The sequence below is a fragment of the Pleurodeles waltl genome, chromosome 8 (genome assembly GCF_031143425.1).
Source record: "Pleurodeles waltl isolate 20211129_DDA chromosome 8, aPleWal1.hap1.20221129, whole genome shotgun sequence".
Lineage (NCBI taxonomy): Eukaryota > Metazoa > Chordata > Amphibia > Caudata > Salamandridae > Pleurodeles > Pleurodeles waltl.
This window is the reverse complement of record NC_090447.1, coordinates 588,156,250-588,732,965: the sequence shown is the minus strand read 5'-3', so window position 1 is coordinate 588,732,965 and position 576,716 is coordinate 588,156,250. Positions and strand designations below refer to the sequence as shown.

Here is a 576,716-nt window from a genome sequence, read left to right as displayed (position 1 = left end):
CGGTATCATCGCCAACAGGCTGGTGGTGTATACCACCACATTATGAGTATGGCGGGTTGGCTGCAGCCAACCTGCCACATCACGACTCATACCACCATGGTGATATGAACCGACAGGCAGGAGATGAGCATCTCTGACCCGGCGGTCTACACATGACTGCCAGTGGTATAATGAGCCGGCTTTCCGCCATGGTTTTCACAGCGGTACCACCACCACGAAAACAATGGCCGCAGGGCTACCAGTTACAGGGAATTCCCTCCCTGTCACCGGTAGAAGGCTTCCCCACCCCCCCAACCACCAACTCCCTTAAAATCACACCGTCCCTCCAGCCACCCACCCACCTAGAATCACACCTCCCCTCAATCATGCAAACATGCACCCACATGCACAATGCATGCATCCATGTACCACCACATCCCTACACACATTCACTCACACATCCTCACACGCATATACACTGATATGCAGACATGCACTCACCGTAAGATTCATACATGCATTCACTCACAGGCATACAACCACGCATACACCACAACACTCACAGATGCATACACACACACACATTCATACACACATGTAGACACCACATGCTCACACACAACACCCACCACCCTCCAACCTCCAACCCCTACCCTGATTGACACCCAACTTATATTGTCTGGCAAGGAGGTAGTCCAGCAGGGAATGGGAAGGGGCGCTTCTACCACCAGCAGCGCCCCACTGGCACGACACCGCCAGGTTGTATTTTTGGTCAAAATACGGCTGGCGGCATCCTAATGGCGGGGCAATGCAGGTAGTAGCACTGCCCAGGCGCCTCGACCGTCAGCATGGCTACTGCTGAATTTCTGTCCTTATTGTGGAGGAAATCCTGCAGTATCCATATTATGGCAGGCGGAAGACCACCAGCACTGACGGTCTTCTGGCCCCCCTGTCATCGGCATTTTCCTGACGAAACCGCCAATGGCATAATAAGGGCCATTATTCCTTACTAGGTCCAGTTAGGTCTGAATAATTTAAACCTGACCTCAACCTTTGTTAGCTATAGCTTTGAGTAGACAGGTTTAATTTAGGAGAAATGTGTAAAGCATTTATCAGTACAAAAAGTAGAAAACATAACACAACAGGCAACTCACTCCAATTTATAATAACAGAGAAAATGTTAAAGAGATTTTAGTGATCAAACAAGCACCAAAACAAAAGAAATCTTATGCAGGGGACAAGCGTAATTATTTTTCAAAGTTTTAAGTGTTTTTGGTGCCAAAAAGGTCTTGCTAGAGTGGGTCAAAGTCAACAGTTATGGCCCACTGCGATGGAGCATGGGTTATACACGTTCATCCTGGTGGAAAGTTTACCTTTTGACTTAGGGCCTGATCAAGAGTATTGGTGCTATTTATTGCACATGAAAAACAACAACAGAGTGTGTTATTTATCAAGTGTAATGAATAATACCACCTATTATGAGTTGTTGAGGAAGAACATGCACATTTTGACATTTGCCACACCAAATTCCTCATGATACTCACATTACACACACCTATTCTCTCACAGCCACTCTCACACTCACACAGGTACACTCACACCTAACCACACCAACAGACACCCTCTCACAGCTATTCTCACACCCACAGAGACATGCCCTATATTTATATTTTATTGTATTTGCATAAAATTAAAACTACTACACCTTAAAAAAAACTGAACAAGTTAATTGAAAAAAACAAAAGTTACAGGGACATTATAGTTAGGAAATAGAATTTACAAAACCATAGAAAGTCACTGAAAAAAACTAAGTTTTATAAACGTTGCGGGTAGGAAATAGAATTTGAAAACAACATAGAAATTCACTGAAAAAAAACAAAGGTTACAGGGACGTTATAGTTAGGAAATAGAATTAAAAATCCCTAGCAATTCACAGAAAAAAACAAAGTTTAGAGTCACATCTTACACGTACAAAACCTGTGAAATTCAGCAGTTATAGTTACCTCAGCTAAATATAACTTGCACCCCCATAATGCATGACCTCACATATTATATCACTCATGTCATGATCAGCAACATCACTGATTTCAGCCCAGGGGAGGGTGCGGTCCCTGGGGCAGAGGTCGGTCAGCAGGACAACCCCTAACTTATTTTACACACTTTGTCCCAGGGGGGAGGTGGACCATGGCGCTGCAGGGTGGTCCGGAGGACACCACACTTATTTTATTTAATTTGCCCCTGGGAGGTGGTTGTCCCCAGGGCACAGAAGGGCTGTGTGTCCATTTGCATACTATTGAAATTAAGCCCGGTGGATGTGGCAGTCCCTGGGGCATAAATGAGCCCAGGAGGGGGCCTCCATGCACCCTCTTCTTTATTTTTTACATACACCGGAACCTGGCCCACCCGGGGGCTTTATTGGAAGAAGTGCAGGAGACTGAGCTTATTTTTTTAACAAAAATGTGTTTCACATTTGCAATGTCGTCAGGAATTTGCAGCAAAAAACGTAAGTAAAAAGTGCTTTTCTGCCCTGGCGCAGTCCCTCTGGGACCCTAGCACCAGAGCTAAGGGGTTAGGGTGTCCCTATCCTGCCGGAGCTGAGTCCCGAAATGGATGCCAACACTTCCTGGTTGAAGTGTTAGCAACCAATCAGAGCTCTGCAAATCTCTGTGCAACGTCTTATAATTCACAAAGTCGTCAAGGAGCAACCGCTACCCTAGATATACAAATTTGGATATCCTTTAATTTCTATTAAACTTATGAACAGATTTACACCAAATAGCAAAAAGCATAATCTGCATACTGAAAGCTATCTTTCTGCCAGATTTGGTGTGATCCCACCCAGCAGTTTGGCCTGTAGTCGTGTTCAAACTCCTATGAGAATTAACTGCGAAATGCATGTTTTTTGCCCCCCCTTTTTCTCAGCCCCTGCTTGACGGATCACTCTGAAAGTTTCCATGCAACAAGAATCACTGGCACACTTTTTTGGGAGGGGGGAAATAAATAAAAAAATATATATATATTGCAGTCAGAACTCCAAACCGGCACCCATTACAGGGGCGGCACGTAGTACCACGGAGACAACTGTAGAATAAATAATTCCAGCTTCCACAAACGTAACTGAAAGATGTGCACTCGGGCATGCAGTATGCATCAGAAGTTTATTGTGAGACGCGCTTCGACTTCAACAGTCTTGTTCACTATATACAAGTGCGGTCATGTTGAACCCATTTATAATACAAAAGTAAGCAACAGAAAAAGGACACTTGCACATAAAGTGAAAAGAAAAGCAACAGAAAAAAAGCAAAAAAGCACAAAAAAAAAAGGCAGCGCCATCTTGGAATGTATTATACTAAGTTATACATAATTATACATATTCAGTTATCAAACTTGTTGTGGTTTACTTTGACTATCTGATTGATATATCTGAAATCAATCAAAGTGAGCAGCATTACGTTTAAAATAAAGATTGCATGTTCCCACAAATTGTTTAAATGTCCTTCTTAGTTACACAACTAATGGAGTGAAAATGAAATTGAAATTAATTGAAAATATGATTAAGTTGAAATAAAATAAAATTACATATCTTATTGTGTACCAAATACATCACAAAAAACTATCCATGATTATGGATGCCCAATTATCAACCATAAGTTCTGCTTCCACTACTAGATACATCTAAAGCCATTTTAGGTGAGCAGTAATACATTCAAAACCATGATTACCTGTACAAGCAAAATATCAAATGCCCATCTCCTTTTGAAACCAATAAAAGTAATTATTAAATAAAAGTGCAAATTCTACATGATTAGTGAGAGTCCAATGTTTTAAAACCAATAAAGGGATCAAACCAAGACAGACCATGATGGAGGACATTAATCACCAAAATGTATGTTCAATTCCTCTTCTGTATTCTATGCCATAGGATGTTTCGTTTCTAGGTCAAGAATATACCTGGATTCACTTCTTTGAAGTTTGAGTTACCTATTGCCACCATGTGGATTTCATTTTATCTAGTCAATGGCAAAAAACTGAAGCACCACTCTATTGCTACAATGAAATTCTGCAAAATGCCGTGCTACAGGTTAGTGGCTATCCAGATTATTTAGCGCCCTCATGTGTTCTAAAATCTGCTTTTTGACTGGATGAATAGTGCTGCCCACATATTTCTTTCCACAAGGGCATAACAGAACAGAAATTGCATAGTCCGAACTGCAAAGCAAAAAATAATTAATGCTCCTATACCCTTTCCCATTTGGCAATGCAAATTCTTTGATAACATTACTGTTTTCACATCATTTGCATGTTTTACACAGGTAAAAACCCTTAAAAAACCTTCAAATCCAAGACTGTGTTGCAATTTGGATCCGTATATTCAGCAGAGCCACGCCAGCAAAACACCGCTGACCGTATCATGAGCAATGGGAAAGAATTCCCTGGCACTGATAGTGCTTACCTCCATGGTTTTCGTGGTGGTATGCTTGCCATGAAAACCATGGCAGTAGGCAGGGTCATAATCCCGAGGGTGGGATTGTGACGGGTGCCTGGCTGGAGACCGAAGTCTCCAGCCCAGTGGCCATTACCACCCTGGCAGAAGGAGTGGTACATTGGCGGTTTGGCTTGAGACAAACCGCCAATGTGATAATTTGGGAAAAGGTACTGGCAGCCTGTTGGCAGTACCTTTCCCCAAATTACCCCCGACCGCCAGGGTCGTAATGAGGGCCTTATTTGTAACTCATTGCTACTAACCTTGACCAGGATATCCAAAAATGTGACGTGCTCACTATTAATAGTTGCAGAAAAATCAAGATTATATTCATTGTTATTAAGACATTTTACAAATGATTCAGCTTCCGCTTTAGAAATGTCCCAAATTACAAATAAGTTGCCACTATAACGTAGCCACAAAACTAGATGTTCAAACCCTCCATGTGTCTCATCAGCGATGGACACCTATTCCACCAACTAGTCCATAAGTAAGCCAGCGTAGTTCGGGGCGAAACAAGTGTCCATTGCTGTGCCTTGTATTTGTTTGTATAACATATTATTAAACATAAATACATTATGTTCCAAACAAAATTAAGCCATAAAGAGAAGCATGTTAGTGTGTTGTAGCAGATGTATGGGTCAGGCTCTGAAGAAGTGTTTCATGGCTCGTAAACCATCATTGTAACTATTAGAAATGGGGTCGCTAGTTGGCAGTCGGTTGGTATCCTGTTCAAGTAGGGACCCTCACTCTTGTCAGGATGAGGGAGATACCCTCTCAGATAACCCCTGCTCACCCCGTGGTAGCTTAGCACAAGCAGTCAGGCTTATCTCAGAAGCATTATGTAAAGCATTAGCACAAAACACACACCAATACAGTGAAAACACTATAAAAGGACAACACACCAGTTTTAGAAAAATAAATAATATTTATCTTTGTAAAACAAGACCAAAACGAGAAAAATACAACATACAGTAATAACGATTTGAATTTTGGAAGAATTAACTTAAAAATACAGTTCCTTAAAGTCGATAGCTCCACCTCGGGAATCACGGCATCGTGATCAACAAAACCAACAATTCAGGCTGGCCTCTGCATCGTGGGCCAACTACATTGTTGGGAAGACCCGCAAACAGTTCCTTTGGATTTGCAGGCTATCGTGATCCTCATGGTGAGCTCCAGAGAGTGGCGTCACTGGCGTTGCGGTGTTGGTTCCGGAGTTGGTCCGGAGGTCCCTTGTAGTCACATGTGTTACAGATAGAGCTCCGGGCTAATGCAGGCAGGAGCACTGGTGTGCATGGCATTGGGGCTGTGGTGCAAATCGGGACGGTGAGGCATGCAGTGCCCTCAGGTCACGATGCAGGCAGTGGCTTGCTGACGGGGTCCAGTGGCGTTGGCGAGACCAGGGCAATGGTGTGAAGCGGGGCAATGAGATCTGCGGTGTCACCAGGTCACTGTGCAGGCAGCGTTATTGTCCTTGCTGAAGCGCTGTTACCGGTAGGCCCAAATCGGTGGTGTCGAGTGGGACTGGCTTTGTGCGGCGTCCATGGGTCACTGTGCAGACAGAGACGTTTGTTGATGACACTGGAGTCGATGGTGCTGGTGTCAGTGGGTAGGGCTGCGATGCGGGCACTGCTTTGTGTTCCTCACAGGCGGTATCCACAGGCCATGGTGCAGGAAGCAGCATCAGTTTCAGCAGGCGTCTGCTTGTCTGGGATGTACAGGCTGTGGTGTGAACAAGGGGATGCCGGAGTGGGGGGCCCACAAGTCACGGTGCAAGCAGCGGCTCTGAGGCGGCATCAGATGGTGGCATCGGAGACTAGGTTGCAGTGTGAAGCGGGGCAGTGCGGCAGGTCATGTGCAGTCAGCGCGTTGTTGATGGGGTTGCAGTGGTTTTTCTTCATCAACAGCACAAAACACAGTTTCTAGTGCTGTAGGCAGATTAAACTGAAGTTTTGATATCCCTGAGACTTCTAACAGGAGGCAAGCTCTACCCCAAGCCCTTGGGGAATATTCTCAAGCAGGATTCACAGCAAAGTTCACCCTTTGCTCACTTTTAAGGCAGAAACAGCAGCTGCAGGCCAGCCCAGCAAAGCAACACAGCAAAGAGGGAGTACTCCTCCTCCAACTCATCAGCTGTTCTCCTTGGCAGAGGTTCCTCTTGATTCCAGAAAGATAATAAAAGTCTGGGGTTTTGGGTCCACTGCTTATACCCGTTTCTGCCTTTGATGTTGGCAAACTTCAGAGGAAAGTCTCAGTTGTTTACAAGATCCTTCCTTGTCCAGGCCAGACCCTAGACACACACCAGGAGGTTGGATACTGCATTGTGTGAGGGCAGGCGCAGCACTTTCTGATGTGAGTGGCTATTCCTCCCTCCACTTTAGCACATATGGCTCATCAGGATACCTTAAGGCTCCACCTCAGCTCCCTTTGTGTCACTGTCTAAAGGGAATTCACAACAGTCCAACTGTCAAGCTGACCCAGACGGGGAATCCACAAACAGGCAGAGTCACAGAATGGTAAAAAACAACTTCAATAAAAGATGTATATTAAAATTGTGAGTTCAGAGACCCAAACCTCCATATGTCTATCTGCTCTCAAAGGGAATCTGCACTTTAATAATATTTAAAGGCAGCCCTCATGTTATCTCACAATGCAGTCTCCAACCTCCTGGTGTGTGTCTTTGGCCTGGCCTGGGCAAGGCATGATCTTGTGAACAACAGAGATTTTCCTTTAAAGTATGCCTTCTTCAAAGGCAGAAAGGAGTATACGTATTGGACCCAAAACCCCTGAAAATTAGATCACTTCTGGATTCAAGAGGAACCTTTGCCAGGGAGAAGAGCTGAAGAGCTGAGGAGAAGTGCTTCTCTTGCCTGTGCTTTGTTGGGATATCCTGCAATTGCTGCTTCTGCCTATGAAAGGGGACAAAGACTGGACTTTGAGGTATATGCCTTCTTGTGAAGAATCTCCAAGGTAATCTTACTGCTGGCTCATGAGGGAGCAGGATCAGAGGAGCCAGTACAGTAGCGATGGTGGCAGCAGTACCTCAGTGGAGCCTGAGAGAATGGTACACATTCTTAAAGACTTAGGCCCTCATTACAACCCTGGCGGTCCGTAAAGTAGCGTGTACTGGGGGAGGACCCCATCCACTAACTTCTCCAACTCCTCCGAAGTGAAGGCAGGGGCCCTTTCCCCGGACACATGAGTTATTGTCGCTTTCAGACTGAGGTCACAGTAGCACTTGCAGTGTAGGTCCTCTCCTGTCAAAGATCAGGTATCAAGTGAGTGTACAGATAGAAAATGGCGGTCACGTCTGCGGAGGTGCGTACCTTCACTTCCGGCGTACATCTTCATTGACTCCTGGGACCCGTAGGGTCCAATGTTAACCAATGCAGGATTGCGCCATGGTCTTCGACCGCCTACAGCGACGGTGTAGACCACCAGCGCAGTTACCTCCTATCCCCTTGTCCCACCTTACAGGTCAGGCAGCCGCCATTTCAGGGGGCCACATGGCGTTAATAATAACTGTGTCACACCTACCTAGGCCTTGCATACACACAGTAACAGGCACATTGTGGATTAACAAATGTGTGCAAATGACATTTTGTAATACCTCAGTGTTGGCTGACTCTCTGATCGCTGTTCTCGTCCATAGGGCAAGTCTGCTGGGGCAGGTGATAAGATGGCGGCATCCTCTGGTGTACAAACCACTGGTGGACCTGTCGACAATGGAAGAGAGACACGTAATAGTCACCTACAGACTTGATTGTGCAACAATCCATGAACTGTGTGCCCAGTTGGAGCCAGACCTGATGTCAGCAATCCGCCATCCCACAGGGATACCCCCTCTAGTGCAGGTCCTGTCAGTACTCCATTTCCTGGCCAGTGGGTCTTTTCAAACTACAGTGGCCATTTCATCAGGGATGTCCCAGCCAATGTTCTCAAACATGTTGTCCAGAGTGTTGTCTGCCCTGCTGAAACACATGCACAACTACATAGTTTTCCCTCAGGTGGAGGATTTGCCTACAGTGAAAGGTGACTTCTATGCCCTGGGACATATCCCCAACATCATAGGTGCCATTGATGGGACACATGTGGCCTGGGTACCCACCCCAGGAGTGAACTGGAGTACAGAAACCGTAAGAGCTACCATTCTATGAATGTGCAGATGATGTGTTTGGCCGACCAGTACATCTCCCATGTGAATGCAAAGTTTCCTGGCTCAGTGCATGACGCTTACATTCTGAGAAATAGCAGCATCCCTTATGTGATGGGGCAACTCCAGAGGCACTGTGTGTGGCTAATAGGTGAGGACAGGGACCCTATACCCTGTGAATAGTTGTCTGGGTTTGCCCCTACGGGTTGGTGTGTGTCTAACAGTTGTCCCTCGACATTTGCAGGTGACTCTGGGTACCCCAACCTGTCATGGCTACTGACCCCAGTGAGAAATCCCAGGACAAGGGCAGAGGAACGCTACAATGAGGCACATGGGTGAACTACGAGGGTGATCGAATGGACCTTCGGCCTCCTGAAGGCCAGGTTCCGGTGCCTCCATATGACAGGTGGTTCTCTCTGCTACTCACCAAAGAAGGTGTGCCAGATCATCGTGGCCTGCTGTATGCTGCACAACCTGGCTTTGCGACTACAGGTGCCTTTTCTGCAGGAGGATAGTCCAGGTGGAGGTCTTATGGCAGCTGTGGAGCCTGTGGACAGTGAAGAAGAGGAGGCAGTAGAAGAGAATTTTGACAACAGAAACAACGTTATCCAGCAATACTTCCAGTGAGACACAGGTAAGAAAATATCACTGCCTCACACATCTCATACAATTGTTTCACCTATCATAAGTCTGTCACTTTCACCCAGTATATGGACCCTGACTTGTCACTTTGCTTTTCCATTTCACAAATGTGGGTCCTACTGTGTGACCTCTGCTATATTACCTCATGGACTAGAGCTGTGTTACAACGGTATGTTGACAATAAAATTGACATTTCTATATTCCATAGTTATTGCAAATACACATTTGTGAAAGCACAGACTGACTCCAGATTGTTTTGTGATTCAAGGGTGTTTATTTCTGTGCAAATAAGTGGAGGGGGTTGTAAAATAGTCAGGGGTGATGGTGGAGGAATGTCCATGGCTGAGTCCAGTCTATTTGTTTCACAGGTCATTGTCCAAAGGGCCATAGGAAGTGGAGCGAGGGCAGTTTAAGGATGGACAGGGTGACAAAGTGGGACAGAAGGATGATATTCAGGGGGGTCTCATTTTCTGGCGGAGGTCTTGGCATTGTTCTCTGTCTTGTTCCTGGATCTCAGGGACCGTTTGTGGGGTGGATCTCCATCTGCAGGGGGTGGGGTGCTGGTGTCGTGGTCCTGTGGCAGTGCCTCCTGTCCACTAGCGCCCGCGGAGGTGGTGGGCTGTTCATCATCCAGGCTAGTGTCAGGGGCCCCTTGTTGTGCCACAGTGTCCCTCCTGGTGTTGACAAGGTCCTTCAGCACCCCTACAATGGTGACCAGGGTGGTGTTGATGGACTTGCGTTCCTCCCTGATCCCCAGATAGTGTTCCTCCTGCAGCCGCTGGGTCTCCTGAAAGTTGCCCAGTATCGTTGCCATTGTCTCCTGGGAATGATGGTACGCTCCCATGATGTTGGTGAGTGCCTCATGTAGAGTGGGTTCCCTGGGCCTGTCCTCCCCCTGTCGCACAGCTGTCCTCCCAGTTCCCCTGTTTTCCTGTGCCTCTGTCCCCTGAACCGTGTGCCCACTGCAACTGCCCCCAGGTCCCTGATTTTCTTGGGGTGGTGGGTTTGCCTGGGTTCCCTGTAGTGGTGGACACACTACTGCTTGACGTGTCCTGGAGACAGAGGGATGGGCCCGCTAGGTGGGTGCTGTGCTGGTGTTTCCTGAGGGGGGAGGCTCTGTGGTGGCCTGTGCCAGTGTCAGGGGAACCGACTGTCCCGAGGTCCCAGATGGCCCGCGCTGGTCATCATGATCCAGTTGGACAGAGCTGCTGTCACCACTGTGGGCCTCTTCTGTGGGGGGACTGGACATGTCTGGAACCTCCTGGCCAGTGACGCTGGGTAGGGGTCCTGCAGGGGTGTAAAGGCATGATTATTGCATCTGTGTGTGCCATCGTGTGCAATGGGTGAGTGACCCTGTACTCCAGTGCTTGCATTCTTGTCTAGGACCTTGTGTGATAATTGGTTTGGGGTCTGTGTGGGTATCTGTTCTGGACATGCTTTGGTGATGGGTGTCCATGCTTTGGTGTTGCATGCAGGGCTTGGTGTTGGGATGGGTGGGTTGTGATAGTGGGACATTTGTGGGGTGTTGGAGTGATGGGGTGAGGGTGGGGGTATGTGATAGCAGGCGGGTAGGGTGGGGGATGTAATAGTTAAGAGTTGACTTACCAGAGTCCATTCCTTCTGCTACTCCTGTGAGGCCCTCAGGACGCAGTATAGCCAAGACTTGCTCCTCCCATGTTGTTAGTTGTGGGGGAGGAGGTGGGGGTTCGCCGCTGGAGACCACGGAACGCACCTTCCCCCATAGGTCGTTCCACCTCTACCTGATGTCATCCCTTGTGATTGGATGCTGTCCCACTGCATTGACCCTATCGATGATTCTGCGCCATAGCTCAATCTTCCTAGCAATGGAGGTGTGCTGCACCTGTGATCCGAATAGCTGTGGCTCTACCTGGACGATTTCCTCCACCATGACCCTGAGCTCCTCCTCAGAGAACTTAGGGTGTCGTTGAGGTGCCATGATGTGGTGTGGGTAATGTGTGAGGTGGTGTCGGTTGTGATGTGTGAGGGGATGTGTTTGTGTGTGTTGTCTTAGGTGCGTGGATGGTGTATGAGTGATGGTGTTGTGTGCCTGTGGATGCTAGTGTTGTTTCTGGTGGTGTCTCTCTCTGGCCTTTTTTCTCAATTTTGGTAGTAAGGGTTTGTGGGTGATGTGGGTGTGTGTTTTATATTGTATTGGGTGTGTGGGAGTGGTTTGTGTATGTGTATCAGGTGTGTGTATTTCAAATTGTCCAATGTGGTTGTGTTTTGTAAATGTGTGTGTATTTTGAGCGCAGCGGTGTGTACTGCCAATGGAATACCGCGGTTGAAAGACCGCCGCGTGGATTCGTGGGTCGTGATAGTGTGGGCGGATTCCTGTTGGCGTGACGTGTCGGTTTTGTTATCGCCAGTTTATCACTGACCTTTGGTGTGGGTGTCTGGATTTTGGCGGATTCCGAGCTGTGGGTCGTAATAGCTGTAGCGGAATTTCGCCACCGCAGCGGTGTGTTGGCGGTCTTCTGCACGGCGGTATGCTGGATTTACCACCAATGTTGTAATGAGGGTCTTAGTGAAGGACTATTAGGAGGAGGATGACTTATAGTTGTGGTTCAAGGGATATGAGTCTGCTCTCCATATGAATCTGGTCCCTAAGGCACATTGGGGGGCGGGTATGTGGAAGCAGTTTGAGGTATAGGGGAGGGACACTCTGATATCCTTAGGCGATCCTCAGGGACTCACCTATACCATAATGAAGGATGCCCTACTCACAAGATAGGTTCTGCCCCCTGAGCAGTATATGGTCAAGTTTAGTTCCTTGTAGGAAGGTACCCTCTTTCTAGCCTTGTTACCTTCACTTTTGGCCTGTTTGTGAGTATATGTCAGTGTGTTGTTACTGTCTCACTGGGGTCCTTCTAGCCCGGGACCCAGTGCTCATAGTGGAAACCCTATGTTGTCAGTGTGTTTGATATGTGTCACTGGGATCCTGCTAGCCAGGTCCCCAGAGCTCATACGTTTGTGGCCTATATGTGTTCCCTGTGTGGTGCCTAACTGTTTCACTGAGACTCTGATAACCAGAACCTAAGTGTTTATGCTCTTTCTGCTTTTAAAATTGTCACTGCAGGCTAGTGACCAATTTTACCAATTCTGATTGGCACACTGGAACACCCCTATAATTCCCTAGTATATGGTACCTAGGTGACAGAGTATTGGGGTTCCAGGAAATCCCTATGGGCTGCAGCATTTATTTTGCCAACCATAGGGAGCTCAGACAATTCTTACACAGGACTGCCACTGCAGCCTGAGTGAAATAACGTCCACGTTATTTCACAGCCATTTTATACTACACTTAAGTAACTTATAAGTCACCTATATGTCTAACCCTCACTGCCAAACTTACTCTCTGGGGTTTTCTCTGCAGCTACCGCTGCTTCCAACCCTCAGACAGGTTTCTGCCCTCCTGGGGGCTGGGCAGCCCAGTACCAGTAAGGCAGAACAAAGGATTTCCTCTACGAGAGGGTGTTACACCCTCTCCCTTTGGAAATAGGTGTTAAGGGCTGGGGAAGAGTAGCCTCCCCCAGCCTCTGGAAATGCTTTGAAGGACACAGATGGTGCCCTCCTTGCATGAACCAGTGTACACTGGTTCAGGGAGCCCCCAGCCCCTGCTCTGGCACAAAACTGGACAAAGGAAAGGGGAGTGACCACTCCCCTGTCTATCACCACCCCAGGGGTGGTGCCCAGAGCTCCTCCAGTGTGTCCCAGACCTCTGCCATCTTGAATGCAGAGATGTGAGGGCACAATGGAGACATCTAAGTGGCCAGTGCCAGCAGGTGACGTCAGAGACCCCTCCTGATAGGCTCTAACTGGTTAGGTAGCCAATCCTCCTCTGAGGGCTCTTTAGGGTCTCTCCTTTGGGTTCCTCCTCAGATAACGAATGCAAGAGCTCACCAGAGTTCCTCTGCATCTCCCTCTTCAACTTATGCCAAGGATCGACTGCTGACTGCTCCAGGATGCCTGCAAAACTGCAACAAAGTAGCAAGATGACTGCCAACAACATAGTAGCGCCTAATCCTGCTGGCTTTCTCAACTGTTTTCTGGTGGTGCATGCTCTGAGGGCTGTCTGCCTTCACCCTGCACTGGAAGCCAAGAAGAAATCTCCCATGGGTTGAAGGAATCTTCCCCCTGCCAACACAGGCACCAAACTTCTGCATCACCAGTCCTCTGGTTCCCATCTCATCTTGATGAGCATGGTCCCTGGAACACAGGAGCTGGATCCAAGTGACCCCGACAGTCCAGTGGTCCTTCTGTCCATATTTGGTGGAGGTACGTCCTTGCCTCCCCACCCAGACAGTAATCCTGTGTTCCTCATGAACAGCAGCTGCTAGGGCTTCTGTGCACTTTTGCAAGACTTCCTTCGTGCACAGCACAGCCCAGCCCAGGTCCCCAGCACTCCGTCCTGCATTGCTCAACTTGCTGAGTTGACCACCGACTTCGTGGGACCCTCTTTTGTTGTGCTGAGATGACCACCATGCTCAGATTTCTTGAATGCTTGTTCAAGTGCTTCTGCGGGTGCTGCCTGCTTCTGCAAGGACTCTCTCTATTGCTGAGCGCCCCCTCTGTCTCCTCCTCCACGGGTCGACCTTGTGGTCCTTCCTTGTCCCGGGAAGCACCCATTATCTTCAACTGTTACTCTTGCAGCTAGCAAGGCTTGTTTGTGATCTTTCTGCATGGAAACAACTGTGCTTCCTCCAGCACGCCGTGGGACATCTTCTGACCAAAGGAGAAGTTCCTGGCACCTTCCGTTGTTGCAGAATCTTCAGCTTCCTCCACCCAGAGGCAGCCCTTTTGCACCTTTATCCGGGGTTTAGTGGGCTCCTGCCCCCTCTGGACACTTGCGTGACTTTTGGACTTGGCCCCCTTCCTTTACAGGTCCTCAGGGCCAGGAATCCATCTTCAGTGCTTTGCAGTCAGTTGTTGTCTTTGCAGAATCCCATATCTCGACTTTATTGTATTTCTGGGGTAGTAGGGTAACTTTACTCCTACTTTTCAGGGTCTTGGGGTGTGGTATCTTGGACACCCTTAGTGTTTTCTTACACTCCCAGTGACCCTCTACACACTACACTAGGCCTGGGGTCTGTTTGTGGTTTGCATTCCACTTTTGGATTATATGGTCTGTGTTGCCCCTAGGCCTATTGCATCCTATTGTGTTCTATAGTGTTTACACTATTTTCCTAACTGTTTACTTACCTAATTTTGGTTTGTGTATATGACTTACTTCCTAAGGTAGTATATCCTCTGAGATACTTTTGGCATATTGTCACTAAAATAAATTACCTTTATTTTTAGTAACTCAGAGTATTGTGTTTCTTATGATTTAGTGCTATATGATATAAGTGGTATAGTAGGAGCTTTGCATGTCTCCTAGATCAGCCTAAGCTGCTCTGCTATAGCTACCTCTATCAGCCTAAGCTGGTAGAACACTACTAATCTACTAATAAGGGATAACTGGACCTAGCACAAGATGTAAGTACCATCAGGTACCCACTATAAGCCAGGCCAGCCTCCCACAGTCCTACAAAAAGTAAGAGTGCTGGAGTGTGTAGATTCCTTTTGCAGGTCACTGGATGCTTGGGTGAAGGGCAGTGAGGTAACAATGTATGAGGAGCTTTTCAGTTTAATTGCTTGGGAGCATTTGCACAGTGTTTGTTTTCCAGAACTGCACCAGCACCTGATTGACAGCAAGCTGACTGACTCCAGGAAGCTTGCGCAGGAAGTGGACAATTGGGAGAGCACCGAGGTCCACAAGAGATATGAGGGAGACCACACCAAGGGTGGGCAGGGTCCCTCTCAGAAGAAAGGGGGTAAGATAAACAGGGGAGTTCTCTAAAGGGCCCCAACCTATTTCCCAGGGTAAGGCTTTCTCGCCCCCAGTGAGAAGAAGCCATGGTTCTACAAAGGGAAACCCCTCAAGGGGGGTCTCCGCAAGTGTTAAGCATGTGACCAGGTGGGTCATGTGAGAGGGGATCCCAAATGTCCCAAGGGGACACTGGCACCCACTGGTGCTCAATCACAGGGATTTGCAAATGTAGCTTTTAGGGTGGAGTAGGTTCCAGGTTGGTGGGAGCCAGCTGAAATGACCCATGTCTCATTAAAGGACAGAGAGGTGGCTCAGAGAACCCTTGTGCCTGAAAACAGTAAGAAGTACAGGAAGTGGGTGACCATCAATGGACAGAGGATGGAGGCTCTGAGAGACACAGGAGGCAGTGTGACAACAGTGAGAAGTCACCTGGTGTCTGAAGAGCAGATAAATCCCTGTGTACTTCACCAAGTAGTTGCAGTGGACAACTGAGAACGCCTGCGCAGAGTGTCACAAGTTCCCTTTGAATGGTGGGGGGGTCTTAGGTTCCTTGAAGGTAGCTGTGAGTCCAATTATGCCTGTGGATTGTTTGCTTGGCAATGACCTGGAGGATTCTCCTTGGAAGGAGGTGGAACACAGGGCATACTTGGAGATGTTGGGTCTGCCTGGGTGGGTATGCGTATCTACCCTGTCAATGGCAGCCCGTATGGCTGGGTAGAAGCCCCTGGAGCCTGAAACAGTGGCCTAGGGGACAGCCAAAAAGAGGAAGAGCAAGGGGTCCGGGAAACTGGCCCCAGAAGCTCCCACAGTCCAGGAGGAGGCGGAGCCTGAGGGTGACGCCCCAAAGCCCTCAGGGGAACAGGTGGCTCAACTGGGAGTGGTTCCTGAGCTGTCGCAATGGCAGCAGGAAGGGAGACCCACCAGGTAAGCATTCTGTGAGACACAGAAGGTATGCCCTACTCTTGAGGGTTTGCGATACCAAGCTGCAGACAAGGCGGCTGGCAAGGAGCCAGGATATCAGTTGATTTATTAGGAGGACGCCGTCCTGTATAGTGAGCCTAAGGCTGCTGAGCCTGGGTCAGCCCGTGTGCTGGTGGTAAACCAGTGCTTCAAAGCCTTCCTACTGGGTCTGGCTCATGATGTGCCTTTAGCTGGATATTTGGGGCAGGACAGAACCTTTGAACGGCTTGTCACCCGCTTTTACTGGGCCCTAGTGCACAGACACTCGGATGCTCATTGTAGGTCTTGCCAAAATTGTCAGGCAAGTAGCAAGAGTGTGGGGAAATGCAAGGCCCCCCTCTAACCTTTTCCAATGGTTAGTACCCCCTTTGGAATGGTTGCTATTGACATTGTGGGGCCTCTGTATCCCAAGACAGCCATGGGCAACAGGTTTATCCTGGTGTTGGCGGACCATGCCACTGGTACACAGAAGCCATTCCTCTGAGGTCAATCACCACCCATGTGTGGGTCGTGCATTGATGGAGGTTGCTACCTGCATGGGGTACCCCACAGAAGGGGTATCTGATAGGGGTACCAAATTCATATCTACTTATATGAAGTCTTTGTGGCAGGAGTGTGGGGTAACGTATAAGTTCACCACTCCTTACCACCCACAAAGCAAGGTTCAACCACACCTTTAAAGGCATGATCATGGGCCTGCCAGAGTCCTTGAGGCGGAAGTGGGACATCTTCTTGTCATGCCTCCTGTTCGTCTACAGGGAGGTTCCTCAAAAAGGGCTCGGATTTAGTCCTTTTGAGTAACTGTATGGCCACCCTGTCAAGGGACCTTTGAGTCTGGTGAAGAAGGGCTTAGAGAAAGCCCCCAGTAAACCTCCCCAGGATGTATTTAGTTACATGCTGGACTCTTCAGAGCTCTTGCAGAAGAGAACGTAGAAGCAAGCCAGAAAGACATGAAACAGTGGTTTGACCTGAATGCCACGCTGGTCGAGTCTCGGCCTGGGCAAAATGTGTGAGTAACGACACCAGTGGAGCTTAGGACACTCCAAGACACGTGGACTGGGCCATTTGAGGTGGTGGAGCACAAGAGCGAAGTCACTTACCTGGTGGACTTGCAGACTCACAGGAACCCCTTAAGGGCCCTGCTTCTGAACACTCTCAAGCCACACTCTGAGCTGACTGAATTGTCTATGCTCCTAGCTACGGATGATGGGGTGGAGGAAGAGAGTGAGCCTCTTCCTGACCTCCTATCTGCTGGAGAGAAAGATGGGTATATGGAGGGAGTGAACCTCTCCTCCTCCCTGACCTCAGAACAACAGAGGAACTGTCACCAGGTATTGGGTCAGTTTGCCTGCCTGTTCTCCTTGATGCCAGTGATCACACACTTGTGTACACATGATGTAGACACTGAGGACAGTCCACCCATTAAACAGAAGGTTTACAGGGTGACTGACAAAGTCATGGCCAGCATCAAAGATGAGGTATCTAAGATGTCAACACTATGTGGTTATTGAGTTTTGTAGCAGACCTTGGGCTAGCCCTGTGGTCTTGGCCCCAAAGGCTGCTGTTCCTGGTGCCACCCCAGAACTCCAGTTCTGTGTGGACTATCGGGGTCTCAATGTGGTCACTAAAACTGATGCGCATCCCATCACCCGAGTAGATGAGCTCATCAATCGGTTGAGAGCTGCCAAATACCTCAGCACATTTGATTTGAGTATTGGCAGATTGCCCTAACTAAGGGGGCCAAGGAGAGGTCAGCATTTTCTTCCCCAGATGGGCACTTGCAGTTTCAAATGATGTCATTTGGGATGAATAATGCCCTGCAACATTTCAGAGGTTGGCCAACCACGTGTTGACTGGGTTGGATGGCTTCAGCTCAGACTACCTAGATGACATTGCAGTGTTCAGTTCCACTTGGGAGGAACACTTGCAGCTCCTCTGCAGAGTGTTGGAGGCCCTGCAAAAGCAGGCCTCACTATTAAGGCCAGTAAGTGCCAAATTGGACAGGTTTCAGTGGTGTATTTGGGACACCAGGTAGGAAGTGGCCATGTGGCACCCCTAGCACCCAAAACCCAGACTGAGGTGAAGGTCTTTTTAGGTCTCACTGGCTATTACAGGAGGTTTGTCAAGGGATATGGCAACATTGTTGCCCCCTTGACTGAGTTGACTTCCAAGAAGCAACCAAGGAAGGTGATCTAGACAGAGTTTGCCAGACAGCTTTTGATGCCCTGAAGGCCGCCCAGCACCTGTGCTCAAGGCATTTGACTACTTCAAGGAGTTTTTTTGTGCAGACAGACACCTCAGAGCATGGTGTAGGAGCAGTACTCTCACAGCTCAATGAAGAAGGCCTAGATCAACCTGTAGCCTTCATTAGTAGGAGGTTGCTTCCCAGGAACATAGGTGGAGTGCAATAGATCGTGAATTTTTTGCTGTGGTCTGGGCGCTGAAGAAGCTAAGACCATACTTGTTTGGGACTCACTTCCGGGTTCAGACTGACTACAGGCACCTCAGATGGTTAATGCAGATGAGGGGTGAGAATCTAGAACTGTTGAGGTGGTCCATTTCCCTACAAGGAATGGACCTTATGGTGGTACACTGCCCTGGTACAGACCACGCCAATGCTGATGGTCTGTCCAGATTCTTCTGCCTTAGTGATGAGAACTCCCATGATGTTGGGTAGTTGTTCCCCATTCTCAGCTGGCGTTTTAGACTTGGCATCATTGATGTGGTTACCCATAACTTTTTACCTCTGTTTCCTAGGTTGTAGATGTGTGCCAGACTTTTTTTTTTATACTCTGGGCACTTTAACACTATTATCCAGTTCTAAGGTGCAAGTGCTCCTATGTTAAGTGTATGTGTAATTGGCTTTCCATGATTATCATATTTGATTTACTAGTAAGTCCCTAGTAGAGCGCACAAGAGGTGTCCAGGGCCTGTAAATGAAATGCTACAAGTGGACCTGCAACACTGGTTGTGCCACCCTGTTAGATCTGACAGCCTTAGGGTGGTCATCCCCCAACTTTTTGCCTGCCTCCCTCCACTTTTCTGACACTATTTTTGCTGGTTTTAGAACTCTGCGCACTTTACCACTGCTAACCAGTGCTAAAGTGCATATGCTCTCTCCCTTAAAACGTGATAACATTGGTTCATACCCAATTGGCATATGTGATCTACTTACAAGTCCCTAGTAAAGTGCACTACATGTGCCCAGGGCCTGTAGATTGAATGCTACTAGTGGGCCTACAGCACTGGTTGTGCCACCCACATAAGTAGCCCCTTAACCATGTCTCTGACCTGCCATTGCAAGGCCTGTGTGTGCAGTTTCACTGCCACTTTGACTTGGCATTTAAAAGTACTTGCCAAGCTTTAAACTCCCCTTTTTCTATTTATACGTCACACCTATGGTCGGCCCTAGGTAACCCATAGGGCAGTGTGCTGTGTAGGTAAAAGGCAGGACATATACCTGTGTTTCTTTATGTCCTGGTAGTGGAAACCTCCTAAATTCGTTTTCCACTATTGTGAGGCCTTCTCCCTTCATAGGCTAATATTAGGGATACCCTCATATACTATTGAGTCATATACCGTAGATTCTGATCAGAAAGGGGTAAATAGGTCATGTTTAGTATGGCCAGAATGGTAATACAGAATCCTGCTTATTGGTTTGGTTGAATTGTATATTTCTATTTTAGAAATGCCACTTTTAGAAAGTGAGCATTCCTCTGCACTTAAAATCCATCTATGCCTTACAGCCTGTCTCCAGTCCACATCTGGGTTGGGCTGGTTGACAGCTCCCTTGTGCATTTCACCCAGACAACCACAAACACAGGATACTCAGTCACAGCTGCACTCATCTGCATACTGAATGGGTCTTACTGGGCTGGAAGGGTGGATGGCCTGACACTTACATTCCAAAGGCTAGTGACCTGCCCTCACATAATGGACTGCCAAACCCCCTACTGGGACCCTGGCAGACAGACCTGTACTGAAAGGGGACCTGGTGCACTTCAAAACAACTCTTTGAAGTCTCTTCCACTACAAAGGCAAAGGTATGTAAACTGGATCCCTGACCCCACCAACTCAGACACTTCCTGGGACAGACACTCTGAACCAGATCCTGCAACCTGTCAAGAAGAGCTGCCTGGCCGCCTAAAGGACTCACTTGGACTGCTTTGCTGTGAAGGACTGCTGCCTTGCTGTTGCCCTGCTGCTTTGCTGGCCTCTGACTCTGCTAAGAAGGGCACTCCAAGAGCATGGATTGAACTTGCCTCCTGTTCCTGAAGTCTCAGGGCTAAAAATACTTCTTCTCTTGAAGGAAACTCCTTGTGCTGTGAAAATCGACGCACAGCCTAACAGGAATGATGCACAGCCTTCCCAGCGGTGAAAGATTTGCCACATCGCTGAAGCGGTACGACACAGCCCGGCTCCCTGAGTGGCGATCGATGCAGCGCCTGCATTGCGACTGGAACTTTGATGCACAGCCCCACCGAATCGACGCATCCACGAGCCGGAATGACACAGCTTGACTTCCTGCATGAGGAATCTACGCAGTGCCTGCTGTGCAAAAGAAAGTCCAATGCATCACCATACTGGATCGATGCAGCACCTGTCACTTTGTCCCGCATGCCCAGAATTTCCAAGCATCGTCCCTGGGCGTCAAAAGACCCCTCATCTCAGTGAGGATCCAAGACTGCATGCCGGATACCGACACAAAGCCCTTGCAGCGTGGGAAGAATCAATGCATCGTCTGTGCCGCGTCGGAAAATCTGATGCACACCTTCCTTTTTCCACGCATCTCCTCCTCTGCGATCTTCGTTCGTGTAATTTTGATGCATACAAGGTACTTTGTGCATAAGAGAGACATTTGTTGAAGTCTAAAGACTTACGACTCTTATCATTGCAAAAGTGATATTTCAACTTGTGCTTTTCAAATCTTGATCGTTTTGACCTTAAATTACTCAGATAAATATCTTCTATTTACTAAACCTGTGTGGTGTATTTTGTGTGGTGTTTTCACTGTGTTATTCCATGATTTATTGCACAAATACTTTACACATTGCCTTCTTAGTTAAGCCTGACTGCTCAATGGCAAGCTACCAGAGGGTGGGCATATGATAATTTGGATTGTGTGTGACCTACCCTGACTAGGATTATGGTGCCTACTTGGACAAGGGTGTAAACCTCTGCCAACTAGAGACCCCATTTCTAACACATTCACATTAGTACCCCTATAAAAATGGCTCAGACCTGCCACTGCAGTGTCTGTGTGTGTAGCTTTAAACTGCCAATTTGACTTGGCAAGTGTACCCAGTTGCCAGGCCAAAACCTTCCCTTTTCCTACATGTAAGGTACCCCTAAGGTTGGGCCTAGGTAGCCCAAGGGAAGGGTGCTGTTTATGTTTAAGGTGGGACATATACTAATGTGTTTTACATGTCGTAACAGTGAAATGCTGCAAAATTGGGATTTCACAGTGCAAGGCCTATCCCTCCGTAGGTTAACATGGGGGCTGCCTTTAAATAATATTAAAGTGCAGATTCCCTTTGGGAGCAGATAGAAATTTGGATCTTAGGGTCTCGGAACTCACAATTTAAAAGTACTTCTTTTGGTAAAGGTTGTTTTTAGATTGTGTGTTTGAAAATGCCACTTTTAGGAAGTAGCCATTTTCATGCTTAAACCATTCTGTGACTCTGCCTGTTTGTGTGACGCCGCGAAGACTGGTGGCATCCCACTTGCGGACCACAGTCGGATCAGTGGTCCGCGTTTCGGGTGGCAATTCGTGCAGAGGGCCGCTTTACGGTTTGCAACCTGTTTTTTGGGCCACAGCGCAACCTGAAACTTTCCCTTTGGGCTCTGTTTCACACTGCGCCCACCTTTTACCCCCCTAGTTTTACTTACCTGTTCCTTGCTGTTTTTCTTCTTTTCTTCTTTTTTTTCTCTTTTTCTTTTTTGTTCCTTCTGGGACAAATTTTCTCTTTCCCAGGAGCCTGTGTTTCCTTCCCTGCATGCCTTGCTCCCTACCTCTTATACTACGGCTACTTTTCTATTTAGTTTAATGTGGCTTTTCACAATCCAAGATGGTGCTTTCATTACTTCCTGCATGTCACTTCCTGTTTGTCAGTATATAAGCACAGTTGGTCTTCTGTTCCTTGCGTTGCAAGCACTTCTGGTCCGGTTGTGCTCCTCGCTCCTCTATCCTGTGATTTTGGACTTCACCTGCTTTTCCCTGTCTGCAGTTTTTGTTCCAGACTTTTTTGCCTCATTTTTTCCTTGATGTGAGGTTTTTCCCAAGTTTGTTTTTTTCCTCTGGGACTCCTTCTGCCTGCTTGGTGTTCTATTATCAGCAGCACCGTGGCTACTGGAAAGGGTCTCCCCTACCTTGGTCAATCCACATCAAGCAAGAAACCTGATGGTGCCCAGAGACTGGCAGATTAGAGCAGTAAGAAGTGTTCTGGTCGTGACAGATTGCAACGCCAAACATTTCTGCGTTGCTCTGGAACTATGGAAGGACCACCTGAAGATGTTGTGGAGACTGCACAGTCTATGCTTCATACCGTACAGCAACAGGCACAGGAATTACCACTGCGTGCCCAAAATACTGCTCTGAGACAAGCTCTGGTGTCTCGATCCATTGATGTACCTACTATCTCCACCTCAACACCACGTTATTCTGAAGATCCTAACAAGTTAAAGGAATTTCTGGACTCTTTAACAGTGTATTTTGCATTTCAACCCTCTCAGTTTACCCAGGATAAGACCAAGGTTGGTTATTTGATAAGTTCTCTTTCTGGCCCAGCCTTAGCGTTGGCAACCCCTTTGGTGACTGCCAATGACTCTTTATTGTCCAACTATTCCAATTTCCTTCAAGCCTTTAAACTGATGTTCGAACGACCTGGACTGGAAGCTGCTGCAGAAGAGGCATTATGTGAGATACAACAAGAGTATCATGATGTCCTGACTTACATAACCTGTTTCAAACAACTAGCGGCCAAAATCCACATGGGAATTATGCACTTTTGTGACACTCTTCCGTCGAGTGTTACGAGACAAAATAAAGGTAGAATCATTGAAAGAACTGATGGACCGGGCACTTAATATTGAGTACCATTTACGAGAACGTAGATTGGAGAAACAAAGGTCCAGGTTTCAGTCCCAATCAGTAGCACTGCACTCTTCTGCTCGCCGCCTTGAAGAAAAACAACCAGAGAAACCAGCCTTCACAGAAGAGGAACTGTAGGAGGCTGGACTGGCTTGTAGTGAGTACCAAGGGGTACTTACACCTTGCACCAGGCCCAGGTATCCCTTATTAGTGTATAGGGTGTCTAGCAGCTTAGGCTGATAGATAATGGTAGCTTAGCAGAGCAGCTTAGGCTGAATTAGGAGACGAGTGAAGCTCCTACAGTACCACTAGTGTCATATGCACAATATCAGAAGAAAACACAATACACAGATATACTAAAAATAAAGGTACTTTATTTTTATGACAATATGCCAAAGTATCTCAGTGAGTGCCCTCAGTATGAGGATAGCAAATATACACAAGATATATGTACACAATACCAAAAATATGCAGTATAGTATTAGAAAACAGTGCAAACAATGTATAGTTACAATAGGATGCAATGGGCGCACATAGGGATAGGGGCAACACAAACCATATACTCCAAAAGTGGAATGCGAACCACGAATGGACCCCAAACCTATGTGACCTTGTAGAGGGTCGCTGGGACTGTAAGAAAACAGTGAGGGTTAGAAAAATAGCCCACCCCAAGACCCAGAAAAGTGAGTGCAAAGTGCACTAAAGTTCCCCAAAGAGCACAGAAGTCGTGATAGGGGAATTCTGCAGGAAAGACCAAAACCAGCAATGCAACAACGATGGATTTCCAGACGAGGGTACCTGTGGAACAAGGGGACCAAGTCCAAAAGTCACGATCAAGTCGAGAGTGGGCAGATGCCCAGGAAATGCCAGCTGTGGGTGCAAAGAAGCTGCTACTGGACAGTAGAAGCTGAGGATTCTGCAAGAACGACAAGGGCTAGAAACTTTCCCTTTTGAGGATAGATGTCCCACGCCGTGGAAAGTCGTGCAGAAGTGTTTTTCTGCGGAAAGACCGTAAACAAGCCTTGCTAGCTGCAAAGCTTGCAGTTGGGTTTTTTGGGTGCTGCTGTGGCCCAGGAGGGACCAGGATGTCCCCAATTGCGTCAGGAGACAGAGGGGGCGCCCAGCAAGACAAGGAGCCCTCTCAGAAGCAGGCAGCACCCACAGAAGTGCCAGAACAGGCACTACAAAGTAGAGTGAAACAGTGCTCACCTGAAGTTGCACAAGAGAGTCCCACGCCGCCAGAGGACAACTCAGGAGGTCGTGCAATGCAGATTAGAGTGTTGTGGACCCAGGCTTGGCTGTGCACAAAGGATTCCCTCGGAAAGTGAACAGAAGCCGGAGTAGCTGCAAAACATGCGGTTCCCAGCAATGCAGTCTGGCGTGGGGAGGCAAGGACTTACCTCCACCAAACTTGGACTGAAGAGTCACTGGACTGTGGGAGTCACTTGGACAGAGTTGCTGAGTTCAAGGGACCTCGCTCATCATGCTGAGAGGAGACCCAGAGGATCGGTGTTGCAGTTCTTTGGTGCCTGCGGTTGCAGGGGGACGATTCCGTCGACCCACGGGAGATTTCTTCGGAGCTTCTAGTGCAGAGAGGAGGCAGACTACTCCCACAGCATGCACCACCAGGAAAACAGTCGAAAAGGCGGCTGGATCAGCGTTACAGTGTCGCAGTAGTCGTCGTTGCTACTTTGTTGCAGTTTTGCAGGCTTCCAGCGCGGTCAGCAGTCGATTCCTTGGCAGAAGGTTAAGAGAGAAATGCAGAGGAACTCTGATGAGCTCTTGCATTCGTTATCTAAGGAATTCCCCAAAGCAGAGACCCTAAATAGCCAGAAAAGGAGGTTTGGCTACCTAGGAGAGAGGATAGGCTAGCAACACCTGAAGGAGCCTATCAGAAGGAGTCTCTGACATCACCTGCTGGCCCTGGCCACTCAGAGCAGTCCAGTGTGCCAGCAGCACCTCTGTTTCCAAGATGGCAGAGGTCTGGAGCACACTGGAGGAGCTCTGGGCACCTCCCAGGGGAGATGCAGGTCAGGGGAGTGGTTACTCCCCTTTCCTTTGTCCAGTTTCGCGCCAGAGCAGGGCTGAGGGATCCCGGAACCGGTGTAGACTGGCTTATGCAGAGATGGGAACCATCTGTGCCCATCAAAGCATTTCCAGAGGCTGGTTGAGGCTACTCCTCCCCAGCCCTGACACCTTATTCCAAAGGGAGAGGGTGTAACACCTTCTCTCTGAGGAAGTCCTTTGTTCTGCCTTCCTGGGCCAAGCCTGGCTGGACCCCAGGAGGGCAAAAACCTGTCTGAGGGGTTGGCAGCAGCAGCAGCTGCAGTGAAACCCCGGGAATGGCAGTTTGGCAGTACCCGGGTCTTTGCTAGAGACCCGGGGAATCATGGGGTTGTCTCCCCAATACCAGGATGGCATTGGTGGGGCAATTCCATGATCTTAGACATGTTACATGGCCATATTCGGAGTTACCATTGTGAAGCTACACATAGGTAGTGACCTATATGTAGTGCACGCGTGTAATGGTGTCCCCGCACTCACAAAGTCCGGGGAATTGGCCCTGAACAATGTGGGGGCACCTTGGCTAGTGCCAGGGTGCCCACACACTAAGTAACTTAGCACCCAATCTTTACCAGGTAAAGGTTAGACATATAGGTGACTTATAAGTTACTTAAGTGCAGTGTAAAATGGCTGTGAAATAACGTGGACGTTATTTCACTCAGGCTGCAGTGGCAGGCCTGTGTAAGAATTGTTAGAGCTCCCTATGGGTGGCAAAAGAAATGCTGCAGTCCATAGGGATCTCCAGGAACCCCGATACCTTGGGTACCTCAGTACCATATACTAGGGAATTATAAGGGTGTTCCAGTATGCCAATGTAAATTGGTAAAATTGGTCACTAGCCTGTTAGTGACAATTTGTACAGAGAGAGCATAACCACTGAGGTTCTGATTAGCAGAGCCTCAGTGAGACAGTTAGGCACCACACAGGGAACACATACATATAGGTCACAAACTTATGAGCACTGGGGTCCTGGCTAGCAGGGTCCCAGTGACACATAACAAACATACTGAAAACATAGGGTTTTCACTATGAGCACTGGGCCCTGGTTAGCAGGATCCCAGTGAGACAGCGAAAACACCATGACATACACTCACAAACAGGCCAAAAGGGGGGGTAACAAGGCTAGAAAGAGGCTACTTTCTCACAGGAACCCATGCAAATTGATGTTGCTCGTGGACCGTTATCTGAAACAGAATGAGAAAACAGATGACTCAAAGGCTTGTGTCTTTATTGTGGCAGTGTGTGTCATCTCATTAGAAAGTGTCCTATCTATCCCGTCTGGGCTATTCGACAGGTTCCTATTGGTCTCCGAAAGGGTCCATTTTCTCTTCATATGAAGCAAGCAATGCCATTAATATGATTCAAAGAATACCCAAATGTTATCAAGGATACTCCGACATGTTCTAGAAACCTCAAAAAACCCATTTTGCCTCCTCATCAGGATTATGACTGTTCTATTCCTTTGATAGCTGGTGAAGTAGTTCCCTTTGGAAGTATTAAAAATACTTAAGGAATACATAGATGAAAACATGCAAAGCGGATTGATTGTTCCCTCTTCATCACTTGCCAGGGCTCCTCTTTCCTTTCTACCTAAGAAGACAAAAGATCTCCGCACCTGTACTGACTTACGAGAGTTGAATAAAATTACCATCAAGGATAGGTATCCCCTACCTCTTATTAAGGATATTTGGAAGCTGTCCAAGGAGCCAAGATATTCACCAAGTTAGATCTGCAGGGTGCCTGTCATCTTTTACGGATTAAGGAAGGTGATGAATGGAAGACCGCTTTTTGTACTCACCTTTAGGTCATTTTGAATGCCGCTTCATACCTTTTTGTCTAACTAATGCACCTTCCATATTCCAAAGATTTATGGATTCGGTTTTCTCAAATCTTTTGAATCAAAGTGTTGTTATCTATCTAGATGACATTCTGGTATATTCTCGTTGTCTTGAACACCATCCTAAGCATGTTCTTCAGGTCCTGGAAAGAATCTGACAAAACAATCTGTACTATAAGCCTGAAAAGTGTGAGTTCAACTAGACTGAGGTTCAATGTCTTGGGTTCCATATCAACCAAGTTGGCATCGCCATGGACCCAGAAAAGGTACAAGCTATATTAGACTGGCCTTCTCCTGCTTCTGTTAAGGAGACATAGGCCCTCATTGTGAACACGGCGGCCCGTACCGCCCTGCCGGCGGTGGCTGTAAAAACCGCCAACAGAGGAACGGTCCGGACCGCCAAATAATGAACCAATCGAAACACAGTCATACAGAAAACCACCCACTGACTGTAGAGGAGTGCCGCCGATGACGGCAGAGTCCACCCACGGGCTGGCGGAAAGGCCCAACCCACCCATCAAATAATGAACCACTATTCCTGTGCCAGTTAAAGGGTGGAAACCACCGCCACCCAAGTCCAGGTGGAAATGAACCAAATCCAATGAAACACTCACCGTAGGCCCACACAATGCGCCGGAGCAGACATGGATAGAGAGCTGCAGATCATGCCAGCCCTGCTCCTTGCAATATACCTCCACAAATGATACCGCCGACGAAGACGACGATGGTAAGTACTGCAACCTACTAAACAAGGTAGCAAAGGGCACAGTTAGATACCCATGCAACGACCCCCCAACCCTTCCCAGAAGCACAACCCATACACCCCACAGCAAGAAGTACTTACCCGACACAAGGCAATTCCAACTTGACCATAGTACATACAAATGCCCCACACCACAAACAATGAAACGAAAGACCAGGGTTCAACAGTGTGCCGCCAAAACACAGGCCACACAGAAATATTAATTAAAGCTCACAGAGCCAACTACTTCCAACAAGGCCAATGGCCAGTCCGTAGCCCAACAAGTGCCATGGGCCACAACAGACCCAACCTGACTCCCAAAAGTGCATGGTACTCCAACTAATGGGGCAACAAAGGGGCATCCAGGCACCTTAAGGAATGGGGGTGGGGGGTGGTGGGGACTTGCGACGGGGGTTGCGACGGGGGTTGGGCTTGGACTTGTGCTTGGAAGGTGGGGGGGTGGGTTTGTCCTTTGAAGGTTGAGGGGGTTGTTTTCAGTGGGTGGAGCCAGATGGAATTGGCTCTGCACAGGGCTTCTTCTTCTCTGGGGGAGGGGCACGGGAATGTGAGGGGTGGACAGGGGTGGGCTGTGAAGTGGAAGGAGTGGAAAGGGCAAGGAGGTGTGCACGCTTAAGGACAAGGCAGGGTGGGCCAGTGGATTGGAAGAGGTCAGCATGGGAGAGGAAAAGTTTCTTCAGAACAATTGGGGTGGTCCTGGATGAGGGCGTGGGAGTGGAGGCAGAGGGAGTGGACGTATGTGGTGTAGGGGTGCATGTAGTGGGTGCAGGTGACTGGACAGTATGCTGAGGTGTGGTGGATGTGTGATGGGTGGGTGTCTTGGTGCGTTTGTGTGTTTTTGGAGGGGGGGTGGACACAGTGGGAGAAGACAGGCTGCCAGTGTGGATGTATGTTGTGTGGGTGTCTGCAAGTCTGGTGAGTGTGCTGCATGTGTCAACTACAGTAGTTGTGGTGAATGCATGTGCGGTGTCTGGGCTGCATGTATGAATGTCTGCTATTGTGGTGAGTGCAGTAAGAGGAGCAGCAACAGTGACTGAAGGTGTAGTGCATGAGGGTGTGCACATAGAGGGGACAGACAGAGAGGCACACTGGGGGAAGTGGATGTTGTTGTGTATGCATGTATATGTTGGCTGTGTGAATGCTTGTGGTGGGAGGTGTGGTGCTTGTGTTTTGAAGTGTGCTTCTTGTGTGTTGATGTGCTTGACTGTGTGTCAGATTGTGTTCTTTGGACGGGTGAAGGGAATGGGGTGCTGGAAGGGGTAGAGGAGGTTAGAGGGCGGACTGAATGGCCAGGGAAACTGGCTGCCGTCCAAGAGGAGGCCAGAGCCTGAAAAGATCTATGTAGGGCAGACATGGAACTGTGAATGCCATCCAGATAGGCATTGGTCTGCTGCACCTCTGATGCTAGCTCCTGGATGGCATTGACAATGGTTGTCTGCCCTACAGAGATGGTTCTCAGGAGGTCAGTTGCGTACTCTGAGAGGGCAGCAGGGCTGACTAGGGCAGGGGAGGAGGTGCCTGGGGCGAAGGAGAAAAACTCCTTTCAGGGAGAGCTGACACGGGCAATTCAGTGGGGAGCAGAAGGGAGGGTGGTGATGGAATGAGGGTGGCGGAAGATGTCACTGTAGTGGTGTGGCCACTAGGGTCCGCTACGACCGGGGAGCCCCCATCGGAGGAGGTATCGGAGTCACTACCTCCAGTGGTAGTTGCCTCCCCTGTCGTACTCCCCTCGCCCCCCCACCCACTGGTCCCTTTGGCGTCAGATGTGTCTGCCTCCAAGGATCCATGGGCCGCTGCTTCCCCACTTGCGGGCGCCTCAGATCCCTCGCCAGATGTTGCTGCTGTACAAAAACCACAAAAGAGAAAAGGGATTGGGAGACAAAACAGGAAAGACACTTGTAATTAGCTGAATGGAGGTACATAGTGGGCAGACATACACCCACCCAGAAGACACCCCCAACAGGCAGCACCGTTCACTATGCCCATGGCCATGCCCCTGACTACTGACCCGAACCCTGCTCTACACCCATTCCCTGAACTACCTAAGGACCCAACGTGTGAGAGACCTGTCAAAGACACCCCTACACCCTACAGGGACCATCATGTAGATGGACAACAGTCAGAGTCCCTGCCTCTAAGCAGCATGAACCCTAATGCACACACAGACATCCTTCCAGACTTAAGTTTATGACATGAGTACGTACCCCCTTGTGACTGCTGTGCAGCCTTCAAGCGCCCATCCAGGTCTGGGTATGCCACCACCAGGATACATTGTATGAGGGGGGTCAGTGCCCGATGGGCACCCCTTCCACATTGAGAGGACTTCCCCAGCTGGGCCTCAAAGATTTTACACACCCAGCGTGGCAGGCCCTCCCACCTCTTCCTGCAGTGGGTGCTCCGCCAGTTGTAGACCCCCAGGGTCCACACCTCCTTGGCGATGGCATGCCAAAGTGCCCTCTTCTGGTGGGCGCTGACCTAAAAGGGTGACACAGAAATGGAACACAGAGGTTAGGCACTTGCAAGATAGGTACAGCTGGCTATTCGTCCACTATGGGACGGACAGTACTGTCAGACTCACAGGACACACAAACGCAGCATGCTATGCACCATGGCCCATGCAGGCTCTGAGGTGCACACATATGTCCTTACAACACCATCCATTACACCCAAACAGTACACCCCAAACCCCGACTCACCTGTACCTCTGGCCTTCCGTAGATTTTTGCGTACAGGGGCAGGACCCCGTCCAGTAGCCTCTCCAGTTCCTCCTGGGTGAAGGCCGGGGCCCTTTCCCCTGCAGCACGAGCCACATCCATGACCAGAGGCAGGACAGAGTAGTACACACAGTGGAGGCCCTGTACGCACGAGATCAGGGAGTCAAGTGAAGTATAGATGACGAATTCACGTACGTACAGCGGCGGTGTGTACCGTCACCACCGGCGATGATCATGATATGCCAGGATTCCCCATTGGCATCCAATGACGGTGCGAACGGCGGTAAACACCGCCTTATGCTGTTACATCAACCGCTAGCGGTACGAGGTCACTTCCACAAAAACAGGCCTGGATTCCAGTGGGCAGACATTTTGGCATTAACTACACATCTATAAATAATAATTGTGCACAATGCAGGCCGTACTTTCCACATGAAGCACCTATGCATGTGATCATTTAAAAATATAACACACATGAAAACCACTGTTCCCTCATTGAGGTGTAGATGTAGATCTGTCAAGAACATGATACTGTTGAGTCACTACAATGACGTATGCAGTACACAATTGATAACAATGTGTGCATATGTATGTGTGTTCATCACACTTTTTTGATATCCCTCATAGGTACCGACCCTTGTGGCGAGGAAGGGCACCATCGGTGTACAGACCACTTGTGGATATGAGGACCATGGTGGAGCATCAGATCATAATCAATTACAGACTCAACGGTGCAACAATTCTGGAACTTTGTGCATTACTGGATCCTGTACTAACTCCGGGAAATCGTAGTCAGCATGCCATCCCTATTGAAGTGAAGGTGCTCTCTGCACTCCATTTCCTTGCCACAGGATCATTTCAAGTGACTGTGGGCATGGGTTCTGGATTTTCACAGCCAATGTTCAGCATGGTACTGACAAGATTTTTAAATGCATTTGTACCACACCTGCAGTCCTATGTGAAATTTCCCCAAAGTACTGACCTCCCTGCCATCAAATCTGATTTTTATGCCTTTGCCAACATACCCATGTGATAGGTGCCATCGATGGCACCCATATACCGACCATACCCCCAAGAGTCAGTGAACAGGTGTACAGAAACAGAAAGAGCTTTCATTCCATGAACATCCAATTGCTATGTGCTGCAGACCAGTACATCTCACATGTGAGTGCCATGTTCCCAGGTTCAGTCCATGATTCCTTTGTGCTGAGGAACAGTAGTGTGCCACTGAAGATGGAACAACTCCAAGAGGACAGAGGGTGGATCGTAGGTAAGTGTTTCTGTCACTAACTGACACATAGCTGTAGGAAGCTAGTGGGTACCTTATGGTACTTACACCTTGTGCCAGGTCCAGTTATCCCTTATTAGTAGATTAGAGGTGTTCTCGCAGCTTAGGCTGATAGAGGTAGCTATTGCAGAGCAGCTTAGGCTGAACTAGGAGACATGCAAAACTCCTACTATACCACTTATATCACTTACCAGGCCCTGTTGCCAACGCTTGCTGAACATGGCCAAAGGCTGTGGTGGAGCCAGGCCCTTCTCCTAACCCCCGCTGTACACAGGCAAAGGCTGTGCATGGCACATGGTTAGATGTCAACGGGTGCTGGCCACAGGCCCATGGTATAGGCCAGGCTCTGCAGCCAACCCCGCTGCACACAGCCAGATGCTTTAAAATTAATTCAAATTCACGCCCTCACCATCCACTGTTAATTATCCCACATATTACATCACTCATGGCATCTTCTATGACATCAATGATAATATCACTCCAACATTTGCAATGAAATTATTAATGAGAAAACTGTGCATGGTGGGGGCACAAGTTATAGGTACTTTAGAACACGAGTTATAATTATTTGAGTTTTGTGTGTGTAAAATCTGAAACTAACTATAACATCCCTGTAACCTTTCTTTCAGTGAAAAAAAATAAAATATACATACATATTTATATATATATATATATATATATATATATATATATATATATATATATATATATTTCGTAACCAAGTCCCGGAATGCAGGTGCTCCACACAGCGGTCCTGGATGGGTTCCGAGAGATCCTAATATAACCTTAAACACTCCTTCCAATATCAGGAGAACCAGGACACCTCCAATATGAAAATTCAGTTTATTTCAGCACAAAATCCAACGCGTTTCGGCAACAGCCTTACTCATGGACACCACATAAATAAAGTGCTTCACATATATACAGCCCAAGTTGGTCATAGAAATAAAAATAAGAGTCATATTGGAAGGAGTGTTTAAGGTTATATATATATATATATATATATATATTAATATATGTGTGTGTGTTTGTGTGTGTGTTTATTTGTGTGTGTGTATGTATATATGTATGGGGGAAGTCTCTCATGTCTCCGGTTACTCACAGTGAACCTTGCATGTATTGACGATACAGTCGTGGAATTTATGCTTCCAGTCTGGTGTTTAAATTGAGCTGCCAGCACTGTTTGTTCATTGGTCCATTACTTATCACTATTGGAATAGGGTTGAACTCGGGCTCTTTTTCAAGGTGGTATTTATCCAAACGGTAGAACCTAATTTCAGTTTGTCCAAATATTCCAACCATGGCAGTGAGTCATGAAGACCAAAGAAGTAAAGAACCTAAGCTCCTATTTGGTAAAAATGCTTATAAAGATTGCTCAAGCAATGGGACTGAAAGGATACCATTTCTATAACCAAACACAGGTGGTTAGAGAAATTGTCTCAAACAGAAATGCCTAAGTGATGGGAGGGGACCTTCTTTCAGAACAATCTAGGTAACTAATAATATGGTTCCTAGGGGACCGAGAATTTATATTATACCGATATGATTCCCCAGACCCTAGAATGTTGAAAGAGTTGGTGGAAAATTCCGCTAGGAGCTCAAAAACTGTGCTACAAATCCTGGTAAAGTACGCTTGGTCAGGTAGGGAGAAGATACTGAAAGAGATTGTTGTTATCAAAGAGGAACTAGTTTCCTGCAAAAATAACAAATATATTGAACATTTCTTAAAAGAAATGGATGACAGCCTAGAAAAACTAGAAGTTAAACTTAAACAGCGAAACCAACACAAGCTTCACAGGAATTATGAAGACTACGAGAGAGGACGAATCTTAACATTCAAGAGGTATAATGAGAATTGAGTAGGGCACAGTACAATACTACTCTTTCTGCAAAGGACTCAGAGGTTGGAGGTGACACTGATCTATCAGAAGGTAGGAGCTTGTATGGAGCAACTGCATAGAAACCTACTACTTTTTTAAAGGAACAGTGTAGGAGGCTGGCCTCAGTTTAAAGTGGGTACCTTGTGGTACTTACACCCTGTGCCAGGTCCAGTTATCCCTTATTAGTAGAATAGAGGTGTTTCTAGCAGCTTAGGCTGATAGAAGGTAGCTATGGCAAAGCAGCTTAGGCTGAACTAGGAGACATGCAAAGCTCCGACTATACCACTTTTATCATATAGCACGATATCACAAGAAAACACAATACTCAGAGTTACTAAAAATAAAGTTAATTTATTTTAGTGACAATATGTCAAAAGTATCTCAGAGGATACCCTCACTTAGGAGGTAAGGAATATACACAAATTATATGTACACAAACCAAAATCAAGTAAGTAACAGTTAGAAATGTAGTGCAAACTGTGTAGAATCACAATAGAATGCAATAGTTAGACATAGGCCTAGGGGCAACATAAACCATATACTCCAAAAGTGGAATGTGAATCACGAATGGACCCCAGGCCTATGGGAAGTTGTAGAGGGTCGCTGGGACTGTAAGAAAACAGCAAGTGTGTCCAAAATACCCCACCTCATGACCCTGAAAAGTAGGAGTAAATTTACCCTACTACCCCAGAAAGACACAATAGTCGTGATAGGGGATTCTGCAAGAACCAAAAGCACCAGCAAAACACTGAAGACGGATTCCTGGCTCTGAGGACCTGTAAAGGAAGGGGACCAAGTCCAAGAGTCACGAAAGTGTCCAGGGGGGGCAGGAGCCCACCAAACCCCGGATGAAGGTGCAAAAGGGGCTACCTCTGGGTGGAAGAAGCCAAAGATTCTGCAACAACGAAAAGGGATAGGAGCTTCTCCTTTGGATGGAAGATGTCCCACGGCCTGCTGGAGGTTGCAGAAGTATTTCCAGGCAGAAATACCACAAACAATCCTTGCTAGCTGCAAGAGTTGCAGTTGAGGATTTTGGTTGCTGCTGGAGACCAGGAAGAACCAGGATGTCGCCCCTTGTAGGAGGAGACAGAGGGGGTGCTCAGCAACTCATAGAGCCCCCAGAGAAGCAGGCAGCACCCGTAGAAGTACCAGAATAGGCACTTAGAAAATCTGAAATCTGAAATCTGGCTCCTACAATACCACTTATATCACTTAGCACTATATCATAAGAAAACACAATACTTTGAGTTACTAAAAATAAAGGTACTTTATTTTAGTGACAAGATGCCAAAAGTATCTCAGAGGATATACTCCCTTAGGAGGTAAGTAAAATACACAAAATATACACAGACAAACCAAATCAGGTAAGTAAACAGTTAGAAAAGTAGTGCAAACACTGAAGAACACAATAGAATGCAATAGGGAAGAATAGGCCTCGGGCAACACAAACCATATACTCCAAAAGTGGAATGTGAACCACAAATGGAATCCAGGCCTAGTGTAGTGTGTAGAGGGTTGCTGGGAGTGTAAGAAAACACTAAGGGTGTCCAAGATACCCCACCCCAAGACCCTGAAAAGTAGGAGTAAAGTTACCCTATTAACCCAGAAAGACAGTAAAGTCGAGATAGGGGATTCTGCAAGGACAACAACTGCCTGCAAAGCACTGAAGACATATTCCTGGACCTGAGGACCTGTAAAGGAAGAGAACCAAGTCCAAGAGTCACACAACTGTCCGGGGGGGGCAGGAGCCCACTAAACCCTGGATGAAGGTGCAAAAGGGCTGCCTCTGGGTGGAAGAAGCCAAAGATTCTGCAACAACGGAAGGTGCCAGGAACTTCTCCTTTTGTCAGAAGATGTCCCACGGCGTGCTGGAGGATGCAAAGTTGTTTCCACGCAGGAAGACGAAAACAAGCCTTGCTAGCTGCAAGTGGCACGGTTGAAAGTTTTGGGTGCTGCCAGGGCCAAGGAAGGAATAGGAGGTCGCCCCTTGGAGGAGAAGACAGAGGGGGCACTCAGCAACACGGAGAGCCCACGCAGAAGCAGGCAGCACCCTCAGAAGCACCTGAACAGGTGTACAGAAAATCTGAGCACTATGGTTGACTCAGCACAACAAAAGGGAGTCCCACGAAGTCGGAGTTCAACTCAGCGAGTTGGGCAATGCAGGATGGAGTGCTGGGGACCTGGGCTAGGTTGGTCATGAAGTAAGTCTTGCAAGAGTGCACAGAAGCCCTAGCAGCTGCAGTTCACGCAGTACACAGGATTACTGTCTGGCGTGGGGAGGCAAGGACTTACCTCCACCAAATTTGGACATAAGGGCAACTGGACTGTCGGGGACACTTGGACCCAGCTCCTGTGTTCCAGGGACCACGCTCGTCAGGATGAGAGGGGACCCAGAGGACCGTAGATGCAGAAGTTTGGTGCCTGCGTTGGCAGGTGGAAGATTCCGTCAACCCACAGGAGATTTATTCTTGGCTTCCAGTGCAGGGTGAAGGCAGACAGCCCTCAGAGCATGCACCACCAGGAAACAGTCAAGAAAGCCGGCAGGATGAGGCGCTACAATGTTGCTGGTAGTCGTCTTGCTACTTTGTTGTGGTTTTGCAGGCGTCCTGGAGCAGTCAGCGGTCGATCCTTGGCAGAAGTCGAAGAGGGAAGTGCAGAGGAACTCCGGTGAGCTCTTGCATTTGTTATCTGAGGAATAGCCCAGAGGAGAGACCCTAAATAGCCAGAAAAAAGGAGGTTTGGCTACTAAGAAAGGAGGCTTGGTTACTGAAAGAGGTAAGCACCTGTCAGGAGGGGTCTCTGACATCACCTGCTGGCACTGGCCACTCAGAGCTGTCCAATGTGCCAAAAACACCTCTGAATCCAAGATGGCAGAGGTCTGGGACACACTAGAGGAGCTCTGGGCACCTCCCCTGGGAGGTGCAAGTCAGGGGAGTGGTCACTCCCCTTTACTTTGTCCAGTTTCGCACCAGAGCAGGGCTGGGGGATCCCTGAACCAGTGTAGACTGGCTTATGCAGAGACGGGCACCATCTGTGCCCATCAAAGCATTTCCAGAGGCTGGGGGAGGCTACTTCTCCCCAGCCCTTCACACCTATTTCCAAAGGGAGAGGGTGTAACACCCTCTCTCAGAGGAAATCCTTTGTTCTGCCTTCCTGGGACTGGGCTGCCTAGGCCCCAGGGGGGCAGAAACATGTCTGAGGGGTTGGCAGCAGCAGCAGCTGCAGTGGAGACCCCGGAAAGGCAGTTTGGCAGTACACGGATTCTGTGCTAGAGACCCGGGGATGCATGGGATTGTCCCCCCAATACCAGAATGGTATTGGGGTGACAATTCCATGATCCTAGACATGTTACATGGCCATATTCGGAGTTACCAATGTGATGCTACATATAGGTAGTGACCTATATGTAGTGCACGCGTGTAATGGTCTCCCCGCACTCACAAAGTCTGGGGAATCTGCTACTTTGTTGTGGTTTTGCAGGCGTCCTGGAGCAGTCAGCGGTCGATCCTTGGCAGAAGTCAAAGAGGGAAGTGCAGAGGATCTCTGGTGATCTCTTTCATTCGTTATCTGGTGAGATACCCACAGGAGAGACCCTAAATAGCCCTCTCAGAGGAAATCCTTTGTTCTGCCTTCCTGGGACTGGGCTGCCAGGGCCCCAGGGGGGCAGAAACCTGTCTGAGGGTTGGCAGCAGCGGTAGCTGCAGAGAAAACCCCAGAAAGTTAGTTTGGCAATACCCAGGCTCTATGCTGGAGACCCGGGGATGCATGGAATTGTCCCCCAATACCAGAATGGTATTGGGGTGACAATTCCATGATCCTAGACATGTTACATGGCCATGTTCAGAGTTACCATTGTGACGCCACATATAGGTATTGACCTATATGTAGTGCACCCGTGTAATGGTGTCCCCGCACTCACAAAATCCGGGGAATTTGCCCTGAACAATATGGGGGCACCTTGGCTAGTGAGTAACTTTGCACTTAACCTTCACTAAGTGAGGGTTAGACATATAGGTGACTTATAAGTTACTTCAGTGCAGTGTAAAATGGCTGTGAAATAACGTGGATGTTACTTCACTCAGGCTGCAGTGGCAGTCCTGTGTAAGAATTGTCTGAGCTCCCTATGGGTGGCAAAAGAAATGCTGCAGACCATAGGGATCTCCTGGAACCTGAATACCCTGGGTACCTAGGCACCATATTTTAGGGAATTATAAGGGTGTTCCAGTGTGCCAATCAGAATTGGTAAAATTAGTCACTAGCCTGCAGTGACAATTTTAAAAGAAGAGAGAGCATGAACACTGAGTTTCTGGTTAGCAGAGCCTCAGTGATACAGTTAGGCACCACACAGGGAACACATACAGGGCATACTTTATGAGCACTGGGGTCCTGGCTAGCAGGATCCCAGTGACACAGGCAAAAACAAACATACATACAATAAAAATGGGGGTAACATACCAGGCAAGATGGTATTTTCCTACACAACCCCCTAAACGAGGGACAATAAGGCTAACCTTGCCCAGAAGAGTCTTCATTGTCTAAGTGGAAATATCTGGAGAGTCCATCTGCATTGGAGTGGGTACTCCCGGGTCTATGTTCCACTGTATAGTCTATTCCCTGTAGGGATATGGACCACTTCAACACCTTTCATTTGTTTTAGCCAAAGTAGAGGTTTGTGGTCTGTCTGAGCAAAAAAATGAGTACCAAACAGGTATGGTCTTAACTTTTTCAGTGCCCAGACCAGAGCAAAGGCCTCCCTCTCTGTGGCAGACCAACGCTTTTCTCTAGGGGTCAACCTTCTGCTGATAAAAGCAACTGGTTGATCCTGGCCCTCAGAATTCAGTTGTGATAGTACTGCCCCTACCCCTAATTCAGATGCATAAGTTTGAACAATACATTTCTTGGAATCACAAGGGCTTTTTAGGACAGGTGCAGAGCACATGGCCTGTTTGAGCTCCTCAAAAGCTTTCTGACAGCTGGCTGTCCACAATACCTTCCTAGGCATTTTCTTGCAAGTGATATCATTAAGAGGGGCTGCTATGGAGCCATAATTCTTTATGAATCTCTTATAGTACCCTGTGTGGCCTAAAAAGGCTCTCACCTGGGTCTGAGTTGTATTGGGAACCCAATCTATGATAGTTTGGATTTTCCCCTGTAGTGGTGCAATCTGTTCTCCACCAACCAGGTAGCCCAGATAAACCACTTTCCCCTGCCCTATCTGGCACTTTGAGGCCTTTATAGTGAGGCCTGCCTTTTGCAGGGCCTCCAAAACTTTCCATAGGTGGACCAGGTGATCATCCCAGGTTGAACTAAAGATAGCAATATCATCTAGATATGCTTGTAGGAGGCTGGACTGGCTTGTAGTGAGTACCAAGGGGTACTTGCACCTTGCACCAGGCCCAGTTATCCCTTATTAGTGTATAGGGTGTCTAGCAACTGAGGCTGATAGATAATGGTAGCTTAGCAGAGCAGCTTAGGCTGAACTAGGAGACGTGTGAAGCTACTACAGTACCACTTAGTGTCATATGCACAATATCATAAGAAAACACAATACACAGTTATACTAAAAATAAAGGTACTTTATTTTTATGACAATATGCCAAAGTATCTTAGAGTGTACCCTCAGTGAGAGGATAGGAAATATACACAAGATATATATACACAATAGCAAAAATATGCAGTATAGTCTTAGAAAACAGTGCAAACAATGTATAGTTACAATAGGATGCAATGGGGAAACATAGGGATAGGGGCAACACAAACCATATACTCCAAAAGTGGAATGTGAACCACGAATGGACCCCAAACCTATGTGACCTTGTAGAGGGTCGCTGGGACTATTAGAAAATAGTGAGAGTTAGAAAAATAACCCTCCCCAAGACCCTGAAAAGTGAGTGCAAAGTGCACCAAAGTTCCCCTAAGAACAAAATAGTCGTGTTAGAGGGAAAATGCAAGGAAAACACAAATCAGCAATGCAACAACGATGGATTCCTGACTGAGGGTACCTGTGGAACAAGGGGACCAAGTCCAAAAGTCACAAGCAACTCGGAGATGGGCAGCTGCCCAAGAAATGCCAGCGGTTGGTGCAAAGAAGCTCTTACTAGGCTGAAGAACTGTGAATACTGCAGGAACGACAAGGGCTAGAGACTTCCCCTTTGGAGGATGGATCCCCCACGCCTTGGAGAGTCGTGCAGAAGTGTTTTCCCGCCGGATGGACGCCAACAAGCCTTGCTACACGCAAATCGTGCGTTTGGCGTTTTTGGACGCTGCTGGGGCCCAGGAGGGACCAGGAGGTCGCAAATTGGACCTGCAGAGAGAGGGGACGTCGAGCAAGACAAAGAGCCCTCACTAAAGCAGGTAGCACCCGGAGAAGTGCCAGAAACAGGCACTACGAGGATGCGTGAAACGGTGCTCGCCGAAGTTGCACAAAGGAGTCCCACGTCGCCGGAGACCAACTTAGAAAGTCGTGCAATGCAGGTTAGAGTGCCGTGGACCCAGGCTTGGCTGTGCACAAAGGATTTCCGCCGGAAGTGCACAGGGGCCGGAGTAGCTTGCAAAGTCGCGGTTCCCAGCAATGCAGCCCAGCGAGGTGAGGCAAGGACTTACCTCCACCAAACTTGGGCTGAAGAGTCACTGGACTGTGGGGGTCACTTGGACGGTGTTGCTGGATTCGAGGGACCTCGCTCGTCGTGCTGAGAGGAGACCCAAGGGACCGGTAATGCAGCTTTTTGGTGCCTGCGGTTGCAGGGGGAAGATTCCGTCGACCCACGGGAGATTTCTTCGGAGCTTCTGGTGCAGAGAGGAGGCAGACTACCCCCACAGCATGCACAAGCAGGAAAACAGTCGAGAAGGCGGCAGGATCAGCGTTACAGAGTTGCAGTAGTCGTCTTTGCTACTATGTTGCAGGTTTGCAGGCTTCCAGCGCGGTCAGCGGTCGATTCCTTATCAGAAGGTGAAGAGGGAGATGCAGAGGAACTCGGCTGAGCTCATGCATTCGTTATCTAAAGTTTCCCCAGAGACAGAGACCCTAAATAGCCAGAAAAGAGGGTTTGGCTACCTAGGAGAGAGGAAAGGCTACTAACACCTGAAGGAGCCTATCAGCAGGAGTCTCTGACGTCACCTGGTGGCACTGGCCACTCAGAGCAGTCCAGTGTGCCAGCAGCACCTCTGTTTCCAAGATGGCAGAGGTCTGGAGCACACTGGAGGAGCTCTGGACACCTCCCAGGGGAGGTGCAGGTCAGGGGAGTGGTCACTCCCCTTTCCTTTGTCCAGTTTCGCGCCAGAGCAGGGGCTAAGGGGTCCCTGAACCGGTGTAGACTGGCTTATGCAGAATTGGGCACATCTGTGCCCAACAAAGCATTTCCAGAGGCTGGGGGAGGCTACTCCTCCCCTGCCTTCACACCATTTTCCAAAGGGAGAGGGTGTCACACCCTCTCTCAGAGGAAGTTCTTTGTTCTGCCATCCTGGGCCAGGCCTGGCTGGACCCCAGGAGGGCAGCTGCCTGTCTGAGGGGTTGGCAGCAGCAGCAGCTGCAGAGAAACCCCAGGAAGGGCAGTCTGGCAGTACCAGGGTCTGTGCTACAGACCACTGGGATCATGGAATTGTACCAACAATGCCAGGATGGCATAGAGGGGGCAATTCCATGATCATAGACATGTTACATGGCCATATTCGGAGTTACCATGGTGAAGCTACATATAGGTAGTGACCTATATGTAGTGCACGCGTGTAATGGTGTCCCCGCACTCACAAAGTTCAGTGAATTGGCTCTGAACAATGTGGGGGCACCTTGGCTAGTGCCAGGGTGCCCTCACACTAAGTAACTTTGCACCTAACCTTTACCAGGTAAAGGTTAGACATATAGGTGACTTATAAGTTACTTAAGTGCAGTGTAAAATGGCTGTGAAATAACGTGGACGTTATTTCACTCAGGCTGCAGTGGCAGGCCTGTGTAAGATTTGTCAGAGCTCCCTATGGGTGGCAAAAGAAATGCTGCAGCCCATAGGGATCTCCTGGAACCCCAATACCCTGGGTACCTCAGTACCATATACTAGGGAATTATAAGGGTGTTCCAGTAAGCCAATGTAAATTGGTAAAAATGGTCACTAGCCTGTCAGTGACAATTTAAAAGTAATGAGAGAGCATAACCACTGAGGTTCTGGTTAGCAGAGCCTCAGTGAGACAGTTAGGCACCACACAGGGAACATATACATGCACACCTATGAGCACTGGGGCCCTGTGTGACAGGGTCCCAGTGACACATACATATAGGCCACAAACCTATGAGCACTGGGGTCCTGACCAGCAGGGTCCCAGTGACACATAACAAACATACTGAAAACATAGTGTTTTCACTATGAGCACTGAGGCCTGGCTATCAGGATCCCAGTGAGACAGTGAAAACAGTGACAAACACCCTGACATACACTCACAAACAGGCCAAAAGTGGGGGTAACAAGGCTGGAAAGAGGCTACCTTCTCACACAACCCCCCCCCCAAACGAAGGACAATAAGGCTAACCTTGGCCAGTTGAGACTTTATTGTCTAAGTGGTGATAAGTAGAGAGTAGCTCTGCAATAGACTGGTTACTCCCTTTATCATCCACTATATGGTTACTTCCCTGTGGGGATGTAAACCACCCTGTTTGAAGTTTTTTAGTTAAGCAACAATGTGAAGATGTATTTTCAGAGTTTCTATCAGTAAGTTTTAGTTTAGAGCAGTGGGAATTGTCCACTGAACCTATTTGTAGTGATGGAAATGCCAGACAGGGATGCTGTCTCAGAAAAGCCATAGCTGGGCAAAAACTTTGTCCATCTGGCTGGAAGAGAGAACAGGGATGCTGTTTCTCTTGAGTTGGAGCAGGGCAGGGATGCTGTCCTATGAGCTCCACACTAGGGCAGGGATGCTGTCCTAAGTGTTGTGAGGTAGTGCAGGGTTTCTGCACTAAAGTTTCTCTGGGAGGGTTGGAGGGATGCTCCATGTTAACTAAAATGGTGCTGTTTTTCTCACCAATGTTAGTTATCCCACAGAGAGGTACTTCCACCTCAGGGAGTCCAGCTTTGCCAGCTGATGATTCCCTTGGAACAGGTGCCACCCCAGGAGAGGTTTCTCCCACCACAGGAATAGTATCCTGAATGGTAGGGTGGTTAGGGGATACTGTGATACCCTTTTTACCTGTTGATGGAGAGGGATCCTGAGTTTTCAGGCCTTCTCTCCTTTGCTTTTTCATTTCACTTGAAATGAGAGGGAACAATTCCTCAGGGATGCCCAGCATGGCTGCATGGGCATAAAACTCTACATCAGCCCAACCTGAGGCCTCTAGGTCATTACCTAAGAGACAGTCTACAGGTAAGCTAGGTGATACCACCACCTGCTTAGGGCCAGTAACTCCACCCCAACTAAACTGAATTATAGCTAAGGGAAGAAACTTAGTGGAGTTATGGACATCAATAATCTTATACTGTTGTCCAATGATGTGTTGTTCAGGAGGCACTAGGTTTTCAGTCACCAAAGTGAAACTGGCACCTGTGTCCCTGTAGGCCAAGGCCTCAACACCATTTATTGAAACTGTCTGCCTGTACTTATCCATTGTAAGGGGACAAGCAGCCAGTGTGGCAAGGCCAATGCCACTAGGTGTGACAGAAACTGTCTTGGGACTGATTACATCAGTTTCCACTATGGACCCATAAGTGAACTCAACTACACCCTTTGCTTGACTGTTGCCAGCAGTCCCACCACTAGTACCACTACTGCTAGGGGCACTAGAGCTTGATGTATTAGTGGTGGTAGGCTCAGGGGGTTTACCCGGACAGGACTTATCCCCTGGCCTATGGCCTCTGTTTTTACACACAAAGCACCAAGGCTTTTTAATGTGTGCAGGTTGGGAAGAAGAGGAAGAATTTGTTTTATCCCCACCCTCTGAAGAGTGTTTAAGATTTGAAGTGGGATCTTTGGTTTTACCCTTATCCCCATGCTTATCTTGAGATTTTTCACCATCTTTCTTCTTATTGCCATCTTTGTCACCCCCTGTATGAACTTTTCTGTTCACCCTTGTTCTGACCCATTTGTCTGCCTTCTTTCCCAATTCTTGGGGAGAGGTCAGATCAGAGTCTACCAGGTACTGGTGCAACAAATCAAACACACAATTATTAAGTATATGCTCTCTCAGGATTGTGTTATACAGGCTTTCATAATCAGTAACTTTACTGCCATGTAACCACCCCTCCAAGGCCTTCACTGAATGGTCAATGAAATCAACCCAGTCTTGTGAAGACTCCTTTTTGGTCTCTCTGAACTTTATCCTGTACTGTTCAGTGGTTAAGCCATAACCATCCAGGAGTGCATTCTTAAGAACTGTAAAATTATTGGCATCATTTTCTTTCACAGTAAGGAGCCTATCCCTACCTTTTCCACTAAATGATAGCCATAGGATAGCAGCCCACTGCCTTTGAGGGACATCCTATACAGCACAGGCCCTCTCAAGTGCAGCAAACCACTTGTTAATGTCATCCCCCTCCTTATAAGGGGGAACTATCTTGTGCAGATTCCTGGAATCATGCTCTTTTGCAGGATGACTATGGGGAATACTGCTGCTGCCACCATGGGTATCTAAACCCAACTTCTGTCTTTCCCTCTCTATTTCTAAAGACTGTCTATCCAAATCCAGCTGTTGCTTCTTGAGCTTCAGTCTGGTTTGTTCCACTCTCAATCTATTGAGCTCCCTTTCTAACAATCTGTCATCAGGGTGGGTGGGAGGGACATTTCTAGATACAGAGGTATGATGGGAATGAACAGAAGGAGACCTGTCCCTTACAGAGGGCACCCTAACAGCTTGGCTACCAGCATAATGTGAGATCACATCATCAGTATGGTGTGATTCAACCTCTGTACCAACTATGCTAGACTGTCTAGTAATGGGCAGGCTGAGAAGTTTCTTTCCTGAACCTTTTCCTGGGGGAGTCCCTGGATCAGATTGAGAACCATTAGCTACTTTTTCTACAGATTGGGCACTTATGGCCTTATCCTGTACTCTAAGCATATTAATTAACAGTTCTAAGGAAGGATTCTTCCCTACACTCAAACCTCTCTCTATGCAGAGACTCCTTGCTCCTTTCCAGCTAAGGTGATCATATGCAAGTTTGGACAGTTCAACATTTTTTCCTGTGCCAGACATTTTTTAGAGAGAGTTAAAGGTAAAGAAAAAAAAGTTTTCAGAACTTTTTGGAAAGACAGAAAAAACTTTTTAAACTTTTAAGAACTTTTTGAAAGTTTAGAAGTACTTTTCAGCACTTAGAAAAGAGTGAAAAGAGGAAATGCAAAACTTTTTGGCTATGTGTATATACACTGACCTTGTTTTGTATATTTTTCTCTTATGAAAAGTACAATGACAAGAGTGGTAAGTAGTCTCAAGCACTTATCCCACCACTGCACAACCAATGTAGGAGGCTGGACTGGCTTGTAGTGAGTACCAAGGGGTACTTGCACCTTGCACCAGGCCCAGTTATCCCTTATTAGTGTATAGGGTGTCTAGCAACTGAGGCTGATAGATAATGGTAGCTTAGCAGAGCAGCTTAGGCTGAACTAGGAGACGTGTGAAGCTACTACAGTACCACTTAGTGTCATATGCACAATATCATAAGAAAACACAATACACAGTTATACTAAAAATAAAGGTACTTTATTTTTATGACAATATGCCAAAGTATCTTAGAGTGTACCCTCAGTGAGAGGATAGGAAATATACACAAGATATATATACACAATAGCAAAAATATGCAGTATAGTCTTAGAAAACAGTGCAAACAATGTATAGTTACAATAGGATGCAATGGGGAAACATAGGGATAGGGGCAACACAAACCATATACTCCAAAAGTGGAATGTCAACCACGAATGGACCCCAAACCTATGTGACCTTGTAGAGGGTCGCTGGGACTATTAGAAAATAGTGAGAGTTAGAAAAATAACCCTCCCCAAGACCCTGAAAAGTGAGTGCAAAGTGCACCAAAGTTCCCCTAAGGACAAAATAGTCGTGTTAGAGGGAAAATGCAAGGAAAACACAAATCAGCAATGCAACAACGATGGATTCCTGACTGAGGGTACCTGTGGAACAAGGGGACCAAGTCCAAAAGTCACAAGCAACTCGGAGATGGGCAGCTGCCCAAGAAATGCCAGCGGTTGGTGCAAAGAAGCTCTTACTAGGCTGAAGAACTGTGAATACTGCAGGAACGACAAGGGCTAGAGACTTCCCCTTTGAAGGATGGATCCCTCACGCCTTGGAGAGTCGTGCAGAAGTATTTTCCCGCCGGATGGACGCCAACAAGCCTTGCTACACGCAAATCGTGCGTTTGGCGTTTTTGGACGCTGCTGGGGCCCAGGAGGGACCAGGAGGTCGCAAATTGGACCTGCAGAGAGAGGGGACGTCGAGCAAGACAAAAAGCCCTCACTGAAGCAGGTAGCACCCGGAGAAGTGCCAGAAACAGGCACTACGAGGATGCGTGAAACGGTGCTCGCCAAAGTTGCACAAAGGAGTCCCACGTCGCCGGAGACCAACTTAGAAAGTCGTGCAATGCAGGTTAGAGTGCCGTGGACCCAGGCTTGGCTGTGCACGAAGGATTTCCGCCGGAAGTGCACAGGGGCCGGAGTAGCTTGCAAAGTCGCGGTTCCCAGCAATGCAGCCCAGCGAGGTGAGGCAAGGACTTACCTCCACCAAACTTGGGCTGAAGAGTCACTGGACTGTGGGGGTCACTTGGACGGTGTCGCTGGATTCGAGGGACCTCGCTCGTTGTGCTGAGAGGAGACCCAAGGGACCGGTAATGCAGCTTTTTGGTGCCTGCGGTTGCAGGGAAAAGATTCCGTCGACCCACGGGAGATTTCTTCGGAGCTTCTGGTGCAGAGAGGAGGCAGACTACCCCCACAGCATGCACAAGCAGGAAAACAGTCGAGAAGGCGGCAGGATCAGCGTTACAGAGTTGCAGTAGTCGTCTTTGCTACTATGTTGCAGGTTTGCAGGCTTCCAGCGCGGTCAGCGGTCGATTCCTTATCAGAAGGTGAAGAGGGAGATGCAGAGGAACTCGGCTGAGCTCATGCATTCGTTATCTGAAGTTTCCCCAGAGACAGAGACCGTAAATAGCCAGAAAAGAGGGTTTGGCTACCTAGGAGAGAGGAAAGGCTACTAACACCTGAAGGAGCCTATCAGCAGGAGTCTCTGACGTCACCTGGTGGCACTGGCCACTCAGAGCAGTCCAGTGTGCCAGCAGCACTTCTGTTTCCAAGATGGCAGAGGTCTGGAGCACACTGGAGGAGCTCTGGACACCTCCCAGGGGAGGTGCAGGTCAGGGGAGTGGTCACTCCCCTTTCCTTTGTCCAGTTTCGCGCCAGAGCAGGGGCTAAGGGGTCCCTGAACCGGTGTAGACTGGCTTATGCAGAATTGGGCACATCTGTGCCCAACAAAGCATTTCCAGAGGCTGGGGGAGGCTACTCCTCCCCTGCCTTCACACCATTTTCCAAAGGGAGAGGGTGTCACACCCTCTCTCAGAGGAAGTTCTTTGTTCTGCCATCCTGGGCCAGGCCTGGCTGGACCCCAGGAGGGCAGCTGCCTGTCTGAGGGGTTGGCAGCAGCAGCAGCTGCAGAGAAACCCCAGGAAGGGCAGTCTGGCAGTACCAGGGTCTGTGCTACAGACCACTGGGATCATGGAATTGTACCAACAATGCCAGGATGGCATAGAGGGGGCAATTCCATGATCATAGACATGTTACATGGCCATATTCGGAGTTACCATGGTGAAGCTACATATAGGTAGTGACCTATATGTAGTGCACGCGTGTAATGGTGTCCCCGCACTCACAAAGTTCAGTGAATTGGCTCTGAACAATGTGGGGGCACCTTGGCTAGTGCCAGGGTGCCCTCACACTAAGTAACTTTGCACCTAACCTTTACCAGGTAAAGGTTAGACATATAGGTGACTTATAAGTTACTTAAGTGCAGTGTAAAATGGCTGTGAAATAACGTGGACGTTATTTCACTCAGGCTGCAGTGGCAGGCCTGTGTAAGATTTGTCAGAGCTCCCTATGGGTGGCAAAAGAAATGCTGCAGCCCAGAGGGATCTCCTGGAACCCCAATACCCTGGGTACCTCAGTACCATATACTAGGGAATTATAAGGGTGTTCCAGTAAGCCAATGTAAATTGGTAAAAATGGTCACTAGCCTGTCAGTGACAATTTAAAAGTAATGAGAGAGCATAACCACTGAGGTTCTGGTTAGCAGAGCCTCAGTGAGACAGTTAGGCACCACACAGGGAACATATACATGCACACCTATGAGCACTGGGGCCCTGTGTGACAGGGTCCCAGTGACACATACATATAGGCCACAAACCTATGAGCACTGGGGTCCTGACCAGCAGGGTCCCAGTGACACATAACAAACATACTGAAAACATAGTGTTTTCACTATGAGCACTGAGGCCTGGCTATCAGGATCCCAGTGAGACAGTGAAAACAGTGACAAACACCCTGACATACACTCACAAACAGGCCAAAAGTGGGGGTAATAAGGCTAGAAAGAGGCTACCTTCTCACAATGCTGCACTGAAAGCTTCTAACCGTTGCAGGACTGTGTTCACCAACTTCTGAAAAGTGGCAATTGCATTTTTCAAACCAAAGCATTACTGTGAATTGGTAGTGCTCTCCAATGGTAGAAAATGCAGTCTTGTGTTTAGCATCTTCTGATAGTCTAATCTGCCAATACCATGCAGTTAGATCAAAAGTGCTAAGATATTTGGCAGAAGCTAGTGTATCAATGAGCTCATCTGCCCTGGGTATAGGGCGAGCATCCGTTTTGGTTACCTGATTGAGCCCTCTGTAATCTACACAAAATCTCATCTCCCTCTTTCCATCTTTGGTGTGAGGTTTTGGTACAAGCACAACTGGGATAGCCCAGGGGCTTTCAGAAGGTTCAATCACCCCTAAGTCCAACATTTTCTGCACTTCTTGTTTAATGCAGTCCCTGACATGGTCAGGCTGCCTATAAATTTTACTTTTGACAGGCAGGCTGTCTCCGGTGTCAATTGTATGTTCACACCAGGATGTTGTACCTGGTATAAGTGAAAAGAGGTCTGAAAACGGACTTAAGAGATTGATGCAGATGTCTTTCTGTTCTTCAGTCAGTCAATCTGCTAAGACTACTCCTTCCACTAAGGCATCAGCTTCAGTGGTGGAGAGGAGATCAGGGAGAGGGTCACTCTCTTCTTCCTGTCCCTCATCTGTTGCCATGAGCAGGGTGAGATCAGCACTGCCATAGTAGGGTTTCAGGGGGTTGACATGAATCACCCTATGGGGACTCCTGACAGTGCCCAGGTCTACCAAATGGGTAACCTCACCCTTCTTCTCAACAATTAGATGGGGTCCACTCCATTTGTCCTGGAGTGCTCTTGGGGCCACAGGCTCCAATAGCCACACCTTCTGTCCTGGGTGGTACTGAGTCAGGATAGCCTTCTGGTCATGCCATTGCTTTTGCAGCTCCTGGCTGGCCTGAAGGTTTTTATTGGCCTTTTTCATATACTCAACTATTCTGGATCTTAGGCCAAGTACATAGTCTACTATGTCCTGTTTAGGAGCTTTTAAAGGTTGTTCCCAACCCTCCTTCAGAAGAGCAAGTGGACCTCTTACAGGATGCCCAACGAGGAGTTCAAAGGGGCTGAAGCCCACTGCTTTCTGGGGTACCTCCCTGTAAGCAAAAAGGAGGCAAGGTAACAGGACATCCCATCCCCTTCTGAGTTTTTCAGGGAGTCCCATTATCATACCTTTGAGAGTTTTATTAAACCTCTAAACCAGACCATTTGTTTGTGGATGGTAAGGGATGGTGAACTTGTAGGTAACATCACACTCCTTCCACATTGCTTTTAGGTATGCAGACATGAAGTTGCTACCTCTGTCTGACACCACCTATTTAGGAAAACCCACCCTGGAAAAGATTCATAGGAGGGCCTTTGCCACTGCAGGATTTGTAGTGGTCCTTAAGGGGATGGCTTCAGGATATCTTGTGGCATGGTCCACTACCACCAAGATAAATCTATTGCCTGAAGCTGTTGGAAGGTCAAGGGGGCCAACTATGTCAACCCCTACCCTTTCAAAGGACACCCCAACCTCTGGAAGTGGAATTAGAGGGGCATTTGGAGTGCCACCAGTCTTGCCACTGGCTTGGCAGGTCACATAAGATTTACAAAAGTCTTTTGTGTCCTCTGACATATGAGGCCAGTGAAACAAGGGGAAAAGTCTTTCCCAAGTTTTCGTCTGGCTCAAATGCCCAGCCAAAGGAATGTCATGAGCCAGGGTGAGAAGAAAGTCTCTGTACTGCAAGGGAATGACCAATCTCCTGGCAGCTCCAGGTTTAGGGTCCCTTGACTCTGTGTACAAGAGGTTGTCTTCCCAGTACACCCTATGGCTATCACTGACATCCCCATTCTGCTGTTTGACAGCTTGCTGTCTCAAACCCTCTAATGTGGGACAGGTTTGCTGTGCCACACTCAGCTCTTCCCTGGCAGCCCCCCCTGCACCCAAAAGCTCAGCAGTGTCTGCTGAAAGCTCATCTGGTGTAGGTTCTGCATAGGGAGAGGATTCCTCTTCCTCAAAAGGGGAATCATCTGTAGAGGGAGGGATAGTGGGCAGGGATTTACCCTTTCTACCCCTAGTTTTTGGGAGCACTTGGTCCATTGTTCCAGGATCCAAGTTTCCCTGACCTTTTTGCTTCCTGGCCTGAGCCCTTGTCAAAGCAAAAATATGCCCAGGAATGCCCAGCATTGCTGCATGAGCCTCCAACTCCACTTCTGCCCAAGCTGATGTTTCCAAATTGTTCCCTAGTAGTCAATCTACAGGTAATTCAGTGGCTACCACAACTTTCTTTGGACCAGTAACCCCCCCCCGCAGTTGAGATTCACAACAGCCATGGGGTGGCTCAGAGTGTTGTTATGAGCATCTGTCATTTGGTACTGCTGACCAAGTAGGTGTTGATCAGGGTGGACCAGTTTTTCTATCACCATAGTTACACTGGCTCCTGTGTCCCTGTAGACCTCAACCTCAACACCATTGATTAGGGGTATTTGCTTGTGCTTACCCATATTAAGGAGACAGGCAAATAAGGTGGCAAAGTCAATGCCACTATCAGAGACTAAAACAGCCTCTCTGGTCTCCCTAACAGGACCAACCCCAACTACATTGCCAATAGTGAGCCCAGCTACACCCTTGGATTGGCTATTTGTAGTAGATTTCCCACCACCACTGCTATTACTAGGGGCACTAGATGTTGCAGCAGGGGTTGTGGTGGGAGGTTTGGTGTTTTTCTTTGGACAAGTGGAACCACTTGCCCAATGGCCTTTGACTTTACACAAATAACACCAATGCGTTTTCTGATTGTTTGAAGAGGATTTGGACCCACCACCCCCAGAGGATTTTTGTGGGCCTGATGAAGACTCAGAATGCTTACTTTTGTCCCCACCCTTCTCAGAAGACTTACCATCCTTCTTCTTGCCATCCTTGTCACCCCCTGTATGAACTTTTCTGTTCATCCTTGTTCTGACCCATTTGTCTGCCTTTTTTCCCAATTCTTGGGGAGAGGTCAGGTCAGAATCCACTAGGTATTAGTGCAACAAGTCAGACACGCAATTTTTAAGAATATGCTCTCTCAGAATAAGATTATACATGCATTCACAGTCAGAAACTCTACTGCCATGCAACCAACCTCCCAAGGCCTTCACAGAACAGTCCACAAAATCTGTCCAGTCTTGAAAGGACTCTTTTCTGGTGTCTCTGAACTTAATCCTGTATTGTTCAGTGGTTAAGCCAAATCCATCCAAGAGTGCATCCTTCAAAACTTTGTAATTATTGGCATCACTTTTTTTTACAGTAAGGAGCCTATCCCTACCCTTTCCAGTGAAAGATAGCCACAAGATAGCAGCCCACTGCCTTTGAGGGACCAACTGTACCATACAGGCCCTCTCAAGTGCAGCAAGCCACTTGTTAATGTCACACACCTTAAGGGGGGACTATCTTATGCAGATTCCTGGAATCTTGCTCTCTAACAGGATTGCTAACAGAAATACTGCTGCTGCCACTATGGGGAACTAACCCCAATCTCTGTCTTTCCCTCTCTATGTCTAGTAATTCCCTGTCTAAGGCCAGCTGCTGCTGTTTAAGCTTCAGTCTGGTCTCTTCTACCCTCAGCTTTCTGAGTTCCATTTTCATTAAGTTATCCTCAGGGTGGGAGGGTTGGGAATGTTTGGACACTGAGGAAATGTGGGAATTTTCTGAGAGAGACCTGTCCCTAACTGGCTGGACCCTAGTAACCTGGCCTCTAGGAGTGAACAATGTCCTACTAATGTGTGACCCTCTAACACTACCAGTGTCACTAGGTGGCCTGCTGGGGGGCAGGACTTTGTAAGAACCCTCCCCAGCATCTTCAGGGAACTCCTCTGAGTCTGACTGGGAAGCCTCCCCTGTTTCTACCCTCTCCTGAGATGGCCAGACTGGTTCTGGTCATCCTGTAAGAGCAGATTAAAGTAAAACTCTTTACTTGGATTCTTACCCATACTCAAACCTCTATCCAGGCAGAGACCCCTCAAACTCTTGTAGTTTAAACTGTCATAAGTTGCCTGAACAACCTTGGAAGTAGCCTCTACTGTAGACATGATAGAAAAAGGTTTAAGGATAGTGAGAGAAAAAGTTTTAGAACTTTAGAAAGCACAGAGAAAAAACGTTTTCAAACTTTGGGAACACTTTTAGAAGTTTTCAAAACGTTTCAGAAACTTTGTTAAAAGTTTAAGAATAGAAAAGTAAACTGTTTTGGTTCAATGTACATATACTGAACTATTTGGTATATGATTTTCTTATGAAAAGCACCAAATGACAAAGTGGTAAAGCAGTTGCAAGTACTTATCACACCGCTGCACCACCAATGTAGGAGGCTGGCCTGCCTTATAGTGGGTACCTTGTGGTACTTACACCCTGTGCAAGGTCCAGTTATCCCTTATTAGTAGAATAGAGGTGTTTCTAGCAGCCTAGGCTGATAAAAGGTAGCTATGGCAAAGCAGCTTAGGCTGAACTAGGAGACATGCAAAGCTCCTACTATACCACTTATATCATATAGCACAATATCATAAGAAAACACAATACTCAGAGTTACTAAAAATAAAAGTACTTTATTTTAGTGACAATATGCCGAAAGTATCTCAGAGAATACCCTCACTTAGGAGGTAAGTAATATACACAAGTTATATGTACACAAACCCAAAATAGGTACGTAACATTAAGAAAAGTAATGCAAAACAATGTAAAATAATAATAGGATGCAATAGGTAAACATAGGTCTAGGGGCAACACAAACCATATACTCCAAAAGTGGAATGCGAATCACAAATGGACCCCAGATCTATGGGAGATTGTAGAGGGTCACTCTGACTGTGAGAAAACAGTAAGGGTGTCCAAAATACCCCACCCCAAGACCCTAGAAAGTAGGAGTAAAGTAACCCTACTACCCCAGAAAGACACAATAGTCGTGATAGGGGGATTCTACAAGAACCACAAGCACCAGCAAAACACTGAAGACAGATTCCTGGACTTGAGGACCTGAAATGGAAGGAAACCAAGTCCAAGAGTCGCGATAGTGTCCAGGGGGGGCAGGAGCCCAGGAAGCCCCAGATGAAGGTGTGAAAGGGCTGCCTCCAGGTGGAAGAAGCCAAAGATTCTTCAACAATGAAAAGGGCTAGGAACTTCTCCTTTGGATGGAAGACGTCCCACGGCATGCTGGGTGTTGCAGAAGTGTTTCCATTCAGAAATACTGTAAACAAGCCTTGCTATCTGCAAGGGTTGCGGTAGAGGTTTTTGGGTGCTGCTGGGGACCATTAAGGACCAGGATGTCGCCCCTTGGAAGAGGAGACAGAGGGGGTGCTCCGCAACTCAGAGAGCCCACGCAGAAGCAGGCAGGACCCACAGAAGTACCGGAGCAGGAACTTGGAAGTTCTGTGAACTCAGAGTCATAAAAGTAGGGTCCCACGACTTCGGAGTCCAACTCAGCGGGTTGAGCACTGCAGGACAGAGTGCTGGGGACCCAGGCTAGGCTGAGCACCAAGGAATCCTTGGAGGAGTGCACAGAAGCCGGAGCAGCTGCAAATCACGCAGTACACAGGTTTGCTGTTTGGCGTGGGGAGGCAAGGACTTACCTCCACCAAATTTGGACAGAAGGGCCACTGGACTATGGGAGACACTTGGACCCAGCTCCTGTGTTCCAGGGACCACGCTCGACGTGATGAGAAGGGACCCAGAGCACCAGTGATGCAGACGTTTGGTGCCTGTGTTAGCAGGGGGAAGATTCCGTCGACCCACGGGAGATTTCTTCTTGGCTTCCAGTGCAGGGTGAAGGCAGACACCCCTCAGAGCATGCACCACCAGGAAAGAGTCGAGAAAGCCGGCAGGATGAGGCGCTACAATGTTGCTGGTAGTCGTCTTGCTACTTTGTTGCGGTTTTGCAAGCGTCCTGGAGCAGTCAGCGGTCGATCCTTAGCAGAAGTCGAAGAGGGAAGTGCAAAGGAACTCTGGTGAGCTCTTGCATTCGTTATCTGAGGAATAGCCCAGAGGAGAGACCCTAAATAGCCAGAAAAGGAGGTTTGTCTACCAAGAAAGGAGGTTTGTCTACCAAGAGAAGTAAGAACCTATCAGGAGGGGTCTCTGATGTCACCTGCTGGCACTGGCCACTCAGAGCAGTCCAGTGTGCCCCCAACACCTCTGAATCCAAGATGGCAGAGGTCTGGGACACACTGGAGGAGCTCTGGGCACCTTCCCTGGGAGGTACTGTCAGGGGAGTGGTCACTCCCCTTTCCTTTGTCCAGTTTCGGGCCAGAGCAGAGCCGGGGGATCCCTGAACTGGTGCAGACTGGCTTATGCAGAGATGGGCACCATCTGTGCCCATCAAAGCATTTCCAGAGGCTGGGGGAGGCTACTCCTCCCCAGCCCTTCACACCTATTTCCAAAGGGAGAGGGTGGAACACCCTCTCTGAGAAAAAATTCGTTGTTCTGCCTTCCTGGGACTGGGCTGCCCAGACCCCAGGAGGGCAGAATCCTGTCTGGGGGCTTGGCAGCAGCAGCAGCTGCAGTGAAAACCCCGGAGAGGCAGTTTGGCAGTGCCCGGGTTCTGTGCTAGAGACCTAGAGGATCACAGAATTGTCCCCCCATTACCAGAATGGTATTGGGGTGACAATTCCATGATCTTAGACATGTTACATGGCCATGTTCGGAGTTACCATTGTGACGCTGTACATATGTAGTGACCTATGTGCAGTGCACTCGTGTAATGGTGTCCCTGCACTCACAAAGTTCGGGGAATTGCCCTGAACGATGTGGGGGCACCTTGGCTAGTGCCAGGGTGCCCACACACTAAGTAACTTGGCACCTAACCTTCACCAAGTGAGGGTTAGACATATAGGTGACTTATAAGTTACTTATGTGCAGTGAAAAATGGCTGTGAAATAATGTGGACATTATTTCACTCAGGCTGCAGTGGCAGTCCTGTGTAAGAATTGTCTGAGCTCCTTACGGGTGGCAAAAGAAATGCTGCAGCCCATAGGGATCTCCTGGAACCTCAATACCCTGGGTACCTAAGTACCATATACAAGGGAATTATATGGGTGTACCAGTGTGCCAATGAGAATTGGTAAAATTAGTCACTAGCCTGCAGTGACAATTTTAGGAAGCAGAGAGAGCATAAACACTGTGGTTCTGGTTAGCAGAGCCTCAGTGATACAGTTAGGCACCACACAGGGAACACATAAAGGGCATGCACTATGAGCACTGGGGTCCTGCCTAGCAGGATCCCAGTGACACAAGGGCAAAAACAAACATACATACACACTAAGTAACTTGGCACCTAACCTTCACCAAGTGAGGGTTAGACATATAGGTGACTTATAAGTTACTTATGTGCAGTGAAAAATGGCTGTGAAATAACCTGGACGTTATTTCACTCAGGCGGCAGTGGCAGTCGTGTGTAAGAATTGTCTGAGCTCCCTGTTGGTGGCAAAAGAAATGCTGCAGCCCATAGGGATCTCCTGGAACCCCGATACCTTGGGTACCTAAGTACCATCTACAAGGGAATTATATGGGTGTACCAGTGTGCCAATGAGAATTGGTAAAATTAGTCACTAGCCTGCAGTGACAATTTTAGAAAGCAGAGAGAGCATAAACACTGAGATTCTGGTTAGCAGAGCCTCAGTGATACAGTTAGGCACCACACAGGGAACACATACAGGGTATAAACTATGAGCACTGGGGTCCTGCCTAGCAGGATCCCAGTGACACAAGGGCAAAAACAAACATACATACAGTGAAAAGGGGGGTAACATGCCAGGCAAGATGGTACTTTCCTACACTCTGTTCTTTAAAAAGTCCCAAACACTTGTTTCTCTCTCTGTCCTAAACCTTTTCTATCATGTCTGCAGTAGAGCTTACTCCCACAGTTGTCCAGGCAAAATATGTGAACCTAAACTTTAAAAGATTGAGGGGTCTCTGCATTGAAAGAGGTTTAGCAGTTGGTAAGAATCCTACCAAAGATCTTCTCCTTAGCCTTCACCTAGAAAGTGACCAGAATCAGTCTGGCCCATCCCAGAATCAGGAGGTGGGGGGGCGGGTACCCAGCCAGACTCAGAGGAGTCCCCTTGAGGATGCTGGGGATGGTTCTTCCAAGGACCTGCCAGCTATCAGGCCACCTAGTGACACTGGTAGTGGGAGGGGTCATACATTAGTAGGGCACCTTTCACTCCTAAAGGCCAGGTTACTAGGGTCCAGCCAGTTAGGGACAGGTCCAACTCTGCCAATTCCCACATTTCTTCTTTGTCTCACAATTCCCAAGCCTCCCACCCTGAGGATAACTTAATGGAAAGGGAACCCAGAAAGCTGAGGTTGGAAGAGGCAAGGCTGAGGCTTAAACAGCAGCAGCTGGCCTTAGACAGGGAATCACTGGATGTGGCAAGGGAAAGGTAGAGTTTGGGGTTAGTCCCCATGGTGGCAGCAGCAGTGTTTTTAATAGCAATCCTTTTAGAGACCAAGATTCCAGAAACCTGCATAAGATAGTCCCCCCTTACAAGGAGGGGGATGACATTAACAAGTGGTTTGCTGCACTTGAGAGGGGCCTGTATGGTACAGTTGGTCCCTCAGAGGCAGTGGGCTGCTATCTTGTAGTTATCTTTCACTGGTAAGGGTAGGGATAGGCTCCTTACTGTCAGAGAAAGTGATGCTAATAACTACAAAGTTTTGAAGGATGCACTCTTGGATGGATTTGGCTTAACCACTGAACAATACAGGATTAAGTTCAGAGACACCTGAAAAGAGTCCTCTCAAGACTGGACAGACTTTGTAGACTGTTCAGTGAAGGCCATGGAGGGTTGGTTAACACACTTAGCCACCCCATGGCTGTTATGAACCTCAACTGGGGGGGGGAGGGGATTACTGGTTAAAGAAAGTTGTGGTAGCCACTGAATTACCTCTAGATTGCTTACTAGGCAATGATTTGGAGACATCAGCTTGGGCTGAAGTGGAGTTGGGGGCTCATGCAGCAATGTTGGGCATTCCTGGGCATACTTTTGCTTTGACAATGGCTCAGGCCAAAAAGCAAAAAGGACAGGGAAACTTGGATCCTGGAACAATGGACCAAGTGCTCCCAAAAGCTAGGGGTAGGAAGGGTAAATCCTTGCCCACTATCCCTCCCTCACCAGAAGATTCCCCTTTTGAGGAAGAGGAATCTTCTCTCTGTGCAGAACCTACACCAGATGAGCTGGTAGCAGACACTGCTGAGCTTTTGGGTGCACGGGGGCCTGCTAGGTAAGAGCTGAGTGTGGCACAGCAGACCTGTCCACCAATGGAGAGTTTAAGACAGCAAGCTGTCAAACAGCAGAATGGGGATGTTAGTGATAGCCATAAGGTGTATTGGGAAGACAACCTCCTGTCTACTGAGTCAAGGGGCCCTAAACCTGGAGCTGCCAGGAGATTGGTCATCCCTCTGCAGTACAGAGAGTTCATTTTTACTTTGGCACATGACATTCCTTTGGCTGGGAATTTGGACCAGAGTAAAATTTGGGACAGGCTTGTTCCCCTGCTTCACTGGCCTCATATGTTAGAGGACACCAAAGAGTTTTGTCGCTCTTGTGTGACCTGCCAAGCCAGTGGCAAGACTAGTGACACACCAAAGGCCCCCTTAATTCCACTTCCTGTGGTTGGGATTCCCTTTGAAAGGGTTGGGGTTGACATAGTTGGCCCCCTTGATCCTCCAACAGCTTCAGGCAATAGGTTTATCCTGGTGGTAGTGGACCATGCCACTAGGTACCCTGAAGCATTTCCCTTAAGGACCACTACAGCTCCTTCAGTGGCAAAGGCCTTCCTGGGAATCTTTTCCAGAGTGGGCTTCCCTAAGGAATTGGTGTCAGACAGAGGTAGTAACTTTATGTCTGCATAACTCAAGGCAATGTGGAAGGAGTGTGGTGTAACATAGAAGTTTACTATTCCTTCCCATCCACAAACAAATGGTCTGGTTCATTGATTTAATAAAACTCTCAAAGGTATGATAATGGGACTCCCTGAAAAACTCAGAAGGAGATTGGATGTCCTGTTACCTTGCCTCCTTTTTGCTTACAGGGGGGTACCCCAAAAAGGAGTGGGCTTTAGCCCCTTTGAACACCTCATTGGACACCCTGTGAGAGGTCCCCTTGCACTTGTTAAGGAGGGTTGGGAACAACCTTTATAGGCTCCTAAATAGGACATTGTGGACTATGTACTTGGCCTAAGATCAAGAATGGCTGAGTACATGAAAAAGGCCAGTAAAAACCTTCAGGCCAGCCAGGAGCTGCAAAAGCAATGGCATGACCAGAAGGCTGTCCTGACCCAGTACCACCCAGGACAGAAGGTGTGGGTATTGGAGCCTGTGGCCCCAAGAGCACTCCAGGACAAATGGAGTGGACCCCATCTAATTGTTGAGAAAAAGAGTGAAGTTACCTACTTGGTAGACCTTGGCACTGCCAGGAGTTCCCTTAGGGTGCTCCATTTCAACCGTCTAAAACTCTACTATGACAGGGCTGATCTCACCCTGCACATGGCAACTGATGAGGGACAGGAAGAAGAGAGTGACCCTCTCTCTGATCTCTTCTCCACCACTGAAGCTGATGGCTTAGTGGAAGGAGTAGTACTTGCAGATTGTCTTACTGCTGAGCAGAAAGACAAATGCGTAAATCTTTTAAGTCCGTTTTCTGAACTCTTCTCACTGATACCAGGTGCCACTAATTGGTGGGAGCATACAATCAATACTGGAGACAGTTTACCTGTCAAAAGTAAGATTTATAGACAGCCTAACCATGTCAGGTACTGCATTAACCAAGAGGTTCTGAAAATGTTAGACTTAGGAGTGATTGAGCCTTCAGAAAGCCCATGGGCTAGCCAGGTGGTGCTTGTTCCAAAACCTCACAGTAAGGATGGTAAAAGAGAGATGAGGTTTTGTGTTGACTATAGAGGGCTCAACCAAGTAACCAAGACAGATGCTCACCCTATACCCAGGGCAGATGAGCTGATAGATACACTGGCTTCTGCCAAGTATCTAAGCACTTTTGATTTAACTCCAGGGTATTGGCAGATTAAATTATAAGAAGATGCTAAACCCAAAACTGCATTTTCAACCATTGGGGGGGCACTATCAATTGACTGTAATGCCCTTTGGTCTGAAAAATGCACCTGCCACCTTTGAAAGGTTGGTGAACAGAGTCCTGCGAGGGTTGGAAGCTTTTAGTGCAGCATGTCTGGATGATATAGCTGTCTTTAGCTCCACCTGGGATGATCACCTTGTCCACCTGTGGAACGTTTTGGGGGCCCTGCAATAGGCAGGCCTCACTATCAAGGCCTCAAAGTGCCAGATAGGCCAGGGGAAAGTGGTTTATCTGGGCCACCTGGTAGGTGGGGAACAGATTGCACCACTGCAGGGGAAGATCCATACCATTCTTGAATGGGCTCCCCCTACAACTCAAACCCAGGTGAGAGCCTTTTTAGGCCTCACAGGGTATTATAGGAGGTTCATCAATAATTATGGCTCCATTGCAGCTCCTCTTAATGACCTCACTAGTAAGAAGATGCTTAAAAGGGTATTGTGGACAGCTAGCTGTCAAAAGGATTTTGATGAGCTCAAACCAGCAATGTGCTCTGCACCTGTCCTAATAAGCCCTTGCTACTCCAAGAAGTTCATAGTCCAGACTGATGCTTCTGAATTAGGGGTTGGGGCAGTGCTATCACAGCTTAATACTGAGGGTCAGGATCAACCTGTTGCTTTTATCAGCAGGAGGTTGACCCCTAGAGAAAAGCGTTGGTCTGCCATAGAGAGGGAGGCCTTTGCTGTGGTCTGGGCACTGAAAAGGTTGAGACCATACCTGTTTGGTACTCACTTTATTATTCAGACAGACCACAAACCTCTACTTTGGCTAAAACAAATGAAAGGTGAAAACCCTAAATTGTTGAGGTGGTCCATCCCCCTACAGGGAATGGACTATACAGTGCAACATAGACCTGGGAGTTCCCACTCCAATGCAGATGGACTCTCCAGATATTTCCACTTAGACAATGAAGACCCATCTGGGCAAGGTTAGACATATTATCCCTCGTTTGGGGGGGGGAGGTTGTATAGGAAAGTACCATCTTGCCTGGCATGTTACCCCCCATTTTTACTTGTGTGTCAGTTTGTTTTTGCCTGTGTCACTGGGATCCTGCTAGCCAGGACCCCAGTGCTCATAGTTTGTGACCTATATGTGTTCCCTGTGTGGTGCCTAACTGTATCACTGAGGCTCTGCTAACCAGAACCTCAGTGTTTATGCTCTCTCTGCTTTTAAAATTGTCACTGCAGGCTAGTGACCATTTTCACCAGTTCTGATTGGCACACTGGAACACCCTTATAGTTCCCTAGTATATGGTACCTAGGTACCCAGGGTATTGGGGTTCCAGGAGATCCCTATGGGCTGCAACATTTCTTTTGCCACCCATAGGGAGCACAGACAATTCTTACACAGGACTGCCACTGCAGCCTGAGTAAAATAACATCCACGTTATTTCACAGCCATTTTAGACTGCACTTAAGTAACTTATAAGTCACCTATATGTCTAACCCTCACTTGGTGAAGGTTAGGTGCAAGGTTACTAAGAGGGAGGGCACTCTGGCACTAGCCAAGGTGCCCCCACATTGTTCAGGGCAATTTCCCCAGACTTTGTGAGTGCGGGGACACCATTACAGGAGTGCACTACATATAGGTCAATAACTATATGTAGCTTCACAATGGTAACTCTGAATATGACCATGTAACATGTCTAAGATCATGGAATTGTCCCCCGATGCCAAACCTGGTATTGGGGTGCCAATCCCACGCATCCCTGGGGCTCCAGCATGGACCCCGGGTACTGCCAAACTAGCTCTCTGGGGTTTTCTCTGCAGCTACCATTGCTGACAACCCTCAGAAAGGTTTCTGCACTCCTGGGGTCTGGGCAGCCCAGTCCTAGGAAGGCAGAACAAAGGATTTCCTCTGAGAGAGGGTGTTACCCCCTCTCCCTTTGGAAATAGGTGTTAAGTGCCTGAGAGGAGTAGCCTCTCCTGGCCTCTGGGAATGCTTTGCATGGCACAGATGGTGCCCTCCTTGCATAAACCAGTCTACACAGGTTTACAGATCCCCCAGCCCCTGCTCTGGTGCAAAACTGGACAAAGGAAAGGAGAGTGCCCACTCCCCTGTCCATCACCATCCCAGGGGTGGTGCCCAGAGCTCCTCCAGTGTGTCCCAGACCTCTGCCATCTTGAATGCAGAGGTATGAGGGCACAATGGAGGCCTCTGACTGGACAGTGCCAGCAGGTGACTTCAGAGACCCTCCTAATAGGCTCCTACCTGGTTAGGTAGCCAATCCTCCTCTGAGGGCTATTTATGGTCTCTCCTGTGGGTTTCTCTTCAGATAACGAATGCAAGAGCTCACCAGAGTTCCTCTGCATCTCCCTCTTTGACTTCTGCCAAGGATCGACCGCTGACTGCTCCAGGACACCTGCAAAACCGCAACAAAGTAGCAAGAAGACTGCAAGCACTATTGTAGCGCCTAACCCTGCCGGCTTTCTCAACTGTTTCCTGGTGATGCATGCTCTGAGGGCTGGTCGCCTTCACCCTGCACTGGAAGCCAAGAAAAAATCTCCAGTGGGTTGACGGAATATCCCCCCTGCCAAAGCAGGCACCAAACTTCTGTATCACCGGTCCTCCTGGTCCCCTCCCATCTTGACGAGCGTGGTCCATGGAACACAGGAGATGGATACAAGTGACCCCGACAGTCCAGTGGTCCTTCTGTCCAAATTTAGTGGAGGTAAATCCTCACCTCCCCACACCAGACAGTAATCCTGTGTACTGCGTGATCCGCAGCTGCTAGGGCTTCTGTGCAGTTTTGCAGGGATTCCTTCATGCACAGCACAGCCCAGGTCCCCAGCACTCCGTCCTACATTGCTCAACTCGCTGAGTTGACCACCAGCTTCGTGGGATCCTCTTTTGTTGTGTTGAGACGACAGCTGTGCTCAGATTTCTTGAATGCCTGTTCAAGTGCTTCTGCGGGTGCTGCCTGCTTCTGCATGGGATCTCTCTGTTGCTGAGTGCCCCCTCTGTTCCTTCCTCCAAGGGACGACCTCCTGGTCCTTCCTGGTCCCGGGCAGCACCCCTATCTTCAACCGTGACTCTTGCGGCTAGCAAGGCTTGTTTGTGTTCTTTCTGCGTGGAAACAACTCTGCATCCTCCAGCATGCTGTGGGACATCTTCTGATCAAAGGAGAAGTTCCTAGCACCTTCCTTTGTTGGAGAATCTTTGGCTTCTTCCACCTAGAGGCAGCCCTTTTGCACCTTGAACCGGGGTTAGTGCGCTCCTGCCTCCCATGGACACTTGCGTGACTCTTGGACTTGGTCCCCTTCCTTTACAGGTCCTCAGGTCCAGGAATCCAACTTCAGTGCTTTGCAGTCAGCTGTTGCCTTTGCAGAATCCCATATGCCGTCTTTACTGTTTTTCTGGGGTAGTAGGGTAACTTTACTCCTACTTTTCAGGGTCTTGGGGTATCTTGGACACCCTTAGTGTTTTCTTACACTCCCAGCGACCCTCTACACACTACACTAGACCTGAGGTCCATTTGTGGTTTGCATTCCACTTTTGGAGTATATGGTTTGTGTTGCCCCTAGGCCTATTGCACCCTATTGTATTCTACACTTTGCCCTACTTTTCTAACTGTTTACTTACCTGATTTTGGTTTGTGTGTATATTTTGTGTATTTTACTTACCTCCTAAGGGAGTATATCCTCTGAGAAACTTTTGGCATATTGTCACTAAAATAAAGTACCTTTATTTTTAGTTACTCTGAGTATTGTGTTTATTATGATACAGTGCTATATGATATAAGTGGTATAGTAGGAGCTTTGCATGTCTCCTAGTTCAGCCTAAGCTGCTCTGCCATAGCTACCTCTATCAGCCTAAGCTGCTGGAACACTGCTAATCTACTAATAAGGGATAACTGGACCTGGCAAAAAGTGTAAGTACCATCAGGTACCCACTATAAGCCAAGCCAGCCTCCTACACTGAGATATGCTCAGATTGATTCAGGCCAATAGTAATTGACACAAGTAGAGACCAACAAATCCCATGATAAGCATTCAACCCTGCATCAAGTCCCAAACCCAACCAAAGGCTTTAAATGTTCCCATGCCTTATGCAATATGTTACCCCTTTGTAACCATGTCAAGGGCTGGAGGGTTTTATTTGTGGACATAATTCTCAAATCTCAAAGATGTTTCTGTTAATAGGTGTTCCATATTCTTCGCATGCTACTGAAATTGCAGGAGTAAGTCTTAACCTTTTCCTCGGAGAAAAGGATTGGCAAAGAATTGCATCAGAACAAGGGACTCAATGAACTAATAACCCAAACAAGTTCCACCTGTGACAAATTTTAAATCACAAGTAGAATACAGGCATTTTACAAACCAGAGAGGAAAAGCAAAAATGTGCATCTGAATATTTTCTCTGCCTCTTCCTTTCTTTCTCTTGTCCTGTCCCCATATTTCTCTCTCGCCTGTTTCCTTCATTATTTTGTAGTCTTCCTCTGTTGTTCACTCTCTTTTTCTGACTCCCCCATCTCTCCCTATTACTTGTGTCTTTCTCTTTAAGTCTTTCTGGCTTTCTGTCACTCTCCTTTATTGTCTCTCTCCCCTGTCTCTTTCTTCTCTTGTCATTCTCTGCCTGTCATTGTCTTTCGTTGTCTCTTCCTCTAGCTGACAGTCACTCTCCTCCTTATCCTCTTACCATTTCTCTTTCCATTCTGTATACCGTTTACCTCTTCAAATTGGTCTTTTTCCCTTTCTCTTCCTGTATTTCACCAACCCATATTGCCTCTCCTTGTACTTCAAGAGTCCCTGGACTTCAGTGGATTCCTTTTTTTATGTTAGTTTGCTTTTGCTAATTTTTTTGATTTTCTTAACTTATATATGACAAGAATGTTCATGGGCAAGCTTTTAGAGCCTGTTTCTCTTTGTTTTTTTAACTGTTCTAAGGTTGGGATTTTAAGGTTAGTTCTCCATTTTTACAAAGCCTAACTTTCATTGGGAGTGGGGTCAGTCTGGGGGTAAAATTAAATCAGGATTTATAAAGCACAACTACTCACCCCTAAGGTTCTCAAGGCACTAAGGGGGTTTGTCCTCTTAGCTTCAGTCAAAAAGCCACGTTTTAAGGTCTTTCCTGAATTGGGGTAGTGATGGTGACTGCCTGAAGGGCAGGGTGTTGAGCTCTTTGCCGGGAGGTAAGTCAAGGCTCTCTCATGAGCCGAGGTATTCCATATGTGGGTACGGTGGCTAGTGCTTGTTGAGTAGAGAGGTCTGGTGGGGGAGTAGAAGATGATACAGTGGTTGAGGTAGGTGGGTCCAAGGTCATGCAGGGCCTTGTAAGCATAGACAAGGAGCTTAAACTTAATTCTCTTCTCGATAGGGAGCCAGTGGAGGTTTCATAGGTGATTGGAGATATGTTTGCGGTCGGGAATGTCCAGAATGAGTCTAGCAGAGGCGTTTTGGATGTGTTCTAATTTTTTTAGGTTCTTTTTGATGGTAACAGGGAGGGCATTGCCATAGTCAAGTCTGCTAGTAACCCGGGCATGGGTTACAGTTTTGCAGCAGTCCTTTGGGATCAATTTGTAGATCTTCTGGAGAAGTCGGAGTGTGTAAAAGCAGGAAGATGCAACTCAGTTGACTTGGCGGTTCATGGAGAGCGATGAGTCCAGGATGACACCAAGGCTGCGTGCATGGTTTGTTGTGGTGGGAGTGCTGAGGGTTGATGGCCACCAGGAGTCCTCCCAAGCTGATGTGGATGGTCCCAGGATGAGGATCTCAGTCTTGTCAGAGTTGAGCTTGAGGCAGCTGTCCTTCATCCAGGCGGCAATGACTTCCATCCCGTTGTGGAAATTCTTCTTGACAGTAGCGGAGTTTTCAATCAGTGAGATGATCAGCTGGGCATCATCGGCGTAGGAGACGATATTCAGTCCATGGTCTCTGACAATGGACGCGAGAGAGTCCATGTAGCCATTGAAGAGTGTGGGGCTCAGGGAGGAGCCCAGTGGAACTCCGCAGCTGATCTTGTAGGTTCTGACAGGTAAGGTGGGAGTCTGACTCTCTGTGTTGGGCAAGACAAAATGGAGAGTAATCATTGCAGGACCTTTCCATGGACGAGGGCTGCTGTATGGCCACGGTCGAGGAGCGAGCATATGTCATCTGTGGTGGCGAGGAGGGTGGTCTCCATGATGTGCTTGCTCTTGAAGCCTGATTTGGAGGTCTCCAGGATGTTTTTTGGGTACACTTCTTTTGACAACACCAGCAGCCTACTTAAAGAATGCTGTGAGACAGATGTGCTCATGGGATTGCTGTTGTCATGCTGAAAGGTGCACATAAGGCAAGCGTGAGTGTGCCCTGACATGACCTGTCAGTTATACTGTTCCCAGTTCAACAGAACAAGTTACGCTCTCTTAATGTAGCCAGCTTCTGCTGTCACTGTTCTCTTCTGCAGGAGTCCTTCATACTCTCTCCCAGATACTACCAAGCAAAGACTTCTTAGTGAAACCTTTATCATCCAATCCCTTTTCAGAAACGGAAATGTTCACACTCAATGACTCTAAACCAGTCTGTTAAGCCGGCCTCAGTAATTCACGCTTGATGGTGAATAACGGTACTGAGGGGCATATTTATAAGCCCCTAGCACCACTTTGCACCACATTAGCGTATTATTTTTTACGATAATGTGGCTCAACAAGGCCAAAATCCTCATGCCATATTCACAAAGTGGCGCAATGCATGCATTGCGCCACTTTGTAACCCTTTGGGCTACATCACGCCTGTGCCAGGCATAATGTATGCAAAGAGGGCGTTATCCCATTACGGGGGCCAAAAAAAAGGCACAAGGAAATCTAACAGATTTCCTTGCGTCATTGTTCATGGCTCATTTACTACCTTCTAAGAGCAGATGTTAAAAGGGGGCTTCCATTATTTATAATGGACCCCTATGTACTCTGTAGGAGTATATCAATAGCGTCATTAAAAATGATGCTATTCCCCCTACCCACTATCTTGGATACAGCGCACACATGGTGGTGGTAGGGGGGCGCTAAGGGGCGCAAGAAAAGTGGCGCTGCAGTACGTGCTGCACCACTTTCCTTAAATGTGCCCCTAAATGCATTAATTACCAACAATAACATTCAACAGTTATTTCTAATGGTCACTTGGCTTAGAGTAGTTCTGTTAATGGAGATCTGGGTCCAGATTACTTTGATTTTTTACACTGAAGCCGCGCTGTATAATGAATTATATATCCTAAGAGCCTATTCAGATTATCAACAAAAACTGAGCACAGTTTGAAGGCACCTGGACAGTTCTCCCCCAGTATTGCAATTTACTGAAATAGCCACTTCTTTTTGACCCACTGCAGCATTTCAAAGCTATTCTATATGGTTAGATTAAATGATTGCTCATCCTCTGATTTCTTGTGATAAAGTAATTGTTCTAGGGGAGACTGCTGGTACTCCTTCAACATCTAATGTGACCGATCATCAGTTAGCTTTATTTAAATACAGAATGAACGTACCCATCTTTCATGACACATACTAGCTCTTATTTTAAGCTCTCTTGAAAATGTAAATAGTTCCCAACTCACTTAATTATTATCGGCGATCATTTTCTGATATGTTAAATATTTCGCTATCAGAAAGATTGTAATCAAATAAAAGCTTGCTGCAGCTATGCTTGAATCGTTAAACTGGAATTCTGTCACAGTTAATAAATTTGGCGAGCATTTTCGAAGAATGATGCCACCTTGATGACAACACCTCCTCGGTTCTGAACCTGAAGATACAATAGTAAAATGTAATTTTCTCATAGGTCTTCCCTGAATAATACCACACTGTTCCAAAAAAGCTGATGAAAGTTAAACACTAAAGATTCCTTTGCTTCTCACCCACCTTGAAGGCAGCAACACTCATTGCACGCCCCTTTGCCACAGAAAACTGTGCCAGGAAGCCCATATTTACAAGGTTGCATTAAGCCACAAAAAGTAAATATGGAACAGGGCACAGTGTCACCGGTGCATCGCAAAAAGGGACGCTCTGGTAACGCAAAAGGCATGTACATCAGCCCCTATATGCTTGCAGCCTGTCTCCAGTCGAAAACTGGAGTGTGCTGATTGACAGCTCCCCTTGTGCATTCCATCCAGACAGCCATAAACACAAGAACTCAACTGCATACTGATGGATTTTTCTGGGCAGGAAGGGTGGAGGGGCTCAGACTTACACTTCAAAGGGTAGTGGCCTAACCCCACAGAAAGGACTGATAACCCCAACAGATAGTCTAGAGCCATGGCTGGGTTTAAAGGGGGTTATTGTACACTTGAAAGGGTTCCTTTGAAGTCACCCCTACATCAAAGACACATGAGTATAAGGACAGGGGCTCTGACTCCATTTTGGCTTTTTGAAATGGGACTGAACCTCTGTCAAAAGGACTGCTGAACTGCCCAACAGACTCATCTGGACTGCTCGTCTGCTGCTGCCCTGCTACCTGCTATTTGTCAGGTAGTCTAAAGGACTCACTGGATTGCTTTTCTGTGTGTTGCCCTCCTGCCAGATAATCTGACTCTGTTCTGCCAAAGCTCTAAGATGCTACGAGGAGAGATCACCATTGGAGTTACTTGATTTGCTGTGCTGGGATGCCTGCCTATTGCTGACTGCTTTAGGTCCCCCCAAGTGTTCTCCTGTGTAGCAGGCTGGCCTAGCTTATAGTGGGTACCTTGTGGTACTCAAACCCTGTGCCATGTCCAGTTATCCATTATTAGTAGAATAGAGGTGTTTCTAGCAGCTTAGGCTGATAGAAGGTAGCTATGGCAAAGCAGCTTAGGCTGAACTAGGAGACATGCAAAGCCCCTACTATACCACTTATATCATATAGCACAATATCATAAGAAAACACAATACTCAGAGTTACTAAAAATAAAGGTACTTTATTTTAGTGACAATATGCCAAAAGTATCTCACAGAATACCCTCACTTAGGAGGTAAGTAATAGACACAAGTTATATGTACACAAACCCAAAACAGGTAAGTAACAGTAAGAAAAGTAGTGCAAAGAATGTAGAATCACAATAGGATGAAATAGGTGAACATAGGTCTAGGGTAAACACAAACCATATACTCCAGCAGTGGAATGCAAATCACGAATGGACCCCAGACCTATGGAAGATTGTAGAGGGTCGCTGGGACTGTGAGAAAACAGTAAGGGTGTCCAAAATACCCCACCCCAAGTAGAAAGTAGGAGTAAAGTTACCCTACTACCTCAGAAAGATACAGTAGTCGTGATAGCGGGATTCTGCAAGAACCACAAGCACCAGCAAAACACTGAAGACAGATTCCTGGACCTGAGGACCTGAAAAGGAAGGGGATCAAGAACAAGAGTCGCGATAGTGTCCAGGGTGGGCAGGAGTCCAGGACCCCCTGGATGAAGGTGCAAAAGGGCTGCCTCTGGGTGGAAGAAGCCGATGATTCTGCAACAACGAAATGGCTAGGAGCTTCTCCTTTGGATGGAAGATGTCCCACGGCGTGCTGGATGTTGCAGAAGTGTTTCCACGCAGAAAACCGCAAATAAGCCTTGCTAGCTGCAAGAGTTGCGGTAGAGGATTTTGGGTGCTACTGGGGGCCAGGAAGGACCAGGATGTCGCCCATGGGGAGGAGAGGAGACAGAGAGGGTGCTCAGCAACTCAGACATCCCCCACAGAGCAGGCAGCACCCGCAGAATTACCGGAGCAGGCACTTAGAAGATCTATGAACTCAGAGTCACAAATGGAGGGTCCCACGACGTCGGAGTCCAACTCAGCGGGTTGAGCACTGCAGGACAGAGTGTTGGGGACCCAGGCTAGACTGTGCACAAAGGAATCCTTGGAGAAGTGCACTGAAGCCGGAGCAGCTGCAAATCACGCAGTCCATAAGTTTGCTGTCTGGCGTCGGGAGGCAAGAACTTACCTCCACCAAATTTGGACAGAAGGGTCACTGGACTTTGGGAGACACTTGGACCCAGCTCCTGTGTTCCAGGGACCACACTTGTCAGGATGAGAGGGGACCCAGAGGACCGGTGATGCAGAAGTTTGGTGCCTGCGTTGGCAGGGGGAAGATTCCGTCGACCCACGGGAGATTTCTTCTTGGCTTCCAGTGCAGGGTGAAGGCAGACAGCCCTCAGAGCATGGAACACCAGGAAACAGTTGAGAAAGCCGGCAGGATAAAGCGCTACAATGTTGCTGGTAGTCATCTTGCTCACTTTGTTGCGGTTTTGCAGGCGTCCTGGAGCAGTCAGCGGTCGATCCTTGGCAGAAGTCAAAGAGGGAAGTGCAGAGGAACTCTGGTGAGCTCTTGCATTTGTTATCTGAGGAATAGCCCAGAGGAGAGACCCTAAATAGCCAGAAAAGGAGGTTTGGCTACCAAGAAAGGAGGTTTGGCTACCAAGAGAGGTAAGCACCTATCAGGAGGGGTCTCTGACGTCACCTGCTGGCACTGGCCACTCAGAGCAGTCCATTGTGCCCCAACACCTTTGAATCGAAGATGGCAGAGGTCTGGGACACACTGGAGGAGCTCTGGGCACCTCCCCTGGGAGGTGCTGGTCAGGGGAGTGGTCACTCCCCTTTCCTTTGTCCAGTTTCGCTCCAGAGCAGGGCTGGGGGATCCCTGAACTGGTGTAGACTGACTTATGCAGAGATGGGCACCATCTGTGCCCATCAAAGCATTTCCAGAGACTGGGGGAGGCTACTCCTCCCCAGCCCTTCTCACCTATTTCCAAAGGGAGAGGGTGTAACACCCTCTCTCAGAGGAAATCCTTTGTTCTGCCTTCCTGGGACTGGAATGCCCAGACCCCAGGGGGGCAGAATCCTGTCTGAGGGGTTGGCAGCAGCAGCAGATGCAGTGGAGACCCCGGAAAGGCAGTTTGTCAGTAGCCGGGTTCTGTGCTAGAGACCCGGGGGATTATGGAATTGTCCCCCCAATACCAGAATGGTATTGGGGTGACAATTCCATGATATTAGACATGTTACATGGCCATGTTCGGAGTTACCATTGTGACGCTACATATAGGTAGTAACCTATGTGTAGTGCATGCGTGTAATGGTGTCCCCGCACTCACAAAGTCCGGGGAATTTGCCCTGAACAATGTGGGGGCACCTTGGCTAGTGCCAGGGTGCCCACACACTAAGTAACTTGGCACCTAACCTTCACCAGGTGATGGTTAGCCATATAGGTGACTTATAAGTTACTTATGTGCAGTGAAAATGGCTGTGAAATAACGATGATGTTATTTCACTCAGGCTGCAGTGGCAGTCCTGTGTACGAATTGTCTGAGCTCCCTATGGGTGGCAAAAAAAATGCTACAGCCCATAGGGATCTCCTGGAACCCCAATACCCTGGGTACCTAGGTACCATATACTAGGGAATTATATGGGTGTTCCAGTGTGCCAATGAGAATTGGTAAAATTAGTCACTAGCCTGCAGTGACAATTTTAAAGCAGAGAGAGAGCATAAACACTGAGGTTCTGGTTAGCAGAGCCTCAGTGATACAGTTAGGCACCACACAGGGAACACATACAGGGCATACACTATGAGCACTGGGGTCCTGCCTAGCAGGATACCAGTGACACAAGGGCAAAAACAACCAAACATACAGTGAAAATGGGGGTAACATGCCAGGCAAGATGGTACTTTCCTACATCCTGAGACTGGGCTGACCCAGAATTGGCCATGGGACTCTGAATCCAGCTATTCAAGTTGCCTACAATAAGTGGCTAGTGAGAGCTTTGTATGTCTTCAGTTCATGTGTGCACCACTAGTGCCTGGTGAGCGCTTCATCTCTTTCTCTTCCCCATCACTTGATGAGCATTCACTCCTCATCCTTCTATGTGTGCTCGTATCCATGCCAAATGGTGACTCCCACCAGAGTCTTCATGTCCTTGCAAGATCTGCAGAAGAATGGAGTCGAGCCTTCCAGGCTCAAATCAGAATCCTCAAGACCTAACAGCGATACCGTGCTCTTCATGGCTGCCGCACCTCACTGAATGAAACGGACCTGGCCAGAGACAACATAACATGGCCCCCAGAAAGAAGACTTTGGTGGTGGGGGACTCTGTCTATTTGGCAGCTTCAATTGGGAGTGACCAGAACTGACAGGAGCTTCCCCAGGTACACTGGCATAACAAATGCCCCCACATTCCCTGCAGTGTGTGTGGGGGGGGGTCCAGATCTCCAAGGGGCCTTCACAGCACCGTAGTCTGGCCTGAGACCTCCTGACTGAGTCCGGGGGGCACCTCTATTTGCTGTGCAGAGGGCCCCCTCAAGTTTTGTTACACTGCTGCCCAGTTACTGTTTGTGCTCCTGGGCTTGTCACAGCAACACCATGCATTTGCAGGCAGTTGTAATTCCTCATTTCTAGTGGTCAGGAGACCAAGGGGGGTCTCCCCACCATCCTATGCAGTATCTGTGTGCCCCCACAAGTAGGCCCTAATTGGGGACACCAACATTTGAATTGTGTAGCCAGTAAGTACAATTGTAAATATACACACCAAGGTGTTAACGCACACTCAATAATATAATATACAGTCCTTACTTTCCCTCTACTACAGCACTTGAGAAAATACATCATCAAATACACAACGCAAAGTGATCATTCTTATCAGCTACTGGCGCTGAGTATCAACCCTGCAAGGCACAGGAACGCACTCGCTGAAGTAGGTTTATTAAAAGCAACCAACTTGAAATGCCTGAGGTGGAAGCATAACTCACTTCATGACCTGGCCAGTATGGCAAAGAAAATTCTTGAATCTAGTAATGCAACAAACTTCAGCCAAAAGATGGCTTGGTCGGACTTCTGAAGATGACAGTTAATACATGCTCCCACAGTAAAACACTCAAGGAGGCAGGTCGACAAGTGGACTGTTGGCCTTACAAACAAATCCTAAGCCGTAAAAAAGGATTTCAGAAAAGTAATAAGGATTGCAAAATGGCCAAACACTCCAAAAATATATGGGGGGAAATATAAAACTTCCAAATAGGATACCTGAAAAAGCAATATAAAAAACAAATCTGGTAAGAAATATGGGAAGATTGGAAAATGAAGACAGAGGTATTTTTGACAAGGTTCCTTTTTAAGGCAAAGCAAACCAACACAAAAGCATTCTGGGAAACTGTAAATGGCGTCAGCAGAGCTGCAAGTGTAATAAACAACTCAAGTGTTCCAGAGAAAGGCTGGGTTGCCCATTCAACCAAGGTGTTTACCATAGGTACACCCCCAGATCATCTGGAGTGGGATAGCAGCCACAATACATGGTATAATAAAGCAAAGAATATCATCCCCCCCAAGAAAATGTGCTCAAGCAACTCATGGCATGCTTTGGTTAACACATCTGGGTTGGTTAACCTATATTATCCTACTGATAAGGTTGCAGAACTAATAAGGGCAGGGACAAAATACAGTGCACCAGGGCCAAAGGGTATTCCAGAGGCTATTTTTAAACTTGATTCTGAATATTGGGCAACCCTGCTGTCGGCATAATATAAGAATGTATGTTTAACAGGCACAATTCCCAGTAGTTGGAAAGGGTCAATAATAAATCCAAACTATATGGGTGGAAACAAAGCAAACCCGGCCAACTACAGGTTGATAGTACTTATAGACTCTGAAGCAAAATATTATACATTCCTAATCCTCAAGGAGATGGTTGAATGGTCCAACAAGAACAACATAGTTAAGGACCACTCTCAAACATCCTAGTGTAAGCTGCAGAAAAAGCTACATTTATGTTTCATAGAATTTAAAGTAGAGTTTGATGGAGTGGACTGGGCCCTGTTGTAGGGTAAATTAAGGGAGAGTACTTCGAACCATCAAGCTGCTCTACACATGCCCCTGGATTGAAGTCAAACTAGCCACGGCACAAGATTATCAAGGAAAATTCCCACAGAAGTAGGTCCCAAACAGGGCTGTGTTTTAACTACTCATTTGTTCAATCTGTTTATGGCAGACTTGTCACCAAAGCTTGACCAGATAAATTCTCACCCTCTGCATCTGGGAGCCTTACGTTTGACACATCTTTCCTGTGAGGACAATATAGTCTTCCTCAGCCAAACAAGAGTGGGGCTCCAAAGATTACTGTAGGAAGGTAGCCTCTTTCTAGCCTTGTTACCCCCACTTTTGGCCTGTTTGTGAGTATATGTCAGAGTGTTTTTATTGTCTCACTGGGATCCTGCTAGCCAGGGCCCAGTGCTCATAGTGAAAACCCTATGATGTCAGTATGTTTGATATGTGTCACTGGGATCCTGCTAGCCAGGACCCCAGTGCTCATATGTTTGTGACCTATATGTGGCAACATCCAGCACGCTGTGGGACATCTTCCATCCAAAGGAGAAGTTCCTAGCCCTTTTTTGTTGTTGCAGAATCTTTGGCTTCTTCCACCCAGAAGCAGCCCTTTTAAACCTTCATCCGGGGTTTCCTGGGCTCCTGCCCCCCCCTGGACAGTATTGCGACTCTTGGACTTGGTCCCCTTCCTTTACAGGTTCTCAGGTCCAGGAATACGTATTCAGTGTTTTGCTGGTGCTTGTGGTTCTTGCAGAATCCCCTATCACGACTATTGTGTCTTTCTGGGGTAGTAGGGTAATTTTTCATGGTCTTCGGGTGGGGTATTTGGGACACCCTTACTGTTTTCTCACAGTCCCAGCGACCCTCTACAATCTCCTATAGGTCTGGGGTCTATTCATGATTCGCATTCCACTTTTGGAGTATATGGTTTGTGTTGCCCCTAGACCTATGTTCATCTATTGCATCCTATTGTGATTCTTCATTCTTTGCACTACTTTTCTTACAGTTACTTACCTGTTTTGTGTTTGTGTACATAGAATTTGTGTATATTACTTACCTCCTAAGTGAGGGTATCCTCTGAGATACTTTTGGCATATTGTCACTAAAATAAAGTACCTTTTTTTTTAGTAACTCTGAGTATTGTGTTTTCTTATGATATTGTGCTACATGATATAAGTGGTACAGTAGGAGCTTTGCATGTCTCCTAGATCAGCCTAAGCTACTTTGCCATAGCTACCTTCTATCAGCCTAAACTGCTAGAAACACCTCTATTCTATTAATAAGGGATAACTGGACCTGGCACAGGGTGTAAGTACCACAAGGTACCCACTATAAGCCAGGCCAGCCTCCTACAATTACTCAGAGAACTAGCGGACTACGTCAAGGGTAACAAACTTGAAATCAATACAGCAAAAACAAAAATAATGTGAATTACAAATCAACCTGGGTTTCAGCTTAAACTCAAGCTTGGAGAGGAATTGCTAAAGTAGGTTCACAGTTATAAGTATTTGGGAGTGTACATAGATAATAGACTGACCTTTCAAAAGCATATTCAGTATGTTTTTTTGTGCCGCATTCGTGTCATATTTTGATGCAAAAGCGGCGCAAACTTACAAAATATGATTGTATTGTGTAAGTTTGCTATGGGCGCAAAAAAGTATAAATATGGGCTTCACTGACACTGGCATTCTCAAGTGTCGTCATACACAAAAAAGATGCTCAGTCTTGGATTGATTACAAGTAAATACATACAAAAGAGTGTCTTGCCTTCCTCAGAGTGCTTCACCCGCCCATGTTAGCCTGGATTTTGGCCTTGTGCAACAAGTCCTAGGGAGAAGTTACACATTAACAAAAACATGATATAAAATCTGGTCAAACTGGCCTAGTACATTAAATAAAGCCATATGGCAGGCATTGGCAGCAGACCAGCTTTGAAAACAGCAAATTCAACAGACCTTTGGAACAATAACCTCCCTTTACCAGCATTTTGCCAATTAATAAAGTTGATAAAATGCACTCCTTTTTGATGATAAAACAGACTAACCAAACACACCCACACTTGGATGGTCTTGCAAACATATGATGAATTGAAACCTTTCTTATATCTAAGTATGACATTCCTGGTGCACTTAAAGAGAAGGTTGATAGGAACTTTTGCCATCTTTTGCTGACCAACCATCTTGGAAATATAATGACCCGAAGACATGCAGATTATATGGTGCTGCAAAGGAGTATATTATACATCTGGTTTGTATATGTTCTTTCTTAAAGATAACTCATGCCTCAGTATTGAAAAACAATTTTGACACAAGGGGCATTCGATCCCGTAGAATGGCTATAATAAAAGGTCTTGCTCCAACTGTCCCACAGCTTAACTGAAAATTGATGAAATCTCAATTTTATATGAGAAAATAATTTGGTCCGAACCTTTGAGATCGACTGGCCTAGAATATCTCTGTTTAATCCCTGCACATGATGACCTTTTTAAACAAAACGGTCCACACAAGCTTCACTGCACCTTATAGATGTCTAGTTGCAAATATGTGCTGGTGACCATATAACTCAATCACAATCAAGAATTGTGGAAATCTGATGTTTTAACTTTCGTTAACAAAATGCCACTTATGACATTACACCTTCTTCTCTTTATTTCCTTCTTCATATATTCTTACTATCATTAATTCAGTTTTAGGGACACTACGGCAATTTACAGATGACAGTCATGTTGGGTACTATCCCCTTTGTTGAAATGTTATTTTAGTAGTTTATAGAGTACATGAATACCTATTGGCGTCTTGGCGCAATATGTCCGCACAAAGTATTAAAGAAAAGAACAAAAAAAATGAATTGTCAGAGGAAGAAAAAAGCCAGGTTTTAAGTTGTTTCCTAAATATTAAAAGATTTTGCAGACATCTGAGATGGTCAGGAAGTGAATTCCACCATTTGCATATAATATAAGAAAAGCTTCTTCCTCCCCATTGATCCTTCTTTATTCTGGGTACAACTTCCTTTTTTGCAGCGGTAGACCACAAATTATGAGTAGGTACACTTCATTTGGAAGGTTTTTTGGAAAGACAGAGGACCCACCTTGTGTGCTGCTTTGCGAGCGAAACACAGGACTTTGAACTTTATCCATTCCCTGACTGGTAACCAATGAAAATCAAAAATGGTTTGTGAAACTGAGCAACATTTAAGAAGTTTAATCAACACTCGGGTGCTGCATTTTGAAGGATATGTAGTTTGTTCTGTAGGTGCTTCTGGCTACCTACATACAAGACATTGCAGTAATCCAATTTTGACATCACCAAAGCCAATATTACTGTTTTTTTGCATCTTTATGGAAAGAAACAGAAGAATCTTCCTCATGATTTTTTGTGTCATGAAGCAAAAAGATGTTACCTGTTTATTTTTTCAGGTAGAAGCAAGTTTGACATCAAACGTAACCCTTAAATCCTTTGCTTTTTGCACTGGAGAAGGGAATGATCCTAAATTGGAAGGCAAGAAAGCAGCATTCCAAAAGGAAGAGTTATTGCCAAACAACAACACCTTCGTCTTCTCAGAGTTTAATTCCAACCAGTTTTTCCACATACACTCAACAATGTTCTGCATACAGATATGAAATTGTTTAGCCACTTTGGCCCTCATTCTGAGTTTGCCAAACGGGAACCGCCACTTGGCAGCTCCGCGGTCAAAAGACCGCAGAGGCCATTCTGGCTTTCCCGCTGGGCCGGCGGGCGCCCGCCGGCCCAGCGGGAAAGGCCCTGCAACAATGAAGCCGGCTCCGAATGGAGCCGGCGGAGTTGCAGGGGTGCGACGGGTGCAGTTGGACCCGTCGCGATTTTCACTGTCTGCAATGCAGACAGTGAAAATCTTTCTGGGGCCCTGTTAGGGGGCCCCAAGACACCCGTTCCCGCCAGCCTGGTTCTGGCGGTGAAAACCGCCAGAAACAGGCTGGCGGGAAGGGGGTCGGAATCCCCATGGTGGCGCTGCAAGCAGCGCCGCCATGGAGGATTCTCCCAGCCGGGGGTAATCCGGCGGGAAACCGCCGGACCTGGCTGGGCGACCGCGGCTGTGACAAAAGGAAGCACCGCCAGCCTGTTGGCGGTGCTTCCCTGGTCGTCGACCGCCAGGGTCAGAATGACCCCCTTTGTGTGGGCTAGAAAAGACTGACACCATTATTTGGGTGTGATCGGCATGAGAAAAGATTAAGAAGCCATGTGATCAAATAAATTCAATTTAAGAAGTGATATACACATCAAAAAGGGTAGGACTTAGGGCCAGATGTAGCAAACTTTTGCGAGTCGCAAATGGCCCGAATCGCAATTTGCGACCCCGCAAAATCGGAAATGGAATGCAGAAATCCCATTTCCGAATCGCAAATTGCGACGCGAGCCATTACCGACTCGCAAAAATAGCAACCCCATTTTGGGACCCGCAAATGGGAAGTCGCAAACCATATGAAATAGCCACTCGCAAATTGCGACTAGTCGCAAAAAGCCCATTTTGCGCTTCCAATTTAACACTAACTCAGAGCAGGTGGTAACCACAACCAAAGTATAAAAGGGGACCCAGAGGGCACCTGGGTTACTCAAGATGGCGGAGATATATGTGATAGCAAGGAGGAGGAGAGCCCATGCCGCACATCAGATGAGGAGGAGGAGCCAGAGACAGGAGAAGATATACAGAACCAGACAGACACTTTTTCCAACAAACTGAGGAGAAGATATATGATAAATACAGACTTAGCAGTGCAGCAATACTAGATTTAATAGATTTACTCAATCCGCAGCTTCAACGCCAGACTGTGCGCGGCAGCGCCATCCCCACACATGTGCAAGTGCTATGCTCACTGCACCTCTTGGCCTCGGGTAGCTATCAGGGGGTCATTGCCGTGGCATGTGGGGTATCCCAAAGTGCACTCTCACGGTTCTTCAGATCATTCCTAGATGCCATACTCACACACATGTCCAGATACATATACCTACCCAGGAATGAGGCAGAAATCAACAGCACCAAGTTGGAATTCTACAGGATTGCCAACTTCCCGCATGTAATAGGGTGTGTAGACGGGACACATATACAAATATGCCCTCCTGCAAATCTGGAATATCTGTTCCGCAACCGGAAGTGTACCAACTCACTGAACATCCAGGTGGTATGTGACGCCCATTGTGTAATAACTGACATGGTTGCCAAATTCCCAGGCATTACACATGACTCCTACATTTTCAGGCACAGTGGGATACACCAACGCCTAGAACGTGGGGAGTTTGGAGACGGATACCTCCTAGGTATAGCTGAATACACCTTGCAGACATACACACAGGTCAATGTGGTACCCATCTATGCATAGTTAACATTGTACATTTTGTGCTAAACAGGTGACAGTGCATATGCACTACGACCATGGATACTTACCCCATACTTAACACCCAGCAATGAGACAGAGAGGCGATACAACAGTGCACATAGGAGGACCCGAAATATTATAGAGAGGACCTTTGGACTGTTGAAGGCAAGATTCAGATGCCTCCACAGAAGTGGAGGTGCCCTCCAGTATGCCCCATTAACAATATTCAAGATCGTTGGCGCATGCGCTATACTGCACAACATTGCCACCAGATGTGGGCTACCTCCCACCCCAGAAGACCCAGATTCGGAGGATGACGAGCAAGAGTTACCACATCGTCATCATGGGGATAGAAGCATTGAAAATCAAGGCAGACAGAGACGGGACCACATTGCAAACCAATACTTTGGAAGGTACATGCTGACTGTCACCACACACACAAATGTTCCACACAAAGAGTCCAGGTGTGAAGTGGAACAAACAAGAACTTTAATGATGTGAACCAATAAACTATTTACAGAAACTACTGATCAGGGGCTGTAAAAGTCCACCTGCTATGAGGACACATTAACCTCATGTCCCTCCAGTCTATGTCAGTGCGTACCTCACACCCTATGCCATGCTCGCCCAGCGTGGCTGGTTCCTGGAGCGTCTGCAATGCCCTGCCATGCACTTCCACTGCGCAACACCCTGGTGTCTGTGGCTGATGCACTACTTATGGTAGAGCCCTCCTCACTGTCTTGCGGCGTGTCTGCCGCGCCCCTAGCCACCTGTTGTGCCTTCATCATGTCGACTGCATGGCTAATGCATCCAGCCCACGAGCCACATTGCTGGCAAAGTGGCCCATGTCCACCTATAGGCTGACTGTGCGGCGTGACAGCCCAGTGGTGTTTACAGCCAGCCTGACGATGGAGGCAGCCATGCAGTCCAGGCGGTGGATGAGCTGCCGGTCACGGCGCCTTGCACCCTCTCTCTCCGTGACAAGTTCAGCCACCAGTTGTCTGATTGAGAGCGCAAGGTCACCTACATTGCTGTTTAGATGTTGCAGCTCTGTGTTGACCTGTTGCAGCCCTATTGTTTGGTTTCTTTCCATGCGCTGCATGGCCCCTGAAATAACTCTCATTTCCCTTGTCTGCAGGCGCTGACCATGGATGAGTGCAGCCTCGGCGGCGGACATGGACGCGTCCCCTACTTCACCCTGTGACACTGGAGGGACATTGAGACGTCGCCTGCGACGCAGTGGTGGTTCTGTGTCCTGTACGCTGGCACTGTGGCTGGGACCGGGTGCTGCCTCAATATCCAGTATGACCACTGGTGCATCTGGAGGGGACTGTGTTTGGGTGGTGCAGGTCCCTGTGGTGGCTACTCCTGGGTCCTGTGCTGCCTGGTGGCTGACCTGTGGCCCCTGGACGGTGTGGCTGGAGGTGGTGTCGTGTGGGAGACCTGTGGGACATAGGGAACACACTGTCAGTATCTACCATCTGTTATATTCTTCCTAATAAACTGTTGCCTATCAGCTGCCTACTTGACTACATTGCCCATAATGCACCATGCAGGTGGTTGCTACTCTGAAATGGAGCTATTCTGGTTGTGCATGCTGCTGTGTACTAGGTGGGTGGGGGTATAACTGATATGGGTGTACATGCATGTCTCATGGTACTCACTGGTTGATGGTCCTGGCGCTGACGTGTCCAGCTCTCCTATTCCGGACACTGCCTCTGGCTCCAGGGTCTCCTCCACTCTTTCCTCCAAGGGGGTGGGTGGTGGGATGGTAGATGGTCCTCCTCCAGTGCCCCTCATCTCCCGGAGGCGCTCTGCCACCCTCTCCTTGGTCAGGGAGCGCAGGTCATACCACCTTTTTTTGAGTTCCTCAATACTCCTGTGGCTCACACCCATTGAATTTACTTTGTCCTGGATTTCACTCCAAATCCTCCTTTTTTCCTGCTCTGGTACACTGAGGGCTGCTCTCCCAAAGAGTTGTTCTTGGTGCTGGCAGCATTCCTCCGTCAGCACCTTCAGTTCTTTTTCTGCAAATGTTAGCTTTCTCTTCCTGGCTGTTTCTTCCATTGTTGCTGCTGTTCCTCCTGTTGGCTGTTCAGCAGTTGAAAATGGGTGTGGTCCTCCCTCCTCCCAGGTGTATTAGTAAACTTCCTGGCTGTGATGTCATCATCAAGAGCCAGGAAGTGTTTTCCAGAGTGTTCTGCTGCACCTGCATTCAATTTGCAGCACAGTCGCAATTTGCGACACCCACTCGCAATTTGCGTGTTCATTGTTAGCGCAGTCGCAAAAAGCGTCCTCGCAAACAGCGGACTTGCAATCTGCGGTGCGACTTCATTTGCGAGTCGCAAAATGAAGTCGCTTTTTCTTGTTGGATACCATTTTGCGAGTCGGAAATTACGAGTCGCAACGACTCGCAATTTGCGACTCGCTAATTTTTTGCTACCTACATCTGGCCCTAAGTGAGGATCCTTGAGGGACCCCACAAGAAAGTGTAAAAGGGGGTGAGGTAAAATTTTCCAAAGCTACAACTTGCTCCTGATAAGAAAGAAAAGAAGTAAGTAATTTTAGTATTAGACCCTTACTTCCAATACAGTCAAGCTTGATAATCAAAAGAGAATGACTGACCATATCAAAACCAGCTGAAAGATCAAGCAAGATCAAGGATGCCTTGCCTCTCATCCACAGTAGCTCTAATTTCCTTCATAGCATTTAAACTTCTATAAGGACCTATTCTGTGAAATGATTGGGTCTAAATCCATACTGTACTGGATGGAGACACTTGGTAGTTTCTTAAAGGGCCCTAATGACTTGGTTTTACGTTTTTTTCTAAAATCTTAGCCAGAAGTGGGAGGCGAGAGATAGGCCTATAATTGTTTACGTCAATGGAATAGGGCAATGTTTTTTTCTTTTAAGTGCCAATACAGATTCTTTCTTCAAGCTGATGGAAAATGTTCCGAGGTAAGTATTGTATTTAAAAGTACAGAAAGGTGGACTGAAATTGACATTGCTATAGGATAGAGAACCTACAAAACAAAGGGTTTGAATGGTGCAACCGATTTAGAGGATTCAATTAGTTTTGCCACCTTCTCTTCAGTAAAAAGACTAAAAGAAGTAAGTATTACTGGGCCTGGCTCTTGATTAGAGACACTAGATTCTACTAATGTCTCCTGCTTAGAAAAAGTCTCAAAATTTCCAGCTAAGACTGTAAACTCCAAAAAATTAGTGTTAACTGTGTATAGGAAGAAATCAGCTATCTTTTGGCACAGTGATTGGTTGGGATTGGCAGAATGTCTGTTGCTAAAATTGGAAAGTGTTTTAACTGTGTTAAAGAGTTCTCTGTTAGAATTTTGTTAGCAGCATTAATTTTGTCTGTTAAAAACGTGGTCTTGGCAGGATTTATTTGTCTTTCATTATCCTTATTTAAGACTTTACATTTCATTTTTTCCTCAGAGCTATAATTTAGTCTCCAAAGTTGGTCCTGGCATTTGCATTTCTATTTGCATTTCCTATCCTACTGTGATTACCGAGGAGAAGAGGCTAGAGATATGTGGTTTGGCCTGGTTTATAGTGGGTACCTAAAGTACTTACACCTTATACCAGGTCCAGTTATCCCTTATTAGTGAAATGTAGGCAGTGTTCTAGCAGCTTAGGCTGTCCAGAGGTAGCTGTAGCAGAGCAGCTTAGGCTGAACTAGGAGACATGCAAAGCCCTGCAGTACCACTATAGTTACACAGTACTTTTAAACAATAAAAGACAGTACTCAGTGTTACCAAAAATAAAGGTACTTTATTTTAGTGACACAAGGCCAAAACTATCTCAGAGGTAATACTCCTTCTGGAGGTAAGTATTATACACAATATATACACTAGAGACCAACATCAGATAAAATACAATAGAATGTAATAGACCTAGGGGCAACACAAACCATATACTAAGGAAGTGGAATACAAATCACAAATTCCCCACTATGCAAGTATAGTGTGTGGAGGGGTTTTGGGAGTGTAAGAAAACACCAGAAGTAAGTAAAATACCCCACCCCAGAGCCCAGGAACGTAGTAAAGTACTTCAAGTTTCCTCAAGACACACTACAAGTTGTGATAAGAATTATTGCGAGAACCAAGCAAGACTGCAAGTAACAATTGGTGGATTCCTGGACCTGAAGACCTCTGAAGAGAGGAGACCAAGTCCAGAAGTCGTTGAAGATTCCAGGAAGGACAGGAGCCCCTGCCAACCTAGAAGATGGTGCAAAAGAGGATTATCCGGTTAGAAGAAGTCTGCAGAAGAGCACCAAAGAAGATTGCTGCGGGTTACTGCATGGTGCAGGAGATGTCCCAAGTCAGGAAGTTGGATGCAGGCAGCTTGCATCGCTGTTTCGTCCAACAAGCCTTGGTTCAATCAAGGTTGTGGTTTGCATTAAATTGGCGCTGCCTGGACCCAGGAGGGACCTGGGGGCCTTAACTCGGACTGAGGAGGCAATAGGAGCTTCCAACACTGGAGAGAGCCCACAGATGGCCAGGCAGCACCCACAGGAGTCCCAGGACACAGGGACAACGAAGGTGCAAATTGCAGTTGGTGCAGCACAACAAAAGAAGGTCCCACACAGCCAGAGAGCAACTCAGCGAGTTGTGCGTCATAGGACGGATCGCTGGGGACCTGGGCTACACTGTGCATGAAGAATTCTTGGAAGAAGTGCTCAGAAGCCCAAGGAGCTAGAGATGACATGGTGCACAGGGGTACTGTTGCAATCTTGGAAGGCAAGATCTTACCTCATCCAAATTTGGACAGCTGAACCTTAGTACTGTCAGGGTTGGATGGGTCCACCATCTGTGTTCCAGGGAGCACACTCGTCTTCAGGAGAGGAGTCCCAGAGAACCGGTTGTCGTCACAGAGAAGTGCCTGCTGAAGCAGGGAAGTGACTCTGTCGCTCCCCGGGAGATTCCTTTGGTTCTTCTGGTGCAGGGTGAAGACAGGCAGTCTTCAGAGCGTGCACACCTTGGAAACTGTTGCAATTGCTGGCTGGAGCTGAAATTGCAGTTCACAGGAGTTGTCCAGGATACTTTGTTACAGTTACGGCGGTTCCTGGAGCAGTCTGCAGTTTATTTGACGGTCAGAAGCTGAAGCAGAGGATTCCTATAGGAGTCTTGCAAGCTGAATCTGAAGAGGAACCCACAGGAGAGACCATAATCAGCCCTGAGAGGGGGATTGACTATCCACCCAGGTATGGACCTATTAGAAGGGGTCTCTGACACCACCTGCTGGCACTGGCACTGAGGGATCTCCAGAGTGCCCCCACACCTTGGAAAACAAGATGGCTAATGCCAGGGATACACTGGAGGAGATCTGGGCACCACCCCTGGGGTGGTGATGGACAGGGGACTGGTCACTCCCCTTTCCTTTGTCCAGTTTCGTGCCAGAGCAGGGACTGGGGGTCCCTGAACCGGTGAAGACTGGCTTATGCAAGGATGGCACCATCTGTGCCCTTCAAAGCATTTCCAGAGGGTATGGGATGCTACCCCTCCCAAGCCTGTAACACCTATTTCCAAAGATAATGGTTAGGGGAGTGGTCACTCCCCTTTCCTTTGTCCATTTCCACGCCAGAGCAGTGCTGGGGGGATCCCTGAATCGGTGTAGACTGGCTTATGCAAGGAGGTCACCATCGGTGCCCTTCAAAGCATTTCGAGAGCGCAGGAGAGGCTACTCCTCCCAGGCCCTTCACACCTATTTCCAAAGGGAGAGGGTGTAACACCCTCTATCATAGGAAATCCTTTGTTCTGCCTTCCTGGGACCAGGCTTCCCAGGCCCCAGGGGGGCATAAACCTGTCTGAGGGGTTGCAGCAGAGGTAGCTGCAGAGGAGACCCCGGAAAGTTAGTTTGGCAGTACCCGGTCTCTATGCTGGAGACCCAGGGATGCATGAAATTGTCCCCCCAACACCAGAATGGTATTGTGGTGACAATTCCATGATCCTAGACATGTTACATTGCCATGTTCGGAATTACACTGGTGACGCTACATATAGGTATTGACCTATATGTAGTGCACGCGTGTAATGGTGTCCCCGCACTCACAAAGTCCGGGGAAATTGCCCTGAACAATGTGGGGGCACCTTGGCTAGTGCCAGGGTGCCCTCACCCTAAGTAACTTTGCACCTAACCTTCACTAAGAGAAGGTTAGACATATAGGTGACTTTTAAGTTACTTAAGTGCAGTGTTAAATGGCTGTGAAATAACATGGACGTTATTTCACTCAGGCTGCAGTTGCAGTCCTGTGTAAGAATTGTCTGAGCTCCCTATGGGTGGCAAAAGAAATGCTGCAGCCCATAGGGATCTCCTGGAACCCCAATACCCTGGGTACCTAGGTACCATATACTAGGGAATTATAAGTGTGTTCCAATGTGCCAATCAGAATTGGTAAAATTAGTCACTAGCCTGCAGTGACAATTTTAAAAGCAGAGAGAGCATAACCACCATAAACACTCAAGTTCTGGTTAGCAGAGCCTCAGTGAAACAGTTAGGCACCACACAGAGAACACATACAGGGCATACTTTATGAGCACTGGGGTCCTGGCTAGCAGGATCCCAGTGACACATAGGCAAGAACAAACATACATACAGGAAAAATGGGGGTAACATGCCAGGCAAGATGGTACTTTCCTACAAATTGCCACACTGGACCACCCTTCTAAGTCCCTAGTATATAGTACCTAGGTACCCAGAGCATTGCGGTTCCAAGAGATCCTTATGGGCTGCAGTATTACTTTTGCCACCCACTCAGGAGCTCAGACAAACCCTTCCACAGGACTGCCAATGCAGCCTGCGTCAAATAGTGCACACAGTATTTCACAGCCATTTTCACTGCACTTAAGTAACTTATAAGTCACCTATATGTCTAACCTTCATTTACTGAAGGCTAGGTGCAAAGTTCCTAAGTGTGAGGACACCCTTGCACTAGCAAAGGTACCCCCACGATGTCCAGCACCAATTCCCAAGACCTTGTGAGTGCAGGGGTACCATTACACATGTGCACTACATATAGGTCAATACCTATTTGTAGCTTCACAATGGTAACACCAAATATGGCCATGTGAGGTGTCTGAGATCATGGAATTGTCCCCACATTCCAAATTTGGTATTGGGGGGGGGCAAACCCATGCTTCCTGGGGGCTCCACCATGGACCCCCAGAATTGCCAAACCAGCTCTCTGAGATTTGCACTGCAGCTACAGCTGCTGCCACCTCACAGACAGGCTTCTGCCCTCCTGTGGTCTGAGTAGCTCAGTCCCAGGAAGGCACAACAAAGCATTTCCTTTGGGAGGAGGGTATTACCTTTATTTTTAGTAACTCTGAGTATTGTGTTTTCTTATGATATAGTGCTAAGTGATATAAGTGGTATAGTAGGAGCTTTGCATGTCTCCTAGTTCAGCCTAAGCTGCTCTGCTATAGCTACCTTTATCAGCCTAAGCTGCTAGAACACCTCTAATCTACTAATAAGGTATAACTGGACCTGGCACAAGGTGTAAGTACCACAAGGCACCCACTATAAGCCAAGCCAGCCTCCTACACAATTGGAATTGGAATATGAAGTCACTAAACTATAGTGACTAAGTTAGAAGTAGAGAGAGCATCAGCACTGAAGTTCTGGTTAGCAGAACTACAAACAGGCAGCAATTAGGGGTAACATGTCAAGAAAGATGGTACTTTCCTGCACTAATGTCTCCTGCTTAGAAAAAGTCTCAAAATTTCCAACCAAGGCTGTAAAATTCAAAAATATATTGTTAACCGTGGATAGGAAGAAATCAGCTATCTTTTGGCACAGTGATTGGTTGGGATAAGCAGAATGTCTGTTGCTAAATTTGGAAAGTGTTTTAACGGTTTTATAGAGTTCTCTGTTAGAATTTAGTCTCCAGAGTTGTTTCTGGCATTTGCATTTCTGTTTGCATTTCCTAACCTCCTGTGTGTACCAAGGAGAAGAGGCTAGGGATCTGTGGTTTATCCTAGTTTTTAAGGGAGATAACCGGGTGACCGTCACATCAATCCAATTATTAAAATTGACTGACACTTGATCAGTGCTACTCTCAATTATCTGGTGGGACCCCCTCAACATACTAATTAGTTCCAAATTATCTATTTTTACCAGGGAGGGTAACAGCACTGTGTGGGCCTTAGGGGTTAAGAAGATGTTTTGTTGGAATGTTAAGTCTGGAATGACTGGCTCTGTGATCAGTCCAGGCCAAAGACACAACTTTCTCGACCCACAGGTCAGGGTTACTGGTAAAAATGCCATCAAGCAGATGATTTGCCAGGTGGGTAGGTAGTTTCACCAATTGTCTCATAACAAAGCTGTTCGAAATGGGGTCTCTGGTTGGCAGTCAGTTTGCACTCTGTCCAATCAGGGACCGTCACTCTAGTCAGGGCAATGGAGAAACACACTTAGATAAACCCTGCTTACCCCCTTGGTAGCTTCGCACTAGCAGTCAGGCTTATGTCAGAAGCAATGTGTAAAGTATTTGTATGAACACATACAGTAATACCTGTTTAGAAAAATATGTGATATTATTCTAAATCAAAGAAGACCAAAATTAAAAAAATCCAACATACACACGTCAAGATATGATTTTTTAAAAGAATAATGCCCTCAATGCAACCCTGGTGGTAAATCCCGCTTACTGCTGTGCTGAAGGGCACCAACATACCATGGCGGTGGCGGAAATCCGCTCAGGTATTACGACCCACATCTCGGAATCCACCACAATACAGACACCCACATAAGTCCGCCACACCAAAGGTCAGTGATAATCTGGCAATACCAAAACCTACACCGTCACGCCAACAAGAATACACCCACACTATCACGACCCACGAATCAACGCGGCGGTCTTAAAACCGCGGTAATCCATTGGCGGTACACACCGCTGCGCTCAAAATACACACACACTTACAAAACACAACTACATTGGACAATTCGAAATACACACACCTGATACACATACACACACCTACACACTCACACCACTATAAAACACCCACCCACATTGCCCACAAACACTTACAACAACATTTGTTTGAAAAAGCAGAGAGAGAGAGAATAGCAAACAGAACACCAGCATCCACAGGCACACCACAACATCACTCATACAACATCCATGTACCTCAAACAACACACCCCAACACAACACATCACACAGCACAACAAACATCATCTCACACATCACCCACACCACTCTATGGCACCTCAAGGACACACCAGGTTTTCTGAGGAAGAGCTCAGGGTCATGGTGGAGGAAATCATCCGGGTAGAGCCACAGCTTTTCGGATCACAGGTGCAGCACACCTCCATTGCAAGGAAAATGGAGCTATGGCGGAGAATTGTTGACGGGGTTAAAGCAGTGCCACAGCATCCAAGAACATGGGATGACATCAGGAAGAGGTGTAACGACCTACGGGGGAAGGTGCATTCAGTGGTATCCATACACCAGATTGCTGTACAGAGGACTGGCGGTGGACCCCCACAACTAACAACATGGGAGGAGCAAGTCTTGGCAATACTGCATCCTGAGGGCCTCGCAGGAGTAGCAGGAGGACTGGATTCTGGTAAGTCAAATCTTTACTACTATATCCCCCACCCCCTACCTGCATGCCATCACATACCCCCCACCCACCCACTCACCACCATCACTTCAACACCTCACAAATGCCCCACTATCACAACCCACACCTCCCAATACCAAGCCATGCATGCAACACTAAAGCATGGACACCCATTGGCAAAGCATGTCCAGTACAGATACCCACACAGACCCCAAAAACACTAATCACACAAGGGCAAATACAATAATGCAAGCACAGGAGTAGAGGGTAACTCACCCAATGCACAAGATGGCACACACAGATACTAAAACTCTGCATTTACACCCCAACAGACCCATACCCAAGGTCACCAGACAGAAGGTGCCAGACATATCCAGTCCCCCCACAGAAGAGTCCCACAGTGATGACAGCAGCTCTGCACGCCTGGATCAAGATGACCAGCCCGGCCCATCAGGGACCTCTGGACAGTCGGTTCCCCTGCCACAGTCACATGCCACCCAAAGACCCTCCCCCCTCAGGAAACAGCACCCACCCAGCAGGCCCATGCCACTGTCCCCAGGGCACAGCAATCAGCAGTGTGTCCACCACTACAGGGACCCCAGGCAACCCACCAACCCAAGACAATCAGGGATTTGGGGTCAGTGGCAGGGGACACACGGTTCAGGGGACAGAGGCACAGGAAAACAGGGAAGCTGGGAGGACTGCTGTGTGACAGGGGGAGGACAGGCCCAGGGAACCCACTCTCCACGAGGCACTCTCCAACATCATGGGATTATACCACCATTCCCAAGAGACCATGGGCACGATACTGTCCAAGTTTCATGAGACCCAGCAGCTGCAGGAGGAACACTACCTTGGGATCAGGGAGGACTTGAAGTCCATTAACACCACCCTTGTCACAATTGCAGGGGTGCTGGCAGACCTGGCCAACACCATGAGGGACACAGTGGGACACAAACAGGCCCCTGACACTATCCTGGATGATGAACAGCCCTCCACCTCTGCCGGCGCTAGTGGACAGGAGGCACCACCACAGGAACAACAGGCCACCAGCACCCCAACCCCTGCAGAAGGAAAACTACCCCGCAAATGGTTCCTAAGATCCAGGAACAAGACAGAGAACATTCCCAAGACCCCTGCCAGGAAATAAGACCCCCTGATTGTCACCCTTCTGTCCAACTTTGTCACCCTGTCCACCTTAAACTGCTGTTGCTCCACTTCCTATGCCCCCATGGGCCATGCACCTTTGAGACCAAGAAACTGAACTCTACCATGGACATTCCTCCACCATAACCCCAGCCCATTGCACACCTCCCTCCACTTATTAGCACAGAAATAAACCCCCTTGAATCACAAATGAATCTGGAGTCAGTCTGTACTTTCACAAATGTGTAATTGCAACCTCTCTGAAATATAGCAATGTCAATGTTCATGTTCACGTACCAATGTTACATAGTTGTTGGGCAGCAGTAAACATAGCAGAATGCACAAAGTGGGACCCAGATCTGTGAAATGGAAAGGCAAAGTGACATGTCAGGGTCCATACACAGAGGTAAAAAGGCAGATTTATGCTATGTCCTACAGTAGTATGAGATGTGTGAAGCAGTGCCATCCTTTTACCTGTGTCTCACTGGAGGTATTGCATGATGATGGTGTTTCGGTTGTCTATATCTTCTTCTTCTGCCTCCTCTTCTTCACTGTCCACAGGCTCCACAGCTGCCACAAGACCAGCATCAGGCCCATCCTCCTGCAGAAAAAGCACCCGGCGTCGCAAAGCCAGGTTGTGCAACATACAGCATGCCACGATTATCTGGCACACCTTCTTCGGTGAGTAGTATAGGGAGCCACCTGTCAGATGGAGGCACCAGAATCTGGCCTTCAGGAGGCCGAAGGTGCGCTCTATTATCCTCCTAGTTCACCCATGTGCCTCATTGTAGCGTTCCTCTGCCCTTGTTCTTGGATTCCTCACTGGGGTCAGTAGCCATGAGAGGTTGGGGTAACCAGAGTCACCTGCAAATATCGAGGGACAACTGTTAGACATCCTCCAAACAGTATGGAATCTCCCATGCCCACACACCTCTTTAAACTGTGTGGGGACCTTGGGCTCACCTATTAGCCACACACGGTGCCTCTGGAGTTGCCCCATCACATAAGGGATGCTGCTATTCCTCAAAATGTAAGTGTCATGCACAGAGCCATCTGCACATTCATAGAATGGTAGCTTTTGCGGTTTCTGTACATCTGTTCATTCCTGCGGGGGGACAAATGCCATATGTCTACCATCAATGGCAGCAATGATGTTGGGGATATGTCCCAGGGCATAAAAGTCATCTTTCACTGTGGGCAGATCCTCCACCTGAGGGAAAACTATGTAGTTGCGCATGTGTTTCAGCAGGGCAGATAACTCTCTGGACAACACGTTAGAGAACATTGGATGTGACATCCCTGATGCCATGGCCACTGTTGTTTGAAAGGACCCACTTGCCAGGAAATGGAGCACTGACAGGACCTGCACTAGAGGGGGGATTCCTTTAGGATGGCGGACAGCTGACATCAGGTCTGGATCCAACTGGGCACACAGTTCCTGGATTGTGGCACAATCAACTTTGTAAGTGATAATGATGTGTCTGTCTTCCATTGTCGACCAGGGGTCTGTACACCGGAGGATGCCGCCATCTAATCACCTGCCCCAGCGGACATGCCCTATGGAGGATAAGGGTGAGCAGAGGGTCATACACAATTAGGTTTCACAAGGCTGTTTAGGACAATCGTGAAATTATCTCAGTGTGCCTTTGTCTGTCCGTATTTCTAGCCAAAATAGCTGTGACGCAGTTAGTTGGCCTGACATGTGGTCCCCCTGAAATGGCGGCTGCCAGACATGTAAGGAGGGAGAAGGGGAAATGAGGTAAGTGCGCTGGCGTTGTGCAGCGTTGTGGTAGGCAGTCGAAGACCACTGCACAATTCAGCATTGGTTATCATTGGGCCCTATGGGTTCCAGGAGCCAATGACGATGTACGCCATGGACATGACCGCCATTTTCCATCTGTTCCCTCGCTTGATACCTGACCTTCAAGAGGAGAGGACCTGCACTGCAAGTGCTGCTGTGACCTGCGCCTGGTATCGACAATGGCTACAATGTCTGGGGAAAGGGCCCCTGCCTTCACTGCAGAGGAGTTGGAGAAACTGGTGGATGGGGTCCTCCTCCAGTACACACTACTCTACGGTCCTCCAGACAAACAGGTGAGTGAACCATGTGCATGGTGGATAGGACATGATTGTATGGAGTGTCGTGGATGGAAGAGACGGGGGGGACAGGCCAGCATGTGAGGATGGTGAGTGTATGTTTTCCTGGGACAGAGTGGGAGGTTTGTGGCCAATGTGTGAGAAGAACTGTATGGCGGAATAACATACTTTTTTACTTCACTATTCCTCCAGGTCAGCGCCCACCAGAAGAAGGGTATTTGGCGTGCCATCCCCAAGTGAGTGCGGACCCTGGGGGTCTACCATAGATGGAGCACCCACTGCCGGAAAAGATGGGAGGACCTACGTTGCTGGAGCAAGAAGACGGCAGAGGCCCAGCTGGGGATGGCCTCCCAACGTGGAAGGTGTGCCCGTCGCACCATGACCCCCCTGATGTACCAGATCCTGGCTGTGGCATATCCTGAGTTGGATGGGCACTTGTGGGCATCACAGCAGCCACAAGGGGGGAGTACACTCTCATTCAGCTGACTTTGCGTGCTTGATGAGGTGTCTGGGTGGGGAGGTGGGCTGTGGGTTCCCCTAGGCCAGGGCAGACGCACAAAGGTAGATCCATTGATTTGCAGGCTCAGTCCCACTTCAACCCCAAAGGTGGTAGTTTCCCTCTACACCTATTTAGGCTCCTATGGGTTCAAGCTGTGCATGAAATGGGTCTGGACAGAGTCCCCTATGGGCATGTGCTTTTCTCTTGCACTGTTAGTGCATGGCTTAGTGCATAGGGCTGCTCCCCGTGTGTTGTGTCCGCCAACAGTAGTGGTGTTGCAGGCATTGACCATCTGTCTCCTCTGTCTCTCCCCGCTTTTTGTTTTGTCACCCTGTCCTTGTGTGCATCAGCATCATCTGGCAGAGGAGCATTGGCACCGGAGCAGGAGGGAGCTGCAACCCACATGGCCCTGGAGGGTGAATTTACGGAGTCAGAAGGCACCAGTGGGACAGAGGGCGAGGGGAGCTCCATGACGGGGACAGGAGCAGACACCAGCGACAGCGACTCCTCCTCTGATGGGAGCTCCGTTGCGGTGGCAGGCACCTCTGTGACCACCACAACAACAGGTACAGCTGCCACCCCCCTACCAGCACCGCCCTCCCAGCAGCACCTCATCGAGTTTCCCGTGCCTGCTCACCCAGGAGGGTGGGCATCTCCTTCACTCCAGGCACCTCCGGCCATGCCCCAGTCAGCCCTGCTGCCCTCAGTGAGGAGGCTATTGACCTCCTGAGATCCCTCACTGTTGGGCAATCAACCATTTTGAATGCCATCCAGGGTGTTGAGAGGCATTTGAGGTAAACAAATGCATACCTGGAGGGCATTCATATTGGCGTGGCGGCCCAACAGAGAGGATTCCAGGCTCTGGCCTCAGCACTGATGGCAGCCATTGTCCCTGTGTCTAGCCTCCCCCCTCCAACTTCCTCTACCCAGACCCAATCCCCTGTACCTCGGCCTATCCCAAGCACACCATCAGACCGGCATGCACACTCATCAACACACAAGAGTGGACATGGCAAACATAAGCACCACACATCCCACAGGCACAAGCACCATCCCCATGCAGACACACCAACATCCACTGCCTCCACTGTGTCCCCCTCCTCCACATCCTCCCCGTCCCTCCCTGTCTCGTCTCCACTCACACCTGCATGCATTACATCTTCATCCACTACCTCCATCACCAGCACGCCATCACCACACACCACTCATGTGCAATCACCACCCCCACTACCATTCATACATCCCATTTGTCCTCTCCCAGTGTGTCTGTGAGCGCTCCTCCCAAACTACACAAACGCAAGCACACACCTACCCAACAGCCACCCACCTCACAAAAGCCTCCAGCCCATGCACCTTCACCCAAATTCAGCAGACGTACACCTCCTACAACCACTAGCTCTTCCTCCACTCCCAAACCCCCTCCATCTTCCCGTCCCAGTGTGTCTAAGAAACTCTTCCTGGCTAACATTGACTTCTTCCCTATACCTCCCCCCTGTCCTTCCCCTAGGACCAGGATGTCCAGGTCCCAGCCCAGCACCTCAGCCACCAAATCGTCCAGCACTGTGGTCTTAGCAAGTCGGGTCACATCGCGGGCGGCACCCATCAGGGCTGCCAGTGTGCCACCTAGTGAGGCAAAGGATCAGCCCATTCCACCACCTGCCAAGGTGAAGAAGGTGCCCACATGCCGTAGGGAGAAGCTGCACTAACCACCCAGCAAGGTCTCCTCCAAGCCAAAAGGGGACAGTGCCAAGGGACCAGCAGCAACATCAAAGGTGGGGAAGGGACACAAGGTGAAGGGCAAGTCAGTACAGGGATCGGAGCTTTCGGCTGAGGGACCAGAGTCACCTCTTCTGCAACCAGAACAGCAACCTGTACTGCGGTGGACACCGCCACCTGCACCGCCACCTGCACCGCCACCTGAACGTCTGCTGCCTCAGCAACAGTCCCCAGGATCATCCCTAGTGGGCAGCCGTCCGAGGCTGCAGGAGATGTCCTGCTGTGTCCCTCCACAGGTGCTGACACATTCACCACTGCCAGCATCTCCGCCACAGACACAGCCGCAACCACCGCCATCAGCCCGCAACGTGCTCAGACAGTGCCACCTCAGCTGACATGGCTATCATCTCCAGTGTCCAGCCGTCCGAGGCTGCAGGAGATGTCCTGGACCCTGCACAGCGTACATGAGGCACGACACCGAGCACTGTTTGTACCTGCAGGTGGCAGGCGAAGTTGCAGCAGGGTGCAGTGTGTCTCTGCCTCCATGGAGTATCATGCTACCTGTTCCCAGGCAATCTTGTGGCACACACACCCAGATGAGGGTATGGGACCTGCCACACTGCATGTGAAGCACTCTGTGCACAATGCCCCCTCCAGAACCAGTGGAGAAAAGCATCCACTACCCTAGTCCTTGGCAGGATGAAGCACTCTTGGCACAGTGCCCCCTCCAGAACCAGTGGAGAAGAACATCCACTACCCCAGTCCTTGGCAGGATGAATCACTCTGGGCACAATGCCCCCTCCAGATCCAGTTGAGAAAAGCATCCACTACCCCAGTCCTTGGCAGGATGAAGCACTCTAGGCACATTGCCCCCTCCAGAACCAGTGGAGACTGACATCCACTTGAGACACTGTGGCTTTGCACTCCCCAGGATAAAGCAGTGGGTAAACCACCCACTGGAGAGACTTGAGAGACTGTGGCTTTGCACTCCCCAGGATACAGCAGTGGGCAAACCACCCACTGGAGAGACTTGAGAAACTGTGGCTTTGCACTCCCCAGGACCAAACTGTGGGCATGGAGCCCCCTCGTGGAGCAGTGGCACTGTCCGTTCATCCGGCTGAGGTACCTCCCCTCCCCCTGAGGTGCCGGTTTGTTTTCGATCTGATGCCCCAGCAGTGTTCTCTCCATTTTGAGTAAGGTATCATGTGTGGGTTTCACCCATGCATTCTGGAACCACTGGACCACTGGTCCACGGACAATGATTTCATTACTATCCGGACTTGTGTAGTTGGTGTACATATTTGTATATACTGATGTTTTTCATTTTGGCCTATCTGATTTTTTTAATATTACACTCGTTACAATCATTTCATTTGGTCCTTGCTTTATTCCAGGGGGTGACGGGGTGTAAATGTTATGTTGATGCATGTATTTGTGTGCATGGTGTTATGGGTGAGGGTGGGGGTAGGGGTGTTGCATGTGTGTGTCACTCTCTTTTCCCTCCTCCCCTCCCCTTTGTGCTAGGTGCAGTACTCACCGTGGTCGTCGCCGACGTCTTTGCTGCTCCTGATAGAAGAGGAGGTAAACCAACATGGGCAGGACCTGTAACTCGGGCTCCATGGCGTCCTGGTTCCTCATTGGTTGTTGAGAGGTTCCCTTCCAAGTACTGTTTCCGCTGTGCTTCTGATGGCGTTGGTACTGCCCCGGAAAAGCTGTCGGATTGGTGCCTTGTAATACGGTGGGCGGTACATTGTGTTCCGCCTGTCTGTTGGCGGTTACCGCTGCGGGGTTTGTTTCTACCGCAATGGCGGTCGGAGTGTTAAAGTGGCTGTCTATGTTGGCGGTTTCCGTCATGGTCGTAATTCAATTTTTTTTTACCGCTGGCCTGTTGGCGGTATTACCACCGTTTTAACACCGACCGCCAGGGTTGTAATGAGGGTCAAAGAGTCTAACTCCATGGAAAACAATGGAAATGTTGATTTTACACAAAGTATCTGGTTTGCATCATAAATAAAGCCATATAGGTGAGCGTGCATCAGAAAAGTCAGTGATGCGGCAATTCCTTGCTCACAAGTGAGGCCGTGCGTCGTTTCTTCTCCGGTCAGGTAGGCGATGCATTATTTCCCCCTCCTCCCGCAAGAGAGCGATGCTTCAATTTCTGAAGGGGCACCTTGGATCCGCACCCAGGGATGATGCGTGACAAATCCGGTCGCACAGTGGTAGAAAGCTGTGCTGCATGGGGTTTGCTTCATTAGCAGCAGCAAGCGGGTGTTGTGTGGTTTCTCCAGCCATGATGCATCAACCTCTCAGTCGCAATGCAGGTAGAGCATCAATTTCATTCACGAAGCAGGTGGTGTGTTGTTTATCACCTGCTTTGCAGCTTGTGCGTCAAATAATTCCCCACATGGTGTTATGTGCATGAATTTCAGCTCTTGTTCTGCCAACTTCACCTTTCAAGGACCCTGGGACTGGATAGGGCACCACTTGGCAGGGCAGGAGTCCCAGCAGAGAGTCCAGTTGCTGACAGAGGAAGTCTTTGATGGCACTAAGACTTCAAAACATGAGGCAAGCTCAGTTCAAGCCCTTGGAGAATCTTCTTCAAGCAGGAATGCACAACAAAGTCCAGTCTTTGTCCCATTTCACAGGCAGAAGCAGCAACTGCAGGATAGCCCAACAAAGCACAGTCACAGGCAGGGGCAGCACTTCTCCTCAGCTCTTCTCCTTGGCAGAGGTTCCTCTTGAACCCAGAGGTGATCTAATTTTCAGGGGTTTTGAGTCCACTCCTTATACCCCTTTTTGCCTTTGAAGGAGGTAAACTCCAAAGGAAAGTTTCTGTTGTTCACAAGATCCTGCCTTGTTCAGGCCAGGCCCCAGACATACGCCAGGGGTTTGGAGACTGCATTGTGTAAGGGCAACAAGGTCCTAATTAAATATTCCATATCCTTGTCCTCAGAGTGTTTAAATGAAAGTTAAAAATCCCCCAAAATCATAACTGGGAAAATCTATAATTTATTCCTTAGGATTCAAAAGGGATTGTATGAAATTCTCCCTTGGGCCTGGTGGACGATAGAACAAGACGGAGTTAAAAGCACAGATGTTGCTTATTTTCAAACTGAACATGAGGACTTTGCAACTCAACAAGGAGAGCAGCTTAAATGTATTCATAATCGCAATCCCTTCTCCTCATTTAGGGCCTTATTTATACTTTTTGGTGCAAAACTGCACTAACGAAGTTTTGCACCATAAAGTTTTGCACCGGATTGCACAATTTTTTATTACCAGCTGGGCACCATATTTATGGAATGGTGCAAGCCGGTGCAAAGGGTAGCCTAGCTTAAAAAAAAATGACGTTAGGCAGGTTTGAGTCAAAATAAATGACTCTAACCAGATTAGCATCATTTTTGGACGCTAAGGGGCATATTTATACTCTGTTTGCACTGAATTAGCGTCATTTTTTTAAAACTCTAATTCAGTGCCAAACAAACTCCATATTTATACTTTGGTGCTAGACCCGTCTAGCGCCAAATTTATGGAGTTAAAGTAATTTTTGGGAAATGGAAACCTACCTTGCCTTAATAAGATGCAAGGTAGGTGTTCTCTTGCAAAAAATGACTCTATGGCCTTGACGCCATATTTATAATCCCATGCAAAAATGGTGCAAGGGAGGGAGGAGGGGTCAAAAAATGGGGCAAAGCTTGGTTTGCCCCATTTTTTAAAGCCTGGGTCAGGGCAGGCGTTAGGGGACCTGTGGGCCTATTTCCATGGTGGAACACCATGGAATAAGCCGACAGGTGCCCTCCCAGGCGCCAGTGGCATCCCCACCCACACCCGAGGGACTGCGGAGGATGGGGGACCCCATCCCAGGTAAGTACAGGTAAGATTGCATTTTATTTTTGAAAGTGCCATAGGGGGTCCTGAAATGGGCCCCATACATGGCACAGGGTGCAATAGCCATGCCCAGGGGACCCCTGTCCTCTGTGCTGGCCATTGGGGTGGTGGGCATGACTCCTGCCTTTTCTAAACTGAGCTTGCCTTTCAGGTTTAGCACCATAAAATGACGCTAATCTGGTTAGAGTCATATTTGTTTTACTCTAACCTGCCTAAAGTAATTTTTTGGTGCTAAACCCTCTTCTTCTATACTGCCAGCCCCACCCGACTAAAGTCATTTTTTTTTACTCTAGCCTACCCTTTGCACTGACTTGCACCATTCCATAAATATGGTGCCCGGCTGGTGCACAGAAATGATGCAAGCCGGTGCTAAACGTTTTGGTGCAAATCTGAGTTAGTGCAGTTTTGCAGCAAAAAGTATAAATAAGGGCCAATATTTTGTACGTTTGCGCCACTTTTGCGTCAAAAAATGAAGTTAATGCGGCACAAAAAAGCATAAACAGGGCCTTGGGGCTAGACGGGTCTAGCACCAAAGTATAACTATGAAGTTAGATTTGCACCGAATTAGAGTAAAAAAAAATGACGCTAATTCGGTGCAAACAGAGTATAAATATGCCGCAGAGTATAAATATGCCCCTAAATATGGCGTTAAGGCCATAGAGTCATTTTGTGCACGGGAATGCCTACCTTGCATCTCATTAAGGCAAGGTAGGTCTCCACTTTCAAAAAATGACTTTAACTCCATAAATCTGGCGATAGAGGGGTCTAGCACCAAAGTATAAATATATAGTTTGTTTTGCACCGAATTAGAATTTAAAAAAATGACACTAACTCGGTGCAAACAGAGTATAAATATGCCCCTCATTTTGTCTATCTATTCTAAATACATTATAGCCTTCTGAGATGATTATTTGCAATGATTTTAATTACAATTGATTCAGTAGCATATTTTATGAATTACTTGTGTTATTGTAATGTTGTTATGGTTTTTATTAACTAAAACAATAAAGTGTTTGAACAGTGAACTGTCAATCTCAGCCTGCTTTTGGACACAGAGCTCCCAGATCTCACCAATCACGGAAATATGCTCTTGTCAACTTGGATTTCTGAGCTGTATTCTTCCATACCACTCATTACACATAAACTTCGCTGGAGACTCAAGGAACAACCATGACGGCATGGAGCCCGAGTTGCACATCTTTCCCATGCTTGTATACCTTTTCCTGCATTATGAGCAGCAACACCGTTGAAGACGACCATGGTGAGTACTGACGCCTAGCACACAAGGGAGGGGGAGGAAAAAGAGAGTGACACACACCTGCAACATGCAACACCCCCACCCCCAACACCATACACACAACCAGATGCGCTAACATTACAGATCTACCCCATACCCCCCAGGAATAATGCAAGGACAAAAGGAATTGATTAAAGTGAGTGTAAGAAGACAAAATAGTATAAATACGTGCTTAAAATACAAAATGTATATACATATGTACAAATGGAGGGACACTGCCCAGTCCTCAATATCCGTGGGCCACAGGGCCACAGCACATAGGCCAAGGCCCCACCTCACTCCTGCAACAACACGGAGAGAACACTGCAGGGGCATCAGGTCAAAAATACGCAGGCACCTCAGGGGGACAGGGAATGGGGGGCACCTCAGCCAGAGGATGTTACAACATCACTGGTCCTGGAGGGGGCTTCATGCCCTGTGCAATGTCCTGGGGAGTGCAAGGCCACAGTCTCTCAAGTGGTTGATTTGCCCACTGCGTGTTTCTGGTGAGTGCAAGGCCACAGTCTCTTAAGTGGGTGGTTTGCCCACTACTGGGTCCTGGAGAGTGCAAGGCCACAGTCTCTCAATTGAGTGATTTGCCCACTGCTTGGTCCTGGGGAGTGCAAGGCCACAGTCTCTCTAGTGGGTGGTTTGCCCACTGCTTGGTCCTGGGAAGTGCAAGGCCACAGTCTCACTAGTGGATGGCTTCTCCATTGGTTCTGGAGGGGGCATAGTGCCCAGTGTGCTTCATCCTGGAAAGGATGGGGTGAGTGAATGGCTTCTCCACTGGTTCTGGAGGGGGCATTGTGCCCAGTGTGCTTCATCCTGGCAAGGATGGGGTGAGTGGATGGCTTCTCCACTGGTTCTGGAGGGGGCATTGTGCCCAGTGTGCTTCATCCTGGGAAGGATACGGTGAGTGGTTGGCTTCTCCACTGGTTCTGGAGGAGGCATATTGCCCAGTGTGCTTCATCCTGGCAAGGATAGGGTGAGTGGATGGGTTCTCCACTGGTTCTGGAGGGGGCATTGTACCCAGTGTGCTTCATCCTTACAAGGATGGGTGAGTGGATGCCTTCTTCCACTGGTTCTGGAGGGGGATTTGTGCCCTGTGATGCAGCACTTGGGGAGTGCAATGACACAGTCTCTGACCTGGGTGTCACACCAACAGGATTTGTAGGGTCCAGGACACACTACAGCCCATAGACGCAGTACTACACACTGCCCGCCGGCAGTGACGACTGCTCAGTGGTGGCAGTGGCGGTGCTTGTGTTGTGGCTGGAAGTGGTGGGGGGAGGCTCCAGCCCATCCTCTGCAGCCTTGGACGGCTGTCCAATGGGGCTGCTGCTGCTGGTGGCGATAGCTGGTGGCAGTGCTGGAAGTGGTGCTGGTGGCAGTGCTGGCAGTAGTGGGGGGAGGCTCCAGCCCATCCCCTGCAGCCTTGGACGGCTGCCCACTGGGGCTGCTGCTGGCGGTGGTGCTGGTGGTGGTGCTGGCAGTGGTGGAGGGAGGCTCCAGCCCATCCCCTGCAGCCTCGGACGGCTGCCCACTGGCGCTGCTGCTGCTGGTGGCGGTGCTGGTGGCGGTGATGGCAGTGGTGCTGGTGACGGTGCTGGCAGTGGTGGGGGGAGGCTCCAGCCCATCCCTGCAGCCTCGGACGGCTGCCCATTGTGGCTGCTGCTGCTGGCGGTGGTGTTGGTGGCGGTGCTGGCAGTGGTGGGGTGAGGCTTAAGTCCATCCCCTGCAGCCTTGGACCGCTGCCCACGGGGCTGCTGCTTCTGGTGGCGGTGCTGGTGGCGGTGCTGGCAGTGGTGCTGGTGGTGGTGCTGGCAGTGGTTGGGGGAAGCTCCAGCCCATCCCCTGCAGCCTCAGATGGCTGAACCGCCATGGTTGCACCAGGCCTCCTGTCCTTCCTGCCTGCTAGTGCAAGCCCCTTGCCCTTTTGCAGCTGGTGGTGCCTTCTTGCCCTTTCCTTTGGCAGCTGGTGGTGCCACCTTGCCCTTCCCTTTGGCAGCTGATGGTGCCTCCTTGCCCTTCACTTTGGCAGCTGGTGCTGGCACACTTTTAGTCCTGCTGCCTAGTTCCCTGGAGCCTCTCCCACCTGCAGTAGCTGTTGACACTACTGTGGCCATGGACTGGGTGGCTGAGGTGCTCGCCTGGGTTCTGACCACCCTGGCCCGACGTGAAGGATGGGGGGAGGGGTAGGGAAGAGTTCAATGGTGGAGAAGAAAAGTTTCCTAGGGACATTGGGGCGGGAAGAGGGTGAAGGTTTGGGAGTTGAGGAAGAGGGAGTGGTTGTAGGAGGTACCCGTCTGCTGTGTTTGGGTGCAGGTGCATGGGCTGCATGCAGTTGTGAGGTAGATGGCTGTTGGGTATCTGAGTGCTTGCGTTTGTGTACTTTGGGAGGAGGGGGCACAGACACAGTGGGAGAGGACACAGGGGATGTGTGCATGATGTGGGGGTGGTGACTGCCAGTGAGGGGTGTGTAGTGATAGGCATGATGGTGATGGAGGTAGTGGATGAGGATGTAGTGCATGCAGGTGTGAGTGGAGACGCTACTGGGAGGGAGGTGGAGGAGGAGGTGGAGGAGGGGGCCACAGTGGCAGCAGCGGATGTTGGCATGTCTGCATCTGGATGGTGTTTGTGTGAGAGCCTATGGGATTATGGGGGTGATTCTAACCCTGGCGGTCGGTGTTAAAGCTGCGGCCAACCCACCAACAGGCTGGCGGTCAAAGCAATGGAATTCTGACCCTGGCGGGAACCGCCAACACAGACAGCCACTTTAACACTCCGACCACCACGGCGGTACAAACAAACAGCGCGGCGGTCACCGCCAACAGCCAGGCGGCAGACAATGTACCGCCCACACTATCACAACTCACCAATCTGCCACCTTTTCCGGGGTGGAAGCACCGCCTATAAAAACACGGCGGAAACAGACTACGAACGGGAAAACGCACACCACTACTCACTCCAGGAGGAAGGAGGACAGCATGGAACCCGAATTAAACATCCTACCTGCTCTCGTCTACCTTCTCATCTACCACGAGTACGAAGTCGGGCGCAGACGACAACGGTGAGTACTGCACCTACGACACACGGGAGGGGGGAGGACGAAAGGTTACGGGCACACACATATGCACCCCCCCCCCCAACTATGTACACACCAATGCAGAGCAACAAGTCACAGTGACACCACCCAAACACCCCTGAAAAATGCTATGACATAATCAAATTTGGAATAAATATTTATGTACCAAAAAGCTCCTGAAAATTATCGTACAACCATGAAAGATATTTACAAGAAAACAAATGATATACACATCAGTGTATAACTGAAGTAACAAGTCCTGCACATCCTACGAATTCATCATGTCCGTGGGCCAAAGTTTTGAGAAACAAGGGCAAAGCCCACACAGGAGACCTGAGTCCTTTGGAGAGAACACTGCAGGGGCATCAGATGTAAAAACTACAGGCACCTCAGGGGGAAGGGAAGGGGGGGGCACCACAGCCACATGAGTCCACGACGCCAGATCCACGAGGAGCCACCATGCCCACTGTACCATCCTGGGGAGTGCAAAGCCACAGTCTCTCAATGTCTCTACAGTGGGTGGGCTGCCCACTGTACCATCCTGGGGAGTGCAAAGCCACAGTCTCTCAAGTCTCTACAGTGGGTGGCTTGCCCACTGTACCATCCTGGGGAGTGCAAAGCCACAGTCTCTCAAGTCTCTACAGTGGGGGGGTTGCCCACTGTACCATCCTGGGGAGTGCAAAGCCACAGTCTCTCAATGTCTCTACAGTGGGTGGGCTGCCCACTGTACCATCCTGGGGAGTGCAAAGCCACAGTCTCTCAATGTCTCTACAGTGGGTGGGCTGCCCACTGTACCATCCTGGGGAGTGCAAAGCCACAGTCCATCAGGTGGATGACAGTCTCCACTGGTCAAGGAGGAGGCATGGTGGGCACAGTGAACCATAAACAGTGCTTGAGACGGCGGTGCCCAGCGGAGCGGTGCTTGAGATGAAGGGCCCAGCAGAGCGGTGCTTGAGATGAAGGGCCCAGCGGAGCGGTGCTTGAGACGGCGGGGCCCAGCGGAGCGGTGCTTGAGATGAAGGGCCCAGCGGAGCGGTGCTTGAGATGAAGGGCCCAGCGGAGCGGTGCTTGAGATGAAGGGCCCAGCGGAGCGGTGCTTGAGACGGCGGTGCCCAGCGGAGCGGTGCCTGAGATGAAGGGCCCAGCGGAGCGGTGCTTGAGATGAAGGGCCCAGCGGAGCGGTGCTTGAGATGAAGGGCCCAGCGGAGCGGTGCTTGAGACGGCGGTGCCCAGCGGAGCGGTGCTTGAGACGGCGGTGCCCTCTTCAGCGGTGCCTATCTTCACGGCGGGGCCCTCTTCAGCGGTGCCTATCTTCACGGCGGGGCCCTCTTCAGCGGTGCCTATCTTCACGGCGGGGCCCTCTTCAGCGGTGCCTATCTTCACGGCGGGGCCCTGTTCAGCGGTGCCTATCTTCACGGCGGGGCCCTGTTCAGCGGTGCTCTTCTGCACGGCGGGGCCCTCTTCAGCGGTGCCTATCTTCACGGCGGGGCCCTGTTCAGCGGTGCCTATCTTCACGGCGGGGCCCTGTTCAGCGGTGCTCTTCTGCACCGCGGGGCCCTGTTCAGCGGTGCCTATCTTCACGGCGGGGCCCTGTTCAGCGGTGCTCTTCTCCACGGCGGGCCCTGTTCAGCGGTGCTCCTCTCCACGGCAGGCCCTGTTCAGCGGTGCTCTTCTGCACCGCGGGCCCTGTTCAGCGGTGCTCTTCTGCACGGCGGGGCCCTGTTCAGCGGTGCTCTTCTCCACGGCGGGCCCTGTTCAGCGGTGCTCCTCTCCACGGCGGGCCCTGTTCAGCGGTGCTCTTCTGCACCGCGGGCCCTGTTCAGCGGTGCTCTTCTGCACGGCGGGCCCTCTTCAGCGGTGCCTATCTTCACGGCGGGGCCCTCTTCAGCGGTGCCTATCTTCACGGTGGGGCCCTCTTCAGCGGTGCCTATCTTCACGGCGGGGCCCTCTTCAGCGGTGCCTATCTTCACGGCAGGGCCCTCTTCAGCGGTGCCTATCTTCACGGCGGGGCCCTCTTCAGCGGTGCCTATCTTCACGGCGGGGCCCTGTTCAGTGGTGCTCTTCTGCATGGCGGGGCCCTCTTCAGCGGTGCCTATCTTCACGGCGGGGCCCTGTTCAGCGGTGCCTATCTTCACGGCGGGGCCCTGTTCAGCGGTGCTCTTCTCCACGGCGGGCCCTGTTCAGCGGTGCTCATCCAGCAGGTCAAGGGAGCCAGACCTGGCCTGGACTCCCTGCTCAGTCGCCTTCGGACCGTGACGTTTCTGGACCCTTCGGGGACGGACTCCTGGCCTCTTTAGTGTCCTCCTTCCCAGCTGGGATGTGACATGTGGGGTCCACCTTCTCCGCGCTCCTGCTGCCCTTCCGCTCCTTTGATGGGGCTCTCGGGCCCTTGCCTCCCCTAGATGGTGTGGCTGGTGAAGTGGCCGCACATTGCTCCTTGGGGGCAGCCCTGTCAGTCCTCGCACGGCGGCCCTTGTTTTTGCGGGTCCTCTTGCCGGGGGGGGCTGGACGTGTCCTTGCTGCTGATCGATGTGTCACTGCTGGCAAAGGGTGGACTCCAGATCCCATGCACAACAGTGACACTCGAAGCTGGGCTGGTGGTGGCTGCGGTGCTCTTGGGACTCTTTGCAGATGGAGGGGGGAGCTCATCGGAGGGAAAGAGGTCAAGACTAGCCAGGAAAAGCTTTTTAGGTCCAAGGTAAAGGGTAGGAGAAGTGGTGATGGGAGTGGAGGAAGAGGATGTGGTTGTAGGAGAGTCAGGTGTGCTGTCATTGGGTGAAGGTGCTGGTGCTGTAGGCTGTCGTGAGGTGGATGTCTGTTGGGTGGGTGGCTGCCTGCATTTGTGTGTCTTGGAAGAGGGGGTGACAGACACAGTGGGAGAGGACACAGGGGACGTGTACATGGCAGTGGGGGTGGTGACTGCACGAGTGTGGACTGTACTGGAGGGTGAGGTGGTGATGGAAGCACTGGTTGATGTTGGGGTGCATGCAGGTGTGAGTGTAGACGTCACAGGGAGGGAGGAGGGAGATGAGGAGGAGGGGGACACAGAGGTGGTTGTGACTGTTGGAATGTCTGCATCTGGGTGTTGCTTGGGTGAGTGTTTGTGGGATCTGTGGTGCTTGTGTCTGGATGAGCTGCTCTTGGGTGTTGAGGTGTGTGCAGGCTGGTCTGATGGTGTGGATGGGATAGGCTGAGGAACAGGAGACAGAGACAGGCTGGAGGCAGTAAGAAGAGGGAGGCTGGAAACAGGGACAATGGCTGCCGTCAGTGCTGAGGCCAGAGCAGTGAACGCTCGTTGATGGGCAGCCTGACCCGAATGAATGCCCTCCAGGTACGCATTGCTCTGTTGCACCTCCCTTTGCACACCCTGGATGGCATTCAAAAGGGTCGTCTGCCCAACAATGAGCGTCCTCACCAGGTCAATGAGCTCCGCACTGAGGGCAGCAGGGGCAACAGGGGCAGGGGCTGAGGTGCCTGGGGCGAAGGAGACAGGCGCCTTCCTGGGCGAGCGGGCACGGAGCGTAGGCTGAGGGGCTGCTGGGAGGGCGGTGCTGGTACGCTGGGTGGCGGCTGTACCTGTAGAGGCGGGGGGCCCGGATGTTGCCGCCACCGCTAGGGAGCTCCCATCCGAGGACGTGTCGCTGTCGCTGCTCTCACCAGCGGTCCCCGTCGTGGTGCTCCCCTCGCCCTCCGGATCACTGGTGCCCTCGGTGTCTGTTCCTGGGCCCACCGGGGCCTTGTGTCCTGCAGCTCCCTCGTGCTCCGATGCCAAATCTCCTCCGCCTGATGATGCTAATGCACACATGCACAAGAAGATGAAGAGAAAGGGTGGGGGGAGAAAAAAGAAGACCAGGTTGAGTGCATGCAATGTCAACACCGTTGGCGGAGAGGACAGACACAGGAGCCTCATGCACTAAGCCGCGCATTCGGGGTACACTACTCAGTACTACTGACTAGGACAACAGGCCAAGAGACGTCAAACGCGCACATGGGTGATGCTGGACCATCAATGGCTGTACTTGTCACCCTACAGAGGTGGGGGCCGGGGGCACAGGGCCATGCCTAAGGGAGAGGACTACACTACAGAAAGCACCCTGGCCTAATGTCACCCACAGCCCTCCTCCCCCACCCAGACGCCTCCACTGCGCAGAAAGATATGAGAATGTGCTGATACTCACCCCCTTGTGTCTGCTGTGATGTCTTAAAGCGCCCATCCAATTCAGGGTAGGCCACCGCCAGGATCCGGGACATCAGGGGGGTCATGGTGCGACTGGCACCCCTCCTAGGTTGGGAGGCCATCCCCAGCAGTGTTTCTGCGGTCTTCCTTGTTCCGCGGCGGATGTCCTCCCACCTCTTGCGGCAGTGGGTGCCCCGTCTGTTGTGGACCCCCAAGTTCCGGACTTCCTTGGCGATGGCACGCCAAATCTCGATCTTCTGATGGGCGCTGACCTATTTGACATGTACAGGGTGGAAAGGAGGAAATCATCAATGACCTGCATGTTAGATGTGATTGGCCCCCCCCCACCAACTTTGCCATATGGCACATGCTCTCATCTGTCGTGCGTTGCACTCCTCATTCGCCCCCCACCCCACCAACTTACATCCACCCCAATCCACACAGGCATAGCCCATTCCATGTGCACCCGGTGTACTCACTTGTTGGTCTGGAGGACCGTAGAGTAGCGCATACTGGGGGAGGACCCCATCCACGAGCTTCTCCAACTCTTCAGACGTGAAGGCAGGGGCCCTTTCCCCAGTCGCAGCAGCCATTGTCACTTCCAGACCGAGGTCACAGCAGCACTTGCAGTATAGGTCCTCTCCTGTGGATGATCAGGTCTCGAGTGATCAATCAGCTAGGAAATGGCGGTCACGCCCGCGGCGGTGCGTACCGCGGCGGTGCGTACCGCGACCGCCGGCGCACATCGTCATTGGCTCCTGAAACCCATAGGGTTCAATGTTAACCAATGCGGCTTTGCGCCGCGGTCTTCGACCGCCTACCGCCACGGTGTGCCCCGCCAGCGCATTGACCTCACATCCCATTGTCCCACTTCACAGGTCAGGCAGCCGCCATTTCAAGGGCCTACATGGCTTAATTTTGACTGCGACACACAGGCCTAGGCCTTGCATTGCCACACATACACGCCTTTCAACCCATTGCCATTCTTTAACTGTGCAAGCTGTCTGTACGTACCTGTGGTTTGCCTGACTCTGTGCTCCATGTTGTCCTTCCTAGGCACCGTCCGCTGGGACTTGCGAGGAGAAGGACGAATCCTCGCGTGTACCGACCGCTGGTGGACCTGTCGACAATGGAAGAACGCCATATAATACTTCGATACAGACTTGACCGTGCCACTATCCATGAACTGTGTGCCCAGCTGGAGCCAGCCCTGATGTCCCCCATCCGCCAACCCACAGGGATTCCCCCTCTGGTGCAGGTTTTGTCAGTCCTCCATTTTTTGGCAACTGGGTCATTCCAGACAACAGTGGCCATGTCATCTTGAATGTCTCAGCCTATGTTTTCAAAGATTTTGAGCAGAGTGTTGTCTGCCCTGATGAAACTCATGCGGAGCTACATCATTTTCCCAGAGGAGGGTGACTTGCCTACAGTGAAGGGTGATTTCTATGCCCTTGGACATATCCCCAACATCATTGGTGCCATTGATGGGACCCATGTGGCTTTGGTACCCCCAAATGACGATGAGCAGGTGTACAGAAACAGAAAAAGTTATCATTCGATGAATGTCCAGGTGGTCTGTTTGGCTGACCAGTACATCTCCCATGTAAATGCCAAGTTCCCAGGGTCAGTGCATGATGCGTATGTTATGCGAAATAGCAGCATCCCCTATGTGATGGAGCAGCTACAGAGACAACGTGTGTGGCTAATAGGTGACTCTGGTTACCCCAACCTGCCTTGGCTACTGACCCCAGTGAGGAATCCCCGGACCAGGGCAGAGGAACGGTACAATGAGGCCCATGGGCGAACTAGGAGGATCATCGAAAGGACCTTTGGCCTCCTGAAGGCCAGGTTTAGGTGCCTGCATATGACAGGGGGATCCCTGATGTACTCACCAAAGAAGGTGTGCCACATCATCGTGGCCTGCTGTATGCTTCACAATCTGGCATTGCGACGTCAGGTTCCTTTCCTGCAGGAGGATGGTGCAGATGGTGGTGTTGAAGCAGCTGTGGAGCCTGCGGAGAGTGAAGAGGAGGAAGACTCAGAGGACGACACAGACAACAGGGACAGAGTAATAGAACAGTATTTCCAGTAGCACACAGGTAATAATCACCCATGCCATTTTACATTTCCTGAAAGCCTCCTGCATCTCAACTTTGTTGATTTCCCCCCAGAACTATAAACATGATGTTTGATTTTCCCTTCCCTTTTCTGTGCTGTATGAGCCACTGCGTGACCTCGGCTTGGTTGGCCCATGGACTAATGCTAAGTTACCTCGGTATGTGTAATTCACAATGTTAATAATACGTAATTGATATGTAATGTGTCATACATTTGTAAATAAGACAGGCTGAGTCCTGATTGATTTCACTAATATGTGTGATTTATTATTAGTGCATAGATATTGGTACATGATAGTGAAACAGTGATGGGTGGGGGTGGAGTAATGTAAATGGCAGAGTCCAGTTCTCAGTCTCACAGGTGCATTGTCCATATGCCTGTGGCAGGATGGAGCAGGGGCAGTTCAAGGTTTCACAGGGTGGCAATGTGGAACAGTGGGAGGACTTCAGGGGGTATGTGATGCTGGCGGGGGTCTTGACATCCTACTCTGTCGGTTTTTTTGATCTCAGGCTCCTTTTGCGGGGCGGTTGTTGTTCAGCAGGAGGTGGGGTTCTGGTGGGCTGTCGTTGTGGTGGGGCCTCCTGTCCACTAGCGCCGGCGGAGGTGGTAGGCTGTTCCTGTTCCTGGCTAGTGACAGGGGCCCTGTGTGATGCCACATGGTCCCGAAACGTGTCCTCTATACGGTTCAGAGCCTGGACTATGCTCCCCATAGCGGTTGAGATGTTGGTGAGTTGGTCGCTGAACCCCATGTAGCGTTGCTCCTGCTGTGCCTGGATCTCCTGGAACCTGGCCAGTACCGTCGCCATCGTCTCTTGTGAGTGGTGGTAGGCTGCCATGATGGTGGTGAGGGCCTCTTGGAGAGTGGGTTCCCTGGGCCTCTCCTCCCCCCCCTGTCGCACAGCAGCCCTCTGAGTTGCCCTGTTTCCCTGGGCCTCTGTCCCCTGGACGGTGTGCCCACTCCCACTGACCCCAGGTCCCTGTTGTTGTTGGGTTGGTGGGTTACCCTGGGAGCCCTGTAGTGGTAGACACACCGCTGCTTGTCCTAGAGACAGAGGCATGGGCCCGCTGGGTGGGAGCTGTGCTGTTGTTCCCAGAGGGGGTTGGGTCTGCAGTGGCCTGTGTCTGGGTGAGGGGAACCGACTGCCCAGAGGTCCCCGATGGTCCGGGCTGGTCGTCAGGTTCCAGGTCGACAGAGCTGCTGTCATCACTAGGGGCCTGTTCCGGGGGTGGGATGGACATTTCTGGTCCCTCCTGACCGGTGTGTTGTCGTTCGGGTCCTGCATGGGGTAAGAGGGTATGGTTATTGTTTCTGTGTGTGCATTAGCTTGCGTTTTATGGGTGCCCTTGTCCCCCAGTGCTGGCATTCCCTTGGGGGAGGTGTTGTGAGGCTGTTTTGTGGGGGGGGGGATGGGTATGTGCAGTGGTCATGCTTAGGTGATGGGTGTCCATAGTTTGGGGATGGCATGCAGGGGTTGGTGTTGGGTGGGTTGTGCTGGAGAGACATTCTCACGGAGGATGTGTGCTGGGGGGTTGGGGGTGAGGGTGGGGGTTAGCATGCTGGGGGGGGGTGAAGTGGTTGGCCTTGTACTTACCAGAGTCCATTCCTCCGTGTACTCCAGCGAGGCCATCAGGATGCAGGATGTTTAGTACCTCTTGCTCCCATGTTGTGAATTCGGGTGGAGTGGGTGGGGGTCCCCCGCCAGTCTTCTGCACTGCGATGTTGTGTCGCGAGACCATCGAGCGCACCTTCCCCCGTAGGTCGTTTCATCGTTTGCGGATGTCCTCTCGATTTCTGGGATGCTGTCCCACCGCGTTGACCCTGTCCACGATTCACTGCCAGAGCTCCGCCTTCCTTGCTATGGTGGTGTGCTGAACCTGTGAGCCGAAGAGCTGTGGTTCCACTCTTATGATCTCCTCCACCATGACCCGGAGTTCTTGGTCCGAAAAGCGTGGGTGCCTTTGTGGTGCCATGGGGTGGTGTGTATGAGGTGTGGGGTGGTGTATGTGATGATGTGTGTGTTGGTGTGTGGTGCTTTGTGCTTCTATGTGGTGTGTGTGATGTTGTGGTGTGCCTCTGTGTGTCTGGCTATCTATTCTCTGATGTGTCTCTCTCTCCTTCGTCTCTGGTTTTTGTTGGTAGGGGTTTGTGGGTGATGTGGGTGTGTGTTTTATATGGTATTGGATGTGTGGGAGTGGTGTGTGTATGTGTTTCAGGTGTGTGCCTTTCAAATTGTCCAATGTGGTAGGAGTTTGTAAAGGTGTGTGTATTTTTACTGCGGCGGTGTGTACCGCCAATGGAATACTGCGGTTGAATGACCGCCACGTGGATTTGCGGGTCATAATGGGATGGGCGTATTTCTGTTGGCGTGGCGGTGGAGGTTTGGTCTTCTCCAGTTTACCGCTGGCCGCTGATGTGGCGGACTGCAATGGAGGGCGGATTTTTTGAGGTTTTGCAGTTGTGGGTCAGAATGTCCGTGGTGGCTGACCGCGGCCGCGGCGGTATTGTGGCGGCCTTCTGACCGGCGGTAAGCGGCTTTTACCGCCGAGGTCAGAATGACCCCCGATGTGTGGTGCTTGTGTTTGCTTGAGCCACTCCTGTGTGTTGTCTTGTATGCATGCTGGTCTGCCTGTGTGCATGGGATAGGTTGGGTTCGAGGGGAATGGGACTGGGTAGAGGAAGTTGGAAAGGGGAGGCTAGAAACAGGGACAATGGCTGCCAGCAGGGAGGAGGCCAGAGCCTGGATTTTTCTCTGTTGTGTAGCCATGCCAGAGTGAATGCCCTCCACTAATGTATTAGTTTGTTGCAAATGGGCTGCCAGCCCCTGGATGGCATTCACAATGGTTGACTGCCCAACAGAGATGGATCACAGGAGGTCAATAGCCTCCTCACTCAGGGCAGCAGGGCTAACTGGGGCTGGGCCTGAGTTGCCTGGGGAGAAGGAGATGCCCACCCTCCTGGGTGAACGGGCACGGGAAACATGCTGAGAGGCTGCTGGGAGGGCGGTGCTGGTACAGGGGTGGCAGCTGTACCTGCAGTTGGGGTGGGCACAGAGGTGTCCGCCACAACCAGGGAGGTTCCATTGGAGGAGGTATCACTGTCAGAACTGTCCCATCCTATCTCCGCTGTGGTGCTCCCCTCGCCCTCTGTCCCACTGGTGCCCTCACCGTCAGTGGATTCGGCTTCATGGGCCCTGTGGGATGAAGCTCCCTCTGTCGCCGGTGCCCCTGCACCTCGGCCAGATGATGCTAATGCACATAAGGACTGGGTGAGAAAACAAAAAGGGGGGAAGAGACAGAGGATGCACTTTGTCAATGGCTGCTCCAACACCACCGTTGGCGTACATGACACACACACACACACACACAGGGAACAGCCCTGTACACTTAGCAATGCACAACCAGTCACAATGCTAGTCACCAGGCCATCAACAGGAATACCTAACGCCAATAGCAGCATACCTGAGACCCACAGATCCCTGCCCAGTAGTGGATGCCTACTAGCTTGGTAGGATGTGATGTACAGCAGATCCGGCCCACCATGGGACCTACCCTGCAATGTCCGGGCTGGCCTAGGGGCACCCACAGACCCACATCCCACATCCAGAGACCACCACACCACGCGCAAGAAGTACATTGGGAATCTGTACTCACCCTCTTGTGGCTGCTGTGATGCCCTCAAGTGCCCATCCAGCTCCGGAGAGGCTACCACCAGTATGCAGGCCATCAGGGGGGTCAGGGTTCCACGGGCACCCCTTCCTGGTTGGGAGGCCATCCCCTGCTGGGCCTCCGCCGTCTTCCTTGCCTAGCATCTCTGATCCTCCCACTGTTTGCAACAGTGGGTGCTCCGCCTGCTGTAGACCCCCAGGGTCTGCACGTCCTTGGCGATGGCACGCCATATACCCTTTTTCTGATGGGCGCTGACCTGCAGAAAAATACACATAGGAAAAGGTATCAGTCAGACCGTTCGGCCTGTTACACTCATGTCCCACCATAGCCCTCACATCCCCTTACGCACAGACATTGCCCACCATACATGCAGCACACTGCCCAGGGCCCATCCACCACCACCCCTACACAAGGCCCTCACACACAGAACTCCATGCATTCATGACCCATGCATCGTGCTTACAGTGTACTCACCTGTTGGTCTGGAGGCCCATACAGCATTTGGTACAGGGGTAGGACCCCATCCACCAGTTTCTCCAACTCCACAGCAGTGAAGGAAGGGGCCCTTTCCCCAGCGACATGAGTCATGGTTGGTTCCAGACACAGGTCACAGCAGCACTTGAAGTGTAGGTCCTCTCCTGTTGAAGGTCATGTAGCAAATGAGTGAACAGATAGAAAATGGTGGTCACGTCTACGGCGGTGTGTACCGTCACCGCCGGCAGACATCACCATTGCCCACTGTAACCCATAGGGCCCAATGACAACCAATGAGGAGTTGCGCGGCGGTACTCGACCGCCTCCCGCAACGGCGCAAAACTTCATTACCCCATTTCAGGGGGGCAGGCCATGGCACCTAACTGCGTCACAGTACACATAGGCATCATTTGGGCCTATACAACAATATACTGTTACTGTCACAACATGCAATGCAGTGTAGTGTTTGGAAATGTGGAATACTGACCACTTGCTCCCATTTTTGCCCCCTAGATTACAATTGCTGCGGATGAATACGAGATGGAGACATCCCCCCGTGTACAGACCCCTGGTGGACTTGGCAACAATGGAGGACAGGCACATTATCCTCACCTATAGAAAGGACAGGGCCACATTCACAGAGCTGTGTGCCCAATTGGAGCCTGACCTGATATCCGCCAGCCCACCGGGATCCCCCCTCTTGTGCAAGTCCTATCTGTGCTCCATTTCTTGGCAAATGGCTCCTTCCAAGTGACAGAGGGCTTGGCTGTAGGAATGTCTCAGCAAATGTTCTCAATAGTGCTGACCAGAGTGTTGTCTGCCCTGATTGAACACATGCACAGCCACATCGTTTTCCCCCAGGTGGAGGATTTAGCCACGGTGAAAGCTGACTTCTATGCAATGGGACATATCCCCAACATAATTGGGGTTATTGATGATACACATATTGCATTTGTACCCCCCGAAGAAATGAACAGGTGTTCGGAAATTGTAAGAGCTTTCACTCCATGAATGTGCAGATAGTGTGCCTGGTGGACCAGTACATCTCCCACGTCAATGCAGAGTATCCAGGGTCTGTGCATGAGATATAGCAGCATCCCATATGTGATGGCTCAACTCCAGAGGCACCGGGTGTGGCTAATAGGTGAGCCCTGGTTCCCACCCAATGGATGTTGGTGTATGGGTATGGTGTGGGCCATAAAGGTTAGTGTGTGTCTAACAGGTATCCCACGATATTTGCAGGTGACTCTGGTTACCCCAACCTCTTATGGCTACTGACCCCAGTGAGGAATGCCAGGACAAGGGCAGAAGAACTTTACAATGAGGTACATGGGTGGACAAGAAGGATTATCGAGAGGACCTCTGGTCTCCTGAAGGCCAGGTTTTGTTGCCTCCATCTAACAGGTGGATCCCTATACTACTCACCCAAGAATGTCTGCCAGATAATCGTGGCATGCTGCATGTTGCATAACCTTGCCTTGAGACGCCAAGTGCCTTTTCTGCAGGAGGATGAGGCTGGAGATGGGCGTGTTGCAGCAGTGGACCCTGTGGACAGTGAAGATGAGGAGGCAGAGGATGAGGATGAGGACAACAGAACAGCAATAATACGACAGTACCTCCAGTGACACACAGGTAAGACACTGTAACTTCACTTTACATTGACAGTTTTGTTTTGGACATTGTACATGGCAGGCAGATTCTCCCAATTCTGTGGCCACTTACTATACCCTTTGGCATCTCTATTTTCAGATATCTGTGCCCCACTCTGGCACCTGAAGTGATGACTGCAGCCTACTACAGGTCATTCCTATGTATACATTCCTGTACAGTTGTTTTGCAGTGTAAAAAGCTTGTTAAACAAATACATAGTTCAATCATTTGACAGACTCCATACTTGTATTTTTTTAAATGGTGTTTATTTAAGTGCCAATAAGCCGAGGGGTATGTGCAATGGGCTGGGGTGATGGTGGAGGAATGTCCAGGATAGAGTCCAGTCTATTTGCATCATAGGTGCATTGTCCAAGGGGGCATAGGAAGTGGAGCAATGGCAGTTCAAGGTGGACAGGGTGACAGAGTGAGACACAAGGGTGACAATCAGGGGAGTCCTATTTCCTGGTGGGGGTCTTGGCAATGTTCTCTGGCATCTGCCTGGAACGCAGGGACCGTTTGCGGAGTCGTTCTCCTTCTGCAGGGGGGGGGTGCTGGTGGCCTGTTGTTCCTGTGGCTGGGCCTCCTGTCCACTAGCGGCAGCTGAGGTGAAGGGCTGTTCATCAGTTTGGCTAGTGTCAGGGGCCCAGTGGTGTGCCACTGCCTCCCTCATGGTGTTGGCCATGTCTGCCAGCACCCCTGCAATGGTGACCAGGGTGCTGTGGATGTCCTTCAGGTCCTCCCTGATCCTCAGGTACTGTCCCTCCTGCAGCCGCTGGGTTTCCTGCAACTTGTCCAGTATCTGGCCCATCATCTCCTGGGAATGGTGGTATGCTCCAGGATGTTGGTGAGTGCCTCCTGGAGAGTCAGTTCATTGGGCCTGTACTCCCCCCGTTGTGCAGCAGTCTTCCCAGCTACCCTGTTGTCCTGTGCCTCTGTACCTTGAACCATGTGCCCACTGCCACTGACCCCAGGTCCCTGATCGTTCTGTGTTTGTGGCGTGGCCTGGGGTCCGTGTAGTGATGGACACACTGCTGATTGACGAGAGGTATGGGCCTGCTGGGTGGGTAATGTGGTGGTGTTTCCTAAGGGGGAGGCTCTGTGGTGGTATGGGACTGTGCCTGGGTAACCGACTATCTGGAGATACCTGATGGGCCAGGTTGGTCATCCAGATCCAGATGTCCAGAGCTGCTGTCATCACTGTGGGCCTCTTCTGTGGGGGGGGATGTTGCTGGCACCTCCTCTCAGGTGACGTTGAGTGGGGACCTGTGGGGATATAAATGCAGTGGTACTATTTTGCATGTGACATCTTGTGCATGGGTGTGTTGCCCTCTATGGTTGTGATTGCCCTGTCACCTTTGCCTTGTGCGAGTAGTGATTTTGTGGACTAGATGATTCTCCATAATGTGCATGCTCTAGGGATGGGTGTCCATGCAGGTCTGGGATGGGGGTCCGTGCATTGGTGTTGCGTGCAGGGCTTGGTATTGGGATGGGTGGGTTGTGATGGTGGGGTTTATGTGAGGTGGTGGAGTGATGGGGTAAGGGTAGGGGTGGGGGTTTGTGATGGCATGCAGGTGGGGGGGTGATAGTAATAGAGATTTGACTTACCAGAGTCCAGTCCTCCTCCTACTCCTGCCAGGCCCTCAGGATGCAGTATTGCCAAGACTTGTTCCTCCCATGTTGTTAGTTGTGGGTGAGGAGTTGGGGGTCCACCGGCAGTCCTTTGTACTGCTATCTGATGTTTTGCTACCATGGGACATACCTTCCCCCGTAGGTCGTTCCACCTCTTCCTGATGTCATCCCTTGTTCTTGGGTGCTATCCCACGGCATTGACCCTGTCCACGATTCTCCGCCATAGCTCCATTTTCCTAGCAATGGATGTCTGCTGCACCTGTACTCCAAATAGCTGTGGCTCCACCCAGATGATTTCCTCCACCATGACCCTTAGCTCCTCCTCTGAGAACCTGGGCTGTCTTTGTGGTGCCATGGGTGTAGTGTGAGTGGTGTGTTTGAGGGTGTGTGGGGTGATGGGTTGGGGTGTGTGCTGTAAGGTGCGTGGATGGTGTATGGGTGATGGTGTAATGTGGCTCTGGTTCTGTGGGTGCTCTTGGTGTCTCTCTCTCTCAGTTGTCAATTGTTTGTAGTCGTAAAGAGATGTGGGTAGTGTGTGAGTGTGTTTTATAGTGATGTGGGTGAGTTGTGTGTATGGTTGTCAGGTGTGTGTAGTTTGAGTTGTTCAATGTGGTGTAGTTTTGTTTGTGTGTGTGTATTTTGAGCGTGGCGGTATGTACCGCAAATGGCTTACCGCGGTTGAATGTCCGCCACAGTGATTCGTGGGTCATAATGCTGTGGGCATAGTTCTGTTAGCGTAACGGTGTGGGTTTTGGTACTGCCAGTTTATCACTGACCTTTGAGCTGGTGGACTTGTGTGTGTTGCTGATGGTGACGGATTGCTATGTGTGTGTCATAATATGGGTGGCGGTAATCCGCCGCTCCAGTGGTATGTTGGTAACAGTCAGCACGGCGGTAAGCAGGATTTACAGCCAATGTCATAATGAGGGCCTTTGTCTGTAGGTGTTCTGACTTGCTATCTGAGTGTAGACTTTTAAAAATTAATATTCAGTAATTCAAACATTAGGACTGTTTCCCTATGGCTTGACTATGAGTTTTGGGGTCCTCGGACAGCCATGGAGGCGGCAGCAGTCTGACAGCCATCAGGTTGGCGGTTCGAACACTGTGTTATGTTACATGTGGTTCCATTGACCAAAGACCGTTGTGGTCCTGCCAGCAACACCATGCAGCGCAAACTGCTGCAGTCGTGAGATAGGCCTATGAGGCCATAGGAGCCAGTGTTTCAGCCAGACAGATTATGATGTTGCCTTCTACCAATGTTAAGGTGGCGATCCAACCACCATGTCCCGGCTGGCAAAAACAGAGACATAAAAGGAAAGAACTCACCTGTAGGAGGGGCTTCTTCCTCAGGGTGGAGGGGTATGTGAGTCTTCAGGGGGTCAGATGCAAAAGGGGAGGACATGAATGTGGAAGGGATGGTTTGGGAAATGGATGGGGTCCTCTTGGCTTTGGGAGGGAGTTGGAAGTCACGGGGGAAGGGCAAGGTCAAAAAGGAAACTTACCTTTGAAAATGGGTAGGGGCTTTAGAAGGAATTAGGGTTTGGGAGGCTGAGGGAGTGGTTGTCTTGAATGTGGGTGTTGATGCTGCTGATGTGTGTGTGTCTGAGATATGCTTGGGTTTGGGTGGTGTTTGCTGCATGTGTGAGTCTGGATATTTGCACTTCTTGGGGGGCTGTGAAGTTGAGATGCTGGGTAATTGGCATGTCGTGGCTATGGATATGGTTGCTGTGTTTTTGGGTGTTAGGGTGGGGTATCTGGGGGTATGGTGAATGCAGTTGCTGTGGTTGTGAGTGTTGGGGTGGTGTCTGGGGGCATGGTGGATGTGTTGCCTATATCTGTGAGTGCTGGAGTGGGGTCTGGAGGTATGGTGTCTGGGTTGTGTGGGTGTGTGGGTGCTGAGGTGATATTTGGTGATATAGTGGGTGTGGTGGATGTGTCACTGGGTGTTGTTGTGGCGTCCGGGGGAATGGTGGTTATTGTGGTCTGTGTGAGTGACTGTTAAGTGCTTGTGTGCTGGTGTGCCTTGTCGTGTTTGTGTGTGCTGCTTTCATGTGTTGATGTGGGTGCATGAAGATGTATCTGTGTGTTTGAGACAGGAAGGGGAATAGGGCATTTGAATTGAGAAGAGATGGGTGGGTGGGTGATTGTGGGGGATGGATGGCTGCCATCAGTGAGTAGGCCAGAGCCTGATATGATCTCTGTAGGCCAGACATGGCAATATGAATGACTTCCAGGTATGCAGCCATCTGTTGTACCTGGATGCCATTCAGAAAGGCAGTCTTAACCACAAAGATACTCCTCAAGAGGTCAATAGCCTCCTCACTCAGGGCAGTAGGGGTAACAGAGGCAGGGGGTGAGGTACCTGGGACAAAAGACACCCACCTTCTTGGGTGAGTGGGCACAGTCAACTGGGTGGTGAGCAACAGGTAGGGTGGAGATGGAACTAGAGGTGGTGGACAAAGGTGGAACAGGAGCAGGTCCTGATCGGTCCGCCGCTACTGTGGAGTGGCCACTGGAGAAAGAGTCAGATAATGATGAAGTTGATATTATGTCATCTGTGGCACTCCCCTCACACTCCGTGCCACTGACTCCCTCTGTGTTGTTTATCTCATGATTAGAGGTACCATGGACAGCTGCTTTCCCATTTGGTTCTGCCTTGTTTCCTCTGCTTGACTGTGATGATGCTGAAATTATAAAGACAAATAGGGTCACTACATGTTCCTGATCACACTTAAACAAAAGCTGTGATTAGAAAAAATTACCCCAAGCCACAAGCTACAGTAAGGTGGCTCCAACATTTGCCACCGATATGCATGCATGCGTCATGAACTGTCAACAGTAGGCCACAGTAAATTCAGAATCACAGACATCTCCATTTGCATGGGTGAAGTTGTGCAATCTCAGTACCCATTGAACAAGTAGGAGACCTCATCACCTTCAACTGTTTGCCTCATGAATCATCCCTCAGTTAGCTGTTGCCATACAACAGTAGGGCAATGCCAAGTTCATTTCCACAGAACCCACAGAAGGTTATGTATCCAGCTAATCTTCACATACCCAATGCCACATCATTATGAAATGATGCAAAACAAATCCAGCCATGTTGCTGACAGAAGTACAGTAGCCTGAAGAGGTTGACATGGAAACACCCCTGTCACACTTGAAACAAATCAACAATGGGCATTTCACTATTTGTACATTGTCTAAATGGACTCATGAAGTTTGTACTAATGTTGGTCTGATAGATAACACATCTTGCAAGGAAATGTACATTAGAGACAAGTTGGGTAAAATGTCAGGGAGAAATGTCTACAAAACCCACACCACAATGAATCAGAGAACCCCAGGGATTACTCCTCTCTTAATTGGTACCCCTAAGAATGCCATACTTTGAGTTAATCAGAAGAAGCTAATAGTCCTTTGAATGTTGTAGAGGCCCAGGCACTTAATATGTTGCCCAGTGGGAAGCCATGTCACTGTCTCTTTTTGTCATGCAAACAAAGATTACCTTGGATGAATGTTTGTACACAAATACATATGATTGCCGCTGGAAGTCTATCCATGATGCATGTCACCACTTAGCTAACAAACCTTTCCCATTTCACATGTGAAAAGCATTTTGCCACATGCTTCTACATCTACATCAATTGAATTGAACTGCACATTGTGGGTAAAAACTCTAGTCCTACTTGTCATGTCAGTCATTGAGACTGCAGTAGTACCTGCCAAATAACATGCAATTACAGGTGAGGGTATGTGCAAGCCACCAATCAATGGTGACATACTCCTGTCTGTGGCACCACATGAACTGTAGCCCCATCCCATATGTCCAGTTCCAAACACATTTTGGCATGCACATATATGTGAGGGAAGTCAGACATCATCCCATGAAGACATTTAGACAATGCATGCAACAGCAGTGAAAATGATTTGGCAAAAATGAAAGAAACACATGCTAAGATGTAGGCACAAGGAATAATAGCAACAGTGATGTCACAAAATTCATGTCATGAGACATTCACCACTTACCATGGGAAAGTATTGCTCTGTTACTGTACCCAAAGAGCATTGTGTGCTCTGTCACATGTAGTATGGCCACCTTTATTTGACAGACATAACGGAGGCACCTGCACTTGAGACCCACTGACGACAAGTGGTCTTTGGGGAACATATGCCAATATTCTCACCTGAGCAGGCACTTGGCTGGAGTAATCTATTATTTTATGTTGCTTGTGCTGTCACACTGAAGAGTAGTGAACTGTTGTGAACAAATTACACCCACAAGAACAAACAACATGACCTGATTTATCACTGTACTCTGCCATGTGTTTTACTTGGAGAGTAAATTGGCTGTGGACTGTACTCTGTTGTGTCCCAGGACACTGGGCAAATAGGCAAGGCACATCAGCATGCAACAATGTCCATACATACACAAACAGTTACTCATCCTGTGTGTCCCACATGTCCTATCCCCAATCTTAAAGGGGAGATGGCAGAACCTAACACATCAACTTGGCAATGTTACAGGCAGGAATATGCCCTGGACTTATCCTCTTTTAGCTTCTGTGCTCCCCTCGAATGGCCAACAAGCTATGGGTAGGCCACCATCAGAATGCGGACCATTAGAGGGATCAATCAATCAATCAATCAATCAAAGAGATTTATAAAGCGCGCTACCCACCCGTGAGGGTCTCAAGGTGCTGGGGGGGGACGGGGAGGGGGATGGGGCTGGGAGGATCACTGTTCGAAAAGCCAGGTCTTGAGTCTCTTCCTGAAAAGAAGTAGGTTTTGGGTCTTGCGGAGGTGGGTTGGGAGGGAGTTCCAGGCAAAAGGATCTGCCCCCAGTGGTGGTTTGTTTGATGCGGGGGACAGAGGCGAGAGAGAGGTCGGCTGAGCGGAGGTGGCGTGTGTGCGGGTGGAAGGTGACTCTTTCGTTAAGGTAGGCAGGGCCTGTGTTGTGGAGTGATTTGTGTATGAGGATGAGGATCTTAAAGGTGATCCTTTTGTCTATGGGGAGCCAGTGGAGGGATTTAAGGTGTGGTGAGATGTGTTCGTGTCGGGGGAGGTCGAGGATGAGTCTGTCGCTGAGTTCTGGGTACGCTGTAGTTTGCGCTCGAGTTTTAGTGTGGTGCCAGCATAGAGGGCGTTTCCGTAGTCAAGTCTGCTGCTGATGAGTGCGTGAGTGACAGTCTTTCTGGTCTCTGTGGGGATCCACTTGAATGTTTTTTTCAGTATGCAGAGTGTGTTGAAGCATGAGGAGGTGAGAGTGTAGATTTGTTGGGTCATCAAGAGGGAGGAGTCCAGGATGATGCCGAGGTTGCGTGCATGGTTGGCGGAGGTGGGTGCGGTGCCTAGCGTGGTGGGCCACCAAGAGGGGTCCCAATTGTTTTTGTGTGGGCCAAAGAGGATTATTTCAGTTTTGTTTGAGTTGAGTTTTAGGTGGTTGGCTGTCATCCATGTGGCGGTGTCGAGGAGTGCATTCTGTAGGTTGGATTTGGCAGTGTTGGGGTTGCGGGTGAGGGAGAGGATGAGTTGAGTGTCATTGGCGTATGAGAGGATGGTGATTCCGTGTGGTTTGATGATGTTGGCTAGTGGGGTCATGTAGATGTTAAATAGTGTGGGGCTGAGGGAGGAGCCTTGGGGGACTCTGCAGGTGATTTTGGTGGCGGGAGATTGGAAGGGGGGAGACGGACTTTTTGGGTTCTGTTGGTGAGGAAGGAGGTGAGCCAATCTAGGCTTTGTGTCTTATCCCTGCGTCGTGAAGGCGAGTGCTGAGTGTGTGGTGGCAAACAGTGTCAAAGGCTGCGGAGAGATCCAGGAGTATGAGTGCTACGGTTTCGCCCATGTCGACTCTGGATCTGATTTCGTCGGTGCATGCTATGAGAGCGGTTTCTGTGCTGTGGTTCTCGCGGAACCCAGATTGGGAAGGGTCGAGTGTGTTGTTTGTCTCGAGGAAGTGGGATAGGCGGGAGTTGACTATTTTTTCCGTAACCTTGGCTGGGAATGGGAGGAGGGAGATGGGGCGGTAGTTGGAGAGGTCGTCTGGGTTGGCTTTGGGTTTTTTAAGAAGCGCAGTGACTTCCGCGTGTTTCCAAATGTCTGGGAAGGTGGCGGTTTCGAAAGAGCTGTTGATTGTGACTCGTAGTATGGGGGCGATGGCAGGGCTGGCTCTGTTGAATATACAGTGGGGGCATGGGTCGGAGGGGGAGCCAGAGTGAATGGAGTTCATAGTGGTTTCAGTTTCTTCATCGGTGGTGGGGGCCCAGGTGGTGAGTAGGTTGTGGGGTGTGTGTGGTGGGTTTGTGTGTGGGGGGTGCGTGGTGTGAGAGGGGGACGTGTGTGGTGTGAAGCTGTTATGTATGTCTATTATTTTGCGGTGGAAGTGATCTGAGAGGGAGTCGCATAGGGTTTGTGTGTGTGTGGGGTCTAGGTTGCTGGCCTTGGGTTTGAAGAGCTCTTTGATGATGGTAAAGAGTTCCTTGCTACTATGGGGGTTGTTGTCGATGCGTTCCTTGTAGTGTGCTCTTTTGGCGGTGCGTATGAGTTGCTGGTGGATGCGTGTGGTGGTTTTGAGGGTGGTGAAGTTAGTGGCGGTGGGTTCTTGTCTCCAGATTTTCTCTGCTTTGCGGCATTTGCGTTTGGATTCATGGAGTTCAGTGGTGAACCATGGTGCGTTCTTGATATTGCGGGTAGTGATGTTTTTTCTGAGGGGGCGAGATTGTCTGCACAGGAGGTGATCCATTCGTTGAGGTTGTGAGCGGCGGTGTTGGGGTTGCTTATGGTGACGGGGGGTTTGCGTCAGTTGGTAGATTATGTGCTCCGTGGGGATCTTGTCCCACATGCGGTAGGGGGTGGTGTGTTGGTGGTGGTGTTTGGGAGGTTTGTTGTAGGAGAAGTGGACGCATTGGTGATCCGTCCATTGGAGTTTGGTGGTGTGGGCGTAGGTGACGTGTTGGCTTGATGTGAAAATTGCGTTGAGTGTGTGTCCGCCGGAGTGGGTGGGGGCTGTGACCAGTTGTTTGAGTCCTAGGTTTGAAAGGTTGTCTAGGAGGGAAGAGGAGTTGAGGGTTTTCTAGGTGGAAGTTGAAGTCGCTGAGGAGTATGTAGTCTGTGGAGGTGAGAGCGTGTGTGCTGATGGTGTCCGCGATGGTGTCGCAGAATGGGGGGCGCGGTCCCGGGGGTCTGTATATGAGTGTGCCTCTGAGGGTGGTGGTGTTGTTGATGTGGATGAGGAAGTGCATGTGTTCTGCGTTGTTGAGGGTGTTGGTGGTGACCTTGATGGTGTTTCTGTGGAGGATGGCGATGCCGCCTCCTGGTTTGTTGGGGCGGTCTCAGCGTTGGAGTTTGTAGCCTTCCGGGGTGGCTGTGACTATGTCTGGCTCGGATGTGGGGTTTGTCCATGTTTCAGTGAGGAAGACGATGTCGGGTGAGTGTGATGTGATGAGGTCCCAGAGTTCTATGGCATGTTTGTGTAGGGACCGGGTGTTCAGTAGTAGGCAGTAGAGGTGGTTGCGGGTGGTGTGGTTGTTGTGGTGTGTGATAGTGTTTATGTGGATAGTGTTTGTGTGGATGTTTGTGGTGTTGTTGAGAGTGGGGGTGGCTTTGGTGTGGGGCTTGTGTGGGTTGTGGGGTGTGTTGGTAGGTGCGGGGGTTGTTGTGTGGGGGCTGAAGTGTTTGGTGTTGTGGTGCGGTGCATCGGGTGTGGAGCAGGAGAAAAGGCAGGTGCGGCAGGAGAAGGGGCCTTGTGTGTGTGTGGAAGCAGTCGGGGCAGACTCCGGGGTTGAGGGAGAGGAGAGAGTGGGGGTGGTAGTATAGTCTGGGAGGCTTTTGGCTGGTAGGGCCAGGGGGACTGGCGCTGGCTGCGGTTCGGGCGCGGATGGGTGCAGACGGGCTTGCCTCTGATGCGCCTCCGGCGCGCCAGCGGCGCGGCCGCACAACGACCGCCATTAGGAGGGGGAGGTGGGAGGGAGGGGCAGCTGGGAGGCGGGCAGGAACGGGAGAGCGAATGGGGGCGGGAGGGGGCGGGGAGTAAACAGAGCAGGGGGATCGCACAAAGGTCTAGATGGACCGGCGAGGAGGAAACAGTGGGAAAAGCTGAAAGTACAAAGAAATAATGCAGAAAAAGCAACAGAAGGTAAGAGGCTACAGGAGGGATGAAATCAGAAACAGTGGGAGGGCACAGTCACAACAAACAGGGACGCCGAGGATGGCAGAGCAAAGCGGGAAATACAAAGTGCAGAATCAGAGGGAAAAGCGCAGAAATTAGAGGCACAGAGACGCCGAGGATGGCAGAGCAAAGCGGGATACACAAAGTGCAGAATCAGAGGGAATAGCTCAGAAATAGAGGCACAGAGACGCTGAGGATGGCAGAGAAAAGCGGGATATACAAAGTGCAGACTCAGAGGGAAAAGCACAGAAATTAGAGGCACTGAGACGCCGAGGATGGCAGAGCAAAGCGGGAAATACAAAGTGCAGAATCAGAGGGAAAAGCGCAGAAATTAGAGGCACAGAGACGCCGAGGATGGCAGAGCAAAGCGGGATATACAAAGTGCAGAATCAGAGGGAATAGCGCAGAAATAGAGGCACAGAGATGCAGAGGATGGCAGAGCAAAGCGGGAAATACAAAGTGGAGGGGTCGGATAGAGGGCACAGATAGCAGAGGCACAGAGCACTGGGTTGGCACGTACCAGCGCCGCTGGACACCAGGGAAGAGGACAGGGGCTTCGAACTCGCGATCGGTCGTGTGGGCGGGGATGGGGAGAGGCGTCGCAGCAAGGTGGAGATGTCGGCACAGGGGAGCGAGATCCGGCCGAAAGGTCAGGGTCGGATCAGGCTCCGACGTGTGCACATGCACATTGGGAGGACAGCCGGGACCAATGTCTAAGGTCCTCCCACCTCTTGAGACAGTGGGCGCTCTGCCGGCTATGAACCTCAGGGTCCCCAGCTTCCAGGCAATGGCTCTCCTAATCACCTTCTTCTGATGGATATTGACCTCTATGGATGCAAGAGACAAATCAAAAAGTTACAAACATACGTTTTTGCCCAAATGGTTGTGACATACACATGTCAGAAACACCCAGCACAACATTTGAAACTTGTCAACACACCACAAGTGTAAATCACACATGCTGATAACTACAGGGACATGATTACACACTTTTGGATTAATCTGCAGACTAACCCACTGTCCTGCAAATGGCCTTCCCTGAACTAAGCGAGCCTACTGACATCAGGTAGCCCAAACTCAAGCAACATCTACTGTGATGTGAGACACAACAACACATAACACACCATTGTGGCCTTTTGAAGGGTAAACTCCATGGGCCTGGCTGGACAGACACATTTACACTCTGCAACATTGACTCACTGCAGACAATCCCTACAGGCAACTACCATAGTATTGACTTCAACCTAAAATTTGAGTGAGAATGAAAAGGCTGCAATGGTGGGCACTGAGAGTACTTCCCTATGCATGTGGACATATGACCTACCCAATGTAGACTCATGCCTCTTCAGGGTGGGTTTGTGTGGTATGTACTTGTACCACAGAACACACTTTTGACCATATGTGGCAAACCTACAGAGATAGCATCCAACGTACAAGGTATGTTTGGTGGAATTATTGGCATGTAGCCAAGCTGCTGAGTCACATGTCATGGCTTCCCTGGAATGTACCAACTGTATGCACTGTGGGTTTGTCACTTGTGCAATACACCTGTACTGAACAAATATGCATAATGTAAAGGTGATAACAGAGCTGTGGTAGTAAGGGACCTGTCATAAGTCAATTGACAATGATGCAAAATGCACATATGTACTAGTTGAAGGATTTACCTCAGTACCCAATCTTAATCTGTTCAATGGACTAAGGAATTCAGTCCAGATCTTGCCACTAAAGCCTCATATAGACTACATGCCAGGATCTGACTATCTACAGGGAGTGGGCACAGTGCCACAATTCCATAGCCACACTGACTTTCCCACAGCCTGGACTAGGTCCCATACTGGGTGATACATTTGACAGGCCCTGGTCTCTGCAGGCTGAACATGCAAAACCTATATGTCAACCACATTTCCATCACTTTCATGCTTGACAGTACATCATGTGGCCATCATCAATGTGGCTTGCGGGTTGTGTGACACTCTTAAGGGCACAGTGAGTCATGATATGCCTCTCATACCACAGTTTGGCAAGGCCAGGTGTGGGCTAAATGATGTGTGGCACAATACACAGTGCTTACAAGATCCTCAAATGACTCAAACAGTATGCATACACATCTCATGCTGTCATGCACATACATGTTGTTTGACATTTACAACCACCACATCCATTAATGTGTCATTGTATGGCTGTAAACATTCCTTGCCTAGATATATGAATGCAACAAAAGGAGGATCTAGGCCTACAACACATCACACAACACAATGTGAATGTGCAATGCATTGAATACATTTCTCTAATACCTGCACCATGTAAATCCCATTTATGCCACACAAAATCTGACAACAGGTAAACAAGAAGTCTAATAGGCACACAGGGGCACATTTTAGCGTGTGAGGAGGGAAAGGATGGTGTTGAACAGAGCCAATTCTGCCAATGAGGTTCCTACTTGCTCCTCCGGTGAGCCACGGAGCTAAGCATACAGTGTAAGGACCTTGTCCACAAGCTGATCCAGCTCCTCTGGAGAGAAGGCAGGGGCACTTCCACCTGCTGGCTGTGGCATGATTGCTCCCAGAGGTGGTACATAGCAGCTGAGGTAGAGGTGTTGATACCAGCAGTGTCAGGAGCTGTGACTGATTTTACAAAACACAGGGGGTCATTCTGACCCTGGCGGTCATGGACCGCCAGGGCCAACGACCGCGGGAGCACCGCCAACAGGCTGGCGGTGCTCCCACGGGCATTCTGACCGTGGAGGTACAGCCGCGGTCAGAAACGGAAAACCGGCGGTGTCCCGCCGGTTTTCCGCTGCCCTGGGGAATCCTCCATGGCGGCGCTGCAGGCAGCGCCGCCATGGGGATTCCGACCCCCTTACCGCCAGCCTGGTTCTGGCAGTTTTGACTGCCAGAACCTGGCTGGCGGTAACGGGTGTCGTGGGGCCCCTGGGGGCCCCTGCAGTGCCCCACTAAGATTTTCAGTGTCTGCATTGCAGACACTGAAAATCGCGACGGGTGCAACTGCACCCGTCGCACCCTTCCCACTCCGCCGGCTCCATTCGGAGCCGGCTTCCTCGTGGGAAGGGGTTTCCCACTGGGCGGGAGGGCGGCCTTCTGGCGGTCGTCCGCCCGCCCAGCGGGAAACTCAGAATAACCGCGGCGGTCTTTTGACCGCGCAGCGGTATTCTGGCGGTTCCCGTTTGGCTGGCGCCGCCCGCCGCCAGCCAAACTCAGAATGACCCCCACAGTGTACATGTATGCCACATATGTGGTCATCACCACCGATGGGCACAGCCATTGCTCTGCGACCACCACAGGCAACATTAGCCTATGCCTCTGTCTGCTGCAGTTGGAACGGCACACTACATAGATGACTTCTTCCAACGGCCGTGGACAGTTCCTAATGTCCAGTAAAGTAGGTCAGGCATCCGCTATTTCAGTGTCTGGAAATACACTGATGGGTCCTGTTATATGTGTCACAACACCAATATATGTGTCGGATCATCACAAACATACTAAAGCAGTCTTGTTTTAAATGTTGTACTACACAATCACCAGTGTTATGTGTTGCTGGGCATAGAAAGCATATGACTGCGGTGTATTGTCCATCGTTGCTGATGATATTTTTGGTGGTCGGAACAGACTGTTAAATTTTGCAGGGCAGTTGAGGAGCAGATAGTTGGGTGTTGCCCAAATCTATGTTGCGGACATATGTGTTGGCAACCATGGGGGTCACATTTGACCTTTGTGTAGTTGACAACTGTAACGTGTACTGGCTGTAATATATCTCCAGTCAGAAATGATTTGTCACATGATTTTGTTGGTATACATCATATATGTTGGTAGAGACACAGTGACTAATGATCCAACTCATTTATTTATTTTCACACATAGGGACCCTGAAAGAGGGATGAGGTGACAACCTCCAGTGTACTGTCCATTGCCAGACCTTCAAACCATGGAAGAATGCCACATCATAAAACAGTACTGTCTGAATAGACAAACAATTGTGGATTCATGCCTTCAATTGGAGCCTGATCTGATGCCTGCAAACAGTAATCCAACCTGCATACCATCCATTGTTCAACTCATGGCAGTATTGCACTTCCTGGCCACAGGGTCCTTCCAAAATACAGTGGACATATCTGGTGGTATGTCTCAACCCATGTTCAGTCTTGTCTTGAGAGATGTCCTTTCAGCAATGATGAAACACATTGACAGCTACAGCAGGTCCCCCCAATGGGAGGATTTAGCCAATGTGAAGGCTGACATCTATGGTTTTGCTCACCTCCCACATTTGGTGGGAGCCATTGATGGCACAAATGTTGCCTTCGTGCCACCGCAGGCCAGTGACTAAGTCTATTGCAACCAGAAAAACTTCCATTCTATCAATGTGCAAATTGTCTGCTTGTCCGGTTTCTACATCTCAAATGTCCGTGCCCGGTTCCCTGGTTCAGCCCATGATTCTTTTGTATTGTGGAATAGCAGTATTATCCCTTGCATCCCAGAGGAGGGGGAGCCTGCAGTGCCACCGGGTAAGAAACCTGAAATGCCAAATGAAGATGATAGTGGTGAAGAGGTAGAGGCTGACTTGTCACAAGATTTCATCAAAAGCTTCTTCTCCTGAGTGTAAGTATGTCATGTGATGTCATGAAGTGGACTGTACAATGAACTGTAGTTGTGCGAACGTGTGCAGTAATTTTTTTAAAGCTGTTGACACATCCACATATCGATGATGTTTGTGTTAGACTTATTGTAACATGCTTTGTTTTTTAGATGCTTGCTATGTGACTTGTGTCATATGCATGGTTTCAAACTTATACTCCTTGTCTTGCTCTTTGTTCAGGTACCTTCACCATGACATCTTCATGTGGACATTTCAGAGTTGTGACATTGGCATTTATGTGATGCTGTTTTTGAATACGAAGTGGACATAGATTGTTCCAGGTAATGTAAATTACAGACTTTGGGTGTAGGAGGCCTGTGCCAAGACCGTTTGCACAGTGATAGGATGGAAGATTAAAAGACTCCATTGAACTTGTTATTTGTCATGTGGTGGCCCTGTTGCATCATTTGTGTTATCACGGGATTAGAAAAAATGTAGTCATAGGACAAAATCATATTATTTACCTTTCAGATTGGCTAAGCACTCTTTTTGTATGACCGGTATGTAGCTGTTGATGTATTTCATTATTGGAGACCGAAGTGCCTGTGCCACATCACTGGCATTTGTTTGTGTCATACCACCAGATGCATAAGCACTGTATTGTGACTCTGACTCTGTGATCAGAAACTGTTGCACTGCCATCTGTCTGAGTCTTGCATGGTATGATGTTGGATTACTTTTGTGTGGTAGGAGATATGGCTCCAGCTGATGACATCAACCACTTTAATGTTTGCCCATTCTACAGGACAATGTCTGGCAAAACCCTTCTTTTTAAAAAATTATTTTGTTTATTGCAGGTGAAAAAGTACAGTGTAAAAAGAGCAAAACAATACATAATCAAATTAATAGATCAAAAATCAAAAAAAACTGTCAGATTTAAGACCACAAAAATATAACAGCAAAACATACGAAACATGCCCCTATGGTGAGGCTAGATCACCAGCCCTTCCCTCAAATGTATGCATAGCACCAATGCGCTGTGCATATAGTTATTCTTTTAAGCGTACATCTTTCATTTTGGTTCCCAGTCTACATAGGTTGGAAGTAATGGCTGTAAGAGGCAGGCCTGGTTTGTAGTGGGTACTTAAGGTACTTACACCGTATACCAGCTCCAGTTATCTCTTATTATCTTATTATCTCTTATTAGTGAAATGTAGGCAGTGTCTAGAAGCCAGGCTGTCTAGAGGTAGCTGTAGGCAGAGCACCCAAGGCTGAACTAGGAAACATGCAAAGCTCTTGCAATACCACTTCAGAGAGCCTTCAGAAGACCAGGCAGCGCCCACAGGAGTCCCAGGACATGGGGACAAAGGAGTTGCCAATCACGTCATTGCAGCACCACACAAAGGGATCCCACACCACCAGAGAATAACTCAGGGATCTGAGCGTCTCAGAATAGAGTGCTGGGGACCTAGGCTATGCTGTGTACAAAGGATGCCGTGGAGAAGAGCACAGAAGCCCTAAGGATTCATGGACCTGAAGACCTGTGAAGAGAGGAGACCAAGTCCATAAGTTGCAGAAGATTCCAGGAAGGACAGGAGCCCCTGCCAACCTGGAAGATGGTGCAAAAGAGGATTCTCCGGTTGGAAGAAGTCTGCAGAAGAGCAAGAAAGAAGATGGATGTGGGTTCCTGCATGATGCAAGAGATGTTCCATGTCGAGATGTTGGATGCAGGCAAGTTGCAGCACTGGATTCATCCAACAGGCCTTGGTTCAAGCAATGTCACGGTTTGGGTCAAAATGGCCCTGCCTGGACCCAGGAGGGACCTGGGGGCCTCAATTCAGACGGAGGAGGTAGAGGGGGCTCTCAACACTGGAGGGAACCCACGGATGACCAGGCAGCACCCACGGAAGTACCAGGACACAGGGACAAAGAAGTTGCAAATTGTGGTTGCTGCAGCAGTACAAATGAGGGTCCCACGCTGCCGGTGAACAACTCAGCGAGTTGTGCATAGCAGGATGGAGTGCTGGGGACTTGGGCCATGCTGTGCACAAAGGATTCATGCAAATAGTGCACAGCGGCCTCAGGAGCTAGAGATGACGTGGTGTACAGGGGTACTGTTGCAAACAGGGAAGGCAAGCTCTTACCTCTGCCAAATTTGGACAGCTGGGCCTTAGGACAGGATGGGTCGAAGGGGTCCACCACTTGTGTTCCATGGAGCATGCTCATCACCAGGAGAGGAGTCCCAGAGAACCGGTCGCCATCTTGGAAGGTGCCTGCTGGAGCAGGGAAGTGACTCCGTCACTCCACAGGAGATTCCTTCAGTTCTTCATGTGCAGGGTGAAGGCAGGGAGTCTTCAGAGCGTGCACACCATGGAAACTGTTGCAGTTGCTGGCTGGACCTGAAGTTGCAGGGTCACAGTAGCCTTTCTGGATACATTGTTGCAGTTACAGCGGTTCCTGGAGCAGTCTGGTTGATCCCTTGGTCAGAAGCTGAAGCAGAAGTTGCAGAGGATTCCTGGTGGAAACTTGCAAGCTGAATCGAAAGAGGAACCCACAGGAGAGACCCTAAATAGCCTTGAGAGGGGGATTGGCTACATAGCCAGGTATGCATGTATCAGGAGTCTTTGACGTCACCTGCTGGCACTGGCCACTCATAGATCTCCAGAGTGTCCCCACACCTTGGAAAACAAGATGGTTAATGCCAGGGACACAATGGAGGAGCTCTGCGCACCACCACTGGGGTGGTGATAGACAGGGGAGTGATCATTCCCCTTTCCTTTGTCCAGTTTCAATCCAGAGCAGGGACTGAGGGTCCCTGACCCAGGGTAGACTGGCTTATGCAAGGAGGGCACCATCTGTGCCCTTCAAAACATTTCCAGAGGCTCAAGAAGGCTACCCATCCTAAGCCTGTAACTCCTATTTCCAAAGGGAGAGGGTGTAACACCCTCATCCCAAAAAAATGCTTTGTGCTGCATTCCTGGGACTGAGCTAATCAGACCCCAGGAGGAAAGAACTCTGTCAGTGAGGTGGCAGCAGCTGTAGCTGCAGTGCAAGCCTCAGAGAGCTGGTTTGGCAGTACTGGGGGTCTATGATGGAGCCCCCAGGATGCATGTGATTGACCACCCAATGCCAGATTTGGAAAGGGGGGACAATTCCATGATCTTAGACACCTTACATGGCCATATTCGGAGTTCCCATTGTGAAGCTACATATAGGTATTGAACTATATGTAGTGCACGCGTGTAATGGTATCCCCACACTCACGACGTCCGGGGAATTAGCCTTGGACAGCGTGGTGGCACCTTTCCTAGTGCAAGGGTGCCCTCACACTTAGTAACTTTGCACCTAGCCTTCAGTAAATGAAGGTTAGACATATAGGTGACTTATAAGTTACTTAAATGCAGTGAAAATGGCTGTAAAATAGTGTGTGTACTATTTCACGCAGGCTGCAGCTCCTTCTGGGTGGCAAAAGAAATGCTGCAGCCCATAAGGATATCATGGAACCCCAATGCCCTGGGTACCTAGGTACCATAAACTAGGGACTTATAAGGGGGTCCAGTGTGCCAATTGGAATTGGTAAATGAAGTCACTAAACTATAGTGATTAATTTGGGAGGAGAGAGAGCATAAGCACTGAAGTCCTGGTTAGCAGAACTTCAGTGGCACAGTTAAGCACTACTGACAACACACACATTAGGCCACAAACTATGAGCACTGAGGTCCTGACCAGAAAGATCCCAGTGAGACAGGCAAAACATGCTGACAAACAGGTAGAAATTGGGGGTAACATCCAAGAAAGATGGTACTTTCCTACACTGACTAGCAGGATCCCAGTGAGACAGTAAAAACACACTAACAAACAGACAGAAATTGGGGGTAACATGCCAAGAAGGATGGTACTTTCCTACACTGGTGACTTCCAAGCTTGGAGAATCAGAGATTTAGCAATGAGAGGTGCAATAAACAGACTTTGCTTCAAGCGAGTTGACAGACCTGAATGTCTACAATTACCAAACTATGCTCCAGCAGGATCTGGAGTTAGAGTAATTGAGACTGTGGAGCTTATCCACTGGAATATTTTGTCACAGAATCCAGACAAATATGAACAAGTAAAGCTTACATGGAGCCAGTTGCCTTGATTCACCTTACAGCGTGGATAGGAACCAGATGTAGGGGGAAAGACTTCCTCTAATCGTGCTGGTGTATAATACAGCATCCATTTGAAATAAAATGCATTTTCTTTAAAATTAGCCCCTCTAATTGCTTTATGTGCTAGAATATTATGGTTCCTCAATAGCTGTAAATCGATCTGACACCCTGTTGAGCTTTCGACTTTCATCAAGAACTGAGAAACAGTTCCAGATGAGAACCGAGAGTTGAGGATCTGATACCAACCACCTATACCTCACAGGTGCCCATAGAAGGCCTGGAACAATGCAGAGCTGGATGCATTAATTGTTTTCTCAACACCTAGGAGAAAGTGATAGATTTGGGTATAGGAGAACCTGAGACCCTCCAAGATAGGAGTTCCATCAACTTGACATTGAGCCCATGTTTTGATTTGGTCACCTATTAAAAATTCTGAAAATCTAACAAAGCCCAACTGTTTCCATTTTTGAACATAGAACTGGTTTATGTCAAGACCTAGCATCTAAGAATCACAAAGCATGAATTCTGGATGGAAGCTAGGAATTTGATATTTCTCTTGTATGAACACAGCCCTAGAGCGAACTGCTAACAGCAGCTTATACCTCGTGCGCTTGGGCAGCCGTGATATTTTGAGAAATAGGGGAAGCCGAGTGCTGCATTCTGTTATCATACACTTGAAATAAAAATTAAGATTGAATAATAATGCGGCTCTTGCAGCCCAATCTATGAAGGTGGCCTTGTAATATTTACTAAAATTGAGTAAAGCTAACCCCTATCCTCGACCGTTAGAGCCAGTTTGTCGAGTCGTAAAAGAGATTTCTTATTGCTCCATTTAAATTGCTGAATCATCAAATCTATGTCTTGAAAAAGATTTGGGGGAATTTTAAGGATTAGGTTAGAAAAAATAAACAAAAAAAGAGGGAGGATCATTATCTTGACTAGAGCCATCCGCCCAATGATCGTCAAAAAAGAGGCTTGCCATTTTTGAAGTAGACTTTGGATTTCTTCAAGACGGATACATAGTTGAGCTGAAAAAGATCGGAAACGTTATGTGTTACATAAATCCCTAAATACCTAATAGGGCTAGACAGCTGGGAACCCGTATACCAGCTGGAAGGATCGACTCCTTAGTATTGAACAGAAGAGCTTCGGACTTAGAATGGTTAATCCTATAGCCAAAAAGGTCTGAAAAAACCTTGATCTCAGAAAAAGCCCAAGAAATATTCAAGATGTCAGCACACAGATAAAGAATCATACAATCGACAAACAGTTTAAATTTGGGTGCTTGAGGTAGAGGATGATGGAGTTATCTTGGTGGAGAGCGGCTGTGAGAGGTTCAATAGAGAGTGCAAAAAGCACCAGAGAAAGGGGGCACCCTTGCCGTGTACCCCGTGAGACTTGTACAGTCCCTATTATTTGAGCTTTAATTAGGATCCTGGCTTGTGCCTCGAGATACAAGTTATGCAAAACCTGGATATACTACTTGGGAATCCTAAAACTATCTAACATTGAAAACAGGACCTCTCATTGGCATAAGTCAAATGCTTTCTCAGCATCAAGCGTTATGAGAGCAGCAGGATAGCTGTTATGAAAAAATAATCAGTTGCCTGAACTAAGAAGTTAGTGTTGGTCGATAAAAGCCTGCCTGGAAGAAAACCACGTTGGTCCTCGTGAATAAGCCTAGGGCTACCTGTGCCGTTCTAGAAGCCAGAATTTTTGTAAAAAGCATATAATCATAATTTTATAAGCTAATCGGGTGGTATGAGGCAGGTTTCTCAGATGGCTTGTTCTTTTTTAAAAAGCTGACAACAGTAGCCCTCATGAAAGAGGGTGGTATATTGGCCCCTATGAGTATTTCATGAAAAAGGCTAACTAGGAATTCGGCCACTTGACCCAGCAGAGCTTTATAGACTTCTGCTGGAAGGCAGTCCTCTCCAGAAGCTTTTCCGTTAGGTGAAGCACGGACTGCTTCTGTTACTTCCAAAAGTGTGATAGGGGCTGATATTATTGCCTGCGATTCCTAGCCTAACCCTGGTAGCTCAAGTGAATTTAAATAAAGATCAATCTGAGATGGTTAACTTGGGACGTAGTAGTATAGAGGTGAGTATAATAGGAGAGGAAAACCTTCTCAATATCTTTGGGCTGGTTGACCACTAAACCGCGGTCCTCATTCGAATATGTATTTGATAAAGTTGTTGTTAGATTTTCTTTTCACTGGCTGGGCCAACAATCTACCCACGTGTTCATTTTCTTTGTACTGTCGCTGAAAGCTTGTATGTCGCTAAAGAATTTTCACGGGACATATAATGATCTCTCAGGCTGATCAGAGCTTTTTTTAGGTCTAAGGGCCATCTCATGATCCTGTGCTATCTAATAACTCTTTAATTCTTGATCCATTTCCTGTTGAAGTTACACAGCTTTATCTTTGGCTACCACATGGGATTTGTATAATAAATCTTCGCCTGTTATGTAAGCTTTGCTGGCTTCCCAGATGTTATATAGGGAGGCCGAACCTTTGTTAATGTTCAGAAATTTGGTAACCGCTGCTTTGAGAATTGTAACCCAGCCCTCATCTGCCAATAGGGACTTATCAAAACTCCATCGTGGACAGCTGGCCTGTTCATTTGTCATACCAATGCTAACCTGGGGGATGGAATGGTCCGAAAAAGTGGTGAAAATAACCGAACCCGCCTTGCCAAAGAAAAAGAAACTCTAATAAAATTGATTCTAGAGGCTGTATTATATTTTTTAGAAAAGCAAGTAAATTTCTTCCCCTGTGGTTGGTCTGCTCTCCATGTGTCTACCATCACCAAATCAGAAACAATCTTGGTCAGCAAATGAGATGCTCTGGGTTTATTTTTGCTTTTTTTGCTTATGTGAAGCATTGATCTGAGCATTGGGTATGATGTTAAAATCCCCTCCTATAATGAAAAGGCCAGGAAGTGTGGTTAGTCGATCGTGCAAAGCCTGTAGAGAGCTTGTTTCATCTTCCACAGGGCCGTGAAAGCTTACAAAATGAATACGCTTGTTTGAGATTAATGTACTAATTATTATCAATCTTGTCTGTGGATCCCTATAGACCTAGTCTATTATCCCAGGAAAATCCCTTGTAACCAAATGGCCACCCCCCCGAACTGTACCATTCGCTGATGCAAAGAAGGACTGAGCTATAAAATTAGGGAGTTTAGGTGATTTTCCCTGGAGGTTTAGATTAGTCCCCTGAGGAAGGAATATCTGGGATTGTGAAGCCCTTAGCCAGTTGAGATTAGCGTGAAACTTAACGTTATTATTAGCCCCATTCGAGTTACAAGAGACAATCTTTAAACTATTTCCTGCCATCTCCTTGCTGAAAAGAAGAAAAATAGAAAAAGAAGCCTCAACCTTGCCCTTATTGGGCCATTTGGGCACAGCAAATTTAATATACACCAATTAGAATGTAAGACTTTAAGTTTATCTCATGCTTTTTTTGCCCAACCCTGTGTACTGAACCCCACACCAGAGAGAGATTTCCACACCTTCCCAAAATGGTCAAACCTGTCAAGTCCCCACCTCCCTGTGCCACCCAACCCTTCCCTGTGCCCCTCCCCCCACCCCTAAGACAAGAGTGCAATACCATGGCCTTGTGTTAAAATTTGTTCTTTGAGTCTGAAATCGCCAAAATTGAAAAGTATGGTACAAGGATATTTTGTGTTTGCAGCCCTCATAGCGGGAACCTTGTGTGCCTGCATGATGTAAAAGTCAGGGTTAGAAGCATTGGATGCAGCCCTAGTCAGAAGGATACACTTAAAGATTAAATCTGAGATGACTTTAGTTACTGAGGATGGTGCTTCGACCTCTTCAGGAATCCCAATGAATCTCAGATTGTAGCGTCTGGACCTATTTTCAATGTCATCAAGTTTGAAATGAAACTCCTTGAGTTCGGCCTGGAGCTGGGTTGTTGCTGTCTGCTGACGACTCTGAACATCCTCCAAGTCGGAGACCCTCTGCTCTGCTTGAGAGATCCTCACGAGAGGTGTTGAGATAGACATTCATCTGGCCCAACTGCTCATTAGTCTTTCTATAAGCCTCCTCCTGTGAAAGTTTCATGGTACATAGTTCCTCCAAAATCTGCTTAAGCATGCCATCGACAAATGGCTAATAAAGTAAATTGCTTACAGATAAGGAAGAGTCTGTAGAGCCTGTGGTAGTAGATAGTGGCCGAATATGGCCAACTTCGATATTAAATGCTGGGTCCAAAACCGCACTCCGACGATCAAATGCACCTAGTTCAGGTTGATCGGAATTGACTTAGTCAATTGCAGCCTTAATTAACCATTGCTCTGTTTTTATTTTGCTCTTTTTTGCCTCTCTTCACATTACTTGATAAAAACAAGGGGTATGGATGTTTTACTTTGCAGTGGTCTGCTGCAGCAGAAGGCATTTCCTTGAGTAAAAGTATATTAAGACTTGGAGAGGAGAGTCCTTGTGATTCGAAAAGAATGGAGTTGCTCATTTCCCCCCTAAGAGCTGGTGATAGAGATTCTGAGAGTTTCTGCATCGGAGGTGCTGCAATTAGCTGTTGTGCCGCTGTAGAATTAGACAGAGAAAATGACAGCGGAGTTGTTGAAGAGTCTGTGGTCTCCTGGTCTCTCTCTGGATCTCCTTAAGTGCACTCTAAAGGATCTTGACTAACAGAGATGGACCTTTGATTCCCTTCACAGAAGTCAGATTTTTAAATTTGAGAGTTTTCAGGGCTTTGCCAATTGCACATGATTTAGATGTAGAGTCTTGCATAATTTGCTTCATAGTTAGCGGATGTTCCAGACAGGAGAGCTCAAGAAGTTGCCAAGGAGTTAGGACGGGGGACACTAGAGAGGGTCTAGAGTTCAGCAAGCCGCATCTGTAGTGCACTGACCACTTTTGTTGTCACTCTTGATCCACCCTCTGCCTGTGAAGTGCATAGTGCTGTTCCTTATAGGTTGGTTTAATCCCTACGTGGTCCTTGGCTGAGGTTGGAAAAAAAGGCTGTTTGCTTCTAGAATCCTGATTAAGCTCTCAATAAGCTCTAAAATGTGCCAATGCTGAGCTGTGTTTTAAGAATGAGGCTGCCCCCTTCTACTGACCTTTGACTCTCTGCTTTTGCCTCTGCAGACCTTCCAGCGCAGCTCATTGTTTAAGAACGCCAAACTGGCGTCTTAGACAAAATGCAAACAAAGCAAATTAAATCCTGCCATGCAAGCAATAGCTCCTATGCTCCGGTGTGTAGAGCGGTCTTTTCTTTGAGCCCCTCTCTCTTCTCCGCTCTGCCGATGTGCTGCGCTGTGTTACTTCTTCCGTGATCATCTGTCATGCCACTTCTAGAGCTACGCATCGGCACGGGAACCCGAATTGGGTAGCAAAACTTCTTGATGCTAGCAATCCTCGCGATTTGTGTGTCAGCATGTCCCAAAATACTGGCGTTAGGCATGACGGAATTTTTCCGGGCTATGTGCCCGCAGACAGAGACACCGTCCATCATCCTGCTGTCCCGAAAGGGCTTCAACCAGTCACAGAGCATGACGGTAGCTTCACGTGACCTCCTCTTCTTTCCATGGTCTGGAGATATGTACTTGTAAAAACGTTCATTTACCAAGTATGATTCAATCATATAATATTTGCCATGTTTCAGACACATTGACAGCCTATGCGTTGAACAATGTAATAAAATGTCTTCTTTGACAAGACACTTGTATGTATGTGTTTGTGTGGAATGGTTGTAATCCTGAGCTGGACACTGTGTACATGCAACATATCCCATCTTGAAACAAGTACCTTGGTTCATCATTGTATGGTTCACATTGTCTGACATATCTACATGGCAAAATGTGAAATTAAAGCAGCAGACAATGAGTTTGTGACAGGTGAATTTATTGCAATACTACAACTAACAGAACATATTGATGACATAAATTGACAAAAATTGTAATGAATTGTAATGCGAAGGGGTCAGTCATGGTGAAAGAAACCATTGGAGTAGATGTCAGACTATTGGAAGTCCAAAGTCTAGAGTATTCCTCCTATTGGAAATGGAATGTTGTTCAGGATCAGTCCACAGAGTGTATGTGTGACTCTCAAAGGAGGACATTAAGAAAGAGGTTTATTGCTGTCAGTGGTGGGTGTCTTGCCTTCTGCACCTCCTGGATCCTTTGCTGGACGTCCCCACTTGTGAGGGGGTTTGTCTGCTGCAGAGGCAGGGGTGTCAGTGGCTGTTTGTTCCTCTGACAGGGCCTCTCTTCCTGTGTCTGCCACAGATGTACTTTGGTGTCATGTACTTGCCACACAGGAAGGGGTAGATGTTGGGATGAAAGCCCTGCTCAGGGTGGTGTTGATTTCCCTCAGCACCCCTGTTAGGGTGTCCATTTCATTCTTATGGGCATCCATTTTTTCAATCATGACCGTTTGCAGCTGCATTTCCTGGTGTCCTGTTAACACCTGGCCTATCACACCTTTATGCTCCTGATCGATCCCCAAGATGCAGCTGATGGAGTCTTCTTGCCAACAGCAGCCCCAGTGGTCTCACTTTGCTGGCCCACAGCATCCCTCCCATACAACCTACCCCCACAAGCCTGTGCCCTTGGCACAGGGTGTTCTCACCAACTGGGTCCTGGACCCTCAGTTTCAGTAGTGTTCAGTTTGACCTCAGAATCCAGGACTGAGGGGCACAAGATTGTGGAAACAGTTCTAGGTATATAGGTTGGGGAGGTGCATTGTTGCCTGGCATGTCAAAGCAACAGGACTGGGTGGCGATGTTGGGGCGAAAATTGCCGTCTGACAAGGTTGCCTGGATGGGCCAGGACCGTCCTCCACATCCACAAGTCCAGCAGTGTTGTCTTCATCCAGGGGGGTTGTGGTTGTCTTTTCTATGCCCTCGGTGAGCCCAGTGGTAGCTCGACAGGTTGATGAAGAAAGTACATTGTTACTGGTTGAAAAGTGACATCTACCTCCAAAGGTTTTGTGTTACAGTAAGCAAAGCATTGCACAATGTTAAGCTGCAGGTTAGCCTATTGTACCATGTTACCATGGTATTGGAGTATTTGACATGACATGTGCGAAGCTTGCCTAAACTATTTGACTCAAGCAGCTGATTAGTTGCGCTTTGGATGAGGGAATGGAAATAACATCTTACCAACAGGGAAGCTAACACAGTGGAGAGGCAACATATGCCTTTGACCATTAGGACGCCTAGTTGAGTGAGTGTGAGAAAGTAGCCTCTTTCTAGCCTTGTTACCCCCACTTTTGGCCTGTTTGTGAGTGTATGTCAGGGTGTTTGTCACTGTTTTCACTGTCTCACTGGGATCCTGATAGCCAGGCCCCAGTGCTCATAGTGAAAACACTATGGTTTCAGTATGGTTGTTATGTGTCACTGGGATCCTGCTGGTCAGGACCCCAGTGCTCATAGGTTTGTGGCCTATATGTATGTGTCACTGGGACCCTGTCACACAGGGCCCCAGTGCTCATAGGTGTGCATGTACATGTTCCCTGTGTGGTGCCTAACTGTCTCACTGAGGCTCTGCCAACCAGAACCTCAGTGGTTATGCTCTCTCATTACTTTCAAATTGTCACTAACAGGCTAGTGACCATTTTTACCAATTTACATTGGCTTACTGGAACACCCTTATAATTCCCTAGTATATGGTACTGAGGTACCCAGCGTATTGGGGTTCCAGGAGATCCCTATGGGCTGCAGCATTTCTTTTGCCACCCATAGGGAGCTCTGACAATTCTTACACAGGCCTGCCACTGCAGCCTGAGTGAAATAACGTCCACGTTATTTCACAGCCATTTTACACTGCACTTAAGTAACTTATAAGTCACCTATATGTCTAACCTTTACCTGGTAAAGGTTAGGTGCAAAGTTACTTAGTGTGTGGGCACCCTGGCACTAGCCAAGGTGCCCCCACATTGTTCAGAGCCAATTCACTGAACTTTGTGAGTGCGGGGACACCATTACACGCGTGCACTACATATAGGTCACTACCTATATGTAGCTTCACCATGGTAACTCCGAATATGGCCATGTAACATGTCTATGATCATGGAATTGCCCCCTCTATGCCATCCTGGCATAGTTGGCACAATCCCATGATCCCAGTGGTCTGTAGCACAGACCCTGGTACTGCCAAACTGCCCTTCCTGGGGTTTCACTGCAGCTGCTGCTGCTGCCAACCCCTCAGACAGGCAGCTGCCCTCCTGGGGTCCAGCCAGGCCTGGCCCAGGATGGCAGAACAAAGAACTTCCTCTGAGAGAGGGTGTGACACCCTCTCCCTTTGGAAAATGGTGTGAAGGCAGGGGAGGAGTAGCCTCCCCCAGCCTCTGGAAATGCTTTGTTGGGCACAGATGTGCCCAATTCTGCATAAGCCAGTCTACACCGGTTCAGGGACCCCTTAGCCCCTGCTCTGGCGCGAAACTGGACAAAGGAAAGGGGAGTGACCACTCCCCTGACCTGCACCTCCCCTGGGAGGTGTCCAGAGCTCCTCCAGTGTGCTCCAGACCTCTGCCATCTTGGAAACAGAGGTGCTGCTGGCACACTGGACTGCTCTGAGTGGCCAGTGCCACCAGGTGACGTCAGAGACTCCTGCTGATAGGCTCCTTCAGGTGTTAGTAGCCTTTCCTCTCTCCTAGGTAGCCAAACCCTCTTTTCTGGCTATTTAGGGTCTCTGTCTCTGGGGAAACTTGAGATAACGAATGCATGAGCTCAGCCGAGTTCCTCTGCATCTCTCTCTTCACCTTCTGATAAGGAAACGACCGCTGACCGCGCTGGAAGCCTGCAAACCTGCAACATAGTAGCAAAGACGACTACTGCAACTCTGTAACGCTGATCCTGCCGCCTTCTCGACTGTTTTCCTGCTTGTGCATGCTGTGGGGGTAGCCTGCCTCCTCTCTGCACCAGAAGCTCTGAAGAAATCTCCCGTGGGTCGACGGAATCTTCCCCCTGCAACCGCAGGCACCAAAAAGCTGCATTACCGGTCCCTTGGGTCTCCTCTCAGCACGACGAGCGAGGTCCCTCGAATCCAGCGACACCGTCCAAGTGACCCCCACAGTCCAGTGACTCTTCAGCCCAAGTTTGGTGGAGGTAAGTCCTTGCCTCACCTCGCTGGGCTGCATTGCTGGGAACCGCGACTTTGCAAGCTACTCCGGCCCCTGTGCACTTCCGGCGGAAATCCTTCGTGCACAGCCAAGCCTGGGTCCACGGCACTCTAACCTGCATTGTACGACTTTCTAAGTTGGTCTCCGGCGACGTGGGACTCCTTTGTGCAACTTCGGCGAGCACCGTTTCACGCATCCTTGTAGTGCCTGTTTCTGGCACTTCTCTGGGTGCTACCTGCTTCAGTGAGAGCTCTTTGTCTTGCTTGACGTCCCCTCTCTCTGCAGGTCCAATTTGCGACCTCCTGGTCCCTCCTGGGCCCCAGCAGCGTCCAAAAACGCCAAACGCACGATTTGCGTGTAGCAAGGCTTGTTGGCGTCCTTCCGGCGGGAAAACACTTCTGCACAACTCTCCAAGGCGTGGGGGATCCATCCTCCAAAGGGGAAGTCTCTAGTCCTTGTCGTTCCTGCAGTATTCACAGTTCTTCAGCCTAGTAAGAACTTCTTTGCACCAACCGCTGGCATTTCTTGGGCATCTGCCCATCTCCGAGCTGCCTGTGACTTTTGGACTTGGTCCCCTTGTTCCACAGGTACCCTCAGTCAGGAATCCATCGTTGTTGCATTGCTGATTTGTGTTTTCCTTGCATTTTCCCTCTAACACCACTATTTTGTCCTTAGGGGAACTTTGGTGCACTTTGCACTCACTTTTCAGGGTCTTGGGGAGGGTTATTTTTCTAACTCTCACTATTTTCTAATAGTCCCAGCGACCCTCTACAAGGTCACATAGGTTTGGGGTCCATTCGTGGTTCGCATTCCACTTTTGGAGTATATGGTTTGTGTTGCCCCTATCCCTATGTTTCCCCATTGCATCCTATTGTAACTATACATTGTTTGCACTGTTTTCTAAGACTATACTGCATATTTTTGCTATTGTGTATATATATCTTGTGTATATTTCCTATCCTCTCACTGAGGGTACACTCTAAGATACTTTGGCATATTGTCATAAAAATAAAGTACCTTTATTTTTAGTATAACTGTGTATTGTGTTTTCTTATGATATTGTGCATATGACACTAAGTGGTACTGTAGTAGCTTCACACGTCTCCTAGTTCAGCCTAAGCTGCTCTGCTAAGCTACCATTATCTATCAGCCTAAGCTGCTAGACACCCTATACACTAATAAGGGATAACTGGGCCTGGTGCAAGGTGCAAGTACCCCTTGGTACTCACTACAAGCCAGTCCAGCCTCCTACATTGGTTGTGCAGCGGTGGGATAAGTGCTTTGAGACTACTTACCACTCTTGTCATTGTACTTTTCATAAGAGAAAAATATACAAAACAAGGTCAGTGTATATACACATAGCCAAAAAGTTTTGCATTTCCTCTTTTCACTCTTTTCTAAGTGCTGAAAAGTACTTCTAAACTTTCAAAAAGTTCTTAAAAGTTTAAAAAGTTTTTTTCTGTCTTTCCAAAAAGTTCTGAAAACTTTTTTATCTTTTGCTATCACTTTAACTCTCTCTAAAAAATGTCTGGCACAGGCCAAAAAGTTGAACTGTCCAAACTTGCATATGATCACCTTAGCTGGAAAGGAGCAAGGAGTCTCTGCATAGAGAGAGGTTTGAGTGTAGGGAAGAATCCTTCCTTAGAACTGTTAATTAATATGCTTAGAGTACAGGATAAGGCCATAAGTGCCCAATCTGTAGAAAAAGTAGCTAATGGTTCTCAATCTGATCCAGGGACTCCCCCAGGAAAAGGTTCAGGAAAGAAACTTCTCAGCCTGCCCATTACTAGACAGTCTAGCATAGTTGGTACAGAGGTTGAATCACATCAAACTGATGATGTGCTCTCACATTATGCTGGTAGCCAAGCTGTTAGGGTGCCCTTTGTAAGGGACAGGTCTCCTTCTGTTCATTCCCATCATACCTCTGTATCTAGAAATGTCCCTCCCACCCACCCTGATGACAGATTGTTAGAAAGGGAGCTCAATAGATTGAGAGTGGAACAAACCAGACTGAAGCTCAAGAAGCAACAGCTGCATTTGGATAGACAGTCTTTAGAAATAGAGAGGGAAAGACAGAAGTTGGGTTTAGATACCCATGGTGGCAGCAGCAGTATTCCCCATAGTCATCCTGCAAAAGAGCATGATTCCAGGAATCTGCACAAGATAGTTCCCCCTTATAAGGAGGGGGATGACATTAACAAGTGGTTTGCTGCACTTGAGAGGGCCTGTGCTGTACAGGATGTCCCTCAAAGGCAGTGGGCTGCTATCCTATGGCTATCATTTAGTGGAAAAGGTAGGGATAGGCTCCTTACTGTGAAAGAAAATGATGCCAATAATTTTACAATTCTTAAGAATGCACTCCTGGATGGTTATGGCTTAACCACTGAACAGTACAGGATAAAGTTCAGAGAGACCAAAAAGGAGTCTTCACAAGACTGGGTTGATTTTATTGACCATTCAGTGAAGGCCTTGGAGGGGTGGTTACATGGCAGTAAAGTTACTGATTATGAAAGCCTGTATAACACAATCCTGAGAGAGCATATACTTAATAATTGTGTGTCTGATTTGTTGCACCAGTACCTGGTAGACTCTGATCTGACCTCTCCCCAAGAATTGGGAAAGAAGGCAGACAAATGGGTCAGAACAAGGGTGAACAGAAAAGTTCATACAGGGGGTGACAAAGATGGCAATTAGAAGAAAGATGGTGAAAAATCTCAAGATAAGCATGGGGATAAGGGTAAAACCAAAGAACCCACTTCAAATCTTAAACACTCTTCAGAGGGTGGGGATAAAACAAATTCTTCCTCTTCTTCCCAACCTGCACACATTAAAAAGCCTTGGTGCTTTGTGTGTAAAAACAGAGGCCATAGGCCAGGGGATAAGTCCTGTCCAGGTAAACCCCCTGAGCCTACCACCACTAATACATCAAGCTCTAGTGCCCCTAGCAGTAGTGGTACTAGTGGTGGGACTGCTGGCAACAGTCAAGCAAAGGGTGTAGTTGGGTTCACTTATGGGTCCATAGTGGAAACTGATGTTATCGGTCCCAAGACAGTTTTTGTCACACCTAGTGGCATTGGCCTTGCCACACTGGCTGCTTGTCCCCTTACAATGGATAAGTACAGGCAGACAGTTTCAATAAATGGTGTTGAGGCCTTGGCCTACAGGGACACAGGTGCCAGTTTCACTTTGGTGACTGAAAACCTAGTGCCTCCTGAACAACACATCATTGGACAACAGTATAAGATTATTGATGTCCATAACTCCACTAAGTTTCTTCCCTTAGCTATAATTCAGTTTAGTTGGGGTGGAGTTACTGGCCCTAAGCAGGAGGTGGTATCACCTAGCTTACCTGTAGACTGTCTCTTAGGTAATGACCTAGAGGCCTCAGGTTGGGCTGATGTAGAGTTTTATGCCCATGCAGCCATGCTGGGCATCCCTGAGGAATTGTTCCCTCTCATTTCAAGTGAAATGAAAAAGCAAAGGAGAGAAGGCCTGAAAACTCAGGATCCCTCTCCATCAACAGGTAAAAAGGGTATCACAGTATCCCCTAACCACCCTACCATTCAGGATACTATTCCTTTGGTGGGAGAAACCTCTCCTGGGGTGGCACCTGTTCCAAGGGAATCATCAGTTGGCAAAACTGTACTCCCTGAGGTGGAAGTACCTCTCTGTGGGATAACTAACATTGGTGAGAAAAAGAGCACCATTTTAGTTAACATGGAGCATCCCTCCAACCCTCCCAGAGAAACTTTAGTGCAGAAACCCTGCACTGCCGCACAACACTTAGGACAGCATCCCTGCCCTAGTGTGGAGCTGATAGGACAGCATCCCTGCCCTGCTCCAACCCAAGAGAAACAGCATCCCTGTTCTCTCTTCCAGCCATATGGACAAAGTTTTTGCCCAGCTATGGCTTTACTGAGACAGCATCCCTGTCTGGCATTTCCATCACTACAAATAGGTTCAGTGGACAATTCCCACTGCTCTAAACTAAAACGTACTGATAGAAACTCTGAAAATACATCTTCACATTGTTGCCTAGCTAAAAAACTTCAAACAGGGTGGTTTACATCCCCACAGGGAAGTAACCATATAGTGGATGATAAAGGGAGTAACCAGTCTATTGCAGAGCTACTCTCTACTTATCACCACTTAGACAATAAAGTCTCAACTGGCCAAGGTTAGCCTTATTGTCCTTCGTTTGGGGGGGGTTGTGTGAGAAAGTAGCCTCTTTCTAGCCTTTTTACCCCCACTTTTGGCCTGTTTGTGAGTGTATGTCAGGGTGTTTGTCACTGTTTTCACTGTCTCACTGGGATCCTGATAGCCAGGCCCCAGTGCTCATAGTGAAAACACTATGGTTTCAGTATGGTTGTTATGTGTCACTGGGATCCTGCTGGTCAGGACCCCAGTGCTCATAGGTTTGTGGCCTATATGTATGTGTCACTGGGACCCTGTCACACAGGGCCCCAGTGCTCATAGGTGTGCATGTACATGTTCCCTGTGTGGTGCCTAACTGTCTCACTGAGGCTCTGCTAACCAGAACCTCAGTGGTTATGCTCTCTCATTACTTTCAAATTGTCACTAACAGGCTAGTGACCATTTTTACCAATTTACATTGGCTTACTGGAACACCCTTATAATTCCCTAGTATATGGTACTGAGGTACCCAGGGTATTGGGGTTCCAGGAGATCCCTATGGGCTGCAGCATTTCTTTTGCCACCCATAGGGAGCTCTGACAATTCTTACACAGGCCTGCCACTGCAGCCTGAGTGAAATAACGTCCACGTTATTTCACAGCCATTTTACACTGCACTTAAGTAACTTATAAGTCACCTATATGTCTAACCTTTACCTGGTAAAGGTTAGGTGCAAAGTTACTTAGTGTGTGGGCACCCTGGCACTAGCCAAGGTGCCCCCACATTGTTCAGAGCCAATTCACTGAACTTTGTGAGTGCGGGGACACCATTACACGCGTGCACTACATATAGGTCACTACCTATATGTAGCTTCACCATGGTAACTCCGAATATGGCCATGTAACATGTCTATGATCATGGAATTGCCCCCTCTATGCCATCCTGGCATAGTTGGCACAATCCCATGATCCCAGTGGTCTGAAGCACAGACCCTGGTACTGCCAAACTGCCCTTCCTGGGGTTTCACTGCAGCTGCTGCTGCTGCCAACCCCTCAGACAGGCAGCTGCCCTCCTGGGGTCCAGCCAGGCCTGGCCCAGGATGGCAGAACAAAGAACTTCCTCTGAGAGAGGGTGTGACACCCTCTCCCTTTGGAAAATGGTGTGAAGGCAGGGGAGGAGTAGCCTCCCCCAGCCTCTGGAAATGCTTTGTTGGGCACAGATGTGCCCAATTCTGCATAAGCCAGTCTACACCGGTTCAGGGACCCCTTAGCCCCTGCTCTGGCGCGAAACTGGACAAAGGAAAGGGGAGTGACCACTCCCCTGACCTGCACCTCCCCTGGGAGGTGTCCAGAGCTCCTCCAGTGTGCTCCAGACCTCTGCCATCTTGGAAACAGAGGTGCTGCTGGCACACTGGACTGCTCTGAGTGGCCAGTGCCACCAGGTGACGTCAGAGACTCCTGCTGATAGGCTCCTTCAGGTGTTAGTAGCCTTTCCTCTCTCCTAGGTAGCCAAACCCTCTTTTCTGGCTATTTAGGGTCTCTGTCTCTGGGGAAACTTGAGATAACGAATGCATGAGCTCAGCCGAGTTCCTCTGCATCTCTCTCTTCACCTTCTGATAAGGAAACGACCGCTGACCGCGCTGGAAGCCTGCAAACCTGCAACATAGTAGCAAAGACGACTACTGCAACTCTGTAACGCTGATCCTGCCGCCTTCTCGACTGTTTTCCTGCTTGTGCATGCTGTGGGGGTAGCCTGCCTCCTCTCTGCACCAGAAGCTCCGAAGAAATCTCCCGTGGGTCGACGGAATCTTCCCCCTGCAACCGCAGGCACCAAAAAGCTGCATTACCGGTCCCTTGGGTCTCCTCTCAGCACGACGAGCGAGGTCCCTCGAATCCAGCGACACCGTCCAAGTGACCCCCACAGTCCAGTGACTCTTCAGCCCAAGTTTGGTGGAGGTAAGTCCTTGCCTCACCTCGCTGGGCTGCATTGCTGGGAACCGCGACTTTGCAAGCTACTTCGGCCCCTGTGCACTTCCTGCGGAAATCCTTCGTGCACAGCCAAGCCTGGGTCCACGGCACTCTAACCTGCATTGCACGACTTTCTAAGTTGGTCTCCGGCGACGTGGGACTCCTTTGTGCAACTTCGGCGAGCACCGTTTCACGCATCCTCGTAGTGCCTGTTTCTGGCACTTCTCCGGGTGCTACCTGCTTCAGTGAGAGCTCTTTGTCTTGCTCGACGTCCCCTCTCTCTGCAGGTCCAATTTGCGACCTCCTGGTCCCTCCTGGGCCCCAGCAGCGTCCAAAAACGCTAAACGCACGATTTGCGTGTAGCAAGGCTTGTTGGCGTCCTTCCGGCGGGAAAACACTTCTGCACGACTCTCCTAGGCGTGGGGGATCCATCCTCCAAAGGGGAAGTCTCTAGACCTTGTCGTTCCTGCAGTATTCACAGTTCTTCAGCCTAGTAAGAACTTCTTTGCACCAACCGCTGGCATTTCTTGGGCATCTGCCCATCTCCGAGCTGCCTGTGACTTTTGGACTTGGTCCCCTTGTTCCACAGGTACCCTCAGTCAGGAATCCATCGTTGTTGCATTGCTGATTTGTGTTTTCCTTGCATTTTCCCTCTAACACGACTATTTTGTCCTTAGGGGAACTTTGGTGCACTTTGCACTCACTTTTCAGGGTCTTGGGGAGGGTTATTTTTCTAACTCTCACTATTTTCTAATAGTCCCAGCGACCCTCTACAAGGTCACATAGGTTTGGGGTCCATTCGTGGTTCGCATTCCACTTTTGGAGTATATGGTTTGTGTTGCCCCTATCCCTATGTTTCCCCATTGCATCCTATTGTAACTATACATTGTTTGCACTGTTTTCTAAGACTATACTGCATATTTTTGCTATTGTGTATATATATCTTGTGTATATTTCCTATCCTCTCACTGAGGGTACACTCTAAGATACTTTGGCATATTGTCATAAAAATAAAGTACCTTTATTTTTAGTATAACTGTGTATTGTGTTTTCTTATGATATTGTGCATATGACACTAAGTGGTACTGTAGTAGCTTCACACGTCTCCTAGTTCAGCCTAAGCTGCTCTGCTAAGCTACCATTATCTATCAGCCTAAGCTGCTAGACACCCTATACACTAATAAGGGATAACTGGGCCTGGTGCAAGGTGCAAGTACCCCTTGGTACTCACTACAAGCCAGTCCAGCCTCCTACAGTGAGACACACAGAACTTTGTTGTATATGTAACCTCAGTCATTACTTGTGCAGTACTGTGTCAATGTGTTTGCTGCTGATACCAATTTGGTGATGCAGCTTGAGACCTTAGGAATACTTGGTGCACACATATGGTAAGGTGTCATTCCTCTCCTCAATAGTTTCATCTTGGGTTAGCAGGTCAACATGGAGCTAGGTAGACAGACAGGTCTATGAGTTGAACATGGCCTGTCTATTGCTCACTCCCAGGTGAGTACACATCAACTGAGAGTTAACAAACAGGCGTATATGGGCACGTGAAACAGGACCTATTGGGATTTTCATACAGGCCACTCTCTCTACTTCCCAAAGCTTTACAAATGATATCCCCCAGGTGAGTAAACGTCATTTGAGAGTTAACAAAAAGGGTGTATAGGCAAGTGAACACTGGGCCGGTGGTTGGAGTTACAGATTCAAGGCCTCCTGGGAGTTGCAGTCAGATTGTTTCCTCCACTTCCCAACACTTGCAAATGGCATCTTCCCAGGTGAGTAAATGTCATTCGAGAGTTAACAAACAGGGGTCTATAGGCAAGTGAACACTGTGCTGGTGTTTGGAGTTAGAGAAACAGGGCCTATTTGGCTTTGCAGTCAGGTTACTCCCTCTACTTCATAACACTTGACAAATGGTATCCTCCCAGGTGAGTAAACCTCATTTGAAATTTAACAAAGAGGGCTATATGGGCGAGTGACCACAGGGCTGGTGTTTGGAATGAGAGACAGGGTGTAGTATCTATTTAGGGAATGAGCAGAGAATATTTAAGAGTATAATAGAACAGTGTGATGTCATCTTGGAAGGCTGGAGGGAGAAAAGCTGGCAGTTGGACGTGGCTGGATGGGACCACTGTTACTGGAATAAAACATATACTGGATTATATTTCAGCATCTTTATTTCACTTTGAAGACACCTACGTTACTACACAGGGCCTCTTGGGAGTTGCAGTCAGTCACTCCTTCTACTTCCCAACACTTAAAAAATAGTATCCTCCCAGGTAAATAAACTTCATTTGAGAGTTAACAAACAGGGTTATATGGGCAAGTGAACATTGGGCTGGTGTTTGGAATTACAGACACACAGCCCATTGGGCTTTGCAGTCAGGTCACTCCCTCTACTTCCCAACACTTGATAAATGGTATTATCCTAGGTGAGTAAACTTTATTTGAGAGTTAGCAAACAGGGGAATATGAACAAGTGAACACTGGGCTAGTGGTTGGAATTACAGACACAGGGCCTATTGCGCTTTGCAGTCAAGTCACCCCCCTCTAGTTCCCAACACTTGACAAATGGTATCCTCCCAGGTGAGTAAACATCATTTGAGATTTAACAAACAGGGGTATATGGGCAAGTAACCACTGTGCTGGTGGTTGGAATGATAGGCACAGAGCCTCCTGGGAGTTATAGTCAGGCCACTATATCCACTTCCCAACACTTGACAAATATTGGGTATTACATATCTGTAGGCAGACTGCATTTAGGTCTGTGCTCACATTCACATGTTGAAACATACCATGACTCCTGGGGTGTTTTTTTGATATGGAAAGACTTACAGGCACCATTTCGACTTATGGCATGTGATAGGCCTTGGTAGCTGTATTGTTGGGTTTTAACGAAGCACATTTACTGTGTTACACCTCAGATACTCGGGGCACTGAATGTTGGAAGTACATGAACAAGACAGTAGCAAAAGCTGAACTGTGAGCATGGAGGACATTGCATTTTTGTCACAGTTTTTGTGTGGTAAGTCACCAGACTCCACTGCCTCAGGTATTCCTCTTAAGCCCTTGGGATGCAGGATGGCAAAGACATTTTCCTCCAAGGGAAAGAGTCTTAATGAGGCACTGGGAGGCCTTCTGCTTGTCTTGCTGGCCTCCATCTGTTGCCTGGAGGCCAGAGAATGCACCTTACCCCTCACGCTGTTCCACCTTTTCCTAATGTCCTCTTTTGTGGGCAGGGTGGTGCCTACAGCATTCACTCTGTTGCCACATTTCCATTTTCCTACTGAGAGGAGCATGCTGGACTTGGGCTCCAAACAACTGTGGCTCTACTCATATGATTCATCCACCATGACTCTCAACTCATCTTCCGAGAAACGGGGAGTTTTGGGATGTGACATGGTGGACAACTAGAGTGGGTGAAAGGGACTTACTTAACTGGGGACGTATATAGAGAGTGAATGGTCAAAAGTATGTGCAAGGTGTTATATGGGATGGTGAACAAAGGTGCCCATTGGACCAATGTGCGTCAGCTTTGTTATTTTTAAATTCGTCCAATGTGCACTTGTCTGTTACTTTGTTGTACGGTGGCCATTGGCTAAGCACTGCAAGGAGACCACCACAGCTATTGTGTGTTTGTATTAGGCTCTGTGGTTGGCCAATAGGAGTATGATGGAGTGTGATGTAGGCAATGGTGAAGGAAAGGCGGGAGGTGTAGTATGAGTACACTCATTTGGTGATTGCCAAATATGGGCCTTCAAAGAGTAGACAAAGGCCTCTGGATCCTCTCTAAAACAGGGAATGGGCCAGAAGAAGACACACAGCAGAAACAAGTGGGGGTATGAGGCCATGGGTGAGCTGAACTAAAAAGGAGAAGGGCTCACTAGTCCAATCTCATCTGCAAAAGTGAATGGAGAAGGGCAAAAGAATGTGCAGAGGCCGAAGTTGAGAGAGCGCAGTAAATGGTGTTTGCAGCACCCTGCTTGGGTGTCAGAGAAAAGAAAAATGCATGCCAGCAACTAGGCCGCATTGTGGTCCGGTCCAGGATAGTACTCTTTTGATAGTTGAATAGCGTGTTTTATTAGCTATCATAATGCCTGATTTAGATCACAAACATGACAGATATCCTATCCACCGTTTTATGATCTCCTTCATGATTGTGATCGTGCATAATCTTTTTTTCAGTCAGAAACTGACCATAAAAGCAGATACCATTATTTCCTATAGCGATGCAAATATAGCAGACAGGATATCTGTCACTTTTGTGATGGAGTATTCCATCCGCCTGGGTCTAAATCAGCCCCAAAGACGTATTTATTGTAAGAAGTCAACCATGAATAGAATCTGTAGGCTGGATGGAGCTAGGAGCAGCATCCATGTCACAGCCGGCTCCTTATTTTCTCATTCTGATTGACCTGTGCTCAACATGATTTTGTCTTTTTCTCATCAGCCGTGATGTACTATGACAGTGATACACCCAGGTGGAACTAATTTTAACGAGGGAGCTACTGCTTCTGTGACTAGGCCAACCATGACACTGTTAGCGGCTGGTGGCAGATGATTACAGTAGTGGGATGCAAGCTTTTCAGACCTGCCCTCCAGTCCAGAGACTTTAAAGCAGCTGACCCTGTACAATTGCACACAGTATGTCATAATTGGGCCACAGTTTACTACAATTGCATATGGTGGATAGTTTCGAAGTACGAGACATGCATTGTATTCCGTAGATGGGTCCCTCTCTGTATTTAGCCCTTAAGATTGCCGAGTGGTAAGGCGCTCTACTGGGTGCAGTGGTAGCAGAAATGCTGTGCTGCCATATATCCTTTGAAAACTTTGCTGCTCTTTTCTTTCTCCCATCTATGCAGATTACATAATTCAGTCAAGTGCATATTTCTGCCTTTGAATTTACATTTGTACTTGCGCTAAACAGAAGACTAGTTTGTTCTTACTGTACCTAGATCAAACTCTTTGCAGTAGTCCTGCTTGTGGCTTAAAAGAAGGAACACATAAAAAAGACTGTGATTAATGGCAGAGCCATGGCCTATACAGCTACAATGACGATGATTCTTGATCTGGTGTCCTGTTCTGCTGCCAAGGTAAGAGCCTACTAACAGCTCAACCTGACAATGACAGTCACCTATGCAGAGAAATAATGAAACTTGAGGGGGCCCCTGCAAAGTACCTTGAATTGTCCGCTCTTCCCTGGACCCCTTCAGGGGCCTGCCCCTGGTGCACAGTGTACTTTTCTGAGGGGCCCCTTTACATTGCAGGGGCTGTGGAGGCCTTTGTTACACCACTGCACCTATACTTGAATGCTATGGAGCTGTGGAACATCTGAAAGGATAATTACATTTCGCAATATTGTATGTTATCTATGTATTCAAGTAGATAATGCTCACAAGTCACCAGTGTGGCACCTAGGTACCATATACTAGGGACTTGTAAGGGGGGTCCAGTGTGCCAATTGAATTTGGTAAATGAAGTCACTGGCCTACAGTGACAAATTTAAAAGCAGAGATAGCATAAGAACTGAGGTTAAGCTTAGCAGAGCCTCAGTGACACAGTTAAGCACTACACAGACACACACATTAGGCCATTATCTATGAGTACTGGGGTCCTGACCAGCAGGATCCCAGTGAGACAGGCAAAAACATACTGACATACAGGTGAAAATGGGGGTAACATGCCAAGGAAGATGGTACTTTCCTACATCTAGGCTTTCAAAACTGTCCTTAAAGGGCCCCAACTCAAAGGGAAAAATGCCAGGGTGGAACAAAAAGCCTATCAGACCCTGTCCCTTACTTACAAAAAGGACATTTTCTAAAAAACAACGGTTAAAATTAAGTTATAGTTAGGCATGATAATGATCTTAGTTTACATTGAAAAGAATGCTAGGAATTCACTGAAAAAAAACAAAGATACAAATGTTTGAAAACTAAAAAACACTCAAATTCACCAGGTCTAGTTTATTGTGCTAGCTATAACTTGTTTCCCATGCACTGTTTATGACCTAGGATATTCTGCTTCCATAAACAAATTAAAACAAATGGGAGATTAACATGCCATTTCATTATTCTTTCAGTGCTGGTAAAATGCTTTTATAATGGCACTTCACTTCTTAGACCATTATTCAGCACACCTGAAAAGGTTTCCCTTGCAGCACTATCCTTGATGTAAGGAACTATCAATAAAACCTCCTTAGTTTGTGCAAATAAACATTGCAAATTCAGACCCCTCTCTGAAAAAACTGCAGTGCCCCACATTGCACTTCTTCAGTCAGTCAAGAATCTTTGGGCAAGATGTATCAAGCTCCTGGTTTGCATTTCTTAAATAGCAATTTTTAAGAAATCGCTATTTAAGAAATTCAAAATGGGATGTATGAAATCTGCGATTCGGTAATAGCGATTTCTTAAAATTTGCAATCACTATTACCGCATTGCAATTAAAGAATGGGACTCCATTCATCCCTATGGGCCTGTAGGCCCTTAGGTGTGTATGGTTTTGCCTTTCCCAATTTGCAAATTCCATTTAGGAATTCACAAATTAGATAATGCAAACCCCAGGGTGCTGGGGGCCTAAGGCCCCCTCTGATGCAACTCCAAAAAATATTTGTAACATGTGATGCATACACATGCCCTAGGGGCATGTGTGCGCTACATGTGATTTTTAAAAATGCATTTATAATGCATTTTTAAAAATTGCACATGCTTACCACCAAATTGGATTTAGTGGTAATTGCACTTCCTAAAGGATTAGGAAATGCTTGATACATGTGCTTTAGAAATCGCAAACAGGAATTCCCTATGTGCTATTTCCTATTTAGAGAATCGCAATTTGCGATTCTCTTAATGGGGGTGGCAATTTTAAGGAATCGCTTTTTTTGCAATTCCTTAAAATTCCTTCCTGAGTTTGTGAATGCAAAATGTCTTGATACATCTGGCCCTTTATTCGGCATCGCCGTTAAATCACATAAAACAGCAAAATACAACATAAAATTTTAAAAACATAAAACATATGCCATTAAAACTATGCATTTGTAGTACATATATAAAACTAAAATTCTTAGTAGTAAAAAATACATGAACCAATTCATACCATTTCCTGATTGCTAAGACTGATCAAACAAAATGCAGTTCTAATTCATAAATAAATATATATTTTTTAAACAATTAAGTTGAATCAACCATTTCATACTGTTTCCCAATTGCAAAAGCAAATCTACGAATTGTGGACAATTGTTTTTACATATTCCATTGCCTCTTTAAAATGTCTGACATTTGCCTTATCAAGTGTTGGCAATATAAAAGCAAATCAGGGGGTGGAATACAGTGTTCAAAATAGTAAAAAGAGGCATGTATTCTGCTTGGACTTTAATTCACAAGGACAAATAGGTAAGTCTTTTTTTGCAAATACACTGGTTTGGGAATGCCACATTAAAATGAATTAAATTTAGCCTTGCAAAAGTTCAATAGGGATAGTGTAATGAGTTCTCAAACCAAAGTAAATAAGGCTCCATGACATCTGCTGTTGAGATCTGAATATAGGGCTCAACTGTTTTCATTTTCATAGTGTTCCAGAATCTATGTGCCCTGGCACTCTCCCTATAATGCTTTACCATTGTCTCTTTTGAATGCTCAGGGAGAGTTTTAGGGTATTGGAATATATTTCCAAGGTCCAAATTTTGAAATGACACTTTTAAATAAGTAAGCCATGCAATCCTATTCAAGTTAGCCAGATTTTAACAATCAGCCAAACAATTTCCCAACAAACTAGCCTCTGGGTTTCTCCAACATCTAATCCAGAATTGGAGTCGGGAAACAGCAATTTGGCCCTCTAGATACTGCGAACATAGTTATTCATTACAGAGAATATTTGCTACATTCTTAGATTGAGTCAGCAATATATGTGTACATTTATTTTTAACTTATTGTAACAAATCTGCCTCCCATTAACCCCATACTCCCACCCAATACATGGCTGTCATTACTCATTTAGAATTATAGAGATTCACCATCTGGGGTATGAGTTGGTGACCTTATTTACAGCCACAATGACAAATCGCCTCTATGTTCCTTTCAAGTTGTTGGGTCTTGACCTTAAGATGGGATTTCCATTTCAAGGAAGTACTCAAGTACATGAATAAATAACAGACATCCTTCACCTTTTTTAGAACTGTCTGTGAGAAACAGAAATCTTGTTGCAGCATCCCCCCCACACTTTTTGCCTTGGACTGGAGTGCACTGGGATCCTGCTAACCGGGTTCCCAGTGCCAGTGTTCTTTCCCTAAAACATGGTAAAAGTAATTGGATACACCTTTAGCTACCACTATAAGTCCCTTGTAAAAGGTACTTAGTTATCCAGGGCATGGGGTACTATGGGTAAGCCTTTGAGGGCAGCAGCACTGATTGTGCCACCCTCTAGGGCCATGCATCCAGATGCACCCAGCTCTACCATAGCAGGCTGAGTGTTCTGGTGCAAACCTAACACACAAACTCCACTTGGTGCACTACCTGTGCGCCCTGTCCACCATACACTGCATTTACTATGGGTAAGACACCCCTCTAGCAGGACTTACAGCCTTAAGGCAGGGTGCTCTATATTATATGTGAGGGCATAGCTGCATGAGCATTATGCCCCCTCTATGTCCTTTCCAAACCAGGGACAAAGTGAGCGACCTGAGCAGCCATTTTAATATATGTGCTGGACACTGGTTAAAACGTGTTTCCCAGCTACATAGTGGCTACTGTTCTCCCTCGTTTGTTTGGTATCAAACAACCCAAAATGATAAATCCAAACTGGTACCAGTACTGGAGTTATTATAAAATGTACCCAAAGGTCACCTTAGAGGTTCCCCCTGCAAAAGCTAACTACCCTGGCATGGTTGCTGACTGGTTCTAGACAGCCTGCCATATCCCGACAGCCAATACACAAACCTTGGGATGGAGGAAAATAGCCAATCAGGTTTAGGGATGTGACCTTTCCCACAGGAAGTGGTCACTAAAGTGGGTGGAGCCACCCACAGGTAAGTGTCCCATTGGACACTACCAAGTTTCCCCTAAAACACCCACTAAATTCAGTATTTAGTGGGCATCCCTAGAACAAGAAATCAGATTTGAAAGGACAAAGAAGACCAGCACCAAAGAAGATTCAAAGCTTGAGAACTCTGGACCCTCTGTACAAGAAAATGCACTAAACCCTGCCTGCTGCACCAAGGACCCGAAAAGCACCGCTGCAGAGAAGCTGGACAATGGACTGACCTCAAGAAACCAAGGGGACCTCCAGGCTTTAAAAATCACCCAAGATCTCCCTTCTGAGTGGAGGGATGTCAATGTTGTATTGTAGGTTTGCCCCAGACCACTCATCCTGCATGGCCCTAGAGGGAGACAAAATCAGCACTAGCTGCACTCAGGGGCCTACCCACAGTACCCCATGCTCTGGACACATAGGTGCCTACTTACTAGGGACTTATAGTGGTAGGTAGGGATGTATCCAATTGTGTCAACGCATCACAGCAGATTTAAGGAAAGAGCTCTGGCTCAGGGAACCTGGTTAGCAGGGGCCCTGGGCACTACAATTTCTAGGACACATCAACATCAGCCAAAATGTGGGGGGATAACCATGTCAAAAAGACTCCCTCTCTCGCATCTGGAACATAAGAAAATAATTAAATGAGTAATCTGCAGTCATTGTCACTTGAAATGTTACACTCACAATCCTACAGTCACTTTCTGAATACATTTATCTATAAGATGAGCAGTAGGTTAAACTTCTCACTCAGTATTTATCGGCTGTATACCACCTGTCCACATCTAACTCTAGATGTATTTTTCAAGTACAAAATAAAATGAATGTGCACATTAATATTATGTTAACAATATTCAGCTCTATTAAGAGTGCTCTAGGTTCCCTTTACTGAAAATATCTAAGGCAGACCTTTGGTCCATGAATGGCAAGTTTACTTAATTATCTCTTTCATTGCAACCAATCTAATATTTATTCATCGTTTAGAAGTGATTTTGCTAGGATGCAATTTAAAAGTCGATTCCAGTGTTCTTATAAGAGTTGCTTCCCAAAACATCTTAGGGTCTAATCATGAGTTTGGCGGTTGGAGGAGCCGACCGCCAAACTTGTGGGGATGAGACCGTTGTCAACCCAGGAGTCTTTCCCCCGGTCATATTTGCAATGTTGAACAGTGCTACAGTATTTTGTCTTGGTTCCCTTAAGAGAGCCGAGGCCAGTACCATAGCACAACAGCATCCTTGGGATGCACACTGTCTGAAAAGCAGATAGTGCGCATTCTGAGGGTGATGGGCATGGGAGCCCCCAGCACTTCCTTTCTGCCAGCCTTTACATAGCGGTTAAACTGCCATGAAAAGGCTGGCAGAAAGTGTACTCATGATCAGCACGGCGGTGCTGGACTCAGTACCATCATGGCTGACTAAGACGCCAACCGCCATCAGCCCAACGGGAACCATGTTCCTGGTAGGGAAGAAGGTCCTCTGGTGGCCCGATCACCAGGATCATAATGTGGCGGTTTGACCATCTGGAGTGTGGCAGTCTAACCACCACTGCGAGGCTTGCAGTCTCAAGACAGCCAGCCTCGTAATGGGGCCCTTACTCTGTAGCTAAATTGGATTTCAAATTGCATTTTGCGCCTAAAAATAAATCTATCATCTTGCTGAAAGGTACCATTTAGGCCTGTCATAAGTAAACTGGGAATAACATGATTACTGCATAATTTTGTTTTAAACAGGGCTCACCTTTCTGGGCAGGATTGACACACAGTTAGGTAAAATCCTGCCTAGATCATGCATCTTACATGATTTTTGTGACTTTGAAAATTCAACAATTTTATTTAACTAATAGCCTGGTCAACCATTTTAGCACTTAGGGAGAGGGTACATGCAAAAGTAGGTAATGAGCATTCTAGGGACATGATTTGTTTAATATTGGTTGGCAAAGGATCTTGATGGTCAAACTGGAAAGTCAGGAAAGAATTTCTGTTCATTGAAATTTTAACTTTTTAGATAAATGTATCATGATGTTTATCTGGTTCACCCTCCAAATCCTAGAAATTATTGGGGTCAGCAGTTGCTAAGCCTTAAAAGAAACTGCATCACTGATGAAGAAAAGGAAAGTTGTCAGTGTCTCTCCATCCCACTGAGTTAAGCTTGAGGCAGAAGGGTGTTCGGACTTGGACAAACTTGCCACAGAATCTCTCAACATGTGATGTCCAGAGCTCTGCCTAACCTTTAGGTAAGTATGCATACAGGTATTTTTGCAACAAAGTAATATTGATTATGTATTATTCTACATCTAATATGATTACAAATTATGGCCCTTATTATGACATTGGCGGGCAGCGGAGGCCACTCACCAATGCCATACCGGCATTAGGCAGCCTGTGCGGCTGAAACCTCGCCAGCCCTATTACGGTTTCCCTGCTGAGCCGGCGGGCACAAACAATGTTTCCACCCACCAGCCCAGATGGGAACAGGGCCTTAACATTGCAGCCAGCTCCTAATGGAGACAGCTGCAATGTGGCAGCGCAGTGGGTGCAGCAGCATCCGTTGTGCATTCCACTGCCTCTAATGTGGGCAGTGGAATGTGTGATGGGGCTGTGGATGGGGCCCCTTTACTGCCCATGCCAAGTGCATGAGCAGTGCAGTGGCCCCCAGGGCCCCCCCCAAGTCCTCCATGCCGCCAGACTTTCCATGGAGGTGTTTACCGTCATGAGCAGGTTGGTGGATGGGGACTCGTAATCCCCAGGGCAGCGCTGTCCTGGTGGATTACAACCGCCAGAACTACCAGGCTGCAGGTGTCGGCGGTTAGACCACAGTCATAATACTGTAGTCAGACTGCCACTTTGGCGGCAGTCCGAGCTCGACCACGACTCTGGCGGTTCAGTGACCCCAGGGTCATAATGACCGCCTATGTTCATGATCATCAGTGGCTCAGTCAATAAATAAAAGAACGTACCCCAAAGCACTACCATCACATTTCAATTACAAATCCGTTACCAATTAACCTATTAAAGTTAATGCTAGTAGAGTATTATTCATATTAGAATATCTATGCCACATCATGCATTACCCAGCATACCTTTATGACTTGAGACCTGAAGTCAAAGAGTCACTTTTAAGCATCTCTCTAGCAACTGATCCATCTACATAACCCACCCCACATACCAGTATGTTTAAACGTATCTTTATATGGTACTCTTTGGACCGAATCATCTGCTCTTCTTTTATTTGCCCGACCAGTAAACAATACTTTCATTCTGATTTCTGGATACACATGGAAGCCACTGCTGTTTATATTGAGAGTTCTTTTGATACAAAACTGAGCAAGACCATATATGACTGCTGAGTCTGTATGAAAGGGAGCATGAGAAATCGGATTACTGATTGGGGTGGAGTGGTAAGCCCTACATAGAATATAACTACATATCCTTCCGAGGGTGAACCAAAAAAATCATTACATTAACCTGTGCTTAACCCTCTTGTAGCTTGGCAGAAAGTAGTCAGATTTAACTTAGAGGCAATGTGCAATGTATTATGCATGACACAAACAGTAATAAAGTGAAAACCTAACACAAGAAAATTCCCCAAACAATTAGGAAAATAGAGTTCACTTTAATAAATAAAATGATGCCAGAACAACAAAAATCCAATTAGGATAACAAGAGATTTTAAATTTCAAACTTTAAGATGGCTGTAGCACCTAAAAGAACATAGCACCACTGTGGGCATCTCATCGAGCAAGACCGGGGTGTAGTCACAAGTTCAGGACATCTGCGAAGGAGTGTGGGGCAGACACAGGAACCAGGTTAGTCCCGCTGAAAAAGCTACCTTCTCAAAGTCCAACGCGACAAGTAACCTTTACGGTGGAGGAGGCCATGAGGAGAATAGAGAGCACTGAGTTTGGGCGTCCCGGTAACACAAAGAGAAAGCCAGGTAGCACAGGCTATCATCACTGCAACGTGAAGAGCCATTCAGGAGTCAAAAATGGTCATTGCTGGAGCTTCATAATGTCAGTCACAAGCGGGTTGTGATTGTTCACCTGAGATGTGCAACTTGTGCTGTCGGTCACTGGCATTCACTGTAGTGCAAAGAATGTGGTTTACCGGAGCTTTGCCTTGGTGGGCGTGTGAGCATCAGAGTCTTGGTGCGAACAGGCCTGTAGACAGTCGCAAAGTGCCCACAACTTCAGGAGCTCCACTGATGCAAGCCAAGAGTCCAGGACCTGGAGAGGCACATCATGGACATTAGGAACTTACACCAGCAGAGGTCAGCAGGGCTCAGGCTGGTCCAGGTGCACGTCCATGCAGGTCTATTACAGCTGGTCAGTTGCAAGGAGGGCTTTGGAGCTTGTTGTGTCCCCACAGCTCAGTGGTCAACCAACTGTAGGAAAGTACCATCTTGCCTGGCATGTTACCCCCATTTTTCACTGTATATATGTTGTTTTAGTTGTATGTGTCAACGGGACCCTGTCATCCAGGGCCCCAGTGCTCATAAGTGTGCCTGAATGTGTTACCTGTGTAGTGACTAACTGTCTCACTGAGGCTCTGCTAATCAGAACCTCAGTGGTTATGCTCTCTCATTTCTTTCCAAATTGTCACTAACAGGCTAGTGACCAATTTCACCAATTTACATTGACTTACTGGAACACCCTTATAATTCCCTAGTATATGGTACTGAGGTAGTTCACTACACCCTTTCATCCACAAACAAATGGACTGGTGGAGAGATTTAACAAAACTCTCAAAGTCATGATTATGTGTCTCCCTGAAAAACTCCGCAGGAGATGGGATATCCTGTTACCATGCCTCCTTTTTGCCTACAGGGAGGTACCCCAGAAAGGAGTGGGCTTCAGCCCCTTTGAACTCCTCTTTGGACACCCTGTTAGGGGTCCACTAACACTTGTCAAGGAGGGTTGGGAACAACCTTTAAAAGCTCCAAAACAGGATATTGTGGATTATGTACTTGGACTCAGATCAAGGATGGCTGAGTATATGAAAAAGGCCAGTAAAAACCTTCAGGCCAGCCAAGAGCTCCAAAAGCAATGCCATGACCAGAAGGCTGTTTTGGTTCAGTACAAACCAGGGCAGAAAGTGTGGGTCTTGGAGCCTGTGGCCCCAAGAGCACTCCAAGATAAATGGAGTGGACCCCACACAATTGTTGAGAAAAAGGGTGAAGTCACCTACTTAGTTGACTTAGGCACTGCCAGGAGTCCCCTTAGGGTGCTCCATGTCAACCGCCTGAAACCCTACTATGACAGGGCTGATCTCACCCTGCTCATGGCAACTGATGAGGGACAGGAAGAAGACAGTGATCCTCTACCTGATCTCTTCTCTTCCACAGAACAAGATGCTCTAGTGGAAGGTGTAGTTTTGGCTGATTGTCTTACTGCTGAGCAGAAAGACCATTGCATAAATCTCCTGGGTCAGTTTTCTGAACTCTTCTCTACTGTGCCAGGTACCACTTCTTGGTGTGAGCACACTATAGATACTGGAGACAGTTTACCTGTCAAAAGTAAGATCTATAGGCAGCCTGACCATGTCAGGGACTGCATAAAGCAAGAGGTGCAGAAAATGCTAGAACTGGGAGTGGTTGAGCACTCTGAAAGTCCATGGGCTTCTCCTGTGGTACTTGTACCAAAACCTCATTCCAAAGATGGAAAGAAGGAAATGCGGTTTTGTGTAGACTACAGAGGTCTCAACCAGGTAACCAAAACTGATGCTCACCCTATACCCAGGGCAGATGAGCTCATAGATACACTGGCATCTGCCAAGTATCTAAGCACTTTTGATTTGACTGCAGGGTATTGGCAGATCAAATTATCAGAAGATGCTAAACCTAAAACTGCATTTTCAACCATTGGAGGACATTACCAGTTCACTGTAATGCCTTTTGGATTGAAAAATGCACCTGCCACTTTTCAGAGGTTGGTGAACACAGTCCTGCAAGGGCTGGAAGCTTTCAGTGCAGCATATTTGGACGATATAGCTGTCTTTAGCTCCAGCTGGGATGATCACCTGGTCCACCTATGGAAAGTTTTGGAGGCCCTGCAAAAGGCAGGCCTCACTATCAAGGCTTCAAAGTGCCAGATAGGGCAGGGTAAGGTGGTTTATCTGGGACACCTTGTTGGTGGGGAACAGATTGCACCACTTCAGGGGAAAATCCAAACAATTATTGATTGGGTTCCCCCTACTACTCAGACTCAGGTGAGAGCCTTCCTAGGCCTCACTGGGTATTACAGGAGGTTCATTAAGAACTATGGCTCCATTGCAGCCCCTCTTAATGACCTCACATCCAAGAAAATGCCTAAAAAGGTATTATGGACAGCAAACTGTCAGAAAGCTTTTGAGGAGCTGAAGCAGGCCATGTGCTCTGCACCTGTCCTGAAAAGCCCTTGTTACTCTAAAAAATGCTATGTCCAAACTGATGCATCTGAATTAGGAGTAGGGACAGTCCTATCACAACTTAATTCTGAGGGCCAGGATCAACCTGTTGCTTTTATTAGTAGAAGGTTGACCCCTAGAGAAAAGCGTTGGTCTGCCATTGAGAGGGAGGCCTTTGCTGTGGTCTGGGCACTGAAGAAGTTGAGGCCATACCTGTTTGGCACTCACTTCATTGTTCAGACAGACCACAAACCTCTACTTTGGCTAAAACAAATGAAAGGTGAAAATCCTAAATTGTTGAGGTGGTCCATATCCCTACAGGGAATGGACTATACAGTGGAACATAGACCTGGGAGTAGCCACTCCAATGCAGATGGACTCTCCAGATATTTCCACTTAGTCAATGAAGACTCATCAGGTCATGGCTAGTCTTATTGTCCTTCGTTTGGGGGGGGGGGTTGTGTAGGAAAGTGCCATCTTGCCTGGCATGTTACCCCCATTTTTCACTGTATATATGTTGTTTTAGTTGTATGCGTCATTGGGACCCTGTCATCCAGGGCCCCAGTGCTCATAAGTGTGCCTGAATGTGTTACCTGTGTAGTGACTAACTGTCTCACTGAGGCTCTGCTAATCAGAACCTCAGTGGTTATGCTCTCTCATTTCTTTCCAAATTGTCACTAACAGGCTAGTGACCAATTTCACCAATTTACATTGGCTTACTGGAACACCCTTATAATTCCCTAGTATATGGTACTGAGGTGCCCAGGGTATTGGGGTTCCAGGAGATCCGTATGGGCTGCAGCATTTCTTTTGCCACCCATAGGGAGCTCTGACAATTCTTACACAGGCCTGCCACTGCAGCCTGAGTGAAATAACGTCCACGTTATTTCACAGCCATTTTACACTGCACTTAAGTAACTTACAAGTCACCTATATGTCTAACCTTTACCTGGTAAAGGTTAGGTGCAAAGTTACTTAGTGTGAGGGCACCCTGGCACTAGCCAAGGTGCCCCCACATTGTTCAGGGCCAATTCCCCGGACTTTGTGATTGCGGGGACACCATTACACGCGTGCACTACATATAGGTCACTACCTATATGTAGCTTCACAATGGTAACTCCAAATATGGCCAGGTAACATGTCTATGATCATGAAATTGCCCCCTCTATGCCATCCTGGCATAGTTGGCACAATCCCATGATCCCAGTGGTCTGTAGCACAGACCCTGGTACTGCCAAACTGCCTTTCCTGGGGTTTCACTGCAGCTGCTGCTGCTGCCAACCCCTCAGACAGGCTTCTGCCCTCCTGGGGTCCAGCCAGGCCTGGCCCAGGATGGCAGAACAAAGGACTTCCACTGAGAGAGGGTGTTACACCCTCTCCCTTTGGAAAATGGTGTGAAGGCAGGGGAGCAGTAGCCTCCCCCAGCCTCTGGAAATGCTTTCATGGGCACATTTGGTGCCCATTTCTGCATAAGCCAGTCTACACCGGTTCAGGGACCCCTAAGCCCCTGCTCTGGCGCGAAACTGGACAAAGGAAAGGGGAGTGACCACTCCCCTGACCTGCACCTCCCCTGGGAGGTGTCCAGAGCTCCTCCAGTGTGCTCCAGACCTCTGCCATCTTGGAAACAGAGGTGCTGCTGGCACACTGGACTGCTCTGAGTGACCAGTGCCACCAGGTGACGTCAGAGACTCCTTCTGATAGGCTCCTTCAGGTGTTGCTAGCCTATCCTCTCTCCTAGGTAGCCAAACCCTCTTTTCTGGCTATTTAGGGTCTCTGTCTCTGGGGAAACTTTAGATAACGAATGCAAGAGCTCATCCGAGTTCCTCTGCATCTCTCTCTTCACCTTCTGCCAAGGAATCGACTGCTGACCGCGCTGGAAGCCTGCAAAACTGCAACATAGTAGCAAAGACGACTACTGCAACTCTGTAACGCTGATCCTGCCGCCTTCTCGACTGTTTTCCTGGTGGTGCATGCTGTGGGGGTAGTCTGCCTCCTCTCTGCACTAGAAGCTCTGAAGAAATCTCCTGTGGGTCGACCGAATCGTCCCCCTGCAACCGCAGGCACTAAAGAACTGCATCACCGGTACCCTGGGTCTCCTCTCAGCATGACGAGCGAGGTCCCTTGAATCTAGCATCTCTGTCCAAGTGACTCCCACAGTCCAGTGACTCTTCAGTCCAAGTTTGGTGGAGGTAAGTCCTTGCCTTCCCACGCCAGACTGCATTGCTGGGAACCGCGACTTTTGCAGCTACTCCGGCCTCCGTGCACTTCCGGTGGAAATCCTTTGTGCACAGTGCAGCCTGGGTCCACGGCACTCTAACCTGCATTGCACGACCTCCTAAGTTGTTCTCCGGTGGCGTGGGACTCCTTTGTGCGACTTCGGGTGAGCACCGTTTCATGCATCCTTGTAGTCCCTGTTTCTGGCACTTCTCCAGGTGCTACCTGCTGCTGAGAGGGCTCCTTGTCTTGCTTGATGTCTCCTCTGTCTCCTGACGCAATTTGCGATATCCTGGTCCCTCCTGGGCCACAGCAGTGTCCAAAAACCCTTACCGCGCGATTTGCAGCTAGCAAGGCTTGTTGGTGGTTTTTTGGCGGGAAAACACTTCTGCACGACTCTCCACGGCGTGCGGGATCCATCCTCCAAAGGAAAAGTCTCTAGCCCTTGTCGTTCCTGCAGAAACCTAAGCTTCTACAGTCCAGTAGCAGCTTCTTTGCACCCACAGCTGGCATTTCCTGGGCATCTGCTCATCTCCGACTTGCTTGTGACTTTTGGACTTGGTCCCCTTGTTCCACAGGTACCCTCAACTGGAAATCCATCGTTGTTGCATTGCTAGTTTGTGTCTTTCCTGCAGAATTCCCCTATCACGACTTCAATGTCCTTTGGGGAACTTTAGTGCACTTTGCACTCACTTTTCAGGGTCTTGGGGTGGGCTATTTTTCTAACCCTTATTATTTTCTAATAGTCCCAGCGACCCTCTACAAGGTCACGTAGGTTTGGGGTCCATTCGTGGTTCGCATTCCACTTTTGGAGTATATGGTTTGTGTTGCCACTATCCCTATGTGTCTCCATTGCATCCTATTGTAACTATACATTGTTTGCACTGTTTTCTAAGACTATTACTGCATATTTTGGTATTGTGTGTATATATCTTGTGTATATTTGCTATCCTCATACTGAGGGTACACTCTGAGATACTTTGGCATATTGTCATAAAAATAAAGTACCTTTATTTTTAGTATAACTGTGTATTGTGTTTTCTTATGATATTGTGCAAATGACACTAAGTGGTACTGTAGGAGCTTCACTCGTCTTCTAGTTCAGCCTAAGCTGCTCTGCTAAGCTACCATATGCTGCTAGACACCCTATACACTAATAAGGGATAACTGGGCCTGGTGCAAGGTGCACGTACCCCTTGGTACTCACTACAAGCCAGTCCAGCCTCCTACACCAACTGACCCTTGGAGTCACTCAGGCTAACCGGGGATGAAGGGCCCTCAGAGAGCGCAACAGTCCTCAAGCAGAAGGGCAGCCCTCTCGGGTAAAGGAAGTCCTCAAGCAGCAGGGCAGTCCTCTGTTAGTAGGAGGGCAGTCCTCCAGGGAGAAAGGCAGGATGCAAGCAGCAGGACAGTCCTCTGGAGAGCAAGACAGTCCTTCTCCTGCAATGTCCACAAGCCTAGGAGTATACTGGCGAGTTGTAATGTGGGTCCAGTATTTATACCTGGCACAAGCCTTTGTGTGGGTGAACAACCTGTCCTACACCTGTTTCTAGAAAGTTTTTTCCTTCCCCTGTCATGGTTTCAAGAGGTCTGGGGTAACAAAATACTGGTGTCAGGTTCCTTTATGTGTGCTGGAGGCAAACCTCCTTGAAGTGTAAGAGGGGCAGGGAACAACTCTACCCAGCCATCCTGCCAGGATGGCCCATCCTGTCCATACCTAATCCCCTTGGTGTCACTGTCGGCAAGAAATCCACAAATCTCCACCTCTGATCCAATCATAGTCATGTGTTCCAGGACACTGGCAGGATTGAGAAATGGTGAGGGGCTGAAACTTATAACTTTCTAATAGTGGCATTTTCACAATTGTGACTTAAAATCTGACTTTATCATTAAAGACGATTTTAAATTACAAATTGTTCGACCTGGCAGCCTTAGGGTGGTCATTCCCCTACTTTTTGCCTACCTCCCTCCACTTTTATGACCCTGTTTTAGCTTTTTTTAGCACTCCGCAAGCTTCACCTCTGCTGACCAGTGCTTGAGTGCATGTGCTCTCTCCCCTAAACATGGTAACATTGGCTCCTACCTAATTGGCCTAATTTACTTGTAAGTCCCTATTAAAGTGCACTAGAAGTGCCAAGGGCCTGGAAAATAAATGCTACTAGAGTGTCTGCAGCACTGATTGTGCCACTCACATAAGTAGCCCCTTAACCATGCCTCAGGCCTGCCATTCCAAGGCCAGTGTGTGCAGTTTCACTACCACTTTGACTTGACATTTAAAACAACTTGCCAAGCCTTAAGCTCCCCTTTTTCTATCTATAAGGCACATCTAAGGTATGCCCTAGGAAATCCATAGGGCAGGGTGCTATTTGAGTAAAAGACAGGACATGTACTTATGTGTTTTACATGCTGTGGTAGTGAAAAACTCACAAATTTGTTTTCCACTACTGTGAGGCCTGTCATTAACCAACATTAGAACTGCCCTCATATACTTTTAAGTGGTAGAGTCTGATCTGGAAGGAGTAGACCTGTCATGTTGGTATAGCCAGAATGGTAATATAAAATCCTGCTTACTGGTGAATTTGGATTTAATATTACTAGTTTAGAATGTTGCCATTTCTGTGCACTTACTGCAACCTGTCCCTAACAGCCTGTCTCCAATCCAAGTCTGGTCTGTGCTCGTTGACAGCTCCCTTTGTGCTTTCCACCCAGACAACCGTAAACACAGGATACTCGGTCACACCAGCATTTGTTTGCATACTGAATGGGTCTCCCTGGGCATGAAGGGTGGAGGTGCTCCCTCTTACACTTCAAAGGCCAGCGGCCTGACCTCACACAAAGGACTGATAACCCACCACAGGGGTCCTGGCAGACAGTACTGGTCTGAAAGGGGAACTTGTACACTTCAAAACCACTCTTTGAAGTTTCTCCCACTTCAAAGGTATTTTTGGGTGTATATATACTGGGTCTCTGACCCCACCTAATCAGATACTTCTGAATTTACACCTGGAGTCTGTCAGAGGGACTGCCCAGCTGCCCAAAGGACTCATCTGGACTGCTTTGCTGAGAAGGAATGCTGCCCTGCCTTTTGCCCTGCTAACTGCTGGCCTCTGACTCTGCTGGAAGGGATCTGCCTTCCCAACAAGACTTCACCCCAGAGAAGAAAATTCCTGTGCATCGGAAAAGCGACACAGCACTTTCAGAAATCGATGCAGCGCCTGCCTCCAGCCTGAAAATTTGCTGCATCACCTACTGGATCAACACAGCGCCTCCTCCTTCCTACCAGTACGTCAAGGTTTTTAACGCTTCATCCCTTGGCATCAAAATATCCCTGCATCACAGTGAGAAACCAAGGCTGTGCTGCTGGACATCGATGCATTACCTTGCATCACCTGTGCTGCACCAGAAAATCCAATGCAGGGCTTTATTTTTCAATGCATCTACTCCTCTGTGGCCCCCATGCGTCATTATTTGTGACGCATCCCAGGTATTGTGTGTTACAAGGATAAAACTACTGCTTCTTAAGGATTGAGACTCTTTTAAACCTTTAAAAAGTGATTTTTCAACTTGTGAAAATTGGATTTTTGTTGTTTTTACCTTGTTTTATTCAGATAACTATTATCTATTTTTCTAAACCTTTGTGGTGTATTTTTATGGTGTTTTCACTGTGTTATTGTATGAGTTGTTTCACAAATACATTATACATTGCCTTCTAAGATAAGCCTGTCTGATCTGTGCCAAGCTACCAGATGGAGAGCACAGGATAATTTGGAGTGTGTTGTGATTTAGCCAGACTAGGATTGTGGTTCCTGCTTGTGCAAGGATGTATACCTCTGACAACTAGAGACATAATTTCTAACACAAATTATTTGAGTCCAAATAGCATATCTCTACCTGGTCCCAACCCAAAGTTAGCACTTATTAAATGCAATAAGGTAACCAAGTGTTAGTGTAAGGGAGAGATAAGCCTCACAATAATAAAATACTAATTTAAGGCTTTTTCACTACCAGGACATGTAAAAATCCATATGTCCTACTTTTTAGCTACAATGCCCCCTGCCTATTGAGATTTTGTGGCCTACCTTAGAAGTGACATATATAGTAAAAAGGAAGGGTTAGGCCTGTTAAAAGGATTCTTTTTTGCTACAATTTATGGACAAAGCATAAGCACTTTAGCACTGGTTAGCAATGGTAAAGTGCACAGAGTCACAAAGCCAACAAAACAGATAAAGCAAAGCAGGAGGGGTAAAGGCAAAAATTTTGGAGGTGACATTGCAGAGAGGGACAGGTCTAACAGAGCACTACTGTAGAGAGAGGGAAAATCCCTTTTCTGTCTTGTTAATTCAAGTTACTGAAATATAAATAGTGACAGATAGACATGGTTATAACAGTAGTGAAAGTCAGAGATGACGGTAGAGAATATTACATATATGGAGGTACCAACAGAGATAGTGGTAGTCAAAAAGAGAGCTGTAGTGGTAGATGTGTACATAGTGAGAGAAAACAGTTTAAAAATGCCCACTATTCTAGATAATAGATAGCTAGATAGAGAGTTGACTATAGCATTAGAAGTCACTGCAGAAATAACTTTGGAAACACAGGTAGCAAAAGAGATACTAACATTAGAGATAACTGTAGAGATACAAATTGCTGGAACTATGGCTAGATATAGGGACAGAGCTATCAAGAAATGACTATAGAGAAATCACAATAGTGGTAGCAATAGCAGTAAATACGGACAAATGTAAGTTAGCAAAAGTTGGAGATAATGCAATTTAATAAAAGGGGGAGGATAAAGTAGAAATAGTATAGAGACAGAACTAAAGACATCTACAAATAGCAGTGGAAACAGTGTCTGAGAGCCTCATTACGGTCCAACCACCATCAACTTGGCAGTTGGACTCCTGTATTACAAGTCATTTTGGCATATGGAGCCAAGACCGCCCCGTCTCGCCGTCCCTGCCAGGCAGCATTCAATGCTCAATCACAAGGCAGCACAAACAGGCAAGCAGAGCCTGTGATGCCGCCCGAAACATTATGAGGTTGCACACCATTAATGTGACTGTGACGGTCCAATAACTGTGTCACAGCAGGCAGAAATGGGGACCATAAAGACGGAAACTCACCTGCAGGCAGCCGCACACATCCAGTGCCGTCATAGAGCACAAATTCCATGCTGCCATGGTGCAACCAACCATAAATACACACACCTACCTGTGACATTACGCTCACCAATTGTTCATCGCGCCATCATCCACTTCACATCACGCTACACGCGCCATGTACACTTGTCATTGTGTACCAGGACAGAATCATACACGAATAAGGACACATGCACAGTCACATAATGCCCCTTAGGACAGGTCACTCACACTGCACCGATACACTATAAAAAAACACGTCTGCTCACCTCAGGGTCAGCGAAGTGAACACAACATTGTCTCACACAATTTCAAGAACACAGCAACATCACATCCACAAATACAACACACACACTCACATTCCTCACATGCCATGCACTGTTGTCACATTCAACACACATATGTATGGATGTGGCATGAAACACAAACACCAGCCACAGTAAACAGCCCTGCAATGGACACACACATCACCCACAATCTAACACAATGGAAGGACAATGGGATGCACAATAAACAGAGAGACAAATATGCAAAGACCACTATACAAACTATACCTGCACAATAGGGATGGGCCATCAGGAGCAACCAGGGAAGGAGGCTGCACTGGGACACACTTCACTTTGCACATGCCCCTTGAACAACATTTGCACAGGAACTTGTCCTACATGTTTCTCAGGGAAAAAGAACACTATACCCAAATGACATGCTGATCTTCCCAATGTGGAAGTACAAGTCAACAATGCAAATACAACTTCAAGTGCATTGTACATACATCTACATGAAATAGTTGCAAGGTACACACAGCTAAATGGGCACAAGCAAAGTCAAATGCAAACAAAGGTAGCACAATTGAACACACTCCATGTCTGCACAAGTAAGATTCAAGCTGCCACACATTACAGGAATCTACAATACATATCAGGGAGACAAGTTTAACAGCATACATGCTCACCTTGGACAAAACAAGATGAAATACTTACAATAACAAACAGTACACAATGCCATGACACGACCATTACATTTAAAGCCCACATATCAATACAGTCAACATATACCCATGTCTTGGGGGGCACCAGCAATACCCACAAAGATAGATACTGCAAACAACAACAAATGGAGCAGCAAGCAGTCTGAAACACACACAACTGTAGGCAGACCACACAAGTCACTCAGGAACAACATAAATGTAGAAAAGGAATTGCAGGACAAATGTATACCCCAAAAAACAACGGTTTCCATTCATTAAAATGAAAATTTGTAACATCCATTGGCTAGTCCATTTGTTGCTGCACAGACACATCATGGTGCTGTAACTGGACTCCTACCTGCTAGGGAACCTCCACAGGAAGGGGCATCAAGTGGGTAGGCAGGCACAATAAGGATCATCTTTGGGGGGTGGGGGAGTCAAATTTTGGAGGGTTGGATTTGGGAGGTGGGGTCTTTTTTTTTGGAGGGGTGGGCTTCTTCTTGGGAGAGGGGTCTAGGTGCTTGCAGGGGGGCAGGTGTGACAGGGGAGGACCTGGAGGTGAAAGGGAGGGGTTGGGAGGTCGGTCAGGGACTCTTGAGATTGGGATGGGATGGAGGGAACAGAGGAAAGGTCAAGGTCAAACAAAAAACTTTCCCAGGTCTATGGGGATGGTCAGCAGAAGGGGCGGGGATTTGGAGCTTGAGGGAGGGGTTGTCTGCTGTGTAGGTGTGGATGTCATGGGTGCATGATTATGTCTGGGTGGTGTCTATTGCGTGGGTGAGTATGTGCATTTTTTTGTCTTGGGCTGGGAAGTGGAGGTGTTGGGGGATGGAGTGGTAGATATGTGTGTGTCTGTTGGGGTGGTGTCTACAGGTCTGCTTGATGTGGTGGATGTCTATGTGTCTGTTTGGGTGGTGTCTGCGGATATGCTGGATGTGGTGGGTCTGTCTATGACTGTTGTGGTCGTACCTGTGGGTACGCTTGTTATTGTATGTGTTATGGTGGAGGTATCTGGGGACGTGGTGACTGATGTTGTGTACATGGGTATCTGTTATTTGCTTGCATGCCGGTGTGCTTTGTGGTTCTTTCTGCTGTGTGTACTGCTCTTGTGTGTCGAGGTGGGTGTTTGCGGAAGTGGTCTGTGTGCTTTGGATAGGTAGAGGAATGGGGGATTTGGATTGGGAAGGGGGATGCGGAGGGGGACGGAAGGTGGGAGGTGACTGGTTGTCATCAGTGTGGAGGCCAGAGCCTGAAAAGATCTCTGTAGGTCAGATATTGCACCATGAGTGCCTTCCAGGAATGGATTTGTCTGTGGGAGTTGGGTTACCAATCTGTGGATGGCATTCACAATGGTTGTTTGACACACAGAGATACTTCTCAGGAGGTCAATAGCCTCCTCACTGAGGGCAGCAGAGGTAACAGGGGTTGGGGCAGAAGTGCCTGTGGCAAAGGAGATGCCCACAATCCTGGGTGAGTGGGCACAACCAACTGAGTGGAGAGCAACAGTGAGGGCAGTGATAGAAAGGGGGTGGAGGACAAAGATGGTACAGGGGTATGCCCCGATGGGCCTGCCACCACTAGGGAGTGTCCACTGGAGGAAGAATCTGATGATTATGATGATGATCGGTCTACCCTGTGGCATTCCTCCTACCCTCCGGACCACTGTGTCCCTCTATGTCGATGAAGTCTGGACCTGAGGTCCCATAGCCAGATGCTTCCCCACTTGGATGTGTCCTGTCTCCTTCACTTGCCAGTGCTGATGCTGCAAATACATAGAGAAATAGGATCATCGCATATCCATGATGTCACATGTGCAACACTCGTGATTAGCAAAAATTACCATGATGTTAAGTAGACCCCAGCAACAAATTCCACCTAAGTGGCCCATACATATGCCATACCATATGCATGCATTCCATGTGAACTGTCAACAGTTGCCCACAAGAAAATCAGGATCTCAGACAACTACCATTGCATGGCTGAAGTTGTGCAATCACAGTAACCATTGAACTCGTCACCCTCAAAGCTTTGCCTCATGGAGGATACCTCAGCTACCTGTTGTCATACAGTAGTAGGCCAATGTCAACTACATTCCCACACATCCCACCCAAGATCATGCACACATCTATTTGTCACATACATAAATGCCCAACAATAAGAAATTGTGCTCCAAAATCCTGCCATGTTGCTGACAAAACTGCAATAGCCTAGAGAAAGTGAAAAGGAAATACTCATGTCATACTGGAAGCTGTTCGCCAATGCACACTTCACCAAGTGATATTTGTCCCAATAGAGTCATGGAGGTAGTACAAATGTTGCTCAGATAGGCCACACATTTGGCATGGAAATTGGCACTGCAGTTATCATGTGAAACATGTCAGAGAGAAGTGCCCAAAATCCACAACATAATGAATCAGCAAGCCCCAGGGTAATCACAACTAATGTCTGGCACCCCTTACAATGGCATACTCTGACTGCATCAGTAGACCTTCTCCTCCAAAGGAAAGAGATGTAAAGTGGCACTGGAAAGGCCACCCCCATTCTTATTGGCCAGCAGCTGGTGCCTGGAGACCACAGAACGGACCTTGCTGCTGAGGTTATTCCACCTCTTTCTCATATCCTTGTGCCCAGGGTGGTACCTGCAGCATTGACTCTGTCGACTATCCTGTACGAAATTTCCATTTTTCTGCTGAGTATGCTGAACCTGTACTCCAAACAATTGTGGCTCTACTCCTATGATTTCATCCACCATGACTCTTAACTCATTTTCTGAGAAACATTGATTATTTAAACGTGCCATGGTGGACAAAAAAATGGGTGACAGTGACTTAGTAAACAGGGTGTGACTGGACAAAAGCATGTGTAGGGTGTTCAATGAGATGGTGAAAATAAAGGGGTGCCTAATCTATGTATTCTACAAGATAAGGTGCTATGGATTCTGTGTTTGGCATTGTAAATGCAAAGGAGTTTGGTGTGTGAAGGGGTATGTTTTATAGTGTCCTATGCTGGTGTGTCTATTGCTGGTGTGTCCAATGTCCGTGTCCAGTGTGGCAATGTGTGCCAGCTGTGTTATTTTAAAATTCATCCAATGTGCTGTTGTGTATTACATTCATGGTTCGTGCCATGGGGGTCTGCCACGGCAACTGTGTGCTTGTAATATGGGGCGTGGTCGGTTGCAGTGCTGTCAGTGCTGGAGGTCGGACTGCCTATTTTTGTATGTAAACAAAAAATATCAACCACAAAAATATAGAAGCTGAAAATGTTGTAATAAAAAAGGAACGCATTTCAATTTTTAAACATTTAACATTATATTACTTTCACATATTATGAAAAAAATATACAAATTGTTGCAACTTACAAACATAACATAAAATATATACTTTAAAATAAAATAAATAATAATAAAATCAAACATTATGTAATATGAAGTACAAACACTAGATATCTAAATTATAAGATAGCATACAAGAAAAGTAAAATAAAAATATTATTTAATAAAATAACATTACCCCAAAACACAATAAAACATTAAATAAAATTAGCAGAACTTTTTAATTAAACAATAAATCTTACCTTTTTTCAAACAATCGACATTTTTAAAAAACAGCATGAAGGAGTCAAATTCACTACAACCACTTCAACCTGAGCAAAAGTTGGGAATGTTTTTGGCTTTGGAGGGGCCAGATGAACTCTTTCTACTTTAACCTGAGCAGCAGTAAGGAAAGTTTTGGACTTTGCTGCGATCTAATGTCCTACTCCCACTCCGATATGAGGAACAGTAGGGAAAGGTTGAACTTTCGAGGGGTCAGATTTACTCTTCCCACTCAAGCATAAGCAGCAGTAGGGGATGTGTTGGACATTGGAGGAGAAAGATTTACTATGGTAGACAGAAATAGATATATTATGTCACATTATATAATTTATATTGATCATTCTAAACTAAAGTTGCTAAGTTACTGACTAAAATTGTAAAAGACAATATATTTAAAAAAAGTTAAAATTAGAAACATTAAAAACTCAACAGTCACAAAAACAAATACAAATCATACTAGAAGCAAATTAGCAATGCACATTTGTCATACTTATATATATATAGAGAGAGAGACATAGATAGAGAGAGAGAGAGGGAGAGAGAGAGATAGAGGGAGGGAGGAAACAACAGTATTCTTCAATTCTATCTTCTGTCCCCCACAATATTCTTCACTTTACATTTTACTAGCATGATATTTTTGTTAATTGATATTTTATAAAAACATATTATTATGGTGGAACACCAGTAGGAATAGCTCAAAATGGTGTTAGATAGCTACAGGAGTTAACATGTATTAAGGTTTAGATTTGTAAGGAGGCATCTGCAGAGTTAGAGACAGCAATAGAGATTCAGATGGTTGTACAGGTTCCTCAGTAGATAGTTGTATTGATAGTTTTAGAGAAAGAGATGACTGAAAAGACAGCAATTGAGATAGAGAAGATGTAACAGTAGTGGAAGAGGTAAATATAGCTGCAGTGATAACTACATAAATGATAGTGGTAGATATATATTGTTTAGAGTCACAGCTAGGAATTGCCATAGGGAACCATTTGTAGAGTTTGCTGTGGAGGTAGAATGCTACAGAAGTAGATATAGCTATATTACTATAAAGAAAGAGATCCTGATAGTGAAACTGAAAAAGAAATGGGAGACAGAAAAAGATAGAAATAGCAGTAGAGGAAAGAGCTAGCTGTTGAGATTGTTGCACAGGTACCTAAGACAGAGATAGCCATGTTAATAAATTCACAGATATAGATAGGTATAGACAGATTGCAATGGAGGGAGACAGCTAAAGGGCAGAGGTAAATGGAGAGATGAAGAGATAGAGAAGGTTATGTTGATATATTTAGAAACACCTATATCTGTGATGACAGATAAAGAACAAGGGAGATAGCAATAAAAATAGAAAAAAATAAAATTATTGATGCAGCATGCTTCTTAAAGCTTTATGCTCTATACCTGTTGCACCTGTAGATGGAACTCCCCTAGAAGAGGCCTTGGTTCTGCAGAGACGGTGGCACGGTCATATGGTCCCACGTCAACAGATTGGAGGGCAACGGGTCTCCTGTACACTCTGCTGTCTCTGAAAGGTCATTAAGCCCGGATTGCAGATAAGATTCCTCATATGCTTTGCTCAAGTCTGCAAGGTGGCATTGAACTGCTGCTGCAGCGCCACGGAATCCTAGCTAATACTTAAACCGTTTAGTGGATTCTGCGCAAGAGGTCAAAGGATCGAAGCGACACAGGTTTGAGGGGATGTCATCAATGTGGCATGAAATCATCAACTTTTATCAAAATAGTTAAGAACTTTGAACCTCAATCAATACCCACACCAGTTTATTAAGAAGGATTATAAAATGTATTTCCATAGATTAACAATGCTAATGTCACAAAAATAACTCTCAAACACAAATGATAAGCATATAGAATTAATAATGGTTGATTAGAACGTCTAATATGTCTAAGCTTAATCAAAACAATCAAACAAATAATCTCCAATACATTAATCACGAATTAGCATCAACATGTTGAGCTTCATGTAAAAAGAATTTAGAAACATAAATTTAGAAAAATCTCTTTAACTTGGGTTATTAGGAAAAAACATCATTAGTATGCAGCAGTCATATTGTGAGTTGCAGCTGGTACCTATAAAGCAAAATGACATTACAATATCATACATCACCCAACCAATAACAATATGTAGTTTATTTCAGCAAGGGAACACGATCAGGTTTTGTCTTTAGAAAAATCAGGCCTAACGACAGCTAAACCCACACTGCTAATATGACGCGAACCATCAGCAGGAATACTGGAATCTAACTTCCTCGATTTCTCTAACTAAAATCTCTCTCCTCAGATCTGATCTGAAAATCCTACCCAGGTTGTTATACTAATCTTCAAAAAGCTTATGATTGGTCAATTCATGGGGTGGTTATGCTTCAGCCAATAGTAATTTTAATTGATAAACTAAAATACTACATTATTACATCAACTAGGATATGTTCTCAACAGTAAGTTTAGTAGCTTCATTGTTCCATCTCGTCTAAACTTCTCTTCTCAGGAAGAAACTCTCTCACTTGTAGCTTTTTACTTCCATCCTCAAGGAAGAAACCGCGTATTAGTAACATTCTCAAACAATAGAACATTCAGCTTATTCAAAGATTCAGTTAAGCATGGTCTTGTAAGACATAATACAGCAATCCACTAGGGGTAGCTGTGAACACATCTATTGGAGCATTGAATAAACTTTTATGTAAGCATTGAATTATGGAAAATAACTACAACATTTAATCAGAATTTTACTCAGTTAAGAACAGAAAATAAACTGTGGCGACCATTTCCAAAAGTCACCCGTTTTCACATGTTAATTCAACGTATAATTAATATAATAAAATCATTAATAAACATGTTCGAAAATTCACACTCTCACAATGCCCAGAGCTGTGCAGGATCAAGGGATTTCCACTGCTACTCAGTGTGAGGTGAAGTGCACTGAACTGAAGTGTCAGAAGAAGGAACACAGGAATATGGAGGCTTACCCTTCTTGTGCCTGTTATACCAAGGCAAAGCCGTTTTTATGAGATGGTTAGGTTTTTAGGTTCTTACACTTTCCTTATCCAGATGGTCATCAATCATTGCTGTCAAAGATGGTGCTCAATCAGACAAAGGCTAACTTACATATAGTTAGCCTTTTGTCTAAGAAGGAGGTGTTGCAATGTTTTAAATCCCATATTCTTCAACTTGTTCACTGCCCACCTTAGCTCTTTTTGTCACTCATGGTATGCTCTTTTCAATTCTAGCTTTATTTCCTATTAGATTCTATTATCTGCAAGACTATAGGCCTCATTACGAGTCTGGTGGTCAAAAAAGCTGACCGGCAGATTTGCGGTGAGGAGACTGCTGCAGAGCTGGTGGTCTCCCCACCAGACCCATTAACAGGGTTCCACTGGCATGACCAGTGGATACCACTGTTTCCGCCAGTAAGCCCTGTGGAAATTGTGCGGTGACATTGCTTTCAGCTTCACATGTGGTTGAGGCCAATGCCATCACACGGGGCCCCCCAGCACGATCAGAATGTGTACTGTCTTCAGTGCAGACAGTGCACATTCCGATGGTGCTGGACAGGGGACCCCTGCCCTGCCCTGCCCATGCTCATGGCATGGACAGTGCAGGGCCCCCCCATGTTTTCCCCAGCACTGGCTTACCACCACAGTTTCCATGGCAGGGTCTCCACCATGAAATGGCTGGTGGAAAGTGGGGTTGTAATCAGCCAGGCGGTGCTGAGTTCAGCACTGCCATGGCTGGTGACAAGCTCAACCACATCCACCCCGATGGGATCCGTGATCCTGTCAGTGATGGCGGTCCCATCGTCAGGGTTGTAATCTATCAGTCAGACCGACAGGAGTGTGGTGGTCTGACCGCAGCGTGGGTTTGTCGGTCCTCAGACCGCCATACTCGTAATAGGGCCCTATATGCTGGATTCCTCTGTTTTCTGTCCCAGTATATTATCATCAACTTGTTTCCTACTCCTGTAAAACTCATCATCCTCAATTAAGAACTACCAATACTCCCATGGATTTTTTTATCTGAGACTTATGGTGCTTTCCTTCTAACTTAGCCCCTCTTAAAGAGGCTGTTTGCACCTTTCATATTTAAATTAATATTTAAATTAAGTGCAGAGTGACACCGTGGCTATTGGGAAATGTTTCACTTTTCTTTGCAGGCAAAAAAGGAGTAAGACCTTTGTTGTATTCAATCATTGATTATGACCTATTGCATTTGCCCAACCTCAAATAAAGTACTGGGATCAGTTCCACAGAAGTAGTTGGAGTTTTGTTGCTGAGACTATCTTGTTTATAGCTTTGATAACAAGGTGGAAGATGAGATTCTCCCATATTAAGAGCTGTTACCAACACACACACTTAACCATCATACAAGTAATTCTATAGCTCAGCATAAGCTGCTAAGGACAGAAAAGAACACAGTATAGAGCTCTTTGATTTGTCCCCTCTGACCAACCAGTGCATGTATTGTGGAAGCTTTTCTATAGCATGGATCAAAGTCTGTGGAACCTCTGCCCCTTTAACTTGTATTTTTCTTTTACAAGTGAATGCTTAGAACTTAAACTTTTCTGACCTTGTAATCTGCTTTGATTGTATATCAACTGGTTTTATCCTTAACCCCTTGGGTGCCAAGGACGTAATGGTTCGTCCTCAGCTGGACCACTCGGGTGCCGAGGACGTAACCATTACGTCCTGGACCAAGCCAATGAGAGGAGCGCTAGCTCCCCCCGTGGGCCTCCCACCTCCCTCCACTGGACAGGCATGGAAGGGGAATCGCTTCCCCTTCTAACCCCTACCCCCCCAGTGGCATCAGGGGCCAATTTTATTTGAGTCAATTTCTGCCCACCTTGGGGGCAGATCAGCCCATTTTTATTAGGCTGATCTGCCCCCATGAGGCAGAAATAACTAGACACTAGGGATTTTTTTGGCACAAATTTCACACGAGGGGAGCTACCCTTTAGGCAAGGGTCACTCCCATGAGGGGCAATTTTATTTGGGCCATTTCTTCCCACCTTGGGGGCAGATCGGCCTATTTTTTTTAGGCCCATCTGTCCCCAAGGGGGCAAAAACCACTTAGGCACCAGGGATTGGTGTGTTTTTTTGTTTGGGGGGGCCCTTGGACAAGAGTCGCTCCCCATGAGGCACAATACTGTTGGCCATTTCTGCCCCCCTTGGGGGAAGATCAGCCTATTTTTGTAAGGTCTATCTGCCCCCAAGGGGGGGCAGAAAGCCCATTAGACACCAGGGAAGAATTTTAAAAAAAGTAGAGGATGGGGTATGGCCATAACCCCACCCCAAATAAATGGGGACAAAGTTGTTCTGCCCACCGGTGGGGAAAAGGGGCAATTACCCCCAGGGAGGCAGAAAGCCTACTAGATGCCAGGAAATAAAATAAAAAAAAATAGTGGGGTGGTGGCTACCAATCACTATGGTTATACCCCCACCCCAACTGAAGGAGGTAACAGTCTTTCATCTCTCCCCCAGCACACTAAAAGGTCTTATCCCAACGGCAAGCAAGAGGACATTTGAATATTTTTGGTTTTGATTTTACATTTGGGCCATCAGAGCTTGGCTAATTTTCAAAATCGTCCCACTTGGAATGGTGAGGGCTGCTTCCATCTAGAAAAATCTACGAGACCTAGACACATCTGAAAACTAAACATCTGGGTGAGTCCAGGGTGGTGTGCTTCACATGCACTCCCACCATTTTCTTACCCACAATGCCCTGCAAACCTCCAACTCTGCTTGAAATCACATATTTTCCCCACATTTTTGTGATGGAACCTTCTGGAATCTGTAGGAATCCACAAAATTCCTACCACCCAGCATTGTTGCATCTATACAGATAAAAATTCTGCCCCACTTGTCAGCCTAAAAACGTTTTTTCCAATCTGCCCTTTTGAATCCTCTTTGATTCCCCCTCAATTTCATCATGTTTTTGGCTCTTCCTGGTCACAGGCACTTGGCCCACCTACATAAGTGAGGTATCATTTTCATTGGGAAACTGAGGGGAACGTTAGGTGGTAGGAAATTTGTGCTGGTGTGGTGATCCCGCACAGAAATGTGGGGAAAATGTGATTTCTTATCTAAATTTGAGGTTTGCTGAGGATTCTGGCTAGGAAAACACTGGAGAATCCACGCAAATCACACCTCCCTGGACTCCCTCAGGTGTCTAATTTTTAGAAATGTCTGGGTTTGATAGGTTTCCCTAGATGGCTGCTGAGCCCAGCACCAAAAACGCAGGTGCCCCCCCTGCAAAAACAGGTAGTTTTGTAATTGATAATTTTGATGTGTCCACATGGTGTTTTGGGGCATTTCCTGTTGTGCCACTAAGCCAACCTGCACAAGTGAGGTACCATCTTGTCAGGCTCCCCTCAGATTTCAGAACTTTGCAGCACCGAAGTGTGAGGAAAAGTGGGTTTTTTTTGCCAAATTTTGAGGTTTTGTAGGTTTTCCTAGGTGTCGGCTGAGCTAGAGGCTAAAATCCACAGCTAGGCACTTTGCAAAAAACAGGTCAGTTTTCTTTGGGAAAATGTGATGTGTCCACATTGTGTTTTGGGGCATCTCCTGTCACGGGAACAAGGCCCACCCACACAACTTTGGTGCCATTTTTATTGGAAACTTGTGGGAACGCTGGGTGGAAGGAAGTTTGTGGCTCCTCTCAGATTCCAGAACTTTGCAGCACCAAACTATGAGGGAAAAGTGTTTTTTTTGCCAAATTTTGAGGTTTGCAAAGGTTTCTGGGTAACAGAACCTGGTGAGAGCCCCACAAGTCACCACATTCTGGAGTCCCCTAGGTGTCTAGTTCTAAGAAATGCACACGTTTGGTAGGTTTCCCTAGGTGGCGGCTGAGCTGGAGGCCAAAATCCACAGCTAGACACTTTCCAAAAAACATGTCAGCCTTTACTGTAAAAATGTGATGTGTCCATGTTGCATTTCCTGTTGCGGGCACTAGGCCTACCCACAAGAGTGAGGTGCCATTTTTATCGGGAGACTTTGGGGAGTACAGAATATAAAAATAAGTGTTATTGCCCCTTTTCTTTCTCTATATTTTCCCTTCCAAATGTAAAACAGTGTGTAAAAAATAATTCTATTTGAGAAATGCCCTGTAATTCACATGCTAGTATGGGGACACCGAAATTCAGAGATGTGCAAATTACCACTGTTTCTTAACACCTTATTTTATGCCCATTTTGGAAATACAAAGGTTTCCTTTATACCTATTTTTCACTCTTTATATTTCACGAAATGAATTGCTGTATACCCGTTATACAATCAAAACCCATTGCAAGATGCAGATCATTTATTGGCTCTGGTTCTAGGGTTATTGATGAACCTACAAGCCCTATATATCCCCACAACCAGAAAAGTCCCGCAGACATAACAGTATATTGCTTTTAAAAATCTACCATATTTCGAAAACGTTATAGAAGAAAACATGAACAGAAATGGCTCTTTTTTACCTCAATTTCATTTTTTTTTATTTTAGCTGTTACTTTCTGTAGGAAAACCTTGTCCACACAAATGACCCCTTGTTCAATTCAGAATGTTGTTTACTTTTTAGATATGTTTAGTTGTCCAAGATCCAGCAGTGGTTTCACATCCATTTCTGTAACTAACTGAAAGGAGGCTGAAAGCATGAAAAATAGTAAAAATGGGGTATGTCCCAGTAAAATGCCAAAATTGTGGATTTCTGATTCAAGTCTACCTGTTCCTGAAAGCTCAGAAGATGGTGATTTTAGCACCATAAACAGTTTGTTGATGCCATTTTCAGGGGAAAAAACACATGCTTTCTTCTGCAGCACTTCTTTCCCATTTCTTTTTAAAAAAACGAAATTTTAGCTGTATTTTGACTGATTTCTTGGTCTCCTCCAGGGGAACCCACAAACTCTGGGTACCGCTAGAGTCCCGAGGATTCTGGGAAAAAAGGACACAAAGTTGGCATGGGCAGCTTATGTGGACAAAAAGTTTTGAGGGCCTAAGCGTGAACTACCCCAAATAGCCAAATAAAAGGCTTGGCACCTGAAGGGGAAAAGGCCAGGCAGCGAAGGGGTTAAATTCCTTGCATTCCTTGTTCCTTGTTAGCAACAATTACATTTGTATTTACTGTCTTATCTACATCTTTACATTAGAGCATCTCATTTTACCGTACCCCCAAAGAAACAGATTTTTCAAAGAAGAAGCTTTATATTAAGTGGTAATTTTAACATTCTGTTGAAACCTACAGTGAATGGCAAGACATCTATAGCATTCAGATTAGCATTACATGAGGTATTCATTAAAACCATGGAAAGGTTGGAGTGCATCCCAAATTGAGATCTTTTCTTCTGGAAGCACTTTAGTAGACTTTGGATTTATGTACACCCAACTCTATATCGAAGATTGTCTATTGGAACATGGAAGCTTCTTTAATGCAGCCTATTACCTATTCTGAAATGTTTCAATATGTATGTGCCTTGAACAATGTGCCAATGTAAAGGGACCGATGTGTCAGTTTGGGTAACCTGAAAACCTACACACTTAGATTGGACCTGTTGTATTGAAACACAGCTTTAATAGTATTTTATTTACTGACTCTCAAATGTTGCCTCTTGATAGTCCTGATGAGGCCCTAATTGAAGAGGCCGAAACGCGTTGAAATATATACTGGCGAGATTGTGTTCTCTAATTGGAGTCAGCTTTTCAAAAAATCACTTAATACGCACTGCAAAATACCTTTAAAAATATATAGGTATTTGTCAGCTGCTTGTACGTGAACTACCAATCATCGCAACAGAGTGGATTACAGTCATAATTTTGAAATTGTGACCACCAGTATCTCATAAAGAAAGGTTGTTGGGCACAACCCTCTACTGACGGTATGGTCAGCGTCAAGACTTTGAGAAGCTAGATGTTGGCCTCAGTTGAATCAAGAAGAAATTGTGAATTTAATTTAATGTTATGTGTGTAATGTCTTGTTTTGTAAGTATTTTGTATTCTGTATATATTCACCAATGAGTTATTGTCTGCCTTGCACATAATTAGTTGCAATAAAATTTGGAAAGTAATTAATCCATAAAGACAGTATTGAGCAATGTTTTTCAAAAATATTGTTTTAATCTATCCCTACCTTTAGACCATTCCCTTGTTGATATACAATACAGACAGTGCAGCAGCATTTGCTTCAGCTCTCCTCCAATACAGCTGCACTGTCTGCGCCTGCAGCACACTTGGAATGTGGACTGTCTGCCTTGGCAGACAGAGCGCATTTTGAGTGTACTGCCAGGGGAGCCCCTGCACTACCCACAACATGGTCATGGGTAGGAGCCCCCTTGTGGCCCCATTCCAGCCTTTCCACCAGCCTTTTAATGACAGTGACACCATCAATAAAAGGCTGACAAAAAGGCATGTTGTGATCAGCACAGTGGTGCCGAAATCAATAACTCTGTGCTTGACTACTACTTGCAACACTGCCAACCCATTGGGATCCATGATCCTGGCAGTTGCAGCAGTCTCCTGGTAGTCCAGCAGCCAGTATACTAATCTGGCTGTCGGACCGCCAACATTGTGGTGGTCGGACGACCACTGTGAGTACGGCAGTCTTAGGACAGCCATACTCATAATTAGGCCCTGTAAGTCTACCTTTGTGAATCAGACCCCACATTTGCACACCATACCAAGGGGCATATTTATACTCCGTTTGCGCCGAATTTGCGTCGTTTTTTTCGACGCAAATTCGACGCAAAACTAACTCCAGATTTATACTTTGGCGTTAGACGCGTCTAGCGCCAAAGTTCATGGAGTTAGCGTCATTTTTTTGCGTGAACACCTTCCTTGCGTTAATGATATGCAAGGTAGGCGTTTCCGTCTTAAAAAATGACTCCGATGCATATGCGTCGTATTTATACTCCCGGGCAAAAATGACGCCCGGGAGTGGGCGGGTCTAAAAAACCCGCATTAGCGCCGGATTTTAGCGCCTGGGTCAGGGCAGGCGTTAAGGGACCTGTGGGCTCAGAATGAGCCCAAAGGTGCCCTCCCCTGCCCCCAGGGACACCCACTGCCACCCTTGCCCACCCCAGGAGGACACCCAAGGATGGAGGGACCCACCCCAGGGACATTAAGGTAAGTCCAGGTAAGTATTTTTTTTTGTGGCATAGGGGGGCCTGATTTGTGCCCCCCTACATGCCACTATGCCCAATGACCATGCCCAGGGGACAGAAGTCCCCTGGGCATGGCCATTGGGCAAGGGGGCATGACTCCTGTCTTTGCTAAGACAGGAGTCATTTCAATGGGGGATGGGTGTTGTAAAAAAATGGTGCAAATCGGGTTGTGGCGATTTTTTTGCCTCAGCCTGACTTGCACCATTTGTGGACGCCCATACGCCATTTTCCCCCTACGCCGGCGCTGCCTGGTGTACGTCGTTTTTTTTAACGCACACCAGACAGCGCCGGCGGCTAACGTCATTGAATAAATACAGCGCCCGCATGGCGCTTCAGAATGGCGTTAGCCTGCGCTAATTTTTTTGGCGCAAAACTGCGTTAGCGCAGTTTTGCGTCAAAAAGTATAAATATGGCCCCAAGTGCCTGGGGTTCTGAATAAAAAGTGAAGTGTCATGTATGCATACCGATATATATGAAATTAGTCAAAGGAAAAATAAAAAGATGAAAACTTGTTCTAAAAAGTGACAACTTGAACCTATTGGAACATTACATTAACAGGTAATTCATCTTGAGTCGGTTATCCATAACCCACTTTCCAGAAAATAATTGGTTGAAGGAACTTACTCAATTGGTGCCCAAAAAGCTTGGTGTTTTGCTCTTGGGGTGTTCTCTTAATATGAGGTGAAACATTCTTTGTGAACAACTTGTCTTGGTTTATTGAAAGGAAAATGAAAATAAAACGAAAAATTCTGTAAATTATGAAAAAAGATTGTCGTCGTTACGTTTTTAATGTATTATTTTCACATGGCTGCCTTGATTTTCTTAAATCAAATTACCGGAATCATTTGAGGAATCCATTATCTTGATTTATGTTAATGCTTGAGCACAAACTTTTTAGTCTCTCCCGTTTGCCATCAAACCTAGTCTGATCCCATCAGTGTTCAGTGTCTTAATATTAATAAAAGTTGGCTGCTATTTCATTTTCCACTCAAACAATTTTTCCTCCTTCTGTTACTTATGTCTCTCAGGATTTATTGGGGTTCACTCTGGGAAACAAGGGGAGGCTAAGACATTAAACCTGCAGCCGGGAACTTTGTACTTTAAAAGTTACTCTAAGTGTGTTTCTACCAAGTGATCTTGTGATGATGAAGTATCCACTCAAGAGGAATAACAAGGTTCCTGAGCCATATGAACAGAGGCTGACAAATTAGATCATGAAGCAGACTCCTGACTACTGTGAGTTCAGACTAATCCTACACTTTCTGAGAGTCAGGTAATTTAGCAGGTCTGTTTTACGTGAAACGGGGTTACAAGAAATACAACCGGTATGAAAACAGCTGTAATTTTTATCTTCGGAAAACTATATGCGTTTATTTAAAGAACCAAGGTACTTAGGTGGTATTTGTATACTTTTTGTTAAATGTACCAAACTCTTTAGGATTACACACAGGACAAGATTTATGGGGCTTTGCGCCATTCCAACGCCATATAACTGTCATATTTTTTACGTTAACGTGGCATTGGAAGGTGAAAAATGCTGCACCATATTTACAAAGTGGCACAATACTTGCATTGCACCACTTTGTAACCCCTTGTGCCACTTTATGCCTGTGGAAGGCAATTTGGATGCAAGGGGGGCATTCTGGTGCTGGGGAGGGGGCCATAAAAATGTCATAAAGGAATCTAATAGATTTTTATCTGCATTGTTTAACAGATGCTAAGTGCAGGCATTAAAAAGAGGCTCACATTGATTACAATGGGCCGCTGGGTGCTTTGCAGGATTAGTGTCATAATTTTTTATGCTAATCTTGCAAAGTACCAGACAAGCGTAAAAAATTAACTAGTTATCCTAACTACTGCCACGGTACACCATGTTTTAAATATGCCGCTACTATGGTGGCGTTAGGGGGGGCTAAGGGGAGCAAGAAAAGTGGCGCTGCACTAGATGCAGTACTACTTTTCATAAGTCTGCCACCCCGGGGTATCTTGGAAGCTTCGTATAGCTAGTAGAGATTTTCTGCAAAGTGACTTCCCATCTGAGCACTTTGATGGCATTCAAACATGCCATGTCAAAATCACATCATAGTATTTCAGTGCAGTTCATTAGAAAAAAATACTAATTGAAAATAAAAACACGAAGAACTATGGTGTATGTTGCCTAATGCCTGACCTGGGACAGAATATCGGGAAGTATATCTGTGCAAGTTGAAAGGTGAGGGCAAGTGTTGACATTAAATTTTGTAACATGCACCGTTGGTGAAGCTGTTTCTCCTTTAAATTAGAGGAAGGCAAATGTCAGTGATGCTACTGGGCTCGATTCACAACTTGGTGTATTTTCCTTGTTTGTGCAGTGTGTTTAACCCATTGGTTGCTATTGTCCTGACTTCTTGGTGAAGAGCAGTCATGGTTAGGCATTATTGACTTAGAGATCAAGTGAAGGTGTTTGAAACAGGTGCAGCAGCTGTTCTGTGTGCTCTGGTGCCTTCCTCTGATGCACTCCCCTGGGTTAAAGCAGGTAACTCTCCCATTCGGGTCCAGAAGGGTGCGATGGTCCCAGAACTGATCGGTTCATTGATCCAATTGCATCGGTTGAAGGACGGGCAGCTGGGAAATAGCTTACTGGTTTTAATGCGAGTTCAGAAAACAGTGCCAATAGCAGCTCCATTATCCACGCTTGCAGCGAACTGTGCCAAAAGGAAGGTATTTTTGGAAAACTGAGAAACCTTTCCAGTGAAACCATTCTTAGTCTGCAAAGACAGAGGCGATCTCAGTGGGATAGGATTAATTAGCACTTCCACCAAACTCTAGTGAATTCATCAGTTGCCACATGGTGGGAGAGGTAAAATGATGCATGACCTTTCCCCCCAATAAATAATGTAAAGGAAGCCACACCTTTCTTTCAGAAACGTGAAGAATGCATTGCATTCTCCAAGTTTTTGGAAGAGAGGCGGGTGTCATTTTCGTGGGTGTCTTTTTTTCTGCATGTAATATGCACAGTTTTACCAAGTCTCTTCTACTTTTTCATTTTTATAAATGGAGTGCTACAGTAATATTTCTTGTCACATATGACCCCCTCATAGTGGATGCTAAGAACTTGCCTTCACTGGTCAGGCTTTTAGTGGGTGTTCATGATAGGGCTCAACTGTTCATGCTTTAAGCCATCTTGTATTCTGTAAAGATTTTTACAATTTGCAAATGGCATGTTTCAGTACAGTATCATGACACATCTGACCTCTGCATTGTGATCCAGTGAACTGAGTTGCATGCACTGGTCAAGTTGTTGATTGTTGTTTATGATGGAACTCATCATTTCATACTTTACATGATCCTGGATTCTATAAAAGTTTTTGAATGGTTTTAGTTCCGTCTCTTGCTTAAACATTCATGCTTTTCCTCATTCTACATTCTATAAGGTTTTGCTCTTCTGAGTGGGGAAGCAGCCAAAACCACGATCCCGAAACAATGATGTGCATTGTCTACGAAAGCGGAAACAACGCGTTCCTGAACAACGACCCTGTTTTCCTCTGCCTTAACCACCCACGTCCTGAACAATAAAAATGCTTTGTTAAGGCAGAGGAAAACAGACTCAGGATCGGAAAGGACATGGTCAGGTAAGTGGGGCTGGGGTAGGGTTCGCGGGGTAGTTTTCGGGGCGGGGTGGGGTAGTTTTAGTTTTTATGGGTGGGGTGGAGGTCAGGGAAGAAGTAGTTTTTTAGGGGTGGGGGTTCGGGGTAATTTTAGGTTTTAATGGCGGGGTGGACGTCAGGGTAGTTTTAGGGGCTGGGTGTGGTTTGGTGTAATTTTAGGTTTTAGGGGCGGGGATGGGAGTCGGGTAGTTTTAGGTTTTGGGGGCAGCGGTGTGGGGTCACTGTAGTTTTAGGTGTGGGGTGGGGGTAATTTTAGTTTTTAGGGGCAGGATTGTTTTAGGTTTTAGGGGCGGGGTGGGGAGGTCAGGGTAGTTTTAGGGGCAGGGTGGGGGGGTTGGTAGGTTTAGGGGTGGCGTTGGGGGGGTCACAGTAGTTTTAGGGGCAGGGTGGGGTCATGGTAATTGTAGTTTTTAGGGGTGGGGTGGGGGTTGGGGTAGTTTAGGTTTTAGGGGCGGGGTTGGGGTAGTTTTAGGTTTTAGCATCGGGTGGGGGTTGCGTTTTTTTTAAGGGTGGTGGGGGGAGGTTGGGGTCATTTTTGTTTTTAGGGGTAGGGGGTCAGGGTAATTTTTGTTTTTATGGTTGGGGGAGTCACAATAGTTTTAGGGGCAGGGGTCGGTATCAGGGGGTCGCATGCTGGAACCACGCATGTCGTTCCACTCATGTCTTTACCAGGCATACCTTTACAATGAAAAATCTTTATTAAGGCATTTGTGGTAAAGGCATTAGTAGTAACAACGCGGTCGTTGTTCCGATTGCGTTGTTCAGGCATGCGTGGTTCCAGCAGGCGTTCTTCTGATATATATTCTTCTGAGTGTCCTGTTTCAGTACTGTTTGAAGCCACTTAAGACTTTGAGTTGTAGATACTGTGAGCTGTGTGCCTCAGGTCCTCATGATAGGGCGCAACTTTAGAGCACTGGAGTTGAGGCTAAAGGCAGTGTGAATTTATCACCATGCCGGTCACTATGTCTTAAATGTTTTTAGTGTAAATGCCTGTTTAGTTTTAGGTCTGTCTGAAAAGCACACTGAGCAAACGCTGCACATGTGCCAAATGTATTACCATTTTGTTTGAAACTATGTGAAGGTAAGTACAGCTTTTGAAATAGTTACTATAGCTTAGCTTGACTATCTAGAATAATGCTTGTGTTATTGGCATTCCTATTGTCCATATTGTTTTATGTTTGTAAGTGCTACTATACACATATAAATATTTAGCCTGGCATATTGTGAATTTTGGTGTTCAGAAGTTACATTTTGGTCGTAAGTTGCACTTTGAAGGTAAGAGTCTTTTGGTTCCATTAGTGCCACGTGTTTTTCATTAAAGTCCATTGTTTTATTCTTACAGGTATTTGTTTTTCTGTGGGTTTTATAGTTGATAGTAAGGGCTAAACAGTTGGCTTTTGTTAAATTTATTTTGCTTCATTGATACTTTTGTGTAGATTTTCTTTTCTCTTTATATTACTCATATTGAGTGCTTTTTGCATGGAGTCATTCCAGCTGTCAATTGTTAATGTTTTTGCTCTGAACTTCTCATATGGCTTTCTGTAGGATGTGTGCTGCTTCTGCATTGTAACTGATTCTGGAATTCAGTTCTTAACTGGAGCCAAAACATACCTCAAAGACGATACACCATTCGATGTAGAGGATGGAGAACACTCTAGCAGTGATATGTCTGTCAATAGAATTTTAAGAGGAATATGATTTGTCTGATGATGCCAACACTGTTATCGTTGAGTCAAGGCTTTTGACTGTTTAGCAGAAAGTGAACCTCAACATTTAAAGGTACATCTAGATTACCTGCTGTCTCTTAAACCTGTGCCTTCTGGAGCAAAGGCAGATGCAGTTTGTTTCAGCTTAATTTGAACTTGCACTACCTTTTATTGAAGTTGCTGGTTGATCTGTGGCGCCAGACAATTTAGCTCCAAATGATTATTTTAACTTCTTACTGATAATGAGCTTCTCTGCAAGATACTCATTCAAACTAACTTCCGTGCTGAACAGTGTTTGCAGCAGCACAAGGACAGGCTTCAGACCTATTCAAGAGTGGTGACTCTAACCATTGTTAAAGAACTGAGTACGTTTTGGGGCTCTACTCTCCTGATGGGCATTGTTTACAGGTTGTGAGAAAATAGGGCTGATTGCAGAGGCTAACGTTTTGCCCCCACTTTTCACTTTTTGCTGGTGTTTTACTGACTCTGATGGTGCCCTGGGTACTGCTACCCAGGGCCAGGACCTGTGCTCTGTGTAAAATGAGTATGCAAATTAGGCTAATTCTAATTGGCTATGTCAACCTACCTATAAGTACCTAGTATATGGTAGGGCACCCATATGATAGGTTTAGGGACCTCAGCATAGGTATTGCACCCATAGGTGCACTGCTGAGGTGCCCAGGGTCATTTTAAAGGCAGTCCTGCCTTGCTGGCCACTTTTAAATAAAGTTAACTGCAATACACTACCTTATTTCTAAATATAAGTCACCCCTAAGGTGTGCCCAATGTGGCCCTAGGTTGGGTGCCATGTAAATATAAGCAGGGACCCTATAAACATTTTATAAGCCCTGCTGAGGTGAAATACCCACATTTGTTTTTCCCTCACTGTAGTGAATGGCCTCCACAGGCTAAAATGGGGAGACTTTATTTTAATTAACAAGGTCCCCTTATGTGTCAGATACCTTGAGTTTGGTATCAAAGTGATTGTTAAAATAAATCCCACAATTTACAATTGATAAATTTAATATAACTAGTTCAGGTAAAGAGTTTTAAAACTCTACCTGAAAGTTACCAACTTCAGCTTTGTAGTGCCCTTCTCTGATTGGCCAGCCTCTGGCAGCCTGGCCAGGCAGGAAAGGCCATTTGTAGCAGCCCACCACCTCCTTCACATCCTGCAACCCAAGACAATTAGGTGCCCTCTTGAATAGATTAGGAGAGGGCAGGAGAGGCGTGTGTTTAGAATTTTAGCTACACAACTGGGTGAGCGCAGCCAGATCTAACCTCCAAAAATCACTTTTGGCCATGTTGGATTTTTGAAGAATGTTGCTCCCTGAGATTGATTTTTGCCACACTTTCCAGAAAGTGGTCATCACAGGAGGAGGGAGTCTGCCTCTGATTGGACTACCAGGACCTCCTGTTTTTCACCCAGGAGCAAGGATAAATCTGTCAGAGCCGCTACCACACCTCAGATCCCTAAAAGGAACAAAACAAAGAAGAAGAACAACTGACCTGCTAGACCCCTGCCCTGCACCTGGACACTGCACTCTGAAGGACTGCCCCAGCTGCACACTTGGGTTTCATCACTGAAAACCCTTTGCCTGTCTTCTACTGCTTCAGTAAGGGACTCCCTGTCTGTTACAGGTACAAAGGAGCTGCCCAGAGTCACCTGCATCAAGTTCTGCAAGCAGACCCCAGCTGACAAGCGTCCAGTGGCCATTTGAGGATTCTGACCAGTTGCATTCTGGGAATTGTAGTCCCATTGCCCAAGGAGACACTCAGATCTTCTGGAACATTGGATCAATTTGTGGACACTTCAAGGACCCAAAAAGGACCTCTGGAAGAAGATCCAGAAGTTTGGAGATGTTTGGAGCAACTCCATAAGTTGAAGAGGTGCATTGCGGGAGTTGTAGTCCCAGACCCCCGAGGGGCAAACCAGAGCCACTGAACCCTTAGCTGGTGATGTGGACCACTTTCCTGAACCAAGAAACACTTCTGAAAGTAAGTGTGACAGTGTTATCTCATGGGTGGCCTGAACTCTGGACTTTTTCCCTTTCCACTGTGACCTGTTTTAACCCTTTGAGCGCTAGGTGCTTCTATGCGCCAGAAAACATTAAGGGGGTTATTCTAACTTTGGAGGAGGTGTTAATCCGTCCCAAAAGTGACGGAAAAATGACGGATTTACCACCAGCCGTATTACGAGTCCATTATATCCTATGGAACTCGTAATACGGCTGGTGGTATATCCGTCACTTTACCGTCACTTTTGGGACGGATTAACACTCCTCCAAAGTTAGAATAACCCCCTAAGTCTTTAAAGAATCATAAATTTGGTACCCCTTATCAGATTTCAATCATTTTGGGGTGAGTTTAAAGTTAAAAATATAATCTATTTTTATAAATTGGTGTTGGATTTTTATTGCATTTTGTGTTTTACTTATTTACTGTTTTGTGATTTTAAAATGGTTTACACACTTGCCTCCTAGGTTAAGACTTGTAGCTCGTTGCCAAGCTACCAAGGGTTGAGCTGGGTTTAATTTATTGAGACCTAAGTGCAGGTTAGTGGCCTATTGCTAAGTGTAGGTACTTACAGGCACTTATCAATAATCCACTTTCCAACACAGGTCAAAAATGCGCTCTTATTGGTCTATTGATTTATTGTGGTGTATGCCATTGTTCTGTCCTACTGTAAATCAAGATAATTATTTTGCTTCTGCAGCACACACTGCATTTCAGTGATAATACCTTTACCTTCATAGAAACCATTCAGATCCTGATCGGATATTTAAAATAATACAGTGCTAAACTACAAATCAATATAACAATAAAAAACAGCTGTGGAGGAGTCCTTGGTGTCATATAAAGGACGGTTGAATTTTAAGCAGTATATTAAAAGCAAGAAAGCTTGGTATGGCAATACATTTTATTTACTTTGTGAAAGCTCTACTGGCTATATCTATGTCAAGGGACACCACTTCTATCTAGAACATTTTGACATTGGAATTTCATCATTAAGGGAGTGTCTTACTGTGACCGCACCTGTTTATGGTACAAATAACAGAAGCAGGTTTCCAGTGGAGCTGTTAAAGAGGAAGTTTGAAAAAGGGCAGTGCAGTGCTTTATAATGTAAGGAACTGCTTATCCTCAGATTCCAAGATCGCAGCCAAGGGCATCTTTTAACTAGTGGACATGACCCTATCATGTATCCAGAAGACTAAGGGCCACATATATCAAAGTTTTTGCATTCGCAAACGGTGCGAATTGCAAAATTTGGCCTTTTGCGAATACAAAAATGCCTTTCACAATGTATGAAAGGCATTCGCAGTGCAATTTTAAGGATTTGCAAAAATATAGATTTCTTAAAATTGTTACCCCATTTAGAGAATCGCAAATTGCGATTCTCTAAATAGGAAATCGCAAATAAGGAATCCCTATTTGCGATTTCCAAAGCACATGTATCAAGCATTTCCTAAATGCGAATTGGGCATTTAGGAAATGCAATTACCACCAAATCCAATTTGGTGGTAAGCATGTGCAATTTAAAAAAATGCATTATAAATACCCCATAGGGCATGTGTGAGCTTCACATGTCCGCAAATATTTTTTTGGGGTGCATCATTTTTTGGGCCTTAGGCCCCCAGCACCCTGGGGTTTGCATTACCTAACTGGAATTCGCAAATTGGGAAATGCAAAACCATTCGCACATATGGGCCTACAGGCCCATAGGGAAGAATGGAGTTGAATTCTCTATTTGCAATTTGGTAATAGCGTTTGCAAATTTTAAGAAATCCCTATTACAGAATCGCAAATTTCATACATACCATTTTGCATTTCTTAAATAGCGATTTCTTAAAATTTCCTATTTAAGAAATGCAAATCGGATTTTTGATACATCTGGCCCTAAATCCTTTCTGTACAATAACAGATGCATGAGTGGAACTGATAAGCACAACCAGATGCAACAGCTGTATAAAGCTGTATATTAGACCTGCATTTGGTATAATTATCTGACTGTACACCCGATGCAGATTTCAACATACAATATATGTATATATATATATATATATATATATATATATATATATATATATATAAATATATATATATACTTTGTCATGTCCTTCATCTTCAGTATGAAAAATTTACTTTCTGACTTTGAGAAGGCAGTGATCTGCAAATGTGTTTCAGTTAACCCTTGGGATGTTACAACTGAGTTAGAGTGTGCTTCATGGGTGATTGGGCCAAAGTCTCTGGAACTGCTTTCTCTAACAGAGTAGAAACCCCACCGTCACCAGAGATGTCATATATCCCTCAAATCCTGCTCTATCTCACTGTATGTTTCATTTTTCAAACAAAGTATAGCTTTACAGAGAATCCATGAGAAAGGAAGTTTGGTGGTGGTACATTTCAGGCACTGAAGGCCCGATTACGAGGCTGGCAGTCGCAAGACCACCAGTCTCGCTGTGGCAGTCAGACCACTATGGCTGTGGTGGTCTGACCTCCACATTGCGAGGTTGACCTGCTAACCTACTACCGTCCCCGCCAGGATCAGTGATCCTGATGGGCTGATTGCAGTCCTGGTTGTAATCATCCAGGGTGGCGCTTAACTCAACACAACCCTGCTGATTACAACCTAGTTCTCCGCCAGCCTTTTCAATGCAGTCTGACCACCATGAAAAGGGTGGCAGACAACAAATGTAGGTGGCCCTTGCACTGCCCATGCCAGCACCCTTGAAATGCGCACTGTCTGATGCCAAGGTTGCTAGTGCGCCCTGGGTGCAGCAGCATTGCAGCTGGCTCAATTATGAGCCGGGAACAATGCTGCTACACCTTTCACATTGGGCTTAAGGGCATGTTCACCCTCCTTTAAAGCATCATGAATATTCTGTCCACTGTATGACAAGTGCATTAAAGTAGAAGCACTGCACATACCTCTAAGCATTATGGACAGTTTGATTCTGCTGCAGCGCCAATAAATCCTAGCTATTACTTCAAACTAAATCGTGTTTTTTGCACCTTAGGCCAATGGATCGATGCAACATCGGTTTGAGGGGATGTTAATGATGACTGTCATAGTAATCAATAATAATGAAGATATTCAATAATCTGAACACAATACAATAACCACATCAGTTTATTAAGAAGGCTAATGTCATGAAAATATCTCTCAAACATAATTGATAAGCACATAGAATCAATTTTGGCTGATTGGAATGTCTTATATATCTGAGTTTAATCAAAACAAGAAAACAAAATATCTCAAGTATCATAACACTGATTAACAACACTTATATTTGCAACAGTGATACATTGTGCATTAGGGCAAAAGAACAAAGAATGTCAATGCAAATCATGAGCATGTAAAGATAAATTCCCTCACTAATCACAAATTAGTACTAACATGTTTGACCTCATACTAAAAGAATTTTAAACACAAATTTAGAAAAACACACTAACTCAGGTTATTAGATAAAAATATTGTCATTATGCAACAATTAATCTATAAATTGCAGCTGGTACCTGTAAAACAAAGTAAGACACATATAACAATACAATTTCATACACTACCCATAGAACAACAACATGCAGTCTACTACATCAAGGGGACACCATCAGGTAAGTTTTCATGGGGTCTGGTCTACACAGACAGCTAGCCCCACATCTCCAATATGATTCGAACCTCCACTTAGAACTCCCTCAATCCAAAAACTCCGACAGAAGTACCCAGAAGAAGAAAATGGGAAGATCACGAACCCCCAAGAATAGGTGACAGATCATTATATCATTTTGTAAAAAACTCACGATTGGTCAGTACATGGTGTGTTTTACAATTCAACCAATAAAACTAGTATAAGATAACTAAAAGTTTGCTGACAACATTATTATCTAAATACAACAGTTTCTTCTCCGCTTCCGTGTCGTGTGTGGCTCCATTGTTCTCTCTCATCAAAACGTCTCTTCTCAGGAAGAAACATCTTATTATATATCATTTACTTCCATCCTCAAGGAAGATACCACACGTTAGTGACAATTTTTAAACAATAGAACAGTCAAACTTGTGTAGTGACTTAATAAATCTGACCTTTGAAAACCTAACGCAGGAACCCACTAGGGGTAGCTGTTTACATGCTTTCAGGTAAGCATTGAGCAACGGAAAATAACTGTGATTTTAACTGAAGATTTGCTTAGGCAGAGAACAAAATGAATTATGGTGCATTAAAAATCTAAACACAGAGGATTGTAAAGCACATTCAGGTCCTATTCACAAACTCCATTTTGTAGTATTTTTTGTAGTATTACAAAATGCTACTTGCTGTGTTTTGAGTTTAAGCCTCTTCCTCGTCTATGTTTTTCTGTGCAGGGGTCTCTGCCTTAAGAACAGAGTCTTGACATATGTAAGTATGCATTTTAGTAGTAAATGAGGGAGGGACCGAGTGGTGGTTCTGGAAAATGGCAAACTTACTAATAATGGGGTGCATTAAGGAGGAGTAAAGATAGGTTAAGAGAGAATCAGGAAGGGGTTTATGGAGGAACATGTACAAAGGTAAGTTACACCTGTGAGCATTTTACACACCTACCTTTTACTCTTACACTTTTGAGTAACTACTAGTTTTGGCTTTTCACAAAGCCTGAGTGTAAAGTTACTCAAAATTGTAAACGTACACATCTCCAATCCCTCAAAAAAATCGGGTGGATCCTAACTAATGAGTGCATGTGACTATAATAAAAAACAGTAGTAAGTCTAGCACCACATATGGCAAACTCATGCAACTGCAACACTCTCTCATAGATAATAATGAAGACAGGGATTTACTAATTTAAAGTAACTTATTTAAAAGTGCTAACAATATTAATAATTGAGGTTTCAAAAGTGTTTAAAAGTAGTCTGTGTTTTTATTTAATTGTAAAATATTTTATCAACATTTATAGCATTCAATGTAATAATGTATTCTAATAAATATAATAACATTACTTTTAAATAATGCTATGCACCACATTTAATAAGTAATAATGCACAATAAAAATATGTTTACTTAATTGGGGATTCAATTTGTAGTTTAATCTTGAGAAATATATCTTAAATGATTTTAATATATTTGAAAAAACATTTTTAAATCAAAATGTGTTTAATAATGCTGTATCACTTTTCTTCAGAACTACATCTGAAACAAATATAGCTATTACTGTACATTGATATTTAACACAACATATTTTACACACTTTTTCTAAGTTTCACGTTTTATTTTTACTTTTCTCTTTACTTTACCATGTGGAGATCTCTGCCACTGGGCTGGGGCTCCCCTAAGGTAAGGTTCCGAAACTTTTCCAATACTTTACTATGAAGATTTCAGCCCCAACTGCAGTCTACTTATGGTAAAGTGTATGGAAAGGTAAAAAAAGTGTATTTATCTTGGAAAATGTTTATCAAACTATGCATACGTTAAATTCTAATGTAAATTCATTTGATATATTTATTTTAAATGTGGAACACCTAAAATGCTACAGCACCATTTATTATTTTTTAAATAAATCTTTAATGATTGTAAATATGTGCAATTAAATTAAAATTACTTTCCTTGGGTTAATATTGAAAAAATAAATTGACACCTAATTCAAACAAATTATGGCCCTCATTACAACCCGGGCGGTCGGTGATAAAGCAGCAGGAATACCGCCAACAGTCCGGCGGTAAAAAAAATGGAATCACGACCATGGCGGAAACCGCCAACACAGACAGCACCTTTAACACTCCGACCGCCATGGCGGTATAAACAAACACTGTGGCGGTAACCGCCAACAGACAGGTGGAACACAATGTACCGCCCACACTATTACAAGGCACCAATCCGCCAGCTTTTCCGTGGCGGTGCCAACGGCATCAAAAGCACAGCAGAAACAGTCTTTGGAACAGAAACCACTCATCTCTCGACACTCAACGAGGAACCAGGACGCCATGGATCCCGAGTTGCAGGTCCTGCCCATGTTGCTTTACCTCCTCATCTACCAGGAACATCAAAGACGGCGGCAACGACGACGATGAGTACTGCACCTAGTACACAGGTGAAGGGGGAGGAAAGAGAGAGTGACACACACACGCAACACGCAACACCCCACCCACAACAGCACACACACATCCAATAACATCACAGATACACCCCGTCATCCCCTGGAAGAACGCAAGGACCAAATGAAATGAGTTTAACGAGTGTAATAATTGAACAATCAGATAGCCCAAGATAACTTTAAATCATCAATATATACAAATATTTACAGCAAGTACACAAGTCCGTACACGGTTCCATTAAATGTTCGTGGATCAGTGGTCACAAAAAGCATGGGCGAAGCCCACACATGACACCTGCCTCAAAACAGAGAGAACACTGCAGGGGCATCAGGTTGAAAAAAACCAGGCACCTCAGAGGGAAGGGGGGGGCACCTCAGCCGCATGATGGGACGACGCCATTGCTCCTCAAGGGGGCTCCATGCCCACTGCTTGGTCCTGGGGAGTGCAAAGCCACAGTCTCTCAAGTCTCTCAAGTAGGTGGTTTGCCCACTGCTTGGTCCTGGGGAGTGCAAAGCCACAGTCTCTCAAGTGGGTGGTTTGCCCCCTGCTTGGTCCTGGGGAGGACAAAGCCACAGTCTCTCAAGTGGGTGGTTTGCCCACTGCTTTATCCTGGGGAGTGCAAAGCCACAGTCTCTCAAGTCTCTCAAGTGGGTGGTTTGCCCACTGCTTTATCCTGGGGAGTGAAAAGCCACAGTCTCTCAAGTCTCTCAAGTGGGTGGTTTGCCCACTGCTTGGTCCTGGGGAGTAAAAAGCCACAGTCTCCCAAGTAGGTGGTTTGCCCACTGCTTGGTCCTGGGGAGTACAAAGCCACAGTCTGTCAAGTGGGCGGTTTGCCCACTGCTTGCTCCTGGGGAGTACAAAGCCACAGTCTCTTCAGTGGATACTGTTCTCCACTGGTTCTGGAGGGGGCTTTGTGCCCAGAGTGCTTCATCCTGCCAAGGACTGGGTGAGTGGATGCTGTTCTCCACTGGTTCTGGAGGGTGTCTGGTGCCCAGAGTGCTTCATCCTGCCAAGGACTGGGTGAGTGGATGCTGTTCTCCACTGGTTCTGGAGGGGGCCTGGTGCCCAGTGATGCTGCACCAGCAGTATGGCAGTTCTCATTCCCTCACATGGGAGTCTGAGCCACGAGATTTACCTGTAACATGTATCATGAAACTCCATGGAGGCAGAACCACTCTCCTCATTGCGATGACTTAAGCTGCAAACTGCTGGTAGTGCCAGTGCTGGTGGTGGTGCCTCATGTAGTGTGTGCAGGGTCCAGGATGTCTCTGGGGGTGCTGTGGATATCCACTGTAGTGGCACTGGCTGGGCACTTCGCGGGGCAGGTTGCGGAGGTTGCGGCGGTGTCTGCGGCATAGATGCTGCCGGTGGGTCTGTACTTGTGGAGGGAGACACCAGGCCATCTCCTGCAGCCTCGGAAAGCTGCCCACTGGGGATGATGCTGGTGACTGTAGTAGAGGCAGCAGACATGCAGGTGGCGGTGCAGATGGCGATGCAGGGGACGGTCAGATGGCGGTGCAGGTGGCGGGTGTTGCAGCGGTGCTCACCACCGTACAGGTTGCTGGCCTGTCTTGCAAAAGGGGTGACACCAGTCCCTCACCCGGAGGCTCCGTGCCCTGAGCTAACTCCCGTTTGCTTCTGTGTCCCTTCCCCACCTTGCAAGTCGCTGCTGGGACCTTGGCACTGTCCTCTTTGGTTCTGGAAGAGGCCTTGCTGGGTGTTTGGTGTGGCTTTTCTCTTCGGCATACTGGCCCCTTCTTTACCTTGGCAGGTGGCGGAATAGGTTGATCCTTGGCCGCAGTAGATGGCACACTGGCAGCCCTGATGGGTGGCCCCTTTGATTTTCCCGGACTTGCAGGGACAACACTGGATGAGGATTTGGTTGCTGAGGTGCTGGGCTGGGATTTAGACATCCTGGCACTAGGGGAAGGACGGGAGAGGTGTAGGGAAGAGGTCAAAGTTAGCTAGGAAAAGTTTTTTAGACACACTGGGAAGGGAAGATGGAGGGGGTTTGGGAGTGGTTGTAGGGAGTGTACGTCTGCTGAGTTTGGGTGAAGGTGCATGGGCTGAAGGCTGTTGTGAGGTGGATGGCTGTTGAGTGGGTGTGTGCCGGCGTTTGTGTACTTTGGGAGGAGGGCTCACAGACACACTGGGAGAGGACACAGGGGACGTGTGCATGGTAGTGGGGGTGGTGATTGCACGTGAGCGGTGTGTGGTGATGGGCCTGCTGGTGATGGAGGTAGTGGCTGAGGATGCAGTGCATGCAGGTTTGAGTGGAGACGAGACTGGGAGGGAGGTGGATGACGTGGAGGAGGAGGACACAGTGGAGGCAGTGTATGTTGGTGTGTCTGCATGGGTATGGTGCTTGTGTGAGTGCATGTGTGGTGCTTATGTTTGCCTGAGCCACTTTTGTGTGTTGATGTGTGTGCATGCTGGTCTGATGGTGTGCTTGAGAGAGGCTGAGGTAGAGGGGATTGGGTCTGGTTAGTGGAGGTTGAAGGGGGGAGTCTGGACAGAGGGACAGCCTGAAATGCTCTCTGTTGGGCCGTCACACCAGAATGAATGCCCTCCAGGTATGCATTTGTTTGCTGCAAATGCTTCTCTACTCCCTGGATGGCATTCAGAATGGTTGACTGCCCAACAGTGAGGGATCTCAGAAGGTCAATAGCCTCCTCACTGAGGGCAGCTGGGCTCCTGGGGCAGGGACTGAGGTGTGAAGGAGATGCTCACCCTCCTGGGTGAGCGGGCACGGGAAACACGCTGAGGGGCTGCTGGGAGGGTGGTGCTGGTAGGGGGGGGTGGCGTATGTACCTGTGGTTGCGGGGGGCATAGATGTGCCAGCCACCGGAAGAGAACTCCCATCAGAGGTGGAGTCGCTGTCGCTGGTGTCCCCCCTGTCCCCGTCCTGGAGCTCCCCTCACCCTCTGTCCCACTGGTGCCTTCAGACTCCATACATTCACCCTCCTGGCCATGTGGGTTGCAGCTCCCTCCTGCTCCGGTGCCACTGCTCCTCCCCCAGATGATGCTAATGCACACAAGGACAGGGTAACAAAACAAAAAGGGGGGGAAGACAGGGGACACACATGGTCAATGCCAGCTGCACCACTACAGTTGTCGGACACAACACACAGGGAGAAGCCCTGTGTCCTAGGCCATGCACTAACAGTTGTTAGGAAAATCACCTGCCCATGGGGGACTATGCCTAACCCCATTTGCTCCACACCTGGAACCCACAGGAGCCTGACTAGTTGTCAAGGGCCACTACCACTATTGGGGTTGGAGTGCCACAGAGCCTGCCTAACAAGGGACCTACCCTAGCAAGTTCGCCCTGGCCTAGGGGAACCCAAAGCCCACATCCCCCACCCAGACACCTCGTACACTGCACAGAGTCAGCTGAATGAGACTGTACTCACCCCCTTGTGGCTGCTGTGATGCCCTCAAGCACCCATCTAACTCCGGATCTGCCACCGTCAGGATCCGGAACATCAGGGGGGTCATGGTGCGACAGGCACACTTTCCCCAGCTGGGCCTCCTCCATCTTCTTGCTCCAGCAGCGCAGGTCCTCCCATCTCTTGCGGCAGTGGGTGCTCCAACTATGATAGACCCCCAGGGTCCGCACATCCTTGGCAATGGCAAGCCAAACACTCTTCTTCTGATGGCCGCTGCCCTACAGGAAAGGTGAAGTAAGAATGGAAGTTACTCACCCATCTGGATCTTCTTATTCATAGGCCACAACTTCCCACCCATGCCCTGAAACACATACACTGACCATCCTCACAAGCAGGCCACAGCCCCCCCAATAGTCTTCCATTCAGACCACTCCCTACATTCATGCCCCATCCATCATGCTCACAGTGTACTCACCTGTTTGTCTGGAGGACCGTAGAGTAGCGTGTACTGGGGAAGGACCCCATCCACCAGTTTGTCCAACTCCTCCGCGGTGAAGGCAGGGGCCATTTCCCCAGACACTGTAGCCATTGTTGCTTCCAGACTCAGGTCACAGCAGCACTTGCAGTATAGGTCCTCTCCTGTTGAAAGTCAGGTATCAAGTGAGTGAACAGATAGAAAATGGCGGTCACGTCCACGGCGGTGCATACCGTCACCGCCGGCGTACATCGTCATTGGCTCCTGGAACCCATAGGACCCAATGATAACCAATGCTAAATTGCGCTGCGGTCTTCGACGCCCCAGAACGCCAGTGCATTTACCTCATTTCCCCTTGTCCCTCATTACAGGTCAGGCAGGTGCCATTTCAGGGGGGCACATGGCAGGGCACCTAACTGCATCACAACAAGTTTGAGCAAGGATACGTACAGACAGCGCCACACACCGATTAAATCACTATAGTGCAGAACACACTTGTGCAACCTATCCGCCACCCCACAGAAATCTCCCCTCTAGTGCAGGTCCTTTCAGTGCTCCATTTCCTGGCCAGTGGTTCCTCTTAAACAACAGTGGCCATGGCATCAGGGATGTCACAGCCAATGTTTTCTAACGTGTTGACCAAAGTGTTGTCTGCCGTGCTGAAACACATGCGCAGCTACATCGTTTTCCCCCAGGTGGAGGATTTGCCCACAGTGAAAGGTGACTTCTATTCCCTGGGACATATCCCCAACATCATTGGTGCCATTGATGGTACACATGTGGCATTTGTCCCACCCCACAGGAATGAACAGGTGTACAGAAATCGTCAAAGCTGCCATTCAATGAATGTGCAGATGGTGTGTTTGGCAGACCAGTACATCTCTCATGTGAATGCCAAGTATCCTGACTGTATGCATGACGCTTACATTTTGAGGAATAGCAGCATCCCTTATGTGATGGGCCAACTCCAGAGGCACTGTGTGTGGCTAATAGGTGAGCCCAAGGTCCCCACACAGTTTGAATAGGTGTCTGGGTATGGGTGAGTCCCTAAGGGTTGGTGTATGTCTAACAGATACCCCTCGATATTTGCACAAGACTCTGGTTACCCCAACCTGTCATGGCTACTGACCCCATTGAGGAATCCCAGGACAAGGGCAGAGGAAAGCTACAATGAGGCACATGGGCGAACTAGGAGGATAATAGAGCGGACTTTCGGCCTCCTGAAGGCCAAATTCTGGTTCCTCCATCTAACAGGTGGCTCCTTATACTACTCACTGAAGAAGGTGTGCCAGATCATTGTGGCATTCTGTATGTTGCACAACCTGGCATTGCGACGCCAGGTGCCTTTTCTGCAGGAGGATGGGCCTGATGTTTGTCTTGTGGCAGCTGTGGAGCCTGTGGACAGTGAAGAAGAGGAGGCAGAAGAAGAAGCTATTGACAACCGAAACAACATCATCGTGCAATACTTCCAGTGAGACACAGGTAAGAGACTGGCACTGCTCCTCTCATATCAGACTACTGTAGGACATTGTATAAGTCTTCCTTTTTACCTCTGTGTATGGACCCTGACAGTTCACTTTCCCTTTCCTTTTCACAGATCTGGGCACCACATTCTGCCTTCTGCTATGTTCACTGCTGCCCAACAACTGTCATACTTTGGTATGTGCAAATGAACATTTACATTGATATTTGTTAGAGAGGTTGGAATAACACATTTGTGAAAGTACAGACTGACTCCAGATTGTTTTGTGATTCAAGGGTGTTTATTTCAGTACTAATAAGTGGAGGGGGATGTGCAATGGGCTGGGGTGATGGTGGAGGAATATCCATGGTAGAGTCCAGTCTCTTGGTATCACAGGTGCATTGTCCAAGGGGCATAGGAAGTGGGGCAATGGCAGTTCAAGGTGGTCAGGGTGACATAGTGGGACAGAAGGGTGACAATCAGGAGAGTCTTATTTCCTGGCAGCGGTCTTGGCAATGTTCTCTGTCTTGTGCCTGGATCGCAGGGACCGTTTGCGGGGTGGTTCTCCTTCTGCAGGGGGTGGGATGCTGGTGGCCTGTTCGTCCTGTGGTGGGACCTCTTGTCCACTAGCGCCGGTGGACCTGGAGGGCTGTTCATCATTCAGGCTAGTGTCAGGGGCCCGTTGGTGTGCCACTGTCTCTCTCATGGTGTTGGCAATGTCTGCCAGCACCGCTGCAATGGTGACTAGGGTGGTGTTAATGGACTTCAAGTCCTCCCTGATCCCCAGGTACTGTTCCTCCTGCAGCCACTGGGTCTCCTTAAACCTGGCCAGTACTGTGCCCATTGTCTCCTGGGAATGGTGGTATGCTACCATGATGTTGGAGAGTGCCTCCTGGAGAGTGGGTTCCCTGGGCCTGTCCTCCCCCTGTCGCACATCAGTCCTCCCAGCTTCCCTGTTGTCCTGTGCCTCTGTCCCCAGAACTGTGTGCCCACTGCCACTGACCCCAGGTCCCTGATTGTCCTGTGTTTGTGGGTTTGCCTGGGGTCCCTGTAGTGGTGGACACACTGCTGATTGACGTGTCCTGGGGACAGTGGCATGGGCCAGCTGGGTGGGTGCTGTGGTGGTGTTACCTGAGGGTGGAGGTTTAGTGGTGGTTTGTGACTGTGGCAGGTCCCTGATGGGCCGGGCTGGTCATCTTGATCCAGGCGTGCAGAGCTGCTGTCGTCACTGTCGGCCTCTTCTGTGGGGGGACTGGATATGGCTGGCACCTCCTTTCCGGTGACGTTGGGTAGGGGTCCTGTTGGAGTGTAAATGCATAGTTATTGTATCTGTGTGTGCCATCTTGTGCAATGGGTGAGTTTCCCCCTAATCCTGTGCTTGCATTATTGCCTTGGCCCTTGTGTGAGTGATGATTGTGTGCCCTGGCTGTGTCTCTCTACTGGACATGCTTTGAAGATGGGTGTCCATGCAAGTCTGTAATGGGTGTCCATGCATTGTTGTCACATGCAGGGCTTGGTTTTGGGATGTGTGGGTTGTGATAGTGGGGTATCTGTGAGGTGTTGGGGTGATGGTTGTGAGGGTAGGGTAGGTGTTTGTGATGGCATGCAGGTAGGGTGGGTGATATAGTAGTAAAGATATGACTTACCAGAGTCCAGTCCTCCTGCTACTCCTGCGAGGCCCTCAGGATGCATGATCGCCAAGACTTGCTCCTCCCATGTTGTTAGTTGTGGGGGAGGAGGTGGGGGTCCCCCGCCAGTCCTCTGTAAGGCTACCTGGTGTCTGGATACCACAGAACTCACCTTCCCCCGTAGGTCGTTCCACCTCTTTCTGATGTCATCCCATGTTCTTGGGTGCTGTCCCACTGTCTTTACCCTGTAGACAATTCTCTGCCATAGCTCCATCTTCCATGCTATTGATGTCTGCTGCACCTGTGATCCGAAAAGCTGTGGCTCTACCCGGATGATTTCCTCCACCATGACCCTGAGCTCCTCCTCAGAAAATCTAGGGTGTCTTTGAGGTGCCATGATGTGGTGTGACTGATGTGTGAGGTGATGGTTGATGTGATGTGTGGGGTGATGTGTTGGGGTGTGTTCTTTGAGGTGCGTGGATGTTGTATGAGTGATGGTGTTGTGTGCCTCTGGATGCTGGTGTTGTCTTTGCTATTCTCTCTCTCTGCTTCTTCCAAAATGTTCGTTGTAAGGGGTTGTGAGTAATGTGGGTGCGTGTTTTATAGTGGTGTGGGTGTGTGGGTGTGGTTTGTGTATGTATATCAGGTGTGTGTATTTTGAATTGTCCAATGTGGTTGTGTTTTGTAAATGTGTTTGTATTTTGATTTGTGGGTCGTGATAGTCTGGGCGTATTCCAGTTGGCGTGATGGTGTGGGTTTCGCTATCGCCAGTTTATCACTGACCTTTGGTGTGGCGGACTTGTGTGGGTGTCTGTATTGTGTCGGATTTCTAGATGTGGGTCATAATACCTGTAGCAGATTTCCGCCACGGTATGTTGGCGGCTGTCAGCACAGCGGTAAGCGGGATTTACTGCCAGGTTTGTAATGAGGGCCTATATGTTTACGGACGCATTAATATTTATTAAATGTGATGAGTATAATTACACCCTGAAGAGATCACGCAATGGTTAGTAAATATCAATATTCTATCAATCATGGCTCAGAAGGGGGCTACATTGATTAGTTTCATCACTCTCGCAGAGGTCAAGCAGGTGGATGATTCTATTTGTAACACTAAATCATGTTGATCAGATAGGATTCCAGCTGAAATTTATAAGCTGTTCGCTCCTCAATTAAATCAATTTCTTATCATTTTACTCTACAGTTTTTGGTGGTGGGTAGGTTATTTGAAGAAGGGAAAGCCTGCTCAGGATGTTCAGTCATACCACCCTATGAGTCTATTAAATGTAGATTATAAAAGATTTATAAGATTCTGCATGCATTGCATTTTTCCCATGGTATCATAAGTTATACACTCAGATCGGCATGGTTTTCTTGTGGATAGATATCTGTCAACAAATACCCATTAGTTGTTTCACTGTGAAACAAATCTGCACTACTCTCATATTTTCGGATGCTGAAAAAGTATTCAGTAAAGTAAAAAAAAATGTTATTTTCACTGTATTGGTGAAGTTCGCTTTTCAGGCACAGAATATTCAAGTAATAAAAAATGTGTACTTTCACGGAAAAGCATCTATAGTCATTAAAGGTAATCTAGCAGGCAAGATCGAAATAGGCTGGGGAACACGTCAATGGTACCCTCTGATGCCCACTTTATTTGCACTTTTTCTCAAGACGTTAGGCTCGGTTCTTCAACAAGATGTATCAACTTTAGTCCCGGTCGAAGGGTCCACAAAGTTAAAACTGTTTGCAGATGACATGGCAATTTATTTGGCTGCTGACAGGGCCAATGTTGGGCGGACTTTTGCTAGAATCAGGCAGTTTACAGCTACAGGGTGCTACACAATAAATCATTTGAAGTGAGATGCTGTACTGTTTAATAGTACCCCAGAGATACTACCTAGTGCCATGCAGCTTACTATTCACAATCAGAAACTATTTGGGGGTTTGGGATTCATCTAAACTTGAGGAGCTCCATATCTTCTATGACAAGATTACTTTTCAGAAGCTGTGTACATTACTCAATCAATGGCAAGATCTTTATCTGTTAATTATGGGGTGGGCCACCTTAACTAAAATGTCTATCCTCCCTCTATTTATTTTTTTATTTTCTTATATCATGATTAAAGTTCCACAAGCTGTTTTTTTTTTAGACAGTTGATAGGGAAATTATCCAAATATTGTGGCAAGCTGAAAAACCAAGACAGTCGAATCCTGAGGGAGGTGGAATCAGGCTACCTAATCTGAAAACGTACCCTCAGCCGTTCTTACTTAATTGGTTGATCAGGTCCTCCTGCTCTCCTTCTCATGAATCTTATGCTACACGAATCAGAGATTGGCTTGTTTCCCTTCCTGAAATTTCCCAGATTGCCTAGGAAATAGAGGTATAAACACCTTGTGTAATTTTCAAACGATTCCAGAAAATTTAGGAAAGTTATGAGATTCTGGTTTCCATCTCTGGCTGAAGGTAGTAGATTGTATTCCGCTGGGGTTGCAGTTGATCGTACCTCTATGTAGGCATTGTATGAGTTTAGATTTTCATCGGCTTCAAGATTTTTTCTAAACAGTTTTTTTTTTGTGTGTCATCAGCTGACGAACTGTTGCAGTGATCTGAATGCTTCTCTTTTTTTAGCTATGCTCAGATTCAAACGTTTTGTTCAGGATATAGCGGTGGTGATAAACCAATAGCGGATAAACTCAGTTTAGCTTATTTCATCTCCTCGTTGCAGGATATTGGTGATTGCTATAGGGGACTACTGCTACAAAAAATATGACTCTAGTTCCAGGGCATCTTCAGTCGATTGTGATTACCAGAGGTTGTCAGATAAATGCGAAGCCATGGCAATTTTATAATAAGATTAGCTGCAAGGCAGTCAGAGCCATTATTTTGAAAAAAAAAATTGTTGTTCGGTAAGTGGATGTTATACCATACCCCAGCCAGACTCAATAGCATATCCCGCCGATATGTTTTAGGTGTAGTCAGGGTAATGGAGACTGTTTGCACATCATTTTTACATGTACACTTTTGACAATTTTTTTGCTAGACTTCTTTCAGGAACTAGGGCATAAAATACTGCTAACTCCTGTCCCGGATCCTCAGATCATGTTATGTGGTCAGGCAGGGGCAGTTTTTGGTCTGACTATTGGACTACATCAGCTAGTATTCACTGCAACTTTAGTAGCCAGATCATTGATTGTAACTAATTAGACATCAACTAAAATGCCATCAGTCACAGATTGGGTAACAAAAATGAACAGAGTTCCATACTGAGAAAGACTGTATGCCAAGTGGTTGTGTTCTATATTTAGATTTAGTAGAATTTGGTGAAATCGGCTCAAGTAAATATTATAGTCCTGTTTGGGTTGAGGTAGGCGGGGGATGCGGTTAGTATTCACCAATGTCCACAATGGCAGGTTGACTGAGATTTATGAAGTATTGTCTTGATTAGGTGATATGTGTTATTTATTAAGTATAATCAAGTGTGCTGGCTGTTAATTTTGTAATATATTTATGTGACATTGCTACATTATAAAAAATATAATTAAAAAAAGATTATAATGAATTTAAAGTAATTTAATTACATGTAAAAATGTATTGCTACATTAATTTTAACATTTAAAAAAACTATGTCTTTTATGATTATTTTTAAAAGTGCACTATTTGTATGTATTTATTAAAAAGTAAATTATGAATAATAACGTTGTTTACAATTTAATTTATTTTAATTAAATGTAACATTATTTCCTGCACAACTTTGTTTTAAGACTCTAACTAATTGATTTCAATGGGAGTGTGATACGGTACCAGTGGCTAGACACATGCTATGCTAGCACTAAGCAAAAATCATTTACTACTGTTTTAGGTCCCACTTTGGATGTGGTAATTTTAATTTTTTAAAGGTGCAGTCTGCGAATAGTAATGTGCTTACACTTTTTTAGGTTGGGTACACATACAAGTTTAACCTTCCTTTGTGATTAGCCTTGTCTGTCTTTAATAATAAGATCAGTAATCTGAAAACACTCTAAATTCTTATCATGACTCTACTTTGTGGCAGATACCTCTGAAATTTCACTCCCCAACATATAACGTAGGGCCACATGTATGTACGAGAGAAATTGTGATTACCTATTTGCAAAAATGTGTGAGTCAAAAATAGGTAATCCCAGTTAGGCCTATACGTGGCCCTGAACCAAGGATTTTGTGACTCATAAAGCATGTAAGTCTCAGTTTAAGGATGCCGATTTTGTGATTTCCGATTTTGCTAATGCAATCACAAATTGGGAATGCATTTTTAAAGAAGGGAAGCGTTTTCCAGTGGCTGCCAGTGAAGGAGAGAGACAGGCAAAAGGTGAAGCAGGCGGCCTCTGGTTCCTGAAACTCTGTTGCCTTTCAAAAATCCCCTGTCCACCCAACCAACATGGCAAGCTAGGAAGGAGAAAAGGATAAGGCGCTATAAAAGGAAATTAAAATTCAGTCAAAAGGAGATAGAAATACTTACCTATGAAAGCTGCACTCACTATGACATGCTGTTTGGCAAGGCCTCCATGAATGTTCCTAAGACCCCAAAAAAGAGATGGACTGGCCTACAGGCCAAAATTAATGCTGTTATGGTCATTCAGCACTCTGTGTAGAAGCTTGAAAAAGGTAGTATGACCTCAGGTCAAGGACCAAAGAAAATGTGGCCACGTGCCTGGAGGACAGCTGTGAGATGGATGCAGACCTTCCACAGTACCCCCACCTACAGCCATTGAAACACTGGTGGAAGAACCACTTTGGCCAGAGGCAGTTGCTGGATTCGGCCAAATAGACACCTTGACTCTGGGACCCACCGCAAGTAAGTGTAGCAAGTACATTGCACTGTTTAATCTAAATTGTATAACCACAGAAACATGTTAAGTTAGCGCGTACTGCAGCTATACCAGTGCACAATGGGACATGAAGTACACGGCACATAGTAATTATTTTCAAACTGTATTGCAACTAAACCACAAAGGAATGTTAGGTGGCTAACATACATAGTCAAAAAAGTAATTTACATTTCTTCTGAACCACAGGTTTCTTTGCACAGGACACTCAAGGGGCAGAGTCAGAGGTAGCCAAGGCAACTCACATGGATGAGGAGGAAGAGCCAGTGGACACCTGCAGTGGCACCTCCACATCACATAGGTACACCACCAGTGCTGTTTTTTCACCACAGCCTGCATCACAAGAGAAGGATGAGGGCCATCAACAACTCAGTTCTGCAATAATTCCTGTACTTAGACAAAGCCAGCTGCGCTTGTTGGGACATGGTCAACAGAGATATAGGGCAAGACTTGTGACACAAACGCTTCCATCTGTCCCACATTCAGCAGAAGATACAGAGGTGTTTGGAGGGCTGGAAAAGTCCATGTTACAAATTCAATGCCTGCAACATAAACAAAATGAAGATTATAAATCTGAGGTTGCAGAGCATGCATAAAAGCATATCATTGGGATTTGAAACTGTTGCTAGACAGATGGCTATCAACCAAATGCAAATGGACCACAAGATGGACAGCATGACAGCTGCACTTGAGAAGTTGTGTCTCCAACTTGAAGAAGCTGACTTTGATCAAACACAGAGGGATAGACGCAGTGCAGTAAGGATGGACACCCTAAGTTGGTCTATTGGTCGACTGGCACATGCAACAGCAACTCTGTGCAGAGGAACTGCTAATGTATAGGTTGAATTGGGCCACTTTAGTGGCAATGTGTCAAGGAACTTGCAACAAATCACATCTGCTGCTGAGGCTATGCAGACTGACCGCTTTGAAGGTGTCACATGCAGAGAAGGTCTAGATAGTGAGGGCCGATCGAGCACCAGCAGTATGTCTACTACAGATGCCAAGATGTAGAGATGCAGCAGCAGCCAAGCACATGCTGCAGCAAAACATGCAAGTGGTTGGTCTGCCTGTAGGGGCAGGAAACATTGAACTTACTTTGATGATTTGCGTTTCATTCCTCGGTTCACTCGTACCTGGTGATAGAGTGGTGTTTTCTTTTACATAATGTGTGTTTTGTTTCACTCTAGACTACATACCTGTCATCAAAGGATATTTTATTGACCTGGTCATGTGTTCCTTCGACATACATAACGCATTTCAATTGTTGACATACTCTCCAAAGTAATGTGTGGCAATGTGGTCCCTGTGTCTTCTACTCTCCAGTGCTGTTCTGTCATCGGTCGGCTAGTGGTCTGGTAGCACAGGATCTTCATCCTCTGAGTCTGAAGCTGACACCTTGATTATAGGCCCCTCCTTGTGGCAATAGTGAGTAGAATGGCACACGTTGTTACTATTTTACAAGCAACTTCGGGTGCACATTGCAACCCCGCACCATTGTGCAGGCACCCGAAATGACATTTCAGTAGGCCAAATGTCTGCTCAAACACATTACTGGTGCGACAATATGCAATGTTATATTTGCACTCATTTTGGGAGGTAGGAGTTGGGAGCATGGCATTGTGTGAGAATCTATGGACGTGGGGCATATGCACTGTCACTCACAAAACAGACATAGTTGTAGGGATCCATGAAAGACTGACTAGGTGACAACAAACGCATTTCTATTTGTAATTCACTGTGATGTACCTATTAGATATCCATCATCAAACTCCCCTCATTCCAGCAGTATGTATATCCTGGTGTGTCTAAACATGAAGGAGTCATGGGTGCCCTATGGATATTGCAGCAGAATATAAATTATGATATTGTGGTCATTGTATACCACCTTAATGTTAAGGGTTGTTGACAGTATTTTTCTGGTTTCTGAATAAATATTCCAGATGGGATGGGGAACATATGGGCACGTGTCCCATCTTTAAACCCTATGACATGGGGAAAATTTGCAATTATGTAAAATTGAATTTGTACTATGCATTTCGTGGGCATTCCTGGGTATCTATGTGTGGTGGTGAATGTAGATCAGCATGGCAGTCAGGAATGCACCCCTCCTGCTACAGCAGTCATACCCTGGTAACTGTCAGAGGCTAATAGGTGTACCCAGCACAACACCTGAACACAAATGGGGATAGAATTGCTTCACATAGTCCTGCTTCCAAGATGTGGATGTAAGATGGCAACTATCTCCCATTTGATACAGCTATTTAACCATTACTTGTCATCTATTTTTCCCTCAATTTTTTGAAAAATGGTCAAGCTGACTCTGTAAATCCTGTCTTGTCTCCGCTCCCTCCTCTGCTGAGCAGTCAGTATTAGTATCCTCCTTGCAATCAGGTACAGAGCAGCCATTGTGGTAAGCCCTGATGCATTGTGCATCAGTTTAGATACTTTGCACACATTTACCACTTGTTTTTAGTTGATGGTAAATAGCATGTGCAAATGGGCCATTTAGCGAATATTTGCTATTTGCAACTGCCTTTAACAACCCGTTTGCGAACCACAAATAGGGAAGTCCTATTTGCGATTCTGTATTTTCGGTCGCAATTTTTGCTGACTCTCAAAAGTGTTGCATCGCAAACTGGGGTTTGCGAATGGCTTTTGTACAACGCAAGCAGCCATTTTTACAACCACAAATTCCTTTGCGACCGTTGTGCAGGTCGCAAAAGTTATGTACCTGTGGACCTCATTTACTAGCTGCTATTGTTATGACCACAGAGGCTTCACATATCGTTTAATTGAATTCTATGATCATAGATCGGTGGTACAGTAATGAAGACATTTTGTAAGTGTGCTGAGGGGTGTGCATTTAAAAGCTTTGATTTGTTAATGTAATCCGTACAATTGTATGTGCAGCAGATGTGCTTTGAAATTAATCGATCATTGACAATCTTTGAGACAATGTTTTAAACGTTGCAGCATTAGCCATACTGTGGCAATAAAAACATTCTGTAACTCATTTCTTCTAGTTACAGAATGGTTTTACCAGCAAGTTTGAAAACATTTTCTCAAAGGTTGTCAATGACTAATCGATTTGAAAGTACACTTGCTGCTTATACAATCAAACGCATAATCAATTACATCAGCCAGGGCACCAGGACTAGTGTGTTTCGCTAATCCCTTTATCATTATTTAATTGATTTCTAATATCATCAATTGGTGTTACCTTAGAAGAAATGTGTTTTTTTTAGCGAGGTGCCGAGCGTTGCCCTCTTCTGTTGTATACAGTACGTAGACAACACTGATTTAATCAGTATTAATTGTGATAACCAAAATGATGTCAAACATATTTCTATCAAATTAAATAGATCCAATTGCATTTAATGCATGCTTTAGAGGTCCGTGTCTATAACTACTATTAATTTGTTACCAAAAACCAATTATGAAATACAGCAGGGATATTTGAAGGACTTTGGTGGCTTTGGGTCAAACGTATTTTTGGGGACCCTTGTCAGAACAGCTTTGCATTTATGGTCTAATCACAATTCTTTCTTACCCTCCTAGGCCAGGTCACTGACAGCGCTCAGGCACACTCGTACAAATTCTAAATTAATTTACATCTAATATTCAGGGATAGTGACTTGTGTTTTTACCATTGTATGCACAGCAGCAACTCGCTACGATTACTCAAATATTCTCCGGGAGCCCTCTTTTCTCTCAAATGTGAGGTCCTATTTTGATCTAAAATATCCTTTTTTAATTTATGTTGCATGAAACATAGGCACACAATTTCTCTACAAATCTCTAATGGACTCTTACACATCACTCTATTTAAATTAAAGGAAAACATTATTTAAAACAATCTTTTTAAGAATTATTTAATCTTAACAGGTCAAGACTATGCAGAAAAGAGCCCTCTATTTGAGGGCAGCCTGAAACATTGCGGCCCAAGGCCAGAGCCCACTTTGCCAATGCCTTTAAATGTCTCTGAAATACAGATATTGTACTTTGTAGAAAATTCTAAATTTCAGTTAGGGGTAGACACGTTTTAAATCTCATTTATCTAATTTATCAATATTTCACACAACAGAACACAGGATGACACCTTGCCCCTGTGCTGCATGCAAGGGAGAGTGCAGGAATGCACCAAACATTGTTATTCCCAACATTGTAGGGCTCATTCCGGCTCTCTGCCTAAACTGGTGCACAAAATGCCACCTAGTACCAATGCAGGTACCCTTGCATCATTGTGCAAGGGTATCTGCATTGTGGGCAAGATTGTTTTGTGCAGGAAAGGGCACCTCCACAAAAAACAGATATCAGAGGCATATAAAGATATTTCTCCTAGTTGCACCGCTTGGGGTGAGGCATACAATTCACACACATTCCCAGGTCTACAGGTATTGGTAAATCTGGGAGAGAGCCAGAATGCATGGCTGGATGTGCGGGAACACTCATGCTCTGCCTATGACACTCCTACCTTCTGCAGCGATTTACAATTCCATGACTTACCTTTAGATTTATCAAGCCATGGTGGGCCACAGAAGGTGGGCTTGCATGGTTTTGTTGATCTCACTTAGGTTATGCATCACCCTTATCTTCCCTTGCGTGGAGAGAGGGTCATTCAAAATCTTGATAAATATGGACCAATACCACTTGGCATTTTGCCTAATTATTGCTCAAGGAGGACTCTAGCTGGGAAAAGATCCAGCATGAATTTCTCAATTGAGCAAACTGCCTGCTCCTAATCACTGATAGGTGCCTTGGAGTGTAGCAGCAAGAGGCAGTGTAGGGGGCACAGCCGAGCAAGGGGATGGCAGCTGGGTAGCATGGGCCATAATTGGGGTTATATTTATCAGATTTTCATGCAATGCAGTGCAGCAAGCCACCTTGCTGCACTGCCTGAAAGTAGTTAGGGGGCAGGAATGTGCTGTATTTAACATTATACAGCCATTCCTGCTCTCTGCCTGCGCTGGACACAAAGTGCGCCTAGCGCCAATGTGGCACCCTCGCACCATGGAGGGAGGGTGCCTGCAATGTAAGAAGGATTGTTTTGTGCAGGAAGGTTCCCCTTTCTGCACAAAAACATACCTCAAGGGCATATTCCTCTTTCTAAGTGTCCTGCAGAATGCAGAACAATAGAAAGAGGAAAAAACGAGGAGAAAAAAATATATTCTGCTCCCTTGTGTTACTTCACATTTACCAAGACACACAGGGCTACCCAAGACGGTCTTTCATGGCTTGGTAAATATAATTCAAGGTTTTGCATCACTCTTGTGGCCCCTTACATGGCACAAGGGCAACACAGACCCATGATAAATATGGGCCTCATGTAGGTGGAGAGGTTGCATGGCCGAAGCAGTCATTATTGTTTGTGCATTGAGCTCAGAAGTAGGTATGGCGGGTTACACTGTGGAAGATCCCCAGACTCACATTGTTTTAAGAAACCCTTGTGGTAGTGGGAACAATTTCTTGCTGGCACGTATGGGCAGCTGACACTTTCCATTAATCATTTTTTAAACTATAGAAAGCTACACAAAATCTGTAACTTTCCATAGTTGGCATACATAAAGAAGCAAAGTTGTGAGCCTTCTCAGCTTTCCACGTCACTAAGGTAATTGAATTTCTTTAAATCGTGAAAGTTTTACCTTTTTAAAACAAAATTTTCGTTATGCTAAATCTCAGCTTTACAATTATTGCAAGAATAACTGTTTACTTATGTTTGGATCATGCCATATGTTCAGAAAGCAACAATTAAAATATGGCTGGCAGAATCAACTTCTACTTTTCCTCCCACTAGGGTAAGACCAAATAGTGCTGAAAAATTCCCTGAGGCTATTGCATTAGTGGATGTTAGAGCTGTAATAGGTAATACCACGCAAAATAAAAAGTAAATGTTTCTTTTTAAGAAGATACAAAGTTAACATTTCAATGTATAGGCCTGATTAAGGGTTTGTCTGTCGGTCTGCTAGTCTGACGCAACCGCGGTCCCAAGAAGACCACCCGATGGCCAGACTCCAGACCACCATATCATGATGTATGAAGGCTGAACCTCTGAACCGCCGACCGCGTTAACGGAGTGCTACCCTCCAGTGCGCAGCAGGCTGCAATGTTCACGGTACGCAGTCCATCGTCATTGTGGCCGCAGCTAACCGTTGAGCCTATTATGAAAAGAGATTTGTATTGGCAGTCCCCTTGCAGCGGTTAGATGACAGTGGTACCCTCTCAGCAAAGCACCAAAATAGTGCCCATTGTATGGATTCAAAAACAACACAGCTGACATGCATTGGCCATGTGGGCGAACCTGCAGATCACACTATAAAACACACCACATCTCAGTCCATGATCCTTTGCCACTCCACTGCAGCACAGCAAAATAGAGAACACACATCATTGTTTCATTCTTGTGAGATAATGCACCCCTTTTCTCTCATCCTATTTAACACTTTCCACACACTTCTTCTCATTATTTTGCCTGTTAGAAATGGGGTGTTTGGTTGGCAGTCAGGTTATCCCCTGTCCAAGCAAGAACACTCACTCTAGACAGGGTAAAGGAGAATCACCCTCAGTTAACTCCATTCGCCCTCTCAGTACTAGCAGGCAGGCTTAACTTCAGAAGCAATGTGTAAAGTATTTGTACCAACACACACAGTAAAAAGGTGAAAAAACTACAAAATGACACAACACAGGTTTAGAAAAATAGGTAATATTTATCTAAACAAAACAAGCTGAAGCGATAAAAATCCAACATACACAAGTCAAGATATGAATTTTCAAAAGAATAAGAGTCTTAGGCCCTCATCATGACATTGGCGGTAAATGCCGCTTACCGCCACACTGACGGCCGCCAACCTACTGCCGTGGCAGTGGATATCCATTGACCATATTATCACACACACACACCAATCCGACAGAATTCAGCCACATACACAAATCCTCCAGCCCAAAAGTCAGTGATAAAGTGTCAGTATCAAAACCCACATTGTTACACCAACAGAACAACACCCATCATATTAGGACCCACGCATCACCATAGCGGACATTCAACCATTGGTGGTACATACTGCTGCGCTCGCAATGGACACCCACACACCAAACAACACCACATTGGACAATTCAAACAACACACATCTGACACCCAAACACACCCACACACCCACACCACCAAAAAACACTGGCCTGTTGTCGGTATTACCACCACTTTATAACCAACCACCAGGGTCGTAATGAGGGCCTTAATCCTTGGAAAACAGTGGGAATGCTGCTGTTACAAAAAGTACCAGGTTAGCATCAGAAGTAAAGTCTCACGAGTGAGTGTGCATCAGAAAAGGGTAGTGATGCATCAATTCCTTATTCACAAGTGAGGCCATTTGTCATTTCCTTCTCCGGTTGGGTCGGTGATGCGCTGCTTTTCTCCTTCACAAGAGAGAGATGTGTTGATTTCTGAATGTTGCACCTCAGAGCCACGCAGTAAGGCTGACTTGGACACCCAGGGACGATGCATTGAAAATCCAGATGCATGGTGTTAGAAAACTGTGCTGCGTGGGGTTTGCGTCGTTAAAAGCCTCAGTAAATGGATGTTCCTTGTCGTTTCTCTTGCATCGATCTCCCAGCCGAGATGCAGGTGGAGCATTAATTTGAGCCGCAAAGCCAGCGGCACATTGTTTATCAGACACGTCGTGGAAGGTGCATCGTAAATTTCCCCACACGACGTTCTCTGCATGGATTTTCAGTTCTTGGCTGCCGGCTTCACCTCTCAAGAGCCCAGGGACTGGATAGGGCACCACTTGGCAGGGCAAGAGTCTCAGCAGAGAGTGTAGGTGTTTGCAGGGGAAGTATTTGATGGCCCTGAGACTTCAACAGGAGGTAAGCTCAGTTCATGCCCTTGGAGATTCTTCTCAGGCAGGAATACACAACAAATTCCAGTCTTTGTCCCCTTTCAAAGGCAGAAACAGCAACTGCAGGATAGCCCAACAAAGCGCAGTCACAGGCAGGGGCAACACTACTCCTCAGCTCTTCCCCTTGGCAGAGGTTCCTCTTGAATCCAGAAGTGATTTAATTTTCAGGGGTTTTAGGTCCACTACGTATACTCCTTTCTGCCTTTGGAGTAGGAAAACTTCAAATGAACGTCTCTCTTGTTTGCATGATCCTGCCTTACCCAGGCCAGGTCGCAGACACACACCAGGAGGTTGGAGACTGCATTGTGTGTGGGAAGGCACAGCCCTTCAGGTCTGAGTGACCACTCCTCCCCTCCCTCTCAGCACAGATGGCTCATCAGGATATGCAGGCTATACACCAGCTCCCTTTGTGTCACTGTCTGTAGGAGAGGTGCAAACAGCCCAACTGTCAAACTGACCCAGACAGGAAATCCACAAACAGGCAAAGTCACAGAATAGTTTAAGCAAAAAAATGGCTATTTTCTAAAAGTGGTATTTTCAAACACACAATATAAAAATCAACTTTACTAAAAGATGTATTTTTAAATTGTGAGTTCAGAGACCCTAAACTCCACATTTCTATCTGCTCCCAAAGAGAATATGCACCTTAATAATATTTAAGGGCAGCCCCCATGTTAACCTATGAGAGGGATATGCCTTGCACACTGAAAACCAAATTTGGCAGTATTTCACTGTCAGGACATGTAAAACACAGTAGTATATGTCCTACCTGAAACATACACTGCACCATGCCCCTGGGGCTACCTAGGGCCTTCCTTAAGGGTGCCTTAAATGTAAGAAAAGGGAAGGTTTATCCTGGCAAGTGGGTACAGTTGCCAAGTCGAATTGGCAGTTTAAAACTATACACAGAGACACTGCAGTGGCAGGTCTGAGAAATGTTTACTGGGCTGCTCATATGGGTGGCACAACCAGTGCTGCAGGCCTACTAGTAGCATATGATTTACAGGCCCTCTGTTGCACTGTACAAGGGAATTACTAATAAATCAAATATACCAATCATGGAAAGCCAATTACACATACATTTTACATAGGAACACTTGCACTTTAGCACTGGATAGCAGTGGTAAAGTGCCCATAGTATCAAAAACAGCAAAAACAGAGTCCAGCACTCAACAACAACCTAGAAAACAGAGGCAAAAAGTTATGGGAGACCACATCAAGGATGCCAAATCTAACATGTGTCCCCCCAGCTGAAAGTGGAGAGTGACTACCCAACCTCATGGGAGTTCTTAACTCTAAGGTTGAAGAATCTGGACAGACCATTAGCATTGACATGTTCTGTACCAGGGTGGTGTTCCACCATAAAGTCCATCCCCTGTAGGGAAATGGACCACCTCAACAATTTTGGATTCTCACCCCTCATCTGCATTAACCATCTGAGCTGCTTGTGGTCGGTCTGAACCCAGAAGTGAGTCTAAACAAGTAGGGTCTTAGCTTCTTCTGCACCCAGACCACAGCAAAAGATTCACGCTCTATTGCACTCCACCTCCATTCCTGCGGAAGTAACCTCCTGCTAATGAATTCTAAAGGTTGATCGAGGCCCTCTTCATTAAGCGGTGAGAGTACTGCTCCTATACCATGCTCTGAGGCGTCTGTTTGCACAACAAACTCCTTGTAGTAATCTGGTGCCTTCAGCACGGGTGCTGTGCACATGGCAGGCTTCAGAGCATCAAAAGTGGTCTGGCAAGCCTCTGTCCAGATCACCCTTTTTGGTTACTTCTTGGAAGTCAACTCATTCAAGGGGGCAACAATGGTGCCATATCCCTTGACAAATCTCCTGTTATAGCCAGTGAGGCCTAAAAAGGCTCTCACCTCAGACTGGGTCTTGGGAGGCTCCCAAGCCAGAATAGTGTCAATTATAGGCTGTAGGGGTGCCACCTGGCCATTCCCTATCTGGTATCCCAAATACACAACTGAACCCTGCTCTATTTGGCACTTGCTTGCCTTAATAGTGAGGCCTGCCTTTTGCAGGGCCTTCAACACTCGGCAAAGGTGCTGCAAGTGTTCCTCCCAAGTGGAACTGAACACTGCAATGTCATCCAGGTATGCTGCGCTAAAGTCGTTCAGCCCAGTCAACACCTGGTTGACAAACCTCTGGAATTTGGCAGGGACATTTTTCATCCCAAATGGCATTACTTTAAACAGAAAGTGTCCATCTTGGGTTGAAAATGCTGACCTTTCCGTGGTACCCTCAGTTAGGGCAATCTGCCATTACCCAGACTTCAAATCAAATGTGCTGAAGTATTGAGCAGCTCCCAACCGATCAATGGGGTGCACTTCAGTTTTAGTGACTGCATTGAGACCCCGGTAGTCTACACAAGACCGAAGTTCAGGACTGGCAGCAGCAGCCTTTGGGACCAAGACCACAGGGCTGGCCTCAGGACTACTAGCAAACTCAATCTTCTCTAGGGATAACATCTTAGACACCTCCTCTTTGATGGTAGCCCTGACCTTAACAGTCACCCTGTAAACTTTCTGTTTAATGGGTGGACTGTCTCCAATGCCCATATCATGTGTACACAAGTGTCTGACCCCTGCGTTCAGGGAGAACAGGGAGGCAAGCTGAACTGACCTAATACCTGGCGACAGTCCCTCTGTTGTTCTGAGGTCAGGAAGGGGGTGAGGTTCATTTCCTCCACTGACCCATCTTTCTCTCCAGCAGACAGGAGGTCAGGAAGAGGCTCACTCTTTTCCTTTACCCCATCATCTGTTGCTAGGAGCATGGACAATTCAATCTGATCAAAATGTGGCTTGAGATGGTTCACATGCAGGACCCTTAAGGGGTTCTTGGGAGTTCGCAAGTCTACCAGGTAGGTGAGTTTGCTCTTGTGGTCCACAACCTCAAATGGCCCAGTCCACTTGTCCTGGAGCACCATAGGCTCCTCTGGTGCCATTACCCACAATTCTTGCCCAGGCTGAAACTCGACCAGAGTGGCATTCTGGTTATAAAACCATTTTATGTCTGCTTGACTTGCTTACAGGCTCTCTTGTGCGATACCTCTGGAGCGGGTAGTCTGGTTTATGAAGGCCAGCATATAACTAAACACAACATGGAACATTTACTGTAGGCTTTCTCTAAGCTTTCCTTCACCAGACTCAAAGGTCCCCTAACAGGGTGGCCATACAGTAACTCAAATGGACTAAATCCAAGCTCTTTTTGAGGCACCTCCTTGTAGGCTAACAGAAGGCATGGCAAAAGGTCGTCCCACTTGCACCTCAATGGTTCTGTCAGATCCATAATCATGCCTTTTAAAATGCAGTTGAATCTTTCAACCAGACCATTGCTTTGGGGTGGTGAGGAGTGGTGAACTTATACATTATCCCACACTCCTGCCACAGAGACTTCATATAAGTAGATATGAAGTTTGTACCCCTATCAGAAACCACTTCCTTGGGGAACCCCATGCAGGTAAAACCCCCATTAATGCACAACCCACCAGAGGTGAAGGGATTGACCTCAGAGGAATGGTTTCTGGGTACCAGGTGGCATGGTCCACCAAGACCAGGATGAGCCTGTTGCCATGGTTGTCTTGGGATCCAGAGGCCCCACAAGGTCAATACCGACCCTTTCAAAGGGGGTACTGACCACTGGAAAAGGTTGGAGGGGAGCCTTACATTTCCTCCCACTCTTGCCACTTGCTTGACAAGTCTGGCAAGACCTGCAATGAGCATCTGAATGCCTGCATATTAGGGGCCAGTAAAAGTGGGTGACAAGCCATTCAAAGGTCTTGTTCTGCACCAAATGTCCAGCTAAAGGCACATCATGAGCCAGACCCAGTAGGAAGGCTCTGAAGCACTGGGGTACAACCAGCATAAAGGCTGACCCAGGCTCAACAACCTTAGGCTCACTATACAGGAGGCCGTCCTCCCAATAAATCAGGTGAGATCCTGGCTCCTTGTCTGTAGCCTGCTGCCACAAACCCACTAGAGTAGGGCATGTCCTCTGTGCCTCACAGAATGCCTCCCGGGAGGGTCCCAATTACTGCTGCCACTGTGACAGCTCAGGGACCTCACCCAGTTCAGCCACCAGTTCCCCTGTATACTCTGGGGGGTCACCCTCATGCTCAGTCTCCTCCCAGACTGCGGGAACTTCTGGGGCCATTTTCCCATGAATGTTTCCCTTCATGTTTTTGGCGGTCCCCTGAGCCACTGTTTCAGGCACCAGGGAATCCTGACCACCCTGGCGGGCTGCCATTGACCTGGTGGATGCGCATACTCACCCAGGCAGACTCAACATCTCCAAGTGTGACCTGTGTTCCACCTCCTTTCAAGGGGAACCCTCCAGGTCATTGCCAAGCGAACAATCCACAGGCATGATTGGACTTACAGCTACCTTCAGATACCTGAGACCCCCCATGCAAAGGTAACCTGTGCCACTCTGCACAGGTGCTCTGAGTTGTCCACTGTAACTACTTGGTGAAGTACAGAGGGATCTATCTGCTCGTCAGACACCAGGTGACTCCTTACTGTAGTCACACTGGTCCCTGTGTCTCTCATAGCCTCTCACCTCAGTCCATTGATTGTCACACACTGCCTGTACTTTTTAGTGTTCTCAGGTACTAGGGTTCCCTGGACCATCTCACTGTCACCTAGTGAGACAAGGGTCATTTCAGCTGGCTTCCACCCACCTGGAATCAATCCCTCCCCAAGCGCTACACTGCCCAAACCCTGTGACTGAGCATCAGTGGGTGCCGCTGTACCCTTGGGACTGCTGGGGTCCCCCCTCACATGACCCACCTGGTCACATGCATAACTGTTCCCGGGGGACCCCCCCTCCACAGCTTTCCATGGTATCTTTTCAATGGGAGGCTGTGAATCCTTACTCTGGGAACTAGGTTGGGGTTCTCTAGACAACTCCCCCTGTTTTCCCTTACCCCCTTTTATTCTGAGAGGGACGCTGCCCACCTTTGGTGTGGTCTTCCCCACACCTCTAATGGACCCTGGTGTTCTCCCGGGGGTCCGCTTCCTGCGAAAGCTTCCTGGGCTCAGTCAGCTTGCTATAAATCAGGTGCTGGCACAGCTCTGGAAAACATAAACTGTACAAGTGCTCCCAAGCAATTAAATTATAAAGCCCTTTATATGTTGTCACCTTACTGTCCTTCACCCAACCATCCAGTGACCTGCAAAAAGAATCAACACATTCCAACCATGTTTGGGATTCCTTCTTCTTATAGGACCTAAACTTGTCCTTACCTGCTCAAGGGTGAGAACATACCTTGTGAGTTGGGCGTCCTGCATGATAGAGTAAGTGAGCCCCTGCGGATCCTCCAAGGATGTTAGAGTATCCCTCTCCTCTACCTCAGAGTGTTTCCGCAGAGCCACCCCCGATGAACTTCAGGGACCCTATTCATATGGAGAGCATGTTCCATCCTCCCTTTTATAATCCTTCACAAGGTCTTTAGGAATGAGCACCGTCCTCTCAGGCTACACTGTGATATCGCTGCCACCATCCCTACTGGACTGGCTCCTCTGATCCGGCTCCCTCAATCTGAGCTCATGGGCCAGCAGGAACTTTTTCTCTTCTCTTGCCATCCTCATCTTTTCCAACTGCAACTAGTGGGCCCTCTCTGCCTGTCTGTCCTAAAGCTCTTCACGAGTCAGATCCTTCGATGACACACTGCTACCTGCCCTGGGGACCCTCTCCCTGGTCATAACAGGCCCACCCACTATACCAATGTGTATGGATTGTACCACCTCACCCTCATCCTCCTCCTCTTCCTCTTCTGTGTGCCCCTCAGCGTCCTTGGCTTTCACCAAGGCCCTCAGTTCCTTTTGCAGCTCCTCTGTCCTGGTATGGCCTTTAATGGGGCAGGAAAGATTCTTGCAGAACTGCTTTAGCTGAGCAACTGTATAGCTTTCCAGTTTCTCTAAGTCAAAAGCAGCTCCAGCTGATGCATCTCCAGATTGAGACATGATGAAGAATCACCAAAAGTGCAAAGTTCCACGGCAGAGAAAGAGTTGCCAATGAAGTTCAAAGGTCAATAAAAGATCAGCAAGAAGAATGGTAGTGGTCCTTCCAGAGCCCCATTACAACTCTTTCCCTGGGAGGAGAAGGTCTTGGCCATCCTGCATCCTGAGGGATTGACTGGAATAGCTGTGGAAGTGGAATCTTGTAAGTTACACCACAATAACTGTCACAAAACGTCAATGTCCTTTATGCTTGCATCTCAGCTTTAGCCATTATGGTGTCCATCTACTTTCCTAACATGCAGTACCCAATGTATCAGAGACTTTATATTGTCAATGTGTATTGCCGTACATAACATCACATGTATCAATCTCAATAGCATCCCCTATGCTAGAATGGGCTCTGTAACCGTTTTACTATCAAAATATCATCCCAGGACCCATGTTATGTATCAATATGTAAATTTATGGTCCAACCTGATGGGAATGGTCCTTTTTACAGGGTTAATCCAAAACATTTTGCCTCTGACCTTCTGTTTTTGACTGTGTGCTGTATTTAGTTTTTGCTAGCTTTAGCACTGCTGCCCAGTGCTAAAGTGCAAATGCTCTTTGTCTAAATTGTATTGGTGATTGGTTTATCCATGATTGATTTATTTGTAAGTCTCTAGTATAGTGCACCATGTGTGTTCAGGGCCTGTAAATTAAATGATAGTAGTGGGCCTGCAGCACTGATTGTGCCACCAACATGAGTAGCCCTGTATGCATATCTTAGACCTGCCACTGCAGTGCCTGTGTGGGCAGTTTTAAACTGCCATTTTGACCTTTCAAGTACACCCACTTGTCAGGCCCAAACCTTCCCTTTTACTACACATAGGTCAACCATAAGGTAGGCACAAGGTAGCCCCATGGGCAGGGTGCAGTGTATTTAAAAGGTAAGACGAGTACTGGTGTGTTTTATATGTCCTGACTGTGAAATACTGCTAAATTCCACTTTCACTATTGCAAGATCTGTCTCTCCCATAGAACAACATGGGGATTGCCTTGAAATACCTTTTAGGCATAATTTCCCATTGGGAGCAGATTGAGATAAGGAGTTTGGGGTCTCTGAATTCACATTTAATAATGTTACTTATGTTGGAGTAGATTTTTGAATTGTAGGCTTGAAAATGCCACTTTTATAAAGTGGACATTTTCTTGCTTAAGCATTCTGTGGTTCTGCCTGTCCGTGGAATACACGTCTGGGTCAGGATGACAGTTCGGCTGTTTGTGAATTTACTCCAGACTGTCACACAAAGGGAGCTGAGGTGTGCCTTGCATTTCCTGATAGGTCTTCCTGTGCTAGAGTGGTGGGAGCAGTTGACACTTGCACCTGAATAGGGATGTGCCTCTGCTTATACAAATCACTCTCTAACCCCCTGGAGTGTGTCTGGGGCCAGAACAGGGAAAGGCAGGGTCTTCTGCACTACAACTTCTCCTTGAGGTTTGCCTACTTCAAAGACAGAAAGGGGTATAGGTACTGGACCTCTCCCTCCAAAAAATTAGAACACTTCTGGACTGAGGACATTCTACCAGGAAGAAGAGCTGGATTCTGTATGAAAGACTGTCACTCTTCCTGTTGCTTTGTTGTGCTGGCCTGCTGCTTGCTGCTTCTATCCTTGGAGTGAAAGGACTGAACTTTGCTTTCTTCATCTTGCTTTCCAAGGTTCTCCAAGGGCTTGAGTTGAGCTTGCCTCCTTTTAAGAAGTCTCAGGGACATCAAAGACTTCATCTGCCAGAACCTATGCTCCTATGCTGAGAACCCTGGACTGTCAAGTGGTGCCATATCCAGTCTGGGCCCTTGAAGGAGGTATTTGGTGCTACAAGAAAAAAATTCATTCATCGACTCACTGCGTCATTCCGCAGCAATGAATCGCAATAAGGATTTGACACATCACCACTGCAGGCACCGGTGTATTGTCCCCGCTTGACACAATGACCACGGTTTTCTACACAGGATCCGGATTTCCATCTCAGTGCAACAGAAGGACCACCGCTGCGTGAGCTTTGAGTACCACATTACTGAAGTCTGTGACGCATCGTCCTGTCTCTGGCGCAGCACCTGCTTCATCGCTGTGAGATCGATACAGCGTGGCTTGACTTTCGATGAGTCACTAACGCAACATCCCAGAGTGCACATTTTTCATTGACATCGCAGTAAGAAACCGATGCTTCATGCTGTCAACAATGCATCAGCTCCCCTGTGGCAGTAAGGAATTACTGCATCACCTCCCCTACCTAGCAATAATCTATATGGCTTTAAGACCAACAATAGTGCAGGAGTTTGGCTCACGGTCAAGTCGCTACAAAATCTAACTGCACATGGAATCAGCTCTTACCTAACAGAAGAGGCATGGACGAGCTACATTCAGGATCATTTTAACAACAAATCTCGTTACAATACAAATGTAAAGTGCAAACTTCAAATGGGATCATACAAGAAGAAAAGATTGAGAAAAAAATAAAACAATTATGGAACCTCATTGATCACAAGCTCAGTTAACCACATTGCAAACAGAATAACTGAAAGAAAAAGCGAGAGAGCGCCTGGCCTAGATGGCTTTCCCCGGTATTATTTAAATTAGACAGCAACTACTGGGCCCAGGCAATGGAATCAGTCTTCAAAAGAATTGTGCAAACAGAGGCAATCCCGAATTCATAGAGGGTTTTGATTCTCTCTGATACATAAAAAAGGTAGTAAGTACGAGGCCACAAATTACAGGCTGGTAGCTCTGATAGACAATGATGCCAAATTATAAGCTGGCCTCACACTAGAGGATCTTGAGCCCTGGGCAACGGAAAATGACATTATTCCACTCAACCACACAGGTTTCAGAAAAATATGAGAACTAGCACCAATATATTAACTCTTTCAATGGTGATTGATGCCATGATAGCAGCAAAACAGTCCATGTTTCTCTGCTTTATCACTTATAGATCGGCTTTCGACCATATAGACAGAAATAGACTATGGTACAAACTTTCTAAATGGAATATTCCAACTCCCCTTCTCAAACCACTAATACTACTGCACACAGGCACAAGGGTTCAAGTGAAGTTAGGGACTGGTGAGTACCTTTCAAGAAGGATTCCAACCACAATGGGGCTGAAACAATGCTGTGTTTTAGCCCCAAACATTTTTCTCTCTTCATGCCAGACTTTTCATTCAGGTTTGACAAATGCAACTCTCATGCTCCAAATATGGGTGGTCTAGTCCTCTCCAACTTGCTATATGCAGACAACTCACTACTTATTAGCAGAACCCCAGTAGGTCTTCAGCGCTTACTAGACATGACTTAAAACTACTCTACAGAAAATTTCTTGAGTATAATTCTGGACAAGTCTAAAGTAATGCACCTGAGCCAACACAAAGTAAAGGGGCCATATTAATGGTACCTCACCAAACAACAGCTGGATAATGTACAGGAGTACAAGTACTTAGTTGTCATATTTGACAACAAGGGCACTTTCAGAGCCCACAAGAAAGCACTTAAAAGTAAGGTATAGTGATGCCAGTGGCATTAAAAAAAAATATGGAACAATGTTGTGGGCCCAAATCTCACCCCACTGGTTCATGTGTTACAGGTAAAACTTATTCCAGCAATCACCTACAGCATTGAGGCCATGAGAAGGAGAGACTGTGTCATATTGGATAACATAATAGAAGGCGCACTGCAAATGATTTTCAACTTACACAAATATACCGCAACAGCACAAATGAGGCAAGAATTTGGCCCACAGAGGCATGCAGTGGCTTGTCAAGGAGCCTACATCAAATGCTGACATAAGAGCAGGGGAGCTGAACCAGGGTCTTTAAAATGCCCACTTATTGAATGAATTGTCGACTAAGGAGACTGTTGCGGCTAGAGCCTGCCTCAAGACTCAGTTAATCAGCTAGGTCTATTGGGACTCAGGAAGGCTGCATGATCACACAATAATTTTAAAAAGCTTGTTATTGAAACTGTTAAAAGAAACTCCCTGGTAGAGGACAAAGTAAAGCTTGCGGAAAGGGCTCATGGTGGGTTTACCATACAAAGGTATGCCAAGGCAGCCCCTCAGATCTACCTAGGTTCAAGCTTCATGAGGTCCACTAAGGAGAAGTACCTACGGTATTGCCTCAGCATTTTACCCTCAGCAAGATACCATGGAAGTGCGCTTCACAACTAAACCACTGTTGCCTGTTTGGCGAAGGAAAAAAATACTTTTTCCATCTACTATCCATATATAAGGAACTGAAGAAGGATTGTAGAGTGGTGTTTAGGTTCCTTTTTAACCTAAAAGGACTATGTACATGCAGGCAGGCAGCAAAAATGTGCTTTGCTGGTGAAAATGTACATCTAAACTTCCACCTAGTAAAGTTCCTGAGTATTGCTGAAAAGTGAATTAACAGTATGATTGAATTGGAGGAAGCTGAGGGCACATTCTAGCATTATTATGAATTAACTAACAGCACTCTGCACTTTGTGCACCTTCTTAACCTTTCCATGGAACCACGAGATTGGCCAGCAGTTAGCTTTTGACCTTAATTTATCCAGGGTATTTTAGCATTAGGAAGGAATGAATCAACAGTACTTGCCACTTTAGGCACCCTCTCGAAGATTGTGTGTAATCAAGAGATCACTGTGCAGTCAGTTTTAACATCAACATTTAGTACTCTCAGGGCACTAATTATGTTTTTATTGTGATTTGTGTTTTTTTAAAAGGTTGTGATTTCTTTAGTTTATTTGCAAACACAAATGGAATATTTTTAATTAATCATGCAAATAAAGGTTACTTACATTTGGTAAATGTATAGGTAGAGTAATGCATTTTCAGATGGATTGTGGGTGTAAACAACATCTGGATAGGAAGAATTCTCTGAATCAGTGTCAAAGTATTTAAGTATTTTGTTTGTTTGTAGTTTTTAACATAGTTAAATCTGTGAAGTAGAGTATTATTAAGTTGGTCCAATTGTATTGCTGGGCCCTTAATAAAGTATAATGGGCCTGATTCTGACCCCGGCGGTTCCTTACCGCCGGGGCCAGGGTCGGCGGGAGCACCGGCAACAGGCTGGCGGTGCCCCGCAGGGCATTCTGACCGCGGCGGTTTTGCCGCGGTCAGATGCGGAAAACCAGCGGTCTCCCGCCGGTTTTCCGCTGCCCTTTAGAATCCTCCATGGGTATTCTGACAGCCCATACCGCCATCCTGTTCCTGGCGGTTCTCCCGCCAGGAACAGGATGGCGGTATGGGTTGTCGTGGGGCCCCTGGGGGCCCCTGCAGTGCCCATGCCAATGGCATGGGCACTGCAGGGGCCCCCGTAAGAGGGCCCCACTTTGTATTTCAGTGTCTGCTTTGCAGACACTGAAATACGCGACAGGTGCCACTGCACCCGTCGCACCTTCCCACTCCGCCGGCTCAATTCTGAGCCGGCGTCCTCGTGGGAAGGCTCTTTTGCACTGGGCTGGCGGGCGGCCTTTTGGCGGCCGCCCGCCAGCCCAGTGCAAAAGCCAGAATCACCGCAGCGGTCTTATGACTGCGGAGTGGTGTTCTGGAGGGGGGAACTCTGGCGGGCGGCCTCCGCCGCCCGTCAGGGTTAGAATCACCCCCAATGTTTGTAGAAGCTTTCTTATACTGAGTGATGGGTGGAAAGCATTTCAATGTGATGGAATGTAGAATTGCACATCTTAGTATCAAAGCAGGCTAAAAAATGTCCTTGTAGCTTTGTGATGTTCAGAAAAGCGCAAGTGTCCAGTTTTGGATTTGTGATGGTTTTAATGAGGCAAAAAGGGCCCTCCATTTCAGAATAGATATATTTTTTAATGTTGCACATAGATTTACAATTCCATTCATAGATGTTTGCTTTCCTTATCACCTGAAAATCATCCTCAGGCAGCAGTGCAATATAATTTTTTCTAAGCGTACTACAGTGCAATGTGATACTTCATAATCAAATTCTTCATCTGTCACAGGTAGGACCCAAGTAAAATATAGATTGAAAATCTCTCGATTGAAGTATGGATCTGTGCTGCATGTATAGCTCGAGGTTCCTCCAAAAACATTGCAAACGTTTATATTTGTAAGATCTTTGTTACATGGCCCATGAATTTTGTATTTTTCAATTAAAAATGTCAAGTTTTTTTATCCAATAAAATAATTAAAATGAAACATTTCTTTTCACTATAAAAGCTTTTTCAGCAATATAATGAACATGATGTTTTTATATTATTTTATCAGTCTTCTTCCTTTAAAAGGGAATTTTTGAAGTAAATTAGCACATGCCCGATTTGTAAAATGTTTCAATATAATATTTATAATATTGACCCTCTTCTTGTACAACTATGCAATGCAGTTAAAGGCTCACTTTTGGGTGTGTACGCCTAGTCAGCAGAAATATTTGTTGTTTCTAAGACCTTTTTGCCACTTATATGCTTCATATTAGTACTCAGGTGATGATAAACATGCACACATGTTATAATTCTCTTACAAGAATTATGTTTCTTACATCTCATTTGTGCGCCACATGGTATGTGTAGCGTTTCTCTTCTGTCTTTTGAGTATATTTTATGAAAAATCTTTCTTGGTAATATTTAGTAGGCATTATGTTAAATGTACAGAAACCTATTTGTGGAAAGAAATCAAAGTAAATAGTACTGTTAATGATAACAGTTCACAAATTGGGTTGTTTTGGTACTGTTATTACTAATTTCATGTCAAAGTATACTTTATGTGGCTTTGCATGTTAAAACCAAAAATTTTCAAAAGATAAAATAATAACTCTACAAAATATTCACAAAATCAAGCATGACAATTAATGTACTTCATAGAAGCAGGCTTTGATTAAAAAATACATTCAGAACAGCTTACCCACACAGCTGATTACATATTGAAATACATATTGAAATAACCCTCAACCGAAATTTAGACACAATAAAACAGACTTTATTTCAAGACAGTTGTTGCAGAAAAGGCAACACTGGTTTACACTGCCTCAAATTACATTTTTGCAATAGGGTCTTTAAAATTAGCAATCGAGGAATTTCACAATATTTACAAAATAGAGTCAAGTGCAGCGTACATTGTTCCAAAACACCGTCACGTGGGCAGTAACCAATTTGGTTGATCAATCATTTACTCAGGGAAAAGAGATGACATGTAAGAGCAGGTTAGCACACATCTAACCTGTTTCACATGACAGATAGAATTGAATATCATTGTTTGTACACAGCAAGTTATATTGTACAACACTAGGCTTTTCACATTCCTTAATAAATCTATCCCCCACTAACATGTTCAATGCAAGATGTTTAATTGCTGCCTTGGAAACCCCCAGCAGGGAGGGTAAATCATTGAAAAGAATTGGGACCTGATTTAAATCTCAGCGGAGGGGTTACTCCATTGTAAAGGTGACTGAAATCCTGTTCACCAAAATCCAAATATGATATTTAGATATTGGCGACGGGATATCAATCACAGTTGCGCCAGAGTAACCCCTCTGCCGATATCTAAATCAGACCATTGATCTTCCCAGTCTGTAAAAAAATGACTTAACGAATTTAGACCACGGAATTCTCAAGGCAAAATCCTGAGACAAACATTCTGTAATTATTCACCTATTCAGTAAAGTCTCAGGTTGTAACCAGATTCTTTGCCACAATAATATTGGCTGTATCCTAATAAGATTTTCTCAAATCAGAAGCACCAACTCTTTATGACAGCAATAATTGTAATACAACAACTAAAAAGCATAAAATGATTAGGAGAAAAATATGTATGAGATAAAGTATACAATAGAGTATGTTGATGTAACAAACGTGGCATAACTAAGACACTACATACTCTTTCCACCAGATGGGTCTGGCTGAAAAACTTATGGTATGTCTGGGAAAGGATCTTAGAGCATGATTGCAACTGTGACTTCTCAGTGGAACACTGCACTCACATTTCCCAGGCAATAGGCTTTCCTCAGAAATAAATCCAGACCCACAACTGAATCCATCATAGGTACTGGCAAAATGTTTCCCATTTAATTTCACCAATCTAGGCATCCTCCAAACATCACCATTATTCAGCCTAACTATATTCCTCATTACAGTCCTAGGGCCTCATTTTGAGTTTGGCGGACCAAAAAGCCCATCTGCCAAACTCCCAACAGGGTGGCCGCCGCTCACTTGTGGATAGTACAACCCCATCTCGAGACAAATCTGTCAAGAAATCCTGCATCTCTTGAGATGTCAACTGGACACCATTGTCTGTGACAATTTCATTAGGGACCCTCTCACGAACAAACTCTGGTGTTGATTGAGCTCTCACACCTAGTTACTACCAACTTGGACATATAGGGGGTCATTCTGACCTCGGCGGTAAAAGGCGCTTACGGCCGGTCAGAAATCCTCCATAATTCCGCCTCGGTCGCGGTAATCCGCCACGGTCATTCTGACCCGCAGCAGCCAAACCGCTGAAAATCCGACAGCCACAACAGACCGCCAGACCAGCGGTCGGCGGAAAAGTGGAGGTGACCAAACCTCCACCGTCACGCCAACAGAAATACGCCCATGCCATTCTGACCCACGAATCCACGCGGCGGTCTTTCAAACGCGGTTTTCCATTGGCGGTACACACCGCCGCGGTCAGAATACACACAAACGAACAAAACTCAGCAACATTGGACGATTTGAATTCCACACACCTGATACACATACACACACCACTCCCACACACACAATACAATATAAAACACACACCCACATCACCCACAAACCCCTTCGACCAAAATCCAAAAAGAAGCACTGAGAGACACAGCAGCGATCATAGAACACCATCACACAGAGGCACACTACACCATCACCCACACAATATCCACACACAAAACAACACACACCACCACACTCAACACACTTAACTACACATACTCCACCCCACACATCATACACACCACTCCATGGCACCCCAAAGACACCCCCGCTTCTCAGACGAAGAACTCAGGGTCATGGTGGAGGAAATCGTTCGGGTAGAGCCCCAGCTCTTCGGCACACAGGTCCAATACACCAGCATTGCCCGGAGGACGGAGCTATGGCAGAGGATTGTCGACAGGGTCAACGCTGTGGGACAGCACCCCAGAAATCGGGAAGACATCAGGAAGCGATGGAACGACCTACGGGGGAAGGTGCGTTCCATGGTATCCAGGCACAACGTCGCCGTGCAGAAGACTGGCGGAGGACCCCCACCTCAACCCCCACAATTTACAACATGGGAGGAGGAAGTCTTGAACATCCTGCATCCTGACGGCCTCGCAGGAGTCGGCGGAGGAATGGATTCTGGTAAGTTGAAGCTTCAATACTGCTTCCCCCCCACCTGCATGCCAAATCATACCCCAACCCTCACCCCCATCCTCGAACCCCACCCTCACCCCCACCCCCATCCTCACCCCCACCCTCACCCCCACCCCCATCCTCACCCCCACCCTCACCCCCACCACCATCCTCACCCCCACCACCATCCTCACCCCCACCCCCAGCACACCTATTCCCTGCCAATGTCTCACCATCACAACCCACACATCCCAAAACCTAGGCCTGCATGCGTCCACTAAGCATGGACACCCATCACCAAAGCATGCCCAATGCATATACACATCCCCCCCACAAGCCACCCTCACCAAAGCCCCCACACACGAATGCCAGCACTTGGGGACACGGGAACCCACAGATACACCCATATGGCACACATTGAAACTATAACCATACCTCTATACCCCTGCAGGACCCGACCGCCAACACACCGCCACGGAGGGCCCAGAATTCTCCACACCCCCCACCCAAGAGGCCGTCAGCGATGACAGCAGCTCTGTCGACCTGGACACTGATGACCAGCCCGGACCATCGGGGACCTCTGGACAGTCGGTTCCCCTCAGACAGCCACAGGCCACTACAGACCCAAACCCCTCTGGGAACACCAGCACAGCTCCCACCCAGCGGGCCCATGCCTCTGTCTCCAGGGCGCGTCAATCAGCGGTGTGTCTACCACTACAGGGCACCCAGGATAACCCACCACCCCAACAACAACAGGGACCTGGGGGCAGTGGTAGTGGGCACACCGGCCAGGGGGCAGAGGCCCAGGGAAACAGGGGAACTGGGAGGGCAGCTGTGCGACAGGAGGGGGAAGGGCCCAGGGAACCCACTCTCCACGAGGCCCTCACCACCATCATGGGAGCATACAACCGCTCCCAGGAGACGATGGCGACGGTACTGGCCAGGTTCCAGGAGATCCAGGTACTGCAGGAGGAACACTATCGGGGGTACAGGGAGGACATCAGAGCCCTCACCTCCACCCTGGTTACCATGGTAGGGCTGCTGCAGGAACTCATCAACACCAGGACGGACACTCAACAACAACAAAGGGCCCCTGCCACTAGCCTGGACCAAGAACAGCCAACCACCTCCGCCGGCGCTAGTGGACAGGAGGCCCCCGCACAACAGCAGCCCACCAGTCCCCCACCTCCTGCAGGAGAAGAACCACCCCGCAAGAGGGCCCTGAGATCTCGCAAGAAGACAGAGTAGGATGTTAACACCCCCGCCAGCAAAGGATACCACCTGATGTCATCCCACTGTCCCACATTGTCACCCTGTCCATCCTTGAACTGCCCATGCTCCATCTCTCCACAGGCCTATGGACAATGCACCTGTGTGACTGTTACTCTGGACTCTGCCATGGACATTCCTTCACCATAGCCCCCACCCACTTGAAACCACCCATCCCATTTTGAGCACTGAAATAAACACCTATTTTGCACAAAACTATCTGGAGTCTGGCTGTGATTTCAAAATATTGTAATTGACATGACAGTGCAAATATGTCCTTGTACATAGTGAAGTCAACAAACCGCTGCCACAAAGCTGTAGTCCATGGGGAAACGAAGCACAGGACTCGTAGTGGGGACCCCAGATCTGAAACAGGGAGGGAAAAGCCACAACTCAGTCATCATACACTGGGGCAAATAGACAGGCAGCAGAGATGCAGGAGAGTAGTTTACATTTACTAAATTATGTTTGAATTGTTACCTGTGTCCTATTGGAAGTACTGTGCAATGATTCTGTCCCTGTTGTCTGTTTCAGCCCCGTCGTCTTCCTCCTCGTCACTCTCCACAGGTTCCACAGCTGCCACAACACCACCGTCTCGACCATCCTCCTGCAGGAAAGGCACCTGGCGGCGCAAAGCCAGGTTGTGAAGCATGCAGCAGGCCACGATGATGTGACACACCTTCTTAGGTGAGTACATTAGGGATCCACCTGTCATATGCAGGCACCGAAACCTGGCCTTTAGGAGGCCGAAGGTGCGTTCGATCACCCTCCTAGTACGCCCATGGGCCTCATTGTACCGTTCCTCTGCCCTGGTCCGGGGATTCCTTACTGGGGTCAGTAGCCACGACAGGTTGGGGTACCCAGAGTCCCCCAATAGCCATACACAGTGTCTCTCTAGCTGTTCCATCACGTAAGGGATGCTGCTATTCCTTAGGATGTAGGCGTCATGCACTGACCCAGGGAATTTGGCATTGACATGGGAGATGTACTGGTCAGCCAAACACACCACCTGGATGTTCATAGAATGGTAACTTTTCCTGTTCCTCTACACCTGCTCACTTTCTTGGGGGGGAACCAAAGCCACATGGGTCCCATCAATGGCACCAATGACGTTGGGAATATGTCCAAGGGCATAGAAATCACCCTTCACTGTAGCCAATTCGCCCACCTCAGGGAAAAGGATGTAGCTCCTCATGTATTTCATCAGGGCAGACAACACTCTGGATAACACCTTCGAAAACATGGGCTGAGACATCCCAGAAGCAATTCCCACTGTTGTCTGAAATGACCCACTTGCCAAGAAATGGAGTACTGACAGGACCTGCACCAGAGGGGGAATCCCTGTGGGTTGGCGGATGGGGGACATCAGGTCGGGCTCCAGCTGGGCACACAGTTCATGTATAGTGGCACGGTCAAGCCGGTAGGTCAGGATAATGTGGCGTGCTTCCATTGTCGACAGGTCCACCAGCGGTCTGTACACAGGAGGATTCCTCCTTCTCCTCGCCAAACCCAGCGGACGGTGGCTAGGAAGGACAACATGGAGCACACAGTCAAGCAACCCACAGGTACGTACTCACAGCTTGCACAGTAAACGATTCTCTATGCAGTGAATGGCGTGTATGAGTGGCTATGCAAGGCCTAGGCCTGTGTGACGCAGTTAAAATTGAGCCATGTGGACCCTCGAAATGGCGGCTGCCTGACCTGTGAAGTGTGACAATGGGATGTGAGGTCAATGCGCTGGCGTGGCACACCATGGCAGTAGGCGGTCGAAGACCGCGGCGCTAAGCCGCATTGGATAACATTGAAGCCTATGGGTATCAGGAGCCAATGGCGAAGTGCGCCGGCGGTGGCGGTAGGCCCCGCCGCGGTACGCACCGCCGCGGGCGTGACCGCCATTTTCTATCTACTTCTTCACTCGCGACTTGAACTTTGACAGGAGAGGACCTATACTGCAATTGTTGCTGTGACCTCGGTCTGGAAGGGACAATGGCTGCTGCGACTGGGGAAAGGGCCCCTGCCTTCACTGGAGAAGAGTTGGAGAAACTTGTGGATGGGGTCCTCCCCCAGTATGCGCTACTCTACGGTCCTCCAGACCAACAAGTGAGTTTAATTCAATATGGATTTGCGGCCACTGGCTGGCTTGGGGGCCTGGCGGGGGGCATGTTGGGCCTGGCGGGGGGCCTGGCGGGGATGGGGGGCATGTTGGGCCTGGCGGGGGGCCTGGCGGGGGGCATGGCGGGGATGGGGGGCATGTTGGGCCTTGCGGGGGGCATGGCGGGGGGCCTGGCGGGGATGGGGGGCATGTTGGGCCTGGCGGGGGGCCTGGCGGGGGGCTTGGCGGGGATGGGGGGCATGTTGGGCCTGGCGGGGGGCATGACGGGGGGCCTGGCGGGGATGGGGGGCATGTTGGGCCTGGCGGGGGGCATGGCGGGGATGGGGGGCATGTTGGGCCTGGCGGGGGGCATGGCGGGGATGGGGGGCATGTTGGGCCTGGCGGGGGCCTGGCGGGGGGCCTGGCGGGGGGCATGGCGGGGATGGGGGGCATGTTGGGCCTGGCGGGGGGCCTGGCGGGGATGGGGGGCATGTTGGGCCTGGCGGGGGCATGGCGGGGATGGGGGGCATGTTGGGCCTGGCGGGGGCATGGCGGGGGGCCTGGCGGGGATGGGGGGCATGTTGGGCCTGGTGGGGGGCCTGGCGGGGGGCATGGCGGGGATGGGGGGCATGTTGGGCCTGGCGGGGGGCATGGCGGGGATGGGGGGCATGTTGGGCCTGGCGGGGGGCCTGGCGGGGGGCATGGCGGGGATGGGGGGCATGTTGGGCCTGGCGGGGGGCCTGGCGGGGATGGGGGGCATGTTGGGCCTGGCGGGGGCATGGCGGGGATGGGGGGCATGTTGGGCCTGGCGGGGGGCCTGGCGGGGATGGGGGGCATGTTGGGCCTGGCGGGGGGCATGGCGGGGATGGGGGGCATGTTGGGCCTGGCGGGGGGCCTGGCGGGGGGCATGGCGGGGATGGGGGGCATGTTGGGCCTGGCGGGGGCCTGGCGGGGGGCCTGGCGGGGATGGTGGGCATGTTGGGCCTGGCGGGGGTCCTGGCGGGGGGCATGGCGGGGATGGGGGGCATGTTGGGCCTGGTGGGGGGGCATGGCGGGGGGCCTGGCAGGGATGGGGGGCATGTTGGGCCTGGCGGGGGGCCTGGCGGGGGGCATGGCGGGGATGGGGTGCATGTTGGGCCTGGCGGGGGCATGGCTGGGATGGGGGGCATGTTGGGCCTGGCGGGGGGCCTGGCGGGGGGCCTGGCGGGGGGCATGGCGGGGATGGGGGGCATGTTGGGCCTGGCGGGGGGCCTGGCGGGGATGGGGGGCATGTTGGGCCTGGCGGGGGGCATGGCGGGGATGGGGGGCATGTTGGGCCTGGCGGGGGGCATGGCGGGGGGCATGGCGGGGATGGGGGGCATGTTGGGCCTGGCGGGGGGCATGGCGGGGGGCATGGCGGGGATGGGGGGCATGTTGGGCCTGGCGGGGGGGCATGGCGGGGGGCCTGGCGGGATGGGGGGCATGTTGGGCCTGGCGGGGGGCCTGGCGGGGGGCCTGGCGGGGATGGGGGGCGTTGGGCCACTGGCAACGAAAATGCAGACAAACTTGAACGTGGTATTTCTCCCTCCCTGTACGTGTCACATAGGTCCGCGCCCATGAGAAGATCGGGATTTGGCGTGCCATCGCCAAGGAAGTCCGGACCCTGGGGGTCCACCATCGACGGGGCACCCACTGCCGCAAGAGGTGGGAGGACATCCGCCGCGGGACCAAGAAGACCGCCGAGTCTCTGCTGGGGATGGCCTCCCAACGTAGGCGGGGTGCCTGCCGTCAACTGACCCCCCTGATGTTCCGGATCCTGGCGGTGGCCTACCCTGATTTGGATGGGCGCGTGAGGGCAGCACAGCAGACACAAGGGGGTGAGTACAAGCATAATCTACTCTGTTGTCGCGCATTGGAGGTGTCTGGGTGGGGGAGGAGGGCTGTGGGTCCCCCTAGGCCAGGGCGATATCTGTAGGCTGGGCACCCCCGTAAGCCCCTGTGTCCCCAGCCACCACCCTCAGTAGTGTGCCAGTACAGCCATCCCTGGGCCGTGTCATCCATGGGTGCAGTTGTCAACTCTAGGCGTGTAGGGCATGTTCCACGGAATGCGTAGCGGACCCCAAGTGCGCAACTTAGTGCAGGGGGCATCTGTGTCTGTCATGTCCGCTAACTGTACCGGTGATCCATGTACTCAAAATCTCTTTATTTCTCTCTTCCCCCCCCCTTTTTGTTTGTCTTTCTGTGCTTGTGTGCATCAGCATCATCAGGCGGAGGAGAAGTGGCATCGGGGCAGGAGGGAGCTGCATCTCACATGGCCCAGGAGGGCCATGCCACAGAGTCTGACTGGACCAGTGAGATGGAGGGCGAGGGGAGCTCCACAACGGGGACGACTGGAGCCTGCAGCGACATGGACACGTCCTCGGAAGGGAGCTCCCTTGCGGTGGTGGCAACATCCGTGCCCCCCGCCATTACAGGTACAGCCGCCACCCAGCGCACCATCTCCGCCCTCCCAGCAGCCCCTCAGCGTTCGCCCCGTGCCCGCTCTGCCAGGAAGCCGGGCATCTCCTTCGCCCCAGGCACCTCAGGCCCTGCCCCTGTTACCCCCGCTGCCCTCAGTGAGGAGGTCATTGACCTCCTCCGAACGCTCATTGTTGGGCAGTCTACACTTTTGAATGCCATCCAGGGGGTGGAGAGGGAGGTTCATCGCAGCAATGCGTACCTGGAGGGCATTCATTCGGGTCAGGCTGCCCATCAGCGATCGTTCCAGGCTCTGGCCTCAGCACTGACGGCAGCCATTGTCCCTGTCTCCTGCCTCCCTCTACTAACTCCCTCCTCCCAGTCTCCTGTTCCTCTGCCTGTCCCACCCACACCATCAGACCAGCCTGCACACACCTCAACACCCAAGAGCAGCTCATCCAAACATAAGCACCACAGATCACGCAGACATTCACACAAGCAACATTCCGATGCAGACATGCCAACAGTCACTACCACCTCTGTGACCCCCACCTCCTCGTCTCCCTCCTCCCTCCCTGTGACGTCTACACTCACACCTTCATTCACCTCACCATCAGCCAGTGTTTCCATCACCAGCACAACCTACAGTACAGTCCGCACACGTGCAGTCACCACCCCCACTGCCATTTACACGTCCCCTGTGTCCTCTCCCACTGTGTCTGTCACCCCCTCTTCCACACCACACAAACGCAGCCACCCACCCACCCAACAGCCATCCACCTCACGACAGCCTATCCCTCCTGCACCTGCACCCAAAGACAGCAAACGTGACTCACCTACAACCACATCCTCTCCCTCCACTCCCATTCCCACTGTACCTACCACTCTCCATTGTCCCAAGAAAATCTTTCTCGCTACTGCTAACTTCTTTCCTGACCCTGAGCCCCCCCTCCTTCTCGTCGGGGTAAGAAGAGCACCTCAGCCACCACCAGCCCTGCAGCCCCCTTGACAAGGGTGCAGGGGTATTGGAGCCCACCAGCCCGCATGTCTGGATCTTCGCCCAGCAGCAAGGGGACAGGCAGCCCACCCCCTGGGAAGAGGAGCAGAAGGCGGAAGGGCCGCCGCAGGAGCCCGGGTTCTATATCCCCCCAGGACACTAGCCAGCCACCGTCAACAGCCACAGCTCCAAAGGGAGGAAAGGGCCACAGACTCCCGACTAAGGAGGGCAAGGGCAGCAAGGCGGAGAAGTCAGGCAGCAGGCCTGCTGCCCATGGAGGACCCGTCACAGCTGCCCAGGAGGAGCCCACAACCCCCATAGCCGCTGCCCAGGGAGGAACCATCACAGCTGCCCAGGGAGAGCCCGCCACCCCCATAGCCGCTGCCCATGGAGGACCCGTCACAGCTGCCCAGGAGGAGCCCACAACCCCCATAGCCGCTGCCCAGGGAGGAACCGTCACAGCTGCCCAGGGAGAGCCCACCACCCCCATAGCCGCTGCCCATGGAGGACCCGTCACAGCTGCCCAGGAGGAGCCCACAACCCCCATAGCCGATGCCCAGGGAGGAACCGTCACAGCTGCCCAGGGAGAGCCCACCACCCCCATAGCCGCTGCCCAGGGAGAAACCGTCACAGCTGCCCAGGGAGAGCCCACCACCCCCATAGCCGCTGCCCAGGGAGGACCCAGCCCAGCTGGCCAGGAGGGCCCCACCACCCACAGCCCAGGTGGGCATTGAAGGAGCACCATCCCCGCTGCCCAGGAGGGCACCACCAGGCAATGAGCAGTTGGCCATAGAATGGCCGCCGTCTCCAGCACCGCTCCGCTGGGGACAGCCGGCTCAAGAACCGCTGAACTGGGCCCTTCAAGGCAAGAACCGCTGAACTGGGCCCTTCAAGGCAAGAACCGCTGAACTGGGCCCCGCCGTCTCCAGCACCGCTCCGCTGGGGACCGCCGTCTCAAGAACCGCGGAACTGGGCCCTTCAAGGCAAGAACCGCTGAACTGGGCCCTTCAAGGCAAGAACCGCTGAACTGGGCCCTTCAAGGCAAGAACCGCTGAACTGGGCCCTTCAAGGCAAGAACCGCTGAACTGGGCCCTTCCAGGCAAGAACCGCTGAACTGGGCCCTTCCAGGCAAGAACCGCTGGCCCTTTGGCAGACGTGGCAGGGCAGGATCTGTCTCGGGCAGGGCTGCAGGATGTCCTCTGGCCAACATGCCTCCTCCAGTGGCAGTGGAGTCTGTTATGGACTGTTTGGACTGTGGCTTTGCACTCCCCAGGATGGCCCAGTGGGCAGGCCACCCACTGTATGGACTGTATGGACTGTGGCTTTGCTCTCCCCAGGATGGCCCAGTGGGCAGGCCACCCACTGTATGGACTGCATGGACTGTGGCTTTGCTCTCCCCAGGATGGCCCAGTGGGCAGGCCACCCACTGTATGGACTGTATGGACTGTGGCTTTGCTCTCCCCAGGATGGCCCAGTGGGCAGGCCACCCACTGTATGGACTGTGGCTTTGCTCTCCCCAGGATGGCCCAGTGGGCAGGCCACCCACTGTATGGACTGCATGGACTGTGGCTTTGCACTCCCCAGGATGGCCCAGTGGGCAGGCCACCCACTGTATGGACTGTATGGACTGTGGCTTTGCTCTCTCCAGGATGGGCCAGTGGTCATGGAGTCCCCTCGTGGATCTGGCGTTGTGTACTCAAGTGGCTGAGGTGCCCCCCCTTCCCTTCCCCCTGAGGTGCCTGTCCTTTTTTCTTTCTGATGCCCCTGCAGTCTTCTCTCCGTGGAGTTCTTGTCGTGGGACTGGGCCTTGCCCCTTTGCTCAGGACCCCTGTGGTCCACGGACAGTGGTTGGACTACATATAGTAGATGTATGTATTTTGTACATAGTTTATTTATTTATTTGGATTACTGCTGTCCATTTTTCAATATATCTGCCCGTTTAAGATCTCTTCTTTTGGTCTTTGCATTATTTCGGAGGGGGGGGGTTGTGGGTTGTGACAGTGATCTGTGGGAATGCATTGATGTGTGTGTTGTAGTGGGTGTGGGTGGGTGGGTGTGTGCCGGTAATCTTTTCCCTCCCCTGTGTCGTAGGTGCAGTACTCACCGATGTCTTCCGCGCCGCCGGGCGTGCTCCTGGTACAGGAGCAGGTATAGGAGTGCGGGGATGACCTGTAACTCGGGTTCCATACTGCCGGAATCTCGCGTGGAGTATGTGGAGGTGAGCGTTTTCCCGTTCGTAGTCTGTTTCCGCCGTGTTTTTATCGGCGGGGCTCCCGCCCCGGAAAAGGTGGCGGATTGGTGGGTCGTTATCGGGTAGGCGGTACATTGTCTCCCGCCGGGCTGTTGGCGGTGACCGCCAGGCTGTTTGTTTGTACCGCCGTGGCGGTCGGAGTGTTGAAGCGGCGGTCTCTGTTGGCGGTAACCGCCAGGGTCAGAATTCCATTTTTTGGACCGCCAGCCTGTCGGCGGTATGGTCGCGGCTTTAACACCGACCGCCAGGGTTGGAATGAGGGCCATAATCCACTAATTATATCACATAGCTTTCCTTTGTAGGCAAAAGATGGAAAGGACCAGCAAAATCAAGTCCCAACGTCTTTCAGGGTTATCCTTGATCTTCCACAGGTGACAACAGAGCTTTGAATACTACTTTACTCTTGTCAGTCTTAGAACAAGAATTATAGGGGCTTGTAAATAACTGAGAGTGGAGTCATGTGTTGGGTATGTGAAGTACTACCACATAGGAGCATTTGATGAGCCATATCTATAGCCGTTAGCATAAAAATACATTGAATGCAGCTGCCCTGATGTGTGGGTTGTTGGTAGCCAACACCCTAACTCCTGTTGTGTACAAAGTCTTAGGGGGGATGCAAGTGATGCAAAATATAGGAACGTGTGTTTTTTCAAAGAACAGATGGAGTGTGAGACTAGTGGGGCCCTGGTTGTGCTGTTTAATATAGGTGTTGCTGAGCACATAGAACTGGCACTGTGTTAGAATAGAGGCAGATTGTTTACAAATATGTGAGAAGTGGTGTATACTGCACGGTAGCCAGAGCAATACACATGCACTGCTGGGTCTGATAGTGTCACACTTATGTTGGAGCTGGTAAGGGGTGAGATAGAAGTAGGCATAGATGTAGTATATCCTACATGTGATGTAAACCTTGGGAAAGATGTAGCATATATCAAGAGGGAGACAGAAGAAGAAATCTTGTACCAGGCTACATATGTCAAAGCAGGAGTATATCAAACAGGGAATTTTGAAATGGCAGGATGAGCTAGGTTGCCAAAAATATGTGCATGATTCTGTGATGGTTGGAAGCTGAGAAGTATGGGTCAAGTTGCGTGACAATCCAGGGTAGGTACATGCCACACTGATTTTCAAAACTACTAGCATGTGTGAGTTTACCTTGACACATAGTCCTCAAATACAGGCAGCCATGTTAGGTGATTTGAAGTGGTGAATCTTATTGTGGGTTTGAAATCACACGAGAATCAATGTATGATCAGGCTTCCATCTGTGTAGGACATAGGAAGCTGGATCTGTATATACTATATCAAAGTAATGTGTACAGAGTCCAGTGGATCCCCAGAGGCTTGACAGAGGCTAAAGTAGATAATACTAATGATCTCTTTTGGGGTAGTGTGGTCAAGCAATTAGGCTAATCGGAGGGTAGTGCAAAGTATTCCAGGACATTGTTTTCATAAGGCAAAAATATACATTGTTACTTTATTTCTGGAACCCAAAAAGATCTTTGTTGCAGGTGAGTACAGTTGTAAGTTTGTATTAAGCTTATATATCAAATGTACTTTGTTAAGGTTTTGCAGATAAAACAGTTTTCATGTAAGTAATACTTTTCAATTTTTAAAGTAGAAAGCGTAATGTAGTCTTAGGGGAGGAAAAGTGTTAACACAGTTTACATGTAAGTACTCAACCTACGATCCCAACCTTCAGGGTTTGGATGTCCACAAGTAAAGCTGACCCCAATTGCGCACCACCAGCAACACAGGGTCAGCCGGGTGGAGAGGTCAAAGTTGGTATTGGGTTTTTAATGGAGTCCTATGGAGGCTGAGGGCACTGAGAAAGACAAAGGTTGCAGGTAAGTACCCACAACTTCAGGGCACAGACTTTGGGGGTTTGTGTGAGAAAGTACCCTCTTTCTAGCATGGTTACCACCACTTTTGGCCTGTTTGTGCGTGTTTGTCTGTGTGTTTTCCTGTCACACTGGGATCCTGCTACCCAGGACCCCAGTGCTCATAGTTAAAACCCTATTTCTCAGTGTGTTTTGCATGTCTCACTGGGATCCTGGTAGCCAGGACCCCAGTGCTCATAGTTTGTGGCCTATGTGTGTGTTGTCAGTATGCTTAACTGTGTCACTGAAGTTCTGCTAACCAGAACTCCAGTGCTTATGCTCTTGCTTACAAAATTTGTCACTGTAGTTTAGTGACTCCATATTCCAATTCTAATTGGCACACTGGCCCCTCTTATAAGTCCCTAGAATATGGTACCTAGGTACCCAGGGCATTGGGGTTCCAGGAGATCCTTATGGGCTGCAGTATTTCTTTTGCCACCCATAAGGAGCTCAGACAAACCTTTCTTCAGGACTGCCACAGCGGGCTGAGTGAAATAGTGCACACATTATTTCACAGCTATTTTCACTGCACTTAAGTAACTTATAAATCGCCTATATTTCTAACCTTCATTTACTGAAGGCTAGGTGCAATATTACTGTGTGTGAGGGCACCCTTGTACTAGCATAGGTGCCCCACCTTGTCCAGGGCCAATTCCCAGGACTTCGTGAGTGCAGGGATAACATTACACGTGTGCACTACATATTTGTCAATACATATATGTAGCTTCACAATGGTAACTGCGAATATGGCCATGTGAGGTGTCTAAGATCATGGAATTGTCTGCCAATTCCAAATGTGGTATTGGGAATCCAATCCATGCATCCTGGGGGCTCCACCATAGACCCCCGTAGGAGGCTGGTCTGGCTTATAGTGTGTACCTTGTGGTACTTACACTTTGTGCCAGGTCCAGTTATCCCTTATTAGTAGATTAGAGGTGTTCTAGCAGCTTAGGTTGATAGAGGTAGCTATAGCAGAGCAGCTTAGGCTGAACTAGGAGACATGCAAAGCTCCTACTATACCACTTATATCACTTAGCACTATGGGCCTCATTATGACCCTGGCGGGCGGCGGAGGCCGCCCGCCAGGATCCCGCCCTCCATTATACCGCTCCGCGGTCAGAAGACCGCGGAGGGTATTATGAGTTTTTCCCTGGGCTGGCGGGCGGTCTCCAAAAGACCGCCCGCCAGCCCAGGGAAAAACTCCCTTCCCACGAGGATGCCGGCTCGTAATCGAGCCGGCGGAGTGGGAAGGTGCGACGGGTGCAGTGGCACCCGTCGCGTATTTCAGTGTCTGCAAGGCAGACACTGAAATACTTTGCGGGGCCCTCTTACGGGGGCCCCTGCCGTGCCCATGCCATTGGCATGGGCACGGCAGGGGCCCCCAGGGGCCCCGCGACCCCCCCTACCGCCATCCTGTTCATGGCGGCTTTCCCGCCATGAACAGGATGGCGGTAGGGGGGGTCAGAATCCCCTCGGCGGCGCAGCGAGCTGCGCCGCCTTGGAGGATTCTAAGGTCAGTGGAAAACCGGCGGGAGACCGCCGGTTTTCCCGTTCTGACCGCGGCCAAAGCGCCGCGGTCAGAATGACCAAGGGAGCACCGCCGGCCTGTCGGCGGTGCTCCCGCCCCCGTTGGCCCTGGCGGTAGAGAACCGCCAGGGTCAGAATGAGGGCCTATATCATAAGAAAACTCAATACTCAGAGTTACTAAAAATAAAGGTACTTTATTTTAGTGACAATATGCCAAAAGTATCTCAGAGGATATACTCCCTTAGGAGGTAAGTAATATACACAAAATATACACACACAAACCAAATCAGGTAAATAAACAGTTAGAAAAGTAGCGCAAACACTGTGGAACACAATAGAATGCAATAGGGAAAAATAGGCCAAGGGGCAACACAAACCATGTACTCCAAAAGTGGAATGCGAATCACGAATGGCCAGGCCTAGTGTAGTGTGTAGAGGGTCACTGGGAGTGTAAGAAAACACTAAGGGTGTCCAAAATACCCCATCCCAAGACCCTGAAAAGTAGGAGGAAATTTATCCTACTACACAAGAAAGACAGTAAAGTCGAAATAGGGGATTCTGAAAGGACAAAAACTGACTGCAAAACACTGAAGACGGATTCCTGGACCTGAGGACCTGCAAAGGAAAGGGACCAAGTCCAAGAGTCACACAAGTGTCCAGGGGGGGCAGGAGCCCACTAAACCCCGGATGAAGGTGCAAAAGGGCTGCCTCCGGGTGGAAGAAGCCAAAGATTCTGCAACAACAGAAGGTACTAGGAACTTCTCCTTTGGTCAGAGAATGTCCCACGGCATGCTGGAGGATGCAGAGTTATTTCCACGCAGAAAAACCTCTAACAAGCCTTGCTAGCTGCAAGGGTGGTGGTTGAGGATTTTGGGTTCTGCCAGGTCCCAGGAAGGACCAGGAGGTTGCCCCTTGGAGGGGGAGACAGAGGGGGCGCTCAGCAACAGAAAGAGTCCAAGCAGAAGCAGGCAGCACCCACAGAAGCACCTGAACAGGCATTCAGAAGATCTGAGGATGATGGTCGACTCAGAACAACATAAGAGGGTCCCACAACGTCGGAGTCCATCTCAGCGAGTTGGGCAATGCAGGACGGATTGCTGGGCTAGGCTGTGCACAAAGGAAGTCTTGCAAAAGTGCACAGAAGCCCAAGCAGCTGCAGTTCACGCAGTACACAGGATTACTGTCTGGCGTGGGGAGGCAAGGACTTACCTCCACCAAATTTGGACAGAAGGGCCACTGGACTGTCGGGGACACTTGGATCCAGCTCCTGTGTTTCAGGGACCTGCTCGTCAAGATGAGAGGGGACCCAGAGGACTGGTGATGCAGACGTTTGGTGCCTGCGTTGGCAGGGGGAAGATTCTGTCGACCCACAGGAGATTTCTTCTTGGCTTCCAGTGCAGGGTGAAGGCAGACAGCCCTCAGAGCATGCATCACCAGGAAACAGTCGAGACATCTGGCAGGATGAGGTGCTACAATGTTGCTGATAGTCTTCTTGCTACTGTGTTGCGGTTTTGCAGGCATCCTGGAGTAGTCAGCGGTCGATCCTTGGCAGAAGTCGAAGAGGGAAGTGCAGAGGAACTCTGGTGAGCTCTTGCATTCGTTATCTGGTGAGATACCCACAGGAGAGACCCTAAGTAGCCCTCAGAGGAGGATTGGCTACAGAGAAAGGTAAGCACCTATCAGGAGGGGTCTCTGACGTCACCTGCTGGCACTGGCCACTCAGAGCTGTCCATTGTGCCATCATACCTCTGCATCCAAGATGGCAGAGGTCTGGGACACACTGGAGGAGCTCTGGGCACCTCCACTGGGAGGTGCTGGTCAGGGGAGTGGTCACTCCCCTTTTCGTTGTCCAGTTTTGCACCAGAGCAGGGCTGGAGGGATCCCTGCACTGGCGCAGACTGGATTGTGCAAGGAGGGCACCATCTGTGCCCTTCAAAGCATTTCCAGAGGCCAGGAGAGGCTACTCCTCCCAGGCCCTTCACACCTATTTCCAAAGGGAGAGGGTGTAACGCCCTCTCTCAGAGGAAATCCTTTGTTCTGCCTTCCTGGGACTGGGCTGCCCAGGCCCCAGGGAGGCAGAAACCTGTCTAAGCGTTGGCAGCAGCGGAAGCTGCAGAGAAAACCCCGGAAAGTTAGTTTGGCAGTACCCGGGCTCTATGCTGGAGACCCAGGGATGCATGGAATTGTCCCACCAATACCAGAATGGTATTGGGGTGACAATTCCATGATCCTAGACATGTTACATGGCCATGTTCAGAATTACCATTGTGACGCTACATATAGGTATTGACCTATATGTAGTGCACGCGTGTAATGGTGTCCCCGCACTCACAAAGTCCGGGAAATTTGCCCTGAACAATGTGGGGGCACCTTGGATAGTGCCAGGGGGCCCACACACTAAGTAACTTTGCACCTAACCTTCACTAAGTGAGGGTTAGACATATCGGTGACTTATAAGTTACTTAAGTGCAGTGAAAAATGGCTGTGAAATAACGTGGATGTTATTTCACTCAGGCTGCAGTGGCAGTCCTGTGTAAGAATTGTCTGAGCTCCTTATGGGTGGCAAAAGAAATGCTGCAGCCCATAGGGATCTCCTGGAACCCCAATATCCTGGGTACCTAGGTACCATATACTAGGGAATTATAAGGGTGTTCCAGTGTGCCAATCAGAATTGGTAAAAATTAGTCACTAGCCTGCAGTGACAATTTTAAAGCAGAGAGAGCATAAACACTGAGGTTCTGGATAGCAGAGCCTCAGTGAAACAGTTAGGCACCACACAGGAAACACATACAGGCCACAAACTTAGGAGCACTGGGGTCCTGGCTAGCAGGATCCCAGTGACACAAATCAGACATAGAGACAACATAGGGTTTACACTATCAGCACTGGGCCCTGGCTAGCAGGATCCCAGTGAGACAGTAAAAACACCCTGACATATACTCACAAACAGGCCAAAAGTGGGGGTAACAAGGCTAGAAAGAGGCTACCTTAATACACCCCCAGTACTGCCAAACCAGCTCTCTGAGATTTCCATTGCAGCCCCAGCTGCTGCCACCTTACAGACAGGTTGCTGCCCTCCTGGGACTGGGCAGCTCAATCCCAGGAAGGCAGAATAATGCATTTCCTTTGGGAGGAGGGTGTTACACCCTTTCCCTTTGGAAATAGATGTTACAGGCTTGGGAGGGGTAGCCTCCCAGAACCTCTGGAAATGCTTTGAAGGGCACAGACGGTGCCCTCATTGCATAAGCCAGTCTACACTGTTTCAGGGACCCTCAGTCCCTGCTCTGGTGCGAAACTGGACAAAGGGAAGGGGAGTGACCACTCCCCTGTCCATCACTACCCCAGGGGTGGTGCCCAGAGCTCCTTCAGTGTGTCTGGGGCGTTAGCCATCTTGGATTCCAAGGTGTGGGGGCACTCTGGAGACCTCTGAGTGGCCTGTGCCAGCAGGTGACGTCAGAGACCCCTTCTGATAGGTGCATACCTGGGTAGGTAGCCAATCCCCCTCTCAGGGCTATTTAGGGTCTCTCCTATGGGTGTTCCCTCAGATTCAGCTTGCAAGACTTCTCTAGGAATCCTCTGCATCCTCTGCTTCAGCTTCTGACTGTCGGATCAACTGCAGACTGCTCCAGGAACTGCTGTAACTGCAACAAAGAATCCAAGACAACTCCTGTGACCTGCAACTTCAGCTCCAGCCATCATTTGCAACAGTTTCCAAGGTGTGCACACTCTGAGGACTGCCTGTCTTCACCCTTCAACAGAAGAATCGAAGGAATCTCCCGTGGAGTGACAGACTGACTTCCCTGCACCCTTCTGTGACAATGACTGGTACTCTGGGACTCCTCTCCTGATGACAAACGTGCTCCTTGGAACACAGATGGTAGACCAACGTGACTCAGACTGTCACAAGGTCCAGCTGTCCATATTTGGTGGATGTAAGAGCTTGCCTCCCTGTGCTGCAAAAGTACCCCTGTGCACCACGTTTTCTCCAGATCCTTGGGCTTCTTTGCACTTCTTCCAAGAATCCTTCAAGCACAGTGTAGTCCAGGTACTCAGCACTCCGTCCTGCGACGCACAACTTGCTGGGTTGTTTTCCGTGACATAGGACCTTCCTGTGTAGTGCTGCAGCAACTGCACTTTGCATCTTCTTTGCCCCTGTGTTCTGGGACTTCCATGGGAGCTTCCTGGTCTCCTGAGGGCTCTCTGAAGTGCTGAGAGCCCCCTAAGTCTCCTCAATCTGAGCTGAGACCCCCAGGTGACTCCTGGGTCTAGGCAGCTCCTTTTGATGCAAACTGCATACTTGCTTGAACCAAGGTGTTTTGATGGAATACAGTGATGCAAACAGCCTGCATCCAACACCTCAATGTGGGACATCACCTGCACTAAGCAGGAACCTGCAGCCATCTTCTTTGGTGCTCTTCTGTATTCTCCTTCTTACCGGAGAATCCACTTTTGCCGTATCTTCTAGGTTGGCAGGGGCTCCTGTACTTCCTGGACTCTTCTTTGACTTCTGGACTTGGTCTCCTCTCTCCACAGGTCTTCAGATCTAGGAATCCATCATTTGTTGCTTGCAGTCTTGCTTTGTTCTTGAAAAATCTCTTATCACGAATTGTAGTGTGTCCTGAGGAAACTTGCTGTACTTTACTCCTGCTTTTCTTGGCTCTGGAGTGGGGTACTTTGTTTACCTTTGGTGGTTTCCTACACTCCCAGTGCCCCTCTACACAGTCCACTTGCCTAGGGTGGAAATCGTGATTCGCATTCCACTAGTTTGGTTTATGGTTTGTGTTGCCCCTTGGCCCATTGCAATCTATTGTATTTTCTACTGTTTGCACTATTCTATGACTCTTTACTTACCTGATTTTGGTTACTAGCATATATATTGCATATAATACTTACCTTCAGAAGGAGTATTGCCTCTAAGATATTTTTGGCCTTGTGTCACTTGTGAGAAAGTAGCCTCTTTCTAGCCTTGTTACCCCCACTTTTGGCCTGTTTGTGAGTGTATGTCAGGGTGTTCTCACTGTCTCACTGAGATCCTGCTAGCCAGGGCCCAGTGCTCATAGTGAAAACCCTATGTTTTCAGTATGTTTGTTATGTGTCACTGGGACCCTGCTAGCCAGGACCCCAGTGCTCATAAGTTTGTGGCCTATATGTATGTGTTCCCTGTGTGATGCCTAACTGTCTCACTGAGGCTCTGCTAACCAGAACCTCAGTGGTTATGCTCTCTCTGTACAAATTGTCACTAACAGGCTAGTGACCATTTTCACCAATTTACATTGGCATACTGTAACACCCTTATAATTCCCTAGTATATGGTACTGAGGTACCCAGGGTATTGGGGTTCCAGGAGATCCCTATGGGCTGCAGCATTTCTTTTGCCACCCATAGGGAGCTCTGACAATTCTTACACAGGCCTGCCACTGCAGCCTGAGTGAAATAACGTCCACGTTATTTCACAGCCATTTACCACTGCACTTAAGTAACTTATAAGTCACCTAAATGTCTAACCTTTACCTGGTAAAGGTTGGGTGCTAAGTTACTTAGTGTGTGGGCACCCTGGCACTAGCCAAGGTGCCCCCACATTGTTCAGGGCAAATTCCCCGGACTTTGTGAGTGCGGGGACACCATTACACGCGTGCACTATACATAGGTCACTACCTATGTATAGCTTCACAATGGTAACTCCGAACATGGCCATGTAACATGTCTAAGATCATGGAATTGCCCCACCAATGCCATCCTGATATTGGGGAGACAATCCCAAGATTCCCCGGGTCTCTAGCACAGACCCGGGTACTGCCAAACTGCCTTTCCCGGGGTTTCCCTGCAGCTGCTGCTGCTGCCAACCCCTCAGACAGGTTTCTGCCCTTCTGGGGTCCAGCCAGGCTTGGCCCAGGAAGGCAGAACAAAGGACTTCCTCAGAGAGAGGGTGTTAAACCCTCTCCCTTTGGAATAAGGTGTCAGGGCTGGGGAGGAGTAGCCTCCCCCAGCCTCTGGAAATGCTTTGATGGGCACAGATGGTGCCCATCTCTGCATAAGCCAGTCTACACCGGTTCAGGGATCCCTCAGCCCTGCTCTGGCGTGAAACTGGACAAAGGAAAGGGGAGTGACCACTCCCCTGACCTGCACCTCCCCTGGAAGTTGCCCAGAGCTCTTCCAGTGTGCTCCAGACCTCTGCCATCTTGGAAACAGAGGTGCTGCTGGCACACTGGACTGCTCTGAGTGGCCAGGGCCAGCAAGTGACGTCAGAGACTCCTTCTGATAGGCTCCTTCAGGTGTTGCTAGCCTATCCTCTCTCCTAGGTAGCCAAACCTCCTTTTCTGGCTATTTAGGGTCTCTGCTTTGGGGAATTCCTTAGATAACGAATGCAAGAGCTCATCAGAGTTCCTCTGCATCCACAGGTACTCTCGTCTGGAAATCCATCGTTGTTGCATTGCTGGTGTTGGTCTTTCCTGCAGAATTCCCCTATCACGACTTCTGTGCTCTTTGGGGAACTTAGGTGCACTTTGCACCCACTTTTCAGGGTCTTGGGGTGGGCTATTTTTCTAACCCTCACTGTTTTCTTACAGTCCCAGCGACCCTCTACAAGGTCACATAGGTTTGGGGTCCATTCGTGGTCCGCATTCCACTTCTAGAGTATATGGTTTGTGTTGCCCCCATCCCTATGTGCCCCCATTGCATTCTATTGTGACTATCTATTGTTTGCACTGTTTTCTATTTCTATTACTGCATATTTTGGTATTGTGTACATATATCTTGTGTATATTTGCTATCCTCATACTGAGGGTACTCACTGAGATACTTTTGGCATATTGTCATAAAAATAAAGTACCTTTATTTTTAGTATATCTGTGTATTGTGTTTTCTTATGATATTGTGCATATGACACTAGTGGTACTGTAGGAGCTTCACTCGTCTCCTAGTTCAGCCTAAGCTGCTCTGCTAAGCTACCTTTTCTATCAGCCTAAGCTGCTAGACACCCCTCTACACTAATAAGGTATACCTGGGCCTGGTGCAAGGTGTAAGTACCCCTTGGTACTCACTACAAGCCAGCCCAGCCTCCTACATCACTAAAATAAAGTACCTTTATTTTTGGTAAAACTGAGTATTGTCTTTTATTGTGTAATTGTGTATAAGTACTGTGTAACTATGGTAGTATTGCAGGAGGTATGCATCTCTCCTAGTTTAGCTTAAACTGCTCTGCTACAGATACCTCTAGGCAGCCTAAGCTGATGGAACACTGCCTACATTTCACTAATAAGGGGTAACTGGACCTGGTATAAGGTGTAAGTACCCAAGGTACCCACCACAAACCAGGCCAGCCTCCTACAGTTTGGATGAGCACGGGGGGCAAAGAACAGCACCAAACAATCACCCTCAGCGGTACAGGGGCAGCCAGGTGCAGGGTGCAAACACAGCATCAGGCGCCCAATGCTTTTCAATGGAGGAAACCCGGGGGTCACAAAGATGCTGCAGGCTAGGTCCAGGGAGTCAGTTGCAGAATACCAACGGTTGGACAGGTAAGTGAAGAACCCACTGGATGTATTTGGACCACATGTAGGATTCCCCAAGGCCAGGGGACTACGGATGCAGAGGTACCTTTAGGTGCTGGGAATCTTAGTTGGATCCAATCGCGGTCAGAAGGGTCCTCCAGATTTAGGCTGCAGGTGTTGTTGTGTTGGCCATGAGGGTCGACCTAAGGTGGACTCGAGGTCGGGATAACCTGTGGACCTTCTCTGGTCTGGTGGTCCACCTGGACTCGGGCCATGGGCATCAGTTTCACAGTGGGCTGGACTCACAGATCCAGGGAGGCTCTGGAGTCCTTTTGGAAGTTTTCTTGTGGACAGGGCTGCTGTCCTCAGGAGCTCTTGGACAGGCAGTCGTCTGGGGGTTTGCAGAGTTTGCTGGTCCTGCAGTAGTTCCGAATCTGCAGACAGGCCAGTAGGGCTGGGGCCAAGTCATTTGCCATCTGGAATCTTCGCTGCTGGGGATGGCTCTTCAGTCCTTATTCTTCTTTTTCTTTAGCTCACTAGGAATTCGAAGAGCAAGTTTCGAGGGTGCCCCTAAGTACTAGAGTTAGGGGCTTCACTGGGGTTAGAGGGCAGTAGCCAAAGGCTACTGTCCCTAATGGTGGCTACACACTTCCTGTGTCCACTCCCTTTGGGGAGGAGGGAACATTATTAACCCTATTGGCTGGCATCCTCCAAAGCAAGATGGAGGATTCTGCCAGACAGGGTTTACCTCTGAGCACCCTAGGGGTAATCCCAGCTGGGGTGCACACTACTTCTGATGACTACTAGTTTTCCCTCCAGACCTGCTGCCAAAATTAAGGCCTGCTCTGGGGGGGGCAGGCATCTTCACTAGTTGGAATGCACTGGGGCAGTGAAACCCTAGGCAGGAGCCTTTGAGGCTCATCGCCAAGTGTTGCAGTTCCTGCAGGAGCGGGGTGTGGAGCCCCTCCTCCCCAGATCAGGCTTTGCCCCTGATCCTAGAGAGCACAAAGGCTCTCACCCCATGGGATCAGAAACCTTGTCTGTTAGTGACTGCCTGGCCCAGACCACTCTCTCTTACAGTAAAGGGTTGGGTAAAATACAGGGGGCATCTCTAAGATGCTCTCTGTGTGCATTTTTCAATAAATTCAACAATGGCATCAGTGTGGGTTTATTGAGCTGAGTCATTTGATACCAAACTTCCCATTCTTCAGTGAAGCCATCATGGAGCTGTGGAGTTCGTAATGACAAACTCTCAGCCCATGTACTCAATATGGCCACATTGCACTTATAATGTCTAAGAATGGACTTGGACTTAGACACTGTAGGGGCATATTGGGCATGCAGCTATGCCATGACATGTAGTATGTGCACCTTGCCTTAGGGCTGTAAGAGCTGATAGAGGGGTGACTCACCTATGCCCCAGGCAGTGGTTTGTGGGCATGGCACCCAGAGAGGGATGCCATGTTGACTTTACCTTTTTCTCCCCACCAGCAAACACAAGCTGCAATAACAGTGTGCATGTGCTTAGTGAGGGATCCCTTTGGGTGGGATAATACATGCTGCAGCCCTTAGAGATCCTCCCTGGCCACAGGCCCCTTGGTACTGCTGGTACCTGTTACAAGGGGTGAGCTGTGTGCCAGGGTTGTGCCAATTGTGGAAGCAATGGTAGTCAAGGGAAGAACACTGGTTAGCAGGATCCCAGCACACACTCAGTCAAGTTAGCATCAGATACCAGGCAAAACATGTATGGCATGGTTAACCATGCCAAAAGGGGTACTTTCCTACATGTGACGGTAAATCGAGTACCTTAGCCTAAATGAAGATTGCCAGAGGAATTAATTACACTTACAAGTGTGTGAGGCTGAGTCAATCAATGTGTGATACTCTGCAGATAACCAACTTTGGCAATGATGAAATGGGATGAGCACCAGCGATAGCAATCTACCTAGTTTGACTGGGCCTATCCCTTCAGAGATAGTACACATTGGCCACTGTTTTCACAGATAGCACAACCATGGTAAGTATATGCACTGTATGCTTACTGTATAGAGTAGCGTTGATGCATGATCATTATGATCTGTGTTCACATGAATGAACAATGGGCATGCCAGGCAGCACAATAAGGCAGATAGCTGTGCTCTAGTGTGTGTAAGGCTGATAGCAAGATCCAATTGAATACATCGACAAACCCACAGAAACTACTCCTCCTGACTAGCTATCTGTCCCGGATAACCAAGTGGCTGCCAATGACATCTTGCCCCCTCCCATGGACAAGAAAACTTTTCAGCAAATCTTGGACTACAATGTATCACCTCTTCCAGTTGTGGGAGGAGCTGATAGCATCAATAGGTCTCCAGAGAAGCTACCTACAAGGGGGCCTACCTCATCTGCAAGCCCCGGGCCACCTTTGGACTACCAGGTAGTCTTTCAATGCCAAGCAGCAGTAATCCAGCAGCAGATGTTATATGAGGTGCGGGCGGGGATGGAGAACATTGCAGCCCATTGCGTCAGTCCCAATAAGGACACCTCTGAGGCAATAAGAAGCACCTACACTCCGCTCCAGAAATTGGAACCGTCCCTGGCTGACATCGCTGGTGTCATGAGGCAGAGGCAGCAACAACAGTCCTATTGATGTTAATTCAGTGCAGTTGCCACCCAGCTCAAGGCTATACGTACCATCTTTAAATCTATGGAGCAGAAGCAGGACTCCTAAATTGCAACAATGGGTGCCTATCACTGCAACATTATTGCTGTGCAGACAATCCAGGAAGCCCTTCTGAGCATTGTGCTGGCTTCTTTGTTGGCACAGACAAATGCTGGTAGGGACAGGGGAGCAACATCTTCAGTCCCTGATGTGTGTGTGTGCCTCAGATATCTTTTGCACAAACACCACCACCCTCAATGTAGGTAGAACACACATCAGAGTACAAAAAAGATGTGGACTTTACCAATTGCTGATGAAGAACTAGCCAGTAACCATTGTCTGTGCCTCTTGTCCAGTTTCCCATGGGACCTATGTAGACCAACATGCCATCGCCCTTGTCATCTGGTACTGTCTCTTTTCTGTTTTCCCTCTTGTTAGTGTAATCCAGTTGTGAACTGCTGAAGAGGCCAACATTCCCTGATGGCAATTCAGACCTCCTCCTCACTGGAATACTCCTCTCCTCCACATGTCACATGACATGTATCCTATGGACTGTGTCTGGACATCCTTTAACTCTCACACAATGTTTTGATTGTTGCTGTAGGAATCTCAATTGTGAATCAGCCTGTTTACACACCTGTAAATAAATGCACTATCCTTAACCAGTGTGGTTTATGTTTTATTCTGATTGGACCAACTAGACTACAGTGGATGTGTTGACCCAAAAGACACTTCCTACTATCGAAAGGGAATTTTGTGCCATAGACCCATGGACAAATCTGCACATGCCAAGGAAAATTGGTAAGGTGAACCCTATGTGTAGCTAAACTACTAAGTAGTCCCCCATGATCACAAGCATGACGTGCCACAATTAGCAAATAGTCAATGGGAAAGGTGATTGAACTTTCTGGGAAGGTAGGGACCACTTACTTGGATACTAGCCTGCAAACAACACTGATGTTACATTAGAATGGTAGAATGGTGAGTGTATAAGTGGCTGGCATCAGTGAGTGAACCAACACATCCTTGATTTCTGAATATGGATTGAAATATTAATCCGTGCAATGCATGTAGAATAACTTACACACACAGCGCAACAGTAGGTGACTACCTGTGTTTGGCTGTTTGTCCATTCACAGAAAAAGGGCTACTCACAGTTTGCAAACTTAGTTGAAGATCCCTTAAGTGAATCCACTGCAAAACTGACTGACTCTTGTCCATAGGTGTCTCCTAAAGATACACATATATACAAACACTACAGAGAAATACTACAGCATGTGCTTAAAACAACCTAAGCGTAGATAACAACTCCTATGCAGTGAATCATTAAGCAGTCATGAGAGTAGAAAACATTCTATACTATAAGTGTGAAAAAAAAACTAACATCTAAAACTACAAACTCTACACTAACTAACTTACCCTATCTAAACTATAACTAAACTAACCTATGCTAATTAACCTACACTACCTTAACTTAACTCTATTTTGACCTACGTAATCTTATCTTACACTACTCTACACATACACCACAACAGACATGTTAAATATCAGCCCACCACCCTCCAAGACACACAGTCACACAATACAGACATAAACTACACCTGTACACAAACTAGCTACACGCTTACTACACATCATCCCCGACCTACTAAAAAACCTATCCACCCATATCCCTACCTAAAACATTTTAAACTAAATAATACTAGCCTAGCTTATCCCTATGCTAAAACCTATTCTAACCCATGCTAAAATACTAAACTATATAAATAACATTGAAATAACAGGGCAAAGGTGAATGCCTGGGGGTGGTCTATATCTGGGCAATAACTTGGGCCGCAGACTGCTGCAGTGTCTGCATCATGGCCCACATAGTCAGCCTCTATTGTAGCCATCCCCTGCTTCAGGTCAGCAAGGTCTTTCAGGGCCTGGGTCTCAAATCCTGAGCTCCTTGCCAGGGTTGTGGGCAGATGCTGTGGTGCTTGGCCCAGCTGAGTATTTGATGTGCCCGGAACTGCCACTGGTCCTCCTCTACAGTGCAGTGGCACATCCTGGATTGATGTTCCCTTGGCCTGAATTTGTTGCATATGCCTTCCAGACTTCCAGGTCCTGCCCGCCTTCCCTTCCTCGTTTATTTTCTCCATGTACATGTAGGCCTTAGCAATGTGCCTAATGTGGGGGTAGTGCTTCAAACAGATTATGGTGGTCATTCTGACCCTGGCGGTCTTTGACCGCCAGGGCGGAGGACCGCGGGAGCACCGCCGACAGGCCGGCGGTGCTCCAATGGGGATTCTGACTGCGGCGGTAAAGCCGCGGTCGGACCGGCACCACTGGCGGGGTCCCGCCAGTGTACCGCGGCCCCATTGAATCCTCCGCGGCGGCGCAGCTTGCTGCACCGCCGCGGGGATTCCGACCCCCCCTACCGCCATCCAGATCCCGGCGGTCGGACCGCCGAGATCCGGATGGCGGTAGGGGGGGTCGCGGGGCCCCCGTAAGAGGGCCCCTACATGTATTTCACTGTCTGCTGCGCAGACAGTGAAATACGCGACGGGTGCAACTGCACCCGTCGCACAGCTTCCACTCCGCCGGCTCGATTCCGAGCCGGCTTCATCGTGGAAGCCTCTTTCCCACTGGGCTGGCTGGCGGTCTGAAGGAGACCGCCCGCCAGCCCAGCGGGAAAGTCAGAATTACCGCCGCGGTCTTTCGACCGCGGAACGGTAACCTGACGGCGGGACTTTGGCGGGCGGCCTCCGCCGCCCGCCAAGGTCAGAATGAGGGCCTATATGTGCTATTTCTTGTTTAGCTGTCATGTTGTCTGGTGGATGGGAAGAAGTATGTATCAGGCAAAGCTCAACTTGTACTTGTTGTCATCAACAATAAACTAACTTTTTAAAACATAACGTGGCATGTCTGGCAACAACCACAATTAGTGAACAAGTAATGACCAATCACCATTTGGAACATATACTTTCCCTAATGTAACAATGCAAACATACTAAGGTGCTGGCATTGTAGGTATATGAAATGACAGTGTTGACACAAATAAACTTATCACCATAACTGTACTGAGACTGATGTGTAACTATGATGTGGTGTACACATGCAATCGAACAGATTGTCCACCTAGGAACTCCCTTGTGTTTGTTATGCAGCATACAGCAGGGTATATCCTATGGTCAATAACCTATGTGAAATGAGTAATGGCAAGTACAGATATTGTGCCTCAGCATTGGTTAACTCATATGGCAAATGAACAAGGCTGCACATATTGCTGCATTGACTGACTCTGTGCCAGGTAGTTAATACATAGATGGAGGCTAGTTACCTCCCATTAAACAGACCTGTTAGACAGTTCTCCAATATTGACTAATGGAAATACCAGAAACCCTAAAATATTACTCATGTGATAAATTTCCAGCACTACCATAAGGGCCCAGTGTCTCTCTACACATGTCAGAAAGGCTACTTTCCCTGATGGACATTACTAAAAACCATATCAATGTAATGAGTATGTAGATGCATGCTGGAGATTTCATATTTATAAACCCTTTGTACTTTGTCTTGCAAGTAATCTTCCACTATGATTCAAGAGTGACAGGTTTGGTGCAAGCCAGTAGGGGTAACACCACCAGCAGGCGAACTGTGTAATGGGCTTTATGCTGCCAACAAAGTGTAGACATGCATGTGGCCCTTTCCACATTGCCTCTTTTTGAAAAAATAAAGTCCGTACAATCGTATGATCATCTGTCTAATACAGGACATTGGGTGTCTGATGCCATGAGTCAGACATTTAGGTGCATTTCCGTGAGCAGACTGGTGAAGTGTGCCCCATGTACATACCTATTCCGTCTGCACTGATGTAGGATTCCTTACATACTGTTAAGACCTACCAGGCCAAATGTCTATACCTTGCCATGTGGACAACTACACTAGCAATGTGCATCAGACTGGCATACTGAAGATGAACCCACATGCCCAATTCCCGGTGCATGTATGGATCACAACCATTTCAGTTTTTGAATTTCATTAATGTCTGATCAAGCCTTTAGTCTTTTGCACTGTAACTGATTTTTTTTAAGGATGTACATATCAATATTGTTTAACAATATACATATTGTAAAAAGAGTAATAAGATCATGTAAAATAGATTGTGATTGAGCTTATAATTACATGGCTAAATGCCACATATGAGTTTCTAACCACTTCTAATTTGAAACATTTAAAAGGTCAAGATGGTAAATAGTTAACCACTTCTTAACTCTCACAATTCTACTATACCAAATAAAAAATAAACAATGGCATACTAAAATCGGTGGTTTGTGCTGCACTGTGTAGTTAATTGGTAGGAGCTACTATCAATTTATTTGCTTAATATTCGACAGCTAGCCCTGCATAACTTTGTGAAAATGTAATATTTATCCTGCTGTAATGTGTCAAAAAAGAATAGCTGCCCAACTATAAAATAAATGAGCTTGAAATGCTTATTACCACTATTGCGCCACATTTCCGTTATTACTTGCTCAGTTTCCACGATTTAAACAAACACCTACATCTGCACTTCTGAGGGTGCTAACTGGTATACGTTCAGATTTGTGGTCACTGCACTTGGGTGGCGCTCGAGAAATGTTATCAATTTGTAATTCAGTCTAGTGTCTTCTGAGTTAAAAGTGCAAATAATTGCCAGCGTAGGCGAACGTACCCCTCTGTCCAAGAACATTTTTTTCAACAAAGCGACCCTAGGTTGCTTTGACATGGGAGAAATGCATATTAGGTATAGAAGGTCCTCTATTCCAGAATGAAATAATCTACAATTTGTTGGGCCCCTATGCTTCCAATGTGGCAAGTCTGCTAGGGCTGGAATGTTGCCAAAGAATAAGGTCATCAGTTTTTGCTTGATAGAAGGGGAAAATGTTTAAGTTAAGTCAGGAGCAGGCTTTATCATGACATAATTGTTGATGACCATCCATGCATGAGATTGTTTGCTAAAAATGTCCTGATCATGCAAAACTGAATGCAATTTTGCTGCTCTGTTAATTGCGTTTTTGAAGCATGGTACAGGTAAATTAGTTTCCAAAGGTTGAAGTGTGTTTGTCTGTTTTAATGCAGAAAAAAGGTATTTATGTTGACTGGAAGTAGGATCATTTACTAATGCTGCCCACAAAGCACCCTTTTAATGCACTGCTCTGTGTTGCTCTGATTTTATACCAAGCTTTTATTGCTGCGTACTTTCTTCATAGCGATTGAGAAGTAAGGTCAAATTCCAATCAAACTTGTGCCAGGAAGGCATTTTTTGGGGGGCTAAATACTAGAATATGCTACTGTCGGCGGAAATCTGGCAGTTATCATAGACAGTAAAGGCTTAAAAGAAGGCCCATCCATTCTTTTGCAGAGCTAGCAAAAAGCATGGGTTAGCGTGTGTACCTTCCTGGTTACACAGCGGTGGTGTTCTGAGAAATTTAACTAGTTAACCAGGTAAAGCTCCCGGTATTTTTAATAATTTACTTCCTCAAGTAGTTCAGCATCCAAGTAGATCTTTAATTCCTGAACTGGACCTTTGAAGATTAACATTGTTTTGGTTTTAGAGGTAGTTATTTCTAGATTGTTCACGTCCACATAGTGGCCCTCATTACGAGCCTGGCGGTCTGTGACCGCCAGGCTCACGGTTGGCGGGAGCACCGCCGACAGCCCGGCGGTGCCCCGCAGGGCATTATGACCGCGGCGCTTTGGCCGCGGTCAGTGCAGGAAAACCGGCGGTCTCCCGCCGGTTTTCCGCTGCCCGTTGGAATCCTCCAAGGCGGCGCAGCTTGCTGCGCCGCCTTGGGGATTCTGACACCCCCTACCGCCATCCTTTTCCTGGCGGTTCGCCCGCCAGGAACAGGATGGCGGTAGGGGGTGTCGCGGGGCCCCTGGGGGCCCCTGCAGTGCCCATGCCAATGGCATGGGCACTGCAGGGGCCCCCGTAAGAGGGCCCCGCTTGTATTTCACTGTCTGCATAGCAGACAGTGAAATACGCGACGGGTGCAGTAGCACCCGTCGCACCTTCCCACTCCGCCGGCTCGATTACGAGCCGGCTTCATCGTGGGAAGGTTGTTTTCCCCTGGGCTGGCGGGCGGCCTTTCGGCGGCCGCCCGCCAGCCCAGGGGAAAACTTGGAATACCCTCCGCGGTCTCTGGACCGCGGAGCGGTATTTCTGCCGCGCAACATTAGCGGGCGGCCTCCGCCGCCCGTCAATGTTGGAATGGGGGCCAGTGTTTGTTAACTCAGTAATTGCTCTTCTTATACCTATTTTGGTGTGACTCAGCAATACAACGTCATCAGCATTGGCAAGGTGGGATAACGTCAACAGTTCCTAGCATGGTGATTGTAAGTTTACACCATCTAGCCCAGCAGATAGGTCAGCCAGAAACAAATTAAAGAGGAGAGGAACCAGCACACACCCTTGATTCAGCCCCTTTTCAGTAGGGATTTTCTTTGATAGCCTTGAACCATCACCTAATTTGACCTGGATACATGTGTTTGAGTAAAGGTCTTTGATGGCTCGCAGAAGAGTAGCGGGAATACTCATTTCTTTTAGCTCACGCCATAGGATCCCTTGATCAACTTGGTCAAATGCCACTTTAAAGTCGACAAACCACAGATACAGTTTCTTCCTCTGTTGCTTGCATTTGTCAGCCAGCATTGTAAGTGAAAGGATATTAGTGCTCGTGCCAAAGCCCTTCTAAATCCAGTTTGATTGACTGGCACCAACGTATTAGTGCTTGACCACTGCATTACTTCATGTAAAATCAGTGAGGCATAATACTTGGCTTCCACATCTATTAGTGCAATAAGCCTGTAGTTAGCTGGAGATTATCAGTCGTCACCTTTATAAACTGGATGTATTATTGAACCTCTCCAGCTCGGTGGAATAGACCCTACTTCTTCTGTGAATAAAGGTGACAGAACACTTGCCCAATTTTGAGGATCCACTTTGAACATGGCCTTTGGGATGCCATTTGGGCCTGGGAAGCCATCAGACTTCCCTTCTTTTATCATCTGTTCTCTAATCTTTTACAATGTACCTGTTGTGGCAGTGAGGAAAAACTTCTTCCGCATGTATGGGGATAGTATGACGTAAAACCACCATAGTAGGAGTTTTATAATTGAAAACATGTTCCCATAAACATGTAATTGGTACTGCTGTTTGGGATGTGTGTTACAGGCTAACCCCACCTGGTTCATGGTCAAATTTGCTTGTTGGCAAATATATGGTGTCTTTCAATTCTCAGCCTATCTCATAGAACATTTCTGTCACATATTTTAGGCAAATATTTTTTAGTTTCTGTCCATGGAATGGGTGCTAGACAATTTACCTTCTGACGATCTGTAGTTATTGGTGCTGGTGATAGTCCAAACCATAGCAGGTCAAACATTACCACAGCACATAATGAACCATCAATCATGTTGGCCTGCATACATTGCCAATACATGCACATTCACATTTGTCCCTCTTCATTGCACATGTTAACTTGTGCTTCTTCATTTGTGATGTGCCATATAAGGAACATTGGTTACAAGTGAATGATACCACCCCTTACACATCGCAACAGTACTAATATCATAGATCATACACAATCCTTATAGAGATAAGAAAGCATTCAGGTGAACACTCATGTAACATGTCTAAGATCATTGAATTGTCCCCCATTCCAAATCTGGTATTGGGGAGCCAATACCATGCATCCTGGGGGCTCCACCATGGACCCCAAGTACTGTCAAACCAGCTCTCCGAGGCATGCACTGCAGCTACAGCTGCTGCCATCTCACAGACAGGGTTCTGCCTTCCTGGGGCCTGGGCAACCCAGTCCCAGAAAGGCAGAAAAAAGCATTTCCTGTGAGAGCAGGATGTTACACATTCCCTTTGGAAATAGGTGTTACAGGCTGGGGAGGGGTAGCCTCCCCCAGCCTCTGGAAATGCTTTGAAGGGTACAGATGGTGCCCTCCTTGCATAAGCCAGTCTACACCAGTTCAGGGACCCCTTCTCCCCTGCTCTGGCGCGAAACTGGACAAAGGAAAGGGGAGTGACCACTTCCCTGTCCATCACCACCCTAGGGGCAGTGCCCAGAGCTCCTCCAGTGTGTCCCAGACTTCAGCCATCTTGCTTTGCAGGGTGTGAGGGCAATATGGAGGGCTCCGAGTAGCCAGTGCCAGCAGGTGACGTCAGAGACCCCTCCTGATAGGTCCACACCTGATAAGGTAGCCAATCCCCCTCGCAGGGCTATTTAGGGTCTCTCCTGTGGGTTCGCTTGAGATTCTGCAAGCAAGTTTCCTTCAGGAATCCTCTGCAACTACTTTATCATCCTCTGACCTTGGATCAACCGCAGCCTGCTCCAGGAACCGCTGTAACAGCAACAAAGTATCCACAAGGGATACTCTTCCTCTGCAACTTCAGCTCCAGCCAGCAACTGCAACAGTTTCCATGGTGTGAATGCTCTGAGGACTTCCTGCCTTCATCCTGCACCAGAAGAAACAAAGAAATCTCCAGTGGGGTGACAGAGTCACTCCCCTGCTCCAGCAGGCACCTTCCAAGACGATGACCGGTTTCCCTTGGACTCCTCTCACAGTGACAAGCGTGCGTCTAAGGACACAGAGGTTGGACCCCATCGACATAGAATGTCCTGATGCCCTTCTGACGCAATTTGGAGGAGGTAAGACCTAGCCTTCCCTGAGAGAGATGGTACCCCTCTGTACTGCATCTTCATCACCTCCTGAGGCCTCTGTGCACTATTTGCAAAATTCCTTCATGCACGGCCTGGCCCAGGTCCCCAGCACTCCATCCTGTGACGCTCAAATCGCTGAGTTGTTCTCCGCCTGCATGGGACCTTCCTTTGTTGTACTTCACCAACCATGTTTTGCACCTTCTTTGTCCACGTGTCCTGGGACTCTCGTGGGTGCTGCCTGGCATCCTGAGGGCTCTCTAAAGTACTGACAGCCCCCTCTACCTCCTCACACAAAGTTGAGGCCCCCACGTCCCTCCTGGGTCCAGCCAGCGCCATTTTGATGCAAAACGCACTTTTTCCATAACCAAGGCTTCTTGGTGACTTCCAACACAAAATCACATCTGCATCCACCTTCACATTGTGGGACATCCTTTGCATTATTCAGGAACCTGCTCGCATCTTCCTAGGGTGCATTTCTACAGCCTTCGACTAACCATGGACTCTTCTTTTGCACCCTCCTCTGGGTTGGCAGGGACTCCTGTCCTTCCTGCATCTTCTTTCGACTTCTGCACTTGGTCTCCTTCTTTTGAAGGTCTTCAGGTCCAGGAATCCAGCAGTTGTTGTTTGCAAACTTGGTTGGTTACTGCATAATCCCAATCACGAGGTGTAATGTGTCCTAAGGAAACTTGCAGTACTTTACTCCTGCTTTTCTGGGCTCTGGTGTGGGGTAATTTACTTACCTTTACTGTATTCTTACTCTCCCAGCGATTCTGCACACACTACACTTGTCTAGGGGGGAATTCGTGATTCGCATTCCACTTCTTAGTATATGATTTGTGTTGCCCCTAGACCTATTTTCTCCCATTGCATTCTCTAGCATTTCCTATTGTTTGCACTATCCTATGTCTAATTACTTACCTTATTTTGGTGTCCACTGTATATATATTGTGTATAATACTTACCTCCAGAAGGAGAATTGCCTCTAAAATATTTTTGGCCTAGTGTCACCCAAATAAACTACTTTTATATTTGGTAACTCTGAGTATTGTCTTTACTTGTGTATAAGTAATGTGTAAGTATAAGTAGTACTGCAAGAACTTTGCATGTCTCCTAGTTCAGCCTAAGCTGCTCTGCTATAGCTACCTCTCTCAGCCTAAGCTGCTTAAAAGTTCTACTGCATTTCACTGATAAGGGATAACTGGACCTGGTGTAAGGTGTAAGTACCCAAGGTACCCACCACAGACCAGGCCAGCCTCCTACAAACGTGTTTAAAGATAATATCAGAAAAACAAAGGCTGTGGTGCACAGACTGCAGACTACATGCAAAACTATCCTTCCCTGCTACATGGTGCAATGGTGCATGACTTTGATGGCTATATGAATAGTCAAATTTGACAGACAACACTGTGCAAGGTACTAATTGTGATGGGGTGTGCTCAACTCTATAAGTGTACTGAACAATGCAAAACTACTTATTCAGCTTGACATCCCACCTAACCTTGAGGTTGACAGCGGGTTCAAACCCAAATCCACCTTTGTCCCAACATTCTCTCCTGACAATTACATTGACGTCTTTTACAAAGCTGTTAGTACAGAATTGTACCATTTGGAAGATAAAGCCAGGACCCGTACACACAAACCGAACACTAATCTTAATCAGAACGAAATTCGTGCGTTTCAGAAACTTTCGACATGTACGGACATAGTCATTAGAGAGGCTGACAAAGGGGGCAACGTCGTTGTCATGAACAGGTCTGACTATCTATCAGAAATCAATACACAACTCAGTGACACACAGGCTTACACTTTGCTTCAGAATAACCCCCTCCCTGGCATCACCACTCTGATCTCAAACAAACTGACACATTGGAAAAACCTCTGCCTTCTGACTGATCTATAATACAAATATCTTCACATTGAAGCACCTCGGGCACCCTGCATATATATCCTACCCAAGGTTCACAAAGCGGGGAGCTTCCCACCCGGTAGACCCATCATCTCGGGTATTGGCTCGCCAACAGAACACATTTCGGAGTACATAGATTCTTTCCTTCAACCCATGGTACACAACCTACCCTCATACATACAGGACACCAGGGATCTGCTGTGTCAACTTGAAGACACTGAATGGACGAACGAATGTATGTTTGTCAGCCTTGATGTAAGCTCTCTATATACCTCTATTCCCCTTGAAATGGGTCTTGAAATGCTCAAGTCTACTCTCAGTGTACGGGATGCCACATTGTATGAGCACCCGCTTATGCTTCTTGACTTTACACGGCTAGTACTTGAAAACAATGTATTCCTACATGATGGGAGGTGGTACCGCCAGTGCCAAGGGGTAGCCATGGGAGCTAAATTTTCTCCCTCATATGCTAACCTCTACATGGGGCAATTTGAGAAACTACACCTATGGTCCAACTGTCCTACACACATCACCCAGCACATTTTGTATTGGGGGAGATACATTGACGACATTTTGGCTATATGGACTGGTAATGTTTTTGAGCTTAACACACTCATACACCACTTAAACACTAATGAGTTTAATTTGGTGTTTACACATAAGGTAGATTTTGCCCGGATTGAGTTTTTGGATCTATTTCTGTATATCACTGACAATAAGATCACATCCAGACTGTACAGGAAACCCACTGCCTGTAATTCGATTCTCCATGCACAGAGCGCTCATCTCTATGTGCAGATCAGGGCCATTCCCTATGGGGAAATGGTTAGGGTACGGCGCAATTGCACTGACAATTGCATTTTCAAACAGGAACTTGACAACCTGGCACGTCGCTTCCAGGCTAGAGGCTACACGGGTAAACTCATCTCGGCGGCCAAGAGACGGATATCCACTAAGGACCAACATTCTTTACTGATTAAGGACCCCAAAAAACCTTACAAGAAGGGGACCAGAGATACGAGGCCAGTCTCCTTCATCACCCAATATAGCCCTGCCAGCAACACAATGCTTCGCATTCTTAAAAGACACTGGCACCTGTTATTATTGGACTCCTGTCTGAAAGACTCTATTGGTGCGTCACCAACCATAATACACAGTAGGGGCCGTACTCTCAGAAACATTTTGTGCCCCAGCTTCCTGGCCCCTTCACCACAGACACATCCACCTGCTTGGATTCCAGAGAAACCCAAAGGCTTTTATAAATGTGGCTGCTGTATTTCCTGCCAACTCGCCCTCAACAAAACTGTATCCTTCACTTACAACACTGGGACCATTCACCACATCAAGGTCTTTATGAACTGCAACACCAGATACACAGTCTATTGTATTGTCTGTGTTTGTGGTCTGATTTATGTTGGAAGTACAATACGACCATTGAAGGAACGCATCCAAGAACACGTTAGAGCCATCAGAAGTTTCAACACAACGTATCCCCTTGCTGTTCACTTTAATACTCTACACGGGGAGAAGGACCTTCTGAACATTAGGTTCCATGGCATCACCCAGGTTTCCATTTCACCTAGATGGGGTGATAGAACCAGAGACCTACGTAAATGTGAGGCGAAATGGATTCTAAAACTTTGCGCAGTGGAACAAGGACTGAACACTGATCGCATTTTTTCCTCACATGATTTTAGCACCATTACCAGTGATAATGTACACTAACGTACTTATGGTTTTACTTCATGTCAAGTTCATGAGTGTTGATGACAACTAACATTCTACAACTAGTTGATGTGTTAATATCACTGTAGATTTGACTCCTGCTGTTTACTCCTCGTTTTGAATTACCTACTTGCTCATGTACCTTTTTGCTTTTGTTATACTGCTGCTTATGTCTGCTGGTTGATATAACTACCTACTACACTGTACTCTGTAACCAGTCACTCGACCTAATATGCCTTTCACCTTGGCCGCAATATCGCTTGTTTTCACTATATTGAGACTTCAGCACTATCTCCAGTATGTGCTTGACTCTTCTCTTACCTTAAGTCTTTCTCTGTGGATTCACTGATTTACCTACCGTACTCTTACAACCTGACTTTACATCACGCATCTTGCCCTGCATGTACACTATGGTTTTCATATCACTGATGTTCTTAGTACATACAAATACATCCACCACCAGTCTCTGTTACCTTCTTATCGTTCTCTCTTTTTCTTTTACATCATTTTTTACTTCTGTTCTACTCCCCACCTTGGCTGTATTATCTCCCTTTCGCTCCAACTTTCTCTCTCTCTCTTGCTTCACCTTTTCGATTTCTACTACCAACCCCTACCACCGCTCTCTTCCCCTTTATCAATTCATCATCTTCGCTCCACACCTTCTTCTGCCATTATCTTATATCTTTTTCTGGCCATTCTCTTCCTTTTAATTAGCCTGCATCTCTTGTACATGTCACTGGCCCCCCCCACTGCGTCTTTTATTCTTCGGTCGTTTTGATTCTTCTCTGCTCCTTATGGGCTTATCTGCTTTGCTACTTGCCTTCTTAAGAGGGCCGCCTTGTTTTTGGATGTTTCGCTCTCGGACTAAGGCTTAGTCCGTTTTCTATTCCCGGTTTTTGTACTCTTACTTAAACATACGAGCGCGGGGCCACGGGACCCATACACGCGCTGCACACGTACTGCCTTTCTGCTCCGGCCCGGTTCCCTAAGGTATGTTACTTCCACTCAGCAGTCCGTTGCTGCTAGACCCAGTTTTTTGCTTTTTATAATGCCTAGGACAGTTTTCTTACAGTTTTCCATTTTGGACACGCGCTCTCTTTTGTTTGCATAGCCCCCTTTTGCTTACGGCTTCCTTCCACTCGCCCAGTCACGCACCTTTTGCAATTAGGGATTTCGTCCTACAGGACATCTCACTTGCTTAAACTTTCGGCCAACAAGCTTAATTACGGTCTAGCTTTTATTCCTTGCCTACATTTTTTCCCAGACTTGTGCCAGCTACCATATGGCACGGCGTTCCTCGTGACATTTTACTTACGTATACTTTCTTTGAACAATGCATAATTTTGGTCCAGCTTTTACCCTTTGCTCCTCGTTTTTACGCTTACCAATTTTGACCCTACGGGTCACTCACCCTCGTCTTTTCTTCTTATCCTCATCTTTCTCACCCTCATACAGGGCCCTAACCACAGGCTTATCAAGGCCTTTGCTAGCCTACCTTTTTACGTGTTCATTACTTGGATCCACCATACCTGATGATACTTGGATACTACCCCACATCTTTGCTCTACACTACAAGGTATCTACACAGTGGCTCGTTTATTCCACTTTTCGTATATATATTTTTTATTTCTTTTTTTTTTCTCTTTACATTATGTCTCTGACTCTCCACGTTGAGCCACTCATTAGCATTGATCCATTCTTCTAGATCTCTACCTACCGCCTAGGGCCCATCTGCCTTACCATAGGGATCTTTCGTGCTCTGCTTCATTGGCCGGACGGCCCAGGTATGACCTTCTTTACGCTCTACCCTGTTTTCTCTCTTTTTCGTTGGGTCTTACTTTCTTTACTCATCTACATACCTTACTGTTCACCACGTTTGCTTACACGGGCCCTCTCCCCCTTTTCTTCTTCTGTTTGACCGCTAGGAAATATCTTCCTCACTTACTTGGCACCCAATGTGTGGCTTTCCCACATGGGGTTTTAACTCACATTTGCACAACTAGGTGTCCTCTTCTCTTTCTCTTTTCTGTATTATTGACTTACGTTAGTTCATTTTACACTTTTTTGCCATGTCCATCCTCCCTCACCTGTTCAAACCTGCACGTCTCTCACCGATTCACGTCTATCAGCACTGTAATTAATCAAACACTGACACTTATTAGGTCTCACTTAAGTACAGGCACTGTTACATACAAGTTTGCCTTTTTTGACTGTCTTGCAGCCTTGATGAAGTCACCTGAGTGACGAAACACGTGTTGGCTGTATTTCAATGAAAGATCACCCCTGAGGCCAACTGTGCCTACTAATAAAGACACTTTCCACAAACAGTTTCGGGATCATCACATTTGTATCATCTCCAGATACAACTACACCTCCAGGGATATATATCCTTGCAACATTATTGGACTATTTATCTCTGTGTGCTGTGGTCACATTGTCTGCAATATTTCTGTGTACTTTGGTACCCAATTTCTGTGCCTGCTGGGTAGTAAGGCACTTGACCACTTGGCACCAGATTCTGTTTGCATTTACTTCTGTTAACTATTACTGTTTTACTTCCTAGATGTGCAGCATCTCTTCACCCTTACTACCCTTGTTTTTGCTCTAGGTCCTGTAAGGTGTAAGTACCCAAGGTACCCACCACAGACCAGGCCAGCCTCCTACAAACGTGTTTAAGGATAACATCAGAAAAACCAAGGCTGTGGTGCACAGACTGCAGACTACATGCAAAACTATCCTTCCCTGCTACATGGTGCAATGGTGCATTACTTTGATGGCTATATGAACAGTCAAATTTGACAGACAACACTGTGCAAGGTACTAATTGTGATGGGGTGTGCTCAACTCTATAAGTGTACTGAACAATGCAACACACATCAGACATTTCCTTTACTTAGCCCCTTACATGGTACATGTGCAGGCCCATTACACATTAACAATTCCTGCCCAGTACAGGCTCATTTGTGAATTGTGAGCATGTTTACAAATACATGTATGTGAAAGTATTTAATGTAAACCAAACACCCTGTCCAGCCTGCATTATGGCATTATAGCCCTCAAAATATCTCACCCTTCCAGTAGACAAATCAATACCATTATTTGGCAAAAGACACACAACCGCAAATGTATGAAAAATATGTTCTTACCAACGGTATCACCAACTTCCATTCTTAGGTGATGAAGGAGATCGCCATCCTTGCTCACCATAACTTTAACTAGTGGACTGTGCCCTCTACTGGGAACACCTGACTCATGTGCCAGCTGATTTTTTCTCACCACTCCTTGTGCTCTTTAGTAGAGTACCTTGCCTGACCCTACCCCCCCATAGCTATCATACTAGGGATTTAATGGGCCAGCAACAACAGCAGGACCCCCAACTCTACCTCAGACAGGTTCTTAGTTCTGTCCTACCCTGACACTTACTCTACCTGCACCCTACATCCTCAACAGTACCTAAACAAAAACTAACCCTTATCCCTACCCCCAAAACTACAAAACTCCTAAATAGACTTACACCGAACAATACAATGACAAAAACAGTACAAATGACAAATACAACAAACAAATAACAATTTTTACATATAACAAGGACAGCACCGACACCGGCAAGACCAAAAATCACATACCACACCAAAAGCACCACTCCATCTGCCAGCAAAGACAAGAAGACTGTAAGTGAAAATGAAAGTAACTTCACACTTCCTATTTTCCAGCATGGCAGAGACATTGCATCCATTCCTGGGTGTATTCTACATATTTTCTACAAATTCCTCTTTTTTGACGCATCAATAGAGAAATGGCCAATGCGTGACTAATGTACAATGCATGCCAATGGACAAAGCATTGTTTTTGGCACATTAGTGTTGATATGTGGCTTCCGTCCAATGCTCCCAGTGCAATGTGTCTCACAAACGGCTGATGCATGTGTTTTCAGCGACAAAACAAGCCTATTGTGTGTGGGAATTGTGAAATGCATTTAAACACTCTGAGGGCTCAATTTGTAGCTCATCTTTTTAACTGACATGCTTGAAGACTTGGGTTGTGTTGCATGCCTAAGTTAAAAGTGTGCATAAGTGTGAGTCATTGCGTTCCTGGTACGAACATCATGACGGACAATATATTTATTTGAAAAACACATACATATTGTGAATTAGAGTGACCTTTACATAATTATAGGTATTTACGTTTGTGGTATGCTTGGGTAAATGTAGGTAGCTGAGTAGTAGGCAATTTTCCTTTCACAAGTCCTGTGCAAAAGAAAGACACAGTATTATACATGATTATGCACAAAGTAAAAAAATAATCTGTTTGCATTCCTGTCATAGGATGTGTTACGGATGCAATACACACTCAGTGAATGACATACACTGGATGCTTTAGCCAGTCTACATTGTATGTGGTATCCAGGTGCCATATTGAAAGTACAGATATGAAAGGTATTGGCTTAGGCCAATATGACACCTGTTATTGTGGGGCTGACACCATTTACCAGACTAAAACACCCAACAACCACTATATAATGTTGTGATACAGACAGCTCTGGTGTCTGGGCTTGGTGTCTGGCACAAAATGTGTGGCACATGCACTATACACCTGCGGGAAAATGTTTGCTAAAACTGTTTGCCTATAGTTTGATTTGCATAAGGCCAGCTTGAGTAGGACAAATAAGTGTGATGAATCCCCAGTACCAATATGTTTCACATTTCCCTGCATCACAGTATTCAGCATCAGAGAGGGGTTACATGAACTTAGAATGTGGGTAGTCATTCACACCAGATGGTCATATGTACATTTACTGAAAGATAAGACCACTCTAATTTGGAATGCGTCAGTGCATGCTACCTTGCCAGGAGTGATATTCCATGTGGGTATACCTTGACATGCTATTTTTTCTTTGAGTTAATTTGTGTCTTGTTTTCAGTAACACACATACATGGAGCACTAGGACTAGCAGCATTGTTTGTTTAACAGGAAGAAACACCAACATGAGCACATCCATTCCTGCATGCCTAATAAGGCAAGTGTGTCTGCATTGGGCCTAGGTAGACAATCCAGAAGTGACGCAGCTAAAGAGTCAACATTTAAATGTGTTTGGTAGGATACTGCACTTATTTTGCTATGTGCTTGCCAACACTGATGTAGCATAGGGAGACTATCTTGGTTGCACTGTGTGTCTATGCACATTATGGCCCTCATTCTGAGATTGGCGGGCGGCGGTCGCCGCCTGCCAGGCGGGAACCGCCAAATGGCCGCCCCGCGGTCAAAAGACCGCTGGGGCCATTCTAACTTTCCCGCTGGGCCGGCGGGCGCTACCTAAGTTAGCACCCGCCAGCCCAGCGGGAAAGGGGCCTGCAACACAGAAGCCGGCTCCGAATGGAGCCGGCGGTGTTGCAGGTGTGCGACGGGTGCAGTTGCACCCGTCGCGCTTTTCACTGTCTGCATAGCAGACAGTGAAAAGCAGGCTGGGGCCCTGTTAGGGGGCCCCTGCACTGCCCATGCATAGCAGACAGTGAAAAGCAGGCTGGGGCCCTGTTAGGGGGCCCCTGCACTGCCCATGCCAGTGGCATGGGCAGTGCAGGGGCCCCCAGGGGCCCCAGGACACCCGTTCCTGCCATCCTGTTGCTGGCGGTAAAATCCGCCAGAAACAGGGTGGCGGGAAGGGGGTCAGAATCCCCATGGCGGCGCTACTTGCAGCGCCGCCATGGAGGATTCGCCCAGCCGGGGGAAATCCGGCGGAAAACCGCCGGACCCGGTTTTCCGTCCGCGGCTGTCACCGCCAGCCTGTTGGCGGTGCTTCAGTCATCCGTGGCCCTGGCGGTCTTGGACCGCCAGGGTCAGAATGACCCCCTATATGCCTTTCTGTTTACACTCACAGGACAATATGTGAGCTATACTGTGCATGACCTTGGTAGTCCAGCAACATACATCATTAAGTGCATGTCACATATTCAGTCACTGAAAACTATTTGGTACTACACTCACTTTCAACTGTGATAGAGGGTTTTCTGCTAAACACACTGTAGCAGCACACATAATCTCTGCATGTGCAGACAGTTACAAGTTGCTCTATTTTGCTTTTGAATGTCTTAGCCTGGCCCACCTGACCACATATGGTGTTGTCATGACCACTAATATCATGAAACATGTTGTTGATTCTGGGGTATCTGTGTCACACAGCAACAGACCTTCAGAATATGTGAGTTAGCCATCAGTCACCCCTGCGGTAAGACATGTTGCATTGTCCATTGTACTTCTGATATTGAATCAATGAGATGATGTCATGCACACATGATCTGTATCTTACTCCTGTCAAGATTAGCAACACTACATAGACTCACAGGGCAGGGCTTTGTTCAGTGCTTCTTGCATTCCCTGAAACAGGCATTTGTAATGGACACATACAACATACAAGCCAACTTTGTGTGGATACAAGATTAGCGAGCCACACCCCTATGCACTTGCAGACTCAGGTCAGAGGTACCCAACTCTTGCCATGCAAAGCAAAATTCATTACAAATCCATCCTTCTAAGCATGTACATGTGTTTGTGTGTATGCACACAGTGTGTCTGCCTTTGGATTTCAGTGTAATTTAACTACTAACATCTAAGCATTCTTCAAATGTTCAGATGTTTGCATGTCACCTATCCAATGTCATACTACTCTGCCTAGTTACTGAATGGACAATATCATGTACTATTATTTTGATTTCAAATTTCTTTCTTTCACATTGTATTGCTGTGCAATGCATAACAAATGTCTCCTTCTTCTACAGTAGCATGCTGTGGGATATGTGAGAATGTAGCCAGATAAATGATTACACATGCTGAATTTTGTGGAAACTCACACATGCATGTTTGCGTTTCCTACAAGTGTCAGCTTATGTTTGTATGACACTAGACCTTAGTCCATGACAACTGTCGCTCATTATCTCTGATGGTTTCAACAACATTAGTCCCAGCAAGATGCTGTGTTTCTGCATGATCACACATTTGTGAGCACACTACCTTGTGAGCTTTTTCTCTGGTGTGTAAGTAGTTGGGTTTTGTTCAGCACTTCACTGAGTGTCATCTGCTGTCCGCTTTGCTGCTGCACAACACAGCAAGACTGCTAGTTGAGTAGCCCTCACTGCTCAAACGCGAGGGGAGAGTGATGATGAATTTTGATTTTTTAATGTTGTATAGTTGGCCTATCCCTTCAATGCATTACACTGCTTCTCATGGTATTTATGTATCTGTGCAATTGATACATGTGAGCTATGGCCCCATGTTGCTCAACAAATCTGATGGCATGATTGTTAAATTTAGAGACCTACTTCTAGTAGTCAAGATGTGGGTGAATTCACGCTTCCTGTGAAATAAGCACAAAGACAAGTAAAAATTTCAAACATTTATTTTCATGTCGAGACTTGCAATTAGGTGCTGGCATGGTCCATCACAAAACATATTATTCATGAAAAAAATGTTGCACAATATGTGTGTTGCCTATTAGCAGCAACTGTATTCTGCATGCATGCAGCATCATCCTCCTCGTCATCCCCCATTGGGTCCTGCTCTCCCTGGCCCCGTCCCACTGAACATTTGTCCTGACGCAAATATTGTTGAGTATAGTGCAGACAAGTATTATTTTGCAGACACAAGGGGACGAGTAGAACAATCTGCCCCCAACATGTCTAGATACCTAAAGCGGGACTTGAACATATATAAGGTCCTCTCCACAATGTTGCATGTCTTGATAAGTGCATTGTTGTAATTTCTCATTGGCTCAGTCTGTGGATGTGGTTTTGGGGTCGTGACCCGTGGCTGGAGACCATATCCTTTGTTAGTTGGAAGTAAAAGCATAATGACAACTGTCAATGCCTTTGATCCCTGTTAAAGCTACATTCCTGTCCATATGTGTTATTTGTACTCAAATAAACATACACAGTTCTTACAGTATTTCAAAATATGTGTTACTCATACACATACAGTTAGCTAGGAGTTTGCACATCTCTTCAATTTCTCTGTGTAATAGCAAATGATGGCCATGGTCTTATACATTATACAGTTCTACATCCTGACTAGCTAATAGGAGATGTTCCTGACAACTTTATGCAATGTGCACTCAAGACATGCTTAAGGTGACAGTTTGAAGAACCAATGTTTGGCTTGTTTGTCCTCCCTAGGTAGGTACTCCCATTGCCAACATGTATAACACTTACACATGCATAGGTCCACGATAAACCACAGATGTTGTTGTTGACCTACATGAGTTTGGCCCAGCCATTTCATTGTGGACTTACTTGTCTATTTGATTTCAGAGCTTAAATGGGGTGCATGTACCACATATCACATGGATTGATGTGCTAATCATTGTCAGGCTTGAACTATTGCTTTTCTAAGAGAAGTTGGTGTACTTGGATTTGCACAAATATATTGCAATGTAGGCCATCTTCATGTGGGGTAGAGTGATGTTGTAACAAGGAGTTGGATACCACAAAAGTAGACGCGAAATAATTGTTTTTAAAATATTTGTGTATTTGTCTAATTTGTAGATGTTTAATTCCATTGCTTCATTGTTTCAATAGTGTGGTGGTAAGTGAATGTTGAGATTAGTATCCTGAGTCCACTGTGTTGGATTTTTCAGGTTAGATATTCATATATGTTGATGACTGATGTATGGCATATTTGCTAGCATTGTGTTAGACTTTGTGAGTTTCACTACGCTGTATTCAAATGCTTTTCATGTGTGCAACAAACTATACAGATCAGGTGAACCAGCCCATTGGTTACATCCTTCAATGCAGCCGACTGTGTACATGTATGTGTATACATAGACTGCCATTACTGCCAAGACATGTGTGTTTTGTTCTGTTAGATCCACAATGTCATCCAGGATTGACATTTACACTTGTCTAGGTCCTACACTGACATGGCATACTACACATGGACTTTACACATACTTCTTCCCATGTTGCTCCTACAACTTTGGTGAACATACAAGTATACTTGCATGTGTAACACACTTGCTGATTTCCACAGTACTTTTTTACACACCACTGAGCTTGGTGGCCTGCCACTCATACCAAGAGTTACACCATTGAGGGGACACTCACCTCAGACTTTTGTCTTGTGTTGGTTTTGTACTCATAATGCCAAATGATTTAATAGATGATACATTACCCCCTGCAGTCAATGTGGTTCCATCTATCCTTACAGATTGAAATGACACATTGATACACACTGACCATAAACCACATTTGCTACTGACAGATTAGTGAGTGGATGTCAACGTGGCACTTCATTGTCCAATATGTGCATATGACATAGGGGCCCAGATATGTGGGTACATGGTGCGGACAGTTCTTCACATCATCTGTCTGCTCAACACTGAGGCTCTGAGAAAGGGCATTAGTACACAGTATTTTGCATATACATGACATCCCTGTGATCTACCCCTTCACTCGCACACAACAGAGCATGCTTATGAGTGGCTTGCTCCGCTATGGAATCACTTTTTTAGGGGCTTCGGCAGCCCAAGTCTCACAAACGTATCTTAGAGGCCATAAAAAGCCGTTTTGCATGGCCTCACAAATATGGGAGCATAGTTACAACATATATATAAATATCTTTATTTCGGCTGAGAGCCATAAAAGCAATTTAGGAGAAAAATTGTAAATACATATAGTCATTAATTTAAAAAGCTGTCCAAACCCCTAAAAACATTTACAAAACACTAGAAACGTATAATCATTAAGTCTTAAAAACATGCAACTGGTTAAGATCAGTCTATAATGTCACACAATTTATATCCTATCGGTCTGTGCAGTCTTAATAAATCAATAATCTAGTCAGACATCTTAGCAAAGTTACAAACCAATCAGATGTAAACTCTCTCTGGATCGTACTGCCCAGGCATATTGAAGATACCTTCTCACTACAAACACTACCTTATCACTTGTGTCACTTGTCAGTATACAGTGAGATTTTCTACAGTTCCTTATACCAAAAAGTCTACATAAGGGGATAATCCACTTTCTCCTGGGAATTGAGGCCCATGTTTATACTTTTTTAGTGCCGCATTTGCGCCGCTTTTTAATGCAAAAGTGGCGCAAACTTACAAAATACAATTGTATTTTGTAGGTTTGCGCCGCTTTTGCGTAAAAAAAAGACGCAAATGCGGCGCTAAAAAAGTATAAATATGGGCCTGAGTATCTTGGACAGAAAAAGACAAAATGGGCCATAGTCTCAAGCTGCGTTGGACAAAAAAGGCAGAAACTAGGAGTACAGTCAACCTTGTTCCACCCTGTGGTAAAGGACTTCAATGGCAGCATCCCCAATCTAAATTTGATACACAGGCTTTTGATATGAGCCGATTGTATGTTGTTCATATAGGTTTCGAATTTCGATGAGCATTTGTGGTTTTGAAATTGGGCTGTCCTGGTCCCTTGTCCCTGACTAGTCATATCTGCATCAGAACCATCTCCCAATAACATCGCTTTATACATGATATTACCTCCTTTGTTAAGTGATGGGGATCACTCCACACCTCTTCCATTTTAATAGCATGGCACATAGCTCTAATATATTTAAGCCAACTAAATAATTCTGTGCCATCATGGGCTATTAACTCTGTTAAAGCTATTTGGTAAGGGACCAAATGCTCAGAAGACCAAAGGCGCACCCAGTATATGAGAGGTCTCAAAGCGATTTCTTTATGAATCTGATTGAGTGCTGTATCAAATCTAAGAGGAGTAAGTGGACTACTTGTTGGTAAGTGCAACAAGAAGTGTATGAACTTGTTTTCCACCACAGTAAATTTCCTAGAATTACAGGGGCCCCAGAGCTCAGCGCCATAAGTTGCAGCGGTCACTGCCACAACCTTATAAATGGTGATAGCTGGCGAGATTTGCCCTCCCATAGAGTTTTTAAATTTCCTTTTGATCACCACTGACCGTTGTTAGAGGGCCTTGACACTCTTCCCAATTTCTGCCGACCACTGGTGGTCGTCTGATCACCAAGTAATTGAATTGGCTAACCTGTTCTATTTGTTGGTCACCAATTGTCATTCTCCCTCTGAATGTCTTATGTGGGTTTTGAGCCATAAACCTGGTTTTATCTATATTAATTTCAAGGCCCCTCTTCTCACAGAATGCAACAAAAGCATCTAATTTGTTTTGGAGACCCAGTGGAGTCCTTGAAATCAGTAGAGTGTCATCTGCAAACATAAGGATCAGAACAGGGGATCCTGCTAACTTGGGGGCATCGTAGTTACACTGTATCAGCTGTTCTACTGGCCCATTAATGTAGAGGCTAAATAGAGTGGGGGCCAAAACACAACCCTGTCTGACCCCTCTTGCAATGGGGATGTTGGATGTTAAATCACCATCTTGTGTTCATCGGACCCGTACATAAGTTCCTTCATGGAGATGTTTTATCAATCTCAGCAGTTCACTGTTGAGGTTATATGATTCCAAAAGCCTCCATAGCAGGTCACCTGGGACCAAATCGAACGCAGTCTTTAGATCAATAAAGAGGAAGTACTAACAGTCCCTTTTTAACGTTAGATATTTCCAACAAAGGAGTTTAAATCTAAATACCTGATCTATTGTGCTAACCCCTTTCCTAAACCCAGCCTGGGGATCTGAAAGAATTGAGTGGTCATTGATCCAAGAGTGCAATCTAGCCAGGACCTGCTTGCAGAACACCTTCTGACTTACATTGATTAGACTTATTGGCCTATAGTTTGCTGGTAGCTCTCTTTCCCCATTCTTATAAATGGGGACTATTGTTGCTCCTTGCTATGTGGGGGGAAGGTCACCGACCCTCAAGATAGCATTACTGAGGGTATTTAACTACAACGTCCAAGTTCCAGGTCATGATAAATATAATCACCCAGAATACCATCTGGGCCTGGGGCCTTCCCTTTATGCAGTGATTGGAGGGCCAAAGAGGTTTCTTTCAGGAAAAAAAGAGCCCAAACCAAAGCTGTAGGAAGGTAGCCTCTTTCTACCCTTGTTACCCCCACTTTTGGCTTGTTTGTGAATATATGTCAGGGTATTTTTACTGTCTCACTGGGATCCTGCTAGCCAGGACCCCAGTGCTCATAGTGAAAACCCTATTTGTCAGTGTGTTTTATATGTCTCACTGGGACCCTGCTAGCCAGGACCCCAGTGGTCATAGTTGTGGCCTGCATGTGTTCCCTGTGTGGTGCCTAACTGTGTCACTGAGGCTCTGCTAATCAGAACCTCAGTGCTTATGCTCTCTCTGCCTTTAAAATTGTCACTGCAGGCTAACAACCATTTTTACCAATTCTAATTGGCACACTGTGTAGGAGGCTGGCCTGGCTTGTAGTGAGTACCAAAGGTACTTACACCTTGTGCCAGGTCCAGTTATCCCTTATTAGTAGAATAGAGGTGTTTCTAGCAGCTTAGGCTGATAGAAGGTAGCTATGGCAAAGCAGCTTAGGCTGAACTAGGTGACATGCAAAGCTCCTACTATACCTCTTATATCATATGCACAATATCATAAGAAAACACAATACTCAGAGTTACTAAAAATAAAGGTACTTTATTTTTATGACAATATGCCAAAAGTATCTCAGTGAATACCCTCAGTAAGAAGGTAAGTAATATACACAAGTTAAATGTACAGAAAGCCAAAACAGGTAAGTAAGAGTCATAAAAGTAATGTAAACAGTGTAGAATTACAATAGGTTGCAATAGGTGAACATAGGGGCAACACAAACCATATACTCCAAAAGTGGAATGCGAATCACGAATGGACCCCAGACCTATGGGAGCTTGTAGAGGGTCACTGGGACTGTAAGAAAACAGTCAGGGTGTCCAAGATACCCCACCCCAAGTCCCTGAAAAGTAGGAGTAAAGTACACCTACTACCCCAAAAGGTCTCAATAGTCGTGATAGGGGGATTCTGCAAGAACAACAAACACTAGCAAGGCACTGAAGGTGGATTCCTGGACCTGATGACCTGCAAGGCAAGGGGACCAAGTCCAAGAGTTGCGATAGTGTCCAGGGGGGCAGTGTTAGAAATGGGGTTTTTGGTTGGCAGTCGGGTTACCCCCTGTCCAAGCAAAAGCCCTCACTCTAGTCAGGGTAAGTCACACACAATCCAAGATTATCCTGTGCCCACCCTTTGGTAGCTTGGCACGAGCAGTCAGGCTTAACTTAGAAGGCAATGTGTAAAGGATTTGTGCAATAAATCATACAATACCACCATATAGCACCACAAAAATACACCACACAGTGTTTAGAAAAATATATAATATTTATCAGGATAATTGTAGGTCAAAAAGAATAAAGTTGCAATGGGAAATTGTAGAGATATCACTGAAAAGTGATATAAAGTGTCTTAAGTCTTTAGAATATAAGCAAAGTCTCTTTCAAGCACAAGTACCTGGTTTAGCGTGGAAAAATCTCCTCAGAGGGCCACAAAGGAAGAGGTGCGTGGAAAAAGGGTGTGTGCGTCGATTTCTCCCCAGCACACACGGACTTGCGTCGTTATTTTCCACGCGGGGAAGTCATGCGTCGTTTTCCGGCGCGCGGACAGTCTCTTTCTGTGGATCGCGGGGATTACCAGATGTCCCGGGTCTGTGCGTGGATTTTCCTGCTTGTTCTCCGGCTGCGCGTCGGTCTGCGGGGCTGCGCGTCGAAATTACGATCTCACGGCAGGCGTCGCGTCGATTTCTCCTCTAGATGTCGGTCTGCGGGGCTGCGCGTTGAAATTACGATCTCACGGCAGGCGTCGCGTCGATTTCTCCTCTAGAGGTCGGGCGGCGTTATCCTTGCGAAGCCGTGCGTCGGATTTTCGATCGTCCCCAGAGCGTCGCGTCGGTCAGCTTCGGTGTGCGGCGTTTTTCTCGCCGCGGAACAAGCTGTGCGTCGAAATTTTCGGCGCACGGAGCGTCCAAGTGAAAAAGAGAAGTCTTTTTGGTCCTGAGACTTCAGGGAACAGGAGGCAAGCTCTATCCAAGCCCTTGGAGAGCACTTTCACAGCCAGACAAGAGTTCAGCAAGGCAGCAGGGCAACAGCAAGACAGCAGTCCTTTGTAGAAAGCAGGCAGGTGAGTCCTTTGAGCAGCCAGGCAGTTCTTCTTGGCAGGATGTAGTTTCTGGTTCAGGTTTCTTCTCCAGCAAGTGTCTGATGAGGTAGGGCAGAGGCCCTGTTTTATACCCAAATGTGCCTTTGAAGTGGGGGAGACTTCAAAGAGTGGCTAAGAAGTGCACCAGGTCCCCTTTCAGTTCAATCCTGTCTGCCAGGGTCCCAGTAGGGGGTGTGGCAGTCCTTTGTGTGAGAGCAGGCCCTCCACCCTCCCAGCCCAGGAAGACCCATTCAAAATGCAGATGTATGCAAGTGAGGCTGAGTACCCTGTGTTTGGGGTGTGTCTGAGTGAATGCACAAGGAGCTGTCAACCAAGCCCAGCCAGACGTGGATTGTAAGGCACAGAAAGATTTAAGTGCAAAGAAATGCTCACTTTCTAAAAGTGGCATTTCTAGAATAGTAATATTAAATCCGACTTCACCGGTCAGCAGGATTTTGTATTACCATTCTGGCCATACTAAATATGACCCTCCTGCTCCTTTCAGATCAGCAGCTGCCACTTCAACAGTGTATGAGGGCAGCCCCAATGTTAGCCTATGAAGGGAGCAGGCCTCACAGTAGTGTAAAAACGAATTTAGGAGTTTTACACTACCAGGACATATAACCACACAGGTACATGTCCTACCTTTTACCCACACAGCACCCTGCTCTAAGGGTTACCTAGGGCACACATTAAGGGTGACTTATATGTAGAAAAAGGGGAGTTCTAGGCTTGGCAAGTACTTTTAAATGCCAAGTCGAGGTGGCAGTGAAACTGCACACACAGGCCTTGCAATGGCAGGCCTGAGACAAGGAAAAGGGGCTACTTAAGTGGGTGGCACAACCAGTGCTGCTGGCCCACTAGTAGCATTTAATTTACCAGCCCTATGCACATAAAGTGCACCTTCCTAGGGACTTATAAGTAAATTAATAGTCCAATCAGGTATGATTCAAGGTTACCATGTTTTAAGGAAGAGAGCATATGCACTTTAGCACTGGTTAGCAGTGGTAAAGTGCGCAGAGTCTAAAAACCAGCAAAAACAGTGTCCACAAAGTGGAGGGAGGCAGGAAAAAAGTTAGGGATGACTACCCTAAGGTTGTCAGGTCTAACATGTGTCCCCCCCAGCTGAAAGTGGGGAGAGCTACCCGACCTCCTGGGAGCTTTCATCGCTAAGGCGGAAGTACCTGGAGAGACCATCAGCATTGGCGTGGTCAACCCCTGGGCGATGTTCCACCGTAAAGTCCATCCCCTGTAGGGAAATGGACCACCTCAAGAGTTTTGGATTCTCACCCCTCATCTGCATGAGTCATCTGAGGGGCCTCTGGTCTGTCTGGACCCGGAAGTGAGTCCCAAACAGGTAGGGTCTTAGCTTCTTTAATGCCCAGACCACAGCAAAAGCTTCTCTCTCAATAGCACTCCACCTCTGTTCCCGTGGTAATAGCCTTCTGCTAATAAAGACTACCGGTTGATCTCGGCCCTCCTCATTTAGCTGTGCTAGGACTGCCCCTATGCCATGCTCTGAAGCGTCTGTCTTCACGATAAATTCCTGGGAGTAGTCGGGGGCCTTGAGCACGGGGGCCGTGCACATGGCTTCCTTCAGGGCGTCAAAGGCTTTCTGACAAGCCTCTGTCCAATTCACCAACCTAGGTTGTTTCTTGGAAGTGAGCTCTGTCAAGGGTGATACAATGGTACCATAGCCCTTGACAAATCTGCGGTTGTATCCTGTGAGGCCTAAAAAGGCTCTCACCTCAGTCTGCGTTCGCGGTGGTTGCCAGGCCTTGATAGTTTCAATCTTGGCCTGGAGTGGCTGCACCTTGCCACCACCCACTAGGTGTCCCAAGTACACCACGGAACCCTGCCCAATCTGGCACTTACTAGCCTTGATGGTCAGGCCTGCCTGTTGCAGGGCCTGAAGCACCTCCTTGAGGTGAAGCAGGTGTTCCTCCCAGCTGGAACTGTAGACAGCTATGTCATCCAGGTAGGCTGCACAGAAGGCATCCTTGCCAGCTAGGACCCCGTTAACCAACCGTTGGAAGGTAGCGGGGGCATTTTTCAATCCAAACGGCATCACCCGGAACTGGTAATGGCCATCAGGGGTTGAAAATGCGGATCTTTCCTTAGCCCCCTCAGTCAGGGCGATCTGCCAGTACCCCGAAGTAAGATCAAATGTACTCAGGAACTTGGCAGCGCCCAGCCTGTCAACAAGCTCATCAGCTCGGGGGATGGGGTGAGCATCAGTCCGTGTGACTGAGTTGAGACCCCGGTAGTCCACACAGAACCGGAGTTCTGGCTTCGCACCTGGGGCAGTAGCCTTTGGGACCAACACCACTGGGCTGGCCCAGGGACTACTGGATTTCTCGATAACCCCTAGAATCAACATCTTGGAGACTTCCTCCTTGATGCTGGCCTTCACCTTATCCGACAACCTGTAAATTTTGTTCTTCACAGGGAGACTGTCACCGGTGTCAATATCATGAACACAGAGGTGGGTCAGTCCAGGAGTAAGGGAGAACAGGGGGGAGAACTGCTCCAACAGCTCATAGCAGTCCCCTCTCTGGTTTAGAGTCAGGGAGTCAGAAAGAATGACCCCGCTTACTGACCCATCACCTTCTTGGGCAGAGAGGAGGTCGGGGAGAGGTTCCTCTTCCATTCCTTCATCTGTGACCAGAAGCATGTTGATCTCCGACCTCTCACAGTGAGCCTTTAGTAGGTTCACATGGAGCACCCTTAGGGGATTCCTATGGGTTTGGAGGTCCACTAGGTAAGTGGCCTCCCCTTTCCGCTCCTTGATTTCAAATGGGCCAGACCAGCGGTCCTGGAGAGCTCTAGGCTCTACTGGCTCCATTACCCACACTTTGTCTCCAGGTTGAAACTCTACCAGGGTGGCCTTCTGGTCATACCAGTGTTTCATTACCTCTTGACTGGCCTCAAGGTTACTTTGGGCCTCTTTCCAGAAGCGGGTCATCTGGTTGCGGAGGGCCAACATGTAGCTGACCATGTCCTGAGGGGGTGCTTTTGGAGCTTTCTCCAATCCCTCCTTGACAATGCTTAAGGGTCCCCTGACTGGGTACCCATAGTGAAGCTCAAAGGGACTGAACCCTACCCCCCTCTGGGGGACCTCTCTGTAAGCAAAGAGAAGGCATGGTAAGAGGACGTCCCACTTACGCCTCATGGCTTCAGGGAGGCCACCAATCATGCTTTTTAGGGTCTTGTTGAATCTTTCCACAAGACCATTAGACTGGGGGTGATAGGGTGTGGTGAACTTGTAGGTTACACCACACGCATCCCACAGAGACTTCATGTATGCAGATATAAAGTTAGTGCCTCTGTCAGACACTATCTCCTTGAGGAATCCCACATGGGTAAATATCCCCATCAGAGTTCTGGTCACCACCGGTGCAGTTACGGTCCTCAGAGGGATTGCCTCTGGGTAATGGGTGGCATGGTCCACCAAAACCAGGATGAACCTGTTGCCTAAGGCAGTTTTGGGGTCCAAGGGACCAACAATGTCAATGCCCACCCTTTCAAAGGGGGTGCCAACGACAGGAAGTGGAATCAGGGGACTTTTACCCCTTTTTCCTGCTTTACCACTGGCCTGGCAGGTAGGACAAGATCTGCAGAATTTATCTGAGAGTGTCCTCATTTTGGGCCAATAAAAGTGGGTGACAAGCTTGTTAAAGGTCTTGCCCCAAATGTCCTGCCAGGGGAATGTCGTGAGCCAGACCCAGTAGGAAGGTTCGGTAACATTGGGGGACCACCAGCGTACGTGCTGCCCCAAAGGCCGGAACCTTACGCTCACTGTAGAGGAGATCATTCTCCCAAAATAGGTGGTGATCGCCAGAGGTGTCACCTGCCGCCTGGTTTGAGGCTTGTTTCCTCAGACCTTCTAGAGTGGGACATTCTTTCTGCGCCTTGCAGAATTCCTCCCTGGTGGGTCCACCCTCAACTTGCCAGCCAGCAAGCTCAGGTAAGTCACCTAGGGTGGCAATGTCTTCCCCAGTTGGCTAGGGAGCCTCCTCCTCAGGAGCCCCGTCAGCCACTGCGGGAACTTCTGGGGCCGGGTTCCCGTGCCCCTGGTCCCTCCTCTTGGCAGCTCTCTGGGCCATCGTTCCAGGATCCAGACGCCCTTGACTTCCCTCTCGGTCAGCCATGGACCGTGTGGTCATGCAGACCCACTCAGGTAACCCTAACATCTCCAGGTGAGACTTGAGCTCCACTTCTTTCCAAGCAGTATGCTCAAGATCATTGCCTAACAGACAATCTACAGGCATGGCAGGACTCACAGCTACTTTCAGAGTACCAGAGACCCCCCCCCACTCAAAGGGAACAAGAGCCACCGGTAGGTGACTCTCGCGATTGTCAGCGACTATGACCTGGTGGAATGTATTAGGTACTATCTGCTCTGTTGACACCAGCTGACTCTTGATAGTAGTCATACTGGCTCCTGTGTCACGCAGAGCCTCCACCTTCTGCCCATCAATGGTGACCCACTGCCGGTACTTGGAAGTATTTTTGGGCATGTGGACCTTGGGCACCATTTCTCCTTCTCCCAGGGACACTAGGGAAATCTCTACCTGTTCCCCAAAGCTATCTGGGTCCATCCCCCCCCCCGAGCGCAACACTAGTCAACCCAGGTGCCTGTCCGGTAGTGGACGGTGCCCTCTTGGGGCACTGGGGATCGCCTTTGTAGTGACCATACTGGTAACACTCCATGCATTTGGGGTTAGGTTTCCCTGACCTGTCATATGTCCCTGGCTTTTTCCCAAATTTGGAAAAGGAAGGGTTGCCACCCCCTCCCTGGGAATTCTTTTGGGGGCCTTTGGAGAGTTCCTTATCTGCAAGTTTATCTCCCCCCTCTTTCTTCTGTTGGGAACCCTGACCACCTTTGTGGGAGTCCCCCCCAGGTACCTTCTTGGACACTCTGGTGCTAACCCAGAGGTCCCCCTCCTCAGCAAGCTTCCTGGGATCAGTCAGCTTGCTATCCACTAAGTGCTGGCGCAACTCTGTATAAGTAGTATTAAGCATATGCTCTCTTAGAATCAAGTCATATAAACCTTTATAATCAGCTACTTTGTTGCCCCGCACCCATCCATGCAGTGCCTTACTGGAGAAGTCAAAGAAATCTACCCATGTTTGTGTGGTTTGTTTGGTGCTGTCCCTGAACCTCTGACGGTATCCCTCAGGGGTCAGCCCAAACTTGGCAAGTAAAATGGCTTTCTGAAGTGGGTATGTGTTTTGATCAGGTTGATCCAATGTGAGGAGTGTATCCCTCCCCAATGGTGGTACATAACCCCACATAGCTACCCCCCATTGCCCTTCAGGAACCTCATGAGCCCTTAGTGCAACTTCATAAGCAGCTAACCATTTATCTATGTCATCTCCCACCACAAAACTGGGTACCACATTTTTGGGTATACGAACCTTCTTTTCTCCAGCAGGTCCTGTCAGTATGCTGCCACCATTCTTGCTGGATTCAGACTGTCTTGCCTTGATCTCCAGCTCCTTGAGACTCAGTTCATGAGCCAACAATAGTTTCTTTTCAGCCAAAGCTCTTTCAGCTTCCACCTGTTTGGCTGCTCTTTCAGCTTCCGCTTGTTTGGCTGTTCTTTCAGCTTCAATCTGTTTGGCTGCTCTTTCAGCCTCAGCTTGTTTGGCTTCTCTTTCTGCCCTTCTCTCCTCCTGTTGAGCCTCAATTTTCAGTTTTGCCATTTGCAATTGGAACTCCCTTTCTTCTCTCCTTTCCTCTGCGGTCAGGCTTTGCACAGAGACACTGCTCCCTGGTCTGGAAGGGTGCACAATTGCAGTGGTAACACCATCCACAGATAGTGAAAATTCCTCTGAGGGGCCATTTTCTGGCTCCTCTTCCTCATCATCCTCTAAATGGGCTTCTGCCCAGGCCCTCAGCGCCACTTGAAAGTCCTCCTTTCTGGAGGCCCCTTGGGTGGGTACCCTCAATGCCCTGCAGAATCCTCTTGGTTGTTTGACCGTATATGTATCCAACTGGACTAGGTCAAAGTCCCCTGTCTGAGACCCAGTCAGAGACATGTTGAGTGAGGATTTAGTTTTTGAAAATTGTCAGGAAAAAACGGATTTGCAAAAAGAGATAAAAACCAGGTTGACCTTCAACTGTGGGTAGGTAGTGAAATACTTAGCTACTGTATGTCACTGCACAAATACAAGTCCTATCCTCACCGCTGATCACCAATGTTAGAAATTGGGTTTTTGGTTGGCAGTCAGGTTACCCCCTGTCCAAGCAAAAGCCCTCACTCTAGTCAGGGTAAGTCACACACAATCCAAGATTATCCTGTGCCCACCCTCTGGTTGCTTGGCACGAGCAGTCAGGCTTAACTTAGAAGGCAATGTGTAAAGTATTTGTGCAATAAATCATACAATACCACCATATAGCACCACAAAAATACACCACACAGTGTTTAGAAAAATATATAATATTTATCAGGATAATTGTAGGTCAAAAAGAATAAAGTTGCAATGGGAAATTGTAGAGATATCACTGAAAAGTGATATAAAGTGTCTTAAGTCTTTAGAATATAAACAGTCTCTTTCAAGCACAAGTACCTGGTTTAGCGTGGAAAAATCTCCTCAGAGGGCCACAAAGGAAGAGGTGCGTGGAAAAAGGGTGTGTGCGTCGATTTCTCCCCAGCACACACGGACTCGCATCGTTATTTTCCACGCGGGGAAGTCATGCGTCATTTTCCGGCGCGCGGACAGTCTCTTTCTGTGGATCGCGGGGATTACCAGATGTCCCGGGTCTGTGCGTGGATTTTCCTGCTTGTTCTCCGGCTGCGCGTCGGTCTGCGGGGCTGCGCGTCAAAATTACGATCTCACGGCAGGCGACGCGTCGATTTCTCCTCTAGACGTCGGTCTGCGGGGCTGCGCGTTGAAATTACGATCTCACGGCAGGCGTCGCGTCGATTTCTCCTCTAGAGGTCGGGCGGCGTTATCCTTGCGAAGCCGTGCGTCGGATTTTCGATCGTCCCCAGAGCGTCACGTCGGTCAGCTTCGGTGTGCGGCGTTTTTCTCGCCGCGGAACAAGCTGTGCGTCGAAATTTTCGCCGCACGGAGCGTCCAAGTGAAAAAGAGAAGTCTTTTTGGTCCTGAGACTTCAGGGAACAGGAGGCAAGCTCTATCCAAGCCCTTGGAGAGCACTTTCACAGCCAGACAAGAGTTCAGCAAGGCAGCAGGGCAACAGCAAGACAGCAGTCCTTTGTAGAAAGCAGGCAGGTGAGTCCTTTGAGCAGCCAGGCAGTTCTTCTTGGCAGGATGTAGTTTCTGGTTCAGGTTTCTTCTCCAACAAGTGTCTGATGAGGTAGGGCAGAGGCCCTGTTTTATACCCAAATGTGCCTTTGAAGTGGGGGAGACTTCAAAGAGTGGCTAAGAAGTGCACCAGGTCCTCTTTCAGTTCAATCCTGTCTGCCAGGGTCCCAGTAGGGGGTGTGGCAGTCCTTTGTGTGAGAGCAGGCCCTCCACCCTCCCAGCCCAGGAAGACCCATTCAAAATGCAGATGTATGCAAGTGAGGCTGAGTACCCTGTGTTTGGGGTGTGTCTGAGTGAATGCACAAGGAGCTGTCAACCAAGCCCAGCCAGACGTGGATTGTAAGGCACAGAAGGATTTAAGTGCAAAGAAATGCTCACTTTCTAAAAGTGGCATTTCTATCATAGTAATATTAAATCCGACTTCACCAGTCAGCAGGATTTTGTATTACCATTCTGGCCATACTAAATATGACCCTCCTGCTCCTTTCAGATCAGCAGCTGCCACTTCAACAGTGTATGAGGGCAGCCCCAATGTTAGCCTATGAAGGGAGCAGGCCTCACAGTAGTGTAAAAACAAATTTAGGAGTTTTACACTACCAGGACATATAACTACACAGGTACATGTCCTGCCTTTTACCCACACAGCACCCTGCTCTAGGGGTTACCTAGGGCACACATTAAGGGTGACTTATATGTAGAAAAACGGGAGTTCTAGGCTTGGCAAGTACTTTTAAATGCCAAGTTGAGGTGGCAGTGAAACTGCACACACAGGCCTTGCAATGGCAGGCCTGAGACAAGGAAAAGGGGCTACTTAAGTGGGTGGCACAACCAGTGCTGCTGGCCCACTAGTAGCATTTAATTTACCAGCCCTATGCACATAAAGTGCACCTTACTAGGGACTTATAAGTAAATTAATAGTCCAATCAGGTATGATTCAAGGTTACCATGTTTTAAGGAAGAGATCATATGCACTTTAGCACTGGTTAGCAGTGGTAAAATGCGCAGAGTCTAAAAACCAGCAAAAACAGTGTCCACAAAGAGGAGGGAGGCAGGCAAAAAGTTAGGGGTGACTACCCTAAGGCTGTCAGGTCTAACAGGCAGGAGCCTAGGAAACCGCGGATGAAGGTGCAAGGAAGCTGCCTCTGGATGGAAGAAGCTTGGAATTCTGCAAGAACGAAGAAGACTAGGAACTTCTCCTTTGGATGGAAGATGTCCCACGTCGCAATGAAGGTTGCAGAAGTGTTCCCATGCAGAAATACCCCAAACAAGCCTTGCTAGCTGCAAGGGTCTCAGTAGAGGTTTTTGGGTGCTACTGGAAACCAGGAAGGACCAGGATATCGCCCCTTGGAGGAGGAGACAGAGAAGGTACACAGCAACTCAGAGAGCCCCCACAGAAGCAGACAGCACCCGCAGAAGTACCCAAACAGGCACTTGGAAGATTTGTGAACTGGAGCTGGCTCAGAGTCACAAAGGAGGGTCCCACTACGCCGGAGGCCAACTCAGAGGGTTGAGCACTGCAGGATGGAGTGCTGGGGTCCCAGGCTAGGCTGTGCATGAAGGAAATCCTGGAAGAGTGCACAGGAGCCTGAGCAGCTGCAAATCACGCAGTACACAGGTTTACAGTCTAGCGTGGGGAGGCAAGGACTTACCTCCACCAAACTTGGACTGAAGGATCACTGGACTGTGGGAGTCACTTGGATAGAGTTCCTGTGTTTCAGGGACCACGCTCGTCAGGATGAGAGGGGACCCAGAGGACTGGTGATGCAGTCTTTTGGTGCCTGTGTTAGCAGGGGGAAGATTCAGTCGACCCACGGGAGATTTCTTCTTGGCTTCCAGTGCAGGGTGAAGGCAGGTGACCCCCAGAGCATGCACCACCAGGAAAAAGTCGAGAAAGCCTGCAGGATGAGGTGCTACAATGTTGCTGGTAGTCGTCTTGTTACTTTGTTGCGGTTTTGCAGGCATCCTGGAGCAGTCAGCGGTCGATCCTTGGTAGAAGTCGAAGAGGGAGGTGCAGAGGAACTCTGGTGAGCTCTTGCATTCATTATCTGGGGGCTGTCTGCCTTCACCCTGTACTGGAGCCAAGAAGTAATCTCCAGTGGGTCGACGGAATCTTCCCCCTGCTACCGCAGGCACCAAACGTCTACATCACCAGTCCTCTGGGTCCCCTCTCATCATGACAAGCGTGGTCCCTGGAAAACAGGAGCTAAATCCAAGTGACCTCAACAGTCCAGTGGTCCATCTGTCCAAATTTGGTGGAGGTAAGTCCTTTCCTCCCTACTTCAGACAGTAATCCCGTGTACTGCGTGAACTGCAGCTGCTCAGGATTCTGTGCACTTTTGCAAGGAATCCTCCGTACACAGTGCAGCCCAGGTCCCCAGCACTCCGTCCTGCATTGCTAAAATCGCTGAGTTGACCACCGGCTTTGTGGGATCCTCCTTTGTAGTGTTGAGATGACTGCTGTGCTCAGTTTTCTTGAACCCATGTTCAAGTACTCCTTCTGCATGGGCTCTCTTTATTGCTGAGGGGCCCTTCGGTCTCCTCCTCCAAGGGGCGACCTCGTGGTCCTTCCTGAGCCCGGGCAGCACCCAATTTCTTCAACTGTGACTTTTGCAGCTTCCAAGGTTTGTTTGAAGTCTTTCTGCATGGAAAGAACTCTGTATCCTCCAGCACGCCGTGGGACAGCTTCTGTGCAAAGGAGAAGTTCCTGGCGTCTTCCGTTGTTGCAGAAACTCCAGCTTCTTCCACCCAGAGGCAGCCATTTTGAACCTTCAGCTGGGGTTTAGTGGGCTACTGACCCCCCTGGACACTTTTGTGACTCTTGGACTTGGTCCCCTTCCTTTGCAGGTTCTCAGGTCCAGGAATCCATCTTCAGTGTTTTGCAGTCTGTTGAGGTCTTTGCAGAATCTGCTATTACGACTTTAGTGTGTTTCTGGGGAAGAAGGGTAACTTTACTCCTACTTTTCAGGGTCTTGGGGTGGGGTATCTTGGACATCCTTAGCGTTTTCTTACACTCCCAGCAACCCGCTACACACTACAGTAGGCCTGGGGTCCCTATGTGGTTCGCATTCCACTTTCTAAGTAAATGGTTTGTGTCGTCCCTAGGCTTTTTGCATCCTCTTGTATTCTACAGTGTTTGCACTACTTTTCTAACTGTTTACTTACCTAATTTTGTTTTGTGTGTATATTTTGAGTAGTTTACTTACCTCTTAAGGGAGTATATCCTCTGAGATATTTTTGGCACATTGTCACCAAAATAAAATACCTTTATTTTTAGTAACTATGAGTATTGTGATTCTCATGATATAGTGCTATATAAAATAAGTGGTATAGTAGGAGCTTTGCATGCCTCCTAGTTCAGCCTAAGCTGCTCTGCTATAGCTACCTCTATCAGCCTAAGCTGCTAGAACACTACTAATCTACTAATAAGGGATAACTGGACCTGGCACAAGGTGTAAGTACCATTAGGTACCCACTATAAGCCAGGATAGCCTCCCACAAAAGCTTAACAGGTTTGCATTTTTGGAGTTAGAGGAGATACAGGTCTCTATATATGTTAATTGAGATACATTACTACTATTGCTGGGGTCTATCCTGTAAATATTCTGAAAGTGTGACACCCAGCTTGCTGGCTGGATTGCTAGGGCACACTCATCTTTCTGTGGAACTTTCTTTTCTGCCACCATTTCTCAAAACAGTTTATTGTTGTTTCTTGGAGAGCATCAACCAGGGAATACCATTTGTTATTTTCCCCATCATTTTTAGCATTTTTTTTTTTGTGTAATATAAGTTCCTCACTGCTCTTATCGCAGGACGATTCCCTGTGTGCAATACTCTCAACAGCTGCAGTTTGACCTGGCGGCAAGAGCTAGTAAACCACCTCAATGATTTGTCCATAGGTTCCCCTCTTTGTCTCGCTACCAGAAAGAGTGGTCTTAACCGATTCATCAAGCAACAATGTAAATGGATAAAGTCCACAAGTGAAAAATCAATATGCTTCAGGGGGGATAGGCTCATTTTAACTAGGCCTGGATTTTATTTCGTTTGCCACCCCTACCCATCTAGCATTCTTATTATCCTTGGTCACCTTAACATTGTTACCCATCACCCATTTTGACAGGTTGCTACTTGTAAATGGGAAGGCTGTGAAGACTGCACTGAGGGCTTGGTGATCACTGTCAGTCCTATTGATAACTACCATCTCACTAAGGGAATGCAAAAGAGTATCATCAACAAAAATGTAATCAAGGAGACTCACATAGGTTCCCTTTTTATACGTGGGCTTATCCGGAGTATCCGACTTGGTATTCCCATTTACTTGCCTTAGCCCTGTGTTGATTATTAAGTTCTGTAGTAAGGCCACCACACCCCCACACCCAGTTTGCTTTGTCACTTGCTGGACTGGGCCTGATCTGTCCCAAGTGTCTATATACTGCATTCCTGCTCGAGAAAGGTCATCCTTGGCACTTAATTGCATGTTGCAATCCCCTGCTACATTTACTCTCCTTCCCCCAGGCAGCTGATTCAACATGACTATCTGTGAGCTTCGTGTCCCAGGTCTGATGTAAATATTCACAATCACTATACGAGTATACCCCCTTGGGTTTCTAATACCCAGCTCCACTGCCAGTATGTCGCTACTGAGGATGGGTAGCTCTTTTACCTTCGGAAACAAATCTTGCTTCAGCCAAATTACCAGACCCCCGAAGCTCTCCCAGATGGAGAAGGGAGAGCAACCTTCTGGATGGTCAGGTAACCTTGCCTGTGGGTGGCTAAGGGTGCCCATGTTTCCTGTAGTAATATGACTTGGTGCTGAGTGATAAAGTTACACCATTCTGGATTGTCTATTTTGGATCTCAGACCTGGCACATTCCAAGATAGAAATTTGATAGGAAATTAATTGTACTCTCCCAGGTCCAACCTTTGAAGCATGCCCCTGAGGGAATAGTGGTTACTTCCCTGTCCCTCTGTGCCTGATAATCACTAAGGGTATTCCAATGTGTTATGTCCTCCATTCCCACACTGCTACGTATAGGTCTGATTAGTTCACAGCTTTCCATGGATTTGTTGGACAGGAAGGCCTTGTCTCTTCCTTTTGGGGGCTGGGCCTTTGGTCAATCGACATTTGAAAGTTCATCCCTTGGATTCAGGTCTAAACGATGTATATGCTGGGAGGATGGAATACTTTGACTTCCCCTACAGCAACAATTTCCAATTCGAAGGGGGATTGTCTGTTTGAGGCTAATTTGAGACTGGGTACGGGTCATGGACTTTGTTCAAGGGATAGTAGTCCTTCTACTAGAGTATGGTTGGTTAGTGTTAGGCCTATAAAGTACGACCCAAGGCCTTCACCTAAGTATCTCTTGGCGTAAACTATGCCCTCTTGTATGATTGATCTACATTTCTTTGTTTCTCTAATCCAGTGGATCACTTTATTTTTAAGTAAATCCACTGATTTTTTTGTGTCCATGGATTAACTTTGGGATGTTCGTCAGATATAGATCAGGCTGACAGGTACCATTACGAACCTGGGGAAGTTCCCGTGCGGTATCTCTGTTCCTAAGTTTCAACCACTCAGTGTTATAGGACATGACTTGTCTAACCCCTCCCGTTGTGGCCAAGAGGGGAGGCTCTGCCCAGCCTCTTCCTGTTGCTGACGGGCGCGGATGGGCAGGGGGTGGCACGGGAGAGCTGAGGTGCTAAGTAGCGCACGTCTGGTGGTGCTCCGGCACCGCCCCCTGCGAACTCTGGGCAGCACGGTATCCCTGGGTGTACCGCAGCTTGGGAGAGCTGGAGCGCTAAGTAGGGTATGTCTGGTGGTGCTCCGGGGCCACCCCCTGCATCCTCAGGGCAGCCCGGTATCCCATAGTTATAACAGATTGATGTAGGGTAGTGCCACAGGTGTTTTTGCTGCACTGCCCTACACAAATGTGAAAGGAAAGGAATGCACTGTATTTAAGGAAAACAGTGCATTCTTGTTATTTCATCCAGCACCAGAACATAATTAGGTGCCTAGCCATAATGGTGGCACCCTTGCACCATAGTGCAAGCATATCTGCGTTGCATGCAGGATTGTTTTTTTCAGGTTGAAGCACCTTTGTGCACATGATGTACCCTCAGAGCCCTGATCGTATATGAATGTTTGACACTGGCTGTAGCACACATAGGAAGTGCTTGTGACTTGGTTGACCTTAGTTCCGTTTCCTCGTTCACAATCCCTGAGGGACCCAAATGATTTGTCACATTCCAAAGTTAACCTTGTGTGGGAAACATGACATGCCTCATAAACCATGGGAGTTGGATGTAGACACCTCCAGAACACACATGGAACTCCTCCCTTGTACACGGGGATGGTACACTGCACTTTAGTCAGTACTACATTGCTCTGTGCCTTTACACTACTCAAAGGCGGCACTGAAAGTGGCTTTGCACATCTGAACCTGAGTGACTTTTGGGTTTGAATTACACATGTACCATGATGTATGGTGCATGCTTGATGAATGCCTGTTAGACATATGTCTCTATGTTCCTCAGGAGACATAGAGATGGCTATTATGTAATACATTTGTTACTGTTAGGTGATCTGTAATGTCCTTCAGTTTTACTTACCAACCATGGGCCATTCTTGAACTGGGCATTTATGATGGAATGTGGGAAGATGTAAGAATCATGTGCACTCCCTGGGTAGCTTGCAAGCACAATAGTTATGATGCCCCAATGGTCCACAATGGCCTGCACATTTATTGAGTATAAATGTAGTTCTGGTTTCTGTACAGGTGTGATGTTGCGGCAGGGGGAACCACTTGCACATGTTTGCAGTACATTGCCCCCAAAGACATGTGGAAACCAATCAATGGCATTAATGCCTTGCTTAGTCTCCCGTTCTTGTTGCTGTGTCTTAAAGAGCAGGAGGTACTGGGGCTAAGGCTGATAACTGTATACAGGCCAGAGGGGAGGAAAGCAGAGAATGATTGTTGGGATGTTCCTGCCACTTTGGCTGCTGTGGTCTGAAATTAATCAGATGCCAGCATGTTGAGGACTGCCATCAGTTTTACTTGCAGAGGAATATTAGTGGACCTTTGTGATATTAGATGCAGCCTTGTTGCAATCTGGTTCAGTAGCTGTATGATAGACTCCCTCCAGAGTCTATAATAGTGTTAGAATTTGCATTAGGTTCACTCAAGGACATGGAGTAATGGTATTCCATCATCGAGGGGGAGGCCTTGGCCTCCCAGAGCTTCCTGATGTCAATGAGGGTAATCCTCTGGTGGGAGGCATGCTCCATTCTCCTGAGCTGCCTACATGATGTTGGTGTTCTCCTTGCCCTTCCAAGTTGAAGAATGAGTACCTCCATGGCGTAGTTGAGCTTGTCAATATGCTTTGTGTGTGTTCGGTTTATGTATCAGAGCCAGTGCGTCATTGGGTTGCCAATACACAGGAATTTTGTTAATGCTCTGCATTTCATGTTCTGCAAGCCGCTAGCCAACAATGCATCACTTTGGCCAAAACTTCTATTATCTAAATATCTCTGCGTCAGTTTTACATTAGTATTTACATAGCAATGACTACCGTGCATATTTTAAGTCGTGCATTGCACAGCCAGTTCTGGCACAAGACTTTTCCGATGCAGGCTTAAAAAAGCTGACGCAGTAGCCTCAATGCATTGGATTGTAAATATGGTGCAAAGATAATGAAGCAACCGCGACACAAGCTGCTTGTAAATATGGCCCACAGTCCTTAAATACACTCTTTGATGTGCTGATTCAATTATGGCCACCACTACAACTCTCTCATCCTGCCTATAGTGAGGCTCCTCTCAGTGGCGGCTAGTGACATTTGAATGTGGTGGGGCGTAAAAGTTGTTGATGAGTGTTGGGCTGCAAGCGAGCAAAGCCAGTGAGTGATGCCTTCATAACGGGGCTTCGGGAGGGGGTTCTACCCCCTCCCGAAAAAGAGTCAGAAAATCGTGCATTTTAAAGATAATTTGATGAAGCAAGACATTTTAAAAAACAATTGTGATGTATAGACTTGAAATATTTAAACATATGAAAAATACTCCATATTTTACAGAATTAAAATTGTTTCCTTACTGTATTGTACAAATATTACAGTGCAATAAGCAAGGTTTTATCTTTCCCCGCACACACAGGATGATTCACAGCCTTTTGTATCGATATAACCTGAGTACACAACACAACAAAAGCAGAGTGGCTAGTGTGCATGAAAAGTAAGGTTGGGGTTTCATATCCGCCGGTTTACATTACAGCAGACTACAGCCCACCGGAGGTGAGCCCACTTACCATCTCTTAACCCCCTCACCACCATTTAGAATTCACTTTGATCAAGCAAATCCTATGCTTGAAGCAACCAAATGGAACCAACATCGAAGCAAGGCAGGAGAAACATCCCCTCTTGTTCGAATTTGAAAACAACAATTCTTTACACCCCCCCCTAAGAATCTTAACCTCCTCCTAGCCCTCTGCACCATAAATAAAGCCCCTTGAACTGGCCCAGTTAGCAGAGCAGAGACACCAGAGAATACCCACTATGCTCAAGAGGCCCCATCAGAAATTAATAGTATACATGTCCAGTGTCCACCTTTACGTATTGTTCCTGGAAAGGTCCCGCTTCACAAACACGCATTCAGAGGCACACCAGCGGAGATCCATGAAAACAATTAACACACATGACAGAAGAAGGTCGAGGTTGTCATTCCACATGCAGACACAGAAATAACTAAGAATGTGGACATGCAGCGCTGCGCTGAACACAATACATTTGAAATGAGATAAGAGTGTCACTGTCACTGGCACCGAGCGGTATATCGCCATCCCAGACAGAGGCTTTGCCCGTGCTTGAAACCTGCAAAAGAAAGAAACATGCCCGTAGTTAAAAATAAATAAGAAAACTGATTTGAAAGCCTCTGGCCCGTATTTATACCTTTTGACGCAAACCAGCGCCGGCGTTGGTTTGCGTCAATTTTTTTACCGCCGGCTAACGCCATTCCTACGTGCCAGGTGGGCGCCTTATTTAAGGATTGATGATAGCCAGCGCTGCGGGCTGGTCACAGTAAAACAAATGACTCTAACCAGGAAGCACCGGCATAGGGAAAAATGGGGGTTGTGCGTCAAAAAATGGTGCAAGTCAGGTTAGAGTAAAAAATCATGGCTCTAACCAGACTTGCGCCATTTTTTGACGCACAACCCCCACTGAAATGACTCCTGTCTTAGCAAAGACAGGAGTCATGCCTCCTTGCCCAATGGCCATGCCCAGGGGACTTCTGTCCACTGGGCATGGCCATTGGACACAGTGGCATGTAGGGGGGCCCAAGTTCGGCCCCCCAGGCCACTTTAAAAAATAAAAAAATTATACTTACCTGTACTCACCTTGGATGGGTCCCCCATCCATGGGTGTCCTCCAGGGGTGGGAGAGGGTGGCAGGGGGTGTCCCTGGGGGCAGGAAAGGGCACCTCTGGACTGCTTCCATGGTCAGAGACCATGGAAGTGAGCCCACAGGCCCCTTAACGCCTGCCCTCACCCACTCGTTAAAAAACGGCACACATCAAGCTGTGCGCGGTTTTTTAAGGCCCGACCCCTCCTGTGCGTCAAAATGACGAAGGAGTATAAATAAGGTGCACAGGCCTTAAGGTCATTTTTTGGACGGGAACGCCTACCTTGCATGTTATTAACGCAAGGTGGTTTCCCGCATCCAGAAAATGACGCACACGGAGGAATTTTGACATTCACGGGGTCGGGCGTCAAAGTATACACATGGTGCACGGTTTGTGCCGAATGTGCGTCAAAATTTTTGATGCACATTCAGCGCAGACAGAGTATAAATATGCCCCTCTGTGTTCTACCTCAGCCAGAAACATAGAAGGCTTGTGGTTACAGCAAACAATCACATCTGTTCGATAATGTCACACAACTGCCAATCCAACGTGCAGTGCAGAGCACAATACGTTTAAAAAGGGGGCCTGTTGCAAAATGGCAGTTACACACCTTTCCCAAGCAGCCTTAAAACTTCTCTGCCTGTTTTTGAGTATTTGCATACATATCAACCAGGCCATACTTTACAGCAAACTATAGCAACGCCATGCAGACAAGTGATTTCCAGCTTATTATTTCCTAATCTATTTCAATTCAAAGGGCATTTTGGAGAAGGCAAGAGTAAAATATTTTAATTACATTTATTTAACAGGATGATTAAGTCCTCGTGCGCTTGTAACTCCACCCTAGGTTTAATTCAACAAAAGGTGAAGATTGATTGCACTTTTCCATATCGGTTACAGTACACGATTTGCTTGGATTTTTACGCAGTAAATAAAAAACTACAGCTTGTTTTAGACTGTACTGTTTATGTTCCAGTCACGTTCATTCTTGTTATTCTAAACAACAACAAAAACAGGCATTGGCAAAACCAATAAATAGGCCTGGTGTTGGCTCTAAGTTGGGGCGCGTGTAAAAACTATTAATATACTTTGAAGACAGCACTGTTTATTACTACAAATTACCTTAGTGACTGTTATTGACTGTCTCCGAGTTGGCAAATCCGAGTGCCCGAGCCAATGCTGTCTTTCATTTCAGAATCTGATCCGAAGTCACCTCACCACTAGGTCAGGAGCTGCTGAGTTGGGTGAAGCTGCTCTCCACCCTTTGTGCACAATGCCATTACTGGTGGTGCTGCAAACCAAGAGGGACGGGAGAGCAAGGAAAAGAAGTAACCAATCCCTGAATCACTGCATAATAAAACCATGCATTGATTGGCTACTGACTGTTCCTGTGTGACCCTGATTCTCCCCACTCCATGCTCTTGTAGGAGACCTAGTAACAGCTTGTCTAAGCCATTCCAGGTGCTGCTCTCTTGCTCTTAAAACATGAGAGCAGTGCCTGGTTTTGCTTGGTCAGGCGAACTCAGCGCTCATTAGCAGTCTGGGGGGCTGTGGCTGTGCCCCTAACCCAGCTCACTAGTTGCACAAGGTGAGAGGGTTCTAGACTACAGTCCGCATGTTGGGCTGGCCACGGAAAGGCAGCTGGCCAAATTGACATACGTAATTGTGAGTACAATTCCTACTCATGGGTACCTGCTGCTGCTATAGTGCTGATTTGACGTCATGTCAATGTTTTAAGCCCCACCCCCTCAAACCTCATAAGTACTGCCATAAGGCCCATCCTCAGCTGAAAATAAAATGCCACTCGTGACCCAAAACCCAAATTACAAATTAAATCACATTTTATTAAGGGGGGCACTACCAGGCTAGGAGGGGCAAAATAAATAGTGGGGCAACGCTCCGGCGCCCCACTGGCTCCTCTATAAATGGCCAGCATGCACCAGATTCATATCTTTTTTCTCATATATCTCTGGGTAGAAACCACCTTATACACCTGAACAGTTCACTTCCATTCCAGCTCAGCTGTTCTTCTACATTTTAAAACCCCTTCATAACTTCTGGGAGAGATATGAACTCTGGCCAACCCTTAACTATAAGCTCTTTGTCTTTGTCAATCTCCCGTGCCATCTGTAACCCATCTCTACTTATAGCATTTTCCTTTCTAATGGTAGACAATCCACCTACTTTGTTCCTGGCACCAACAATAAACTCCACTTGGAAATCAAAATAATCCAAACCCTTCATCCATCTTTTAATCGTGGGTGTCAGCTCATCATCCTTCCTAGTGGAAAATACATGGTCTAATGGCCTGTGATCAGACACAACCACAAATGGCATTCCCCACAGACAGAACTTGAAAAGCTTGATTGCGCATGCACATATCAAGACCTCCCTCTCGATGATGGAGTACCATTACTCTGTGTGCTGGAGTGAAACTGAAGCAACTTCTACCACTTATTCTTCACCCCATCAATTTGTGAGAGCACTGCCGAAGCCCCTTTAGTTGAGCTCTCTGTGGTAAAAATAGTTTTTTTAGCTACATCAAAGTGGCCCAGGATATGCATTCCACCTATGCAGCTCTTAACTGCTTCAAATGTCCCCCCACACTCATCAGACCAAACAAACATCATATATTTTTTCAGTAATGCACGGATAGCCTGAGCCACACTGGAAAAATTGGGTTATAATTTGGAGTAAAAATCTGCCAACCTGAGAAAGGAATTCATTTGGTCTTTGTCTTGTGGTGCTGATGTTTCATGAATCGAGTCAACTAGCTCTAATTTAGGTTTAATTCCCTCAGCAGAAATAGTAAATAGGAAACCGAACTGACTCAAAGTTTACATTTCTATTTTTTCAGCATTATTCTAGACACTGCCAATCTCTCTAACACTTTCACAAGTGTACTGTCACATTCTTTAATGTCTTTCCTATAAATCAGGATGTCATCCTGAAAGACAAGAATGCCTTGTACACCATCCAAAACCTTCTTCATGACACTTTGGAAGCATGCAGCCACAGATGCTCAACCATATGCTATCCTAACAGAACAGTAAGCACCCAAAGGTGTGCTGAATGATGGCAAATACCTAGATTTATCATTCATCTTAACTTGGTGATATGCAGATAAGAGATCCATAACAATGAATACCTTAGTACCCCCAAGCATAGTTAAAGCCTCCGAGTTAGTAGAGAGATGTTGGCAATCAACCCAACTGTGCCTCTGTAAATCTCTTAGGTCAACACACATGCTGATCTGCTAACCCCCATTTTTAGGTGTCAACACAACTGGAGAAGGCCATTCTGAGCATTCAGTCTCCTCAACTATGCCTTCCTCAATCAATCTGCTGATCTCTAACCTCAAATGTTCCAACAGGAGATTGAGAACGCTTCTGCCTTTGTGAATAAAAGGACTAGCATTTGTCCTCAAAATTATTTTGTTCTTGAACCTCTTAAGAATACCCAATTCGTCACTGAACACACTTGGGAAACATGAAAGCATATCACCATGTTCTTGTTCCACTGTTACAGACATAACTGGCTGTAAAACATTGGGATTTTATATTATCCATATATCCTGTTGGTGAGGCCAACCCAATAAATTGTCTCCTCGCTTGGCCACATACACTTTTCCCTCATTCTCCTTGTCCATAGATGTAATCCTCATGTTGGCATACCCCAAAACATTAACCTTGGTGCCTCCTTAGCTTACAGGACTTTTATCAGGTGGAAGAAGAGAAATGCACTCATCATCAAACACCTTCTCGTAATTTTTTTCACCCACCATAGTATAAGGCGAAACCGAGTCAGCTAGGACTTCAATCTCCTTATTATCAAGCCTAATGTAACACTCATACATCATCAATGGCCCCAATCAACCTCAGCCGGATTGGGCTTAGTGGTTACAACCATCTTATTTAGATTTTCCCTCACTGTATGAAAAGTTTGACCCTTATCACGCTTACGAACTAGGGCATAGGGACCATATTCCTCACATTTCCTGCAAGCATAATTCTTGGAGTAACAATGAACACTATTTGCAGAGTGGCCTGGATTGCCACATCAATAACATTTAATTTTACTATTCATGGTTTCCCTACTACTGCCAATTTGTTTCCCGTCTCCAGCAATTTCATTTTATTTCAATGTTAATGGAATCACTCTGCAAAGAAGGAGGCATAACACATCTCATGCACCCATGTGTTTTGGTTTCAATTCATAAAAAAAAAGTAATGGCCTTCCTGAGATCAGGGTGCCTTGCCAATAAATTCTCTTGAAACCAGCTATTGTTGGTGCACTTTACCAACTGGTCCCTGATTAGCAAATTGGGTAAAATAACAAATTTGTAAATGTGTGCTAGTGTTCACAAGCAATTCACGTAACTCCCTATACTTTAGCTTTTCCCTTGTTTTCTTGAATAAATTTGTGGCACTCCATAACCACATGAATCCTTGCTTCAAAATGTTTCTCTAACATCAAAACAGACATGTCATAAGCATCTCTTGTTCCTCCTGCCACATCCCCTACAGGGATGGTTTCAAGGCTGTCATAACTATTGTGATATTCTACCCTTAAAATGTGTAGCAGTACTTCCTGTAACCTAGCAGTAGAACTTTTTTCACCCCCCATGGCCAAAGGTATGAGTCAAAACATTTTTCTATCTCTTCCACAGCATAAGTGGTTTACTTTTGTCAAATAAAGAAACAGCTGGTAAAGGGATGCTGGCTCTTGCCATTATAGGATGATGTGAAGGTTGAAAGGACCCGTTCTTCAGATCACTCTTAGAACATTAGTCAGTAATGGTCCCCATAGCTCCCTATCTGTTTTAAAAAGTCAACAAGCACCCCATCAGGTCCAGGGATCTTCCTACTAAATGACCTATTAATAACACCAAGGCCCGTATTTATACTTTTTTTGCGCCGAATTTGCGTCGTTTTTTGACGCAAAAACGGCGCAAACTTGCAAAATAACATTGTATTTTGTAGGTTTGCGCCGTTTTGCGTCAAAAAGCGGCGCAAATGCGGCGCTAAAAAAAAGTATAAATACGGGCCCAAGAACTTCCTCCAATTTGAATATATGGGGAGATGTTACCTTAGCAAATGTTTATCTCCAAGATAGTTATGTTTCCATTCTAATAACCATTGTGTCATGTGCATAGATACTAGGAAAATGTGCTACCCAATTTTCTTTGGATATACTGACTTTAATTGATGAAATTGTAGGGTATTTGAAATAGGGATCATTAACAATTTACCAGAAAGCACAACTAATCTTGCACCTGCTAGCATTAACCAAAGCCACAAATGCGTCAGATTTAATTTCCTGCTTCCCACTTGCCACTGCAGTCACACAATAGATTTAAAAGGAAGTCCTGAGGGAAAACACTGTTCCATTTAATCCTAATCATTTGAAGTAGGCACTTTCTCATTAGTGTATGCTGTGTCACTGGTTTTTAACTCATTATCTGGGGAGGCAATATCAATGTTTTGAGCAATATGGTGGCCTAAAATTCATAATTAAGAACCTAGATGAGTGAGTGGCTGCATTCTCTGCTTGTTAAAATATACTCAAATGGGGCTTACGAGACAGGAACATCATTGACAAAAGTCAAATCGAAATTATATATAAATTATTTATTTCTTACCTTACACAACATGACCAAAGAGAGATATACCCTAATCAATGTTGTTCAAATATCTGCTTACTTTACTAGTGGAGCGGGGACAGAGGTGGGTATTGAACCCCCGCCACCCCAAAGAAATCACCTAGTTATCCCTACCTTTCTCAAAACAGACTGTTCCCAATTCTTTAGCAATACTATCAATTATAACCGCTTTCTCCGCAGTAAAACTATTGTTGCAATAGTTAAAGATATGTAAATGTATATGTCTTGAGATTTTAAAACCAATAGCCTGATAGTAAGGTGAATCCAGCTTCTTATAAAATACTTTTCCTGAAATTAATGAAGAAACAAAGGTAATAAGACCCCTCTTTCCTATGCCTGCCAGTGAAGCGACTGCAGGAGTGGCCCATGTTTCCTGAAGGCACCAAATTACAAGCTGTTTAGCAAAGGACCTAATTCTGAATCTTGTTCTTAATGCTCAAAGAATGGCTAAAATCCATAAAAGCTCTCAAATGCAATCTTACCCCAACAAATTCGGTCAAGTCGCTAGGAATCACTCTGGACACTGACTTGACTATGCAGGACCACATAAAGAAGTACGCCAATAATGCTTTCCACAGCCTGAAACTGCTGAACAAAATCAAACCATTCATACCCCCAGATTACCTAAAACATGCCACGCAAGCACTGGTGCTCTCCAGACTAGACTACGGGATCTCCATCCTCACCGGTATGGCTAAATTCCAGCCTGCTCCCATAAGATCCACTCTCCATGCAGCGGCCAGAATGGTGACAGGAATTAATAAATATGACCACATCTCCCCTGCCCTGAAAAGACTAAAATGGCTCCCAATCAAAGCCTGCTGCAACTTCAGAACTGCCTGTTTAACTCACAAAGCCTTACACACTGGGAAACCAGAATACCTCACCACTAAACTCATGAAAGCAGGACAGACAAGAACACTAAGAAGCTCAAAGACCTTTCTCCTCATCCCGCCCAAAACTCAGAAAGAAAAAACCTGGGCATTCTCCTTTACAAGCAATGCCCCCAAAATCTGGAACACCATACCAGTTTACATAAGATCAAACCCCTCCCTCCAGATCTTCAAGAAGCAACTAAAAGAATTCCTCCTCAACCAACCAGACATCTCAGTGTTCACTCTAATTCCCATCCCTCCCACCACTGCCTACACTCCATCTTCTATGCCCATGTGAAACATTCCTGTATAATTATGAATATGTTCGTTTGATTGCCTGTACTGTTGTAAAGCGCTCTGATACCCTCGGGTTTTGCCAGCGTTATTGAAAACTCTCTAAATAAAATAAATAAATTAAATAAATAAAAAAATGCCAGCTACATTTAAAAAATAAAAAAAAACTCATCTTGCGCACATCATTAAGAATTGCTTTGGAGTAATAAGGAGCTAGCTGATTCAGATTACTTAGACCACATGTAACAGTGGTCTCACAAATAACCTTCTGTGGTTCTATAACCTTCTGTGGTTATATAGAGCTTGATGTGTCCAAGTTGTGGCCAGGAAACTTATATTTATTAATTACAGACCTTCTTCTTTCCTTATTTTAGGGATCAGTAAAAGTAAATCAGAATCAATTTGTTGATCCCTGAGTCAGGCATCCAATTTCTCCAGAGTTGTACAATGATTTATAGCAGGAATACTATTTAGTCATCATGCCCCTTCTGTGATCAAACATGTACTCTTTAATAGATTCTCTTACATGAGAGGGTGTGTAGAAAACCTAAAGGTACAGAACTAATTCTTGTATTTACCAACCATGCCCTTCTCAGGAAGAACAAACATGCCTCACCAAATTTTGGGAACTAAAATTCATTACAAAACAGTCTCTTTAGTCACTTATTAGACTCCTACCTACCAAGCTCCCCTTGAGAACCATACTAAGATCTTTGAAAAGCCAACTAGTAAGGCATGTACCTTGTCCTCTACAATTAATTGACTTTTTAAAGAATCTTCCAAGAGTCTCTTTGTTTGGACTCAAGCAGTGGAACATTCTTCAAAACAATTACAAATGGTAATAGATACAATTTGACTTGGTTAGTAGAAGAATGACGAATAGCCATGAGAAAGTGTGTGAAGATGGAAGTCTCAGGTCTCTTTACTATATTTCCCCCCTCAGGCTATTGTACTGTAAAGGAAGGTCCCCACCATCAAGCAACACTCCTTCTTATTTTTTCTCTTTGTCAGTCGAAGCACAACATCTGACCGAACCATTATTGAGTACAAGTTTTCATACATCCCCCAGAGAACTTAGCACAGACTTAACTTCCTGTAGCACTGCAAAACAGCAGCATTTTCAACCTCCTGTTACCTGTAGTTACCGGAGTTTTAGGCCAAAATTTCCAAACCTCCATAGCCATCTTGAGTTTACGTTAATCCTATTTCAAGTTATTATGATTCCGCTTGGGATTTTTCCTATCTAGTACAGCCACTCAGGATTCAAGCATACTTGTAATTGGCAGCTTCTCCAGGTGTGGTGGACTCTTTTGTAAATAGTTTTGGCATTGTTTTCCTTTTTCCGTTGTGGTAAAGTGGGTAATGTCAGAAGTATTTATAGTATGGCTGTCAATTGGCAATGATTCATGGGACACACAAAGATTTGCTGGAACCTTCTACTCAACCATTTCTCGCTACCAAGTAAATTTCTAGCACTTCTTTTGTCGAGTTTCGCACCGTAGCAAGTTGATCTTTGGTACTGCTAATCTTTCTTCCAACAGCTCCTATAACATTTGTGAAATGAGTAGTTATGGAGTTCAAAGCTGAACCTGGAGAATAGACACGCTCTACAACCATTTCCCTTTGACCTATTTTAAGAGTTTTAGACAAAACAAGCAGATTTAAACACTGCAGCCTCTACCGGACTCTGATGGGTGCAGAAGGGCCTGCTCTTGGCCTGGTCATCACCTGAGCAGGACCTGGTTGCACCCGTGCATGTCCTGTGCAGTGGTTTGACTGTCAGTGCTAAATAGTGCTCTAAGGTTTGGCCCGCTTCCTCCCAGGTCACAGCTAAAGTTCCATCCTACACAGCGGGATAACTGTTGGTGTAAAATAGTGTTCTGAGGCTCTGCTCCACCCCCTAAGGTCATAAACTCAGGGCAGTATGAACTTTATTATTATCTCAAAATGCACCAATATACCATTTTTTTCTAATTTGTCTTATGTCTTATTTTCTTCAGAACTGCAAAAATAATTGATAAATTAATTACAAATGTAGAATCTCACAAGAGTATCTCAAGAGCTGGACAGGAAGTACAGCCCCCTCATTGTGCACATAGGGGATTGTGTGTTCGACTCCCGTGATCACCTCATGAGAGCCATAAGTTTGTAATCAAAATAATTATTGTAATATACATACTGAACTGACTTTATTATTAAAGATTAGTATTCAGCAATAACTGACCACATGGAAAAAACTTCATACAACAGATTAGAACAAAATGTGATCTTGTGGAACTCTCAAAGAGTGATTACACTCCTAAAAAATAGATGTACATAGTGAAAATATCAGTGTCTTTTTACGAATATAAATATGAAGTTTATGTACAGCTAGATACAAAGATAAGTAAAACTATGCTGGGAATTTTTCGGTTTATGTGAGTTAAAAAAAATAAGACGTTAAACATTTGCAGTGTAAAGATTATAGCAGTAGTTAGTGTCTATGTATTTTTAAATATATTTTTATTTTTTTAAAACCTAGAAATCTACTGAAAAAAACAAACAAAGGGTAAAGTAAAGTTATAGTGAAGTGTAATAAAAATATGAGTTTTCAATTTAATTTTTTTTTAGAAGTTTACTGAAAGAACCAAAGGTTAATGTGCAGGAAAACAAAGTTTGAATGACGTTATCAGTGATGTCATTTGAGAAGTCAGATGAGATGTCAAAAGTGACTTTGCATGGGCACAAGTTATAGTTAGCCCTACTAACTATAAATGGTGAATTTCTGTGATTTTTAAAGTTCAAAACATTAGCATTAACACTGAGAAATTCACCTAAATGTGGTGTTACTTTAATCTTCATTTTTTTCAGCAAATATATATCTTCTCATCTTTGGACTGGCACTTGCAGATTAGGTAAATTTGTTGATTTACTTCTTGCCATTGCCATTCAAATAATAACCTTTAAATGGAAAAATGCAACTATGGTTACTGTAACTGGGTGGCGGAGCTTACTTTGTCATCATCACAGATTATACATAGCATCTGCTACGTCTATGCAGCATCTTATTAAAAATTACTTATTCTGAGATGTATATGTTACCAACCATATTAATTATTAGCTTCATGTAAGGTTCACTGATTTTAAAGATTGATTTCCATTTTCTTTCTTTTCCTTTCTCTTTTCATTTCCTATCCCCTATACCATGTAAGATATAAAATGCTACAGTGTTAAGGTTTGTTTAATATATATTTATTAAATATCTATAGTTTTGCAATCAATGCATTGATGCTTAAATTCTCATTGTTTAATGATACTTATTATACCATTGAATTGCATTTTCATAAAGGATTATCTTATTTTCAAGACACAACTAACAAATACTTCTTGCTCAAAAAGTATAATACAGCTTTCTTAAATGTAAAAATAAATGTTAACTTTGCCACTGAGCCATTACCCTAACCATAACATTACTTTAATCTTTGTCCTTTTGGATTTTTCAGTGAAAATATGTCTATATATCTATATCTATACATACATATCTATGTATATCTATATATAGATCTATATATCTATATCTAGCTATATATTTATGTATCTCTCTCTCTCTCTCTCTTTCTCTTGATCTCTCTCGCTCTCTCTGTCTCTGTCTCTGTCTCTCTCTCTCTCTCTCTCTCTCTCTCTCTCTCGCTCTCTATATGTATATATATATATATATTCACTATAAAAACTAAAGGTTACGTGGACATTATAGTTAGGATCTAAATTTGCTTGCACAAAACCATAGAAATTCAGCAGTTATAGTTAGAGTAACTATAACTCAAGGCCTAAGGTAACTATAACTCACCCCCCGCCATGCACAGTTTTCTCCCCAAATAATTTCACTGCTAATATTTAATTGATATTTTTAATGCTGTTGTAAAAGTTGTCATGGGTTCTGTAATATCTGGGGTAATTAGCAGTGCATGGCGAGGGCGTGCGTTAAAGATACCTTGGGGCGTGAGTTATTGTTGCTTGAAGTGACTCTATCTATAACTGCTGAATTTCTATGGTTTTGTGCAAGTAAAACTGTAACTTCCCTGTAACCTTTGTTTTGTCAGTGAATTTCTATGTTTTTTTACCTTAAAGTAGTTTTACTTACTGTGTGCTTATCGAACCATCGCCACCCACGGACTTTGACAGTGTGCGGTGAGCCGAAGAGCCTGGCCTGTGGCCAGGCCCTGCGGCCAGCCTCATAACCACCCAAACCCTCATCTCTGAGATTGAGAAATGCTCTGACAAATTGAAAACAATATATATTTCACAAGTACAAAGAGTAAAATCACCTTAGCGTATGAACCTTAAATATTTGAATTTGAAAAGTTTTTTAAACTGAGAAATGACAACTGACACACATAGACTGGAACCCCCAACCTTCTGTGTGAGGGTCTGAGAACTTAACCACAAGGACACAGGGGAATCCTTAAAGTGCTCTGTCCAGACATCTCTGTGACATTCAAGCCAAAGACGGTGATGGGAAAAAGACGTAAATGTTCCATCACTAGGAATGTTTAACATTAAAAAGACGAGTAAATAAACAAGCACACTGCTATGAGATACCAGGAGTTGAGCCTTCAACCTACTGAGTCACTCTCAATAAAAACTTTACCAGTAGGCCAGAGGTTACTCTGTTCTGGTTTGCACCAAAAGGTAACTATAACATTCCAATCAAACATCTTGCCACTGTGAGGTTTTGAAGTATTGCATGGCGAGACAAATGTAATAACAATCTCTCTTTCTCTCTCTTCCATTCAATTATTGGATTGAAGAGAGAGAGAGAGAGAGAGAGAGTGATAGGACCATGAGGGGAGTTTCAAGACCCCTGTGGTCCTAGCCTGCTTCCAGCATACTGCAGGAGCCTGCATTGCTCCTGCATGCAGAGACCTGCTACAAATAGCAGCTTTTTGCCTGGGGAAAGAGCTGCCTATTCTATCTAATTTACTATATTTGGCCCAGGAAGATGGTAGTCTCCATGGTCCAGGAGGGTTCCATGCGGACCTTGTACATTAAGTTATTGTAGACCCGGGGAGGTGGCAGCCCCCAGGGCTTGGGGGGGTCTAAAAGCCCCCCATTTTTTTTCTACTACTTCCCTTGGGGCGGTGGTAGTCCCTGGAGACAGGAGAGCTGAGCGGTCTTCCCTCATATTATTAGACTGTTGCTCGGGGGAGGTGGTGATCCCCAAGGCTTTAACAAGCCTTAGGATGGATGGCCCTGTACCCCCCTTTTATATTTTAAAAAAGCCCCAAGGTCCTGGCCCACCCTTGGGCCAAATAAAAAGCAAGCACGGGAGACTGTGCTTGCTTTTTTTCTTAATCCATGGCGAAATTTGCAAATATTCACAAATTTCACAGTGAATTTTAAAAAAAATGCTGTTGAGCCCTAGCGGGATTCCAGGGGATCTTTGGACTAAGACTAGGGACTCAGGGTATCCCTGCCCCCTTTACATATTTGTTCTTTTTTTTGGACTCGTTTGAAGCTGACTCCCAAAATGACTGCCAACACTTTCTGGTTGAAGTTTTGGCAACCAATAAAATCTCAGCACAGGATCAGGACTATTTGAGAAGTTGTAGAGATCCTAGATATACAAATCTGTATTTTCTTTAATATCTTGAAAAGTACGGAATGGATTTACACAAAATAAGAAAAAGGGTGATCTGCAGGCTAAAGATACCCTTCTGTGAAATTTGGTGTAATTCTGCCAGCAGTTTGGCTGCAGGTATGACTAAATGGTCTAAGGGAATAAACATGGGAAACACACTTTATGACCCCCCTTTTTCCCTTGCCCGCCATTGCCAGATCACCCCAAAGCTTCCCATTCACAACAAGACCCAACTTGACACTGTGTTTAGGAAATTTCGTGAAGATTCATCAAATTGTGCCAAAGATATAGCCAAGTCAAAAAACACTTTTTCAGTGAAAACTAGGTCCTAACTACAACTATTGTTTTTTATTTTGCCAATAGCTTAAAGAAAAAAGAGATTTGTATATCTAGGGATGTGGAGTCTCTGCAGATCCCAGAGATCTCATGCTGAGATCAGATTGGCTGCCAACACTTCATTGTTGCAGTCATTTTGGGACTCGGACTCATCTGAGTCCCAAAAAAGAGTTACAAAAGAAGAAAAAGGGGGCAGGGTAGGAATACCCTGACCCCTTGCCCAAGTGCTTTTGGATTTTTTACCACAAATTATGGAGGATTGTTGAATCTGGTGAATCTTTAAAAAAAAACATGCTTCTCCACACTTTAGCCCCGGGTGGGCCAGGTCCCGAGGGAATGCATCACTATAAGAAAAGGAGGGGGGCATGGGACCCCCTCCTAAGACACTTTTGAGCCACAGGAACCACCAACTCCCAGAGGCTTTTGTCACATATTGGAGAGGGGCTTCATGAAGGTGTCCACCCTCAGGAGATATCAGACACAGAGGGGTTGGAGCCTTTTAATTTCAGCAAGACTAGGCCACTGTAACATATCAAACATAAAAAAGAAGCCATTACTGACCTTACTTAAGAAATTATTAATTTACATACATGAGTACATCATTGGATGAACGTGATCACCCTCAGGAGATAGCAGTCTGCTCTTGCTTGGCTGGAGCTTTCACAGCTACCGGAGTGCAGGAGCAGGAAAACTGCTCCTGCTCACTGGAAGCAGGCTTTTCCAGGTTAAAGAATTGCTCCGGCACACAGGGAGCAGCATTTTTTCGCTACTCCCTTCATGCAAAAGGAACAACAGCTCTCACAGGAGGTGGGGAGCCAGCAGGGATCACAGGGGCATTCAGGCTCCCCCCACGGTCTCGTATGCAGAGGGATATCAGCACGTCTCTACCAAAAAAAGAACCACTTACTGCATTTAATTAAGAGGAAGTGCCCTTGTTTGGTGAAGATTAAACTCTTTGTAGTCTTGTCATCTTCCCCACACTAGGATTTATGTTAACACTAATTTCTGAAATGTAGATGCTCAAGGAGCTATCACATTGCCAAAATTACAGACACACATGGTCACTGGAGACATTACTGCGGTGTCCTTTATGCAGCTATAGTGTAGAATATACACGATACATTTACCCAGCCAGGCAGCAGTTACTAATTACCCAGTACAGAGTACTAAGGTTGGGTAGACATTTTGCGCTAAAGTGTGGCCTATTCTTACAAAACTAAGCAGGTTAGAATGCATTCTGGCACCGACGCTCATTTCACAGAAATTAAAGCTCAACGGTAAGCACTTACAAATATGAACAAAGCAGGGTCTCAGTTGAAGCTCCACTTCTGTTAAGTACAAATCGGTGAAATTTCTGCCCAACCTCCAGCATGCACAGCCGAAAGCCATATGTGGCGGTTTTTGGACTAACATTAAGTAATTAAACGTTACTTGACGTTAAACAAACATGAACATTCACAGAAAAAAAACAAAGGTTACAGTGACATTATAGTTAAGAATTAGCATTTAAAAAAACCCTTAAAATTTACAGAGAAAAACAAAGTGTAGAGGAACGTTATAGTTAGGTTCTGAATTTACATGCACAAAACAATAGAACATGCACCTGAGAGAAAATGTTGTCCTGTAGCCATTAGTCACACAGGATCGCCCACTTATGCAGTATGTAAAAATAATAACAGTGCAAAGGATACTGTATGCATTGTTGATATCCAAGGGGTGTGGGTGAATGAAATTTAGATAATAACCCTGTTATACTTGGTGGCTTTGCCTTATATTTGTTTGTGGATACAAGGAACGTATTAGAAAGTGCAGTGCAGCTACTATTCCATGCTTTCCTTTATATATGATTCTGACTGCTCCTTCATTTTTTGCCAAATTATGCACTCATTATTGTATTGGAAACACTTGTGTCAATTCAATATTGAGTAATACTTTATTTGTAATAATATTATTTTGTTTATATCTCTAATTGGCTTTTTATACATTTGTTCATTTTCATTTATCTAGCAAAGATGGTGACTGAATTTAGACAATTTGATTGTATCCAATGGTCCTCTTTTGATGTCTTTTGTTCTGTTCACATAACATATATATGGTATGAGAAACAGAGCAACCCCATGTGTGAACAAGGCTGAGTGCAGAAATGTGACACAGGGGCTGGATTCTGTTGAATAAATCAACTTCATACTTCTTTGAGAGTGTGTGCATTGTCTTCGCTGGGGGCATGTTGAATATATATATATGTGTGTGTGTGTGTGTGTGTGTATATATATATATATATATATATATATATATATATATATATATATATATATAATTTTTTTTTTTTTTTCACTGAAAAAAACTAAAGGTTACGTTAGAGTTAGGAAATAGAATAACCAATACCTTAGAAATTCACTGAAAAAAGGAAGGTTACATGGCGTTATAGTTAGGTTCTGAATATACTTGTATGAAGCCATAGAAATTCAGCAGTTATATGTACCTCAGCTAATTATAACTGGCACTCCTGTAATGCACTGCTTATGACATCACATATTACATCACTCATGACATGGTGAGTGACATCACTGATGACATCACTGATTTCTATTTTCTTTTAATGTATAGTAATTGTAACTACTATACGTTAATCCAACCACTGCAGCGCATGGCCATTGGCCGTGCACTGCAACAGTTGGCCACAGGGGCTGGCCGGAGGCCAACCTCCTATTAGCACCCAAAGGTGCACGTCTTTCCACTTCCTCCCCCCATGCGCAGAGGAGTATTGCCTGCAAGAACTGGCCTGCAGGCAGACCCTGTGGCCAACACTCCCCAACCACCCAAACCCACGCTGTGCACGGCCCTTTTGTCGTGTGCGGCAGGTTTTATGCGCAGCTTCTTAGGGATTGAGAATAGGTGTGAGAAGGTTATCTGAGGGAGTGTGAGAGTGCGTACATCAGTGTTTTATTGGGTGCGTCAGTCTGTGCGTGAGTCTCTGATTGGCTGAGTGTCCGAGTGGGTCTGTGAGTGGGTGCGTAAGTGTCTAAGTGGGTGTGTGAGTAGGAGATATTGATTGGAAGAGATACAGAAAGAGAGAGAGTGAAAGAAAAAGGGAGACTTTTTTTAGGTTTTGAATATCTCATATACTTAGAATGAATTTAATGTATTAATGTATTTTTAAAAGTACAAAAAAAGGAAAATGAGTCCAGCTGGATTCAAACAGTGACCTTCACAGTTATGGGGCTTTCAATTTTTTTTTTTAGCCCTTTTTGGGCTTTGTAGTAAAAAAAATATGCAAAAAAGTACGCACCACGTGGTCCCTACTTTGAAAAAAAAAATCAAAGCTCTTTACGGGATATGTGGGACCGCGAGGAAGCCCTCAAGGACTCCCCTCCCATGGTCCCTACTTTTTTTTTTTTTTTTTAAACAATGCCCTTATGGGCTACCTGGCACTGCGGGGGAAGCCTCCAGGCTTACCCCCACAGTGCCAATGCAGGTCATCCCTGTCCCCTGAACACATAGGGGGAAAAAAGCCCCTGGGACTTGGACCACCCGGGGCATTAGACTAACGAAGTACGGAAGTCCTTGCTTCATTTTTTGTGATTTTACTAACAGGTTTGTGGATCACTGCATCTCCGCTCATAAAATCAACACCAAAAAATGCTTTTTAGCCCTGGGGGAGAGTCCCTTTGAGACCCCATCACCCGAGGTAAGGGGTCAGGTTGTCCATACCCTGGCCCCTTTTCTTTTTTTCACTTTTTTTCACTTTTATTTGGGACTCAGCTGAAGTGGAGTCCCAAGGTGGCTGACAACACTTCAACAGCTTCTGTTGTTGAAGTGTTTGAAGTGTTATCAGCCAGACGGATCTCAGCATGATATCGTTTGGGGTCGCAAATCCTTTGTGTCCCTAGATCTACAAATTGGTTTCCCCCTTAATTTCTCGAAAACCTCTTAATGGAATTACACCAAAACAGACAAGTGCTCTTTCTGGACCAGGACCTACCTCCCTGCCAAATTTGGTGTGATTTCATCCAGTAGTTTTTGCTCTATCGTTGTTCAAAATCCCTATGGAAAAATGAATAGGGAAAACGTGTTTTGGGACCCCCCCCCCCCCCCCTTTTTTTTTCTCAGTCCCCTCTGGATGGATCAACCCAAAACTTTCCAGGCAGCAGCTGACAGAACTGGCAAATTGTTTTGGAATGTTTTGTGAAGATTTGTCAATCAGTGCTAAAGATATAGGCAAGTTAAGTTAGGATGGGCAGGAGAAGGTCACTGCTAAATGGGGAGCATAGTGGAGGGGAAAAGGGGAAAGCAAATTCTACTCTAGATTATTTTCTTGTACATGCTGTTGGGGTAGTTACAAGAGAGATTGACTTGGCAGAAAGAAGACTTTCACTGAAAATGGGTGACTGACAAAAAACCACAGAGGATGGAGATTTGGGAATTATGGAGGCCGAGGATGGACAACCTCAGATCGGCCATGGGTAACTGCTCAGAACCCCAGTACAAGCAGAGACAGAGGTATCAGGGCCTAAGGACTTGGAAGGAGGTTTAAGGAAGAGTAAGAGGCTCTTGATGGTCTTTGTGAAAAAATAAATAAATTGCCCCTGTCTGTCAAACCTCACTCAAACCCTCTGGGCCCTGTGGAACAGTGCCCTGGTCTATGTTTAGAGAATTTACTGCCAAAATTCAAGGAAATGATTGAGTCTTGTCTGGCCCCAGTTATGGAGAAACTGCTGGTGCTTGAAACAACAGTTTCCCGGTTGAGCGGCAAAGAATGGCCAAGGTTGGCCCCTGTTATAGAGGGCCCTTTGGACTCTAGGTGCCAAAGTAGTTTGGCTGAGGGAATGCCTCAACAAAAAGAAAACCCCAGTTCCCTGCTGAGAGAGATGCAACATCCCCAAGCTATCCTATCCTGGGGGCTGCTAGTCATCGGGTGGAGACTGCCTCTGGAGATTCTTCAGCAACTTATAGGACAAACTGTAGAGGGGGATCTGGTGGTTCACACTGTAGTGGGCTTGCGGGTGATGTGGGTGGGCTTCAAGACACTAACAAGTCTCAAACCAACACTTGATGAAAGGTCCCCCCGTTCGCTTAGAGCTTCCCCCAGCTTGTGCACCTTATGTGGTAGTACTCACTGATGTCCCCCCCTTAGCATAAGTAAGTCCACGGTTCAATTAACAAATAATACCTGCCATTGGCTGAGTAAAAACTGTGACTTTATTTGCAATGATTTTGAGGATATCTTATTTGTTAGAAGAATTGATTGGGTCGGGCCCCGGGTAAAGGAAAGGAATGTGGGTTGTGTGTTAGTAAACTGCAGATACCCAGCCCTGGCCCAGATGATCCTTTTGTCACAACGTCTCTCATTCCAGCTGAAGAGCACGATTGGTATGGTCCCTTTGTTTTTTTTTTATAAGCACACCCAGCTGAGTGGTAAAATCTCAACTAGGGAATTTAACAGAGGCCAGGGTGGTTTGCAGCCAACTAGTATGGGTAATGACCTCCCTACCTCCTCGGAGCTGGAGAGGGTGGATTGACGCCATGTGCAGAGACACATAGGGAGATAGAATCTCCTTTCGATGCCTTGATTACGGAAGGTGGGGACAGTCCAAATTTGAAGCGTTGTCTCATCTCATGGAACGTAGCAGGGTATGAATCTAAGCTCCGGGATAGTACTTGGCTAAACTTTGTGGCACATTATGATTTTATCTTACTCCAAGAAACATGGTCGGATGGGTTGGCTGTGTGAGATGGTTTCCAAATATTTACAGTCCCGGACGGAAGTTCTCAAGGTGGTCTTCCTAAAGGTAGTTTGGTCACCCTGACTCGATCCTCCAAAATAGCAAGAGCCTATCATATCATTTGTAACCATCAGGGCATCTTAATCACCTGGGTAGTCTTTTCTAACAATTGTAATGTTGTACTGGTAAATTTCTATAATACTGTTTGGGACTCTGGTTGCCAATTGAAGTCCTATTTTCTCTCTTGCAGAAATTCAAGTATAGACTGGAGGGGCTTGGGCTGGCTTTCTGTGCTGTGGTGACAGGGGACTTTAATGCTAAAATTGGGAGAGATAATACTACAGAGAACCCGTTTGAAAAGGAATATAGGATAAACTCAGCTGAGGGATTACATGATGCGAGGGGTGGGGCCTTGATTAAAGGCCTAAAGAGTTTGAACCTTTTGAATTTCTGCGATTTGGGAGTGGTGGGTACACAGCAGGCCTCCGCTTTTGTAGGTAGGGGGGCTGGAACAACTATTGATTTTATATTTGTGTCCCCACCTGTAAGGAAATGCCTCCTTGGCATAGTTACCCCCTGACTTTTTGCCTTTGCTGATGCCAAGTTATAATTTGAAAGTGTGCTGAGGCCTGCTAACCAGGCACCAGCACCAGTATTCTTTCCCTAACCTGTATCTTTGTTTCCACAATTGGCACACCCTGGCATCCAGGTAAGTCCCTTGTAACTGGTACCCCTGGTACCAAGGGCCCTGATGCCAGGGAAGGTCTCTAAGGGCTGCAGCATGTCTTATGCCACCCTGGGGACCCCTCACTCAGCACAGACACACTGCTTGCCAGCTTGTGTGTGCTGGTGGGGATAAAATGACTAAGTCGACATGGCACTCCCCTCAGGGTGCCATGCCAACCTCACACTGCCTATAGGTATAGATAAGTCACCCCTCTAGCAGGCCTTACAGCCCTAAGGCAGGGTGCACTATACCATAAGTGAGGGCATAAGTGCATGAACACTATGCCCCTACAGTGTCTAAGCAAAACCTTAGACATTGTAAGTGCAGGGTAGCCATAAGAGTATATGGTCTGGGAGTCTGTCATGCACGAACTCCACAGCACCATAATGGCTACACTGAAAACTGGGAAGTTTGGTATCAAACTTCTCAGCACAATAAATGCACACTGATGCCAGTGTACATTTTATTGTAAAATACACCCCAGAGGGCATCTTAGAGATGCCCCCTGAAACCATATCCGACTACCAGTGTAGGCTGACTAGTTTTAGTAGCCTTGCGCACACCAGACATGTTGCTGGCCACATGGGGAGAGTGCCTTTGTCACTCTGTGGCTAGTAACAAAGCCTGTACTGGGTGGAGGTACTTCTCACCTCCCCCTGCAGGAACTGTAACACCTGGCGGTGAGCCTCAAAGGCTCACCCCCTTTGTTACAGCACCCCAAGGGCACTCCAGCTAGTGGAGTTGCCCGCCCCCTCCGGTCACGGCCCCACTTTTGGCGGCAAGGCCGGAGGAGATAATGAGAAAAACAAGGAGGAGTCACTGGCCAGTCAGGACAGCCCCTAAGGTGTCCTGAGCTGAGGTGACTCAGACTTTTAGAAATCCTCCATCTTGCAGATGGAGGATTCCCCCAATAGGATTAGGGATGTGCCCCCCTCCCCTCAGGGAGGAGGCAGAAAGAGGGTGTAGCCACCCTCAGAGCTAGTAGCCATTGGCTACTAACCCCCAGACCTAAACACCCCCCTAAATCGAGTATTTAGAGGCTCCCAGAACACAGCAAGATAGATTCCTGCAACCTAAGACGAAGAAGGACTGCTGAGCTCAAAAACCTGCAGAGAAGACGGAGACACCAACTGCTTTGGCCCCAGCTCTTCCCGGCCTGTCTCCCCACTTCAAAAGAACTGCTCCAGCGACTCGTTCCACAGGGTCCAGCAACCTCTGAAGCCTCAGAGGACTACCCTGCATCTAAAAGGACCAAGAACTCCCAAGGATAGAGGCTCTGCTTCAAGAAAGAAGCATCTGTGCAACAAAGAAGCAAGTTTGAAAGAACACACGTTTCCCGCCGGAAGCGTGAGACTTTGCACTCTGCACTCGGCTCGACTTGTGGAGAGCCAACGCTACAGGGAGGACTCCTCGGCGACTGCGAGCCCGTGAGTAGCCAGAGTTGACCCCCCCTGAGCCCCCACAGCGACGCCTGCAGAGGGAATCCAGAGGCTTCCCCTCACCGCGACTGCCTGCTTCTAAGAACCCGACGTCTGGTGAGGACACTGCACCCGCAGCCCCCAGGACCTGAAGGATCCGACCTCCAGTGCAGGAGCGACCCCCAGGTGACCCTCTCCCTTGCCCAGGTGGTGGCTACCCCGAGGAGCCCCCCCCCCTTGCCTGCCTGCATCGCTGAAGAGACCCCTTGGTCTCCCATTGAACTCCATTGCAAACCTGATGCCTGTTTGCACACTGTACCCGGCCGCCCCCGTGCCGCTGAGGGTGTACTTTTTGTGCTGACTTGTGTCCCCACCGGTGCCCTACAAAACCCCCCTGGTCTGCCCTCCGAAGACGCGGGTACTTACCTGCTGGCAGACTGGAACCGGGGCACCCCCTTCTCTCCATTGAAGCCTATGTGTTTTGGGCACCACTTTGACCTCTGCACCTGACCGGCCCTGAGCTGCTGGTGTGGTAACTTTGGGGTTGCCCTGAACCCCCAACGGTGGGCTACCTTGGACCCAACTTTGAACTCCGTAGGTGGTTTACTTACCTGCAAAACTAACAAACACATACCTCCCCCAGGAACTGTTGAAAATTGCACTGTCTAGTTTTAAAATAGCTTATTGCCATTTGTGTGAAAACTGTATATGCTATTTTGCTAATTCAAAGTTCCTAAAGTTCCTAAGTGAAATACCTTTCATTTAACGTATTGTTTGTAAATCTTGAACCTGTGGTTCTTAAAATAAACTAAGAAAAGAAATTTTTCTATATAAAAACCTATTGGCCTGGAATTGTCTTTGTGTGTGTTCCTCATTTATTGCCTGTGTATGTACAACAAAAGCTTAACACTACCCTCTGATAAGCCTACTACTCGACCACACTACCACAAAATAGAGCATTAGAATTATTTATTTTTGCCACTATCTTACCTCTAAGGGGAACCCTTGGACTCTGTGCATGCTATTTCTTACTTTGAAATAGTACATACAGAGCCAACTTCCTACACCACCCATAAGTAACATGGTCAGGGGCGGTGAAGTGGTGGTGCAGTATTTTAGTGACCACAATCCTTTTAGGATTTCTTTTAATTTTCCTGAGACAATGCGGAAGTTAGTGCAGGGTTGGCCAGCCTTGGTGAGACCTAAAGATCAGGGTAGACAACTTGGCTGGAAGCAAGTTAACATTCAGCAAGTAACAGAGAGGGTAGTGGGGAAAAACTTAAATCTGTTCTTAGGTACTCTATTGGCTGACTCTTCCAGCCCAGGGGAAGTCATGGATGCTATATCCAAAGTAAATAGGGATATCAAAGAAGGTGTGACCACAGTAGTCCAACCTCTGTGTAAGCAACAGGGTGGCTGGTTTAGTAAGCCCTGTTATGAGGCTAAGAAATTCCTGAGGAAGGCACTAAAAGAACAACTGAGAAATATAATTCTTGTAAGAGATGCGAGGGCACACTATAAATCTGTCCTGAGGGCCAGGATCAACAACTTAAGGAGCACGCCTGGATGGAGTTGGAAAGAGCATCATTACTCAAAGACCCTGGCCTATTCTGGAAGGTGGTTAACAGGGACTTATTTGAGACGGAAACCTCTTAGGGTTTGGGATGTAATATTGCACCTGAGACGTGGGTTAACCATTTCTGTGAAATTTTCTTGGGTTGTCGTATAGGGGATTTAAGGGGTGATCAGCAAGGACTTCCCCCTGATTTGGCCATTGGGTTTAACCTTGAGGAGGTAAAGGAGGTACTTCAATGCAGCGCAAGTCACAAATCCCCGGGCCCCGATGCTATTCCAATGGACCTATATAAATATTGTCCTCAGTTGTGGGCTCCCATTCTGCTTAATGTCCTCACCACAGCGGTGAGTTCAGGAATTCCTGCTTCCTGGAGATCGACATGTATTGTACCCGTTTATAAAAAGGGTAATCGCAATGACCCAAAGTCGTACTGCCCGATTTCATTACTTGACTCCAGCAAAAATTTTAGGTCGGATAATCCTAAAACGTATTGAGGATTAGGGGCCATATTTATACTTTTTGACGCACAACTGCGGCAACGCAGTTGTGCGTCAAAAATTTTAACGCCGGCTAACGCCATTCCAAAGCGCCATGCGGGCGCCTTATTTATTGAATGACGTTAGCCGGCGCAGCTGACTGGTGTGCGTCAAAAAAAAATGACCCACACCAGGCAGCGCCGGCGTAGGGGAAAATGGAGCTTGGGCGTCAAAAGATGGGGCAAGTCAGGTCTGAGGCAAAATATTGGCCTCAAACCGATTTGCGCAATTTTTTTTGACTCCCAACCCTCATTGAAATGACTCCTGTCTTAGCACAGACAGGAGTCATGCCCCCTTGCCCAATGGCCATGCCCAGGGGACTAATGTCCCCTGGGCATGGTCATTGGGCATAGTGGCATGTAGGGGGGGACAAATCAGGCCCCCCTATGCCACAAAAAAAAAAAAATACTTACCTGAACTTACCTTAAGTTCCCTGGGCGTCCTCCTGGGGTGGGCAAGGGTGGCAGGGGGTGTCCCTGGGGGCATGGGAGGGCACCTCTGGGCTCCTTCCGAGCCCACAGGTCCCTCAACGCGTGCCCTTACCAGGCGTTAAAAAATGGCGCAAAAGCGGCTGGACATCATTTTTTCTGACCCGCCCACTCCCGTGCGTCATTTTTGCACGGGAGTTTAAATAAGGCGCACATGCCTTGGAGTCATTTTTTAGACGGGAACGCCTACCTTGCATATCATTAACGCAAGGTAGGTGTCCACGCTAAAAAATGACGCAAACTCCAAGATCTTTGGCGCTAGACGGGTCTAACGCCAAAGTATAAATATGGAGTTAGCTTTGCGTCGGATTTGCGTAAAAAAAAACGACGCAATTCCGGCGCAAACAGACTATAAATATGCCCTTAGATGTCTGACAATACAATCCTGAGCAAGGTTCAATATGGTTTTAGGGAAGAGTTAGGTACCCTAGAGCAGTGTCTGAATCTGCTTATGCTGATTGGCAAATATACACAAGCCAAGAGGGGTAACCTGTACCTTGCCTTTATGGACCTAAGCTGCGCTTTTGATAAAGTAAATTGCAGTAAGCTCTGGAATAGGCTAACCCAAATGGGGATGGATTCCCATATTGTGGAGCTTCTGCGTTATCTTCATTTAGGCACCAATGCTAACGTGAGGGTGGGGGTGCATGGTGAGACTACAGAGCTTTTTGAATCAAATGGGGGCGTGCAAGAGGGGTGTGTTCTGGCCCCTACCCTTTTTTTGTTATATACAAATGGATTGTATGATTTTTTAGTTGAAAGATGTAAGGATGCTCCTAAAATCAATGGCAAGAGTATTCCAGTTCTGATATATGCGGATGACGCTGTTCTTATGGCCCGCACCACGACTGGTTTACGTAAGGCAGTCAAAGCATATGATACTTTTGTCAGCCTTGGATTTAGAAACAAATTGTAGTAAATCTCATTTTATGGTCTATGGCAAACCTTTGAGTAAGGTGGGTAAAGGACCAGGTCATTGGAAAGGTACAAGACTTTCCTTATCTTGGAGTGATTTTTGATGATGAGGTCACCTGGAAAACCAGCAACTCTAAGAGAGGGAGAATCCTTAATTCAACTGTAGGTGCCACTTTTGAGTTCACAGCCAGGGTGGGCAACAAACCTATCAAACCCCTGCTGGAGATTTATAGACGTAAATGTCTTCTAGTTTTGACGTAGGGGGCCCCACTCTGGGGCTATACGGAAAACAGGGTCCCGGAGATTGAGGAAAATCGTTTTTGTAGAGGATTATTAGGTGTAGGTCAAAACACTTCTGGGTTCTGCCTGCATGCTAAGCTGGATCTAGATTTTATTGAAGATGCTATTAAAATTGCTCGCATTTTATTGTGGATCTCAATTTGGTCTAATGAATTTGTGTCCCTTAACAGGGAAATCCTGCGGGACTGTCTGACCTGCGATCACGCTAAGGAAATTCCCTGGTTGGCTTATGTAAGAAAGGTAGCCAGTGCTTTGGGACATTTAGACATCTTTGATGCACCAGAGGGTCTATCTACCGCAGATAAAAAATGGGTGAAGGAGAATTTCTTAAAAATCTCAACAGCTAAGAGGGAGGAGGTGGAGTCATGATAAAGATGGGGGTGGGCCCAGAGACAAAAATGTATGGGAGTGTACCCTCATTACGTGATTCCGTTTGGGGGTAATTAGAAGCAATTTGTGTTTCCCCTTAGGGTAGCTTGACCCGAACTCTATAAAATTGTGTCCATGTGATGGTGTATCCCCACAGACCCTAATCCATTTTACTAAGTTTTGTGAATTTTATGCACCTTTCAGGCAACGATACTTAGTCCCCCTTTTGAGGGAAAGGAGTTTTGTGCAATACTGCCCAGCTTTTAAGTGGCTGAGTATGACCTCTGATGCGCTGGTCTGGCATTGGATTGGTTCCTTTTTAAGGGAGCTATAACCTGGTGGAACAATGTTAATTTTTAACTTTTTAAATTTTGGTTAGTGTTGGTTTTAAATTGTTGTTTTTTACGGAACCATTATTTTTTAGTATAGGGATTTCGTATGTAATCTTTCTTTTCTTAACTGTTTAAAAAAAAATAATAATAATTTGGGGGATATTGAGGTTAGAGATGTTGTGATGTGTTGTGTATTTATATGTATTTATATTTTCTTATGGTTGTAAATTTTTTAAACCGAATAAAGTAATTATTGATAGGCAAGTAAAAAAAACACTTTCTTGTATAGAAATATAATCTTACAATGATGTCACTGACCATGTCATGAGTGATGTAATATGTGAGGTCATAAGCAGTGCATTATGGGGCGCAAGTTATAGTTAGCTCAGGTAACTATAACTACTGAATTTCACTGGTTTTGTATGAGTGAAATGTCCTGTAACTTTTGTTCTTTTCAGTGAATTTCTATGGTTTTCTAAATTTTTTTTCCTAACTATCCTAACTATAACACCTTTGTTTTTCTGTGAATTTCTATGTTTTTTTCGTAACTATATTGCATCTGTGTTTTTTTGTTTTTTTGAGTATATTTAAATTGTATTTGTAACTATACTCTTACAGTCTTAAAATTGGTGTATGACTGCTTGTTTAGGTGAGTAAGTGGATATATGAGTACATGTATAGGTCTGCCTGAGAGTGAGTGAAATGTTTTGTGGGTCTGTGAAAAGGGTGCATTAGTTTCTGAGTAGGTCTGTGAGTTAGTGCATGAGTCTGTCAGTGGGTCTGTAAGTGGGTGCAGGAGTCTGACTTGCTGGGTCTGTGGATACATGAGTCTCTAAGTGGGTCTATGAGGGGGAGCATCTTTGTCTCAGTGGCTATGTCAGTGTATGAGTGGGTCTCTAAGTGTGTGTGAGAGAGTCTCAGTGGGTCTGTGATTGGGTGTGTGAGTGTAGAGTGGGTTTCTGAGTAGATGGAAAAGTGTCTGAGTAGGTCTGTGAGTGGGTGCGTGAGTCTCTGATAGGGCTGTCTGTGGGTGTGTCAGTATCTGAGCAGGTCTCAGTGGATGCGTAGGGTATGAGTGGGTCTGTGAGCGTATGCATGAGTGTCTGAGTGAATCTGTGAATGAGTGTCTGAGTAGGTCTATGAGGGTGTGCATGAGTCCCTGAGTGGGTTTGTAAGTGGGTGTGTAAGTATCTGAGTAGCTGTTTGAGTTGGTACATGAGAGTCTGAGTGGGTCTGTGAATGGGTGTGGGAATGTTTGATTAGGTCTGTGAGTGGGTGCATGAGTGTATGAGTGGATCTGTAAGTGGGTGAGTGAGAGTCTCAGTGGGTCTGTGACTATACATGTGTCTCTGATTGGGTCTGTAAGTGGGTGCATGAGTGTCTGAATGGGTGTGTGAATGGGTGTATAAGTGTCTCAGTGGGTCTATGAGTGGGTGCATGAGTCTCTTAGTAGGTGTGTAAATGAGTGAATTAGTTTTTTGCTGCCTGAGTGAGTGGGTTTGTGATTGAGTGTGTGGGTGACAGTAGATGTTGTACCATTGCTCTACTAATGTAACGTTAGTCATGCACTTTTTGAGTTGGTTGAAGTTATGAAGGGTGCTCCATTAACACCATCACATGGGCCTGAACTTACAAGAATGGGGACAGCCAGGAGGGGTAGGTAAGTAAGGCCCCACAGAGTTTCAGTTGCACATTAGCAACGTTTTTAAAAAAAAATGTAATGGCTATTTTCACAACATCGTAATTGTTTGCGATGATGCTTTTTTTCACGACGACCACATGGGCTGCAATGCATAGTTTCCGGTCATGCGGTTAATCGTGACTACAGCGTATTTTTTAAAAGTGTGACACACCTAGATAAACATATTTTAATTAATACTTGACATCTGCACTTAAGTAATATGATGTGGAAACTCAGGCCCATATTTATACTTTTTGACGCTAAACTGCGCTAACGCAGTTTAGCGTCAAAAAATTTAGCGCCGTCTAACGCCATTCTGAAGCGCCATGCGGGCGCCGTATTTATGGAATGGCGTTAGCCGGCGCTAGCAGACCGGCGCTGCCTGGTGTGCGTGGAAAAAAACCACGTAGACCAGGCAGCGCCGGCGTAGGGGGAAAATGGCGTTAGGGCGTCTTAAAATGGGGCAAGTCAGGTTGAGGCAAAAAAATCGCCTCAACCCGATTTGCGCCATTATTTTCGACGCCCAGACGCCATTTAAATGACTCCTGTCTTAGTAAAGACAGGAGTCATGCCCCCTTGCCCAATGGCCATGCCCAGGGGACTTATGTCCCCTAATGAGAAACCACTCGCTAAAAAACAGAGCATAGCATGGACTTTTTCATCATACCATCAGTTGAATCAAAAACAGTGGCAAAATTGGTGAATTGCACATTGTGCAATAAAGCTCAATCGAGGACAGTGCCAAGAAAGTATCATTTGGCACAACTTTAACGCTCTACCACTTAAAAACCTATCATAAAAGTCATTTTAGAAGGGCACAGAAAGAGAGAGATAGAGAACAGCTGTCAATCTCCAGGGCTGCACCACCTGTGGCTGAATAGAGAGTGCCAGGAGAAGTGGAGAAAGAGAGGCCAGTAATATCACCAGAGTTAAGGAGAGTTGGTACATATTGCTTTGACTGCAACACCACCCTCACAGCTGGTGAGCAGTGTGTAGATGTTATTTTGGGTGCAGAAAGGATACACGCCTGTTTATTTTTGCTATAATTTCATCCTGTTTTTGGGCTGTTTTTCTTTTTGATGTTACAATTTTTGTTACCCTTGTTACTAATGTGTTTAATAAAAATACAAAAACATAGATGAAGTTATAAAAACAAAAGAAGAGAATAAAGTGTTCTTATAAGAACCGTCTTTCATGTTTAAAAAAAGATAAGCTGTATGTTTGTATATATTTAAGAAAGACTGTGTTTATGGGTGATTAAATAAGTGCATGAATGTGTATATGTGCGTGACGGAGTGCATGTATGAGTGACTGACTGAGCGTGTGAGTAGTTCATGGGTGACTGAAAGAGTGTATGAGTGCATGAATGGGTAAGTGAGTGGGTACATGAGTGGATGTATGGGTGAGTGACTGCATGAGTGGTGTATGAGTGATTGAGTGAGTGCATGACTGCATGTATGGGTAATTGACTGAGTGTATGAGTGCATGTATGGGTGAGTAAGTGAGTACATAGGTTCATGTATGGTTAAGTGAGTGGGTGTATGAATGGTTCAATAGGTGAGTGAGTACATGCGTAGCTGCATGGGTGAGTGCATGAGTGGTATATGGGTGATTGAGTGTATGAGTGCCTTTATCGATGAGTAAGTGAGTGCATGCATGCATGTATGGGTGAGTGAGTGGGTGCATGAATGACTCCATGGGTAAGTGAGTGGGTACATGACTGCATGGATGGATGAGTGAGTAAGTGTGTGAGTGGTGTGTAGGTGACTGAAAGGGTATATAAGTGTGTGTATGGGTGAGTGAGTGAGTGCATGTATGAGTGAATGAGTGAATAAGTGGTGCATGGGTGACTGAAAGAGTGTATGAGTGCATGTATGGGTGACTGAGTCAGTACATGAGTGGTGTATGCGTGATCGAATGTATGAGTGCATTTATGGGTGCGTCTGTCAGTGCATGAGTGCATGTATGGGTGAGTGCATGAGTTCATGTATGGGTGTCTAAGTGAGTGCAAGAGTATGTATATAAGTGAGTGAGTATGGGTGTTTGAGCGAGTGCATGACAACATATATGGGTAATTGAGTGTATGAGTGCATGTATGGGTGAGTAAGTGAGTGTATGGGTTCAAGTATGGGTGAGTGAGTGGATGCATGAATGGCTCAATAGGTGAGTGAGTGGGTACATGAGTGGCTGTATGGGTGAGTGACTCAGTGTATGATTCACTCAGTGTTTGAGTGCCTTTATGGGTGAGTGCATGACAGCATGTATGCAGGAGTGAGTGGGTGCATGAATGACTCATTAGGTCAGTGAGTGGGAACATGACTGCATGTATGTGTGAGTGAGTGATGTGTAGGTGACTGAAAGGGTGTATGAGTGCATGTATGGGTGAGTGAGTGCATGGGTGCATGTATGTGCAATTGAGTGAGTGCATGAGTGCTGTACGGGTGATTGACTGAGTGTATGAGTGCATGTATGTGTGAGTAAGTGAGTGCATGAGTGATGTATGGGTGATTGACTCAGTGTATAAATGCATGTATCAGCAAGTGAGTACATGAGTGTATGGGTGAGTGAGTGGGTGGATAAATGGATCTATGGGTGAGTGAGTGGGTACATGAGTGCATGTACGAGTGAGTAAGTGAGTGCATGAGTAGTGCATGAGGGTCTGAAAGAGTGTATGAGTATGTGTATTGGTAAGCAAGTGGTTGCATTAGTGCATGTTTGTGCAAGTGAGTGAGTGCATGAGTGCTGAACAGGTGATTGGTTGAGAGAATAAGTAAATTCAGTAGTTTCCAAACTTTTTTTGACCAGCGGCTCCCTTGACTTATTGGCTTTGGCCATGGCTTACCGTTATCTTATGTCTTTTTTTGGCAGGTCGGGGGATGTACCTCTGGCTTCAGGAGTACTTCCATTTTTCTCCCTGAAAATAATTGGGATGTAGCCGATGAAGGCATCATAATCATTATGCTGTGCAACATCAGTGAGGCAGTTCAGATTTACCCCCTCACCTGTGAAGGATCGCTGAACACTTTGGCCTTTTTAAGTTGTATAATGGAGAAACTTGCCATTTTTGTTTTATTTTGCCTGACCAGACATTTTTAAATGCCCACCTTGATTTTCTGAAATAAGTGTCTGTTGCCTCTGGAAAGGGAGAAAGAGAGAGAGAGATTTTGTTTGAGTGTTTGTGTATGTCTCCTCTGACATCTAGATTCCCAAATCATCACAAAGCATAAAATATGCTTAGTGATGCCATGTGGGTGTATAGCTGCCAAGGTTTCAGACTGCTTCTGTGTGACATTTTGGTGTTTTCAGTGTGTGTATGAGTGACACTGTTCTGTCTAATGAGGGACACTTTGAGTGACATGTTCTTGCAAGTAAATCAAAGCAGTAAGAAGTACTTACTGCTTTGAGTACGCAGTGAATTTCTATAATTATATCTAGACATATCACAAAATATGGACGGGCGCTTAAAACAAGCTAGACCTTTTGGCATTACCAATACTTGTTAACAGTACCAGCTAAATGAGTAATAACAATTGTGTTGTGAATAATTATAGTTCAAAATATTTCGAGTTTGAAAAAATTTAATTGTGAATTAAACATTACTAGGATTTGTAAAAAGGGCTAGCGGTCTTTAGAGTTTCTCATCTGTCTGATCACTCTGGTTCTCTCTTTAAAATACTCTCATCTGCAGTCTTTCACTGTTAGCCACTTACACCCGGATTGCCCTGCATCTGAAATCCTCTTCTGCACATCTTAGATGTCATCTACTTCCTCTTCATCACTGTTTTTTCACTGCATCCTGCATGCACTACTTGTATGGCCCCCTTCACCACAGAGCCACCCAAACTCTCTCTCTCTCCTCACCTGTAAACATACCATTTTCTTTTCATGCTCTCAGTATTTTGCCATCTATGTATTACTACTTCAGACACTTTCATAGAGAATAGAAATTGCTATTGGCGGCTATACGAACATCGCTCTGCAGAAAGGCCAAGGTTTGGACAGGCTGACCACTTCTTTTTGACCTACCAACAGGCACTGTGAGAAGCTCTGTCCTATAACTTTTAATTCACCAAAACTCTATAAATATTCACAAAAAAAAGTTCAACATTGTCTGAAAAATTCAAACGCTTTTAGAGAACTTGTTAAAGTGAAACTTTTTCTAAGGTTTGGATTTCCTGATAATGCATCAGGAAGAGGATTCTTTACCACCTGAAATATAGCTTAGAAAAACTTGCCAAGTGCGACACATTTTCATTTCTCTATCACACCAACCCACATGGGGAGTGGCTCAATTACATCGAGTCAGCTCATGTATCTTGACTCTGCCCACGATTATAGGTTTCCACAGCATCTTCAGCACAGGATCAGGAGATGATTTGACTTAGTGTACGTGTAGGGCAGAGTGTGTGACACAATCTCCATTAACTAACAGCCGCCCTACAAGATCACGCAGCTGGAGTGAGCATGAGTAGCATGAAAGGAAATACAGAAGCAATATGGCTTAAAACATGCAACTATGGAGTGCAAGATAAAATAAAAAATGGCTGTATTTCTGAATTACATTACCAGAGGATGCTGCTGCCAGTTTCAATTTCGTTTTGGAGCTGGATGCAAAAATGTGACGGTCACGGTCTGTGACCCACTCCTGAAATACATTGGGTGCAGAGAGGGACCACGGCATCCCCTCTCATGGCACTGACCAGGAACAGTTGGATAAAATAACTGCAGTAGCTTATCTTACTCTGTCACAGTTTAGCCGCCAGCCGTACCACTGCTCCTGGACCCTACGGTGTCTCTGATGGGTGGAGTTCTCAGAGCACAAATGGTTTCTGCTGTCCAGCACTGAAACAATGTTTCTGGCTAAAATGTAAGACTTCCCAGGGGTCACCATCATAACAAGTGTATCCCTCAGGCTGCAGAATATTAAGCTGTAAATAGTACAGCAATTGCCTGCATAGGCTGCTTTTATTCAGCCTGGAAGCTCCTCTCATGATCCCCCTCTGTCTCAAGAAGCTGTTGGACCAGTGGTTCCCAAACTATGTGCAGCGCCTCTGGCTAGTTTTGATGGCACACCAGGGTGCTGCAGTACTCAGATTAGGAACCACTGCTCTATGTAGTGTTTGCATAAGGGTTCTGCAATTGCAGCAGCAAGTTTAAAAACTAAAAAAGCACATCTCTCAAACTCTGAAGTACAAACCACCATGCTTGATGTTACCCCTCCAGCATATCTCAAACATCAGATATGTCTACTAAAACATGGGTTGAAGGCTTCGCAAAGGGCTTTTAGAGACCAACTCAACTACAAAAGTGCTATGACATCTTACAGTAATTCTGCTGGTATCTGACTCTGTTTTAATATCTCCATTGCTTTCTAAAAGGGTATATAAGTGACTGAACACATACCCTTGTGCCTCTGTCACTTGGAATACTAGACACTCCATGATTTTTTAAATATGTATTTCACTTGCTTTACCGGTAGCATGCTGTGTGTAGTACCTGGTGTAGAGGTCTACGAGTGTGTGAGTTAGTTATTCCTTCATGGGTGCTACACTCTTTAAAGTATTTGGCATAGGGGCCTGCAAGTGCGTGAGTAACTTCTACATCCTAAAAACAAATCTCTCTTGTTTTAAACACAAAGCACCGTTGTTTATGACATGCCATAGCATATTCCAGAAATGGGTAATGAGTAGTAAAACATGGGTTTCACAGCTAACAAACACCTAGTACATGCCACAAGAAGCTGCCTGTTTGACACCAAACTCAGGGACTGTACTGCTTGCTCTGACCCATATGTAAACACTGCAGCCCTTATTTATACTTTTTTTGCACCACATTTGCGTCACTTTTTTATGTAAAAGCGGCGCAAACATACACAATATAATTGTATTTTGTAAGTATGCACCGTTGCATCAAAAAATGACACAAATGCGGTGCAAAAAAATAAAAATATGGACCTGCATGTTTAAGTATGTTTATCAGTCTTGTACTGCACATTTGACTCAGTATTAGTTTAAAGAAAACATCTTAGCATCAAAGCACATACAAATCTGCCTTACAATTTACCAACACCTATTCTAACGAGTATTTAATGCTCTCAACTTCAACAGATTTAAGGTTCATATACACCTACAGTGCATGGTGTTCCCTTTCAAATTTGAGTCTTGTAATCTTCTTTTAACATGGAATAAACAGGACTACAATTCCCAAAATTCAAGGAAAAACATGATGCATAGACATATCAAGAATTTCACATGTACTAATACATTGTCAAGTATAACTTAGACCCTTAGCATGCAGTTTTCTTCTCTCAATTACACCATGTAGTAAAGCAGCACATGTATAATGCGCAGTTCCATGGCAACATTTTGTGAAACCAACTTCTCACATACCTAGTCTGAACCTCAGAGAAATTGCGTCTTAGTCACCTATTAATAAATATATAAAAGCACTCACACTACCACTCATAGATCATCTCAGCTACTTTCAATAATTTTCTATATATTTTGTACTATCTTATAACAATCTCAAATAGATATATGTATTTTTAATCATTTTGTTTCTCAGCATTAAATGTAATTCACGTACCTGAAGATTGAGTTTGTTGGTGGAAGTATTTTTTCTCTAATTAGATAGAATCACAAGTGAGGAATTGTGAAAACTAAGCATAAGAATGACACACCACTCTCATGCACAGGAACCTTGAATGGCAACCTTTTCAACTTTTCTCTGTCTGATGCAATGGAAGTCAGCAAATAAAAACATACTTTCAAATTTTACTTTTGTAAGTCTAGTTTTGAATGGTTAGTATGTATTAACCCTTTCATGAACGTCTCCAAAGAAGCCCACCATGGTGGACTTTTTGTCCATATTAAAATCTTAATCGCGATTGTCGCAACAAGTTCATGAAAAAAAACAGTGCTCAAAAACCTACATAGCTTGATTTTTTTTATGACTTTACCTCTGCAGTACAATTTACTAACAATCCCTCACTAGGAAATTAAACCCTTGTTAATCAATCATGCGTACAAATAGCTTTTTTTTTTTTTTAAGGCAGAACTCTCTCTTTAACACCCTTCAACCAATGCAGTCTCCATAGCAACTCACTAGAACAGGTAGGTAACAAGTTCTCAGAACATTTTGAAAGCGGCATACTAGTTACAAAATGAGGTGCAGCAGGTGTGGTTAGTGTACAGATTGAAAAGCATACCCAAGAGTATATTACAGTTTTGTATTTTTACCAGACCCAATCATAGGCCAACTTACTAATCATTTCAAGACACTATCTATTTGTATTCACTAGAAAATTCACAGCATCCAGTCAAATATGTTTTTTTTCAAACCTGAAGCACACCTCCATTTTAACTGTCTTCCATTTTCAAAACTGTCTCATTCAGTCCCAGCCTTCTCCTATCTACTACTGCTTCTTCACTTCAAAATGGTTACAGTGTGTATTGTGGGCCACAGCTGTGTCTTTTGGGCTAGAGAGACAGCTACAAAAATGGTGTCAACAGAGACCTGGGTTTGGCTAATGTGGGAGCATTAATTGGACTGGCCAGAGAGGTGTAAAGTGGAATCAGTTGCTACCTTTGGTTCAAAGCATTGTGGATTACCAACACCCTGACCTCATAATTGTGCACTGTTGTGGAATGACCTAGGCACACTGACTGGGGTAGGACTGGAAGCACTAATGAAGGATACGTTTGCACAAAAGATGTCACTTTTCCCCCACACTGTCTTGGTGTACTCCAACATGTGCCAAAGACAGGAATGAAAGCAGTCAAATCAATTCTGATCACTGATGGGCAAAAACAGGAAACGTTTGAAGAACAATGTTTCTGCATTCCTCAGAGACCATAACATGGACTGTATCTACAACAACAACTCACACTTTGACATGGATGGTATCTGTAGAAGTGACGGTGTGCACTTCACAGATGAAGGCAGCAGGGTGTTTCTTTTCAACCTGAAAGTATGCATCCAGTCTTACATGTAGGTGTCACATACTCACAATGAATACAAAGACTCTTCTCAGGGCCAACCTGTTTGTAAATTTTCCTCATTAAGGTATATTTTTAAATGTTTTAAAATAGTTGTTATGACATTGTGATCTTCTCAAGATAGTCATGACTACTCAAAACAAAAGCAAGCATTCGATAGACATGAGAAATCCTCGACTCACACTATGGACATCACTTTCTAAATAACTCTATAAACACATCTATGCATCTCTGAGTGTGTATGTGACTGTATATATAAGAGTTAAAGTGTATCTTTGAGTGGGTGTATCACTATACGAGTGAGACTGTAAATGGGAGCATGAATGTCTGAGCAGGTTTGTGAGTGGGTGTGTTAGTTTCTGAGTGTGTCTGTGAGTGGGTGCTTGAGGGTCTTAGTGGGTCTCTGAGTGGATGAATGGGGTATGAGTTGGTCTGTGAGTGGGTGCATGAGGGTCTGAGTGGGCCTGTGAGTGGGGGCATGAGGGCCTGAGTGAGTCTGTGAGTGGGTGTGTCAGTGTCTGAGTGGATCTGTGACTAGGTGCATGAGGGTCTGAGTGTGTCTGTGAGTGAATGCATAAGGTTCTGAGTGGGTCTGTGAGTTGGTGCGTCAGTGTCTGGGAAGGTCTGTGAGTGGGTGCATTAGGGTCTGAGTGGGTCTATGAGTGGGTGCCTTAATGTCTGACTGGGTCTGTGAGTGAGCGCATGAGGGTTTGAGTGGGCCTGTGAGTAAGTGCGTCATTGTCTGAGTAGGTTTGTGAGTGGGTGCAGAAGGATCTGAGTTGATCTGTGAGTGAGTGCATCAGTGTCTGACTGGGTCTGTGAGTCGGAGCATGAGGGTCTGAGTGGGTCTATGAGTGAATAAATTAGTGTATGACTGAGTCTGTGAATGGTAATTTTTTTAATAAAATGTCACTGATATTCATGAATTCATCGCAATGTTACATGGGAGGACCACACTGAGCATTGTGATGTATTAGCTAAATATCACATGTCATAAAAAATAAATTCATTTGGTAATAATTTCACACTGAAGGACCCCTACATCACATCCCTGGGGTCAAGATGCCTCCACCCCGACCCCTTATACCACTTTTTCTTTTAATTTTCAGCCCCAGGGACCGTATCCCATTACCTAAAATGGCATCTGCAACATTATGGTCAGCTTGTGGGCAGCCAATCACAGCACGTGCATTCGCAAATACACCACAATCACTGTGAAAACGTCACAGCGGATCAACAGCATTTATCGAAAACTACTGAATGGATTTAAACCAAATAATAAAAAGCATACTTTGCGTACCAAAGCCTAGGTTTCTGCCAAATTTGATGTAATTCCTTCCAGCAGTTCGGGCTGTAGTTGTGTTTGAACATGGGAATGCATGTTTTTTATCCCCCCTTTTCTCAGCCTCCACTTGATGGATCATTCCAACAAGAGTCACCATTCCTCTTTTTTTAGATAATTTCATGAAGATTTGCCAAACAACGCCAAAGGCAAGTCAAAAATACTTCTATGGAAACATGGTCCAAACTATAACTACCTACTGGCGACCACCAGTAGGTAATATAGATAGATAGATAGATAGATAGATATATGTCTATCTCATATATATATATATGTATATATATATGTCTATCTCATATATATATATATATATATATATGTGTATGTGTATATATATATATATATATATATATCTCTGTCTCATATATATATAGGACTAGAAACTCTAAATGGACACAAGAGAGTAAAAGGAAAAAGAGAATAAAAACACCCACAGTAACATAAACAATAACAAATAGGAGGCCTACAGATAACTCAATACTCAATAGCTCTTCATTCTCATTCAACGCTCCTGGCGATTTGCTACGAGTAGGATGATATATTCTGATTCCTTAACTCTCAATCTGCTTTCTCTATCTCCACCACCTATAGGGCCTCATTATGACACTGGCGGTAAATGTCTCCTACCACCACAGCAACCGCCGCCAACATAGCGTCGCCGTGGCTACCAGCCACCAACCGCATTGGTGGTAAGGTGGCGCTGCTGCCAGCAGTAGCGACATGCCAGAAAAACATTGCCTACCGTATCATGAGCTGCATCCCTTCTCCTGCCGGAGGACCCATGCAAGCAGGTAAGTCAGGGTCTCTGAAAGGAGAGGGGGGTGGAGGGTGTTGTGTGCGTGTGCGGAAGTGTTGTGTATGTGGGGTGTGTGTGTCTGTTTTTGTATGCGTGCATGCGGGTGTGAATGAATGAATGCGAGTCCATGTGTGTTGTGTGTTGTGAATGTGTGTGTGCTTCAATGTATGTTAGTGTGTGTTGCGGGGTGTGGGTATGTGTGCGTGCGTGGGTGGATCTGGGTTTGCGTGTTTGTGTGTCAGTGTACGTGTGTGGGTGTGTGGATGTTGGGGGGTTGGGAGTGGAGGGCGAGGGTGGGGGAGGATTCTGGGGAGGGGGAGGGGGCGAGGGAGACCCCTATCAGTGCCAGGGAAGTAATTCCCTGGCACTGATAGTGCCTACCGCCATGGTTTTCGTGGTGGTAAGATTGCCACGAAAACTATGGTGGTAGGCAAGGTCATAATCCTGAGGGTGTGATTGTGACGACCGCTGGGCGAAAGACCGAAGTCTCTAGCCCTGCAGGCAGTTACCACCCTGGCAGACGGAGTGGTACATTGGTGGTTTGGCTTGAGCCAAACCGCCAATGTCATATTTTGGGAAAAGGTACTGCCAGCCTGTTGGCAGTACCTTTCCCCAAATTACCGCTGTCCACCAGGGTCGTAATGACCCCTACAGTCTTCTCAATCCTATCAATGCCCCAATTTTTTTTTAAAAAAAATAAATATATATATATATATATATATATATATATATATATATACACAGATGCACAAATATATGTAAATAGATGTGTGTGTGTGTATAAATAAATATATATATATATATGTTATTATTTTTTTTAATTCAATGAAAAAAACAAAGGTTAAAGGTTGGTTATAGTTAGGAAATCTTATTTTCCATATAAAATCAAGCTTAAACCACACAAACTATAAACATTCGGAACACTAGATTAACTATAACTCATTCATTCTCACTGTTTATACACTTGCAAAATACATCACTTATAGCATGTGAAACCATGGCATTCATAACAGCATATACCTTCTCAAATGACATTATTTGTCACAACACAGTGCATGGTAGAGTGATGAGTTATATTTAGTGTAGTCTGTTTTGCGAGTTGAAAAGATTCAGATTTTTTTTTTAAGGTTTGTGTAGTTTAAAATTGGTATAGGGAAAAATAAACTTTCCTAGCTATAGCAAAGCTGGAACGGTTGTGTTTTAATTGAATTTCAATTTTTTTTTCATTTTTAGTAAAAATGTGCTTCAAATCCTATTCTTCAATGTTGCAAGTGAAGAGTTGCTATGTAGAGTCTTCCACAGTACAGTGGATGAGAGTGTTGTAAAGTTTATTGTCATAGACTGGTGTGTTGTAGATTGTACACTGGAATTGAGTGGAATAGAGTAGAATGTGGTAGTGTATCATGCAGTGTAGTAAAGTGTTATATAGTGTAGTGGTATGGCGTCTCATACAGTGGAGTCAAGTATTGTAGACAGGAGAATTAGTTCTATAGCAGAATGCTTTGTTGAGCAGTAGAGGAGGGTGTTGTAGGCTTTCATAGAGTGGAGTAGAGTATTTTAAAGTGGAGAAGGGTGAAGCAGAGTGTCACAGAGTGTAGTATTGTGAAGTGGTGTGTCAAAGAGTAAAATAGAGGAGAGGTTGTAGAGTGAAGTGCTGTTACATATAGTGGACATGTGAGAAGTTGAGTGATGTGCTGTTGAGTGACATACAGTATAGTACATTGGTGTACATTGAATGGGCATGAAGTGGAGTGTCATAGAGAGGTATAGAGTGAAGTACAGTGTAGAATGGAGTTATATACAGTGTAGTAGAGTGTCAGGCAGTCGAGCGGCAAAGAGCTGACTGCAGTATAGTGGCGTAGAGTGGGATAAAGTGTAGAAGAGTCAAATATAGTGAAGTGCACTACACTGGAGTGGGACAGTATAGAGTGGAGTAAAGTGTTAGATTGGAGTGGCATGGTGTAGAATATAGGGGTGTGGAGTGCAGTAGAGTGAAGTGTCATAACACTATTAAATAAAGTGTTGTAAAGTGATGTAGACTACATTAGTTGAATGGCATGCAGTCTAGTTTTTTTTTTTTGTGTGAGGTGGTGTACAGTACAGTGTTGACGTGTAGGGTACAGTGCTTTGGCATAGAGTGTTATGGAGTACAATGGCATTGAGTGGCAGACAGTGTAGTGGCATACAGTAAATTAGTGGAGTTGAGTGGATTACTGTTTCAGAGTACAGTGTACACTGGAGTAAAGTAGAGTAAAGTGGGGTGCAGTGACATACAAAGAGTGGCATACAGTTTTGTATAGTGGACTAGAATATTGTAGAGTGGAGTCGAGTGGAGTCAAGTGTTGTACAGAAGCATACAGTTTAGTACAGTGGGGTAAAGGGTGATAGACAGGGGTAAAGTGTTGGAGAGTGCCAAACAGTATAGTAGAGTGTTGTAGAGTGAGTTACATAGAGTACAGTAGTGTATAAAACAGTGGTGCTCTGTAGAGTGGATTGTTATATAGTAGTGTAGAGTGGGGAAAGGTCTGGTACAGCGGATTAAAGTCAATTGGAGTGATGTAATATAGTGTGGACTGAAGTACAATAGAATGTATTGGTGTGTCGTGGAGTAGCATGGCATGGAGTGGAGTGTACTGGTGTGGCATAGGTAGTAATTTGTAATAAATTGAAGTGGAGTTTAATACAGTACTGTGTCATACAAAAAAGAGTATTGTGGAATAGAGTGTTGTACATTGGAGTGTATAGGCCTAGAGTGGAGTTTGACAGTGCAGTGTACGGGGATTCAGTGTAGTAGAATATGAAAGAGTGCCATGAAGTGTGGTAGACCTTTATAGAGTGGATTTATATAGAGTAGAGGAGATTGTCATACAGTGGAGTGGTTTAGAATCAAGTGATGTAAACTGTAGTGACGTAGAGTGCATTAACATAAAGTGGAATAACATAAAGTGGAATAGCGTACAGTAAAATACAGTGGAGGTTTGAACATTGGAGTGGTGTAGGGTAGAGAAGGGTGTGGTGGTTTAGCATGGGGTGGGGTGGCATACATTGAAGTGGCACAGTGCATAGTCAAGGAAACTTATACATTGGAGTGGCTTCTCATACAGTGGAGTGCACTGCTGTGTCATACAGTATTGGAAACTGTCGTAGAGTAGAGCAGAGTGTTGTACAAGAGAATATATGGGGATAGAGTCAAGTGTAAATTTGGACAGTGGAGTGTACAGGGATAGAGTGAAACAGAGTCTAATAGAACATTGTGAGCGAGGAAGAGTTTTGCAGAGTGGAGTTGTATAGAGTGGAGGAGGGTACACTGGAGTGGTGTAAAGTAGAGTGTCATACAGTAGAGTGGCATAAAGTAGAATAGCATAGAGTCTAGCAGTATTCAGTAGAGTGGTGTGGAGTATAGTGGTCTATAGTGTAGTAGCATACAGTGAAGTGGTGTTAAGTGGAATAGTATATATTGTAGTAGCATACAGTGGCATAACATGCAGTGAAGTGGTTTAGACTGGTTGGTGTATTGTGGGGTGGGGTACCGTGTAATAGCTTATAGTGGAGTGGGGTACAGTTCTTTGGGGAAGAGTGGAATACCACACAGTAGAGGGGCAAAAATGTGAAGTTTTGTGCAGTGTAATACCATAGCATGAAGTATTGTACAGTGGAATGGCATAGAGTAGAGTACAGAGGAGTGCCATAGAGTAGAATAGAGTAGGGTGAATAGCATATAATAGAATAGCATAGAGTGGAGTGGCATACACTGGAATAGTGTAAACTGAGTAGTGTACTGTGGAGTGGGGTAGAGTGAAGCAGTATATAGTGGGGTGAGATAGAATGAAGTGAGGATTAGAGAGGAGTGGTAGCCAATGGACCTAGTGTTGAACGTAGTGGCGCAGAGCGGAGTGGTGTACACTGGAGTGCCATACAGTGAAGTAGTCTATAGTGGAGTGTCATATAGTGGGATAGTGTAGAGCGAAATGGTGTACAGTAGAATTGTGTAGACTGGAATAGCATATAGTGGAGTGGCATACAGTGAAGTGGTGGAGATTGGAGTGGTGTACACTGAATTGGGGTAGAGTGTAATATCATACAGTGGAGTGGCATACAGTAGAGTGGCGTTGAATGGAATAGCGTAGAATGGAGTGGTGTAGAGTGAAGTGGAATACACTGGGGAGGCATAGAGTGGAGTAGCATAGAGTAGAGTGGCATACAGTGGATAAGCATAGAGTTTGGGGGCATAAGAGGGGAATTGGGTATAGTGGAATAGAATATACTGGAGTAGTGTATAGTGGAATGGCAAATAATGGAGTGGCATACACTGAAGAGGTGTAGAGTGGAGTTGGATACAGTGTAATATCATAGAGTGGACTGGCGTAGGGTGGAGTTGTTAACTCTGTAATTACGTAGAGTGGAGTGGCATAGAGGGGAGTGTTGTACAATGCAGTGCTACTGAGTATAATAGTGTATAGTGGAGTAGCGTACATTGGAGTGGCATAGGCTGGAGTGGCATACAGTGGCATGGGGTAAAAAGTTATACCATACAGTGCAGTACCATATTTTGGAGTGGGGTTCAATTGAATATCATAGAATTAAGTAGTATAGAGTGGAGTGCCATACATTGGAGTGGTTTAGGGTGGAGTAGCATACAGTGGAGTGGCATATACAGTAGTAGAAATGTGTACAGTGGGGTGTTTTAGAGTGGAGTGACATACAGTGGAATAGAGTAGAGCAGAGTAGCATAGAGTAGAATGGCGTACAGTGGAATAGCAGATATTAGGGTAGCATCCAGCAGAGTGGCATGCAGTGGAGTGACATAGACTGGATTGGCGTACAGTGGCATTGCATGCAATGTAACAGCACAGCATGGAGTGATATACAGTGGAGTCTTGTATAGTGGAGAGACGTAGAGTTGAGTGGCATAGAGCGGAACAGCGTACAGTGGAGTGACTACAGTGGCGTGGCACTCAAATGTGTATAAAATTGAGCAGCAGTGCTTCCCCTGTCTTGTGTTTCCCCAGATTTACCAATCAATGCAGAACCACACATGGTGGCCTTGCATTCCTATGTTAATGTTACTTAAGTATTGTATTGCCTATGTAACACCATGAGTGATGCAAGGGAACCACAATCCAATAATTGTTAGGATTTGTTATCTATTGTGTTTGTTTTTTGGTTTACATAATTATGTGACCAAAAATTATCTTTTAGTTGTTCATGTAGCAATTCTGAAACTTTACATAATCAGTCTAGTTTATTTTTTGGGCTTCCTTGGTACATTTAGTAGAATTGTGCTAAATATGAATCTCAAACTTAATGAAAAACAGTCATTGTAATAAAAAATAAGATTACCTTTTTTGTCTAATTATGTGTTCCATACAGTGGTTTGCGTATCTCACTGCTAGGTCACTTTTCAATTCTGTTGCACAGGAGTACATAAGGAAGATGATTTTCAATTGGCTTGTTGAGCACAGTATTATTTTGAGAGCATGCAAGGAAAACCTATGGAGATTAAAATATATTCTACTCATTATGTATTTGATTATAGGCTTCCATTGACATGTGACCATAAATTGGTCTTTCAGTTGTTCATGATGTAAATCTGAAACTTTACATATGCAATCTAGTTTATTTTTTTGGGCTTCCTAGCTACTTTAGTAGGATTGTGCAACATAATTTGAAAGAATTTGTAACTTCAAGAAATGCTTACTCTACTTACCTGAAGTACCCAAATGAATCATCCGCACACCCTAATATCTAATGCTGTCAAATTTCAGCAAAATCCAGCTGGCAGTTTTCCCACTACGCAAAATACAAAAGTCTATGTAAAATTCATTGGATTTCAAGCCTATTTTGCGAACCCCCCCATTTCATTTGCACCCCCTTGACCAAATGGTGACCCTGATCAAGACGATGCTTTGCTGAAAATCATCGGCTAGTTTTATTGCTGAATAAACTGCACTGGATTTCACTATATATATATATATATATATATATATATATACATAGGCTGGTGGGAGGAGCAAATTGTATATAATAATTATCTTTTTGAAGAACACGCTGTCCTATGGGCCCGATACATTGACAATATTTTTTGTATCTGGAAGGGGAATGAGAATGAAGCAAGAGATTTTGTCCAACAATTGAATGTGAATCAATTTATTCTTAAATTTACAGCACATGTCCATAGTTCGGAAATAGAGTTTTTAGATCTCAAATTACAGGTCAGAGACAAAAGATTGGTTAGTACATTATACCATAAGTCAACAGCAGGAAATAGCTTGCTACATGGAAATAGCTGTCATCCCAGTAGTTTAATTTGCAGTATTCCGTATGGGGAATTACTGCGAGCTAAGAGAAATTGCAGTGACGAAAAAGATTTCCTTCAGGAAGTAGAAATTATGGCTAAGAGACGTTTGGAGCAAGGGTACTCCTGTAAACGTATAGACAATGCATGCAGAAAGGTGTTACCCATAAATCGAGAAAAACTATTAGTGCCCCAGTCTAAAGAGAAAACTGAAGAACATCAACCAGTAAGATTTATCACAAATTTTCATAACAAAACGTGGGAAGTGAGACGGGGTTTAAGTAAATAGTGGGGGATTTTAAGAATAGAAGAACACTTAGCAGATGCCATTACAAAGAAACCTCAAAAAACTTTTCAGAGATGAAGGTCCCTGAAAGATAATTTATGTAGAAGTTTAATCCAATCTACAGATAAAATGAGACAGTCACCAATATGGGGTTTCTTTGTCTGTGGAATGTGCAAAGCGTGCAAGGGTAGCAATAACTGTCAACAAGTCCAATTATGTCCACAAATATTACCATTTATTATAAAAAAACATTTGACATGTAATACAGATTTCTGTGTTTACGCTTTAAGTTGTCAGTGTAAAAAATATTACATTGGCAGCACAATCCATAAGGCTAAGTAGCGTGTGTTGGAACATATGAGGGCTGTCTCCAAGGAGGACAGAACATATCCCATTGCAAGACATTTTGCAACTTTTCACGAGAAGAATGTGAACCTTTTAAAATGTTGTGTTCTGGATAGCATCCCAATCCCTATAAGAGGAGGTAATAGAGAACAGGAGTTAAGAAGATTAGAATCAAAATTCATAATAAAGTATGCAACTACTTATCCTGGGGATTTAAACCTTGAGTCTGGACAAAGCTAAACCTCTCTGATTAGCTCTAATGAGAGCGAAACACATGTCAGGGGTTGCTTTTACTCATTCCAGGTTGGCTTGGACGGTATTTTATTACTTTTAATACTGTTCCTGGAGTGGTAAATGGCTTTTGCCATTTTACAGCTCGGCAAGGTTGACACTGTGTCAAACCTATGCTTAAAGACTTTGCTGTACAAATGGCAAAATACTTTGTCACTATCTAGCTCGGCATGGATAGCACTGTGCTGATCCAATGCTTAAAAACTTTGCTAGATAAACAGACATTTGAGGTGAGCAAATCTAGAGTGTTGCTGGTGTTGCAGGGTGCTCCTTAATAGAGCTGCTCTCCACCTAAACTTGACAACTACCCAGACTTCTCTATTCTTTTTTGCATAATTTATACTTCACTCTAACCCTGAAAGGGATTTGTTTTGATATATATATACACATATACATATATATACATATATGTGTATATATATATATATATATATATATATATATATATATATATCTATAGAAGGAGCCGTCAGGATACTCAGGAAATGTCAAATTAGGGGCACCATAGCACAGGTCTATGGCCTTGCAGCAGAGGAAGAGTTAGAGGTAGGGGCGCTGCAAGCAGAGGAAAGAAAAGCTATGGCACAGAAACAAAAAGAAATGGATAAGAGCAAACAGGACGGATGGGAATGAGAGCAAGTCCGGATGCGGAAATATCATAGAGAAAGAGATGATTGATAAGACCATCATCAACCTATTTAAGAGGATATTGACTGATACTGAGAAAGAATAACAATGTGTTTTGGACTATCCTTTTGTGCGCAAAAGAACTTTGACTGAAAACTCAAGTTGATGAAGTGGCATTCCTCCAAGAGTAGCCCTGAAGCTACAAGTATCAACAGTAATGAACATACAAACTTGTCAAGTCAGATTCAGGTTAAAGATGTAGAAACACTAATAATCCTGCATGAACTACAGGGCTTTGAAACTGATCCTAACAGCCCTATGATGTACTTAATGCTCTCGAATTGGTACATGATGACCCTTGTCCCAGTGGATGCAAACCGATCTCTACTTTCTTACTGTGCATGCCACTTGATAACTAATTCTTGAAAAGCATTTATGTTATCAAAGATCTTAAGAAACTCAGAATGACCAACAGGACAAGGATAGAACATAATATTACTATAGATCAACAGCAACCTTTAGAGACGCTAGCTGGAGATGCAAACATCATTATACGTCCTGCGGATAAGGGTGGCAATATTGTGATAAAAAGTTGTGAACAATACATAATGAAAGCCAACAGACAATTGCAGGACATTACAACACATGCAATATCTAACAAGGAATTATATATGCAAAGTGTTACTTCTCTGTGGTACACACTTTTAGAATGGCAGGATAAGGGTATTCTGTCACGATTCACCCTGGGCTTACCGTCGGTACTGGAGAGGGATGGTGAGCGGCCTCGGTTCCTGCAAGTCCTGCTCTGACCGAGGTAGGGGCGACCCCTTCCGGTAGCCAGGTGCTGTTGACAATAGTAAGCCACCACAGTCCGTGCCCTCCAGAAGGAGTCCCAGAGGAAAACCCCCAAGGGGGGAAAAAACCCCAACAGGAACTCCCTGAAACAGAAGGAGGACACAAGGATTAGAACTCAGGATCTTGGAAATCTGGAAGACTGAAGACAGAACAAGAACGACTGGTGTCCCAAACGAAGACCAGCCGGAGCGTGACCACCACTGCTGAAGTGTTGCAACGCAATGAGAAGAAAAAATGATTCCCCTTATATACCCCTAGACAGGAAGTGATAAACAGGAAGAAGTAACACCACCATCTTGGCTTGGGAAGGAGCCATAGCTAGAGATAGAAAATATACTCTTGTACAAAAGGAACAGATGCATGTAGGGAAGAAGGGAAGTGCACGGCATGCTGGGAACGAGAAGGCATGCCTCAAAACCATGCATGAGGAAGAGGAAGGCCCTGAAGGCGTGTGACAGGTAAGAAATGCTAGGGGGGAGGGCCTAGACACCCCACAACCATGTCCGCGTCGCGCGCTGTGCGCGGCGAGAACCGTGACCCAATTCTGGGCCTCCGGCCTCGCCGCGTCCTCACAACAGCGCGCGGCCGGAGAAAAGGGCCGCCGTGACCTTTGACACGGGCCGCGGCCTCCCCCGCAGCCCAGTTCGGCCGGGAGGCGCCACAGCGGCCCGCGGCGCAACAGTAGCTCCCCCCCGAGGCCCCAGGTTTGTGAGGGAAAAGACGGAAAAAACGACGGAACAAAAGAGGGGCATGAACCGAAGATGCGTTTTCCCAGGAGCATTCACTCATAGGGTAGCCCTTCCAATAAATGAGGTATTGGAGATGACTACGGAAAACCCGGGAGTCACAGATTTCCTGGACCTCGTATTCAGGCGCGTTATCAATCAATTGAGGAGGAGGAAAGGTGAATTGTCTGCGAAAAAGATCAGGGATGTAGGGTTTGAGTTGTGATACATGTAATACAGGATGTATTTTCCAAGTCAGAGGCAAGCGAAGACGAACAGACACAGGATTGATCTTCTGAAGAATCAGGAATGGACCATAATATCGAGGTTTAAATTTATTTTGGGTTAGTCGGAGAGGTAAGAATTTAGAGCAAAGCCAGACCTTATCGTGGATCTGATAACGCGGGGCTTCACAACGTTTCTTATCAGCCATTCTTTTCATGCGTGTTTTAGTGGCTAAAAGATTTGAATGTATGACACGTTGGATACACCGTAGTTGCCGGACATATGAGGTAATGGCAGGAAGATTGGAGGTTTCTTTAAGAGGAATAGGAAAGGCCTTTGGATGGAATCTATAAGAACAATAGAAAGGGGAGACTTTCGAAGCACTGTGTACTGAATTGTTGTATGAGAATTCTGCAAGTGGTAGGTACGTAGACCAATTACTCTGCGTAGCATTACAAAAACTACGTAAATATTGTTCAAGGCCTTGATTCAGCCGTTCTGTCTCTGTCCATTCGTTTGGGGATGGAAACCTGATGATAAGGCCACCTCTATTCTTAGTGTCTTACAAAATTGTCTCCAAAATCGAGAGATGTATTGGGGACCCCGATCTGAGATAATGACTTGTGGCAGGCCATGAAGCCGAAAGATCTCCTGAATAAAGATTTGACTTAGTTCCTTAGCCGTAGGTAGTTTCCTTAATGCCGTGAAATGTGCCATTTTTGTGAAGGAATCAATCGTTACCATTATTACCCGATTCCCAACCGAAGGAGGCAAAGAGCACATAAAATCAGTGGATATAGTGTGCCACGGACCTGGTGGAACATGTAACGGACGGAGTAATCCTACTGGTTTATTGCAAGGTGTCTTGGCTTGTGCGCAGATGGGACAAGAAGACACATAGGGGGTCATTACAACATTGGCGGTATAAGGCGCTTACCCCCGTGCAGAAGACCGCCAATACACCGCCGCGGTAGACCGCCACAGCTATTATGACACACAGTACGAAATCCTCCGAAATTCAGACACCCACACAACACCGCCACACCAAAGGTCAGCGATAAACTGTCGGAAACAAATCCTCCACCTCCACGCCAATAGAAACATGCCCATGCTATTACGACCCACAAATCCACGCGGCGGTCTTTCAACCGCGGTATTCCATAGGCGGTACACACCGCTGCGCTCAAAATATACACACATATACAAAACATCGCCACATTGGACAATTCCAAATACACACACCTGATACACATACACACACCACTCCCACACACCCAACACAATATAAAATACACACCCACATCACACACAAACCCCTACAACCAGAAATTCTGAGAGAAGGCCAGAGACACAGCACAGCTATTGACAACCCCATCACACAGAGGCACACAACACCATCACCCACACAACATCCACGCACAAAACACCACATACCACTACACTCACCACACTCATCAACACATACACCACCCCACACATCACACATAACACCCCATGTCACGCCAAAGTCACCCCCGCTTCTCCGAGGAGGAGCTCAGGGTCATGGTGGAGGAAATCGTACGGGTGGAGCCACAGCTATTTGGCTCACAGGTACAGCACACATCAATAGCCAGGAAGATGGAGCTATGGCGCAGAATAGTGGACAGGGTCAACGCCGTGGGACAGCACACAAGAAATAGGGAGGACATCAGGAAGAGGTGGAATGAACTATGGGGGAAGGTGCGTTCAACGGTCTCCAGGCACAACATCGCGGTGCAGCGAACTGGCGGCGGACCCCCACATCCTCCCCCACAACTAACAACATGGGATGAGCAAGTCCTGACCATCTTGCATCCTGAGGGCCTCGGAGGAGTCGGTGGAGGATGGGACACTGGTAAGTCAAATCTTAACTATCACATCCCCCACCCTACCAGCATGCTATCACACACCCCCACCCTCAGACCCTCCCCTATCACCCCAAATCCTCACCAATCTACCCATGACACCAAGCACCCATCCCAACACCAAGCCCTGCATGACACAACTAAGCATGGGCATCCCTCACTAAAGCATGCCCACTGCACATACCCAGAACACCCCCCCCAACCATCACCACACAAGCCCCCACACAGGAATGCCTGCACTGGGGATCACGCACACCCAACCATTGCACACCATTACACACACAGATGCAATAATCATGTGCTTATACCCCTGCAGGAACCCGAAGGAACGTCACCACACCAGAGGGTCCAGACAACACCACTCCAACCCCAGAAGAGGCCCACAGTGACGACAGCAGCTCTGCCCCACTGGATCCTGATGACCAGCCCGGACCATCGTGGGCCTCAGGCCAGTCGGTTCCCCTTGCCCAGCCACAGCCCAACACCGAGCTGCCACCCTCTGGTAACACCAGCACAGCACCCACCCAGTGGGCCCAAACCTCCCTACCCAGGACAGGTCAATCAGCGGTGTGTCCACCACTACAGGGCACCCAGGCTAACCCACCACCCCAACAACAACAGGGACCTGGGGGCAGTGGTAGTGGGCACACGGTCCAGGGGACAGAAGCACAGGAACACCGGGGAACTGGGAGGGCTGCTGTGCAACAGAGGGAGGACAGGCCAAGGGAACCAACTCTCCACAAGGCCCTATCCTCCATCATGGGAGCATATCACCACTCCCAGGAGACGATGGCCACGGTCCTGGACAAGTTGCAGGAGACCATGCGTCTGCAGGACGAACTGTATTTGGGGTTCAGGGAGGAGCTCAGGACCATCAGCTCCGCCCTGGGCACCATCGTAGGGGTGCTGACGGACATTCAAAAGACCTTGAGGGACACCGTGGCACTCCAAGGGGCCCCTGACACTGGCCAGGACGGCGAACTGCCCACCACCTCCGCCGGCGCTAGTGGACAGGACGCCCCGCCACAGGACCACCACACCAGCACCCCATCCCCTGCAGACGGACAACCACAACGCAAGCGGTCCCTGAGTTCCAGGAACAGGACAGAGCAAGATGGCAAGATCCCCGCCAGGAAATAAGACCACCCTAATTGTCCCCCCACTGTCCCACTTTGTCACCCTGTCCAGATTGGAACTGCCCCAGCTCCACTTCCAATGCCCAGATGGGCAGTGCACCTGTGAGACGAATAGACTGGACTCTGCCATGGACATTCCTCCACCATCACCCATCACCATTTTACAACCTTCCTAGATTTTTTTAGCACTTAAATAAACACCCTTGAAAGCCAAAAAAATCTTGAGTCAGTCTATGATTTGGAGATTTGTATTATCAATTACAGTGTCATAATGGGTTACCCATTGTAAGGCTAACATACCAATGTCACACATCACAAGCCCTTGAAGGATGCAAGCAGTTGACACGTAGGTTACCACACTTGTGAAACTGAAATGGAAGGGTACAACTCAATTAACAAATAGTGAGTGAAATGTAGGTACAGGATAGAGGTAGACGTGTGAAAGTTAATGTAATTTTAAACCAGAATATGTTCTCACCTGTGTGTCACTGGAAATATTGCTGTATGACTGACTCCCTGTTGTCGTTTTCTTCATCCTCAGCTTCATCCTCATCACTGTACACTGGCTCCACAGGCTCCACAGCTGCCACAACACCGTCATCTGGATCATCCTCCTGCAGAAAAGGCACCTGGCATCGCAATGCCAAATTATGGAGCATGGAGCAGGCGATGATGATGTCACACACCTTCGGTGAGTAGAATAGGGATCCACCTGTCATTTGGAGGCACCTGAACCTGGCCTTAAGAAGGCCGAAGGTGCATTTGATTACCCTCCTAGTCCGCCCATGGGCATCATTGTACCGTTCCTCTGCCCTGGTCCTGGGATTCCTCACTGGGGTCAATAGCCACGAAAGGTTGGGGTAACCAGAGTCCCCCAATAGCCATACACAGTGCCTCTGGAGTTGACCCATCATATCAGGGATGCTGCTATTCCGCAGGATGTAGGCGTCATGCAGAGAGCCAGGGAACATTGCATTTACCTGCGAGATGTACTGGTCTGCCAAACAGACCATCTGGACATTCATGGAATGATAACTCTTCCGGTTTCTGTACACCTGTTCACTCCTGCGGGAGGGGACCAGAGCTACATGGGTCCCATCAATGGCATCCATGACGTTGGGGATATGTCCAAGGGCATAGAAGTCACCTTTCACTGTAGGCAAATCCTCAACCTCAGGGAAAATGATGTATCTCCTTACGTGTTTCAGCAGGGCAGACAACACTCTGGACAGCACGTTGGAAAACATAGACTGGGACATCCCTGATGCCATGGCCACTGTTGTCTGAAATGACCCACTTGCAAGGAAATGGAGCACTGACAGCACCTGCACGTCAGGGGGGATTCCTGTCGGATGGCGGATTGGTGACATCAGGTCTGGCTCCAACTGGGTACATAGTTCCTGGATTGTGGCACGGTCAAACCGGTAGGTGACGATGATATGTCGCTCTTCCATTGTCAACAGGTCCACCAGCGGTCGGTACACCGGAGGATTCCGCCATCTTCTCATATGTCCCAGCTGACGGTGCCTAAGAAGGACAACAGCGAAGAATGAGTCACTATTCCTCCAGGTATGTACCCACAGTTACACACAAGACTACACCAGACAAAAAAGCCTTCCTGTATGTGTGTTGAGTATAGGCCTAGCTATGCGTCACGCAGTACTAAATGAAGCCATGTGGGCCCCTGAAATGGCGGCTGCCTGACCTCTAAACTGGGACAATGGGATTGTGGGGTAACTGCGCTGGCGTTGCACACGGTCGCGGTAGCCGGTCGTAGACCGCGGCGCAATGCTTAACATTGGACCCTATGGGTCCCAGGAGCCAATGAACAGGTGCGCCGGCGGTGATGATGCGCACCGCCGCGGACGTCACCGCCATTTTCTATCTGTTCACTCACTAGATACCTGACCTTCGACAGGAGAGGACCTACACTGCTAGTGCTGCTGTGACCTCGGTCTGGAAGCGACGATGGCTGCTGCATCTGGGGAAAGGGCCCCTGCCTTCACTGCACAGGAGTTGGAGAAACTTGTGGATGGGGTCCTCCCCCAGTACACGCTACTCTACGGTCCTCCTGACCAACAGGTTAGTAGACAGGGAGCACGTTGTATGGGCTAGGCCTGGGTGGAGAGGGCTGGGTGGAAGAGGGAAGGGGGCAGAGTACATAGAATGCATGGGAATGAATGGGCCACATGGCCAGAGTAGGGAGGGAGCCACTCACATTGACGGTGCAGTTAGTAATGACTGTTCCTCTTTCCTTGTGCATGTCATGTAGGTCAGCGCCCACCAGAAGAGGGACATTTGGCGTGCCATCGCCAAGGAGGTCCGGACCCTGGGGGCCCACCAGAGACGGGGCACCCACTTCCGTAAGAGATGGGAGGGCATCCGCCGCTGCAGCAAGAAGACGGCGGAGGCTCAGCTGGGGATGGCCTCCCAACGTGGGAGGGGGGCCCGTCGCACCATGACCCCCCTGATGTTCCGGATCCTGGCGGTGGCCTACCCGGAGTTGGATGGGCGCTTAAGGACATCATAGCAGACACAAGGGGGTGAGTACAACATCATTCAGTGGAGTTTGCGTGCAGTGGAGGGGTCTGGGTGGGAGAGGTGGGCTGTGGGTGTCCCTAGGCCAGGGCGAGTTAGGTAGGCAAGGCCCCTCCGTTATGTAGGCCATGTGGCACTCAACCCCACCTCAGCAGAGTGCCAAGTTGAGGTATACTTGCCCCTGTGGCATCAATGTGCGCAGATTCCCACCATTGCCATGTAGGCCATGTCCCAGAAATTGCATGTGCAGAGGTCAGGAGAACGACGTAATGCAGGGGGCTGCTGCGCCGGTCTTGTCCGCCAACGGTAGCGGTATGCCATGCACTAAAACTCTTTGTTCTGTCTCCCCCCTTTTCCTGCTCTCCCTGTCCTTTTGTACATCAGCATCATCAGGCGGAGGTACAGTGGCCACCGGATCACCAACCAGCGACACGGACTCTTCCGCCGATGGCTGGTCCCCTGTGGTGGCGGCACCACCTGTGTGCCCCACTTCTACAGGTACAGCCGCCACCCCCCCTACCAGCACCGCCCTCCCAGCAGCCCCTCAGCGTTCGCCTCGTGCCCGCTCACCCAGGAGGGTGGGCATCACCTTCGCCTCAGGCACCTCAGGCCCTGCCCCAGTCACCCCTGCTGCCCTCAGTGAGGAGGCCATTGACCTCCTCAGGTCACTCACTGTTGGGCAGTCTACCATTGTGAATGCCATCCAGGGTGTAGAAAGGGAGTTGCAACACGGTAATGCATTCCTGGAGGGCATTCATTCTGGTCAGGCTGTCCTTCAGCGAACTCTGCAATCTCTGGCCTCAGCACTGATGGCAGCCATTGTCCCTGTGTCTAGCCTCCCCCTCCAACTTCCTCCACCCAGACCCAATCTCCTGTACCCCAGCCCATCCCAAGCACACCTACAGACCAGCATGCACACAAGTCAACACACACAAGTAGCTCAAGCAAACAGAGGCACCACACACACCACAGGCACTCACGCAAGCCTCACCCACATACAGACACAGCAACATCCACTGTCTCCACTGTATCCCCTCCTCCTCTTCTCCCTCCTCCCTCCCAGTCTCGTCTACACACACACCTGCATGCACCACATCTACAGGCACTAGGACTCGCACCAGGACACCCAGCACCACAAGCCGCTCACCTGCACTCACCACCTCCACTGCCATTTACACGTCCCCTGTGTCCTCTCCCAATGTGTCTGTGACACCCCCTCCCAAAGTACCTAAATGCCGGCAATCACTCACCCAACATCCATCCACGTCACAACAGCCTCCAGTACCTGCACCCAAAACACCTAAAGTGACACCTCCTACAACCACCTCCTCTTCCTCCACTCCCAGACCCCCTCCAGCTACCCATTCCAGTGTTCATCAGAAACTGTCCCTCTGTCAAATTGACCTTTTTGCCCCCCCCCCTCCAATTCATCAGTCCCGTCGTAGCGCCTCAGCCAAAAAGCTTCCAGTACCAGTGGTGCGTGTTCCAGGTTTTTGGAGTGCACCGGCCACCAGGGCAGGCAGTAGGACCCGGAGCCAAGGCACTGGCAGCCCACCCCCTGTAAAGGCTGTGAAAATGGAGAGTGGACGACGGGACCGTCTTAAGACTCCTGGTGGGACAACAAGTGACATGGGATCGAAGGCGATTGGTGAGTCAGCTGTAACTCCAACAAAGGTGTGGAAGGTCCAGAGGAAGTCTGCCCAGCCTGTTGTGAGTGTCACGGCGGAGAAGTGCGCCATCATACCCTGCGGTCCAGACACAACCGCCAGCACCGTCGTCACTGGTCCCGAGACCACCGCCAGAGTCACAACCCAGGAGGGCACAAGTATCGTCACTGGTGCAGAGACCACCGCCAGAGTCACAGCCCAGGAGGGCACAAGTATCGTCACTGGTCCAGAGACAACCGCCAGAGTCACAGCCCAGGAGGGCACAAGTATCGTCACTGGTCCAGAGACCACTGCCGGAGTCACAGCCCAGGAGGGCACAAGTATCGTCACTGCTCCAGAGACCACCGCCGGAGTCATGTCCCAGGAGGGCACAAGTATCGTCACAGGTCAGGAGACCACAGCCGGAGTCTTTCTTTCTTTACTTTACTTTATTCGGTGCAAAAAGACCATAAAAGACATAAAATAAATAAATTAATTACATACAGATTTCACAGTCATAAAAATGTCTAAAAACATTGTTAATACATTTTCCGAGCACCATGAGCAGCATATATAAAATTTTGCACAGCCTGGATTATGTCCCTGTTTCCCAAATCATGTAAGTGGGAATAAGCAAGCTGGCTAGTTCTAATACTGTTAGACTGAAATAGCGGACGTAAAAACCTTTTTCTTGGAGCAGTATATAAAGTTCAAAAAAGCATAAAATGTTATGTACTTTGAGATGACTTTCCGTCGCAACAACAAGGAGGAAGGTTCTTAAACCAGGTTCCAGCAACTGGGAATGCTACCAGATAGTGTAAGGTATTTAGACGTAGTCTTGTGAGTAAGAACCTTTGTTGCTCATGATTAATAATGGTCAGATACAACTTTGGTTGAAGTTGTTGTGTCTCATAACTCGTCCATAATCTCATTGAACTAAAGGCTGGGTCCATGTCCTGATTTTTCTGCCAGAATATGTCTTTAACCTTCTTAATGTCCTGTTTTGTTAGAGTATCTTGTTTGAGAAACAAATCTCCTAATCCTAATGATAGGAGAGAGAGATAAACATATCTAAGCAAGGGTATATCTAGAAAACGTGACAGAAGGAGACAGTCCGGTATCACCTTTCTACAGAGAAGCGCTTCAGGCTTAGTCCAGATTTTCACCCATAGTATGAGAGGTTGAAGTTTTATATAGCTAGATATGTATCTCAAACCTACTTCTTTATGACAACTTTACTGATGTAGATTGAGGGACTGATAGTAGCCTTCTTAGAAATTTATTTTCTATAATCTGGAGTCCTGTACATTTTGCAAGCCCCCAAACCCCAGCTCCAAATGTCGCGATAGAGAGACATTTAGAAGTGAAGACAGTCATCATTTCCTTAACAGGTTTATGCCGGAGTCTACTTGCAAACCTAAAAACGGCTTCAATGGTTTTTTGGAATTGTATTGAGCGTATAATAACTAAAAACTTCCAGTTAAAATCTACATCAATGGGGACCCCCAGATACGTAAAATGTGGGACCTTAAGTATTTCATGCCCATCTAGAGTAAATTTTTTTGTTTTTGCTAATTTAGGACCGGACTTCATAACAAATGACTGAGGGGGTCATTCTGACCCTGGCGGTCCATGACCGCCATGGCGGAGGGCGGCGGAAGCACCGCCAACAGGCTGGCGGTGCTTCCTGGGCGATTCTGACCACGGCGGTAAAGCCGCTGTCAGAAAAGGGGAGCCGGCGGTTTCCCGCCGCTTTCCCGCTGGCCCAGGGAATCCGCCATGGCGGCGCTGCTTGCAGCACCGCCATGGGGATTCCGACCGCCTTCCCGCCAGCCTGTTTCTGGCGGTGTCCACCGCCAGAACCAGGATGGTGGGAACGGGTGCCGTGGGGCCCCCTAACAGGGCCCCACAAAGATTTTCACTGTCTGGTGTGCAGACAGTGAAAATCGCGACGGGTGCCACTGCACCCGTCGCACCCCTACAACTCCACCGGCTCCATTCCGAGCCGGCATCATTGTTGAAGGGGCTTTCCCGCTGGGCCGGCCGGCGGTCTTCTGGCGGTCGCCCGCCGGCCCAGCGGGAAAGCCGGAATGGCCGCCGCGGTCTTTCGGCGGGAACCGCTTGGCGGGCGGCGACCGCCGACCGCCGCGGTCAGAATGACCGCCTTAGTTCTGTTAATTTTAAGACCAAGGTTCCTCAAAAGTATTAAAAGCATTCAGTAATATCTGAAGGCCATTTGCTGTCCTTGAAATTAGCACTGCATCATCCGCATATAAGAGTACAGGGACTGGAGAGTTATTGATAACTGGGGAATCTTTCCCTAATTCACATAGAATTTCTCCAGCCCATTTATATACAGGAGAAAGAGAAAAGGGGCAAGAATACATCCCTGTCTGACCCCTTTTTGTGAGGGGAATTTCTCTGTCAGGCCTCCCTCCCGGGAGTAACGGACCCGAGCCTCTGTGCAGGCATGAAGTTTACTAAGTAATATAACTATGGGGGTCATTCTGACTCTGGCGGTCCGAGACCGCCAGGGAAAAAATGACCAAAGCACTGCCAACAGGCTGGCGGTGCTTTTTTCCATATTCTGACCGTGGCGGTACCGCCGCGGTCGCACTGCCGGGGCCGGCGGTTTCCCGCCGTTTATGCCCCGGCGGTTTCCCGCCGTTTATGCCCCGGCGGGGAAAATCCGCCAGGGCAGCGCTGCAAGCAGCGCTGCCCTGGGGATTATGACCCCCTTACCGCCAGCCTGTTTCTGGCGGTTTGCACCGCCAGGAAGAGACTGGCGGTAAGGGGTGTCCTGGGGCCCCCTAACAGGGCCCCGGCCAGCTTTTCACTGTCTGCATAGCAGACAGTGAAAAGCGCGACGGGTGCAACTGCACCCGTCGCATGGCCGCAACACCGCCGGCTCCATTAGGAGCCGGCTCCTGTGTTGCGGCCTCATTGCCGCTGGGCCGGCAGGCGCAAACTTGGTTTGTGCCCGCCGGCCCAGCGGGAATGTCGGAATGGGGGCCGCGTGAGTGCGGCCGCATTGGCAGCCGCATGGCGGTATCCGCCTGGCGGGCGGCGGTAGCCGCCCGCCAAGGTCGGAATGACCCCCTATGTCTTTATCCACGCCCATACCCAACATTACCTTCCACAATTTCTCCCTGCTAACTGTATCAAAGGCGCAGGAGAGATCTATAAATGATAAGTGTATACAGCCCCTTTTGGCTTTAGTATATTTCTGGACTATAAGTGTCAGATTAAGAGTTTGTTCGATTGTGCCCACCCCTGGGCGAAAGCCAAATTGTATTTCTGAGAGGGAGTGAGAATCAGTCGCCCATTCTTCTAACTTATTTAAAATTACTCAGCCTAAAATTTTAACTGAGCTGTCCAGCAAAGAATTTGGGCGATAGCACAGGGGGTCTGCCCTATCTCCCTTCTTAAAAATCGGGACGATGATCGCTTCTTTCCAAGAATCTACTAGAGGGCCTACCACAGCCGATCTCATGACATTGGTTAGCAGTGGTCCCCAGAAATCTGGAAGTGCTTTATATAAATCAGCAGGAATTCTGTCTGGGCCAGGGGCTTTCTCAGATGGACTATCTTGAATTGCTTGTTTAACGTCATCCACGCTTATAATATTACTAAAAGCCAAACTTAGCTGATCATTTCCTGCAGGTTTCAAACAATTTAGCATTTCTGATTGGATATCTGTCTCTATGGCGAAAGTTTTTTAAAGTAGTCGACCCAAGTCTTGGCTGGAATGACAGTGTCCATGGGCGTCTCATATTTATCGCTCAATAGTAAAGAGTTAACCACACGCCAAAATGCAGTTGTATCTTTGATTTTGCTTGCAGCCATCAATTCCTCCCACGCAAATTCACTTAGTTCAACTTTCCTTCTGGCAAGGACTTCTTTATAGTTTTTCCTGGCAATCTTAATTGCTTGTCGATCTTTGGGAAATGCATTGGTTGTTTTTTTTAGCTTGCTTAAGGATGTGGTACATGCGTGGTTAAACCATCTTTGGCCATGGGCTTTATTAGCTCGTGGAGGCTGTAATTTCTCCGCCATATATTTTGTCAGAGAGGAGAATGCACGAATAATTTCATGGGGGGCCTTATCTTCATCCAGAGATGTCATAACATCTGGCCATTTATTAAAAAATAAATCTAAAAAAAAAATATTGTTGTTTATCTTCCCCCATTTGATTGTGAGCCCTTTTTGGGATGAAAGCTTCATAGCAGGGTGCCGCTTCCCTCTTCTTGAGTTGCTTGTCAGATCTAAATTAATCACAATGGACAAGGGGTTATGGTCACTAAAACAGGTCGGGGTAACCCTGAATTGTCCTGTAATAGGGGATAGTTCTCTAGAGTAAGTAATATAGTCAATAGTGCTATGAGTGTCTCCCCTTACAAATGTTAGTATCCCTTTAATAGCGGGTGTGGGGAAAGAAAGAGAATTTACTGTTATCAAAGAGTTAAGGGCATTCCCATACGGGGAATGTTTGAAGTGTTGAATGGGATTGTCATTCTCGTCCAGGAGTCCACAACAGTCAAAGAACTCTGGCTCGCACAGATGGGCATTAAAGTCACCAACCCAGAGTATTCTTAGGAGTCATTGCCCAGGAGGGCACAAGTATCGTCACAGGTCAGGAGACCACCGCCGGAGTCACAGCCCATGAGGGGCCAGGATGCCACAGCCCGCTGGGCAATGATGGAACATCATGCCACACACCAAAGCCCATTGTAGAGATCGTCATGCCACACACCAATGCCCAGTGTAGAGATCGTCATGCCACACACCAATGTCTGTATCAGAACCGCCATGGAAAAGCACCGCTGAACAGTCCTGAAACGCCATGGCAAAGCACCACTGAACAGGGCAAAGACCGCCATGGCAAAGCACTGCTGAACAGGGCAAAGACCGCCATGCCAAAGCACTGCTGAACAGGGCAAAGACCACCATGGCAAAGCACCGCTGAACAGGGCAAAGACCGCCATGGCAAAGCACCGCTGAACAGGGCAAAGACCGCCATGGCAAAGCACCACTGAACAGGGCATGCACCGTCTAGGAATGAATGGACCGCCACATCAGGCATCCTTATCCCATGTGCAGCTGGGACAGTGACAGGACAGGTACTTTCACGTGGAGACTCATCCAGTCTGGGCACCAGTCCCCCTCCAGAACCAGTGGAGACCTGCATCTACTTGAGAGATTGTGGCTTTGCACTCCCCAGGATGGCACAGTGGGCAGACCACCCACTGTAGTGACTTGAGAGACTGTGGCTTTGCACTCCCCAGGATGGCACAGTGGGAAAACCACCCACTGTAGTGACTTGAGAGACTGTGGCTTTGCACTCCCCAGGATGGCACAGTGGGAAAACCACCCACTGTAGTGACTTGAGAAACTGTGGCTTTGCACTCCCCAGGATGGCACAGTGGGAAAAACACCCACTGTAGTGACTTGAGAGACTGTGGCTTTGCACTTCCCAAGATACATCAATGGGCATGGAGCCCCGTCGTGGATCTGACTTCGCATTCATCTGGCTGAGGTGCCCCCACTTCCCTTCCTCCTGAGGTGCCTGTAGTGTTTCTATCTGATGCCCGGCAGTGTTCTCTCCAATTTTGGTCAGGTATCTATTGTGGGCCTCGCCCATGCTTTTTTGGACTGTTGGTGCACGGACATTGCTGTGTACATATCTGCACTACTTCTCGGATTGTATGTGTGAATAAGAGTGATTTTGAGATATATATATCTGTATATTTTTGTATGACATGTATATTGGCACATTACAATGTTTGCCCGATTTTCGCATTCTTCCGGGGGGATTGTGGGTTGTTACTGTGATTTTTGTGACTGCATTGGTGTGTATGTTGTGATATGCGAGGGTGGGGGTATTTGGTGGGTGTCCCCCTAACTTTTGCCTCCCCCCTCCCCCGTGTCGTAGGTGCAGTACTCACCGGTATCTTCTGCGCCTACGTAGCTGTTGGTCGTAAAGGAGCAGAAAAACAAGGGCAGGTAGGATTTGTAATTCGGGCTCCACGGTGTCCTCGTTCCTCGTGGGATGTGTTGAGGTGAGCGTTTTCCCATAGCAAAAGCTGTTTCCGCTGTGTTTTTATCTGCGGTGCATCCGCCCCGGAAAAGGTTTCGGATTGGCGGGTTGTAATAGTGTGGGCAGTACATTGTCTCCCGCCTGTCTGTTGGCGGTAACCGCCGCGCTGCTTGTCTGTACCGCTGTGGCGGGCGGTGTGTTAAAGTGGCTGTCTTTGTTGCCGGTTTCCGCCAGGGTCATGATTCCCTTTTTTTGTCCGCCGGCCTGTTTACGGTATTACCGCACCTTTTACACCGTCCGCCAGGGTTGTAATGACCACCATAGTCCTCAGTATCTGCTTTGATTGTGGGCCACCAAAAAGAGCGAAGCAGGAGCTCTTGGGTAGCCTTCATTCCGCGATGACCTGCGATGGGAGAGTCGTTGGACATACGTAGGGCTTCTGTTTGGACTATCTTAGTAGGTAGAAACAAGGCTTTTTTGTAATAATAGTATTCCTGGCCTTTATGAAGCTGCGGTCGTAAATTGTTCATTTCGGTTATTTCAAGGTTGGAATATTCAGTCTTAACCTTGTCTAGGAATTTCTGTACTAGGCCAATGATCTTATCATTTTCAAATAGGTTTTGTACAGGAGAATCACTACACACAGGGTAGCGACGGGATAGGGCATCTGCCAAAATATTCTGAGAACCAGGGATATACGTGATGTAAAAATCATATTGACTAAAAAAAAAAGCCCACCGAGCCTGCCGACTATTTTGGCACTGAAAGTTTCTCAAACACTGTAAATTCCGGTGATCTGTCCGTGCCTCAAAAGGTTCTTTCGATCCCATGAGAAAGTGTCTCCATTCCGTGCAAGCAGTCTTCAAGGCGTGTAGTTCTCGTTCTAACACCGAATAGTTACGTTCGGAGTCTGATAGTATGTGTGAGAGATAGAATACAGGGTGCTCTAGCCCATCATCATCTTGTTTTTGTAGCAAGGCAGCCCCGATTGCTCTTTCTGAGGCATCCGTGACGACGATGAACTGTTTGGTGGTGTCTCGATGCCGTAGAATGGGAGCTTGAATGAAGGCCTTCTTTAACTCTTGAAAGGCAAATTTGGTGACAAAAACCCTTCCTTAGATTGTCTTTCTTAAGGGCTTGTGTAATATAACTGGTTCTCTGGGCAAAGTCAGCTATAAACTGTCGATAAAAATTGGCCAATCCCAAAAAACACTGAGTTTCCTTGATGGAAGAGGGAGATGGCCAATCCAGAATGGCTTGAATCTTGTCTGAATCCATGGCAACACCTACTTGGTTAATGCAATACCCCAAGTATTTTACCTCAGTTTGGTCAAATTCGCATTTTTCTGGCTTGCAGAATAGATGATGTTGTCTAAGCCTTTCCAATACTTGGAGTACATGTTTAGTGTGTTGTTCTGGGTGAACAGAGAATATTAGAATGTCATCCAGATAGACGACCACTGTCTGGTGTAGAAGATCAGAAAAAATAGCATCCACGAATCTTTGAAAGATGGAGGGAGCATTGGTTAGTCCAAAAGGCATCAGCCGATATTCATAATGGCCGAAAGGTGTTCTGAAGGCGGTCTTCCATCATCACCTTCCTTTATCCTTAAAAGATGGTATGCTCCTCTAAGATCTAACTTGGTAAATTTCTTAGCCCCTCTGACAGCTTCTAAGATGTCCTTAATAAGAGGCAGAGGGTAGCGATCCTTAGTAGTAATCTTATTTAATCCTCGAAAGTCTATGCAAGGAAGTAAGTCTTTCGTCTTTTTTGGTACGAAAAAGAGAGGAGCCCCTGCAGGTGAAGAGGAAGGGGCAATCAAACCACTTTGTACATTTTCCTCTAGATATTCTTTGAGGATATTTTTCTCAGGCTCGGTTAGAGAATACATTCGCCCAAAAGGAACCACGGCATCTGATTCCAAGGGAATGGCGCAATCGTATTCTCTATGGGGTGGTAGTTCTGGCCTTTCTGGTTTCTGGAATACATCAGCATATTCTAGATAATGTCTGGGTACTCCTTGTAGGACGTTGATGGAACATCCCACCTTAGGTGGTGTTAGTAAGAAACTCTTCGGGGACCAATAGGTTCCTGCTAAATAACAATGGTGTTGGCAAAAGTGGGAGGAAAGAGAAATGGTTCTGGTTTCCCAATTAATGTAGGGATTATGCCGAGTTAGCCATGGAATCCCCAGAATCATTACGTGATGCGGTGAGGATATTAAGTCGAAGGAAATATTTTCTTGATTTTTCCCGAACTGCAGACATAAGGTAGGAGTGGTATGCGGGACAGGTCCCGAGGCTAGGAGTGAACCAACCACTGTGTGGACTTGCTCTGGTACTTCCTTGGGTATTTGCAGAATCTGTCATTCCATGGCCCAGGTTTCGTCTAGATAGATACCACTGGCTCCACAATCCAGCAAGGCCAGTGCTCTTTCTTCACGGCCATCTGTTAATTGTAATGTGATGGGTAAGAGGAAAAGAACAGTTATTTCTTCCCTTGAGGAACAGATGGAAGGTATCTCGGAACATCCCGTCCTCACCCTTCTCACAGAGGACGGGAGCTGGCGTTTCCCAAAGGCTTGGCTGGACGGACGGGACAGGTATGAAGCAGATGACCAGCAGCACCACAGTAAAGGCAAAGTCCTTTTCTTCGCCTGTTTTCCCGCTCACTAGTTGATAATGGCCCTCGTGCCATGTCAATTTGCATAGGCTCTTCATCAGTAGTACCTTTAGGTTCAGAACGAGTCTCCTCGGAGCGATAAGGAAGGGCGCGGGACGTCATCGAGTGTGATGGTATACAACTCTTTTTCTTCTCCACCCTTCGCTCATTTAGACGATATTCTATCGCAAGGGTCAGATCCATTAAACCCTTGAGGTTCTCCATTCTGGCGGAGTGCACTAGTTCATCTTTGATGTTATCCCTAAGACCCCTGAGAAACAGGGTCACCAAAGTACGCTCCACCCAAGAAGTTTCAGCTGCCAACTGTCTGAATCGTGTGATGTATTGTAGAACGTCCTGACTTCCTTGCTGAATATCGCATAGAGCTTCTTCTGCTGAAGACTCAAGTCCAGGACGTTCAAACATTTGTTTAAAGGCAGCGACAAAGTTTGAATAATTAGACAGGCTGGGATCATTGCCTGTCACCAAAGGGGTTGCCCAGGCCAAGGCTGGGCCAGATGGAGCGCTGATCAAATATCCAACCTTAGTCTTGTCTTGCATGAACTGTGAAGGACGGAATGCGAAATAGACTGTCAAGGCATCTAGGAACTCTCGCAATTTGTTAGGATCCCCAGAGAAGTTAGGTGTGTTTGCAGAAACAGTAGGAACATCCGTGGTTCCAGAGGCTAAGGCTTGTCGGAAAGCCGTATTTTCGGTTCGTAGCTGTTTGAGTTCTTGGGCCTGTTGTTGGATAGTCAGGAGCAAGGTTTGACTTGTTGGTTCCGTACTCATCACGGGATTCTCCATGGTTCCGGTCAGCAACTGAAGTTTTGGGCGTTGCAATCTGTCACGATTCACCCTCACCGTCGGTACTGGAGAGGGATGGTGAGCGGCCCCGGTTCCTGCAAGTCCTGCTCTGACCAAGGTAGGGGCGACCCCTTCTGGTAGCCACGGTGCTGTTGACAATAGTAAGCCACCACAGTCCGTGCCCTCCAGAAGGAGTCCCAGAGGGAAAACCCCCAAGGGGGAAAAAACCTCCAACAGGAACTCCCTGAAACAGAAGGAGGACACAAGGATTAGAACTCAGGATCCTGGAAATCTGGAAGACTGAAGACAGAACAAGAACGACTGGCGTCCCAAACGAAGACCAGCCGGAGCGTGACCACCACTGCTGAAGTGTTGCAACGCAATGAGAAGAAAAAATGATTCCCCTTACATACCCCTAGACAGGAAGTGATAAACAGGAAGAAGTAACACCACCATCTTGGCTTGGGAAGGAGCTATAGCTAGAGATAGAAAATATACTCTTGTACAAAAGGAACAGATGCATGCAGGGAAGAAGGGAAGTGCACAGCATGCTGGGAAGGAGAAGGCATGCCTCAAAGCCATGCATGAGGAAGAGGAAGGCCCTGAAGGTGTGTAGCAGGTAAGTAATGCTAGGGCCTAGACACTCCACAACCATGTCCGCGTCGCGTGCTGTGCGCGGCGAGAACCGTGACCCAATTCTGGGCCTAAGGCCTCGCTGTGTCCTCACAACAGCACGCGGCCGGAGAAAAGGGCCGCCGCGGGTGCCGCGACCTTTGACACGGGCCGCGGCTTCCTCCGCGGCCCGGTCGGGAGACGCAACGGCTTCCCCTGCGGTTCCGCCGTGAGGCGCCGCAGCGGCCTGTGGCGCAACAACTGGACAGTCTTGGTCACTTGGGTCTACCATCTGTGATCCAGGGGCCAAGCTCGTCGGGTTCAGAGGGGACCCAGAGTACAGGTGAAGCTGAAGTTTGGTGCCTGCTTAAGCAGGGGGAAGATTCCATCGACCCACGGGAGATTTCTACATGGCTTCTAGTGCAGGGAGAAGGCAGGCAGACCCCAGAGCATGCACTACCAGGAAACAGTTGAGAAAGTCAGCAGGATTAGGTGCTACAATGTCGCTGGTAGTCTTCTGGCTACTTTGTTGCAGTTTTGCAGGCGTCATGGAGCAGTCAGCAGTCGATCCTTGGCAGAAGTCGAAGAGAGAAGTGCAGAGGAGTCCTGCTGGATTCTTGCAAGTCGTAATCTGAGGAAACGCCCACTGGAGAGACCCTAAATAGCCCTCAGAGGAGGATTGGCCACCTAGTCAGGTAAGCACCTATCAGGAGGGGTCTCTGACGTCATCTGCTGGCACTGGCCACTCAGAGGCCTCCAGAGTGTCCCCACACCTCTGGAAACAAGATGGCAGAGGTCTGAGACACACAGGAGGAGCTCTGGGCACCACCCTTGGGGTGGTGATGGATAGGGGAGTGGTCACTAGTCCAGTTTCTGGCCAGAGCAGGGACTGGGGGGGTCCCTAAACCGGTGTAGACTGGCTTATGCAAGGAGGGCACCATCTGTTTCTTTCAAAGCATTTCCAAAGCCTGGGAGAGGCTATCCCTCCCCAGCCTTTAACACATATTTCCAAATAGAGAGGGTGTAACACCCTGCTCTCAGAGGAAATGCTTTGTTCTGCCTTCCTGGGACACGGCTCCTCAGACCCCAGGAGGGCAGAACCCTGTCTGTGGGATGGCAGAAGCTGTAGCTGCAGAGAAAACCCCAGAGAGCTGGTTAGGCAGTACTGGGGGTCCTTAGTGGAGCCCTCAGGATGCATGGAATTGGCATCCAATACCAGATTTGGAATGGGGGACACTTCCATGATCTTAGACATGTTACATGGCCATATTCGGAGTTACCATTGTGAAGCTACAAATCGGTATTGACCTATGTGTAGTGCACACGTGTAATGGTGTCCCCACACTCACAAAGTCCAGAGTAACAACCCTGAACTATGTGGGGGCACCTTTGCTAGTGCAAGGGTGCCCTCACACTTAGTAACTTTGCATCTAACCTTCACCAAATGAAGGTTAGACATACAGGTGACTTAAAAGTTACTTAAGTGCAGTGAAAATGGCTGTGAAATAGTGTGTGCACTATTTCACCCAGGCTGCAATAGAAGTCCTGAAGAAAGGTTTGTCTGAGCTCTTTATGGCTGACAAAAGAAATGCTGCAGCCCATAAGGATCTCCTGGAACCCCAATACCCTGGGTACCTAGGTACCATATACTAGGGACTTATAAGTGGGGTCCAGTGTGCCAATTGGAATTGGACTATGAAGTCACTAAACTATAGTGACTAATTTGGAAACGGAGAGAGCATAAGCACTGGAGTTCTGGTTAGCAGAACTTCAGTGACAATGTTAAGCACAACTGCCAACACGCACATTAGGCCACAAACTATGAGCACTGGGGTCCTGGCTAGCAGGATCCCAGTAAGGCAGGTAAACTCTCTGACAAATGGGGTTTTAACTATGAAACTGGGGTCCTGGCTAGCAGGATCTCAGTGAGATAGTAAAACACACTGACCCACACTCAGAAACAGGCCAAAAGTGGGGGTAACCATGCTAGAAAGAGGCCACTTTTTTACAGATATCAAATGGTATATTATGTGCCTGGAGAAGTGTCTGGCACCTTTGTAAAGGTTGGATCATAGCCTCTCGCTTCACAGTGGGTGGAGTACTTTGTAATCTACATTAGACTTAGCTGTCATTATGTTCTTACTTTGCAGTCCAAGGTGCATGTCACTGTTGACTGACATAGGTGAGTGACAATCCTGCAGGCATGGGACCAATGTTAGTGAAAGTTTTCAGTACTGGGCACCTCAGTTATCATCACCCGGTATGTTCCATAGGATATGTGATTTAGAAACTATGGCATGGTTATATGATGAGTCTATATTAGGTGATACAGAGGACCTATCAGTGTGCCCCTGCCTTGTAGGTATATTACCATGACCCTGACTTTTATATCCTATGTATTTGCATTGCATGACACCTTTACATACACCCTGATGGTGCTCTCAGTCGTGCTCTATGTGCTATACTAACTATACATTTGTGTGGAACTGGATTTCAGCCTCTTTGACATGTGTCATGTAACATTTCTATTGTAATGAGTCTCCTGCTGATGGAGTCCTCGTATGATGTCAATTACAATAGCTGTTCGATACATGGGTACATAACCACACCAGAGTTGCCATGCATAACTATTGTACATGGGTATTAAAGGAAACATACACAGGACCTGTGATTAAGTGTGATTTATTGTGCATATCAAAAGGAAATCTGTAACAATGACAGTAAAATAAATTAACTTAAAGTGATGAGTGAAGTTAAGGCAGATGATTTCATCAGGGTAGCTGCTGCACCAGTGGGTAACATAAGTCCAGTGACCTTGTACCATGGGAAAATGGAGTTAGGTTTCAGAAAAGTCAACAGGGTGTATCTATGGCACACAATGGGGGCTTTTCAGGAAAGGTTCAGTTCATGGCAGTGGGTTTAGTGTTGGCATCTGCTCCTGCAGGATGTCTAGGTAGACATGCACAATTGCAGGTGGGGTTCTTCAGCTACAGAGGGAGTGGTGTCTGAGGCATGACCTTCCCCTGGCAGGGCCTCCATTCCACTAGCAGCCAAAGATGTGGAAGGGGCTGATGTTTCATTGCTAGTGGAGGTGTCAACGTGTTGTTTAGAAAAAGTAATCACGGTGGTATTCATGTCCCTCAACACCCCTGCAGTGGTAGCCAGGTGGGCATTTTGTGCCTGCCACTGCTGCATGACGTCCTGGTGGTGGTCCCTCTGCAGCCTTTTATTTCCCCCCAACATGGTGATTGTACGAGGCGGGCCTGGTTTGTAGTGAGTACCTTCCGTACTTAAACCTTACACCAGGTCCAGTTATCCCTTATTAGTGAAATGCAGTTGTGTTCTAGCAGCTTAGGCTGCTAGAGGTAGCTATAGCGGAGCAGCTTAGGTTGAACTATGAGACATGCAAAGCTCATGCAATACCACTTATAGTTACACAGTACTTATACATAAGTAAAGACAATATTCAGTGTTACCAAAAATAAAGGTATTCGTTTGGGTGACACAGTACCAAAAATATCTTAGAGACAATACTCCTTCTGGAGGTAAGTATGATACACAATATATACACTAGACACCAAAATTAGATAAGTAAATAGTCATAGAACAATGCAAACAATAGAAAATGCTATAGATTGCAATGGGAGAGAATAGGTCTTGGGGCAACAAAAACCATATACCAAGAAAGAGGAATGGAAATCGCGAATTCCCCCTAGACAAGTGTAGGTTGCAGAATCGCTGGGAGAGTAAGAATACAGTAAAGGTAAGTAAATTACCCCACCCTGAGCCCAGAAAAGCAAGATTAAAGTACTGCAAGTTTCCTTAGGACATACTACACCACATGATTGGGATTTTACAGCAGCCAACCAAGTCTGCAAAGAACAACTGCTGGATTCCTGGACCTGAAGACCTGCAAAGGAAGGGGAACAAGTCCAGAAGTCGAAAGAAGTTCCAGGAAGGACAGGAGCCCCTGCCAACCCAGAAGAGGGTGCAAAAGAAGAGTCCACGGTTAGTCGAAGACTGCAGAAATGCATCCTAGGAAGATGTCAATGGGTTCCTGCATAATGCAAAGGATGTCCCAGGACGTGAAGATCATTGCAGATGTGATTTTGTGTTGGAAGTCGCCAACAAGCCTTGGCTATGACAAAAGTGCGTTTTGTATCAAAATGGCGCTGGATAGACCCAGGAGGGACCTGGTGGCCTCAACTCTGTGTGAGGAGGAAAAGGGGGCTCTCAGCTATCTAGAGAGCCCTTAGGGTGCCAGCCAGCACCCCCAGAGGTCCCAGGACACAGGGGCAAAGAGGTGAAAAACGTGGTTGATGTAGCACAAGAAAGGAAGGTCCCACGCCGCCAGAAAATGATTCAGAGGGTTTGTTCATCGCAGGATGGAGTGCTGGGGACCTGGGCCAGGCTGTGCATAAAGGAATTTTGCAAATAGTGCACAGATGCCTCAGGAGGTGAAGAAGACACACTACACAGTGGTACTGTTGCTCTCTGGGAAGGCAAGGTCTTACATCCTCCAAATTGCGTCAGCAGGACCTCAGGGCAGACTATGTCAATGATGTCCACCCACTGTGTCCTTAGGAGCACGCTCGTCGCTGTGAGAGGAGTTCCATGGGGTACCGGTCGTTGTCTTGGAAGGTGCCTGCTGAAGCAGGGGAGTGACTCTGTCACCATACGGAAAATTTCTTCGGTCCTTCTGGTGCAGGATGAAGACAGGGAGTCCTCAGAGCGTGCACACCATGGAAACTGTTGCAGTTGCTGACTTGGAGCTGAAGAAAAGTATCTCTTGTAGATACTTTGTTGCAGTTACAGAATTTCTTGGAGCAGGCAGCGGTTGATCCGAGGTCAGAGGATGCTGAAGTTGTTGCAGAGGATTCCTGAAGGAAACGTTCAAGCAGAATCTGAAGAGAACCCACAAGAGAGTCCCTAAATAGCCCTGAGAGGGGGGAAGTGGCTACCTCATCAGGTATGGACCTATCATGAGGGGTCTTTGACATCACCTGCTGGCACTGGCAACTCAGAGGCCTCTAGAGTGTCCCCACACCTTGCAAAGCAAGATGGCTGAAGTCGGGGACACACTGGAGGAGCTCTGGGCACCCACCACCCCTAGGGTGGTGATGGACAGGGGAGTGGTCACTCCCCTTTCCTTTGTCCAGTTTCACGCCAGAGTAGGAGAGAAGGGGTCCCTGAACCGGTGTAGACTGGCTTATGCAAGGAGGGCCCTAGGAAAGTACCATCTTGCCTGGCATGTTACCCCCATTTTTACTTGTGTGTCAGTTTGTTTTTGCCTGTGTCACTGGGATCCTGCTAGCCAGGACCCCAGTGCTCATAGTTTGTGGCCTATATGTGTTCCCTGTGTGCTGCCTAACTGTATCATGGAGGCTCTGCTAATCAGAACCTAAGTGTTTAAGCTCTCTCTGCTTTTAAAATTGTCACTAGTTTTGCGAATCTCTTTCTGGGCTGGTGGGAGGAACAAATGTTCATTAATGATGCGATGCAAACAAATTATGATGAAGTTGCCTTATGGCTACGGTACATCGATGATGTGTTTATTATCTGGGAAGGTTCCATGGAGGGAGTAAAGGAATTTGTCAGAACCCTGAATAACAACGACAACAATCTCACCTTTTCTTCTGTTATAAGCAAAACTAGCAATGAGTTCCTGGAAGTAGTTGTTGAAATTCAACATGGCAAAGTAGAAACCCGGTTGTTTAGAAAACCTACGGCTGGCAATAGCTTTCTGCATGCCATGAATGGACATCCCACTAATCCTAAATGGAGCATACTTTATGTTGAACTCCTAAGAGCAAGAAGAAACTTCTGTACGGACAAATATTATAGAATCGAGAAACAGATCATGTTTCAGAGATTTAAGGATAGAGGATATCCTAGATGGGTATTGCGTGAACCCAGTAGGAAGGTAGATCGCATATCCAGAGACAAGATATTGTTCACGAATGTGAAGGTACCTAATGAGAATCCGACAGCAAGATTGATTCTAACCTATAGCAACAATGTCAGAGCAGTTCAGAAGAGTATATCCAAGCATTGGAATATTTTAAAGAATGATAACACTGTGGGTACCAATATGAGAGAGAGACCTAGTATTACATTTCATAAGGCTAGATCATTACGAGACACTTTGGTACACTGTAAAACAAGTAGATATGAGATTTGGGCTGCAGGGCTTTTTTCCATGTGGTAGCTGTAAAGCATGTAAATTAAGTCAGTCAAAAAAGGAGTATAGCACCTCTGGTACATATACACATCCCAATAAACAATTTCTGACATGTAGTACAATGTTTGTGATCTATGTGTTTGAATGTCCTTGCTCTTTGAGATATGTGGGAAGTACAACATGCGCAGTAAAAAGAACGTGTTTTGGAAAACATGCATGCCATTTTAAAGACGGTACCAAACTATCATTCTATGGTATAGAACAGATCCGGATAAACCCCAGGGGAGGTAATCTGATTGCACAATTGCGCAAAAGAGAATCTGAGAATATTATAGACTTGCAGACTCTTATGCCGAGTGGACTTAATCTTGATGAAGGACTTAGTGCGCATTTATATTAGCAAACAGTAAACACCAAGATATTTATTTGGAAATGAATTAATTGATTTTGGGCATTTTGATGTTTCCCTTGTATGAATGCATATTTTAACTTTAATGTTTAAGCTTTATGTTATTTTTATCCTTTTAATCACACTGGTTGTGGGATAATCATGTAGAACACAACAAATTAGGGAATATGTCGGACATATTGAAGAATATAGGAGTATGGTGAAGCTGCTTGCATACTTGAATGATTTGACATAAAGAGAGCAGCATGAGTCCATGGGTTACATTCGTCCACATGAGTGGTTCCGACGAACTAGCCCAGGAAGCCTAATGAGATATATGATTTTACATGTGATTGATGCACTATATCATGTATGCGGGGCTGAGTTAACCTAGAAGTTGACCATCCAGTTGCGCATGGTTTATGGAATATATATAGAATTGATTCCAGATATATAAAGGAACAAATTGGTTAAGAGTGTAATCGATTTGGACACTCGGTCGGTAGGGATGAGGACTATAGAGTAAGATTGGTATGCCAAATAAATGCACTAATGATTCTGAAACAGGCTGTGCATTGAAGGTCATTATGTTACATATTTACACTAAGATTGAACAACATTGAAATTGTGACATTGTGAATCGATCATGTATGAATTATAGATATAGGGGTCATTACAACATTGGAGGTAAAAGCCGCTTACCGCCGTGCTGAAGACCGCCAACACACCGTCGCGGAATTCCGCCACAGCTATTATGACCCACATCTCTGAATCCGACAAAATTCAGACACCCACATAAGTCCGCCACACCAAAGGTCAGTGATTAACTGGCGAAAACTAAACCTCCACCGTCACGCCAACAGAAATACGCCCACACTATCACGATACACGAATCCACGCACTCTCACAAAACACAACTACATTGGACAAATCGAAATAGACACACCTGATACACATACACACACCACTCCCACACACCCAATACAATATAAAACACACACCCACATCACCCACAAACCCCTACGACCAAAATTACAGAGAGAAGGCCAGAGAGAGACACCACCATCAACAAACTAGCATCCACAGGCACACAACACCATCACCCACACAACTTCCACGCACAAAACACCACACACCACTACATATCACCACACTTATCACCACACACACCACCCCACACATCACCCACACCACCCCATGGCACGGCAAAGACACCCCAGGTTCTCGGAGGAGGAGCTCAGGGTCATGGTGGAGGAAATCGTCCGGGTAGAGCCACAGCTGTTTGGATCACAGGTGCAGCACATCTCAATTGCAAGTAAGATGGAGCTATGGCGAAGAATAGTCGACAGGGTCAATGCAGTGGGACAACACCCAAGAAATCGGGAGGACATCAGGAAGAGGTGGAACGACCTACGGGGGAAGGTGCGTTCCGTGGTCTCAAGACACCACCAGGCAATTCAGCGGACTGGCGGCGGACCCCCACCTCCTCCCCCACAACTAACAACATGGGAGGAGCAGGTCTTGGCGATTCTGCATCCTGAGGGCCTCGCAGGAGTTGGTAGAGGAATGGACTCTGGTAAGTCAAATCTTAACTATTACATCCCCCACCCTACCTGCATGCTATCACATACCCCCACCCTCGCCCTCACCCCTATCACTCCAACTCCTCACAAATGTACCAATATCACAAACTACACCTCCCAACACCAAGCCCTGCATGCAACAACAACGTATGGACACCCATCACTAAAGCATGCCCACTGCACATACCCATACACCCCCCTAAACCATCATCACACAAGCTCACACACAGGAATGCCAGCACTGGGGTACAAGGTCACCCACCCATTGCACACCATGACACACACAGATGCAATAATCATGCCTTTACACCCCTGCAGGACCACTACCCAACGTCACCAGACAGGAGGGTCCAGACATGTCCACTCCACCTACAGAAGAGGCCCACAGTGATGACAGCACCTCTGTCCAACTGGATCTAGATGACCAGCCCGACCATCGGGGGCCTTGGGACAGTCGGTTCCCCTCACACAGGCACAGGCCACCACAGACCTTCCCCCCTCTGGAAACACCAGCACAGCACCCACCCAGCGGGCCCATACCTCCGTCCCCAGGACACGTCAATCAGCTGTGTGTCCACCACTACAGGGAACCCAGGATAACCCACCACCCCAACAACAACAGGGACCTGGGGGCAGTGGCCACACGGTCCAGGGGACAGAGGCCCACGAACACAGGGGAACTGAGAGGGCTGCTGTGCGACAGGGGGCAGACAGGCCAAGGGAACCCACTCTCCACGAGGCCCTCTCCTCCATCATGGGGGCATACCACCACTCCCAGGAGACGATGGCAACGGTACTGGCCAAGTTTCAGGAGACCCAGCGGATGCAGGAGGAACAGTATTTGGGCTTCAAGGAGGAACTCAGAACCATCAGCTCTGCCCTGGGCACCATCGTAGGGGTGCTGAAGGAAGTACTGAACACCAGGAGGGACACTGTGGCACTACAAGAGACCCCTGACACTAGCATGGACGATGAACTGCCCACCACCTCTGTCGGCGCTAGTGGACAGGAGGCACCGCCACAGGACCACCACACCAGCACCCCACCCCCTGCAGATGGAGAACCACCCCGCAAACGGTCCCTGAGATCCAGGAACAAGACAGAGCACGATGCCAAGACCCCCGCCAAGAAATGAGACCACCCTGATTGTCATCCCACTGTCCCACTTTGTCACCCTGTCCATATTTAAACTGCCCCAGCTCCACTTCCTATGCCCATATGGGCACTGCACCTGTGAGACTAATAGACTGGACTCTGCCATGGACACTCCTCCGCCATCACCCCTCACCATTTAACTTCCCCCTCCAATATTTTGTAGTTTAATAAACACATCTAAAGCACCAAAAGATCTGGAGTCTTTCTGTGATTTCGAAATAGTGTATTTGCAATCACAGTGACAAAATGTTCTTGAAATAGTAATATCAACATACCTATGTCACACAGCTGTAGTCCATGAGGAATCTAAGTAGATGACACACGTTGGGACCCACACCTGTGAAACCGTAAGGGAAAGTGACAAATCAGTGACCATACACTGGGTGAAATCGACAGACAGGATAGAGGTAGAAGTGTTAAAGTACATGTAGTAGGCAGGAATGTATTCTCACCTGTGTTTCACTCGAAATATTGCTGGATGACTGAGTCCCTGTTCTGCATGTCTTCTTCCTCTGCTTCCTCCTCATCACTGTCCACAGGCTCCACAGCTGCAACAACACCGGCATCTGGACCATCCTCCTGCAGAAAAGGCACCTGATGTCGCAAAGCCAAGTTGTGAAGCATACAGCAGGCCACGATGATCTGGCACACCTTCTTTGGTGAGTAGAATAGGGATCCACCTGTCGTATACAGACACCTGAACCTGGCCTTCAGGAGCCCGAAGGTCCGCTCGATCACCCTCCTTGTTCGACCATGGGCCTCATTGTAGCGTTCCTCTCCCCTTGTCCTGGGATTCCTCACTGGGGTCAGTAGCCATGACAGGTTGGGGTAACCAGAGTCACCTAATAGCCACACACGGTGCCTCTGGAGTTGACCCATCACATAAGGGATGCTGCTATTCCGCAGGATGTAGGCGTCATGCACTGAGCCAGGGAACATGGCATTCACATGGGAGATGTACTGGTCGGCCAAACATACCATCTGTACATTCATAGAATGATAACTCTTCCGGTTCCTGTACACCTGTTCACTCCTGTGGGGGGGGGGACCAAAGCCACATGGGTCCCATCAATGGCACCTATGATGTTGGGGATATGTCCAAGGGCATAGAAATCACCTTTCACTGTAGGCAAATCCTCCACCTGAGGGAAAACGATGTAGCTCCGCATGTGTTTCAGCAGGGCAGACAACACTCTGGACAATACGTTGGAAAACATAGGCTGGGACATCCCTGATGCCATGGCCACAGTTGTCTGAAAAGACCCACTAGCAAGGAAATGGAGCACTGATAGCACCTGCACTTGAGGGGGGATTCCTGTGGGATGGCGGATTGCTGACATCAGGTCTGGCTCCAACTGGGTACACAGTTCCTGGATTGTGGCACGGTCAAACCTGTAGGTGATAATCAAATTTCTTTCCTCCATTGTCGACAGGTCCACCAGCGGTCAGTACACCGGAGGATTCCGCCATCTCCTCACATGTCCCAGCGGACGGTGCCTCGGAAGGACAAAAGTGACCACAGAGTCAAACAACTCAGAGGTATGTACCCACAGTCTACACAGAACACCATTCATACCCAAAATGTGGCCTTTATGTGTGTTGAGACTAGGCCTAGGTATGTGTGACGCAGTTGAAAATGAAGCCATGTGGGCCCCTGAAATGGCGGCTGCCTGACCTCTAAAGTGGGACAATGGGATGTGAGGTAACTGCGCTGGCGTTGTACACCGTTGCGGTAGGCGGTCGGAGACCACGGCGCAATTCTGCATTGGTTAACATTGGACCCTATGGGTCCCAGGAGCCAATGACAATGTATGCCGGCGGTGATGGTACGCACCGCCGCGGACGTGACCGCCATTTTCTATCTGTTGAATCACTCGATACCTGATCTTCGACAGGAGAGGACCTCCACTGCAAGTGCTGCTGTGATCTCGGTCTGGAAGAGACAATGGCTCGTGCGTCTGGGGAAAGGGCCCCTGCCTTCACTGCGGAGGAGTTGGAGAAGCTCATCGATGGGGTCCTCCCCCAGTACACGCTACTCTACGGTCCTCCAGACCAACAGGTAAGTACACAGGGAGCACGTTGTATGGGCTATGCCTGTGTGTAGAGGGCTGGTTGTAAGAAGGAAGGGGGCAGGGTGCTGCGTGCATGAAAGGCGATGGGTACATGTGCCACATGGCAAGGGTAGGGATGGGGGCCACTCACTTTGACGGCACAGTTGGTAATGACTTCTCTTCTTCCCCTGTACATTTCATGTAGGTCAGCGCCCACCAGAAGAAGGATATTTGGCGTGCCATCGCCAAGGACGTCCGGACCCTGGGGGTCCACCACAGACGGAGCACCCACTGCCGTAAAAGATGGGAGGACATTCGCCGCTGGAGCAAGAAGACGGCGGAGGCTCAGCTGGGGATGGCCTCCCAACGTGGGAGGGGTGCCCGTCGAACCGTGACCCCTCTGATGTTCAGGATCCTGGCGGTGGCCTACCCTGAGTTGGATGGGCGCTTGAGGGCATCACAGCAGACACAAGGGGGTGAGTACACTCTCATTCAGCTGACTTTGCACGCAGTGGAGGTGTCTGGGTGGGGGAGGAGGGCTGTGGGTTTCCCTAGGTCAGGGCGAGTTCCGTAGCCTACGCCCCTCCGTAAGGCATGGCCCTGTGGCCCCCCACCCCACCTCTGTAGAGTGCCAAGTACAGCTATTCATGCCCCTGTGTCATCTATGTGTGCATATGTCGTCCATAGCCTTGTAGGCCATTTCCCAGAAATTGCACTGTAGAGCCCAACAGCGCGACGTAGTACAGGGGGCTTCTGTGTCTGTCTTGTCCGCCAACGGTAGCGGTAATCCATGCACTCAACATGTCTTTCTTCTGTCTCCCCCCCCCCCCCCCTTTTTTGTGGTCTCCCTGTTCTTGTGTGCATTAGCATCATCAGGCAGAAGAGCAGTGGCACCGGAGCACGAGGGAGCTGTATCCCACATGGCCATGGAGGGCCACACTACGGACTCAGAATACACCAGTGGGACGGAGGGAGAGGGGAGCACCACGGCGGGGACAGGAGCTGAAACCAGCGACACGGACTCGTCCTCCGATGGGAGCTCCCTTGTGGTGGCAGCAACATCTGTGCCCCCCACTTCTACAGGTACAGCTGCCACCCCCCCTACCAGCACCGCCCTCCCAGCAGCCCCTCAGCCTTCGCCCCGTGCCCGCTCACCCAGGAGGGTAGCCACCTTCGCCCCAGGCACCTCAGCCCCTGCCCCTGTCACCCCTGCTGCCCTCAGTGAGGAGGCCATAGACCTCCTCAGGTCACTCACTGTTGGGCAGTCTACCATTTTGAATGCCATCCAGGGTGTAGAAAGGCAGTTGCAACAAACTAATGCATTCCTGGAGGGCATTCATTTTGGTCAGACGGCCCTTCACCGATCCTTTCAAACTCTGGCCTCAGCACTGATAGCAGCCATTGTTCCTGTGTCTAGCCTTCCCCCTCCAACTTCCTCCAACCAGACCCAATCCCCTGTACCTCTGCCTATCCCAAGCACACCATCAGACCAGCCTGCACACAACTCACCACACAAGGGAAGCTCAGGCAAGCATGAGCACCACACATCCCACAGGCACTCACGCAAGCATCACACACATACAGACACACCAACATCCACTGACTCCGCTGTGTCCGCCTCCTCGTCGTCTCCCTCCTCCCTCCCAGTCTCGTCTACACTCACACCTGCATGCACTAACTCTACAGCCACTACGTCCCGCACCAGCACACCCCGCTCACGTGCAGTCACAACCCTCACTACCATTCACACATCCCCTGTGTCCTCTCCCAGTGTGTCTGTGACGCCCCATCCCAAGATACACAAACGCAGGCACACACCCACCCAACAGCCATCCACCTCACGACAGCCTCCAGCGCATGCACCTGCACCCAAAGCCACAAAACGTACGCCTCCTACAACCACCACCTCTTCCTCCACTCTCAAACCCCCTCCAGCTACCCGTCCCAGTGTGTCCCAACAACTTTTCCTGTCTACCCTTAACCTATCTCCCACCCCCCGTCCAACTCATAGGTCCCGAACTAGCATCTCAGCCACAACATCTCCGGGACCAGTGGTGCCTGTTGTCACAGGTATGTGGAGTGCACCGGCCACCAGGACACCCAGTGTGGCACGGAGCCACAGCACAGCCAGTCCACCCCCTGTGAAGCACCAGAAGTTGGCCAGTGCCCGGTGGGAGAGGTGGAATACTCCAGCCACCCTAGCCGCTCCCAGGGGTCCCGATGGGAGTGTGGACTCAGCTGTGACTCCTCCCAAGGTGATGAAGGGCCAAAAGAAACCCGGCAACTCTGGGAGGAGCAGCACGGCAGAGAAGACCGCCATCATCCCCGCTGCCCAGGAGGGCCCGCCAGCCCCATCGTCGCTGCTGCCCAGGAGGGCCCTGCCAGCACCATCGTCGCTGCCCAGGAGGGCCCGCCAGCCCCATCGTCGCAGCTGCCTAGAAGGGCCCCGCCAGCTCCATCGTCACTGCTGCCCAGGAGGGCCCTGCCAGCCCCATCGTCGCTGCCCAGGAGGGCCCTGCCAGCCCCATCGTCACTGCCCAGGAGGGCCCTGCCAGCCCCATCGTCGCTGCCCAGGAGGGCCCTGCCAGCCACAGCCCAGCTGCCCAGGAGGGCCCCGACAGCCACAGCCCAGCTGACCAATGAAGGACCGCCAGCCCCAGCCCAGCTGGGCAATGAAGGACCGCCAACTCAAGCACCGCTGAACAGGGCAAGGACCGCCAACTCAAGCACCGCTAAACAGGGCAAGGACAGCCAACTCAAGCACCGCTGAACAGGGCAAAGACCGCCAACTCAAGCACCGCTGAACAGGTCAAGCACCGCTGAACAGGGCAAGGACCGCCAACTCAAGCACCGCTGAACAGGGCAAGGACCACCAACTCAAGCATCACTGAACAGGGCAAGCACCGCTGCACAGGGCAAGGACCGCCAACTCAAGCACCGCTGAACAGTGCAAGGACAGCCAACTCAAGCCCTGCTGAACAGGGCAAGCACCGCTGAACAGGGCAAGGACCGCCAACTCAAGCACCGCTAAACAGGGCAAGCACCGCCAACTCAAGCACCGCTGAACAGGGCAAGCACCGCTGCACAGGGCAAGGACCGCCAACTCAAGCACCGCTGAACAGGTCAAGCACCGCTGAACAGGGCAAGGACCGCCAACTCAAGCACCGCTGCACAGGGCAAGGACTACCAACTCAAGCACCGCTAGCCCATGAGCGGCAGGGGCACTGACGCAACTGGGACCGTCACGGGTGAGTGATGCACCCTGGGCACCAGTCCCCCTCCAGAACCAGTGGAGACATGCATCCACTACCTCTGTCCTTGGCAGGATGAAGCACTCTGGGCACCAGTCCCCCTCCAGAACCAGTGGAGACATGCATCCACTACCTATGTCCTTGGCAGGATGAAGCACTCTGGGCACCAGTCCCCCTCCAGAACCAGTGGAGACATGCATCCACTACCTCTGTCCTTGGCAGGATGAAGCACTCTGGGCACCAGTCCCCCTCCAGAACCAGTGGAGACATGCATTCACTACCTCGGTCCTTAAGAGGATGAAGCACTCTGGGCATCATGCCCCCTCCAGAACCAGTGGAGACTGTCATCCACTTGTGAGACTGTGGCTTTGCACTCCCCAGGATGCAGCAGTGGGCAAATCACCCACTGTAGAGACTTGAGAGACTGTGGCTTTGCATTCCCCAGGATGGAGCAGTGGGCAAACCACCCACTGTATAGACTTGAGAGACTGTGGCTTTGCACTCCAAAGGTTGGAACAGTGGGCAACCCACCCACTGTATAGACTTGAGAGACTGTGGCTTTGCATTCCCCAGGATGGAGCAGTGGGCAAACCACCCACTGTATAGACTTGAGAGACTGTGGCTTTGCACTCCAAAGGTTGGAACAGTGGGCAACCCACCCACTGTATAGACTTGAGAGACTGTGACTTTGCACTCCCCAGGATGTAGCAGTGGGCAAACCACCCACTGTATAGACTTGAGAGACTGTGGCTTTGCACTCCCAAAGGATGGAACAGTGGGTAAACCACCCACTGTAGAGACTTGAGAGACTGTGGCTTTGCACTCCCCAGGATGGAACAGTGGGCAAACCACCCACTGTATAGACTTGATAGACTGTGGCTTTGCACTCTCCAGGATGCAGCAGTGGGCATGGAGCCCCCTCGTGGATCTGGCGTCGTGCACTCATCCGGCTGAGGTGCCCCCCTTCCCTTCCCCCTGAGGTGCCTTTTGTATTTCTATCTGATGCCCCTGCAGTGTTCTCTCTGTTTTGATCTGGTATCATGTGTGGGCCTCGCCCATGCATTTTGGGCCCAGTCTTCCACGGACTATGAATGGTACAATACCTGGACTACTAATCTTGGTGTATATTTTGCTAATAGTGTATATATGTATATTTTTGATTCCTGAATTTTGATATATTACAATGGTTCCACACATTTCCTTTTGTCTTTGCATTCTTCCGGGGTGGTTAGGGGGTGTAACTATAATGTATAGATATGTATTAGTGTGTGTGTGTGTGTTGTAGTGGGTGAGGGTGGGGTTGGGGGTGTTGCGTGTGTGTGTCCCTGTCTTTTCCCTCCCCCTCCCCTGTGTCGTAGGTGCAGTACTCACCGTGGTCTTCGCCGCCGGCGTTGGTGCTCCTGGTACAGGAGCAAAAAGACTATCACAGGGAGGATTTGGAGTTCTGGGTCCATGGTGTCCTCTTTCCTCATGGAGTGTGTAGAGGTGAGCGTTTTCCCTTCGAAAATCCTGTTTCCGCTGTGTTTTTATCCGCGGTGTATCCGCCCCAGAAAAGGTGGCGGATTGGCCTGTCATAATAGTGTGGGCGGTACATTGTTCTCCGCCTGTCTGTTGGCGGTGACCACGGTGCTGTTTGTTTGTACCGCCGTGGCAGTCGGAGTGTTAAAGTGGCTGTCTTTGTTGGCGGTTTCCGCCACGGTCGTAATTCCAAATTCTTTTCCGCCGGCCTGTTGGCGGTCTTACCGCCGCTTTAACACCATCCGCCAGGATTGTAATGACCACCATAATGTCTTAATTTTGCATATTAGGGTGAAACAGCATTGAGAGATTCTAAGGCTCCTGTATCTCGAGCTCTATACCATAATGGAACAATGTATATACTAAGATGGCACCCGTATAAGTACAGCAAGGTGAATGGTTACAATGGTAGTCCATCATCACTGTTTATGTAGGAGATTGGTGTAGTTCACGCGATGTACACAGCAGGGTGATTGTGTGAGCAAGGCCGTCGGTTCGGCCAAAACACATCACAAAGAAAATAAAATCTCTCCTTGATTATCATATCAGTGCCTGAGTGAGTGCTATTTACAATTTTGGGACTTTTTAATCATTTGACCAGTGTGCTCGTCTGGTCATGCAATCCACCCCTCTATGGGCGCAGAGGTCCATATCGAGCAGAATTGCATTTGGATTTATATATATAGAGCACGAGGGAGAGAAAGCAAGAGAGAAAATGAGAGAATATTGCATCCAAAAGTCCCCAAATATAAAGATATTAGTAGCACAGCAGCAGGAAAACAGTGAAAAATATGTCAAACACACATCAATGCCCAACTGCAGACTGGGTTCCAAGGCTTAAAACAGCACATTGTAATGACAAATCTGGACAAATTTCACAAAAACAAATGGAAAAGTAGGAAATATAGATCACCCCAGGTCATCAACATCCAGCAATCTCTATTGGCCATACACACTTATCTCTTTTTTCCACATGGTCCTGCCTGCACCTGATACTGCAAACCCCAGGCAATTGAGCAAAAATAAACACAATAAAAAAAGAAAAAAACGTCATTAACTGTTCTCTTCCCCTGGGAAAGTGTCTGTCAATTTCTTTTTTTTGGCACCTTTGCAGTTGCCACAGTTTCTTCACCTTTTTACTTGCCCTTTATGTTTCCTGTTTGCTGCTTCGTTTGATTCTTTAACTGTACTGACCTTTGATCTGAACTTTTACTTGTTTCCGAATGAAGATATGGCTTGGTGTGCTGTGTTTTGTCCCTCAGTTCCTCCTACCTGTTTTCCAGGATTGCTTTTGATCCAGAGTTCACCATTTTTTATACCAACTTCCTCCTTGCAGCCCACCATTTTGGGTTTAAGATCTCTTTTTTGATTTTTAAAGAGATAAGAACAGCACAACTTCTCCCTCGTGCAACCAATGGCCCATGGGGGGGCCACAGGTGAAAAAGGGAGGGGAAAGTAGAAGGGAAGGGGAGGCACATCATTTGCAGTAAAACAATTACATCACTCAATGGGTATACTTAAAACGTAGGTTGCAGGCAGGGAATCCCTGTTGGGAGCACAGCAGCCAGACTGATTAAGAGGGATTCTGGACGGGACTTGTTAGTCGAAGGATGCTTAGGTACGATGGGCATGTTAGTTCCCTGAATTCGTCTGACATATATTGGATACAATGGCCTCAGGCTTTATCATAAAGGGGCAGCGAGCCAGTCGCTGCTGCTGTCAACTTTTCCATACCCATGAGGGCCCATAACTTGTGCAGCCAATCAGTATGAGTGTGAATGGTCTCAGACCCCCATCGCGAAAGTAGGAATTGTTAAGCAGCCCCCAGAGCCAAAGTAATAGCCCTACCCTTAGGTGTGCAATGTGGATATGTTTTAGGGCTGGGAAGGCCCAGTTGCACATAGCTTGGGAACCATGGTATGCTAGTGTCATGTATGTCATCATCATCATCATTTAACTTTATTTCGGTGAGTAAAAACAAACCATTAAAGTACAGTACACAACAAAGAAAGAGAGGACTTCTAAAAGCATGGAGGTGATAAAAAAAAATAAGGTAAAAGTACAATTAAAAGGAACAAGACAGGTTTTAAAAAACAAACAGGAAATAAGCAGTCAAATAAACATCACTTAATATAATGAAAGGCAATACTCAAAAATGAAAATAATTCCCTAAATCAGCAATAGTTAAAAAAAATAATACACCAATATCTGAATACTGTGGAGTAATCACACATCCAATTTGAAAAATATAAATAGATAAGTCTAAAAATGAGTTTCCCCACTCTTGCTCCTTGAAGTTGCTGAACTCAGATATCATAATAATACAAGAATTTTCCCCTTTTTCCCCCCATTAAGAAAACTGTCTGGGTGGATTGTTTTCGCTTTAAAATTCTCACGGCATAAAATAAGGGAACAGTTCCATAGGTCTATAAATAATCCATAAGGACCCAAGCCAAAATCCATGTCCTGTACAAAAAGAAGCTACAATCATACATCCAAGTCAGATAAATATACATAGATAGTACTAAACAATAACTACACCATTTTATCCCTTAAACTTGCTAATCTCAACCTCCAGATAGACTCGAGAAAACTTGCCACTGGTAGAGTTATCTTGACGGACGGGTCGCTTTTTAAAATTCTCTCAGCATGGGGACAGGATCTAACTCCTAATTGTTTAAAAAGCGGGATGAGCCAAAGTGCTCTTTGTTTGTGATATGCTTGACAGTGGAAGAAAACGTGTGAAACAGTTTCTGCACTTTTACAACCCATCGGGCAACCTTTAGATCTATTAGTTGAACTGGACCATTTGTACGTAAGGCAGCACAGGGGGAGGGACCCAATCCTAAACCTGATAAAAAGGGCACGAGCAAATGGAGATAACTTTGCATCCAAAAAGGGCTCAAATTCGTAATGGCATTTAACAAGTAAAAAATTGTCGGACATGGACAATGGAATAGAACCAGCAAATTGTCCAACCTGAACATTATGCCAATAAGCATCCTTTAACAGCTGTGCAGCATTTTTAGGAATAGAAATAGGATCATGCCAATAGGAACCTAACCCCATGTATGTCATCTATCGCTTGGAGAATGGAATGACAAAAAGAGGTGATCTTCGGGCAGTGCCACTATATTTGACTAAGTGTACCTTCCTGTCCCCACTGATGCCAGCATCCACCTTCGCCGTGCACCCTCCACTTGGCCACCTGTGCAGGTGTATAGTACATGTAGTGGGCGCGCTTTGACTTGTGCCCGGTGAAGGACATCTCTCCACTCCCTGTCTGTAAATGTGCACTTGCATTCCATCTTCCACCATCTTGCTGGTGTTGTGGAAAGTGTGGTCAGTGTGAGCAGCAAGACATAAATGTCGGACAGGAGCCACTTGTCCGTGTCCGTGGTCAGTAACCATTGTTCAAATCGTGTGAGGGATTGACTCACATGCGGGCGTATTGCAGGGGAGGTTGCCCAGTGGTGAACGGCCATTTACTGCCAGTATGTGGATGCCGGAAGACCGTACCCTGCTTACAGATGGTGGAAGTCCATGACTCTGTCCTCATCAAAGAGATCACCTATCCTCTTGCAATTTGATTCCTGCCAGGGTGTAAAGGCAGGGTCTCCAAATGCAGGAGGAAAGTCTGGGTTACCGATGAACGGTGTAGGTGGGGAGACCGGCGTGGATAGCCCTTTCATAACCTGTACTTTGTTCAATGCTCCCACAGTAGCCCTCAAGATAGGGGAGACAAACACCCCTGGTGGTCGATGTTTCTTGGGCAGCCATGGTACCTTCCAGATGTTGACTCCTGCCACCGCCTGGTTGATAAAACACCAGTATTTCTCTGTCAGGGGTCGAGTCCATTCGATCATGTAAGGCAGCTATGCAGCATAATAGTATCTCCAGAGGTGTGGGACTCCCAACCCTCTCTTGGTCTGCAGGACTTATGCCTGCGCCTTGGACATTCAAGCCCTCCTACCACTCCAAGTGTACTCCCAGATAAGCTCTTGCAATTTGTCTAGAACGTTAGGGGGTGGTTGCAATGGCATGGTCAAAATAAGGTAAAGTATTTTAGGCAGAAGTGACATCTTGACTGCAGCTAGGCGCCCTAGCCATGAAAGACCATGCACCTTCCACTTTGCTTAGTCTGAGCGCGTGGTATTTAGTATCCTATTATAGTTACAGTCTACTGTTGCCCTTGTTGTGGGAAGTATCCACAGGACCAAGTGTGTAATCCCTTGTGTAGCCCATGAGAAGGAAAGATTAGCCTCCAGGGGAGCCCTTTCAACTTCAGGAGTGGTGAGGTTCAATATGGATGATTTAGCGAGATTGGTTTTAAAACCTGATAATTACTAAAGGCCGTCAGCTCCGCCATGACCACAGGGAGAGAAATCTGAGGCAGGGTCAGGTGAAGGAGCACTTCGTCTGCGTATAGAGCCAGTTAATGAGATCTACCACCCATTGGCTCACCAAAAATATCTGGGTGCTGCTGTATATGCTCAGCAAGGAACTCCATATATAAGGCAAACAATAGAGGTGAGAGGGGGCATCCTTGTTGAGTGCCCCTTAAGGTGGGAAATTGCCAGGACAGGCCCCCATTCACAACAACCATGGCTCTAGGTTTATCATAGTTGCATCGGATCTACTCACGGAACCTGGGGCCGAGCCCAAGTTTCCTTAAGACCACGTGGAGATACTGTCAGTGTACCCAGACAAAGGCCTTCTCTGCCTCAATGGAGAAAAGGAGGGCTGGAGTATTAGAGCAATGAACCTTGTCCAGCAGGTGGCATAATCTCTTAGTGTTGTCTCTACAGGACCATTCGGGGATGAACCTGGTTTGGTCCGGGTCTAGCAGATCATGCATGTACGGATTCAGTCTATGAGCTAGGTTACCTGTGAAGATCTTAGTGTTCACATTTAATAATGTGATGGGTTGGTAGGAGGGGCATAGTTGCAGGTCTTTTCCCAGTTTGGGGGTAACTGTCACTATACCAAGTTGCATCGTAGGTGGGAGGGTGTGGGATGTGCCAAGCACATTGTGCAGCTTTGCCAGCACAGAGGCTAGCTGGGTTCCAAAAGACTTATAAAACTCTGGTCCAAAACCGTCCGCGCCTGGAACTTTAACTGGCTGCAGCTGGTGTATCCTCGCAAGGACTTCTGTGGGTGTGATATCCCTCTCTAAAGTTGCGCTGTCTATAGGTGGGATGCAGGTCAGAGGAGTGGTGTCCAGATAGTCCTCCATACCATTATGGTTGAGCTCCTCCGCAGAGTATATGTCCAAGTAGAACCGCTCGAACTGATGACGGATCAGCTCTTCCTGACATGTCAGTGTACCATCAAGCAGCCTTAGTTCTGCTACCTGCCACTCCATGGCCTGTGCACAGAGTCGGTGGGCCAGCAGGCGGTCCACCCTGTTTCCCCCAGCATAGAATGTTTGATTAGTCCAAAGTAGGGCATACACCGCCTTATCGTCATCCAAAGCCTGTAGTTGTTTCTGATGTGTGGTGAGTTGCCTCCTCACTGCTAGGGACCCAGTCTGACTATGTGCCACCTCCAGGGCCCTTATGTCGTCTTCTAGTTGCTGGAGCTTATTACGGCGTGTGTCATTTAGTCTTGCTGCTATTGCTATGAATTGACCTCTGATGACTGCTATAAAGGTTTGCATGAGGGTCATGATATTTGTTGTGGGGATTTCATTTAAGGTTAGAAAGTGTCTTATCGTGTCCCTAATTTCCACCAAAATATCCTCATACGCTAAAAGTTTTATGTTAAGACGCCAGTATCCTCCACCTGGGGTGTGTGCAGGCAGAGCAAGGGACAACGTGAGCGGGGAATGGGCTGAGATTGAGACCACTCCAATTGAAGAGCTGGAAGTCAGATTAGTAATACGTGGAGTGGTGAGGAAATGGTCTATACAGCCATTTGTCTGATGGACGGCCAAGAAAAAGGGGTATGCTCTATCCTCTGGATGTTGCCGGCACCCAATGTCAGTCAGTCCTGCCCCTTCAAGCCATTCCTGAAAACCCCTTGAGGAGGCTCCCGTCTGGCTATATCTCTGGATGGACCTATCCAATTAGGGATCTGGGACTATATTAAAGTCTCTTCCCACTACAATGTCCTCATCAGGTGTCACCAGGATCCTCCCCAATGCATCTTTTAGAAAGCATTCTTGGTGCTCATTTGGTCCATACATATTAGCTATCATCAGCCTGTGCCACTGAATGTCAACATGTAGGGAGAGAAGCCTCCCACAAATCTCAGCCTGCACCTGGATCATCTTCCCTGGAAAGTTTGTTGCCAGTAGAATCGCCACTCCCGCCCGCTATCCAGGATCCGATGAGTGGAATTGATGGTGAAACCAGTGTGGCCTCAGTCTTTTCCACTCTGAGCAAAGTAAGTGAGTTTCCTGTAATACGCATATAATCACTCTTCATGTCTCTGATCTGCAGTAGAAGGGCCTGTCTCTTCACTGGGGAATTAAGGCTCTTACGTTAAACTAAGTATGTTTATCATTGGGGAGGGGAATGGGTATCACTATATTGTACGTCATATGTCCAGTGCATTATGAGAGTGTCCTGATGCGTGAGCCCATGAATGATGAGGAGAGAAGGTTTAACCTTCTCTGGGTCAATGTGGAAAGGTAGTGGAAAAGAATAATCAACATCGGTTGAACTATGAACAGCGTTCCCCCGCCTGGGAACAGTCACAAGCAAGTCCGGGGTTTGGGCCAAATCATCAGTCCGTCAGTTGTTCGACCACTGCTCTGGTAAGTTGGAGCTCCGCCATCCGGTTGTCTCAGTCTATTGTATCTCTGCCTATACCACATTGCGGGTTGCCCGCTTAAGTTACCCAATAAGCATTGTCTTGTGGACAGGGGGAAGTCCCACAGTGAGCCAGTTCATATCAATGGTCTAAGTCTGCTTCTATTACACTGTCATGTCTGCGTAGACGTCTGAGCAGTGCCACCCTCTCATTTTGGCTCTCAACGATTGTAGGTTTATGAGGTTTATTCCATCAAGTGTGAGTTTTCGAGCATCCCCCATCGACTCTTGACGATTGTACATGTGATGCTGATTGCTGTGTTTGGTCTCCGAGGCGCTGCAGTATCTCATCTTGGCCCTGCACCTCTTCCAGTGTGCAGATGTTAAAGGTGTCATTCTGCCATGTGAAGTGGAAGCGAAAGGGGTGGCCCCATTTATATCTAATACCTTTCTCTCCGAGGAGGCCCGTCACATGCTGAACCGTTTTATGCCGCTGTAACGTTAGCATTGATAAGTCCTGAAAAGGGCTGATCCTGTGGCCCTCAAACTCAATCAATGCTGTGTCGTGGACTGCTTCCATTATGGCCTCTTGTTGTTTATGATAATGCAGACAGGTTAGTATGTCCTGGGCCTGGCCGGACAGCGAGCAGGAGGGCCAGCTCTATATGTTCTGTCAAGCACAATATTTTGATCTCTCAGTGCCGGGGCCACGTGGCGAAAGAGTCGCACCACAAAATACTCCAGGGCCCCTGTCACTGCCTGTGCTGGCACTCCTTTTATACGAATGTTAGAGAGAAACGATCTGTTCTATAAGTCCTCTAATTGATAGTATGGCTCTTGGTTCTTGTCCTGTAGGGTGAGAAGTTCTCTCCTGTGGCAGTCCAGTTCCTCCTCTTGTGCGTCATGTGTCTGTTCCAGCATGTCCACACACTGTCGCAAGTTGACAACATCTCTCTTAAGGCCTTTAACGTCTGCTACTATTTCCTGTTTCAGTGTGGCAAAATCTTCACATAGAGATCCAAAGAGTTGCTCCATGAATGCTCTCGTCAATGGCACTTCTCCGTCTTCCGATGGTCCCGGCTCCGCTGTCTCTCCCCTCTCCATCACAGGGACCCCAGGGGGAGTAGTTTTTTTGGCAAGGGTTTTATTGAAGAGGTCTTCAAGGGAGCCTTCCTTCTTGTTGTGTCTCTGGGACGCCATCCCTGTTAATCCGTGATTTGTTAAAGGTTCTATCCAGACCACAGTCCTCTGGTTGCTGCCTCAGCCCACTCACCACCCTGGGAGTCCCGCTTACACTGATATCTTTGATAGCTATGCTATTCCACGGATGAGTGGGGGACCGAAGACCTACGCGGTATCCAGGGCAAAGTGCTCTATCAAACAGGCAGCAGCGGGACCCGGCCCGTGGGACGGCCATGACAGTTGAATCACTGCAGCCCCACAAGCACCGGGCCCGCACCAGCTTCCATTCGTCCTTGTGCAGTTCCACCCAGGCCCCTGCTCATGAAATGCCAGCTTCTTCCGACTGCGTCTGCTTGACACTGTGGGCCTGCAAGACTCCGGTATTTAGTTGCTAATCTGGACTGCACCGGGCGCCGCAGCCCCGGTCAACTTCATTCTGCATGACCTCGGCGGGTGGTCACACATCCCACCCCCGCAACAGTCCCTGCACAGGCCTTCTACTTGGCCCCAGCTGGCGCTCCTCACCTGTTTCTCCCTGCTCCTGCTCCGGTCCCATGTCATCCAGGTGCTCATATAGCTCACGCCAGCAGCCACACGCCAGCAACTAGGCCCGCAGCTCTCGGGTGAGATCTGCTGTTCCTCAGGGGCGCCTCGTTCACGCTCGACCTTCGACGCATGGACAGGGATGTCTGGGGCGCTACACGAGCTTGCCTGCTGTGATCCGCACCGTCACAGTGCGGACATCCTCATCCTCTGTCTCTGCCACCTCACTAAGCGTCACCCCAGTTGGGGTTCTTCCTCCACTCTCCCCTCTGCTCCAGGTTTCGCCTAGGCCATTGCCATCTGCTCGAATCGGCCCGGGCTCTCTCACGGCCACAGCCTAACACGGCCCACCTGCTGGGCTGCAGCACCCACTGCGCTGCAGCGTCACGCTCCCCCCACACCTTGAGAGGGTGCCAGTCTCACCTCTCCTCCTCCTCCAGGTCTCGGCCCGCCAGGTCTCAATCTTCTTTCCGTGACACTAGCGGCTTGCTGCAGCCTACTCCACGACCCTCCTTCAAATTCTTCAGCGGGTCCACGGCACCTCAGTGTGGGTCTCCCCTTCTCCAGCCAAGCCCTGGGGGCCTCCAGGGGGCACCGCCCCACCTCCGGATGGCATTATCGGGCACATGATCAGGTATTTTTCATGGATCAACGGTGGAGCTCTGAAGGAACGCTCCTACTCGGTGCCATATTAGCCACGCCCCCCGCAGCCCACCATTTTAAAGCCAGTAAGCTTAACAAAGACAACTACTTTGTTTACTGCATTATGTCTGACTGTTAACTCTAGTAATTGTTTGTTGCATGTGTATTAAATGATCAATTTCTGCCTTTCATAATGCTACATAGATCCCCTCAAATTTGAGAGATGTACATGTGAAAACAATGACTTCTCACTCATAGTTTGCTTCAAAAATGCTTTATTTAAGTAGGCATCTGTAAAAACATCCCCTTCCACTCAGAGGCACCAAGCAACTGACTAGTTTGCCTTCAAGCACTCTGAGTATTCCAATCTCAGTACCATTTTACAACATTCTCCTTATCATGTCATCTTAATAATATTCTGCCTATTATGTCATCTTACTAAGATGTCAGATATTATACATCTTTCCCCCAATAAACAAAACAAATAGCCAATGGAAACTTAAATATCTATAATAACAATAACAAGGCATGTCTGATTACTTCAAACAAAATCAAAGAGATCTGTAAAGTTTGGAATTGTCATCCATTAAGAAATTATTTACATGCAGCATCTGGTGTCCATAAACATGCAATCTGAGCAAGCTCGAGCAAAATACCTGAAAGCAACAAAGATATTAAAGTTGCTTACCTGAGGCTCATACAAACTTACTGAGATGTTTTGGTCTAGTTATCACCGACCACTTCACTCTGGATGTGAAACACTGAGATTAGGGGCCTCAGTACTTGGGATGTCTTTACTAGAGGCACAATTACCACCCTGCTCAAGTTCCAAATATGGTTGTCACTCAGTTTAACTGCATTATGAAACAATGTAATTACCTTAAGAGATGCAGAGAACCTACTAGAACCTATTTTCTGAGGGTGTTTCACTCTCATCATAGCCCTGACTTTGGTTGAAGATGCAGCATGTCTCAAGTCATAGTTGAGCTTTCTTCTTTCTATCTTTGCCTTTTGTGATAACCACCACCTGCCTAACAGCGGAGTATCCATAAAAAAAAATTTCTCATCCAACATGGACATAGCAAAGTTACAGGTTTGCGCCCCCTAAATAACTCAAAAGGTATTTTTCCTGTGATGGAATGAAGAGTCGATCTATATAATTGTACTCTTCCTACAATGTCTGATCCCCAGTCTTTATTTTGTGCTTTTGCTATTTGAATAGTTTCTTTCAACACTCTGTTGAAGCTCTCTACCATTCCATTAGTTTCTGGATGGTAGAGAGAACATTTCTTGTGTTTGATCCCACTATTGTCTTAAAACCACTCCATTTCTTTTGAGAATAATTGAATTCCATTATCAGTCAGTAAACTTTCCGGTAGACCTCCTCTACAAAATGCATCACATTTTTTGTTATGCAAATCTCTCGGCCACCTATAATAAAGGTCAACTAAGACCAGAATGTAAAACTGTCCAGTCCTGCAGGTTACAGGGCCCAAAATATATAATGCTACTTCTTGCCATGTCCTTATCTGCTATTCTCTCAACAGCATAGGCTGGACTCATGTCTTACAAGCCTTATTGCTAGACATACACACAAGACAATCCCTTACTGCTCTCTCCACATGGACATCCATACCAGGCCACCAAAAAAGTAAGCTAATGCATTCCTTGGTTTTGGAGATCCCTTGAAGACCCAGATGACTAAGATTTATAATTTGTTCCCATAACCTTTCCAGTGGTACTGTTTTAGCACCCCTCCAGAGCAAACCATCTCTGAATGAAAGTTCATCTTGCACAGTCCATAACTGTTTGATTTCTTCAGCTTCACCTTTTCGGTGAGACCACCCGCCCAAGACTCTTTTAATAATCTCTTGTAAGATCACATATTTTTATCAAAAAACATTCCAATCTTCTCTAATCACACCTTCTGTGTCTTCACACACCCTATAGTCTTCCAAGCCATCTACTTCTTCAATTTCATTGTTCTCTTCACCTGGCTGGCCTAACTGATCATCCACCTTATTTTTACAACCAGGAATGTATTCTACTTTAAAGTCATTATCCTGCAAAGTTATTACCCACTTACAAATGCGTGAGGAAATAGCATCCAGACTTTTCTTTATAAATACATCTTTAAATGGCTTGTGATCAGACCTGATCACAAACAAATCACCCCAAAGAAACTTCTTGAGTTTTTTTACTACCCATCATATACATAGAGCCCCCTTTTCAATAACTGAGTAATGATTCGCAGGTTCTAAAAAACTCCGGACAAAAACTTGATAATTTTCTCCCGTCCATCTTTCATTTGTTTCAAAACTCCCTGCCAAAACATTTTTTTACTTGCATCAGTGACCAAGATAGGTAACTTCTTATTATCAAAACTTCTCAATGAAGGGTCATTACACAATGTACCTTCAACAACTTGAAATTCATTTTCACAACTATCACACCGCCTAAATTTGGTTTCCTTCTTTAGTAGTTCTCTCAGGGTGTGGGTACGACTGACAAGCCTGGGTACAAACTTGGTGTAATATCCTACCATTCCTAAGAATGTAACTAGATCTTCTGTGTTTTTGGTCAAAGGGATGTCTACTATGTTCCTTATTAACTATTCTTTAGGTCTGACTCCTTCAACAGTAAGCTTGTGTCCTAGATAGTCGATCTTTGTGAGGCTGAACTGGCATTTATTAGCTCTCAAAGTTAACCTTCTATCTTGCCTGGCTCTATCATCATGCTCTTCTTGAGATGACCTGAACACTGATACATTGGCACTCATTACTTTTTCAGTGGTCTTTTTGTAGAAGCTGCGGGCCCCAAAAGACCCTCCGTGCTGGTGGTCTTAAGACTGCCCCATTAAGACTGATTTCGGAATTCTGTCTGAAATCAGGCAGAATTCTGACACCAGTCATGCTGCCGGTTGGCAGTGAAGAGGCGGTTCCACCACAGGCACCGCCACGACAAAAGGATGCTACATACCATATTATACCACATAATACGGCGTGGCAGTGTCCTGATGGTGGGGTACTCCCGGACAAGGTAAGTGGATCATCGACAAGGGAGGGAGTTGTCTGTGCATGTGTGAGTGCATGTGTGAATGTCATGAATGTGGTGGGGGGGAAATGTGTGGGTGCGTGTCTGTGTGTGTGAGTGATTGTATGTGGACGGGGTGAGGGTGTGTGTGAGTGTTTGTGGATTGGGGTGGGGGTGCGTGTTTGTAAGTGGACTGCGGTGTGGGTGAGTGCTTGTGGATGGGAAGTGAGTGTGTGAGTGCATGTGTGCTGGTGTGAGCGATTGAGTGTGTGCGATTGAGCAGATGGAAGGGGTAAGTGCATGTATGCGTGTGCATGTGTATGTAAGTGGGTAGGGAGGGGGTGAGTGTTTGTCTTAGTGGACAGGGGAGGGTGTGTGTGTTTGTGTGAGTGAACGGGGAGAGTGGGTGCATGTTTGTCAGTGACTGGGGAGAGCGGGTGAGTGCGTATATGTGGTGCAGGGGGAGGGGTGTGTGAATGTATGTATGTGCTAGAGAGGGGGCAGTGGGAGAGAATGTGTGCGTGAGTGCGGTGTTTGTGTATGTTAGTGTAAATGCGGGAGAGGGGGGGTATTTGTGCGTACGTGTCTGCGTGTGTGAGTGATTGTATGTGGATGGGGTGAGGGGGTGTGTGAGTGTTTGTGGATTGTGGTAGGGTGCATGTTTGTAAGTGGACTGGGGTGGGGGTTGGGGGTGTGAGTGTTCATGGATTGGGTGAGGGCATGAGTACATGTGTGCGGCTCTGAGTGATTGAGTGCCTGAGTGCGAATGCGTGGATGGAAGGGGTGAGTGCATGTATGCATGTGAATGTGTATGTAAGTGGATGGGGAGGGGGCAAGTGTTTGTGTGAGTGGATGGGGAGGGGGTGAATGTTTGTGTGAGTGAACAGGAAGAGTGGGTGCGTGTGTGTCAGTGGACGTGGAGAGGGGTGCGTGTCTGTAAGTGGACTGCGGTGTGGGTGAGTGTTTGTGGATGGGAAGTGAGTGTGTGAGTGCATGTGTGCTGGTGTGAGCGATTGAGTGTGTGAGTGCGATTGAGCGGATGGAAGGGGTAAGTGCATGTATGCGTGTGCATGTGTATGTAAGTGGGTAGGGAGGGGGTGAGTGTTTGTCTTAGTGGACAGGGGAGGGTGTGTGTGTTTGTGTGAGTGAACAGGGAGAGTGGGTGCATGTTTGTCAGTGACTGGAGAGAGCGGGTGAGTGCGTATATGTGGTGCAGGGGGAAGAGTGTGTGAATGTTTATATGCGCTAGAGCGGGGGAAGGGGAGTGAATGCATGCATGAGTGCAGTGTTTGTGTATGTATGTTAGTGTGAATGGGGGTATATGACACAAGTGTGGGGGTGTGTTTGTTTGTGGGAGTATGTGGGTGCGTGTGTGCGGGTATGTGGACATGTGTGTGGGAGTACCCCGTGACAGGAATGCAGATTGCTGTCACCAGAATACAAGACTGTCAGTTTTTCTGGCGGTGCAACCGCCAGAAAAATACTGGCGGTCTTCCATGTTGTAATACTGCTAGTGGTATTACGCCATCCACTGGGCCAGAGGTGCCCACCTCCAGCCTGGCAGACCACAGAAAAGCACCAGGACGGGCACAGTATCAGCGGTTTGCCTTAGGCCAAACCTCCAAACTCATAATTTGGTGGTTTTCACCGATGGCCCGTCGGCAGTGAGACCCCTACTGCGGGTCTGGCGGTCTTAAGACTGCCAGACTCGTAATGAGGGCCACTGTCTTGATAAATTCTGATTCCACTCACACCATTTAAAATTCCCTCCATGACCCTTTGGAATACAGAAGCTGCCAAATTTAAACTGAACTGTAACCTTGTACACTTATAGGTAGCAAACGGGGTGATGAAGAATGTTAGATGCTGTTAGAAATGGGGTCTCTAGTTGGCAGAGGTATACACCTTTGTCCAAATAGGGACCACAATCCTAGTCAGGATAAGTCACACACAATCCAAATTATCCTGTTCCCACCCTCTGGTAGCTTGGCACTGAGGAACCGGTTAACTTAGAAGGCAATGTGTACACAGTGAAAACACCACAAAAATACACCACACAGGTTTAGAAAAATATAATATATTTATCTGGTTAAATTAAGGTAAAAACAATAAAGATTCAATAAGTACGAGTTGAAATGTGCATTTCAGAAGTTTGCAGAAAAGTCTCAAACAGTTAAATCTTGATTTCACAAAATACCTGGTGTACGTCAAAAATTACATCCACGAGAATCGCAGAGGAGGAGATCCATGGAAAAGATAGGGTGTGGTTCGGTTTTTCCAGTGCGGCACAGAAGTTGCATTGTTTCTTTTCCTCCAGCACAGGGATTGAGTTGATTTTTGGCACGCAGTCTGGGTTCCTCACTGCAGTGCAGGGTTGTTCTTTGATGTCCTGAGACAATGCGGAGAAATCCTTGACATGCTGGAGAAGGCACAGGTGCTTGTGTCGATCCGTTGAGGTGATGCGTCAAGTTTTCTGTTACGAGGCAGGAGCTGTGTCGATATTCCACTCAGGGAATCGGGCTGTGTCGTTCCGGCTTGGGTGTGCATCATTCTGGTAGGTCTGTGCATTGAATATTTGGTCACAAAGTAGGCACTTCGTTGGAGCTCCACTTGGGGGAGCGGCTTACGTCATTCTGGGTCGGCTATGCAGCTATTTCTTGGTCGCAAAGCAGGCTGTGTGGCTTTTCTGGCAGGTCATGCATCGATTTTCAGCACACAAGGAGCTTCTGTAGTTGTTGAAGTCCTTTGGCCCAGAGACTTACGGAAACAGGAGGCAAGCAAATTCCAAGCCCTTGGAGAGCACTTTGCAGCAGAGGCAGAGGGCAGCAAGGCAGCAGGACAACAGCAGGGCAGAAGTCCTTCACAGCAAAGCAGTCCAGATGAGTACTGTGGGCAGCCAGGCAGTGCCTCATGTCCAGATGCAGGGTTGGTTCTAGGAAGTGTCTGAGTTGGTGGAGTCTGAGACCCAGTTTATATACCCAAAGATACCTTTGAAGTGGGGGAGACTTCAAAGAGTGCTTTTGAAGTGCACAAGGTCCTCTTTCAGTACAATCCTGACTGCCAGGGTCCTAGTCGGGGGTTTGGCAGTCCATTGTGTGAGGGCAGGCCATTGTCCTTTGAAATGTAAGTGTCAGGACCTCCACCCTCCCAGCCAAGGAAGACCCATTCAGAATGCAGATGACTTCAGGTGTGACTGAGCATCCTGTGTTTGTGGTTGTCTGAGAGAAATGCACAAGGGAGCTGTCAACCAGCTCAGCCAGATGTGGATTGGAGACAGGCTGTAAGGCACAGATGGATTTTAAGTGCAGAGAAATGCTCACTTTCTAAAAGTGGCGTTTCTAGAACAGTAATATTATATCAAACCTCACCAATAAGCACGATTTTCTGTTAGCATTCTGGTCATAATATATATGACTGGTTACCCCTTTCAGACCAGAATCTACCACTTAAACAGTTTATGAGGGTAGCTCTAATGCCAGCCTATGAAAGGAGCAGGCCTCACAGTAGTGGAAAATGAACTTAGGAGTTTTAGGCTACCAGAACAAATAAAACAAACCTGCCTTTTGCCTGCATAGCACCCTGCCCTATGGGTTACCTAGGGCCTACCTTAGGGGTGACTTACATGTAGAAAAAGGGGAGTGTAAGGCATGGCAAATACTTGTAAAAGCCAAGTCAAAGTTGCAGATAAACTGCACACACAGGCTCTGCAATGGCAGGCCTGAGACATGGTTAAAGGGCTACTCGTGTGGGTGGCACAATCAGTGTATGCAGGCCCACTAGTACCATTTGATTTACAAGCCCTGGGCACATGTAGTGCACTCTACTAGGGACTTACAAATAAATCAGATATGCCTATTGGGAATGAACCAATCTTACCATGTTAAAGGGAGAGAGTATATGCACTTTAGCACTGGTTAGCAGTGGTGAAATGCACAAAGCCCTAAAACCATCAGAAAAATAGAGGGATGCGGGCAAAAAGTTTAGGGATGACCACCGTAAAGTTGTCAGGTCTAACTGATGAACAGATGCACCATCTAAATTTATCTGATGAAATGCCACTCTAAGGTCCAGGGATGAATTCATCTTTGCACCCTGTAGCAAAGCTAGCATTTCTGTTGTATTGGTAAGTGGGTATTTGTCCGCCACTACATTCTTGCTTAGACCCCTCAAGTCGACACAAAGTCTTGTCTCTCCTGAGGCTTTACGTGCCAAAACTACGGTGATTACCATTCAGTAGCTTTAGTCTCAGTGATAATTCCCTCATCTTTTAGCTTGTTGAGTTCAGAGAGCATGGTTCTTCGCAAAGCTAATGGTACACCTCGAGCCTTGCATGATACTGGTATTGCTCCTTCGTTGAGCATAAGTTTGTGGATATAGTTTGGTAAGCATCCTAACTTGTTGGTGAATACATCCTTAAATGTATCCTGTAAAGAAGTATTCACCACTTCAACCACCTTTTTTCATTGACTTAATCTTTTGTTGAGGTTCTGTAGTATCTCTGAATTCAACACCTTTCAAAATAATACTAGGTGTAAAGCTCAGATCTAGCATAAGGCCCATATCTCCTTGATGTATCCAACTTAATATTCTGTCACCCTTGCACGAAAGATAACCTTTGCTTGCTGTGATGTGACCTTTGTACTCTACTTCTCCCATAAGTATTCTAGTAATTTTATGGGCTAACCACCACATACCAAAGGTTTGATGTCAGGTTTAATTAGTTTAACCTCACCTAATAAGTATTCCAAATAGAATTTATTTGGAATAAGTGTAATTTTTGCTCTGAAATCAAACAACATCTGAACTGATCAAACATTTACCAATACTGTATCTATAGGGCCCTCTTTTTTAAACAAATCAACTTGGAGTACAGCTTCCCCACAGTGAACCTCATCATGCTCATTTTCGTCACCATCATATATTTTAACTTCCTTTACTCGTGACTTTCCTTGAGTAGTTCTACAATTGTTTCCAAAATGTCCCACTTTACCTCACCTGTGACATTCAGCTGACAGAGCACAGCACAACTTACTATTAGCTAGATGTTCAAGACCACCACAGCAAGAACATTTGGCCTTTTTTAAATTCGCTTTTCACCATAAATGGCCCTCCTATCACACTTATTTCTATTATGGGTAGTTTTGTTAACAAGTGTTTTAGTAAAACTTTTTGCCTTTCCAGAGTGCTCTGAATTATCTTCCTTCTTAAGAACATCAACACATGCAAGGGAATGTTCAATTAATTTTGCAACCATCAATACCTCAACAAACTTAAGGTTATCTTTCTGCCACAGTTCATCCTTTATCTTCTCAATGTTGCAACCATTCATAAATTTGTTGCGAATTTGCTCTTCCATCGAATTATCAAATTTACAAGATGCAGCTAATCTACGTAGATATGTGACATATGCGTCCACTGACTCTTGGAGCCTTTGCATACGCCTGCCAAAATGATAATATTCTAAAATTGTGCTTACTCTCGGTAGGTAGTGCTTATCAAGTTTGGGTATACATATCTCAAATTCATTGAGATCGTGAGATCATCTTAACTTAACTTGGGCACATGTTTAAAGACTTCTTGACCCTCAGACCCTAAACAGTGCATCAGCAACAAAGTCTTCCGTTCTGCACTTAAAGACAATCCACATACACGTGCTTAGTGTAGGAAAACTTTCATCCACTTTGACCATTTTAGGTGGGTCACCCCTGTCGGTCAAAAAGAAAGGCAGAGCTGGTACAGTTTGCATCTTAAGAGCTTTTGAATACTAAATATGTAGCCTAAATAGAGCTATTATTTTGTTCTCTGTTGCTAAACAATGTAAAACAACCAATATAAAATCTCAATATATGCCTTTCCATTTAAGAAAGTAATGTTCAAACAAGTGAACAATGGGTTATAATTCAATCAAACCCCAAAATTACTTCCTAACATTTACAGCCACTACATGTATAAATCACTATATTAAGCCTTTAGTGGCCTATATATGATGCACAGTCTTGCAGAGGCACTAAAGTGTGTACATCACTGGTTGTTGTACCTTTTCTTTATTGTGTGTGCATCACAGAGAAATATGCCTTGAACACATAGGGGGTTATTCTAACTTTGGAGGAGGTGTTAATCCGTCCCAAAAGTGACGGAAAAGTGTCGGATTTACCACCAGCCGTATTACGAGTCCATTATATCCTATGGAACTCGTAATACGGCTGGTGGTATATCCGTCACTTTACCGTCACTTTTGGGACGGATTAACACTCCTCCAAAGTTAGAATAACCCCCATAGTTCCCAGAAAGTAGAAATTACCTTGTGCGCTTCAGAAAAATCAATTTACATTTTCAAAGTGAGCCCATCACCACACAAGTAAATGTGTGCGCATCATTGACAACATTATGACAGAGTCATGTGTGCGCATGCCTTTGAAGCAAGTATGTGTGTCACTGACAAGTTTCCAAGGTGAGGTCAAGTGCATGCATGCAGGGAAGGAGGGTGTTGTGCTGATGTCACAATGACACTCTGTGCTGCACTGAAGAACTGCTAACAAGATCACATGAGGCGGGCCAGGGTGAAACAGACTGTGCAGCGAGTCACAAGAGGGAAGTGTACCAGACCACACAGTGAGTCACAAGAGCATACTAAACTAAACGGTTGCCCTCTAGGGTAATACACACAAGCCTCGTTTAAATGGCTTCTAACGTAGCCTTACAAGTTGTAGGAAAGTACCATCTTTCTTGGCATTATACCCCCAATTTCTACCTGTATGTCAGTATTATTTGCCTGTCTCGCTGGGATCCTGCTGGTCAGGACCCCAGTTTTGTGACTTAATTTACCAATTTCAATTGGCACACTGGATTCCCCTTATAAGTCCATAGTATATGGTACCTAGGTACCCGGGGCATTGGGGTTCCAGGAGATCCTTATGGGCTGCAGCATTTCTTTTGCCACCTATAAGGAGCTCAGACAAACCCTTTCACAGGACTGCCACAGCAGCGTGAGTGAAATAGTGCACACACTATTTCACAGCCATTTTCACTGTACTTAAGTAACTTATAAGTCACCTATATGTCTAACCTTCATTTACTGAAGGCTAGGTGCAAAGTTACTAAGTGTGAAGGCACCCTTGTACTAGCAAAGGTGCCCCCACGCTGTCCAGGGCCAAATCCCCAGACTTCGTGAGTGCGGGGACGCCATTACAAGTGTGCACTACACATAGGTCAATACCTATATATAGCTTCACAATGGTAACTCTGAATATGGCCTTGTAAGATGTTTAAGATCAAATCTGGCATTGGGGAGCCAATTTCATGCATCCTGGGGGCTCCACCATGGACCCCCAGTACTGCCAAACCAGCTCTCTGAGGCTTGCACTGCAGCTACAGCTACTGCCACCTCACAGGCAGGGTTCTGCCCTCCTGGGGTCTAAGCAACTCAGTCCCAGGAACGCAGAACAAAGCATTTCCTTTGGGAGGAGGGTGTTACACCCTCTCCCTTTGGAAATAGATGCTACAGGCTAGGGATGGGTAGCCTCCCAGAACCTCTGGAAATGCTTTGAAAGGCACAGATGGTGCCCTCCTTACATAAGCTAGTCTACACCGGTTCAGGAACCCCCAGTCCCTGATCTGGCGCGGAACTGTACAAAGAAAAGGGGAGTGACCACTCCCCTGTCCATCACCACCCCAGGGTTGGTGCCCAGAGCTCCTCGAGTGGGTCCCTGGCATTAGCCATCTTGTTTTCCAAGGTGTGGGGACACTCTGGAGATCTCTGAGTGGCCAGTGCCAGCAGGTGACGTCAGATACCCCTCCTGATAGGTGCATACCTGGGTAGGTAGCCAATCCCCCTGTCAGGGCTATTTAGGGTCTCTCCTGTGGGTTCCTCTTCAGATTCAGCTTGCAAGTTTCCACCAAGAATCCTCTGCAACTCCTGCTTCATCCTCTGACCATCGGATCAACCGCAGACTGCTCCAGGAAATGCTGTAACTGCAACAAAGTGTCTACAAGAGACACTTTTCTTCAGCAACCTCAGCTCCAAGCCAGCAACTGCAACAGTTTCCATGGTGTGCCCGCTCTGGGGACTCCCTGTCTTCACCCTACACCTGAAGCACCAAAGAAATCTCCTTTTGGAGTGACAGAGTCACTTCCCTGCTCCAGCAGGCACCTTCTAAGATGACGACTGGTTCCCTGGGACTCCTCTCTTGACGACGAGTGTGCTCCCTGGAACACAGGTGGAGGACCCCTTTGATGCAGACTGTCCTAAGTTCCAGCTGTCCAAATTTAGAGGAGGTAAGAGCTTGCCTTCCCCGTTTGTGACAGTACCCCTGTGCACCTTCTTATCTTCACCTCCGAAGGCCTCTGTGCACTATTTGCAGGAATCCTTCATGCACAGCCTGGCCCAGGTCCCCAGCACTCTATCCTGTGATGCTCAACTTGCTGAGTTGTTCTCCAGCAGCGTGGAACCTTCCTTTGTTGTGCTGCAGCAACCTCAATTTGGACCTTCCTTGCCCCCTTTGTCCTTGGACCTCCGTGAGTGCTGCCTGGTCATGTCTGGAATTCTCTCTAGTGTTGGGAGCCCCCTCTGCCTCCTCAGTCCGAGTTGAGGCCCTCAGGTCCCTCCTGGGTCCAGGCAGTGCCATTTTGACACAATCCGCGACATTGCTTGAACCACGGCATGTTGGACGAATCCAGTGCTGCAACTCCCCTGCATCCAACATCTCCACATGGGATTTCCTTTGCATCGTGCAGGAACCAACAGCCATCTTCTTTGGTGCTCTTCTGCTGACTTCGTCCAACTGGAGAATCCTCTTTTGCACCATCTTCTAGGTTGGCAGGGTGTAGGAGGCTGGCCTGGCTTGTAGTGGGTACCAGAGGTACTTACACCTTGTGCCAGATCCAGTTATCCCTTATTAGTGTAGAAGAGGTGTTTCTAGCAGCTTAGGCTGATAGAAGGTAGCTATAGCAGAGCAGCTTAGGCTGAACTAGGAGACATGCAAAGCTCCTACTATACCACTGGTGTCATATGCACAATATCATAAGAAAACACAATACACAGATATACTAAAAATAAAGGTACTTTATTTTTATGACAATATGCCAGAAGTATCTCAGTGAGTACCCTCAGTATGAGGATGCCAAATATACACTATATATTTACACAATACCAAAAATATGCAGTAATAGCAAAAGGAAGTAATGCAAGCAGTGTAACGTTAAAATATATTGCAATAGGAGCACATAGGTATAGGGGCAACACAAACCATATACTCCAAAAGTGGAATGCGAACCACGAATGGACCCCAAACCTATGTGAGCTTGTAGATGGTCGCTGGGACTGTAAGAAAACAGTGAGGGTTAGAAAAATAGCCCACCCCAAGACCCTGTAAGGTAGGTGTAAAGTGCACCTACAATTCCCAGAGAGCACAGAAGTCGTGATAGGGGGATTCTGCAAGGAAAACCAACATTTCTGGACCTGAGTACCTGTAAGACAAGGGGACCAAGTCGAGAGTGGGCAGGAGCCCAGGAAATGCCAGCTGAGGGTGCAAGGAAGCTGCCACTGGATGGAAGAAGCTTGGTGTTTTGCAAGAACGAAGAGGACTAGGAACTTCCCCTTTGGAGGATGGATGTCCCACGTCGTGAAGAAGCTTGCAGAGGTGTTCCAACGCAGAAAGACCGCAAACAAGCCTTGCTAGCTGCAAGGGTCACGGTTAGGGTTTATGGATGCTGCTGTGGCCCAGGAGGGACCAGGATGTCGCCACTTGGATGAGGAGACGGGGGGCGCCCAGCAAGTCAGGGAGCCCTCACAGAAGCAAGCAGCACCCGCAGAAGTACCGGATCAGGAACTTAGAAGAGGAGTGACCTGGAGTCCACCCGAAGTCAGAAAAGGGAGTCCCACGACGCCGGAGGACAACTCAGAAGGTTTTGCACTGCAGGTTAAAGTGTCGGGACCCAGGCTTGGCTGTGCACGAAGGAAATCCTGGAAGAGTGCACAGGAGCCGGAGCAGCTGAAAATCACGCAGTACCCAGCAATGCAGTCTAGCGTGGGGAGGCAAGGACTTACCTCCACCAAACTTGGACTGAAGAGTCACTGGACTGTGGGAGTCACTTGGACAGAGTTGCTGAGTTCCAGGGACCACGCTCATCGTGCTGAGAGGGGACCCAGAGGACCGGTGATGCAGTCTTTTGTTGCCTGCCGTTGCAGGGGGAAGATTCCGTCGACCCACGGGAGATTTCTTCAGAGCTCCTGGTGCAGAAAGGAGGCAGGCTACCTTGATTTTTGGTAACACTGAGTATTGTCTTTTATTGTGTATAAGTACTGTGTAACTATAGTGGTATTGCAGGAGCTTTGCATGTCTCCTAGTTCAGCCTAGGCTGCTCTGCTACAGCTACCTCTAACAGCCTAAGCTGCTAGAACACTACTACATTTCACTAAAAAGGGATAACTGGACCTGGTATAATGTGTAAGTACCTAAGGTACTCACTACAAGCCAGGCCAGCCTCCTACAGAAGTTCAAACATGTAAGCATGACTCTCCCAGTTAATTTACTGCAACTGTGTACAGTATTTGTTTCTTTACGTGCATTGAAGGTGCCCATAATCAGTGCGCTCACCACAGTACCTGAAGTCACTGAACCATGCGCTCACCACAGTACCTGAAGTTGCTGAATTTTCCTTGCAAACCTTGATATTGAATCTTCACCTTCAAGCGTTGAGATGTTTCTTGTTGAGTAGTAGTCAGATGTGGCAAGCATTAAAGTTGTCTTGGATGTGAGTTGATTTAATGATGGTATGGCTTGTTGCTGGTACATCTCTGCGCTCGTTGCCAATGTGAAAATGATGACTTCTCAGTCGAAGTTTGCTTCACAAATGCTTTATTTAAGTAGGCATCAGTAGAAACATCCCATCCACTCAGAGGCTCCAAGCAAATGACTTGTTTACCTTCAGGTGCTCTGAGAATTCAATATTGGAACCATTTCACACCATTCAGCTTATCATGTCCTACTAAGAAGCCAGATACTACAGTACACCAGATGAAACAATGGCTCTCCGGCTGGCTCTTTTGTCTCTAGTTCCCCTTCTCCCTTAATTTTAAGAGTTTGGTCCTGCTGTCCACAGATACTCACTTCTGGGCAGTTCTACGCTTTGGGGAGTGGGGCAGATTCACATTAGACACTGCCGTTCACGCCCTGAAACCATAATATTCTTTGGCATGAGCCAATCAATGCATGTAATGGTGCAGGCCATTACCAACATTAAGGAAGATTCAAAGACCACTAATAGAGAACAGGAAAATGTACCTAACCATTTAATCCAAATATTTCCTACTGCAGAAGAAGTAAGTAGTCCAGCTCCAAGAACTTTCTGTTCCCATATGATATGTGAAACACTGCCAGCTACAAATGCCATCATCACAGGGTCTCCTAAAATGGCACTAACTGACAAACTCCCAGGAGATCTGCAGTTTCTATGCTTTCCTTTCTGGTTCGTTGCAATCTGCATTGATCATCATAACCTACCCGATTTGTCTCTGATACCACTACAGTTGCATAGATTTTGTCCTTTTCAGAACAGCCTAAGAAGAAATTGGTTGGTTATCATTTGCACAAGCAGCACAACCCTGCTTATAAACTTTAAGGCATGGTAGTAAAGATATTATTGTTTACATTAGTAAATTCTTGCAATTAAAGTCAAAAGCAGTATAGCTAATGCATCTTCGGTTGCTGCATTCTTTCATGGATTATGAGAGAAGCTTAAGGATGCTCTTTCACTGGTAATTGATTGGCTTATTGACTCTAAAGAATTCATTGACTTACTACTTCTGATAGATCATCAGCAAAAACAAAACAGTGTGCAGAAAGATGAGGGCCCTCATTTTAATGGATTCTGACTACTTCAACTCACATCTCACAGACATTACCTTCTGAGAGACTATTCATATTGGGAATGTGCGCTAATCTTAGTCCCAAAAACAAACATATCACAGAAAGAAGAACAACTTATGAAAAGTAGGACGTTTCGACCCTTATCATGACATTGGTGATAATTCCTGCTTACTGCCACGGTGACAGCTGTCAACATACCGCCACAATGGTGAATATCCGTTCCTCATATTATGACACACACACACACCAATCTGACAGAATACTGCTACGTGCACAAATCCGCCAGCCCAAAGGTCAGTGTTAAACTGTCGGTACCAACAGCCATACCGTTATGCCAGCAAAACAATGTCCACTACATCATGACCCACAAATCACCACAGTGGACATTCAAACCATTGGCAATACACACCGGCGCACTCCGAGTGGGCATCCAAATACTAAACTACACAACATTGGCCAATACCAAAAACACACACCTGACACTGATATGCACACCACACCCACCCACCCACAGCACTATAAAACACACACCAACATTACCCACAAACCTTTACAAATACAAATTATTGCCACCAGACTGACATCAAAACTACTGCTACAACTAGATACACACACCCATACATACCTCACGCACCCCACTACACAGACCCAACCACAGTACCCAACACCACCACACTTACACATACCACACAACACCCATGTCCCCACAAAGGCAGCCCCGTTTCACAGATGAGGAGTTGCGAGTCATGGTGGAGGAAATAGTCAGGGTAGAGCCACAGCTGTTTGGAGCACAGGTACAGCAAATATCCACTTCCAGGAAGTTGGAGCTGTGGTGGAGAATCGTGGACAGGGTGAACGCTGTGGGACAGCATCCAAGAAGAAGGGACAACATCAGGAAGAGGTGGAACGACCTATGGGGAAGGTATGTTCCATAGCAGCAAGGCACCAGCTCGCCATACAGAGGACTGGCAATGGACTCCACCTCCTCCCCCACAGCTCATAGCATGGGAGGAGCGAGTCTTGGTATTACTACATCCTGAGGGACTCACTGGAGTTGCCGGAGGACTGGACACTGGTGAGTCAACATTTACTACTTATCAAACCCCATACCTGCATGCCATCTCACACCCTCACCCTCACTCGCATCATTCCACTCCATCCCACACACTGCACCTACACATATGACTAACCCCAATGCCAAGCTCTGCATGCTATACCAATGCATGGACAATCCTCCCAGCCCTGCATGAATACCCATCACCAAACATGAACAGCATAGGGGAACTAACAATCCCACAATACATCACCATACACAATCAAAGGTGGCAAGGCAACAGCAACGATGAAGTCGAAGCTAAGGATGTACAGTATGTCACAGGCATGAAGCATAATACATCACTTACATACCTGCAGGTGTCCCAGCCAATGTCAGCGGAGAGGAGGTGCCACAACTATCCAGTCCCCGCACAGAAGATGCCCCCGGGAGATGCCCCCAGTGATGACAGTAACTCTGGACTTCTAGATCTGGATCAACAACCTGGCCCATCAGGGACCACTGGACAGTCGGTCACCCCAGTCCACTCCCAGTCCACCACAGAGCCTCCTTCATCAGTATCCAACTCCACAGCACCTACCCAGTTTCCCCACACCTCTGTCCCCAGGATACATCAATCAGCAGTGTGTCCACCTGTTCAGGGACCCCAGTCCACACCTCAACCCAAGACAATCAGGGACCTGGGGACAGTGGCTGTGGGCACACCGTTCAGGGGGCAGGGGCACAGGGGAACAGGGACACTTGGAGCATGTGCACCAGGGGAAGGACAGGCCCAGGGAACTGACTCTCCAGCAGGCACTCACCAGGATCCTGGGGCCTATCAACAATCCCAGGACACGATGGGCCACATCCTTGACAACATGCAGGAGAACAACATCAGGAGATCAGGGAGGACTTGTAGGCCCTCAACACCACCATGATCTCCATAGCAGGGGTGCTGGCAGACATGACCAACATCATGAGGGAATCAACAGCACAGCAGTGGGCCCCTACCGCTAGCCCATCTATTGACCAGCCCTCCACTTCTGCTGCAGCTAGTTGACAGTGGACCCCACCACAGGACCCACAGGCCACCAGCACCCCTCCCACTGCAGAAGGTGAACCACTCCGTAAACGTTCCCTGCGACCAAGACTGAAGCAGAGACACTTGCCCAGACCAAGACCACCACCACGAAATGAGAGTCTCCTGATTGTACACCTTGTGTCCCACCCTGTCACCTTGTCCACTTTGAACTGCCTTTGCTCCCCTTCTGATGGCCCTTTGGACACTGGACCTGTGCTACAAACAGACTGGAACAATACCCTGGACTTTCCTCTACCATCACCCTATTCCATTGCACTTTTACCTCAATTTTATAGCACTACAATAAATACCCTTGAACACAACTTGACTGATAGTATTTTATGTGTTGAGAATGTGCATTTAGGGAAACAGTCACATCTAGTGCAAATGATCTGAACACTGTGATAGCATACAAATAATGACCTGTAACTGTCTGTAGTAATCACATCAGGACACTGTTGTCATATCACCAACATCTGTAAAATGACAATCCATAGGTCACGGTAAGTTGAAATGCAAAGGAAGTGAATGCCATCATGCTGTCAGATGAAATCAATAGTCAGATGAAATCAATAGTCAGAGCAATGATCAGTTCCACTGTCTCACCTGTGTGTCATTGGAAGTATTTATGTATAACTGATGTCCTGTTGTTCACATCCTCATTCTCTACCTCCTATCCTCATGTCCTCAGCGTCCTCAGCTGCCACAGGGGCATCTCCAGTCTCCTCCTCCTGCAGAAAAGCCACATGTGGTCTGAGGGCCAGGCTGTGCAACATGCAGCATGCCACGGCTATCTGGAAGACCTTCCCGGTGGTTAGCACATGGATCCACCTGTCATATGGAAGCACCTGAACCTGGCCTTCAGGAGGCCGAAGGTCCTTTCAGTTATTCTTCTTGTTCACCCATGTGTCTCATTATAATGGTTCCAAGCCCCTGTCATGGCATTCCTCACAGGGGTCAGGAGCCACGATAGGTTTGGGTAGCCAGAGTTACCTGCAAGTATTGAGGGACAAATATTAGCCTAACACAGTAGAAGGGAGGTAACTCCGCCGACATTAGGCGTTGTGGCGGAAGGCAGTCTTGCACCGCTGTACAATTCCTCATTGGCTAATATGGGGCTCTATGGAGTACAGTGACCAATGGGGATCAGCGGCGGCGGTGACGGTGTACACCGCCGCTGACGTGACTGCCATTTTCTATCTTAATCTTCACTTGTTTCCTGACTTTCCACGGGACAACACCTACATTGCGTGTGCTGCTGTGACCTGTGTCTGGAACCTACCATGGCCAGTGTGACCGGGTAAAGGGTCCCTGCCTTCACTTTGATGGAGTTGGAGCGACTGGTGGATGGGGTCCTACCCCAGTATGAACTGCTGTATGGTCCTCCAGACCAACAGGTGAATACACCTTGGGCACAACGCATGTGGGAAGGATGCATGGAGATGTGTGTGCAAGCATCGTGTCATCGGGGTGGGATGTCTGGTGGTAGTGTACATGGTGGGCGCTGGGCGATATGTGTGCCAATGGTGATGGAAACCGGATTGGTGGACCATATGTGTGACACCCCTGATTGTATGTGTAATGGAGTCCTCCCGTCTGTATCACCTCTACAGGTCAGCGCCCATCAAAAGAAAGGATTGTGGTGTGCCATCGCCAAGGATGTGCAGAGCCTGGGGGTCTACAGCAGGAGGAGCACCCACTGTCAGAAAAGGTGGGAGGACCTGAGACGCTGGGCACGGAAGACCACAGAGGCCCAGCTGAGGATGGCCTCCCAACGGGGAAGGGGCACCCCGTCGGAACCTGACCCCCCTGGTGGCCTACCCAGATCTGGATGTGCGCTTGAGGGCATCATAGCAGCCACCAGGGGGTGAGTACAGTGGGCATTACAACAATAATTGGTAGGTGGCATGGGATCCAGGTGGTGGGTGTGAGTTGGTGGGTCCCCCTTAATACCAGGTCAGACATTGCAGCGTGATCCAGCTCAAGGGTAATGGGTACGTAGCAAATCCAGGTAACCTAGCTAGGTTGCATTCCATGTCAGTCAGGGCTTAGTGGGTCCCAGGAGTGGTGCAGTTGGTGGTAGTTGGCCCTCATCTTGCTGTGGCATCTAGCCAATTGAATGCCAGTTCAATGCATAGAGTTGAATCCTGATCCCTGTGTGTGATGGTACTGTGTATGCCAACTGTGGTGTTGGTGCTGTAATTGACCCAGTGCTCCCTTTCTCCCCCTCCCCCCTTTCTACTTCTGTCATCCTGTTCATGTGTGCAATAGCATCATCTGGCAGAGGAGCAGGGGCACCAGCAACAGAGGGAGCTGCATCCCACAGGATCCAGAAGGCAGAGTCCACCGACGCCGAGGGAACAAGTGGGACAGAGGGCGAGGTGAGCACCATGGCGGAGACAGGAGGTGACAACACTGACTCCCACCCCCGTACCAGCACCGCCCTACCAGTAGCCCCTCAACGAGTTGCCTGTGCCTGCTAAGCCATGAGGGTAGGCATCTCCTTCTCCCCAGGCACCTCAGGCCCTGCCCCTGTGAGCCCTGCCAGTGAGCCCTGCTGCCCTGAGTGAGGAGGCTATTGACCTCCTGAGATCCATCTCTGTAGGGCAGTCAACCATTGTGAACGCCATCCAGGGGCTGGCATCTCAGATGCAGCAATGCAATGCATTCCTGGAGGGCATCCATGGTGGATTGGCGGCCCAACAAAGATCAATTCAGGCTCTGGCCTCCTCTCTGATGGCAACCATTGTCCCTGTTCCTACTGTCCCCCCCTCCAACTACCACTTTCCAGTCTCCTCAACCCCAACCCATCCTATGCACACACTCACCTGCATGCACTGTTTCAACATCCACCACTAGCATCACTACACCAAGCAGCACACACACCTCATTAGCAGACACCTCCACAACATCCATCCACGCATCCCCTGTGTCCTGTCCCACCCTGCCTGTCCCCTCCTCCTAAAGGACACAAACGCAGGACTCAGACTCCCAACAGCCATCAATCCACCTCACTTCCGCACACTGCCCATGCACCCAAGTCCAGTCCCTTAACCTCCACTCCCATCCCTCCTCCCTCATCCCGCCCCACCATCCCTAAGAAGATTTTCCTTGCCTATCATGACCTCTTCCCTCCCCATCCCCCTCCTTCCTGCCTGTAAGAGCAGGGTCCCAACGACCCAGGCCATCACCTCAGCCAAACAGTCCACGGGGACAGTGGAGGCACCTCCAAGTCATGGAGGCAAGACAATGAAGGATCCCACTCCACCAGCCAGGAAGGGGACGGATCCCACTGCACCAGCCAGGGAGGGGAAGGATCCCACTGCACCAGTCAGGAAAGGGAAGAATCCCTCACCACCTGCCAGGAAAGGGGAGAAGCCCTCACCTCCTGCCAGGAAAGGAAATAAGTCATCACCTCCAGCTGAGACACAGCAGTCCTCGCCTCCTGCAAAGGCTGTCAGGGTACCAACACCTCCACCACCAGTGGGCACGGGGCCCTCATCCCCTGCTGAGAAACAACAGCCCGCGCCTCCAGCAGAGGCTGCCCAGGAGGCACCTTCCCCAGTTGAGACACAGCAGCTCTCACCTCATGCAAAGGCTGCCCAGGAGGCACCTTCCCCAGCTGAGACACAGCAGCCCTCACCTCCAGCAGAGGCTGGCAGGGTATCAACACCGCCATCAGTGGTCACGGAGCCCTCACCTCCAGCTGAGACAATGCAGCCCTCACCTCCAGCAGAAGCATGTAGGCCACCCTCCAGGGACTGCTGTACAAGGAGCCCCCTCCAGAACCAGTGGTCAAGTTCCCCACCTGAGAGACTGTGACCTGGCACTCCCCAGCAAAGGATAATTGACATGGAGCCCCCCTCAGCACCAGTGGGTAAGTACCCCACCTGAGAGACTGTGACCTTGCACTCCCCAGCTATGAGTAATGAGCATGGAGCCCCCTCCAGAACAAGTGGGCAAGTTCCCGACTTCAGCTGAGGTGCCCCTCACCCCCTTCCCCCTGAGGTGCCTGCCCACTTCCAAAATGATGCCCCTGCACAGTTCTGTTCAGATGTTGTCAAGAAACACGTTGGGCCTTGGACTGTGTCCCAGTGGCCATGTGGGCCATTTGTACTTTGGACTGGGCATTGGCCCTTTTTGGACAATTGTGCATATCTCTTTGTTAACCAATTGGTTCATTCGGTGGCTGTTCCCATTCAAAACATTCTCAGTACTGTCTTACTGTAGTCCTTGCATTATTATGACGTGTGTCCTGTGCCATTGTTTTTCGTCTGCTGTTGGTTCTGTGCATGGTGTGTGTGTTTATCTGGTGTGTACTTGTGTGTGTCACTCTCCTTTTCCTCCCTCCCTCCCTTGTGTGCTAGGCAGCTGTACTCATCATAGTCGTCTTCGTAGGCGTTGGTGTTCCAGGTGGAGCATGGTGTAGAAGAGCATCAGGAAGACTTGATGTTCCGGTTCCATGGTGGCGTTGATCTTCTCTGTGTCTCTGATGGTGCATGTTTGGTGTTCTGTGATGTGTTTCCGCCAGGCTTTTGATTCCATTGGTACCGCCCACGAAATAGTGGAGGATTGCAGTATCATGATATGGTGGGCGGTACCTTGTCTTTCGCCTGGCTTTTGGTGGCTACCACCATGGTGCATGGTGTTAACGCCCTGGCGGATGGTGTGGTACATTGGCTGTCCAAGGGAGCTCTCACTGCCATGGTCTTAATTTGGCAGTAAGTACCTCTTGCCTGTTGGCGGTATTACCTCCACTTTAACAGTCACCGCCAATGTCATAGTGACCACCTTTGTGAGAAAATGCCCTCAGCTGGATGGAAATAGGAGCCCGACTTTAATTAGCAGACTAAGGTCCAGTGAAATAGGCTATAACTCTCTTCTGAGAGTAGAGTCCACTTTCTCTTAAAAGTCTTGCTAAGCCATTCTTTCTGGCCCCCTTGAATATTCGGTTTACTAGACTCAGAGGCACCAGAATTAGGAGGTATTCCTACAAGACAAAATATTAAACACAAACCCATTAAAGGTTAAACAACAGGTCTTTGACATCTGAGGAAGTGTGTAAACAGACATTAGAGTTGATAATATCCAGTGAATTAGGACACTGTGGAACAATTAATTTCGATTTATTTGACGCTCCTAATTTGAACATTGTCTTGGGAACTTCTTAGTTACGGCAACATAACCCGCAAGTGGATTGGAAATCCTCTGAAGTACAGTTCACCTGAGACTATTGCAAGGAACATTGCTTTCCAACAAATCTATCTGCACAAAAACATCCCCTATTGAGATCCTCTATTTTATATCTAATGAACTAGAACGGACTAATCTGTAATTCCATGTTGTACTCAGGAAAGAAGGTGACGATTCCTTGCTTTCTTATAGAGAATATGGTTGTGCAATAGAACTGATTGTGAATGCCAAGATCCCACATGGTCTGATATATCCCATGACTGTGAAGTAGGATAAACATTTGAAAAAATATATATTGATGAGAATTTAGCTAACAGATTTATTAGGCATTTCACATTTTGCCTCTGAATCAAATGGTGAACTGGAACCTTGTGTTTATGATCAAGAAGTGAATACCATCACAGTAAAGAATCAATATATCCTTTGCATTGGTTTCAGCACTTTTAGGGCACGTCTGTACCACCAACATTTTAACCAAGTTGGACTTAAAAGGTGCTTACGATTTATACTGAATAAAAGCTGGTGGTGAATGGAAAACTGCTTCATTTGGTCATGCCTTTTGGCCTATGAAAATTACTAGTATCGCTTCAACACGTGAATTATATATTTAGAGGTATTTTGGACATGTGTTTCAATATTTATCTTGATGACATTTTGATTTTTTCCTAAGATTTAAACGCATTTACACATGTACGAACTCTCTCTATGTATGCTAAATTAAGAGATATCTCTTTAAAGAGCACTCCTAGTATTCATGTAACATGATAAAAAAATTAGCTTGGATCCACAAAATGTTTCTGCAGTAAGAAAATGTCCCATACCACAAAATGTGAAGGATATGCAGAGATGTTTAGAATTTTCCATCTTTTGTCAATACTTCATTACCTCCTTCTCAACTTTGTTGGTACCCATTGCTCAAAGAACCCATGAAGGTGTTCTCCTTCAATGAATATTATCTCAACAGGAGGCCTTTGAACATTTGAAGGTAATATTCACTACAACCCTATCCGTAGACATGCAGATCAAGAGTTACCTCTCACTTTAGAACCTGCTGTGTTTTCTTTTGCCCTGGGCGCTACATTGTTCTGTGACATAAGGTGCACATTCTATAGCTTTCTTCTCACATACGCTAAATGTACGCTAAACATCATTGAGCTGTATTACACTATACATGAGAGGGAACTACTATTAATTAAAGAAGCCTTTGTACATTGGGTTTATCATCTGCAGGGGTTTTTGCATGTTGTGACTGTAAAGATGGATCATAAAAAGCTAGGATCCCTTAAATCCGTGAAATGTTAAAACACTTGGCATGCAAGGTGGATGCTTTTCTTTTCAAGGTTCTAGTAATTTATTACTTGCAGACCTTGCAAAAATCCTCAGTATCTGCTTGTTGGCACCTGAGCCCTGCAGGTGTTCTGGGACACTAGTTGTTTAGTATCAATGTCACTCCGAAAGATCTTTACTGTTCTGCTTTAGAGCTGGCATCATTATCTGTCTACTCTGTTTTCCCTTGGGTCAACAGGAAAATATTACTGCTTGTCCCTCTGCCTGCAACGTTACAGTGACAGTATGTCCTCTTTATCATTGCTGCATTTCTTCTTCTTTTGAAAATGTTATCTGAAGTATACTAAACCATATTATCAAGTTGCATAATTTGTAGCAATGTAGACCCACTTTGCACTAGTCCCACCAAATGGCGGATGCTTAGTGCTGTATCTATGTAGCTCCGTCCTAAGACTAGTCATTCGCTCATTAAGCACTATGCACTTTGAGTGATTTCTATTAAATATTTTTCTCTGGCTAGCTTTGTTTTATGATTTCCATTTTGTTACTTAATCTTAAGATTTTTAATACGGTTATCGTGATACTTTGTGTCAATTTATCATGTATGATTATTCCAAGCTCAGTTTTGTTATGATGTATGCACTTTTGTGGTTGCTCTTTGCATCCAAATAAAGAACCTTGATTACTTACTGATAATAAACCAAGGAAAAGGAATGGAGAAGCTGAAGCTATGTCTTAAAAAGTGGTACCTGGAAAACCCCAAAGGAAGGCACCTCATATCTTGGCTGTTTAGAATGCCATTATATTCAACTTAGAGAGTTTGTTTGTCCTATTTAAAATCTGAGCTGCCACTCTTGGATAAAAAACAGTGGATGCAGTATGAACCTCATGATCACATTATCATGAACTGATTGATTTTTCAAACAAAATAAACTGTTCTTCCACACTCGAAGAAAGACACTGTAGTGCTGGTCGTGTTGGATTACTTCCCAAATATGTTCATTTTGTTCTGTTGCATAATTTACCTACTGCTAAGCAGTTAAGCATGTTTTTTGTGAAAGGGATGGTTCAATGACATGTATTGTCTATTGAGACTTTCATTGAAAGGGTTTTTTTCAGTACAACTTGAAGTTTTGAACACACTATTCCATAAATTGGGTACCTTCAATTTTGAATGTTATAGTCATCATTCCTAGATGGGCGGCCAGGCTGATCAAATTAACCAATTCCGGAAACAATTTCTTAGCTGTTACCCAACAAGATCAGTGGGTTTGTGGGTACCATTAGCAGCAGTTGTCTATAATAATTCAATGCATTCATTTTTGGAAAATGTTCCCTTTTTCTCCCCCTTTAGGATCCCCCCACAACCAGCCCTTGCAAAGGCACCACCTCCCTTAGTCCATCAGTTACAGCCCTCTTATTCTCAATCAGTTCCAGACAGGCCAACATCCTAATGCACTTGGAGAAACCCAAAGCTAAATACAAGCAATTTGCTGAACATCATCAGCAATACCTCCTAGTTGCAAGAAAGAAGATTTGGTGAGGTTGTCCACTGGCTTCCAATCATGACCTAATTTTTAACATGTTTACACTATGATTTTCAGGTCCTTTTTTAGTGTTATATTTGCTCAAAATTCATTGTGTTTAGATCTCCCAAGGAGTGGCAGATGCATTCAGTCTACACATTTAGGGTTGAACCTGCTATATGTAAATGTTCTACCTCCTACCCCAATTATCAAACATTGTCCCATAGAGTTTAGGTTGAAGGTATAATCAATTCCAGGAGGAGTAAAATAGGAGTTGCAGTAGCTGGGGCCCTGGAAGGGTTAAGGATTAGCAGAACACTCTTGAGAACATGCCATGTATATTCAGAGTGGCAGCTTAATTTAATTAAATGTTCCCTTACAAGCTGGAACCAAGAGAGGAAGGGACTTAATAGGAGTGCTGTCATGGATCAATGGGGTGTGTGGAAATGTGGAGTTGCTGTGTGAGGAAAATGTAACAGAAGTACTCTAGAATCCCTCTGAGACTATGGAGATGAGCCTAAAGCAGCTTGGGTTCCATGACTACTAGCCCTGAAGGTTAAAGGGATTGGGCTTCCAAGTCATGAGTGACAGCAGTGCTTTCATTCATCATATTACCCACCCTTCACATTTGTTCACATTTGTTGTTTTGCTCCTTGGTTCAATTCCCTTGGTTTATTGATCTTTTGCCTGAACGTCGACTTGCTTCTGGATTAACATTTGGCTTGGTTTGCCTTGTTTTGTCCCTTGCTTCCTTTTACCTATTTTGCAGAATTTTTTTCAACTTGGCCTTCACTATTTCCAACGACAACTTCCTCCATATTTGCTTGGGGTCACTACAGCCTGCAATTCAGATGCCGGTAAGCATGGTAATGAAAACCATGTTTTTGAACACATTGCTTCTGACAGTGAAATCTAATAATTGTTTGTTCCTCACAATTATAATAAATGCTTGATGTTAGCCTATAACCACACTGCAGTGAGTCCTCTGAACTTTGGAAATTTACCCAAATGAGACCATGGAGCTCCAGCTCTCCCTTTTCTCTCTTTTGCCCTCCAGAGTTTAGTTCTGTTATCCATGCTTACTCTCATATAGGCAGTGCTAAACCATGAGGAGTGAGGTGCACTGACATTATACTATTGAAGTCTTTCAAATCCTGACAACATCCTAGCATTGCTTTTGTGCCCTGCTATTGGATTTTTGTCGAACCACAAATCTTGTTTAGGGGACGTAGTGTGGTGACTTAATATCTGACATTCCGCTTTACTTCCGTAGTGCAAATATTTGGAGATTATATGATGTTACACTGCCATAATAAAGAAATCACACCCAAACTTAAGTGTTTGTTGGACTAGAATAAAAAGAGTAAACATGCCTCCTTTCCTCCTACTTTCCAGAATGTTTGTCTGATTGGAGTCTGAATACTAAATATGACACCCCAAATATATGCAGTTTCTGCATTATTTGTTGGAATGGAATTAAAATTGTACCTCCTTCCCACACATATGCACTTCCCACTATATTTATTAGACTTTAGTAGGAATATGACCCAAAACAATGCATATTTCCCCTGTGTTTGTTAGACTGGAGTTAGAAAAAAAAACAGAATTCCTTTTTAATGGTAACGTTGTATTTAAAGTCACAATTTTGAAAATGCCACATTTAGAAAATTAGCATTTTCTTACTCTAACCATTTGGTGCCTGTTCCCTCAATCGCATTACTAGGTCTAATTTGCAGTTGGCCTTTGTGTATTCCTCCCAGACAGTCACATAATAGGGGTTGGGTGTTGGCAGCATGGGTTATCTTGACCGGATGGAAGAGGCGGAACTGTGCACAGCCCTACTTGCACTTCAAGAAGCTGCTTTAACCCACACACAAATAACTTCACCCTAGCTTTTTGTGCCCCAAGGTAGCTTGGGACCAGGGCAAATAGAAAATAAATTAAGTCCCTGGTTGAAGAAAAATGACGCACAACTGCGCTAGCACAGATGTGGGTCAAAAAAACTACTGCAGCTTATGCCATTCCATAGCGCCATATTTACAAAAATGATGCGCCATGGCGCTAAAGAAAGGTCAGTGTCAAAAAAATAGGCTAACCATTGTTACATGCCGGAATAAAAAAAGACCCTACTTCAGTAAAAGTGGCATTTGAACTTTTCGCGACACATATTGTGATTCTAGATGTGTTAGCGCCATATTTAACAGAATTTGTGTAAAAAAAAAACACATAGGCAAGGAAAGAAAATAGGGAGACATGATGGAGAATGTAGGCCAGGAGAAACCCCAGAGAGTTCCCAATCAGCCCAGCACCAGCCAGGAGGAACCAGCAAAGTCCCAGGAGAAGGAGAAGAGGAAGCAGAAGTGTCACTTTAGTGAGGAGGGTGAGGAGGAGAATGACATCTTGGTCAGAGAGGTGATGGATCACCAACAACAGCTCTTCATCCCCTCCAAGTTGCCAATAGGTAGGATAGAGGCTATATGGCAGGCAGTAGTAGATAAAGTCAACAGCATGGCAAAGGTGAAGCGGACTGTCATGGATTGTAAGAGCACTGGCACAATTGCAAGTGCACAACTAAAGAGAAACTGGCCAGGAACCGAAAGGCAGCCCTGCAGACTGGAGGTAGAAGTCCTGCACCCTAGGAGGACCTGGATGAGCTGGAGGAGATTTTGGCAGTGGTCAACCTAGAGGAGCTGGTCACTGAAATTGCAGGACAGTGCAGACTACCAAGAACTACCACAAATTAATGGTCTGTTGAAGGGGGGGGACTATCTCGAACTTTACAAATGGCAGAAGGGAGAGGCATAGGGGACACACTGAATGCATACAAAAGGGCTGCATGAGAACACCCAGACAGTCAATCATCATGGACACCTAATTGTCTGAAATATGAAAAGATATATTGATACCTAAAAACACAAGGTATCAGAAACCTAACCTACTCACTAACCTACAATAAGCTAACCTATACTAACTTATCTTAACTTAACTCTACAACTATCTATCCTATTCTAAACTTAACTTATACATATAACGCCACTCAATAAATATTGTCACCTCCACCCCCTTATAAGGCAATAGACGTGTAGGGCAACATGAACTAAAGTACACACATACTAACTAATCCTATGTTCTAAATAAATTAAAAAAAATTGTATTTTTTTAATTCTTATTTTTTTGTATATATACCCCTAAATATAACCCCCGCCCAACCACCCCAAAACAAAAACAGTGCCTAAATCCCACCCTCCAAACTACACTAATGACATCCTACAACTAACCTACACTATCATATCTAACCTATGTCTAACCACCAAAACCTACTAAAACTTTGAATGCTGCACACTGGGGAAGGGTATGTCCATGGAAGTGGTGCGTGGCCACACCTCCAGCTGCTTGAGCTTTCTCTTTATGAACTTGAACAGTTTACAATTTGGGGCATTGTCTGCCACCAGTCTGGCCAACGTAGCCTTCAGCTCAGCCATGACTTTTCACATTTCTCCTTCAAAGCTGGTCCCCGTGGCAGAAGGTGGTGTCTGTTTTGCTGCTGGTGGTATCTGATGTGCCGCTGATACTGAGGGTGCTAGACCTGAAAGAGCACCACAGACTATGGGTGCTGAGGACACTCCTGTAGTTGAGCTGGTTTTAGGATGTTTGGCTGGTTCGTCATTAGGGAAGGCCTTCCACGCCCCAGATGAATTTTCCATGCAGTATCTCCTTTCCATCTTCCTGTAACCAGCCTGGACCTTGTGAATGTGCCAGAACCTTTCCACACGTTTAGTGAACTGCTGTTTTTGCACTGGAGTAATTGGGGAAGCTCAAACATGAGGAGAAAATGTAATCAGTAACTGTGTTGGGTAGAGGAAAAACAAGCATGCATGGTAAACAGCATTTTGTGATGACACATGTTGTCAAGCACTAAGCCAACAACAAGGGCAAGATCCAAGTCTATTCAAATCTGCCTAGCAAGCATCTACAGTATTTTGTACATGTCACAGAGATAATTGCTCTCCACAGTTGCACACTAGGGCCAAGATGTGAGAGGGTGTAGGGCCTCCTTCCACCACATTACCGTCATAAGCAGGTTAGCATTAGATTCTCTTACACTAACCACAATTGGTACATCATGTACATCAAGATGTTATTGACATTTGGCACATACCCAGTGGCATGGTGCACCATATATCATATACGGAACACAGATGGTGGTGAATAGAGGGGAGCTAAGGACTGCAAAAGAAGCGGAACAGCACTGGGTGCAGTGCCTGTTTACCTGTATCTGCCCCTATACGTGCTTAAATGTGATACACCTCCTAACAACCAGATACACAATCACCATGCACATTTCATACACACGTGATGTGATCATGCTTGCTCACAACTATCATGATAGCTAAAACCTGTTGTTTCATCTGAACACTTCTTATTTCCTACAATCCATGGACTTGTCCCACATCCACCTGGAGAAGAGCGTAAATATCCATGTGTACTCAACTGATTGTTGTTTTTCTCAACAGAGCTCCTTGTACGCCTGGTGCCTCACTTCATTATTGAAGAGCAGTGAAGCACCAGGGGTGCAAGTGTCTCCTTGCGCAAGGCCCTTGGAGAGCTATACCAAGGTACACATATTGTACCATGTCCTGACTAAATTAGTGCTGGACCGGTTTCTGTAAAAACATGTTTCCTACATCCATGCATTGCAGAGAGCCAGCACCTTTGACACATATTGTGACTCACATCAGTGTGTTTATGGCCATAAAAAACACTTCCAACTAATCCATGGCAGCACACGTTCGCACCTGTGCAACATTCAATAAATTCCACATTCTCAGTATACCATCAGACATGATGTAGATACCCAAGGATAGATGATGGTGTCTGCATTGACACACATGCCATTTGTACATGGCTTAATGCACACCAAACCCTCTCAGACACAACACTGTATGCATATGTGACATAGAAGATGACTGGTTGCATCGGGGTCTTCAGAAGTGGAAACCTCTCTTATTGTCTAGTCTGGAGGTCTGCCTGCAAGACATGACAGGAAAACATAACTTAATGATTTGTTAACAGAGATGAGCATGGACAACTGTTACACACTGCACTTGTTTAGCTGAGTGACCTAGTCAACTAAGTGTTCGGAATGACCCAATGCCATCTAAAACATGTCAGTAACACCGACATAGGTATCACCCAAAAATATATATAGCAGTGACTCACCCATACATACGTGTCTCTGATTCATACATCACAGTTACTGGAGGACAGGACACTGTTCATTTTGCAAAGCGAAGTGGTAGATAATGTCATATCTTAGCTTTAGCGCACACATGATGGTGGTCCCTGTCACTTTCCTTACATCTGCCCATTGATTACCTCACCTTTCTTATGAAATGCTATTATTTTCCTAATGCCCTACTGTCATGCACATGCAAAGGACGATGTAGCAATATTGCAGGTTTACTTACCAACATGTCCGTGAACCTGAACCACAAGGTGACCCAGGAGATCATCTTCCCTGGCAATGAGGTCTGCCCACTGATGCTTGATCTGGTGGTCTGTGCGGTCCACCTCGAAGATTTTGCACAACTGGAACAGGACCTTTCCCAGCACAGCTTCCTGGCCTCTGTATGTTAGCCATGATCACATGGCCACCCATTCTCAACATGTTGGGGAGGTAGTGGCACACTAACCAAATGATCCCCTCTCCTCCAGTTCATCTGGACTCATGTGCTGGGCCCTTCCCATGCCAGATATCCTGCTGTCTCCCTCCACAGCAACCAATGACCCAAAAAGAAAAGATAAAATAAGCCCAGCTAATGCCAAATTCCCAAACAAACTACACTACCCCTAGATGAACACCCGGTAATACTAATACAATGACAGGATAATAACACTACACAAAACTCACACATACAACAAAAAGAACTGAAGAGCAACAGGACACAGTACAAAACTCTCACCAACCACCACTCAAACAACACCAGCTCCACAAACCACTCTCAACCACAGACAGAATAGACTGTAAAGTAAAAGTGAAAGTAAATTCATTTTGCCATGTGTGCAGCAAGGAAGTCTAGTTACACCACATCCTGGGCGTATGCGTCATGTTTCCCGATATGCATGAATTTTTTTGACACATGATGGCCATGCATGGATTTTTACCATGAATGCTGACAAGGCCTGTCGACTTGCAATTGACGGGGAGAGGCCATGCGTCATTTTTTTAATTAAAGGTGTGTGTAGGACAATGGTATGCATCAACATTTTTGACTCATACCGTCCATGCGTGGATTTTTGAGGGAAGGCTGAGACAGGAAGACAGTTCAGACACGCATGGTGGCAGGTGTCATATAAAGTTATTTGTGCTTTATGGAGCTGTTCCATATGCATCAACATTTTTGACCCATAACATCCATGGTAGGTTTAGGTGGAAAGGCGGAAAGTGCACCCACATTCACATTCCTTGTCACAGGGGCTATGCATCTATGTATTTTGTATGGTATGGCTACATGTGTATGCATGTACATTTTCTTCTGTGCTGGTAACATAGGAACGTGTTACCATATGTATGTATGTATGTGTGTGTGTGATGCATGTGAGGACTGATGCAGTTCGCAAATGTGCCTGTGTATGAAGACTCTTAGCCATGTACATGTTTTCACATGTGTACTGAGTGTACATATGGGATGCTACTCATGTTGGGGGTCTACCACATTCTAATGTTAGTATTTCGATTGTATGCAACTATACCCAACACAAGATGGGAAGGCCCATGTTCTGGGACTTCATAGCCTTAATAAATCTTTTGCAAACAATGCTGTTGACTAAGGTCAGCATGAAATCCTGTCAGCCATTTAAATGTGAGTGCACATATGTGCACACTCAGGTGTGTTGTAAATAGCAGAGTTAATGATGCAACAAATGTAACTTATGGTTCCCCATGCATGCAAAATGTTGGTGATGGTGTGCTGACATGTGTGATTGTAGCCATGTGTGACATGTATTTGTGTGACGACATATGTATCTTGTCTGAAAAGTGCTGCATAATACAGTGGTGTGTTTAGGGATTAGGCACATACCAAATCTAGAATGCATCCATCTTATTTGTAGGCCATTGTTCCAAAGTTGTGTACTCATATCTGTGTAACACATGTTTCACAATGGGGGACAGGTGTACTGGTCATGATCAGTTGTAAGTAATCATGTGTCACGTACTCATATAATGATGTTAACTGTACACATTTGTTCACCTGCAAATTGACAGCAACAGGCCTGGTCCACCTAGCTGGGACATGTGTGGATACATTTAGATATGTTGTGTTAGCAACATACATTTTCTAAGTTCAATTACTCAAACATATATATTTTTGGCAGATTGAAGAAATTGAATACAATCTGTACGGCAGGGATGCTCTCATGCAGTGATAACGCCCTAGTCATCAATTTGCAATTTGAATGGCCATACAGGGCCATTGTTGCATGTATGAACACCTTTTGACTGTGGTGGTTACCCCCACTTTTGGCCTGTTTGTGAGTGTGTGTGTCATTGTGTTTTTACTGTGTCACTGGGATCCTGCTAGCCAGGACCCTAGTGCTCATAGTGAAAACCCTATATGGCAGTGTGTTTTGCCCGTCTCACTGGGATCCTGCTAGCCAGGACCTCAGTGTTCATAGTTTGTGGCCTAATGTGTGTGTGTGTATTTAACTGTGTTACTGAGGCTCTGCTAACCAGAACCTCGGTGCGTATGCTCTCTCTGCTTTTAAATTTGTCACTATAGGCTAGTGACTTCATTAACAAATTTAAATTGGCAAACCGGAACCCCTTATAAGTCCCTAGTATGTGGTCCCTAGGTACCCAGGGCATTGGGCTTCCAAGAAATCCCTATTGGCTGCAGCATTTCTTTTGCCACCCATAAGGAGCTCAGACAAACCCTTTCACAGAACTGCCACCGCAGCCAGCGTGAAATAGTGCACACATTATTTCACAGCCATTTTCACTGCACTTAAGTAACTTATAAGTCACCTACATGACTAACCTTCATTTAATGAAGGCTAGGCGCAAAGTTACTAATTGTGAGGACACCTCTGCACTAGCAAAGGTGACCCCACATAGTTCAAGGACAATTCCCAGAACTTTGTGAGTGCGGGGATGCCATTACATATGTGCACTACATGTAGGTCAATACCCATATGTAGTGTCACAATGGAATCCCCCAATATGGCCATGTAAGGTGTCTAAGATCATTGAATAATCTGGTATTGGGGAGCCCATTCCATGCATCTTGGGGGCTCCACCATGGACCTCTAGTACTGCCAAACCCGCTCTGAGGCTTGCAATGGAGCTACAGCTGCTACCACCTCACAGACAGGGTTCTGCCCTCCTGGGGTCTGAGCAGCTCAGTCCCAGGAAGGCAGAATAAAGAATTTCCCTTGGGAGCAGGGTGTTACACCCTCTCTCTTTGGAAATAGGTGTTACAGGCTGGGGAGGGATAACCTCGCGTAGCCTCTGGAAATGCTTTGAAGGGCACAGATGGTGCCCTCCTTGCATAAGACAGTCTACACCGGTTCAGGGACCCCTTGTCCCTGCTCTGGCGCAAAACTGGACAAAAGAAAGGGGAGTGACTACTCCCCTGTCCATCACCACCCTAGGGGTGGTGCCCAGAGCTCCTCCAGTGTGTCCCAGACTCTAGTCATCTTGCTTTGCAAGGTGTGGGGGCACTCTGGAGGGCTCTGAGTGGCCAGTGCCAGCAGGTGACATCAGAGACCCCTCCTCATAGGTCCATGCCTGATAAGGTAGCCAATCCCCCTCTCAGGGCTATTTAGGGTCTCTCCTGTGGTTTCTCCTCAGATTCTTCTTGCAAGTTTCCAGCAGGAATCCTCTGCAACTACTACTTCATCCTCTGACCTCAGATCAACCACAACCTGCTCCAGAAACCACTGTAACAGCAACAAAGTATCCATACTTTTCCTCTGCGACTTCAGCTCCAGCCAGCAACTGCAACAGATTCCACAGTGTGCATGCTCTTAGGCCTCCCTGTCTTCACCCTGCACCAGAGGGACCGAAGAAATCTCCATTGTGGTGACGGAGTCACTCCCCTGCTGAAGCAGGCACCTTCTAAGTCGACGACCGGTTCTCTTGGACTCCTCTCCTGATGACAAGCATGCTCCTTGGAACACAGAGGGTGGACCCCATCGACACAGACTGTCGTGAGGACTTGCTGTCGCACTTTGGAGGAGGTAAGACCTTGCCTTCTCCCAGAATGACAGTACCCCTGTGACCCACGTCTTCTTCACTTCCTGAGGCCTCTGTGCACTATTTGCAAAATTCCTTTGTGCACAGCCTGGCCCAGGTCCCCAGCACTCGCTCCTGTGATGCTCAACTCACTGAGTTGATCTTCGGTGTTGTGGGACCTTCCTTTGTAGTGCTGCACCAATGCATTTTGCACCTCCTTTGTCCCCGTGTCCTGGGACTCCCGTGGGTGCTATATGGTGCTTTGAGGGCTCTCTGAAGTGCTGAGAGACCTCTCTTCCTCCTCACACAGAGTTTAGGCCCCCAGGTCCTTCCTGGGTACAGATAGCGTCTGCTTGATGCAAAACGCAACTTTGCCGGAACCAAGGTTTGTTGGAGGAATCCAGCTCCAAAACTCACCAGTATCCACCTTCACGAAGTGGGACATCTTTGCATCATGCAGGAACCCACTGGCATCTTCCTAGGGTGCATTTCTGCAGTCTTCGACTAACCCGGGACTCTCCTTTTGCATCCTCTTCTGGGTTGGCAGGGGCTCCTGTCCTTCCTGAAACTTCTTTCGACTTCTGGACTTGGTCTCCTTCTTTTGCAGGACTTCAGGTCCAGGAATCCAGCATTTGTTGTTTGCAGACTTCGTTGGTTCTTGCAATAACTCTATTCACGACTTGTAGTGTGTCCTACGGAAACTTGCAGTACTTTACTCCTGCTTTTCTTTGCTCTAGGGTAGGGTAATTTACTTACCTTTACTGTATTCTTACTTGCCCAGTGATTCTGCTCACACTACACTTGTCTAGGGGGGGAATTTATGATTTGCATTCCACTTTCTTAGAATATGGTTTGTGTTGCCCTATTTTCTCCCATTGCATTCTATAGCATTTCCTATTGTTTGCAATATCCTATGTCTAATTACTTGCCTTATTTTGGTGTCTAGTGTATATATTTTGTAAAATACTTAGCTCCAGAAGGAGTATTGTCTCTAAGATATTTTGGGTACAGTGTCACCCAAATAAACTACCTTTATTTTTGGTAACACTGAGTATTGTATTTACTTGTGTATAAGTACTGTGTGACTATAAGTGGTATTGCAGGAGATTTGCATGTCTCCTAGTTTAACCTAAGCTGCACTCCTATAGCTACCTCAATCAGCCTAAGCTGCTAGAACACTACTACATTTCACCAATAAGGGATAACTGGACCTGGTATTAAGTATAAGTACCCAAGGGGGGGGCGTGGCCAAGCGGTTGAAAATGGCGCATGCCTAATTCTGCTGCTCCGGAGGGGCCGGAACTTTATCCTTCATTTATACCGTCCCCGGGGCAGTCTAAGCCCGGAAAGGAGCGGGGACCCAAGTGAGGGTGCTGGGCATCACCTGACCCCGAGATGAGCGCTCCTGGGGACATTGCCTGCCTCCGGCAGACTCCTGGGCCCTCGGACCTGCCGCTGCGCTGTCCTCGCGGACCGCGCCCTAGAGAGGACTGGTGCGTGCCCGGAGCCTGAGGTGACCCCCCCCCCCCCCCCCCCCCCCCCGCCGCCCCCCGCCCGCCCTCCTGGGGCCCGTCGGCGAGTGAGGTGTCCGCGCGGGAGCCACTGGTGAGAGGGCCGGGGCCGGCGGGATCATGGCCCTTGGGGCCCCGCGAGCGGGACTTGAAGGGGCGTGCTGCTCTGGCCTGCGAGGTGATTTTGGGGACCGAGGCGGGGGGCCTAGAGGAGAACTGGGGCCCCTGCCGCGGCGAACGCGAAGCAGGTTTGCCCCCCCCCCCCCCCCGGTGGAGGAGAACGCTGGGCATGGACCGGGGAGCGGAAGGAACCGCCTACCTTGCGGTAGGGCCTGGGGCTGCACCGCGTGGTAGCGGTGGGGCTGACTGGAGGCCGGGCCCTACCTGACGGACCCTAAGAGGAGAGGCATCGTAACAGGCCCAACCACATCCTAGGGGTGAGGGTACCCCGACCCTACCCGGTACGGACGGAACACGGGGAACTGAATTGTGACGGTCAGCCCCTGATCCAAGAGGAAGGTATAGTGGCATGGCGCTGCGTGGTGACTCGTTGGAAACAGATGGCATGGACCTGTGCACCCTTAAAAAAAGACCCACTGGACAGTGTCCTGTAACAGGAGCCTTGTTTGCGTGACCCGTATCAAGCCCTGGGGCAGAGATTGCTGCGAACGGGTTGGTGATACCCCATCGGGCTGGCGGGGTGCGTCCCTAGGCCAATGGTGAACTGGAGAGCGAGAACACCGACTCTGATCGGGCCTGGGGGCCATAGGGGCCCTGGATAGCGCTTGGACTAGGACCTCTTGAGCTGGTCTCTGGTTCGTCCCTTAGTAGAGCGGTCACCCACACGCCAAATGTCCCCTAAGAACCGCCACAGGACCAGAGATATGGACGGCGCGGCGGCTCCCGGTCACAGTGGGGGAGATGCACAGAGCCCACCGCAGACCCAAATGCAGGACACCCTAGATAAAATCCTTGGCACGATTGAAGATACCAAATTGACACTGCAACACAACATCAATCAGGTCGCAGTTGAGCTGGGCCTGCTGAGGGCCGACCACCACAAGTTGTCAGACAGAGTGAAAGAAACAGAAACCACGTTTGCTGACATCGCACCAAAACAAAAAGACCTGCAAGCTGAAATGACGCACCTCAGGGACAGAATGACACGCCTAGAGCAAAGAGCAGAGGACGCAGAGGGGAGAAGTCGTCGGAATAATGTGCGTGTGGTGGGACTCCCGGAGGGGACCGAGGGATCGAATATGGTAAAATTCCTCGAAAAATGGCTGAGCACTGTAGTGGCGCCGGATGGGCTGACCCCCTTCTACACTCTGGAAAGGGCACACCGGGTGCCCTCGAGACCCTTGGCTCCGGGCAGGCCCCCACGGGTGGTGATCGCAAGATTACTACACTACAGAGACCGGGACATACTACTGCAAAGAGAACGAGAGGATGGCCCGTTCAAGGTGGCAAATGGCGAAGTCACACTTTTTCCGGATTTTACTGTAGAAGTACAAAATAAACAAGCATCTTATATCGCAGTCAAAAGAGCCCTAAGGAATGAAGGCATTCAATACTCACTGTTATACCCAGCCAGACTGAAGGTAATACTAGACGGTAAAACTTCATTTCCTCAGTCCCCTGAGGAGGCATGGGAATTACTGGAAGCCCGTGGAGTACAGACGGAGCGGCATGGGAGGGGAGGACCACTTGGGAGAGGATCACTTCGACCCCCCCGGGGGCCACGTACCCGAAGTCACCACCGGGGGGCACTCTCCCGAAAACAAAAAGAGAGTGGCAGAAGAGCAGCATTGGAGGCAGCGGCCCGTATAAGTGGAGAAGGGTCCCCTCTGGAGTGCTCTGGAGGAGAGTCAGACGAGACCGTGATGTCGTCGGCGGGGGGCTCGAACAGCTACGAACGAGCATCAATAGTGACCCCACAGACTGCAGACAAACTTTGACCCCCAAGGCTTTTCTGCACAATCCCGGGGTGGCTGATCTTGATGTACGAGAGGCCCCTCTGTGCAGGGCCACCCCCCTACTAGAATCTCGCCTGTACAAGTAGACTGGCGAGAACAGCAACCAAAAGTTGACACAAGTTGCACAGGTTTGTCTGTTATGGGCAGCCTACTGTTTGAGAGGTGCCCTGGGGAGGGGGAGTTGGGAGAAACAGTTACGAGTTAAGATGGCAAGGGGTGGTGAATGGTTTGAAAATAGTGGTACTCCATTACTGAACAGGGGAGAGCTGAAAGTAAAAGGGGTAAAGTGCAACCGGCATAAACTAGTGAAACTCCAAAATGGCAGAATACAACTTCTTAACGTGGAACGTTAGGGGGATGGGGTCACCGAATAAACTTCCAGGGTGAGCACGCCGACGGGTAGGTGTCTCAAATTGAAGACGCCGATAGCAAAAAGCTATAGGCTGGACCGTGCTACTCCCTAAGGGGCCCCCTACACGAAGAGGGCGGGGTGGCCTTTTTTGTTTCAGACTACTGACGAGACAGTTCACATGAATGTAAGTGACTGCTATGTACCTTCCATACACATAATTAGATAGTGTTTCTTTCTTTTTTTTGGTATATAGCCAGGAGAAGTCTAGTTTGATGTAGGTCCTGATGAAGCGTTAGAGGATCTTTCACGACCAATATTACGCGAAACATGTTGACCAGATCCTAGGGGGAGGTGACAATTTCCCAGTACTCTAGGCTTTTCTTAAGTGGTCGAGCATTATTCTCAGATTCCACTTAATAGTGTTTTTAATCTTGATCGTAACCCCTCTGGATAGATATTAAACAGAATAAGTTTAGGGGTTTCTAATCAATCTTAAATTCCGTTCACTCTCCTGCCAGTTATAGTGTCTGACCTCCACAACTTCAACGGCAGCCACCACATACCATAAAAGATCTCCGGCAAAGAGCCCCCGAAAGGGGAGCCCGTCAGACATTGCACCGGCCGGTCTGACGAGGAGCTTCCCGATGATGAAGCATGACACCCTCTTGGGTGTGTGAGGGTTCTAGCTCCTAAACTTTAATTGTTCACCCTACAGTCAGGAACAGTGTACCTTTTGTTGTTGGTCACCGAATAAACGACACAAAATACTGGCTTACTTAAAAAGGAGGAATATACAGGTGGCAATGTTGCAGGAGACCCACCTGGCAGTAGGGGAACCTGAGAGACTAAGACGTAGATGGAGGGGGCGGGTGTACGCAACAGAGTACTCAGCATTTGCGAGAGGAGTATTGATCTGGGTTCGAGCAGGGGTCCCGCTAGAGGTTGAAGCCTCCAACATAGACCGGGAGGGGAGGTTTGTGATTCTGGAGGGTAGATTGCACGGTAAACCGATAGTTCTATGCTGCATGTATGCCCCTAACCAGGACCAGATCCCCTTCCTAACAAAACTCTCAAGCCACCTCACCCGTCAAAGGAGAGGAGAGCTCCTGATCAGAGGGGACTTCAATAGTATACTAGATGTAGACCTGGATAGATCTACCCCTCCGCTGCAGGGTGCAATGACAAGTAAGATAGCCGGGAAGCTCAGTGAATGGTTGAATTTATGGGGACTATTGGATGTCTGGCGGGAGCACCATCTGCACGACAGGGACTACTCATTCTACTCGGGTCTCCACCGACTCCATACCAGAATTGACAGGGTGGTATGTACAGCAGACCTTATGCGGGGGATGACCCACTCAGAATATTTAGGTCGCACATTATCCGACCATAATCCCCTGCTAGTAACATGGAGAGCGACAGAGGTTAGGCCCCCCATACCGACCTGGAGACTAACTCCGTCGGCGATTGAAGAACCATCATATAGAGACACCCTGAGGCAGCACCTGACTGACCACATTCAAACTAACAACGGATCCACCGCCACTAGAGCAACCGAATGGGAAGCCCTTAAGGTGGTAACAAGGGGTTTTGTATGGGACAATTGGTCGGAATTCGTCGAACACTCAAAAGAGAACTGACCAGACTAGAGAAGATAATACATGAAAAGGAACTGAGACAGGGGGCGGACACAACAGGGAATGAAGAGTACAATCAGGCAAGAAAGGAACACTCACAGACCGAAGAACAACTCAGATGCCACCATACACAAAAATATTTCGCCTCCTTACAGTCAGAAGAGGGTAGGTCTGGGAAAATGCTAGCATCGTTGGTAAGACCGGGGGGAGAGGCCGAGCCCATAACGAATGTACTAGATAAGGAAGGGATAGGCAGAAGTGGACCATGTACAGTGAATAATGCCTTCAAAGAATACTACACCTATCTCTATGCGAAGCCGGAGGAAATTGGCACGGAAGTCTTTGATAATTACTTACGGCAGATACCCGTGCCAAGCCTGACGGCTGAAGATAGGGCTTGCTTGGGAGGCCCAGTAACACTGTTGGAGGTTAGCGAAGCCATAGCGCAACTGGCCCCTGGGAAGACCCCTGGGACAGATGGCCTCCCCATCGATTTTTACAAGAAATTTGAGAAACAACTAGCTCCCCAGCTGGTAGAGTTATACTCAGAAGCGCTACGAATCGGAATAATGCCGGGCACCATGAGAGAGGCACTAGTGATTACGCTCCCTAAGACTAAAACAAAACAACCATCAGTGACTGACTTCCGCCCCCTGTCAATGCTAAATAGTGATTTCAAAATACTAAGTAAGATCCTGGCTAACCGGCTGCTTGACCATGTACCAACTCTTGTACATGAAGATCAGAATGGTTTCGTCCCGAACCGCAACACCTCTCTGAATCTGAGGCGCCTATTTGCGATCCTGAATATGCCTAGTAACGTGAGTCCCGCAACGGGGATGTTGCTAGCGGTAGATTTTGAGAAAGTGTTTGACTCTATCAGATGGGACTACCTAAGAGCAGTGATGCTCCGTATGGGAATGGGTGAAGATTGGGTTAGATGGGTTGACCTATTATACACGTCTCCGCTAGCGAGAGTAAGAACAGGCAAGACAGTATCTGACACTTACCCAATTTATAGAGGAACCAGACAGGGCTGCCCATTGTCCCCGCTGTTGTTTGCCCTGGCCATCGAGCCGCTGGCGTCCCAGATGCGACGGGATGGCGCGGGTAGAGGAGTGGAATGGGGACACCAAGAACATATCATCTCGCTATATGCGGACGATATACTTGTATATCTCCAGGACGGAGAGGGAGACCTCCCTTGGGCCCTGGGAGTGCTGGAACATTATGGGAACATCTCTGGATTACGCCTTAACCGTGGCAAAACATATGTGTTCCCCCTGTCCCCGTGTGGCGAACGGCCGACAGCTTGCCCCCAGGACCTGATTTGGGCCCCACGAACATTCAAATACTTGGGAATACAGGTGTTTCATGACAAGACAGATCTGCGCGAGGGTAACCTGGGTAAGGCGCTACGATCACTGAAGTCCTCAGTTGGGTTCTGGCGACCACTAAAACTAACGATAATGGCCAGAATAGCATTATCTAAAATGATCATGCTACCCCACCTCCTATATTACTTCACCAACTTACCCCTTCTGATCCCGACAGCATGGTTCCGGGAGCTTGATGTCCTACTCAGGGAGCTTATATGGGATGATGGCCGGAGATGCACATCGCTCTCGATATTACGCAGACCAGCCCATCAAGGAGGATTGGGAGCCCCTGATTTCGAAGCCTATTACTTAGCCTCACAGCTGCAGTGGGTAGCCAGGTGGCTTATAGGCAGGGGCCAATTGGAGAGATTCATCGAACCAGCGGCCGAGGACATTAACCGGTTCGCCGCGCGGTTGACATGTAAGAAACTTACCCCTCACACGCACAGCCAGATGACAAGAGTGGCACTGGCATGTTGGAAAAGATGCACAAAAAGGGTAGGAGTGGGTCCCCCGTACTCCCCAGCCTTGCCCCTGGTGGCTCTTGTGACTGAAACCGAAGGGAGGAATTTGAGGGACCCGGGTATTGATTACTGGAGGAGAGCTGGAATAGAAACAGTTGGAGACCTGTTCCATGAGGGAATACTGAGATCCTTTGCTAACCATGTCATGGATGGAATCCCCCCGGGGCAGTTCCTCCTACACCATAAATTAATACACACGCTGAAAACGCACTGGACCACTGTCAATGTAGAGCCCCCCACCCATAGAATATTACATCTCCTATTGACATCGGGCGAAGAGACCCATTTGATCACTAAATTATACCGCGCTCAAATTGAGGATGCACTAGACTCCCTGGGACCACTGAGAGAGAGATGGGGGAGGACAGTTGGCAGGGAACCGACAGATGCTGAGTGGAATGGGGCCCTGGCTTATCCCCGGAATGTTGCCCGCAGCACAAGGTTGCGGTATATACAATACAACTACTTACATAGAATGTACCTCACCCCACACCGATTAACAGTAATTTATGGGGGAGACCCTAGGAAGTGTCCCAGATGTAAAAACACAGACGCAAACTTTGAGCACATGGTATGGTCCTGCCCTGAGATTCAGCAGGGATGGGGCGAAGTGATCTATGACCTGTCCAGACTGCTAAGTGTGAACTTGAGCCCGACCCCCAACGTGTGCTTGCTGGGCTATGGGGATGAACTGCCACAGGGAAGGGCCGAGATCCGATTCTTGAACCTGGCCTTGGCCTTGTACAGGAGACAAATCGCAAAGTACTGGAAAGCGCAGCTTCGCCACCCCCCCCGGGTCAGATGGAGACAGGATGTTGCAGTGTGGGCTAGGGCTGAACTCCAGGTCCTTAAGAGCGAGGAGGGGAAAGGTCTACGACGCCACCCTGTTGCACAGGGATGGGAAATAGCGGTGACAAAATGGAACGACATAGTAAGGGCTACAGACGCGGATGCTGACGTAGACACAGCGACAGAAGGGGAAACTGGGTAAATAATGTGAATAAACGGACGTTACCACACTCACCAAAATGCAGATAGACTGGGCAAGAGGGAGACGGGAACAGAATAAGGGACCAGCCACCAATGAACAGAGTTCAGACATTGAGTTATAGACAAATCAGACATAAGAGAACCCCACCCTTACGAAACCAGGCCAAGGCTAGGAGTACTAATACCATATAAATCCCTGAAGAGAGAAGGGAAAAAGACACAGCCAACCCCTACATCAACAACCACCACCCCCCACAGTACCATCTAGTTTTTAGTTTGAGTTAATAACTGTTGAATAGACACCAACCGGGTTGCATGACTCCTAGAATTACACAGAATCATAACACCCAGCTTATAGAACACCCCATAGGAAAGTTGAACTACCAATGTAACGCTTCTATAATAGGAATAAAACACTTAAGCTAACTGACTATGAGATAGTACAATCAAACAACAGATACAGGGGTGACGTTAAAATTGTTGTGTACAAATGTAATGCATACTAAGTGATTCTGCAACTGTAACAATGTTTCATTAGACAACAAAATGTTAATAAAAATATATTAAAAAAAAAAAAAAAAAAAGTGTAAGTACCCAAGGTTCCCACTACAAACCAGGCCAGCCTCCTACAGTCACCTCAGCTCAGTTCACTGTATGCAATCAGCAGGCCCCTGACTGTGTCAAGGATCAATGTAGCCTACCTAAGGATTTTGAGGCTGTGTTGGTTGATGATCTCCCATCCTCATGATGGTTCATCTGCACTGTAATGCACAGTCCCCTGCAGACATACAACTGCACATTTGTGATCCCATGGCCAAGTATGTGTAGTTGCCTTTGAGGCACTTAATGTCAGGCTTTCCATATCATATACTGGGGAATGGCAGCTTGTTTGTGTAGGACATGCCTCATCAGTTCCCATTGTTTCACATGATTTATCAACAATCACTGTGGTTATTCCTTGGATGCTTGGTCAGGTCATTTACATATTTTTTGAACTGTATCTTGTCTGTAGACCCATTGTACAGATACTGTCCTCCCTGGGCTTTCCTTCTTTGTGGATGACCCTTATGGAAGCCTGGCACTGATCTAACAGGAGCACTCACCCCTTCTAGCTCTTGGCATGCATCTGATTCAGATGTGAGGCATGCTAAGTGGCTATCAACTTTTTTTGGTTCCATCACTACCCTGTTGGGCCCTGATGCTTTGACGAGCTTCACATCCCCGATGCCTCTTACAATATCCTCCAGGGAAAGCGCATCTTCTAAGGCTTCCCTATACTCTGTAGTGAAGCTTCGGTATGGAATGTCACAGACGAGCTAGACATTTGATCAATGGTTTGTCCACTACTAGCTAGTTCCCCCGACTCCTGAATTCCAGGTACCCATCTATCCACTGCCTCATGCCTGTCCAGCCTGGCCAATATTTTACCTGTCATGTCCCCCATTACATTGATGTTGTGCTGTGTTGCCTTACGGTGCATATTTGCAGCTTCCTGGGCCACTTCTCAGTTTTGATTTTGCTAAAGGGCTAGGATGTGGGATCACTCTGATCCCTCCTCCTAAATTATGCTGGCCTAAGGGGACACAAAGTCACAGACAAGAGCCTTCAATTTGTCACTTTTTAGTTGTTCCCTTGTGCCATCATGGTGAGACCCACCCCCTTGACTACTGCCTCATAGGCTGCCAACAACATGAGTGGAAACCCGACTGATGTGCTGTTTCCCTGTAAATGATGGTCATTTGCGTCTAACATCCATTCTCAACTTTTTGACTCTTTAAGGTACCAAGGCCTCAATATGATGCGAGTAGTGTTTGTCCTCTCAGGCCCACCCTACACCAGTCACAGGGGAGAATAGTCAGAAATACCCCTGGTTAAGTTAGTGTCCTCATTGACTTTTAATAGCTGATGAGTCGGCATGAGAAAGTGATCATTTCAGGGAAGACTGTCATGCACCCCCAAGTAAATGGATGAAGTGCTGGATTGCTGGATTGCTGAGTTAAAGGTAAACCATATATATGCCAGTCTCTGGGCAGTGAGGAAGTCTGCTAATGGTTGTCTGACTGAGTCCAGGGGTCTGGGGGGAGGTAGGTATATGCTATCACTCCGTGTAACGTTGAGGTCCCCTCATGATAATTTCCTCATCTGGTGGACTGTGTAGCAGAGTGGTCAGGGGTGGTACGATGGAGTCGTGAAGTCATGTTGTGAAATCTACTGGAAGTATGTTTAAGGTGCCCCCCCACAAGTCCCAGAGAGCACCACATAGGGACCCAGCGGATCAGGGCATACTTGCCAAATGACCAGGGGCAACGTTCTCCTCACAAACATTACTACTCCACTAGAAGAGATGGTATGGCCCACATTAGCAGCCTTATTAGTTCCCTAACGGTGAAGGGCAGTACACCTATGGCCTAGGGGGGAGTCTCTTATAGGAGAACCATCTCAGGAGAATCTGGCATGATGTATTGGGGCACCACTCCTCTTTTGACTTTGTCAGAAAGGCCTTTGACGTTCCACGATATTATCCTTAGGGTTAACGTACTATCTTTGGACATCCCCCTGTATGGTTAAATGGGCACACACAGGGGTGCCGGCCCTCAGCTGTTTGTGGTTCGGACTGTGAGAGTGATTATCCTGTGTGCCTCAGCTATGTTGACTGGGCGTATGTATCTTGCTTGAACACAAATTACAACAAATATCCAACTAACCCTCTGCAATTAATACTCCCCCTTTCCTGCTACACTGCACTACAGATTCCTAACTGCCCACCTCTCCAACTGCGCTTAGTGCCTGTTGGCCCAAACAAACATGCTGCTAACTAGTATGCATCACTACTGCCTTCTGGCATAATTTAACCAAGTTGGTGTGTCATTTCTTCTGTCTCAATCTTGCAGCCAGTTCCCAATTTAGGATCATCACTGCCTGCTCCCAGCCTACCCACAAGATGCTTTGGGTGCATATCCTGTGCCACATTCATGATCCTACAAGCCCCTCTTGTCTCCCCATGGGTCCCAAGATCCGTTTGAGAGATCTGGGTGATGCCCCAGGCTAGGCAGTATATGTTTTGACCCGCATCTCCACTTCAAGTGTTTCACCATACTCCTTTGCTATGGCACCACCCTGGCGCCTCTTAGGGCGGTTGCAGTGTCTTGACCCTCCTGCCAGCTGACATTCAATCCAGCCAATCATGACCATCTCCTGGGCTTGCTAAAAAGTGAGTTTTGCATGCTGCAACTAAAGAAAGCTGTGCTGGAAAAGACTTTGGCCCTCATTCTAAGTCTGGCGGGCGGCGGAGGCCGCCCGCCAGACTTCCCCCCTCCAAAATACCGCTCCGCGGTCCAGAGACCGCGGAGGGTATTCCAAGTTTTCCCCTGGGCTGGCGGGCGGCCGCCAAAAGGCCGCCCGCCAGCCCAGGGGAAAACAACCTTCCCACGATGAAGCCGGCTCGTAATCGAGCCGGCGGAGTGGGAAGGTGCGACGGGTGCTACTGCACCCGTCGCGTATTTCACTGTCTGCTATGCAGACAGTGAAATACTAGCGGGGCCCTCTTACGGGGGCCCCTGCAGTGCCCATGCCATTGGCATGGGCACTGCAGGGGCCCCCAGGGGCCCCGCGACACCCCCTACCGCCATCCTGTTCCTGGCGGGCGAACCGCTAGGAACAGGATGGCGGTAGGGGGTGTCAGAATCCCCAAGGTGGCGCAGCATGCTGCGCCGCCTTGGAGGATTCATTTGGGCAGCGGGAAACTGGCGGGAGACCGCCAGTTGTCCCGGTCCGACCGCGGCGTTACCGCCGCAGTCGGAATGCCCAAGGGAGCACCGCCGGCCTGTCGGCGGTGCTCCCGCCCCCGTTGGCCCTGGCGGTTCTGTACCGCCAGGGTCATAATGAGGCCCTTTGTGTACTTGTAATCCCGTTCCCTTTGACCCTTCTGCGATGCAGCCTGTGAACCCAAAGATAGTTATGGTGGCCAAAGGTAACCCAAGCTTTAACTATATTCAAAGGAGGGGCACAGCAAGATGGTTGGTGACTCACGCCCTGGTATCGATAATTTATGAGTCTTGCAATGATGGCCCAAGGGTGTGCTCCAGGCTTTCATGGTGCACCTGGGATGCGGTGGGCTCCCTCCACCTATAAGGTTTTTGTGAACCCACATGTTTGCATCTGTTTCAGGATGAGATTACCCACAAACAGATCCATGGCTAGACCCTTGGTATTTTGAGGTATCAATAGTATTTGTAGATCATTGCAGCAGGACCAGCCCTCCAAGTCTTCCAACTTCTCTCTCAACTGTTCTACTGTAGGTTCACAGACTTTTTCATCCATGGCCACATGCTCACATTTGCTTTCCACAACCTATGTAAGATTACCAATGAGTGTATTTTGGTACTGTGATTATTCATGTCAGCTACGAGCAGAGGGAATGATACAACCAAACTTTCTATGCCATTCTTCACACATATAGGCCCTCATTACAACCCTGGCGGTCGGTGTTAAAGCGGCGGTAATACCGCAAACAGTCCTGCGGAAAAAAAAATGGAATCATGACCATGGCGGAAACCGCCAATATAGACAGCCACTTTAACACTACGACCACCATGGTGGTAGAAACAAATACAGCGTCGGTAACCGCCAACAGACAGGCGGAAGACAAAGAACCACCCACTGTATCACAACAGGCCTATCCGCTACCTTTTCTGGGGCGGAACCAACGCGAACAAAAACACGGCGGAAACAGTACACAGAAGGGAAAACACTCACCTCTCCACACCCCACGAGGAACCAGGACGCCATGGAGCCCGAATTGTAGATACTGCCGATGCTGGTCTTCCTTCTCTTCTATCAGGAGCACCAAAGACGGCAGCAACGACCACGGTGAGTACTGCACCTACAACACAGGGGAGGGGGGAGGGAAAAGAGAGTGACACACACACGCAACACCCCCACCCTCACCCACAACACCATACACACAAATACATGCAGCTACATTACATATACACCCCCCCACCCCCTGGAAGAACACAAGGACAAAAGGAAATGATTTGAATGAATGTAATCATGTGAAAACTCATTATCAAAGTTCAAAATCCAGTAAATACAATTATGTACACCAACTACACAAGTCCGGATAGTGCACCAATCATTGTCTGTGGACTACTGGGCCCAAAACGCATGGGCGACGCCCACACTAGATACCTGACTGGAAATGGAGAGAACACTGCAGGGGCATCAGATCGAAATGAAACAGGCACCTCAGGGGGAGGAGGGCCCCTCAGCCAGATGAACTCACAACGCCACTGCTGCACGAGGGGGCTCCATGCCCATTGCTGTATCCTGGGGAGTGCAAAGCCACAGTCTCTCAAGTCTCTCCAGTGGGTGGGTTGCCCACTGCTTCATCCTTGGAAGTGCAAAGCCACAGTCTCTCAAGTCTCTCCAGTGGGTGGGTTGCCCACTGCTTTATCCTGGGGAGTGCAAAGCCACAGTCTCTCAAGTGGATAACAGTCTCCACTAGTTCTGGAGGGGGCCTGGTGCCTAGAGTGCTTCATCCTGCCAAGGACTGAGATAGTGGATGTGATACTCCACTGGTTCTGGTGGGGGCATGGTTCCCAGAGTGCTTCATCCTGCCAAGGACTGAGGTAGTGGATGTGATACTCCACTGGTTCTGGAGGGTGCCTGGTTCCCGGAGTGCTTCATCCTGCCAAGGACTGAGGTAGTGGATGTGATACTCCACTGGTTCTGGAGGGGGCATGGTGCTCAGAGTGCTCCACGTGCAGTGTGGCCGGTACAATTCCCTCACCTGGGTGTGCGTGCCACGACATTGGCGAGGTACAGGTAGCATGATACGCCATGGAGGCAGCGACGTACCCCACACTGCTGCGGCTTCGCCTTCCACCTGCAGGTGCCATCAGTGATGACAGTAATGCATCATGGAAGCTGCCCAGGGTCCTTGCACTCTCCTCCAGCCTCGGATGACTGACCACTGGGGATGGTAGGCATGTCAGCGGTGGTGCCACTGTCCGAGGACGTTGCGGGCCGCTGGCGGTGCTTGCAGACTTGTTTGATGATGGCGGTGCTTGCGGCGGTGTCTGTGATGGCGGTGATGGTGGCGGTGCATGGGTCAGCACCTGCTGAGGGAGAAAGCAAGATGTCTCCTGCAGCCTTGGACAGCTGCCCACCGGGGAAAAGGGTGGGGACTGTCGCAGCAGTTGTAGACGTGCCGGAGGCGGTGCAGGTGGCGGGTGGCGGTGCAGGTGGTGGTGCAGCTCGCTGTGTTCGCCGCCATACAGGTTGCCGTGGACGTGGACAGAAGGTGTGACACTGATCCCTCAGTCGGTGCCACCATGCCCTCTCCTGACCTGCCCTTCTGTTTTTGGCCTTTCCCCACCTTTGATGGTGGCGCAGTTGTCTTGCCACTATCTCCTTTCGTTTTCGCTGAGCCCTTGGTGGCTGGTAGTTTCGGCTTCTTCCTCCTGGATGTCGGCACCTTTTTTACCTTGGCAGGTGGCGGAATGTCCTTGCCACGTGGCACACTGGCAGCCCTGATGGGTGGCACACTCCAAGACCCCGCAGTTACTGGCACCACTGTGCCTGGGGATGTGGTGGCTGAGGTGCTGGGCTGGGACCTGGAAAGCCTGGCCCTAGGGGAGGGACGGGGGGGAGGTGAAGGGAAGAGGTCAAGGTTTTCCAGGAAACGTTTTTTAGACACACTGGGACGGGTAGATGGAGGGGGTTTGGAAGTGGAAGAAGAAGTAGTGATTGTAGGAGGTGTACGTCTGCTGAATTTGGGTGAAGGTGCATGGGCTGGAGGCTGTTGTGAGGTGGATGGCTGTTGGGTGGATGTGTGCCTGCGTTTGTGTACTTTGGGAGGAGGGCTCACAGACACACTGGTAGAGGACACTGGGGATGTGTGAATGGTAGTGGGGTGGTGATTGCACGTGAGCGGTGTGTGGTGGTGGGCGTGCTGGTGATGGAGGTAGTGGCTGAGGATGTGCATGCAAGTGTGAGTGGAAACGAGACTGTGAGGGAGGAGGGAGTCGTGGAGGAGGGGGACACAGTGGAGGAAGTGGATGTTGGTATATGTGCATGTGTATGGTGCTTGTGTGAGTGCCTGTGGGATGTGTGGTGCTTATGTTTGCCTGAGCCACTCTTGTGTGTTGATGTGTCTGCATGCTGGTGTGATGGTGTGCTTGGGATAGGAAGAGGTACAGGGAATTGGGTCTGGGTGGAGGAGGTTGGAGGGGGAGGCTGGACACAGGGATAATGGCTGCCATCAGGGCTGAGGCCAGAGCCTGAAATGCTCTCTGTTGGGCTGCCTGGCCAGAATGAATGCCCTCCAGGTATGCATTTGTTTGTGACAAATACCTCTCAACACCCTGGATGGCATTCACAATGGTAGACTGCCCAACAGTGAGGGATCTCAGGAGGTCAATAGCCTCCTCACTGAGGGCAACAGGGTTGACTGGGGCAGGGCCTGAGGTGGCTGGGGCGAAGAAGATGCCCACCCTCCTGGGTGAGCGGCCACTTGACAAACGCTGAAGGGCTGCTGGGAGGGCGATGCTGGAAGGGGGGGTGGCGGCTGTACCTGTTAATGTGATGGACACAGAGGGGCCCGCCACCGCAAGGGAGCTCCCATCAGAGGAGGAGTCGCTGTCGCTGGTCTCTACTCCTGTCCCCGTCGTGGAGCTCCCCTCGCGCTCCGTCCCACTGGTGGCTTCAGACTCCGTAGCTTCAACCTCCAGGGCCAAGTGTGATGCAGCTCCCCCCTGCTCCGGTGCCAATGCTCCTCTGCCTGATGATGCTATTGCACACAAGAACAGGGAGACCACAAAAAGGAGGGGGGAAAGACAGAAGAAACACATTTTCAGTGCATGCAACACCACTACCGTTGGCGGACACAACAGACAGTGATCAGCCCTCTGCACTACGCCATGCACTTATAGTCCATAGATTTTTCACATGGCCATGGGGTACGAGGCCTAAGCCCAATTGCTGCACACCTGGAAGTCGCAGGAACCTGACTAGGTATAGATGGCTCTTAACACTAGTGAGGTTGGGGTGCCACATAGCCTGCCTCACAAGGGACCTTGCCTACCAAGATCGCCCTGGCCTAGGGGAACCCACTGCCCACCTCCCCGCCCAGACACCTCGTAATGCGCACTGAGTCAGCTGAGGGAGAGTGTACTCACCCCCTTGTGGCTGCTGTGATGCCCTCAAGAGCCCATCCAACTCCGGATAGGCCACCGCCAGGATCCTGAACATCAGGGGCACCCCTTCCACGTTGGGAGGCAATCCACAGCTGGGCCTCTGCCGTCTTCTTGCTCCAGTGGCGCAGGTCCTGCCATCTTTTATGGCAGTGGGTGCTCCGTCTGTGGTAGACCCCCAGGGTCTGGACGTCCTTGGCGATGGCATGCCAAATAGCCTTCTTCTGGTGGGCGCTGACCTATAGGAATGGTACAGGCCGGACCGTTATACTCATTGCCCACCAGTTCCCACCCATGCCATGACGCAGATACACTCAGCATCCGCACATGTAGTCCTCAGCCCCCCTCATGTTACTTCCAGCCACACCACTCAAAGCAGACATTGCCCATTCAGCATGCTCACAGTGTACTCACCTGTTTGTCTGGAGGACCGTACATTTGCGTGTACTGGTGGAGGACCCCATCCACTAGTTTCTCCAAATCCTCCGAAATGAAGGCAGGGGCCCTTTCCCCAGACACTGTAGCCATTGTCGGTTCCAGACACAGGTCATAGAAGCACTTGCAGTGTAGGTCCTCTCCTGTTGAAGGTCAGGTATCAAGTGAGTGAACAGACAGAAAATGGCAGTCAAGTCCGGGCGGTGTGTACCGTCACTGCCGGTGTACATCATCATTGGCTCCTTGGACCCATAGGGCCCAATGTTAACCAATCCTGAATTGTGCCGCGGTCTTCAACTGCCCACCGCGACGGTGTACAACGCCAGCGCAGTTACCTCATATCCCCTTGTCCCACCTTACAGGTCAGGCAGCCGCCATTTCAGGGGGCCACATGGCATTATTAATAACTGCGTCACACCTATCTAGGCTTGGAATACACACAGTTACAGGCACATTGCGGATTAATAAATTTTCAACAAATTACATTTTGTGATACCTCAGTGTTGGCTGACTCTCTGGTCGCTGTTTTCCTCCATAGGGCACGTCTGCTGGGGCAGGTGATGAGATGGCGGCATTCTTCGGTGTACAGACCCCTGGTTGACCTGTCGACAATGGAAGAGAGACACATCATAGTCACATACAGACTTGATCGTGCAACAATCCAGGAACTGTGTGCCCAGTTGGAGCCAGACCTGATGTCAGCTATCCGCCATCCCACAGGGATACCCCCTCTAGTGCAGGTCCTGTCATTACTCCATTTCCTGGCAAGTGGTTCCTTTCAAACAATAGTGGCCATTGCATCAGGGATGTCCCATCCAATGTTCTCTAACGTGTTGTCCAGAGTGTTGTCTGCCCTGCTGGAACACATGCGCAGCTATATCGTTTTCCCTTATGTGGAGGATTTGCCCACAGTGAAAGGTGACTTCTATGCCCTGGGACATATCCCCAACATCATTGGTGCCATTGATGGGACACATGTGGCATTAGTACTCCCACGCAGGAGTGAACAGGTGTATAGATACCGGAAGAGCTACCATTCGATGAATGTGCAGATGGTGTGTTTGGCAGACCAGGACATCTCCCATGTGAATGCCATGTTTCCTGGCTCAGTGCATGACGCCTACATCCTGCGGAATAGCAGCATCCCTTATGTGATGGGGCAACTCCAGAGGCACCGTGTGTGGCTAATAGGTGAGTACCTGGAAGCAAGACAGTGGGAATGGTTGTCTGGGTCTGGGGATATCCCTACAGGTTAGTGTGTGTCTAACAGGTGTCCCTCGCCATTTGCAGATGACTCTGGTTACCCCAACCTGTCATGGCTACTGACCCCAGTGAGGAATCCCAGGACAAGGGCAGAGGAATGCTACAATGAGGCCCATGGGTGAACTCAGACGATTATCGAACTGACCTTCGGCCTCCTGAAGGCCAGGTTCAGGTGCCTCCATATGACAGATGGATCCCTATTCTACTCACCAAAGAAGGTGTGCCAGATCATCGTGGCCTGCTGTATGCTTCACAACTTAGCTTTGCGACAACAGGTGCCTTTTCTGCAGGAGAATGGTCCGGATGGCGGTATTGTTGAAGCTGTGGAGCCTGTGGACAGTGAAGACGAGGAAGCAGAAGAAGAGGACATGGACAACAGGAACTCAGTGATCCTGCAGTATTTCCAGTGAGACACAGGTAAGAGTACAGACCTGCCTACTACATGTACTTTAACACTAATACCTCTCTACCGTCTGTCGTTTTCACCCAGTGTATGGTCAAGGAGTTGTCACTTTCCCTTATGATTTCACAGATGTGGGTCCCACTGCTTTGTTTCCTCATGGACTAGAGCTGTGTGACTTAGGTATGTTGACATTACAATTGAAAGAGCATTTTGTCACTGTAATTGCTAATACACAATTTCGAAATCACAGACTGACTCCAGATTGTTTTGTGCTTCAAGGGTGTTTATTTAAGTGCTAAATATTGGAGGGTGTTGTAAAATGGTCAGGGGTGATGGTGGAGGAATGTCCATGGCAGAGTCCAGTCTATTAGTCTCACAGGTGCATTGCCCAAATGGGCATAGGAAGTTGAGCTGGGGCAGTTTGAGGATGGACAGGGTTACAAAGTGGGACAGAAAGATGACATTCAGGGTGGTTTAATTTCTTGGCGGGGGTCTTGGCATCGTTCTCTGTCTTTGTCCTGGATCTCAGGGACAGTTTGCAGGGTGGTTTTCCCTCTGCAGGGGGTGGGGTGCTGGTGTGGTGGTCCTGTGGCGAGGCGTCCTGTCCACTAGCGCCAGCGGAGGTGGGGGGCAGTTCATCGTCCATGCTAGTGTCAGGGGCCCCTTATTGTGCCACATTGTCCCTCCTGGTGTTGAGTACTTCTTTCAGCACCCCTACGATGGTGCCCAGGGTGGAATTGATGGTTCTGAGTTCCTCCCTGAAGCCCAAATACTGTTCCTCCTGCAGGCGCTGGGTCTCCTGAAACTTGGCCAGTACCGTTGCTATCGTCTCCTGGGAGTGGTGGTAGGCTCCCATGATGGAGGAGAGGGCCTCGTGGAGAGTGGGTTCCCTTGGCCTGTCCTCCCCCTGTCACACAGCAGCCCTCCCAGTTCCCCTATGTTCCTGGGCCTCCGTCCCCTGGACCGTGTGCCCACTACCACTGCTTCCAGGTCCCTGTTGTTGTGGGTTAGCCTGGGTTCCCTGTAGTGGTGGACACACTGCTGATTGACGTGTCCTGGGGATAGAGGTATGGGCCCGCTGGGTGGGTGCTGTGCTGGTGTTTACAGAGGGTGGAAGCTCTGTAGTGGCCTGTGACTGTGGCAGGGGAACCGACTGTCCAGAGGTCCCCGATGGGCCGGGCTGGTCATCTAGATCCAGTTGGACAGAGGTGCTGTCATCACTGTGGGCCTCTTCAGTTGGTGGTGTGGACATGTGTGGACCCTCCTGTCCGGTGACGTTGGGTAGGGGTCCTGCAGGGGTATTAAAGGATGGTTATTATATCTGTGTGTGGTATGGTGTGTAATTAGTGGGTGACCGTGTACCCCAGTGCTTGCATTCCTGTGTGGGACCTTGTTTGATGATGGTATAGGGGGGTGTATGGGTATGTGCAGTGGGCATGCTTTGGTGATGGGTGTCCATGCTTTGTAGTTGCATGCAGGGCTTGGTGTTGGGATGTGTGGTTTGTGATATTGGGACATTTGTGAGGAGTTGGAGTGATGGGGGTGAGGGTGAAGGTGGGGGTATGTGATGGCATGCAGGTAGGGTGGGGGATGTAACAGTGAAGATTTGGCTTACCAGAGTCCATTCCTCCATCTACTCCATCATCTCAACTGCCCTGGTCATCCACCAAGGCATGCACACTCATACATGGAGTCAGGGAGTGGACCATATGTTAGGTGGGCTGACAACTAGGAAGCTGTTATCCATAGGTCTATCACATCTACATTAATGTGGCCAGCTGTAGACACCCATCAATACCTGATCTGCCAATACAATTCCTTACACACTCATATCCTTGCCAGCACACGTCTGGCCTTGACCTGCATGCATGCAGGTCATCCCCTACCCCCCATATGTTACGAGACACATGCAGGAAAACATATACTAAACTACACATATACTAACTATATCTAACCAAATATATATATTTTTTGGTATTTGTTTTTACACACATATATGCCCCAACATTACACACACAAAGTAATATGTAAAAAGTAGAAAACCCACCCTCCCAAACCCACTTATCCTAACTAAACTACATACATACTCTAACCTAACACTAACCCCCTAAAACCCACTATAAAACACTAATACAAATGAGGATGGAGGGGACAGAATTGGGTGTGAGAGTTCCAAAGCCAATCACAGCTTCGCCTTCTTGAGAGTTTTTTTATGTACTTCAGTCTTGGTATTTGCTGCCACCTCCTTTTCCAAAACTGCCCAACCTTTTCAAAACCAGTGTCACGTCCCCCTGCAGATCTTGGAGCATTTTCTGGTCCATGGCAGCAGGTGGTGTGGGCTGTGGTACTGATGTGGACGATGTTGCAGCTGGGGCTGTAGTTGTGATGGCAGCTGCGTCCCCCTGTACACCTGTGGAGCTTGATCTTCTCTGTGTGGCCACTGCCAGTAAGGGGCCCCTTGAGGGGATGCCCAGCATTATCTGATTGATCTCTCTGTGCGATAGCGGCATGCCATCCTCCGGAACCCAGATTCCACTGCCAGGATATGTCTATAGCAGACTGCCATCTTCTGCTATGCTCCCAGTTCCTCATTGCTTGTGTTGGCAGCTGTTAAATTGAGACGAGCAACCATCAGTGTCAGCATTGTGTGGAGTATGTACAGATTATTGGCTTACACTCTACATCTAATTGCGCATGCACTCCAACTCACATGCCAGAAAAGACAATGGCCCTAATAAATGCAATGACAATGCTGCCTTAGCATCATTTCACTGACACCAAAGCAACACACAACAAGATTAGGAACCATACCAAATGAGGTGTGCATTCCTTTTGTGCAAAATATAATGATGAAAGGGCAGTGTAAACTTCACATAGATCAGGCCCAAATTCCCTCATCATCTGTGTCAATTTTCAATCATACATCACCATTAACTTGAATATGTTATTGGGAGGATGGGATGCAGTTGGTAACCATAACGGGTCAGTGCTGATAGGTACACATGCAAGCCTGATCAATATGACTGTCACATACACTGTGAGCATCACATCAACCTACAAATTTGCTATTCCTCTCCCCCTGTGCCTAAGGGGTGATGGACATGCAATCCATCATCTCAACTGCCCTGGTCATCCTGAATTTGAATTTGAATTGTCCAATGTGGCTGTGTTTTGAATATGTGTGTGTATTTTGAGCTCGGCGGTGTGTACCGCCAATGGAATACCACGGTTGAAAGACCGCCGCGTGGATTCGTGTGTCGTGATAGTGTGGGCGTATTTCTGTTGGCATGACGGTGGAGGATTTGTTTTCGCCAGTTTATCACTGACCTTTGGTGTGGCGGACTTGTGTGGGTGTCTGAATTTTGGCGGATTCCGTGCTGTGGGTCATGATAGCTGTGGTGGATTTCCGCGGCGGTGTGTTGGCGGTCTTCTGCACGGCAGTAAGTGGCTTTTACCGCCAATGTTGTAATGACCCCCACAGTGATTAAGGCCCTCATCACAACCCTGGCGGTCGGTGTTAAAGCGGCGGTAAGACTGCCACCAGGCCAGTGGTAAAAAAAATGGAATTATGACCGCGGCGGAAACCGCCAAACATAGACAGCCACTTTAACACTCCGACCGCCACCGCGGTACAAACAAACAGCATGGCGGTCACCGCCAACAGACAGGTGGAAGACAATGTACCGCCCAAACCATTATGAGAGGCCAATCCGCCACCTTTTCCGGGGCGGATGCACCACAAACAAAAACACGGCAGAAACTGGACTTGGAAGGGAAAACTCTCACCTCTACACACCCCACGAGGAACCAGGACACCATGGAGCCGGAACTCCAAATTCTACCTGCAATTGTCTTCCTGCTCATCTACCAGGAGCACGACCGACGGCGGCGACGACTACGGTGAGTACTGCACCTACGACACAGGGGAGGGGGAGGGAAAAGAGAGTGACACACACACGCAACACCCCCACCCTCACCCACAACAACACACACACCAATACATGCTGAAACATAACATTTACACCCCCCAACCCCCCCTGTAAGAAAGCAAGGACAAAAGGAAATGAGTTGAACTATTGCAATCAGGAAAAATCCATTAGTCAAAAATATATATACACTATTAACTGATATGTACACCAAGAATTCAAGTCCATGTACTGCACCTACATAGTCCGTGGACCACTGGGCCCAAAATGCATGGGCAAGGCCCACACTCAATACCCGATCCAAACTGAGAGAACACTGCAGGGGCATCAGATCGAAATAAAACAGGCACCTCAGGGGGAAGGAAAGGGGGGGCACCTCAGCCGGATGAGTGCACGACGCCAGCTCCACGACAGAGCTCCATACCCACTGCTTTATCCTGGGGAGTGCAAAGCCACAGTCTCTCAAGTCTCTCCAGTGGGTGGGTTGCCCACTGATGTATCCTGGGGAGTGCAAAGCCACAGTCTCTCAAGTGGATAACAGTCTCCACTGGTTCTGGAGGGGGCTTTGTGCCCAGAGTGCTCCATCCTGCCAAGGACAGAGGTAGTGGATGTGATTCTCCACTGCTTCTGGAGGGGGCTTTGTGCCAAGAGTGCTTCATCCTACCAAGGGCAGAGGTAGTGGATGTCATTCTCCACTGGTTCTGGAGGGGGCTTTGTGCCCAGAGTGCTTAATCCTGCCAAGGACAGAGGTAGTGGATGTCAGTCTCCACTGGTTCTGGAGGGGGCTTTGTGCCCAGAGTGCTTCATCCGGCCAAGGACAGAGGTAGTGGATGTCATTCTCCACTGGTTCTGGAGGGGGCTTTGTGCCTACAGTGCTTCATCCTGCCAAGGACTGAGGTAGTTGATGAGATTCTCCACTGGTTCTGGAGGGGGCTTTGTGCCCAGAGTGCTTCATCCTGCCAAGGACAGAGGTAGTGGATCTGACACTCCACTGACAGTGGGGCAACATGGAAGCTGTCCAGGCCCCTGGAACTGACCACCAGCCTCGTACGAATTACCACTGGGGATGGCAGCCATGTCTGTGGTGGTGCCACTGGCACAGGATGTGGCGTGGCCACTGGCGGTGCTGGCGGCGGCCTCACTATTGGCAGTGCTTGCGGCACTCATTGGGCAGCGGTGCTGGTGGGGGGCTCACTGAGCATGCTGCTGGCGGCGGTGTCCTGGGCGGCGGTGCTGGTGGGGTGCTCACTGAGCGTGCTGCTGGTGGTGGTGTCCTGGGCGGCGGTGCTGGTGGGGTGCTCACTGAGCATCCTGTTGGCGGCGGTGTCCTGAGTGGCGGTGCCCATGGCGGCGGTGCATGTGGCTGTGCCGGTGATGGTCTTGTACGCCGTGCAGGTTGGCGGCGACTTCCCTTTCTTTCTCTGGCCCTTCCCCACCTTGGATGGTGGCGCAGCTGTCTTGCCACTCCCAACTGTTGTCCTGGCTGAGCCTTTGGTGGCAGGTGTTTTGGCCTTCTCCCTCCGGGCTGTTGGCAACTTCTTTTGATTTGGAGGTGGGGGAATGTCCTTGGACTGGCTCCTTGGGACACTGGCTTCCCTGCTGTTTGGCACACTCCAGAAGCCGGTTACTGCTGGCACCACTGTTTCCGGTGATGTGGTGGCTGAGGTGCTGGGTTGGGACCTGGAAAGGTGGGCCCTATGGGATGGAAGGGGTGGGAGAGGGGAAGGGAAGAGGTCAAGGTTTGACAGGAAAAGTTTTTTAGACACACTGGGACGGATAGATGGAGGGGGTTTGGAAGTGGAGGAAGAGGTAGTGGTTGTAGGAGGTGTTCGTTTTCAGACTTTGGGTGAAGGTGCAATGGCTGGAGGCTGTCGTGAGGTGGATGGCTGTTGGGTGGGTGTGTGACTGCGTTTGTGTAGTTTGGGAGGAGGGCTCACAGACACACTTGGAGAGGACACAGGGGATGTGTGAATGGTAGTGGGGGGGTGAGTGCACGTGAGCGGTGTGTGGTGATGGGCGTGCGGGTGATGGACGTAGTGGCTGAAGATGTAGTGCATGTAGGTGTGAGTGGAGACGTGACAGGGAAGGAGGAGGGAGATGTGGAGGAGGGGAACACAGTGGAGGCAGTGGCTGTTGGTATGTCTGCCTGGGTATGATGCTTGTGTGAGTACCTGTGGGATGTGTGGTGCTTATGTTTGCCAGAGCTACCCTTGTGCGTTGAGGTGTGTGCATGCTGGTCTGATGGTGTGCTTGGGATAGGCTGAGGTACTGGGGATTAGGTGTGGGTGGAGGAAGTTGGAGGGGGAGGCTGGACACAGGGACAATGGCTGCCATCAGTGCTGAGGCCAGAGTCTGAAATGCTCGCTGTTGGGCTGCCTGACCAGAATGAATGCCCTCCAGGTATGCATTTGTCTGTTGCAACTGCCTCTCTACGCCCTGGATGGCATTCACAATGGTAGACTGCCCAACAGTGAGGGATCTCAGGAGGTCAATAGCCTCCTCACTGAGGGCAGCAGGGCTGACTGGGGCAGGGCCTGAGGTTCCTGGGGCAAAGAAGATGCCCACCGTCCTTGGTGAGCGGCCACGGGGCACACACTGAGGGGCGGCTGGGAGGGCAGTGCTGGTGGGGGGGTGGCGGTTGTACCTGTAGATGCGGTGGGCACAGAGGGGCACACCACCGCAATGGAGCTCCCATCAGAGGAGGAGTCGGTGTCACTGGTGTCAGCTCCTGTCCCCGCCGTGGAGCTCCCCTCGCCCTCCGTCCCACTGGTGAATTCTGAGTCCGTAGTCTCACCCTCCAGGGCCATGTGGGATGCAGGTCCCTCCTGCTCCGGTGGCACAGCTCCTCCGTCTGATGATGCTAATGTACACAAGAACAGGGATACCACAAAAAGGGGGTAAAGAAAGTAGAAAGACATGTTCAGTGCATGCAATACCGCTACAGTTGACAGACACTACAGACACAGCAGCCCTCTGCACTACGCCATGCACTTAGAGTTCCGTAATTAATCACAGGGACATGGGGTACAAGGCCTATGCCCGATTGCTGCACACATGGAAGTCACAGGAGCCTGACTAGGGGTAGATGGCTCTTAACACTGGTGGGGTGGGGTGCCACATAGCCTGCCTCATGAAGGGACCTTGCCTACAAAACTCGCCCTAGCCTAGGGGAACCCACAGCCCACCTCCCCCACCCAGACACCTCCAATGCGCGCTGAATCAGATGGATGTGACTGTACTCACCCCCTTGTGGCTGCTGTGATGCCCTCAAGCGCCCATCCAACTCCGGATACGCCACCGCCAGGATCCGGAACATCAGGGGGGTCATGGTGTGATTGGCACCCCTCCCACATTGGGAGGCCATCCCCAGCTGGGCCTCCGCCGTCTTCTTGCTCCAGCGGCGAATGTCCTCCCATCTTTTACGGCAGTGGGTGCTCCGTCTGTGGTGGTCCCCCAGGGCCCGGACGTCCTTGGTGATGGCATGCCAAATATCCTTCTTCTGGTGGGCACTGACCTACAGGAATAGTACAGGGGAAAAGGTACAACATTTACCATCCGGACCGTCATAGTCATTGGCCCACGTTCCCACCCTTGGCCTGACACACATCCACTCACCGTTGTTTCATGCACGCCTCATTCCACCCCCCATCTCCCATCCACACCACTCCAAACAGGCATTGCCCATACAGCATGCTCACAGTGTACTCACCTGTTTGTCTGGAGGACTGTAGAGTAGCGTGTACTGGGGAGGACCCCATCCACTAGTTTGTCCAACTCCTCCGATGTGACGGCAGGGGCCCTTTCCCCAGACACTTGAGCCATTGTCGCTTCCAGACTGAGGACACAGCAGCACTTGTAGTGTAGGTCCTCTCCTGTCGAAGGTCGGGTATCAAGTGAGTGAACAGAGAGAAAATGGCGGTTACGTCCGCGGCGGTGTGTACCGTCACTGCCGGCGTACATCGTCATTGGCTCCTGGGACCCCTAGGGTCCAATGTTAACCAATGCAGGATTGCGCTGCGGTCTTCGACCGCCTACCCTACCACAACGGTGTACAACGCCAGCGCAGTTACCTCATATCCCCTTGTCCCACATTACTGGTCAGGCAGCTGCCATTTCAGGGGGCCACATGGCATTAATTTTAAATGCGTCACACATATCTAGGCCTTGCTTGCACACTAAGACAGGTACATAGCGGATTGACAAATGTGTGCAATAAAGTTGTTTATTTTGTATCTCAATGTTGGCTGACCCTCTGATCGCTGTTCTCATCCATAGAGCACGTCCGCTGGGGCAGGTGAGGAGATGGTGACATCCTCCGGTGTACAGACCACTGGTGGACCTGTCGACAATGGAAGAGCGACATGTAATAGTCACCTACAGACTTGATTGTGCCACAATCCAGGAACTGTGTGCCCAGTTTGAGCCAGACCTGATGTCATCTAACCGCCATCCCACAGGAATCCCCCCTCTAGTGCAGGTCCTGTCAGTACTCCATTTCCTGGCAAGTGGGTCCTTTCAAACAACAGTGGCCATTGCATCAGGCATGTCCCAGCCAATGTTCTCTAACATGTTGTCCAGAGTGTTGTCTGCCCTGCTGAAACACAAGCACAGCTACATTGTGTTCCCTCAGGTGGAGGATTTGCCTACAGTGAAAGGTGACTTCTATGCCCTGGGACATATCCCCAACATCATAGGTGCCATTGATGGGACACATGTGGTCTTGGTACCCCCGCAGGAGTAAACAGATGTTCAGAAACCAGAAGAGTTACCATTCAATGAATGTGCATATGGGTTGTTTGGCCGACCAGTACATCTCCCATGTGAACGCCAAGTTTCCTGGCTCAGTGAATGACGCTTACATTCTAAGGAATAGCAGCATCCCTTATGTGATGGGGCAACTCCAGAGGCACCGTGTGTGGCTAATAGGTGAGGACATGGACCCTATACAGTGTGAATAGTTGTCTGGGTCTTGGGTTGTCCCTAAGGGTTAGTGTGTGTCTAACAGTTGTCCCTCGACATTTGCATCTGGCTACCCCAACCTGTCATGGCTACTGACCCCAGTGAGGAATCCCAGGACAAGGGCAGAGGAACGCTACAATGAGGCACATGGGTGAACTAGAAGGGTTATAGAGGGGACCTTCGGCCTCCTGAAGGCCAGGTTCACGTGTCTCCATATGACAGGTGGTTCCCTATACTACTCACCAAAGAAGGTGTGCCAGATCATCGTGGCCTGCTGTATGTTGCACAACTTGGCTTTGCGATGACAGGTGCCTTTTCTGCAGAAGGATGGTCCTGAAGGAGGTGTTGTGGCAGCTGTGGAGCCTGTGGACAGTGAAGAAGAGGAGGCAGAAGAAGAGGACATAGACAACAGAAACACCGTGATCCATCAATACTTCCAGTGAGACACAGGTAGGAAGACCTCACTGCCTCCTACATCTGACAAAATTGTTCGACCTCTCATCTGTCTGTCACTTTCACCCGGTGTATGGACCCTGATTTGTCACTTTCCCTTTCGATTTCACAGATGTGGGTCCCACTGTGTGACCTCTGCTATGTTACCTCATGGACTAGAGCTGTGTGACATAGGTATGTTGACAATACAGTGGACATTGCTATTTCCCTCAGTTTTTGCAAATACACAATTGTGAAAGCACAGACTGACTCCGGATTGTTTTGTGATTTAAAGGTGTTTATTTAAGTGCTAAATAGTGGAGGGGGTTGTAAAATGGTTCAGGGTGATGGTGGAGGAATGTCCATGGCAGAGTCCAGTCTATTTGTCTCACAGGTGCATTGTCCAAAGGGGCATAGGAAGTGGAGCTAGGGCAGTTTAAGGATGGACAGGGTGACAAAGTGGGACAGAAGGATGACATTCAGGGTGGTCTCATTTCTTGGCGGGGGTCTTGGCATTGTTCTCTGTCTCTGTCCTGGATCTCAGGGACCGCTTGCGGGGTGGTTCTCCATCTGCAGGGGGTGGGCTGCCGGTGTCGTGGTCCTGTGGCGGTGCCTCCTGTCCACTAGCACCGGCGGAGGTGGTGGGCAGTTCATCGTCCAGGCTAGTGTCAGAGGCCCCTTGTTGTGCCACAGTGTCCCTCCTGGTGTTCACGAGGTCCTTCAGCACCTCTACAATGGTGCCCAGGGTGGTATTGATGGATTTGAGTACCTCCCTGAACCCCAAATACTGTTCATCCTGCAGCCGCTGGGTCTCCTGAAACTTGGCCAGTACTGTTGCCATCGTCTCCCTGGAATGATGTAGGCTCCCATGATGTTGGAGTGGGCCTCGTGGAGAGTGGGTTCCCTAGGCCTGTCCTCCCCCTGTCGCACAGCAGCCCTCCCAGTTCCCTGGTTTTCCTGGGCCTCTGTCCCCTGAACCGTGTGCCCACTACCACTGCCCGCAGGTCCCTGCTGTTCTTGGGGTTCCCTGTAGTGGTGGACACACTGCTGCTTGAAGAGTCCTGGGGACAGAGGTATGGGACCTCTGGGTGGGTGCTGTGCTGGTGTTTCCTGAGAGGGCAGGCTCTGTGGTGGCCTGTGACTGTGTGAGGGGAACTGACTGTCCCGAGGTCCCAGATGGACCGGGCTGGTCATCTAGATCCAGTTGGACAGAGCTGCTGTCATCACTGTGGGTCTCTTCTGTGGGTGGAGTGGACATGTCTGGAACCTCCTGTCCGGTGACGTTGGGTAGGGGTCCGTGAGGGGTGTAAAGGCATGATTATTGCATCTGTGTGTGCCATTGTGTGCAATGGGTGGGTGACCCTGTAACCCAGTTCTTCCATTCCTGTGTAGGACCTTGTGTGATAATTGTTTAGGGGTCTGTGTGGGTATGTGTAGTGGACATGCATTGTGATGGGTGTCCATGCTTAGTTGTTGCATGCAGGGCTTGGTGTTGGGATGTATGGTTTGTGATAGTGGGACATCTGTGAGGAGCTGGAGTGATGGGGGTGAGGGCGAGGGTGGGGGCATGTGATAGCATGCAGGTAGGGTGGTGGATAAAGTAGTGAAAGCTTTGACTTACCAGAGTCCATTCCTTCAGCTACTCCTGCAAGGCTCTCAGGATGCAGTATAGCCAAGACCTGCTCCTCCCATGTTATTAGTTGTGGGGGAGGAGGTGGGGGTCCGCCGCCAGTCCTCTAAACTGCAATGTGGTGTCTTGAGACCACGGAACGCACCTTCCCCGTAGGTCGTTCCACCTCTTCCTGATGTCATCCTGTGTTCTTGGGTGCTGTCCCACTGCGTTGACCCTGTCCACGATTCTGCGCCATAGCTCCATCTTCCTAGCTATGGTGGTGTGCTGCACCTGTAATCCGAATAGCTGTGGCTCTACCTGGATGATTTCCTCCACAATGACCCTGAGCTCCTCCTCAGAAAACCTGGGGCGTCTTTGCGGAGCCATGGGGTGGTGTGGGTGATGTGTGAGGTGGTGTGTGTTGTGATGTGCGGGGTGATGTTTAGGGGTGTGTGGTGTTTTGTGCGAGGATGTGTCTGTGTGATGGTGTTGTGTGCCTCTGTATACTGGTATTTGTCTTTGCTTTGCTGTTTCTCTGGCCTTCTTCAAATTTTTGGGTAGTAAGGGTTTGTGGGTAATGTGGGTGTGTGTTTTATATTGTATTGGGTGTGTGGGAGTGGTTTGTCTATGTGTATCAGGTGTATGTATTTCGATTTGTCCAATGTAGTAGTGTTTTGTAAATGTGTGTGTATTTTTAGCGCAGCGGTGTATACCGCCAATGGAATACCGCGGTTGGAAGACCGCCACGTGGATTCGTAGGTCGTGATAGTGTGGGCATATTCCTGTTGGCATGAAGGTGTCGGTTTTGTTATCGCCAGTTTCTCACTAACCTTTGGTGTGGCGGACTTGTGTGGGTGTCTAGATTTTGGCGGGTTCTGAGCTGTGGGTTGTAATAGCTGTGGCGGAATTCCGCGGCTGCGGCGGTGTGTTGGCGGTCTTCTGCACGGCGGTAAGCTGCATTTACCGCCAATGTTGTAATGAGGGCCTAAGTGTACAGTACTGTTTTCAGTGCAGACCATTGCATGACCACATACAGCTTGCTTTTGCTTTTTCCCTTTTGGATTGTTTTTTCCTACTTCCATATTTTTGCTGATCTTTGATTGACATTTGAACTTCATTGGGAACTCTTTCTCTGCCTTGGAACTTGCACTTTTGTTGATTCATCATCATGTCTCAACCTGGAGTTGCACCAGCTGGAGCTGCCTTATGAGGATGCATGGCTGGGGAAATGTTGCAAAGCTGGCAGGAGTCTTGAAAACAATGTTGCAGAAGAATCTTCTTCGTGGATCTGCAGCTTTGTAGGTTCCTGGGGGGGTTCAGTCGCAGTTCCAGTGACCAGAAGCCAAAGTGGAGGTTGCAGAGGAGTCCTGCTTGGAGGTCAAGTATGAGGACGCACCCAAGAGAAAGATTCTAAATAGTCTTGAAAGTGGGATTGGTCACCTAACCAGGTAAGCACCCATCAGGAAGGGGCTCTGACATTACCTGACCTGGACTGGCCACTCAAATGCTCCTAGAGATCCCTGCCAACCTTGGAAACAAGATGGCAGAACCAGGGGCCCTCTGGAGCAGCTCTGATCTCCACCCCTGGGATGGTGATGGGACATGGGGGTTGTCCCTCCCCTTTCCATTGTCCAGTTTCACACTAGAGCAGGGACTGAGGGTAACCTGTGTGAAAGTAGCCTCTTTCCAGCATGGTTACCCCACTTTTGGCCTGTTTGTGAGTGTGTGTAAGTGTGTTTTTACTGTGTCCCTGGGATTCTGCTAGCCAGGACCCAAGTGCTCATAGTGAAAACCCTATCTGTCAGTGTGTTTTGTCTGTCTCACTGGGATCCTTCTGGCCAGGACCCCAGTGCTCATAGTTTGTGACCTAATGTGTGTGTTGTCAGAAGTCCTTAACTGGGTCTCTGAAGTTCTACTAACCAGAACGTCAGTGCTCTCTCTGCTTCCAAATTAGTCACCACAGTTTAGTGACTTCATTTACCAATTCCAATTGGCACACTGGACTCCCCTTAGAAGTCCCTAGCATATGGTACCTAGGAACCCAGGGCATTGGGGTTCCAGGAGATCCTTATGGGCTCCAGCATTTCTTTTGCCACCCATAAGGAGCTCAGACAAACCCTTTCACAGGACTACCAAAGCAGCCTGCTTGAAATGGTGCACACACTATTTCACAGCAATTTTCCCTGCACTTAAGTAACCTATATGTCTTACCTTCATTTACTGAAGGCTAGATGCAAAGTTACTAAGTGTGAGGGCACCCCTACACTAGCAAAGGTGCCCCCACACTGTCCAGGGCCAAATCCTCAGACTTTGTGAGTGCGGGGACGCCATTACACCCGTGTACTACATATAGGTCAATACCCATATGTAGCTTCTCAATAGTAACTCCGAATATGGCTATGTAAGGTGTCTAAGATCATGGAATTGTCCCCTCATTCCAAATCTAGTATTAGGGAGTCAATTCCATGCCTCCTGGGGGCTCCACCATGGACCCCCAGTACTGCCAAACCAGCTCTCTGAGGCTTGCACTGCAGCTACAGCTGCTACCACCTCACAGACAGGGTTCTACCCCCCTGGGGCCTGGGCAGCCGAGTCCCAGGAAGTCAGAACAAAGCACTTCCTCTGAGAGCAGGGTTTTACCCCCAATATAAACAGGCACCTCCTCCTTGTAAAGCAAGTCATAAAGAAAGAAACAGGGACAGGTGCGTGTAAGATTAGGCATGGTTTGTGTGTGATGAAAGGTTTTATGATGTATTGTGCCTTGATACTAATCTCATTCGGCCACTGGGAAAGAAACTGGCCGAACAGGTTTGGCTTCAGGCAGTGGAGTCAGCTTGCCCAGGTCACAGAGGAGTCAGCAAAGATGTACGTGTCCTTCAGACTCGTTTTCAGCATTAGACATTGGCCTATGTGAGGGCAATCACAAAATGGCTGTCGTTTAAATGGAACACGAGGGTTCAGGACGGAAACTCTGATATTCGGGTGATTTCGGTACCCGAATATGAATACAATGCTTGTACATACTATTCTAATCATTCTCGGTCTGCTGATACCAAAATCGTTGTGATACGACGATGTTTATATCACGGGTCCAGAATTTTCAGTACCACACTGGTCCTCCCAGAACCCAGAGGGGCAAAATCGTGTCTGTGAGGTGGCAGCAGCTGTAGCTGCAGTGCAAACCTCAGAAAGCTGATTTAGCAGTACTGGGGGTCCATGGTGGAGCCCCCAGGATGCATGGAATCGGTTCCCAATACCAGATTTGGAATGGGGGGACAATTCCATAATCTTAGACATGTTACATGGCCATATTGGGAGTTACCATTGTGAAGCTACATATAGGTATAGACCTATATGTAGTGCGCGCATGTAATGGCGTCCCCGCACTCACAAAGTCCAGGGAAATGGCCCTGAACTATGTGGGGGCACCTTTGCTACTGCAAGGGTGCCCTCACAGTTAGTAACTTTGCACCTAACCTTCAGCAAGTGAAGGTTAGACATATAGATAACCTATAAGTTACTTAAGTGCAGTGAAAATGGCTGGGAAAGAGTGTATGCACTTTTTCACGCAGGCTACAATGGCAGTCCTGTGTAAGGGTTTGTCTGAGCTCCCTATGGGTGGCAAAAGAAATGTTGCAGCCCATATGGATCTCCTGAAACCCCAATGCCCTGGGTACCTAGGTACCACATACTAGGGACTTATAACGGGGGTCCAGTGTGCTAATTGAAATTGGTAAATTTAGTCACTGATCTACAGTGACAAATTTAAAAGCAGAGAAAGCATAAGCACTGAGGTTCTGATTAGCAGAGCCTCAGTGACCCAGTTAGACACTACACAGGCATACACATTAGGCCACAAACTATGAGCACTGGGGTCCTTGTTAGCAGGATCCCAGTGAGACAGGCAAAACATACTGACAGAGGTTTTTATCTATGAGCACTGAGGTCCTGGATAGCAGGAACCCATTGACACAGTAAAAACACACTGATACTCACTCACAAACAGGCCAAAAGTGGGGGTAACCATGCTAGAAAGCGGCTTATTTCTCACATAGAGTCGCAGCTATTTGGAACACAGTTGCAGCAAATTTCAGTAGCCAGGATGATGGAGCTATGGCGGAGAATCGTGGACAGGGTCAACGCTGTGGGACAGCACCCAAGAACAAGGGACGACATCAGGAAGAGGTGGAACGATCTATGGGGGAAGGTACGTTCCATAGCAGCAAGACACCAGCTCGCTATACAGAGGACTGGCGTTTGACCCCCACCTCCTCCCCCACAACTCACAGCATGGGTGGAGCAAGTCTTGGCAATACTGCATCCTGAGGGCATGGCCGGAGTCGGAGGAGGACTGGACTCTGGTAAGTCAATTTCCAACAATTATCACCCCCCCCATACCTGCATGCCACTGAAGCATGCACAGCATAAGGAAACTAACAATCCCACAATACATCAACATAACCAAGTAAAAGCTGGCAGGGCAACACCAACCATAGAGGGGAAGCCAGGGATGAACAATATGTCATACACATGAAGCATAACACATCATTTACATCACCAAAGGTACCCCAGCCAATCTCACTAGAGAGGAGGTGCCATAACTATCCAGTCCCCCAACAGAAGAGGCCCATAGTGATGACAGTAACTCTAGTCTTCAGGATTTGGATGATCTACCTGGCCCATTAGGGACCACTGGACAGCCGGTCATCCAAGCCCAGTCACAGACCACCACAGAGCCTCCTCATTCAGGAACCAACATCACAGCACCCACCCAGCATCCCCAAACCTCTGTCCCCAGGACACGTCAATCAGCAGTGTGCCCACCTGTACAGGAACTGCAGGCTACACCTCACACACAATACAATCAGGGAGCTGGGGTCAGTGGAGATGGGCACACGGTTCAGGGGACAGGGGCACAGGCCACCAGGGACACTGGGAGGACTGCTGTGCACCAGGGGGAGGACAGGAGCGGGGAACCGACTCTCTAGGAGGCACTCTCTGAGATCCTGGGAGCCTATCAACATTCCCATGACACAATGGGACAGATTCTAGACAATGTGCAGTAGAACAGGCGGCTGCAGGAGGGACAGTATCAGGGGATCAGTGAGGACTTGCAGGCCATCAACAACATCCTGATCTCCATAACAGGGGTGCTGGCAGACATGGCCAACATTATGAGGGAGGCAGTGTCAAACTAGAGGGCCCTGCCACTAGCCAGTCATCTTAACAGCCCTCCACTTCTGCTGCTGCTAGAGGCCAGGAGGCCCCGCCATAGGACCAACTAGCCACCAGCACCCCTCCCCCTGCAGAAGGTGAACCACCCCGCAAACGCTCCCTGCGATCCAGACAGAAACCACTTGCCAAGACCCCCGCCAGGAAATGAGACTCTCCTGATTGTCCCTCTTGTGTCCCACTCAGTCGAATTGTCCACCTTGTACTGCCATTGCTCCCCTTCCTATGTCCCCTTGGACAATGCACCTGTGCTACGAACAGACTGGACCAATACCCTGGACTTTCCTCCGTCATCACCCCATTGCACTTTCCCCCCTATATATTAATACTACAATAAGCCCCCTTTGAAAAAAAGCGACATTGAGTATGTCATGTATTTCAAATATGCATGGATCGAAACAGCTACAACCATTGCAAAAGAACTGTACATAGAATGAGCAGAGAACTAATGACCTGTAGCTGACTGTTGTGATCACACCAGGAGTATTTGTCACATCACCAACATATGCAAAATGAACATCCAGAGGTAACAGTAAGTGGCCAAAGAAGTGGGAAATACCAGCATGCCAATGCCACACAGAATGCAACCAAAGTCATTGAAATGCAAAGTTGCACTATCTCACCTGTGTGTCATTGGAAGTACTGATGGATCACACATGTTCTGTTGTCCACATCCTCATCCTCTGCCTCCTCATCCTCACTGTCCACAGGGTCCACTGCTGCCACAGGGGCATCTCCAGTCACCTCCTCCTGCAGAAAAGGTACATGGCGTCAGAGGGCCAGGTTGTGCAACATGCAGCATGCCACTACTATCTGGTAGACCTTCTTGGGTGAGTAGCACAGGGATCTACCTGTCAGATGGTGGCACCGGAACCTGGCATTCAAGAGGCCATAGGTCCTTTCAATGATCCTTCTGGTTCGCCTATGTGCTTCATTATAATGTTCTTCTGCCCCTGTCCTGACATTCCTCACAGGGGTCAGCAGCCATGATAGGTTTGGGTAACAAGAGTCACCTGCAAATATTAAAGGACAACATTTAGCCACACTCTATGCTTTATGGCCAACACCATAGGCACACACCAACATATACTGGGTGGGAACTAGGGCTCACCTATTAGCCACAACCTGTGCCTCTGTGGTTTGGACATCACATTTGAAATGCTGTTATTCCTCAGGACAAAATCATCATGCGCCGACCCAGGATACTTAGCATTGATGTTGGAGATGTACTGGTTCGCCAAGCACACCATCTGCACATTCATGGAGTGGAAACTCTTACGATTCCTGAACACCAGTTCATTCTGGCAGGGTGGTACAAATGCTATATGTGTACCATCAATAGCACCAATTATAATGTGGATATGTCCCATTGTATAGAATCCGGCCTTCAGAGTAGCAAAATTACAACCTGGGGGAATGCAATGCAGCTGCACATGTGTTTTATCAGGGCAGACAGCACTCTTATCAGCACTATTGAGACATTCCTGCTGCCAAGCCCATTGTCACTTGGAAAGAACCAGTTGCTAGGAAATGGAGAACTGATAGCACTTGCACAAGAGGGGAGATCCCAGTGGGCTGACAGATAACAGATATCAGGTCAGGCTCCAATTGGGCACACAGCTCTGTGATTGTGGCCCTGTCCAGTCTATAGGTGAGAATTATGTAGCTGTCCTCTCATGTAGCCAAGTCCACCAGGGGTCTGTACAAGGAGGTATGTCTCCCTCTCCTATTGATCCGCAGTGGTAGGTATCCAAGGGACAAAAGAGTGAGGAGGCTGTCACAAACTGAACAATGGAGCCACAACAACAGTCCGCAATGTGCAAACATGTTATGGGACAGGGTAATTTGTCAAGTATGTGACTATTTATCCTGTGACGCAGCATTAATCCATAGGCCTGTTCCCCTCTCCCCCTGAAATGGCGTGTGGAGGGACAGGTGAAGTGAGGTAATGCCCCTGACGGTGTGCGCCTTGGCGGTAGGCGTTCGTGAACCGTCGTGCAACTCCTAATTGGTTATAATTGGGCCCTATGGGGTACAGTGGCCAATGGTGATCTACGCCGGCGGTGAAGGTATGCACCACTGCGGACGTGACCGCCATTTTCTATCATATTCATCACTTGTTTCCTGACCTTCCATACGAGAGGACCTGAACTGCATGTGCTGCTGTGACCTGTGTCTGGAACCTACCATGGCCTGTGTGACCGGGTAAAAGGCTCCAGTGTTCACTTCTGAGGAGTTGGAGCGACTGGTGGATGGGATCCTACCCCAGTACGGACTGCTGTATGGGCCTCCAGACCAACAGGTGAGTACACTTTGGGCACAATGCTTGTGGCATGTATGCATGGAGTTGTGTGTGAAGGCATCATGTAAGGGGGATGGGTGGATGTCCTCTTGGCCGTGTACACATTGTGTGCTGGGCTATGTGTGTGCCAATGGTGATGGAAACGGGTGTGGTGAGTCATTTGTGTTACTGGCTGGACTGCTTGTCTAATGGTTTTCTCCTGTCTGTATTGCCTCTGCAGGTCAGTGCCCATCAAAAGAAGGGAATATGGCCTGCCATCGCCAAGGACGTGTGGATCCTGGGGGTCTATGGCAGGTGGAGCACACACTGTCGCAAACGGTGGGAGGACCTGAGACGCTGGGCATGGAAGATCATGGAGGCCCAACTGGGGATGGCCTCCCAATGAGGAAGGGGTGCCCGTTGGACCCTGACCCCCCGATGGCTCGCATACTGGCGTTGGCCTATCCTGAGCTGGATTGACGATTGAGGGCATCACAGCAGCCACAAGGGGGTGAGTACAGTGGCCACCATTGAAGCTCACGGCTGGAGGGGTGGTATCTGGGTGGTGGTTGTGTGTCAGTGGGTGCCCCTAGGACAGGCCAGACATAGCAGCATAGGTTGTCTGCTGGGCAAGGGTCTGAAGGGGAAATACTGCTTTCTTAGCTTGTTAGCATTGACTACTTGTCAGGGTTGCGTGGGTCCCAGGTGTGCTGCAGTTGGCAGTTTGTACCCCTCCTCATTCCTAGTTGAGTATCCATTTCACTGGTAGTGCATTGCATAGTGCGTAGGCCTGTTCCCTGTGTGAGGGTGCTGTGTACGTCAACAGTGGTGTTGGTGCAGTAATTGACCCAGTGTATCCTTTGTCTCTCTCCCCCTTTCTTGTTTTCTCATCCTGTCATTATGTGCATTAGCATCATCTGGCGGAGGAGCGGAGGCACCAGCGTCAGAGGGAGCTGCATCCCACAGGACCCTGGAGGCAGAGTCCACCGACACTGAAGACACTGTGGGAGATGACACAGGGGACTGGTGCATGGATGTTGTGGAGGTGTCTGACAGTGAGGTGTGTGTTCTTCTTGGTGTGGGGATGATGCTGGTATTGGATGATGATGTAGTGCATGCAGGTGTGAGTGTGGATGTAACTGGGTGGGAGGTGGAGTAGGAGGAGGTGGGGGAGGGGGAGACAGTGGAAATAGTGGATGTTGTTGTTTCTGCAACTGGATGGTATTTGTGTGAGTGCCTGGTACTTTGTCTTCCACCTGGCTGTAGGTGGCTACTGGTGTGGTGACTGTTGTTTCCACCATGGCGGTCGGTGTGGTACATTGGCTGTCTTTCGGAATATCACTGCCATGGTCATAATTTGGTGGTACTTACTGCCAGCCTGTTGGCGGTATTACAGCAACTTTATTACCGTCCACCAGGGTTGTAATGAGGGCCTATATCTGATACTGTGGAATATCTCTCTCCATTTTCAGGTAGGTAATCAAATGCGTGTTTTATGATCAGATCCAGATATTTTGATTTCATATATGATGGACTTCATCAGTTGCATTCTGGATTCTACACTTTGGAACGATCTCACAAAATTTACCTGAGGACTTCACCAAGAACCAAAACAAATCTGATCGTAAGGTTTCATCTTCTTTACCATTAGTACAACAGATTCAACCTCCATGCTGTCCAGCAAACAAAAAAAAATTCTCTCAGTGGTTGCTTGATCTACCTACCTACTTATTATTTCTGGACACTAGTGCATATTGAAGATGCTTCCTAGCTTGGCTTTTGTGCCTTCGAACCTGTACCATTAATTATGGTCTTGTCAAACTGTCCATGATGATTAGTACTATTTAAATGTGAAAATTAAATATGACTAACCTGACTATCTTGAGAAATTGCTAGAGGTTTATGATGACTATACCGTTTAAACATTAGTGTCCAGTGTGTCTAATCCTCAGGATAGATGCTCCGGCTTTACGGGTGCTTCCTCATGTCCTACTGACAATATAGCACTACAGTTGACAACTGTCTGTAGGCACTGAGACAAAGAAACTCTACATTGAATTTGAGATTCCCTATAGACTGAGGCAAGTGTAGATTATTGTTAAAATGTGGCTGTACTCGAATTCTACAATGATCTCTTTACATACCAATGATTATCCTGATCTGGGCCTAAACTTAAACCTGCTACTGATCACATCAAGACAACAAAATAGTTCATGGACTCTATTCATTTCCTTCAAGAGATCTTTGAACAGAATTACATGCTTGTCTTTGACTTTTTGGATAATATCTCATGGTCCCTTTATGAGGAGTTTTATGCACCCTCCTTATCTGACGCATGATAAAGCGTTAGCTGGACTGGCCCTTCTTTGAACCCTTCAAGGATAGCTCTAATAGTACTTACCGGGCCCATTAAGGAGGAGAAAATGATTCTGGAGGAACTAGATGATGGTTTGCTCCCACATGCCAAACAACTCTACGGCTATACGTCAGCTGACTCTTTCTTGATACCCACAATATGGCTCCAACCACCCCCCCTTCGCATGGGGGGTGTCTGAATAGTGACACCCTGAATTTATAGTTGCACTGAATCATCTTTAGGACCCCAACCCATTGACCTGTTTTGAAGTATGAAGCCCTAGATAGGGCCAATGGACACATTGCTCTCAGAGTTGAGATTTAGGGCCAGATGTAGGTAGATATGGTTTTGCGAGTCGGAGCGACTCGCAATTTGCGACTCACAAAACCATATGCAGAATGGTGTCCATGACACCATCTGCGAATCGTAAGGGGGTCACAAAGACCCACCTCATTAATATTAATGAGGTGGGTCGCAATTTGCGACCCCCTTGCGATTCCCTGCACTAACAGGGATGGTGGCCTGCTGGAGACAGCAGACCACCATGTCTGTGACTGCTTTTTAAATAAAGCAGTTTTTTTTTTGTATTGCGTTCGCGGTCACAAAGCAATTCTGCATCGCGGTGCGAATCGCAAATAGGAAAGGTACACCCCTTCCTATTTGCGAGTCGTATTCCCATTTTGCGAGTCGGTACCAACTGGCAAAATGGGAATGTGCATCGCGATGCCCGTTTTGCATGGCACAAACTGCAAATTTCTCAGTTTGCGCCATGCAAAACGGTTCCTACATCTGACCCTTAGTCCCCTGACTACAGTTTAGGGTTTACCCTCCTGTTGCATGTAAATCGCATCCTCTGTCTTCACTGTTAGTGTTCTGTACCCAGAACCTCCCCCTTATTATGCTCTCCCTTGTTCCTAGACCAGTGATATTATTCACCTGAACTGCACCAATTCTCTTATTTCCCAATTTGCCTTTTCCCCTCCTCCTCCTACCAGCATCACTTGTGTCTCATGGTGCACTCTTTACATGCTTGGATCAATACTCCCCGGTACTTTTTGTTCCACTGTCCCTGAGCCTTGACACCTCCAAGTCTTTCCCACCCTCTTATTTCACTTTGCACTGCTACCCACTTTTACGTTCTAATATGTGCTATGAGGACCACTCTTCTGAATATCACAGTCAACTGGATTACAGTCGCTATCTTCTCTGAAAGTCTGGGGTCCATAGCACTACTATCAAACATGAAAAGGTACTGAACTGTTTACACTCTAGGAAAGCAGATATTTTCCTTCTCAAGGAGACCCAGCTGTTGGACTCCAAATCCTCAAAATGTATATATCATTAGGTAAGCATAGTATTCAGAAGCAGCCACATGCTTGAGTGACAAGGGGCATGTATACCATTTGTGGTTCCAGAAAATATTAGTTTGAAGTCTTCATCAACAAATCTTTACTCCATAAAGTATTTACAACTTGGTCTGATCCTGAAGGTAGATATGTTTTTTAAAGATTTATTAATGGATGTGCATTAATAGTCAGTTCAATATATTCACTCCTATTGTCAACAGGAAACCGGGGTTTTCCCACTTGTCCTAGATTTTCAAAAATGTTGGCTTCACCCATCTGTTAGAGGGTGTGAGAAGGTAGCCTCTTTCTAGCCTTGTTACCCCCACTTTTGGCCTGTTTGTGAGTGTATGTCAGGGTGTTTGTCACTGTTTTCACTGTCTCACTGGGATCCTGATAGCCAGGCCTCAGTGCTCATAGTGAAAACACTATGGCCCTCATTCTGACCCTGGCGGTCGGTGATAAAGCGGCGGCCAAGCCGCCAACAGGCCGGCGGTCTAAAATATGCAATTCTGACCCTGGCGGGAACCGCCAACACAGCCCGCCGTATTAACACTCCGCCCGCCACGGCGGTACAAACAAACAGCGCGGCGGTCTCCGCCAACAGCCAGGCGGCAGACAATGTACCGCCCACCCTATCACGACCCACCAATCCGCCACCTTTTCCGGGGCGGGAGCACCGCCGATAAGAACACGGCGGAAACAGACTACGAACGGGAAAACGCTCACCTCTACGCACTCCACGCGAGATTCCGGCAGTATGGAACCAGAGTTGCAGGTCATCCCCGCACTCCTATACCTGCTCATATACCAGGAGCACGCCCGGCGGCGCGGAAGACATCGGTGAGTACTGCACCTACGACACAGGGGAGGGAAAAGATTACCGGCACACACCCACCCACCCACACCCACTACAACACACACATCAATGCATTCCCACAGATCACTGTCACAACCCACAAACCACCCCCCTCCGAAATAATGCAAAGACCAAAAGAAGAGATAATAAACGGGCAGATATATTGAAATATGTACACCAGTAATCCCAATAAATAAATAAACTATCTACAAAATATACACAGCTACTAAATGTAGTCCAACCACTGTCCGTGGATCACAGGGGTCCTGTGCAAAGGGGCAAGGCCCAGTCCCACGACAAGAACTCCACGGAGAGAACACTGCAGGGGCATCAGAAAGAAAATAGGACAGGCACCTCAGGGGGAATGGAAGGGGGGGCACCTCAGCCACTTGAGTACACGACGCCAGATCCACGAGGGGACTCCATGACCACTGGGCCATCCTGGGGAGTGCTAAGCCACAGTCCAAACAGTCCATACAGTGGGTGGCCTGCCCACTGGGCCATCCTGGGGAGTGCTAAGCCACAGTCCATACAGTCCATACAGTGGGTGGCCTGCCCACTGGGCCATCCTGGGGAGTGCAAAGCCACAGTCCATACAGTCCATACAGTGGGTGGCCTGCCCACTGGGCCATCCTGGGGAGAGCAAAGCCACAGTCCAAACAGTCCATACAGTGGGTGGCCTGCCCACTGGGCCATCCTGGGGAGAGCAAAGCCACAGTCCAAACAGTCCATACAGTGGGTGGCCTGCCCACTGGGCCATCCTGGGGAGAGCAAAGCCACGGTCCATACAGTCCATACAGTGGGTGGCCTGCCCACTGGGCCATCCTGGGGAGTGCAAAGCCACGGTCCATACAGTCCATAACAGACCCCACTGCCACTGGAGGAGGCAAGTTGGCCAGAGGACATCCTGCAGCCCTGCCCGAGATAGATCCTGCCCTGCCACGTCTGCCAAAGGGCCAGCGGTTCTTGCCTTGAAGGGCCCAGTTCAGCGGTTCCTTAGACGGCGGGGCCCAGTTCAGCGCTCCTTGCCTTGAAGGGCCCAGTTCAGCGGTTCTTGAGACGGCGGGGCCCAGTTCAGCGCTCCTTGCCTTGAAGGGCCCAGTTCAGCGGTTCTTGAGACGGCGGGGCCCAGTTCAGCGCTCCTTGCCTTGAAGGGCCCAGTTCAGCGGTTCTTGAGACGGCGGGGCCCAGCGGAGCGGTGCTTGATACGGCGGGGCCCAGTTCAGCGGTTCTGGAGACGGCGGGGCCCAGTTCAGCGCTCCTTGCCTTGAAGGGCCCAGTTCAGCGGTTCTTGAGACGGCGGGGCCCAGTTCAGCGCTCCTTGCCTTGAAGGGCCCAGTTCAGCGAGACGGCGGGGCCCAGCGGAGCGGTGCTTGAGACGGCGGGGCCCAGTTCAGCGGTTCTTGAGACGGCGGGGCCCAGCGGAGCGGTGCGTGAGACGGCGGGGCCCAGTTCAGCGGTTCTGGAGATGGCGGGGCCCAGTTCAGCGGTTCTGGAGACGGCGGGGCCCAGTTCAGCGGTTCTGGAGACGGCGGCCGGTCTATGGCCAACTGCTCATTGCCTGGTGGTGCCCTCCTGGGCAGCGGGGATGGTGCTCCTTCAATGCCCACCTGGGCTGTGGGTGGTGGGGCCCTCCTGGCCAGCTGGGCTGGGTCCTCCCTGGGCAGCGGCTATGGGGGTGGTGGGCTCTCCCGGGGCAGCTGTGCCGGTTCCTCCCGGGGCAGCGGCTATGGGGGTTGTGGGCTCCTCCTGGGCAGCAGGCCTGCTGCCTGACCTCTCCGACTTGCTGCCCTTGCCCTCCTTAGTCGTGGGCCTGTGGCCCTTTCCTCCCTTTGGAGCTGTGGCTGTTGACTGTCTCTGGGTGGTGTCCGGGGGGGATGTAGAAGGCGGGCTCCTGCGGCGCCCCTTCCGCCTTCTGCTCCTCTTCCCAGGGGGTGGGCTGGCTGTCCCCTTGCTGCTGGGCGAAGATCCAGACATGCGGGCTGGCGGGCTCCAATACCCCTGCACCCTTGTCAAGGGGGCTGCAGGGCTGGTGGTGGCTGAGGTGCTCTTCTTACCCCGACGAGAAGGAGGGGGGGGCTCAGGGTCAGGAAAGAAGTTAGTAGTGGCGAGGAAGAGTTTCTTGGGACAATGGAGAGTGGTAGGTACAGTGGGAATGGGAGTGGAGGGAGAGGATGTGGTTGTAGGTGAGTCACGTTTGCTGTCTTTGGGTGCAGGTGCAGGAGGGATAGGCTGTTGGGTGGGTGGGTGGCTGCGTTTGTGTGGTGTGGAAGAGGGGGTGACAGACACAGTGGGAGAGGACACAGGGGACGTGTAAATGGCAGTGGGGGTGGTGACTGCACGTGTGCGGACTGGAGTGGAGGGTGTGCTGGTGATGGAAACACTGGCTGATGGTGAGGTGAATGGAGGTGTGAGTGTAGACGTCACAGGGAGGGAGGAGGGAGACGAGGAGGTGGGGGTCACAGAGGTGGTAGTGACTGTTGGCATGTCTGCATCGGAATGTTGCGTGTGTGAATGTCTGCGTGATCTGTGGTGCTTATGTTTGGATGAGCTTCTCTTGGGTGTTGAGGTGTGTGCAGGCTGGTCTGATGGTGTGGGTGGGACAGGCAGAGGAACAGGAGACTGGGAGGAGGGAGTTAGTAGAGGGAGGCAGGAGACAGGGACAATGGCTGCCGTCAGTGCTGAGGCCAGAGCCTGGAACGATCGCTGATGGGCAGCCTGACCCGAATGAATGCCCTCCAGGTACGCATTGCTGCGATGAACCTCCCTCTCCACCCCCTGGATGGCATTCAAAAGGGTAGTCTGCCCAACAATGAGCGTTCGGAGGAGGTCAATGACCTCCTCACTGAGGGCAGCGGGGGTAACAGGGGCAGGGCCTGAGGTGCCTGGGGCGAAGGAGATGCCCGGCTTCCTGGCAGAGCGGGCACGGGGCGAACGCTGAGGGGCTGCTGGGAGGGCGGAGATGGTGCGCTGGGTGGCGGCTGTACCTGTAATGGCGGGGGGCACGGATGGTGCCACCCCCGCAAGGGAGCCCCCTTCCGAGGACGTGTCCGTGTCGCTGCAGGCTCCAGTCGTCCCCGTCGTGGAGCTCCCCTCGCCCTCCGTCTCACTGGTCCAGTCTGACTCTGTGGCATGGCCCTCCTGGGCCATGTGAGATGCAGCTCCCTCCTGCCCCGATGCCACTTCTCCTCCGCCTGATGATGCTGATGCACACAAGCACAGAAAGACAAACAAAAAGGGGGGGGGAGAGAGAAATAAAGGGATATTGAGTACATGGATCTCCGGTACAGTTAGCGGACATGACAGACACAGATGCCCCCTGCACTAAGTTGCGCACTTGGGGTCCGCTACGCATTCCGTGGAACATGCCCTACACGCCTAGAGTTGACAACTGCACCCATGGATGACACGGCCCAGGGATGGATGTACTGACAAACTACTGAAGGTGGTGGCTGGGGACACAGGGGCTTACGGGGGTGCCCAGCCTACAGATATCGCCCTGGCCTAGGGGGACCCCCAGCTCTCCTCCCCCACCCAGACACCTCCACTGCGCGACAACAGAGTAGATAATGCTTGTACTCACCCCCTTGTGTCTGCTGTGCTGCCCTCACGCGCCCATCCAAATCAGGGTAGGCCACCGCCAGGATCCGGAACATCAGGGGGCTCAGTTGACGGCAGGCACCCCGCCTACGTTGGGAGGCCATCCCCAGCAGAGACTCGGCGGTCTTCTTGGTCCCGCGGCGGATGTCCTCCCACCTCTTGCGGCAGTGGGTGCCCCGTCGATGGTGGACCCCCAGGGTCCGGACTTCCTTGGCGATGGCACGCCAAATCCCGATCTTCTCATGGGCGCGGACCTATGTGACACGTACAGGGAGGGAGAAATACCACGTTCAAGTTTGTCAGCATTTTCCTTGCCAGTGGCCCAACGCCCCCCATCACCGCCAGGCCCCCCGCCATGCCCAACATGCCCCCCATCCCCGCCAGGCCCCCCGCCATGCCCCCCGCCATGCCCAACATGCCCCCCATCCCCGCCAGGCCCCCCGCCATGCCCAACATGCCCCCCATCCCCGCCAGGCCCCCCGCCATGCCCCCCGCCATGCCCAACATGCCCCCCATCCCCGACAGGCCCCCCGCCATGCCCCCCGCCATGCCCAACATGCCCCCCATCCCCGCCAGGCCCCCCGCCATGCCCCCCGCCATGCCCAACATGCCCCCCATCCCCGCCAGGCCCCCCGCCATGCCCCCCGCCAGGCCCAACATGCCCCCCATCCCCGCCAGGCCCCCCGCCAGGCCCCCAAGCCAGCCAGTGGCCCCAAATCCAGATTGAATTAAACTCACTTGTTGGTCTGGAGGACCGTAGAGTAGCGCATACTGGGGGAGGACCCCATCCACAAGTTTCTCCAACTCCTCTCCAGGGAAGACAGGGGCCCTTTCCCCAGGCGCAGCAGCCATTGTCCCTTCCAGACCGAGGTCACAGCAACACTTGCAGTATAGGTCCTCTCCTGTGAAAGTTCAAGTCGCAAGTGGATAAGTAGATAGAAAATGGCGGTCACGTCCGCGGCGGTGCGTACCGCGGCGGTGCGTCCCGCCACCGCCGGCGCCCTTCGCCATTGGCTCCTGAAACCCATAGGCTTCAATGTTAACCAATGCGGCTTCGCGCCGCGGTCTTCGCCCGCCGCCCGCCGCGGTGTGCCACGCCAGCGCATTGACCTCACATCCCATTGTCACACTTCACAGGTCAGGCAGCCGCCATTTCCAGGGCCCACATGGCTCAATTTCAACTGCGTCACACAGGCCTAGGCCTTGCATAGCCACTCAGACACGCCATTCACTGCATAGAGAATCGTTTACTGTGCTAGCTGTGAGTACGTACCTGTGGGTTGCTTGACTGTGTGCTCCATGTTGTCCTTCCTAGGCACCGTCCACTGGGTTGGGCGAGGAGACGGATGAATCCTCCCGTGTACCGACCGCTGGTGGACCTGTCGACAATGGAAGAACGCCACATCCTGACCTACCGTCTTAACCGTGCCACTATCCATGAACTGTGTGCCCAGCTGGAGCCCGACCTGATGTCCCCCATCCGCCAACCCACAGGGATTCCCCCTCTGGTGCAGGTCATGTCAGTACTCCATTTCTTGGCAAGTGGGTCATTTCAGACAACAGTGGGAATTGCTTCTGGGATGTCTCAGCCCATGTTTTCGAAGGTGTTATCCAGAGTGTTGTCTGCCCTGATGAAATCCGTGAGGAGCTACATCATTTTCCCTGAGGTGGGCGAATTGGCTACAGTGAAGGGTGATTTCTACGCCCTTGGACATATTCCCAACGTAATTGGTGCCATTGATGGGACCCATGTGGCTTTGGTTCCCCCAAGAGACAGGGAGCAGGTGTACAGGAACAGAAAAAATTACCATTCAATGAACATCCAGGTGGTGTGTTTGGCTGACCAGTACATCTCACATGTCAATGCCAAATTCCCAGGGTCAGTGCATGACGCCTACATCCTCAGGAATAGCAGCATCCCTTACGTGATGGAACAGCTACAGAGACACCGTGTATGGCTAGTGGGGGACTCTGGGTACCCCAACCTGTCGTGGCTACTGACCCCAGTAAGGAATCCCCGGACCAGGGCAGAGGAACGGTACAATGAGGCCCATGGGCGTACTAGGAGGGTGATCGAACGCACCTTTGGCCTCCTAAAGGCCAGGTTTAGGTGCCTGCATATGACAGGTGGATCCCTAATGTACTCACCTAAGAAGGTGTGTCACATCATCGTGGCCTGCTGCATGCTTCACAACCTGGCTTTGCGCCGCCAGGTGCCTTTCCTGCAGGAGGATGGTCGAGACGGTGGTGTTGTGGCAGCGGTGGAACCTGAGGAGAGTGACGAGGAGGAAGACGACGGGGCTGAAACAGACAACAGGGACAGAATCATTGAACAGTACTTCCAATAGGACACAGGTAACATTTCAAAGATAATTTAGTAACTGTTAACTACTCTCCTGCATCTCTGCTGCCTGTCTATTTGCCCCAGTGTATGATGACTGAGTTTTGGCTTTTCCCTCCCTATTTCAGATCTGGGGTCCCCACTACGAGTCCTGTGCTTCGTTTCCCCATGGACTACAGCTTTGTGGCAGCTGTTTGTTGACTTCACCATGTACAAGGACATATTTGCACTGTCATGTCAATTACAATATATTGAAATCACAGCCAGACTCCAGATAGTTTTGTGCAAAATTGGTGTTTATTTAAGTGCTCAAAATGGGATGGGTGGTTTCAAGTGGGTGGGGGCTATGGTGAAGGAATGCCCATGGCAGAGTCCAGAGTAACAGTCACACAGGTGCATTGTCCAGAGGCCTGTGGAGAGATGGAGCATGGGCAGTTCAAGGATGGACAGGGTGACAATGTGGGACAGTGGGATGACATCAGGTGGTATCCATTACTGGCGGGGGTCTTGACATCCTACTCTGTCTTCTTGCGAGATCTCAGGGCCCTCTTGCGGGGTGGTTCTTCTCCTGCAGGAGGTGGGGGTCTGGTGGGCTGCTGCTGTGCGGGGGCCTCCTGTCCACTAGCGCCGGCGGAGGTGGTTGGCTGTTCTTGGTCCAGGCTAGTGGCAGGGGCCCTTGGGTGTTGTTGAGTGTCCGCCCTGGTGTTGACGAGGTCCTGCAGCAGCCCTACCATGGTAACCAGGGTGGAGTTGATGGCTCTGATGTCCTCCCTGTACCCCCGATAGTGTTCCTCCTGCAGTACCTGGATCTCCTGGAACCGGGCCAGTACCGTCGCCATCGTCTCCTGGGAGCGGTTGTATGCTCCCATGATGGTGGTGAGGACCTCGTGGAGAGTGGGTTCCCTGGGCCCGTCCCCCCCCTGTCGCACAGCTGCCCTCCGAGTTGCCCTGTTTCCCTGGGCCTCTGCCCCCTGGCCGGTGTGCCCACTACCACTGCCCCCAGGTCCCTGTTGTTGTTGGGGTGGTGGGTTATCCTGGGTGCCCTGTAGTGGTAGACACACCGCAGATTGACGCGCCCTGGAGACAGAGGCATGGGCCCGCTGGGTGGGAGCTGTGCTGGTGTTCCCAGAGGGGTTTGGGGCTGTAGTGGCCTGGGCCTGTGTGAGGGGAACCGACTGTCCAGAGGTCCCCGATGGTCTGGGCTGGTCATCGGTGTCCAGGTCGACAGAGCTGCTGTCATCGCTGACGGCCTCTTGGGTGGGGGGTGTGGAGAATTCTGGCCCCTCCGCCGCGGTGTGTTGACGGTCGGGTCCTGCAGGGGTATAGAGGTATGGTTATAGTTTCAATGTATGGCATATGGGTGTATCTGTGGGTTCCCGTGTCCCCAAGTGCTGGCATTCGTGTGTGGGGGCTTTGGTGAGGGTGGCTTGTGGGGGGGATGTGTATATGCATTGGGTATGCTTTGGTGATGGGTGTCCATGCTTAGTGGACGCATGCAGGCCTAGGTTTTGGGATGTGTGGGTTGTGATGGTGAGACATTGGCGGGGAATAGGTGTGCTGGGGGTGGGGGTGAGGATGGTGGTGGGGGTGAGGATGGTGGTGGGGGTGAGGGTGGGGGTGAGGATGGTGGTGGGGGTGAGGATGGTGGTGGGGGTGAGGGTGGGGGTGAGGATGGGGGTGGGGGTGAGGGTGGTGTTCGAGGATGGGGGTGAGGGTTGGGGTATGATTTGGCATGCAGGTGGGGGGGAAGCAGTGGTGAAGATTCAACTTACCAGTATCCATTCCTCCGCCGACTCCTGCGAGGCCGTCAGGATGCAGGATGTTCAAGACTTCCTCCTCCCATGATGTGAATTGTGGGGGTTGAGGTGGGGGTCCTCCGCCAGTCTTCTGCACGGCGATGTTGTGCCTGGATACCATGGAACGCACCTTCCCCCGTAGGTCGTTCCATCGCTTCCTGATGTCTTCCCGATTTCTGGGGTGCTGTCCCACTGCGTTGACCCTGTCGACAATCCTCTGCCATAGCTCCGTCCTCCGGGCAATGCTGGTGTATTGTATCTGTGTGCCGAACAGCTGGGGCTCTACCTGAACGATTTCCTCCACCATGACCCTGAGTTCTTCGTCTGTGAAGCGGGGTTGTCTTTGGGGTGCCATGGGGTGGTGTGTATGATGTGTGGGGTGGAGTATGTGTAGTTAAGTGTGTTGAGTGTGGTGGTGTGTGTTGTTTTGTGTGTGGATAGTGTGTGGGTGATGGTGTTGAGTGGCTGTGGCTGTTAGTTTGTGGATGCTGGTGTCTCGCTCTGGCCTTCTTTCAGAATTTTTTTGCGTAGGGGTTTGTGGGTGATGTGGGTGGGTGTTTTATATTGTATTGTGTGTGTGGGAGTGGTGTGTGTATGTGTATCAGGTGTGTGGGATTCAAATCGTCCAATGTGGCTGAGTTTTGTTCGTTTGTGTGTATTCTGACCGCGGCGGTGTGTCCCGCCAATTGAATACCGCGTTTGAATGACCGCCGCGTGGATTCGTGGGTCGTAATGGCATGGGCGTATTTCTGTTGGCGTGGCGGTGGAGGTTTGGTCACCTCCACCTTTCCGCCGCCCGCTGGTCTGGCGGTCGGTTGTGGCTGTCGGATTTTCGGAGGTTTGGCTGCTGCAGGTCAGAATGACCGTGGCGGGTTACCGCGACCGCGGCGGGATTATGGAGGATTTCTGACCGGCGGTAGGCGCCTTTTACCGCCGAGGTCAGAATGACCACCTATGTTTTCAGTATGTTTGTTATGTGTCACTGGGATCCTGCTGGTCAGGACCCCAGTGCTCATAGGTTTGTGGCCTATATGTATGTGTCACTGGGACCCTGTCACACAGGGCCCCAGTGCTCATAGGTGTGCATGTATATGTTCCCTGTGTGGTGCCTAACTGTCTCACTGAGGCTCTGCTAACCAGAACCTCAGTGGTTATGCTCTCTCATTACTTTCAAATTGTCACTAACAGGCTAGTGACCATTTTTACCAATTTACATTGGCTTACTGGAACACCCTTATAATTCCCTAGTATATGGTACTGAGGTACCCAGGGTATTGGGGTTCCAGGAGATCCCTATGGGCTGCAGCATTTCTTTTGCCACCCATAGGGAGCTCTGACAATTCTTACACAGGCCTGCCACTGCAGCCTGAGTGAAATAACGTCCACGTTATTTCACAGCCATTTTACACTGCACTTAAGTAACTTATAAGTCACCTATATGTCTAACCTTTACCTGGTAAAGGTTAGGTGCAAAGTTACTTAGTGTGAGGGCACCCTGGCACTAGCCAAGGTGCCCCCACATTGTTCAGAGCCAATTCCCTGAACTTTGTGAGTGCGGGGACACCATTACACGCGTGCACTACATATAGGTCACTACCTATATGTAGCTTCACAATGGTAACTCCGAATATGGCCATGTAACATGTCTATGATCATGGAATTGCCCCCTCTATGCCATCCTGGCATAGTTGGCACAATCCCATGATCCCAGTGGTCTGTAGCACAGACCCTGGTACTGCCAAACTGCCCTTCCTGGGGTTTCACTGCAGCTGCTGCTGCTGCCAACCCCTCAGACAGGCATCTGCCCTCCTGGGGTCCAGCCAGGCCTGGCCCAGGATGGCAGAACAAAGAACTTCCTCTGAGAGAGGGTGTGACACCCTCTCCCTTTGGAAAATGGTGTGAAGGCAGGGGAGGAGTAGCCTCCCCCAGCCTCTGGAAATGCTTTCTTGGGCACAGATGTGCCCAATTCTGCATAAGCCAGTCTACACCGGTTCAGGGACCCCTTAGCCCCTGCTCTGGCGCGAAACTGGACAAAGGGAAGGGGGGTGACCACTCCCCTGAACTGCATCTCCCCTGGGAGGTGTCCAGAGCTCCTCCAGTGTGCTCCAGACCTCTGCCATCTTGGAAACAGAGGTGCTGCTGGCACACTGGACTGCTCTGAGTGGCCAGTGCCACCAGGTGACGTCAGAGACTCCTGCTGATAGGCTCCTTCAGGTGTTAGTAGCCTATCCTCTCTCCTAAGTAGCCAAACCCTCTTTTCTGGCTATTTAGGGTCTCTGTCTCTGGGGAAACTTTAGATAACGAATGCATGAGCTCAGCCGAGTTCCTCTGCATCTCTCTCTTCACCTTCTGATAAGGAATCGACTGCTGACCGCGCTGGAAGCCTGCAAACCTGCAACATAGTAGCAAAGACGACTACTGCAACTCTGTAACGCTGATCCTGCCGCCTTCTCGACTGTTTTCCTGCTTGTGCATGCTGTGGGGGTAGTCTGCCTCCTCTCTGCACCAGAAGCTCCGAAGAAATCTCCCGTGGGTCGACGGAATCTTTCCCCTGCAACCGCAGGCACCAAAAAGCTGCATTACCGGTCCCTTGGGTCTCCTCTCAGCACGACGAGCGAGGTCCCTCGAATCCAGCGACTCTGTCCAAGTGACCCCCACAGTCCAGTGACTCTTCAGCCCAAGTTTGGTGGAGGTACGTCCTTGCCTCACCTCGCTGGGCTGCATTGCTGGGAACCGCGACTTTGCAGCTACTCCGGCCCCTGTGCACTTCCGGCGGAAATCCTTTGTGCACAGCCAAGCCTGGGTCCACGGCACTCTAACCTGCATTGCACGACTTTCTAAGTTGGTCTCCGGCGACGTGGGACTCCTTTGTGCAACTTCGGCGAGCACCGTTTCATGCATCCTCGTAGTGCCTGTTTCTGGCACTTCTCCGGGTGCTACCTGCTTCAGTGAGGGCTCTTTGTCTTGCTCGACGTCCCTTCTCTCTTCAGGTCCAATTTGAGACCTCCTGGTCCCTCCTGAGCCCCAGCAGCGTCCAAAAACGCCAAACGCACGATTTGCAGCTAGCAAGGCTTGTTGGCATTCTTTCGGCGGGAAAACACTTCTGCACGACTCTCCAAGGCGAGAGGGATCCGTCCACCAAAGGGGAAGTCTCTAGCCCTTTTCGTTCCTGCAGAAACCTCAGCTTCTTCTGTCCAGTCGAAGCTTCTTTGCACCCGCAGCTGGCATTTCCTGGGCATCTGCCCATCTCTGACTTGCTTGTGACTTTTGGACTTGATCCCCTTGTTCCACAGGTATCCTAGATTGGAAATCCACAGTTGTTGCATTGCTGGTTTGTGTCTTTCCTGCATTATTCCTCTAACACGACTTCTTTGTCCTTAGGGGAACTTTAGTGCACTTTGCACTCACTTTTCAGGGTCTTGGGGAGGGTTATTTTTCTAACTCTCACTATTTTCTAATAGTCCCAGCGACCCTCTACAAGGTCACATAGGTTTGGGGTCCATTCGTGGTTCGCATTCCACTTTTGGAGTATATGGTTTGTGTTGCCCCTATCCCTATGTTTCCCCATTGCATCCTATTGTAACTATACATTGTTTGCACTGTTTTCTAAGACTATACTGCATATTTTTGCTATTGTGTATATATATCTTGTGTATATTTCCTATCCTCTCCCTGAGGGTACACTCTAAGATACTTTGGCATATTGTCATAAAAATAAAGTACCTTTATTTTTAGTATAACTGTGTATTGTGTTTTCTTATGATATTGTGCATATGACACTAAGTGGTACTGTAGTAGCTTCACACGTCTCCTAGTTCAGCCTAAGCTGCTCTGCTAAGCTACCATTATCTATCAGCCTAAGCTGCTAGACACCCTATACACTAATAAGGGATAACTGGGCCTGGTGCAAGGTGCAAGTACCCCTTGGTACTCACTACAAGCCAGTCCAGCCTCCTACATTGGTTGTGCAGTGGTGGGATAAGTGCTTGAGACTACTTACCACTCTTGTCATTGTACTTTTCATAAGAGAAAAATATACAAAACAAGGTCAGTGTATATACACATAGCCAAAAAGTTTTGCATTTCCTCTTTTCACTCTTTTCTAAGTGCTGAAAAGTACTCCTAAACTTTCAAAAAGTTCTTAAAAGTTTAAAAAGTTTTTTTCTGTCTTTCCAAAAAGTTCTGAAAACTTTTTTCTCTTTTTCTATCACTTTAACTCTCTCTAAAAATGTCTGGCACAGGCCAAAGTGTTGATCTGTCCAAACTTGCATATGACAACCTTAGCTGGAAAAGAGCAAGGAGTCTCTGTATAGAGAGAGGTTTGAGTGTAGGGAAGAATCCTTCCTTGGAACTGTTACTTAACATGCTTAGAGAACAGGATAAGGCCATAGGTGCCCCATCTGTTGAAAAAGTACCTAATAGTTCCCAATCTGATTCAGGGACTCCCCCAGGAAAAGATTCAGGAAAGAAACTTCCTAGCCTGCCCATTACTAGACAATCAAGCATAGATGGTAATGATGATGAGCCACACCAAATAAATAGTGTTGTCTCACATCATAGCAAAAGCATTTATTCTCAGCATACTGGTAGTAATGTTTCTGTAAACCAAGCTGTTAGGGTGGCTTCTGTAAGGGACAGGTCTCCTTCTGTTCATTCCCATCATAGCTCTGTTTCTAGAAATGTCCCTCCCACCAACCCTGATGACAGAATGTTAGAGAGGGAACTCAATAAGTTGAGGGTGGAACAAACCAGACTGAAGCTTAAAAAGCAACAGCTGGATTTGGATAGACAGTCTTTTGAATTAGAGAAGGAAAGACAGAAGTTGGGTTTAGATACCCATGGTGGCAGCAGCAGTATTCCCCATAGTCATCCTGCAAAAGAGCATGATTCCAGGAATCTGCACAAGATAGTTCCGCCTTATAAGGAGGGGGATGACATTAACAAGTGGTTTGCTGCACTTGAGAGGGCCTGTGTTGTACAGGATGTCCCTCAAAGGCAGTGGGCTGCTATCCTATGGCTATCATTTAGTGGAAAAGGTAGGGATAGGCTCCTTACTGTGAAAGAAAATGATGCTAATAATTTCCAAGTTCTTAAGAATGCACTCCTGGATGGTTATGGCTTAACCACTGAACAGTACAGGATAAAGTTCAGAGAGACCAAAAAGGAGTCTTCACAAGACTGGGTTGATTTCATTGACCATTCAGTGAAGGCCTTGGAGGGGTGGTTACATGGCAGTAAAGTTACTGATTATGAAAGCCTGTATAACACAATCCTGAGAGAGCATATACTTAATAATTGTGTGTCTGATTTGTTGCACCAGTACCTGGTAGACTCTGATCTGACCTCTCCCCAAGAATTGGGAAAGAAGGCAGACAAATGGGTCAGAACAAGGGTGAACAGAAAAGTTCATACAGGGGGTGACAAAGATGGCAATAAGAAGAAAGATGGTGAAAAATCTCAAGATAAGCATGGGGATAAGGGTAAAACCAAAGATCCCACTTCAAATCTTAAACACTCTTCAGAGGGTGGGGATAAAACAAATTCTTCCTCTTCTTCCCAACCTGCACACATTAAAAAGCCTTGGTGCTTTGTATGTAAAAATAGAGGCCATAGGCCAGGGGATAAGTCCTGTCCAGGTAAACCCCCTGAGCCTACCACCACTAATACATCAAGCTCTAGTGCCCCTAGCAGTAGTGGTACTAGTGGTGGGACTGCTGGCAACAGTCAAGCAAAGGGTGTAGTTGGGTTCACTTATGGGTCCATAGTGGAAACTGATGTAATCAGTCCCAAGACAGTTTCTGTCACACCTAGTGGCACTGGCCTTGCCACACTGGCTGCTTGTCCCCTTACAATGGATAAGTACAGGCAGACAGTTTCAATAAATGGTGTTGAGGCCTTGGCCTACAGGGACACAGGTGCCAGTTTCACTTTGGTGACTGAAAACCTAGTGCACCCTGATCAACTCATTATTGGACAACAGTATAAGATTATTGATGTCCATAACTCCACTAAGTTTCTTCCCTTAGCTATAATTCAGTTTAGTTGGGGTGGAGTTACTGGCCCTAAGCAGGTGGTGGTATCACCTAGCTTGCCTGTAGACTGTCTCTTAGGTAATGACCTAGAGGCCTCAGGTTGGGCTGATGTAGAGTTTTATGCCCATGCAGCCATGCTGGGCATCCCTGAGGAATTGTTCCCTCTCATTTCTACTGAAATGAAAAAGCAAAGGAGAGAAGGCCTGAAAACTCAGGATCCCTCTCCATCAACAGGTAAAAAGGGTATCACAGTATCCCCTAACCACCCTATCATTCAGGATACCATTCCTGTGGTGGGAGAAACCTCTCCTGGGGTGGCACCTGTTCCAAGGGAATCATCAGCTGGCAAAGCTGGACTCCCTGAGGTAGAAGTACCTCTCTGTGGGATAACTAACATTGGTGACAAAAAGAGCACCATTTTAGTTAACATGGAGCATCCCTCCAACCCTCCCAGAGAAACTTTAGTGCAGAAACCCTGCACTGCCTCACAACACTTAGGACAGCATCCCTGCCCTAGTGTGGAGCTCATAGGACAGCATCCCTGCCCTGCTCCAACTCAAGAGAAACAGCATCCCTGTTCTCTCTTCCAGCCAAATGGACAAAGTTTTTGCCCAGCTATGGCTTTATTGAGACAGCATCCCTGTCTGGCATTTCCATCACTACAAATAGGTTCAGTGGACAATTCCCACTTCTCTAAACTAAAACTTACTGATAGAAACTCTGAAAATACATCTTCACATTGTTGCTTAGCTAAAAAACTTCAAACAGGGTGGTTTACATCCCCACAGGGAAGTAACCATATAGTGGATGATAAAGGGAGTAACCAGTCTATTGCAGAGCTACTCTCTACTTATCACCACTTAGACAATAAAGTCTCAACTGGCCAAGGTTAGCCTTATTGTCCTTCGTTTGGGGGGGGGGTTGTGTGAGAAGGTAGCCTCTTTCTAGCCTTGTTACCCCCACTTTTGGCCTGTTTGTGAGTGTATGTCAGGGTGTTTGTCACTGTTTTCACTGTCTCACTGGGATCCTGATAGCCAGGCCTCAGTGCTCATAGTGAAAACACTATGTTTTCAGTATGTTTGTTATGTGTCACTGGGATCCTGCTGGTCAGGACCCCAGTGCTCATAGGTTTGTGGCCTATATGTATGTGTCACTGGGACCCTGTCACACAGGGCCCCAGTGCTCATAGGTGTGCATGTATATGTTCCCTGTGTGGTGCCTAACTGTCTCACTGAGGCTCTGCTAACCAGAACCTCAGTGGTTATGCTCTCTCATTACATTCAAATTGTCACTAACAGGCTAGTGACCATTTTTACCAATTTACATTGGCTTACTGGAACACCCTTATAATTCCCTAGTATATGGTACTGAGGTACCCAGGGTATTGGGGTTCCAGGAGATCCCTATGGGCTGCAGCATTTCTTTTGCCACCCATAGGGAGCTCTGACAATTCTTACACAGGCCTGCCACTGCAGCCTGAGTGAAATAACGTCCACGTTATTTCACAGCCATTTTACACTGCACTTAAGTAACTTATAAGTCACCTATATGTCTAACCTTTACCTGGTAAAGGTTAGGTGCAAAGTTACTTAGTGTGAGGGCACCCTGGCACTAGCCAAGGTGCCCCCACATTGTTCAGAGCCAATTCCCTGAACTTTGTGAGTGCGGGGACACCATTACACGCGTGCACTACATATAGGTCACTACCTATATGTAGCTTCACAATGGTAACTCCGAATATGGCCATGTAACATGTCTATGATCATGGAATTGCCCCCTCTATGCCATCCTGGCATAGTTGGCACAATCCCATGATCCCAGTGGTCTGTAGCACAGACCCTGGTACTGCCAAACTGCCCTTCCTGGGGTTTCACTGCAGCTGCTGCTGCTGCCAACCCCTCAGACAGGCATCTGCCCTCCTGGGGTCCAGCCAGGCCTGGCCCAGGATGGCAGAACAAAGAACTTCCTCTGAGAGAGGGTGTGACACCCTCTCCCTTTGGAAAATGGTGTGAAGGCAGGGGAGGAGTAGCCTCCCCCAGCCTCTGGAAATGCTTTCTTGGGCACAGATGTGCCCAATTCTGCATAAGCCAGTCTACACCGGTTCAGGGACCCCTTAGCCCCTGCTCTGGCGCGAAACTGGACAAAGGAAAGGGGGGTGACCACTCCCCTGACCTGCACCTCCCCTGGGAGTTGTCCAGAGCTCCTCCAGTGTGCTCCAGACCTCTGCCATCTTGGAAACAGAGGTGCTGCTGGCACACTGGACTGCTCTGAGTGGCCAGTGCCACCAGGTGACGTCAGAGACTCCTGCTGATAGGCTCCTTCAGGTGCATTACCGGTCCCTTGGGTCTCCTCTCAGCACGACGAGTGAGGTCCCTCGAATCCAGCGACTCTGTCCAAGTGACCCCCACAGTCCAGTGACTCTTCAGCCCAAGTTTGGTGGAGGTACGTCCTTGCCTCACCTCGCTGGGCTGCATTGCTGGGAACCGCGACTTTGCAGCTACTCCGGCCCCTGTGCACTTCTGGCGGAAATCCTTTGTGCACAGCCAAGCCTGGGTCCACGGCACTCTAACCTGCATTGCACGACTTTCTAAGTTGGTCTCCGGCGACGTGGGACTCCTTTGTGCAACTTCGGCGAGCACAGTTTCACGCATCCTCGTAGTGCCTGTTTCTGGCACTTCTGCGGGTGCTACCTGCTTCAGTGAGGGCTCTTTGTCTTGCTCGACGTCCCCTCTCTCTTCAGGTCCAATTTGCGACCTCCTGGTCCCTCCTGGGCCCCAGCAGCCTCCAAAAACGCCAAACGCACGATTTGCAGCTAGCAAGGCTTGTTGGCGTTCTTTCGGCGGGAAACCACTTCTGCACGACTCTCCAAGGCGAGAGGGATCCGTCCACTAAAGGGGAAGTCTCTAGCCCTTTTCGTTCCTGCAGAAACCTCAGCTTCTTCTGTCCAGTCGAAGCTTCTTTGCACCCGCAGCTGGCATTTCCTGGGCATCTGCCCATCTCCGACTTGCTTGTGACTTTTGGACTTGGTCCCCTTGTTCCACAGGTATCCTAGATTGGAAATCCACAGTTGTTGCATTGCTGGTTTGTGTCTTTCCTGCATTATTCCTCTAACACGACTTCTTTGTCCTTAGGGGAACTTTAGTGCACTTTGCACTCACTTTTCAGGGTCTTGGGGAGGGTTATTTTTCTAACTCTCACTATTTTCTAATAGTCCCAGCGACCCTCTACAAGGTCACATAGGTTTGGGGTCCATTCGTGGTTCGCATTCCACTTTTGGAGTATATGGTTTGTGTTGCCCCTATCCCTATGTTTCCCCATTGCATCCTATTGTAACTATACATTGTTTGCACTGTTTTCTAAGACTATACTGCATATTTTTGCTATTGTGTATATATATCTTGTGTATATTTCCTATCCTCTCCCTGAGGGTACACTCTAAGATACTTTGGCATATTGTCATAAAAATAAAGTACCTTTATTTTTAGTATAACTGTGTATTGTGTTTTCTTATGATATTGTGCATATGACACTAAGTGGTACTGTAGTAGCTTCACACGTCTCCTAGTTCAGCCTAAGCTGCTCTGCTAAGCTACCATTATCTATCAGCCTAAGCTGCTAGACACCCTATACACTAATAAGGGATAACTGGGCCTGGTGCAAGGTGCAAGTCCCCCTTGGTACTCACTACAAGCCAGTCCAGCCTCTGACAGAGGGTAGTGACTGGTATCCATCCCTAAACCCATTGCTTGATAGAACCGGTACAGCTGTTCTGTCAAGTGTAGCAAAAGTGACAGAACACTGCTGCAAGACGTACTAACAGATTACAATCTTGTCAACTTACTGCTTCACTTTCGGTAGTAGGATATCACATTGCATTCAAATGCCCACAGAACATCTTCACATGTCACCTATTTCTTATTACTGATGGCATTATTGCCTTATATGACCCATTATCATATCCTACCATGTTTACTGGACCACTCTCTGCTGTAAGGGACCCTTTCCCTGAGATGTAATCCCCACTACTTTCTGGAGGCACAGGAAAGCTATGAGGTAAAGACTATCTGCTGCTGAGAAAATGCTCAGAGTACATCATCGGGTATATAAAGCAAAGAATGAGGCATTAGTGCTTTCAGGGCAGTTGTTGTGAACTGAAAGCAAGGTGACTTGGGAGAGCCACTTGATGAGGGACTAGGCTTCATGAAACAGGTTTTACAAGCGTGGACTGTAAGCAAACTTACTGTCCAATATAATATTCAAATGACTCCCTGAGATGTTAACTATTGTTTGAGAAACTGCCTCTAATTTCCTTCTTTACCACTTAGTCAGAAAATGGATTAATCATACTTAGATAAGGAAATGTGAAGGTTGTAAGAGTTTTAAGCCCACTGGCCTTGTAGCTAAGACAGAGGGAATCCCTTTAGACCATTACGACCATCTGAGATTGATGAGATCATCTCCAGATACACCCCTTGTATATCTCAGAGGCTTTTGCTTTGTACCCCAAGACCCTTTACAGTTCAGATGTGTTGGATACAAAGCCAGCTGTACAGGGTGTTGTAGTTGCACTGCACCTTCCTACCCTATCCGCAGAAGGCTGACAGCTTCTGCAGGAATAAATCTTATTAGAGGAAATGTCATCACAATCCCCACATGCAGGTCTTGGAGAGATTCATTTAGCAGGTGAATGTCATAAATTGAGCAGATTATCTAACAAAACATCAGCAACAAAAGTATTTCAGTGCAAACATCTCATGAAACAACATCACAGACACAAATATTGAATATGCATACTTTTAAGTAAAATACAAAATACCAACCACAAAAACGTTGTGCACCAAAATATCTTCATTAATGAGATAACTATATCAATTTTTAAATACTTAACATTATGTATGCTTTTAAAAAGTCTTATTTAAAAAATATAATATTAAGAAAGTATATACAGATAATACAGAAAATACATAAATACATTTTGTGCACAAAAGAAATATGTGAGAAATAGGGTCTCTAATTGGCAATATACACCCTTGCCCAAGAAGGGACCACAATCCTAGTCAGAGGAAGTTACACACAATCCCAATTATACTGTGCCCACCCTCTCGTAGCTTGGCACTGAGCAGTCAGGCTTAACTTAGAAGGCAATGTGTAAAGCATTTGTGCAATAAATCATGCAATAACACAGTAAAAACATCACAAAAATACACCTCACAGGTTTAGAAAAATATAAGACATTTATCTGGTTACATTAAGGTCAAAACAATCAAGATCTGATAAGCACAAGTTGAAATATCACTTTTGCAATGTTAAGCAGAGTCTTAAGTCTTTAAAAATCAACAGTTGTCTCTTGTGTGAACAAAGTACCTGGTTTGCATCAAAATGACATGCACAAGACAGCAGAGGAGGGGATGTGTTGAAAAAGGAAGGTGTGCATAGGATTTCCTGATGCAGCACAGACATTGCATTGTTTCTTCCCATGCTACAAGGGCTTTGCATCAATTTCCAGTGCAGTCTTGGGTCCTAACCACGATACAAGGTCTTTTGATGCCAAGTGACGATGCGGGAAGAATCTTGGGCATGTGCGACAAAGTCACAGGTGCTGCTTCGATCCAGTGGGTGATGCATCAGAGTTTCTGTCGCATGGCAGGTGCTGAGTCTATTCTTCACTCAGGAAGTCAGGCTGCGTCACTCTGGCTCAGCTGTGCCTGAATCCGGTAAGGCTGTGCATAAAAGTTCCAGTCACAACGCAGGCGCTGCGTCGATCTTCACTTAGGGAAGTGGGCTGTGTCGTTCTGGTTTGGGGATGCAGCAATTTTCTTGTCGTTGGGCAGGCTACGTGTAGTTTCTGGCAGGCTGTGCATCAATTTCCGCTGCACAAGGAGTTTCTTTAAAGAGAGGAAGTCTTTTTGGCCCTGAGACTTCAGAAACAGGAGGGAAGTTCAATCCATGCCCTTGGAGTGCACTTCCCAGCAGAGCCAAAGGGCAGTAAGCCAGCAGGGCAACAGCAAGGCAGCAGTCCTTCACAGCAAAGTAGTCTAGATGAGTCCTTTGGGCAGCCAGGCAGCTCCTCTTGGCAGGTTGCAGAACCTGGTTCAGAGTATCTGTCCCAGGAAGTGTCTGAGTTAGTGGGGTCAGGGACCCAGTTTATATACCCAAAAGTGCCTTTGACATGGGGGAGACTTCAAAGAGTGGTTTTGAAGTGCACAAGGTCTCCTTTCAGTACAATTCTGTCTCTCAGGGTCCCAGTAGGGGTTTGGCAGTCCATTGTGTGAGGCAGGCCACTAGCCTTTGAACTGTAAGTGTCGGGCCCCTCCACCCTTCCAGCCCAGGAAGACCCATTCAGTATGCAGATGAGTGCAGATGTGATTGAGTATCCTGTGTTTGTGGTTGTCTGGGTGAAATGCACAAGGGAGCTGTCAATTGGCCCAACCCAGACGTGGATTGGAAGCAGGATGTAAGGCACAGATAAATTTTAAGTGCATTGAAATGCTCACTTTCTAAAAGTGGTATTTCTAAAACAGTAATATAAAATCTAACCTCACAAATAAGCAGGATTTTGTATTACCATTCTTACCATAATAAACATGACCTGTTTACCCCTCTCTGATCAAAATTTACCCCTCACACAGCCCTAATGTTAGCCTATGAAAGGAACATGTCTCACATTAGTGGAAAATGAATTTAGGAGTTTTTTACTACCAGGACATTAAAAAAAACACAGAGGTACATTTACTGCCTTTTACCGACCCAGGAACCTGCCCTATGGGTTGTCTAGGGCCTACCTTAGGGGTGACTTATATGTAGAAAAAAGGGAGTTTAAGGCTTGGCAAGTACATTTAAATGCCACAGTGATGTGGCAATGAAGCTGCACACACAGGCCTTGCAATGGCAGGCCTGAGACATTTTTAAGAGGCTACTTGTGTGGGTGGCACAACCAGTGCTGCAGGCCCACTAGTAGCATTCCATCTGCAGCCCCTGGGAACATATAGTGCACTTTAGTAGGGACTTACAAGTAAATCAAATATACCAATTGGATATGAACCAATGTTACCATGTTTTAAGGGAGAGAGCATATGCAATTTAGCACTGATTAGCAATGGTAAATGCACAGAGTCATAAAACCAGCAAAAACAGTGTCAGAAAAGTAAAGGGAGACAGGGAAAAGGTTGGGGGATGATCACCCTCAGCTGTCAGGTCTAACAAAATACAATTTTTGCAAAATATACTTTAAAACAAGGGCTCACAAATAAAATGAAAATAAGTAAAGTTTCTAAACAAACATCATAAAAATAAAATATGCAGAGAATAATTAAAACTACATTTAAGAAAGTATATAATAAACGTTATAGCAGAAAACCCACACAATGCATTTATTTAAAGTTTTAAACAACTGTAGAGAAAATGCTGGGTCAACTTTAGAAATTGATTTAGAGTTTGGTTGATGGGTTATTCCATTACAAATGTGATGGACATCCCATCTACCATATTATGATTTTCAAACAATATTATGGGATCGTAATATGGTGGACGGGATATCCGTCATGTATTGATCTTTGAAGAGGTCAGGTTTACTATTCCAGATCTATCCTAAGCAACAGTAAGTAAAGTGGCATCCTTTGAAGGGCTTAGATATAATATTCCATCTCCAAAGTATGAAACTTCAGGGAAAATGTTGGTCTTTGGAGGGGTCAAATTTAATATTTGCATTTCAACATAAGAAACAGAATAGAAAGTGTTCGACTTTGAAGAGGTCTGATTTACTATTCCTGCTCTTCTCTGAGCAACATTAGGGAAAGTGATGGAATTTGAATGGATCTTGTTTATAATTCCCACACCAAGATGAGCAAAAGTGGGAAAAGTGTTAGATTTAGGAGAGGTCAGATTTACTATTCCTAGTCCAGCGTTGAAGGGTAATCCCTCTCAAAGGTGTGAAACAGTAATGAAAGTGTTGGACTTTGGGTGGTCAGATTTGCTATGTTACTACTCATAATTATTTAATAATGAATTAATTATAAAATACTAAAACATAGGTGGTCATTACAATATTGGCGGTATAAGGCGCTTACCGCCGTGCAGAAGACCGCCAATACACCGCCGCGACCGCGGTAGACCGCCACAGCTATTATGACACACATCACGGAATCTGCCGAAATTCAGACACCCACACAACACCGCCACACCAAAGGTCAGCGATAAACTAGCGGTAACAAATCCTCCACCTCCACGCCAATAGAAACACGCCCATGCTATTACGACACACGAATCCACGCGGCGGTCTTTCAACCGCGGTATTCCATTGGCGGTACACACCGCCGCACTCAAAATACACACACATCTCCAAAACACCGCCACATTGGACAATTCGAAATACACACACATGATACACATACACCCACCACTCCCACACACGCAATACTATATAAAACACACACCCACATCACCCACAAACCCCTACAACCAGAAATTCTGAGAGAAGGCCAGAGAGACAGCACAGCTATCGACAACCCCAACACACAGAGGCACACAACACCATCACCCACACAACATCCACGCACAAAACACCACATACCACTACATTCATCCACACTCATCAACACATACACCACCCCACACATCACACATAACACCCCATGTCACGCCAAAGACACCCCCGCTTCTCCGAGGAGGAGCTCAGGGTCATGGTAGAGGAAATCCTACGGGTAGAGCCACAGCTATTTGGCTCACAGGTACAGCACACATCAATAGCCAGGAAGATGGAGCTATGGCGCAGAATAGTGGACAGGGTCAACGCAGTGGGACAGCACCCAAGAAATAGGGAGGACATCAGGAAGAGGTGGAACGACCTACGGGGGAAGGTGCGTTCAACGGTCTCCAGGCACAACATTGCGGTGCAGAGGACTGGCGGCGGACCCCCACCTCCTCCCCCACAACTAACAACATGGGAGGAGCAAGTCCTGACCATCTTGCATCCTGAGGGCCTCGGAGGAGTCGGTGGAGGATGGGACACTGGTAAGTCAAATCTTAACCATCACATCCCCCACCCTACCTGCATGCTATCACACACCCCCACCCTCACACCCTCCCCTATCACCCCAAATCCTCACCAATCTACCAATGACACAAAGCACCCATCCCAACACCAAGCCCTGCATGACACAACTAAGCATGGGCACCCCTCACTAAAGCATGCCCACTGCACATACCCAGAACACCCCCCCAACCATCACCACAAAAGCCCCCACACAGGAATGCCTGCACTGGAGATCACACACACCCAACCATTGCACACCATTACACACACAGATGCAATAATCATGTGCCTATACCCCTGCAGGAACCCGAAGGAACGTCACCACACCAGAGGGTCCAGACAACACCACTCCACCCCCAGAAGAGGCCCACAGTGACGACAGCAGCTCTGCCCCACTGGATCCTGATGACCAGCCCAGACCATTGTGGGCCTCAGGACAGTCGGTTCCCCTTGCCCAGCCACAGCCCAACACCGAGCTGCCACCCTCTGGTAACACCAGCACAGCACCCACCCAGCGGGCCCAAACCTCCCTACCCAGGACAGGTCAATCAGCGGTGTGTCCACCACTACAGGGCACCCAGGGTAACCCACCACCCCAACAACAACAGGGACCTGGGGGCAGTGGTAGTGGGCACACGGACCAGGGGACGGAGGCACAGGAACACCGGGGAACTGGGAGGGCTTCTGTGCGACAGAGGGAGGACAGGCCAAGGGAACCAACTCTCCACGAGGCCCTATCCTCCATCATTGGAGCATACCACCACTCCCAGGAGACAATGGCCACGGTCCTGGACAAGTTGCAGGAGACCCTGCGTCTGCAGGACGAACTGTATTTGGGGTTCAGGGAGGAGCTCAGGACCATCAGCTCCACCCTGGACACCATCGTAGGGGTGCTGACGGACATTCAAAAGACCTTGAGGGACACCGTGGCACTCCAAGGGGCCCCTGACACTAGCCAGGACGACAAACTGCCCACCACCTCCGCCGGCGCTAGTGGACAGGACGCCCCGCCACAGGACCAACACACCAGCACCCCATCCCCTGCAGACGGACAACCACCACGCAAGTGGTCCCTGAGATCCAGGAACAGGACAGAGCAAGATGGCAAGACCCCTGCCAGGAAATAAGACCACCCTGATTGTCCCCCCACTGTCCCACTTTGCCACCCTGTCCAGATAGGAACTGCCCCAGCTCCACTTCCAATGCCCAGATGGGCAGTGCACCTGTGAGACGAATAGACTGGACTCTGCCATGGACATTCCGCCACCATCACCCATCACCATTTTACAACCTTCCTAGATTTTTTTAGCACTCAAATAAACACCCTTGAAAGCCAAAAAAACTTGAGTCAGTCTATGATTTGGAACTTTGTATTATCAATTACAGTGTCATAATGGGTTACCCATTGTAAAGCTAACATACCAATGTCACACATCACAAGCCCTTGATGGATGAAAGCAGTTGACACGTAGGTTACCACACTTGTGAAACTGAAATGGAAGGGTACAACTCAATTAACAAATAGTGAGTGAAATGTAGGTACAGGATAGAGGTAGACGTGTGAAAGTTAATGTAATGTTAAACCTGAAAATGTTCTCACCTGTGTGTCACTGGAAATATTGCTGTATGACTGTCTCCCTGTTGTCGTTTCCTTCATCCTCATCACTGTCCACTGGATCCACAGGCTCCACAGCTGCCACAACACCGTCATCTGGATCATCCTCCTGCAGAAAAGGCACCTGGCGTCACAATGCCAAATTATGGAGCATGGAGCAGGCGATGATGATGTCGCACACCTTCTTCGGTGAGTAGTATAAGGATCCACCTGTCATATGGCGGCACCTGAACCTGGCCTTAAGAAGGCCGAAGGTGCGTTCGATTACCCTCCTAGTCCGCCCATGGGCATCATTGTACCGTTCCTCTGCCCTGGTCCTGGGATTCCTCACTGGGGTCAATAGCCATGAAAGGTTGGGGTAACCCGAGTCCCCCAATAGCCATACCCGGTGCCTCTGGAGTTGGCCCATCATATCAGGGATGCTGCTATTCCGCTGGATTTCTGCGTCATGCACAGAGCCAGGGAACATTGCATTTACCTGCGAGATGTACTGGTCTGCCAAACAGACCATCTGGACATTCATGGAAAGATAACTCTTCCGGTTTCTGTACACCTGTTCAATCCTGCGGGGGGGACCAGAGCTACATGGGTCCCATCAATGGCACCTATGACGTTGGGGATATGTCCAAGGCATAGAAGTCACCTTTCACTGTAGGCAAATCCTCAACCTCAGGGAAAATGATGTATCTCCTTACGTGTTTCAGCAGGGCAGACAACACTCTGGACAGCACTTTGGAAAACATAGGCTGGGACATCCCTGATGCCATGGCCACTGTTGTCTGAAATGACCCACTTGCAAGGAAATGGAGCACTGACAGCACCTGCACGTCAGGAGGGATTCCAATCGGATGGCGGATTGGTGACATCAGGTCTGGCTCCAACTGGGTACATAGTTCCTGGATTGTGGCACGGTCAAACCGGTAGGTGACGATGATATGTCTTTCTTCCATTGTCAACAGGTCCACCAGCGGTCGGTACACCGGAGGATTCCGCCATCTTCTCATATGTCCCAGCTGACGGTGCCTAAGAAGGACAACCGAGAAGAACCTGTCAATATTCCTCCAGGTATGTACCCACAGTTACACACAAGACTACACCAGACAAAAAAGCCTTCCTGTATGTGTGTTGAGTATAGGCCTAGCTATGCGTGACGCAGTAGTAAATGAAGGCATGTGGGCCCCTGAAATGGCGGCTGCCTGACCTCACAACTGGGACAATGGAATTGTGGGGTAACTGCGCTGGCGTTGCACACCGTCGCGGTAGGCGGTCGTAGACCGCGGCGCAATGCTGCATTGGTTAACAATGGACCCTATGGGTCCCAGGAGCCAATGAACAGGTGCGCCGTTGATGATGATGCGCACCGCCGCGGACATCACCGCCGCGGACGTCACCGCCATTTTCTATCTGTTCACTCACTAGATACCTGACCTTCGACAGGAGAGGACCTACACTGCTAGTGCTGCTGTGACCTCGGTCTGGAAGCGACGATGGCTGCTGCGTCTGGGGAAAGGGCCCCTGCCTTCACTGCACAGGAGTTGGAGGAAACTTGTGGATGGGGTCCTCCCCCAGTACCCGCTACTCTACGGTCCTCCAGACCAACAGGTTAGTACACAGGGAGCACGTTGTATGGGCTAGGCCTGGGTGGAGAGGGCTGGGTGGAAGAGGGAAGGGGGCAGAGTACACAGAACACTTATGCATGGGAATGAATGGGCCACATGGCCAGAGTAGGGAGGGGGCCACTCACATTGACGGTGCAGTTGGTAATGACTGTTCCTCTTTCCTTTTGCATGTCATGGAGGTCAGCGCCCACCAGAAGAGGGACATTTGGCGTGCCATCGCCAAGGAGGTCCGGACCCTGCGGGCCCACCAGAGACGGGGCACCCACTGCCGTAAGAGATGGGAGGACATCTGCCGCTGCAGCAGGAAGACAGCGGAAGTTCAGCTGGGGATGGCCTCCCAACGTGGGAGGGGTGCCCGTCGCACCATGACCCCCCTGATGATCCGGATCCTGGCGGTGGCCTACCCTGAGTTGGATGGGCGCTTGAGGACATCACAGCAGACACAAGGGGGTGAGTACAACCTCATTCAGCGGAGTTAGCGTGCAGTGGAGGGGTCTGGGTGAGGGAGGTGGGCTGTGGGTGTCCCTAGGCCAGGGCGAGTTAGGTAGGCAAGGCCCCTCCGTTATGTAGGCCATGTGGCACTCAACCCCACCTCAGCAGAGTGCCAAGTTGAGGTATAGTTGCCCCTGTGGCATCCATGTGCGCAGATTCCCACCATTGCCATGTAGGCCATGTCCCAGAAATTGCATGTGCAGAGGTCAGGAGAACGGCGTAATGCAGGGGGCTGCTGCGTCTGTCTTGTCCGCCAACGGTAGCGGCATGCCATGCACTAAAACTCTCTTTGTTCTGTCTCCCCCCCTTTTCCTGCTCTCCCTGTCCTTTTGGACATCAGCATCATCAGGCGGAGGTACAGTGGCACCGGAGCACGAGGGAGCTGCATCCCACATGGCCATGGAGGGCCACACCACAGACTCGGAATGCACCAGTGGGACGGAGGGCGAGGGGAGCTTCACGTCGGCCACCGGATCACCAACCAGCGACACGGACTCGTCCGCCGATGGGAGCTCCCCTGTGGTGGCGGCACCACCTGTGCGCCCCACTTATACAGGTACAGCCGCCACCCCCCCCTACCAGCACCACCCTCCCAGCAGCCCCTCAGTGTTCGCCCCGTGCCCGCTCACCCAGGAGGGTGGGCATCACCTTCGCCCCAGGCACCTCAGGCCCTGCCCCTGTCACCCCTGCTGCCCTCAGTGAGGAGGCCATTGACCTCCTCAGGTCACTCACTGTTGGGCAGTCTACCATTGTGAATGCCATCCAGGGTGTAGAGAGGGAGTTGCAACACGGTAATGCATTCCTGGAGGGCATCCATTCTGGTCAGGCTGTCCTTCAGCGAACCCTGCAATCTCTGGCCTCAGCACTGATGGCAGCCATTGTCCCTGTGTCTTGCCTCCCCCCTCCAACTTCCTCCACCCAGACCCAATCTCCTGTACCCCAGCCCATCCCAAGCACGCCTACAGACCAGCATGCAGAGAAGTCAACACACACAAGTAGCTCAAGCAAACATAGGCACCACACACACCACAGGCACTCACGCAAGCCTCACCTACTTACAGACACAGCAACATTCACTGTCTCCACTGTGTCCCCCTCCTCCTCTTCTCCCTCCTCCCTCCCAGTCTCGTCTACACACACACCTGCATGCACCACATCTACAGGCACTAGGACTCGCACCAGGACACCCAGCACCACAAGCCGCTCACCTGCACTCACGACCTCCACTGCCATTTACACGTCCCCTGTGTCCTCTTCCAGTGTGTCTGTGACGCCCCCTCCCAAAGTACCCAAACGCCGCCAATCACTCACCCAACATCCATCCACCTCACGACAGCCTCCAGTACCTGCACCTGCACCCAAAACAGCTAAAGTGACACCTCCTACAACCACCTCCTCTTCCTCCACTCCCAGACCCCCTCCATCTACCCATCCCAGTGTTCGTCAGAAACTGTCCCTCTGTCAAATTGACCTTTTTGCCCCCCCCCAACCAATTCATCAGTCCCGTCGCAGCGCCTCACCCAAAAAGCCTCCAGTACCAGTGGTGCGTGTTCCAGGTTTTTGGAGTGCACCGGCCACCAGGGCAGGCAGTAGGACCCGGAGCCAAGGCAGTGGCAGCCCACCCCCTGTAAAGGCTCAGAAAATGGAGAGTGGACGACGGGACCGTCTTAAGACTCCTGGTGGGACAACAAGTGACATGGGATCGGAGGCGATTGGTGAGTCAGCTGTAACTCCAACAAAGGTGGGGAAGGTCCAGAGGAAGTCTGCCCAGCCTGTTGTGAGTGTCACGGCGGAGAAGTGCACCCTCATATCCGGCGGTCCAGACACAACCGCCAGCACCGTCGTCACTGGTCCAGAGATCACCGCCAGAGTCACAGGCCAGGAGGGCCCAAGTATTGTCACTGGTCCAGAGACCACCGCCAGAGTCACAGGCCAGGAGGGCCCAAGTATCGTCACTGGTCCAGAGACCACCGCCAGAGTCACAGGCCAGGAGGGCCCAAGTATCGTCATCGTCACTGAGTCACAGGCCAGGAGGGCCCAAGTATCGTCACTGGTCCAGAGACCACCGCCAGAGTCACAGGCCAGGAGGGCCCAAGTATCGTCACTGGTCAGGAGACCACCGCCAGAGTCACAGGCCAGGAGGGCCCAAGTATCGTCACTGGTCAGGAGACCACCGCCAGAGTCACAGGCCAGGAGGGCCCAAGTATCGTCACTGGTCCAGAGACCACCGCCAGAGTCACAGGCCAGGAGGGCCCAAGTATCATCACTGGTCCAGAGACCACCGCCAGAGTCACAGGCCAGGAGGGCCCAAGTATCGTCACTGCTCCAGAGACCACCGCCAGAGTCACAGGCCATGAGGGCCCAAGTATCGTCACTGGTCAGGAGACCACCGCCAGAGTCACAGGCCAGGAGGGCCCAAGTATCGTCACTGGTCAGGAGACCACCGCCGGAGTCACAGCCCATGAGGGGCCAGGATGCCACAGCCCCGCTGGTCAATGATGGAACGTCATGCCACACACCAATGTCCGTATCAGAACCGCCATGGCAAAGCACCACTGAACAGGGCAAAGACCGCCATGGCAAAGCACCGCTGAACAGGGCAAAGACCGCCATGGCAAAGCACCGCTGAACAGGGCAAAGACCGCCATGACAAAGCACCGCACCGCTGAACAGGGCAAAGACCGCCATGACAAAGCACCGCTGAACAGGGCAAAGACCGCCATGGCAATGCACCGCTGAACAGTCCTGAAACGCCATGGCAAAGCACCGCTGAACAGTCCTGAAACGCCATGGCAAAGCACCGCTGAACATGGCAATGACCGCCATGGCAAAGCACTGCTGAACAGGGCAAAGACCGCCATGGCAAATTCACCGCTGAACAGGGCAAAGACCGCCATGGGAAAGCACCGCTGAACAGGGCATGCACCGTCTAGGAATGAATAGCCCGCCACATCAGGCATCCTTATCCCATGTGCAGCTGGGACAGTGACAGGACAGGTACTTTCACATGGAGACTCATCCAGTCTGGGCACCAGTCCCCCTCCAGAACCAGTGGAGACCTGCATCTACTTGAGAGACTGTGGCTTTGCACTCCCCAGGATGGCACAGTGGGCAAACCACCCACTGTAGTGACTTGAGAGACTGTGGCTTTGCACTCCCCAGGATGGCACAGTGGGCAAACCACCCACTGTAGTGACTTGAGAGACTGTGGCTTTGCACTCCCCAGGATGGCACAGTGGGCAAACCACCCACTGTAGTGACTTGAGAGTTTGTGGCTTTGCACTCCCCAGGATACATCAATGGGCATGGAGCCCCGTCGTGGATCTGGCTTCGCATTTATCTGGCTGAGGTGCCCCCCCTTCCCTTCCCCCTGAGGTGCCTGTAGTGTTTCTATCTGATGCCCCGGCAGTGTTCTCTCCGATTTTGGTCAGGTATCTATTGTGGGCCTCGCCCATGCTTTTTTGGACTGTTGGTGCACGGACATTGTTGTGTACATATCTGCACTACTTCTCGGATTGTATGTGTAAATAAGGGTTATTTTGAGATAGGTATATCTGTATATTTTTGTATGACATGTATATTGGCACATTACAAGGTTTGCCCGATTTTCGCATTGTCTTTGCATTCTTCCGGGGGGATTGTGGGTTGTTCTTGTGATTTTTGTGACTACATTGGTGTGCATGTTGTGATATGCGAGGGTGGGGGTGGGGGTGTTTGGTGGGTGTCCCCCTAACTTTTGCCTCCCCCGTGTCGTAGGTGCAGTACTCACCGGTATCTTTTGCGCCTACGTAGCTGTTGATCGTAAAGGAGCAGAAAAACAAGGGCAGGTAGGATTTGTAATTCGGGCTCCATGGTGTCCTCCTTCCTCGTGGGATGTGTTGAGGTGAGCGTTTTCCCATAGCAAAAGCTGTTTCCGCCGTGTTTTTATCCGCGGTGCATCCGCCCCGGAAAAGGTGGCGGATTGGCGGGTTGTAATAGTGTGGGCGGTACATTGTCTCCCGCCTGTCTGTTGGTGGTAACCGCCGCTCTGCTTGTCTGTACCGCTGTGGCGGTCGGAGTGTTAAAGTGGCTGTCATTGTTGGCGGTTTCCGCCAGGGTCATGATTCCCTTTTTTTGTCCGCCGGCCTGTTTGCGGTATTACCGCTTCTTTAACACCGTCCGCCAGGGTTGTAATGACCCCCATAATGTTTAATAGATGTACAAATGAATGAATTAATATATTAATTCAATGTAACAATTAATTAAATAATTATTTAATAACATACTTATCTAATTAAAAATAGATCTGCTAATTACATTTAATATAAATATAAATTTTACATGTTATCAATAAAAAAATAAAAAAAAAAAAATAAATTAACAAATTAAAATTTCTAAAATCTTTAATGAATAAACTATATATAAAAAACAATAAAATAAACCTTTCCACCATAATCCTCTACAAACACAATGACCCACAAATATTTAAAAACATTTGGACAAATAATAATAAATATATAACAAACTGGAAATAAAAGAAGAACTATAGCAAAAAAAGTTAAACTCAACTAACATTGAAATAATGCTTAAACAAAAAAAAGCAGAATAAATACCAGAACATATTATAAACAAGTATTTGAAAACAAATATACAAGTTTAAAAAACAACATTGTTACCTTTGATATACAGTCCACAATATTTTTGACATGTTATTTTAGTCAAACAATATTAACAAGGATATACTTGCCCCATGCCCTACATAGGCCCTCATTCTGACCTTGGCGGGCGGCGGAGGCCGCCCGCCAAAGTCCCGCCGTCAGGTTACCGTTCCGCGGTCGAAAGACAGCGGCGGTAATTCTGACTTTCCCGCTGGGCTGGCGGGCGGTCGCCTTCAGACCGCCAGCCAGCCCAGCGGGAAAGAGGCTTCCACGATGAAGCCGGCTCGGAATCGAGCCGGCGGAGTGGAAGCTGTGCGACGGGTGCAGTTGCACCCGTCGCGTATTTCACTGTCTGCGCAGCAGACAGTGAAATACATGTAGGGGCCCTCTTACGGGGGCCCCTGCAATGCCCATGCCAGTGGCATGGGCACTGCAGGGGCCCCCAGGGGCCCCGCGACCCCCCCCCCTACCGCCATCCGGATCCCGGCGGTCGGACCGCCGGGATCTGGATGGCGGTAGGGGGGGTCGGATTCCCCGCGGCGGTGCAGCAAGCTGCGCCGCCGTGGAGGATTCAATGGGGCGGCGGTACACTGGCGGGAGCCCGCCAGTGGTGCCGGTCCGACCGCGGCTTTACCGCCGCGGTCGGAATCCCCATTGGAGCACCGCCGGCCTGTCGGCGGTGCTCCCGCGGTCCTCCGCCCTGGCGGTCTTTGACCGCCAGGGTCAGAATGAGGGCCATAGTCTTTAAAGAGGCAGAATTAACATTCTTCCTGTCACCCATTTGAAAGGAAAGAAAATAACTCCCTGAAATACAGCAGTGGCCATTTGATCCCTTTGATAAAGATGGTTAAGAAGATTTTAGATAAAGTCTTGGCCTTCAGACTAGACATGTTTATTCCACCTTTTGCCCATGACTCATATTTGACTTTGTACCTGGTTGCTCTTCTGGGAACAACTTGAAGACTTAGCCCTCATGCTTTGACAAACTCAGGACCATCTGAACAAAGTATTGACCATTTCCCGGGATTTGGAGAAGGCCTTCAAAAGCACTGAACAATTCTAGCTTTTCAGTATGCTGGAGAGGGTTGGGCTAAGGCACAATTTTAGATCTAAGGTTAATGAGCTCTGTCTAGGCTAAAGTGAGCTATGTTGAATACAATTCTTGACCACTCTTACTGAGGGGGCACAGGAAGGCTGTACTTTAGCACCACTGCTTTTTCTATTGACATTGGAAGAGCTGTCATTGGCTCTCCACTCCGCAACATCTCTCAGGTGTACCATTGCCTGCTGGTTTAGTAATATCCTTCCTCTGTGTGACACAATTGTGGTGACCCATCTTGAACTTTCATGAATCACTGACTTTACTAATGTTATTAGTCCTTTATTTCCTAACCTTGTTACAAAAAAAACGATGAAGCACTGCTTATGTCCAATGCTACTACGGTGACTAGCCGTGATTCAGTCCTTGTGAAATAGATGTCAAAGGGTATCCAATAGATTGACCTAGTAGATTGAAGCAATCAATAAATAATTCATACGGAATGGTACACATCTGAAGCTCAGGCCTGTCATCCCTTTGCCATGCAGTGGGGGGATTGTGGCTGCCACAAATGCATTGTTCTTAATGATGAGAATAGCATGGCTGCAGTTTACCCTTCATCCTCCACCCTGACATCTCTAGTTAACAACACTGACCTTTTAGCAGAATATAAGCATTAGGACTGGCAGTGGACCAGTTCACTGGGAATAATGGGAATCCAAAATAATGGCTTGCATACATCAATTGTTCACAGGAAGGACCCAAAGCTCTTTAACTCCCTTAGGGATGAATATACATTGGATGAGAAATTGGTATGGCAATACTGACACTTGCTGCAATGTCTGTATGAACAGACTAGGTCTACAACTGAGATGATATTTGACTTCTCATTACAGAAATTCCTCAAAACCTAGGACACAAATTGCAGTGTAGTATCCTGTATTTACAACTTCCTAGTTGACCACTCCTACTCTGGTGGAACGCTATTTAATGCCAGATGGTTTTAGCAATCTGCACTAGATGTGACTTAGGGCCTGATTTTGGATATTGGCAGATGGTTACTTCATCATAACGGTGACAGATAGCCCGTCTGCAGAAATAATATAAATCCCATTTCATCCTATGGGATTTATATTTTAGCAGATAGGATATCCATCACCGTTGTGATGTAGTAACCCATCTGCCAAGATCTAAAGCAGGCCCTTTTTCTGGTTTTATTGCTTAAAAGGTATGATCATTGCCTCAAGTAAGCAAGGTTGAAATTTCTGTATTACAAAATAGTAATGAGTTGTTACTGGAAACCCACTAGGCTACATAAGGCAAATCAGCTCTCTAAGTCCAACTATTAGCTTTGCGATCATCCTTGCTGCCACATGATACATTCTTATAGCCTTGCCCCACATTGACCCGGTACTAATCTCCTTATATCTTCTATTTGACATGCCCAACAAATCAGACCCTTCCATCACAGGTCTAGATGGTTTGAGGCTATCCTTGCATTGGAAAACTCTGAATACTGCAACATTGGAGACAGCAAACTATTACAGATGTGAAAGAATGAATAATTGAGTTGTCATATGTTGGGTCATGCAAGCAGGTGATCTATATCTATGTTTAATGATCAGCTAGACCTAATGGTGGTACTTGTCACAAGACCTGTTACCTTCATCGCACCATTGGTCTCTGGCCTCAATTTCAATACCTTAGGATTGTGCAATTCTGTCTAAGACTTCCCTCTTGTGATACTTGAGATTATGAAGGGATGGTGATGGCTTTTGGGGTATCTTGGGGTATCTTCTCCTTTTGTCTGTAAAAGGTGGGCATCAATCACATTATCCCCCACTCTTGACCAGCATGCCTATTCATCAGACCGTCTACATCCTGCCCTTCCCCCAAGAACGCCACTTTATCCCTTTGTTGTCAGTTATAACCTCACAGAATATGATCCCTCACCTCCTCGCTTTGCAGTATTCTGACCATCTTCATCCTTTGCATTCTCTCCTGTGATGCTCATCTCCCTGAGTTGTTCTCCAGCAGTGTGGGATCCTTTTGTGTAGAGCTGCGATGACAGGGATTTGCAACTCCCTTGTCCCCCTGTCCTGGAGCTCCTGTGGGTGCTGCCTGGTCTTATAAGGGCTCTCTGAAGTGCTGACAGCCCTCTCTGTCTCCTCAGTCCGAGTTGAGACCCCCAGGTCTCCCCTGGGTCCAAATAGCACCCTTTCCCACCAAACCTGAGTTTTGTGTGAGCCAAGGCTTGTTGGCGAAATCCAATAATGAAAACCAGCCTGCATTCTTGGACTCGATGTTGGACATCTCTTGCACCAAGCAGCTGTCTTCTTTTGTGCATCTCTGACTTTTTCTTCCAACTGGAGAATCCACTTTTGCACCTTCATCCAGGTTAGCAGGGGCTCCTGTTCCTCCTGGACTCTTCAGCTGTTCTTGGACTCAGACTCCTCTCTCCGCAGGTCTTCAGGTCCAGGAATCCATCATTGGTGTCTTGCAGTCTTGCATGTTTTTTGCATAATCCTTCATCACAACTCCTAGTGTGTTCTGAGGAAACTTGCTGTACTTTACTCCTTCTTTCCTGGGCTCTAGGGTGGGGTACTTTACTTACCTTTGGTGTTTTCTTACCCTTCCAGCAGCCCTCTACACACTACTCTTGCTTAGGTGGGCAACCGACTTTCGCATTCCACTATTTCAGTACATAGTTTGTGTTGCCCCTAGGCACGTTCTAGCCTATGATGATTTTCACTCTTTGCACTATTTTATGACTGTTTACTTACCTGACTTTAGTGACTAGTGTATATTTTGTGTATAATACTTACCTCCTGAGTGAGTATAGCCTCTAAGATATTTTTGGCCTGGTGTCAATAAAATAAAGTACCTTTATTTTTGGTAACACTAAGTATTGTCTTTATTGTGTGTGAGTAATGAGTGACTACAGTGGTATTGCAAGTCTCCTAATTCAGCCTTGGCTGCTCTACCTACAGCCACCTCTAGACAGCCTGCCTTCTAGACACTGCCTACATTTCACTAATAAGGGATAACTGGACCTGGTATAAGGAGTAAGTACTTGTGGTACCCACTACAAACCAGGCCAGCTTTCTACAATGCATTGCGCCACTTTGTAACCCTTTGCGCTACATTATGCCTGTGCCAGGCATAATGGATGCAAATGGGGTGTTCCCCCATTGGGGGGGATGGTGAAAAGAAATCTAAGAGATTTCTTTGCATAATTATTTTCACCACTTTTAACGCCTGCTCAGAGCAGGCGTTAGAAGGAGGCACGCCTTTGATTACAATGGGCCTCAATGGGCTTTGCAGGATTAGTGTCAAAAGTGTTTTCTCCAGTCCTGCAAAGCTGCAAACTAGTGTCCAAAATTTAGACGTTAGTTCCCCTAACTACCACCATGGTGTGCCATACCTTAGATACTGCACACACATGGTGGCGTTAGGGGGACACTAATGGGCACAACTTCTCTTAAATCAGGGACTTAGTGCCAAAATGTTGGCACTAACCCTGAACAGTACATCAATATCCTCAAAAAGTTTTACACTATTGCCCCTTACCCTGTGCCATGGTGCGCCGTATCTTAGATGTGGCTCACACATGTTGGCCGTAAGGGGGGCGCTAAGGGGCACAAGGAAAGTGGTACTGCACTGGGTGCAGCGCCACTTTCTATGAATCTGCCCTTAAATGTCAGTCTGATAGAACTGGGAATGCTTTCCTTATCAAATCAACAACAAAATAGTGAGTGTCTCCCCTTTATCCCGATTACCTCTTCAGTTCCAAGAATATGGATGTTATTACAACATTGTGGAAGGCATAAGGCTTCAATTTTCTCTTTTAAATCTTGCACCACTTAACTTTACTTTTCTACCCTTTCTTGGATTTTCGTAACAGTCTCTACCATCTCGGGTGCTCTTTACTCCAGTTCTGTATTGCAGTCAATGATCGTCCCAATAACAACAGTGATTGTTTTGACAGCTTTCTAGGTTTTAGCCTGATCAAACTTCACCTCAGAGTAAAAGACTGGGGGGGTCATTACGACCCTAGCGGAAGGCGGAGAACCGGCGGTAAGACCGCCAACAGGCTGGCGGTCTTACCTTGTGGGATTATGACCATGGCGGTTACCGCCATGGTCATCCGCCGGTTCTCCGTTCTGCCCGCCGGGCTGGAGACCTGGTCTCCAGCCCGGCGGCCGTCACAATACCGCCGGCGGTATTTGGACCCGGCTTACCGCCATGGATTTTCAGCAGTTTGAACCGCCATGAAATCCATGGCGGTAAGCACTATCAGTGCCAGGGAATTCCTTCCTTGGCACTGATAGGGGTCTCCCCCACCCCGACTCCCTCCCCTACACCCCCCACCACCCCTGCCACCCCCCAAAGGTGGCAGGACCCCCCTCCCCACCCCTTCCCCCAACATCACATAACTCACACACCCCCGACACGCATGCAGGCACCACCAACACACACACGCACACACCCCGACATACCTGCCAACATCCACACACACAGTCAGACACGCACACCCACATTCAAACATACACGCACACATCCATACAGACATACCCACAGACATACACGCACTAATTCCCAAACACGCATCACCCCCACAAGCATACATGCACTCACACACCCCCTCTACACACTCAGATACACACCCCCATGCACGCACACAACACACAACACCCCCCCACCCCCCTCCCCTAACGGACGATCAACTTACCTGGTCCGTCGATCCTTCGGGAGGGGACGGGAGCCATGGGGGCAGCTCTGCCGACACCACACTGCCAACAGAACACCGCCACGGTGAATCACAGGACGTGATTCGCTGGGCGGTGTTCTGTTGTCGTGGCGGTGGAGGTGGAGCAACCTCCACTTCCCCGCCTCTCGCCAGTATGGCTGTTGGCGGCTCTCCGTCCGAAAAAGGACTGAGAGCTGCCAACGGTCATAATAGGCCGAGCGGCAAACCGCCTGCACTGTCGGTCTTCTGCATGGCGGTCCATCGGCGGTCTTTATAAAAGACCGCCGAGGTCAAAATGACCCCCTATGTGCCCCCTTTCTGTCTTTCTACAAGTTTGCATTTCTCAAAAAGAGGAGTCTCACCAAAACTAGAACTGTTGTCTCTGTGGCTACTTGGGTCTTGTACCATCACAGTCCACTAATTTGTAGAGCAATCTGCTTTGGACATCTGAGGGCCCTGAGAGAACTCCTTAGTAAAAGTAATGTGCTCAGCCATACTAGAAACTTAGAGATGACTTTGTTTAACTTGAAGTTCATGTTCTTTTTGGAGACTTCCTTTCCAACAGTTTCTCACAGTACTTTGCACAGATAATTTGTGACCTCTGGAAAAGACTTATCATGAATGCCAGGGTCATGATTGTAATGTTTGACACAGCAGTACATTTGAGCCTGTTGTATTCGTAGTATAGCCCCGGTAAGACTAGAACGCTATTTTGTGACTAGGAATTGTCTTACTTTTTTAAGGATGTGTTTTTTAAATTACATTAGCTTTACTAAACCTTGTCTTAAATTTCTAGAAACCCCAAACATTTTGCAGTACTCATTCCTCATTTTCCCACCACTCCCTCTAATCCCTCCCACGTTTACTAATAAAACGTATACGTAGCTTGTTGGAAACCACTGGGTCGAAACTCTCCATACCTGAAAGATAGGTGAGGCAGAGATTTCCTGCCAGAAGTGGGAATTGCATTTTGGCATAGCAAAGCAGTAGTACTCAGTTGCTGCTCTCTAAAGGGGCAGGGCTATGTGCAGTGGAGGGAAGGACAAAAACATTTAATAAAAATAAAAAAAATGTACCTGCTCCGCTGCCACGCCACTCCTCTTTTCCTCGTCACTGCAGGCACAGGCTCCCAGTCTGCTCAGCAGCCTCTCCTGACGCTGCTCAGAGCAGAGTTAGGATTGGCTGGGAGCACGCTGCCGGGGCGGGCCTAGGCAGATTGGGAGCCTATGCCTGCTCTCTCCAGCCCGGCAACCCAGTGCCGGGATGAAGAGAGCACAGTGCGCATATGTGTTTGGTCGGCATGAGACGGACGTCCAAACAGACATGCGCTCTAAAGGGAGTGCACAGTGTACTCCCCTCATCTCTGTCATCCCCCATGGCCCTGCCCTTTAACACGAAGCGATAATAAACACAGGTTATTATCACTTTGTTGGTAAAGGCTTGCAGCTGCTGCTGCTTGTGGGGGGCGATTTTCCTTCGCCATAGAGGAGGAGCCACCACTGGTACTACTTTACATACACCAAAAAAATTCTTGTGAATAGGTTCTATAGTGAGGATCAGAGTGTGTTGTCTGGCTGCTACATGCTATCATGCACAGAAAACTCAATAAAACCATAATTAACACTTTATTCCTAAAAGTTTCATAACAAGGTTACTTTCATAGTCATATCTATTGCCTGGTTTGAAATAGGGTGAAAAAGTATTTTGTAATGTGATTAAAAATGTGGCACATTGCAGAAAAAGTTCTATTCCCAAAGTAAACTACTACATTTTGCAACCTTCGTTAGGAGAAAATTCAGGAAATTTGCAAATCTTTCCTGAAGAAACAATAGCTTTTTAACTTCCTACATTTTATCCATACTCGTTTTGAGGGTCATTATTATTTTTTGTTGCAATAATGGGAACACGAGCAGTGATCGGTAAATTAATATGTATGTTATAATTTGCACCAAGCTCACATCCTCTAAGGAAGGGTTCCTTGGCGCTTAAATCAATAAGGTGTTGTATGCATAAATATTTCTGCTCCATCCGGTAATGCTCTGGTTCTTAAATATAAACAAACAGAAGACTGATTTGCATATGGCTGGGTCCAAACTGGGATGCCGTGGTGAGCAAAAAAAACTGATGGGCTTAACCCAGAACTGTGACTGGGAGTGAATGTTTGATTTGTTCTGCATTCCATCCAACATCTGTTGTTTTTGCATTTGTCACCTTAAGTGGGAATGGTATGTCCAGATGTGGGTCCCATTCTCAGTATGCCGCCAGAATCAAGCTAGCCTGGTTGATGAGAAGTACCCAGAATCTGGATCCAGACTACTTGTTTTTGGTCCAGGTAGGACCTGGCCTGACAGTTTTGGCTGGACTGCTCTCAGGGGGAGCAGGGTCAAGACTGATTTGCATATGGCTGCGACCAAACTGCAAGGTCATGGTGAGCAAAAAAAATGATGGATTAAGCCAAGATCTGTGACTGGGGTAAATGTTTGATTTGTTCCTCATTCCGTCCATCATCTGTTGTTTTTGCATTTTGTTGCCCTAAGTGTGAGGGGTATGTCCAGATGTGGGTCCCATGCTTGCTGTGCTACCAGATTCAAGCAAGCCTGGCTGATGAAAACTATTACCCTGAAACTGGTCCCAATTTGCTTATTTCTGGTCAAGGGAGGACCTGGCCTGGCAGTTCAGGTGGGACTGTTTCTAGGAGGATCGGTGTCAAGACTAATTTGCATATGGCTGGATCCAAACTAGGGTGGCATGGTGAGAAAAAGAACGATGGATTAAACCCAGATCTGTGACTGGGGCGACTGTTTGAAAAGTTTCAACACTCCATCCATCATTCTTTTGTATTGCTAAAGTTGCGCTCAGTGGGAAGAGAATGCCCAGATGTGGGGATGGCATGCTCGTTATGCCACCAGATTGAAGCTAGCCTGCCTGTTGAGGGGTGATACATTGAAACCAGTCCCAGGATGCTTGTTTCTGGTACAGGCAGGACCTGGCCAGGCAGTTTGGGCTTGACTGTTACTATGGGGAGCAGGGTCTAGACTGATTTGAATATGGCTGGGTCCAAACTGGAATGGCATAGTGAGCAAAAAAGAAACTGATGGAATAAACCTAGATCTGTGACTGGGGGTGAATTTTTGTTTTGTTCCACATTAAGCCCATCATCAGTTGTTTTTGCATTTGTCACCCTAAGCGGGAAGGGTATGCCCACACATGGATCCCTCGTGTTCACTATGCCAACAAATTCTGTCTAACTGTGGGGTGATTTGAAAATGGCTGGGTCCAAACTGGAAGGGCATGGTAAGCAAAAAAAACGATGGGCTTAACCCAGAACTGTGACTGGGAGTGAATGTTTGATTTGTTCTGCATTCCATCCAACATCTGTTGTTTTTGCATTTGTCACCTTAAGTGGGAATGGTATGTCCAGATGTGGGTCCCATTCTCACTATGCCGCCAGAATCAACCTAGCCTGGTTGATGAGAGGTACCCAGAATCTGGATCCAGACTACTTGTTTTTGGTCCAGGTAGGACCTGGCCTGACAGTTTTGGCTGGACTGCTCTCAGGGGGAGCAGGGTCAAGACTGATTTGCATATGGCTGCGACCAAACTGCAAGGTCATGGTGAGCAAAAAAAATGATGGATTAAGCCAAGATCTGTGACTGGGGTAAATGTTTGATTTGTTCCTCATTCCGTCCATCATCTGTTGTTTTTGCATTTTGTTGCCCTAAGTGTGAGGGGTATGTCCAGATGTGGGTCCCATGCTTGCTGTGCTACCAGATTCAAGCAAGCCTGGCTGATGAGAACTATTACCTTGAAACTGGTCCCAATTTGCTTCTTTCTGGTCAAGGGAGGACCTGGCCTGGCAGTTCAGGTGGTACTGTTTCTAGGAGGATCGGTGTCAAGACTAATTTGCATATGGCTGGATCCAAACTAGGGTGGCATGGTGAGAAAAAGAACGATGGATTAAACCCAGATCTGTGACTGGGGCGACTGTTTGAAAAGTTTCAACACTCCATCCATCATTCTTTTGTATTGCTAAAGTTGCGCTCAATGGGAAGAGAATGCCCAGATGTGGGGATGGCATGCTCGTTATGCCACCAGATTGAAGCTAGCCTGCCTGTTGAGGGGTGATACATTGAAACCAGTCCCAGGATGCTTGTTTCTGGTACAGGCAGGACCTGGCCAGGCAGTTTGGGCTTGACTGTTACTATGGGGAGCAGGGTCTAGACTGATTTGAATATGGCTGGGTCCAAACTGGAATGGCATAGTGAGCAAAAAAGAAACTGATGGAATAAACCTAGATCTGTGACTGGGGGTGAATTTTTGTTTTGTTCCACATTAAGCCCATCATCAGGTGTTTTTGCATTTGTCACCCTAAGCGGGAAGGGTATGCCCACACATGGATCCCTCGTGTTCACTATGCCAACAAGTTCTGTCTAAGTGTGGGGTGATTTGCAAATGGCTGGGTCCAAACTGGAAGGGCATGGTAAGGAAAAAAACTGATGGATTAAACCAAGATCTGTGACTGTGGTGAATGTTTGATTTGTTCTGCATTCCGTCTATCATCTGCTGTTTTTGCATGTGTCTCCCTGAGAGGGAATGGTATGCCCTGATGTAGGTGCCATGCTTGTTATGCCACCAGATTCAAGCCAGCCTTGCTGAAGAGCGGCAATATCCCGAAACTGGTCCCAGAATGCTTGTTTCTGGTCCAGGGAGGACTTGGCCTAGCAGTTTTGGCTGGACTGTTCCCATGGGGAGCATGGTCAAGACTGATTTGCATATGGTTGGTTCAAAACTGGAATGGCATGGTGAGCAAAAACAATGATGGATTGAACCCAGATCTGTGACTGGGATGAATGTTTTATTTGTTCTGCATTCCATCCATCATCTTTTATTTTTGCATTTGTCACCCTAAGCGGGAAGGGTATGCTCAGACATGGGTTCCGAGCTTGCTATGCCACCAGATTCAACCTAGTTTGGCTGAGGGGGGGTGATACCCTGATACCCTGATACCAGTCCCAGGCTGCTTGTTTCTGGTCAGGGCAAACTTTCCATGGCAGTTTGAGCTGAATAGTTTCTATTGGGAGCAGGGTCAAGAATGATTTGCATGTAGCTATGTCCAAACTGGAATTATATGATGAGCAAAAAAACTGATGGATTAAACCCAGATCTGTGACTGGGGGTGAATATTTGATTTGTTCCACATTCCTTCCATCATCTGTTGTTTTTGCATTTGTTGCCCGAAGTGGAAGGGTATGCCCAGACGCAGGTCCTGTGCTTGCTTTGCCATCAGTTTCCAGGTAGCCTGGCTTATGATGGGTGATACCCCGACATTGGTCCCAGGATTCTTGTTTTTGGTCCAGAGAGGACTTGGCCTGGCAATTCGAGGTGGACTATTCCCATGGGGAGCAGGTTCAAGACTGAATGGCATACGGCTGGTTCCAAACTGGAATGCAATGGGGTGCAAAAAACTGTTGGATTAAACCCAGATCTGTGACTGAGGGTGAATGTTTGATTTATTCGGCATTCCGCCCATCAGCTGTTGTTTTTGCACTGGTTCTTAAAAATAGAATACAGTGTGTTATACATTTTTCTATAAACGTGAGGCTGCTTTTCCCCTGAAATGTCAGCGCTGTTAAATTATTTCCACTATCTGCTCAATAATGAAAAATATCTGTGAACACAGTGACCAGTGAGCAACTTGGCGCATTTAGGGGCATATTTATACTCCGTTTGCGCCGATTGTGCGTCAAAAAATTTGACGCACAATCAGCTGAAACGTTGCCCCATATTTAAACCCTGACGCCCGAGCCCGCGGACGACAAAAATCCGCCGTGTGCGTCATTTTCTGGATGCGGCAACCCGCCCTGCGTTAATGATATGCAGGGTAGGCGTTCCCGTCCAAAAAACTACGCACACGGCCGTGCGTCGTATTTATGCTTCCGGGCAAAAATGACTCTCGGCCGGGAGGCGGAGCAAAAAAATGACGCAAAGCCCGATGTGCGTCAAAATGTAACGCCTGGGTCAGGGCAGGCGTTAAAATGGGGCAAACACACCTGTATTTAATCGGAACACACAGAACAAACAACAGAGCAGCAGAGCAGCAACAGGGAGACATGGAGGTGATTTTTATCCAGCGTGCACGTAGACGCAGAGCCCTGCAGCAACAACAGCAGCTACAACAACAACAGCAGGGACCCCAAAGGCAGCGCAGAAGGCAGGAGAGGATATTCCGCCCAAGAACAACCCTGCATGGCCTCAGGGAACACGACATCATACAGAGGTACCGGTTGAACTGGCAGGCCATTCAGCAGCTGCTGCGAAACATTGAACAGCAGTTGGCCCCCACTTTGGTGACACCCCGCACTATCCCAACAGAAACAAAGCTGCTTGCCGTACTTCACCTGCTGGCAAGTGGCTCCTTTCAAACAACTGGTGCCCTGGTTGGCGGAATATCACAACCATCATTCTCCGCATTTCTGCCAAAAGTACTGGATGCCATCATTCGCCTGACACCCCTCCACAACTGCTTCCCTAACACACTGCAGAAGCAGCAGGAAACTAAACAGGGGTTCTACGCCATCAGTGGCTTCCCACACGTCCTTGGTGCAATCGACTGCACACACGTACGCCTTGTGCCACCTGCTGCAACAGAACACCTCTACCGCAACAGGAAGCACACACATTCAATCAACGTGCAGGCCATAGTCTATCACCAGGGATTGATCAGCAACATCGTGGCTAAATCTCCTGGGAGTGTACAAGACTCCTTCATCTTCCATCACAGCACCATCAACCAACACTTCCAGGATGGACGGTATGGCAATGGACTACTTGTTGGTAAGTACAGAAACCTACTCATATACACACTGCACAGCAACCCTCTAGGACACACAACACATACACCACAACAGCAACACCTAGACAGGAACACACTGAGGTCCTCACATCACTAGCCATGTTTCTTAACTCACCATTGAACCTGTCACACATTGTAATTTACTGTACAGCTTAATGTGAAGACATTAATGAGTGTGGTTGCCTAAATGTCACCTTGCAAATTGTAAGTGTCACAATAACCTTTACATTAATACATTGCATAAGTTTCAAGGGATGGGATGTCCAGGGTACTTTGATATGAACGTGTTAACAGCACTTTCAATTTTAACTCTGCATGGAACTATCATCTCACCCCCAGTGAAGACACACGGACACCTGTATCACAAGTCACAATGCTAGGGAGGACACACTCTATTGCAATTCCCAAATCATACTGCTGACAAACGGTTAGCAGACAAACACTTGCTCAGCCAAGGAAAAAACACAATGCAGAAGGTATAGCCTACAAGTATAGGTTGTCACATTAGTACACAAAAGAGTCACAGACAACACAAGACAACTACTGCCATTAAAGGTCTTTTCAATAGTGCCAGCTACATCTACATGATCCCATTCTGTGTTTTTCTTTCAGCTGATCAGGGGTATGGCATCCAGTCGTGGCTAATGACACCATTTGGGAACCCGACTACTGCTGCAGAGCGGGCATACAATGACGCCCATAAGAGGACACGCAGCATTGTCGAGCGCACCTTTGGGATCCTAAAGTCAAGGTTCCGCTGCCTTGACATCACTGGCGGTAGCCTACTATATTCCCCAGAGATGGTCTGTAGGATCATACTCACTTGTGCCATATTGCACAACATTTGTGTAAAAAGGAACATTCCCCTCCTGGAACCAGACCCATACAAGCCTGAAGACGACGAAGAGGAGGATGCTGGCCTGCAACAGGAGGGGGAATAACCAAACACGGCTGCTGGAGTGCGTAGGCGCCAACACATTGTAAATAATTTATTTTCTTAATTTTTACTATTACCACTTAATGCACAATTGTAAATAAACACAGATAACAAACACCACATCATGGTTTGGCCTATTCATTTCTGCCCACCTTTAGTTTGAAATTGCTGAAGAAGAATGTCGTCTCATTGAGCAATAATGACATAACAATCATCACACAAAAAATATACACCACAAATGTAATGGCCACCATACAATGGTCAAATACACACACCCTGTAAATGACAGACATCCTGTACAGTTCACCTTTGAAGGGCAATAGCTGAGGACCACACATATGACTCACATACATGTAGGAAACATGGATCATCGCAGCAGATGGCACACAACTAAAACACCATCACTCAACTAGGGGAAAACAGGCCTCATACATCAGCCAGTTCACATGCTAATGCTTCAGGAACAGGAATGTAGTACAAGACTCTTGCCAAAAGTAATTCCAACTACTTACTATCATTGCAATGACTATCTGTCACTAGAGTTACACATAAGCAGAACATACCTAGCACAAGTGCTACACCTATGACAAGCATCCAGCACATCACATCCCATCTACATGTCAGGCCTTTTCTAAAAACAATACACACACTTGCATCTGCTCACACCCCACCTGTCTGAAGAGGTCCCTGGAATGCCGATTTGTGTACACTCAGATTCCCTCATCTACACACACACACTCACAAGAGTCATCCAGTGTGCCACACCCCTTACTATGCCGACCATTGTCATACTACCATCTCACTGCATGGAACACAGCTCATATAGTACACTGCCTTGGAGTTTATAAGGCCTGGTATCACCTGTAGATTGATTCTTCTGTGAAAGGTACTGTAGGCTATTTATCAGCTAATCCAATCTGACAGGACTAGTGAGACACAGATGGAGGCCACACCTGTGATCCCCTCCATGCACACCACCCAAATGTACATGCCCTGTCCCTGCAGATGCCTCCTACTGCATACATGTTTGAATGTGAGCCATTACATCATTAAGCTTTGACACTAATGTTGCTGTGTAACACTTTATCAGGGTTCATGTGTCACCTTCAAAGCAACACAGGACATACACAGTGTGACATCTCAACTGTCTAATGCTCCCTCTGACCAGTCCTAGTCAGAACACGTGATCATGTGATTACTGAAAGAGCTTGCACCTGATTGACCCAACATCCTGTCAGCCTGACTGGCACCTGTCCGTGGTTCACTCTACAGATACCTGGGGTCCACCTATGGACCACACATGCTGTCCAATACCTTTTGTACCTCAGACAATAATTTGTCATTAGCCTCATCAATGTATACTCAAATACATAGTAGTGCATCATCTGACTGTCATTTGCATCAGATTTGTGACAGTGCCCATGAATAGCCAAATCTTTGCCCTTCCGTTGTCTGACCTTCATTAATGCCTAAACTCATGAGGAGACCTGGAAGTTACAGTGACAACATACACCCTGACAGTTGATAGTAGATCTACATTGGACCACACATATAAACATGTGCCATCCAATCAACAAAATAATTGCAAGCAGCCAATCACAGTAGTGTCCCAGTTGGAACCTAGCAGGAAGAATGAAACATGCCACTAAACCAGGTAATGCATATAGGGCCACATACATCAACAACCTATTTGTCATCAGCACATGAGGAACTTCGAGATTTAGCTAAAAATATTAATGCAAAATGGTATGTCAGATTGCTCCAAAGAATCAATAGGGCAAACGTCAAATGGGCAAATGGGATTATTGAATGGCAAACAGTGAATCATACCCTATGGGCTTCCATGAGCCTGCTGCTGCATGTTTAGCATTACTGAATAAATGAAACCCTTGGATAAATTAGCAAATCTGGAAGGGCAAACCCTAGGTTGCTGGGGGCCTAAGTCCACCTCTACCGCCCCCCAAATATACATGAAATATGCACATGTGAAGTACACACATGCATAAGGCGCATGTGTGGCCTAGATGTCAAAAGTTAAACACATATAAGATACACAAATTCATAATTAGGACATGGTTACCCCCATAAAAAGTGTAGGTGACTATTGCACTACCTATTTGGCCTATAGATAATTTGGATTACCGTGATAAATGTGGACACATTTTTGCTAAGGAATACATCCTGGTATCACATTCATCATTTGAAATTAGCCATCAGCAATTACCCAAAATATGTGTACAATTATGGTTAATAACCATTTGGAGCAATCGTTACTATTACACTGTGAATGCCTTCTATACATCCTATAAGGGACATGTGCCATAGCTAAGCCCAAATGTGTATCACTTAGCACCGTTTGGCCATGACAAAATTCTCTTCACAATTTGACAAAATAAAGACATATTTGTCAAAATGCGTCATATTTCCACGCATACAGCTTGTGCGTCATAAATTTTGACGCATAGGAGTGCACATAATGCTGAGTCAAAAAATATCATTTTAAAATAAATATATTAATAACCAGCATTACATGGCCACCATATTTTCTATAATGCGTCATATTTCCACGCATACAGCTTGGGCGTCATAATTTTTTGACGTACAGGAGTGCACATAATGCTGAGTCAAAAAATATCATTTTAAAATAAATATATTAATAACCAGCATTACATGGCCACCATATTTTCTATAATGCGTCATATTTCCACGCATACAGCTTGGGCGTCATAAATTTTTGACGCACAGGAGTGCATATAATGCAGAGTCAAAATTTATTTTCATATTTGGTCATCATATTTGCCAGCGGCTTAAATTTCAACTCTAGAACTGTAAAATAAGCCTCACACAAATATAAGGGAACAATGACGAAAACATTTTTGACTCTGCATTATGTGCACTCTTATGCGTCAAAAAATATGACGCACAATCTATGCGTGAAAAAATGACGCATAACGGAAAAATAAAAACGGCGGCCATTTTATGCAGGATGTGATGTAATAGGATATCCTGTTTACAGATTCTGTACTGTGGGTGTACTTTCACTTTCACTTTGCAGTCTCAGATTATTCTAGACTGTGTGGCTGTGTGGAAAGAGTTGTCCTGTGTTTTAGTGCTTTTGTGTCCAGTGTACTTCTCTATTGTGCTTTTGTCATCATTGTCTTGTTGTTGAATACTGTCTGAGTCTGTATTGTATACTTTTGTCAAGTCCAGTGTTTCTTTTATTGTCTGTGGGAGTCTATTCTGGGTAGTGTAATTTTGGGGTTAGTTGGGCTCTTATTCTTAAGTTTTCTTTGTTTTTCACTACTCTACCTTTCCCCATTTCCCCCTTTTCCTTTTTGTCCAACTTTTTCAACTTTGTTAGTGTAGAGATGTCAGGTAGGCCACGGCTTGCCAGGATGGGTGAGGAGGAATTGGGGGGATTTATATGGCTTGTTTGCCATTTCCTCCCACTCATGCTGGAGGCTGGGGGTCGTGTGATTCAGGGGTATCACACGGAGGCACGTAACGTCCGGTGGGGGAAGGTGCGCCATCACTTGGTCCATGTCTATGGTAGCCTGAGGAATGACCATCAACTCAAGCACCGCTGGGCTGATCTGATATCCAGGGAGCAGGATCTGCTGGACCACCTGGGAATCAGGATTGGTGGACATGTTGGTGAGTACAAATCAATTACATGTGAACAATTGAAAGCTGTGTGGGGACATGTGATGATTGTTACCCAATCTACTAGATAAGTAGCTGACTGTGTGTAATGCTAGGGAAACCTACTGGGTAATTGTTGCACAATGTGTAGGAAGACAAATGCTAGCAGTCAGGTAGCTCATGTTTTCTACACATACCGGTTGCCTGTAGCAGTATGTAATGTAGTGTTGCCTTTGTGTCAGACAAGCGACACGTTAATGCCTCTATTTGAACTCTACAGGTCACAATAGCCAGTGAAAAATGGATGTTGAAACATCATACCTACATATGTAGACGCCATAGCTAGACTGAAATTTATAAACCCAATATGATGCTATAAATGAGTGCTGCCTTCACGTCAATTGAAGTTAGCTATGTTGTCCACACATATGTCACATGTGTGTCTGGTTGGTGTGTGTTGAAAATGGCCATATAGGCTGTTTGAGTTTGAGGGGTCATGCAGTCCTCAAGTAACCAGCTTTTGGATGTCTCTCTGGGATGCACATGATGAGGTGAATGCACCCGATATTGTTGGGGCATACTAATGGAGGTGCATCTTTGACACTACATGACTGTCCTGGCCACTGCATGTGTGTAGCAGGGTGTGTAACTGTAGCAGGAGACTTATCCAATGTAAATGTTGATCAAGAATTATTCCATGCAGTATGAGCATGTGTGAAAGTGTTTCATTACGCATGTCATATTCTCACATTGTCTTTGTAATTGCAATTGTTTGTCAGTGCACGGAGTCTGAGTATATTCTTCCTTCCATGCTTTACAGGTGGACCTGCACCGTACACCGTGGGAGAGGTGGCTCATTTTGAGGACCCCGACACCTACAGTGAGTGTTGCATGTGTGCTATTTTTGTTGTTTGCTAGTGATGCATGATGGACTACCGTGTGTTCAACAGAATTCAAGGTTTGATGCGCTGCCCATTCATTAGTATTGTTCCATTAGTGGGATTTCAATTATCACTTCAGTTTCAGTAGACCTATGCTTATCCATCTCTCAGATTTAGGGTCTGTAGGCCATACCAGTCGGGCCCGCTATGGGGAATGGGATGAGTCATGTGGAATACACTGGTTAATGTAAGAGTTGCTCTGGGACTTGGCTTGGACTGAGTCTGCATTTCAGACTGACATTCTCCCAGATAGCTTCTGCAAAAGGCTTGTCTTAAATATGCAGCTTCCCTAGTTGAGGATGGACTGAGTACACTGTAGGTTGGATCTTCCGGGGGCATGTACTACCACAAGTTGAACTAGAAGTGTGTGGGGCTAGAGTGCAATGGCCTAGGTGTTCATTCTACTCATGATCATGGGTGTTCTTGCTCCTTTGTGTGTGTGGTAAAATATGCCTCACTGGTAGTATGTGATGTTGGCCGAAGTCAGTACATTTTGACATGTGTGGACCTTGGATAGGACAACGTTTGGCTGACTCCAATTTCTTGCTAGCCCTTCATTGGTGTTGTGTGTGGAGGCAAATACTTGTTGAGCTTTCTATACACTCCTGGGTGTGCATTGAATATGGGATTGTTGGTTGTTCTTCCCACCCCACCCTCAAAGACTGCCATGTGTTTGGGAATAGGGTACCTAGGACTGTAGCAACCAGAATGTTACACATACTTGTGACCTTTGGCAACTTTGTTTTGAACCTAGTGTACACATTCGGTTGTGGCACATGAGTTCTATATTAGCAAAAAATAATTACAAATGGCATATATTGAGGGTTGTGATTGTTATCACATAGAGTAACATATGTAGTGAAGTCAGTAGGCGGAAGAGGTTCAGCCATAATGTCAGCTGCATTACCCATTATTTGGATGAGAAGTTTAGGCTGATGTCACCCATCATGTAGAGACATGGATATGCTAGGTGTGAGATGCCCTTTTGTATGCAGGCTTCCCATGTACTTCCTCTGAGACTTTCAATGATCTATGTTGTGAAAATCGCTTTAACAAATACAGTACAAGTAATGTGCAATTGACCCATTGTGCTATTCCACCCAATGCATTTCCTATGGTAAATAGTTGCCCTTTCTCTTCACAGCTGCAAACATGAGTGCCGCACAGAGACATCAGTTCGGAAGGCGTGCAATGAGATACCGGCACATCCTGCAGGTGCAGTCGGGGTTCAGAAGGATGGCCCGAAAATACCAAGCGGATCGAGCCTCCGGAGCATGGTGGGCCTCACCATAGGGTGGCCCAACATTGCCCACAACAGCCACCACCACCACATCCACCAGTTCTCCCCAAGTGGCCCCAGCAACGGCGGGGACAGTTGACCCTGTCTCTGCAGCACGACCTGGACCCAGCAATTTCCGAGCTGCAGGACAGTCCAGTGGGCAAACAACAACTCCAACACCGTGCACCTCTGCCAGCACACAGACTGCAGCAGCCCCTCCTATTGACCCTGCAGCATTCCTGGCATTAAACAGGAAAATGGACAAGTTTATTACCAAGGTGGACAAGCTAAGCCAGGATGTGGCCTACATTAAGAAACGGGTTCGGTCCATCAGGCGGACCCTACGGAGGGCCAACCTCTAGGACTTTATTGCTTGTTTTAAATTTATCCCTCCCCTCTCTCCTCTTTCCTTTTTGTGATAGTTAGGTTTTGGGGATTAGTGTTAGGTTAGTGTAGGTTGTTAGCTTAGTTAGTGTTAGGGAGGAGGGTGGGGGGTCCTTATTCTTTCTATTTTTCATTTTTGTGTGGGTGGGTGGGGGTCAATGTTGGGATTCCTGTCTGTTTATAAAAAAAAAAAGAAAAAAAAAAAAGAAAAAAAAAAAAAAACAAGATACAAAAAAATATATGATTGTTTAGGATAGTATAGTATGTGTGTAGGTTAGTATGTGTTGTCCTGCATGTGTCCTGTCTCATAATGGTGGGTGGGGGGTTGATGTTTAGATCGATTCGTTATATGTGTAGAGTAAGTTTAGCTTAGGTTAGTTAGGGACAGTTGTGGGTTAGGAGTAGTCAGGTTAGATTAGTGTAGGTATGACTTTTCCCTTAGTTGCCTCTGGTGTGAATACATAGGAATAAACATATAATTAACCCTTTGCATTATGCGTTAACTGCTACTTGATCATGGGCTTGACGTCAGTGTAGGTGAATGTTTTTCTATGACATTTGTGTCCTAGGCTACCCACAACAGAAAATGGAGGTTTAACATGGCAGCTACCCCTGTGCTAACTTGGTAAGTATCCACCATTTGGTAGACCCACCATTAGTAGTTTACATCGATCACCAAGGATTTGTGTTGATGAGTAGGTATTCTACATCACAAAGTGTGCTTCCAGACTTGGTATTGTGGTAAATTTATTAGGTCGGACTGCAGTGTGATGTTCAGGGACATCTTTGTAGATGAGGTGTTGTTAACACTCTTGTCTTGTTGTCTTCATTGCTGACATAGATCATGTGTGTAAAAATTCAGCATGACTTCCCTTCATGGAAGTATACTCAGAAAGGGTGATTGATGCAGTGTTTAGTTGTGTTTGCTTAGATTATGCTGCATAAATTCATTTTTTAGTATTGCATGGTGCCTACATTTCTCAGCCACCATTAGTTGACTTGGATTGCTATAGATGGAGCATTATTCTGTCCAACACAGCATAATTGTGTATGGTTTGTCCCTTCATCAGTTATTCTCCTCAGGATGGTCAGGCTATGATGCAATCCTGGCCACTGCACAGATGTATCAGACTACATGATGTCAGGACAGTTGTATTGACAAGCTACATGGTTGTCACACAGGCACTTTAGAGTTACCTACTGCACAGTTGATGTGTCAAATTACACAGAGACATATAAGGTGTGCAAGTGCTATTTATTGATAGGTGCTGTAGTGCAAAATGTACATTGTCCATGTTTGCTGAGTCCGTTCTGGTGCATTCTTACATGGTGATCCTACAGAAGGGGTGTGGATGATGCTCCTGACATGCTGGGGTGATGTAACAGACAGTGCAGAGGGACAGGATTTGCCGAATAGTAGGAGAGAGACATTCACTGGCAATGCTGACAAGTCATACAGTGGTTAGCAGAACAGTCATTGAGTATAGTTGTAGTGAGACTGGCATTTGACAAAACGTAGGACCTTGGTCAAAGTAGGCCATGGTGCAGGGACTAGTGCTTCTGGGTACTCTTCCGTGAGAATGTGATCTGTTCCATGTCTTCTTCTGATGTGTGTGTTGCCTGGTTTGTCCTTGTTGTTGTTGGTTGTGAAGGGGCAACACACACCTCAGTGTTAGAAGACGTGGAGTCAGACATCCCGGGGGCTGCTCCCTGTGAAGTTCTTAAGGGCAGTACTGCTGCAAGGAGGGCCTTCTGGTTTTTTAGAATAGCAGCCACATCACGATGGTAGGCAGCCAGGTCAGCCCTGAGGGAGTCATGATTGCATTCGTGCATGCAGTGGAAAGTTTGGGGTGCGAGGTGTTGGGGCAACTCCCTTACTGCAGTGGTGAATTCCTTTATAGTTTCTTGTAGTCCTTGCAGTATGGATGTTAGGGCTTGCATAGCTGCTGCCTGATCTGCAGATGACAACATGCACGAGCGCACCCCCTCAAGGCTGGCTGCCATATTTTGCATCCCCACCCGCACCTCCTTTGCCAGCTCCCGCTGTACACCAACTACAGTTCTTTCAAAGCTGGTGCCAGTGTCGTCAGAGTCCTCAGCTGTATTGGAGCTGGCAGGTCTTACAATTGGGGTGGTGGGTGGTTCTTCTGTGATGGCTACTTGTTCTGTGCTTCTCCTTGTGACTGAAGGTGGGGTCTGGAGGGTTTCAAGGACCTTTTGGATGGTCTCCTAGGGAATGTTTATGGGCTCGTCATCCATGTCATCAGGGAAATCAGGGACAGGCATATCAGCAGGAGATCCATGTTCCTCTGCAATGAAACAGGGTACAATTAGTGTGTCTGTGTTGTGACAATTTTGACGTAACATGCAAGCCTTTTGATGACTTTACTTTGTGATCTTGTTTGGTATTGGTATCTGCTGTCCTTCATATGGGCATTGTTATAGGCCTATGGCCCACCTGTGTGTCACATGTATGATATAGAGTTATCAAACTTGTCTGCCTAATCGCCTCTAGGTGTTGCTTTGTACCAATTAGGGAATAGCCATCTTTTTGTCCTACTCGACCCTCCGTGTATATCTATTCTTATGGTGAGACCTTTCACTGGCTGTGGGTGTTGTGATTACCCTGGCAGCACACTTACCTCTCAGGACCTGCCCCAAAATCTGTTTGTTCACATTGATCTAATTGTAATTGTTATGTGGCATATCCTATGCATGGCAATGTTACGATGTGATATGGATGTAGACATTGTTGATGTTTCCAGCGGATGTTGGGTAATGTGTGTTTAATTGGATTGCCCTGTTTATCGTATCAATGTCCTATTTGGTCCTCTGACTGTGCAGGTGTGTTTGAGTGACCAGTTGCATGTGTCCCCTCCTCAATGTTGTTGTCTGAGCAGTATGACATTAGTGATGTTGCCTTGTTAGCCAGGCACGTGAGGGACCCTGACGTATGCAGCATGTGTGTGTCCTTAGTGCTGTGTGGCTCCTATTGCTGTTTACTTTGGCTGATGTATGTGTCAACTATGGGCATTGACATTTGAGTGTACTGGTGCCTTTGTCTTATTTCTGGAGATTGTTGCAGATGTCAACCTCACCCCCTAATTTAGGTATGTATGTTCCATGGGGAGGTTACTGCCATTGGCTACTATAGCTGCACAGAGATCAGAGGTGTTAGTGTCAACTGTTGTTGCAGTTACATTGCAGTTGTTGTTTTGGCTACTGGATTACTGATAGGGACCTAGTTGATGTAGGATATATTTTGACTGACGGGTGCCAGGATGTAAGTTTGACTTAGTGGCCTTCCCACCTGTCGCGGCTTTCCCTTAGCTCCATTGTTGTCATGACAGGATGCCCCCATGGGACTGTTGTTGGTGCTGTGTTATGTCGTGCCCCAGCTCTGTCTGTGCTGGGCATGCCCCCCTGCCGTGCCCCTTTACCCATGCCACTCCATATATATGCTGACTTACATGCATTGTGTAGTAGGTATTCCCCACCCCGGTTGCAGTTAACATTATTGCATTATAATTCCCCATGCGACTTACCCTGCATGTGCGTTGTCTCGTGGTAGTCTGCGCTGTCCTGTCCTTGAATCCCTGTGACGATCTCCTCAGGGATGACGGCTGCGACCATCTCCTCCATGTGGTCCAGGGCCTCCTGGTGTGCTGGACTCCCCCCTCCAGTCTGCAGTGCTGCCTTCCTGTTCCTGGCCATTTTTTCCTTTGTCCTACGTTTGCAGTCATGCCAGCGTTTCTTACACTCGGTGACTGTCCTGCGTACTTCTGCCACACTGTTAATCTTGTCAACAATTTGTTGCCATATGGCCTCTCTCCTGCTGATTGGCAACTTAGAGGTGATGAACAGTTGGTGCTGGTGTTCCGTCACCTCTTTAACCAGGATTTCCTGCTCCTCTGCACTGAAGCGCCACTTTCTTTTTTTTCTATATATGTCCTGGTTCCTGTATGGATCATCCTGGCTGGTTCCTGGTCTGCTGTCATCTTCCTGGGATCTGTAGTGGCATCTGGGATCCATTTTGGCTCTCCTCTGCTGAAAGGGCAGTGTTTGCGGGTAATTTTGACACTATTGCGTCAAAACAAATGGCGCTTTCCGGGTTGCGCTGTCGTAAATCGACCCACAGTCATTTACGTCACGTTAACGTTGTTTTCCTTTACGACTTGACGCCGCTGTGTGCGTAAAAAAAAAAATGACTCCCACCTGTTGGTTGCGCCGCCGTGCGTCAAAGTATAAATTTGACGGCCGCACTGCGCATCGAAATGGCGTTAGACGGCGTTTAAATTTTTGACGCAAAACTGCACCGGCGCAGCTTTGCGTCAAAAAGTATAAATATGGCCCTTAATGAGATTTCCCCTTTGAGTTGGCATTTATTTTCTCTCTCTGCAGAAAAAGAAAACATTTAGTCAGGATACTGGAGTAGCTAGAATCGCCCCTGATGGTCAATCTTTGAAGCTGAAAATAGTAAATGCGATTATTGTGTGTGCTCTGATAAAATTATTACTTTGCTGCAAAATAATTGGTAATTTGTAATATTCTTGCAGGTTTAGCATGGCAAACGGTATTATGCCGAAGCCACGACAGATATTCAATTTAATGATGTTATTCAAGATTAGTAGCATACTGAAACGTTGACAAAATTCTAAAGCTTAAAATCAAATGAACAATCTCTGTTTTTTAAATTGCTCTCACTTCACTAGTTGTAATTAATATCTTACAAGTATAATCTTCTAACAATCTGTCTGTTGAACCTCTTCTCCTGACACTAGAACCTGACAATAGAATTGACATTAAGGGCCATATTTATACTTTTTGACGCAAAACTGCGCTATCGCAGTTTTGCGCCAAAAAGATTAGCGCCGGCTAACGCCATTCTGAAGCGCCATGCGGGCGCCGTATTTATTGAATGGCGTTAACCGACGCTAGCAGACCGGCGCTGCCTGGTGTGCGTGGAAAAAAAACACGTACATCAGGCAGCGCCGGCGTTGGGGAAAATGGCGTTAGGGCGTCTTAAAATGGGGCAAGTCAGGTTGAGGCAAAAAAATCGCCTCCACCCGATTTGAGCCATTTTTAACGACGCCCAGACGCCATTTACATGACTCCTGTCTTAGTAAAGACAGGAGTCATGCCCCCTTGCTCAATGGCCATGCCCAGGGGACTTATGTCCCCTGGGCATGGTCATTGGGCATTGTGGCATGTAGGGGGGCACAAATCAGGCCCCCCTATGCCAAAAAAAAAAAAATAAAATAATAATTATACTTACCTGAACTTACCTGAATGTCCCTGGGATGGGTCCCTCCATCCTTGGGTGTCCTCCTGGGGTGGGCAAGGGTGGCAGGGGGGGTCCCTGGGGGCATGGGAGGGCAGCTGTGGGCTCATTTTGAGCCCACAGGTCCCTTAACGCCTGCCCTGACCCAGGCGTTAAAAAGAGGCGCAAATGCGGGGTTTTTTGCCCCGCCCACTCCCGGGTGTGATTTTGGCCCGGGAGTATAAATACGACGCATTTGCGTCGCAGTAATTTTTTTAGATGGGAACGCCTACCTTGCATCTCATTAACGCAAGGAAGGCGTTCACGCAAAAAAATGACGCTCATCCTCATACTTTGGCGCTAGACGCGTCTAACGCCAAAGTATAAATATGGCGTTAGTTTTGCGCCGAATTTGCGTCGAAAAAAACGACGCAAATTCGGCGCAAACGGAGTATAAATATGCCCCTAAACGTACTTGTAACACATTTATTGCGCCAAGTATAATATTTATAAAGAATTGGCTTGATTCATAAATACTTTATTGTGACTTACTCTTGTAGTACACCGTGCTTACTTCTTAGTTTCAAGGGTAAGCCAGGAATAAGTACTCTCAGTTTAATACTGGAATAAAGGAGTAAACCAGCAGCACTACATGAGTAAGTCACACCTACTCACCAGGACCAGATTCACAAGGATTATGATACTGATTTTTTGTCATGTATTATTCCAGTCCTCTTAGCTTACTAATGAATTCTAGTAGTACATCGGGAATACTCCTAGCTTAGTCCTAGAATTCAGTATTAAACTAGGAGCAATATAAAAGACATTGATGCTTACTCGAACCACAATTCTTATGAATTCCACCCATGTCTGGCCCATGTCTGCCCAGTGTGTATGGTTAAAAAAGGCAGATCATGTATATGTCTGGAAAAAAGGTGTAGGGATGAGACACGGTTAAACAACTAGCAGTGTAACTATACATAAGTCTGTGTCTGAAACTAGTCCGATTAAAGAGATCTAGAGACAGATTTAAGGTAAAATGACGGTGTGTATCATTTTCACAATGCAGGGATGTACCGTATTTAACAGAATATGGTGCATCCCTGTGTTTCCCATTGCACCGGTGCTGAATTTGCTGCAGTGCACCAATGCAGCAACCCTTGCAGAATGTAATCCACATAGAGCAAAAAAAGAGGAGAAAAGAACACATTTCTCCTCGTTGTGCCACTCTAACGCCACCCCTGGGATGGCACTAGATTTTGGTGCTGCCTCAGGTTTATGAAATCTCGTAAATCTGAGGCAGCGTCAAAATGCAATGGTTGTTGCTTTGGCATGCCCACAGCAACACCCATTGCACGCCAATTCAACGCAAAGTTCTTATTTACCAGGTGGCTTTAAGGCGCAAAATGGGGTAGCGCTATATTTAACAGCATTAGGGTAAAAAAACTAAAAACGTGCTAGGAAGAAAAACAATTTGGAAAGACAAGATGAAGATTGCATGCCAGAAGAGACTCCAAGGAGATCCCAATCAGCCAAGGACCAGCCAGGAGTGTCCAGCAAAGTCCCAGGAGAAGAATAAGAGGAAGCAGAACTGTTGCTTTAATTAGGAGGAGAATGACATCGTGGTCAGAGAGGTGGCAGAGCATCAACACCACCTGTTCGTCACCTCTAAATTGCCAATAGATAGGAGAGAGGCTTTATGTCAGGAAATAGTAGATAAAGTCAACAGCATGACAGAAGTGAAGAGGACTGTCACTGATTGCAAGAGGCGCTGGTACAATAGCAAGAGCAGAACTAAGAAGAAACTGGCCAGGAACCGAAAGGCAGCACTGCAGACTGGAGGTGGAAGTCTTGCACCCCAGGAGGACCTGGATGAGCTGGAGGAGATAGTGGCAGTGGTCATCCCAGAGTAGCTGGTCACTGGAATTCTAGGACAGGACAGCACAGACTACCAAGAACTACCACAAAGGCAGGGTAATTTGCAGGGGGGGACTGTCTGGAATCTCACAAATGGCAGAAGGGTGAGGCACATAGGACGCACTAAATGCATACAAAAGGGTTGCGTGAGAACACCCAGACAGTCAATCATCATGGACACCTAATTGTCTGAAATATGAAAGTATATATTGGTACCTAAAACACAAGGTGTCAAAAACCCAACCTACTCACTAACCTACATACAGCACACAGGACACACTGAATGCATACAAAAGGGTTTCATTGGTACACATAGGGCCAGAATCAAAAGGCCCCATCACAACCCGAGCCTCGTTTTTAGTGACACTCTGACACTATGCACTCCGACAGATACACAACGTGGTCTTAAGCGACTTACTGTGGCTTAATACCACCTTGTAAATATGGCCCCTACACACGCAGCATCTTGCCTGGAAGAGGCGTGCAGTCAGTGTGGCTGTGGCTGTACCACAACAACACCCATTGCATATTGTTTTTGCCCCAGATCCAAGACAGCATGTTCACCAGAGACTGTGCCAAAAGTCAACACCACCCCAGGGGTGGTGTCAGGATAGTGCAACAAGGCAAAATGCTTTCTATCCTCCTCGTGTCATTGCCCTTCTCATGTCTGCTGCATCCTGCAACACACATAGAAATTCCACCTTGCTGTTATAGATTGTTTATGCGCAGGAAGGAACACCTTCCTGCATATAAACAGTCTATCCCCTAAGTGCAGGCACCCTTGAACTATCGTGCAAGGATGCCTGCATTGGTGCAGGGAGAACAAATCTGCACAGGCACTGGGAGTAATGCAGGGGTGTGCCGTATTCCAGAAAAGACAGCTCATCCCTGCTTTTCAAATGTGGCACAGTATGGTGCAACTGTTATTGAGGCTGCACCGGGCTGTGCCACTTAAGAAAAAATCAGGGCCTCAGTGTGCAAAATGTGGAACGCAACCCGCAGAGGGTGGGCCAACAACAACTCTTGCACACCCCCATTCACCATTTCGGAATGGGCACAAAAGTGAACTCACACAACATATGGGGCATGTCTGCAATCATTATTTGTGCTTCTGTACAAGTAGCTTCAATTTCACCCTGTAACAAGGTTGTCCATGTTGTGTGAATGGTTGGTGTTGTGCATAAAGGGACACCTTCAAGCATAAGAACAGGCACAAGTTCATCAATGTTACACTGCAGGCACAATGTCACTAGCCCATAATGCAACTGTACCATGATACAAATACTTGCCCATGTGGATCCAAGCTGCCTATTCACCTCGTATCACATTAACAAGGTCTCAAAATGCATGCATTCATCCACATTGTACATCCTTACACCAACATATGCTTGTGGCAGATATGCTGCATGCAAGGAAATGTCTCTAATGTAGTGAGGGATGAGCTAATGGGACTAACAATCCATAATGGTTGTACTGTGCCATCCAATTAGCACAGGTGTGTGGCCTGCTAAAGGCAGATGATAGAGTAACTCAATCATTGTAAGAAATGGACCTCCCTGTGCTTTGCTGCGCCAGTGTAACCATTCATTGTGCTAACTCAGTGAAGCACCAAAAATAGTGACAACACTCATTACACTACTGTGGGAAAGTCCACCATGGTGAATAGGAAGGCAAATGATGTGCTACCATGGTGTCAGTGGCAGGGGCAAGAGGCCTGCAAGGAATATGGTGGTGTGGCATCACTTCACAAAATACCTTGAAAGGTTGCCCCATATATGATGCACAGTGCAACACATACTTAATAACTAGAACCCCGGGTCTGTACCATGTCACTGAGCTTCTAGTAGCAACTAAATGATGAGCCATGTCAACAGAAACAACAGTCAAAGATTGACATTTCACTATCTCTTTGCAGAGGATGATGTCTTACCTCCTGCCGACCTCCCTGTCCTGGATTTTACAGATGACATGGATAACCAGCTACCGACCATCAATGAAGAGGCTCACCAGGATGTCCTAGGTTCCCTCCAGACACCACCTTCACTCACAGGAAGGATACACAGTATTACAGGATCTCAACATGAACCACCCAACTACTAGCACACAGCACCAACCAGTCCTGCCACAGCCCTAGACTCCTAGGACCCAGACATCAACTTTCAGAGGACAGTGGTAGGAGTCCAGTGGGAGCTGGCCAAGCAGGTGCGGGTGGGGATGGAGGCCATGGCAGGCAGCCTAGAGGGAGTGGAGAGGTGCCTCAGTTAAAATAAGGACAACTCAGCTGCCATCAGAGGCACCCACTTTTCGCTACATGGACTCCAGCAGTCCCTGGCCGACATAACTGCTGTCATGAGGCAGAGGCTTCAACAATTGACCTCCCAAAGTGGCAGTGGCATGATAGATAACAGGCGAGGGATTATAAAAAGTATCCTGGAGTCCATACAGCGGGAAGTGGTCTCCCTCAGGGAAAACATGGCTGCCTCCCACTCTGATGTAACTCAGCAGTTCTCTCTTGCTGCTGATGTCTTATGTGTTCCCACAATGGCAGCTGCTGAGACCATTAATTCCACATCTTTATCTCCTGATGTGTGTGTAGCCCCCCTCAACTTTAACAATAGCACCACCCATGGCATAAGAGGCGCCACACACATCAGAGGGTGATGATGTTGAAGGAACCACATTCACACGTAAAACTACCAGGTAGCACCAGTCTGTGCCACATCCACAATATCTCCTTAGTTCTGTGCTTAAGATCATGCTAGTGTTGTGACAGCTGGCAATGGGCCCACTTTACTCAACCACTGTATAGACTGTCATTATCTCAATTCCTACCTATTTTCAGTTTGAACACCAACTCCCCAATGTACGCTTCTGTTACCCATGTCTCATGACATGTCCCTCATCCCTTGGACTCTGAATGTACAACAAATTGCTCAGTATCTCCCAAGGGGTCTGTGAACTAGACATTGTATTTCATTGGAAAATACACTTACGCATGTAAATAAATCTCTGTCATGTCAACCTTTATTGTGATCCATTAACTCATCTAAATGTATGTATTGTGTGAAGGGATGTCAATGAGAACTGAGCCTAATTACATGTGTGGCTTACTGTCAGACACAAAGAAAAATGTGACTGATGGTGTTGTGGGCTACAACCAATTTACAGAGCCTTAAAAGCATGTATTGAACATATATCCATGCAAGTTGACATGTGGCATGTATGGGTCAGAACCAAGTGTCTGGAATTTTCCCTGATGAGAGCACCAGTACAACTAATATGTGTGGAAGAGAAGAGGCAAATTTGATCAGTGACAGGCAGCTGTCAGTGTGCCAAGATACATTCCCCAAATAAGTTTAAGTAATATGTGCCACACTTTTCAAGATTATTTCTGACAGACCTCAGTGATGACAGTTGAAGTTCCATACATACCTCAAAGATACCAGATATATACACAATGTGAATGTCAGGAACTGGGGATGACAAATGTTGTGAGTAGCTGATGTCCTATTGCAGCCAATCTGACAGTTCCTTGGTCATAGGAGATATACATAGTTGTACATGTGAATCAGTACAGAAAGCATCCCCTAAGGCATTCCTCTAACTTGGCCAATGCATACATGAGAACACCCTAACACTCAATCAACATGGACACCTAATTGTCTAAAACTAACAGGATTTATTGAAACTTTAAAACCTAAACATATATATATTTTTGTATTTATTTTATGGATTTCGCTTTTTTTATTGTTTTTAAACATAGTGCCCTATAGATAATCCCCTATCCAATCCTCCAAAACAAAAAACAATACTAAAACCCACCCCCTTACTATGCTTACTCTATCCTACAGCTAACCTGTCTATTAACTAACCTACCCACCTAAAACCCACTACAATTGATAACAATATACAATGGGAGAAGGGAAGGAATTGGGAGGCTGTGCATTAACAGGATTACAATTTCTTCAGCCTTTTGTTTTGGCAAAACTTCAGCAACTTGTAATTTTGAGCATTGGCTTTTTCAAGTTTGTCAAACCTCGCCAGTTTGGCTGCCAGGTCCCTCATTATGTCGCCCTCAATGTTTGAGAATGTGGCTCCTGTAGATGGCTGTTGCGGTGACTGAGAAGGCATAGGGGCTCTTTATGTGGAGGGGTTGTACCAGCTGAGGCTCCCCGACCTCTTATATTGTGCCTGATGTGCCCTGCACAGTGCAGGCTGTTTCAGAGGTCCCCCATGTGGAAAGGCAAGCCACAGAAGATTTTTCTCTCTGATGACTCCTAGTCATCTTTCGGTACGTCACCTGTACCTCCATGATGTGACAGAAACGCTCTGTCGTCTTTTCAAAAGCACGCTTCTGTGCTGTGGTCAAACTAGCAGCTAAAACATATGGAGAACGTGGCATCAAATACTGCATTGGGTAGAGATAGATCAATGTAAACAGCATCCTCAGATGACACATGCTGTCCACTAGACATTCCATAGCAATGTCAATTTCCAATTCAAGACTAAATTTACTATGAGCCATCTACGGAATCAAATATCATGTACATGTCACTGGATTAAGGGCTATTCATTGTTGACCATTAGGGCCCAGAGGTATGTAGACTAGTGCCTCCTTGTGCAACATTTGTGTCATCAAACTAGTGAGGATAATTGGTCCAACAAGTCGCAAATCCCTGTGCCATAGTTGCAAAGTGGCGCAATGCATGCATTCCACCACTTTGACACCCTTATCGCTACATCAAGCCTTGTCCAGGCATCATGGATACAAGGTGAGGTTCACCTGATAGGGGGACAGGAAAAATGGCACGGGCAATTTTAAGGAATACCAATGCATCATTCATGTTCCCTTGGGTTAACATCTGCTCAGAGCAGGCGTTACAAGGGGGCACAACATTGCTTGCAATGGCCCCTATGTACAGTTCAGGGTTAGTGCCCATATAGTTTGCCACAAGTCTGAACATTACACCTATATTGCCTACAGATTTTGTACCTATTGCCCCCTACCCAGTGGTATGGTGTGCAAAATGTCTTATGCAGCACACACATGGTGGCTGGATGGGTGCCATAAGAGGCACAGGAAGAGTGGCACTGCACTGGGTGCAGTGACAGTATTCCTTCTTACTGAACTACCTGTGCACATGCATGTTTAACATCTCCTAAGTACCAGGTATACACTCAGCATCCACATTCTATACACATGTGATGTGACAAAGCTCACACACAAATATCATGATAGGTAGATCATGTTGTTTAAGCTGTACACACCTAGTATGTTACATTCCATAGATATGTCCCATATTGATCTTGAACAGAGTTGTATTCTCATTGTATACTCAACTGACTGTTGCCCAGCACAATAAGGCTCCTTGCATGGCTGCTGCCTCATTAAATTTCGGAAGAGTAGAGAGGCACCGGTGGTGGAAGTGTCTCCTTCATAAAATTCTTAGAGACCTCAATACATGTACATCATCTGTACCAATTCCTGAATAACTTAAAGCAAAGTGTGGCACAGTGCTTTAAATCCTTCGCTGCCAGGCCTTTTCCCCCTCCTGTGCCAGGCCTTTTTTTGCCTATTTGGAATAGTTCTCGCTTAGGCCCTCATAACTTTTTGTCCACATAAGCTACCCATGCCAAAATTGCGTCCTTTTTTTCCAACATCCTAGGGATTCTACAGGTACCCAGACTTTGTGGGTTCCCCTGACGGAGGCCAAGGAATTAGCCAAAAGACAGTGAAAATTTGGAAAAAGGGCTGCAGAAGAAGGCTAGTGTTTTTTCCCCTGAAAATGGCATCAACAAAGGGTTTGCAGTGCTACAATCACCAGCTTCCTAGATTTCAGGAACAGGCAGACTGGAATCAGAAAACCCAAATTTTCAACACAATTTTGGCATTTTACTGGAACATACCCCATTTTTAAGATTTTTTGTGCTTTCAGCCTCCTTCCAGTCAGTGACAGAAATGGGTGTGAAACCAATGTTGGATCCCAGAAACCTAAACATTTCTGAAAAGTAGACAAAATTCTGAATTCAGAAATGGGTAATTTGTGTAGATCCTACAAGGGTGTCCTGCAGAAAATAACAACTGAAATAAAAAAATATTGAAATTGAGGTGAAAAAAACAGCAATTTTTCTCTACGTTTTACTATGTAACCTTTTCCTGCAATGTCAGATTTTTTAAAGCAATATACTCTTACATCCACTGGACTCTTCTGGTTGCAGGGATATATAGAGCTTGTAGGTTCATCAACAACCCTAGGTACCCAGAGCCAATAAATGAGAGGCACCTTGCAGTGGGTTTTCATTCTGTACCGGGTATACAGCAATTCATTTACTGAAATATAAAGAGTCAAAAATAGGTATCAAGGAAACCTTTATATTTCCAAAATGGGCACAAGATAAGGTGTTGAGGAGCAGTGGTTATTTGCACATCTCTGAATTCTGGGGTGCCCATACTAACGTGAATTACAGGGCATTTCTCAAGTAGACGTCTTTTTTGCACACTGTCTTATATTTGGAAGGAAAAAATGTAGAGAAAGACAAGGGGCAGTAACACTTGTTTTGCTATTCTATGTTCCCCCAAGTCTCCTGATAAAAATGGTACCTCACTTGTGTGGGTAGGCATAGCGCCCGAGACAGGAAATGCCCCAAAACACAATGTGGACACATAACATTTTTCCAAAGAAAACAGAGGATTTTTTGCAAAGTGCCTACCTGTGGATTTTGGCCTCTAGCTCAGCCGGCACCTAAGGAAACCTGCCAAACCTGTGCATTTTTTAAAACTAGAGACCTAGGGGAATCCAGGACGGGGTGACTTGTGTGGCTCTCACCAGGTTCTGTTACCTAGAATCCTTTGCAAACCTCATAATATGGCTAAAAAAACACTTTTTCCTCACATTTTGGTGACAGAGGGTTCTGAAATCTGAGAGGAGCCACAAATTTCCTTCCACCCAGCGTTCCCCCAAATCTTCCGATAAAAATGGTACCTCACTCGTGTGGATAGGCATAGTGCCCGCGACAGGAAATGCTCCAAAACACAATGTGGACACATCACATTTTTCTACAGAAAACAGAGGTGCTTTTTGCAAAGTGCCTACCTGTGGATTTTGGCTTCTAGCTCAACCGGCACCTAGGGAAACCTACCAAACCTGTGCATTTTTGAAAACTAGAGACCTAGGGGAATCCAAGACGGGGTGACTCATGGGGCTCTCACCAGGTTCTGTTACCCAAAATCCTTTGCAAACCTCAAAATTTGGCTAAAAAACACTTTTTCCTCACATTTCGGTGACCGAGAGTTCTGGAATCTGAGAGGAGCCACAAATTTCCTTCCACCCAGCCTTCCTCCGAGTCTCCCGATAAAAATGGTACCTCATTTGTGTGGGTAGGCATAGTGCTCGTGACAGGAAATGCTCCAAAACACAACGTGGACACATCACATTTTTCTACAGAAAACATAGGTGTTTTTTGCAAAGTGCATACCTGTGGATTTTGGCCTCTAGCTCAGCCAGCACCTAGGGAAACCTACCAAACCTGTGCATTTTTGAAAACTAGAGACCTCGGGGAATCCAAGACAGGGTGACTTGTGGGGGTCCCACCAGGTTCTGTTACCCAGAATCCTTAGCAAACCTCAAAATGTGGCTAAAAAAACACCTTTTCCTCACATTTCGGTGAGAGAGTTTTCTGGAATGTGAGAGGAGCCAAAAATTTCCTTCCACCCAGTGTTCCCCCAAGTCTTCCGATAAGAATGGTACCTCTCTTGTGTGGGTAGGCCCAGTGCCCGCGAAAGGAAATGCCCCAAAACACTATCTGGACACATCAAAAATATAAAATACAAACTACCTGTTTTTGCGGGGGCACCTGCGTTTTTGGTCCTGGGCTCAGCAGCTATACAGGGAAATCTACCAAACCCAGACATTTCTGAAAACTAGACACCCGAGGGAGTCCAGGGAGGTGTGACTTGCGTGGATACCCCAGTGTTTTCTTACCCAGAATCCTCAGCAAAACTCAAATTTAGCTGAAAAATCAAATTTTTCCCACATTTCTGTGTAGGGTCACCACACTGGGACAAATTTCCTACCACCCAACGTTCCCCTCAGTCTCCGGGTAAAAAGGATAACTCACTTGTGTAGGTGGGCCAAGTGCCTGTGACAGGGAAGAGCCAAAGATGTCAAAATTGAACCAAAGCGGGTCCAAAAGGGCTGTTTGGAAAAATACATTTATAGACTGACAAGTGGGGCAGAATTTCTATCAGTATAGATGAGACAGTGCTGGGTGGTAGGAATTTTGTGGATTCCTACAGATTCCGGTAGGTTCCATCACAAAAATGTGGGGAAAATGTGTGATTTCTAGCAAAGTTGGAGGTTTTCGGGGCATTGTGGGTAAGAAAATGGTGCGGGGTGCATGTGAAGCACACCACCCTGGACTCACCCAGATGTTTAGTTTTCAGATGTGTCTAGGTCTTGTGGATTTTTCTACATGGCAGCGTCCCAAAGTCCAAAAAGTGCAGCCCTCACCACTCCAAGTGGGACGATTTTGAGAGTTAGCCAAGCTCTCATGGCCCAAATGTAAAACCAAAACCCCAAATAATCAAATGTCCACTTGCTTGCCATGGGATAAGATGTTTTAGTGTGTGGGGGAGAGCTGAAAGACTGTTACCCACTTCAGTTGGGGTGGGGGTATAACCATGCCCATACTGGTTGGTAGCCACCACCCCACAAATTTTTTTTTTTTTTAAATTCCCTGGCATTTAGTAGACTTCCTGCCCCCCAGGGTGTGGATCTGGGATAATTGCCTAACTTTGGCCCCATTTATTTGCGGTGGGGGCCATACCCCCACAGTCTTATTTTGAAAAAAAATCTTCCCTGGTCTCTGGTGGGCTTTCTGCCCCCCTTGGTGGCAGATGGGCCTTCCAAAAATAAGCCGATCTGCCCCGAAGGGGGGCAGTTATGGCCAACAGTAACGTGCCCCCATTGGGAGCGACCCATACACAAGGGGCTGCCCCCCCAAACAAAACATGCACACCAATCCCTGGTGCCTAAGTGGTTTCTGTTCCCCGGGGGCAGATCGGCCTAATAGAAATAGGCCGATCTGCCCCCAAGTGGAGCAGAAATGACCTAAAATAAATTTGCCCCCCAAGGGGTCGCTCCCCTTGCGTGAAATTGGGGCAAAAAAAAAAATCCCTGGTGCCTAGTAGATTCTGCCCCCCTTGGAGGCAGATTGGCCTAATAAAAATAGGCAGCTCTGCCCCCAAGGGGGGCAGAAATGGCCTAAAACAAATTTGCCCCCCTTGGAGAGCGAGCCTTGCCTAAGGGGTTGCTCCCTTCAAGTGAAACTGACAAAAAAAAATCCCTGGTGTCTAGTGGTTTCTGCCCCCCTTGGGGGAAGATTGGCCTGATAGAAATAGGCTGATCTACCCCCAAGGGGGCAGGAACGGCCTAGAATTAATTTTTCCCCCAAGGGAGCGACCCTTGCCTAAGGGGTCGCTCCCCACATATAACAAAAAAAAAAATACCTGGTGTCTAGGGGGTTTCTGCCCCCAGGGGGGGTAGAAACAGCCGTAAAATTATTTCCCCCCTGGGGAGCAGCCCTTGCCCAAGGGGCCGCTCCCCTTATGTGTACATATAAAAAAAAAAATCCCAGGTGTCTAGTGGTTTCTGCCCCCCGGGGGCAGATTGGCCTAATAAAAATAGGCCGATCTGCCCCAAAGGGGGGGCAGAAATGACCCAAACATAATTGTGCCCCCAGGGGGGCGACCCTTGCCTAAGGGGTCGCTCCCCACATATAAAAAAATAAAACAAAACAAAACAAAAAAAATCCTTGGTGACTAGAGGTTTCTGCCCCCCCCGGGGGCAGAAATGCTCTAAAACAAATCCCCCCCCCCCAGGAGAGCGACCCTTGCCTAAGGGGTCGCTCCCCTCAAGTGAAACTGACAAAAAAAAATCCTTGGTTTCTAGTGGTTTCTGCCCCCCTTGGGGGCAGATTAGCCTAATAGAAATAGGTCGATCTTCCCCCAAGGGGGGCAGAAACGGCCTAGAATTAATTTTGCCCCCAGGGCAGCTACCCTTGCCACTTTTGTGCTTATGAAACATGTACCCTTGAACTATTGCACTAAGTGTGTGTGATATTTGACACTTCATGGGGAATTTGTGATGCACAAAGTACACAAATAGGAATGTGCAATATGTCTGCACCTGGTGCATAGCTAAGCAATCTCTTAAATGCTGTTTGAAGAAGACACAAACCTTCCTGTCCTGACCCTTGATGAAACATACTGCAGTCAACGTTATGTCACCCTGTCATGCACATGCACATTGGGTACTTACCAAGTGGTTCACCAATCTGAATCGCCAGGTGATCCAGTAGATTTCACTCTCATGCAATGACGTCTAACCAACGGTGTCTGATTTGGTGGGTTGGTGCGCCCAACACTAAGGCCAATATTTATACTTTTTTAGTGCCGCATTTGCGCCGCGTTTTGACACAAAAACGGCGCAAGCTTACAAAATACAATTGTATTTTGTAAGATTGCGCCAATTTTGCGTCAAAAAACGATGCAAAAGCGGTGCTAAAAAAGTATAAATATGGGCCTAAATATCCATGGTAGGTGGTGGAACATCTTGCCCCACCGCAGCTTCCGTGCCACTGTTGGATAGCTCTGGATGACATGGCCGCCCATACTCAACATCATGGGGAGGAAGTATTTGACCAGCCAAATAAATCCTCCCAATTCATCTCCACTCATCCTTCGTGCTCTCCTATTCCCCAACATATTGCAGTTTTCCTCCACTGCAAAGAAAATAGAACCAAAAATAATAAAACACTACCCCACCTAAGCCCAAATACCCCACCAGACTACACTATCCCAAAGACAAACACCCGCAATTACTATGACAGGATAAAACACTACAAAAGACTGAGAAAAATCACAAAATGGGCAGGGCAGCAACAGGAAATAGCACAAAACTCTGAAAAAAACACCACTACTCGACCAGCTCCACACACCCTCTCATTGTCACAGACAAAAAGACTGTAAAGTAAAAGTGAAAATGAAATCACTGTACTGTGTTTGCAGCAAGGAAGTCCTGTTTCATCACTTCCTGGGCGTGTGCCTCACGTTTTATGATATGCGTAGTTATTTTGACGCATGACAGCCATGCGTGGTTTTTTCCCCATTAAGGCTGATAAGGCTTGTGAACTTGTTATTGACACGCAGTGGCCAGGTGTCATTTTTTGATTAGCGAAGTATGGAGTACTGGTATTTGCATGTAAATAATTTGAAGCATGACAGTCATGCATGGTATTTCTTCCCATGAAGACTGGCAAGGCTTGTCGACTTGCAATTGACACACAGGGGCCAGGCGTAATTTTTTTGATTAGTGAAGTATGGAGTATTGCTGATTGCATTAAAAAGTTTGACGCATAACAGGAATGCATGTATTTTGTTGGAAAGGCTGACAGGGCACCCATATTCACATAACTTGTTATAGGGGCTATGCATGTATGTAGTCAGTATGGTATGGCTACGTGTGTGTGCATGTGCATTCATATATGTATTGGTAACATCGGAATGGGTTACCATATGTTTGTATGTATGTGTGATGCATGCGATGACTGATACTGTTTGCATATGTGCATGTGTTGGTAGACCTTTTCCACATACATGTTACCACATGTGTACTGGCAGTGTACATATGTGATATAACACATAATTGTGGGTCTACCACATTGTCATGTCTGATTTCCAAATGTACATTTGACAACACCACTTTAGATATGATGGGCTATCTCCAATACATGTTCATGCTTGAGTTCCCTTGACAAATCTCACTCAGAGGATGCAGTGGACTACGAATGGGTTGATTTCACGTAACCCATGGCAATGTGAGTGCATGTTTGTCCACACTATGGGGTGTTGTATGGTTCAGGGTTCATGATGCCAACATATGTTGTAACATATGGTTCTCCATGCATTTATGATGCAGGAGATGGTGTACTGACGTGTCAATGAAGGTTGGTATGTGGTGTTTCTGTGGCAAGATGTGTGTAGTGTAATATGTGTATTGAATGCCAAAGCGGTGTGTTAATGGAATATGAAACCTCACAAATCTATCTTCCAGCATGGACTAATGTTGGCCATAGTTTCATGGCTGTGTATTCATATCAGGGCCACCTATGTTTCCCTATTTGGGAACATATCTGAAGGTCATTTAAGTCTATGTATGATCATGTGATACATATACATTTTCATTAGTGGAAAGCTGACTTTTGTGCATACTCCAATACACAACACCAGGCTTGTACCATTGAAGTGATACATGTGTGCTGAGAATTCAGACATAGGTGTGCAACACAAAATCTTGGTTCATATAATTGGCCACAACATGTTTGTTTTGATTATTACATGCAATGGCATAAAACTGTGTAGCAGGGTTGCTGTCAGGCAATGATGGCATCCTAGTCAGGATTGCTCCCATGCCACTATGGGTGCACACACAGACCCATGGTTGCATGTATTGATGCAGGTTGACAGGGCTCCACTCAGCTCAGTCCACTGTGCACAAGCATCAGGTCCCCGACTGTGTCAAGAGTCAATGTAGCCTCAGGAAGGGAATTAAGGGGTGTATGGTGGGGATCTACCCTCAACATGATAGCTCTTCAGCAGCGCAATGCGCAGTCCCCTGCAGACAGACACCTGCGCATATGTGATCACATGGCCTGGCATGTTTTGTTTTCCCTTTGGGATACTTGATGTCAGGCTTGCCCTATCATGTACAGGGAACTGGCTGCTTGTTCGTGTAGGACATGTCTCATCATTTTGCATGGTCTGACACAAGTGATTATACATTGTTTGTATATTCCATATGCAGCTTGGTTAGGGCATGTATCTCTAGTGTACCTTGTTTATTTTTTCCGACCCAGGGGACAACATATGTCATCTGTTACTGCCTTCTGTCAGGATAGTATGCAATGGGCAACTACCTCATTGTTGTTGCAAGGATGAATGTGTTATGTACTGACCTAGAAATACTCTCTTAATATATGTTAGGTGATCATAGGGTAACATTGTTGTGTTGCACAGTCAGTATTAGTCTATGTGTGTACCTTCTCCAACATTACCGGCATATCTTGTTTGGAATTGATTTGGTCCTACATTGCTGGCAATCTTGAGGCTACTTACCCTTGGTACACATCTTCTACTGCAACATTGTGCGGTCATACATGGGCAGGGTTGTACTTGTGACCTGTGTCATTTGAAGATGTACACATCTTCTTCTACTGGCTATGTGATAGTATCCCTCCCATTTCCAAGCTTTGCTAGATTATATGACTTCTACACACACATGACAGTAACCCAGCCAAAGCATTTGTGTAGTGTCCAAGAACCTCCCCATGTTGTATCCCCAAGTGTATGAGGGAGTCTCTCGGCTGTTTTTCCACATCCTTTGGTGTACATGGACATTCACTCACATCTGCATTCCACAACTTATGTAATTTTCACCATGAGCGTATCTTGTTATTGTGTGAAGCCATCTCAGCTATGATTATTTAATTTGAAACATGCAAAATGTATGTCTCCTTCTTCACCCATACAATTTAGGATGGCTCTGTGACATGTTTGGACATTGCTAGACTTGCATGCACCTCTTAAACTGGATTGGCATGTGGGAGACCTAGACATTTTAGCGTATTAGCCCCAGTAGGTCACTTTCTCTTGGTCAGGCATGTGAGTGTCAATTAGAGGTGTATTTTAATATGTGGTGTGAGATGGCATCATACAGACTATAGTCGGGTACCTTGCAGACAAATACCAACCATTGTAGATAATTGTTAAACCTTTCCTACCTAGGCCATACACCGGTACATCAGTCTTCACATGGTTTTCCGGATGAGCTGTAGGTATATGTCAAGGCAACACAATTGTGTGACATGTTTCTAAGAAGGTACATTGGAAGTACTACATACTCTGCCTACATACCATCCACACATCCATGTGGTGGTGCATTCTCCCATCATTCCTGGCTATGGGGCATATGTGTGGAGAGTGGATCAGCACCCATTGCTGCTCCACTTGTCTTGTGACACTTAGCAGACTCCACAGTCAACATACCGCGTTCAAAATCTCTGCAAAGAACCGCAGAGGAGGAGATGCATGGAAAACAAAGAGGAGTGCATAGATTTCTCGGGCCGCACAGGGTGATGCGTCATTTAGTTTTCACACAGGGACGGCTGTGCGTTGATTTCCGGCACTCGGTCATGGATCCTCTTCAGGTTGCAGAGTTTTCGGATGCCCTGGGGATGATGTGTGGACTTCCGGTACTGACAGGACGAAGTCACAGGGGCTACGTCGATCCGGTGGGCGCTGTGTGGACATTTCTGTTGCACGGCAAGGGCTGTGTTGATTCCTCTCTGGAAGTCGGTGTAGGAGGCTGGCCTGGCTTATAGTGGGTACCTTGTGGTACTTACACCTTGTGCCTGGTCCAGTTATCCCTTATTAGTAGAATAGACGTGTTCTAGAAGCTTAGGCTGATAGAGGTAGCTATAGCAGAGCAGCTAAGGCTGAACTAGGAGACATGCAAAGCTCCTACTATACCACTTATATCATATAGCACTATATCATAAGAAAACACAATACTCAAAGTTACTAAAAATAAAGGTACTTTATTTTAGTGACAATATGCCAAAAGTATCTCAGAGGATATACTCCCTTAGGCTGTAAGTAATATACACAAATTATATGCACACAAAACAAAATCTGGCAAGTAACAGTTAGAAAAGTAGTGCAAACAATGTAGAACACAATAGAATGCAATAGGGAGAAATAGGCTTAGGGGCAACACAAACCATATACTCCAAAAGTGGAATGCGAACCACAAATGGACCCCAGGTCTAGTGTAGTGTGTAGAGGGTCGCTGGAATGTAGGAAAACACTAAGGGTGTCGAAGATACCCCACCACAAGACCCTGAAACGTAGGAGTAAAGTTACCCTACAACACCAGAAAGACAGTAAAGTCGAGAAAGGGGATTCTGCGAAAGCAACAACTGACTGCAAAGCACTGAAGATGGATTCCTGGACCTGAGGACATGTAGAGGAAGGGGACCAAGTCCAAGAGTCAGGCAAGTGTCCAGGAGGGGCAGGAGCCCACTAAACCCCGGATGAAGGTGCAAAAAGGCTTCCTCCGGGTGGAAGAAGCCGAAGATTCTGCAACAACAGAAGGTGCCAGGAACTTCTCCTTTGGTCAGAAGATGTCCCACGGTGTGCTGGAGGATGCAAAGTTGTTTTCACGCAGAAAGACAGCCAACAAGCCTTGCTAGCTGCAAGAGTCGCGATTGAAGATTTTGGGTGCTGCCAGGGCCCAGGAAGGACCAGAGGTCGCCCCTTGGAGGAGGAGACAAAGGGGGCGCTCAGCAACAGAGAGTGCCCATGCAGAAGCAGGCAACACCCGCAGAAGCACCTGAACAGGCATTCAGAAGATCTGAGCACAGCAGCCATCTCAGCACAACAAAAGAGGGTCCCGCGAAGTCGGAGTCCAACTCTGTGAGTTGGGCAATGCAAGATAGAGTGCTGGGCACCTGGGCTGTGCTGTGCATGAAGGAAGTCTTGCAAAAGTGCACAGAAGCCCTAGCAGCTGCAGTTCACGCAATACACAGGATTACCGTCTGGCGTGGGAGGCAAGGACTTACCTCCACCAAATTTGGACAGAAGGGCCACTGGACTGTTGGGGACATTTGGATACAGCTCCTGTGTTCCAGGGACCACGCTCATCAGGATGAGAGGGGACCCAGAGGACCGGTGATGCATAAGTTTTGGTGCCTGCGTTAGTTCCTTGGCAGAAGTCAAAGAAAGAAGTGCAGAGGAACTCTGGTGAGCTCTTGCATTCGTTATCTGGTGAGAAACCCACAGGAGAGACCCTAAATAGCCCTCAGAGGAGGATTGGCTACCTAACCAGGTAAGAGCCTATCAGGAGGGGTCTCCGACATCACCTGCTGGCACTGGCCACTCAGAGGTCTCCATTGTGCCCTCACACCTCTGCATTCAAGATGGTAGAGGTGTGGGACACACTGGAGGAGCTCTGGGCACCACCCCTGGGGTGGTGATGGATAGGGGAGTGGTAACTTCCCTTTCCTTTGTCCAGTTTCATGCCAGAGCAGGGGTAGGGGGCTCCCTGAACCGGTGTAGACTGGCTTATGCAAGGAGGGCACCATCTTTGCCCTTCAAAGCATTTCCAGAGGCTGGGGAAGGCTACTCCTCCCCAGCCCTTAATACCTATTTCCAAATGGAGAGGGTGTAACACCCTCTCTCAGAGGAAATCCTTTGTTCTGCCTTCCTGGGACTGGGCTGCCCAGACACCAGGAGGGCAGAAACCTGTCTGAGGGTTGGCAGCAGCGGTAGCTGCAGAGAAAACCCCAGAGAGCTAGTTTGGCAGTACCTGAGGTCCATGCTGGAGCCCCGGGGATGCATGGAATTGTCCCCCCAGTAGCAGAATAGTATTGGGGTGACAATTCCATGATCCTAGACATGTTACATGGCCATGTTCGGAGTTACATTTGTGACGCTACACATAGGTATTGACCTATATGTAGTTCACGCATGTAATGGTGTCCCCGCACTCACAAATTCTGGGGAATTTGCCCTGAACAATGTGGGGGTACCTTGGCTAGTGCCAGGGTGCCCTCACACTAAGTAACTTTGCACCTAACCTTCACTAAGTGAGGGTTAGACATGTAGGTGACTTATAAGTAACTGAAGTGCAGTGTAAAATGGCTGTGAAATAACGTGGCCGTTATTTCACTCAGGCTGAAGTGGAAGTCCTGTGTAAGAATTGTCTGAGCTCCCTATTGGTGGCAAAAGAAATGCTGCAACCCATAGGGATCTCCTGGAACCCCAATACCCTGGGTACCTAGGTACCATATACTAGGGAATTATAAGGGTGTTCCAGTGTGCCAATCAGAATTGATAAAATTAGCGTGCAGTGACAATTTTAAAAGCAGAGAGCGCATAAACACTGAGATTCTGGTTAGCAGAGCCTCAGTGATAAAGTTAGGCACCACACAGGGAACACATACAGGGTATACTTTATGAGCACTTGGGTACTGGCTAGCAGGATCCCAGTGACACAGGTATAAACAAACATACATACAAGTAAAAATGGGGGTAACATGCCAGGCAAGATGGTACTTTCCTACAAAGCTTCCGTTATGAGGACATTCAACCAATTCAATGAAAATTCACAGTTTACCTCTTCTAGAACAGCCATTTTATTAAACGCTAAGAAATACAGCTTTTACATGAGGCCTGGCAAGTAGACCAAGGCACTTGATAAGTTAAGGCCTACAATTAATAAAGCCAAAGTTCACTGCATAACCCTTAATATGACATATTACCATGTTAGTCAAACAACTACTCAATATTTCACATTACTAAATCATTGATTAGTACATTTCGTTAACATTGATGGCCATTGCTCATGATCACATTTTCAAATGTGTGCATTATTTTTCTACGTTATTTTATTTTCTACAAAACTTATTATTCAGGATACAGAAATACTCATTAATAATTTGTATTAAAAAACCTGCACTAGAAATCCCTCCTCTGATGACTAAATGTATCATCACACTATCACCCACAATTATTTTTGTACCAGCTAAAATTCTGTCAATTCAATCCCTTCATACTTTTGTTTCTCCTTTGAATTTTCTCTATACAATTTTTCCCTTTTCTTTTCTTCCCTCCTCTTATTATTCTTTGACCTTTTCAATGTAATTCTTTTGCATAATTTACACAATCGCCTTATTCCAATTAGACAAACCACAACAAATAATATCCCCTGTAATATTTTCAATAGCATCCCACTCCAAATGTTGCTGAGCCAATTTCCCACTGAGGCAAATCCTTTGCCAACCTCTTCCCAAACACCTGTTTCTTTCAATTCTTTCAAATCAGCACTTTCATTAGTCAGATTAGTAAATAAGTCTATTATCTCTTTACTGTTATCAGTAATATACAAACAACAGTGCCTAGAATTAATCATTCTACAGGCTCCACCATCCTTCACTAAAAGAATGTCTAAAGCAGGACGATTTTGAAGAGCCATAGCTCTATCAGCAGCTAATTCAGCATCTAATCAGGAGTATGGCTCCTGAAACATTTGTCAGCATGTCATCCACAATAGTAGACAACTTTCGAATCTTTATCGAATTCAGAATGACTCCCACTGAAGGAAACACTGCTCCAAATATATCTCCCACTATACCAGAAGAGGACTCCCTCCTCTGTCTCATGATGTAAGTCAGTCTCTTTTGGAAACTTTTTCAAATCCTCCATTTGATAAATCTCTGGGAAAACTATCCCCAAATAGCATGTCCCATACCATCCTCCTGGAAGATGGTACTAAGCATTAAGACCACGGATGTAATAAATCCCTGGAATAGCAGGGTCCTGTCCATTGAGCATAAACGTCCATTTACTCTGAAACAAAAACACGTGCCTACATTCACTCGTTCCCACAAATAAAGGGTCAATGCGCGATTTAGGCCTATATATACAAAGTTTCCCTATGTGTTGTGCATCTAAAGCCTCTTTTTAATTTCTCCTTTAATGACTTTCTAGTGTCATCTGTGTGATCTAAGAAGCTTTTCTCTAAAGGTGTAAGCAAGCATGTCAAATTATTTCTATGCACATAAGATGTGCCAAACGTCAACGTAGGTTCAAAGAAACCTATATCTATTACTATGTCATTATCCTTAGCTACTCTACTCCAATACATAATTATAGGATTAAATGAAAACACAACATCATAATACGAATAAAAGTACTGAATGTTCTCCTGGCTATAAAATCTTGTTAGTAACAGACTACAACTTATTCCGTAGGTTACAGGCAAGCTATGATAGGTGACTCCTTTCTCGACTGATGAAGGAAGCTGCGCACACACATAACAATTCCTTGCATCCATTAGAAGAAAGTTCTCCTTGCTCATTAGTATCCTCATGCAAATATTTCTCATTTAACCTAAACTTCTCTAATGCCGATATGCAGTAGTCATCTCAAAAGCAGAAGTATGGTTGGCTCCACTCTTTTTAAGAACAGACGTGCCCACAGTCAACCGCACAAACAATATTCCACACATAGGGGGTCATTACAACATTGGCGGTAAATGCCACTTACCGCCGCGCAGAGAACCGCCAACACACCGCTGCGGCCGCTGAATTCCGCCACAGCTATTACGACCCACAGCTCGGAATCCGCCAAAATTTAGACACCCACACAAGTCAGCCACACCAAAGGTCAGTGATAAACTGGTGAGAACAAAACCTCCACCGTCACGCCAACAGGAATACGCCCACACTATCACGACCCACGAATCAACACACACATTTACAAAACACTACCACATTGGACAATTCCAAATACACACACCTGATACACATACACACACCACTCCCACACACCCAATACAATATAAAACGCACACCCACATCACCCACAAACCCTTACTACCAGAATTACGACTGAAGGCCAGAGAGAGGCACCACCATCTACAAACTAGCATCCATAGGCACTCAACACCATCACTCACACAACATCCACGCACAAAACACCACACACCCCTAAACATCACCCCACACATCACAACACACACCACCCAACACATCACCCACACCACCCCATGGCACCGCAAAGACACCCCAGGTTCTCTGAGGAGGAGCTCAGGGTCATGGTGGAGGAAATCATCCGGGTAGATCCACAGCTATTCGGATCACAGGTGCAGCACACCACTATAGCTAGGAAGATGGAGCTATGGCGCAGAATCGTGGACAGGGTCAACGCAGTGGGACAGCACCCAAGAACACGGGATGACATCAGGAAGAGGTGGAACGGCCTACGGGGGAAGGTGCGTTCCGTGGTCTCAAGACACCACATCGCAGTTCAGAGGACTGGCGGCGGACCCCCACCTCCTCCCCCACAACTAACAACATGGGAGGAGCAGGTCTTGGCTATACTGCATCCTGAGGGCCTCGCAGGAGTAGCTGGAGGAATGGACTCTGGTAAGTCAAATCTTTCACTACTTCATCCCCCACCCTACCTGCATGCTATCACATAGCCCCACCCTCACCCCATCACTCCAACTCCTCACATATGCCCCTCTATCCCAACCCACCCATCCCAACACCAAGCCCTGCATGCAACACCAAAGCATGGACACCCATCACCAATGCATGGCCACTGCACATGCCCACACACACCCCTAAACATTTAGCACACAAGGTCCTACCCAAGAATGCAAGCACTGGGGTACAGGGTCACCCACCCATTGCACACCATGGCACACACAGATGCAATAATCATGCCTTTACACCCCTGCAGGACCCCTACCCAACGTCACCGGACAGGAGGTTCCAGACATGTCCACTCCTCCCACAGAAGAGGCCCACAGTGATGACAGCAGCTCTGTCCAACTGGATCTAGATGACCAGCCCGGCCCATCTGGGACCTCGGGACAGTCGGTTCCCCTCACACTGGCACACGCCACAACAGAGCCTCACCCCTCTGGAAACACCAGCACAGCACCCACCCAGAGGTCCCATACCTCTGTCCCCAGGACACATCAAGCAGCAGTGTGTCCACCACTACAGGGAACCCAGGCTAACCCACCACCCCAACAACACCAGGGCCCTGGGGGCAGTGGATACACCATTCAGGGGACAGAGGCCCAGGAACACAGGGGAACTGGGCGGGCTGCTGTGCGACAGGGGGAGGACAGGCCCAGGGAACCCACTCTCCACGAGGCCCTCTCCAACATCATGGGAGCCTACCACCATTCCCAGGAGATGATGGCAACGGTGCTGGCCAAGTTTCAGGAGACCCAGCGGATGCAGGAGAAACAGTATTTGGGGTTCAGGGAGGAACTCAAATCCATCAATTCAACCCTGGGCACCATTGTAGGAGTGCTGAAGGAACTCATCAACACCAGGAGGGACACAGTAGCACAACAAGGGGCCCCTGACACTAGCCTGGACGATGAACTGCCCACCCCCTCCGCCGGTGCTAGTGGACAGGAGGCACCGCCACAGGAACACCGCACCAGCACCACACCCCCTGCAGATGGAGACCCACCCCGCAAACGGTCCCTGAGATCCAGGACAAAGACAGAGAACAATGCAAAGACCACCGCCAAAAAATGAGACCACCCTGATTGTCATCCTTCTGTCCCACTTTGTTACCCAGTCCATCCATCAACTGCCCCAGCTCCACTTCCTATGCCCCTTTGGACAATGCACCTGTGAGACTAATAGACTGGACTCTGCCATGGACATTCCTCCACCATCACCCCTGACCATTTTACACCACCCTCCAATATTTAGCACTTAAATAAACACCCTTAAAGCACAAAACAATCTGGAGTCAGTCTGTGCTTTTGAAAATGTGCATTTGCAATAACTGTGGAAAACTGCTATATCCATTGTCACACAGCTCTAGTCCATGCGGAAACAAAGCAGATGTCACACAGTGGGACCCACATCTGTGAAATTGAAAGGGAAAGTAACGACTCAGGGTCCATACACTGGGTGAAAGTGACAGACAGATGAGAGGTAGAACAAGCGTATCAGATGTAGCAGGCAGTGATGTCTTCTCACCTGTGTCTCACTGGAAGTATTGATGAATCACTGTGTTTCTGTTGTCGATATCCTCTTCTTCTGCTTCCTCGTCTTCACTGTCCACAGGCTCCACAGCTGCCACAACACCTCCATCTGGACCATCCTCCTGCAGAAAAGGCACCTGTCTTCTCAAAGCTAAGTTGTGAAGCATACAGCAGGCCATGATGATGTGGCACACCTTCTTTGGTGAGTGGAATGGGGAACCACCTGTCAAATGGAGGCACCAGAACCTGGCCTTCAGGAGGCCGAAGGTCCTCTCTATAACCCTCCTAGTTCGCCCATGGGCCTCATTGTAGCGTTTCTCTGCCCTTGTTCTGGGATTCCTCACTGGGGTCAGTAGCCATGACAGGTTGGGGTAACCAAAGTCACCTGCAAATGTCAAGGGACAACTGTTAGACACACACTAACTCTTAGGGACATCCCCAGACCCAGACACCTAGTCACACTATATAGGGTCCATGTCCTCACCTAATAGCCACACACGGTGCCTCTGGAGTTGCCCCATCACATAAGGGATGCTGCTATTCCTCAGAATGTAAGCGTCATGCACTGAGCCAGGAAACTTGGCATTCACATGGGAGATGTACTGGTCGGCCAAACACACCATCTGCACATTCATAGAATGGTAACTCTTCCGGTTTCTGTACACCTGTTCACTCCTGCAGGGGGGGCCCAAGGCCTCATGTGTCCGATCAATGGCACCTATGATGTTGGGGATATGTCCCAGGGCATAGAAGTCACCTTTCACTGTAGGCAAATCCTCCACATGAGGGAAAATGAAGTAGCTGTGCATGTGTTTCAGCAGGGCAGACAACACTCTGGAAAACACGTTTGAGAACATAGGCTGGGACATCCCTGATGCTATGGCCACTGTTGTTTGAAAAGACCCACTTGCCAGGAAATGGAGAACTGACAGGACCTGCACTAGAGGAGGATCCCTGTGGGATGGTGGATAGCTGACATCAGGTCTGGCTCCAACTGGGCACACAGTTCCTGGATTGTGGCACGGTCCAGTCTGTAGGTGACAATTACATGTCGCTCCTCCATTGTCGACAGGTCCACCAGCGGTCTGTACACCGGAGGATGCTGCCATCTCCTCACCTGCCCCAGCGGACGTGCTCTATGGAAGAGAACAGCGAGCAGGGAGTCAGCCAACACTGATGTACGAAAACACAACTTTATTCCACAATTTTTTTAATCCGCTATGTGCCTGTATTAGTGTGTATGCAAGGCCTAGATATGTGTGACGCATTTAAAATTAATGCCATGTGGCCCCCTGAAATGGTGGTTGCCTGACCTGTAATGTGGGACAAGGGGATATGAGGTAACTGCACTGGCGTTGTACACCGTTGCGGTAGGCGGTTGAAGACCGCGGCGCAATCCTGCATTGGTTAACATTGGACCCTATGGGTCCCAGGAGCCAATGACGATGTACGCCGGCAGTGACGGTACGCACCGCTGAGGACGTCACCGCCATTTTATGTCTGTTCACTCACTTGATACCTGATCTTCGACAGGAGAGGACTTACACTGCAAGTGCTGCTGTGACCTTAGTCTGGAAGAGACAATGGCTCATGTGTCTGGGGAAAGGACCCCTGCCTTCACCACAGAGGAGTTGGAGAAACTAGTGGATGGGGTCCTCCCCCAATACCTGCTACTCTACGGTCCTCCAGACAAACAGGTAAGTACACTGTGAGCATGCCGAATGGGCAATGCCTGTGTGGAGTGGTGTGGATGGAAGATGGGGGGTGATAATGAGGCGTGCATGAAACGACGGTGAGTGCATGTGCGTCATGCCAAGGGTAGGGATGCGGGCCAATGACTGTGACGGTGCGGACGGTTATATCTTCTACTTTTCCCCTGTACTATTCCTGTAGGTCAGCGCCCACCAGAAGAAGGATATTTGGCGTGCCATCGCCAAGGAAGTCCAGACCCTGGGAGTCCACCACAGACGGAGCACCCACTGCCGGAAAAGATGGGAGGACATTCGCCGCTGGAGCAAGAAGATGGCGGAGGCCCAGCTGGGGATGGCCTCCCAACGTGGGACGGGTGCCCATTGCACCGGGGCAGGAGGGAGCTGCATCCCACATGGCCCTGGAGGGTGACAAAATGGAGTCTGAAGCCACCAGTGGGACGGAGGGCGAGGGGAGCTCCACGGCGGGGACAGGAGCTGAGAACAGCGACACGGACTCCTCCTCTAATGGGAGCTCCCTTGCGGTGGCGGGCCCCCCTGTGCCCACCGCATCTACAGGTACAGCCGCCACCCCCCCTACCAGCACCGCCCTCCCAGCAGCCCCTCAGCGTGTGCCCCGTGGCCGCTCACCCAGGAGGGTGGGCATTTCCTTCGCCCCAGACACCTCAGCCCCTGCCCCTGTCAGCCCTGCTGCCCTCAGTGAGGAGGCCATTTATCTCCTCAGGTCCCTCACTGTTGGGCAGTCTACTATTTTGAATGCCATCCAGGGTGTAGAGAGGCAGTTGCAACAGACCAATGCATACCTGGAGGGCATTCATTCTGGTCAGGCAGCCCAACAGCGAGCTTTTCAGACTCTGGCCTCAGCACTTATGGCAGCCATTGTCCCTGTGTCCAGCCTCCCCCTCCAACTTCCTCCACCCAGACCCAAACACCTGTACCTCAGCCTATCCCAAGCACACTATCAGACCAGCATGCACCCACCTCAACACACAAGGGAAGCTCTGGCAAAGATGAGCACCACACATCCCACAGGCACTCACACAAGCATCATACCCATGCACACATACCAACATCCACCGACTCCACTGTGTCCCCCTCCTCCTCATCTCCCTCCTCCCTCCCTGTCTCGTCTCCACTCACACCTGCATGCACTACATCTTCAGCCACTACGTCCATCACCAGCACACCCATCACCACACCCCGCTCACTTGCACTCACCACCGCCACTACCATTCACACATCCCCTGTGTCCTCTCCCAGTGTATCTGTGAGCCCACCTCCCAACGCAGCCACACACCCACCCAACAGCCATCCACCTCACGACAGCCTCCAGCCCATGCACCTTCACCCAAAGTCCGCAAACGTACACCTCCAACAACCACTACAACTTCATCCACTCTCAAACCCCCTCCAACTACCCGTCCCAGTGTGTCCCAAAAACTTTTCCTGTCCAACCTTGACCTCTTCCCCTCACCTCCTCCACCCCTTCAGTCCCCTAGGGACCGCCTTTCCAGGTCCCAAACCAGCACCTCAGCCACAACATCAGCGGGAACAGTGGTGGCAGCAGTAACCGGCTTCTGGAGTGCGCCAAGCAGCAGGGCAGTCAGTGTGCCAAGGAGCCAGACCACGGACAGTCCCCCAACTCAGAAGCATAAAAAGTTGGCCACTGCCCGGCGGGAGAAAGGCAAAACATCTACCACCAAAGGCTCTCCCAGGAGTACAGTTGGGAGTGGGAAGACAGCTGCTCCACCATCCAAGGTGGGGAAGGGGCACAGAAAGACAGGCAAGTCGCCGAAAACCTGCACGGCGGACAAGACCGCCACCAGCACCGCTGCCAAGGACACCGCCGCAACCAGCACCGCTTCACAGGACACCGCCGCCACCAGCACCGCAGGCCAATGAGCGCCAACAGCTCCGATGCTACTAAGGCCGCCACGAGCAGGAAGAAGCACTCTGGGCACAAAGCCCCCTCCAGAACGAGTGGAGAAAGGCATCCACTACCTCTGTCCTTGGTAGGATGAAGCACTCTGGGCACAAAGCCCCCTCCAGAACCAGTGGAGATTCACATCCACTACCTCTGTCCTTGGCAGGATGAAGCACTCTGGGCACAAAGCCCCCTCCAGAACCAGTGGAAACTGTTATCCACTAGAGAGACTGTGGCTTTGCACTCCCCAGGATAAAGCAGTGGGCAAACCACCCACTGGAGAGACTTGTGAGACTGTGGCTTTGCACTCCCCAGGATACAGCAGTGGGTATGGAGCCCCCTCGTGGATCTGGCGTTGTGCACTCATCTGGCTGAGGTGCCCCCCTTCCCTTCCCCCTGAGGTGCCTGTTGTATTTCTATATGATGCCCCTGCAGTGTTCTCTGCGTTTTGATCTGGTATCTTGTGTGGGACTCGCCCATGCATTTTGGGCCCAGTGGTCCACGGACTTTTATGGTGAAATACCTTGTACTTGTATCCTTGGTGTATATATTTGTTTATAGTGTATGTAGATTTTTTGAGTACTGGATTTTAATCGATTACAAACGTTCAAATCATTTCCTTTTGTTTTTGCATTCTTCCTGTTGGTGTGAGGGGTGTAACTGTAATGTATCATAATGTATTAGTGTGTGTGTTGTGGTGGGTGAGTGTGGGGGTGTTGCATGTGTTTGTCACTCTCTTTTCCCTCCCCCCCTCCCCTGTGTCGTAGGTGCAGTACTCACCGTGGTCTTCGCCGTCGGCGTTCGTACTCCTGGTAGAGGAGCAGGAAGACAAAGGCAGGGAGTATCTGGAGTTCCGGTTCCATGGCGTCCTGGTTCCTCGTGGGGTGTGTAGAGGTGAGCGTTTTCCCTTCCAAGTCCTGTTTCCGCCGTGTTTTTGTTTGCGGTGAATCTGCCCCGGAAAAGGTGGCGGATTGGACTGTCTGTTGGCGGTTACCGCCGCAGTGTTTGTTTGTACCGCCGTGGCGATCGGAGTGTTAAAGTGGCTGTCTATGTTGGCGGTTTCCGCCACGGTTGTGATTCCATTTTTTTTACCGCTGACCTGTTGGCGGTTTTACCGCCGCTTTAACAACGATCGCCAGGGTTGTAATGATCACCATAATCACCAAACCAATGCTCACACATTTACAGCGCCTAGCATTTCTACCCTGTTAACTAATGTTACTCATGAGCTGTAAAGAATCAGAAAGCAGAAGAAATTTAGAAAAACTTGCATCAAAAATCAAAAATAGGCAACTCTTCTTTCAGTAGTTACTTACAGCTCTCAGTCTCTCTTCCAGGATCCCTTGTCAAAATCGGTTAGCAGCTTTGTCAAAATCAGGTTCCAAAAGTCAAATCAGGTTATCAATGTCTCTTCCAGTTACTTTCAACAGTCTCTTTCTCAAAATGTCTCTCTGATTGTATCTACAGTTCAGTTCTTCAGCTTCCTTCAGGTGCCAAAATATTGACCTGGAATCTCTCTGTCAAAACAGAAAGACAAAGGGGGTCATTCCGACCCTGGCGGTCCATGACCGCCAGGGCGGAGGGCAGCGGAAGCACCGCCAACAGGCTGGCGGTGCTTCCTGGGCGATTCTGATGCGGTCAGAAAAGGGGAGCCGGTGGTTTCCCACCGGTTTCCCGCTGGCCCAGGGAATCCGCCATGGCGGAGCTGCTTGCAGCACGGCCATGGGGATTCCGACCCCCTTCCCGCCAGCCTGTTTCTGGCGGTGTCCACCGCCAGAACCAGGATGGTGGGAACGGTTGCCGTGGAGCCCCTGGGGGCCCCTGCACTGCCCATGCCACTGGCATGGGCAGTGCAGGGGCCCCCTAACAGGGCCCCACAAAGATTTTCACTGTCTGCTTCGCAGACAGTGAAAATCGCGAAGGGTGCCACTGCACCCGTCGCACCCCTGCAACTCCGCCGGCTCCATTCGGATCAGGCTTCATTGTTGAAGGGGCTTTCCCGCTGGGCCGGCCGGCGGTCTTCTGGCGGTCGCCCGCCAGCCCAGCGGGAAAGCCGGAATAGCTTCTGCGGTCTTTTGACTGCGGAGCGGTCTTTCGGCGGGAACCGCTTGGCGGGCAGCGACCGCCAACCGCCGCGGTCAGAATGACTGCCAAAATCTCCTGCTGCCATTCATTCGTAGTTGCATATGCCCATTCAGGACCTGCGTATCTTTGACTTGTTATTCTCTTTCTTTTAAATTTTCCATCACCATTCTGTTCTCCTTCACTCAAATCTCCTTGTTGTATCTACTTCTTCCTAGATGGTTGGTTCAACAACCACCTCTTTGTCTTTTTCCACCTGTGACTCCAGCCACTTATCTCCTTTCAGTGGACCCTTTGTCAGTGTTCTCTTCAGAGTCAAACTTAAAACTTTCTCCTTGTTCTGCAGGGTTTTCTCTTGACGGAACTGCAATCGGTTCAGGAGGAGTCAGATCACAGTGACTTTGATCCACCTCAACTCCTTCTCCCTCTGGGTCTGGCAATAGCTCTGTTTGTCTCTCAAGATCATCTGCTTCTGGGAAAGCCCTACTCTGACTAGGCTCTCCTGCTGCTTCAGTTGATATAGGCTCTCCGTCACCCTCCTGGAGGTCGCCTCCCTCGTCTCTCACAGTAGTGACAGAACCGTCCTCAACGGACTCAGATCCGGTCGCAGTTCCCCTTTGTTCTCCTTTCGGCCCTGAGACTTGTCTCACTGTTGTTGGTACTCTCAACAACACTTCTTCATGATCCAGTGGACATGCCACTTTCTTCGTATGACTTGCCTGAATCCAGTTGGGAATTCCAGCACACCTCACAGCTGTGGTAGTTGTCAAGACTACCTAATAAGGTCCCTTCCAACGATGCTCCAAACACATTTTTCTCATGTGTTTCCCGACCACAACCCAGTCTCCAGCTCTCAGATTGTGCCCTGGGTCATAGATCAGTGGCAGTGTGGTGGCTTCCACCTGCTGAGAGGAAGAGCAAACCACATCAGCCAGACCTTTGCAGTAATCCAACACCATATCATCTGTAATATTGACAAGTACATTTGCAGGCACCGCTGGCAATCTCATTGCTCTGCCCATGAGGATCTCATGCGGTGACAATCCTGTCTTTCTGTCAGGTGTGTTTCTCATTCACATCAACACCAAAGGCAATGCATCAGACCATTTCATATTCATGGACGCACACTTCTTTGCATCTCTTGACTTCAAGGTACCATTCATCTGTTCCATTAGTCCTGATGCTTCAGGGCAGTAATTACAATGCAACTTCTGCTCAATGTTTAATGCTGCACACAGTAAGTTAATTACTTCATTGTTGAAGTGACTTCCCTTATCTGATTCTAAAGAGATCGGAAATCCGAAATGAGTATCAGTCCCCTAAACAGTAGTTTTGCTACTGTGAGACTATCATTTCTTCATGTAGGGTAATCTTCAATCCAGTGACTAAAGATACAGACAATCAGCAACACATATCTCAAACCTCCACACACAGGCATTTCAATAAAATCCATCTGCATTCTGCTGAATGGACCTCCGCTCTTCCAATGTGGCTCAAATTAATCACTGTCCCTTTCTCTGCATTTAGTTGTTGGCAAATGACACATCAATGACAAACTGCTTCAGAAACTTGTCTAAACTTTGGGTTGAACCAATGAATCATTGCATCCCTCCCAATATGTCCATGACAGTACCTCGCCATTTGAGACAACAGACTATTTGGCAAAACCAACTAACCCTCTTCTGAAACCCACAATCCATCTTATCTTTGCACACATTTCATTTTGCACCATGAACATTTTTCCTCCCTGTCAACATTATTCTGCAATGTTGTCAATTCTTCCAAAGTGTCAATTATTTTCAATGCATAGCTTGTATGCATTTCATCTTCTTCAGGTAACAGTTCCCATTTGTTTTTGAATGATGTACAGTTCAATGAGCAAAACCTTGCGACTTGATCTGCATATCCATTTCCAATGATACAAAGTCCTGCGACTTCAAATGTGCACTTCGTTTCACCACGGCAATCTTTTCAGGCATTTGAATAGCATGTAGCAATTCTTTAATTCTCTCACCATTTCTTACTGGTGTACCTGAAGAGGTCATGAAACCTCTCTGTGACCACAACTGGCCAAAATCATGAACTATTCCAAATCCATACTGGCTATCCGTATAGATTGTAACTTTCAGCTGAGTATGGTAGGCTCTAGTAAGGGCTACCATTCCACTGCTTGGGCACAATACACTCCTCGAAGCCAAGAAGCTTCCAAGGTACCAGTAATTATGAACACAGCACATCCTGCTCTCAGTGTCCCTGTATTGTCTCTCAAACAAGAACCATCACAAAAGATAATTTGGTCATTTTCCTCCAGTCAGGTATCTCTAAAGTCAGGTCTCAGTTTTGTGCACAAATCAGTTACTTCAACACAATCATGCTCAACATCTTCCTCTTTTTCAATTTCCACAGTTTCTTGCGGACGTAAGGGTGCCAGGTTCAGCACTGTACATCTATTCAATGATAAATTTGGTGACCCTAGAATACTCGTTTCATATCTGACCAACCTCGCACCAGTCAAATATAGCGTTTTCGTCCTTGTAAGTAGAATCTCAATAGAGTGAGGGACCATTACAGTCAGGGGATGTCCCATCTCAATGCCCTCACACTGTATAAGGCTCTGACCAACTGCTGCAACTGCGCACAAGCAACCCGGTAAAGCTGCTGCAACTGGGTCCAAAGTAGCTGAAAAATATGCTACTGGGTGCTTTACACCTCGATGAACCTGTGTTGAGACAGACAAAGAACATGCATCACGCTCATGACAAAACAACGTGAAATGTTTCATGTATTCAGGCATACCCAACGCTGGAGCCCTGCACATACTCTCTCAGTTCAGTGAACGCTTTCATTTCAGCCTGGTCTAACACTATGGGATCAGTGACTTCCTTATGAGTCAGCTTCTGCAATGGTCTTGAAATGACTGAAAAATCTGGGATCTATTTACGACAATAACCTACCATCCCCAAAACATCCTGACATCTCACTATGTAGTCGAGGGATTTATCTGCAATATGGTTGTGATCCTTTCTATGGGTATCTTTCTTGAACCCTTCTCAATCTGGTGACCCAAATATTTCACTATTTTCTGACAGTATTGCAATTTAAGCGGAGACACTTTGGCCCATATTTATACTTTTTTAGCGCCACATTTGCGTAATTTTTTTATGCAAAAGCAGCGCAAACGTATAAAATACAATTGTATTTTGGAAGTTTGCCCTGCTTTTGCATCAAAAAATGATGCAAATGTGGCGCTAAAAAAGGATAAATATGGGCCTTTGTGACAATTCTTTATCAAATGGTTCAAAGGGCAATCGTATCATACTTGCACTCGTCCCTTGTTTTGGCACAATCAGCAACACATCAATGTACTGCACCAAGGTCGATTGGAAAGGCAATTCCAACTACTCCAAATTATTTTTCAAGATCTGATTGATATGGAAGGTGACTCTGAAAACCCTTGAGGAATTCTCACCAGCAATAAACTTGATTCAGTAATTTGAAACAAAAGAGAAATTGACTATCCTCATGGAGACGCACCGAAAAGAATGCTTGTGACAAATCGATGACAGTGAACCACTTAGCATCACATGGAATATGGAACATTATCACAGCTGGGTTTGGCACCACAGGACAACGTTTGACAACAATCTCATTTATTTTTCTCAAATCCTGAACAATTCAAACCTTCCCACAGGGCTTCTTCAAACCTAATATTGGTGAGTTCCGTGGACTGCTCAATACTTCCTTCAGAACTCTTTGCTTTACAAAGTCCGCAATTAGCTGAGCTTCCTTCATAAGGACATCTTGCGTCATCTTGCTGCATGTGGTACTGTGGATGTTGAGAGAAAACTGCATTTGGCTTAACAGTAACTTTAACTAGCTCAACTCCCTTTATCAGACCTACTTCTTATACTGTCAAATCCCACACTTTCTCTTTAACTGTTCCCTGTAGATCAGGATGAAGCTCTTTCACTGTGAACATTGGGAAAAATTCAATCATAAGGTACTCCTCATTTGTAGTTTCATACTCTATCTGTGTGGGGGATAACTTACAGCTATTTATGGAAATACTCCTGACAGAAGCACCAAATCCTACGATTGTTATGAATGCAATAACAGTAGTAAATGCAGCTGTCAGAGACTGCCTCTTATCAGTAGGCAGCCACTTGAGTAAACGCAAATGTGGCTGGTATGACAAAGCCTGCTATGATGCAAGAGCAAATTTGAAGATGGCCACTAAGATTCACCCTAGAGATTGGGTTCTTGTAAAAGAAGCTAGAACAAGGTATAAAAGGGCCCTGAGGGATAGTAAGCTAAAATAGAAAGATAAAGCTTGGGAAGAGCTAGAACGTGCTACAGCTCTGAAGGACCCTGGCCTGTTCTGGAAGGTGGTAAACAGAGGTTCCTTTGAAACAGAAACTTCTGAGGGCCTTGGTTGTAACATCGCCCCGGAGGCCTGGGTAACACATTTCTGTAGAATCTTTGAAGGTACCCCCCTAAGAAATATTCAGGAGAGCGTGTATGATGTGGCTCCTAACCTAGCAATCAGGTTTTCACTCCAGGAGGTTATTGAGGCGATACAGAGTAGCGCGTGTAATAAAGCTCCGGGCCCGGACTCGATCCCCATGGACTTGTATAAAGCTAACCCTCAACTATGGGCACCAATTCTCCTAAATGTCCTCAATGCAGTAGTCACGGTGGGTATTCCTGCCTCTTGGAGACTGGCATGTATAGTCCCAGTGTTTAAAAAGGGTGATCGCAATGATCCTAAGTCTTATCGCCCTATATCACTCCTGGATTCCTCTGCAAAAATTCTGGGCCGGATTATCCTAAGGCGTCTGGAGGCCTGGATGATGGGAAATGCTATTTTAAGCCGGGAACAGTATGGCTTTAGGGAAGGCCTTGGCACGCAAGAACAATGTCTCAATTTACTTATGATGATTGGTAAATACACGCAGGCCAGGAAAGGTACACTTTATCTTGCATTTATGGACCTTAGCTGTGCTTTTGATAAAGTGAACCGGTCCTTATTATGGAAGAGACTAAGGTGGTCATTCTGACCTCGGCGGTAAAAGGCGCCTACCGCCGGTCAGAAATCCTCCATAATCCCGCCGCGGTCGCGGAAACCCGCCACGGTCATTCTGACCCGCAGAAGGCAAACCTCCGAAAATCCGACCGCCACAACAGACCGCCAGACCAGCGGTCGGCGGAAAGGTGGAGGTGACAAAACCTCCACCGTCACGCCAACAGAAATACGCCCATGCCATTACGACCCACGAATCCACGCGGCGGTCATTCAAACGCGGTATTCCATTGGCGGGACACACCGCCGCGGTCAGAATACACACAAACGAACAAAACTCAGCCACATTGGACGATTTGAATCCCACACACCTGATACACATACACACACCACTCCCACACACACAATACAATATAAAACACCCACCCACATCACCCACAAACCCCTACGCTAAAAAATTCGTAAAGAAGGCAAGAGCGAGACACCAGCATCCAAAAAATAACAGCCACAGCCACTCAACACCATCACCCACACACTATCCACACACAAAACAACACACAACACCACACTCAACTCACTTAAATACACATACTCCACCCCACACATCATACACACCACCCCATGGCACCCCAAAGACAACCCCGCTTCACAGACGAAGAACTCAGGGTCATGGTGGAGGAAATCGTTCGGGTAGAGCCCCAGCTGTTCGGCACACAGATACAATACACCAGCATTGCCCGGAGGAACGGAGCTATGGCAGAGGATTGTCGACAGGGTGAACGCAGTGGGACAGCACCCCAGAAATCGGGAAGACATCAGGAAGCGATGGAACGACCTACGGGGGAAGGTGCGTTCCATGGTATCCAGGCACAACATCGCCGTGCAGAAGACTGGCCGAGGACCCCCACCTCAACCCCCACAATTCACATCATGGGAGGAGGAAGTCTTGAACATCCTGCATCCTGACGGCCTCGCAGGAGTCGGCGGAGGAATGGATACTGGTAAGTTGAAGCTTCAATACTGCTTCCCCCCCACCTGCATGCCAAATCAGACCCCAACCCTCACCCCCATCCTCGAACCCCACCCTCACCCCCACCCCCATCCTCACCCCCACCCTCACCCCCACCACCATCCTCACCCCCACCACCATCCTCACCCCCACCCCCAGCACACCTATTCCCCGCCAATGTCTCACCATCACAACCCACACATCCCAAAACCTAGGCCTGCATGCGTCCACTAAGCATGGACACCCATCACCAAAGCATGCCCAATGCATATACACATCCCCCCCACAAGCCACCCTCACCAAAGCCCCCACACACGAATGCCAGCACTTGGGGACACGAGAACCCACAGATACACCCATATGCCACACATTGAAACTATAACCATACCTCTATACCCCTGCAGGACCCGACCGTCAACACACCGCGGCGGAGGGGCCAGAATTCTCCACACCCCCCACCCAAGAGGCCGTCAGCGATGACAGCAGCTCTGTCGACCTGGACACAGATGACCAGCCCGGACCATCGGGGACCTCTGGACAGTCGGTTCCCCTCACACAGGCCCAGGCCACTACAGACCCAAACCCCTCTGGGAACACCAGCACAGCTCCCACCCAGCGGGCCCATGCCTCTGTCTCCAGGGCGCGTCAATCTGCGGTGTGTCTACCACTACAGGGCACCCAGGATAACCCACCACCCCAACAACAACAGGGACCTGGGGGCAGTGGTAGTGGGCACACCGGCCAGGGGGCAGAGGCCCAGGGAAACAGGGGAACTCGGAGGGCAGCTGTGCGACAGGGGGGGGAGGAGAGGCCCAGGGAACCCACTCTCCACGAGGTCCTCACCACCATCATGGGAGCATACAACCGCTCCCAGGAGACGATGGCGACGGTACTGGCCCGGTTCCAGGAGATCCAGGTACTGCAGGAGGAACACTATCGGGGGTTCAGGGAGGACATCAGAGCCATCAACACCACCCTGGTTACCATGGTAGGGCTGCTGCAGGACCTCGTCAACAACAGGGTGGACACTGAACAACACCCAAGGGCCCCTGCCACTAGCCTGGACCAAGAACAGCCAACCACCTCCGCCGGCGCTAGTGGACAGGAGGCCCCCGCACAGCAGCAGCCCACCAGACCCCCACCTCCTGCAGGAGAAGAACCACCCCGCAAGAGGGCCCTGAGATCTCGCAAGAAGACAGAGTAGGATGTCAAGACCCCCGCCAGCAATGGATACCACCTGATGTCATCCCACTGTCCCACATTGTCACCCTGTCCATCCTTGAACTGCCCATGCTCCATCTCTCCACAGGCCTCTGGACAATGCACCTGTGTGACTGTTACTCTGGACTCTGCCATGGACATTCCTTCACCATAGCCCCCACCCACTTGAAACCACCCATCCCATTTTGAGCACTTAAATAAACACCTATTTTGCACCAAAATATCTGGAGTCTGGCTGTGATTTCAATAGATTGTAATTGACATGACAGTGCAAATATGTCCTTGTACATGGTGAAGTCAACAAACAGCTGCCACAAAGCTGTAGTCCATGGGGAAACGAAGCACAGGACTCGTAGTGGGGACCCCAGATCTGAAATAGGGAGGGAAAAGCCAAAACTCAGTCATCATACACTGGGGCAAATAGACAGGCAGCAGAGATGCTGGAGAGTAGTTAACATTTACTAAATTATCTTTGAAATGTTACCTGTGTCCTATTGGAAGTACTGTTCAATGATTCTGTCCCTGTTGTCTGTTTCAGCCCCGTCGTCTTCCTCCTCGTCACTCTCCTCAGGTTCCACCGCTGCCACAACACCACCGTCTCGACCATCCTCCTGCAGGAAAGGCACCTGGCGGCGCAAAGCCAGGTTGTGAAGCATGCAGCAGGCCACGATGATGTGACACACCTTCTTAGGTGAGTACATTAGGGATCCACCTGTCATATGCAGGCACCTAAACCTGGCCTTTAGGAGGCCAAAGGTGCGTTCGATCACCCTCCTAGTACGCCCATGGGCCTCATTGTACCGTTCCTCTGCCCTGGTCCGGGGATTCCTTACTGGGGTCAGTAGCCACGACAGGTTGGGGTACCCAGAGTCCCCCACTAGCCATACACGGTGTCTCTGTAGCTGTTCCATCACGTAAGGGATGCTGCTATTCCTGAGGATGTAGGCGTCATGCACTGACCCTGGGAATTTGGCATTTACATGCGAGATGTACTGGTCAGCCAAACACACCACCTGGATGTTCATTGAATGGTAATTTTTTCTCTTCCTGTACACCTGCTCCCTGTCTCTTGGGGGAACCAAAGCCACATGGGTCCCATCAATGGCACCAATTACGTTGGGAATATGTCCAAGGGCGTAGAAATCACCCTTCACTGTAGCCAATTCGCCCACCTCAGGGAAAATGATGTAGCTCCTCACGGATTTCATCAGGGCAGACAACACTCTGGATAACACCTTCGAAAACATGGGCTGAGACATCCCAGAAGCAATTCCCACGGTTGTCTGAAATGACCCACTTGCCAAGAAATGGAGTACTGACATGACCTGCACCAGAGGGGGAATCCCTGTGGGTTGGCGGATGGGGGACATCAGGTCGGGCTCCAGCTGGGCACACAGTTCATGGATAGTGGCACGGTTAAGACGGTAGGTCAGGATAATGTGGCGTTCTTCCATTGTCGACAGGTCCACCAGCGGTCGGTACACGGGAGGATTCATCCGTCTCCTCGCCCAACCCAGCGGACGGTGCCTAGGAAGGACAACATGGAGCACACAGTCAAGCAACCCACAGGTACGTACTCACAGCTAGCACAGTATATGATTCTCTATGCAGTGAATGGCGTGTCTGAGTGGCTATGCAAGGCCTAGGCCTGTGTGACGCAGTTGAAATTGAGCCATGTGGGCCCTGGAAATGGCGGCTGCCTGACCTGTGAAGTGTGACAATGGGATGTGAGGTCAATGCGCTGGCGTGGCACACCGCGGCGGGCGGTGGGCGAAGACCGCGGCGCGAAGCCGCATTGGTTAACATTGAAGCCTATGGGTTTCAGGAGCCAATGGCGAAGGGCGCCGGCGGTGGCGGGACGCACCGCCGCGCTACGCACCGCCGCGGACGTCACCGCCATTTTCTATCTACTTATCCACTTGCGACTTGAACTTTCACAGGAGAGGACCTATACTGCAAGTGTTGCTGTGACCTCGGTCTGGAAGGGACAATGGCTGCTGCGCCTGGGGAAAGGGCCCCTGCCTTCACTGGAGAGGAGTTGGAGAAACTTGTGGATGGGGTCCTCCCCCAGTATGCGCTACTCTACGGTCCTCCAGACCAACAAGTGAGTTTAATTCAATCTGGATTTGGGGCCACTGGCTGGCTTGGGGGCCTGGCGGGGGGCCTGGCGGGGATGGGGGGCATGTTGGGCCTGGCGGGGGGCATGGCGGGGGGCCTGGCGGGGATGGGGGGCATGTTGGGCCTGGCGGGGGGCCTGGCGGGGATGGGGGGCATGTTGGGCATGGCGGGGGGCCTGGTGGGATGGGGGGCATGTTGGGCCTGGCGGGGGGCATGGCGGGGGGCCTGGCGGGGAGCCTGGCGGGGAAGGGGGGCATGTTGGGCATGGCGGGGGGCCTGGCGGGGATGGGGGGCATGTTGGGCCTGGCGGGGGGCATGGCGGGGATGGGGGGCATGTTGGGCATGGCGGGGGGCCTGGCGGGGATGGGGGGCGTTGGGCCACTGGCAAGGAAAATGCTGACAAACTTGAACGTGGTATTTCTCCCTCCCTGTACGTGTCACATAGGTCCGCGCCCATGAGAAGATCGGGATTTGGCGTGCCATCGCCAAGGAAGTCCGGACCCTGGGGGTCCACCATCGACGGGGCACCCACTGCCGCAAGAGGTGGGAGGACATCCGCCGCGGGACCAAGAAGACCGCCGAGTCTCTGCTGGGGATGGCCTCCCAACGTAGACGGGGTGCCTGCCGTCAACTGAGCCCCCTGATGTTCCGGATCCTGGCGGTGGCCTACCCTGATTTGGATGGGCGCGTGAGGGCAGCACAGCAGACACAAGGGGGTGAGTACAAGCATTATCTACTCTGTTGTCGCGCAGTGGAGGTGTCTGGGTGGGGGAGGAGGGCTGGGGGTCCCCCTAGGCCAGGGCGATATCTGTAGGCTGGGCACCCCCGTAAGCCCCTGTGTCCCCAGCCACCACCCTCAGTAGTTTGTCAGTACAGCCATCCCTGGGCCGTGTCATCCATGGGTGCAGTTGTCAACTCTAGGCGTGTAGGGCATGTTCCACGGAATGCGTAGCGGACCCCAAGTGCGCAACTTAGTGCAGGGGGCATCTGTGTCTGTCATGTCCGCTAACTGTACCGGAGATCCATGTACTCAATATCCCTTTATTTCTCTCTCCCCCCCCCTTTTTGTTTGTCTTTCTGTGCTTGTGTGCATCAGCATCATCAGGCGGAGGAGAAGTGGCATCGGGGCAGGAGGGAGCTGCATCTCACATGGCCCAGGAGGGCCATGCCACAGAGTCAGACTGGACCAGTGAGACGGAGGGCGAGGGGAGCTCCACGACGGGGACGACTGGACCCTGCAGCGACACGGACACGTCCTCGGAAGGGGGCTCCCTTGCGGGGGTGGCACCATCCGTGCCCCCCGCCATTACAGGTACAGCCGCCACCCAGCGCACCATCTCCGCCCTCCCAGCAGCCCCTCAGCGTTCGCCCCGTGCCCGCTCTGCCAGGAAGCCGGGCATCTCCTTCGCCCCAGGCACCTCAGGCCCTGCCCCTGTTACCCCCGCTGCCCTCAGTGAGGAGGTCATTGACCTCCTCCGAACGCTCATTGTTGGGCAGACTACCCTTTTGAATGCCATCCAGGGGGTGGAGAGGGAGGTTCATCGCAGCAATGCGTACCTGGAGGGCATTCATTCGGGTCAGGCTGCCCATCAGCGATCGTTCCAGGCTCTGGCCTCAGCACTGACGGCAGCCATTGTCCCTGTCTCCTGCCTGCCTCTACTAACTCCCTCCTCCCAGTCTCCTGTTCCTCTGCCTGTCCCACCCACACCATCAGACCAGCCTGAACACACCTCAACACCCAAGAGAAGCTCATCCAAACATAAGCACCACAGATCACGCAGACATTCACACACGCAACATTCCGATGCAGACATGCCAACAGTCACTACCACCTCTGTGACCCCCACCTCCTCGTCTCCCTCCTCCCTCCCTGTGACGTCTACACTCACACCTCCATTCACCTCACCATCAGCCAGTGTTTCCATCACCAGCACACCCTCCACTCCAGTCCGCACACGTGCAGTCACCACCCCCACTGCCATTTACACGTCCCCTGTGTCCTCTCCCACTGTGTCTGTCACCCCCTCTTCCACACCACACAAACGCAGCCACCCACCCACCCAACAGCCATCCACCTCACGACAGCCTATCCCTCCTGCACCTGCACCCAAAGACAGCAAACGTGACTCACCTACAACCACATCCTCTCCCTCCACTCCCATTCCCACTGTACCTACCACTCTCCATTGTCCCAAGAAGCTCTTCCTCGCCACTACTAACTTCTTTCCTGACCCTGAGCCCCCCCTCCTTCTCGTCGGGGTAAGAAGAGCACCTCAGCCACCACCAGCCCTGCAGCCCCCTTGACAAGGGTGCAGGGGTATTGGAGCCCGCCAGCCCGCATGTCTGGATCTTCGCCCAGCAGCAAGGGGACAGCCAGCCCACCCCCTGGGAAGAGGAGCAGAAGGCGGAAGGGGCGCCGCAGGAGCCCGCCTTCTACATCCCCCCCGGACACCACCCAGAGACAGTCACCAGCCACAGCTCCAAAGGGAGGAAAGGGCCACAGGCCCACGACTAAGGAGGGCAAGGGCAGCAAGTCGGAGAGGTCAGGCAGCAGGCCTGCTGCCCAGGAGGAGCCCACAACCCCCATAGCCGCTGCCCCGGGAGGAACCGGCACAGCTGCCCCGGGAGAGCCCACCACCCCCATAGCCGCTGCCCAGGGAGGACCCAGCCCAGCTGGCCAGGAGGGCCCCACCACCCACAGCCCAGGTGGGCAGTGAAGGAGCACCATCCAGGCAATTAGCAGTTGGCCATAGACCGTCCGCCGTCTCAAGAACCGCTGAACTGGGCCCTTCAAGGCAAGGACCGCTGAACTGGGCCCCGCCGTCTCAAGAACCGCTGAACTGGGCCCTTCAAGGCAAGGAGCGCTGAACTGGGCCCCGCCGTCTCAAGCACCGCTCCGCTGGGCCCCGCCGTCTCAAGCACCGCTCCGCTGGGCCCCGCCGTCTCAAGCACCGCTCCGCTGGGCCCCGCCGTCTCACGCCCCGCTCCGCTGGGCCCCGCCGTCTCAAGAACCGCTGAACTGGGCCCTTCAGGGCAAGGACCGCTGAACTGGGCCCCGCCGTCTCAAGAACCGCTGAACTGGGCCCCGCCGTCTCAAGCACCGCTCCGCTGGGCCCCGCCGTCTCACGCACCGCTCCGCTGGGCCCCGCCGTCTCAAGAACCGCTTAACTGGGCCCTTCAGGGCAAGGACCGCTGAACTGGGCCCCGCCGTCTCACGCACCGCTCCGCTGGGCCCCGCCGTCTCAAGAACCGCTGAACTGGGCCCTTCAGGGCAAGGACCGCTGAACTGGGCCCCGCCGTCTCAAGAACCGCTGAACTGGGCCCCGCCGTCTCAAGCACCGCTCCGCTGGGCCCCGCCGTCTCACGCACCGCTCCGCTGGGCCCCGCCGTCTCAAGAACCGCTTAACTGGGCCCTTCAGGGCAAGGACCGCTGAACTGGGCCCCGCCGTCTCAAGCACCGCTCCGCTGGGCCCCGCCGTCTCAAGAACCGCTCCGCTGGGCCCCGCCGTCTCAAGAACCGCTGAACTGGGCCCCGCCGTCTCAGGAACCGCTGAACTGGGCCCTTCAAGGCAAGAACCGCTGGCCCTTTGGCAGACGTGGCAGGGCAGGATCTATCTCGGGCAGGGCTGCAGGATGTCCTCTGGCCAACTTGCCTCCTCCAGTGGCAGTGGGGTCTGTTATGGACTGTATGGACTGTGGCTTTGCTCTCCCCAGGATGGCCCAGTGGGCAGGCCACCCACTGTATGGACTGTTTGGACTGTGGCTTTGCTCTCCCCAGGATGGCCCAGTGGGCAGGCCACCCACTGTATGGACTGTATGGACTGTGGCTTTGCTCTCCCCAGGATGGCCCAGTGGGCAGGCCACCCACTGTATGGACTGTATGGACTGTGGCTTTGCTCTCCCCAGGATGGCCCAGTGGGCAGGCCACCCACTGTATGGACTGTTTGGACTGTGGCTTTGCTCTCCCCAGGATGGCCCAGTGGGCAGGCCACCCACTGTATGGACTGTATGGACTGTGGCTTTGCTCTCCCCAGGATGGCCCAGTGGGCAGGCCACCCACTGTATGGACTGTTTGGACTGTGGCTTTGCTCTCCCCAGGATGGCCCAGTGGGCAGGCCACCCACTGTATGGACTGTTTGGACTGTGGCTTTGCTCTCCTCAGGATGGCCCAGTGGTCATGGAGTCCCCTCGTGGATCTGGCGTCGTGTACTCAAGTGGCTGAGGTGCCACCCCTTCCCTTCCCCCTGAGGTGCCTGTCCTATTTTCTTTCTGATGCCCCTGCAGTGTTCTCTCCGTGGAGTTCTTGTCGTGGGACTGGGCCTTGCCCCTTTGCACAGGACCCCTGTGATCCACGGACAGTGGTTGGACTACATTTAGTAGCTGTATATATTTTGTACATAGTTTATTTATTTATTGGGATTACTGGTGTACATATTTCAATATATCTGCCCGTTTATGATCTCTTCTTTTGGTCTTTGCATTATTTCGGAGGGGGGTGGTTTGTGGGTTGTGACAGTGATCTGTGGGAATGCATTGATGTGTGTGTTGTAGTGCGTGTGGGTGGGTGGGTGTGTGCCGGTAATCTTTTCCCTCCCCTGTGTCGTAGGTGCAGTACTCACCGATGTCTTCCGCGCCGCCGGGCGTGCTCCTGGTATATGAGCAGGAATAGGAGTGCGGGGATGACCTGCAACTCTGGTTCCATACTGCCGGAATCTCGCGTGGAGTGCGTAGAGGTGAGCGTTTTTCCGTTCGTAGTCTGTTTCCGCCGTGTTCTTATCGGCGGTGCTCCCGCCCCGGAAAAGGTGGCAGATTGGTGGGTCGTAATAGGGTGGGCGGTACATTGTCTGCCGCCTGGCTGTTGGCGGGAACCGCCGCGCTGTTTGTTTGTACCGCTGTGGCGGGCGGAGTGTTAAGTTGGCGGGCTGTGTTGGCGGTTCCCGCCAGGGTCAGAATTGCATATTTTAGACCGCCGGCCTGTTGGCGGCTTGGCCGCCGCTTTATCACCGACCGCCAGGGTCAGAATGAGGGCCTAATTCAGTTAGGGCTGGATCCTAATATTGTAGAGCTTCTCCGATATCTCCATTCTGGAACAGTTGCAAATGTGAGGGTGGGCCCAAACGGGGAATGTTCGGAAGCTTTTCAGCTTTCAAGGGGTGTGCGCCAGGGGTGTGTCTTGGCCCCTACCTTGTTCCTTCTATACACAAATTGACTGTCTGATTTTCTGATGGAACGTTGTAGGGATGTCCCGAAGGTGAAGGGTATTGATATCCCTGTGCTGAAGTATGCGGATGACACGGTTCTCATGGCCTGTATGATGAATGGTCTCCGAGAAATAGTTAGAGACTATGTTATCTTTATGACAGCTTTGGGTTTGGAAGTCAACTTCAAGAAATCACATTTTATGGTTTGCGGAAAACCCATGAGCAGGGTGGGGGAGTTAAGGGTGGAGGATCAAGTTATCAGCAGAGTCCATGAGTTCCCATACTTAGGGGTCATTTTTTATGAGAAAGGATCTTGGAAACCCTGTATTTCTAGAAGGGTTGCGCTTTTTCATGCAACAGTTGGTGCAACCTTTGACTTTGCGGCTAGGGTGGGCAGTAAACTTTTTAAACTCGTGCTTGAAATTTATAGGCGGAAATGCCTACCTGTCCTTCTGTATGGTTCGGCACTCTGGGGGTTTAGGGATACCCGAGCCCTTATGGTGGAAGAAACCCATTTTTGCAGAAGGCTTCTGCGAGTCGGACAAAATATCCCTGGTTTTTGCCTTCACCTGGAACTTGAGCTTGAGTATATACAGGACATCATTCTATTGGCTCCCCTTCTGTTATGGATCTCAGTTTGGAGAAATGAACACGCCACTCTCAATAGGGATATCCTAAGGGACTGTCTGGCTTGCGATAATGCAAAGCATATTCCCTGGCTGTCGCACATAAGGAAGATGGCACAGGACTTGGGGTGGCCTGAATTGTTCGACTGCCCTGAGGACCTGACTAGCCTCGATAAGAAATGGGTTAAGGAAAATTTTCTGAGAATCCAGGAGACCAAGAGGGAGGGGGAGGTTCTAGGGAAAAAATCAATCAGGGATTTTAATATGTTAAAGATGTGGGTGGGTCCTGAGCGTTATCTCTTAGAAATTAAGGATGTGAGGGAAAGGACTCTCATAACTCGAGTTCGCTTGGGGATCATTAGAAGCAATTTGTGCTTCCCTTTAGGTCAGTATCGGGAAAAATGTATTCGACCCTGCCCCTGTGATGGGGTGTCCCATCAGACCTTCATCCATTTTACATTGTTCTGTGTCTTTTATGCACCATTTAGAACTCGATTTTTATTACCGCTTTTAAGGTCCAAGGGTTGTGTGCAATATCGTCCTGCTTTTATGTGGTTGCTAATGGCCTCAGATGCATTGGTATGGAAGGGCCTGGGATCTTTCCTGAAGGGAGCTACTACTTGGCGCAAAAATTTAGAATTTTTAGAATTATTTTTCCTATTGAATTGTTTTTATGAATGAGATTTTGATTAATTTTTTCTCTTCTTTTTATCTTTTATATATATGTATACGTTTGTATTTATGATGGGTATTTTTAATTATATATGGTTTTTATTGGTATATTAATAATGTATTGGTGATTATTTGTTGTAATGGATGAATTTTTTCATATCGAATGAAGTTTTCTTCTACTCTATCTCCGGGGCTTGGTCCTCTTCATCATCACTATTCGTCTGAATCTCAATTCCATCATTTGAACAAGTAATCAAACACCTAGTTTTACACAGCAAGTCTCTCCCCAGTAGGGATACTGGACTTGAATCATAGACTACAAATTTATGCAATCCCTGGAAGTTGCCAATCTCAACTTGAACTGGATATATAATCAGGTTTGTCAAATACTGCTTTGCTACTCCCACAACCTGGACTGTTCTACCTGAAAGGGGCAAATTCAGAACTTCTGCACTTCTCACTGTAGAGCGTGTAGCTCCTGTGTCAACTAAGAATAAAAACCCTGTGACCCAAAACCTTTCCCTTCACATAGGGTCCTCTTTGGTCTACTCCTAAGGAAGTTGCAAACACACACGGCACCTCATCTGGACTGTCACTCGTCAAATCATCATTTATTCCATTCTCACTGTGTAACGGGAATTGGTGCACTGTGTTACTATTTTTGATATGCCTCTGACCTGTGACCTGTTGAGAAAGCATCATCTGTTGCTGTTCCACCAGGGCTTGCATATTTGAATTTGCTGTCTAGGTACAATGGGAACCTGCTGTTGCATCAGCTGCAATTGTAGCATTTGTGCTTGTGAGATTTGCAACTGCTGCATAGGCTGAAAAGTTTGCACTTGATTCCCATTATTCTGAAAATGTGGATTAGGACCTCTCACTCTCGGTCCTCTCACATTCTGGAAAGAATTGATGTCATTACTCTGCTGAACAACACCTTCCTACACCATCATCGGACACTCCTGTTTCCAATGTCCAACGACTCTGCAAGTGTGACATGGCAATACCTTCTTCATCCCCTGCACATCATTCTGAACCACTACAGCACCTAAGTCTGGACCACGATTCATATTTCCCTCATGACCTATACCTCTCATCTGAGGCTGAAACATCATGTTTCCCTGCTGCTGCTGTGGCAAATGCTGTGGAAAATTCCCTTGCGCTCCTGTATGAGCTGCTTTAATCTGCATCACCATCGCCTTCTCTTTCAGCTTTTTCTGCTTCAACTCAATCTCATCACTATAGTATTTCGCATACCGCAACACCTCATCAATCGGCTTTGCTTGCCAACAAATCAAATTATTCTTAACCATCTGGCTAATTTCAGATCTCAATCCTTCCACAAATCTGAACACAAAATGGAGTATCTCTTTCGCCTCAATTGTCTCTGACCCACTGTAATGCTTGAATGCCTGCAACAATCTCTCATAATATGCATGCATGGACTCCTTTGCTTTCTTAGCTGTCCTGTCAATCCTCTGTCAATCAATATTCTTCGGTGAAATTCTCATTTTCAAAAACTCAATCACCTTACAGTAATATTTCATAACCTCAGGAGACAGTGCACCTGTATTCTTGTCTCTCTCCGGTTCACTTGTTGGCCAATCTAAACTCCTCTTACACTCGATCCACAAATCAGCTGGAACCACTATCTCTAGTAATGTGTTCAAGTCTTCCCACAAACACTTTGCAAGTTTCACAAACCTGTCTGTCTGCTGATACCACTCTACTGGCTTTTCTCTCAAATTTGGATAATCATTTGTAAATGACAGAATGTCACTTCTGCTCCACAGGACATGAACAAAATCCCCCCCTGGAATCTCTCTCATTGGTAAAATCTTCACTTAGTCTTTATCCTGTTGCACATTTGCAGTCTGATCCAAAGAATCTCTTTTCCTCTTGTCTCTTTTCTTTACCCATCTGCCTTCCTATTTGTCTAATGCTCCCCAGGTCTAAGCACTTTGAAGCAATTCCTGAAGGTGTGCCTTCATTCCGGCAGATCTCAGGTGTTCAAAATCTTTAGCCTCAAAATCGAATCTGTAACTTCTTTTCAAATGTTTTGTTTTCCCTATTTCTGTGCCGTACTTCTCTGCCAAGTCTGCTAATTTCTGATGCACATTGCTCACCTCTCTCGTAATCTTCGGTCACAAATATCTCAACTCTGCCTCTGTGTAGGATTCTGAGCTATTCACCCCCATCGTTCCCTCGATGAGTTCACCTGCTTCCATGCTTTGTCTTGTATAATTAAAATGCTCCTCTCCCTTAGGGCCACTCTGTAGGGTATTCAGCTTGTCTAACCATTCAGTCAACTACTGAGCTGTCAAACCTTGTAACAAAATGTTACTTGTTTGGACCAATGGCACCTGCTGTGCAACTGCATTCGGAGTCTGTGGTGTCAATAATTTCAAACTCTGGCTAACGTTTGAACCTGTCACAGTATCTGGGACTGTTACAAATGGACTACGGTCTAGTAATGATCTTGGTCCATCAAAAGTCTGTCCCACAGGAGAGATTACTCAAGCATTTTCATTATGTCCTCCCCTCATTATATTCTGGGACATTGCTCCCTGTTCACCTATGGACGCCTTCTTCTGTGCAAATAATGGTACAGCTGGACCAACAGTAATAGGTAGCGATATAGCATCTTGGGCTGCTCTGGCACCTACACTCTGTGGGAGAGCAACTCCCATATTCTGATTCATCATCGGAGTCATATCTGACTGTGTCCCTGTTACTGGAGTAAATCTTGGCCTTACCTGCGGCTGCACTTGGGGCAGTAAAATTGGAGTTGGTTCAGTCTGAACCAATAGGGGTCTCAGGTATACCCGCTCTGTAGGTACCATTAAGTTAGAGGTCGTTTGCATAATGGGCACATCAGGATAAATTCTTTGAACCTGTGGAGGTTGCATCAGGTTTTGCACGTTAGGAGTGGTAGGCATATTAAGACCACTTTGCACTGCATTCTGTGTCAGGTTAGTATTAACCTGCACTGGACTCACTGTCTCATTAACCTGTGTCGGGGCTGTCGGATCGACACTGGTACTCGGAGCACTCTCATGTACTGTATATGGTGGTGGTCGACCTCTCAATAACTGTGTAATAAACTCATCCTAATCTGTGTCCTCCTCTTTGTTTGAGGATTTTCTAACCTCCTTACTCTCGGACGGACTTTTGTTAGTTTTCCTAGTAGCTTTGTTTCCTTCCTTCTCATTCTCCTGCGTAATTACTGGAAACAACTTAATCCCTTGCAAAGTCTCCACTCTCCATGCTTTCTGAACACAGTCCCATCTAGCATCCGCTAGAGTCGTTTCGGCCTTTCTCATCCTCCTTTTGAATTTCAGTTGCTGTTGCTGTCTGGCTACTATCTCCCAAATCGCTAATGCTTCAAACTGTGCTCGTCTTGGAAGGGGCTTCGATTCACATAGCACCATCCGTAAATGCTCCAAAACCCTCAAATTGAACCTGCCATTTGTAGGAAACGCTAAGTTCCTATCTTTATCTGTCAATTTGCATCACTGCTTTAGCCAAAGACATAGCTCAACACCTTTCTCTTCCATTACAATGTAAGCTGGTGTACCTTCTGGTACTGTAGGCACACATACACTTGTTGCAATATACTTATCTCACCTTAGGGCACTTTTTAAAGCTTTGAAAACTTTATCTTTTCTACCTTTTGTTATTCAAAATCAAATCAGGAAGTAACTTTTAATCCTGAGATTCCTTTCACCTACGTTTCTCAACCAATTGCCTCTCACGGACGGCTGCCAATGTGTGCACGACCCTTCTCACTAACTGACCTATCTCAGCATGGCTCCAATGATGTCACACTCACACATACTGCGGCTGACAAAGTCTTGCAAGCACTAATCAAAACCCATAAAACAAAAACAAATCTGCTGGTTCACTACAGGAAAGGTAACACAATCGCTTCAGAAACCTTACAGATTTTTCGCTGATGGTTCTTTACACACTTATAGCTACTCTTTCTCGGTCTCCCAGACTCACAAACAAAATTTGACCTGCAAATTTTACTCTTAACTGATCAATGGGTCTCTCCTGGTGCACATAGGACTCACCAAATCTCAGTCAAAATTTTCTTTCACTCACTTTACCCACACTCTGACGTGTTGACCATGCCTGATCAACCTATTAAACCATTCAGATTACAATATTAAACCAAGGGCCTGATTCTAACTTTGAAGGACGGTGTTAAACCGTCCCAAAAGTGGCGGATTTACCACCTACCGTATTACGAGTCCATTATATCCTATGGAACTCGTAATACGGTAGGTGGTATATCCGCCACTTTTGGGACGGTTTAACACCGTCCTCCAAAGTTAGAATCAGGCCCCAAGTGTCTCATACACTTTTCAATATACTCCGGAGTCTTAGATCATGCAGGGTCCGTACATCAACAACCATGTGGACAATTTGTGAGCACAAAGCGCCACACACATAGAAAGTTCGACGACTTCCCTACTCTCACACTGCGGAGTAAACACACTCCTTCTATAACTTCATTTGGAGTACGCAAACTCCCGAAAACCCTTACAGACCTCACAATTCAGCTGTGATTTGCATAAGCTGTGCAAGTGCAACCTGCTTCATTCACACTGTTACTAGAACGCCGAGAACAACCTCGAACGCCCTCAAACAACCATTAACAGCATCCAGGATCTGGGAAAGACATTTCTGGACTTAAGGAAAATGTTCCCCTATCATGTTTGTAATTTGTATCATAAAAGCAAATCCAAACCTCAATAATAATGAACTCTCAAAAGACCAGCTGATCAAGCAACTACCATCTCTGGGTACCCCTTCAACTCTACTACCGTCTCTGTTCCCCTATTATTCTATACCGGTCACCTATGGTAAGCTCTTAAGAAGACGAACCATCAGTCTGCTACCATCTCTGTTAGTGCATCTGACCTTAATAAGTAAACTTACAAGGGGACGCGAATAGGTCGGTGAACCTTTTGACTCGCAATTAGTATGTTCTTACCATAGCTCCAGTACATAATCAATAATCAATACACAATAATCAATAATCATTAGTAATCAATAACATCAATCATCAATAGAGTCGGTAATTGTCATGCACCATGACCTTTCAGTCATGAATAATTACACCTTTTAGTAAAAGTTAGAATATTTATTTCCCTAAATTAACACTGCTAAGGTCATGTAGACTAATCTCAAATCAGATGACACACATATAGAATCAATACTGGTTGTCATAAGCGGCAGAAGAAACGTAATCTAATCAAGGCTTGAACTACAACACAGTCTAAGGTTATGGTGAAAATCAAAACAAAGTCAACTGCGTCGATGTGATTATGTACATGAAGAAAAATTCATCAATCGTTAGTCCCTGTTATCATGATTTCATTAGTGAGGATCCTTAACTAACATCAGATTAGCATCAGCATGTTGGGCTTCATACAAAACAATTTAGTAACACAAATTTGGAAAAATATCTAACTATGGCTCTATCAAAACAATGCAGTTGGTACCTAGAAAGAAAAAGCAAATATGCAGAATAATCACAGTTTATGTTATAGTATCTATCCTCAGTATGGATCAGCAAAGCAGAGTCAGTCTTTGTCCTCAGGACATCAGTCTATCAGCAAGGCATCAGGATTCAGCATCAAAGTTCGGAAAACACAAAGGCCCTCATTACAACCCTGGCGGTCAAAGACCGTCAGGGATGTTTTGACGGAAGCACCGCCAACAGGCTGTCAGTGCTTAACATGGGAATACAACCGCGGCGGAAGCGCCGAAGTCGCACCGCCAGGACCGGCGGTTTCCCGACACATTGGTCCCCGCGGTTGTAATCCCCCAGGGAAGCGCTGCTTGCAGCGTTGCCCAGGGGATTACGAGTCCCCCTCCCGCCAGCCTTTTCATGGCGGTATGAACTGCCATGAAAAGGCTGACAGAAAGGGGAGTCTGCCCATGCCTCTGGCATGGGCAGTGCAGGGGCCCCCTGCCAGGGCCCCATGGAGCTTTTCACTGTCTGCATAGCAGACAGTGAAAAGCGCGACGGCTGCAACTGCACCCGTCGCACCGCCACAACATCGCCGGCTCCATTTGGAGCCAGCTCTCGTGTTGCGGCCGAGATCCCCGCTGGGCCGGGGGCGGAAACTAGGTTTCCGCCCAGTGGGGATCTCCAAATAGACACTGCGGGAGTGCGGCCGCATTGGCGGCCGCGTGGCGGTTTCAACTTGGCGGGCGGTGCTTGCCGCCCGCCAAAGTTGAAATGAGGGCCAAAGTCTCTAAGTATTAAAGTTAAGCATACCTCTTGTCAAGACACAATATGGGCAAAAGTAAGGGCAGAATGCTTAACAAAAATGCCTTTCGGCCAGCAAACAAAAATGGACAATGGTCAGAATGAATGAATTCCCTCCGTGTGATCCTGTTAAGTCAAAACTGTTAAAACTATCCCCCAAATCCCTATTGGTCAGTTAATCATATGTTCACACTTTGTCCAATGAAACTAAAATCCCAAATCTATGAATTCTAATATTACTCCGTTCACATGTTGTTGATTGGTTTGTCTTGCAATGCCCTCATCATCCGGTTTGTAAGGTAACAATATTGTTGCAGCTTCCACTCTAGTCAGTATCTTCATTGTTCTTGTCCTGGGAAAGTCAGTCTCACACATATTACACATAAAATGTTACATTAACGAGAACATCATCTTCTAGCAGTCAGTTCTCATGAGAAGCTTCTGTTATGAGCACATTTAAGCAATACAATAGAAATTCACAGTTTACCTCTCCTAGGAAAGCCATTTTATTAAACGCTAAGAAATACACCTTTTACATGAGGCCTGGCAAGTAGGCCAAGCACTTGTTAAGTTAAGGCCTGCAATTAGTAAAGCTAAAGCTTACTGCATAACCCTTAATATGACATATTACTACATTGGTCAAACAAATACTCAATATTTCATATGGTTAAATCATTGATTAGTACGTTTCGTTAACATCGGTGGCCATTCTTCATAATCACATTTTCAAATGCGTGCATAAATTTTCTATGTTTTTTTATTTTATACACAAACTTATTATTCAGACTACATAAACACTCATTAATATTTTTATTAAAACAGCTTCTCTAGCAGAGGTTTCTACACCATGACAAATGTGGGGTTGTGCCTATATGTGACTTTCTTTACGTTGACATGGCCAGTGCCATTGACATCGCTGAGCCATTACTTGTTAGGTGTGATGTGTGTGGGATCTGTATTTAGTTCTCATCCAGTGGACACTTGTAGTGGTTTGGGCCCAGCTTCTATATGTAAAGGGGACATAGTTCCTGCTATCCTTCATGTGGTGTGCCAGTCAGGTTGTGTTGTGTGATGTGCATTGAATGCGGTGTAATGTGGCATTTGGCACATGTGTTGTTGTCTGTACATTTGTGTTCACCTGTCCATGTGTGTTTAGTGTGGTGTGTATATTGTTTTCCTACAAGGTTGTTGTGTTGTCTGTGTAATGACTGGTATGGTGGCTTACCTATGAGTAGGCCATTGTGATATTGTCCATCTTGAAACTGCTCGTTGATGGTGGAGTGCCAGAATATGTAGGCATCATGGACGCTGCTAGGGTATTTGGCTAGGATGTTTGTGAAGAGCTCACAGTGGTCCACAATGGCCTGCAGATTTATAGAATGGGTGTGTTTGCGGTTCCTGTAGAGGTGTTCTGTTGCAGCAGGTGGCACAAGTTGGACATGGGCGCAGTCCATTGCACCCAGCGCATGCTGAAACCTAGCAATTTGGTGGAAACCTTTCTTAATCTCCTGCTGCAGTTGCTGGGTGCTGGGAAGCTGGGTGCTGGGAAGCAGATGTGGTGGGTGTGAGGTGGATGATTGCATCCAGGACCTTTGGAAGGAAGGCCGAGAAGGATGGTTGGGAGATACCACCCACTTTGTGTGCCAGTTGTCTGGAACGATCCTGACATCAGCATATGAAGGAAAACCAGGAGTTCGGTAATGGGTGGAATAGTTGTTGGAGTTTCCAACTGCAGTGTTCTCTGCCACAATGTGGTGCGGCTGGCGCACAATGGTCTCCCACTTCAGACGGTAGGTTCTGATGACATCTTGAGGCATATTTATATTCTGTTTGTGCCGCATTTTAGTATTTATTTATTTTTACGCAAATGCGACGCAAACTTAACTCTATATTTATATTTTAATGCTAGACACGCCTAGCATCAAAATAATGGAGTTTGCATAATTTCTTGGATGTGTGAATCCACCTTGCATCAATGAGATGCAAGGTAGGCATTCCCATACAAAAAATTACTCTATTCCCATAACGCCATATTTATCCCCCCATGGTAAAATGATGCACGGGTGGGAGGCGGACCCAAATAATGGTGCTAAGCTTGCTTAGCACCATTATTTAACACCTGGGTTAGAGCAGGTGCTAGGGTACCTGTGGACCCATTTCCATGGTCAAACACCATGAAATGGGCCCACAGGTACCAACCCCAAGCCCTTGGAACACCCCCACCCACACCAGAGGGACACCAGAGGATGGGGGGCCCATCCTAGGTAGGTATCGGTAAGTATATATATTTTTTAATGTTTTTCCATTGGGGGCCCTATCATGGGGCCCCCCTACATAGCACTGGGTATAATGGCCAATGCTAGGGGACACTGGTCCCCTGTGCTGGCCATTGGGGTGGTGGACATGACTCCTGTCTTTACTTAGACAGGAGGCATTTTTTGGATGATTATATGCCAAGGCTGGTTAGCAGCATTTTTTTGCCTCTAACCAGCCTAGCGTCACTTTTTGACACACAACCTCCTATATCAATGCTGCCACCCCGACCCGGCTATCATCTTTTTTTTTTACACTAGCCCAAGCTTGGCGCCGGCTTGCACCATTCTATAAATATGACGCCCGGCTAGCCTTGTAAAATGACGCGAAACGTTTTGCCACAAAACTGTGTTAGCTATATAGATTGTGCTATATTTTGGTTATTTTCTCAGTCCCCTCCAGGGCAACCCACAAACTCTGGGTCTGTTTGGAAACCCTAGGATGTTGGAAAAAAGGATGCACATTTGGTATGGATACCTTATGTGGAAAACACTTATGGAGGTGTAGCGTGAACAAATAGTCAAAAAAGGGCTTAGTCTTCTAGGGGGGAAGGCCCAGCACTAAAAGGATCAATAAGTAGATCGATTTTCCTGTATGATCACAACAATATGTTAAAAACAATGATGTAATTTTGCCTAAATCAGAATATTTTTATGTTTGAGAACACCTATTACTGTTAGGTCTCTTCCATGGATACCTGTTTCTCCCCCAGCTTTGCAAATCTTTTCATGGGCTGGTGATAGGAGTAGGTAGTCAACAGAGACCTCTGCACACAGGATGTCACGTATTCTTATATGGACTAGGTATATTGATGATTTGTTTCAGGTTTGGGGGGTAAAGCAGAAGATGTGAAGGAATTAATTACATTCTTTCAAACTAATGACTTGAACTTAGCTTATATATATAAGATAGATATGATTGTGTATCTGGACATTTTACTGACTGTGGAAAGAAATAATTTTGCAACTAGACTATTCAGGAAGGAAACAGTTGGGACCAGAATTCGTCATGCCTAGAGTCACCATCCCACTCCTTTAAAATTGAGGATTCCCTGTGCGGAATTGCTCTGGGCCAAAAGGAACTGTAACCAGGAATGAACATATGGGGAGGAGAAGAGGGGTATCCTCACGAGATTCTAAGAATGAGGTTATCCCACAAAGGTATATCAGGCTGTGGAAAATGCCAAGGGGAACATAGGAATCTGATTACTGTTTGGTAAGAAGCATGAGAACAAAAAGAATGGCAAAAACAGCCAGGTGAGATTGATCATTAAACACATCTTCAAGGTACACAGTATACAACAGAGACTATACAGGAATTTAGGGATTTTAAAATGAGATTCAGTCATAGAACTAGGGGTGTGCAAAATATTCCATTCCGCCTGTAGAACTGGTTGAATTTTGGCTCCATCTTACACTTTAATGCAAATTTCTCACCAAATTACACCAATCGCCGTTTAGCAGAATTTTTCTCCTGTGAGGCTCCAGAATATGCAAGTGAGATTTGCCATCCCGTAACATGATTTTCTGACACAGATTGTTGCTGGCATTTATGAGCAGTCGCAGTCCGAGGGCTGCCATTAAATTAGATTTGCTACTGCTTGAGTAGATTTTGTACTTGAGCGCCAGCAAGATCAACTCGAATAACTGTGCACTCTTGTTCAACTTATGATGATGTTTGTGCTACTGGCCCTAAACTGCAGCGTGAGCTGCATGTGTTCTGCCCGATTACTGAATTTCACAGAATTTTGTAGAGTTTTGCTGTAATTCTGCAGAATTCCAGAGTGAAACTACTTGGGTTGATCCCACCCCTACATAGGCCCAATATTGGCTCTGCATGCTCCTGTAACATATAGAAAATTGAGTTCAATTAGGGATTATTTGGGGCATCATGCTTTAAGACTGGTATAAAAAAAAGATTTTCAAGCTAAACCAAAGGTTTCTTTAAGTGCAATAATTGAAAAGCATGCAAAACCAGTAAAATGCTATTAAAACCCAGTAAAAATGTTAGTTGCATCATAATTCTCACAGGTTAGAATGAGAAAATAAACAAATGTATTAAGTTTGTGTCTTATTTTTGCATGTATGTGTTGGTTTGTCCTTGCCAACTGAGATACGTTTGAAGTACTAAGTTTGCTGTAAAAAAAGGAGTACTTGAACATTTACATGCAGTTAAGGATCATTATTTCTCATACCTAGTGGCAAGACATTTTACCGAACAACTTGAAAGCCAAACTGAATGTCTTCAACTTTTTGGAATTGATAGATTTCTCTCAATGATATGAGGAGGAGACCAAGAAAGGAGCATTCGGATACTGGAACCACATTGGATCTTACAATTGGAGTTCAAACGTCCCAAGGGTTTGAATGGGTATGAGGAACTATCAGTGCATTATGGATAGTCCTTATTTCTGGTTCTATGGACAATTCATTGGAAATTTTACTTTAAATTCTTAATTTTAA

At 47.7% G+C, this 576,716-nt stretch overlaps 1 long non-coding RNA gene across 3 annotated transcripts; it reads left to right on the top strand.

The window, feature by feature from the left end:
- Positions 1-269,298: 269,298 nt before the first annotated feature.
- LOC138249127 (uncharacterized) lies at positions 269,299-525,438 on the top strand. Of its 3 annotated transcripts, XR_011194733.1 has the most exons (5): positions 269,326-269,392; positions 271,011-271,219; positions 335,921-336,120; positions 414,137-414,224; positions 524,348-525,438. It is a non-coding gene; the product is annotated as an uncharacterized lncRNA (long non-coding RNA). The 3 variants fall into 3 exon arrangements; XR_011194732.1 differs by lacking the exon at positions 271,011-271,219 and having other exon boundaries at positions 269,299-269,392; XR_011194734.1 differs by lacking the exon at positions 271,011-271,219 and having other exon boundaries at positions 269,299-269,392; positions 414,137-414,233.
- The last annotated feature ends 51,278 nt before the right edge of the window (positions 525,439-576,716 follow it).